The sequence below is a fragment of the Jaculus jaculus genome, chromosome 18 (genome assembly GCF_020740685.1).
Source record: "Jaculus jaculus isolate mJacJac1 chromosome 18, mJacJac1.mat.Y.cur, whole genome shotgun sequence".
In the NCBI taxonomy this organism is placed as follows: Eukaryota; Metazoa; Chordata; class Mammalia; order Rodentia; family Dipodidae; genus Jaculus; species Jaculus jaculus.
The window spans coordinates 12771600-13291572 of NC_059119.1; the positions used below are offsets into that span (position 1 = coordinate 12771600).

Consider the following 519973-nt stretch of genomic DNA (forward strand, 5'->3'; position numbering starts at 1 on the left):
CAGAACTTGCTGTGTTAGCACATGCTGCTCCATTTTGCCAAGGAGGTCAAGCATGTGAATGAAAATGTCCCAACATTTCTCTTTTACTGATTTGTTTTCTGCTTGTTCTCTCCATTCTTGAGAAAGGTAGGTTGAGGTCTCCTGTTACGTTGTTTGTCCATTTCTTTCTAATTTTGTCAATCTTTGTCCACCTATTTGGAAGCTCCAATATCAGGGAGTTAAAAATTTAGAGTTGGGCCAGAGAGATGGCTTAGCGGTTAAGGCACTTGCCTGCGAAGCCTCAGAACTCATGTTCAAATCTCCAGGTCCCCCACATAGCCAAACGCAATGATGCAAGCATGCAATGTCGCACATGCACACAAGGGGGCGCAAACGTCTGGAGTTCTTTGCAGCGGGCTGAAGGTCCTGGTGCACCCATTCTCTCTCTCTCTCTCTCTCTCTGCCCCTCTAAAAATCTAGTTGTTTCATCCTCCCGTTTTCCTCAGGTAGCTTTCCCTGTTGGGATTAAAGTTGAACTTTTAACCCACTCCACATCTGCCTTGCTGGCATAGTGCTAATAAGCAGCAGTAGATATACTTCATTAATCTTATATAGGCTATCTTCATACATCCTCTGCTGTTCTGTCCCTTTAAAAATATTTATTTCTTTATTTGAGAGTTAGAGAAGGAGAGAGAAGGGGAGGGGGAGAGAGAGAGTGAGAGAGGGCATGCAAGGGTCTTCTGCTATTGCAAACAAATTCCAGACGCATGTACCACTTTGTGCATCTGGCTTTAACTGGGTTCTGAGGACTCAAATCCAGGCTGTCAGGCTTTGCAAGTAAGTGCCTTTAACCACTGGCCATCCCGCCAGCCCTGCCCACTTAAAAATTTTTTTGTTCATTTTTATTTATTTATTTGAGAGCGACAGAGAGAGAAAAAGGGAGGGGGGGGAAGGGAGAGAAAGAGAGAGAAAGAGAGAGAATGGGTGCACCAGGGCCTCCAGCTAGTGCAAATGAACTCCAGATGTGTGTGCCCCCTTGTGCATCTGGCTAACGTGGGTCCTGAGTAATTGAGCCTCGGACTGAGGTTCTTAAGCTTCACAGGCAAGCGCTTAACCACTAAGCCATCTCTCCAGGTTCCTACCCACTTTTAAACAGCTGACACATCAACCATAATCTCTCCCTCTCTTTCTGTCTTCATGCAGTACAGGCAGAATTCTAATTCCTCCCTGTCTTCTCTTTAGATAGAATATGTCCATATTCTCTTTCAAGTATAAATTCCTATGATGATTGGATTTTAATTTTTTTTTCTTGGTTTTTGAGGTAGGGTTTCGCTCTAGTCCAGGCTGACCTGGAATTTACTGTGTAGTCTCAGGGTGGCCTCGAACTCATGCCGATGCACCTACCTCTGCCTCCCAAGTGCTGGGATTAAAGGCGTGTGCCACCACGCCCGCCCAGCAATGGTTGGATATTAGAAACCCTCCCCAGATATGCTCCCTTTAAGCTTCCTAATTAGTTACCTGATACCCAGACCTCTTACCTATAACATGGACAGTGGATAGATAGGCCTTTTCTGAGATGTACTCACTTTAGGTTCCATAACAAGTTACCTGAAACTAGCACTTTTTGCTTATTACCTCAGAAATAAGCAAATGTACTTTCTCTAATAAAAAGGTCAGGGTGTGGGCTGGGAAGATGGCTCAGTGGTTAAATGCACTTGCTTGCACAGTACTTTACGTGGGGACTGGGGAATCGAACTGACAGCCTGGGTTTGATTCCCCAGTACTCACATAAAGCCAGATGCACAGAATGGTGCAGGTATCTGGAGTTTGCTCACTGTAGCAAGAAGCCCTGGTGTGCCCGTCTATCTCTCTTCTCGCAAATAAATCAAAATATTGGGGGAAAAAAGACAAGCACACCTCTGGGCTGTGTGATTCTCTGCCTGGAGTTTCTACCCTGTGAGGCAGCTCAAAGATGACTTTGTTTTTCTGAGAGTTCTCTTTTCTGTGACTCCACCATTTCCTGGTGGATGTGCCCTTGGATCATGTTGAGATGTGTGTCTTTGAAAGATGTGTCTTTTTCTCTAGTAGCCTTTTTCTTGAAGCACAACTTGCCTGCTCTTGAAATAGCCATACCAGCATTTTTTTATTGACAACTTCCATAATTGTAAACAATACTCCATGATAACTCCCTCCCTCCCCACACTTTCCCCCTTGAAACTCCACTCTCCATCATATCCCTTCCCCTCTCAGTCAGTCTCTCTTATTTTGATGCCATCCTCTTCTCCTCCTATTATGCTGGTCTTGTGTAGGTAGTGTCAGGCACTGTGAGGTCATGGATATCCAGGCCATTTTGTGTCTGGAGGAGCACTTTGTAAGGAGTCCTACCCTTCCTTTTGCTCTTACATTCTTTCCGCCACCTCTTCCACAATAGACCCTGAGCCTTGGAAGGTGTGATAGATATTGCAGGGCTGAGCACTCCTCTGTCACTTCTTCTCAGCATCATGGTGCCTTCTGAGTCATCCCAAGGTCACTGCCATCTGAAAATACAAGACTTTCTAACCAAAAGTGAGAGTAGCATTAATATATGGGTATGAACATTAAGAGAAGTGCTTACTTGGCAGTTTGGTGAGCATAGTATATATATTTAGCCAGACAGCAGCAGACATTTCACCCCTAGGGCTCATGACTACCCCTGTTGTAGGTTTTCTGTATCAGGGATGTACTCCCTCCCATGGAGCGGGCCTCCAGCCAAATTAGAGGTGGTTGGTTTCCCGCATAACAGACGTGCCACTACTGTACCTGTTGGCTCATTTGGCCTGATTGGCCAAATATAAGGCTTGCAGTGTCCACTGTTGAGTATCTTCACTGCATACTAGCATTTTTAACTGGATTTTATCTGATGTAACTTTTCCAGCCCTTATTTTAGTGTTTATGTGTCATTATATTTATATTATTATATGACACATTATATTATTATATTTAAGTCATATCTTTTTTAAATAGAATGTAGGTGTTTTAAAATGTTTGTCTTTTATGTATTTGTTCCATTTACTTTTAATGTGCTTGCCAACATGTTAGGATAAATGTATTATCTTTTTAAAAATTTTATTTATTTATTTGCAAGCAGAGAGAGACAGAAGAGAGACAGACAGAGAGGATGGGTGCACCAGGGCCTCCGGCTGCTGCAAACAGACTCCAGATGCATGTGCCACTTTATGCATCTGACTTTACATGGGTTCTGGGGAATCGAATCCAGGTCATTAGGCTTTGCAGGCAAGTGCCTTGACTGCTGAACCATCTCCCCAGCCCACGTCTGGTATTTTAATGGTTATAGTCTACCTTCTCACCTGTTTTATCTTCCTCCCTGTGCCACATGATAGCCTTCATTTGAATTCCTTGGGCATTATTTTTTCTTTTCGGTTTCCTCTTTCCCTAGCTTGTTAATTACAAGGGTCTTTTAAATTTTATTTTTCATATTATATGTGTCACTTTGCCCTCCTTTACCCATCCCCTCCCTTGAGACCTCTTTTTCTCCTGTCACATTTCCTTTTCCGTTTCCATGGCCCCCTCACACCCACATACATACATGTACATAAAAACGGAAGTCCGGGATCTACAGATGAGAGAAAGAAAGCAGGCAGTCTTTGTCTCTTTTCATCTTGGTTACTTCACTTCCTTTCAATAATGTCCAGTTCATTTTCCTGCACATGTTCTGATTTAGCTTGTCTTGTTTTGCTCTTTCTTTCTGGTGTGTGTTTGTGTGAGAGTGTGGGCACATGGGTGCCACAGAGTCAGAGAACAGCCTTGGGTCTCGGTCCTCACTTTCCACCTTGTCCGAGGCGGGCTCTCTCGCCGTCCTCCTCTGTGTAGGAAGTCCTACACAGCTCTCAGGCCATTCAGTGTGGACACACAGAAACATTTCCCCATGGAAAGTCCCTAGTTCACAAGAACAGGGCTCTGGAAGAACACTCACATTGGAAGTCTTGTGTGGTTTTCAACTTTTCTTAGTTACTTTCTTGATATTTTACAAAAATCTTGCACTATGCAGAAAGTCTGACAAATTGTGCAGCAAAACCGCACTGTGTTGACTATGTATGCAATAAAGAAGAGTTACCACCACTGTCATTACCATCACTATCACCATCACTATCATGATCACCACCACCATCACCACAACCATCACTATAATCACCATCACCATCATCATCACCATCATCACCACCATCATCATCACCATCATCATCACCATCATTACCACCATCATCACCACCATCATCACCACCATCATCATCACCATCATCACCACCATCATCATCACCATCACCACCACCATCGTCACCACCATCATCATCACCATCATCACCACCATCATCATCACCATCATCACCACCATCATCACCACCATCATCACCACCATCATCACCACCATCATCACCATCATTATCACCACCACCATCACCACCACCACCATCATTACCACCATCATCACCACCATCATCACCATCATCATCACCATCATCATCACCATCATCACCACCATCATCACCACCATCATCACCACCATCACCATCATTATCTCCACCACCGTCACCACCACCACCATCACTATCATCATCACCACCACTATCATTGCCACCACCACCATTTTTACCTCCACTGTCATCACCACCACCACCATCACCACAACCATCACTATCACTACCATCACCATCATCATCACCACCAGTGTCACCATCACCACAACTACAACCATCACTACCATCACATCATTATCACCACCACTGTCACCACCTCCATCACTACCATCACATCATTATCACCACCACTGTCACCACCTCCATCACTACCATCGCATCATTATCACCACCACTGTCACCACCTCCATCACTACCATCGCATCATTATCACCACCACTGTCACCACCACCATCACTACCATCGCATCATTATCACCACCACTGTCACCACCTCCATCACTACCATCACATAATTATCACCACCACTGTCACCACCTCCATCACTACCATCACATCATTATCACCACCACTGTCACCACCACCATCATAACTATCACTACCGTCACCATCATTATCACCACCACCATCATCACCACCACCACCATCACCACCGATCACCGCCATGGTCATCATCAGCACCAGCAGCAACACTACCATCATCACCACCCCCCACCGCGACCCAGCACTGGCTTCTGAAGCTTGAGTTTCCCACGTGTCCTCTCATGTACCAACTGCCTGTCCACGCTCTAGCCAGCCAACCATGGGCTGTGGAGGCATTTCACATCCAGTATAAAGGGCAGCTCACTTCATCTCTAAACTCTTCAGCTGTGTATCATTAAGGGCCTCCTAGCCTAGCTTCAAAATCAAAAGTGGGGGTCTGGGACTTAATTCAGACATGTGCATGACTCTTTAAGGGACCATCATGAAGGAACCGTCCAGGTGGGGTGTATCCAATATACCTGTGGTGGTGATGGTGGGGCTCCAACCTGCAGGCTCTGAGGATGGCTTGGCCCTGGCCTGAGCCTTGCCTCCTGGTGCTCATGGCTGGGAATAAGAGATACTTTGTTGAATGAATGAATGACTTGCTGTAAGAGGTGGATGCTAATTGTGGGACTGTGGAGACCAGAATTCCAAAGGGGAATAGAGTGGCATAGAAGGATTTATGAAAAATAAAGATTTGTCATTATTTTTTTTTTTGGCATTTTTCTAAAACACCAAATCACCTTTATTTTTGTCCTTAGGGGTCTCTGTCTTTACCTTTCTTTCTTTTTTAATATAAGTACTCTTTAATTTATTTTTATTTTTATTTATTTGAGACAGAGGAGAGAGAGAGAGAGAGAGAGAATGAGAATGGGCATGTCAGGGCCTCTAGCCACTGCAAATAAACTCTAGATGCATGTGCCACCTTGTGCATCTGGCTTACATGGGTCCTGAGGAATCAAACCTGGGTCTTTAGGCTTTGTAGGCAGGCTTCTTAACCGCTAAGCCATTTTCTCCAGCCCCCTTTTTATTTTTTGATCCCCACATAAGAACTCAGCATCTTATGCCTGTTCCTCTCTTCTTGCATGGGGCACAGTGACGGGCACAGAGTGGGCAGTGGGCATCACTCAACCACGCAGCAAATCTGTACCCAGCAAGGAACGGTCCCTCCTGTCCTTGCCTGGTCCCCTGACTCCCTTGCCAATTTACCTTGACCCTTCCCAACACCCACCCTCTGTCCGGGGACAAACCTACCTATAGAGGTGGGTGGGGGCACACGGGGAAGAGGCAGAATAAAATTCCTCGCTGGGAACAAATCTCATTTTCCAGAAAGTCTTGACAAAATGAGGCATTAAATTACAATATTTCGGAGAGTGTCGTAATTCTACTGCAGACAGCCCTTCATCATGGCATCTGAAAGCTGGGAAAATACAAAACTCATTAGATTAAAATAAACCACCTACTGCTTTGGAGAAAAGTGTATTTATCAATACCAATTTACTTATGATTCCTCTGGCCTGCAATTTGTTATTTTTTAAGAATTATGATTTGTGTATTGTTCATACCCATGTGAGAGATTTCTTTTCTTAAATTGAATATTTTTATTATATTAAAAAAAAAAAAGATATCCTTGTCCTTAGTAAAGGTTAGAAGGTGGTTATGGGATGGCAGGAGGGAGAGTCTGGAAATAAATTAAAGGAGACTGGTTGATGGATCACGGTGAGGTGTGTGTGGGCTGATATCGGCATAACGGAGACCTGTGAAGTCACTGGCTCTTCAAAGGTGGCCTTCGATTCATTAGGAGGAAGGACGCCTGCATTAATTAGCCCGTCTGGTCTAAGGACGGCATGTGACCCTGGTAGTGATCTTCTCGTCACTGGAGGTATGCAAGCTTTGTTGGCAGGTCCACTAGGGAGGATGATGTAGAGCCCAGTGGCTGTGTAAGGAGCCAGCGGTAGTCCCCTCCAGCCCTGATGTCCGGTGACTGTGCAGACACGACGTCTGGGCCTGGAGGTGGAGCCACGTGTCTGTGGGGGGGGGGGACTGACTATAGGGAAGTGATGTCTGGACCATGCACAGTCCCTGGAACCAGAGCCACCTGGAGTTAAATCCAGCGGTTGTCACTTACTGCTCTGAGACCTGCGTCGGTAACAAGCCGAGCCTCAGTTTCCTTACCTGTAGAATGGGTCAGAGAGATTCCTCCTAAGAGGAGAGTCTTGGCATATGTCTTACACCAGGGACACTGGGCAGCGCTAGCCGCTTTCTGTCAACCTCCCCTCTCCCCGCAGTCACAGTTCTCAGGCTCTTCCCTTTCCAGAGTGGCCTGCGGAGGCCTTCTGGGTTCTTCTGGCTGTGTCTGCTGCCCTGGTTCTCAGGAACGATGGTGGCTGAGCCGGGAAGGGCAGGTCTCCCCGGTCTCTGGCCTCCTCCATTGCACCTGCATCTAGAGCTGCTGTTCCGGCGTCAGAGACCCACTGTCCGCTGTTTACGCGCCTGCAGGTCCCGGTTCATCTGTGCGGGGCGGGAGAAGCCGCCCAGGCCCGAAAGCAGTGTCTGTGCGCCTCCACTCCTGGGAGGAAGAGAAAAACCTTTGCTCTCTAGGAACTTGGCCTTGGGAAACCCCACTAGGGTCTGGTTGGGAGAAGGGGTTCAGCCCTGGTCCCTTCTTCCCTCCTCTCCATTTATGCTTTCATATTTTCAGATGCTCTTGTGGAAATTTCGACATTAGAATGCTCCCCGCTAAGTTAGGCTAGAAGAGGGCCAGATGAGCAGCCTGGGACCCCCCATTTCTAGGGGCTCGAGAGAGTCTAAGGTCCAGTGCCGTACACGCGTTCACACACGCATGTGCACGCACACACTCACGCTGATGGAAGTTTCACAAGAACAGTCTGTCAGGGCACAGTAAGGTATAGCAAGGTGTGATTTAGTAGTCTAGCTGGTGAAATCAGGGATAACTTCCCAGGGGTGGTGGCAGCCAAAGAAAAGGTGTTTGAAAGAGGAGAGGGACTTGCTGTGGATTCTGTGTCCTGTAGGGCTCAGGGGCAGCCACGTGGCCAGCCGTGCATGTCACTGTCTTTGGGGTGGGAAGTCACTCCTTGCCCTGGCCAGTTGGTCAGCCTTCTACCTCTGAGGCAGGAAGGTCCTTCCTAGCTGGGCCAGTGAGGAGCACCTCGGGGTAGGTAGTGATAGGTGAGGCTGTCAGCAGGTTCAGGACGCTGCCTGGCTTCAGGTCGGTGGGTCTGTATGCCAGGAATAGGATGGGGAGAAATCCAGGGAGGGGTCATAAAGTGACAGTTTCAGGGACTCAGCCCAAACCCTGTGTTTCAAGTTCAGGGGGTCATACTAGTGTGCAGACACCATGGAATTTTGAGGTCATTTATTTTCTTTCTCCCTTCCTTCCTTCCTTCCTTCCTTCCTTCCTTCCTTCCTTCCTTCCTTCCTTCCTTCCTTCCTTCCTTCCTTTCTTTCTTTCTTCCTCTCTCTCTCTCTAGACCAAGCTGATCTGGTATTCACTATGTAGTCCCAGGCTGGCCTGGAACTCACAGCAATCTTCCTACCTCTGCCTCCCAAATTCTGAAAGCAAAGGTATATGTGCCCCCATGCCTGGCTGGGGAGGAGACTCACGCTTTTATCTTTTCCAAAGTTGTTGAAATGAGGCGCACCTACTATGTGCAGGTTCTGCGTGGACGGTCGGTGGCACAGTCACACAAACCAGAGTTCACAGTGTAGCATGGCAGAGGTTTTGTTAGGATCCAGACACCAGGGCAGGGCTCTTTTAGCCCTGGGGAGACGCCTTAGGAAAGGGAGACATTCCAGTCTCATCCTGACAGATGGGATCAGGGAGGAGGAAGGGTCCCAGCGAAGGCATAAAGCAGAGACAACTCAAGAACCATTTCACAGACAGGGACGTTGAGCCTTGGAGAGACCAGACACCTTGCCCATGGCCTCCCAGCTGACTCAGGGCTGTGCTGGGGCAAGAAGCCCCGTCCAAGCGCAAGGATAAGAAGGAGGGGCTGAGTTGAGTCAGGAGGGGTGTCCCTGAGGACTGGGGTCAGAGAAGGGAAGCAGCTTGACTGGAGTCACTGGGGTTGAGGTGGTCTGCAGAGATGGTGACTGAGCCACTGAAATGTCTTAACACATGTGTGGGCGTGTGAATTATTTGTGGTGCGTTTTGTGTGAGGCATGCACATGCATGTGCAGATGTATATGTGTGTGTGTGTGTTGTGTGAGGTATGCACATACATGTTCAGATTTGTGTGTGCGCATGTGCGTGGAGATGGGGTCTGCCCCTCAAGTTGGAGCTGCTACTTTTCATTTAGCAAACCCCAGTGAGGTTACAGACATGTGTGCATGTGTGTGTGTTCACGCCCAAATGTTACATGGGTCCTGGGAGGTCTTCAGTGGTCTCAGTCTCTCTAGACCCTCCTGCTTAAGCAGCAAGCACCCTTAGCAACAGAGCCATATCCTCAGCCCAAAACTGGCTTCATTTTGATAAGCTCGGTTTTTATGCTAACTGTATCTACTTATTTATTTTTTTAAAAAAACAACTTCATGGGCTGGAGAGATGGCTTAGCGGTTAAGCGCTTGCCTGTGAAGCCTAAGGACCCCGGTTCGAGGCTCGGTTCCCCAGGTCCCACGTTAGCCAGATGCACAAGGGGGCGCACGCGTCTGGAGTTCGTTTGCAGAGGCTGGAAGCCCTGGCGCGCCCATTCTCTCTCTTTCCCTCTATCTGTCTTTCTCTCTGTGTCTGTCGCTCTCAAATAAATAAATAAAGTTACTTCATCAAGGCAGAATTTAGCTATGCAGTATGGACAATGCTGTGGTTATAGGACGTTCACACGTGCATAGCTGTCACCAGAGTCAACTGCCAAATGTTTTCATTACCTACATATCAGTTGCTTTTCTAGTTGCTGAAACAAAATACTTGACAGGAGCAGCTTGAGGCTCGGCAGGTTTATCCTGGATTGAGGTTCGAGAGGGGACAGTCCATCGTGGCTGGGAAAGCCGTGGTGGCTGGAGCAAGAGGCAGCCGGCCACAGCCCGGCCACGGTCAGGAGCACAGAGAGATGAATGCTGCCTCTCAGCTCACTTCGTCCTTTGTATTCAGCGCAGGAAGCTCACAGATGTGCCCAGGGGTGTGTCTCCTGATGATTCCAAATCCATGAAGTACGAGGACGAACTATCACGCCGTCAGAAAGATACCCGGTGACCTCTGGCTGTCTGCCCTCGTCTTGTCTTCCTGGCCCTAAGCAGCCACCGGTCTACGACACATGGGTGCGTGGCGTGTGGTCCTTTGGACTTGTTTCTCTGGCGCAGTGAGATGTTTTCCGGGCTCGGCCATGCTGTCCCATGTTCAGCACGCTGCTGCTTTTGAGGGCTGCAGAACTTTCCAGTGTGTGGACATGACTCATTATCTTGGTCCATTTGTCCACTGAAGGACGTTTGGCTTTTTGGCTCTTTTCGGCTATTACAGATGCCACACACACCCACACACATCATACACACATACCCACACACATACACCTACAATAATAATAACAATAATAAACAACTCATAACAATAAATAAAGCAACTTATTTCAAAATGAGCACAGGACTTGAATAGATGCTTCTCCAAGAAGACACAACCTTGTTTCAATAACTGATATAGCGAATAATCAAGGAAGATACCACAGGTTTCTACGTGGACATATGTCCTCATTCTCCACGGGGTGCACCTACGGGTGGAATGGCTCGTTTAAACGGGGCTCTGTTTGGTCATTTGAAGAACTGCCAGGCTGTTTTCCAAGTGGCTGCACAGTGTCCTGCTTCGGACACTCTGACAGAGGGCTGCGTCCATACCAACGCTTCTGCTCTGGCCATCCTAGGGAGCGAGAGGAGTCATCTCACCAAGAATCCAGCTTTTCGATGGTTGTAGCACCCCAGTGACCCTTGGAACATGATTTTATTTCTGGATTCTCAGTTCTAGTCATGCATGGTATGTGTTCATATATATATGCACAAGTGTGCAGGAACATGTGTTTGTGAGGTTAATGTTGGGTATCTTCCTTGATTCGCTATATCAGTTATTGAAACAAGGTTGTGTCTTCTTGGAGAAGCATCTATTCAAGTCCTGTGCTCATTTTGAAATAAGTTGCTTTATTTATTGTTATGAGTTGTTTATTATTGTTATTATTATTGTAGGTGTATGTGTGTGGGTATGTGTGTATGATGTGTGTGGGTGTGTGTGCATGGGTGTGTGCACACTAGGCTTTGCAGATTTTCCATACATGAGTGTTGGGGAATTAAACTAGGGCTGGCAGGCTCCTTTCAAGCAAGTGTCTAACTGCTGAGTCATCTCCACAGCTCCTGCTCATTTTTTAAAATTTTTATTTACTTATTTATTTGAGAGAGAGAGAGAGAGAGATAGATAGAGAGAGAGAGAGAATGGGTAAACCAGGGCCTCCAGCCACTACAAACAAATGCCAGATGCATGTGCCCCCTGCATATGGTTTTTGTGTGGGTCCTGGAGAGTTGAACAGGGATCCTCTGGCTTTACAGGCAGACGCCTTAACTGCTAAGCCATCTCTCCAGCCCCCCCTTTTTTTTGAGGTAGGGTCTTGCTTTAGCCCAGGCTGACCTGGATTCACTATGTATTCTGAGCATAGCCTTGAATTCACAGTGATTCTTCTACCTCTGCCTCCTGAGTGCTAGGATTGAGGGCATGTGCCACCATGCCTGATAGAAAGAGAGAGAGAGAGGGAGGGAGGGAAGGAATGGGCACACCAGGGCCTCTAGCCACTGTAAACGAACTCCAGACACATGCACCACTTTTTGTATCTGGCTTCATGTGGGTCCTGGGGAATCAAACTCAAGTTGTCAGGGTTTGTAGGTAGGCACCTTAACTGCTGAGTCATCTCTCCAGCTCTCATTTTTTTTTGGGGGGGGGAGGGGAAGGAGACAGGGTCTCATGTAACCCAAGCTGGCCTTGAATCCACTATGCACAGAGGCTGGCATTGAACTCCTGATACTCTTGCCTCCTCCTCCTGGAATTACAGGTATGCGCCATCACATCCACCACACCCAGTTCGATTGTGTGTCTGTGTGTGTGTGTGTGTGTGTGTGTGTGTGTGTGTGTGGTGACAGGGATTGATCTCCTCATAGCTAAGTGCTCTGAGTCATGGAGCTATATGCTGGCCCCTTAGTGTTCAGGTATAAAAGTTCTCTTTATACTTTAGATTTGAGTAGCCCATCAGTCATTTGATTTGACAGAACCGCCTCTATTCTGTGGGTTGCTGTTTTACTGTTTTTGCCCGTGTATGTGTGGTGTGTGTGTGTGTGTGTGTGTGTGTGTGTGTGTGTGAGGGGGTGTGCGCAAGTGTGCGTGTGTAAGGAGATTAGAAGTTGGTGCTGGGTGTCTCCATTGATCGCCCTATATCTTACACAGACTCAGCTAGTCCGTCTCACCAGCTTGCTCTGGAGTCCCTGGTGTCTGCTTCCCCAGGGCTAGAATCACAGGTGGGCCGCCGTGCTCACCAGGGTGCTAGGGGTCCGGTCTTCAGGCTTGCATGCAAACACTTAGCTGCCTGGGCCATTGCCCCAGCCTGTTTTCCATTCTGTCAGTGGTGTCTTTTGAAGTACGAAAGGTTTCAATTTTGATGAAGTCCAATCTGTTGTTTTTCTTTAGTCACCTGTGGTTTGGTGTCATGACTAAGACACTTTCCTACTTCAAGGTTATGACTATTTGATACGTTTGTTCCCTCTAAAATTTTCATAGCCTCAGCTCTTCCATTGAGATCTTGGTCATTTTGAATTAATTTTTGGGTCCAAGTATATTCTTTTGCATGTAAATATAGGGTCATTTTGCATGCTGCTATCGTCCTATTTGTTGAAAAAAAAAAAGCCTCTTTTATTTTCCTTGGTTGAATGGTCTTGGCACCCCTGTGACCATTAGCACATGATTTTATATCTGGATTCTCAGCTTTATTCTGTTGATTCAGATGTGTATCCATATGCCAGGATCCTACTGTCTTGAATCCTAACTTGGTTTTTAAATGAGATATTGCTGCCTTATTAAAGTGCTGTAAGTAACCCAACACAGGCAACTTAGAAAGTACAAGAAAGGTGAAAGGATTTTTTAAATTACCTACAGGGCCTGGGAATGTAGCTCAGTTAGTTGATAGAGTGCTTGCATGAAGCCCTGGGCTCAATCCCCAGCACCATATAAAGTGGACGTGATCACATTTACCTCTAATCACAGCACTCTGAAAGAGGAGGTAGAGAAGGATACATAGTGAGTTCAAGGCCAACCTGGGTTGCATGAGACCCTGTCTCTATGAGAAAGAGGTCACCTGTGATCTCAGTATGCAAAGATACAAGCATGTACTGTCAAATTACATGCATGTCATGTGTAATTTGAATTTTTTCTAACAGGAGAATATACCATGATTGGGCCTGTAGCTTTTTCTCCTCTCTCCTCTGCTCCCTTCTCCTCTTCTCTCCTTTTTACTTACTTAGTTTTAATACTTTTACACACACATACACACATTTGTTTATTTTCAAGCAGAGAGAGAGAGAGAGAGAGAGAGAGAGAAGAGAGAATGGGCATGCCAGGGCCTTTAGCTGCTGCAAACAAACTCTAGATGCATGCACAACCTTGTGCATCTGGCTTTTATGTAGGTACTGGGGCATCAAACCCACCACCATTCTCCGTGTGGTGAGGTGGCAATGCCACAAAATACTTCCTCCCATCCTGTGGCTTTGGACATCTTTCCACCCTTTCTTCCACAACGTTCCCTGAGCCTTGGCGGGTGTGTTGTAAACGCGAAAGTCTCCTTTAGTGTTAAGCTCTGTGCTTCCTCTCAAGTCCTGCTGGATGAGCTTTGAGTCTCCTCAGCATCTACCGCCATCTCCCTGGGGGATGTTGTGTGAGAGCTCATGTCTAAACAACCACTCCATCCGCGGTGCCTCCTGAGCCCTGGCAGGCGTGATAGGGATGACCTGTCTCATGCTAGGCAGTGGAGTATCTTTTCTTGTATTGACGTAGCTGGGTTTTCCCTGGTAATTTGCTGCCACCTGGGCCTGGTTGCCCAGTGCCACTCACTGCCTGGGGCTTTGGAGTGAGATCAGCTCCAAGGTTTCTACTGGTGGAGGCAACAGAGGCTGGGGTGGAGGGTGATTCTCATCTCCTTTGTGATTTTGTATGGTGATAAAAATGCATATTTGTGCGTGTGCATGTGTGCAAATATACAATTCTGAGATTCGCTATGCTGAGATAGCCCTGTGAGGCCAGTGCTCACAACAATCGTTTGTTCTGGCTCGTGTGTTGGATGGAGGGTCAGCCAGCCCATCTAGGTCGACGGTGGCAAAGCTTATCTAGAGGCCACGCTCAGATTCTGGGACAAGCCCCTCTGCCTGGGGCTCAGGCTTCTGCTAGAGTGGAAGCTGGCCGGAGCCTCCCTTGGTCCCAACAGGTCACATAATCAATCTCCGTGGGAAAGTGGAGTGACTCCCTCATGGGTTTAGACTCAGAATTGTGCCGTGGGAAGTGAGGTTTGGAGTCATAGTTGGATCAGCCATAACATGGCTCAGGAGAGGCCTGAGCCTGGTGGATTCGAGGCTGTGTGAAGACTGGTGAGCAGAAATAGGGTGCCTGGGAAAAGGAGGAGTGGAATTTCCTGGGTGTGCGGAATGAATGGAATTAGTCAGGATTGATCGGAGGACTAGAGGAGACTCTACTGACCTGGGGAAGTGAAGACCAGAATCTCAGGAGAGAGAAATGAGATCACTGCACACAGAGATGCACGCTAGACCCACGCCCACAGGTGGGTGGCTGTGGGAGAGGAAGTGGGCTCTGTTTGCAGGGTGCCTGAGTTTTCTAGCAGGTGGAGCCGTGGCCACTTTACCCACCCCCCACCCTGGGATAGACACCTGTCATAACGTCAGGAGAGGATTCCTTTCGAACGGGGGGCCAGGATGACCCCAGCCCCCTACAGAGCACAGGCGGGCGCGGCAGGCAGCGTGGGGTCATGGTGCTGCGGCCCGTGGCAGCACCCTTCTAAGACAAGAAGGGAAGATGGGTATGGAAGCGGGCCAGGCCTGGCCAGGCTCTGTGGTCTTTTATCCTCTTGTGAACTGGGAAAAGGAAGAAACTGACTTTGACCGACTTCATTCACCCTCCTGTCCTGACGCCCAGGCTCAGGAGCCTCGGGTGTCTGGGTGTCTTCCTGGGACTGGAAGAGAGCAGGCCCAGTGGTGAAAGTGGGAGCTCCGCCCTTCCCCAACTGCGGCTGGGGAGTAGATCTTGGGGCATCTTTTCTTTGGAGGGTTAGTAACGGTACAAATAACAAAATCCCCTACCTGTAAAGCTCCAGGACTTAATCATTAATGCAGATGTAACGAGGGTCTCTGGTGCAGCCCTCTTAGTCAAAGGAAACTGGTGAGAACCTCCCGCATGGCTCTCACGGAGCCCGGGTTAAATCACAAAGCTGCCAGAGATCCAGAGATCCAGAGGCTCCTAAGAGCCCTCCACTGAAGTAGACCTGAAACGAATCCAACATGGCTCAGGGAAATTTGCGGAAGAGGGGCCGATAAGATTGTCAGAGCCCCAAGTTGGGACATTCCACACGGAGACATTGCCTCTTCCCCATGACTGATGGCTACCCCCCCCCATGCATGACCCACCTTCCCACGGGGACAACTACCCTCAGCGAGGAGGATCCCTTTGGAGAGGGGGCAGGGATGAGGGTAAGGATAGTACCAACGTGTGCTGTTTGCTTACTGAGTATGTCCATAACTAATATATTTAAAAAAAAAGAAAAGGAAAAATCACAACGCCTCTCCCCAGGTAGAGGGGGACGCCCTGCAGCTGCTGCTGCGCGAGCTGCTGCGGGCTACTCTCCGGGGTGTGTTGTGATGTGGAAAAGCCTGGAGTAGGCCCCGTGCAATGGTGCATTCACCCGTAGTCCCAGCTATTGGGAAGGATGAAATAAGAGGATTATATGAGTCTAGGAGTTCAAGGCCAGCCTGCCAAGACACAACTTCTAAATCAATCATTCAATCAATCTAAAAGCAGAAAGCTGTGAACGTTGTGTAGATTTTATTTTCTTTTTAAGAGAGAGAAGTCTGTATACCGCATCCGTCTCCCACAGTTCTTCCAGGGAGTTCTTGGGGCAGGAGATGTGGGGTTCAATAGAAGGGAGGTCAGTTTCTGCTCTAAATCTTTTGGCATCGTTATGACTGTCTATAGATTGCTTGCATGAAGAGTAAAATTGAATCTGTCTCTTGCCGAATGGGTTTTGGAGATGGCCTGAGCTGGAGGACACAAGGCCTCATTTGGTCACGGGGGCACTGTACCTCTTCATCCTCTGGGGTTTCAGGCCATACTTCTCTCAGCCCTGCCTGCTCCTGCCCTGGGCATCACTTAATGGGAGCTTTGGGGAAGCTGAAAGGACAAAATGACCTCAGGGTGATCTCTTGTCTCCTTTCTGTCCCATTGGCCTGGCCTTGGTGGTATGGGCTTGGAAGTGCAGTCCTCGGTGGTGTCTGTTAGTGGCCTGAGAGTGTCTTGGGCAGGCACCTTCTTGCATGCATGAACCTCTCTGCGTGTTGTGATGGTGAATAATCCTGCTTTGTGTTTGATTTCTGCGGTGTATTGCTTTATTTCTATTCAAAGTTGAGTGCATCTGATTTTATGGGAATTCATAACAGTGCAAAGGAAATTGTGGCACCCTGCTGTGAAAATCTCTCCCTCCTGAGAGAAAGTGAGCCAATGCTCAGGTGTCCCCTTCTGCCCTCCCCCTCCCCGCCCCCCTCCCCCGGGTTTGTCTCCTCCCAGGCTGGCCGACCCACCAAGGACACTTCCTCTTGCTAGCGGGTGGTGTCTCTCTGCCCTCGCGCTCCTGGCCCAGCTGTGGGGAGAGGCTGGTGCTGGTGGCTGTGGGGACCCCACTTGGGAGTGAGGCCCAATTCCCAGAAGTGGGGGTGTGTTTGACTTGCACAGCAGTGAGCAATGCAGCTGTCTGTGTCTGCGAGGCCGGGCTGCTACGGGCTTGCCCTTGCTTTGGGGGTGTAGAGGCATTCGGTTGAAACCCCTACAGATCTGCAAGGAATGCGGCTTTCTGCAGCTTGGACACACAAATGGGATAGGCATGGGTGCATTTTAGGGTGAGGCCTGCCACCGTACCTAGACATTGAGTAGCTTGTGGACATGTCTCCTGGGGAGAGTTTCAGCCCAGCCTCTGTGTGTGTGTGTGTGTGTATCTGTATGCATATGTATATATATGTATGTATGTGTATCTATATGCATATGTATATATATGTATGTGTGTGTGTTTGCACCTGCATGTGCACACATGTGTGTGCATATGGTATGTGTGTGGTTGTGGGCATGTGTGTGTGTGCACCAAAGCACCCGCCCTTCCTTCCACCTATCAGCCCTCAGTGGGAGTCACGCCATAGCCCTGGGCCTTGCCTTAACTCTTCTTGTGCTCACGGATGCCCTCACTCGGGGCATGGAGCATCTGCTGACCAGAAACCACACCAGCTCCCCAGAGCAGGGTGGCAGTGTGTTTGGACTTCCAGTGAGTGGAAAGCCACCGGTCACCGTGACTTGCTAGGTAGTTATATGGTTAGGGTTTTTTTTTGTTTTGTTTTTTTGTTTTTGGTCACTATGACCAAATACCAGACTGAAACAACTTAAAAGAGCCAGCATTTATTTTGGCTCGGGGTTTCAGAGGGCTCAGCTTTCATGGTGGTGGGAGCGTGGAGGAGGCTGTTCAGCATTCCCTGGTAGACAAGAAGCAGGAAAAAGGGATCACAGGAGAAGGTTTGGATGAGATATTAGCCCTCAGGGACACACCCACAGTAACCTACTACCGCCACCAGACCCTCCAGCATCTCCCAACGATGCCATCACACAAACCCATGGAGGAACACATCCACCGATCATGTCCCAGCCCACCATGCTGCACACTCCCTCACATGTGTCTAGACGGGGCGGGGGGAGGTGACATGGCCATCGCTGGGGGGACATGCATTGTCTCATTGGTACACGGTCAAGGGCCATTGCTGGGGTGCTAGCATAGCAGAGCGGAAGAAGAAGTAGGGGCCCCGTTGTCCCCCTAGCTGAGCCCTTTGTCCCGGACTGTATCTAGGGCTGGCTCAGCGACCCCTGCGCACATCCCCCGCGGCTCATCTGAGCTCAGCGCAGCTGGCAGCTGAAGTTTGGAGTGACCGTGCTGGCTACCCGAATGGGGCTGGACTCTAGACTCCACCAGTTATTAGCTGTGTGGTCTTGGGTAAGTTAGCTCCTCTCTCTGAGCCCCAGAAGGTAGAGTGCCTGGCCCAAGACTCTCAGCTGAATAAGCAGTAGCATCCTTGGACATCAGTGCATCTCCTCTGGGTGTCCTGGGATCCCTCTGGCCTGGTGGCCCCAGGCAGTGGCAGTCTGGATCACTTACGACACCTGGCACATGTCTGCGGCTATTCGCGTGGCCCCGTAGCCTCCGTTGGCACTTGGAACAAACTGTCACCAGAGGAAGAGCATTGGGAACTGACAGCCTGAGGGGACTTGGGGCCTGGACTCTTGTCTCTTTGGCAGTGGGGATATGCAAGTGGTTTCTGGAAGGCTGCTTATAGGAGGGGGCTCTAAGCCAGACACCCAAAAGACTTTGGAGCAGCTGGCTGGGGCCCTGCTTCTAGCAGGTTCAGGTCTAGGCAGGAAGCCTGGTCCACAGGGTTTCCAGGATGGGGCAGCCTCCTTGGTGGAAGCCGCTGGGCCCGGCTGAGAGTGAGGAGGGAGGGCCATGGGGATGGGGAAGAGCTGTGGCTCAGGGCACAGCAAGGTCGCCCTGTCCCAGGAGATTCCCCGCTGCCCACCACAACCCAGGTGCAGAGGGAGCAGGAGCAAACACGGCATCTATCAAGCTGCCTGGCCGCTTGCTCTCTACCCACCAGCAGCGAGGGACATCTGGACTCCTTGAGCCTTGCAGTCTTTCCTGTTGCCAAAGGGCAGAGGAAGGACAAGATCTGAGACCTCAAGGACAACCCAGGACCTGGACGGATCAATTCCAGCCCGGCTACTTTGCTTCAGTCTGTGCCACCCCGTGGACAGTGTCCTTGCCATTGTCCCAAGCTAAGGTGGCCCTGCCAAGTTGGAGCTGCGTTTGGCCACCCTTGGCTGACAGCTGGACCACACTGAGACAGTGTGACGGAGTAGATCAACAGACAATGAGGGAGGGAAACTGGGGCCAGGAGTGCCACCACGGCCCTGGGCTGGCCCCGTGCGACACGAGAGGCATCGGGCAGGTTCATGTACGCGCTGCGTTCTTTGACTGGGCAGAAACCCCCCTTGCTTCCAGATGTGTGTTGTATCCCTCTGGGAAGGGGCTGTCTCCTCGTAAATAAGGAAACGACATAGCCAGGGGGTGCGCACCTATAATCCTGGCACTCAGTGTGTGGAGTCAGGCTGGTTCAAGGCCAGCTTGGGGTACAGAGCAAGACTCTGTCTCAAAAAAAAAAATATGTGACTTTTCTAAGCCTCAGTTTTCTCCTCTGTAAAATGGGGACAAGAGTGTCTTCTTAGGAAAGTATTTTGAATAACCACACGAAAGGAACGCCTGTGAAAGCCTCTGGCCCGTGGGATCTCGTAACAACTGTTCCTTTTATTCCCCCCCCCTTCCTTCTTGCGTGCGCCGCACACTTCCCACAACGGCGCAGCGGCATGGCGTGTGTTCCCCAGCTATTTCTGGGTGATGTTTTCAGCAGATGTTTAATTCTTATAACATCTGGTTTGGCAAGTCATGAGGCTGGAGTTTTGTGGGTTTTTTTTTGTTGTTATTGTTTCTAGACACTCACTCACCATGAGATGTCAGCTTGTCACTTAATTGCCCTGTGCCTTGGTTTCTCCATGTGTAAATCAGGGGTAACGCACGCCATGCTGGCTTCTTCAGACACGATAGGGTGCTGCAAGGTAACAGATGGAAGGTGGCTTGAGCGTTTGGGAAAAGGCATCGTGCTCAACCTCGCTGGTAGTTAGGGGGATGCAAATGAAAGCGAGGATATCATGCCATTTTTTCATGGGTCCAATTGGCAGCCGTTTCAAAGAGGAATCACTTGCAGGTGGGCACCCGAGCCCCCCCCCCACACCCCTGGAGGGGCCAGTGGATGGCTGCCACAGCTCCTAGAGGTGAATCTGGTGGCATCTAATGGAAACTGGCATCCAGTTGTATGTGACTTGTGCTTCTCTGACCCTGCACATGCCACGGCTAGAGGACCCAAGTCTTGACACGATCTCTCAGACAGAAGATGGCCGCAATTGCTGGCCTTCCTTGCCTGTGGTGGCAGGGAGCCAGCTGCATCCAGATGCCTGTCAGAGGGAGTGGCTCTGTCCTCTGTGGGACAGCCCATGAAGAAAAGGAGGTGGTTCTAAGCCATGTGGGTTTGGTGGGTCATCTGTGAAATGCCATGGCAGGAGAAAAAAAAGTGGATTAAAAAAATTAATTAGAATTTTTTGAATATTTTATTTATTTATTTGAGAAGAGAGAGAGAGAGAGATAATGGGCACACCGGGGCTTCCAGCTACTGCAAATGAACTCAGATGAATGTGCCACCTTGTGCATCTGGCTTTATGTACTGGGGAATTGAACCTGGGTCCTTAGGCTTTGCTGGCCACCTTAACCTCTAAACCATCTCTCCAGCTGATTATTTATTTATTCATTTATTTTGTTGTGCTGTGGATGGAACCTGGCTCTTCACATATGCTAGGCAAAAACTCTACCATTGAGCCATGCCCCTAGCCCCTCACTGGTGGATTCCAGGCAAGCTCTTTACCTCTGAGCCACACCTCCAGTCCCTCACTGGTAGATTCTAAGCTGGCTCTCTATCTGTGAGCCACGACTCCCTCCTCCACCAGTGCCTCACTGGGGGACTTACACAATCTGGTTATCACTCAGCCATACCCCCATTCCTTCACTAGTGGATTCTAGGCAAGCTCTCTATTTCAAAACCATACCCTAGCTCCCCACTGGTGGACATGAGCTGAGAGACTGGCTTCCACATCTGATTTTTTTTTTCAATGTGTGAGAGGATTGGCACGCCAGGGCCTCCGGCCACTGCAATCAAACTCCAGATGCGTGCACCCACTGGTGTGCATGTGTGACCTTGTGTGCTTGCATCACTGTGCATCTGGCCTACATGGGACCTGGAGATTTGAACCCGTGTCCTTAGGCTTTGCAGGCAAGCACCTTAGCCGCTAAACCATCTCTCCAGCCCGTGGCTTCCCCATCTGAATTGAAGGTCTGAATCTCTCAGCCTGAGAGCTTGGCAGCCATGTGGAAGTTCTTCGATTAAATCCTCTCCTGGTCTCTCATTGGTGGAGGTACATGTCTACATGTATCCAGATGTTGCTCCCATCACACTGGCAGGAGTGGAAATGGGGTGTTAGAGGTTCAGAGCATTGGGCAAGCCAAACTGAGAAGGAGAACTATTAGACAGTGATATTTACTAAGGGAAGTACAGAACCGAGGGAAGGAAAACGAGAGCCCACGCGGGCCTGGAGAAACTGTAAAAGGAGAGGAAAGAAAAGAAAGTCCAAAGAGTTCCTGCCTTGTGGAGGTCAGGAGCGGGTAGGGAGCTCATGTGGGAGCAGGGGTAGGGGTCTCCCCTCATCAGCTGGGCCGAGATGAGGGGAAACTCACCAGAAGCTGGAGGTTCATGAGTGGTCAGGCAGCCCGACAAGCTTGCTCTCCTCACGTAAATGTATTTTTAACCTTACGGTGGTGGGGGCCTACCTTCCCACTCAGGGGAGCCAGAGAAACAACCGACTGGTGTGGGTTAGGGGCCGTCTCAGGAAGAGGCTGGCCATGATGCCAAGTTCTGGGGGTTGAACTTGACCAATCACAATGTTAGAATTAGATTTAAATCTTAGGAAAGACCTCCTTCCCAGGAGGGGCTCAGGTTGTTTGTGGAAACACAGATCTTTGGAAAAGATAAGAAATCAGATCATACTTTGATCTGTAGCAAAATGGATGCCGCAAGGATACTTTCAGGGGACCAGTCACCCTAACTGTCTAACAAAGCAACTTGACTCCCTCTCAGAGTCTCTGAGCAAGGGGTTGCGTGCATGGCTGGTGGACTCTGGCCCCTGCCTAGGAGCCAGACATGGGAGACACCCAGTAAGTGCTCACTGAAGGGTGAGGGGCTCCAGGCTGACATCTGTAGGGAGACAGATGAGCAGGAGCCCCAGAGACCACAGCAGAAGCTACATGCTGTCAGGAGGTCTGCTCCAGAGCCCCCTTTGCAGAGGGGCCATTGCCCCACTGTACCAGGTGGGAGTCACCCACCTTCCAGCCTCCCTCAAGGATGGGAGCTGCTCTTGTTGATACTTTATCAGCCAGGCCCACATCTTTCCAGAGATTACCCTGGAGCCCTCCAGAAGCCTCCTACACGGGCTTGCCCACATACTCTGGGGATGGACTCCTTTGAACATCGTGATTGCCCGCCGTCTTCTCTCTTCCTAAGGGCTTTGGGATGACGGATGTAAGAAACCAGCATGGGACGCTGGGTGATGGCTCGGTGGACTGGCCAGGCTCTGTCTTTCTGGTTGGCACCCTCCTCTTGGCTCTGCCCCCAGGCTGAGGGATGTGGGCTCGGAGGTTGGAAGCAACAAGCTGTCCCTGTGTCCACTGAGCCCAGATCCTGCCCCCAGCACATTGCCCATGTCCCTGCCGAGCTTTGCTGTGTGTGAGTAGAGGTGGTCCCGGGCCACTGTGATGTACCCGGGGCTGGCGACAATGGTGATGATGACAGGTGCAACATACCCTCCCCCCCCTTGGAGGCTGCAGAGGTAGGGGTTCTAGGGGTTCAAACAAGACGCTTCTGACCCTCTTCTCCCTGTTTATGTTCTCAGGAGCCATGAGGTGGCCCGCTGCTACCCGCTGTGCCGTGCTGTGGCTTCTGGTGCTGGTGCCTGGAGCCCGGGGTAAGTCTCTCCACTATTTGCTGGTAGGAACCAATGCCCTGGAGGCCAGGCCAGAGGGGGTTTAGGCCAGGCGGCTTGGCTCTGTGCTCTGGGACGTCAGAGACTGCGCCTCGCCATGTGACTGAAGGCACGCTTCCCTCTCCGGGCCTCAGTAACCTCCTGCAGCTCACACATGGCTGAAAATACCAACTGTCCCCAGGGCCAGGGGGCCACACGGGGACGTAGGAGGAGCCTCGGGAAATACTCGGGCTCTGTGATCTGTGACCGTGAACCGTCCTTCTCGCAGGCTTGCAGGGACCAGCCACCGTTCGGTGCAGTCTTGCCAAGTGTTTTCTGAGGACCTCCCTTGCGGCAGCTTCTCCGGGAGGGAGGCGTCACTCGCATACCGAGGGCTTAGGGTCCAGTGCCAAAAGCATGGGCAGTGTTTACTGGAATGCAGGCTGCCGCGTGAAGTGTGGTCGCAGGGGTGTCCCTGTCTCCGGAGAGAACCCTCAGAAGACAAGTCATAGGGCTGCAGCTGGGCGCCACCCGGCCATAAGAGAAAGCCATCGATCTTGGGTTTTGACGACTGTAAAGAGAGGGGACGGGAGGGAAGACGTCCTGGAAGGGGACAGCCTGAGCCCAGGTGCAGCAGCTAGGAGCTGTGCGTCCCGCAGAGACCAGCCCTCTCCCAGCGCCACGGTGGCACCCTCTGGGCAGGCCATGGCGGCCTGGGGACCGCCTCCTCTTTGCCTCTGAGCAGCAGGTGGAGAGGAATAAGGACACAGCTCCTGGCTGCATTGAAGGGAAGCCAGAACTACCGGTATGTAACGCACCATGTTCTCTGGGGCCAAGGTGCCCTGGGGAAGAGCCATGGGCACCATGGGCACCGCGTGCCTAGTGACACAGACAAATGCATTCCTGTGGGAGGGAGGCCAGTCCCTGCTCCATGCCAGGAGCCTCTGGAGAAAGCTGCCGCTAGCGTCCCGCAGCCCAGAAACTCTCCGTGCCTTGTGTCCACACAAAGCGGGCTGCCTGATACAATGGCCCTGATGCCAGGAGTTCAGTCCCATGCAAATAGCTCCTCACTGAAGCCTGGCCCCACAGACTTATATATGAGGGCCAATGGAAGAGCCTTAGACACATCTTATTTATTTATTTATTTGAGAGAGACAGAGAGAGAGATACAGACAGACAAACAGACAGACAGAGTGGGCATGCCAGGGTCTCCAAGCCTCTGCAAACGACCTCCAGTCACATGCACCCCCTTGTGCATCTGGCTTACATGGGTCCTGGAGAATCAAGCCTGGGTCCTTTGGCTTTACCCACAAGTGCCTTAGCTGTTAATCCATCCCTCCTGCCCTTAGACACATTTTCCGAGGAAAGACTGGGGTCTGCATAAGCTGCTGGTTCAAAGTCATCCAACTTGGGGGCCCTGGTTCTGCACAAGGGCTTTTATCAGATGACCAGCCACCCTCTAGCCACCAGCCTGACTTTTAAAAATGTTTTAAATTAAATTAATTTATTAGAGAGAGAGAGAGAATGGGCATTCCAGGGCCTCTACCCCTAGCAAGTGAACTCTAGACGCATGTGCATCTGGCTTATGTGGGCTCTGGGGAGTCAAACCTGGGTCCTTAGGCTTTGCAGGCAAGCACCTTAACTGCTAATCCATCTCTCCATCCTTTTTTTTCATTCTTTTAAAAATTTTTATTTTATTTTATTTATTTGTGCATGTGTGTATGAGACAGAGAGACAGCCTGCCTTTTGAAGGAAACCTTGGCCAAGCCAATTGCAGCCTCATGTTTGCTGGGAGGCGGAAATTAACACACATGCTTCCTCCTCCTCCCCAGAGACTCTGCAGCCTTAGACATTCTTCCCCACTCCTACCAATGCCATTCACGGGTCTGCTAATCAAAGATCTGGGTGTCCAGGTGCAGCAGGTGTGCGGCCTCGCTCAGAGGGCTGCTCTGTCTCCCTTGAGCTCTCCAAAGAGCTCAGGTGCTTAGCGTGCGCACTGGCTCCCTGCCCACAGGATCCCTTGGGTGGGCTTCAAACCTCTCTGGATTTCTTGTTCCTTATCTCTGGTTCGGGAGCCATGCAGGATGGTCCTTCGTTACTTGTCAGAATGAGTCCCATGAATGAATAGGAACATCCAACACTCGCGATAGTGCCCGGAACACGTTAGGTGCTTAATGAGCCCTTGTTTAGCGTTCACTCTTTTGCTGTCAGCACTAATCTTTCTCGGAGTGGAGCATAGAAAAGCATATAGCAAGTTGCCCTGTGCCACCCAGCGGTTCTGTGGCTAAAGCGTGGCACGTCTGCCTACAGGCTGGGCTGCTGCCCATGTCTTATCCTTTTTTTTTCTCAAGGAAGAGTTTTGTTGTAGGCCAGGCTGACCTGGAATTCATTGTGTAGTCGCAGGGTGGCCTTGAGCTCACAGCGATCCTCCTACCTCTGTCTCCTGGGTGCTGGGATTAAAAGCGTGCGCCACCACGCCTGGACTGATCTTTTGAAAGTAACCGGATATTGCTCCTTTAGCACCTTGGTTGGTGTGTGACCTTGGAGGCTGAAGGTCAAGTGGTTTCCTGCTTTCCTTCTTGCTCATCTTTGTCTACTGGTCATCCTGTTTCTAGATTAGAGCACAGTTTCCTTCCCACTCCTGAGCCCCGGCTAAACCCTCCCTCCGTCCCTAGAAATCCAAAGTGGGGGTCTGGTTAAAGGTACTTGCTTTCAAAGCTTACCAAGTCAGGCTCAATTCCTCAGCCATCCACATAAAACTGGATGGGCATTTGTTTGCAGCAGCAAGACACCCTTTGTGTGTGTGTGTGTGTGTGTGTGTGTGTGTGTGAGAGAGAGAGAGAGAGAGAGAGAGAGAGAGAGAGAGAGAGAGAGAGAGGGAGGGAGGGAGGAAGGGAGGGAGGGACGGAGGGAACCAGAGTTTGACATCTTCCTTAATTGCTGCTTGCTACCTTATTTATTTATTTATTTATTGTTTTTTCAAGGTACGGTCTCACTCTAGTCCAGGCTGATTTGGCATTCATTATGTAGTCTCAGGCTAGCCTCTTATTCACAGTGATCCTCCCACCTCTGCCTTCTGAGTGCTGGGATTAAAGTCGTGGGCCACCACACCCAGATTTTGTGAGGCAAGGTCTCTCACTGAACATGGGGCACACCAATTTGGCCAGACCAGGTAGCTAGCAGGTCCCAGGGCTCCTTCTGCCTTTGGCTCTCCAGAACACGATACCCAGTGTGCACCACCACACCCCCTTTGTATGTGGGTTCTGGGGGTCCAAACTCAGGCCCTCATGCTTATGTGAAAAGTGCTTGACCCACTGAGCCATATATTCAGTCTCAAAGTGGTTTTGATATTTTTATTTGAGAGCTACAGACAGAGAGACAGAGAGAGAGAATGGGCGCGCCAGGGCCTCCAGCCACTGCAAATGAACTCCAGACACGTGCGCCCCCTTGTGCATCTGGCTAACGTGGGTCCTGGGGAATCGAGCCTTGAACTGGGGTCCTTAGGCTTCACAGGCAAGCACTTAACCCCTAAGCCATCTCTCCAGCCCTGAAAGTGGTTTTTAAGGGAACAAGTTACCTTTCTGCCCTCTCCCCTGTCCTGCCTACTCCTCCCAGTGTCCAGGGGCCTCACGGCCACAAAACCTCTAAGGCCTCTTCTGAAAACATAAGGCCCTGCTTGGTCTGTGGCAGGCAACGCATGTCTGGTTGGGCAGCTCAAGTGGAATTTCCAGCCCTGAGTTTTGGCAGGTCCTGTAAGAACACCGAAATGAACTAACTACTGCAGTTGAGTGTTTTTGGTTTTTTTTTCCTTGCTAATTCCTCATCCCCATTCCTTCCTGCAGCTGTATTCTCAGGGTGCCCTGGGCCTTCTGCCTCTGCTCAGCAGCCCCCTACTTTTTCGTGTTAGGAGGCCAACCAAGGCTTGCGGCACGGCTCAGCAGCTTTCCCCTGGCTAGTGAGGGAGGCACCTTTAAGGATGCCAGAATTAATATTGGCTACCAGTTATTGAGTGCTTTCTTGGTCCCGAGGGGCCCGTGCTAAGCACTTTATATATGTAATCACAGAGTCCCTAGGTTAGCTATAAAGTAAGTCCCATCATTATTGTTTTACACACAAGTAAACTGAGGCATGGAATGATCATGTGGCTAAAAGGGAGAGGACATGGGGATTTCAAAATGGAAGAAACAGGCTGGCGAGATGGCTTACTGGTTAAGCACTTGCTTGTGAAGCCTAAAGACCCTGGTTCGTGACTCGATTTCCCAGGACCCACGTTAGCCAGATGCACAAGGGGGCGCACACGTCTGGAGTTCGTTTGCAGTGGCTAAAGGCCCTAGCGTGCCCATTCTCTCTTTGTCTGCCTCTATCTCTCTCTGTTTGCTCTCCAATAAATAAATAATTGAACAAATTTTTTTTTTTTTTTAAAAAGGAAGAAACAAAACTTATCTGCCAGCCCTTTCTGAGCTTGCTGGTGTGATGGTCAGGGAGGCGGAGTTCCTGGAAGATGGGTGTTTAAAAGGAGGCATGGAGGATGAATAGGAATTTGACAAGTGTAGACAGAAAGGCCAGCGTGTGAGGAGCTAGAGTGTTTGGTCTGGCTACCTGAGCAGGAAGAGGAGGACACTAAAGATGCCAGGCTCCTGGTTATGCCTGGTGCGTGCCCTGACTCCAGCCCTTCATCCTCTGGGCGTCTGACATGAGCTCAGAAGAAGCCCAGTTGGACAGAAAGGAAGGGTGGAGAACTGGCTCCTCTGGGCCCCTGTAGCTCTCAGCAGGAGCCCCCGCAGCGGAGTTAGCACCACATCCAGCTCGTGGGAGCCAGTTGGCCTCTCTGGTTTTCAGAGACTAGCAAGCAAGTGTCTCCACCTACCTAGCGAAGGCTTCAGGAGGAAATGGGGAGCACAGGAAGCCAGCCTCGGGGGACATTTGAAGGGAGGCTGTGTGGCCAAATGCCTCAGTCCATGTGGATGTCACCTGGTCCCTTCCCTAGGCTGTCAGAATGGGCCACGGTTAATGGGACAAGCGCAAAGGCCGGAGCGCCTGTGCAGCCCCTGGCACTCACGAGCTGTGTGCGCCGGCGCACGTAAAGCAGGTTGCTTTGGGCCCATGGGCTTCATTCTGCACAGGGAAATGGGGTGTGACAGCACCTGCCTCGCTGTCATCGGATTGAGATGGTACAAGTGGCTGGCACGGAGAAGCGGTTCCCGAGGCGGCAGCTGTGATTGCCGTGATCATCGTTATTTATGCCGCGGACAGGCTGGCCATTCTTTCTCATAACAAAGGTGCGCTGGGAGCTTTCTAAACACCGGGCTGTGCCCTGCTCTGGGCACCGGGGGCACCGCAGTCCCTCAAGCCCTTGACCTTTCTGCTCACACGCATCCCACCACTGCTAGCCTTGCTGCCCATGGAAACACTGCACGCGGCGGCCCACGGGGGCGAGCTTGGGTCGTGCCGCGGCCGCGGCCGCGTTGGAAAGGTTAAGGGGGAGGGGAGAGGTGGCTCAGCCGGTAAGAGCGCTTCCCACGCAAGCACGAGCCCCCCCCCCCCCGACACTGCCTGAGTTCCATTCCCCCAGCGTGCAGGCGGACAGCTGGGCCTGGCCGCGCATAATCTGTAACCCCAGCTCTGTGAAAGAGGTAGACCTGAGAAACTTTGAGGCTCACAAAAGCAGAAAGCTCGGGAGTCAGTGAGAAAAGACATGGATAATGTGGATGGATGGGGACAGCCGGGGCTCTTCTCTGGCCTTCACACACATGCGCACGGAGCACACATATCTGTGCACACACACGTGCATTCAACGACTCATCACACACACTCCACGCCACACATTCTACACACGTACAAAGGTAAGACGAAACAGACAGTTATATTTTACTTTAGCCGAGATATCCCAACTGTGGCTGGAGGCCTGGCTCCCCAGCTACGTGATGGTGACCCCTGGGGTCCTGGAAGGTCACTGCAGCCTCCACTCTGTGTCACCTCCTAGGGGACGCTCAACTGACACTCTTGTCCTCTGACTTGCAGGCCAGGTGAACCGGCTGCCTTTCTTCATCAACCACTTCTTTGATACCTACCTGCTGATCAGTGAGGACACTCCTGTGGGTAAGTTGTCGCATGGGCCGGCCAGGGTGCCGGTGGCCGGGGGTGGCATCTCATCTGTAAGTGAGGGGGACCTTGGAGTAGGAGACCGTAGCCTACCTGTATTGTAATCACTTCTGAGGTGTTCAGACACCTCCTCCTCAGATGCCTCCAGGATGGTCCCCCATTCCAGCAGAGGGGAGCTCTAAACAGCAATGAGTTTATCACAGTGTGCCCAACGTGCTTGATTTCCTCTTCCGGGACTAGTTTTGTCCTATAGAAGGGCTCATGTCTCTTCTGTTCCAAGTTCTTCGTATATCTGAAGATGGCAATTGGTGACACGTTTGTTTTTGGACTCTTTGGCTCCCCGTATTGAGTTTGCTGGGTTTTGGCATTGGAAACATGTGACTGCGGTGCCCCTCCCCCACTGGGCTCCAGCTGTCTCCTTACATAGAGCTGTTGTGTCTGGCCTCCTGGCTTAGCTCTGACACCTGTAGCTGTAGACATCTGCACTCTTGACCCCAAGGCCCTAGCTCAATTCTGGGCATGCAGGCAGTCTCAGAAAACGAGGTCGGATTGTGAGTCCAGCCGCAGCTGTGCCAGTGGTCAAGGGCTGTGTCAATGGTCAAGGGCCGTGCCAATGGTCAGGGGTCATGCCAGCGGGGCCCGTGAGCAGGAGGCAAAAGGCAGCGCTTGAAATGTGTGCCCCTACACCCACACAGACTCTTCCTTTGTCCTCCCGTTCAGGTCATTGTCACTTAAGGGATGACACCTATCACCTGGGGCTTTTCGTCCTCCAGGTCGCCTGCTCTGTGGGTTCAAGGGTGGTATGAAAGAACTTTATCTTCTGGAACAATCTTGAAGTTAAAAAAATGAGGGGGGCTGGCTTGGAGAGAGAAGAGGAATTGGGTTATTTAACCAAGTGGTTGTGTCCAGTATCTTTTTCATGTAAAACCGAGTGTGTGCATAAATAAGCCTCTCCCGAGGCCTCTGCTGATGCTGGAGCCTTAGGGGAGTTGACTTGCACCCCCCCCGATTTGCGGGGCCCCTGAGCACCCCTTTAATGATTTTCATTCCGCCTCTTTGGGGAGGGCTTCCGCGACCCAGGAGGGCTTGGCTTTTGGGGAGCATGGGAGCCTCCAAGGACAGTAGCTACTCTTTTAAGGACCGAGAAGCATTGCGAGGGTGTGCTTGGTGGGGGCCGGGGCTGGGGTTGGAGGGTCTAGAAGTTTTGGGTGCCATCTGGAATGGAGGTATCTGTCTTTGTGAAACTTTTATCTAAAAGGTTAGCTCACCCTCCTGGGGGGCTCATGGGCCCGCAAGTCCTTTGGGGACCCAGCAGAGCTGAGCTGTCTGTAGGCCGAGGTAGTCTTTGTACCACACTGTTATTTCAGTGGGTCTATCCGCGTGGCTCCTCCTCCCATACCTCCTCCAGCATGGGGTTGGGGCTGGGAAATGAGGGGCTATGGCCCGGAGCACCCCGAGGGGTTCTGTTTCTGTTCATCTCATTCCTCAAGACATCCCATATGCGTGGACATGCCATGCCACGCCTGCATGCTACAGCTACAGATAGTGTCCAACCGACACCCTGAAGAAATCGGGGGCGGACACAGCATCTAGCGAAATGCCTTTGGGTGACGACAGGAGGTGGGGTCCTCTCCCCAGAGTCAAGGGGGCTCAGCACGGGCGGAGAGAGCCTTTCCCTTTGCCCCGGTGCACTGTTGTCATTTGGCTGGTGTTTTCAGATGCCCATGTTCCTCTCATCCTGCGGGGGGGAGTCCTCTCTGGTGGAGGGCATGTACTGGGAGTCGGGGACACCAGAGACAGAGGTGTGGATGGTCACTAGCTGACACGGGTGCTGGCTAGGAAAGGCAGCCTCCCAAATGAGCAGAGCTGGCTGTGTCCCATCGGGGATCCCACACTCATGGGGGGTGCTTGAAGGCCTGCAGCGTGTGGGGAAGGTAGTGGGTGGACTGGACGTAGCTCAGCCAGTGCTAATGGTGACAAGTCCTGAGCTGGTGGCCCAGCAGGAGCCCTTCAGCAGGCTCGGCTCCCGTCACCTCTGGTTCCAGCTCTTGCCTGTCTGCTGCAAATGCCAGTATCGATTGGTCTCAAGGAGCTGCTCCGAGCGCTGGAGCCCCTGTGAAGGCAGCACTTGGCAGTCACAGCAAGGCCAACTTTGTGGACCTGTGGGATTGATCCTGGGCCTCAGCAGGGGGCCGAAGGATGGAGGGGAGCCTCGATGAGCTGAAAGACTGCTCCGCCCTTCTCTCTAGGCCACCTACCTGGTGGTCTTTTTCTTTCCTTTTACATAGAGTTGGGGAAACACAACTCTGGAATGACAGTCAGGAGCCCGGGTTCTGTTCATTGCCGTGTGACTTTGAGGACAATGCTACTCTCCTCTGGGTCTCTACTCCGTTGTCTGGCCATTGGGAGGACAGCGGACACAGAGGCCCCTAGGCTAGGGCGGTGGCAGCCTGGCTGGCTCTGGGCATGTTCAGGCCCTCAGTTGAGACAGCCGGGCATCCTTGATTGGGTACTGGCACCAACATGGCCCTGGCCGCTCGGAGGATGGGCATGCGCCCCTGTGGATACGGCAGGCTCCGTGGCTACAGGCTTTTGGCCGGCAGGGGCGAGGGGAAGAACTGGGTTGAAACAATTTGTCCAGAACTTTGGCCCTTGTCTGCCGGGTGGAAGAGAGTGGTGTAAGGGCTTGACTTCGAGAGTTGACTCCTGTAAGCCTCTGTGCATCTGTGCTTTGGTCTGTAAATAAACTGGTGACGGCAGTCCCCCTCACTGGTCCAGTGGGGAATTTACATGCAGTCCCACCGACTCATACCTCCAGGCCTGGAATGTCACCATTAGTGAGGGAGAAGCCATGTGTGGCCCAGACAAGCAAGCTGGTTCTGGTGTAGGGAATGCAGAGTGCCTAATTCAGGCTGAGTGTCAGGTTGCCATGGGCACCGGGGTCAGACAGGCTCCCAGCACCTGGGCTAGGCTATGCAGTTTCAGCTCAGACCCCCAGTGATGGAGCTCATGGTCTTACAGGGAGCTTGCTCTGTGGTGTGAGAGCGTGCCATGAATAAAATGTCCTTCCTAGGGGGCTGGAGAGACGGCTTAGCGGTTAAGGCGCTTGCCTGCAAAGACTAAGGACCCATGTTCTTCTCTCCCGGTCCCACGTAAGCCAGATGCACAGTGATGCAAGTGTGCAAGGTTGCGCATGTGCACAGGGACACACAATCTGGAGTCCAGTTGCAGTGGCTAGAAGCCCTGCTGTGCCAATTCCCATTTTCTCTCTCTCTCTCTGTGTCTCTTTCACATAAAAAAGGCCAGTTTATTGGACTTGCCTCAAACAAACAAACCAAAAAAAGAACAAGTCCTTCCTAGGCTGGGAAGATGGCTCAGTTGGCAAAGTGCTTGTTGTTCAAGTGTAAGGACCTGCACTCTGATCCCTAGAGCCCATGGAAACGCGGTGCGGTAGTGTGCACCTGGAATCACAGCACTCGGGAGTCAGACAGACGCATCCCCAGGGCGAGCTGGCTAGCTAGATCAGGCGAGCTCTGGATTTGATGAGAGATCCTGTCTCAATAAACAAGGCGGGGAGCAATTGAGGAAGATACCCAATGCCGACCTCTGGCTCCGCATTCACATGCATAAATGCACCCATGCACATACGTGTATATATATAAGAATGAATGTGTGTATGCATGCATGCATACACACACACACACACACACACACACACACACACACATATAAAAAGTTTACAACTTGATTTTTTCAAAAAAAGTCCACAAACTGCAAGCACCTGTTAATAAAGGCCTTAAATAAAATATATATATATATATTATTTGAGAGAGAGAGAGGCAGATAGAATGGACACACCAGGGCCTCTAGCCGCTGCAAACTCCAGGTGCATGCACCACCTTGTGCATCTGGCTTAAGTAGGTCCTGGGGAATCAAACCTGGGTCCTTAGGCATCGCTGGCAAGAGCATTAACCACTAAGCCAGGAGTGGTGTCACATGCCTTTAATCCCAGCATTTGGGAGGCAGAAGTAGGAGGATTGCCGTGAGTTTCAATTCTAGGTTAGCCTAGGCTAGAGTGAGACTCTACCTTGAAGAACCAAAATAAAATAAAATAAAATAAAAACAATAAATAATAATAATAAATAAAAATAATAAATAAATAAAAATATAAATATATAAAAATATATTTTTTAAATCCCCCATAGCCTTCCTAATATTAATAGGAAACCTGCCTCCCTGGAGCTCCGCCTGCCTGTTGGTCTCATTCTGTCTCCTGGGACCTTCAGAATAACCACAATCCTAGAATATCCGTGATCTAGTATCCGGTATATATTATCGGAACAACTGCATTTATTGAATGCTCAGGCAGTAGCCAAATGTTTCTCTGTATTAATTCATTTTTTAAATTCCCTTTAAGGATCGGAGGCAGAGTTTGATGACAGGGTCTATCAGAGTGTGGTTTCTGGCAACACACTCTTCAGTTAGGGAATGACCTGCACTTGCCCCGTGTTTTATGCTCTGGCCTCAATTCTCAGTGACATGTGACCAGGGGGACAAAATGGGAGGACAGAGTGCGGTCATCTGAAGTCGCTGGCGAGGCTGTGTGCTCTGTTGCTATCTGCTGCCCATCTCAGCTCCAATTTCCTCAGTGGGATGTCCTTTGTGAAAACCATCTCCTAGCCGGAGAAGACAGGTGCTAAATGAAGTCATTAAGGAGCTGTGTCTCCTGGCCTGTCCAAGCTGCCCTGTTTCCCATGACAGGCTCCCTTGCCGCTGGGGTCTTCCTTTAGACTTGAGCATTCGTCTCAAGCAGCGGGACCTGGGCTGGCGGAAGGAGGTGAGGAGAGATTTGTGAGTCCATTTAAAAAATTTTTTTAAAATCTATTTATTGGGGGGGGGGTGGAGAGAGGGAGAGAGCCAGATAGAGAATGGGCATCCCAGGCCTTCAGCCACTGCGAACGAACTCCAGATGCTTGTGCTACCTTGTGCATCTGGCCTATGTGGGTCCTGGGGACTCGAACCTGGGTTCTTTGGCTTTTCAGGCAAGCACCTTAACCACTAAGCCATCTCTCATTCTTTTTATAATTTTTTAAAAAGTTTTTATGGGAAAGAGAGAGAGAGAATTGGCATGCCAGGGCCTCCAGCTGTTGCAATTGAACTCCAGATGTGTGTGCTGGCTTGCGGACATGTACAACCTTGTGCTTGCCTCACCTTTGTGCATCTGGTTTACATGGGACCTGGAGAATCAAACGTGAGTCCATAGGCTTCGCAGGCAAACACCTTAACTGCTAAGCCATCTGTCCAGCCTGTGACTTCATTCTTGGTCCAGCTGGTGGACATCATTCATACCTTGGCCTGGCAGAGGTAGCATGAAAGACGGGCTGTAGAGGTGCCATCTCCAGCTTGCCTGCCAAGTACCCTGTAGACACCTTCATGCTGTTGGTACCACAGTTCTGTAACAGCATCACCTCAGAGACTGAGGCAGGAAGATCATGAACGGAAGGCAAGCCAAAGCTACATCAGTGATACCTTGCTTTAAAAAAGCAAACAAACAAGGAGTCGGGGAGATGGCTCGGTGGGTAAATTGCTTGTCCTGTCATGCACAAGGACCCCAGTACCCACCTAAAAGCCAGGTATGGTGACATGTGTCTGGAATCCTAGCACTAGGGAGGCAGAGACAGGAGTATCCCCGGGGCTTGCTGAGTAGCCAGTCCAGCTGAATCAGTGAACCCTAGGTTCAGCGAGAGACCCTGTCTCAAAAAAGTAAGGTGGAGCCGGCCATGGTGGCACACTCCTTTTATCCCAGCACTCAGGAGTCAGAGGTAGGAGAATCATCATGAGTTTGAAGCCAGCCTGAGACTGCATAGTGAATTCCAGGTCAGCCTACACTAGAGCAAGACCCTACCTCAAAAAAACCAAGCTAAATAAATAAGGTAGAGAGCAACCAAGGACATCACCCAACTTTACCTTGTAGCCTCCACATACTTGCATATGTGTGTATGTGTGCATGTGCACGCACACACACATACACACTCATACAAATTTGAATATACATACGTTTGCACGTGTGATATGCACAAACATACACACACCAAAACAAGCAAAGCAAGGGCTAGAGAGATGGCTTAGTGGTTAATGCTCTTGCCGGCAAAGCCTAAGGACCCAGGTTTGATTCCCCAGGACTTACTTAAGCCAGATGCACAAGGTGGTGCACGCATCTGGAGTTTGCAGTGGCTAGAGGCCCTGGTGTGCCCATTCTATCTGCCTCTCTCTCTCTCTCTCTCTCTCTCTCTCTCTCTCAAATAAATAAAATATATATTTTTTTAATAGGACAAGATCACCAACACCTCCATGTTGCTAAATCCATGTTCAATTCCAGGTCCTTGCCACCTTCCAGCTATTGATCTCCCCACCTGACAGCTCGCTTGCTTTCTTTGTTTCTCTCTCTCTCTTTCTTTCATATATTTTTTGTTTTGAGGTAGGGTCTCGCTCTAGCCCAGGCTGATCTATAATTCATTTTGTAGTCTCAAGCTGGCCTTGAAATCACAGCAATCCTCCTACCTCTGCCTCCCGAGGGCTGGGATTAAAGGTGTACGCCACCACGCCCGGCTCCCAATCATATTCCTCCTCAACCCAGGTTCCATTGTGTGTGTATGTGGACACCAGGGGACAGTCACAGGCGTTGCTCTTCAGGAGCCATGAATCTTTCTACAAACAGGGTCTCCCACTAGCCTGGAGCTCCTCAAATAGGCTTGACTGGTTGCTTAATGAGTCCCAGGGACCCAACTGTATCCACCTTCCAAGTACTGAAATTACAAGCATATGCCACCATGCCTTGCTGTGATTCTGGGGATCAAACTCTGGGTGAGAACTTTACTGATGGAGCTATCTCTACAGCCCTCAGGTTCCATCCCCTCCCCACCCCTGGAGAAGGGTGTTGCTCTAGCTCAGGCTGGCTTTGAATTCACAGTGATCTTCCTGCCTCTGCCTCCCGAGGGCTGGAGGTAAAGGTGTGTATCACCATGCCCGGCTTTTCTCATAGCCCACTTTCTGCTGGTCCTCCCATAGCTGTCCCACAGCTCCATGTTGGAGGGCCTGGGACTCTATTCTCATGTCCCTTCTCCATGTCCCCTCATCCAGTCTTGGGAATTAGACCTGATCTTCTGATAACTGAAGAGACACCACGAGCCGGGGCCACTCCTCAGAGGAGCCTTCCGACTCCCGTAGCCACCTCTCTGCTCCATGAATCTGCCTGGGTGTCTTAACAGGCCGCCTTCCATCTCAGCCAGTGTGCAGCAGAACCCCGCTTCCCCTGGGGAGCTCACCCCGCCACTGCCTCGGATCCCCCCACCCCCACTGCCCGGCTCAGTGTCATCTCTGCCCCTTCCCTTTCTCCCTCATCTCGCGTCCCGTCCTGGTTCCACCTTCAGAACGGTGCCAGCACCTCCTCACGTCTGGCCCCCTCCACTCTGACCACCGTGCCCCCCGCCCCCCCTTTTGTGAGATCTTCAGCCCGTCTACACTGTCTTCTCTTCTCCCAGCAGCAGAGGGTCCTGCTCACCAGGTCTGTGTGAGTGCGCTCCTCTTCTCTGCCCCATGGTTCCGCGACATGGAAACTGGCCCTGTCCCGCACAGACCTCGCCTCGGTCCCCTCCGTGCCCCCTCCTCCCCAGCCACACTGGTCCCCTTGATGTGCAGTAAGCATGAAGGACCTGTTCCCACCTCCGTGCACGGCAGTGCTGTCCCCATGCCTGGAGCTCATGGCCCTACAGTACGTAGGCCAAGCTAGTTGAAATGCCGTCACCTTTGGGTGGCCTTCCTGGGTCACTCCGGGCAGGCTGGAAGGCTTCTTCCTGGCTTTCTTTTTATTATTATTATTAATTTTGTGTGTGTGTGTACACACCAGGGTTTCTTGCCACTATAATGCCTCTTCTGGCATTGGAGCGATAGCCCAGTGGTTAAGGTGCTTGCCTGCAAAGCCTAACAACCTGGGTTTGATTCCCCAGTACCTATGTAAAGCCAGGTGTACAAAATGGTACATGTATTTGGAGTTTGTTTGTAGGAGGCCGTAGTATGCCCATTCTCTCTCTCACTCTCTGCTTATAAATAAATAAGTAAAATATTTAATTCCTGCCTTGCTGTATGTGGGTGACTAGGGAATTGAACCCAGCTGGCAGGATTTGCAAGCAAGCTTCTTTACCTGCCACCCCCCCCCACTCTCTTGCTTCCTGACCCTACAGTGAGTGGCCACCCTCTTTAAGTGCCAGTCATGACTGTTGGTCATTTCTCTCTCGTCTTGGACTGTGAGTGCTTCTAGGCAGACAGAATTACTTCCAGGTCCCTTTTGTGCCTTGCTTCTGCCTGGAGCCTGGGTGTTTTAGGGAATCCTGGAATCTGTGGGCATGGTGGGGAATCTTCCAAGGCAGTAGCTGTGGGCTGGCTCCCTCTTGGGTCCTCAGGCCAGAGCTTCCTTGCCAGGGGACAAGAAGGGGACAGTGGCTTGGAGAGTGGGTCCAGAATAGTTTTCCCCAGATGGCAAAGACGTGTGCGTGCCTGTGCGTGTGCACGGCAAGGCCCACACCATGCGGGGGTCACATTTTTATAGACCCAGCTGCTGCTGAATATTTGCTGGGTGCCCTCGGGGCATGAGGTGCTGGCTGGCCTGGGGGAGGGCCTTGGAGCAGAGGTAGGAAGCCAGCTTGGAGCCCCGTCAACTCCCAACTCCCAATGTCTTTTTTGTTTTTTATTAGTTGTGTATACAGTCATGGTGGTACCATCGTTAGCCTGTCCTCCCCCCTCCGCAGGGACCCTCCTCGCTGGGGAATATAGTTCATGCATTGTGGAGTTAGTCATCAGGTATGGGGAAGAAGCGATGTCTCTGTGCATAATGACCCAACGTGTGGCTCTAACAATCTTTCCGCCCCCTCTTCTGCAAATTTCCCTGAGCCATGATGGGTTTGTTTTAGGTCTGCTTCAGTGATGAGGTCTTGGGAGCCTCTGTGTCTCTGGGTCTCTGGTTTGGGAGGAGGTGAGTGTTCTCTGTGTCTACCTCCTTCACCCCTGTGCTGGTACCAGGTTCACCAAGGAAGCAGCACTCTTGCTCATTTCCCCAGTTACTCTTGGTTTCAGCTGGGGCCCTTTTGAGGCGTGATGGGCTGGTTCTCTCCTTAGGATCTGCGTCCATCTGAAAAAGAGAAGTAAATTCTCCAACGGAGAGTGGAGTTGGCGCCAGATCAGTGAGATAACCATTGTTATTTTAGACAGACTTTAATAGGTAATAGCCCACGATTGGTGGGAGCTTGATGGTGGAGAGCGGGCTCGTCTTCCTGATATGGTTCTGGATGGGCTTTAAAGGGTATGGAACCATCTATGTTGGGCACCCCTCTCAGCCCTCAAGTCTTAAAGCCCTGGGAAGACGATGCCTCCATCCCCTAAACAACCCCCAACCCCAGAGGACACCTGCTCACCAGCCATGTCCACCTGCTTGGCACCCGATGTCATGTGTTCTGCTCTCAGCCCCATGTCCCTCCCTACCCTACCTGGTGACTTACTTTCTGCTCACCTTTCCAGATCACCTGTCCCGGCAGCCCCCCCCCCCCCCCACCGCACCTCCCATCTCCCCTTCCCACCATCATCAGCTTTGTCATTGGCTCTCTGAAAGCCCCTGGCACTGTCTGTCCCCGTAGCTTGTGTGTAACTCCCCGCAGGACTATTAATTTTTACATATTAATTTTATTAATATCGACATTACAATTAATGATCGTTTTAGTGTTTAGGTATGCTGGGAGATCACCGAGTGGTGATATTAGCCGTGGTTTATTGACTACCGGCTTCCCTCAGGGGCCCCCGTTGAGCACTTTAGATGTGTCCCCACCTCCCCCTCCCCTGTGGGACTCACGGTGACCCTCGTAGATGGCAGGTTATCTCCACGTCTCAGCTGCACAGCCTGAGGCCCGCTTCCTGGTGCCACGCACAGGGCCCAGCTCAGAGTGGCCTCCGAGATACCCGCGGGTAGATGAATGGATGGATGGGTGAACGCTGAATGGCCGGTCCCCTTGGCTCCCTGTCTCCCCATTTGTCACTGAGGTAGCTTCCCGTGGAGCCAACTTCCCCAGACAGAACTCCAAGATCCCACAAAGTGTCTTGAGCCACCATTAAGGTGATAATGCCCATGCTAATCGCCTACACGAGTAAATTAGTCTTGTCAGGAGCCATTAAGGAAGGAGCTCGGGCTTCATTAGGACGGGAACGGGCCCAGGCAGCGCCTGGCACTGCTTGCCACTCAGCGCTGATTAATTTCTCTGCAAACTCCATCAATGCCCAGCTGTTTTGTCTGGACCCGGGGAGAGCAATTTTCAGGTGGGCTGACCCTGCAGCAGCCATCTCGCACACCTGAGCACCGCTCCTGACAACGCCCGCTGAGCTGTGCGAGCGGAGGAAGGGCGGGTGGGGATGGAGGGATGTGGGCATGTGGGCATGCGGCTATAAAGCTGGGTCATAGGGCCGTGGAGAAGAGGTTGTGCAATGAGAGATGAGTCCGGGAGGGGTCTGGGCCTCCAGTGATCCGAGAGGAGAGGAGCTCTCTCTCCTTCCTGGGCCTCCTCCCCACAGCTTTATTTATTTATTTAAATCTTATTTATTTATTTGAGAGAGAGAGAATGGGCATGACAGAGCCACCAGCCACTGCAAATGAACTCCAGATGCATGCGCCCCCTTGTGCATCTGGCTTTCATGGGCCTTGGAGAGTTGAACCAGGATCCTTTGGCTTTGCAGGCAAACACCTTAAATGCTAAGCCATCTCTGCAGCCAGCGCATCTTTATTTTTTAATAAAGAAGTGTTTTTTATTTCTATTTATTTGCAAGCAGAGAGAGATAGAGAGAAGAGAGACAGACAAAGAGAATGGGCACACAAGGTCCTCCAGCCTCTGCAAATGAACTCTAGACATATGCGCCACCTTGTGCATCTGGCTTTACGTGGGCGCTGAGGAATCAAATCCGAGTCATCAGGCTTTAGAGGCAAGTGCCTTAACCACTAAGCCATCTCTCCAGACCTTCCCCATGGCTTGTTAAAGACGTGAACCATCTCTGAGGAAAAGATCGAGAACCAAAAAGAAAGCGTTATTACTATTACTGTTTTATTATTAATTATTGTTTTACATCAGACAGTTCCTTAGGACTGACTCAGGCATGAGAGGGTTATGGTCCCCAGGGACGCCCTCGGTGAGGGCCGCTGGTAAAGCTGCAGGAGCCCAGGGGAGAACGGGATGGAAGTGAGGAGTTGGCAGGCTCCTGCTGTTGGAGGGACAAGCGCTGTCTGTGTGATTCTGGCTTGGCCGCTCGTCATCTGCACCCAGGTGGGTGGCCCTGTGGTGATACCAGTGTAGAAACCAGAGTGGGCCAGATGATGGGAGAAGTAACCTCCGTTGCTGTCGCGAAGGTTGGAGGTCAACTTTGTTGGGGTGTAACAGCATGGACTCCCCTCATTCACCCAGAGGGATCCCCAGAGGGCCTGGGAGCAAGCCACCCCCTCCCATAACTCCCATGGACCAGTAGGAGAGGAGGAAGGCGTGACGGGAGCAGCTGGGCCCCTGAGGGACAACGTCATAACTACACAGCCCCACTTTCCAGATGGAGAACGTGAGGCCCCAGCTACCTGTATGTGAATCCCAGCTCCACGCCCTGCCGTGCCTCAGTTTACCAGTTTGCACAAAGGAGGTGACGATACTACATTTGCCTTGAGTATTCCTTGAGCCACATGTAAAACCCTTAGGACCGTGATCATCGCATAGCAAGTGCTAGAAAGGACGAGTGGCAGCTGAAAAGCTCTCGCTTTCAGACTCCGGCGAGGGCGCGTGCAAAAGGAAGCGCTAACGCGTGAGCCGAGCTCTCCACACCGCGGAAAGGCTGCGCGGCTCCCAGAATTGACAGCAGCCAAAGGACCTGCCTGGACATGGGCCAGACAATCTGGCCAGGTGGGCACTGCTGTCACCGCAAATGAATGCTACCACTCATGGCCCAGGCAGCTCTGTCCAGTTGGCTGAGCCCATGATGTGTGTCCATAGTGGCGGGGGTGGGGGAGGGGAACAGAACACAGCATCTCCCAAGAGAATATCTCCAAAATTACAGCAGGGACTAAAAAGACAAAAGGGCTGCTTTTCTTGTTTGTTTTCTCAGGCGCGCGGGGGGGGGGGAGGGGGGGTCTTATGCTGGGGCTCAGGCTGGCCTGGAATTTACTATGCAACCTAAACTGGTCTTGAATTCATGGAAATCCTCCTAACCCAACCTCCCAAGTTCTGTGATTATAGGCGTGAGCCACCACCCCTGGCTTTAGGAGCCATTTTATCCCATTGGGATATAGTGTAGTGCCAGGGTTACCCCCAAATCATGTAACATAACATCTGTGGACCCTCCCTACTGTGGGTATAACTTTATGTGTGTGTGTGTGTGTGTGTATGTATGTATGTATGCGTGCGTGCACATACATATGTGTGCATATTCATGTGGAGGCCAGAGGATAGGAGTCATTTCTCAGGAATTCTGTCCACCTTTTAAAAATATATATCTTATTATTTATTTATTTGAGAGAGAGAAAGAGGCAGAGAGAGACAGAGAAAGAGACAGAATATGGGTACACCAGGGCCATCAGCCACTGCAAATGAACTCCAGATGCGTGCACCCCCTTGTGCCTCTGGCTAATGTGGGTCCTGGAGAATTGCACCAGGGTCCTTTGGCTCTGCAGGCAAACGCCTTAACTGCTAAGCCATCTCTCCAGCCCTGTCCACCTTTTTTTTTTTTCTTAAGACAGGGTCTTTCAATGTCTTGGAGCTCACCGATTAGACTAAGCTGGTTGGCCAGAGAGCTCCAGGGACCCTCCCGTGTCCACCTTCACAGCCCTACGATTATAGGTACGCAGCGCCAGGCCTGACCGTCTCCCGTGAGTGCTGGGGCCTCGTGCTTGCCAGGCAAGCATTTAAGACAGAACTACCTTCACAGCCTAACCGTGAATTTTTCCAATGTTTTATTTCGGAATAATTTCAGGCATCACAGAAGTTGCTCAAATAGTTCAAAGAATCTCCCTCCCCTTACCCTTGTTTCTCATAATATTAATACCTTGTACCAGGTTAATACACGCGTAGAACCCAGGGAGGTAACATGGATACAATACTGTTAACAACAGAGTTTATTCACATTTCACCAGCTTTCCCCCAAAAGAGCATTTCCTCTTTTCCTGCAGCTGAGACAATTTGTCTTAAATTTCTGCTTTTCCTGTGGTGCTGTTTGGGCAAATGGAATCTTACCCAGGAGTCTCATCTGTCTGTATCCGTAGACACACACACACACACACACACACACACACACACACACACACACACACGCACACGCCTGTATTCATTCAACAAACACTTACATGTGTTGTGTTGGGTTGCTTCTCCAGGCAGTAAGGTTGAGATAAACTGTCACACGTCCCTGTCCTCACGGGGGAGAGGTGGTTGAGCTGATAAGGGGAGCAGACCGGAGCAGAGGGGTACAACACCTAACATACCACCTAGGAGAATGTGCTCAAGAAGGGAGTGGACTTGGAATCCAGGGGTGTCAGAGGTGGGTGCCAGCCTGTGTGTACCCTCTGCCTCTGTTACTTCCCACCTGGGAGGCCACAGTGAACCCCTACACTGAGCTTCCTGTAGGGCAATATATATATATTTTTCTGATCCAACAGTTCCACTCCACAGGTATAGAGTCAGGTAGAGAGGGTGGACCTTGCCTTAGGTGCTAGCGAGTTACTGGCGTGTCCAGGCCGCTCCTGCCGTTCCCCTGAGGTGGGGCAGGAGGAAGGCCTGGTCACTGCGCTATCTATCAGTCATGTGATCTCAGGCCTAGGGGTGATGGGAGGCACAATCTCCTGGACCACACAGATCCAGTCTCAAACTTGCAGTTTGGTGAGAGAGAGAGAGAGAGACAGAAAGAGAGAAAGAGAGAGCTCCAAAAATCAATTGCTGCCCTTGGCCTGGAGGCTAAGTGCTTGAGGAGGGGCAGACTCGTTCACCCAGGGGCTCTGCGGGCTGGCAGTATGGTGAGGGAGGAAGCGGTCCATATGTGTATAGGTGACCGGATCCTGGAACCCAGGCGCCTGGGGCCCAGGGGTCTTAGTGGCCCCGTGGAGAGACGTCCTTCCTTCTTCTTGGAGGTAGCGGCAGCTGGCAGAACCTGCTTCTCCTGTGGCTTTGCCTCCTCTCCAGGCTAAGACAGACCCTCCACAGGGGGTGTGAGACAGATTCATGTCCTCACAGGGTCCTGAGGCTGAAGCCACTCCCAATAGACTCCAACCTGGACACATCTGGAATCTGCAGTTCCCTCCCCCACCCCCACAGCTGTGCACTGCCCCTTAGCTGGCAGGGGGTGGGGGCGGGGTAGGGACAGGTGTTTGAGATGCAGCCATAATGGTGCTAATGATAACGATGATAGGCCACCTGTCCTGTGGGCATGCCCAGAACGGCGTACACTGAACACCTGTGCCAGCCTGCATTGTTGAGGTTGTGCAAGGGACAACACATCACAGATGCCTAGAGAGGTGGCAGCCATGTCTTGTTGCCCATGGCTGTGACTAGAAACCCGTCCTTCACTTGGCTCCACATAGCAAGCCAAGAAAGTCAGTCCTAGAATTTTTATTTATTTATTTTAAATATTTTATTTATTGGGCATGGTGACGCACGGCTTTAATCTCAGCACTCGGGAGGCAGAGGTAGGAGGATTGCCGTGAGTTCGAGGCCACCCTGAGACTACAGAGTGAATTCCAGGTCAGCCTGGGCTAGAGTGAGACCCTACCTCGAAAAAAAAAAATTATTTATTTATTGGAGAAGAAAGAGGCAGTTAGAGAGAGAGAGAGAGAGAGAGAGAGAGAGAGAGAGAGAATGGGGGGTATGCCACTGCAAACGAGCTCCAGACGCGTGCACTATCTTGTGCATCTGGATCATGGGGGTCCTGGGGAATCGAACCTGGGTCCTTCGGCTTTGCAGGATCATGAAGCCACTGCTCCAGCTGTAACATTTATATTGGAATGAAGAAGCAGAGGCTCAGAGGAGTTGAAGTTGTATACACCAGGTCACACAGCTTGTGGGGGATGGAAATTGGACTTGAACCCACTGCTATGCCTTTGATCATAGCTCTGGGATTCTGCAGGGGGCTCTGTTGTTAAGGAGCCCTGCAGTTGAGGGCCAAGAGGGACCACTGGTAACTGACCTGCCCACCCCTGGGATCCCTGAGCTTCAGAGTGCCACCAGTGCCCTGAGGAGGGAAGGATTCATCCTGGGCTCAGCGGCAGAGAATGTGTCTCGGGAGAGGTGACTCTAAGAGGCAGTTAGGGGCTAAGCAGCTGAGCCACAGGGGAGTTGTGGTAGAAGGTGACCAAATAGGCTAGGCTGCATCTTGGATGGTGGAATTGAACTATTGGAGTTAAATAAGAGAAAGACGGGGCTAGGAACATGGCTCAGTGGTTAAAGATCTTGCTTGTAAAGCATGCTGGTCCAGGTTCAATTCCCAAGCGCCCATATAAAGCCAAATGCACAAAGTGACACATGTGTCTGGAGTTTGTAGCAGCAAGAGGCCCTGGTGTGTGCATGCACGTATACACACACACACACACACACACACACACAGGAAAAAGGAAGAAGAGCTCTAGTCATTAGTTGTTGCTTGCATCTCGCTGTACGGAGCTGGCTTACACAACCTTGCCTAGCCCCTGCGGGAATGCTGGGAACGCATTCCACGGTGAGCTCCTTTGACAGGCGCAGAGACCAGCCGGCGGCCCGAGCCCCACAGCTAAGGAGCGGCATTGGGATTCGATCCCAGTAGTAGAGCTAATTCCCCTCCTGCTGCCCAGCAAGACCAGCGGGGTCCTCCGCGTGCCTGTCACTCAGGGTACAGGCTCATCGGTCGGGGGGTCCACTCTGGAGAGGCTCTGGTGGACCAGTCAGAGGCTCAGGTGTATTTGGGCTCTGCCCCACGCAAGCTTGGGGACATCCACTTCCTTGGCAAAGCCTGTCAGAGATGCTCTGTGGCGTAGCCATGCGATTGCAGAATGGAAAGTAGGTTTGCCAGCTCGCTTGTTCGTGGCTCCCACTTTGGAGGGAGGGGCTGGCAGAGGAGCCTGGCCCTGCTGTGCCAGCAAGGTGAGCTTGCAAGGGGCTGGGAGCAGTCAGGTTTGCAGGGCACCAGCCGAGGTGTGATTTACAAGAGCTGAAGCCCTCTAGCTGGCTGGGGAAACTCTGACAGGCAGAGCTGGCTTTGAACTTGTTGAACTTGTCATTACTGCCCTCATCCCTCCTGTGCTTTATGAGCCTCAGGGGACACAGGAGCCTGACTGTTTGGCCTGAGGCAAGAGATCAAGGTGCTAAGTCAGCCCTTGACAAAGAACAGGCCTGGAGGTCCCAGAAAGCTGTCCCCGAGGGCCCTGTACCCGGTGCCTTTGGTCTCCTCCCTGATCCACTGGACTCCCCCAGTGCCCGCACTGTGTACTGAGACTCGGAAGGGAAGACTCAGGCCTGGGTTCTAATCCAAACCCTACATCATCTTCGCTGTGTGTGGTGGCTTAGGTCGCTTGTCAACTTGACAGGACCTAGACTCATCGGTGAGGGATTCCCTAGATTAGGTCAACCTCTGGAAGGTTCTGTGAGGGATTTTCTAGATTAGGTTAATCGGGGTTGGGAAGACTTCACTGTGGGTGACACGGTTCCACGGGCTGGGGTCCTGGCCTGTATGAAAGAGAGTGCTGCCTGAGAGCAGCGTCCATCTCTCTCTGCTTCCCCACCATGGCCCAGATGTAACCAGCCGCTTTGAACTCCAGCCACTATGATTTCCACGCCATGGTGGAGTGTCACCTGGAATTGTCAGTCAAAACAGACCCTCGTGCACAAAAGGGGTACATGCATCTGGAGTTTGTGTGCGGCAGCTGAAGGCCCTGGGGTGCCCATCCTCTCTATGATTTTTTTCTGTCCATCTCTTTCTCTCTCTGTGCTTGCAAATAGATAAATAAAAATATTTTCAAGCCGGGCGTGGAGGCGCACGCCGTTAATCCCAGAATTTGGGAGGCAGAGGTAGGAGGATCACCACTAGTTCGAGGCCACCCTGAGGCTACATAGTCATCCTGAGCTAGAGTGAGACCCTACCTAGAAAAAAATTTTTTTTTTTCAAAACAAAAATAAACCTTCCCTCCCTTGAATTAATTTCGAGTCAGATTCTTTGTCCCATCAAGGAGAAGGTAACTGATATACTGTGTGACCACAGCCAAGGTCCTTACCTTCTTGGAGCCCCATTTTCCTCTGGAAACAGGAATCATCTCCCTTGTCCAGCCAAGTTCACGGGGGGCTTAGTCATGAGCTCTGGAAATGAAATTGCCATACAGGTGGTAGATACAGTTTTTGCCGAGCAATTTGTCTTTAAGAGCCTTCGCTTCGGAGCCGCCTTCCCTAGCATCGTCACCAAAGACGGACTGTGTCACAAGCTTCTTAACCTCTTCCTGCCTCAGTTTACTCTGTTAGAAATCAGGCAGTGATCCTGCTGTATTCTTAGATGGAAGCAGTGATTAAATAAACCAAGGAGGGCTGGAGAGATAAAAGGTGAAGTTGCTTGTCTGCAGAGCCTAACCATCCTGGTTCAATTCCCCAGGTCCCACATAAAGCCAGATGCGCAAAGTGACACGTGCATCTGGAGTCTGTTTGCGGTGCCTGGAGGTCCTGGCATGCCCATTCTCTCTGTCTCTCTTCTCTTTTTGCTTGCAAATAAATAAATAATTTTTTAAAAAAATTGAAAATAAACTAAGGAAAGTAAGACATTTTGAAACATTTGGCACATAGACAGCCCCAAGAGTTACCAACTCGCACCATTACTGTTGCGGACATTGCTGGCTAGTTCTTTCCCTGAGAGGGAGAGCAGCTTGGGGGGTGGCGTGGGGTCAAAGCCCCTGGATTCAGCTTCACACATGACTCTTCCAAGGGCTGTCTTCATGTCCAGACTGGAGAGGCCAGAGGTCCCTGGTTCTGCCTCCCTGCCAGACCAGGAATGCCCTGGCATAGATGTCTGCCAACTGCGGCCATCCTTCCAGTACTGGACAGCCCCACCTCTCTTTAGGCAGTGAGAGCCACCCCTGGCTGATGGGCTGCGACCATTGCCATCTGGCTCAGTGTACCCCATAACTCCTCAGCATCCCCTTGTGCCTCTTCATACGACAGCAGCACGGGCCGACAGACAGAGGTCCCGGAGTCTGCTCTGCTAACCCTAGTGGTGCCTAGTCCCCATAGCCCGTCTTCATCACTGGGACAAATGTCACCTGCCTTTTCTAGCACAGCCACTGTCCCGTGTCAACACTGTGCTAACGTCTGTTCATACACCTTGTGTCATCACCAAAGACGGACTGTGTCACTAGCTCCTTAACTGCTTCCTGCCTCAGTTTACTCTGTGGGAAAGTGGGCAGCGATCCCTCTGTATCCTTAGGTGGAAGCAGTGATTAAGTAAACTAAGGAGGGCTGGAGAGATGAGTGAATGGCTAAGGTGTGTGCAGCCCTCGAACACCCCATGAAGGAGGTGTTTCTGAAAGCTTCACGGCAGAAGAAACCGAGAGCGGCTGTCACCTGCCCAGGGCTCACAGTCAGCAAGTGCCAAGCTGGGTTGAGGCTCAGCTTCCTTTCTGTCTGCATGGATGGGTCTTCACCCTCTTAATGGGCACAGAGGATCTTCCAGTCCCCTTGGAAGGGGCATTCACCCTCTTCCCAGTTGTGCCTTAAGTCTTGGACTCCTCTGTCCTTTGTGGATGGAAGGGGTGCGGCCCGTGTCCCCCTGTTCCCCCGTCTTACTTTCCGGGGCTGCTGAGCAGCCGGGCTGTGGGCAGTAGCGTCAGGCTCCTCAGACGACTGACGTAGCCTTCGGAAGGGTGACTCGGGACAAGTGTGCCGTGCCCCTGGAGTGAGGTGATGGGACTGCTGAGTGCTGCCCTCTCCACTGCACTGTGGCTGCTTGAGCTCTCGGAGAGATCCTGCCGTGTGCATAACTCAGGCCTATTGGGCCGGAGGCATCTGCTCCCACAGTCACTGGTGGGTGGACCAAAGGTGGACTGTATCACTGGCCGTGATGGGGTCCAGCCCCAGCTCACCCTGATGGGACCAGAAAACCATTGCCAGTCTCCTGCATTGCTATTCTGCCCCCACACTGATCCTCCAAGCCCCAAATGTGAGGTGGGACATCAGTGCCATTGGGTGTGTCCCTGGTGGCATTTGGACCCAGGGAGACATGTCTTTCTTTGATTTCTGACACTGGTCACTTTAGGTATCCCAATCTTGTTGCTAAGGATGCCATCTCTGCAGGTTGGCATATTCCCTGAGAAATAAGAGGATCCAGCATGCACGGACTCTGTATTCTGTGACACACAGGGACATAGGACAGGAGGAACAAGGACCCTCACCTCAACTCTAGTCACCTGGTGGCTTTCCTCAATCAGATCCCAGTACAGCTGCCAGCCCAGTGCATTCTAGGGGACCATCATAATGCAAATTGGTTACCTTTTTGAGGACAGGGGCCAGGTCCCAGGGCATATGCAGCAGCCGACATGGAACAGGTGCTGTGAGAAGCACTTTTAGAGTCTGTCCCCCTCCAAAAATCCATCCATCCAACGAGAAGACATGCGGGCAGGGGTTGGCCAAGAGACACATGGCGAGGGTACACGTGGCAGGGTTTCCTGGAGGCAGAAGCCTGGAGAAGAGTGCTTGGACCCCTGGAGGGACAATGTGCTGACCATTCCAGCCTCCAGCTGTCTGACAATCTCGATCTTTGCTCTTTTCTGGGCTCTGTCACATGACAGAACAGAGTGTGGAGGTCGCTGAGGCCAGACGCCGCGGAAAGACTCCAGAGACACATCTCCACGTCGCTGGACACACAGTTAGGGAGGAAGGAGCGATTCCTCCAGAGAGAACTAGAGAAAGCAGCACTTGCCAGCGCCGATGGGGAGCTGGCTGTCTTGAATCCCGGTGGGCAGCGGGGGGAAACTGCAGTGTCTCTGGACAGGCTGCCTCAGTTTTCCCATCTTGTAGACTGGGCACAGCAGGCCTCTGCTGGTGTATGCCTTCCCTGCCCCTCCCCCACAACTGGTGTCTTCTTTGCAAGGACTTGCTGCAGAAATTGCCAATCCCCACCCCGCAGCGTGTGACCCAGTAGGTCTGCGTTTCCAGCACTTTCATCACCGATGCTGCCGCTGCCTGGGGGGACCCCCGTTTTGGATATGCTGCTCCCCTGAGTGACAGTGAACCCTGTCGTGCCCAGCCTAGGTGGTTCTCAGCTCTAGGCAACATGTGCCCTTGAACATCGGGTAGGATGCCTAGCATCTACCTGCCCTGCCTTCTTGGATGCCCCTGCCTGGGACACGGCCTGTGCCGTCTGCATCTCAGCTGGGGTCCCTCCAGGTCATATGTGTCAATGAAGAGGGGTGGCGAGAGGGGGCGGCTGGCTGCGCGGTGACCAGCACAGCTGGCCCTGGCCCCGCCTCGTGTGTTTACAGAGTGGCCACACAGCAGCGGACATAATTGCTCCTGGCGGCCTTCATTAAAAGCTCGAGAGCAATTTACAGTCAATTAAGGAACAGCAAGCTGCCTCTCTCTTTGGGTACACCCACCACCACCTCCTAAGGGAGTCCTGCTGAAGTTGTGGGTTGGATGGAAGTGGGGTGTCAAGGAGGAGGAGTATGGTTGCTGAGGCCAGGGAACCCCTCTGAGTCATCCTGGAGTCTGCAGCCCAGCCATGGGTGGTGGTTCCTGCCTGAGCTGTCGGGGTTGGGGGGCTGTGACTGTGTGCTGTGGAGGGGGTGCCCGAGCAGCTGGGTCCCTTGTGAGCACTTACTTGCCTCTCTCACTGTCAGAGCCTTGTTTTTTTTCTCGGTCATGATGGTCAGTGAGTGTTGTGGTGTGACGTGATGGTGTAGCAAAGTCATAAATGTGGTGGGCTCGGTGGTTGGGATGATCCTTCCTGTCCTACCTTGGGACCCCACACCTCCACCTCTGCCCATGCTGGAAATTTCTAGAGGTCAGTGGCTCACATGTCAATTGTCATCGGCCCACTGGAGCTCCACGCAGCCTCTGGTGTATTGTGGGGTGCCGAAAATGGGAGGCAAGGTGGGGATGCTCCCTGGGTATGCATGGCCTCTGACCTCAGGGAAGAGGGGCGAACAGCCTCTTTTTTTTTTTTTTTTTTGCCTAAACTTTAGGGAAATGAAAATGCTCACATACCTCATGTCAGCGAAGATAAAAATGACTCTGCTGAGTGCCTTGGTGACATTCGTGACGTTCACGTTCTTGGCTTAGATCATCTATGTGACAACTAGGGCATGTCAGGGAACAGATTGGGATTGCCTTTCAGCCTCCCCCACAAAAAAATAAATACGTGGGTTTATTTGAGAAGTAGCAATAGAATGGTGTTCTGAAATTAGTTCATACGAGACACCATATTGAAAAGACAGTGTGGCCAGGCATGGTGGCACATGCCTTTAATCCCAGCACTCGGGAGGCAGAGGTAGGAGGATCACCGTGAGTTCGAGGCCATCCTGAGACTGCAGAGTGAATTCCAGGTCAGCCTGGACCAGAGTGAGACCCTACCTTGAAAAACCAAACCAAAACAAAAAAAAAATAATAAATGAAAAAAGAAAAAAAGAAAAGACAGGGTGCCCAGGAACCCCCAGAGAGCTTAGCTCTGTTCCAACTTGGTGCCCTTGATTAGGGTGCCTACATATGGATGGTGGCACATGACATATGACACATGCCCAGCGCAGAGGCTGGTAAATCCCAGCCCACACTCCAGCGGCTGGCAAGAAGTATTCTGAAGCCCAGTGATCTTGCGCTCGGCCCTCCGCTTGTTAAAGGAATGATGGGGGTGTGAGGACAGGGTCACCCCTGCTGCCCTGTCCTTTCTCGCCCTTACATTTTAGGCAGGTTCCTATCTCCACATCTGTGCTGTGGGTGCCCAGGGTTCAGAGGGTGGAGGGCAGGGACGGCTGAGAGAGGGTGAAGGAGGCCGTCTCTAACTGCCTCTTTCTTCTTTTTTTGGTTTTCCAAGGTAGGGTTTCATTCTAGTCCAGGCTGACCCGGAATTCACTATGTAGTCTCAGGGTGGCCTCGAACCTCAAATTCATGGTGATCCTCCTACCTCTGGCTCCCGAGTGCTGGGATTAAAGGCGTGCTCCACCACGCCCGGCTCTGACTGCCTTCTTTCTTGTCACTTCCCTCCAGTGACCTTAGGATGTTGACTGTCTTGTTTCCAAGGGTCAAGAGATGTAAAGTCCCAAGGGTGTGTCTGAGAGTGAGCCCTCCAAGGCCAAGGGCATCTTAATGTTAGAACTGCCCTGTTTTGCTTGAAGCGTTCTTCATTCTCTGTGTGTCCTCTAGACAGGGCAGCAACTTGCTGACCAGGCCTTCAAATATCTCTAGCCTTGACCGTGTGTGTGTGTGTGTGTGTGTGTGTGTGTGTGTGTGTGTGTGCATACTAGGGCAACGCGCTATCACTGAGCCATGTTCCCAGTCCCCGTTTGCTCTTTTTGAGGAAGATCTAAGTGTCGCCCCCGCCCTCATTGGAACGTTTTATTTTGGACACACGTGTGCAGAGTACGTGAGTGGTGTGTGATGTGATATGTGCGTGACGTATGCACACGTGTTGCAGACATGCGCGAATGTGTGTGCAGAGACTGGAAGAGAAGTTTGGGTGTCTTCCTCAGTCTCTCATGGGTTTCCTTGATATAGAGTCTCACTCAAACCCGTACTTCTCCAGTTTCAAGGCCTGGGCCACACCCAGTTTTGTGTTTTGTTTTGTTTTGTTTTTTACCTGGGTGCTGGGGTTCCAAGAGGGCCGGTCGGAGCTGCGGTGAGGCAGTCTGTCAGGGTAAGGAGTATGAGGTGGAACCAAGCTGCTCACCTCATGGCCACAGTGACAGAGGAGAAATGAAAGGAGACTGGGTTCCCATAATCCCCTTTGAAGGCACTCCCCCCACACATAACCTAACCTCCCCCCCACTAGGTCCCACCTCTTAAATTTTGTACAGCTCCTAATTAATAGCTCCACAGGGAGAGGACTAAGCCTCTAACATAGGTGCCTTCAGAGAGCATTCCAGACCTAAAGGATACCAAGTAGCCACTGGCCAGAAAGTGAGGATTTAAATGCAAAATAATCCCAGTTGAATAAAAAATATATAATTAACTTTCTTTGTCCATTGGTCACCTTTCAAGTGTTCGGCCACCAGCTGGGTCCGGTGGCAACTGTGTTGGGCGATGTGTGCAGTCCATGTTTCCATTACCGCAAGTCCTGTGGACGTTTGGTGCAGACTGTCTGGTTTTGCAATGAGAAACAGAGACTCTGTCATCTGCCAGCGTCATCCAGCCAGGGACGCTCAGGGCCTGAAGGAACATTTAGGCTCTGGTCACCATTTGCCAGCCCTGATTGTCGTACCCTTGGTCCCAAGAACAAAGAACGCTTTCTTCACGTAGCCACCAAGGTGCTTGTGACAGGAAGATGTGGCCCGATGGACCCAAGGCCAGGCAGCTGAGTGGTCTGGGTGATGGCAAAGAGGGGACACCCCCCCCACCTCCGGGCAACAAGGGAGCAACCCCAGCCTGTGCCACCCCCAGCTGGGTGGCTCAGGATAGCCGTGGGCAAGGTGCCCGCCCTCGGCCCGAGGCAACCCTGCTGGTTATGAATTTTTACAGCTGTTTACCTGCCGTTGTTCCATCCAGGAGTGAAATTACTCCCCGCGGCCCCTGCGCGCTCCCCGGCCCCGCGCCGTGCTTGGAGCTGCGTCCCGTCAGGTAGGCGCCGTGAGTGACAGGCGGAGGAAGCAAGCTGCTCAGAGCCATTACCCTTGCACTTCAGCGCGGCTGGAAAAATAGTCATAAATTAGTGCCGCGTGCTGAATAAGGGGAGAGGAAACACACACACAAAGGGGGAAAAAAACCACCTCCCAGAAAGTCCTCGTTTTCCTCCTGAGGGTGGTGGAAAGAACAGGGCAGGGGGCATCGGTGGCTTGGAAATGTCACCCCTCCCTTGTTGGTCAGCTGGTGCGGGCTGACAGGACAGCCTGACAGAATAGTCTAGAAGGCCAGAAGGTCAGCTCCCCCTCCATGGACAGCACCCACCCGTGTGCGTATGCACATACACACGTGTGTGACCCGTACGTATGATATGCACGCACGTGTGCGTCCGTGCGCCGGTAGTGATGTGCGCTTACGGTGTGACGGCGTGCTTCTGAGCACGCGTTTGTCCTCTTGTGTGGTGTGTAAAATCTATCTCATACTGTGAGCCTTCTATACATAGGCAGAGGCATGTGGAGGGATAGCTCAGGCTACTGACACGGTTGCATGGTGTGTGTGTGTGTCTGTGTTGCACACGCATGTGAGTACATACACCCACAGGGCTACAGCCCACCTTGGAGATCACTGTTTACAACAAGGCTGGAATCTGGTATGGGTTGTGGGGTCCTTGCTTTTCAAGTCCAGTTTGTCAAAGGGAAAGGCACAAAGCGGATGAAGCCAGGGATCCCCTTGGGAGCCCCCTGCCCCCCAGAGTGGAAAGTAAAGGGTAGCTTGGACCTGGGCTGTGGGAGGGCCCACCTGGGCTCAGCGTGTTAAGTATACCGATGTGTGAACTTGAACAAGGTCTGCAGGTGAATGTGTCCATCGGGCTCTTGCCTGTATCAGAATACTCTGGAAGGCTGGCTTGAAGGGAATGCTGGAGTCTACCTGCAGTGTTTTGGGATTTGACTTGCACCAGTGTGAGATGGGGATCTGGGGGGAGGAGGTGTCTTTATTCCCACCAAGCTCAAGGTGGTGTTGATGAAGCTTGCCATCCCCCTTTGAGAACCACCCATAGCGCAGCTTAGTTAGACAGAGTACTTGACTGAGTCCGCAGTACTCACGAGACAGGGTGGGGAGGTCATGCAGTGCAGTGGTTAGAGCGTGGGAGCTGACAGCGGGGGTGGGGGGGTCAAAGCCTGTCTCCACCACCTTCTCCTGTGTGCCCTTAGACTAGGCATTTGGCTTCTCCGTGCTTGGCATTCCTCCAAGCAGTTGAGGAGGAGGGAGATCTACACCCAAAACTGGAATATGGAAACATCGTGCTCATAAGTCTTAGAACAGGGCTAGGGAGATGGCTTAGCGGTTAAGGCGCTTGTCGGCAAAGCCTGACAACTCAGGTTTGATTCCCCAGTACCTGTATAAAGCCAGTATGTCTGGAGTTCGTTTGCAGTGGCTAGAGGCCCTGGCTCATCCATTCTGTCTGTCTCTTTCTTTCCATGCCTCTTTACTTGCAAATAAATATTAAAAAAAAAAAAAATGCTCAGGGCTGGCCATGGTAATGCACGCCTTTAGTCCCATCCCCCAAGAGGCAGAATTAGGAGGATCCCTATGAGTTCAAAGCCAGAGACTACATAGTGAATTCCAGGTCAGCCTGGGCTAGAGCGAGACCCTACCTTGAAAGACCAAATAAAATAAAATAAATTAAATTAATTTAAAAGCTTCGAGCAGTGCCTGTGACCGAGACCACACAGGTGTTGGGGCTGCTGTAGTCACCCCACTTTGCACATGAGTGCTTTATATGTGTGTGTCATCTCAAAGGCATGCTCACAGTCCAGGCGGTGCCCCGTCCCCCATGCTCATTGGCTTCCCTTTGCCTGGGCTCTTTTGTCCCAAATGTCCCCATGTCTTATTCCAGCAGTGAGCCACCCTTCCTGGTAGCATTTATGTTGAGGGGAGACACCTCGTTTTTTTCCCTCATGGAGAGGAAGTGGGCTGAGACAAGCCCCAGTGGGCTACCTGGACCCCTCTGTACCCTAGCTACAAGCTGCCTGTTGCTCACTTGTGAGCCAGCTCCTGCCTGTCCTCCAACTAGGGACAACGCTTGCTGAGGCAAGAGGCCTTTCTGGAGAAAAGCCTCGGAATGGGCTTCGCACGCGTGCACGCGTGGGGACGCAGGGTTCTGTGCAGAGTGCACCCACGCAGGCGTCCACTTGTGCACGTAGTGCACACCTACGCTTCTGTAGGGCACAAGTGTCCGTCTCCCGAGAGGGAAAGCCGGTGCAAGAGTGACTTGCACATCTGTCAGCCAGACTCAGCTTACCCCCTGAAGCATTTCCCAAGGGGGCAGCTCTCCGTGGCCGAGGGGCGTGAGGCCCGAGAGGTCAGGGTGCGAGCTGGAAGGGTGAGGCCCCGCGACTCCCACTCCCCATGTCTCCACGGTCCTGCCGGAGGCGGTGGGCAGAGAGTTCGGGACAGCTGCTCCAGATTGGGGGACAGTGTTTTCCCCAGGGATCCCGAGAGTCCCCTGGTCTCTGAGCACTGGCAGTCTCTGTTCCAGAGGCCCCCACTGAACTCTGGGGCTTGATTTTTTTTTTTTTTCCCAGCTGGCCATGAGCTATAATGGGATCAAGAGGAGGGGGCTGGAGTGGACACAGGAAACGGTCCTTTCCCCAACCCATGGACAGAGACCCAGCAGAAGGCGTACAACACATCAGTCAGAGCGGCCTTGCCTCTCTGTGCCCACTCCCTGCCCCTGACCCAGGGCCCTCCTCCCAACCTGGCTTGTCTTTGCCAAGGATTAAAGGAGTGTAACGGAAGGCCCTGGGATTCATACTTACTTTCCTCCCTCTCTGCCTGCCTTCTTTCCTTCCTTCTTTCCTCCTTCCCTCCTTCCCTCCCTCCCTCCCTCCCTCCTTCCTTCCTTTCATGTGTACGTGTGTGTGGTATGCATGTTCATATGTACACAGGTGCATGTGTGTACAGTGCACATGCATGTAAAAGCCAGAGGTTAACATTGGTTGTCCTTGTCCATCAGTCCATCATTCTCCACATTGTTTATTTTAAAAAAATATTTATTTTTTATTTTAGAGAGCATGTGAGAGAAAGAATTGGCACACCCGGGCCTCAGCCACTGCACAAGAACTCCAGACCCTTGCGCCACCTAGTGGGCATGTGTGACCTTGCGCTTGCCTCGCCTTCATGTGTCTGGCTCATGTGGGATCTGGAGAGTGGAACACGGGTCCTTAGGCTTCGCAAGCAAGAGCTTTAAGTGCTAAGCCATCTCTCCAGCCCTCCACCTTGACTTTTTTTTTTTTAAAATTTGTTCATTTTTTATTTATTTATTTGAGAGTGACAGACATAGAGAGAGAGATTGAGAACGGGCGCACCAGGGCTTCCAGCCACTGCAAACGAACTCCAGATGCGTGCGCCCCCTTGTGCATCTGGCTAACGTGGGTCCTGGGGAACCGAGCCTCGAACCGGGGTCCTTAGGCTTCACAGGCAAGCACTTAACCGTTAAACCATCTCTCCAGCCCCACCTTGATATTTGAGACAGAGTCTGCCACCAAACCTGGAGCTCACAGATTTGGCTAGACTAGCTAGTCAGCAAGACTTACGGATCCCCCTTAGCTTCTCCTGCCCAGTGCATGCTGGGCAGGACCTTGCCAGACAGAAAGTAGGAGGCTGCCAAAAAATGCCGAGGCGGGTTTGCTCTCTCCTCCACACTCCTTCCCACCTGCTGCATGGGTGATCGGTGAGCTTCACCAGACAGCTTCTCCTATGGGCGCCTGTCAGTGCCGTCTTACTCCACACTGAGCACTTTGGGGTCCCGAATCTGTCCTCCCAGCTCCCCAGAAGAGACTGTTCTTGAAAGAAGAACACTGACTGCCATGCTTGTGACCCTTGCACCCAGCTTAGCTCAGAGGTCAAGCTGTCGGCCCTCACCTGGGGGATTTTCTTTATTCCCCTTCCCTCCACGCCCCTGCTCATCTCCTCCCCTCTTCCCTCGCCTTCCCTGGGCCTGACCTCTCCCTCAGGTCATCCCCAGGCAGCGCCAGGGAGATGGGAGCAGGATGGGTATATTCTATTCTAGCTCAGAGCTACGGGCGGACCTCAATCCTTGACAACGGAGGCTGTGCCCAGCACAGAGCCTTGCCCATCCTCTGTCCTTCATACAGCCAGTGTTCCAATAGGGCTCTGTGCTCTGCACAAAGGGAATTTTAAGTTTATGGCTAGTACTCTGAGGTGTTTCCCATCAGTAGGGTGCTATGGCCAGCCACCTGTAATGAGAGCTTTAACTAGCCCCCGACCTCAGTAACCCAAGAGTTTAGGGTGGCATCCCAAATAAATGGAGTGCAGTGGAGGTACTCAGAGAGGTTCCGTCCAGAGTCACAGAGCTGAAACTAGCCACTGCTGGGTACCTATGTGGGACGTGTCTGCCTGGTTGCCCACGGTTCCTTCCTCACATCCGGAGTGGAGTGTCTGCCCGTGGTCATGCAGTTAGAAGCGTAAGCCAACAGGATCATTCCTTGCTCACCACCTCCTGGAGCTCTCCTTTCTTGTGAGGCCAAAAACCAGACCGTGCCAGCCCAGACACTGGCACCTCTGACTTGATCTCCTGCCGCCGTCCTCCTGGCTCCCTGTATATCAGCGATGGGATCTGCCCTGCGTCTGACCAGTGCATTCCCATCTCAGCGCCCTTGCGCTCGCTGCTGCTTCTGCCCAGGACTGTCTTCCCTGGAGTCTTTGCAGAGGATTTGCGCCCACACTCCACAGACAGCAGGGGCCTCCTCCTTTCCATGCTATGCCCCCGGTGCCCAGCTGAGGGCTCAGCACTCAAGAGACCTTCTTAGTGAATACTCATTGAGTGAATAAATGGGTGAGTATCAGAGGGGAAAGGTGCTTAGTTAAGAGGAGAAACAATAGCATTTAGACAGGGGGAACTCTAAGCCCAGATTTTTATTTTTATTTATTTATTTAAAGATTTTATTTATTTATTAGAGAGAGAGAGAGAGAATGGGCATGGCAAGGCCTCTAGCCACTGCAAACGGACTCCAGACACATGCAGTACCTTGTGCAACTGGCTTACGTGGGACCTGAAGAATCGAACCTGGTTCCTTAAGCTTCGCAGGCGTGTGCCTTAACCACTAAGCCATCTCGATTTTTATAATTTTTATTTTATTACTTTTTTGAGGCAAGTCCAGCAGAGTGGCCTTTTTTTATGCAAGAGCGAGGGAGAGAGAGGGAGAGGGAGAGAGAGAGGGAAAGAGCATTGGCGTGCCAGGGCCTCCAGCCACTGTAATTGAGCTCCAGATGCGTGTGCCACCTTGTGTGCATGTGCAACCTTGCCCGCCTGTGCCACCTTGTACGTCTGGCTTACGTGGGACCTGGAGAGTAGAACATGGGTCCTCAAGCTTCTCAGGCAAGTGCCTTAACCACTAAGCCACCTCTCTAGCCTAAGCTGAGATTAAAAAAAAAAATTTTCCTTCCAAATTTTTATTAACAAATTCCATGATTATAAACAAAAAAACCCATGGTAATACCCTCCCGTCCCCACACTTTCCCCTTTGAAACTCCACTCTCCATCATAGCCCCTCCCCATCTCAATCAGTCTCTCTTTAAATTTTGATGTCATGATCTTGTCCAGCACTCGGCTGTCCTCGGCCCCTGGCACCGCCACCACCTCCTCTGTCCCTCCAGTGGACAGATGGCAGTGGTGGCTTCCTGTGGCTGCTCATCTCTGGGAACCACGCCGCCTCTGTCCCGCAGCTCTTCCTCCGCCTGTGGCCTGAAACCCGCCCCCATTCTCTTCACGGCAATGCTGAGAGTGCCCCTGTCACCCTGGCTGAACCCTCCGTGACCTACACTGTCCGGGACTCAGCCCGGGTCCCCTGTGCATGCTGGCCAGGAACCACCCGACCTCGACAGTGGCTGCATTGCACAGGCCTTGACCCCAACCAGCTTGCCTCACCCTCACCCACTGGCCTTGAAGGGCCTGCACATCCTCCATAGCCAAGCCGAGTCCTTGAGCCGGGAACAAGCAAGGAGTAGGTTGCAGGTGTCAGCCAGTGGCAGGCTGGGCAGGCGGGCAGTGCCAAGGACTCCCTGTGCTCTGTGTCTGGCCTCTTTATCTATTGAAGTCTGCTGAGTGGTAAAAGCCGAGTGGCCCCAGGTGGTGGGATAATAGCATTTTTAATTGTGCTTGGAATGAGATTAATTTCTTATCTGACAGTTTGACATCTTTATTGTTACTAATGCCCGAATAATGTGTTGTTATTTTTATAAACTCTGTGGTGGAAAACATTTTCCCTTTATTTGGATTAAAAATAGATGTATCTGTTACTTCCCTCATTACCCAGGGCTGGGACTCTGCATCCCTGGCTAGGGAACTGGGACAAGGTAAAGAGAAACCACACATCCGCCTGTCACCTCCCAGGTGGCCCGAGGGGCTGGACCTCAGAGCAGGTCACTTGGCAACCACACGGTTGAGGCCTGGGCGAGCTGGTCTAGGCGGCGCTTCCATCCCGGCCTGGAAAGACATGACGCTCCCAGATGCTCCCAGGTTCCCCGGGACCCTGGCCACAGAAACACAGTTCTAGAAGTGTCTGGAGGCTTCGTCTTGGACAGTTTTCAGAGTGACGCTTGACCAAGTGGCTCCACGCCGAGATCAGCATTAGTTCTCCATAGCACAAAATGAGGCGGGGGGAACATTCTGGAAGGACTGGAACACTTCCTCTCAGTCATGAGCTCACCTGTACATATTTGCTGATAGCCTACCATGTGTGGGACGTGGCGCTAGATGCCGGGTGGACCATGTGGTGCTGTTTGCAGGTTCTTCTTCTGGGAGGGCAGATCAATACTGAGGTCATGGAACATGGCTTCAGTGTCAGATTGCTTGAGTCCAAATCATGGTACATAGATGTCTCCGCACATGCTACTCGACTTTTCTGAGCCTGATTTTCTTGCCTGTAAAGTGGAGATTAAAGAACACATCTCCATGGGTCCGGGTAGACACACTGGCTGTAATGTCAGGGGTACTTACTCTAGATGCCACCTGGAAGCTCTGGGGAGGTGCGGCCCTGTAACGTGTCTGCTGGGGGTCAAGGAGCCGTAGGAAGGAGTGCTGACCCTCCCCCGTGACTTGTCACCTGCTGCCAGGCCCTCGTGGTACCCCCACCCACCCCGTTGCTAGCCCGGCTGTCAAGGTCGATGATGCCTCTGCCTTGGAGAGCTGGCACCGACATCTTTATCAAAGCCAATATTAATTTTCACTAATTAGGACCTGCCGCTAATGAGCGTCACAGCTAATTTAGCTCATCTGTAACCCGGGAACGGTATAGCGTTCTCAGGCCGGGTTCTCCAATCCAGGATGCTGGCGCTTGCCACCTTCCCACCCCCTGGTCACTGCACAGGGGGCACCAGCTGCCACAGCTTCTGTTCCGGAGCGCAGCCCCAGCCGGCTTGCTCTGCAGAGGGTCCAGTGCCCTCCGACTCCAGGGAGCCGCACCCCCGCCCCAGGTGAGGTCAACAGGGTGAGCCTTGGGGTTGGACGCAAGTGCATCTTGTGAGCCCCAAGTTTGGCATTGAGACTGCCTGAGTGGGGGTGGGGCGGGGGTAAGGGGGAATGCCTTCCTATTAGAACCCTCACCCTGCAGAGGTGCCAGTTTTCCCCCCGCGCCTCTGGACCTCACTGAGCAGACACTTGTCTTTGGCAGCGTCTGCCGTCTGGTTTCTCCTGAGAGCCAGTTGAGTGAGGGGTCAAGAGCAGCCTTGGAGACCTGGCAACTCACAGCCAGTAGGCCTCTGCCTCAGTTTCCTCCTTGGCAAAATGAAGAAACTTTTTTTTTTAATAAAAAGAGCTTTTAAAAATATTTTATTTGTCCATTTATTTCCTAGGAGAGAGAGAGGGAGAATGGGCATGCCAGGGCTTCCAGCTGCCGCCACGAACTCCAGACGCATGTACCACTGGGTACATCTGGCTGCGTATGGGTCTGGGGGAATTGAACTTGGGTCCAGCAGGCTTTGCCAGGCAAGCGCCTTAACCGCTGTGCCGTCCCGCCAGCGTGAAACTTACAGCTTTGCCTCAGGGTATTTTGAGAGCAAAACAAGTATGTGCATAGCCAGGATGCAGTTTTCTCTTTTTCTCACTGAGCTTCGAGGGTCTTGCTCTCTCTGTTAGAGTCTGGTCATGTGTGTGTGTCTATGTGTGTTTGTCTGTGTGTGTATGTATGTGTGTGTGAGATGTGCACTGTGTGTGTAGGCCACGTGTCTATCTCGATGGCTCTTGTCTTTATTTTGCTGAGGCCATGTGAGTCCAGAGCTCACCGGCTCAGTTAGTCTAGTTAGCTAGCTTTTCCCGGGGACCTCCGTCTCTGCCTCCCACATGCTGGGAATATGGGTGGCCACTGCGCCCACCCAGTACTTCTAGGGGTGTGGGGATTTGAACTCTGCTTCCCACACTTGCATGGCAAGCGCTTTGCCACCGGACAATGTCACAAGCTTGGATTCTGTCCTTCAGAGAGAACTAACCTGTGCCCCCTGTACCCCCCCCCCAGTGCCTTGCCCCAGAGCTGGCACAAGGTCAAGAGCCCCAGCTGCCAGGCCAGGCTCAAAGTGAAGTTACAGGAACTGTTCAATGAATGTCCCAACCTAGATTCTTGCCTCTCCCCTCTGAGCCTCAATCTACCACTCCATGCAGTGGGCCCATCGGCCCGGTCATTCAAGGCCTCTCCCACCTCCTTCTCTAGCAAGGTCCTAGGAGAGTGTGGGTCATCCCTGGGTGGGTGGGTGGATTAGCCTTGGCCTCTGCCCCTCACTAGGGAAGACCAGGGTGGCCCCTCCGGGCCACTGGGGGCATCTGTCACTTCTCATCCGGGGCCTGGGATCAGATGTGGGGTTGAGCTGTTCGTGGGGCTCCTGTTACCATTTCTGCGTCTCCAACCCCCCCGCCCCCACCTCAAACCAACACAAGGAGGCCTTGATGGGCTGGCTTTCTGGTGCTGCCCAGGATGCCCTCTGCCTACCTCCCTCTGGTTTCCTTGGAGCCTAGGCACCAATGGGCAACCCGAGGAAGACATGGAGAAGGAAGGCTGAAAGGGAGGCCACCAGGGTCTTCCTTTGCTTGGGAGAGGGGACTCCTCTCTCTGTTTCTGCTAAGCAGCCCATGCCCTGGGCTCAGGAGGGGAGGGCACCCAGGGAGGGCAGGCCAGGGACGATACCTTTTTTTTTTTTTTTTTTTTTTTTTTGCACTTATCACCTCTGAAAAGCGACCTTCAGGCCGAGCTAAGTTTGGGGGAACGCCATCAAGCGTGACAGATCTGACTATAAATCTTGCGCATTAATGCCCGGCTCCCAAGGTCTGTCATTCTGTATGCCCCTGTGAAAAGTGGAACCAGCACAGGGTCCATCCGTCACCCCTGGGGTCCCCGCCCCCTTTGACTTTGTCACGGGGGTGGGGGGATGTGGCAGGCTGGGCATGAAGGAAAAGGTAGGGCAAGCTGGCTGGTAGTGGAAGGTGGGATGGGTGCCAGGAGTGCTGAAGTGGGCACTTGGAGGGTGGCAGAGGCTAGACTGTGGGGAGGAGAAGCAGGCCACCCTTTTGTGCCTGGGGTCCGAATCTTGGAGGTGGGTGAATGGAATAGGGCTTTCAAGTTGGAGGCCCGAGACCAGCTCTTGCTCACCTCAAGCTTGCTGTGTGCCCCCGGCTGCGGTGGCTGACCTCCCTGGGCCTCAGTTTCCCCTCTGTAGTGAGGGCATGTTGGAGATGATCCCTGACACCATGCCCCTCTCATTGAGTTGAGAAAGAAAAGGGTGTGGCCGCCACTTGCTGGGCCTCCACGGTAAGGCAGGCACTGGCATGGGTAGCCCCTTATTCTACCCTCTGAGTGATTATCTCTGTCATGGAGGTGAGGCTCAGAGAGGGGAAGAGCCTTACCCAGGGTCACACAGCAGACAAACGAAAGAGGTGGGGTTCAAACATAAGTACAATTGTGTCCCAGACTCTGTGTGACTCTCTCTCCCCCTGCCTGATCCCTAACTTGTCCATGTGACAAGAGACAGAGGCCAGGGTGGTCGGTTCACTTTTCCTGTGCTGTCTGTTTCATTCTTACCCTCACTGCCCTCAGGGGGCGTGTGTGGTGGTGGCGAGCGGTGGCGTCTTCTAGGGTTCGCTGCAGAGTATGCACGGGGGAGGCCTTCAGACTCTCATGGCAGTGACCTAATAGCTAAGAGGAGGAAGGAGTTACTTCAGCTCTTGGTTTCTGAGGTTTCGGCCCACAGTTGCCTGGCTCCGTGGTTTCTGGGCTATGGTGAGACTAAGCATCATGGTGAAAATACGGAAAAGTTGTTCACTTCCTGGCAGACAGGATCTGACAGACAGACAGCAAAGGGCCAGGGGAGGATACTCTTCAAAGACACGCCCCCCCCCAGTGACCTACTTCCTCTTCCAGCTATACCTCAAACAGGACCCCTCAGCGTAGACCAACCGTTCAACGGATGAGCCTGTGGGAGGTACTTCCCACTCCAGCTATGATATTGCACCCCCCAGCCCATAAGGCCCATGGCCATCTCAAAACGCAAAATACACTTAGCCCATCTCCAAGAGGCCGCGTGGTCTTAACAGTTCCAACATTGTGCAATCTCTTCTGACACTTAAGGCAAACTCTTGGGCTCTGAGCCTCTGTGACATTTAGCTGGCAGGCAAGGGACGGAGTGATGGCAGGGGTTGATTCCCACTGCCCACAAATGGTGCCTGCGTATGGGGTTCCTTGGCAGTGGCAGGAGGCCCCCGTGCAACTAACCCCCTCCTCCCTGTTTGTAAATAAACAGCAAATAAATAAATAGCCAGTACAATATTTCCAATATATAGTGATACAGAATAAACATTCCCATCTCGCAAGAAGGGAATAGCAAGGAGAGATTGGGCCAAAGCAAGGCCGAAACCCAGCGGGCAAACACCAGTCCTTGCGGCTCCACATCCAGAACGCGGGGCACAAGCCAGTATGAGGCTTCGCTGATTAAGCGCACGTCACCTGCTTTTCTCCTGGACTGGCTCTGTTCACTGCATGTGCCTTTCCTTAGCAGGCACTCCAAGTTCTTGGCACCCGCACTATTGTATTTTTTTAAAGTATCTTATTGCTGGGCGTGGTGGCACATGCCTTTAATCCCAGCGCTCAGGAGGCAGAGGAAGGAGGATCAACCTGAGTTCAAGGCCAGCCTAAGACTACATAGTGAATTCCAGGTCAGCCTGGGCTAGAGTGAGACCCTACCTTGAAACTGACCCCCCCCCACCCAGTATCTTATTTAATTAATTATTTACTTGAGAGGGAAAGAGGCAGGTAGAGAGAGAGGGAGGGAGAATGGGCACACTAGGGCCTCCAGCCACTGCAAATGAACTCCAGACACATGCGCCACCTTGGGTATGCGGCTTATGTGAGTACTGGGGAATTGAGCCTGGGTCCTTAGGCTTCGCAGGCAAGCGCCTTAACTAAGCCGTCTCTCCAGCCCCTCCATTGCACTTTTGGCTTCACACTCAACAGCTTCTGTGTATCGCCCTCTCAAGGGCCACCTGCAGGGACTGTGATCCTGCCACACGTTCGCTGGCCTCTCAGACCTTTCTGTGAACCCCACATGGAAACCTCCTTGGCTCCCTCAGGCTTGCATTCTACGTGCCCGCAAAACCAGCAACTAATGGACAATGCCAAGGTGTGTGCCAGCTCAAGAAGCAGCTGGGCCTCCTTGGCACAACTCCATTGGCTTCTGAGCACCTGGACTGGGTGTCCCAGAGCCAACTTTTCGAAGTAAAGTTTTTCAAGTGAGTTAAAACCTTTACTCCTCTCAGAATGTGCTGGATTCCTGAGATGCCCGTGAACAGCTTTCCTATTGTCCTGATGTAAAGCACTTGGCTTCTTTTAAAATTAAATTAGTGTATTTGCATCTGGGATGGAGACATGGCTTAGCAGTTAAAGTGTTTGCCAGAAAAGCCAAAGGACCCAGGTTCAGTTCCCCTGTAGCCACAGTAAAGCCAGATGCACCAGGTGGCATATGCATGTGGAGTTTGTTTGCAGTGGCCAGAGGCCCTGGCATGGCCATTCTGTCTCTCTCTCTCTCTCTCTCTCTCTCTCTCTCTCTCTTTTTTCTCTCTCTCCCTCTCAAATAAATAAATAAATAAAATACAATTATGTTGTGAGCACACGTGCATGCATGTGCACACACTGGAGTTTCTTGCTTCTGCAAATGAACTCCAGATGCATGTGCCACTTTGCATCCAGCTTTTATAAGGGCACTGAGGAATTGAACCCAGGCTGGCAAGCTTTGCAAGCAACTGCCTTTAAACGCTGAGCAATCTCCCCAGCCCTTTGGTTTCTTGTTTTGAAAAAAGAATTATTTATTTATTTGTGTGTGTGTGTGTGTATGTATGTGTGTGTGTGTGTGTGTGTACGCGCGCGTGCCAGGGCCTCTGGCTGCTGCAAATAACTGCCTGTCCGGCTTCACCTGCGTGGCTGGGGAATTGTACCCAGGCTAGCAGGCTTTGTAAGAAAGTACCTTTAACCACTGAGCAACCTCCTGAGCCCCACTTCTTAACGGCTCTAATCTTTTCAACAGCCACAACTTCCTCTCCTCCAGCTATTACCAGGATTCTTTTCTAGAGAAATTCCAAAATTTTCAGACCTTACTATTCTAGATTTTACTCATTACTCATAATTGTCATCATTATAAACTTGGCTAAAAGCAGGAAAAAAACAAAACTGTGCCATAGTCTACGTGGTACATTGCCTTGAAATTTCCTCCAGAGGGACCTGGGAGCTTAGCCTGAGCAGGTCTGGTGACATGGGAGGACAACACGCCACACGTGTGCAGAGGAAGCAGAGGGATTAAGATGGTGGCGGGTGCCTGGGTTGAATGATTACAACCTTAGGGTGCTGTGCTACAGTTTTCTGACAGTTAAATCCAAAAGAGCCACACACACAGCCATGTTTCCAGGCAATAGAAAGCCTGCCATTAATCTACAGAGGCAGTTTTCTCCCTGGCAAAGCACCGCTTCAAGCAGGACCCCGTCCTGCGGGGTTTGGTACGGGGGACATCCCGTGGATGACATCTTCAGCTGCGGGTTTCGCGCGTGTGGACTCCCTGTCTGGAGGCCTGTCCTGGAGTTGACAGTGGACAGGGACAGCACCTGGTATTTGGCCACTGCTCAGCAGCTGCCTGGTTGCCAGCAGAGCTGCTGTTGCCGCTTCCCTTGCCTTCCCTTCCCAACAGCAGTTGGGGACTTTGCATTCTGGGAAACTCCCTCCTCCATGATGTGATCTTAGGACTGTGTCCCACTATGGATGCATGGTCCTTGTTGGCTGAGGTCAGCGTTCTTGCGGCCACCACATATGCTGTGCTTATCTACCCGGTGCGGGATCTGCCCAGCTGTCGTGCCCTGGAGATCATGCCAGGGCACAGGGTGGGGGCGCCTGCCTGGTAGCTCTCAATCCATCACACATGGTGTTTCAATATTTCTTATTTGTTTTTAAGAGGGGAGGGGGAGAGAGAAAGAATGAATGGGCACATCAGGGCCTCCAGCTGCTGCAAGTGAAGTCCAGTTGCTTGTGCCATCTGGGTACTGGGGAATTGAACCTGGGCTGTTAGCCTTTGTAGGCAAGCACTTTAACCCCTGAGCCATCTCTCCAGCCCTGTTTCAGTATTTTAACAACCAGTGTGGTTATGCGGGATCATCGCAGCTAGGTCTCAGCCCCTCATCCTGTTCCTGCCCATGTCTGTGTCTCACGCTCTGCTCTGTTCCCAGCATCCCTCGCCTACCGAGGCAGGCGACACCTTCCTGATCACTTTGGCATGGTCTCCCCAGCCTTCACCCCGGGGGAGTTTACCTTAATAATTGCAGTGATGACGAGAGAGTCCCACCTCACCATTCCCAAACCTGCTCTGTGCTCTGGCTGGTTCCTGGGCTAAGCTTTTTCTGTGGAGTGTCTGATTTTTAACCTCTCTCGTCTGTTTCACATCTCTCCTGCTGGTGAGAACCTGGGGTTCAGCTTCCATTCTGGGATTGTGTGGTCATTTGGTCAGTATGCATGTACACATGGCCTGTGTTCCCACTCACTTCCACACGTGCACGCATGCACACGCCTCCTACGTGTGTCCTCAGGTGTGCACTTCCCCATCCTCACTGCCTACACTTCCAGATCGAGGTGTGTTGTCCCTTGTCATGAAGCCAGGACGTTGCTATGAAAGATCAGCTCTGGGGCTCTCCGGCTGTCGCCAGCCCTCCTTGGGCCAGGGTGTCCAAGGCCTTTTCTTGGAGGTAGAGGGCGAGGGCTCAAGGCTCAGTGGCCCCATTACTCACAGGTAGGAGGATGTAGGAACAGTTGGGTCGCTCTTAAACATCTCTCCACGTCGCCCTCATTAATAACTGTAATGCCGGCATCACTCGCTCTTAAATAGCCTCATTCATCAACAAGCAATTTGCCGTGGCGAGGTGGCAGGGACGCAGATAAGCAGCCGGGCCGAGGTGCTTGCAAGACACCTGCCAAGTGTCTTCATCGCTCCTCCTCCATCTCCCGGGGGAGCGTGAAGGGGGGGGGCAGCGAGCAGGAAGCTCGGGGGAGGCATGATCACTGTCTGGAGAGGGGCCCTCTGGACCACCTCCTCCAGGCGCAGGGGGCCTGGCTGCGCTGGGGCTCTTGGCCCTGGGCCCTCTGGGGAACTCAGGACTTGTGTGTCACTCACAGCGGGTTGTTTGTCTGTGCCTCCCTCAGGAGAGCAGTCATCCAAGCCCTGGATCCTGCTCTGTCACCTGCTCCTGATGCCCTCAGGGACGCCTTCTGACCACCCACGGTATCGTCTGTGAGCATTAGCAGTGATGGCGGCATCCTTGGCTTCATTCTGATCTTACACTTGTGGCTGGAGTTTCTCTTGTTAGCACACTGACTGCTGCTGTCCGTTTCTGCCCTATAAATTCTGTTGAGCTGATGCGCCCTCCATTCCAGGCTGCTGGCCGTAGCAGAAATAGGTATCGACCTTCTCCAGTGCGCGGAGACTCCTTGTCTGTAACATGGGAGCCCTGAACACCCAGGTCCGTGCATCCCCCGAGGAACTGAGTTGCTTGAGAGTGCTTTCGGGGCTCAAGTTTCAGAAAACTGGCCGACGGCGGCACATGTCGGCACGTGGTCTTCTTACAAATGGAGGTCCACGGGTCAGCGGGAGTCCCCGGCTGAATGAGAGCAGCGGGGGTGTGGGGCTCCTTCTCTTTCGTGACCCTTCTTGTGTTGACCTTTGATCACAGGCTGTCACATCTGCAGATAGGTCCGGGACATGCCAGGCAGGTGCAGGAGAGAAGGAACCCAGAGCCTCTCCTGGATTGACCTTGCCACACGCCACCAACAACGTCCCCTATGGTCTCAGCTATCATGAGATGACGGACACCCAGGCCTGCTTCATCTGGGGCCAGGAGATTGTCCTTTATGTGAAACCAGGTTGCCTCCGGACAAGCCGAGGTCGAGCAAGCAGAGTGGTGGTGTGTGGAAGGAGTGTGGCTGCTGGGCAGACATGCGGGCCTGCTGTTTGGATCAGAACCAGGGAGCCCGTGGCTCTCAGGTGCCATCCTGTCCCCAGGATACTTCAGCTCCACACAGAGCCACGCATACCAGGAGGTTCTGTCTGAGTGTCTCATGCCTGTCATCCAAGAAGCCACACTTAAAGTCTGACTTACCTTTTTTTTTTTTTTTATAAAGAGCTGTTGCCTTCCTGAGGCTCTGCTCTTTTGTTGTTGTTGTTTATTTTTATTTATTTATTTGCAAGCGACAGACAGAAAGAGGGAGAGAGAGAGAATGGGCGCGCCAGGGCTTCCAGCCACTGCAAACGAACTCCAGACGCGTGCGCCCCCTTGTGCATCTGGCTAATGTGGGTCCTGGAGAATCAAGCTTTGAACCGGGGTCCTTAGGCTTCACAGGCAAGCGCTTAACCGCTTAAGCCATCTCTCCAGCCCATAACTTACCTTCTTAAAGAACATATTTTACTTGACAATGGGATAGAGAAAGAAACAAAACGATACTGACATAAATATGACTGTACTGAACGCAGAATTTTCAGGGCTTTTTCAAGACAGCCGTTGGCTCCCTGCAGACCCAGAGTCATGTTGTTCTCCTCACTACACAGATGCTCTGTGAAAACCTCTTGAATGAATGACGATGTTAACAGATAAAATATTAAGCACAGGCGTTGAACTAACTTCAGCTTGGGATGTGCTTTTTTGGGCCATTAACAGAGGCACATGTCCCTTCCCCATATCAAAGGACTTTAAAAACTTTTATTGAAATTTTATTTACTTAGTTGAGGTGGGGGAGGGAGGGAGGGAGGAATAAAATGGGTACGCCAGGTCCTCTAACAACTGCAAATGAACTCCAGATGCATGCACCACCTTGTGCATCTGGGGTTCACAAGTACTGGGGAATCAAACCTGGGTCCTTAGGCTTCTCAGGCAAGCTCCCTAACTGCTAAGCCACCTCTCCAGCCCCAAAATATTTTAATATGTTACTTATGTGTTTGCAAGAGAGAGAGGGGGAGGGAGGAAGGGAGGGAGAGTAGGTGGGTTGGGATCTCAAACTGTTGCAGATGAACTCCGGACGCATGCACTGATTTGTGCATCTGGCCTTACATGGGTCCTGGGGGATCAAACCTGGGGCATTAGGCATCGCAGGCATTGCTGAACCAGCTCTGCAGCCCTCAAGGGACATTTTGGTGGGAGTAACTGAATTCGTAAATTATATCATAGAGAGCCAGGTATTTCTGAGACTGTAGAGGTAGGAGAGGGTGTGGCTATCAGAGAAGGCTCCCTGCAGGACAGCGCCTAGAGCTGGCACAGACGAAATGAAGGAGAAGTGAGCCCACTGCTTTCATAGTGCCAGCCAGGTGAACATGGAAATGGAAGAGGGGTTGGGCTGGGCAGGGGTTATCTTCCAAGGTGTCCCCATGGCACCTCATAGTAGTCCTCCAGCAAAATGGGTCACGGCCCACCGTCCTCTTTTTAAAAATATTTTTATTTATTTATTTGACAGAGAAAGAATTGAGAGAGAGAGAGAGAGAGAAAATGGGCACACCAGGGCCTCCAGCCATTGCAGACAAACTCCAGATGCATGCGTCCCCTTGTGCATCTGGCTAATGTGGGTTCTGGGGAATCGAACCTGGGTCCTTTGGCTTTGCAGGCAAACGCCTTAACTGCGAAGCCATCCCTCCAGCCCCCTCACAGTCCACTTTTTATGCATAGAGATGATGGAGTCTCATAGTCAGCAGGGGTACAGCTCAATAGGAGCCTGTTCTGTCCACTAAAATCCCCCCAGCCTTGGGGCACATCTTAGACCAGGCTCTCTAGAAAGAGGCTCTGACATGGGGCTTTTGATGCAGGGGGTTTAGGGGTGTGCAGAAATGAGGGGAGCAGAACTGGTAGAGGTAAGAGTAAAGCAAAGTACAGCAAAAAATCGCAGCCAGTGCCCGGCAGAGGCCAGGGGTAGCAGAGGTGACAGGATCCAAAGCAAGGCAAGGGGTTGGGTCTCATGCCCACCCACCGACCACACGCCGAGTGCGGACTGCTTCTGGAATGAGGGAGCTTTGGTGAGGCACATGCTGTGAATCTCTCACCACCTCAAGGTGGATCTGTGACAGCTGTTCTCTTCCCCTAGGAGGGAACAGTTCTCTCTGCTCTTTCACCCACCTGACTCTAGCTGATCCTCCAAGTCCAAGTTCATGTGTCATTTTCTGTATCTCTAAAACCTGCCGTCAGAGATATAGCCAATGCCTAACAGTACGCTACCGCTTATATTAAAAAGAGAGAAAGAAAGTGCATATATGTGTATAAATGTGCATGCAGATGTGCATTTATTTGCTTATCTATGTATAGCATAAACATATCTCCAGAGAAATACAAAAAAAAAAAAAGAAACCCTGGCAACAGTGCTGCTGGGGAGGTAGGTAGGATTAAACCTGTGTGGGGCACCCCATAGACACCAATGACAGAGCGAAGAATTGATTCCAACGCAAGTCTAGCTTGGCCAGTCAATGACTTTATCCGGGTTCTTTCCAGGAGCATGGGGGTGAAGGGTTGCTTGCGCAGGCAACTGATGGTGGCTACGCCATGCAGCCATTGTCTGCCATTTATATATTCTCGGGGAGGAGGCGGAGGCTCTACCTGCCTCATGCACCTTCCCCCACTTTCACAGGGAATGCTAACGTGCCCCCATCTTTTAAGGATCTCCTGTGGTTAATCGCGGCTGTTGATTTCAAGATGGCAACAGCTATGTCAGGACCAGAGAACTGGCATTTCACCACTGCAGGGCTCACACCGTCCCTGTCATGAAGCGGTGACCGGTGTGATTCCTCTTTCCTCAGTCCCCTCGCCTTGCTGGCTGTGGTGAGCAATGGTGAGATATCAACACCAGCTTTAGCCCGGACTGCCTACTGCCTTCACCCTCTCCTTCCCCTTGTGTGTGGAAACGGAATAATTTCTTCTCCTCTGATCCTTTGGTTTTACTTTTACATTTTAATTATTGATTTGCCAGAAGAAAAAGAGAGAGCGAGAGAGAGAGAAGGAATGGTATGTCAGGGCCTCTTGCAACTGTGAGTGAACTCCAGATGCATGTGTCACTTTGTGTATCTGGCTTTATGTGGGTACTAGGGAATTGAGCCCAGTCCATTGGTTTTGCAAAAATGAAAGAAAGAAAGAAAGAAAGAAAGAAAGAAAGAAAGAAAGAGAGAGAGAGAGAGAGAGAGAGAGAGAAAGAAAGAGAGAGAAAGAGAGAAAGAAAGAAAGGAAGGAAGAAAGGGAGAAAGAAAGGCAAGCACCTTGTTTCTTAACAGCCTCTACCTGCTCATACCACTTCTGCATCCAGCCGAGAAGCCTTGCATAATATACCTACTCCAAGAAAGCAAGGTGCAGAGTTACTGTATACACAAAGTGGAGGTCCCTGCATTTTCCAGGCTCTGGTCCCTGTGCTCTTCTGGATCTTTCTGGGAACCTCACCTGTACTCTGAGTGCCAACTCTATGCTCTGTGTGAGGACCAGGCCCCTGAGGGCATGGGAGAGACAGACCATGGACAGCTACTTTCTGCGTTGCCTAACCACCATCATGGGCAGCTTGGAGGACCCCAACTTCACTCACACTCCAAGAGATACCCGGGCTAACATGTGGGGCCTTGATTAGGACAGAAGGCATAGAGAGCACCCCAAACACGGGTCCATGCATGTTTCTTTTTTTTTTTTTTCATGCATGTTTCTTGCATGTAGGCTACTGAGAGGCTAGGGACAGTTCTGAGAGACAACGTTGAGAACAAGGGCGGTCTGCAGGTTCTGGGCCTCCACGCTCTGGGTCTCGCTGCAAAGCCACTTTCTAGGGCTGTGTGGCCATATTGATACCTGCTAAACCATCTGTCTACCTGAGCCATATCATGCCAGCGAGTCATTTGAAGAATTTGTCCCCAGCCTCGATTTGCTTGGCCCCCACCATCTTTAAACACCCGACTATCTGCCGATGCATGCTGGAGAATTTTCCATCAGAACGCTGATATCCACGTGCCTTGCAGCTGTTAGCTGGAACCCAGAAAGCTGCTTGCTGTAGATGGGAACAAGGGCTCCCCCATAGCTCCCAAGTGAACATCCCTGTTCTTGCCTGACCTCCAGCAACTGTGAACTTGTGATGTTGTGGATTCCCGAAGGCCAGTTAAATAGCGCATGCCTTTCTCTTTTATTTATTTATTTATTTATTTATTTATTTATTTATTTATTTATTTATTTATTTATTTGAGAGCGACAGACACAGAGAGAAAGACAGATAGAGGGAGAGAGAGAGAATGGGCGCGCCAGGGCTTCCAGCCTCTGCAAACGAACTCCAGACGCATGCGCCCCCTTGTGCATCTGGCTAACGTGGGACCTGGGGAACCGAGCCTCGAACCGGGGTTCTTAGGCTTCAAAGGCAAGCGCTTAACCGCTAAGCCATCTCTCCAGCCCAGTGCATGCCTTTCTTAAGTGATAAATTTGGCTTACTGATAGATTCTGGGCTGATATTTACTTTCTCTTAGTACATTGAAATTGTCCAGCTATTGACTTGAGCATGCATCCAAGGCTGTCATCGAGAAATCAGGTGCTACTTTCAACATAAGTTTCTTGAACATTACCTATTTTGCTTCTCTGGTTGTTTTTAAGACATTCTGGGTTATTTAAAAAAAATTTTTTTTACATAGGTTATAGTCTCATACTCTCTCTCTCCCAGTTCCCATTTCATTGAGGGCGGGTAGAATACTCTAAGACATTCTCTTTTATCTTTGGTATTGCAGTTTTGCTATATCCCGGCGAGGTATAAAACCATCTTGCTAGGGTTTTATTGGGCTTGTTGAATCCACTGACTTTGAATCAGAGATATCTTTAGCCACTATTGCTTCAGATATGATTCAGTTATTACATTCTGTCTCCATTGTTTGCTTTCGGAATAAAGTATAAGTTAGATCCTTTATTGAGAATTGTAAGGCATGAACATGCAGTAATTTAATCATGTTCCCATCCCTTTATTCTCCTTGTCCCTCCTCCCCAGCCCCCCAAGCCCTGAGGACCCTCCTCTTTCAAGGAATTCCTTCTTCTGTTTTGCTGTCTCATTCCTTTTGTCCGCCTCCATCCTCCATGTCAAAACGTTGATGGGCCCAGAACTGTGCTGGTTTTGTGGAGATATTGGTAACTTAAAAAAAAAAAATTAGTTTTATTTATTTGACAGAGAAAGAGGGAGAGGGAGAGGGAGAGGGAGAGGGAGAGGGAGAGAGAGAGAGAGAGAGAGGGAGGGAGGGAGGGAGGGAGGGAGGGAGAGGGAGAAAGAGAATGGGCGCTCCAGGGCCTCCAGCCACTGCAACCTAACTCCAAATGCATGTGCCCCCTTGTGCATATGGCTAACTTGGGTCCTGGGGAATTGAACCTGGGTCCTTTGGCTTTGCAGGCAAGTGCCTTAATTACTAAGCCATCCCTCCAGCCTGGGATATTGATAACTTTTTTATTTCATCCTCCATGCTTCCCAGTGTCTCTGTTGCATTTTTCATCTCCAGCCCTCTGAGCTGCGTGCTGCATCATTTCTTCCAATTTTTGTCTTTCGTTCACTAATTCTCCTTCTAACCTCATCTGCTCGACATGTCTACTCCAGGAAACCAAGGCATTCAAAATTCTAATATCAAATTTTAATTTCTTTATTTGATCCTTTAAAAAGATCCCCCTGGTCTGGCCTTTACTTACATTTGAAAGCCTCTCTTATTGAGGCATAACAAATATTTTATATTCCATACCTGATAATTCTGGTGTTGCAGAGACTTGAAATTCTGATTATGTAATTATTTTATCTTTAGAATTTCATTCATGGTGCTGTGTGTGTGTGTGTGTGTGTGTGAATTGATGGTGAGCTACTTATTGGATGGATGAGGATGGGAGTCTTTGAGTCCTGGGATGAAAAGAGGCCATCCAAAGAGATGAGATGTATTTTGGTAAGCTCTGGGGACTTTGCTTGTCTGCAGCCACTAATTCTTCATGTGAGTATTGCTGATACCCAGGCAATGTGAACCTGGTGTGCAAATGCATACTTAGGCCATCATAAGGTTCTGAATCTCTCTGAGCTATAGTCCCCTTCTATTCATCACTACGGTTCCAGACCATTTCCTTTCCTTTCTCAGATTCCTGGTTTGTGGGGGGGGGGCGGTCCCCCGTGTCCTCCATGGCCTCGTGTGCTTGTGACAAAGCCTCACACTCAGTCCCCACCTGGTGGAGCCTTTGGGGGGGGGTGGAGCTGGAGGAGTTGTGTCTGTGGGGGGAGGGTCTTGTGATTTTATAACCCAGTCCCCTCGCCAGTACTGGCTGGCTAGCTCACCCTGGCTGCTCTCTCCCAGTGGACATGAAGGTGTGACGCCTGGCTGTCTGCTCTGCCGTGCCTTCCCCGCTACAAGGAAGCTTCCCCTTGAAACTGTAAGCTGGAAAAAAGTTTCTTCTGCTTGGGTTTTTTTTTTTTTTTTGTCCTTGCAAGGAGAAGGCAACTGCTACAGGAGTAAGAATGGTTCTTCGGGCTCCCTGCTCAGATACTGTCTTTTCTACTAGACTTGCCCCTACCCAGGTGGCATCAGAATAGGCCCTGGCCCTTCCCTCCTCTTTCCCGATCCTGGCTGGTTTGATTGGACTTCTTGAATCCGTGGACTTTTGACTAATGTTGGAATATCTGTGGCCATCATCACTGCAGATATTACTTCTGCTCCATGGAATGTGAAAAACCCAGGAGACCGGTTCAGTGACTGGTCCCGCTCGTTGGGCCTGTCCTTCGTGATTTGGCCTGCATGTGTGTGGTCCTGTGACTGTCGCTGGCTCCCCACTGGCTCCCCTCTGGCTCCCCACTGGCTCACGGGCTGGAGCACTTGGTTCCCAGTGGGTGGCGCTGTTTCTGGTTGCGGAACCTTTAGGAAGGGCAGCCTGGCTGGAGGAAGTTCTTTGGTTAAATACAAACACTAACTCAGGGGTTTGGGGACTTTCCAGGACTTCCCGCAGACCCCGTAGGTAGGAGTAGGTTCTAGATGCAATCTGACCAGTAGCCATGTTTCCATCGCCATGCCTGCCCTCCACGATGGGCTGCCCTCCTCATGATGGGCTGCTCTCCATGATGGGCTGCCCTCCTCATGATGGGCTGCCCTCCTCACCAATAACCAAGACGAGCCCTTCTGCATTAAGTTGCCTCTTATCAAGCCTTCGGACACAGCAATGAGGAAAGAACTTTCACAATGCTCCTTGCTTTTTTCTTACCAATCCATTTATATGTCTGATGCATTTAAAAAGTTTGCATGCGCATGTATGTGTGGTGTGTTTGTGTGTGTTGGGATGCTGGTGAACAGGCATATACATGTTCGCGGAAGCCAGAAGTTGGTGTTGAAGGTCTGCATCAGTCATTCTCCACTTTGATTTTGGAGACAGCGTCTCACACTGAACCTAGAGCTATCCCCTTCAGCCAGACTAGCAAGTTCGCAAGCCCCAGGGACCCAGCTTCTCTGCCTCCCCAGCACCTGCCGTTACACCCAACTTTTACATGCCAGGGATCTGAACTCAGGTCCTTGTGCTTACAAAGCAAGTACTGCACCCACAAACCATCTCCCCAGCACACTTGCATTTTATGTGATTTGTTTTGGTTATTTTTCAACTTTTGGCTTGATCTAGGTGCCTCCACCATATTATCAAAATCAGAACTCAGGACCATTTAAATGGTGACCTTTTTTGTTTGTTATTGTTATCGTTTGCTTGGTTTTTTTTGCTATCGGTGACTTTTGTTGAGTCTGTCTGGTCATGTGTCAGGTGCACATGCTGAGGCCATCCAATGGGTCCTTCATAAATGTTTACTGAGGAATGAATGACTGAGTAAGAAAGTGGGTAAAATGGATGAACCTTGTATCGCAGAGTCCCAGTGAGTTCCAAAGCTATGGGATCATTGGTGCAGGAGCCAAGGCCTACATACATGAAGAAGGCTCATTAAGAATGCCCAGGCTCACGCTTCAGAGATGGCTCAGTGGTTAAGGTGCTTGCCTGCAAAGGCTAAGGACCCATGTTTGACTTCCCAGATCCCACGTAAGCCAGACACACAAGGTGACACATGCATAAGATCGCATGTGTACACAAAGTGGCACATGTGTCTGGAGTTCAGTGGCAGTGGCTGAGGTCCTGGCATGCCAGTTCTCTTTCTCTCTACCTCTCTTTCTCACTCTCGGTCTCATGAAAAGAAGGAGAAGGAGGAAGAAGGGGAGAAGAAGAGAAGGAGGAGGATTAAGAGCAGGAGGTGGAGGTGGTCGTGGAGGAGAGGGAGGAGGAAGAAGAAGAAAGAATGTGCCCCGGCTCAGAACAGGCAGCAGTGAAATCTTTAGGAATTACTTGGGGAATGGTGTTCATAACCAACACTTTTAAAAATATTTTATTTCTTTATTTATTTGAGAGAGAGAGAGAGGAAGAGGCAGATAGATAGATGGGAGCTCCAGGGCCTCTAGCCACTGCAAACAAATTCCAATTGCATGCAGCACCTTGTGCTTCTGGCTTATGTGAGTTCTGGGGAATTGAACTTGGGCCCTTAGGCTTCTGAGGCAAGAGCCTTAACCACTAAGCCATCTTTCCAGCCCTATAACCAGCGCTTATCGAGTGCAGACTTATGTGTCAGATGCTTTCTGGGTGCCTTGTGTGCATTACCCCTAATGACAGGTGTAGATATGGTCACTTCCATTTTATAGAGGAGGAAAACGAGGCACAACGCAGCAAGGGAACTTGCACAAGGTCACTGACTCTCTCTGTGTTTTGTGTTGCTACAACAGAATGCCTGAGGTTGGGTCATTTATAAGCAAAGAGGTTTGTTTCTCACAGTGCTATAGGATGGGAAGTCCAAGATGTAGAAGTTGCCTTTGGTGAGGTCTTTGTTTTATTTGGGGGGGGCAGTGTTTCTTGCTACATCAAAATGTGGTGGAGGGCATCACATAGTAGAAGCAGAGACAGCCAGGGCTTCCTGTACATGCCTAATAGGTAGGGGAGATTGTCACCCTGAGGACCTGCTCTTATGGGGGAATGTTGACGTGGACACTGGCCTCCCCACTCCGCAGCGAAGGACCCAGGGACCCACGAGAAGGGAACTCTTGTCTTCCACCCTCCTCCAAAGCCTCTTGAGGGGAGACTCACCCAGAGGGATAACAGAACACACCCGGAGTCTTGCCTTCTAGTCCGAAGCTATGAGCCACCACGGTCAGAGAACGATGATCCCGAACCCCATGGGACATACATATGTGTGCTGAGGTAGGAAGGAGGGGCCTTTCAGTTGCTGTAAATGAACTCCAGACGAGTGTGCCCCCTTGTGGCGCATGTGCGACATTGCACACTTGCGTCACTACATCTGGCTATGTGGGACCTGGAGGCTCAAACATGAGTTCTTAGGCTTCGCAGGCAAGCGCCTTGACTGCTAAGCCATCTCTCCAGCCCTTAAGTGCTTTTTCTAATGCAATGTTCTGTACATCTTTTTGGCCAAGGAACATTTTTTTCCCATAGTGTACCCGTGAGCCTCCCAGGGAATTAATGATTCGTGAAATACACTTTGGGAAGCATTCCTTTGAGCACGAAATCTTTTTTTAATTATAATGACTTGCATGGAATATTCATAAGATCTATTATATATGTACCTGCCTTCTTCCATTGGGGTGACTCATCACTCAGGCCTTTCTGGCCACATCGTCGAACACATCTCTCTGAGCAGCGTCCTCAGGTGCAGCCTTGTCACCGATGGGAACTGAGGAAGGGATGGGAAGATTTTTAAGTTCATACTTTTCAGACAGTATTGGGCCTTTCCCTCTTATGTGGGAAGCAGCATCTCTGGTTTGTCTGCTTACTGTAGTGTCCATGTTACTGCTTAGGATGACTACAAATGGAAGATGCCAGGGGTCCAGCCTCCTTAGAACTGTGAGGGCTGGAGAGATGGCTCAGTGGTTAAGGTGCTTGCCTGCAGAGGCTAATGACCTGCATTTGATTCCTCAGTACCCACATAAAGCCAGATGCACAAAGTGGCACCTATATCTGGAGTTTGTTTCCAGTGGCTGGAGGCCCTGGTATGCCCAGTCTCTCTGTCTGTCTCTCTTCTCTCTGTACTTGCAATTAAATAAATATTTACTAAAAAAAACAACCCTATTGTGAAGTACAGGGACACAGACTCTAAGAAAGGGCATGACCAGAGCTCTCTTTCCCAGGAGCCCACATTTTGCTCCAGAACTTTTCGCTTCTCAAAAACCTTTGAAGCTAATTTCTTGTATGTCGTCTGTCGACCGATCTATTTAAATATCTAGATATTGATTATAGTGTAGGGTTCAAACTCAGGGCCTTGCTGCATAAGCACTCTACCACTGAGCTATACAGGGCGGGCCTCACTGTGGAACCCAGGTTGGCTCTCTTCTTTGGGTGTGCATGTTTATGAGCATGATTGGGGGTGTGCATGTGCCAAGTCGTGCATGTGGAAGCCGGAGGGTAACCGTGGTTGCCGGCCCTCACCTTCCACCTCGCATAAGACAGAGTAACTCATTCTCACCGTGGCGTTCTCCAGGCTGGCTGGCCCATAGGCTTCTGGGAAAGTTTCCTGTCTCCACCTCCCTTCTCACCATAGGCACTTTGAGATCATAGACACCTGCCCCCAGGACATGTAAGATCAGGCACTCCTGCTTAGGAGGCAAGCACTGTATTGGCTGAGACTTATTCCAAGATCCAGCACTGTTCCACCCTCACGCTCCACAGCCCATTGGCTGACCTTGAACTTGCAAGTCCGCTGCCTCGGCCTCCTGAGCACACCTATTACAGGCATGTGCCACCACCCACACCCAGTTGTACTTTCTGGCTTTTGATCCATATTCTGCATAATTGAGGAGGTAGGATGTTACTCTTACATAGTGGACTGTTACTAAGCCCTCCAGGAAAGGAAAGGCCTCTTCAATCACTGGGGCCAGTACTGGATAAAGAACCCTATCTTCAGAGTCAAATGGTCCTGAGTTTGAATTCTGCCTCTGCCTCTTCCCAGCTGATGATCTTGGGCAAGTTGCTTTAGCGGAGGGCCCCCCCCCCCGCACTTCCATTTGGGAGCCACCAAGTCAAGGCAGGAGTTTGGTCAACTACGCTGGCTCCTCCTCTCTTCCCTGTCAAAACTTTTCAAAAACACAAACAGCAGCAAGAGAGGTATTTGCATAAATCTCATTAGACAGAAGTGCGAGTTTCATAAATCTTGTGATAAATTAGTGCGAGATCATTCTCAACGTGAGGTATTAATTTTAGGGCAGAATGGATGGCGCCCGTGATGGTCGTGGGTAATTACGAGTCTTCCTCCACAAGGAGGTGATTTCTGGGTCCTTTCTTTGTCTCCTTGGTGAGGGGGGAAGGGCTAAGGAAGATGTCTTCCCACCTGCTTCTGGGGGGGCACCCGTCTTGTTTCTTGTCCTACTGCAGAAAGGTGACAAGAAGTTCAAGGTGGACGGGAATCTCCAGAAGGCTATACCATAAGGCCCACTTGTCTTAGATCCAAATTACCTCCGCAAAGGAATTTAAAATCTGGTCCCAGGAAAGTTCAAGCTCAGGGGTTCTCAGAAGGGTGGCCTGCAACCTGCAGCACTAGCCTCCCCTTGGGAGTTGGTTAGAGGGTCACACATTCGCTCTTTCACATGCCCTCCTTGTGACTTTGACGCCTGCTGCCGCTAGAGGAAGTTGCTTTAACCTGGCTGTGAACTCTGTATAATGTCGCCACCTGGAGACACTCACCACTCTAGACCAGTTAGTTCCAGTAGATTCCTTGGTGAGTGGGACGGGGACATACTCAGCTGATGTTAATATAAAACCAGGTTGAGAGACGCTGCTTCAAAGCCACAAATAAGCATCTTTTAAAAGATGTCCGTTGCAGGGCTGGAGAGATGGTTTAGTGGTTAAAGTGTTTGCCTATGAAGCCTAAGGACCCACGTTCAACTCCCCACAACCTACGTAAGCTGGTGGAACATGTGTCTGGAGCTTGTTTGCAGTAGCTAAGGCCCTCGTGTGCCAATTTTCTCTCTCATAAATAAAATATATGTATGTTGCAATTTGGTATTTTTTTTTTTTCGAGGTAGGGTCTCACTCTAGCCCAGGCTGACCTGAAATTCACTATGGAGTCTCAGGGTGGCCTCAAACTCACGGTGATCCTCCTACCTCTGTCTCCTGAGTGCTGGGATTAAAGACATGCGCCACCATGCCCAGCTCAAATTTGGGAAATTTTGAACACAATAAGAGTCATATATTGGGCTGGAGAGATGGTTTAGCGGTTAAGCACTTGCCTGTGAAGCCTAAGGACCCCGGTTCGAGGCTCGGTTCTCCAGGTCCCACGTTAGCCAGATGCACAAGGGGGCACACGCGTCTGGAGTTCGTTTGCAGAGGCTGGAGGCCCTGGTGCGCCCATTCTCTCTCTCCCTCTATCTGTCTTTCTCTCTATGTCTGTCGCTCTCAAATAAATAAATAAAAAATTTTAAAAAAAAAGAGTCATATAGATGATACATATAGTAGACACAAGTGTATATCTTGCCTTGCCTATAGATTGGCCTGAGGGTGCCCCACCATACCAAGAGGCTCATTTTTTTTTAAGGCTGTGGAGACACTTATGAAGCTGGTCTCCCTATTGGCTGAGTGGAAACGTCATCTAAGGGGTGACCCCTAGCCCTGCCAGGAAAAGCATCTGGAGATCTGAAACTCTTCAAAGCCCAAACTGGACGCCAGCTCACTGAGTCACACTCTTGGAGTTGTGCGATACAGCGCAGGCGTTGTTTGGGAGTTCCAGATGGTTCAGATACGTGAGTGTGATGCAGGATGGGTCATTCCTGATCAGTTTCTCTGACTTGTCCTAAAGCCAGAAGGACCCAGGCAGCCATTGAGCCCTGGGCGTGTCCACCTTGTAGCCGTTGGGATGTGTGGCTGTTCCTTCCAGAAGAATCTTCTGGACTTGGCCTGAGGTGCAGCTCTTGCTGCCTCCCCCGGAGGATGCTCTCCCCAACTCCCTCCTGCAGGCACATTCAGGGGCTCAGCCTTGCTTCTGAGCTGTGGGGAGTGATTGGTGGCTTTGGGCTGTGGGTAGCAGGGGCGGCAGTTGGACGGGCTCTGGGCTTTAGGAAGGGGATCCGGCTTGTGCCCGCCCATCCGCCCGTGTTTGGACTGTTACTGCCAGTCTTTAACGGCCCACGGTGCTCTGTTTATTTTAATGATAATGTCAAGTCCAATTTGCCGTCATTTTTCCACATTTTCCTTTTGTAAAGTTAATTGAACAGTTCAATGAATTGAAAAGTTTCCGAAGGGGGAAAAGAAACACCCCACTATTATCACTATTATTAAATCAAGTAATTTGGCTCTCTGGCCTTAAGAAAACACTCCAGCACCCCTCCACCCCCCACTTCCTACTTCATCTCCCTGAGCCTGGGAGCTGCAGCAAGGACTCAAGAAGGTCAAAGAGAATATTCTGGAACTTTATTCTTCATGGCCAGCTCATGCTTAAGCTTCTGTTGCTGAGCAGAAGGGGGAAAAGAACATGTTCAGTTTCCCCGGGACCTTGGCTGCCAACCCCCCTGGATTGTTTCCCGGGTGTCATAGCCAAATGGTGATCCCTGGGAGCAGAGTGGGGTCCTCCATGTCCCCGGTTCCTCCGAGGTGGGGCGTCTGCCTTGCACAACACGTGACCAACGGTGCCGTATGCTAATATAATACAGTCAACTGGGTGTGACCATAATATGGTGTTGCAGAAAGAGCATTGTTGGGGAAAGCCTGGAGGCCAATTTGTCACCTCTGCCACCTGCCAGCTAATTAGTTGGACGACCATGGGCTCGTCACGGAGCCACTGGATCTGTTTTCTCCTTTGCCAGCTTGTCGGCCCTGCCAAGAACCTGAGCCTGTGGCAGACATGGGCAGCTTCTGCTCGAGTCAGGCTCGCTGATGGGGCCCAGCCTGCTTCCCTCCCGCCTGAGCTCAGAGACCCCCGTGCTGCCCTCCGCCCAGTGCCCTGGGGCCAGTGTGAAGACACAGCCCCAACCCTAAGCTTGGTTTCCGTTCTCCCCACGGATTGCTGTGCTTTTGCCAGCGCCCTTTGGTGCCAGTGAGCAAGAGGGAGCCCAGAGGCGAGCAACCTGCCCAGCGTCACAAGGGCAACCCTGGCCTGAACCGGAACATTCGGATGAACTCCGTCCCCTGCTGCTGAGTCCCTCCATCTTCATGGCGGGAATTCTGCGAGGCAGCCTTGCTCTCAAAGCCTTGCCTTGGTCCTTTGTCCTTGAGTTAAGCCCTCTGCTCCCTGCTCGAGGGCCTCCCTTGGGGCCACGTGGTCTGGGAAGCAGTTGTGGGGTAGGAGTGTGGATCCACGTGTGTGCATAATGCTAACAGACCTGTTCCCATGTTATGGGGTGTGGCTGGGGGTTCAGGAAAGTCCTTGGACTCCAAACCATGAGTTTATATTTGTATTCAACCAAAGAGTTGGGCAAACCAAATGGAAAGGGATAATTATTAAATCATTCTATGTATTTAGGGAAGTATAAAACCAAGGGAAGGGAAAAGGATATGGCAAGTGGTCTGAGAGTCCATGTGGTGGGCCTGGAAGGACAGTGAAAAGAGATTTAGAGAGGAAAGAAACAAAAGTGCAGAGAGCTCCTGCCATGTGCAGGGCAAGAGGGGGTCGAGAGGGGTCAGGAGGGTCAACCCGGCTGGGCCGAGACAAGGAGAGATTTACCAGAACCTGGAGGTTCAGCAGTGATGAACAGGCAGCTGAGAGAGAGAGAGAGAGAGAGAAGAGAGATCCCACCCACCTGGTGTCTACTGACAACCTTATCGTAGTGGGCTTGACCTTCAGGGTCAGTGAGCCAGACTGAGGGCTGGTTGGTCTGGGCTAGGGGCCAGCTCAAGAAGAGGCCAGCCATGAAGTCAAGATTTGGAGCTGAGCTCAACCAACCACAATGCCAGGGTCAAGTTTAAATTCTAGCAAAGGGGAACTTCCTCCCCACCCCCACCCCCACTAACTTCCCCCAGGAGTCCAGGCACTTAATGGCCTGTTGGATTCTAGAGGATGCCATAATGAGAAGGCAAGCCGCAAGGCCAGCCGGCTCTGGGGTGGCCTGCCCCAAGAGAGGGGCAGGCAGGATCCCTGGCTCTAGCAGAAATCAGGGCCAGACCAGGAGCAGGGCTCCCTCCTGCTGGAGTTGGGGTATGCAGCAGACCTAATGGCTGTAGGGGACAGAAGAGAAATGACCGTTCTTAGATGGTCCCTCGGGTCATTACCCACCACCTTGGAATTGGGACTGGGGACTGCCTCAGGCAGACAAATGTCCTTAGTGAGGACCGTCCATGAGATGCGAGGGAGGGAGTCTGCTGGACTTTCTGTTCAGCCATAACCAGTCCTCATTTCTGAGCTGGCCGAAAGACCCCCAGCCTGATGCTGCCCCTCCTAACTGTCCTGAGCTGGATAGGGACAGATGGCTAGACCATTGGCCTTGGATGGGAGGGACAGTAGTTCACGGCTTTGTAAAGTCCTTTTTGGGTCATAGGTTGCAAGAGATTGGTTTTCATAGTCTTTTAAGATTGATTATAGTGGCTGCAGGGAGCCCAGTGCCGTGAAGTGATTGATTAGTGATGTCTGCATGGGAAAAGGCTAGCGCTGGTCACACCTCTGACCCCTAAAAGAAGGGTAGTTGGTTGGGGAGAGACAAAAGAAAGAGGGACATTGCAGAGGTGTCCCTGAGCACCATTTGCCACCATCAAGGGACGATGACCTGTTGCCTGCTGCACGGAGGTGACAGCTGTGGGTCTGGGCTCATAAAGGGGGGAACATCGTGGTCAAAGGTGTGTTTGGGCCACGCATGGCGGCTGCCTGGGGTCTGAGAGGCAGAAGGGGGTGTGCCAGACCTGGGCGTGCTGGAGGGCTTGGTGGCACTCTAGCAGGCTGACCCAGGGTGCACTGGGAATGAAATTGGCTGAGAGGTTGTGCCAACTTTGGTAAGAGTGTTGGACATTGTGAGAATTGACTTGGTTTGACTGCTGTGGGACTGATGGCTAGGTCTTAAGAAGTTAGCTGTTTTTAACTCTTTTTATATTTTATTTTTACTTATTTGAGAGAGGGAGGGAGAGAATGGGTGCACCAGGGCCTTCACCCTCTGCAAACAAACTCCAGACGTATGCACCACCTTGTGCATCTAGCTTACGTGGGTCCTGGGGAATCGAACCTGCGTCCTTTGACTCTGCAGGCCAGAGCCTTAATCATTAAGCCATCGCTCCAGCCCTTGAGCGGTTTTGCTTTGACACAGGCGAAGGTGTTCATCATGTAGCCTGCACAAACACATACGGATTTTAGCCGTTTGCAATTCAGACAAAAATTCCAACCAGCCTGCCACTGCCCGAGCCGGGGTTTCTCACTTTCCTTTCGCCAGGCAGGCGGAGATCCAGGGCTCTCCAGGAGCCATGTGACACACCAGTCGCAGCCCTTCCCCTAGGTGCACGTAACAACAATAATAGTAATAACAGTCATTTTGGTGGTCAGCATGGGCCCAGCGGGGCCTCAGGGGAGCTGTGATTGTCCGCCCCATGCCTGGAGGCAGATGTGGCTTCAAAAGCAGGGAAGGATGAGCCCTGTGTCTCCCAGGGACTTTGTTTGCCTGCTAAGAAGATTCCTGCCCATGGGGCGGAGTACATCACCCCAGGACGGGGTGTCTGGCTCTCAGGAGAGATGACACCGGGCCCCTAGGAGAGAATGCAAGGCCAGTTCTGAGGAGACGAGCCCTCCAGCTGCTGCCCAACTCTGATGCCACCTGTGTCCAAAGTTAAGTGCAGCTGATTTGGGTCTTAGTAGGTGTGATTAGCCTTGCTCTCTCCTGTTCATTAGTGCAACAAAGAATTAGCTGTATCTAGGAGCTGGAGAGATGGCTTAGCGGTTAAGGCACTGGCCTGCAAAGCCAAAGGACTTCGGTTCGATTCCCCAGGACCCACGTAAGCCAGCGGCACAAGGTGATGCACGCATCTGGAGTTCATTTGCAGTGGCTGGAGTCCCTGGCGCGCCTATCCTTTCTCTGCCTCTCACTCTGCCTGTTTCCCTCTCTCAAATAAATAAAAAGATTTTAAAAAGAATTAGTTATATCTACTCTTCTCCGTGGCTTTCAGGGACCATTCCTACACTTGGCAAGGCTCTTTATTTTTTTCCCCTTTATCGAGTGACTCTGGGATGCCAGCCGCTTTTCAGGCTGAGGGACAGACGCGACGACAGGGAACGGGACAGCCAGCGTCCCGCTCGCGGAGAGCTGCTCCGGGATCCTTTTCCTCTAGGAAGACATGAACACAGCAGACAGGGCTCAGAGGACAGACCAAAGTACAATTGCACCGCTTCTTGAACCTGTGAGTTTTATTGGGGTTACTTATAGAGCAGGGTGGGGGTGGCTTCTAGGAACATGGACCCCCCAAAGCAGCCGCAGCACGGAAACGTCTCATCTCATGCTCCATGATGACCTTCCCAAGGCCGCTTCCAGGAGTTACCTGTGTCAAGATGACCTCTGATGCTCCGCCCTCAGCCTCGGGGTGAGGGCGTGGGGACCCCAGAGCAGCCTCTTCAGTGGGACTCCCTGTCCCTTGATCTCATACCCTGGATATACTCCGTCTCCCTGAGGCCACGAGACCTCGTGCGTCATTGCTTACAGCTGACACGGGACGCCCCAGAGCGCAGGTGGGAATCTCGCGACCCTCCCCATGCCTCTGTCTTGCGAGTTGTCCCAGCTTCTTTGGGTAAGAGCTGGCACTAGTTACTTAGTGTGGAGGGACAGCAGCTGACAGGAATGCTCGAAGTGGGTGGTCAGTAAGCCGTGTGACACAGGGTGGTTCAGCTTTGACTCTGGGGGGCGTAATGTGGGTGGGGCGGGGAGGAGAGTGATCAGACATCTCTGGACTGATCTACTGGCTGGCTGGACATCTGAGGAAGGCCTGGAGCACTGAGACTGGTATATGGTATATGGTATATGGTGTCCAGGCACAGCGACATTCCCAGGAGAAACATAGTCATGAGCCCCCCTAGAGCAGGCAGAAGGCCGTGGGCTCAGTGGGGCATGTACCTGAGACCTGTGTGACCCAGCGGGATATAGTGTATAGGGGCAGGTCACTACGGCCTCTGGGGTTGTTCTATTTTTTTAGTTAAAATTTATAGGAAAGTATGCATAACATGAAAAGTATCATCCTGGGCTAAAGAGATGGTTTAGCAGTTAAGGCACTTGCCTGCAAAGCTAAAGGACCCAGGTTCAACTCCCCAGCACCCATGTAAGCCAGATGCACAAGGTGGCACATGAGCCTGGAGTTCATTTGCAGTGGCTGGAGGCCCTGATGTGCCCATTCTCTCTCTCTCCCTCTTTATATCTCTCCCTTTCTCAAATAAATAAATAAAAATAAAATATTTAAAAATAATAATAAACTAAGTGAGGTAACCGAGGCCCAGAAAGCCAAACGCCACATGTTCTCTCTCATTTGTGGATCCTAGCTACAGATGACTGGGCTTCTGCGTGAGAAGGAAAATACTTAGTAGCAGAGACCAGAAAGTTAAAAAGGAGACATAAAGGGAAGAGAAAGGAAGGGAGGAGGGTACTTAATAGGTTGATATTGTATATATGTAAGTACAATGATTTTGCTGGGGAGGTAATATGATGGAGAATGGAATTTCAAAGGAGAAAGTGGGGGGGGGGAGGAAGAGAATTAACACAGGATTTTTTTATAATCATGGAAAATGCTAATAAAAATTTTAAAAATAAAAATAATAATAATAATAAAGCGGTCTGATGAACCAGACATATTTTTGAAAAGTATCATCCTAACCAAGCCTACTGTTCAGTAGTAACTTATAACCAATCTCTAGAGTGCTCCTTATCTTGAAAACTGAAACTGTGTCCATTAAATAATAATTCCCACTCCACCCCCACCCCCAGCCCTTGGACAACACCATCCTACTTCTCGTGTTTACAAATCTGACTTGGGGTACCTCCTAAAAGTAGGGTGCTACAATGTTTGTCATTCTGAGACTGGCTTATTTCATTTAGCCTAGGGTTCCAAGGTCCATCATGTTGTAGTGGGTGTCAGAGTCTCCTTCCTTAGGACTAAGCAAGCCATTGGCTGCATAGACTGTGTTGGTTTATCCACCACCCACAACGGCCACACAGGCTGTTTCCACCTCTTCGCTACTGTGACGGCTGCTGTACGTGGGTATGCAAGATCTGCGTACTTCAGTGTTCAATTGTTTGCTCCTGGGCTGGAGGGATGGCTTAGCGGCTAAGGCATTTGCCTACAAAGCCAGAGGACCCAGGTTCAAATCCCCAGGACTTAACGTTAGCCAGATGCACCAGGGGCCCCAAGTGTCTGGAGTTCGTTTGCAGTGGCTGGAGGCCCTGGCGCTCTCTCTCTCTCTCTCCTCCCCTCTTTCTCTGATGAAAATAAATAAATAAATAATATCTAAAAAATAGTCTGCTCCCATCCATGAGGTCAGGCCCATGGGTCCCAGTGTGGGTGGGGAAGCGTACAGTGGAGGGGGGCTGGCTCAGAGGGGTGACCCTTCCCCTTGAGGGTGGGAGGCCAGGTGCAGAGACTCCCTGGCAGCATGATTGAGCCCGGAGCCCGGAGCCCGAGCCTTTAAATCATGCCAGGACTTGAGGAGCTCGCTCTGCATCTGAAGCGGGAGCCATAAACCAGCTTGAGTCCCCGGCAGCACTCAGCAGGCTGGTTGTTTATGGCCAGCGTCTTCTCTGATTGGTAGATGCCTGTTCTGCGCCCATTGTTAAATATTTGAATACGGGTCTGCTATAAACCAGCACCAGGACTTCCATACCTGGCTGAGCAGCCAAGCTGGGAGAGTGAGGGGGGCTGATGTCTAGAGGTTCATGTCCTGGGCACCCTACGCGGCAGCTGAGCCTGTGGGGTCGGGGAGTATACAGTATAGCAAGCTTCCGCTAGGGACTCCAAAGCACAGTGGTCAGGGTCGGGGGAAGGGGGGCTCTTATCAGGTTTCCTCAAATATAGACTTTGTAACAAGGATTTAAGGGAAGGTGATTGACTGGAGCAGGTGAGGACATGAGACAGGGAAGGACGTCCTACTGCTGTAACAGAAGGTCGAATGATTAAGAACATCAAGGTTCACTTAGCTCGCAGTTCAGGAGGCTGGAGTTCAAGCGCATGGTACCAGCGTCTGCCGAGGGTCATGGTGACGTGGTGAGGCTGAGACGGAACCGCACGGCAGTTCAGGGACCCTCTTCTTCCTGCGTAGCCACCAATGTCTGTGTAACAGTCCTGGTCTCGTGCTCTCATGTCATGAATTTGGAAGTGATTTCTCACACATGAGCTTTGGGGGGACACATTCAAACCAAATCATTACTGCTGGCACCTGGATGCCAGTTGCCTCGGGGAACTCCGGAGCTGGTATACACGGTGCCTCTGAGCTGTGCCCTGGAGGGCTCGGGGAAGTGAGACGTGGCATCTGCCGCCTCTCATCTTTATCCAGCGCCTTCCCACAGCCACGCACTGAGCCTTGGCCCCTGGAAGCATTAGTTTTGTGGTCCTCCTCGCCTAGTGTGTGCGTGACAGGGGCCAACTCCGATGAGAAGGCACAGAGGCTGGCCACTGGAAGTCGGGTGGGCGGGTGTGATGCTGAGGGAGAGTGGACAGGTGCCAACTGCATTGGCTGTGGGTGGGTGCCTGTCTGGCGCCCACCCCCGCGCCATCAGGAGAGGTCTCTCGCACCTATGAATCACTCTATATCTTGAAAATGAACTCCAGGCCTGAGGAGATGGATCAGCCATTAAAGTTGCTTGCTTGTGCTGGCCCAGGTTTCATTCCCCAGTACCCATGTAAAGCCAGATGTAAGAGAAAAGAATCACATGTGGGGCTGGGGAGGTGGGTCAGCAGTTAAAGGCATTTGCTTGCAAAGTCTTCTGGCCCGGGTTCAGTTCCCCAGCACCCACTTAAAGCAAGATGCACAAAGTAGCACATTCATCTGGAGTTCATTTGCAGTGGCTCGAGTTCCTGACACACCTGTACTTTCTTCTCGCTCTCCCTTACCAATATTTTTTTTAAGAAAAAAAGCACATGTGCCTGGAGTTTATTTGTAGCAGCAAGAGGTCCTGGTGCACACATGCGCGCGCGCGCACACACACACACACACACACACACACACACATACATAAGCAAATAAATTAAAACATTTTTTAATAAAGGAATTTCAGGGATGGAGAGATGGCTTAACAGTTAAGGCACTTGCCTGTGCAGCCCAAGGACCCATGTTTGGCTCTCCAGATCCCACGTAAACCAGACACACAAGGTGAGGCAAGCGAGCAAAGCCACACAGGCCGACAAGATGATGCTCGCATCTGGAGTTTGACTGCTGGCTAGAGGCTCTGGTGTGCCAATTCCCTCTCTCTCATAAAGGCATGTACCACCATGCCCAGCAAAAAGAAAAGGAACTCCAGCTTCATCCACTGCTGGTAAGAATGAGCATCAAACAAGGCAGCCATTGTACACAACCATCTGGTCATTCCTTAATTCGTTAAACATGGAAGGCCCTTATAACCCTACATTTCTACTCCTAAACAAAAAAAAAACAATTCAAAACAGGCATTCAAACAAAACTTGCACACAAATCTTTATAGCAGCATCGTTCACAGTGGCCCAAAGGGGGAATCGGCCAAATGTCTGTTGACTGAGGGATGTGTCAACAAGCTGGGCTGTATCCACATGGTGGCGATTACTCCCAGCCACGGAAAGAAATGAAGCTCTAGGAGCTGGGGAGACGGTCCCATTGGTAAAGTGCTTGCCACGCAAGCATGAGGGCCTGAGTTCGGATCCCCAGCGCCCGTGGAGATGCCAGGTATAGTGTATGCCTATAACCCTAACACTCAGGAGGCAGACATAGGCAGATCCCTGGGGTCCACTAGATTAGCTGAATTGGTGAGCTCTGGGTTCAGGGGGAGACCCTGTCTGAAGGCGGAGAGCAGTAGCAGGAGACACCAGACGTTGACATCTGGCTCCACACACGCACGCACACACACCACACACGTGCAAAAGAGACAGAGGACAGAAGTTCTGCGCTGTATAATAACGCGGACAAACCTTGAACGTACAAAGGGAAGTGAAAGGAAGAAGGGGCCGCAGGGTGTCTGATCTGTACCTGTGAAATGTCCGGGCCAGGAAAATTCTGGAGACACAAAGTGGGGCAGGGGTGGCCGGGGGCTGGAGGAGGCCGTGAGTGACTGCGTGACGCACACGGGATTTTCTCTGGGAATGACAGAAGTGTTGCGGGACTAGCAACTGGCACTGCTTGTTTGGCATTGTGGACACTACATGGGCTGGAGAGATGGCTTAGCGGTTAAGCGCTTGCCTGTGAAGCCTAAGGACCCCGGTTCGAGGCTCGGTTCCCCAGGTTCCACGTTAGCCAGATGCACAAGGGGGCGCACGCGTCTGGAGTTCGTTTGCAGAGGCTGGAGGCCCTGGCACGCCCATTCTCTCTCTCTCCCTCTACCTGTCTTTCTCTCTCTGTCTGTCACTCTCAAAAAAAAAAAAAAAAAGTTAAAAAAGAAAAAGAACACTACATGGTGGGGGCAGGGGCTGGAGAGATGGCTCAGCTGTTAAGGTGCTTGCCTGCAAAGCCTAAGGACCCAGGTTCGATTCTCTAGGTCCCATGTCAGCCAGATACATAAGGTGGTGCGTGAGTCTGGAGTTCGTTTGCACTGGTTAAAGGCCCTGGTACACCCATTCTCTCTCTCTCTGTTTCTCTCTGTCTCAAATAAATAAAAATAAATCTTTTTATTTTTTTATTTTTTTGGTTTTTCGAGATAGGGTCTCACTCTAGCCCAGGCTGACCTGGAATTCACCATGGAGTCTCAGGTTGGCCTCGAACTCATGGCAATCCTCCTACCTTTGCCTCCCGAGTGCTGGGATTAAAGGTGTGTACCACCACACCTGGCAAAAATCTTTTTTTTTTTTAAAAGAACACTACATGGTACAGTTGGAGTGGTGAGCTGGTCACTTTCATGTAATGTGTATTTTGCCAGAATTTTCTTGTTATTTGTTTTTGAGACACAGTCTCATATAGCCCAGGCTAGCCTCAGCTCACTATATGTGGCTACGGATGACTTTGAACTTCTGATCCACTTGCCTCTACCTCCTGATTGCTGGGGTGACATAGATATACCGTCATGCCCTCCCAGTGCATACAGGATCAAACCCAGGGCTCTGTGCATGCTAGACACACGCTCTACCAACTGAGCCAGGCCCACTAGGATTTTGTTTCAAAAGCACTTTGGAAATTGGCCTCGATATCCATGACCTCATAGTGCCTGACACTACCTACACAAGACCATCACAAGAGGAGGGAAGGATCATGGCATCCAAATAGAGGAGAGAGACTTATTGAGATGGGGAGCCGATGTGATGGAGAATGGAATTTCATAGGGGAAAAGGAGGGGAGGGAGGGTATTACCATGGGATATTTTTTATAATCATGGAAAATGTTTAATAAAATTGAGAAAAAAAGAAATAAAAAAAATAGATTATTTTATTTTTTTTAAAAAAAGCACTTTGGATATTTTGCAGCCTTGAGATGTCAGGTGCCCTCTGACCTCTTGGTGTTTCAGGCAGGAAACAAGCCCTGCCTGGGGCCTGTGCACCCCAGAGTTCTAGCCAGGGATGGCGCTCTTTGTGGGGCTGCTGCTGGGTCTCAGTTCTGTAGGTCCGATGAGACCAGAGGTCACCGCTGGGGAAGTGAGGCTGCTTTTCGAAGAAACCAGCACTAGCCACTTCTGCAGAGCTGCCGAGAGAGCCAGGCGGGGGCGTATGCGCTTAGCTGGAAAATTGTGGGGCGTCTTGTCTTAAATATAATATTAAATTGGCACCTTTAATTAGTACACTTAGAAAAGGTCACTAGCAATTACCTGGGACACAAAGCAGGCATGAACAGGCAAGAGCCTGTGAGGAAGCTGAAAAAGACCATTTTGAGCAGCATATAATTGAGGGGAAAATGGATAAAAGTCCAGGAAATTACAGGGTGGGTGACAGCGGCTGATGGCCCGTCCCTGTCCTGCCCAGTGCCCCCCTCTCTGGGAGGACCCAAGTGTCAGGCCTTGGAGAGCCATTTGGGATGTTGGACTGTATCACGCGACCTTGGCGGTACAGCCAGATTTCCCTTGACTAGCCCCAGCTTGGCCTCACTTCCTGTGCCTGGGCTGGACCCCAAGGGGCCTGGAAAGTGGGCTCGTGTGGTCTGTGGGCTGCATGCTGATGGACGTCATTGTGCTGTGTACAAGCAGAGCACCTGGGGCCCAGCAACCCCTGGGGAATCTGCCCAAGGTACAGGGGAGCAGCTTGGAGTTTCCTAAACTTGACCATGGAGAGACAGCATCTATTTGAAGAAGTCAGGGGTGGGGAGCTGAGAACTTTCATAGTGTTGGGGTCCAGCTTACAGAACAGGGGCTGGGGAGATGGCTGAGCGGGTTACACACTGGCAGTGCAAGCTTGTCGACCTGAGTTCAGATGCCAGCGTCCGCAGCCGTGCTGGGTGCGGCGGCACCTGCCTGTGGTCCCAGCGCCCAAGACAGGATCCCAGGGACACGCTGGCTGGTGAGTGTAGCTGCATCTGTGATGTCAGGGCTCAGCAAGAGATCCTGGCTCAAAAACTAAGGTGGAGGGCTGGAGAGATGGCTTAGCGGTTAAGCGCTTGCCTGTGAAGCCTAAGGACCCCGTTTCGAGTCTCGGTTCCCCGGGTCCCACGTTAGCCATATGCACAAGGGGGCGCACATGTCTGGAGTTCGTTTGCAGTGGCTGGAGGCCCTGGCATGCCCATTCTCTCTCTTTATCTGCCTCTTCCCCCACCCCCGCTCGCTCTCAAATAAATAAATAAAGATAAAACAAAAAAAAAAAACGAAGAAAAAAGACAATTTAAAAAAAAAAACTAAGGTGGAGAGCGATTGAGAAAAGTGCCCAACATGGACATCTTGCCTTTCAGTGGAGGTGCCTACACATGTACTGCTTCCCCACATAACACAACACACATATGCCTACACACATGTAAAAACGTTTTAGAAGATATTATTTAACATTGTATTTCATTTATTTATTAGAAAGAGAGAGGGGGAGGGAGGGAGGGAGAGAATGGGCGCACCAGAGCTTCTAGCCACTGCAAACGAACTCCAGACACATGCGCCACCTTGTATATCTGGCTTATGTGGGTCCTGGGAAATCGAACCTGGGTCCTTAGGCTTTGCAGGCAAACGCCTTAACTGCTAAGCCTTCTCTCCAGCCCCGTAAAAAGTTTTAAAAATAGAAACATGCCATGCGCTCCATTCTGCTCCCAGCTTATTGTTGCCACTTAGATTGTAGACCTTTGGGAAGGTGCACCTGACTCCCCGTTACTTCCACGCGCCCCACCCTTCCCAGGTAGGAAATACAGAGCCCTGAGCTTGCAATGTGGGCATCTGGAGGTTGCTTCGAGTGCCACTTCTCATTCACATCCAACTCTGCAACTTGCCCACTCTAGCTCTTTCTGTAAGAGGAAAGGTTGAGCTGAGGGTCTGGCACATCGGAACAGACCCTGTGAATGCCCAGGACCACCCTTTGCCACATTGTGGGCTCCCACGCAGGGCTTACCGGGAGCACAGAGCCTCCCGTGCCAATAGTCCTGGATCGTGAATCCAGAGATGGGCCCGGGACCCCAAGAGCCCGAGCTGTGGATTCCAGTGTCGCCATTAATTAACCACGAGGCTGTGGGCAGCTCACTTTTGCCTTCAAAGAGCCACTGTACGTAGCCACCCAGTACAGGGTGTGGAGATTGCCCAGCTCCCCGCCTGCCTCTGCTCCGAGCCTGCACGTGTGAGAGTTGGTGGTCAGGCTAGAAGGGTCTCATTGCAAAGCCACTTACAATAGCTCGTGAGCCTTCTCTTCCAGGAAAGATTCCTCAACAGACAATCCTTCCTTCCCTCTCTCTCACGTGGTCTTTGCAACTATTGGGCTAATAGGAGAGGATTTGGGAAAGAGACGGCATCTGCCTCATGGTACCAGGGCTTTCCTGAGCCGTGGCTCTGATCTGACTGCCCGATTGAGAATGAGCAGAGGATGCTGGGGCTCCCCTCTGCAAGCCTCCACTCTGGACACTCAGCTCCTGGGGATTTTTAAAAAATATATTTTAAAAATATTTTATTTATTTGAAAGGAGAGAGAGAGAGAGAAAGAGAATGGGCAGGCCAGGACCTCTAGCCACTGCAAATGAACTCTACATGCATGTGCAACTTTGTGTATCTGGCTTTGCATGGGTACTGGGGAATTGAACCCCAGTCGTTGGGCTTTCCGGGCAAGCACCTTAGCTACTGAGCCATTTCTCCAGGCCCCCCCCCCATTTTGTGGTATTTCTACATAGGGTCTTGCCCTAGCCCAGGTTGTCCCAGGGTGACCTCTAACTCACAATGATCCTTCTACCTCTGCCTCCTGAGTGCTTGGATTAAAGGTGTGCACCACCATACCTGGCTTTCCAGCCCTTTCCTTTAAAAAACGATTTTACTTACAGCTCCAGTGGATTTAAGAACCTCCTAGAGCTAAGGTGACCCGTTGTGCCAATCTGCCTAGAGTTTCCTGGACTTTTCTTACATACCATGAATCGCCCTCAGTCCTTGGCAAACTGGATAGTAGCTTCTGTCTTTGAAATCTAGTAGGGAGAGCTGTCAGGGTGGGGGTCCAGATGTCCTTGTGGGGGGGTTTCTGAGGCAAATGATAGGCCACCATACTGATGAGAGTAGTGCGTACCTTTCACAATCTGTGTGTGTGTGTGTGTGTGTGTGTGTGTGTGTGTGTGTGTGTTCATGTGAGTGGGTGCAGACATGTGTATGGCACAGCGCATGTGTAGACGTCAGTGGGCGGGTTTCCACCTTGTTTGAGGCAGGGCCTCTTGTTGGTCACCCCTGTGTACACCAGACTACCTGCTCTGGGGGCTTCCAGAATTCTCTTGTCTCCGCTGTCATCTTGCCACCAGCACGCCGGGCTTACAGATGCTCTGTGCTACTATGTCCTGCTTCAAAGTGGGTTCTGGGGAACCAGGCTCAGGTCGTCACTCCTCTATCAAGCACTTTACCCACTGAGCAACCTTCCCAGCCCTTCAAAATCCTCCTCTTGGGGTCAGAGCCTGGCCCCTGTCACCCACTCCTGGAAGGCTGGACCACTTTAAGGTTGAGCCGCACACTCTTTGTAGCCTTTGCATAGTCCAGTGTGTAGGCAAAGGCCAGAAAGTCTTACAAAATATTGTGGATTAGAAAAGATGCTTCCACTTGCAAAAGATAGAGGTCCACTTCCAAGAAAGTAGAAAACCAACAAACAAACAAATGAACAAAAAAAAATGGGGAGGGCTGTGGTCACTTGTTCCTGAAGACAAGGAGTTCAGAGGAGACACCATTGTCAGACATAGCTGGCTGTGGTCCCCAGCCCATGGAATCACTCCTCCTGGCACTGGTCGCTCTGTTTTCCTTCTAGTTAGCCTTGTTCTGAGCCAAGCTCTCCCTGTGTGGTGCCAAGATGGCTGCCAGCGGGCCCATCAGCAACCCAGTGGAGTGAGAGTGCCTCTTTCCCAGGAGCTCCAGCAAACATTCCCATGGTTGCCTTGGGTTGGCCAGTCTGAGTGGCATGCTCACTCCTGGGCTAATCACTGTGATGAGGGAGATGGAGGGCTCTAATTAGCTGGAGATTTAAAGCCTAGGAGGCTTTCTCTCATTTGAGCCACTTGCAAAAGAAAGGTCTCTGAATTAACATCGAAAATGCCATAGCTGTCCGTGACGCTCCCAGGACACAGTGATGGTTCCAGGTTGCCCTGTGACAAGTGTACCAGGATGGAAGCAGAGAGCCTGGGCCTGAGGTCAAAGATGCTCAGGGAGTCTCGGAATGATTGCTGGAGGTCTGTTGGGTGGCTGTGCTCTGCTGCTGGGAATCCTACCACCTGAGCAAAGTCGGAGGAACAAGCCTGACCTCTACTATTGTGTTTTTTTTTTCTCTCTCTCCTACTCCAGGTTCCTCCGTGACTCAGTTGCTTGCCCGAGACATGGACAATGACCCGTTGGTGTTTGGTGTGTCTGGGGAAGAGGCCTCCCGTTTCTTTGCTGTGGAACCTGACACGGGTGTGGTGTGGCTCCGGCAGCCACTGGACAGAGAGGTATGACTTACCCTAGCTCTTACGCCTTGCCCTGGCCCTTCCCAGGGTGAGCCAGGAGAAGAGGGTGGCTTGTCCGCTGTTCCGATTGTCCAGTGGCCTCCTCCTATCTGATGTGTAGGCCTCTTGAGTGCTGTGCTGGCTTGGAGCAAGAATGGAAGGGAGTTGAGTGTATGCAAGCCAGGGGAAACACTGGCTAAGCGAGAGAGATGGGTGACAATGGGTCTTCCTTTGCAGAATGGGACTCTGTGGGGTGTACGCATCTCCCCGACCTATAACCAATATTCCTCCAAAAAGACATTACTTTTAGCAAAGTAGTTCACAGCCTGGCAGTCCTCATCAATAAAGAAAAGGTTTGAAGCCAGGCGCAGTGGTGCACGCCTTTAATCCCAGCACTCGGGAGGCAGAGGTAGGAGGATCGCCGTGAGTTCGATGTCACCCTGAGACTATAGAGTGAATTCCAGGTCAGCCTGGGCTACAGTGAAACCCTACCTCAAAAAACCACAAAAAAAAAAAAAAAAGAAGAAGAAGAAGAAAAGGTGAAAAGGCTTGAACACAGCCCCATCGCTTGCCTCTCTTACATTTCTGGAAGTGACCGCAGATGTGTCTTAGAGGAAGAGTCAAGACTAACCTTCAACATGCTTGACTTTCATCATTTATTGCTTTTTTTTGAGGAAGGAGCTATATTTCACACCTGTTCCACCAAGATAAAAGGAAGCGCTGGCTTTAGGGAAACCTTCGGATTCCAGACCCCGATGGGCTCCTGGGCGGTGTTGGATTCCCTGCAGCCTCGCCCCGGGCTGAGCCCCAGGGTCTCGGGCCCCCAGTGCACCTCTCTAACTCTGTCCCTCTCTCTTCTTTCAGACCAAGTCCGAGTTCACAGTAGAGTTCTCTGTCAGCGACCACCAGGGGGTGAGTGTCCCCCCCCTCCCCCTACCCCCCCCTTCGAAGACTATTTCTGGCCTGGGCAGGTCCCTGGGCCCCAGGGGTGGGAAGAGGCCAGAGAGAGAGGCCAGCTCTGAGCTCTGCTCGTCTCCTGCCAGGTGATCACCCGCAAGGTGAACATCCAGGTCGGAGACGTGAACGACAACGCGCCGACGTTTCACAACCAGCCCTACAGCGTGCGCATCCCCGAGGTAGGAGGCAGCGGGCTGCTGTGTGCATCTGGGGGCCGGGGATGGTTACCGGGGTCACGGCTGCTCTCCAGACCAGCTGAGTGTTGCCCAGAGATCATCCGGGCATCAGGCTCACAAATCTAGCCCGGGGTCTGCTTGGGGAGGGCTGGTGAGCACTCTCAGGGGCGAGTGGCTGGCCCGGCGGGTGGCACCTTGGGCCCGCTTTGGCAGAGCCCTGCCTCTCTCTGGAGTCAGCAGCGGGACCGGAGCTTTGCGCTTGGTGCCCGGTGTGGGCCTTGAACAGAGTGGGCAGAAAGGCCTCTCCGCAGGGCTGCCTGCTCTGGCCAGAATCAGGTCCCTGCAGGACCGAGGAGGGAAAATGTAGGTCCCTGGCCTCGTGCTGTGGCCCGTGGTCCTCATCCTCTGGTCTGCGTACTCTCTCTTTGCATGAGTGCATGCGTGTGAAATCAAGCCATTGCTGGTAATTGAGAAGTACAAATTACTGCATTACAAACGGTTCGTTAATAAGCTGGCTCCCGGCTCCCCACGGCACCAGGGCTCTCGTTGCTTTCCATCCCTTACCACAGTGGCGGATGACAAGTCTCATGGGCTGGAAGTTAGCTAGGCAGAGACCCCCATAAGGGTGAGGGAAGAACTTGTAACTGGCCATCCCTCAGGGCTTTGAGGGAGTGATGGGAGACACAGTCCTCTAGAAAGGCAGGTTGGCACCAGGCAGTTGATTTCTAACCCTTTTATGTTAACAGTCTTTGGATCAGGCAGCTCAAAGAGGCTTGGGAGAAGATCCCATAAGCTTGAGTAAGAGAGTGAGGCTTGCCAAAGGCCGCACGCCTGTGACTATCAGCATTAAGTTGACTCCTTGAGTCTCCCTCAAAGATGAAGAGATCTTGTCTCACCCCGGCCCCCGCCACTCCCAGGTCCTGGCCCCCATTATACAGAAGTGAGCCAGTGCCCAATTTGGAGGGTAGGGTAGCTGTGACTGCCCACGGGTGCCTGGGTTCCTTCCCCAGCAGAGGCAGAAGGGAAAACCCACCATCCTAGGCGTGCGGGACACAGTGCCCTGAGCTCTGGCCACCATGCCTGGGGAACAGCCTCTTGGCTCCCGGTTCTCACTCATTTGGAAGTGTCCCTAATTTAATTAATGGGCTCTACGTGCCAGCCTACACTCCAAGCCTGGGCTCGGAAGCCAAGGGCACGGCTCAGAGTTAATGAGCCTTGAACCCATGGCTCAGCTGCTGTCCTGGCAGACGTGGCTGCCCTCTGTCCTCCCGGGGGGGGGTGGGGGCGAGGGGGACGGCAGTAGCAAGAGGACAAGCGGTCATGTACCACCTCCCCAGCTCCCGTGCCAGGGGCCAGCCCTTTCTTCTCTCCTCCTACAGAGATGGGGCCTGCAGAGGTCAGCCCCACCGGGACCCCTTGGGTCCGAGGCCCTTAGCTTCCTCGTCCTGCATTCATTCAGTTAGCGAGTATTGGTCCCGTGTCCGCTGTGGCTTGGCCCTGTGCTGGCCTCATCCCGGGAGGAGGCAAGGAGTGGAAAAAAAATGACAGGAGCCAAGGGAAGGGGCTCCCAGAATAGACCCCAACCCCAACTCCCAGGTTGCTGAGCCCACTGGGAAAGAGTCCTTAACCCTCCTGGGTCACACTCCTGTGTCTCGTGTCAAAGGAAGGTGGGGTAGAGAGGCTGTGGCGCTCACGCAGTCCTTGGAGGAAGACCCTCTGTTGTTTTCCGTCGTTATTCTGTAAGCATGCCTGGTCCCTCGGGCCCTGATACTCGATGCTAGCTTGGGACTGCTCCACTAGAGAATGTTGTGTCAGCCGGACGGTGGCCCAGCTACTCGTGACCCGAGGTGGCTTGGCCGAGCCCACTTTGGGCCTGGTGTGGTCACCTGAGCTGGAACCGAGCTCCCTGGCTCAGGCCCCAGCTTGGGGCCCAGGACAAGGCTTGGGTGCTGGCTGCTGGTCTGGAATAAGAGGCCAGAGCTCCCTGCTTGCGTAGAGAGTACCCAGGACAGCCCAGAGACCCTTCCGCTGGAGAAGTGAGCTCAGTGGCCCTTGGATGTGATGAAGGCGAACAGAGCAACGGGGCAGAGACAGGGACGTGTGATACTCAAGACACTGTTGGGCGCAAATGCCCAGGGCCTGCAGAGAGGTCTCCCGGGCTTCCTGGAAGAGGTGGCCTCCAGCAGATGTGGCTGAGATACCAGTGTGTGTGGGGGGGAATAGAATCGAGGGACCTGGGTTTGGCTCTTTGTCATGCCAACTGCGTGGGTAAGACTTTGTACCTGTCATTGCCGCTCTGCCAGCTTTGGTTCTCTGCAGTCGTCCAGTTAGGGAACTGGCGCTGCCAGTGTCTGGGATGTAGGGATGGAGCCCAGCGGGTTTTGCTCTTTAGGAAGCTCCCAGGCCACCTTCATCCATCCACTGAGCCCCTCTGTGGACAGCTAAGCCACTGTGCCTAGTCCACATCTTCCTAACCCCCATGCCTCCAGCCGTGGGCCCTGATAGGAATTGGCTTGTGTGCCCAGGGGTCAGGAATAGGCGAGGGAGCAGATATTGTCCTACACGCCCTCACCTCTCCTGCCTTTCCTAAGACATGCCGAGTTCCCTGTGCCCGGAGGCACACCAGCAGAAACAGCAAGGCCACCCATCTCGGAATCCAGCCAGCACTGCATGCCGGGAGAGCAATGGCACAGGGACTGGTCCAAGGTCTCTCCCCAGCCCCTGTGATCCAGAAGATCAAGGATCCACTAGGGGACCCACTTTTCTATGTATGGGGCTGGGGGTGGGAGCCAGGGCCCCCATCGTGCTTAGGGAAGCACTCTGCCACTGTACCGCTGAGCTGTGTCCCCTGTCCCTTTCAAACTGTTGAGACCGGGCTGGAGAGATGGCTTAGCAGTTAAGGTGCTTGCCTGAAAAGCCAAGGACCCAGGTTCGATTCCCCCAGGACCCACGTAAGACAGATGCACAAGGTGGCGCATGCGTTTGGAGTTCGTTTACAGAGGCCAGAGGCCCTGGTGTGACCATTCTTTCTCTCCCTGCTTCTCTCAAATAAATAAATTAAATCAAATTAAGCTTTGAGACAAAGTCTTGCTAAATTGTCCAGGCTAGTGCCAAACCTACACCACTTCTGCCTCTGCCTACCAAATAGATTACAGGTCTGTGCCACCACACCAGTTAGCTCCTTCTGGGAACAGTGACACCAGCCTGGTTTGGGGTGCTCTGCAGGACAACCACCCAAGGGGTTTCCCACAGGTGCTGAAGGTAGAGGACCTCAGCTAGCCACAACCACCAGGAGACATGGCCCGCGGGGACCCCACTCTCCCAGGCCAGGAATAGGTGTAGGAGGCACTTCAAGTCCACCCCCCCCACACACACTTGAGCTTGTCCAGTCCTGCCTCCCCCCAACTCCCCTGAGAGTCTAGCCCAGTCCAAGTCCCACTAGGGAGAAGGCAGGCAGGTGTGTGTTTGGGTTTGTTTGTTCTGGCTTCCCCTCCTGCCCACCCTTCTCCCCATCACGAAGCGGCTCTCATGTAATTATCCATTTTATCAGGGCGAAGGGCCCTGCAATTCACTTGTCGAAGCACTAACAAGGGAGCGTGGATGCTTTCAGGTCTGTAAAGAAAAGGGAAATCCTGCTAGAATTGGCAACTTAATTCACCAAGCCAGCCTCGACAGACCTCATTAAGCCCCCGTGTATTCATTTCAGGCTAATGGTTGTCACGCTGACTGCTGTTTGATTTGCTGTAATAGACTTTTATGGCGTGCCAATTTGCTCAAACGTGTTTGCCTGCGTCCGTGCCCAGCGGTGCAGCTCCATTACCTCTGCGACGGGCACGGGACGGCCTCACTGACCTTCAGCGCTGCCCAGCCCCATGGCTCTGGGATGCTTGGCGCAGGAGGGTGGGTGTGAATTTAGAAGTCAGACAGGCACCGTGTCTCCCGGGTCAAGGGATGTAGAGTTCTCTGGAAACTCAGGGACACCATGTCCTTGGTGTGTGGACAAGCAGAGCCTCCTCAGTCGGGCAGTTCTGGTTTTTATCCATCTGGTCTCAACGTGCCTTTCCTCGCCCTGTCTTCTGGCGTTTTTCCCTCCGCGTGAATTTTTCCATCAGCCATAGGGCTGGTTCCGTCGGCATCTGCGCACGAGCCCGGCTCGCTTCCACTCCTTCTCCACTGGACCCTAAGCCCAAGGTCTTGAATGTGCTGTGCAATATCTCCCATTACAGTACACACTGCCCTCATTTATTTCATACATGTTTAGTTACTTGTTATCCATTTACTCATGGGGGTGGCACGTGTGGAGGTCAGAGGACAACCTCAAGGTATCCATGCTCCCCCTTCACTTTCCTGGAGACAAGGTCTCTTGCCACTGCAAACGCCAGTCTGGCTGGCCGGAAGCCTCACCTCCTCCCAACTTTGCCTGCCGTTTTCATAGAATCGTTGGCATCACAGACGCATGCGCCACTTTGCGCCTGGCTTTATGCGGGTGCCGGGGGGATCGAATGTGTGTCTGCGGGCTCCGTAAGCAAGCAGCTTTAACAACCCCAGTCCCTGGCCCGCTTTATATTTTGAGACAGAGTCTGGGTAAGTTGCTGAGGTCAGCCTTCAGCTCACTCTGGTAGCCCAGGCACTCACTGAACATTATGATCCTCCTGCCTCAGCCTCCTGAGTAGCCTTAGCCACTAGATCCAGCTTGGACCTCGGTTTTCTTCTCTACAAGACTAGTAATGACATCCGTCTTGTGGGATTGCTATGATAGTTAACAAAGGGCAGGGAGAAGCCCTTGGTTGGGTGTGTGGCCCCGAAAAATGTCAGTTAAATGATGGTGTTTAAAGCCAAGACCTTTGCCCTCGGGGAAGGCAGTTTTACAAAGGAAGAAACAAGTATGTCTGGTGGCACCTCCCTGTATTAAGTGTCAGAGGACACCTATAGGGGTCATGTGTGTGAGTACGGCATCACGGAAGCAGTGTGGTTCATACACGCGGGTGATGTGCTGCGCCCCTGTTAGGATGTGTACATGCTCATTAGTGAAGAGTGTGATGTTGCCAGGCGTGGTGGCGCACGCCTTTAATCCCAGCGCTCGGGAGGCATAGGTAGGAGGATTGCCGTGAGTTCGAGGCCACCCTGACGCTACATAGTGAATTCCAGGTCAGCCTGAGCTAGAGTGAAACCCTACCTCAAAAAACCAAAAAAAAAAAAAAAAAAGAATATGATGTCTTTGATATCATTTACCCCCTGGGATCCTTTGGTACTGTTTATATATTGGAATTCTGCTCCCCCCCCCCAAGACGATGAATTTTTAACTGTGAGGCCCTACTGAGGAGGGCCAGTAGCTCTATGTGCGTGTGCACATGGGTTGGGAGGGAATATGACCCTTGTTGGTCTCCACTACTACCTCATGGAAATAAAACCAGGCTGGAAACAGGCCCCCTGGGTCCCTGCCCAGGTCTCTGTGACACTGAGGTCCCTGCTAAGATCCTTATCATATGGCTTCAGGTGACCCACTGTGAGGCGGGGACAAGGCTACTCACATGGGGTGGGCTCAATCTAGGAGGAGGTGACAGGGGCCCAAGGGACTGGGGGTCCTTGCCTAAGCCTCAGAGCTGGAAGGCCAGGCCTCTTGGCCCTGAGTCCTGCTGGGACATGCCATCTCTCCATGTCATTTAATGAGGACAGAAGAAAGTTACTCATCACCTGGACCTCCCGCCACACGGACAGAGGAGAGGCCCAGCACAGTGCTGTCCACTTGGGACCTCACTGAGCCCCCGCCACCTCCGTCGGGATGGCCCGCTCTTGCTGTTCCCATTCTAGACGTGGAGCTGGGGATAGAGAGACCCATGACTGACCCCGGCTAGGGGAGCGGTAGGGCCAGGAGCTTGAAGGAGCACGCGGGCCTTGTGACTTCTCACCAGTTGCTTCTCTTGGAGGGTGAAGACACTGACGCCCCGCCTGGCGGACATTCGAGAGCGCGGGGACCAAGTGCACCTTGTGGTGCAGGCGCCGGGCACACGGCTGTCACTGTTTTCACCTGTATGTCTTTCGCCACCAGCCAACCAGGGAGTGGGCTGGGTCACCTGAGCCTGCTGAACGGCAGTCCAGGGCCTGACAGGTGAGCCAGCCTCACCGCTGGGCAGAGCCATGCTATCACTCTCGCTGGGCATGAAAACAGAAGACGGGCCTGTGTACCAGGCTTTGCCAGCCACTGACTCCTCGTGGTGGGGATTCCTCTATGTCTGTGTTGGGCCGAGGGACAGCAGGTATGTCCCCAATCTTGAGGGCACACACGCACACGCGCCTCATGCATTTCCTCCCGGGACTCGGAGGTGCAGTGCCCCAAGCTGGTGCCCTCTGGTCCCTGCCAGTCCCTGCGCGTCCTACATTTCATCGTCCACGCCATGGCATGTGGAGAGTCTTGGAGAGCCCTAGGGAAGTAGCCAAACAGGGCTGAGAGCACATGAAGGTGGGCTTGAAGACCAACATCTTAGCATCTCCGCCCTGGGTGGCAGTGGTCCCAGCAGCTGCCCTCCGTGCCTGTCAGCGGCTGAATGATCATAAATCATGCGTCCTCAGGTTCCAGGCAGAGGTGGGGGACAGGGTGGCCCCTGGCTTGTGCCTGCCATTCTCCCACCCTGTGTCAGTTCCACTCACGAGAGGGTCATCTCCCCCACACCAAGGAAGGCAGCCCCTTGACAGGCTGCATTAATTTATACCACGGGGGCCACAGCGCCTGCGGCCCTCTCTGCATCTGTAACCAGCGGCCTATTGATCTGGGAGAAGGAGACCGATAAATCATGTTGGCCCAGACTCCTGCTGGCCACAGCAGGCGGCTCGCTCCCCCAGATGGCAAATGCCTCTGTGCCCCTCTGTGAATCCCCCCAAGATTCTCACCCACTCCTCTATGGCCTCCTCCCCCTGCAAGCACTGTGATAAACCCTTGGGACCCTCCCCCTTCCCAGGAGGTATGTGCCACAGCCCTTAGTAGCTGGGATAGCTAGCAGTGGGCTGGTAGCCGTGAGGCCCAGCACCCAGACAGTGGGGTTCCCGTCTACACTGGGCTGAGAGGGTGCGGGAGCGTGGGCTCATCCACTCTCGTCTTCCTTCAATCTCCAAAACATTTGTGTCTTTCATTTGTCTTCATGACAGCTCTAAACAAGGAAAGAGCATCATTTGCATTTTGCAGATGAGGGAAACTGAGGCTGAGACAAATTCTTCTGTCAACTTTTCCCTAAGTCAGACACATGTGCGGCTAGTGCCATTATCTTCAGGGACCTTTAAACATTGCTCACTTGTGGCCGGGTGTGGTGGCGCACGCCTTTAATCCCAGCACTCGGGAAGCAGAGGTAGGAGGATCGCTGAGTTCAAGGCCACCCTGAGACCAAGTAGTAAATTCTAGGTCAGCCCGAGCTAGAGTGAGACCCTACCTCAAAAAAACAAAAACAAAGCCGGGCATGGTGGCACACGCCTTTAATCCCAGTACTCAGGAGGCAGAGGTGGGAGGATCGCTGTGAGTTCGAGGCCACCTTGAGACTACATAGTGAATTCCAGGTCAGCCTGGGCTAGATTGAGACCCTACCTCGAAAAACAAAAACAACACACACACACACACACGCATGCACGCACGCACGCACGCACGCACGCACACACACACACGCACGCGCACAACAGAAACAAAGAAATATTGCCCACTTTTTAAAGTAAGTGTATTCGTGTGCATGCACACGTATGGGTGCACTGGGGTCTCTTGCCACTGTGAATGAATACCCATCTGAATTTACATGGGTGGCTGAGAAATTGAACCCCTGGCTACCAAGCGCCTTTAACCACACAGCCACCTCCCCAGCCCCAGATTACTTTGAATACTTTTACTGTGTGACTTTGCTATGCTTGCTTCTGATTGGCCATAGGTTTCAGGGATGAGTCCTGGATTGAGTCCAGAATAGGAGGAAGGAATGGGGTATTCTTGGCCTTGTGCCTCAGTTTCCCCCAGGGGTCTCTGGCTATCCTCACACCTCATGTGTAATACGAAGGGGTCCAGTGGTGTGTTCCCACAGAGCCCACTACAGGGTTGCTGCAACGAAGACCAACCACGTTGGCATCCCCGTGCAGCTCGGGACCCAACAATGGCCAGGATGCCCCTGTGGCCCGTGGGCTAGTGTGTCCTCAGAGGCTGCTGCTCTCCCATGGGTGTAGATGAGAAGTAGCTGGGCGCCTCCTCCACGGGCTAGCCACCGCCCTGTCCCATCATTCCCTTTGGCTTCTTAGGTCCTAGGAGGGACAAAAGGAAGTTCCCAGGAGTTTAGTGTAGCCAGCCACTCAGAGGTTCCTTGCTCCCTCCACCCAGGAAAGTGAAGCCAAGGACCCCCCCAACCCTCCTCAGCCCCAGGGCAGCTCCTCCTCAGGTGTGTGGGGCATGGCTAGGGTTATGCACACCCCTCCAGCGCCCTCAACACAAGGAAAGGGGAAAATGCAGGAGACAGATGCCATTAAAATTATTACACAGGGGCTGGAGAGATGGCTTAGCAGTTAAAGGCTCTTGCTTGCAAAACCCGATGGCCAGGGCTTGATTCCCCAGTACCCACGTAAAACCAGATGTACAAAGTGGTGTATGCATCTAAAATTTGTTTACAGTGGCAAAGGGTCCTAATATGCTCTCTCTATCCCCCCCCCACTCACAAATAAATAAATAGAAATATTAAAAATAAATTATTTGGGACTGGAGGGCTGGCTTAGCAGTTAAGTCATTTGTCTGCATAGCCAAAGGACCCACAAAAGTGCACGCATCTGGAGTTCATTTGCAGTGGCTAGAGCCCTGGCACATTCATTCCCATATTCTCTCTGTCTCTGTCTCTCTCTTTCCCTCCCTCCCTCTTTTTCTCTGTCAAATAAATAAAATATTGGAAAAATACATAAATAATTTGGCTTTAAGGGTGATAATGTTTTAATTACACCAGTTTCCTAGTGGATTCTATCTAGTTGGGCATTCAGGAGCCCCCTACAATGTTCTGGCACTGGCTACAAACCCCTTGGCTGTAAATACCAAGTAGGGGCCATGTGGAGCCAGCTTGCGGGCATTAGGGATGCCTGGGCACGTGCAGGGAGACTTTGTTGTCTCTCGCCCGTTAAATAAAGAACCTGGAAATGGAAGGAGAGGGTGCCACGGCCCGATGCTCTGCGCCTGGAGCCCATCTGTTGTTTTGTGGGCACTCTCTTTGATAGTCACCTTCCCTCCTAGGTGAGGACTGTGAGAAAGAGGGTGGACCCCTGACTCACCCTCTCCTGCACAGGGACCTGGGTGGGGCAGGCTTAGGAAGTGCTGGGTCCTGGGAGGTTTCACCAGCAGCCAAGAATAGCTTTGGTTCTTCTGGGTCATAAGAAACTGTACCCAACGGTGACATGGGCCTGGGTCGCTACCAGGGCAGCCTGTGCCAGTCATGCATGCAGGGTGGCTGCTGTGACTCCATGCTGAGCGGCCTGGTTGCCTCTCTGAGCCTCAGTGTCTTCATCTGTAGAACTGGCAGGCAAGCATGGAGCCGTCAAAATTCAATGGCGGGGGCTGGAGAGATGGCTTAGCGGTTAAGCGCTTGCCTGTGAAGCCTAAGGACCCCGGTTCGAGGCTCGGTTCCCCAGGTCCCATGTTAGCCAGATGCACAAGGGGGCGCACGTGTCTGGAGTTCGTTTGCAGAGGCTGGAGGCCCTGGCACGCCCATTCTCTCTCTCTCCCTCTCTCTGTCTTTCTCTCTGTGTCTGTCGCTCTCAAATAAATAAATAAAAATTTTTAAAAAAATTATTAAAAAAAAAAAATTCAATGGCGGGGGGGGGTCGCTGGAGAAATGGCTTAGCCATTAAATCACTTGCCTGCAAAGCCTAAGGACCCATGTTCAACTCTCCAGGTCCCACGTAAGCCAGACACACAAGGTGACGCAAGCTTGCAAGGTCGCACATGCACACAAGGCAGCACACTATCTGGAGTTATTACAGTGTCTGGAGACCCTGGCATGCCAATTCTCTCTTTCACGCTCTCACTCTCACTCTCTTGCATATTTTGGGATTGCCTCAAAATATATATGTATGTGTGTGTGTGTGTGTGTCTGTGTGTGTATAATATACACACATACATGCACATACACACACATATAAACTCAGCGGGGGCCATGTAACTGCAGCCCCAGGTTCAAGGTGGCCCTTGGATGTGACTCTCATTAGGACAGCCCTGGAAAACTCAGGAAGGTTGCTTGGAAGTGGAGGGAGCTCCCCAATAGCCTCCATCACCATGAATGCCGCGGGTCAGGATCTGACAGTCCAGGGAGACGGGAGACATTTAGAAAATAGAGCTGAAGCCAAGGTGCCTGCAGTCATGACAGGAGGGCTGGGGAGATGGCGGCTTGGTGAGGGAAGGGCTTGCCTCACAAGCGTGAGGTCCTGAGTTCAAGCTCCATGTCAGTGTAAAACCTGATGGTGGGGCTGGAGAGATGGCTTGGTGGGTAAGGTGCTTGCCTGCAAAGCCTAAGGACCCAGGTTCGATTCTCCAATACTCACATAAGCCAGATGCGCAAGGCGGCGCATGTGTCGGGAGTTCATTTGCAGTGACTGGAGGCCCTGGCACACCCATTCTCTCTCTGTGTATGACCTCCCCCCCCACACACACACTCAAATAAGTAAATAAAATATTTTTTAAAAAACCACCATGTTGCCGGGCGTGGTGGCGCACGCCTTTAATCCCAGCACTCGGGAGGCAGAGGTAGGAGGATCGCCAAGAGTTCGAGGCCACCCTGAGACTCCATAGTGAATTCCAGGTCAGCCTGAGCCAGAGTGAGACCCTACCTCAAAAAAAAAAAAAACAAAAAACCACCATGTGGTAGTGGCCTGCACTTGTAACCCCAGCACTGGGGAGGCAGAGACAGGTGGATGTCTGGGCTCACAAGTCAGCCAGTCTATCCTGATTGGTGAGCTCTAGGCCAATGAGAGACCTAGTTTCAAAAAGAGGTGGCCGGCCTTCCTGAGGGAAGATACCCAGGGAGGTCCTCTAGCCTGCACATGCACGTGCCCAGACATGCGTGTGCACCCACATACAACAACACATGCACACGCACACACGCATGCATGAAAACGACGGATATCGAGCCATAAAGAAATAGCAAGCTATAGGCACAATGTTTCCCTAAAGAGTCCTTTGAAGCCAGCGCAGAGGGACTGTCAGGGTCACTTAGCCCAATGACCACAGCACAGCAGGGCAGGTCAAAGACCCAGCCAAGGTCAATCAGCGGTGGGACTAACATCCAAGGACCCGAGGTAGCCGGGGAAGAGCTCAGGGAAGCAGTTTTGAGAACCTGTGCTTTGGAGCGCATCTTTGCGTCCTCAGGGGGTTGCAGTGGCTCGAAGCTGGCTTGGGGAGGGGGCGTGACTGCTGGCCTGCGACCCCCAGCTGCAAGAGCAGGGGCTTAAGACTGCCTTGGGGATACAGGACACAGGTGCAGAACCAGTACCGGATGGGAATGGCAGCACACTACCATTCTGCCTGTCCCCTAGGATGTAGGGACTTTGTTTCAGCTCTTCCACTTATCCTAACAAGTTCAAGTATTGTCAAAACAGCTTGGGGATAGTCCAGAGATTTCCCTCCCCCTCCCTGCCAGCACCCCGCCCCCCATGACTTTGAAACCCACAGCACAATGGGCTGTTTTGATGTGTTTGCGGGCTGCCTGACCCTCCTTGTTTCCTACCAGGAGGGGGCAGCACGGGAGCCCGGGCTTTTGGTGGATGGGAATTATTGTCATTCCTCAACAGCCTTTAATTGCATTGCAACTTTGTGGCACTGGCTCGATGCCGGGAAGGGTCGGGCTCATTCTCTTTATAATTACCTTAAGTGGAAGCTGCCTGCCTGTCTATTAAAAAGCCCGCTCTTCTCTCCAGATGAGATAATGCTACGGGAGATGTCGCCTGGGCTGTAATCACTGGGCACAATAGGATCGTTCCCACGCGCTGTCTTCATCATCCATCGTGCCAGCCCACCTCCCTGGCACGGGGGACGTAGAGAACTGTCGGCCCGGTCGTGTCCTTGTCCAGGAGGGCACAGGCTCAGGCTGGTCCCTTCTCCTCAGGCCTTCCTCTGAGAGAGGGGGGCTGGCATGGGGACCTCTTCCAGCTGTCCCTTCCTCCCCATCTGAGCCCAGCTACGGGTCCCAAGCTCCCCAGCACAAACTAGGTCAGGAATCTGCGTAAGTCTTCAAGCTGGGGGGGGGGGGGCGGGCATGCCCACTCTTTCTATCCTCAGTCCCCGTTATGAAGAATGGTCACCTTCCGGATGTCCAGTCTCTACAGCCAAGCCAGGGCCAGAGGAAGCTCTGTCTTTCTGTAGAGATAGACAAAGCCAGGCTTCCTCCCTAGGAACGGGGCAGCAGAATGGAGGTCATGGGTCAGTCCTGTCTCCACTGGAGCTTTAGAGAAAAAGTGTTAAGAGCGCTTAGAAGACTCACTGCCCACGGCCTCGCCGACATCGGTGACCCCCGGAACCCAACCCCAGCCCCTTCCCTTGCCCTCCCTCTCGGACCATGGACCCAAGACCCTGACTTTGGGCCGCTCTGACCCCGCCCTTCCTAGTGTTTAGCCCGGCCGGACCCTGCCTCTCTGCCAGTGCTGGGCCCTTGCTGACCCAGTGCACATAGTGCTGATGTAGGGATGCCACCGAGCAGGTGACATGGGGCAGATATGCTGCCTAACCTTGCAGCTGTTCCTTCGAGACACCCTCTCCCTGGCTGGGTCACCTCAGCGGGTGGGATGAGCACTGAGATAGGAAACTGTTAAGGACTGAGAGGGGCCAAGCAGAAAAGCAAAGAGAGAGGATCTCTATGTTTCCCTCACATCGCTCATTCTAGATCTCAGGCTGTTGGTTCTGTCCCCGAAGCCAGCATTGTGACCCTGGAGCATCTGTCCCGGGCTCGGGGTCAGCTGTTCCCTCCGGAAGCAACCCCGTGCTTGGAGGCAGTAGGGCGTGTGTGGTTAAGCAGTGATCCTTCTCAGAGGTGACTTTTATTGTGTCCCAGCACCTTCCGCCTCCCACAAAGCTCCAGTTCATATCGGCAGCCCAATCTCAGGCTTGCATGAGAAAACACAAAAATCTTTAAAGTCTTCTTATCGGCTGGAATGGATTTTTTTTTTCCCCTCCTCCTTCTTTTTCTTCTTTCCTTTCTGGTCAAGGCTGGGGCAGGCTGAGGGTAACAGAAGAATTCTTGTAATGTTTTGTCGTTCGTTTGACCTCACCCAAACCATAAGGGCCTCCAAACCCAGGGGCTACCGAGCCCTAAAAACAACAACAAAAAATTTCACTGAATATAGCCCAAAAGGTAAGAGATGGAGGGGATGTATCGGCAGCTACTGGGGCGGAAGGTCCTAAATGGTGTGGAAGTAATGCTTAAAGTGTGCAGGCGATTACAAGCATTTCCACGGGTCGTGCAGGCGCTCGGGGCGGTGCCAGCAGCCGGGGAAATAAATTCCTAAGTGTGGGGCCTCAGAGAGCCCTGTTGGGAGAAGGGGGAGGGGTGGCTCTCTGGTGAAGGACAGAGGAGAGTACCGGGGGGGGGGGGGGGCTCGTCCACTCATCCATCTATCCATCCACCTATCCTAAGTTCCTGGGGTGGACAAGGAATATTGCAGAAACTTCTGGTGCCAGCATGCCCAAGGCAGGCAGGGTCTGGCCGCCTTTCCTGTCTCATATGAACCTCCTTCCTCCTGCCGTCCTGTCTTTCTGCACCTCCACGTGCTCCCTGTGGATGCCATGCCGCAGGTATCCTTTCTGTCCTTCTAGAATGTGCTTCTCTGGGTACCACTTCCCTTCACGAATGCCCGCGTCCCACCTGAGATCACCGAGGCCGCCGAGCAGTCTCTCCTGCCACTGAAGAATGGACTCCCTGTGTTCTGGGCCCTAAGGCGCAACAGCTTTAACTTGGGGTGCTTATTCACGCGTACACAGGACTGTTCCATAATTGGGTGACCCTGAGTTCTGTGAGAGCAGATGTGCCCCCAAGCGGGGGAGTTGGGGACTCTTGGTTGCTTACATGACACAGTCCCTGTAGACCATACCCTTTCAAAGAAAATTTCCAGCTGGGGTATAGCTCAGTGGCAGAGCACTTGCCTAGCACAGACAAGACCCTGCAGTCCATGGCCAGCACAGAGGGAAAGAGGAAAGGAGACTGACAGACTCCATGCGCCTGTCCCTCAGGTATCCCGTCCCCGAAGTCCAATGCTGAAGGTGGCTAAGTGCCATTGGAGTTCTGTGCCTGGGCTCACCACAGTTCAAAGGCAGCTGCTAGGCAGGGCGTGGAGGTGCTTGTCCCACTCAGAGGAGCGGGTGGCATTTGACAGGGAGTGTCCTGGTTGGCAGAATAATGACCCTCCTGGGATGTCCTATTGTCTTCTTGCTGGTAACTCCCCTGGAGAAAGGGCTGCGTTGCTGGGATGGAGTTGGGGATGAAGGTAGCAGACAGACCTGGCTTTCCTGTACAGACGCCATGTGGTCACCAGGGCAGGCAGCAGGAAAGCAGAGGGGAAGGAGCGGCCACACTGCTGGCTTTAAAAGATGGAACGGGGGCTGGAGAGATGGCTTGGCAGTTAAGCGCTTGCCTATGAAGCCTAAGAACCCTGGTTCGAGGCTCGGTTCCCCAGGTCCCACGTTAGCCAGATGCACAAGGGGGCGCACGCGTCTGGAGTTCGTTTGCAGAGGCTGGAAGCCCTGGCACGCCCATTCTCTCTCTCTCCCTCTATCTGTCTTTCTCTCTGTGCCTGTTAATAAATAAAAAATTTAAAAAAAAAAAAAAGATGGAAGGGGCCAGGCGCCATGGGATGCCGGCCCAGGTGGGTCTCCTGAGCCTGTGGAGGGAGGGCAGTCGGTTTGCTCTCTTGATTTAGCCCAGCTGGATGTGCCTTGGGTCTGAACTATAAGATGGCATGTATGTGACACTTTGTTACAGCAGCCATGGGACACATATGGGGGTGCTTTGCTGGTACAGTGGCAGCAGGAGAGAGGAGAGAAGACACGACGCACGCTCTGTTCAGCTTGCGCATCACAGTGTCTGACTGTGGGGCTCATGAGCACTGCTTCCTTGTGCCCGAATCCCATCCATACATATTCATTCATTCATTCACTCACTCACCCATCCATTCAGTCAAACATTGTCCAAATGCCTCCTGGGGACACAGAAGAGCAAGACACAGCTCCTGGCCTCTAGGAAACCCTGGCAGGAGCTGGGGATGATGGTGTACATCTTTAATCCCAGCTCTTGGGAGGCAGAGGCAGGTGGATCGCTGTGAGTTCGAGGCCACCCTTAGACTACATAGTGAATTCCAGGTCAACCTGGGCTAGAGAGCAAGACCCTACCTTGAATAAAATGCAATTAAGAAAACAGTGACACTCTTAAAAATGGGACAGGAGGGACTGGAGAGATGCCCTCGTGGTTAAGATGCTTGCTGGAAAAGCCTAAGGACCCAGGTTCAATTCCCCAGTACCCACGTTAAGCCAGATGCCCAAGGTGGCACGTGCATCTGGAGTTCAATTACAGTGACTAGAGGTCCTGGCATCTCTCTCTCCTTCTTCTACCCCCCTCTCTCTGCCTCTCTCAAATAAATAAAACAAATATTTAAAATAAAACAGGACAGGATAATCAGTACCCATGGACCAGGACAGCCACCACCCAAAGCTGAGGCTTTGAGGATGATTGCTCAGCCAGCCTAATATTAGAACTCCAGGAAGCTGGCGCCCGCCCCGTGCCACCCTGTCACCCGCGACAGGGACCGATTCTGGACACTTCCTCCCCTGGAGGCAGAGCTGGCTGGGCATGTCAGATGTGCCTGAACGTAACAGGTTGGTACTCTCTGTACCACCCCCTCCACTGCCACACACAACGAACCAGCCCGCAGGCTGATTCCTGTCTGGACCCAGGCGGAGCAAGACAGGGGCTGATGGTGGTGAGAGAGGGCACCCCTCCTCTGGACTCCCTGTCTTCTGCCTTGTTTTTGAACTCTGCAGAGATCCCAGAAACAGGAGAAAACCCCTTCCAGAGGGTCCATGGGCTTTAAGGAAGGAGTGGGAACCCCAGGTGTCCTGACATAGGCTCTGATGATCATCCCGACATCTTGCTCATATTGCCTAACACCTACAAACATCCAGACCCAAGTTCCAGAATTTCTGAGCTAATCCAAGATGGGGCTCTGTCTTGTCATTTCCTCAACCCCATAAGGTACAAGGAAGGGTCCTGGGTGTGAGGAGTAACATTGGAAATAACAAGGATGGAAGCTTGGGCTGGAGAGATGGCTTAGCAGTTAAGGCACTTGCCTGTGAAGCCTAAGGACCCAGGTTCAAATCTCCGGTACCCATGTAAGCCAGATGCACAAGGTGGCACATGTGTCTATAATTCATTTTTAGTGGCTAGAGGCCCTGGTGCACCCATTCTCCTTCTCTCCTCCTTAGTAAATAAGTAAAATATTTAAAAAATTTCTGACAAAGAATGAAAGCTGTTCCCACATTCACTTGTGTTTTTCCATAGCCAGTGACACTGGAGTGTCAGTCAGCTTGGGGTCACTACAACAAAATGCTTGGCACAGTCCCCTCTGAAATAAAGAGAGGTCAAGCGAGTGCACAGTCCTGGAGGGGAGGCCCAGAGTCCTCAGTGTGACAAGAACTGCTCCTTGCCTGGGTCTCATGACAACTGGCCAAGGCCCATGGTGGGGCCCAGCAATGACATATTGAACCAGGAGCAGAGAGAACAGAGGCTGGGAGGCCCCAACCCCCTTTGAGGGCAGAGCCCCAATAACTTGATGACATGCCAGTAGCTCTTACCTCCTAAAGGTTCTACCACCTGCCATAAATTGGGGACCTAGCCAGACGTGCGGGTGCACACCTTAAATCCCAGCACTCAGGAGGCAGAGGTGGGAGAATCACAGTGAGTTTGAGGCCACCCTGGGACTACATAGCGAATTCCAGGTCAGCCTGGACTACCTTGAGTTAAAAAAAAAAAAAAGGTAGGGACCTAGCCTTGTGGCATCCTAGGGCCTAACATAGATGTTGAATAGATGTCGAATAGAGCAATAATAATCTTGGCATTATCCTTTCTTTCTTTCTTTTTTTTTCTGGTTTTTTTGAGATAGGGTCTCACTCTAGCTCAGGCTGACCTAAAATTCACTATGTAGTCTCAGGGTGGCCTCGAACTCACGGCGATCCTCCTACCTCTGCCTCCCGAGTGCTAGGATTAAAGGTGTGCGCCACCATGCCCGGCTTCTTTCTTTTTAAAAAAAAATCCTCAGTTTTCTAAGTTAGTTAGCCGGAACTCAGAGGAGCTAAGTCAGTTACACACTATGCGGAGACAGGACAAAGAGCCAGTGAACGCTTCCTGAAGGCGGTGGAGCTGGGTTGCAGAAATGTTCATTACTTGTCAGGGCAGCATGCCTGCGAATAGTAGATAGCTTGCAAGGAGAGAGGGCTAAGGAGAGAGGAGGGCTGAGACCCCCTGCAGCCCTCTTGAGGTCTTCCTTGGGCCCGTTCCTCCAGGGTTGAGGGGTGCCAGACGCCTCCCCCAGTCCTAGAGAACAGAGTGCACCCAGCCCCGCACCAGCACGCACGTTTGCACACACCTCAGTGCGCTCTGCCCAGCCTCCTCCTGTCCCGGCGTCTCCCTCACGGGTCAGCGCCCCGGAGTGCTAAATCATGAACAAATCGGCCACAGCCAGCAGGAAGCCGGGAGGACACCGGGAGGGGACGTGGCATCAAGGCCATTAGCAGCAAGCTGGTCCGGTGGATGAGGCCTGACTGATTGGAAAGTGGCCAGCCTCCTCTTCAGGACAGAGCTTGCCATGGCACTCCACGGTGGGACACGCACACACCGTGCATGGATCCCGTGGCGCTCTGAAGATCCACAGAGCGCGCATGGCTTGTGGCCTGGACGCCTGGCTCTACCTCTGCCGGGAAGACAGTGTTCGGATAAAACCCATGCCTTCCTGACCAGTATGGCTTCGAGTTAGTCTCCCTTGAAGGCAGCAGAGAGGTGAGATCGGGGCGCCTGGAGTAAGCCATGCTCACTGTGTGGTTCATCCAGGACCCCACCAAACAAGCTGCCTAGCTTCACCGGCCTCAGCCTTTGTCATCTGTAAAATGGGTACAATCATAAAACCTGCATTAAGGCTACTAGGGTATGGGACAGGGCATGCCTGGTAGATAATAAGTGGAGGAGGGGCCTAGAGAGCCCTGCATACCCCTCAAGAGTAGCACCTGGATTCTTCCATGTATCCGTGGGCCTTTCTTCTTCCTGGGCCCCTGCTAACTCATTTAGGAAGTGGACTAAAAAGCTACAGCCAAGTTGGATGTAGTGGTGCCCACCTTTAATCCCAGTGCTTTGGAGGCAGAAGTAGGAGGATCGCTGTGAGTTCGAGGCCAGCCTGAGACTACATAGTGCATTCCAGGTCAGCCTGGGCTGAAGCAAGATCAAAAGGAAAAAAAAAGAAAAAGAAGAAGCTACAGCCAGCTCTCTGGCTCATGGAGTGGCTATAAAAAGCACAGAGGCTGGTGGGTATGCATTAGTTGCAGAGTCATGGCCAAGTTGCTCAGTCCTGACCCAGCTGCCCGATGCCAGGGCATGACAAGGGACCTGGGTGGCATTCCTGTCCCCAGAGAAGGTAGTCAGGGTGGAAACAAGAGGACAACATCCTGGGCTTGTCACACTGAGGGGCCTCTAGGGACTCGGGGTCGAGTGTTCCCATCCCAGCGAAGGACGAGGGCTAATGACGTCCTAGCCGTCAGTGAACAGAGGCAAGGCGCCTGCTGGTAAACTGAGGCTTAGGGCTCCACAGTCTTCTTGGCTCACCTGGCCCCAGGACAGGTGTCTCCTCAGAGTGTCACCTGGAGGCCTGGTGGGGACTGTCAGCCGCATGGGCCCGTCCCTTCTGCACGGCTGGCCTTGCAGCCGGCCTGCAGTAGACACAGCTTTTTTTGTTTTTGGTTAAAAAGCCTCACTGGAGCGTTATGATATTGGAATGCGAGGGTAATTGAGCTGAAAGCTATTCTCTTCCTGCAGCCAGCGCGATAGGAGTGATTGAGGTATGAGAGGCTCCACACCAGCCTGGGATCCTGATGAAAGTCCCATGCTGCGACCGAAGCCACTGCCTAGGAGGGGAGCCGTCCCTACCTGGACTCAGGCCCTGGGACTCAGGGTCCAGCCCAGGTCTCTGCCCATCAGGAGCAGTCAGGACCCCAGATCCTAGGGCAGGTGGAGGGCCCCTAGCAACAAATCTTGGGTTGGGGGCAAGGCTCTGGCCCGAATCCCCATTCCCTCCACACTGCTTCATCTTCCCACAGGACGTGTTCCTTCCACTTTTTCCTTCCTTTCCCTTTCTTCCCCTCTTCTTCCCTCCCTCCCTCCCTTCTTCCCATTCTGGGAACTGAACCCAGGACCTTACACTCAACTGCTGAGCCACACCCCCAGCCCGTCATTGGTGGAATCTAGGTTGGCACGCTACTGCCCAGCCGCTCCAGCCCCTCATTGGTGGGTTCTAAGCCAGGGTGCCACGCCCCCAGCTTCTCACTGACAGATTCTAGGCAAGAGCTTTCCTGCTGAGCCACCCACTACCCGCGCTCACCCCTTCTCTGAGTCTCCCCCAGGTTCTGCCCACCTCCTTCAGTGTCCGGACACCTCTCTAAGACAGATGTCGTTATGCACCTGTGAGTTGCTCCAGCATCTTGTTAAAATGCACATCCTGATTCAGCAGGTCCAGGGCGAAGCCCGAGGCTCAGTGTGCCTTCCAAGTTCCCGGGCAGTGCTACTGTGGTCGGTTCCCCCCCGCCCCATTACAGCCATGGCCCAAGGAAGAGTGACCCAGATTCTCAGAATAGGGTCCAGCTGGGAGGGAGCCACCCAGAGTGACCACAGCTAGCTTCCTGAGTGGGGTATCCTCATGTGGAGGTGCAGGTGGTGCGCTGAGAATGGAGGCTTGTGCCAATGGGATGCAGCTGGTGTACTGCGCATGCAGCTGGGCACCCAGCTTCCTGACTTGTCTGAGAAGGGAGGAGGAGGGAAGGAGGGAGGAAGGAAGGGAGGAAGGGACAGAGGGAAAGTTCTTCCTGTGCCTGCCCTGGCACCCCATTGGCCTGGATTTGCTAACAGGGATCACGAGGATTTTGGCATAGCTTGGGTAGAATTTTCTGGGGGTGGGTAGGGGAAGGCTACTTGTCTTGACAGAGGGGGGTTGCCTGCTTATTGAGCTATATACTCATGGGGTAAACTGAGGCTACCTGGAAGGGCACAGCCACGTGACTAACCTCAACCCCAAACCTAAGAGGGAAGGGAGGGTCCCTGAGAAAAAAAGAGATGCTAACCCTCTTCCCAGCATAGGAGACCACTCACACACGCCGCCGCCATCTCTCTGCCTGGCCGGTTATTAATTGCCGCCAGGCTAAAGTGAACGGGGCCCATTAATATGTGCTCTGGCAAGTGTGGGGGAACCAGCCGGGCCGGGATGCTGTGCTTATCTCTGCCGGCCAGGCTCTCCACGCGCAGGGCTCCACTGGCACATGGCCAGCCCTCCTGGGGCCCATAGACTTGGCCCGGAGAGGGCAGAAGGCCCCACTCTTCTGGCTGCGTTGGGAAGCCCGGTTGAGCTCGGGTCTTCCTCAGCTCCTGATGTGTCCACAGGCCCCGGGGACCTTCTCAGCAGCAGGACAGCAGGGATGGGTCTCTGCAGGCTGCCAAGTCCACGTTCATAGCCCTCACCTGGCCCAAGTTTCCCCTTCTTCTCGGGGCACCCTGACAGGCTGTGGGAATGGTGGCATTCCTACTTGTCAGGATGTATGTACATATGAAATATAGTTGGGGGCTGGAGAGATGGCTTAGTGGTTAAGCGCTTGCCTGTGAAGCCTAAGGACCCCAGTTCGAGGCTCGATTCCCCAGGAACCATGTAAGCCAGATGCACAAGGTGGCACATGCATCTGCTGGAGTTCGTTTGCAGTGGGTGGAGGCTCTGGCGTGACCATTGTCTCTCTCTCCCTCTCTCTTGCTCTGTCTGTTGCTCTCAAATAAATAAATAAAAATAAACTAGATAGATAGATAGGTAGGTAGATAGATAGATAGGTAGGTAGATAGATAGATAGGTAGGTAGATAGCTGGGGCCATCTTGTAGGTAGCAATGACATTGTATCTCCCTCCATCTTCCCCAAAGGGTCCCTCATGTTACATCCGTGACCACAGTTGACATTGCCCGCACCAAAATAGAATGGCACTCACGACTTCTGCTCACCAAATATATTGGGTGGGGGGGCCTCCAGCTGAGCTCAGCATTTTCTAGGCTCTTGCTTCTTCCGTCCTCTTGGAGAAAGGTGTGTTCTCGGCCCAGAGGCCCAGAGTTGGCACATGCCTACCCAGGGTCACACAGCGGGCTCACACACCCCAGAACATGCATGACAAAACAGTGCCTCTGTCAAGTTCAGACAGCTCTACATTATGTGTAACCCTCTGTGTCCCTTATCCTGGGGAGAGTGGGCAGGGCTTACGCTCCCAGCCCAAGGGACCAAGCCAGACCAGGAGAGGCGGAGAGCTGAGGGCACAGGGGTCTCCGTGCATTCTGCACGGTCTGATCCTCTCCGCACAAACACTCACTGTTGGCACTTCCTCTGTGGACAGGAAGTGTCAACCTTTTTGTTTTTTTTCCCTGTTAATGCGTGGTCTAGCATCAACATGCTACCTCACGGACAGCTCTTTTGGACCAAGATTCCCCACATCCTCCGGCCTCTGAGTGTGGGGTTCAGAGTCAAGGGGGGGTGCGCGCAGTGTCCATTTTCCCACCCACTCACATGTTTGCTTTCCTAGGGAGCTGAAGAGTTTGGGGTTGGGCTGAATGTTTGTGAATGGTTGAAGACCCTTAGTGGGTGTGGGGGGGGGGTTTCTCCCTCTGAGAGTGGTCATACCCACAGCAAAAGGCAGAAGTTGCTTGGGAGGCGGGAAGGAGTGGCTGAGATTCCCCCAGGGACCTCCAGTCAGCTGGAGGCATTGGAGGGAAACTAGTCAGCCTCCTTCTGCCACCACAGCCCTTCCTAGCAACCCTCGGGCAAGAAGGCTGTAATTGATGAACTTGTTCCCCGGTGGCTGTCACATGTCCTCAGTTCATTACAGCCCGTCTGCCTCTCAGGGAGGCTCCCCTGCCAGCTCCCACCTTGGCCGGCCGTGGAAGATGCTGCCTGCCAGCCGAGCTGCGCTGTGTGGGACGGGGGAGCCCAGGTGTGAGGGGCGATAGGAAGTCTGTGGGAGCCCGTGATGGGGGTTAGCTCTGGGGCCACAGCCTGCCTCTGTCAGCTGGCGCAGTACTGTGGCCGGGTGGGGGTGGACGGGTGTCTTGCTAGGAGCCACTTGTGGCTCCCTGGGGCCTAGGTTGAGACTCAGACCCACATGTCCTTTGTAGCCCTGGCTCTGGGCTTTGGTTCCTCTGAGGACTGGAGCCCTTAGACCAGGAGGGTTGAGTGATGGTCACAGGGTACCCTCAGCTCTGTGCAGCACGCTAGCGGCCACCATGCTAGGCTGCCTCCTTGATGCCCCGCCTTTGTCGGGGTGGAATACTAGAGCTTGCTGTGTGTGCATCAGCGCGACATTGTCCGCTGCTCCTGGGCCGGCCTCTGCCACCAGTTAGGAAATATTGAAAACACCCAGTGGACTCCAATGTCTCTCTCTCTCTCTCTCTTTTTTTTTTTTTTTTTTTTCCAGGTAGGGTCTCATTCTAGCCCGGGCTGACCTGGAATCCTCCATGGAGTCTCAGGGTGGCCTCGAACTCATGGCAATCCTCCTACCTCTGCCTCTCAAGTGCTGGGATTAAAGGCGTGCGCCACCATGCCCGGCTTTTCCAGTGTCTGTTTTTTGAGGGGCAGGGATACAGTTTGAGACAGGGCCTCACACTGTGTAGCTCAGGCTGGCCTGGACCTTATTGTGTAACCCAGGGTAGCCTTGAACTCATGGCGGTCCTCCTGTCTCAGCCTTCGGAGTGATGCCATCACAGGCATGCCCATGCGTGCGCACGCACATGCACCCACACCAGGCTCCAGCCTCCTCTTCTGCCTGAGGAGGACAAGAACTTCCTCCTTGCCGCTTCCCCGCCAGGCCACATCTAGTCCACTGCACTCACCCTGAGACTACGTAGTGAACTCCAGTTCAGCCTGGGCTAGAGCGAAACTCTGCCTTGAAAAACCAACCAAGACAAACAAACAAACAAAGCCAGCAAACAGACCTGGAAGACACACACAAAACACAAAGCACAGCCTCGCCCCCATTCCACCAGGAAACATCCAGCCTAGTGAGAGAGAGGAGGCTGGAGGCACTTGGCTGGGCCGCCAACGTGGGAGAGCTGAGGTCACTGAGCCATGTAATAGAGAAGCCAGCACCCCGGTCAGGGGTTGGACTTGGTTCTGGTGAACAGTGGGGAGCTGGGAGTCGGGGGCGGGAGGGGGGACAGCGTGGTGGCCAAGCTTCAGGAGGTTCTCTGCGATTTGCCAAGTGGGATGGAAGTGACGGGAGAGTGGGGTGTCTAACTAGGTTAAGTCCAGCCAACCACAGCCCAGAATAGTAAATGGAAAGTTGCAGAAGTGAACTGCCTAGTTTTGTTGTTGTTGTTGTTTTGTTTTTTCGAGGTAGGGTCTTACTCTAGCTCAGGCTGACCTGGGGGTGGCCTTGAACTCATAGCAATCCTCCTATCTCTGCCTCCCGAGTGCTGGGATTAAAGGCGTGCGCCACCACGCCCGGCTCTAATTTTTTTTGTTCATTTTTTTTTAATTTATTTATTTGAGAGCGACACACAGAGAGAAAGACAGATAGAGGGAGAGAGAGAGAGAAGGGGCGCGCCAGGGCTTCCAGCCTCTGCAAACGAACTCCAGACATGTGCGCCCCCTTGTGCATCTGGCTAACGTGGGACCTGGGGAACCGAGCCTCGAACCGGGGTCCTTAGGCTTCACAGGCGAGCGCTTAACCACTAAGCCATCTCTCCAGCCCTCTAATTTTTTTTTTTTAATGGTGCCCTGAAGAGTGTGATGGAGTGGAAAGCTGTCTTGCTCCTTTGGCCAAGAACCCAAATCACTTCTGCCTAGTGTATCCACTGTGCGTGTTTTTTCCCACCTGTGAGTCACTTAACCATTTCTGCCGTGGTTTCACGGTGCTGTCTTCAAATAACCCTTATTTTACTTAATAGAGAGATTGTTCTATTTTCTTTTTTATATTTTATTTTTATTTATTTATTACGTGTGTGAGAGAGAGAGAGAATAGGCACACCAGGGCCATCAGCCACTGCAGATGAACCCCAGACGCATGCGCCACCTTGTGCATCTGGCTTACATGGGTACTGGGGTATTGAACCTGGGTCCTTAGGGTTTGCAGACAAGTGTCTCGGCCACTAAGCCATCTCTCCAGCCCTCTGTTTTCTTTTATTTGATTCTTGTTGGCCTCTTGTTTTGTATAAGTTATAAATTAAATATCGCCAGTATGAATATAAAAAAACATATATAAGGGGTTGGGTGGTCTCGTATTTCAAACATCCATCTACTCAGTCACTTGGGGGTCTGGGATGTATGCCCATGGCCAAAGGGAGGGTTGACTATTCTCTGCCCCCATCACGTTCATCACCAGTGGGCTAAATCTGTATTTCCGTATTTTAGAAGACATGCTGTCCCACTTCCCACTTCCCTGCATTTTTTTTCCCCTGAGGTTTCAGAAAGCATCTCCTTTGAGGCTCCCACTGTCCCTGCCTCATTCCCAGCCAGGGTCTGAATTTTAACCACTCTATTTTCTTTACCGATTTTATGATAAACAGCCCGATGTTTTCCAATGCCTTTCCTAAGTATGTCAGGCTGTCCCTCGAGGCGCTGCGTGTCCCTTCGCTCTGAGATGCCCAATCTCACCCCCGCCCCAGATGCGTGACTTGTCCCCACCTCCCACTGGCTCCTTCCAAGTGGCCAGCACATTTCTTGTCCACCCTAGATCCATAAGATGTGGGGGTAAACGTCCGTCATCTCGGGCTGAATCTGGGTCATGCTCCTGCAGTGCCCACAGAGCAGAGGGGGACCCTCAGCCCAGCCCCTCCCTATCTGCCACCTCTCTCCCACCCAGGATCATGGCTGCGCCCAGCAACTGTGGGAGGGCCATCACTCTTCAAAGAAAACTATTGCCCATCTTGGAACCCCCGCCCTAACACGGTCCAGCCTTTGGACACCGATGCAGAAATGACAATGTTTCATTGAATCCTCTGTGAGCCTGATTTGTTCTTTTGTTATCCATTCATTCATTCATTCATTTGAGCCCTCTCTACCTGCCTCAGCTTCCTGAGTGCTGGGTTTACAGGCTTGTGCCACCATGCCAGGCTCTGTACTCTCTTGAGCTACCTTTTATTAAGTTCAGAAGAAGACCAGACAAGCATACGTGTCTCTCTCTTCCCGTGCAAACTTTGTCACCACCAGCAGTCATGGTAGGGACCAGAGTTAAGGTCCTAAGGGGTCGGAGCAGTTGATGGGCTTATTTCACTCCTCTAACTCCTACTGCCCAGGACTCCAAGGGCGATACCCACTGCCTCTACTGGATGGCAAGCGTAGGACAGGCAGGGGCATAGCCCTAGTCCCACAGCCTTGCTTAGCCCTTGTGAGTGAGCAAGGTTCAGAAATCTCTGGGGTTTGCTTGCTGTGAACTCCGGGGCCCTAGAGGCCCCACCTAGCCTGGCCAGGTATAGGAAAAGCCTTCCGGGTCCCCCAGGGAAGCCCACAGCACATAGTGTGACACTGGAGGAGCCCTGTGTCCCCCCCGCCCCTGCCGTGCCCGCCCGCCAGGAGAGCAACCTGAGGCCCCAACTTGCTCTGCACCAGCCCGTGTCCTCGGCCGTTCTCCGGGGAAGGGTGGCTGTCTGCCTGCTCCGTGGCCAGTTTCCTCCATCCAGACTGCTCATTTTGCACTCTTTATGACTTGGAGCTAGAGGTTTATGGAGCGGGACAAAGACAGCGTGGACCTGAAGGAAGGGCAGGCTGCAGGGGCGGAGGAGCGCGCCCATAACCTCTGCCCAGGCCCAAAGACACCGTGCACATTCTGGCCCGTGTCTCCCTTCGTCCCCACTTTGCATTCCTGATCGGATCCTTGTCTTGTGCTGGGGGTGAAGCGAGCTTGGGACCCTTCTCCCAGGGCAGACCCATCAGCCTCCCTGGAGCTTGCTGTGGAGCCTGAAGAACAAAGGGCTGGGCAGGCAGGGTGTGGCACAGCCCACTGTCTCCTGGGAGGCCAGTCAGTGGATCTTAAAAGCAGGAGGAGCCAGACGTGGAGGCGCACTGGGGTCCCTGAGGTAGGAGGACCAGAGAGAGTTCGAGGCCACCCTGAGATGACGACATAGTGAATTCCAGGTCATCCTGGACCACAGTGAGACCCTACCTCGGGGGGGACAAAAGAAAAAAAAGCAGCAGGCATGCTTCCTTGCTAGACAGACACCCATCCTACTGGGCTCTTACTGCACAGAGCTCTGTGGGGTGGGATCTGACTTGTCTCCCCTGGAGCCCACAGGAATTTCCCAGGCCCTGTGGTGCCCTAGTACCCTAGGCCAGCTCTGGAGAGGACAAAGTCCTACAACGACTCCAGCGTCACTCTAGGCCCATCCTCCCCCACTGTGCCCACCCGAGACTGTGGCAGTCAATGCCAGGCAAGTGATACCACATCTCCTCTCTGTTGTCCCTGGATGTGCTGGGTGGCTCGCTGGCTGTGTGGCACTGAGTTGGAGCACTGTGTGAAGTACCCGTAACTGGGACAGACACTGGTCAGCTCAAGATAGTTCAGGACATCACAGGGCATGGACACATGCTTCTGGCCAAAGTCCTAGACCCCCAATGCGGGGGACTGGCTGCCCAAGCTACATGCTGTCTGAGTGTCAGAGACACATGGAGAAGCAGGCTGTCAACTCAATGTGGCCCCTACTCTCGGGAAGCCACCCTCCCGCCACCGTGAGGAACAGAGCCTGACACACACGTCAGCAAGGTGGTCCAGGGACAGTAAGATGGGGGTCAGGGTAATTCCATGGGGTGCAAGCTGGGGATGGGGACAGAGAGGTGTCCTTGGGAGGAGGGGGGAAGGCGCCTGAAGCCACGCAGAGTCTGTGGCAGTAGAAACAGTGACAGGTTGGGTGACAGCGTGGCACGGTGACTGTGGGTGGGGAGAAGGCGGTTATGCAAACAGGAGAAAGTGGGCGGCGTGACGCGGGCGTGTCTTTGGTTGGGGGCGGGGCCATAGACTCCCTTCTGGCAGGGACAGAGTTGGAGACGGTGAGTCATGGATCCGCAAGTGATGATCATTCTAGAGCCCTTCTGGCCAAACGGGGGGTCAGTGGGACAAGGCAGGTCGGTAAGTGGGCAGCGACAGGGGTTCCGAAATGAATGAGCAGAGCCAGGAGCCCGTGGGTGGAGGTGGTGGGAGGGACCCAGCAGAGTACAGTGTGTTGAAGTGGGTGATGGCTTGGGGTGGGAAGACCATTGACCACTAGGAACAAGTACCCTTGCCGGCCGTGGTGGGGCACGCCTTTAATCCCAGCACTAGGGAAGGCAGAGGTAGGAGGATTGCTGTGAGTTCAAGGTAAGCCTGATACTGTATAGTGAATTCCAGCTCAGCTTGGGTTAGAATGAGACCCTAACTCAAATAAATATATATATATATATATGTATATATAAAACAAAAAGAGTAAGCACCTTAGCTGGGTCCTGCTGGGGCTTCTACTGATTCTACTGGTCTGGAAGCCCTCTGGAACCTCTCCAGAAGGAGCTGAGTTGGAATGACTGCCGTCAGAAGTTCCCTGTTGTCTTTGAAACCATACATTCGAGAGAAGCACCCAATGGCTATTCCCTACTCCATCTTTCCCAGCTTCCATGTTGGGGGCCTTGGGTGGAATCAAGAAGCAAGTGCCCTCCCACACACTGCTTTTTAGAGCCCACAGACCTTACTTACTCCCCTAGCCAAAGAGCTGCTCAGTTCTCTAATTGAATAATGTGTGGGAATAATAGGATTTCTCCCAGAACCATCGCTTATGTTTCGGAGCCAAATCATAACGAGAAATTCATTAGTAGTAATAAACACAGCAGAGAGCCTGGGACATGATCCATCAGGGGTCTGACGGACGTGGACGACACAGCAGCGGAGGGGGGAGTCAGTCATCCCATTTGCATTTTTGTTAGCTAGCAGAATGTCACCAGCAACAACCCCCTCCTCAAAAAAAAAAAAAAAAAAAGAACTCAAGAAAACACATTAATATGAGGGATTTGTCCCTGGTGTCCCTGAAGCTGAAGACAATGTCGCCAGTAATGGCTTTGCATCTGCCAAGTGGCTCTTTGTATTTCCTTAAAAACTGAGTGCCGTCGAGGTAACTGTCCCATCCCATCCCTCCTCCCTCAATGCCTGTCCCCAAGGAGGCCACTAATGAGTGGGCTGTGCCTGCCGTGCGCCCCCAGGCTCAGGCTCTGTCCCTGCAGCTAGCTGTCCCATCAGACTGGCTTCCCAGCTCCCCAGTCCACCCCTGAGGAGACCTGGGCCGAGGTGACCATTCAGTTCATCCTGAAGCCCACCCAGACAGTGTCAGGGACCATGTGTTCCCAGCACCATGTTGTCCTAAAGCTTGAGGGGACAGTGACATTAAAATGGTATGTCACAAATGAAGAGACATAGGCCAGGAAATACTTAAATTAGCAACTCCCATTCCCTTAGCTGGCAGAGCTAAGAAATGTGTGGGTCCATTTCCTCCTAAGCCCTCTGTTGCAGTCAGCTCCATGTTGCCGGAACAAACATCCAACCGGACACAGTTTGCGGGAGGAAGGGACTTATCTCCGGCTTACAGAGTCCAGGGGAACCCCATCCGTGGTGAAAGAAGCCGGCTCCTGTTTGCAGATCCAAGGAGACAGACACCAGCAATAGCAGCACCACGTGAGCAGCCAGAGCTCAGGCTGCTCTCTCCATGCCTCTGAATTCAGTCCCCTCGCCCCTCCACAACACACCTGAAGGCTAGAGACCCAAGTTACAAGTTTAGCTTTAATGAAACACCTGTGTCTGTCAGGGTCATACATTCACACTGGTACATTCAAACTACACCCTCTTGGCGTGTGAACAAGCAGCTCGCTTTGCTCATATCACTGGGGCCCATATTTTTCAGACAGGAGTAACTGATAGACCGTGGTTGCGGGGCAAAGTAGAGGTCTGCACGTCTCCCTTCTGCCCCTCCCTGCTCATCTCCTGCTGCACAGGGAAGAGCAATGGCAAAAGTGATTAGTTTGTTTTCAGACACACCAAGGGTGAACCCTTATCTCGTGCCCTCCAGAAGGTTCTAATAACCTGCCATCCACAAGGGGATCACAGCCAGGACAAAGCTGACAGCCTGGCACCTGGCTATGCCCTCATTAGAGAGAATGACCACCTCTGACCACCCACACTCCCAGAGCCTTGATTCCTGCCTCTCTGGCCCACTTATATGTGACATGTGGGGGAAACTGAGGCCCAGACAAGAAACATTTCATATCCTGGGGACATGTGATTGGCAGAGCTATTGGTTCCCAAAGTTGATTTTTGTTTGTTTGTTTGCTTTTTGTTTTGGGTTTTTTTTGTGTGGCCTGCTTTTTTGTCGGGTCTGACATGGTTGTTTCTTTCTGCTGCTTGGATGAATCTGATTTTAGCAAAGCGATACAAGGCAAGGGTGTTGGGACTGTCTGATGGTAAGCCAAGTTCATTCTGGGAAAGGACAGCTGCTACCAAAGTGGCCTGCTCCATGAATAAGGCCCAGAGGTCAGCAACTTAGTCATCTCCTGCTGGTTTTGCTGGTCTCCAAGTGCGTGTATTTGCATTCTAAAAGTACTCCAAGGTGCTCTGCCGGCCCAGCCCCACCAAACCCTCTCCAAAACCTTCTGATGTTGGCAGGGTACCATGAGGAAACTGAGGCCAGAGGCGGGGGACCTGCTGAGTTCCCACGGTAGATCAAAGAGCAGGATCAAAACTGGGGGAAGTGTTGGAATCTAAGGACTCCAGTCCTGAGCTGCGTGACAGTGCCTCTCCCTTGACTGTGACCCTAGGAAGATCGTTCATCACTGGGTGATTCAGAGAATTCCCGGTAGCACCCACTCTTTCCGGCCCAAACCTGAAGCCCGGGGAGAGTTGCAGGTGACCCCTCCCACACTGCTTGCCACTCCGTGGCTCTGTTTCCAGCTAATGGGTGGACGGGTGACAGCACTCGGAGGAAGGCAATTTCCTGTCCCCTACTCACAGCACCCCAGCCAGGGACCCAGAGTGAACAGCACCCCAGCCAGGAATCCAGAGTGAACAGCACCCCAGCCAGGAACCCAGAGCGATCAGCCCAGAGGCTGCTGCCGCCAGGGCAGTACAGGCTGTGCGCATGCTCAGTCCACCTGCAGCTTGGACGTTCGGACTCCTCTGAGCAGGGACCCCCACCCTCAGAGTAGAAACAGGGGGTGTCAGCTCAGGGCCAGAAGCAGGGAGCGGCCATGCTCCTAGGACCATACCCCCCCACTTCTTTTTTCTCACTCTCCCTCCTTCCCCTCTTTCCCTGCTTGTGGCTTTGTTTGACACGTGTCAAGCCTGATGAACTAAGTGCTGCAAGCGTGGCACCAGCAGCTCCTCGTATCTCCGTTTCCAGACTCAGTTTGCTCCGGGGTCTCCTGAGGCCCTAACCGGGGTCCTTCCCCTCCGGAACTCTGATCTAGAGGATATATAAGTTCAGGTCCTCGACTGCCCTCTGCCTTTCTCTTCTCCTCTGCCTCTTCCTCTGTATACCTGTGTGCCTCTTGGTCTCTGTCCTCTTTTCTCTCTTTCCTTCCTTTCTCCTTCCACTCACCTCTTTCTCTCACCCTTTTGGCCTCTCCATCACTCATTGTTTCTCTTCCTCTCTCCTGCTCACCCTGTCCATCCCCCCTTGCCCACCTCTTGTGGATGTTGTCTTCTTCCTGACACATGAGGGAGGCGCAGGAGTCCTCAGGTGCTCACTTTCTTTGCTTCCAGGATCCTGATGGGAAGGGATCTGGGACGACAGCCTGAGGCTGTCACAGATGCAAGTGGCCAGGAGATGGGATCGCTCTTGGGGCGGTTGGGGGGGGGCGGGCCTGGAAGACCTGAAGCACACATCCCACAAAGCCTTCATTGGGGAAGCCTTTCCCCTCACCTCTTCCCCTGTACTCACTGAGCATGAGCTGCTTGCTTGGGCTCTTCCTGCCTACTGTGTGGGACTGAGCATTTGAGGGTCCCACAGTAGGGCCCTTGCGGGCCTTTTCTAGACAAAGGCCACCCCATCCTCCCTGGGCCCAGAACCGCTGGTCCTTAGGAAGGGACAGGAACTGGGTCCTTCTCTGTCGCCTCCCACTCAACCCCCACACATACGCTCCCGCTGACTGAAATGGTCTGCTTTCTACCATCCCCAGAAGTTCCATGCTTTGTTCCCTAGAAGACAAGGTGGCAGCAGTGCCTCCATTTCACCCCTGCCCAGCCCCCTCTGGACAACAGAGAGGAAGACCTGAGATGGGGTAGGATGGAAAGTTCCTTCTATCTCCTCCGCCCCAGGAATCCCTAGCAGCCCACGGGCTGCATACTCCCACATTCTTAGATAACTTCCCATCCCCTGGGGGGGTCTTGCTGGGCTTGCGTCTGGGCTGATGCTGAGACTGTGCTTGCTGGCCAGGGCCACCCCTGGGAGGGTTGAGTCGGCCTGGGGTCCCCTTGCTGTTTCTACCTCAAGCCCAGCTCTCGGGTATCAGGAGGTGCTTACAGAGAAAGCCTCGCAGCTACTGCCAGCTGGCCCGGCCCTGGCACAGAGCCCTGCCCCCAGCACACGCAGTTCTCATGCAGCTGATGGTCCCCTTGGAAATAGACAGCCATCAGGCTTATATGGATCCTCGCAACCCCCTTCTGTCCCTAATAATCCCTCCTCTGGGGCGGTATCGATTCCTGGCCACGGGCTGCCTCTTGGTATGCGGGAGCCCGGTTTGGGGCGGATGACTCGCTGTGCTGTTATTTTCACGTGGCAATTGCCTGCTCTGATTCTCCTGTGGTCACCGGCTTGTTGACAACACACTCAAGTCATTCCAGCCAGGCAGGAAGCTCATAGACCCTTTGGGAAGGTGTGCCTGGGGCTCTGGCTCTGGGCTAGGTGCAGGGGCAGTTGGGTTCCCCAAACTGCAGGCAGCTCCACGGTGGTCAATGGGACTCCCCCACATCTTTTCCTGGGAATCACACGCACATGAAGAGGGGGGCCCAGGCAGGTGTTTCTTCACTGCCTCCCTGCTGGAGCGTGGAAGCCAGGCCCAGCGCAGCCTTTTACATCGGAGTTATGTGACCATGTTCTGCAGAGGGTCACCTACTAAGTATGCCACTCTCTGCTGGGCATAGGGTCTCTGTCACAACCATTCGGAAGCAGCCGTAGACAACAATCCAGACATGTCTAAATGGCACAACTGTTTGTGGCCAAGGAAAGCCGTAACCCAACACAAAATTGTGACGTTACTTAAAACACTGTGAGGTGATTTCTTTAGTGGGTACCCCCCCCCGATTTGGTAGCTCAGTTGTGTGGGTGACAGTGTTCTGTTGCAAAGTCAAAAAGCCGTACATGTCTGATGAAAGGGCCTGACTGAGCTCCAGAGCTACTTTATGAACAATAGAATTAAACTTTATACAGCTTCCACATGTCATGGAGTATTCTTTTTTTAAATTTTTTTTGTTCATTTTTATTTATTTGAGAGTGACAGAGAGAGAGAGAAAGAGGCAGAGAGGAGGCAGAGAGAATGGGTGTGCCAGGGCCTCCAACCACTGCAAACAAACTCCAGATGAATGCGCCCCCTTGTGTATCTGGCTAATGTGGGGAATCGAGCCTGGAACCAGGGTCCTTAGGCTTCACAGGCAAGTGCTTAACCGCTAAGCCATCTCTCCAGCCCAGAGTATTCTTTTTTAAAAAAATACTTTCCCTAAATACACATGTAAAAACCATTCCTTTAAAAAAATATGTATGCAGGGCTGTCACTCTCAAGTAAATAAATAAAAATAGACCAAAAAAAGTGTATGCAGGGTGTGTGTGCATTTCTTTATGGGTGTTTGTGTGTAGGGAGGGCACACATACATGTAGAAACCAGAGGTCAATGTTGGGTATCTTCCTCAATGGCTCGCCACTTTCATTCTTTGTGACAGGGTCCTTTGCTGAACATAGAGCTCACCCATTCCACTAGACTGTCCAGCCAGCTTGTCTCAAGGATTCTGTCACCACCTCCCCAGCTCTGAGATCATAGGCACTTACAGGTTTGTGCCCCGCATTTTCCGTGCTACTGGGGATCCGAACTTAGGTCCTCGTGCTGCGTGGCAAGCTCCTTACCCACTGAGCTGCTGCCTCAGCTCGCTACTCTTATTAGCTTGTGTCTTGAAGAAACAGGCAACACTGGCCCAATTCATAATTTGCTGATCCCTGATTTTGATCTGTGAAGGACTAAAACTTTTACTCTCTCTGCCCTACTTAAAAAATTATAGTTATTTTAATTTATTTATTTGAGAGAAAGAAAGAGGTAGATGGAGAGAGAACGGGCACGCCGGGGCCTCCTGCCACTGCAAACAATCTCCAGACGCATGCGCCACTGTGTGCACCTGGCTTACGTGGGTCCTGGGGCGTCAAACCTGGGTCATTTGGCTTTGCAGGCAAACGTCTTAACTGCGAAGCCTTCTGTCCAGCCCTCCTTTGTGTGTGTGTGTGTGTGTGTGTGTGTGTGTGTGGTCTCACTCTAGCCCTGGTTGAACTGGAACTTACTCTGTAGTTCCAGGCTGGCCTCAAACTCACAGCGATCTTCCTACCCCTGCCTCCTGAGTCCTGGAATTAAAGGTGTGCGCCACCACGCCTGGTTCTGCCCCACTTTTCCAGACCAGAAAAGGGAGGCTGTGAGAGGAAGTGTCTCTCTTCTACATCAGGGGAAGCAGAATTACAACCAGGGGTCTCTCCACAGGTAAAGACCCTCTGGAAGCTTCTCTCTAATCCAGTAGAGGCATGCAGGTGCTATTAGGTAGAGAGGACAGCCAGGGATCTGGGCCCCATAGCTTGGTTCTAGAGCCAAGCTCTCACACAGGTGACCTCAGGCAGGTAATTACATTTCTCCGGTGCCTCCGCTTCTGCATGGGAAGTGAGTGAAATTGCCATGAAGGATAAAATAATAGTTAGGGACATTCTCCCTCTGAGAATCGTGACTACTGTGGCCCTGATTTCTCAGCCCCTGAACCTGTACCTTTAATGTCACGATGTGCCTAGTCCCTAGACCGCCACCTCCTACCACAGGATCCAGCCCACCTCCGTGCCAATGCCACAGGGATCCGCGTGCTCTGGAGTGCCCTCAGCCTGTGAGTCTTGTCCCCCGAGCAGCCTCGCCAAGGGCTCTGCTGGGAGGCTGTGGGCCTGGGCAGGAGGCCAAGGAGATAAGGCCCCGGCCACTGATACCTGGCGTGAAATTGAAGAGCACTAGACTTCTGCCTCCACAGCCCAGTGCCCCGAGGGAGGGAGAGAGAGAGAGAGAGAGAGAGAGAGAAGATGGGAACTGTGGATGAAGGCGAGCAGCCGGCTGGGCTCCAGGCTGCCACACTTGAGCTCACCCTCCGAGGAAGGGGGCACGGGCAGGGCAGAGCGCGGTTTGCCCGTGTGCTGAGCTCAGCTCGGCCTCTGTAGGCACGCCAGCAGCTCTGAGCGAGGATCACTGGCTGCGGTAGCTTAGAGGGGCTTAGGGAAACGGGTGGAACCCAGAGATGTGGCTCACAAAAGGCCAAGGTTGCTGTGCACCAGGGTCGTTGCAACACGAGGTTCGCGAGTATTGAATCTATAGCCTGCGACACAGACTCAGGAAAAGCTGCCCCCACCTCGCCCCGCTGCCCCGCTGTCTGGGGGTGAGGGTTCTGGGCGCAGGGAGCTAAGGACTCCCTCCTCGCCCCAAGCGCTCAAGGAGTCGGGCAGCCCAAGCCCCTGACTCCTAAGACAGGGCTCCCAAGTCTGTGGTCCAGTGCCAACTACAGCTTGTTCTCTGCCCACAGTTCCTGCCCCTGAGGTTTTAGTTACCCAGAGATCCTGGAAGAAATGCCATTGTTATAGACTTGAGGATGGGTTCCAGTGCCCCTGGCAGTAGTGGAGGAGGGCGCACTGGCCAATTGCAGGCTTATTAGATCCATATGTTGAGGGTGCGCTTGGCATTGGGTGAGTGACCCCCAGGGCTTTCCTGTGGCAGCACCTAGCCCTCCTGACGACTCTGTTTTACCATGTGAGCATACAACTTGCCTTGGATCATTAGCCTGAACATTTTTAAATATTTTTACTTCTTTCTTTCCAAGGGGAGAGAGAGAGAGAGAGAGAGAGAGAGAGTGAGCAGGCCAGGGTCTTCAGCCATTGCAAATGAACTCCAGATGCACGTGCTACTTTGTGCATCTGGTTTTATGTAGGTCCTGGGGAATCAAACCCCATTCATTAGGCTTTGCAGGCAAGTGTCTTAACCACTGAGCAATCTTCCCAGGCCCCATTAACCTGAATCTTTACCATAAATTCTTGTACTTCTTCTGGCCAGGGGAGAGGCTGTGTTTCCATTTAACAGATGGGAAGCTCGAGGCCGGTCCAAAGCATTGCATCTGCCCTCAGGTCCCACAGGAGTTGAGGGCCCCGGATGCTCCTGCTTCTCCCAGAACCTCTGCATGAGCCGTACCCAGAGCTATTCTTTCCTATGGTCACTTTTTTCTTTCGAAGGGGCTCAGCACTGGAGGGCAGAGCGGACATCCACTGTATCTTTGGGGATCTTGGAGGAAAAAGCTTGAGAGGTAGAGAAGAGAGTGAGAAAAAGCAAATTGGAGATACAAGTATCTTTTCCTATCCTTCCCACAGCCACTCTTTTTAAAGGGCCAGAGCTGCCCGTGCTGGCTGGGACGGGTCTCAGCTTTCAATAAAAGACATGCACACAAAGCTCTTATCAGTCACCTGGTTGTACCACAGCTATTTTCATTCTGAAGTTTTTTAAAATTAGTTTTCTTGGTTCCTTCCTCACCCCTGGGCTATATGACTTGCCAAAGACACCGGCAAAGTGGTCTGGAGGAGAGGGCAAAAGGGAGGTGGCGGAGGAAGAAATCAAACGAATAAACTCACCTCATCTAGTGGACCAAGAGAGTGGGCCACAAACAACCTTAATAGCAGAGGAAGGTTCCAGACAGAGGTAGGAGCGAGCTGGTGAAATGAGGCCTAATCAGCCCTAGCAGGAGAGCTTCCAATCACCGCAGCCAGGCGGGGGCAGGAAGAGTGAAGGAGGCCGGGAGATGGGGGGAAGGCTGGGGCCACAGGCGGCAATCAGAGCCTGGGCCAAGCCTGTTCACGCCCACCTCTCCTCTGCCTTCCAGCCGCAGAGAGGAGTGGGGACTCTGGCGGGGGGCTAACTCATTAGGGACAAGCTTGGAGCAGAGGAGTGGTATGTCCAGCCAAGCCCCAGCCCCCTCCCCCCAAGTGCATTGCCCTAGGGTGCTCTGTGTCCCCCAGGCAGGAAATAGGGGCTCCAGTGCCATCATCTAGACCCATGGGGCAAAGAACATTGGCCACAGCTGCCTGGGGTAAGGAGATAGGGCCTTGTTCCTAACCCTCTCCACCTTCAAAGGAGCCATATCATTTTTACTTGCCTTTGCAGCCAGCTAGACCCCCATCAGGTGACCATTCCAATTTCTTCATGGTCAGGGAGTCATTTCACAGCTAGATTTAGACTTAGGGGTGGCCCAGCTCGGGTCTGATATCTGTTCAGGATTGGGGTGGTGTGTGACCTGGCCTTGGCTTAGTGCCTGAAGCAAGGGCAGAGCTGTCCCCTCTGGCCATGACAGTGGGGGAGAGAGACCACGCTACAGGCTGCCAGAAAAGGAATTTGCACCCACAGGACAGCCAGGAGGTCGGAGGAAGTAGATACGCGACATAAAAGACAGCGTGTCTTGCCTGGCTCTCCTGTGGCCAATTGGCTAATGGCTTTAGTTCCTGCGTGGGGGCTGTGGAGGGAGAGGTGGGACAGAGCCAGGCAGGAGAGGAGTGGGATCACCAAGTCGCCAGCCCGTGACCATGACGTTCAGGCCATGACGCATCATCAGCATCTTACCAAGCTTGTGGTTCCTTCGCAGCCGGCCAGTTGACTGGCTTTAGGTGCCACATTGCACCTTCTAGATTGTTCTTTCTTGCTGGCCAATTGGTCGGTTCATTCCTTCATTCATGAAACAGTTCTTTTCTTAAAAAAAAAAAATTTTATTTATGTATTTATTTGAGAAAGCGAAAGAGAGAGGGAGAGAATGGGCGCGCCAGGGCCTCCAGCCATTGCAAACGAACTCCAGACGTGTGCGCCCCCTTGTGCAACTGGCTTTCGTGGGTCCTCCCCCCCCCCACAAAATAGTTCGTAAGGGTCTCCCGTGTGTCAGGCACTGTGCGCAGAGCTGAGTGAGGCTGACAGAGTCTCTGTCGTGGGCAGCCTCGATCTAGAGAGGTGACATCTATAATAAGCCGATACATAGACGGGCTGGCCATCGGGGCTTGAGGGAAGAATGAGATGAAGTGGGCAGAGTCGAGACCCTGAGAGAGTGATCATGTTAGTGGGGGGAAGGATAACTGCCCATACAGGGGTACAGTGATGATAGAAGTCACCCTGGGCCCTGTGGAGTCACAGGCAAGTGGCAGAAGGGCATCCTGGTGGTAGTGACCACAGGGAAGTACCAGGACTAAACCTGGGTAGAGCCAAAAGCGGTGGGCACTGGGATCTTGCGGTGCTGGGTGTCCAAGCTTGCTTGGCAGAGCGCATTCTTTTTTATCACTATATTGACACATAGCAGCTGCACATATTCCAGAGAATGGTGTGGCATCTCAGCACACGGATACAACAGCAGTGACCAGACGTCAGTAGTGGGGAACCCGCCACCTACCTGAGGCCCTGCTTCCCGCTGGCCTTGTGGCCATGGTTTTCTCCCACGCCAGGTGAGGAGACTCGTTTCCCATATTTCAGCCCCCCTTTTCCGTGTCTTATCCCAAGGCCCTTCCGCCCCTCCCCAGGGTGGCTGCAGCCTCCTCTGTGTTGACGCCAGCCCCAGGTGTCTCCCTCTCCACCTGAAAAGCCTGGGCAGCCACAAGTGGAAGCAAAAGAGGCCTGTGCCTCACGCCGAGAATATATTTAGAGTGGCTGCCACACACCAGGCGAAGGGACGCAGCAGTCCCCAGGTGCCGCGGCGAGCTAGCAAGGCCACCGTGGAATGATAATGCCATGCAGGCCATCTCAGTGCGGTGTGGCAGATGCTGAATGACAGCAGAGGAGGGCGGGGTTCCGGGGCTCTGGGGCCCACCGGGGAGGCGGCTGACCCTCGTTCTGGAAGCGAGGGGACTTGGATCCCTAGAGGGAAAGATGACAGCATTTTCCCATGTGTCCCCTGCCCCTCCATCACCACTTAACACCTGTTACACTGGTCAGCAATTATTCAGCGAACGACTGAATAAGAGCATGAGGAAAAATGTTCCAGGCAGAGAGGGCGGCGAAAGCAAAGACCAGCAGGTGCCGGGCCTGGGAGAGGGAGGAAATGGGAACCAGAATTTAGGTTTGGCTGCTGCTGCTTTTCTTAAACCTTTATTTGCAAGTGGAGAGAGAGAGACAGACAGACAGAATGGGCTCACCAGGGTGCCTCTAGTTGCTATAAATAAAGTCCAGATGCATGCGCCACCTTGTGCTTATGGCTTTATGTGGGCAACGAGGAATCCAAGTCAGGTCGTTAGGCTTTGTGGGCAAGCACCTTCACCTATAAGCCATCTCTCCAGCCCCAGGTTTGGCATCTTTCATGCCATCCTGATGACCTAGGGAAGGGCCACATGGTGCCTGAAGACTTGTTAGATGGCCTGGCCTGCCTGTGGACGTGTAGGTGTGGTCCCCATCCCTCCGCTGCCCAGCAGGGCGTAGCACATAGTAGGCACTTGATAATACTTGTTGGATTAATAAAAGGAAGAAATTTCAGAGCTGGTGTCGTCATCTGTCTCATCAGGTAGGAAAACGGGAAGAGGGTTGAGAAGGCACCCCGGCTGTCATTCATTCAGAAAAGGGATTTTTTTTTTAAATCTTATTAGCAGTTTAACATCTTGGGCCCTGGGGACACCAAGGCGGGCAGAATCTGACATGGCCCAGTTTCAGGGGCTCGCAGTCCAGTGGGCAAGAGAGATAGTCATTGAGGAGTTATATAATTGCAGGGTGAGTTCAGAGCCCTGGGGGAAAGTCGAGGAGCTCTGAGAAGATAGGAAAGGTTGGGCTGGAGAGATGGCTTAGCGGTTAAGCGCTTGCTTGTGAAGCCTAAGGACCCCGGTTCGAGGCTCGGTTCCCCAGGTCCCACGTTAGCCAGATGCACAAGGGGGCGCACACGTCTGGAGTTCGTTTGCAGGGGCTGGAAGCCCTGGTGCGCCCATTCTCTCCCTCTCCCTCTATCTGTCTTTCTCTCTGTGTCTGTCGCTCTCAAATAAATAAATAAAAAATGAACAAAAAAATAAAAAAGTTTAAAAAAAAAGATAGGAAAGGTTGCCTGGCCCAGCCTGCGGATCAGACGCGGTTCTGGGGAAACACTCTTGGTTGCGATGTGAAGAGTGAGTAGACATCAGTGAGAGTGCAGGTGAGGAAAGGAGGTTGGGAGGTGTCTCGGTGGGGGTCACAGCGCTTGCTGTGAGTAGTGGCTTGAATCGCGACCCCCCTCCATAGTTGCATGCGTTTGAAAACTTCATCTCCAGTGGGTGTCACTGCTTGTGAAGGTTGTGCTTTGGGGGAGGGAGCCTTGCTGGAGGGAGCGTGCCACTGGAGGAAGGCCCGGAATACTTCCAGCCCAGCCCCGTTGGCTTCTTGTTTCCTCCTTCCTTCCTGCTGCTGTGTCACGCAGCGACGCTGCCTGTCCACTCCTGCCGTGTTTTCCCAGCCGTGATGAAATGTCTCCCTTGAAACCATAAGTGAACATAAACTTTTTCCTTTCCAAAACTGCTTCTGAATAAGAACTTTTTTTTTTTTTTTTTTTTGGTTTTTCGAGGTAGGGTCTCACTCTGGTCCAGGCTGACCTGGAATTAACTCTGTCATCTCAGGGTGGCCTTGAACTCATGGCAATCCTCCTACCTCTGCCTCCCGAGTGCTGGGATTAAAGGCGTGCGCCACCACGCCCGGCACTGAATAAGAACTTTTTAAAATTATTTTATTTATGTATTTATTTGAGAAAGAGAGAGAGGGAGAGAGAATGGGCAATCAGGGCCTCTAGCTAATGCAAACGAACTCCAGATGTATGTGCCACTTTGTACATCTGGCTTATGTGGGTATGAAGGAATCAAACCTGCTTCCTTAGGCTTTGTAGGCAAGCGCCTTAACTGCTGAGCCATCTCTCCAGCCTCTGACTGGGTATTTTTGTCCAAGCCAATGATAAAGTAACTGAGACATTGGACAAGCACTGTGTCTGTAACCCCAGTTTTCCCATGGCAAGGTGGTAGGTGGGTCAGGAGGATCCCTGGAAGCTAGCAGGCCAGCTAACCCGCATGCAGCTGCAAACCACAGGACAGTGTCTCAGGCAAGGGGGAGGGGGAGGATCAACACCCAAGGCTGTTCTCTGACTTTCTACACTTGTGCTGTGGTATATGTGTACTTTGAAACACACACACACACACACACACAGAGAGAGAGAGAGAGAGAGAGGAAGAGACAATTCCTGTGGCAGGCAGACATGCAGGAAATGTAGGCAGCGGTCCAGGGGCAGCAAGGTTCTCAAGACTGCCACCAAGGCCAGACCTGGCAGGCAGGCAGGCCACACAGGTCACAGGAAGAGTGTTCCAATATTGTGTCTGAGCTCGCAGGAAACCAGGTGGACAGGGCTGTAATGTGGTTCCCAGAGCTCACACCAGGGACAAGGATGTTCACAGGGCAAGGGCATGGATGTGGTCTGAGCCTGCCCCGCCCCCCTCCACCAAGGAAGCCTGTTGTGCTGGAAGCTTGGGTCACAGCCTGGCAGTGTTGAGGTGGTAGATAGAAGCTGCTTAGAAGGAGGACCTAATAGGAGGTTTACAAGTCCTGGGAGCTCCACTCTGGGAAATGATGAATGCTGGTTTTGATGGTGCAAGCTCTCTCTCACACACACAAAAAGAGTTATAATGGTAACTATCCCTCCACGTGCCCCTTTCTGCACTCAGTGTAGCCAAGGAGCCACCCATCTTCAAACTGTGAGCTAAAGGAACCTCCTCTCTCTACAAAGCATACAGCCTCTGGTATCTTGTTATAGCAACAGAAACCAGACCAATACAGGAAGAAAGGAAGAGAAGGGCAAGTCAGAAAGCCACTGCTGTGTGCTGGACGAGAGATGAGTGTGGAAGGGAAAGGGGAGGAGCGAGCTGTAGTTTCCAGCTTTGTGGTCAGATACTGAGGGAAGGTCTCAGCACTCTCAGAGCCAGGGGTACAGTTTCCAGAGCACATTTGGAGCTGCTGCTTAAGTGTATTGAGGTATCCGTATGCAAGTTTCAAGAGGGTGGTAGCGTGTTTGGGACCCAGGGGCCTCCGTGAAGGTGGAGACCTCCCAGCTGCTGCAGTCAGGGCCCAGGAGCCTCTTGGCTTGTCTGGCCTCCCGCTCATGGGAACAGAAGGGAGGCCCGGCGGCTGGGGTCCGGCGGAGGCTCTGGAGCCTGTCAAGTGTGTGGCGATGAAGTGCGTTTCTTTGCAGGGACAGATTCAAGCCCAGCAGTTGGCTCTAAGTGCTTTCAGCCCTGACGTTTGGCAACAGCACACTGGGGGCAGCAGGAGGGCTGGACAGGGGCAGGGGAGGGGGCCCGGGAGGCAGGGAGCCATCGTCCGTGGGGACCCGCCGCGTGCCCTAACAGGCGCATGTTCACACACTGATGACCCCGTGCCTGTCACCAGGCGGCAGTTTCAGGGACGGAGGATGGAGGACTGCAAAGGGGCCGAGCGGCCCTGCGGCAGGAGAGGATGGCATCCCGTTAGTGCTCTAAAGCCATTGGTCTCAGAGGACAGGAATGCCACCCAGATGGGGACAGGCACGCCCCACTTGTCCTTCCCCCTTACGAGCTCTTCCTCGTCTGTTTTCATTTTGCACCGATCGTGGTCAGAGGCTCATGTGGCTCCTGGGAACAGGTTCTGAGGAAGGGAATCTGAGACCCAGCACTGTAGCAGCCTTGAGAGGCCAAGTTAGAAACCCACACTGGGGAGCCAGACTGGGGTTGTGATACCAACCTTGGCCAGAGAGGGCACTAGACAGAGCGAGAGCGAGACAGAGACAGACAGACAGACAGACAGACAGACAGAAAGAGGGAAGTGGTAGTGTGCCCTGGGTGGGACTTAATGGTTTCATCTTCTGAGGACGCATTGTTTTGTCTAATAAAGATTTCATCCAGGTCAGCCTGAGCCAGAGCCAAACCCTACCTTGAAAAACCAAAAGAAAAAAGAAAAAGATTTCGTTTAAGAGGCTGCAGAGATGGCTTAGTGGTTAAAGTGGTTGCCTGTGAAGCCTAAAGACCCAGGTTCAATTCCTCAGTACCCATGTAAGCCAGATGCACAAGGTGGCACATATGCCTGGAGTTCGTTTGCAGTATAGTGGCCCTGTTGCACCCATTCTCTCTCTCTCTCTCCCTCTCCCTCTCTCTCTCTCTCTCTCTCTCTGTGTGTGTGTGTGTGAGAGAGAGAGAGAGAGAGAGAGAGAAATAAATTAAAAACAAAAATATTTAAAACAACTAATGTGGAGCCAGAGAGATGGCTCAGCACTTAAGGCACTTGCCTGCAAAGCCCAAGGACCCAGGTTGGATTCTCCAGGCCCCATGTAAGCCAGATGCACATGGTGGAGCATGCATCTGGCGTTTGTTTGCAGTGGTTGGAGGCCCTGGGACACCCATTTTCTCCCTCCCCCTAACCCCCTCTCTCTCTCAAATAAATAAATACTAAAACAACTGACGCTTAATCCGGTTGTACATTCAACCTTGCCACAATTAAAAAGAAAAAAAAAAGGACTTCAGTTAGAAGCAGTGTTGTATCCCCTTGGCCTTAAATTGTCACACCTGTCTCCATGCCCTTGACCATGTCTACTGGCTATAGCCTGAGCCCAGACAGAGTCTCCCAGGAGTTCTTGAGACACTAACTCTGAGCCTGGCCAGGCGGCCCCTTTCTTGGCTGAGAGACTGGCAGGCCGCCTGTAATCACCATAATTGATAGCTCGGGAGGCAGAGACAGTAAATAATTGTTCCACAAGTTTCGGGAACGAGAGTAATTAGTACAGTTAACAATGTCAGGTGATTAATGAGAGAGACCGTGTGTGGAAGGGGCATGAGCCCCCCACCACATCCACAACTGCGGGCTCGGCGAGCTAGGGTGCTGCTGACAAACCAGGGTCTGGCCTCCAGAGCAGCAGCTGACAGCCACATGGCCTTGACTTTGGAGCGAGGTGGGCATCCTGGGACCAGAGTCAAGGGCAGACTATTGGCAAGGTCCATAAGGGGGTGGGGAGGACTGGACTTGGCATCCATGTTTTACCCTTTAACCAGAGGTCAGCATACTGCTGCAAGTCAAAGATTGGTATGACTGGTCAATACGTGACCCAACCAACTCAGAGAATTCCAGGCTTCACAGTGATGGGGATCTGAGGGAGGTCACTTCATGATGATTCCTTGGTCACTGAATTGAATTCTTGGGCATCTCCATCAGAGGAGACTTTTAAAATATTTATTTACTTATTTAAGAGAGAGAATTGGTGCACCAGGGCATCCAGCTGCTACAAATGAACTCCAGATGCGTGTGTCACCTTGTGCATATGGCTTAGGTGGTTCTTGGGTACTGGGGAGTCAAATCTGGGTCCTTTGACTTTGCAGGCAAGAGCCTTAACCAGTAAGCCATCTCTCCAGCCCCAGAGGAGACTTTTTTGTTTGTTTGGTTTTCCAAGGTAGGGTCTCACTCTGCCCCAGGCTGACCTGGAATTCACTATGTAGTCTCAGGGTGGCCTCAAACTCATGGCGATCCTCCTACCTCTGCCTCCCGAGTGCTGGGATCAAAGGGGCCCAGGTCCAGAGGAGACTTTTTAAAGGTCTCCAAGGCACGATGCATGGGTACCAAACAACTTTAAAATCACCTGAAAACTCCTACCAATTGATAACAGTGGCCTGGTGTGCAGGTTTGGGAAGAGCTCTGTGATTGATTGGCACTGTCTGTCCTGAGTGTGGACTGAAGGAGAGAGGTAGACCGTATGCTAAGCATTTGGAAAATTAAACCATGTGATTCATTCAGGCTAGTCTTAACATTTCTTCCAGGCTTCTTTCTTGAGGCCTTGCTTATCGCCCTACAGAAGGAAGCATGACCTTGACTCTGGCTTTAGAGCACAGGGAAGGTGTGATCGGAAACCAAGAAAACATTGGAAGTCCGAGCTGCCTTGAAAGGCTGCAGAATGGGCCGAGAAGAGGGCTCAGCAGGTAAAGTGCTTGCCACGCAAGCATGAGGAGCTGGACACAGTATGTGTGTACCCGTCATCCCAGCGCTGAGGAGGCAGAGGCAGGGCATCCCTGGGGCATCCACTGGCTAGCTGGTCTAACAGAACCAGTGAGCTCTAGGTTCAGTGAGAGGCCCTGTCTCAAAGAGTAAAAGGTGGAGGGTGGGCTGGAGAGATGGCTTAGCGGTTCAGCGCTTGCCTGTGAAGCCTAAGGACCCCAGTTCGAGGCTCGGTTCCCCAGGTCCCACGTTAGCCAGATGCACAAGGGGGCGCACACATCTGGAGTTCGTTTGCAGTGGCTGGAAGCCCTGGCGCGCCCATTCTCTCTCTCTCTCCCTCTATCTGTCTTTCTCTCTTTGTCGCTCTCAAATAAATAAATAATAATAAATTTAAAAAAAAAAGGTGGAGGGTGACAGAGGAAGAGGCACGTGACTTCACCTGTGACCTCCACGTGCGTGCGTGTGTGCACGTGTGTACACATGCACATATGGGAAGGAAGAAAGGGAGGAAGGGAGGGACAAACGAAGGAAGGGAGGGAGGGAAAAAGAAAAGAAAACAAGTGGCTGGGCATGATGGCGCACGCCTTTAATCCCAGCACTCGGGAGGCAGAGGTAGGAGGATCGCCGTGAGTTCGAGGCCACCTTGAGACTCCATAGTGAATTCCAGGTCAGCCTGGGCTAGAGTGAGACCCTACCTCGAAAAAAAAAAAAAAAAAACAGGAAGGAAGGAACAAAATGACGTACGGAGCAAAGGAGCAGGGCTGGATGGTACTGCCGGGTTCACTTGGATAAGCCTGGCTCTCCCTAGGGTGCTAACCCACCCTGCTCAGCCAGGAGCTTCTCTTGGCAAAGACCTGGAGTTTGGTGGCAGGGGCGGGGTGGGGGGGTGTTGTGGGCCAAGGCAGAGCTATATCCCAGGCCTGGCACCTCCTCTGCAGAGCTAAGCCCCTCGATGGGTACAAACTCAGGCAGCATGCTGAGGAGAAAAGGGGAGGAAGTGTGAAAACTTCGCGCACAAGTCTATCAACTGGACCCAGAATTCTCCCAGGAGTGTGAAGTTTGGGCGGCACGTTAAGACGGGTCGGGCTACGGGAGACATACCGAGACAAACGACCGTCAAAGCCACACACTCCTCAGCCTCTACTGGCCTGAATCCGCAAAGGGGCGCCTCTGTTGTTACCCATTCCTCACCGTGGCCCAAGTCCACCAAGCACCCCTCTGCTATTATCCCTTCCCCACCATCCCATCCGCAGGGAAGAGAGTATGTTGGATGAGTTTTACAGGACAGACCCCAATTTTGCTACTGATGTGGGGAGTGGGGGAAACTTCATGCTTGGGGAGGATTCTGGGAAGGGAAGGAGTGCCCTGTGGACAAGAGAGTGGAAAAGCAGGACGAGCGCCCACCCCCCTCGTCTCCCCACCACCTCCAGCCCAACACACACACACACACACACACACACACACACACACACACACACACGCATGCACGTATTTACAAGCTATGGTACCAAGGAGTTGAGTGCCAACCTAATGATTCGTGGTTGTTATTTGAAGGGTCCCACTGTTACAGATTTATTTGTCATTTCTTGTAATAACACCGACGGTAATGAATTCATTTGTATTAATGTGAGTGTCACGCGGACTTCCGAGGAAATTCTGCATTAATTAATGTACCATTAAAACAAAGTGTCACCCAATTAATATCAAATGGAGGTGAGGCTGCCGGGGTCCTCTTCGTCTGGGTTTCATTTGTAATTCATGGTGTTAACACCCTGCTCCAAGAACAGCAGCGATGCCTATCCCAGCTCTCCCGCTTCGAGAGCGCTGGGCCTGGGAGCTGCTGAGCCCCACCCCGGAAGTTGCTGGCAGTCAGAACGAGAAGGTGAAGGAGCGATGGGATCACTGTTGCTTGTGGAAACAGGTCTCTATATTAACTCCTGGTAGGGTCAGGAAGGGTCTTGGAACTTCTTGCCTGGGTTGATGGTCAATTTGACCCACCAAGGAAGCACCATCTCTATCTAGTCTGTGTATCATCCCAAGACCATTGAAAATGAAGACCTTTGAGCAGCTACAATCATGGTATATCTGGGCCCCTCCGGGGCTCTTTCTGGGGGGACTTCCCTGGTTCTGATGTGCTAGGACCCCCTGGAGTCAGTCTGGCAGGTCTTGGTTAGCAAGCACAGTGGAACAAGGTACTGGATCCCGCTCTGTTCCTGCCACGGGCCTCCTCTCCAGAGGACCAGAGACAGAAGTCCTGCCTCTCATCTTGGGAGCACTCCTAAGGTCACCCCTGCTGGGCAGTCCCCCACTCCCAACTGTGGTCCTCAAAGGAGTGGGTCTCCTTGGCCACCCCTGTACACGCCTTAGAACCCAAGGCTTGCCGATTCCAGGCAGTGGTGACACTCGTAGGTCACGAGATGTGGGCCAGACGCGGCTGAACGCTGCAGTTCTTGTTTACGTAAGACCCGCAGCTGGCGGTTGGGACAGTCACGCCACTGGAGAGCCCGGGAGAGGGGACACGGGGGGGGGGGCTCTCTGTCCTGGCCCTGTGTACTCTTTATTCACTCGGACAGTTCTTCCTCTGTGAGTGTCCCCACGAAGGACAAGTGTCCGTGGTCCCAGAGGGACCTTGGAACCTGTGCTTCATGGCCCCGAGAATGGGAGGGAAGGAAGGAGTAAGGGATAGAGGAAGGCTCTGAAAAAAAAAAATGGAAAGAGAAACACGCATGTTTATTTCCCTCTCGGGCCCTGCAGCCCTCACGTGTCCTGAGGAGAGCCCCAGAGCAAGCTTCACAGGACAAGAGCCTCTGCTGGGTTGTAGGGAGAACTTACAGTCACAGGTTTACAGGGCTCTGCCTGGTCTAGAACGTTCTGGTCTTGGTCCTGGCTCCCCACACCTCATCCCTAGAGGTCAAGATTGACGTGTGGCTGGGCAAGCTCAGGGTAGGAGGAACCTGGGAGGAAGCCCTAAAGTGGGGGCCCCTCTGCCTCCCCTGGGTCTCAGCTTGGCCAGCAGTAGGGTGGGCTACAGGGGTGAGATCCCATGTCTCCACCCTGACGCTCTGCAGAAATTCTTTTATGTAGGTTCTGGGCATCTTTGGGAATGTAGGATTCCCAGGTTTGCATGGTAACTTTTCAGTGGTCCCCAAATGATTTCAATGCGTAGTAGGGAAGCAGAACCTACTTCCAGAACCACTGTGAAATCTTCTTGACCTATGACGACGCCTGTCTCTCTCCACCTTGTTGAGGATGAAACCATGTTCTCACCACCCCCAGGTCCTTCCCACGTTTGCCCTCTCTTGTGCCACCCAGTGTTGGGGTCAGAGCTCAGCAACTTTGCAACTAGAAGACCCTGGGCACCAAGTGACACGTTTCACATCACACCTGAAGTGGGGCAACAGTACCTTTGGGGACGGGAGAGGCACAAGTCACACCACTGTGAGCCTTCCTTGCTCCTGCCGTGGTCCCGCTGCCTCTACACCCTCCCCTCCCTTGGGATGGACAGGCTGGCTGGGGACAAGTGGGCACCAGACAGGAAGGGTCCTGGGGCACACAGGAGGAGAGAGGCCCAGAAGTCGCTTCGCTTGAGCTATCCATCTCCTTATTCCAAATCTATTCATTAGCAGTAGCTTCCTGAAGCTGTAAGGCCTGCCCTAGGAGGTTTGCATATTCATTTTGTTTATCATGATCCATCACTAAGAGAGGGAATGAATGTGAGGGAGGGCTGGGAGAAAGAGTCCCTTTGGGGTGGGGTGGGATGTTTGCAGGAATCTAGGGGTTCCCTGGGCCTTTCATGTCTGCAGAGAGCTGAGCAAGGACCTCAGCCTTCAGAGCTGTCCCTTCACCGTCCACACCTGAAAGCACTGTACAGACCCTTGTCTGTCCTTCCCAGCCTTCGTCCCTACATCTGTCTGCCCATGAAGTTAGAGCCTAAGTTTGTTGTTGGTTTTTTTTTGTTTTTTTTTATCCTGGAACTCACTCTGTAATTCCCTGCTGGACTTAAATTCACATCAGTCCTCCTACCTCTGCTGAGATTAAAGGCATGCACCACCATATCCCACCTAAGTTTTCTTGAGTGTCCATTATGCCCAGAGCAATTTGCATAAAGTGTTTCCTGTAAGCCTTACCTCTGGCTAACCCGGAGGACAAGTTTCCTTATTGTGTCCATGTCACTGTTAGGACAGAGGCTCAGCAAGCCTGCCCAACCTCCCTAAAGTCACAGAGCATAAAGATGTGCAGCTGGGGACAGGGGAGGTGGCTCGGTGATTAAAGGCGCTCGCTGACGAAGCCTGCCAACGTGGGTTCGGTTCCCTGGTACCGAGGTGAAGACAGGTGCACAGAGAGGGGCGTGCGTCTGCAGCTCATTTGCACTGGCGAGAGTCCCTGGAGTGCGAATATTTGCATAGTCTCTCTGTCTCTCGCCCTCTCTCTTGCTCACTTGCTTGCTCTTGCTCTCGCCTCACAAATAAATAGAACTATTTTGAAAACAGCAAAGATGTATAGCTGGGACTCCAATCACCACTCCCTCATTGCCCCACTTTCTGTGTTATCTTTCATGAAGAAACTTATGGTTGTGGGCGTGTGGGGTGCATGAAAATTGTGTGTGTGTGTGTGCATGCGTGTAAGCCATGGGACAACTTCAGGTGCTGTTTCTCAGGTATTATCCACCTTTTGGGTGGGGGGGGGCTGGAAGAAGACAGGTTCTCTAACCAGATTGGAACTCGCAAAGTGACCTAGGCTGGCTGTCCAGGAAGGCCCAGAGATCCGTCTTCACCTACCCAGCACTGGGATTTTAAGTGTACATAATAACACCCAACTCTTTTTAAATTTAATGTAGGTTCTCAGCATCAAACTCAGGTCTTCCTGCTTGTAAGGCAAGCACATTATCACCCATTTTCCAGATGGGTAAACTGAGGCCTCCCATATCCCCAGCGATAGCCTGCAGCGATAGACACGGTCACGCAGAGAGCGATCGGAGAGCCTCGGGAATACTACTTAGATTTCGGGACAGTTATTTCTGGCTTTTTCCCAGTCAGCCAGTGGACGGGAAGCCCATGGACTACAAATGGATCCCTCCATCTACTTGGGAAGCAGAAGCTGAGCAGGGATGTGACGCAGCAAGGACATCTCACTGACAGCTCGGGCAGGGGCCCGGTCGGGGGGCACCCAGCCGCCCTGCCTGCCCCCGTGCATTCTGTGCATCGTCAGTGCCCCCCACCCACAAAGAGGACGAGGGAAGCCCAGCCCAGAGAGAGATGCCCACGCCGCCTGCTGTGGTCTGCCCAGCATTGGCCGTGGCATGTCATGGGCCTGGGCTTGTACAGTTGCTGGGACCATCCAGGTCCTGCCTGTGTTTTCCTTACTTTTCTTTTTTCTAAAAAACTTATTTATTTATTAGAGAGAGGGGGGAGCAGAGATAGAGAGAATGGGCACACCTGGGCTTCTAGCCGCTGCAGAAGAACTCCAGATGCATGCTTCACCTTAGACATGTGGCTTAACATGGCTACTGAGGAATCGAACCTGTGGATCCTTAGGTTTTGTAGGCAAGCGCCTTAACCACTAAGCCATCTCTCCAGCCCTTCTTCCCTTTCCATTTTTTTTTTTAACACATGCCCTTCAGCCAACTGCTGGACAGGTCTTTCAGCACCCCCCCCCCCCCCCGTCCCAGAGGCACAGCGCCCTGTGCTGGCCCCGGTCCTCTCCCTGTGCCCCTGCTGGCCCTGGTGAGGGTGCTGAGTGGTCAGGAAGAGGCAGGAGTACAGAGCACCCTGGTGCAGCTCTGTCATTGACGCCGCAGGAAGGTCACTGGGCTGGTGCTGAGTGAGGCAAACCGTCTCAGATCACCTCAGTGGGAATAGGAAGGAGCCGGGGGCCATTTCACACTTGATGATTTTACACTTGACTGTGAAGAGCGAGTCGAGGAGAGGGAGGGAGGAGGCGCCCCTCCCCAGGGCTCTGTGAGCCCTGGGCGTCCAGGGGTTGGGTAGCAGCGCGGGTCATATATACATGGAGGCCGAGGAAGGGTCTCAACCCAAGCCTGGACAGGTGTGCTAGAGACCTGGGAAGAGCCAGAAGGAGTGTACTGCAGGAAGGAAGAAAGAGAGAGAGAGAAATGAGCACATTAGGGTCTTGAGTCCCTGCAAACAAACTCTAGACACATGCGCCACCTTGTGCATCTGGCCTTACGTGGGAATCAAACCTGGGTCCTTTGGCTTTCCTGGCAAGCACCTTAACCACTAAGCCATCTCTCCAGCCCTTCTTTTTACATTTTCATATTCATTTTAATCAAAGTCATACCCAGATGAGCTTAAAAGCCTCACAGGGAGCTGAGGGGATGGGGGGGGATGGCTTAGTTGGTAAGGTACTTATCTTGAAAGCCCAGGGACCTTAGTTTGACCTTAGAACCCATGTAAAGAAACCAGCTATGGTGGCATGTACTTGCAGTCCCAGTATTGAGGAGGCAGAGGGGGTGGATCCCTGGGGCTCCCTGGTCAGCCAATTTAGCCTAATTGATCTTTAGGAAAATGAGAAACCCTGTGTCCTAAACCCAAAGTGGAAGGTACCTAAAGAATGGCACTCAAAGTTGTCCCCCGGCCTCCATATATATGCACGCACGTACAAACACATGTGTACACACGTATGCAAAAAGAAAGAGAAACGAAGCATATAGTCCAGGCTGGCTTATGATAAAAGCAGCAGGACTGTGCTCCATCCTTCCTTACCTTTTGGTCTCAGCTACTGTGTCATCTCATCCCTGAAGCACATCCTTGTACCTTGTCTAACATTATCTAGTGACTTTGGGCAGTGGAGGAGAGAGTTACAAGCTTGCACAAGTCCCATATTATCCTTGCTACAAACACACACACATATATTCACACACCCCACTCTTAACATCCCCTATACTCCTTCCAATCACTGCCCCCCTTTTAGCTAAAATAGCATCTGGTATATCTGGCATAATGATTCTGCAAATTGTAGTCACAACTCAGTTACATAATGTTAACAGTCATTATCTGAAAAAAAATTCAATTAAAAATTTTTTTTTCTTTTTGGTTTTTCGAGGTAGGGTCTCACTCTAGCCCAGGCTGACCTAGAATTCACTCTGTATTCTCAGGGTGACCTCAAACTCATGGTGATCCTCCTACCTCTGCCTCCTGAGTGCTGGGATTGAAGGTGTGCGCCACCACACCCGGCTAAAAAATTTTTTTATGGACAACTTCCATAATTATAGACGATAAACCATGGTTATTCCCTCTCCCCACTTTCCCCTTTGCAACTCCTCTCTCCATCATACCCCTCCCCCTCTCAATCAGTCTCCCTTTTATTTTGATGTCATCATCTTTTCCTCCTCTTATGATGGTCTTGTGTAGGTAGTGTCAGGCGCTGTGAGGTCATGGATATCCAGGCCATTTTGTGTCCAGAAGAGCACGTTGTAAGGAGTCCTACCCTTCCTTTGACTCTTTACATTCTTTCTTCCACATCTTTCAAAAACTGTTTTTATTTTATATTTATATTTATTGATAGTTTGGCTTGGTATCCAAATAGTTTTCCCCATAAGGTGAAGTTATTTATTGCTTTCTATTTCAGCCCCCGTTAAGGATTTTGGTCCCTTCTTGATGCTCATTTCTTCATATGTGGTCTTCTGTTTGCTTTCTAAAAGTCTCTGTTTGTTTGTGTTTTTTTTCCCATACATGCTCAGTGTTTTGAAACTTGTTTTTCTATCTGAGTGGATCTGTCTTCTATACAACGTGGTGGTCTCTTTTGCTCTGGGCTCACGGCCCTGCGATCTGGAAGGCTTTCCTATGTCCCTTCCTGTGTCAGTACCGTCCTCTGTTCGCTGTTACCTCTCTCTGAACTCCTTCCTGTCTGCTGGGTGTCGAGTTGGGTCTTCAGAAAAGCTCCTCTGATTCACTTTTTTCCCCTATGTTCATCTTCGAGTTCTTCTATTTAAGGAGAAACTTTTTTACCTTCCAACTCTTTGGCTGCATGTATTTTTCTTTCTTTGTTTTGTTCTGTTAATGTTGTGTTTTTGTAGTACTGGGGATTGAATCCAAGTCCTCACACATGCCAGACAAGCTGTCTACCCAGTCTTCATTTTCACATTTCACTTTGAGGAAAGTTCTCACTAAGTTGTCCAGGCTGGCCTTGAACTTATGATCCTCCGGCTTCAGCCTCCTGAGCTGAACTTCAAAAATATTTTTAATTTATTTATTTGAGAGAGGGAGAAATATAAAGAGGCAGATAGAGAGAGAGTGGGTGTACCAGGACCTCTAGCCACTGTAAATGAACTCCAGATGCATCCACTGCTTTATGTGGGTAATGGGGAATCAAACCCGGATCCTTAGGCTTTGCAGGCAAGTGCCTTAACCAGTGAGCAATCTCTCTAGCCCCCTTGAGCTGAACTTTTACTTTCTGCTGGGTCTTTTTCCTCCTGAAATGTTCTACTTTGAAGAGGCTATGTCCTGTCTCTTTTGAAGTGCTAAGTAGTCCTTTCTGATTGTTTTTTTAATCTCTCACATTGGAGATTCTTCCTAGGTGTTAGCAATTCTTAGTCCTCATGCCCTGCCTCTGTCTGTCTGTCTCTGTTTCTCTCTCTCTCCCTTGAAGCAGAGTCATGCTATGTAACCCAGATTGGTCTTAAAAACATAGCTGTCCTCCTGCCCCACTCTCCTGAGTGCTGGCATTACAGATGTGAGCCACCACACCTCGGTTCTTGGTCTCTCCACGTATAAGAATGTTGGCACGCTCAGCTGCCTGCTCTGGATGTTGAGGGTAGGTGGTCTTCATTTGGAGGTGAAGACCTGGCTATCCCTTTCCAGGAACGCTGGCATGTTACTCCTCGAGTTCTTTCTTTGGCCGGTTTTCCTGCATCCGGCCTGGCCACCTATCTTCCTGATACTGACTGACTAAAGGCCGGGTGGGGATGGGGATGATGGGCAGGTGCAGATCTGCTCAGCCTCCTGGCCCAGCTCCCAGCCTGGAGTCTACTGCCTGCTACCCCAGCTCCTCCAGTCTGCTGTGAGAGTTGGGGATCAACCTTGAATTTCAAAGACTTTCAGCACCTCTTCCCATCCCTAACCCTGTCTGTCCACTCCCTTGCCGTATGATTTGACATCACTAGGTCGGGGGCTTTCCCAGGCTCCCAGAAGCAGGAATCTTGGCCTTCCCTGCCTCCTCGGGCCATGGAACCCACTTTTCTCCAGTTTCCAGAATTGTGTTGATATTTCTCGTCTGCCCTCATCTCCTCTCCTGTTCTGTGCGCCCTTGTGCGTTTATGCATTTTTAATTCACCTATTGTCACTTTGCTGAGGGGTTGGGACAAAACCACAAATGAGTGGATGCCATCTGTCTGCCATGTTTTCTGGGAACTCCCCGATCCTTTCAAAACATTTATCAAATGTCTTCTATGGACAGGTGGCAATACAAGGACAGAAGGGGGGTGGAGGGTGGAAGGCGAGGCGTGGGGAGCCCAAGGCCACTCCGCAGGCCCCGACCATGAGTCAGGCAGCCACTGAGTAAGCACTTGGATGCGCATCTGCAGCGATTCGAACAGAGCACCCGCCGTTGGAGGACTGCGAGGGAGGGGTTGTAGTCAGGAGAGCTGAGTTGGCTCTGGGGAGATCTGAATTTCTGGGAGGGCCAACCCGTGGAAGAGTCTTCAAGCCTTGTGCGGTGGTTTGAGTCAGGTGTCCCCGTAAACTCAGGTGTTCTGAATGCTAGGTTCCCAGCTGATGGAGATTTGGGAATTAACGCCTCCTAGAGGCGGTGGGTTGTTGGGGGTGGGCTTATGGGTGTTATAGCCAGTTTCCCCATGCCAGTGTTTGGCACACTCTCCTGTTGTTATTGCCCACCTTATGTTGGCCGGGGGGGGGGGTGATGTCCACCCTCTGCTCATGCCATCGTTTTCCCTGCCATCGTGGAGCTTCCCCTTGAGCCTGTAAGCCAAAATAAACCTCTTCTTCCCCACAAGTTGCTCTTGGTTGGGTGATTTTTTTTTACCAGCAGTGAGAACCCGACTGCGACACCTTGTCTGGGCGCAGTGGCTCTCAGAGCATGCGTACATCTCCTGAGAGAGCAGACACTGGTCCTGGAAAGAGATGTCGTGACGTTCCCCAAAGGTGGAGCTCAGCCGTGCACGCGTGGGCCTGTGCAGACAGGCGAGTGCCTTATCTCGACCACCATGGCACCTCAGAGACCACCCCCCCCCAGTGAGGCCTTGTACCCCCAGAGGGGCCTGTCTCCCCAGGCATGGTCTTCTGTGTAGACACCCACCGTCTCTTGTCCTTCCCTGAAGCACACACATATCTTCTGACCCTGGTGAGTCAGGACCAGAGCCCACATCTCCTGTAGACCCAATTCCTCTTCCTTCATTCCCCTCCCCAACTGGGGTGCCACAGGACATCTAGAAGTGACACTGGCAAAGCACCAGCCACGTCTTGGGGGCCTTCCTGGCACCCCGTGGAGCCCAAACAGGAGGGTGTCCTCTGGCCCCCGGGGCCCTTGCTCAGAAAGCGCTCTCGTACAGACTTCCATTCTTGCTGTTACACCGGGAGCCCTACTCCTTGTTTTCTAAGGAAATGCTGGAAATCGTAGGTGCCCTCTTGTTTCCGGAATTCCTTTAGGGCTAAAGCACCCATTAGCCCTGCCTTCTCTGATCACGACCAGCCCCCACCCTTCCGGAGAGGGAAGAACGTGAAGTCTTCTCACCCCTGGAGTGGCCTGAGCCACCCACTCCATCAACTCTGGGGCCCTGAGGTCTAGGGAGAGAAGGGTGACCTGAATTTGAGTCCCAGTCCTCCCATTGACAAGCCGTGTGACATCAGACATGTGGCTTCACTCCTGTGAGCTTCCAGTATCACGTCTGGAAAAGGAAGCAAGGGTGTTCCTCCTACCGTGAGTCCCTGCTTAGTCGCGCCCCCACCGCCTCACCCCAGCTGGACCACCTCTGAGCAACCTACATGCATTCCAGAAGGATCCATTCCCAGCTTGGATCCACCGAGGCGCCTGCACCTTGTCAGAACTCCATCTGTCGGGAATTTATTACTAATGCATTTTATAACAGGCTCTATAATAAGATATTAAAGGCTGTAGTAGTATCTAGCAAGCCTTCCATCAATATTAATAACGCCTTTAGAGATGGCACCTGATTGGAGATGGGGAGAGGGGCTTTGTGGGGTTCAGTCAAGGCTATTGAATTAATCTAATTGTGGAGGGTCCCCACGATCATGAGCTGTGCACCCTCTTTCTTTCCTTCCTTGTATCTGTCTTGCTGTGATTTAATTTTTAATTTTTTAAAAGTATTTGGCGGGGGGGGGGGGTTGAGGTAGGGTCTCGCTGTAGCCCAGGCTGACCTGGAATTCACTATGTAGTCTCAGGGTGGCCTCAAACTCACAGTGATCCTCCTACCTCTGCCTCCTGAGTGCTGGGATTAAAGATGTGTACCATCACGCACCTGGCTTTAAAAATATTTATTTATTTGTAAGCAGAGAGGGATAGAAGAAAGACAGAATTAGCGCATCAGGGCCTCTAGCTGCTGCAAACAAATTCCAGATGCATGTGCCACTTTGAGCACTTGGCTTAACAGGGGTACCGGAGAATTAAACCAGGGTCCTTAGGCTTTGCAGGCAAGCACCTTAAGCTCTGAGCCATCTCTCCAGCCCCATTCTTCTTTAATATTTGGTATTGTTTTTTTCTTCCATGATGCCTTGGCATCCTGTTTTGGTTGGTTCCTGTCCCAACAGCTGTCCCCTGGCTCCATCCACAGTCTGTTCCCCCACAGTCCCTTTTCCCTTTGGACCTCAGCTCTGTCCCTTTCATGGTCCCTAGTCCTCGTTTCTGGGTGTTTTTCCATTCTCCCCTGTGTCTTTTAACCACCATCCCCACTCCTGTCTCCCCACCTGCCTCTGATATCTCCCTGGCTGCGTACCACCCCCTCCCCATTCCGGTGAGCATCAGAGCCACCCCAGGAAAAGCCTGGAGAGGAGTGTAGCTCGCCCTGCATGCAAGAAGTGAGCCATTCATCATTATTATTAACGAACAAGATCCTTTGTATGGCAGAACTTTCCAGAGTCTATTCCCTTGTCACCCCAAGGAGTAGCAACAAGATTTATTTGTCTCTGAATTGCACAGGGTGCCCCATTTATAGCAGGCCCATCAGAAGTGACGGGGAGCTTAAGTGGGGGCTGGAAGAGGCAGGGGCCTTTGCCCTGCCTGTGACCTGCGTGGTGTGGGCCACTCACTGGGAGGGACAGCATGACAAGCACGAGGGCTTTGAAGATGGTGAGATGTACACGCACAGCCCCTAGATTGACCGTGACAAGCGCACGAGCAGGCGGCTGTCCCCTGCTTGATCCTGACACCTTCCCACACCCACTCTGCTCATTGCCAGTGAGCCGTGTGGATTTACATGTTAAAAAGAGTGCGGGCTAGAGAGATGGCTCAGTGATTAAGGCACTTGCCCGCAGAGCCAAAGGACCCAGGTTCGATTGGCCAGGACCCACGTTAGCCAGACGCACAAGGGGGCGCACGCATCTGGAGTTCGTTTGCAGTGGCTGGCGGCTCTGGCGCGCCCGTTCTCTCTCTCCCTCTCCCCCTGTCTTTCCCTCTCCCTCTCTCTAATAAATAAAAATATTTTTTTTAAAAAAAAGAGTAGTGTCTGTGGACCTGTATTGCGCAGAGGGGGCCAGCATTCATGGGGTAGTTACTCTTCTCCCCACCGGAGCTCCCAGCCTTTTGGCTGCTGTTGGGTGGCATGGCCGTGCGTCTGGCATGCACATCGGCCTCCTTAGCCGTGGAGGAGCACAGCGGCCTACAGCGTGGCTTTCTGTATTGCAGCTGCAGATGTCAAGGGGGTGGAGTCCCAGCTGGAGAAGGCGGGAGAGTCTGGGGCAGAGCTGTGGGAATGACAGGCCTTGCCCATGTCTGAGGCATGTCCTAGGGAATGCCAGGCGAGAGCAAGGAACTGAGACCCACAGAAGTCAGTGGGAGCAACAGGAGGCCCACAGGAGTGCCACAGAAGGGTTGGAGAGATGGGTCAGTGAGTAGTGAAGGCATTTGCCTGCAAAGCCTAACCACCCGGGTTTGATTCCCTAGTACCCATATAAAGCCAGCTGTACAAAGCGGCACATGCATCTGGGGTTCGTTTGCAGTGGCTAGAGGCTCTGGAGTGCCCATTCAATCTCTCTTTCTCTCTCTTTCTCCCTCTCTCTCTCTCTGGTTGTAAACAAATAAAAATATTAAAAATTTATTATTAAAAAGCAAGGCTGGAAAAATGGCTTAGCAGTTAAGGAGCTTGCCTGGGAAGCCTGAGGGCTGCTCATGTTCAACTCTCCAGGTCCCACACAAGCAGACGTACGGTGACACGGGGCACACAGTGTCACACATGCACTCAGGGGCAGGTGGCGCATGCGTCTGGAATTCGATGGCAGTGTCTGGAGGCCCTGGTGCACCGTTTCCCTCCCTCCCTCCCACTACCTCCTGAATTAGAAAAAGGCCAGTCTGTTGGGGTTGCCTGAAAAAAAATCACAGGTTGGTCACACACCACAGCCAAATGCAGGAAAGGAAAGGGGCAGCGGGGCATGGGAGTGGGGGAGCAAGGCTTTGGCTGTGAGGACCATGAAAGGGAGGCTCCCAGAGAGCCCCGCCTCCTCCCTCACTGGGTTGTTTCCCTCAGTGGCTATTTTAGCCTGTCCTAATGCCCACCCAGCCCTAACTGGACAGCCAAGGTCTTTCCATTAGATTTCCCACAGCAATGTGACTTCATTTCCAAGGCCCCATTTGACTGGCCTTTGTGGGTCGGGCGGCTACACCCTGACCAATATGACGCACTCTGGAGCCGCTTGGTGCAAACGCCTTGGAGAGGCCCCTGGGCCCCAGTGGGTGTGGTAGCAATTGCTCATCCAGGACTGAAGCACCTTATTTACAATCACAGCCCTCTGCCCATGCGCCTCGCTTTTCCCATCTATGAAATGGGGAGAGTGAACTGGATTATCCTGCAAGTTTGTGGCATTACCACTTTGTACCCTCCCAGAGTGGTACATGGTTAGAACTGGCCTCCTAGCTTAGGGGTATCCCTGACCTCAGGACCTCACTAGGTCTCACCCCACTCTCATTACAGACGACACGCACGGCAGGGCCCTCTGAGGCTTCCCCTGCTCTGGAACCGGGATCAAGTCCATGGTACTATTCTCTCCCTGAACTTCAAGGTGTCCTTTTGCCCATGTTTGTGATGAGAAGATTCACTGGTCACTTATTCTCTGCTGTCTCCTCCTTGGACGTGGGGCTGCGGGCTCACTGCCTGCGAAGGCATGTTTGTACCCAACTCACGATTGCAGTGACCATGTATGAAGTCATGCTGAGCAGTGTCATGTGGCTGGCCTGGCAAGAAGAATTTCATCTCACATGTTTTCCTCATAATTTATTATTGTTTTCGAGGCAGGGTCTCTCTGTAGCCAAGGCTGACCTGGAATTCACCATGCAGCCTCAGGGTGGCCTCGAACTCGCAGTGATCTTCCTTACCTCTGCCTTCTGAGTGCTGGGATTGAAGGTGTGCACCACCATGCCCAGCTTTTTCTCACAATTCTTTCTCATAGTAGCCCTCGGGGACTGGTTGAACTGTGCAGAGCTCCGTTTTACAGACGAGGAAACAGAAATCAAACGAGGTGTGACAGCATTTGAGGTCCTGCAGATGGAGAGATCTGGATTCAGAATAATAATAGGTCCTAACCCCCGCATTCCTGCTCTGCACCTCCACCATCCCCTGCCTGTAGGACACCTGGACACTAGGTGTCCCCCAGGAATCTGCTTGTGCTGAGACCCAGGCCTCTGTGCATGTCTGTGTGCCCACGGAGAGCAGCTGCGTGCTGAATAACTTTCCTCCCTTATTTTCTTGGTTGAGCCTGGTGCCCAGGACCTGAAATTCGGGAGGGCAGCACTCTTCTCTCTAATCATCTGTCTCCTCTCAGCACACGGATGGCTCTGTGCTAGGCCTATTTAAAACCTGTCTTAAGTTATGCAGAAATTAGATGGGTTTTCACTGCAGGGCATGAAACGTAATCCAAGAAGGTCAGGCACGGACTGTGTTTCTCTCCCGCCCCTCTTTCTCCACCATTTGCTGGGTCTCACTCTTAAATCCTCAGATCTGACGCTCAGGGAGCCTTTGTCTGCACTCCGAGGAAAGGATGGGTAAAAACGTCCTCATATCCCTAATCCCCGAGGCAGAGGCTAGAAAGTGGACATCGGGCAGGAACCATGCCATTGAACCGACTGCTCTGAAACGTGTCCATCTCCTCTTGTGGCCAGAGCCGTGGGCCACCGTGGAGCTCTTTGTTCTGATCTCAGGAAGCCAGTTTGACACTTGCGTGCTTTAGAGGAGGTGGGCGAGAAGCCAAACAGGTTGGCCATGACCTCAACAGGGTCCAGTGCCACCCGAGTGGAAATCAAGATAGCATCTAGGTCCCCTAGGCCCTGCACCAGAGAGCTTAATCTCTCTGACCGTGGGTTATGTAAGTGACTGTGGACATCAGCGTCCCACAGGAGAGAATTTATCTCAGGTAGTTCCAGTCAAGATGCATCTGTGAAGAGCCAGTTTTTTAAAATTATTTATTTTGACAGAAAGAAAGAGGTCTATATGAATAGGTAGATGATAGATACATAGATAAATAGACAGACAGACAGACACAGACAGAATAGGTACACCAGGACTTCTAACTACTACAAACTCCAGACACATGAGCCACCTTGTGTGTCTGGCTTACATAGGTCCTGGGAAATTGAACCTGGGTCCTTAGGTTTCATAGGCAAGTGCCTTAACCAAGCCAAATTACAGGAGGGTAATGTGTTAGCTTTCCATCACTGTGACAAAATGCCTGAGGAGACCACCTTCAAAGGAGGACGGCATTGTCCATGGTTGTCGCTTTAAGCCCGTGGAAAGGTGGACGCGTGTGGTAGGGAAAAGCAGCTCTCCTCATAGTGGGCACAGAGGCAGAGAAGAAAGGGAGCCAGGCTCCCAATATCTGCCTCAAGGACACACACACACAGAGGAGCCTAACTTTAACATTCTCCCACCAGGCCACCCCCACTAGCACCCCATTGTGCCGCGGGCGATTGGCCAAGCCTTCAGCACACGGCCTCTGGAGGACTGTGATCACCCAAACAGGACAGCAGGGTTGGGAGAGAACAAGGGCTCTTGAGGCCAGGGCTCAGCCACAGAGACAAGCTGCTCCTGTTCCGAGGTGGCAGAGGAAGAGGAGGAAACGGTGTTTGAGAGCCAGGGAGGGGAGGTGGCAGGGCAGCAGCTGGAGGGAACGAGGCGCTCACACCCCAGGCTCTCCTCCTCTTTCTCAGCTCGCCTAAGGCCCCTCATTGGTAGAGCCCAGCACGAAGCCAGTCAGCAAGGGAGCCTTGGGATGTCGCCCCTGAAGTCGGGGGCAGAGCAGGGCAGGAGCGCCCACGGGGCACACTCAGCATCATGCCTTTACCGCTCGGTGTGCTTTTATTTTGTGTGTGTGTGTTGTACATGCGTATGTGTTCTTGCACGTATGGGTGCACATTCATGTGTGGGGGATATGTACACGTGTGTGCATAGGGGAGCCCCAAATCAACATTGAGTGCTGTGGTAGCTTCAGTGGGTGGCTCCCCCAGTGCGTTTAGGATCTTATGAAAGTTTGTCACTGACATCCGCAGCCACCTGGCTGGAGGAGGTGTCACTGCGGGTGGACCCTAGAGTCCGGCCCTAGGGTGCAGGGGTGGACTTGAAATTCCTGTGTAAAGACGTGTGAGGTGCCGGAGCTTTGCCCGCAGTTCCTGAAGTGCGCTGGGCGGTGCGGCTCTTGGGTTGTGGCTTGTGGCTTGTCTCTCTGTGTTCGGATCTGCGAACACTTCTGCTGCCATTGTGGACCTTCCCCTGGATCTGTAAGCTTCAGTACATCCCTTCCTCCATAACTGGGCCTGGCCTGGACGTTCACCTCAGCGACCTGAAGCTGTCTGCTACAAGTGCCTTCCTTGGTCTCTTAATTTTTTGAGCCAGGGTCTTTCCCTGAACCTAGAACTAACTCATGGATTCAGCTTGAGCAGTGAGCCAGCAAACGCTAGTCCTTCTCCGACCTTCATTACCCAGCGCCGGGGTCACAGGCACACACCCCAAACCCGGCTTTAACATGAGTGCTGGGGATCCGAACTTGTGAGCTTGTTTTCTTCCCACCAGTTCTGTTGTTTTTATTTTATTTTATTTTTATTTTATCTTTTATTATTTACTTATTTATTTATTTGGGAGCGATAGACAGAGAGAGAAAGAGGCAGATAGAGAATGGGCACGCCAGGCCCTCCAGCCACTGAAAACGAACTCCAGATGCACACGGCACCTTGTGCATATCGCTTAGGTGGGACCTCCTGTGGAATAGAGCCTTGAACAGGGGCCCTTAGGCTTCAAAGGCAAGCATTAAACCATTAAGCCATCTCTCCAGCCCATTTTATTTCATTTATTTATTTATTTATTTATTTATTTATTTATTTGAGCCAGAGGCAGAGAGAGAGAGGATAGGCATGCCAGGACTTTCAGCTGCTGCAGGCAAACTCCAGACACATATGCCACCTTGTGCATTTAGTTGATATAGGTCCTGGAGAATCAAACCTGGGTCCTTTGACTTCACGGGTAAGTGCCTTAACCGCCAAGCCATCTCTCCAGCTCCGCACCAGTCCTTGGAGACAGCATTAACTTCAGTGTGCAGAGAGAGATTAGGAATCAGAGAGCTTAGGTGACTGACCCAGAGACACACAGTGAGATGAGGATGCCAAGTGATGTCCTGACCCACTGTGCCTGAAACCCTAGAGCGTGTGCCCTCTGCTCCTGGCATCCATGCCTGTTCTTTCAGGGCAAGAACATCTGCTTTGCGAGCAGCCGAGCTGGGGAGGACAGACCTCGTGGAGGAAGAGCCTGCTCAGAGGCCCAGGGCTGTGAGGGACCTGCTGGGCTGGAGCGGTACAAATGGCTGGACGCCACCAGGAAACAAAGCGTGAAGGGCAGGGCCAGTCCGTGCAGGCCCGTGTTCCGTACCAAGGGTGCTGGGGAGCCAAGGATGATGGGCAGGAGAGGGGCCTCCCGCTGCCCGCCTTCTGCCCCTGTGGGCCACGTGGTGGAGGATGGGAGGCCTGTGCATTCAGCCCCGCTCTGTGGCTGTGATCTCTGGAAGCCCCAGTGGCAAGGTGGCAGAGAGGCCTTAACCAGGGAGCTTGAGAATCGTGAGCTTCCAGTCGGAATCAGCTGTGTCCAAATTGACCCGAATGCGTGACTTTGGGCCAAGCGCCCTTCCTGCTCTGTGCCTCCACTTCCTTTTCTAACTGCCACCCAGAAAGCCACCTGCTCATGGAGCTGGAAGCTGGGAACTGGGACCTAGAATGTAGCAGCCAGTGGGTGGTTTTTTTTTTTTTTTTTAACTCTCCTCTAATGGGTCCAGAGCTTCCTTCCGTATGAATAACCCCGTGCAGCCAACACTGAGCTGTTGAAGAGATGAGGGGCAGACAGAGGACAGGGGTGCAAGCAGACCCTCGGAACATAACCAGCTAGTGCCATGGGCTACCCGTCCGCGTGTTCATCTGTTTGCTGGCCACCCGCTGGATGCCAGGCACCTTGCTAGGCAAGGTGGGCAGAGCTTGTGGCTTTCTCAGGAGCCCTGAGAGAAGGTGGGTCCTGCCTGAGACGTTCCCTCGGGAAGAGGTGTAAACAGCGGCAAGATAGTGCCTGCCTGAGGGGTCTTCCGGAAGGTTCCACTGAGGGAGCAGCCTTAACTAGAGACCTCAAATCAGAAAGGGGGGGGGGCTGTGCACATAGTAGGGCAGATGGCATCATGGAAGACTCTCAGGAGGTGGGGGAAGTTGAGTCACCTATAGGCCCTTTGCTGGCAGGCGGCCAAGGCACAGGGGTAGCATAGATTTCCCCCCTCCTAGCAGAGCCCCCAGGGCCCCTGCCAGATCCAACTCAAGCCCACACTGCTCACTCCTGCCCTTGACTCCTCCTGATGTTCAGGTAACCAGTCACCCTCCAGAGTGCCCTGCTGTGGCTTGGACGGCCAAGGGCAGTGGACAGAAGATGCTAACCTTCCAAGAAATAGGTTTGGGGACCACAAGGTCCCTCTTCTAGGACTCTAGGGTGAATGGGTCTTCTTTAGAGCCAGTGCTCTTACAGCCACCAGGAGGCCATCAAAAGGAGGGGTGGGAAGGGCCTGGAGAGATGGCTTAGCAGTTAAGGTGCCTGTCTGCAAAGGCTTATGACCCAAGTTCGAGTCCCCAATACCCGCGTGAAACCAGATGCACAAGGAGGCACATGCATCTGGAGTTCATTTGCAGTGGCTGGAGACCCTGGTGCACCCGTTTTCTCCCTCTCTCTCTCTCTCCCTATTTCTCTCTCAAATAAGTAATAAAAAATTAAAAAAAATATTAAACAGCCAGGCACGGTGGTGCATGCCTTTAATCTCAGCACTTGGGAGGCAGAGGTAGGAGGATCGCCATGAGTTCAAGGCTACCCTGAGACTATATAGTGAATTCCAGGTCAGCCTGAGCTACAGTGAGACCCTACCTCAAAAAAAAAAAAACAAAAAAGGGGGGATTGGAGAGATGGCTCAGGGGTTAAGGCGCTTGACCGCAAAGCCTACCGACCAGCGTTCAATTCCCTCGTACCCACATAGATCCAGATGCACAAAGAGACACACGCATCTGGAGTTCGTTAGCAGTGGCCAGAGGCCCTGGCGTGCCCGTTCTTTCTGTCTCTCTTTTCTCTATCTCTCTGCTTGCAAATAAAAAACAATGATTTTTAAAAGAGGGAGAAAAAAAAAGAAATCGTGTGTCTTGAGTTCCTCTGAACCCACAGAGAACAGAAATGACAGGGTCCAGGTCTGCTGGGCTGGAGGGTTGCCACTAGTGGCCTTTTGGGAGATGGCGGCAGCTGCTTTGAGCACAGCGTGGCTTACCCTCTTATTCGCTTTGCTTTCACCCCAGAACACGCCGGTGGGGACACCCATCTTCATCGTCAACGCCACAGATCCCGACCTGGGTGCGGGCGGCAGCGTCCTCTACTCCTTCCAGCCCCCCTCCCACTTCTTTGCCATCGACAGTGCCCGTGGCATCGTCACTGTGACCCGAGAGCTGGACTACGAGACTACGCAGGCCTACCAGCTCACCGTCAATGCCACGGTGAGTCAGCCCAGAGCCCGGCCGCCTGCCTCCTCCCACCTGGAAGAGGGCAGGAGGATAGTCCAAGGACTTGACTCAGCTCTGCGCTCCTCAGCAATTTAAGATAAGGACACAGGTGATCGTGATGAGTTAAAGCTGCCATCGCTGTGTCCCCTGGCACTGCACCACAACCCCAAAGGGACTGTCTCCATTCAGACTCAAACAGCCCTGCCTCATGAAGATTGTTCATATAGCCATTTTACAGGTATCCAGGAGAACGGTTCAATGAGTCATCCTCTCGGTGTTACTTTCCTTGTTGCCGCGACTAAAAAGCAACTGAAGGAAGGCAGGCTTTATTTTGGCTCATAGTTTGAGGTGGCGAAGGCATGGTAGTGGGAGCTTGAGGCAGCTGTTCACATCACCGCCACAGTCAGGAAGCAGAGAGAGAGAGATGGGTGCTGGGGTTCTGCCCACTTTCTCCCTGGCATTCAGTCTAGGACGCCAGTCCCCGAGACAGTATCACCCAATTAGGGGAGGTCTTCTCACCTCAACTCATCTGATCTGGAATATTGAAATAGGCCCATCAAGTTGACAAGCTTAACCGTCACACCTTCGGTCACCCAGGAGCAGTGCTGGTCACTTCCTTGGGACAGTCATAGTACAGGTGTCCTTACACTCCCTGAGACACAGATCAGAGGTGTCAACCCCACTGTGTTCTGACACTACCCAGCAATCAGGGGCAGAGGTCCAGGCCTACCTGGCCACTACCCTGTAAAGTAGTGACACTTATCCCCCAGGGAGCTAAGCAGTCCTCCAGCCCCTGGTAATTCCAGGCGGAATCAGCTTATTTTATGAATGACACCATTGAGACTCCTACAATCAGTGGATTGACGGGGAGCCAGAACCCAAACCTAGGTTGCCTGACTTCCCCCAATCCTGGATGCTGACCACCACAGCCCATGGCCAAGAGTCTGTGTGTCCCCAGAATATGAAACTAGACCTGTTTGTTTGTTTGCTTGCTTGCTTGTTTGAAACAGGGTCTCACTGTAGCAGCCCAGGCTGAGCTGAACTCACTCTATAGCTCCAGGCTGGCCTCAAATCATGGCAGTCCTCTTACACAGCCTCCTGAGTGTTAGAATTAAAGGCATATGCCAGCACGCCCAGCGAAACGAAGCCTTTGATGCCAGCTGTTTTTGAGGGCCCGAGGAACAGGCGTGGCACACCCTAGGTGAGGTCGTATCCTCCTTCTCCCAGCAGCCACCTGGGTATAGCTGTGCCTTTAGCTGGTGGTAGGGCCAGAAGCCACCTAGTTCTCCTCTGCATGGATTTGCATAGCCCAAGCTGAAAGCAAAAGACACAACAGGAGACATTTCTCCCTTAGGGGCCTGCCAGCCTGGCCCGAAGCACCCGGCCCTGGCGTCCGATGCGGCAGCCAGCCCGGGGCCTCCACGTAGCGGCTCACGGCCCAGATCCAGGGAGGTACAGCTAGACTGGGCTGCGCGGGGAGAGGGGGCCCAGCTGTGAAAGCCAAGGCTTCCTCCAGGCTTGACAGAGACCTGAAGAGGCCCCAAGATCCAGGAAAGGCTGACGTCTTGCCTGGTGCTGGCCCCAGGACTGCGGGGATGGGGAAGAACCTTCCTGCCTTCTCCCAGTCAAGTGTCAGTTTCTCCAGGGAGAAGCCTGAGCTGATGTTTGGAAAGCTGACTTCTGGAGTGAAGCCTGGAATTCACGTTCAGGACACACCCGTCTCTACCTGCTTTGTGCCCCCTAAACACACACACACACACACACACACACACACACACACACACACACTACCCTTTACCCAAGTTCCATGTATACTCCTGGATTCGGAGACATGCAGGCATGTGCCCTCTTTCCCTAGGAGCCTGCCATCCAGCATACAAAAAAAAGGGGGGGCCTTTGGGGTTTGGGGACTAGAGTTTAGTAGTCACACGCAGGATGTGGGTGGCTGCGCCATCCAGAGGCCGGCCTCACGTTGGGACAATGAATGCAGCCAGATTGCAGCTAATCTTTCAGCCAAGCTGAGTGGTGGAGGGGGAGGGATGGAGGCTCCCAGGGAGATGGCCTCCCCCTTGCTCAAGGACCAGCTGACCCTGGGGCTGGCACTGGTGCCATTGGCTATGCTAGCATTTCCCCAAAGTGAGAGGGCTTCTCGAGGCTTGCAGGGCCACGGCCGGGTTACAGGACATCCCCTTTCCTTGTCATACTCGGGGTCCAGTATGAGCTGGGTGGCCTTAGCTGTGGCAGGAACCAAATTGTAGCCTGGGGACAGCAGGTACCAGGCTGGTCAACTGTCAGCTGCCCACAACAGGCTTGTAATAGCAAGTCAGAGCCACTGGCATTTCCTGCCCAAGAAACCAGGCCTCATGCTGGATGCCTCCCCAGTGCCTGACGGTCCTTCAGGTCTCTGGCTCAGCAGGGCACCCCCGCTCAGCCCCTTCTGCTGCCAGACCTCCCTCCCTGGGTATACACTCATGCCCCTCTTCCCTCCCATGCCCTAGGGTCCTCCTGCCCCCTCCTTGGCTGTCCCAAAGTCTCTGCAGCCACATCAGGAGAAGGTTCCCCACCCTACCCTTGGCTCCACAGGGCCAGCTCTGAGGGCAGGAGCACGTTCACGTAACACAGCAGATGCCCCAGACGGACCAAGCTGGGCTGACCTGGAAACAGTCACGGGTCACGTCCCGGCTCAGAGAATTTGTGAGCCCAAAGCCACAGAGGTCATTCACGAGAACTGTTTACCTCATACAAAGGAACACGGAGCCAGAGAGATGGCTCAGAGGTTAAGGCACTTGCCTGCAAAGCCTAACAACCTGAGTTCGATTCCCCAGGTCCCACGTAAAGCCAGATGCACAAAGTGGCACATGTGTCTGGAGTTCATTCCCAGCGGCTCGAGGCCCTGGTGCACCCATTCTCATTCTCTCTCTTTCTCTCTCTGCCAGGCATGGTGATGCATGTCTTTAATCCCAGCAATACTTGGGAGGCCATTAGTTAGAGGCCAACCTGAGATTATATAGTGAATTCGATGTCAGCCCGGGCTAGAGTGAGACCCTACCATGAAAAACCAAAATAAATAAATAAAATAGATGTGATGACTCCTGGGTAGAAATGAGCTTACAGAGCTTACCCAGCAAGTTGGAGATGAGGCTGATAGTCAGGCCCCAAGTCAAGGGCAGATTATTATGTAAGCTGACCTGTGTTTGGGTCCTGGCTACCCCCTTACCAGTTGAGGGGCTCTGGGCAAGTCACTCTCCCTCTCTGACTCCATCAACCCTTCTGAAGGAGGAGTTCGTTTACGTTGACAGCTACATGTGCGAATTCAGGGCCAAGAGGCACGTGGCGGGGAGGCACCATGGACACTGCAGTTGCTGTTATCATCAGCTTTTATTAGCCAGGAGCACCAGGCTGCTGCTCGATATATCCAAAGACTGTGGGACCCTTAGGGTCCTAGATCACAAGCTTTAGGGTTCTCCCCTTAGTGGACTTTATAGGACCCAGCGTCCAGTTATGACCCTTTTAAAATAAGCCTCCTTGACGTCTTCCTAGAGGCCCCAGACGGTGCAGGCTCTCGAGCTCCCCCTGCTGGTTTGGCCGGAAAGTCACTGCCTTGTAAATGCTGAGCCTTGAGCAGGGACTTGGGTCCTAGGCAAATCACCTCTGGGGTCACAGGGCCTTTTTCTGGGGAGTCCCCATCTTAGTGTTCTCTGTCCCAAGATGTGTGGCCAGTGCTGACTGATGAACACAGCAAGGGGCTTAGAGCAGTTTCATCTCTAAACCACCATCCTCTGGGCCTTAGGAAGGTGTCAATTAACCTGACTAGCTAGTGATCACAGGAGTGCCTCAGTGTTCTGGAGTCTCCCTATAAGAGTCCAAGAGTTTACACATAAGTGTTTGTGTATACTCGTGTCACAGGCTGAAGGCATGGGTTTGTCCACACGTGTGTGTGTCCACAGTGTCACTCACCCTAAAGCTACACACTCTGTCTGTCTCCTAAGGATCAAGACAAGACCAGGCCTCTGTCCACGCTGGCTAACCTGGCCATCATCATTACGGACGTGCAGGACATGGACCCCATCTTCATCAACCTGCCTTACAGCACCAACATCTATGAACATTCTCCTCCGGTAAGCCTCGGCCCTGGCCCCCGGGGCGGTCATTCCCTGCCCATGTTTCCCGGGAAGGCAGCTATAACCCCAGGACCTTTGCATGCCACACCCTGTTTGCGTCCCTCACACTCCTCCCCAGAGGGCTTCACACAGCACAGACAGATCTAGCTCTTGACATAGAAAGCCAATTCACAGTGACCTTGGGACAACTCAGAAGGTGTCATGGTGCTGGAAAGAAGTGACTGGAGTACTGAGTAATATCTCAGTCACACCTTCCAAGGCTCAGGGTCTAATGTGGAAGAGGTGGCAGAGAGAATGTAAGAGCCAAAGGAAGGGCAGGACTCCTTACAACGTGCTCCCTCCAGACATAAAATGGCCTGGATACCCATGACCTCACAGTGCCTGACACTACCTACACAAGACCATCATAACAGGAGGAAAAGATCATGACATCAAAATAAAAGAGAGACTGATTGAGATGGGGAGGGGAGATGATGGAGAATGGAGTTTCAGAGGGGAAAGTGGGGGGCGGGGGAGGGCATTACCATGGGATATTTTTTATAATCATGGAAGATGTTAATAAAAATTGAGAAAAAACACAGGGAAGAAAGTACCTAGAAAAGAAATAGAGCCAATTCAGAACATCACATGGGTGACGGTGGGGGCAACCGTGGGCATTCCAGCCGGGGCCACAGAATGGCCTCCACAGGCCTGCCGCTGCCTCTGCCAGCCAGGAACGCCACCCAGAATTGCTGGATCAGTTATGGTATTCAGGGGGGCTTTGGGTCTCCCACTCACTGCTACTTTGTGAGATAGTCCACAAGACCACTTCCTCGACGTGAGATTCTCTACCAAGGACAGTGCCTGCTTAGCCTTCCATAGGAGCTGACTTTGTCCATCCAGACATTTATTTGTCACTTCAGCCTCATGACCCTTCCTCAGTCATTGGTAAGGCTCTACTGTGTGCAGAGCCCTGGGTTGAGTTATACCCTCCTTTCTAGATGATTCCGTGGAGCAGACTGGACCTTCATCCACCTTCATGCCTCTCACCTCCATGTCTGGCATAGTTGTCCCCTTTCAGCTCAGGGATCTTAGCATTTCTTAGCCTTGCCAGTATCACCCTCGGGTCAGTACCTGGGGTCTGACTGCTGTATCCCTGTTCTGGGAGGGGCGGGGGCAGTCAAACCCCTCCATGTGGGTCATGGCCAGGCTGTGGGAGAAAGATGAGGTACTAAGCTGGGGTTTCCACCTCTCCTGGGTGCGGAGCAGCCCCTCCAAGCCAATTCCCACACACTGCAGGCCCAACATGTTCCGGCTTCTAATTGGTTTCTGCGCCTAGATCTGGGTCCCCATGTCTCTTTGTGGCGTGGGGCTCTGATTTAACACAGCTCTTCCCTAGGCTGGCTAAGACCATAGCCTGTTCAGGGCTCCCAGCCCGGAGGACCCGGGCAGCCCCCAGGCCTGGCTCTGCCTCTGCTCCGCCCTGCCCCGCCCTCCCAGCCCCCAGCCCCTGGCTTTATCTGCGGCTCCCAGCGTGGATGCCTCCCTGTATCTTTGTATCAGGCTAGCACGCCCCATCTAAAGTGTATATATTACCTAATAAAATCCTTCTTATTTGGGATTATTGCATCAAATTTTAATTTCCTCACTCGAGCAGAGGCATGCGGCCTGCCCGTCAGTGAGGGGCCGATAGAAGGTGAAAGGAGCGGATAGACTGCACAAATTACTGCCAGCGATGCCTATCGGCCCTTTGACTGGAATTGACTGGAATTAAGGACTGAGAAATAGGATTTTCTGCCTCAGAATCTGCTGTGGCAGCTCGTCGGAAGTCTCCCCCCGCCCCCCCCCCGGGCAGCCCCCACCGGCTGGCTTTCCCCCAAGGGCGCCCCCAACTTCCGAAGCAAACTGCATGTCACCTTTCAAGTCTTTAATCCTGTCGTGGAAGTGGGGGTTGGGGTGTCCCAGCTGAGCTGTCGGGGAAGGAGCTGAGCCCTCCCTCCCCCCATAGTGGGTCCAGCCCCCTGCTAGGAGAAGGGAACACACCACAGAGGGCAGAGAGAGCCTTCCCAGAGGGACAGGGTCCTTTCTAGAGAAGCCCATTCTGTCACCACTTCCTGTCTACAGACACCGAGCCCCAGGTCCTATCACCCGGCCAGAGGACTATCCCACGCACCGGTCTCCCGCTTACTTGTGACCTCAAGCAAATCCCTGAGTGCCCAGATTCCTGCCACGTAGAGTCACGAGAACCCCTACGTACCCCAATCCCTGCCTCTCCTGGGTGGGAAGAAGGGAGAGGGAGAACTCTTACTGGGGACCCAGGGCGGGCACTTGGTAATGTCCAACTGATGCTAGTTCTTCTCTGTAGGGCCTCAGCTGATCGGGTGCGCTAAAACTCCTTAGTACAAAACATGCTGAAAACTCCTTGCTTTAAAAGTGGAGCTTTTTCCGCCAGGCGTGGTGGCGCACGCCTTTAATTAACCAGCACTCGGGAGGCAGAGGTACGAGGATCGCCATGAGTTCAAGGCCACCCTGAGACTACATAGTGAATTCCGGGTCAGCCTGGGCTACAGTGAGACCCTATCTCGAAAAACAAACCAAAAGTGGGGCATTTCACTCTGGGATATAAAGTGTGAATTAGCTGACATTGTTTAGAAATATTGTGTGTGTGTGTGTGTATCATGGCATGTGTATCATGGCTGCTTAATAGTGGGTGCTACATGGTGCTGTAAAGAGGTGACCAGAGTGCTCAGAACTGAAATATCTCTATCACACCTTCCAAGGCTCAGGGTCTAATGTGGAAGAGGTGGCGGAAAGAATGTAAGAGCCAAAGGAAGGGTAGGACTCTTTACAATGTGCTCCCCCCAGACACAAAATGGCCTGGATATGCATGACCTCACAGTGCCTGACACTACCTACACAAGACCATCATAAGAGGAGGGAAAGATCATGACATCGAAATAAAAGGGAGACTGATTGAGATGGGGAAGGGGTATGATGGAGAATGGAATTTCAAAGGGGAAAGTGGGGGGAGGGAGGGTATTACCAAATAATCATGGAAGTTGTTAATAAAAATTTGAAAAAAATAAATAAAATATTAAAGTATAAAAAAATAAGCCGGGCGTGGTGGCGCACGCCTTTAATCCCAGCACTCGGGAGGCAGAGGTAGGAGGATCGCCGTGAGTTCGAGGCCACCCTGAGATTACACAGTGAATTCCAGGTCAGCCTGAGCCAGAATGAGACCCTACCTCGAAAAACCAAAAAAGAAAAAAAAAAAAAAAAACAAAGTATAAAAAAAAAGTGGGTGCTATTATACCTATTTCATAGACAAGTAAACAAGGACTGAGAGGTTAAGGCTTATTTACAAGACTCCAAGTGAGACGGTCTGACAGCGGTCTTGAACCCTTAATCACCTCCCAACTCCTTCTGCCATCATAAAGAATTAGAACCTGTCCGGGGAAAACCTTATTTCCCTGGAGGCCACTTCCTCCCCACAGCATATGAGGGAAAGAGACCTTGGCAGGTTGGGTCTGTCTCTAGCCCTGAGCCCACACCTGGGCTTCCCACCTAGCCCCCTGGCCATGAACTAGTGGGCTCGCTCTTCAGAGAGCCACCATGCTGCAGAGAGCGGGTGTCCCGGGAGGCCAGTTCTGCACAGGCAGGACGGCCGCCACTTCCTCATTCCTTCATCTTTGGAAATAAGTTGCTGTATATTGAAAATATAATCACTAAGACTCTGAAACAAGAGCCGTGGGCTCCCAGGAGCCCCCGTGCCTCCCTGTTAATTCCTTCTCATAACATTTCCAGTCTTTCAGTCTGCACTTGTATTAAAAGCTCAGAGTTTTATTAAAAGTGGATTTATTTACCCAAAAAGAGATGAAACCCCAAACCTGGTAGGGAGCCTGGCAGAGTTCGTCCTGCAGAAGCTGGGGTTTCACTCTTGCTGGGGTAGGAGGTTCCTTGACCTCTGGGTCTCATAGGGCCACTGGCCCCGTGGAGTCCCTACTCACCCAGAAGGACATTGGCTACCCCAGGTATGAATGTCCACGAGAGAGATGCTTAAGGAGGTCTGAGGCTCTTGGACCGCAGGCCTCTCTGGACACTGCTACATTGTCCCATTCTTGAGACTCACTGTCTTTTTTTTTTTTTTTTAATTTTTCATTTACTTATTTGAAAGCAACAGAAAGAGAGAAAGAGGCAGATAGAGAGAGAATGGGCGCGCCAGGGCCTCCAGCCACTGCAGATGAGCTCCAGACATGTGCACCCCCTTGTGCACCTGGCTAACGTGGGTCCTGGGAAGTCGAGCCTCGAACCTGGGTCCTTAGGCTTCACAGGCAAGCGCTTAACCACTAAGCCATCTCTCCAGCCCGAGACCCGCTGTCTTACACCCAGACCAGTCTGCCTTGATATGCACCAGTTATACAACAACTCTTTGAAGTATATTGCTTAGTGACTTTGCCCTAGAACTCTGGTGGCCTCCCAAGCTGGCTACCCTGGCAGGATGGTCCCTAGCCTGGCAGCCCAGGAGGAACATGGGGACCCTAATGTGGGAACCCCTGGCAGGATGGAGCTGCTCCCATGCCCAGTAAGCATACCCTGGCACCTGGAGCTCCAGGCTAGATTCCTGCACCCCAGGACCTCCTGCTGGGGACAGAGCTAGGCCTTTCGGCGTGGGGTCCCCATCAAAGAGCCTCTAGTGGAGTGACTGGGGCGCTGTGCTTCCCAGCGGCCTCCGTGGTTGCCCAGGTCTCGGGCTGCCCATACTCTGTGAAATGAAATTGTTTGCAAATAAGAAAGCCTCACACGGGCACAGTGACCAGTCTATCATGTGATCACCCCTCAGCCCCTGACCAGTGAGAGCTCACAGCAGCTTCAGGGAGAGCCGACGTGGCCTTCCTATGTTCCCTGGGAATGTTTACAAAGTGCTTAGAACTGCACCTAACATAAGAAAATGAGCGCCGGGCGTGGTGGCGCATGCCTTTAATCCCAGCACTCGGGAGGCAGAGGTAGGAGGATCACCATGAGTTCAAGGCCACCCTGAGACTACAGAGTTAATTCCAGGTCAGCCTGGACCAGAGTGAGACCTTACCTCGAAAAACCAAAGAAAAAAAAAAAAAAGAAAGAAAAGAAAATGACATTCGTCAGTGACCTTAGCGTTACAACAGAATCCTACAGAGGCGGCATGACCCACTTTGGAGCCAGGGCTCTTGCATGTGAGTCCTGGCCTCTCCACTCACTTCCTCCATGCCCTGGAACGTCACCGAGTCTCGCAGCTTGCGGCTCCAGCCAGCGGGGCCCTGGGCGGTTGGGAGGCTGGGCTGTGTGTCTACCTGACCAGCCGTCCTTCAGAGCAGACCTCTGCGCCCCTTGTTGCCCTTTGCATTGCCTCAGGCTCCTCCAGGGTCACCTAGAAGCTTAGTCATTTTTGTTTGTTTCTTTGGTTTGTTTTGGTTATTTGAAGTAGGGTCTCATTCTAGCCCAGGCTGTCCTGAAATTCGCTGTGTAGACTCGAACTCACGGTGATCCTCCTACCTCTGCCTCCCGAGCTCTGGGGTTAAAGGCGGGAGCCACCACGCCCAGTGGGCTTAGTCTTTACTGACATGTCTATATGTGTGTGCTGTGTACATAAGCATGTGTATTTGCACGCATGGCGGGAGACACATGCATGTGTAGGGTCACATGTGTATGTGTGTGGAAGGCAGCTGTCAACGTACGATGTCTTACTCCATAGCTCTCAACCTTAATTAAAAAAAAAAAAACATTTTATTTTTTTATTTGCCAGAGAGGGAGAGAATGGGTGTGCTAGCCACTGCAAATGAACTCCAGATGCATGTGCCCCTTGTGCATCTGGCAAATGTGGGTCCTGGGAAATTGAACCTGGGTCCTTTGGCTCTGCAGTCAAACGCCTTAACCATTAAGCCATCCCTCCAGCTCTTGACCTTAATTTTTGAGACAGGGTTCCTCACTGAGTCCTGAGCACACTGATTGGGCTATACAAGCTACCTGGCATCCCCAAAGGATCGCTTGGTCTCTTCATTGCCCAGAACTGGGATTACAGGCATACACCACCACACTGGGTATTTTTTGTGGGTCCTGGGGATCCGAACTCAGGTCCTCATGCTTGCGTGGCAAGCCCTTAACTACTGAGCCATTCCCCAGGTCAGGACTTGTTCTTTTCCTGACATCTTTCTCTGACTTCACGCCAGCCAGAACTCCGCCTCCCCAGGGACTGGGCAACCCCCCAACCTCCCTGGGTTGTGTCCAGCTCCCTGTAGAGAGGCTTCTCCTGGGATATTATCACCTTTCCTCAGCGAGGCGGGAGGAGTCCCAGCTTCTGCTCCCTGAACTGAGAGGAAGGACTTCTGTTGTCCAGGAAGGGAAGAGGTGGTGGCCTCTGCTACGTCCTGTCCTGCAGGGTTCCTGGAGGAGTTGAATGGGTGCACTGGTCCCGGGACAAAGGACTGTGTGTCAGGGAGTGGGCAAGATAGGGCCATAAGAACCTTTCATGAGATGGGGTGAGCCTGTCTGCTGTCCGTTATCCAGAGGAAACTACCCTCCCCAGGGGTAGCTTGAACCTTAAGCACAGGCTGGTCAGGGGCAGTGGTGAGATACAGCCCGAGGAGCAAGGTAGAGGGTGCCCCTGACAACATGTAGCTAGGCAACTGGTGGCTGTGGTGATGATATCAATTCCCCATCTATGTACACTGGTTTATTTTATTTATTTATTGGGGGGGGGTACAGAAAGAGAGAATGGGCACACCAGGCCCTCTAGCCAGTGCAAATGAACTCCAGATGCATGAACCACTTTGTACATCTAGCTTCACGTGGGTACTGGGGAATCAATCATGGGGCCTTTTGCTTTGCAGGCAAGCGCCTTAACCACTAAGCCATCTCTCCAGCCCTGTACACTGGTATATTTCTTTTTTCTTTTGAGAAAACGAGCCACTGTCTTAACTGGTATTTGAACGAGCCTGCAGTCCTGGCCTGTACTGTGTCTTCTTCCCCAGAGCACCTCTCAGTTTCTCTTCCTGGTTCCTCACAACCCATCCTCAATGCTAACACCTGTGTGTCCCTTTGCCAGTTCCTCCAGGCAACTCCCTGCACTTTCCTGGACATTTCTCCATCTGAGCCCCACCCACGTGTATTGGGCAGCTGTCTATGCCTGAACCTGTTTTGTTCTCCCTGACAGCGCAGCCCATACCTCCCGTCCTGGTTGTCACAGCCCCTGGGCCCTCCTCTGTCAGCGTCGCAGGGGAATGACAAGATTGGGAGGGAGGGGCGGGATGAATGGAGTCAGAAACTGCCAAGCTCCGTGCCACCCTGTGGCACCTGCTTCCTAGGCTGGCCTTCTGTGCCAGGACAGCTGCAAACAAAGACAGCAGCCGGGGGTCTGGGCGACAGAACTCAAGTTCCTTCTCTCTCCTACCCAGGGTACGACTGTACGTGTGATCACCGCGGTGGACCAGGATAAAGGGCGGCCCCGGGGGATCGGCTACACCATCGTCTCAGGTAGGAAGAGTGCCCCATTCCCCCACGCACCCCACGAGAGCCACCATGCAGCTCGCGGGCTCTGAGACTGTGGACAGTCTGTAGACGCACAGGACAGCATATGAGACCTGTGTTCAGGGACGGACCTTGCCAAAGGGTCCCAGGAAGGGGACGCGTGAATGCAGGAGGGAGGAATGCAGAGAAGAGGCTTCTGGGAAATCAGTGTGTCCAAGGGAAGTGTGGGTGAGGGCAGAAATGTGGGCTACCATTCGAGGCCTGATGCTCTGGACATTTTGGGGCTCCGAGCCTGGGATGCAGTGACCCCCATCTAACCTCCTTCAGTAATGTTGGTTTTCTAGTCTCACTTGATGCAAAGGTGGCAATTTTGACATCACTTTAGAACAAGTAACTTCAGCTGCTCTCCTTACACTTCCAACCATCAGGAGCTCTGGTTCCATCCGGGATGTTGCCGGTGGGGAGGTGGGGGGGGCACCTCAGCACCCACCCACCAGTAGATCTTTTTTTTTGTGTTTGTTTATTACTTTAGAAAAAGAGAGAGAGAATGGGCATGCCAGCTCCAGCCACTGCAAACAAACTCCAGATGTGTGTGCCCCCTTGGGCATCTGGCTTATGTGGCTCTTGGGGAATCGAACCTAGGTCCTTTGGCTTTGCAGGCAAATGCCTTAACGGCTAAGCCAGCCCTCCAGCCCCTCCTTTATTTTAGTAGATCTTGTGAGTGAGCGGAAGAGCAACTGACTGAAGTTGTAGCTGTGGGTGAGGGTCCCCCCAGTTCATGCACCCGCCAAAGTCGACGAATAACAATAACTGCTTCATGGAACTGTCCAGGGCTGAGGATTTCGGCAGTCAAGCTCTTCTACGGTCTGTGCATCTGGCTCTGTCCCTGCTCCGTCCACAGCCGCTCATGGCGTTCAGCTTGGTGCATCCGGGCAGGCCAGGTAGATGCAAAGAGGAGATCAGACCAACTAGCCATTGCTCCCCCTCACCACCACCACCACAGGGCATACCCCGGGAGCAGGGAGTGGTATGGTGGAAGGTTTCCCAACTAGAGCTCAAAAAGCAGCAAAGCATGGAGACCAAGACAGGGAAGGAGGCAGTCTTCCGAGCCCCGTGTCCTGTGTGGCTTTTTGCCTCTGTCACTCATAAATAGAGACCAGTAATGACACTTGCAGTCAAGGTGGTTGATGGGTCAGAGGAGCGTAATTGATGGATGAAATGGACTTGACACGTGGTCACTGTGGTTATTGTCACCAGCAGCTAATAAGACCTGGGGGAGCTGAGGGTCAGGTGGGGGAGGGAGACCCCTCACATCCTTGGGATCACAGGAGACAGGGGACGTCCTGAGTCCCCTCCAAGCTGCAGCTACTAGCGTCACTCATGTTGGGCCTTTAAGCCCAGAGTACTCCAAGGCAGCCGAGCAGGTGTGGCGAGGCCACCAAAAGCATTGGCAGAAATGTAAGCTTAAACCTCTGGTGCCTCCCACAGAGTCTCCATTCTGGTGCCCAAGCCAGAATTCTCGCACAAGTAAGGCCTACTGCGTATTTATGGAATGAATGAGTGTCACTTTGAGGCCATGGGTTTTCAAGTCTCAGTGTGTCCCAGCATCACGTGGGGCTCCCACTTTCAGTACAGAGTCCTTGGGGCTTTCGTGCTACAGGTCTGGGGTGTGGCCTAGTAGTTCAGAAGTGCTCGGGTGAGTGTGGTCCTGAGGACAGGGTGTGCGACAGCCAGATCTAGAAAAGCACCCATTCTTCAGGGTGGCCGAGTGCTCCTGAGGACCTGGAGCCTGTCCAGGTCGCATAGGCTGCAGGGCTGGGGTTACATTCTGCCTCTCAGCTCCTGCATGATTTCTGCAAGCAAAAAGAAAAAGAGCAGGGGTGGGGAGATGGCTTACTGGTTAAGGTACTTGACTGCAAAGCCTAGCGACCCAGGTTCAATTCTCCAGTACACATGTCAAGCCAGATGCCCAAAGTGGTGCATGAATCTGGAGTCCATTTGTGGTGGTTACAAGCCCTAACGTGCCCATTCTCTCTCCCCTCTTCCTTCCTTTCCTCTCTCTCTCTTCTTGCAAATAAATAAATAAAGTGAGGGCTGGAGAGATGGCTCAGTGGCTAAGGCACTTGCTTGCACAGCCTGATGACCTGGGTTTGATTCCTCGGTACCCACAAAATGTCAGGTGCACAGGATGGTGCGTGTATCTGGAGTTCATTTGCAGCAGCTGGAGGCCCTGGTTTTCCCATTCTCTCTGTCTCTCTGTCTCTGTCTCTGTCTCTGTCTCTGTCTCTCTCTCTCTCTCTCTCTCTCTCTCTCTCTCTCTCTCTCTCTCTGCTTGCCAGTACTCAGGAGGCAGAGGTAGGAGAATTGTCATGAGTTCAAGGCCACCCTGAGACGACATAGTAAATTCCAGGTCAGCTTGGGCTGGAGCAAGACCCCACCTTAAAAAAACAAAAACAAACAAACAAACAAACAAAAAACTGTCCCCCACTGTCAAAGCTTGCTTGTGCTGGGCATCTGGTAGCATGGGTGAGCAGGGTACAGAGGCAGCATGCAGGGCCACTGGGCTGGGAGGAGGCAGCCCCCCCGGCCTCGCTGCTACACCCCAGCCTGGAAGGAGGTGAGGCGCAGACTCAGAAGCGGCACTCCCACGGTGGCACCTGTCCTTCAGGGTACTGGTCCAGAGCAGCTCGTACTGGTGCCAGGCTTCCAGCCCAGGCTGCCTGTGATGACTCCAGCCAGTCCTCCGCCTCTGCCCCTGCTCTTGGAGCAGAAGGCGGGAGGACAGGGTTGGTGGCTCCAGCTGGGCCCTGGCGCTGGGGTCAGGGGGACATCCAGCTGAAGCGCAGCACTCTGGGCCTCCCCATTGTCCCCGGGGACAGGTTTCCAAGTACCAAGAAGAGGGTAAAAAAGGAGCTCTAGGAAGTAAACCAGAAAGGTAAGTGTGTGGAAGTTGGGACAGGAGACAGAAACTTCTAGAAGGCCAGAGCCTTCTTAGCCTATCTTTGTAGGATTCCTACTGCCAGCACAGATGTGCCTTGAGGACTTTTGGAAAGGATGACAAATGGGTTTCCTCTCACATGCCAAGTTTGATCGATTGGTTATGGCTGCCTGCAGGAGACTCAGTAAGCTGAAAGAGTGCGGTATTCAATTGATAGGGTCTGCGGTGGGAGTGGAAAGGGGAGGGGAAACATCTGTGTCAAATGCTTGCTAACCTAGGCACCTGGACCTTGGTGACACTTAGGTGTGTCCCCACCCCTCAAATAGTGAGAGGCTTGGGGAAAAGCTATCCCTTTTCTGTCTATCTTCCTGGCTTAGCAGGGCTGGCTCCGTCCTATTCCTGCCCCACCCTATGCTCCTGCTGCCTTGGCATCCCTGAGAGCCAGTCTCAGAGTGAACCCAGAACACAGATGAACAGGAGAACCAAGTGGCAAGCTGAGGTGTGAACACAGCTCTACTTCCTTGGCCACTGTAGACTCTTTTGAAAGCAAGATTGTGTGCCAAGGTCTGCCCCCACACTGCCTCTCTAAGCACAGTTAAGTTCAGCCCGATCCTGGGAGGGGTGGGACTTGGCTTTGCAATTAGTCTGAAGCAGCTGCAAGGATGGCTCGGCTCCCCCTGTCATTCCCAGGGCACCTGTTGCAGTTACCGATTCATTGCCAGGGCCAGACACCCAACCAGAAGCCGCTGCTGGGTTCACGTCAGCTCACAGTGTGGAGAGGAAGTGTCCTCACGACAGGGAAGGTGTGGCAGCGCAGAGGCTGAGTATCACATCTTGTCACATCAGCTGGGAGGAAGCAGCCTGAGTAAGCTAGCTCTAGCTTCTGGCAAGGGGGATACCTGGGCTATAACACTCCAAAGCCTGCCCCCACCAGCCTCCCACCTTCTCTAGCAAGACCCCACCTCCCCAAAAGAAGCCCAACAACTTTCCCAAATTATCAGCAGCTAGGTATCAAAGAGACTACACCCCTGAGGCTAGAGGGGACATTTTTAATTCAAACCACCACAGCGCTCAGTACTAATGCTCCTCCTGGGACCTGCTCCTGCCTCAGGGTCTTGGCAACCTTTTCCCACTGAAAGAAAGCCCTGAGGGCCTGCCGCTGTTGGAAGGGGCAGATGAGGGTCCTGGGAACCACTGGCATGGTAAGTTGCATCTGAGACACCTCAGCAGCCTGGTGATCCACACAGTTAACCTGCCTAGTTCCCAGGGGCCCTGGCCCCTACAGGCTACTTATCAGCCCACAGGAGGAGGGATTTATATCTGCACACACGTGATCTCCCCACTACTAATGACCCCTCTGCTTTGCCAAGAACAAAGAGGCCTTCAGCAGTACGTTATGGCTCCATTGCCGTCAATTTGTTCTCAGCCCCTCGTGGCCAAGCTGAGCCTGAGGAACGACAGGGTTCTTTCTAGACAGGGTTTGGCATGAGTTCTGTCTCTTCCATATGGACATCGCTGCCCCCAGGCCCAGATACACAGGGCTCTGCAGGCTCCCTTCCCAGTCTGCAGTCTTGATGATACGCTCCCCCCCCCCAACCTCTTTCCTCCTCTGCCTGCCGAGACAGTTCTTTGAGGAGCCCCAACCCCATGCACAGCACTGGACTTGGAGTCCAAACTGCTGGGTTTGAGGCTATGCTCTGCCACCTGCCATCAAGGTGTTGCAAAAAGATGTTTGCCTCCCTGCGGCCCCATGGTGCCCTGCTGGGCACGTATGAAGCTGGGTTAAGAATCCTAGTGCTGAAGAAGGGGGAACTATGTTTTTCAATGGTGTAGTCACTGGAAAGTTGCCCATATTCCAGTAAACAACCCCCCCCCCACCTATGCTTATGCAAGCCACCCTAATTTCACTCAGTGGGTCACAAAAACATGACAGTAGAAATGGGGATTAGTTGGGAAGTCTGAAGAGTTTAATGGGAAGGAGGATATGATACAGTAATAAGGATGAATATGATTTAAATACATTAGAAACATACATGAAATTTTCAATAACGAAACATTAGCTGGGTGTGGTGGCACAAGCCTTTAATCCCAGCACTCAGGAAGTCCAGGTTGTAGGATCGCTGTGAGTTCAAGGCCAGCCTGAGACTACATAGTGAATTCCAGGTCAGCCTGGACTCTACAGAGGGAGACCCTACTTGAAGCAAACATACAAAAAAAAAAAAAAATTAAAGAATAAGACCCCTAGGACTGGGGGTGCAGCTCAGTTTGTAGGGCGCTTGCCTAGCGTCTGTGAAGCTCTGGGCTTGGTCCCCAGCACTGCATAAACTGGGCACTGTGGCACAAGCCTGCAATCCCAACGCTGCAGAGGTAGAGGCAGAGAATCAAAAGTTTAACTAGAGATCTGGCTTAACAGGTAACGAGCTTACCTGCAAAGCCTAAAGATACATGTGGGACCCCCCCCAGACCCCACATAAGTCAGATTCACAAGGTGATGCACGCACAAGGTCACACATGCACACAAAATAGCGCACATGTCTGGAGTTCCATTACAGTGGCTGGAGGTCCTGGTGAACCCATCTTGCTCTCTCTCATTTAAAAAAAAAAAAAAAGGCCAGTCTACTGGGCTTGCCTCAAAAAAAGAAAAAAAAAAAAAGTTCAAGTTTGGCTACATAGTCAGGTAGTGAGTTTGAGGCCAGGCTGATCCTTTCTCAAAAAGGGAAAATAGCCAGGCGTCGTGGTGCACGCCTTTAATCCCAGCACTTGGGAGGCAGACGTAGGAGGATCGCTGTGAGTTTGAGGCCACTTGGGACTATACAGTGAATTTCAAGTCAGCCTGGGCTAGAGCGAGACTCTACCTCATAAAACCATAAAGAAAAGGAAAATAATTCCCATGTGGACTTGTTGATTCTGGAGAGACCCTGGAGGACCCTAAGACATTCAGGGCTAGTCACCGTTACAGAAGGATCCTCTAGACTGGTGTATTTCCGGGGGTGTTGGGTATGAGCGTACAGCTGCCTTCCAGGATGTGCCCCTTTGTGCATCTGGCTTTACATGGATACTGGGTAATCAACTTGGGGTTGGTAGGCTCTACAGGCAAGTGCCTTAAGCCCTGAGCCATCTCTTCAGCCCCCCTTCTCCTTTTCATTTGGTCCAGGACCCCTAGCCCTTGGAATGAAACCACCCATAGTTAGAATAGGTCATCCCTTCTCACTTAATTTAATCTACAAAATCCCTTATGGACATGACCAGAGATTTGTTTCCATGGTGATTCTAAATCCTGACAAGTTGACAACCAGAGATTCACCGTGACACTCTCCTATTTGCGTCTGTTACAGGAAGGAGTGTCCTTTACTTGGGAGACAACAGTCTTTCAAAAGTACCCTCAGGCATCCCCTGCTACTAGTCCTTAGGGTCACTTGCCCAGCTGGGCAGGGAATGAAGCCATGGCCCTTTAATTGGCCAATCCCTTCAGACCCCGTCTTGGCTGGGATGCTTCAGGCTCCGGGGGATGAGCTTCAAGCTCACGGTCAGCGTTTGCTTGGGTTGGAGACTCTAGTCTAGCTCACCTCTGCCCACAGGAAAGTGATGTTTTTCTTCTTTGGCTTTTTTCATACTGTCTTCCTCTTTCCATCAGCTTCCAAGGGCTTTCAGGATTATAAAATCAGCCACGGTGTCATTTGAGTTCACGCGCTCTCTCTTAAGTTGGTATACCTCTGGTCCTCAGAATTGGCTTAGACAGAATTCTTGGCTCACCTTCAACATTGGTCCACTCATGGCTCTTTTTTATGTACTTAGTTATTTTGTTATTGTTGTTGCTCTTTGAGGTAGGGTCTCACTCTAGCCCAGGCTGACCTGGAACTCACTCTGTAGTCTCAGCGTGGCCTTGAACTCACAGCAGTCCTCCTGAGTGCTGGGATTAAAGGCATGTGCCACCACACGTGGCCTTTTATTTCATTTGTAACTTCAACAATATTGTGGACACTTGAGAACTCACCAGTCCCCAAGATGGCCGCCTGGACCTTACCTCAGACTGTGTGTTCCTCTGCCACCTCATCCCCTTCTGCTGGTCCCCAGAACCACACCTTTCAGTCTTTCACTTGCTTTGCAAAAATACCATATCATATCCATGTATATAACCTATTTCTTAGACTTTGTTGCCTTTCCCCCCCCGAGCCCCCTGAGGTAGGATCTTGCTCTAGCCCAGGCTGACCTGAAACTGTATTCTCAGGGTGGCCTTGAACTCACAGTGATCCTCCTACCTCTGCCTCCTGAGTGCTGGGATTAAAGGTTTGAGCCATCACACCTGGCCTTAGTTGTCTTTGAGCTTTAGTTTTTTAAGTGTCGTGTTATTAGAGACATAATCTCATGGAATGTGTTTTGTACTCAGTATCCGAGATCCACACATGTCACTGGGGGTTGAGATCCTGTGCTGATTTTATTACTTCATATTATCTCATACTACAGTCTGTGTATCTACCTCCCTTTTGATTGGCATGGCGTTGGTTTTTGCTGTTACTAACCATGCTGCCTTGACCATCTTGTCTACCTCTCTCCCCATGCAAGGGGCACTTTGCCCTGGCTATAACAACCCATTCCCCAACATCCCAGTAGCCTCAAAAAGTAGATGGATAAAAACAAAAAGAAAAAGAAAAAAAGGGAAAAAGGCCTGGCATGGTGGCGCATGCCTTTAATCCCAGCACATAGGAGGCAGAGGTAGGAGGATCACTGTGAGTTCGAGGCCACCCTGAGACTAATAGTGAATTCCAGGTCAGCCTGGGCTAGAGTGAGGCCCTACCTTGGGGGAAAAACAAAAGCAGATGGCTAGACCCCTTCTTCAGAACAGCAGGCTAAAATACACAGAACATGCAACGCCTGCTTAGGTACATGTGTGGTGACACAGGATTTAAAATCCAGAACCTTCTGCTTCCCAAACCTACATTCTATCTATGAAGACATCGTGTCAGCCCACATGTCTGTATGAGGGGCTGGAGATTAGGATCCATTCATTCACTTGCTCAGTGCAGATTAACTGGGCCGCTACTGCGTGCTGGGCCCTATGCTAAGCCTTGGAGACCAACTGTAAAGCGAGGGCCTGCATCACTGTCTCCGTGGACTCACATTCTGGAAGAGGTAGAGGGATAATAAATAAATATGTTAGGGGCTGGAGGGATGGCTTAGTGGTTAAAGCATTTGCCTGCAAAGCCAAAAGACCCAGGTTCGATTCCCTAGGACCCACATTAGCCAGATGCACAAGGTGGGGGGGCGCATGCATCTGGAGTTCGTTTGCAGTGGCTGGAGGCCCTGGCATGCCCATTCTCTCTCTCTCTTTCTGTCAATAAATAAAAATAAATACATCAGCAAAGGCAGGGCAGCTGAGCTAGGTGAGGGGCATCGGGAACAAAAGAGCAGGAAACAGGCGCTCAGGTGTGTAACAGGTGCTCAGGTGTGTTACAGGCCCTCAGGTGTTCAGGAAGCCTGTGTTTCAGTGCTCTGCTGCCCCTTCCCCTCCCCAGCTGTGGGCACCAAGGAAATCCTTGCCATACCCACCTCAGAAAGTGTCTCTGATATCTTTATGGGGGCCTTTGAACTTGGGGTGAGCCCCCTCTGGGCAGCTCAAATCCCAGCCTGCTTGCTTCCTTTTTTTTTTTTTTTTTAATCAGATTCCTTGAATGACTGCTTGGCTTTCAGGGCAGCCCCCAGCTGGGGCTAATCTGAAATAAAAGTTTTTATTTACCTAGCTTGATACCTAGTGCAGGGTGAAGTCATACACGAGAAAAAAGCAATAAAAGAGAAAGATTAGGCATCAGGCTGTGTCTTAGGCCTGCCCTTTTGCAGTATGGTTACAAAGATATTAAGCCCCAAGTCACCCAGGGCTCCACATTGCGCTTCTCTGCCTCGCGCTGGGTTCTGCTGGCTCAGGAGATGATGGGAGGGAGGCCGTGCAAGGGGACGCCCTGGGGTTTCCGGAGGAGAGGGTAAGCCACCAGATGGAGCTGCGCTCGCTCTGCCCATCCGCCACCTCCCACCCAACGCAGATCTGATTCATGGCTTCCCTGGGGAAGGAAAGCATTTTGACATCTGTACCCTCATGGCTGCCAGCGCGCTCCTGTCAGCAGTATTTATTATGAGCCTGCTGTGGGCCAGGCACCCCGGGGAAAGCGAGGAGGTGGGAGAAGCTGTAGCCACAGACTCTCACCCACAACCCCCCTGGGCTCAAATACCTGGTGACCGTGGGCAGGCATTCCTCCTGGTCTATATCTCCGTTTCCTTATCTGTAAAATGGGAGTGTCAATAGGTATTTAAAGAGTTCGTATAGATGAGGGTCCGGAGAGATGGCTCAGCAGGTAAAGATGACCCCAGTACAACCGTGAGGACCCAGGAGGGCCTGAGACCACATGACTTTGATTCCCCAGCTCAATGTGGCCACACGTGTCTGTAACCCCAGTCCCGTGGGGAGTGGAGATGGAAGAATCACTGGGGTCCACAAGAATGGCAACCCTGGGCTGAATGAGAGACTCCATCCAAAGAAATGAGCCAGATGTGTGATAGAGGGGACAATAGACATTGTGCAGACACACATGTATACACCCCACGTACTACACACAGTCTAAAAAAGTTCGTGCAGGTAAAGCTGTCAAAATGCCCATATATGTGCCTGACCCATAGTAGGTCCTGAGAACCGTCACGCACATCAGCCTCAGGAGAGCGCCGGTCCGGTTGTTGAAGAGTACCTGCAAGAAGCAATTCCTAGGTGCCTTAGCACGAGGTGTCAAAGGGGTCCTCAAAGAGAAGGCTTGGCAGTTAAGGCGCTTGCCTGCAAAGCCTAAGGACCCATGTTCAACTCTCCAGGTCCCATGTAAACCAGACTCACCAGGTGACGCAAGCTTGCAAGGTCGCACATGCACCTAAGGTGGCACACGTGTCTGGAGTTTGATTGTGGTGGCTGGAGGCCCTTACATGCCAATTCTCTCTCTCCTTCTTGCTCATAAAAAAAATGAATGAATAGGCCTGGAGAGATGGCTTAGCAGTTAAGGCATTTGCCTGCAAAGCCAAAGGACCCAGGTTCAATTCCTCGGGACCCACATTAGCCAGATGCACAAGGGGGTACCCGCATCTGGAGCTCATTTGAGTGGCTGGAGGCCCTGGCACGCCCATTCTCTCTCTCTCTCTCTCTCTCTCTCTCTCTCCTCTCTGTCAAATAAATAAATTAAAATATTTTTAAATGAAGAAATAAAGTTTTTAAAAGGGGTCCTCCAAAGGCCAAGTTCCTGGACTTTGTGCCCTCCTCCTTGCCTGCAAAACCTGGGCTCAGCTCTCTGTAAATCCCTACCTCAAATTTTAGAGGTACCTCAAGTTTGTGAGTGGGGAAGTGGGGTTCCATGGCCTTTCTAGCTGACCCTCCAGGTCTTCCGCCTCTGGACCCGGTCTCTTGAGTTGAGTGACTCATTCCCTTGCTGCCGGCACCTCTCGCCACTGCAATCTCCCGGGAAGGCTGACGCCGCAGTGGATCGTGAGCAGGAACAGGCAGGGTTCTCCCTCACCCCACCTGAAGTCCAGACTCCACGGAGCCAAGGCAGGGCCTCCTGTGCTCTGTGTCCCCTCCCATAAACAGCACCTTCACCTCCAGCCTGCCGCCCTTCCCTATGCACAGGGCTAGACAGGGACACCAGGATCCCATAGTAGCCTTCCTGCTCCATCTTTCCTACCAAGCCTTCTTTTTGCAAAAGAAAACAGAAATGATTTAAGGGAGAGAGAAAAAGAGGCAGATAGAGAATTCTCTAGCCATTACAAATGAACTCCACATGTGTGCACCCCATGGAGCATCTGGCTTTGTGTGGGTACCGGGAAATCGGACCCGGGTCCTTGGCTTTGCAGGCAAGCGCCTTAAACCTCTGAGCCATCTCTCCAGCCCCTACCAAGCCCTGTTTACAGCAATTAGAGGAAGGAAGAGAAAGAGGGAGGGAGGGGAAAGACAGCTCTCCTTAAGCAATAGTCTGACTGAAAGCCCACCTACCCATCCACCAGATGAGCCTGGTGTAGATCTGAGCGGTGACCCACAATGCAGGCAGCTTGTCATGGAAGTCTGTAATGTGACATCCACAAGAAATGCTTCAAGACATCAGGAATATCCCCCAAGATATTCCAGGGACCAAGAGGAAGGAAGGTTCTGCCAGCCCAAGAGCAGGGTATAGAGACACGTGCACAGAACCTTCCCGCAGCCCTGACACCCTCCGGCGGATCAGAGCTCACATGAGGAGAGCCTTGGGTACAGACGAAGGATTGACAATAACACGAGAGCACAGGCTGACGCTTCTTGGGTGCACAAGAGGTCGAAATGTTTCACCTGACTCACTTCTTAACGCTCCCAGATCCCATGAGGTGACACTGTGGTTGTTGTCCCCACTTTATGGATGCGAACACTGAGGTTGGATTACCCAAGGTCATGACCCTATGTGGAGGGTATGGAACAGACTTTGGACCCAGCAGGAGATCTCTAGGGTTCAGTGCCCAGCTCCTCACCCTGCCCAGCTGCTGCCTGCATAGGCCCATGCCTGCAGGCAGGCTTCTGGCCCGTCATACCTCTCTGTCTCCCTCACTGTGGAGGGCTGTGCCTGAAGCAATTAACTAGCTGCCACCCATTCAAATATTTGACCAATATCTGGAGACAAAGATTCCGGAGTAGATATTACAATGCATTGATTGAAACGAGCAAACACTGCAGCCCAGAATGGCTTTCTTGCTGTATAGCCACAGCTGCTGCCTGCATTCTGCCCAGGCCCCCAGAAGGGGCTGTTTTGTGGTGGAGGTGGCTGGGATCAGCCACCTCTGTTGTCCTGCTTCCTTTCTGGTCCTGCTTCCCATCCTGCTGCAAGGGGGTATGACAGAGGGCCAGACCGGTAGCACACCAGGAGCCCAGGCTGGAGGGACTCACACCGAGGGTGGGTTTAAAGGGACAGTAACTAGACTGTTCCCACAGCAGCGGCGTGATTCACATGTGGGTGAGTGTGTACCCGCGTGTGTGCTTGTGCATGGGGAGGCCAGAGGTCAAGGCGAGGTGTCTTCTTTGATTGCTCTCGACCTTGTTTATTGAGCCTGGCTCTCCCACTGAACACAGAGCTCGCCCATTGGTCTCATCTAGTACCAGTAAAGCCCCAGGAATTCTCCCGTCTCTGCATCCCCGGCGCTGACGTTTCAGGTGGGAGCCACCATGCATGCCTAGCATTTACGCGGGCGTTGGGGATCCAAATTCGTGTCCTTGTGCCTCCGTGGCAAGCGCTGTGCCGTCTGAGCCATCTCTCCAGCACGATGGTGTGATCCTAAAATGTTAGCAAGAGCCACTTGAGCCTCGTGGGAGCCCTCTGCAAGGGGGGTGGGGCTTGTGGCCCCGGTAGAATTCTGCAGGGACAGGAAAGTTAGCCAAGGAGAAACAGGAGGGACCACGGGAAGTAACTGAGGAGAAGTTGCTTTTCTCCGCATATGCAGTATGGCTAGTGATGTCATGCATTGTCACCCAAACTCAAGGAGTCTGAAAGTGGGGAGAGGCCAAGGCAGGGACCCTGGCTGCACCCCAGTGCTGACTTCCCAGCTGGAACATGATATTCCTAGGAGAGGATTCTAACGGCACACGTACAGGTGGGGCGTGAAATGACATTGACTCGCGTGGAGAGCCCTGTGTTCCCTTCCCGAGTCTCTAGAGTTACCGTTCCTGTCGGTTCCACCCAGTAGAAGGTTCGATTGGGTGCTCACGTCTGTAACACCTCTCAGCCTCAACACATGTCTTCTCAGAGCAAAGGGTGAATGAGCTAGGCCTTTGGAGGTGACACCACACAGCTAGCCACAGAGATGAGCGATGGGGCCCGTTTCTCACCCTCCAGTAGCCTCTGGCGAGGCTGATGGACTGGCTGGCTGCTTGTGGTACTTTCTTTTTTTAATTTTTATTTATTTATTTATTTGAGAGCGACAGACACAGAGAGAAAGACAGATAGAGGGAGAGGGAGAGAATGGGCGCGCCAGGGCTTCCAGCCTCTGCAAACGAACTCCAGACGCGTACACCCCCTTGTGCATCTGGCTAACGTGGGACCTAGGGAACCGAGCCTCGAACCAGGGTCCTTAGGCTTCACAGGCAAGCACTTAACCGCTAAGCCATCTCTCCAGCCTGCCTGTGGTACTTTTACAGTCAGGTTCATATCACTGGTAGAATAGCCAAGGGTACCTTGTGGGGAAAAAAGGGTTTATTTTGGCTTACAGGCTCGAGGGGGAAACTCCATGATGGCAGGGAAAATGATGGCATGAATAAAGGGTGGATATCACCTCCTGGCCAACATAAGGTGGACCATAGCAATAGGAGAGTGTGCCAAACACTGGCAAGGGGACACTGGCTATAACACCCATAAGCCCATTCCCAACAATACGCTCCCTCCAGGAGGGGTTAATTCCCAAATCTCCATCAGTTGGGAACCTAGCATTCAGAACACCTGAGTTTATGGGTGACACCTGAATCAAACCACCACAGGTACTCCTACACAGTTTCCTTCAGAATGACTGTTAAAGGGGAATACATTGAGCTAGGATCAAGAAAAATAATGTAAGCAGGGCGTGGTGGCACACGCCTTTAATCCCAGCACTCGGGAGGCAGAGGTAGGAGGATCTCCGTGAGTTCAAGGCCACCCTGAGACTACAGAGTTAATTCCAGGTCAGCCTGTACCAGAGTGAGACCCTACCTCGAAAAGCCAAAAAAAAAAAAAAAAAAGCGTAAATAATGCAGATTGTATAGAGAGGTGACGGAAGCCGCTAGCGGGTTGCGTAAATGAGCGGGGCTTGGGGAAAGCCTGTGTCGGAGGGACTGTGGCCCCGGGGCCTCGTCCTGATCCGGACCGTGGGAAGTACTCACGGGGACTTATGAGAGTCACCTTGATCCACGCGCAGTGCTGACAACTGTGCGTGGCTCGGAGCAGGCACTTGCCTATGCCAGCCGTGTGTGGGTGGACGTCACCTCAGGGACGCAGAGCCCTGGCATGTTTCCAGGACTAAGGGGAAGTGCTTGGGTGGAAAGGAGGGCATCCCAGCCAGAGGGGCCTGAGATGGGCTTTGAGGGGGGACGTAGAGGGACGGCCCAGAGGGGCTACAGAGGAGGGAGGTGCAAGGTGAGGCGAAGTGCCGTGAAGGCCAGGCTGAAGGGACAGGGGCTTAGTCCATTCCTCAGCTGGGGCAGGAGAGTTGGAGGTCACTTGTAAAGCTGGCAGGGCACCTATGCCCAGGGCAGGCCGACCTCAGAGTCGTGTCTCCTGACATCAGGAATAGGCACACCAGCCAAATCTAACTGCCCTTCTTTCTATTTCTTTGTTTCTAAACTTTTTAGTTAGCATACAAATCAGTTTCCTTGTGACATTTTTCATACATACATAGCATTATGTTTTTTTTTTTAAATTATTTATTTATTTATTTGAGAGCGACAGACACAGAGAGAAAGACAGATAGAGGGAGAGAGAGAGAATGGGCGCGCCAGGGCTTCCAGCCTCTGCACACGAACTCCAGACGCGTGCGCCCCCTTGTGCATCTGGCTAACGTGGGACCTGGGGAACCGAGCCTCGAACCGGGGTCCTTAGGCTTCACAGGCAAGCGCTTAACCGCTAAGCCATCTCTCCAGCCCTATGTTTTGTCTTTAACTATCCTCCCTCATCCTTCTCCCATCTCTTGCCACTCCTCAGCACCCCCCCATAGCTTCCGTTTCTTCTTTCATGTCACATATACATATGCCGTTACCTTTTCTGGATCCCCTGGCTCCCTGCCTTTAGACCTCCTGGTCCCCATCTTAGAACCCTTGCTAATCTCGTGAGCCTATGTTAACTTAGATCTAGTCTTTGTCTTTCTGAGTCTGTCTTACTGTGCTTAACATAATAATTTCCAGTTCCATCCATTTTTTTCATGCAATTGACATGATTTCATTCTACCTAAAGTTGCATACAATTCCGTGGACCATGCACCACATTTTCTTTATCCGTTCATCTGCTGACGGGCATTTAGGCCCTGATCCACTTCTTAGCTCTGTGACTTGTGCTGCAATAAACATGCATGTGCAAGTACCTCCGCAATGCAGCTTAGATTCCATTCGGGAAGCATCCAGGGATGGTCTAGCTGGGTCGTATGGTAGTTCTGTTTTTAGTTTACTGAGGACCTCCATGCTTGATTTTCAGAGTGGCTGTACCAGTTTACATTCCCACCAGCAGTGTGTATAAAGGAGCCTTTTTTTTCTCTACAACATCCCTACCAGAATTTGGTGGGGTTCTAAAATTTTATTTTATTTTTAATTTTTATTTGAGAGAGACAGAGAAAAGGTACACCAGGGCCTCAGCCACTGCAATCAAACTCCAGATGCTTGCGCCACCCAGTGGGCATGTGCAACTTTGCACTTGCCTCACCTTTGTGCGTCTGGCTTACATAGGATCTGGAGGCTTGAGCATGGGTCCTTAGACTTCGTAGGCAAGTGCCTTAACCACTAAGCCATCACTCCAGCCCTGGTGTTTTTTGTTTGTTGGAGTTGTTTTTTTTTTTTTTAATGACAGCTGTTCTTATGGGGGTGAGGTGGAATTTCATTGTAGTTTTTTTGATCTGTTTGCTGATGGTGAACAATGTTGGTCATCTCCTTGTGTATGGATTGGTCATCTGTACTTTGTCTTTCGAGAACTGTCTAGTCATTTCATTTGCCCATTTACTGATTGGCCCGTGTTTAGTTTTATGAGTTCTTTCTACAATCCAGACATTAACCCTCCATCGGCGTGTAGGCGACTGCCCCTTCTTTGTAACCGAGCCCACATCTGTTTCCTGTCCCTTCCTAAATAAACTGCTGGAGGTGTTCCTGCAGCTCTGGAGACGAGTCATACTGGCTGAGATCTGGGTACTCAAAGGGTGTTTCCCTCTGGGGGTGAGGGACGTAAGCCTTTTTCCTTGAGCCTCCCAGTCCCCGTAGCTGCTGGCCTTCCCCGGCGGTGGCTGCAACCACTCCAACCCACCCGCACACTCACACAGCCACAGAGAACCCACACTTGTCTTCCACCTTGGGGTTCTTCACTGACTCGTCTCTGACAGGTCCCCTCTACCTTGTCACGTGATGCTCAGCAGTTCCAGGGATTTGGGCCGGGAGGTCTTTGGAGGCCATCGCTCGGCCTACCTCAGCATCTCTTCCCCTCATCCTTTCCCCACTCATCTCTCCCCACACCCCCCAAGTTCTCTGTCCACACTGGTTCCACGGCCTCTTCTGAACCATTGCCACAAACCATGTCTACGTTTCAGTTTTCCAATTCCAAGTTTCCTAGGCAGAGAAGATGGGTCAGGCTGACATCAGAAGCAGTGTCCACAAGCTGTGGGTGGCTGACTGTGTGAGATAGTGTCACTCTGGACAGCTGGTTAAAAAAAAAAAGAAAAGAAAGGAAAGGAAAAGAAAAGAAAAGAAAACTTCAGGTCCCCAAACACACTGTCACAGTTACTTTCTCATTGCTAGTATGAAACACCCAACCCCAAGCAGCTCATGAGGGGAAGGCCTGGCATGAGCAGAGGCTGGACATCACCTCCTTGCCACACCAAGTGGCAAACAGCAGCAGGAGAATGAGCCCAATTCGAACAAGAGGCAGCTGGTTGTAACATCCGTAAGCCTGTCCCCAACTACATGCCTTACACCTTCCAAGTTTCCACCATCTGGGGATCAAGTATTCAAACCACATGAATGTATGGAGGACACCTAACTCAAACCACCACACACACCCAGGATGCTTTTGTTGTGGTGGTGGTTGTTATTGTTGTTGGTGGTGGTGGTGGTAGTATATTTTTGAGACAAGTTCTTTCTGTATAGTCCAGGCTTGCCCCAAGCTCACAGCAATCCTCCTGCCTCAGCCTCCTGAGTGTTGAGATTAGATTACAGGTGTGTGCCACCATGCCCAGCTCACCTAGGACATGTTTAAGGATTGAGGGGTTGACCAGTGAGACAAACTGGAGCTCATAGAAGCACACCCAGATATAAACATGAGGACTTGATCTATAACACAGGAGGCGTCACAAATCAACAGGGTGAGTTGTTTAGTGGCTGGCTCTGGGGGAACTAGTTCCCTAACTTGAGAAAATAAAGCCGGATCCCTAGCAGACACCATATACCAAGGTGGACTCTGGATGGATTAAAGACCTTAGTGTGAAAGGAAAAATATAAGTGTCATAAAAGGTAAGGGTATATCTTCATGACCTTGTCGTAAGAAAGGACTTCTTAGCACCTAAATGGTACAAGCCCCAGAAGAAAAATGGGTGGATGTCTAAGGCATTCCACGCCACTGGAATGTACAGGCAATGTCTGCAGCAGGCGACATATGAGGAGAAGGTTTCCACAGCAGTTAAAAAGCATCAGGGGCCACATGGGTAGATTATATGAGGAATCACTGCAAATCAACAAGGGAAAGTTGAGGAACCCAGCAGAAACACAGGCAGAGGATCATCGTGGAACGGGAAGCCGCCACAGCTAGTGGGCAGATGGAGAAAAGCTGAAACCACTGGGAATTAGAGAAATGCACAAGGCAGTTCTTAGAACCAGCCTCTGTGTTCCATATCCATACGGGGCCACATCGTCTCTCCGTGGGCTTTGAGTAGGCCTACAAGCCAAGTGTGTTTTGTTGTTATCACTTTTTGTTTTGTTGTGTGCACGCATGCATGTGTGTGACGTGCACATGTGTTTGCTTTGGTGTGGACACCCTTGGGGGCGCATGTACACATGTGTGCATGCATATGGAAGCCAAGGAGGTGGGCATTAGGCATCTTCCTCCATCTTGCTCCTCCTTATTTCTTGAGACAGGATCCCTCAAATGAACTCAGAGCTCATCAATTCAACTAATCTAGCTAGCCAGCTTGTCCTGGGGATCTGCCCGCCTCCATCTCTCGAGGGCTGGGATTCCACGCAGGCCTCCATGCCTACCTCTGTGTATGTGGGTGCTGGGGCCTTACACTCAGCTCCTCATGGTTGCACAGCAAGCAGTTTACCGGCTGAGCCATCTCCCCAGTCCCCCAAGAGTACATTTCAAAGATGGGAGTTTGCAGTAATTAGAGGGTCATAAGCACTGTGAGTAGGCTTATTAAACAGAATGTCACCCCTACACCCAAAATCCCATTTTGCTCATCATTAGACCTGCAGTATAAGAAATCATCCTTGATAAGTCTATTGGGAACCAGGGGTAGAATGTGGTAGTTTAAATGTATGCCCCCCCCCATAGACTCTGGTGTTTTGAAAATATTTTTAGAGACAGAGAGAGAAAGAAAGTTGTCATGCCAGGGCCTCAGCCACTGCAGTTGAACTCCAGACACTCATGCCACCTAGCGGGCATGTGCAACCTTGTGCTTGTCTCACCTTTGTGCGTCTGGCTTACATGGGATCAGGGGAGTAGAACATGGGTCCTTGGGCTTCACAGGCAAGTGCCTTAACCGCTAAGCCATCTCTTCAGCCTGACTCAGGTGTTTTATTAAAGCTTGTAACTTGGGAGCCAGGTGTGGTGGCGCACACCTTTAATCCCAGCACTCGGGAGGCAGAGGTAGGAGGATTTCCGTGAGTTCGATGCCACCCTGAGACTCCATAGTGAATTCCAGGTCAGCCTGGGCTAGAGTGAGACCCTACCTCGGAAAAACAACAACAATAACAAAAAGCTTGTAACTTGGGTCTCTAGCTGCCTGACTGAAGGAAGTATCACTGGGAGCTCATCCTGGGATCCAGCCCTGTGTGTTGGGGGTGAGCCTGGTTTCCAGCCCAAAGGTATGCAAAGGCTTGAACTCTGCCTGGCTCCTGCTTGCTGCTTTTTGGTGTGTGCTGGTGTCCCGTGTTGGAGTTTTACTTCCCACATTTCTCTCTGCTTGGATGTTCGAAAGCAGCTTTCTCCGCCACTGATGGAACTGCCCCAGATCTGGAAGCTTGAACTAAACCCCTTCCTCCCACTAAAATAATTTAAAAAGAAATCATGCTTGATTATTACTATATTTCAAATTCGCTGAATATTTTTGTAGAAATTGAATTTCTCTCCTGCTAAAGAGGGCCTAACATAATGTGCTCGGTTTTGCCTCTCAGCCCACGACATCTGAAACATTTCCTACGGCGTGTTACACAGAAAGTTTTCCAACTCCTACACAAGGAATGTTCTGTATCAATGAGAAGCCACATGCTATTAGGTTAAAGCACATAAAAACCACCACTTTTGTAGGTCAAAAATGGTTGAATGTCAGCTTTTTCCTATGGTCTGACTTAATAGCTGTACCTACAGCAAAATAGATAAATATTTAAAACCTAGTGTCGAGTAATAAAAGAAACCGAAAGCGATAAGATCATTCCATTTCTGCAGGGTTAGGAAGGAAGGCATCAGAGAATGCTTGCGTGTTCAGAGACAGGGGTGTAACAAAGCACAGGGCTGGGTCTTTGTTTGGGAGGAGGAGGGGGATGGGCGAAGAGGAGACCCTGCATACAGTGGCTTTTACTGGCATTTGTTGGGTGATAGACTTGCACCCACTCTGCTTCAAGCAGCTCACACGAACTCTGTCCTTTACTTCTCGCAGTGTACTGGGGAGACGTTGTCATTGTACCCACTTTAGAGATGAGCAAACTGAGTTCAGGGAGGTTAGGTAACTTACCCAGAGCCACTCGACTTGGCAAATGTCAGAGGTGGGATGTGAAATGCCAGAAAGCAAGGGGAGAGAGTTCATGGTGTAAAGAGAGTCTCGGCACATCTGCAAAAGGAAGCCCCTTTCTTAATCTGAATGTACACCCTACCCATCTACTGGGCACCCAGGAAGTCCCTGGCGCTTCCTTCTTGTCCCGCATCTCCAGGAGCCAGTGTGTGGGCCTCAGCCTCTGACCGTCCCGTGGGCACAGGGTCCGGGGGGGCCAAGAGGCGTGGACCCTGTCCCTGCTGAGATCCCACCTGGAGGGACGGGTATACCACTCCCAGGCCAAACGACTGGCCAGTGCTCCCTGAGAATGGCTCTGGCATGAGGACACTGAGGTGTCATTGCTCAGTAAGGGTTTTAAATATTTATTTGAGAGAGAAGCAGAGTGAGAATGGGCATACCAGGGCCTCCAGCCACTGCAGAGGACTCCAGATGCATGCGCCCCCTTGTGCATCTGGCTTACATGGGTCCTGGGGAATCAAACCCAGGTCCTTTGGCTTTGCTGGCAAATGCCTTAACCACTAAGCCATCTCTCCAGCCCTAAGTAAGGGTTTTAGAACAAACAGAGCCAAGTTCAAATCCCAGCTTCACAGTCACCTTTCTGTGGAATCTCCACAAATGGCTTCTGTAAATAGAAGTAAAATCCTGCACCTCAAAAAGGGGCTGTGAGTGGATAGCGCAGGTACATGGTGGATGCTTGCTGAGTTATCATTCCCAAGCTCCTCAGCGGAAAAGCAATGTCTTTCTGGTGATTTCTTCAAAGAAGAGCACTTCCTGTTCAGTCAGCCCCTCCCTCAACCCTCTGTCTCCCTACATGTTTCCCTTGTTAGGATTTCCTCCTCCAGGAAGCCTCCCCTGACCACCCAGTTTACATTATCCGCTCAACTGACTGAAAGGAGCAGGCTGGCGGCCTCTATTCCCCGTCCCTTCTCCACCAGCGTGGCTACCATGTACCCTCTGACCCACCATCCTCCCCCATTCCGCGGCCAGGGTATTGCCACCTCTGGCGTAAGGTTCACAAGTCTTTGTGTTATTTTCCTCATTCTCTACTTCGCCATCGCAGTGACCTGTGAACCCCCCCCCCCGTAACCCACAGATCCACAGGCCCCTGCAATGTGGGCTGCTGAGACCCCAACTACGCCCTCCATCCACCCAGTGAGGAAGGGGAGAAGAAGCGCCCCCCTCCACTTCTCTTGCAGCCATAGTTAGGTGGGGGGGGGGGTCCCAAACAAGGATGTCATGTGACACCCTACATTCTACTTCCATCTGATTCTTCTTCTAAAATATTTCATTTATTTATTTGTGAAAGGGGAAGGAGAGAGAGAGAGAATGGGAGCCCCAAGGCCTCCAGCCACTGTAAACAAACTCCAGATGCATGTGCCACCTCGTGCATCTGGCTTTACATGAGTACTAGGGAATCGATCCCTGGGTCCTCAGGCTTTGCAGGCAAGTGCCATAACTGTTGAGCCTTCACTCTAGCCCCATCCACCTGATTCTTATGGTCTCAAGCATCAGGGTGTCTCCATTACACAGATGAGGAGACAGGCTCAGAAAAGCGACGTGATGTGTTGGGTCATCCTAGGCCACGACATGGCGGTGCCACGCTTCAAACCTACACCGTTGGGGGGGGGGGGGTCTGAAGTCCCTGTGCTTTGCTCAGGGCCACCTGCCTCATTGGAACATCAGCCAACCCTGCCATGTGTTGGCCTTACCTGTGTTAGCCCATTTTACAGATGGGGAAACCAGGGCCCAGAATATTTAAAAAAAAAGGTAACACCTCAAGGTCATCTGGCTGGTAGACACAGTGGCAGGAGGAACTGAGTTGGCTTCTGAACAGTCTCCGATGAATCTGTCATTCTGTCCATCCATCCTCAGACCCCGCCCATCCATGCCCTCAAGTCAGGCGAGCCACCGGGAAGGAAGACAAGGTTAGGGTTGCCTTGGGTTGACACAGGAAGCAAAGGGAAGGCCTGGCACGGTGGGTCCAGAAGGGCCAAACTGAGGCTGGAGGGATGGCTTAGTGGTTAAGGCATTTGCCTGCAAAGCCAAAGGACCCAAGTTTGATTCCCCAGGACCCACGTTAGCCAGATGCACAAGGGGCCGCACGTGTCTGGAGTTCATTTGCAGTGGTTGGAGGCCCTGGCGTGCCCATTCTCTCATTCTCTCCCTTTTTCTCTGTCAAATAAATATATATATTTTTTTAAATAAAAAATACATTTTTAAAGGGGCCAAATTGTCGAAAAATGTTGGGAGCCAGGTAACTTGCTGTGCAAGCCAGGCAGAAGCCATGTAGGGTCACAGAGGAGGGAGGACCCCCCCCCCCCCACACACACACACACACACACGCACACTTGTCCTTCCTGCCTCATTGCCCCTCCCCCTCTCCTCCCCCTCCCCCCCCCCCGCCTTGCCTCTGCTCAGCACGTCTTCTCTCCCTCCCACATTGGGGACATGCGGTGACTGAGGTCAGGTCTTTGTTTGAAGGACAGATAATTAATCCCTACAAAGTAATCCCAGCGCACTCTGGCAGATTGATGGAGATCGCCTCTGTCCCAGGAACACGGCCTGATCATCTTTCATCTCCAGGCAAAGCAAGCAAGAGGGCTTGGCTGGAGTACAGCCCTCCCGCGAGTTCATTTAGGGAATCTTCCCTCCCCTCCAGCGGACAGATTGATGGCCTGGCTGGTGAGAGAGTCCTACTGCCCTAGGGCCGGGCAGGGAGCAAACGGGCACACAGCTCCTCCTTGCCCCTGCTCCTTTTCCTGCTCCCTCCTAACGTGGTCGCTGGTACCCGGATATCACACCTAAGCCCTCCAACTCATCCCCAGGTCGCGGGCAGGAAAGCCGAGACCAAGAAGCAGGTACTTGCTTCTCAGGTGACTGCGTCATTACTTCCACCCCACGTCTACCTGCTTAGCAGGTGGAGCTGCCAACTGATGCTGGTGGGGGCTTCAGAGCCCCCACGTGGTCCTCGGAGCTCTGCCTCAGGTGGGGGAAAAGGACACAGCTATAGGGCCCGAGGTGGTTGTGTTTGGTACTCTGGGTGGTTGTAATACAAAGACTTTGAAGAGAGAGAGAGAGAGAGAGAGAGAGACAGTGTGTGTGTGTGTGTGTGTGTGTGTGTGTGTGTGTCACACACTTCACTGGAGACTAAACCCGAGGCCCTACACGTGCCCCCCAGCCCCTAATTTATTTTTGTTTATTGAGACAGGGTCTCACTCTGTAAGCCTAAGCTCACCTAAAAGTTACGATCCTCCTGCCTCAGCCTCCTGAGTGCTGGGATTATAGGTGCATGCCACCGCCCCCTCCCCACTACTGTTTGGACTGCTTTGCTGAGACATCAGTATTTATGGCACCCACTCCTGTGCCGACTGCTGGTGACGTGGCCATGAGCGAGCAGTCAGGGTGCTGTCCTCATGGGACTTAGAGTGACATCAAGCAGCTGGACACGTGACATCATTTGAAACAGTGACGACTACCTGTAGGGAAATAGCCGATCTGGGCCACTTTAGCTGGACCACTTGAAATTACCCTCAGTGACAAGTGACATTTGAATGACAGTGAAATGAGGCAGCCGTGTGGGGCACTGTGTAGGGTAAGAGGGAGAATGTGCAAAGCCCCAGGGCAGGGACAAATTGGGTATATTTAGGAAACTGAAAATTAGAAGAAGACGTTTGGGGCTGGAGAGATGACTTAGCGGTTAAGGCACATGCCTGCAAAGCCAAAGGACCCAGGTTCGATTCCCTAGGACCCACGTAAGCCAGATGCGCAAGGTGGTGCATGCATCTGGAGTTCATTTACAGTGGCTGAAGGCCCTGGCATGCCCATTCTTTTCCTCCCTGTCTTTCTCTCCCTCCCTTTCTCTTTCTCTCTCCCTCTAAAGTAAACATGCAGAATGGTGGGAAACCAGCACATGATTGCATTTTGAAAGTTTTTTTAAAATACATTTGCTGGTTTATTTTTATTTATTTATTTATTTGAGAGTGACTGAGAGAGAAATAGGCAGAGAGAAAGGGAGAGAGAGAGAATGGGTGCACCAAGGCCTCCAGCCACTGCAAATGAAGTCCAGACACATGCGCCACCTTGTGCATCTAGCTTACATGGGTCCTGGGGAATTAATTGAGCCTTGAACCGGGGTCCTTAGGCTTCACAGGCAAGCACTTAACCGCTAAGTCATCTCTCCAGCCCAAACGTTTTTATCTAAAGTATTTACTGATGAGGGGCTAGGACTGTAGTTCAGTGGATAGAGAGTTTACCTGGCATGTATGAAGCCCTGGGTTCAACGCCAATACTGCATAACCTGGGTAATGGTGTGTGTCTCTAATCCCAGCACTGGGGATGTTGAGGCTAGAGGATCAGAAGTTCAAGGGTTACATCGAGAGTTCAAGGCCAGCCTGGTCTACATGAGACCCTGTCCCAAAATAAATAAGTACTAAAATTTGGTCTGATATTACCATAAACAATTGGTAAGGGTGTGTTTTTTTAAAAGTAAGATTGGCAAACATTGATGCTTGTTGAGCTCAGGTGGTCAATTCATAAATCTTTAGTGCTCTTTTTATTTTATTTATTTAATATCTTTTAAATGTTTTTTTTTAATTTTTATTTATTTATTGGAGAGAGAGAATGGACACACAAGAGCCTCCAGCAACTGTAAACAAACACCAGATGCATGTGCCACTTTGTGTATCTGGCTTTATGTGGGAACTGGGGATTCAAACCTTGGCCGGCAGTCTTTGCAAGCAAGTGCCTTTAACTGCTGAGCCATCCCCCTGCCCCATTGTTACTGATTTTTTAAGCATGTGTGTATATGTACAGGTACAGATGTATGTGCACATACGTGCATGTGAGTGTAGAGTCCAAATGACACCTCAGATGACAGTCTCGGGTGCCCCCCACGTTTTTGAGACTGGGTCTCTTCCTGACATCGAGCTGTCCAACTAAGCTGCCCAGTGAGCCCCAGGGTCCACCTGACCTCCGCATTCTTAGAGCTGGGATTACAGCATGGTGCCCATGCCAGGTAGTTTTACGTGGGTGCTGGGGACCCGTCTCTCATGTGTGTGTGTGTGTGTGTGTGTTCCCCAAACCTTCCAGGGGACTCACTCTAGGCTTGAGTCCCCACGTGACCCATGCCTGGAAAGGCACTGACATTTGAGCCACTTTGAGGTCCGCTAGTCTGGGCTCAGCTCTGAAGACACCGTTGCTGTGTGTCACTGACCAAGTTATCCCCCAGCTCTGATCCAAACAGTGTAGACCTGATGGGCTTTAAGCTCCTGTCTGCTCTCACCTTTCACCTGTCCACGTAGCTTAGCTGACCTGGGTGCTCAGGGACCCTGCTAGAAGGGAATCACTGTCCCTTATCCCTTTAATCGCTTCGGTAGTATTCCCAGACCAGCAGCTTCTGGACTTGGCCTTTTCCAAAAGGATCACTCCGGTAGGCTGATAAGTCAGAGAGGTACTGCCATAATGACCTTGGCCTGGCAGAGCCATCATTAACACGCTCAAGGCTCTGGCACGTCTTCCAGACTCCAGCTGGCTCCGCCTAGTCCTCCTGGCTCCAATGTTCTGCGAAGTGTCCCGTGGCTTTGGGACACTCCGGCCCAGTGGGACAAATTGATAGTCTTTTCTTGTGAGTGTGACAGCTCTGACTCACCGTCAGGAGAGTCCAAGTTCTTCGATGTTTCCCTCGCTGCCTGCTGGGTCTGAGCTTAGCTCAATCTGTTGGCTTTTCCCCTGAGTCACTCCTGACCAGGAACATCTGCTCTGATGTTGTTATGTGCTGAGTCACCAACCAGATCGGAAACAGTCCCTTTCCTGTCCAGCCCGCTGCTGGACCCCAGAGTCAGGAAGCAGGGCCCGGCACAGTCTGTGGCCTTCTTGTGATAGATTCTAGAAGCAGCCCTCCCGGGAGAAGAAACCTAGCTTTGGCTATGAAGATTTTGAGTTCAAATCTCCTTTCTGCCACAAGCAAGCCCTGTGGCTCAGAAAGGTCCCTTCACCTGTCACCTCCTGTGCTTAGTCACCATGGTGAGGGCTAACCAATAGAGTATCTCCTCTTGCTTCTTCTCCTGAAGAAGTGAAATAACGCCTACCATCAACATGCATGTGCTATGGGCTGGACACTGTGCTGTCCTGGCTAAATCCCAGAACCTTTCCCTTCCATACCCCAGGAGACTGAAGCCCAGGGTAGTGTGTAACTGGCCCCGTCACATAGCAGGTAAGGATGTTGGGATTTGAGCCTTGGCCTCAGCTGCTACACCACCAGTCCATTTTAAAAGATCAAATCCTGGGCTAGAGACGTGGTTCAGCAATTAAGATGCTTTCCTGTAAAGCCTAATGACAGGGGTTTGAGTCCCCGTTACACCCATGAAGCCAGATGCACAAAGTGGTAGATCTGAAGTTCATTTGCAGTGGCTAGAAGCCCCCGTGCACCCATTCTCTCTGTCTCTCTGTCTCTCTCTCTCTCTTCTTTGTCTCTGCTTGCAAATAAATAGGAAAAAAAGAAAAAAAAAACTAGGTCAAATTCTGCTGCAAGATTCTCTGACCCTCAGACACCTCGCCTTACCTGGCCAGAGTTCTTGCTCCTAGCAGGGCTGGGTGAACGCGCGGACCCCACCACGGCAGGTTGAAAACCAGAAGGAACCAGAGAACTTCTCAGTGTGCCAAGTACCCAGGGCTCCTGCAGCCCCTTCTGCTTCAGCTAGGGTGGCACAGTGGGCCCTTGGGGACTAGGCTTCCGGGGCTGGGAGATAGCTCAGTGGGTAACGTGCTTAACTTGCCAACATGAAGACTGAGTTCGATCCCCAATACTCCACGTAAAAATACCGGGGGGGGGGGGTTGTGGTGTCACACACCTATGATCTCAGTGCTGGGAAGGTAAAAGGAGAATCTTGGAGCCCACTGGCTAGCTGGTCTGTCCTAATTGGTGAGCGTCAGGCCACTGAGAGACCGTGTGGTGGACTGTGGATGGTGTTCCTGAGAAGGACCCTGAGATGGGTGTGTGTATACGCACGCACGCACGCACGCACGCGCACACACGTACAAATTCATTGCTGTAGCAGACATTTAAATGATCTCTGACACTGAAAAGCCCTTTTAGTCTTTGTTCATTTTGTTTGAGAGAAGGAAAGGAGAGAGTGTGCGGGCGTGCCAGGGCCTCCTGCCTCTGCAGATGAGCTCATGCACCACTTTGTGCGTCTGGCTTTACGCGGGTACTGGGGAATCGAACCTAGGTACTTAGGTTTTGCAAGCAACTGCCTTTATTCGCTGAGCCATCTCCCCAGCCTCCCCTTTATTTTTACGACAGGAAAGGCCTTTAAGGCCCAGAGAAGTGAAGCGACTTGTCCATGGTCACCAGCTGTCCTGTCAGCCCCAGGCACACCCTGTGTGCCTTTTAGTCTTAGAACAGTGCCCAGACTGAGGGGGGCTCTGAGGCCCCTCTGGAGCCCTCAAGGTCAGTGCTGGCCGGTCCTGACAGCTGGTAGCCAGCGTCTATGAAGATAACTATGTCTGCGTCGGGCTCCCTGAACCTCGTCCGACCACATCTATTTCTGGGCCACGGGGCCCTGACGGAGCACAATTTGATTCATAAATTACCCAGCTCAAGGTGTGCCGACGGGCTCTCCTTCCACACACTTGAAAGTCACTCGCTCTGGAACTTGCAGCCTGGGGGCGGGAGGGGCCGTGTGGTCTGTAGGCTGGTGTTCAGTCGAGGCGGAGGAGGGCAGGGAAGGGAAGGTTGGGAAAGCTTGGCACGGTGCACCAGCTCTGTACCACCCCACCCACCCCCCGAAGGTGAGGACAGTGGGGCACTTAAGGGATGCCACTTGCCCAGAGCCACTTGGCTCTGTTTTCAAAGTCAGCGGTCCCAGTTGCCAGCGCTGCCCGCGATAGTGGTCTGCACGATAGGAAGAAGAGGATCGAAGAGATGGGGCTCGGGCAATAGGATAAGAAGGGAAGGAGAGGGGTGCACGCCTCCTCATCCCCGGGGCCTTGGCCTGCCTCTCTAACTGCCCTACAGGGCCACAGCTTTGTCTGTCCCAAACGCCACTGCTACATAGTTCCACCCTCCCCAGCACCTCCCTGCCAAATGTGCTCAGCACCTGACAGTTTGAAAAGTACCTCGGATACCTTGTCACTAAGCCACCAAACAGCCCTGTGAACAGGGCGAGCAGTGTCGTCCCCAGGAGGAGAGCGCAGCTCAGAAAGGCCCATAGCTTGAAAGCCTGAAGCCACCATCATCACCCTCATGAGCGCTTCAGTCGGCTTCACACATGTGCCCATCCTGCCCTGGGAGTGGGCATCTTCTGCATTAGATGGCGGGGCTCCTAGGCTACCTCATAGCGCTCCTCCGCTTGCACCCAGGGTGTGGTGGGCGCTTGCTGACCCCCCCCCCCACTCCTCCACAAGCCCCGTCTGTGTCTCCGTTGTGGGATCCGTGAGGCTCCAGAGGAGGGGGCCACTGTGGCAGGATGACAGTGTGTCCCCCTCTCTCGGGCTTCCTCCACCTCACCGTCCTCTCTGCTGCCTGAAGTGTCTCCCTCCTTCTTCCCCCTCCCACTCTCCCTTCCGAACAAGGCCTTCTGGGCAATCAAATAGCAAGCACTGCTTAGGCGAGCCCTGAGATGGCTTTATCGGAGCTGTAAATCTCCCCGAGGCCTGACCTGCCCAAGTGCCAAGATGTGGGAGAGTTATGTGGGCCTCGCGGCGTCTGGGGACCAGGGCTCAAGCCATAGGCCCAGCAAGGGGCCCAGCTGAGAGGCACACAGGTGAATAGAACGATTCACCTACCTATCCCCAGGCCAGAGGGGAAGGTGGGTGGTATGGGGGAGATCCTGAAGCCCCCACCTTCCTCTTCCTCACCGGAGTCCTCTCCAGGGAGGGGGGCATCCCGCACAGAAGGGGCCTCTCCCAACACAGCCGGCAGGACTGTCTGAGAGCCAAGAGGCCTGGGCAATGAGAATGACAGTAATAATGGAGAGGAGGAAGAGGATGAGGAGGAAGGACAGCGCTGCACCTATCTGGAGTTCCTGTGACACGTGATTCACGTGTGAGAAGTGCTGAGAACGGGGCCAGGCACATGTGGACCTGGGAGACACACGCTGTCCCTCCTGGGCACCCCTTCCTCACTAGACCCTCCTGCCTCAAGCTGCCTCCAGGGGAACCCCTCGCTGCCCACTGCCTTTGGATATGAATGTGGACGTAGTATTCAAGGCGTCAGCTTCCCCTGGCTCCGCCCCTCGGGGCTCCCCTGGGAAGCCATGACCTCCCGGCGCCCTTTCCTTCACACTTAGCTCCCTAGCAAGCATGCCAATCTCCACTGTGCCCAGCGCTGCCCTGCCCTGCCCACTGCAGGAGGTCCGTGTCCCCTGGGGCACAGTGATGGCCTCATCAGGCGCAGGGCCACACGGGGGGACGGAGACCTTGTCTCCGCCCTACCGAGGGGCACGTGGGGCTGTGGCAGGACTGTCCTTGCTCTCAAGGGATTAAATTCAGTATTGTCACGGGAGAAGAAATCATTCTGCACCTCACACCAACCAAGACTCCAGATTCACCCACCCTCAAATAGTAGGGAGAGTGTGTGTGTGTGTGTGTGTGTGTGTGTGTAGACATACAAAATAAAATTCCCCTGTTTTGTTCTTGTTGTAGTGGGACAAATTGTGGTGGGGTTTGGGTGGGGATGAGACAGGGTCTCATGTAGCCCAGGCTGATCTTGAACTCCATAAGTAGCTGAGGATGACCTTGAACTTGTGATCATCTTGCTTCTACCTCCCAAGTACTTGGATGCTAGGCATACACTACTCTCCCCGGTGCACGCTGTGCTGGGGGTGCACCGAGGGGCTCATGGTACGAGGCTAGCCCTCTGTCCCACCGAACAACAGGAGGTTCCGTGGCCTTGATGATAATCACCCCGTGTCAGCATCATCACTCTCCACTGGCCGAACTTTAGGGCTGATTTTTTTTTAAAGGAATTCATATTGACTCTGATTTTAATCTTTTTTGTTTATTTTTATTTATTTATTTGAGAGTGACAGAAAGAGGCAGATAGGTAGATAGATAGAGAGAAAGAGAGAGCGAAGGAGAGAGAGAGAATGGGCATGCCAGGGCTTCCAGCCACTGCAAACGAACTCCAGACACGTGCACCCCCTTGTGCATCTGGCTAACGTGGGTCCTGGGGAATTGAGCCTTGAACCGAGGCCCTTAGGCTTCGCAGGCAAGCACTTAACTGCTAAACCATCTCTCCAGCCCCTAACTCTGATTTTAGAATGCAAATGTAGGGGCTGGAGAGATGGCTTAGCAGTTAAGGTACTTGACTGCAAAACCTAAGGACCCAGGTTTGATTCCCCAGGACCCACATAAGCCATATGCACAAGGTGGCGCATGCATCTGGAGTTTATTTGCAGTGGCTAGAGGTCCTGGCACACCCATTCGCTTGCTCTCTCCCTCTCTCTCTCTCTCTCTTTCTCTCTCTCTCTGCCTCGCTATGTGTGTGTGTGTCTCAAATAAATAAATAAATAAATGCAATATTTCTTTTTAAAGAATGCAAATATGGGGGCTGGGAGATGACACAGCAGTTAAAGGAACTTGTTCGCAAAACCTGCTGTCCTGGGTTCAATTCCCCAATAGCCACATAAAACCAGATACACAAAGTGGCGCATGCATCTGGAGTTCATCTGCAGTGGCATGAGGCCTTGGTGTGCCCATTCTCTAAATAAGTAAATAGCAAGTATAATGCAAATAAGTCTAAAGGAAAAAGTGACTGTAGAGTTACTAGGGTCCCCAGGCAGGGAGAATTTTGCTCCTCAGGGCATCTGACAACTGTTTTTCTCCTCTGGAGAAGGTGCTGTGTAGGGGACGGAGCCAGCACCCCTGGTGACATCCTCCACGTGCAGGACAGTCCCCACCATGCAGGTCAGGGGCAGCGCTGAGGTTGAGGAACCCTCAGAGCGGCGAAGTGGTAACACCGTGTTACCATTGCTCTCCTTTTCTTGTGTGTGTAGCTTTAAGTCAACAAAGTCTCTAGCTACATTATGCTACTGTGTATCCCTTCCTTTCATGTCTTTTTGTTTTGTTTGGTTTTTCGAGGTAGGGTCTCACTCTGGCTCAGGCTGACCTGGAATTCACTCTGTAGTCTCAGGGTGGCCTTGAACTCATAGCGATCCTCCTACCTCTGCCTCCCGAGTGCTGGTATTAAAGGCGTGCGCCACCATGCAGCTCCTTTCATGCCTTAAACCTACTGTTTTAAGTGACAGACTTGTGTAGATTCTCAGCGGCTGACTGAACTTTGTGCCTTTTTTGGGAGGGGTAGAGATTTAAGGTAGGGTCACACTCTAGCTCAGGCTGACCTAGAATTCACTATGTAGTTTAGGGTGGCCTTGAACTCTCAGTGATCCTCCCACCTCTGCTTCCCGAGTGCTGGGATTTAAAAGCACGCCTGGCTGTGAACTTCGTGTCTTATTTATTTAACCACTCCCCTCTCACTGGACAGCCTGGTTGTCCCTGGTTCTCATAAGGAAAGACAGCCTTGTGTGGAACATCCTCATGGTACATCTGTAGGCACACCCACATTTTCCATCGGAGAAAGCCCCTAGGTTGCAAAGGGGATGGGGAGAGTCTGACTTTAGCCACAATGCCCGTTGGTATTGTACCAATGCCCACTCAGATGTCCCCGCAGGATCCAGGACTGCAACTGTCAGGCTCTTGGATCACGGGGAGCCAAGCACCACATGAGAGAAGGTGGGGGGCTTACCCCTGGCAAAGCCAGCGTACTAGTTTGCACTACCCTTGGCCAATCAAGTTAATATTTTCATAAATCCAGGTCATCTTTAGCAGATGAGTAAGAGTCGGGTGTGCAGTGTCATTAGGAAGGTCACTGCTGTTGGTGTACGGGAGGTGGTGAAGGACTCATGCCCAGAGGACCAGCAGCCGTGTCATGGTGCCAAGCCTGGCTCTCCCTGACGGACAGTGGCAAATCAGCTCAAGCAAACACATCGCCACAGTGACATCAGGAGGACATGATGGCCCTTGACTGGTGTCACCTCATTGGTGTCCTCATTGACCCTGAAGCAGTTGTGTTCTCACTATGTGACACAGACACCCCAGTACTGTCTGCCCTTCAGCCTTCTAAGATGGCCTCGGCTATCCTTGCTTCCGACCCACTCATGCCAAAAGCATATATTGAGCCGGGTGTGGTGGTGCATACCTGGAATCCCAGCACTCGGGAGGCTGAGGCAAAAGGATCACAAGTTCAAAGCCAACCTGGGCTACATAATAAAACTATCTCCAAATGAAAAATTATTGGTCACCTATTGTGCATCACCTGAACATTGAATCAGTCCCTCCATTCCTGGGCTTATATTATAGCGGGTTAAATAGACACTATAAAACACCCTGAAAGACACGGACTAGGGAAATGGCTTAGAAATTAAAGGTGCTTGCTTGAAAACTTGATGACCCAGGCTCCATACTCCCGGGCACCCACATAAAGCTGCAAGCAAAGTGATGCATGTGTCTGTGCCGACAGGGAGGCAGAGCCCGGAGAATCCGGGAGCTCACAAGCAGCAGGGGTAAAACGACAGGAGAGACGGAAAGAGATGAGAAACACCCTGAGGTCGACCTCTGACCTCTGCATGTGCACCATGGCACAGGAGAACTCCCCACCACATAAATAATAATATAAGTGATATACAAACAGATAAAAAGAGGGGTTCGGGAAAAAAAGCAGAAGAGTGATTCAGCCAGATACAAAGGTAGGGTTATGTGGGGGAAGGCTTCACTGTCAAGTGACATTTGAGCTGGGACCTGAATGCAGATGCCCCTCCCCAACAAAGACCCACAAGGAGCTGCTCCAGGTGGCTTCCCTGGACGTTCTGGGCCAAGGAAGGAGGCTCCCACCCCCAACCCAGGGGCCTTGAGGAGAGGCGACATGCCCTCATCGCCCCCTTCCCGGGCTGGCAGCTTGGGTAACCCACACCGCTGGCTGCCATATGTTAGTCCCAGCTCTGTTGAATGAAGCCCAGCCCAGATGCCACCCAGGACGCAGGCCCCTTTTGTCAGCAGGCAGCTGAATAGCAATTTTTAATTCATAAGCTATCTTGCCCAAAGCCTGTGTCTCAGACGGACTCGCGGTTTTCATTATACAGTGATAAAATTCTATAGCAGCCGGAATGATCTGGCTCCACTACACAGAGCTGGGCCTACAGGCCGGGCCGCCTGGGGCCCGGGGATCGTGGCTACTTGTGTGCCTGCACTGGGTGGCCGTTCCTGGCAGGGCAAGTGGCCCACCAAGGGTCCCAGGATAGAACAACCTGGCCCCTTTGCCTCATGGGGTACAGTTCTCAGCTCCTTGCCACACCTCTCGCTACCTGGATGACCTAGTGTTCATTATTTTACTCTCTCTGTCTTAGCTTCCGTGCCTGTAGAGTGGGGTATTAGTACCTGTCTCCCGTGGGTGCTGGGAAAGCAGTAAATGGTGTGCGGTTAAGACAGTTTGCACAGCGCCCAGGACAAGGAAAGGACTCGGCGTGAGATGGCCATTGCGGAAGGAGCTCTGTAGGGCTCCCCTGAGGTGGTGAACTGGGGTTCACTAGGGCTGACCATTCTGTGCACCACCACACTGGGGGCTGTCCTGACACGGTCACACGTGGTCCTGGGAGACAGGCTGAGGGGACGAAGAGGCCGGAGGTGGCTTCTTGCTTTCAGTTCCTCCGTCTTTTCTTCATTGTACAAGGGGATGTTCAAGGGAAGACCATCCACACGACAGACCCCAGGCACAGACAGAGATGAGGGCAGGGGAGAGAGAGTAGGTCCCTGCTCTGCTCTGGACCTGGTGACCAGAACGGAGGCAAAGGGGGTGGGAGGGGTACGACTCAGGTCCCAGCCGTGACTTCACAGTAGCAGATGGGTGCTCAGGCCCAGAAGGTGAGCAAGTCCCTCACTGTGGGCTTTCTAGTCCTTTCTCTGCAACATGGCCCTGCCCAGTGCTGGACACCAGAGCTGCCCTTCGTCCTGTGTGCTGATAGCTGTCAAGGGAGGAAGCCAAGCTCGGGCCAGCGAACAGACGTGTAATCAGCATCTGAAGTGTGACTGCTCGGCCCTGATCCTCCGAGGCTCCCCCAGCCCAGAGCGATGGCTACAGAGTTCTGAGCACGCCAGCCCAAAGCTGTGGGGCTCAGAGCCTCGGGTCAGAAGACCGAAGACCTGCTTCCTGTGTGGAGCAGGCCACTCTGGCTCTGAGGACCCCGCTGGCAGGACTGGGGCAAGGTTGGGAGGCGGGGGGCTTTAACTCAGAGTGGAGCGAGCGCACAAGCTTAGAGAAGAGCCAGGCAGGGCCGGACGCAAGGCTGTTAGCCCAGCAGAGCAGACAAAGCAATTGAGAATCAGCGGCCTGTGTTCCCCTCGCACCATCGGCCACTCACTACACTGCTTTCTGCCCAGACCCCCGCCAGCCTGGAAGGGACAGAGAAAGGGAGCCCCTCCCAAGCCTGTCCTCCTGCCCCCTGCAGCCCTACTGACCCCCCACCCCTTGCTCTTCCTCCCTCCCTGGTCCTCTCTGGGGACCAACCCAGACCCCTGCTCGACTCCATGGCGCCCTCTAGCTGCCATTCTGCCTCTAACGTGGCTTTCACACCCCAGGGCAGCAGAACCCAGGTTCTTACTGCCGTCCTTCCCTGCCTCCCCCTTCCTCATCTTAAAATTGGACTCTGGGGACACTCAAAGACCAGGTTAGTGTCCTTGGCTGGAGCCTCACTCTACGATAACCCCCTGCATATCTGCCAGCGTCTTGCCACCTGACACTGGGGTGGGGGAGGGGCGGACAAGTGTTGGCTGCTCACTTGCACTTTCTGACCATTCCTACTGCTTCATGGGCTCCCTCCTAAACATCCCTGATTGTCCCCAGTGGGGACACAGAGCCCAACCCAGGCTTCTGCATGATTCCAGAATGCCTAATGTCTGTCACTCCACCACCATTCTGCTAGTTCCTCCCCAGTTCTTCTGTCCTGTACCCCCACGGGAAGCCATCTCTCCAACTATCTGGAAGACACTGCTATGTGGATATTCTGCTGTGTAAAACTGTTGTGTCTGGGCTGGAGAGATGGCTTAGCGGTTAAGCGCTTGCCTGTGAAGCCTAAGGACCCCGGTTCGAGGCTCGATTCCCTAGGACCCACATTAGCCAGATGCATCAGGGAGGCACACCCATCTGGAGTTCATTTGCAGGGGCTGGAAGCCCTGGCATGCCTATTCTCCCACCCTCTCTCTCTCTCACCCCCTCCCTCTCTGTCTGTCGCTCTCAAATAAACAAATAAAAATAAACCAAAATTTTTTTAAAAAACTGTTGTGTCACGGAGAATTTCAATTAGAACTTTCCAGAATGTGTGATTTTTTTATATAAAAAAAGCATCTAGAGTTCCCTTCATTTTTAATTGACACACACAACTATGCATATTTATGGGGTGCAGTGTGATATATTTCTTGTGTAATGATTCATGGAAGATGAGCATATACGTCACTTCAAACGTTCATCATTCCTATGTGGCAAGAACATTCGAGGGTTCCCTCCCCTAGCTATTTTGGAATATGCATCACATTGTTTTGGTTACTTGAAGCCACCCTGCTGGGCAGTGGGCTGCAGTGACTGTACTTCCCATCTAACTAACTGTGGCCCATTGACCAGCCTCTCCCTGTATATGTCTCACACCAACTTTCTCCTCTATGGTAATCATTATTCTAGATAAGATAGACGTTTCTAGATTACAAATGTGAATGAGATTGTGCTGCCATTGGCTTCCTGTGTCTGGCTAATTTCATATAATACCATGTCCTCCAGGTTCACCCATGTTATTCCAAAATAATAGGATTTTATATTTTATGGCTAAATAGTATTCCATCACATGTGCCATATTTTCTTCATCCATCTGTCCATTTCTTCTCATCTGTTGAAGAACAATTGGGTTTTTTTTGTTTGTTTGTTTTTCAAGATAGACTCTCACTATAGCCCAGGCTGACCTGGAATACTCTATGTAGTGTCAGGCTGGCCTCGAACTCACAGCAGTCCTCCTACCTCAGCCTTCCGAGTTCTGGGATTAAAGGCATACGCCACCACACCCGACGAACACTTGGTTTGATGAACAACTTGGCTGTTGTGATGTGTTTTGCTCAGGCCTCTCGGGCCTGCTGATTCTATCTCCTTCAGTTGTGTGTCCGCAGTGGGGCTCCTGGATCCTCTGCCAGCTCCAGCTCTGGTTTCTTGAGGACCAACCATACTGTTTTTCATAATGGCCGTACTGGCTAACATCCCCACCCACAGTGTGCGTGACTTCCTCTTTCTCCCAACCTCACCAACACTTTGTGTGGTTTGTCTTTTTGTTAATTTGTTTTAAAAAAATACAAATTGTTAATTTGTTAATTGCTACTCCAGCTGGAGTGAGGTGGCAGCTTGCTATGGGGCTTCTTGGGTGTGCTTTGTATGTGTTTGTGGATGTGTGGGTACCTGTGTATATGTGGCATGTTTGGGTGTGTATGTGTGTGTACAGGTGTGCAAGTGTACACGTGTGTATATGGAGGTCGACATTAGGTGTCTTCCTCAATTGCTCTCCACCTTATTTTTTTTAAGTATTTATTTATTTGCAAGCAGAGAGAGAGAGAGAGAATGGGCATGCCAGGGCCTGTAGCCACTACAAACGAACTCTAGATGCATGCACCACTTTGCTCACCTGGCTTTATGTGGGTACTGGAGAATCAAACCCACGTTGTTAGGCCTTACAGGCAAGCACCCTAACTGCTGCGCCATCTCTCCAGCCCCCTCCACCTTACTTTTAAGACAAGGTCTCTTAGTGAGTTCACCAGTTTGGCTAGATTGGCTAACCACTGAGCCCTAGGGTTCCTCCTGTCTTGGCCTAACTAGGGCTGGGCTGACAGCTATGCCCCACCATGCCTGGCTTTTCCACAGGGGTTGGGATGGAGCTCGGGCCCTCCTGCCTGCACGGCAAGTGTTTTACCTGCTGAGCCGCCATCCCAGTGGCCCGCTGTGACTTTCTGCGATGGCCACTCTTCTCTTGTGAAACTCTGTCACACCACTTCCCAGAGTCCAGGGCCCTGTAGATACAGCCACCCCCCACTACTGGGGGCACCCTGCCACTCACACGCTCAGGATAGCACCTGTTAGCTAGGGGAAGCAGCTGTCCTTCTGTTCAACAATGGGAGTAAGCAGGTGAAAGGTGTCCCCATGAGCCACTGGCCCCCACCGGCCCCCAGGGGACTTGGACACAGAGAGCTAGCGTGGTGGGATCCATTTCCAGAACGGCAGAGAAGCGGAAGTGGGGGGGGATGGGATTGCATGTGCCTGCCAACCCACAGCCTCCAGGAAGGGAGGTGGAAGGGAAGGAGCAGGGCTGGGGAGGCTCAGGACAGTGAGGACCCAAAGGTGAGTGATGGCAGGAGCAGAGGTCGGTGTAGAGTGTCAGGCCCTGCGGGCCCGAGGGCCTGTTCCCAACAGCTTGTGGGCTGGAGAGATGGCTTAGCCCTTAAGGCACTTGCCTGTGAAGCCTTAAGAACTCAGGTTCAATTCCCCAGTCCCCATGCAAGCCAGACACACAAGATGGTGCATGGGTCTGGAGTTCATTTGCAGTGGCTAGAAGACCCTGATACCCCCTCCATTTATACACTCAAGATAGCACCCATTCTCTCTCTCTCCCATATATATATATACATGCATATGACTTACATGTATGCATATATATTATATAGTCTGCCTCTTTCAAATAAATAAAATATTTTTTAAAAAATAAATAAAATAGCCGGGCATGGTGGCTCACGCCTTTAATCCCAGCCTCTCGGGAGGCAGAGGTAGGAGGATTGCCGAGAGTTCAAGACAACCCTGAGACTACATAGTTAATTCCAGGTCAGCCTGGACCAGAGTGAGACCCTACCTTGAAAAGCCAAAAAATAAATAAATAAATAAAATAAATAGCTTATAAACTCAAACCACTCCTTGCAAGAGTGTGATTTGCTCAGTGTCCCCATTGAGCCGTCCCCACTGTCCTCGAACAGCTACAGGCACAGGGTCCACAGGGAACAGGGCAGAGGGGAAACTGCAGTGGTCACCTTAGTGCAGTACGAGAAGCCAGCATTGGTGGAGAGCATGAATGAATGAATGAATGAATGAATGAATGGGATCGCACAGCCTCTTGTTGACTAGAGTAAAATTCCCCGCTCACAGCATGACAGCTCGCTCCTAACTCATCCCACCTTACAGCAATGCTCAGGTGGATCCCGTTGCTACGTCCGTGTTATAGACTAGGCACCGAGGCCCGGATCCGCTAAGGGACACGAGCAAAGTGTCACAGCTAGCAGCAGAACAGCGCGTTGAGCCCGTGCCATCGGCCTTGCAAGGGTGTGAGTTTAAACTTCCCTCCTTCCTGTTGCTTTTCCTGAGGGGCCTTAGTGGCATGTGGGCTCCTGTGTCAATGCTGTGATGGTTTCATGAATGTCAGTCTCGTAACTGGGGACGGGACCCTGGCCTGCGTTTCTCTGCTGACACGCACGCGGCTGGAGCGTGATCAGAACGCAGCGTGAACTTGAGGCAGGGAGTGAACTAACTGCTGGGTCTTTGAATGAGACGTGCCCTTGGTCTTCCACGCACGTGGCTCACCTCAAGCCCCTGCCAGAGCCCCGTGGCATCCCAGTGAGTGCTGACATTGCCATGGTAACAGCAGCACCATCTAAGTCGGCACCTCACTCGGTTGCCCATTTTGGCCGCAGTTTCCAAGGGAGCTTGCCATTCATGCCCTCATGCCTGGCAGGAGGTTGGAAGGTAAACGCAGAAGTGTGCAAAGCACATGTGAAGGTGTGCATGTGTGCGTGTGTGTGTGTGTGTGTGCACTTGTGTGTTAAGGTGGGTCCCCAAATCTGTTCAGGTATGCACCTGTTGGAGAAGGTGCTTTGGTGTGGGGAAAGGCTGCCTTGGGTACAAAGGACAAGCTGAGTGACGGGTCACTGGCAGTGTGACCAGCAGCAGGGTGCAGGTACCAGATGGGGGGACAGTCTTGAGTGTACCAGGGTCCGCGGCCCCATTCTCCTAACCGGAAACTAAAGCAGGTCATTCAGCAAGGAGCTCCTGCCTTCTGAATGATTCATGGGAAGCATTGCACAAAGATAAAAACTGAATCACATTTAGTCAAACATTTGATAGGCGCCTTTATTAGAAAGAATAAATTTATATAAAGATCTGGAATGATGGGCTTCTGGACGTCGGGCCTGGAGAGGACCAACCTCCTACGTGGCCAACACCGCGTCGCTTCACCCACCTCAGCCATGCTTGGGTGTGCCACACTGTGAGGAATTAGTAAGGGCTGCTCCCCCCAATGGAAGATGTCCCTCACATGTAGCAGATGCCCAGTAATTTCTGATAAGAACAGATATCACCCTTGATCTTAAGTCAAAAACGGCCGAGAAGCGGTGCCCAGTAATTTCTGAGTGAGTGAGTGAGTGAATGAATGAATGAATGGGTGAGATCACACAGCCCCTGGTTTCCGATAGTAACATTCCTCACTAGGAGACACCTGTGCTTCCCTGACACAAACACAGCCACACTCGCCAGCGGCTGGTGATGACGGGAAGCCGTGGGAGAAAGCCTGAGGTACCGACAGCATAGGCCCACAGCTTAGCACAGGCTGGCCCAGGATAGCCTGCGTCCCTTGATCTAAAACAAGGTGCTGTTTTCCCCTGGCCTTCTCCCTTTGCGTCCTACTGCGTGCAGATCCCCTTGGAGTGAGGGGACAGCATGTTTAGCAGCTTCCATGGCAGCCGTGCCTTGCGTGTTAAAGGCTTGAGCCTTTCTTCTGTCCCTCGGAGGAGACAGAATCGAAGTCCATCTGTGCTTGTCCCAGACCTGCCTGTACCCCAGCTGCCCCCTCCCTCCCACTCTCCCAAGCTGGTGCCTCTCCTCTCTCATTTTGTCCTCACAGCCCTCGGGGACAGAGGCCAGTATTATCCTTGCTCCCCACGTGACAGAGCCAGGGCCCAGAGGGGCTGGCTAAGTGGCCCAGTGCCACACCGCAAGTGGCCGAGTCGCCTGCAGAGGGCAGAGCGCTTTCTGTGACGGCGCATGAATAAGCAAGTCTATTAAGTGAGGACCCCAGAGTGGGACTGGGGTGCTCCCAGATGCGCTCACAGGAAGGAGGGTGGGGACCTCACAGGGCTGGTCCAGGTGACTAGGGAGCAAGTCTCCATCCACAAGATGCCTGCCATCCTGTGTCAGCTCTGGCTTGTTACAATAGGGGACAAACATGCAAAGTCCCCCTGTCTCCAGGGACCTTTTAAACTGGGCAGCTGGACGAGATTTACCCAGAAGCCAGTGAGGAAGAGTGGCCGCTGCCTGTGGAGTGGGAAGAATTTGGCTGGACAAGCAGGATGGCCCTATGGAAGCAGCAGCGGGAGGAGAGGCCGGCTGGGTGGAGAGGAGGAGAGAGTGAGGACAGAGGAGGGCAGGAACGGAGAGACCAGGCGGTGTGGGGAAGCCAGTGCCAGGGCACAGTGCCGCCAGGGGAAGCAGGAGGCATGGTTTGCAGGGGAGGGACGGAGGCCGCAGGCCGTTGGCTAGAGGCCAGCCTCTCCATGTGTGAAGTCCAGCAGTTTATATAAACACACGTTGTTAATGTAGTAAGTTCTTAAAACATTTTTAATTAAAGGATGTTCCTAACATATGTATTTTTTTTTAAATGTTATCATCGCCATAAATAGAAAGTCAGGATGGAGAGAATGGGAGGGGATAGAATGGGACGGCGTGGAGTAGGTGCTGGGGAGATGGTCGGTAAAGTACTTGGTACGCAGTCTGAGCTCCCTAGTCTGGATTCCCAGAGCCCACACAAAAGCAGGGTACAGTGGCTTGCACCGGCCATCTCGTCGCTTAGGAGCGAGTCTGGCCGAATCAGTGAGCTAGCCTGAGCTACATGACAGCGTCTCTAGACAGGGCGGGTCGAGCATTAGCTGGAGTCTGCTGGCCAGGTAGTCTAGCTAAATCAGTGAGCTCCCAGCTTAAAGACTAAGGCCTCAGAGAGCAACTGAGGCAAACACTTGACGTCAACATCTGGCCTCCACATGCATGCGCACACGCATGCACCACACACACATATGTACCCCACACACGCAACCACACGACTTTTATGAGAGAATGTAATGGAACCAAACCATGACAATAAGGACAAGAGAAAGTCAGCGAGTGCACTGGGTCCCGTTAGGGTTCAGCCTCCTTTGCAGCTCACACAAAAGGCAAGCAGGGGGCTGGAGAGATGGCTTAGCAGTTAAGCGCTTGCCTGTGAAGCCTAAGGACCCCGGTTCGAGGCTCGATTCCCCAGGACCCACGTTAGCCAGATGCACAAGGGGGCGCACGCATCTGGAGTTCGTTTGCAGAGGCTGGAAGCCCTGGCACGCCCATTCTCTCTCTCTCCCTCTATCTGTCTTTCTCTCTGTGTCTGTCGCTCTCAAATAAATAAATAAATAAATAACTTTAAAAAAAATTTTAAAAAAAAGGCAAGCAGGGGCGGGATGTAACACAGTTGGTAGAATGCTCATGTAGCAAACGCCAAGTCCTATATCAGGCGTGGTGGCACATGCCTAGAATTCCAGCGCACCGGAGGGGGAGGTAGGAGGATCAGGAGTTTGAGGCCATCCTTAGCCACATAGGGTGCTGGAAGCCAGCCTGGGATACATGAGACTCTGTCTCCAAAGAACAGTGGGGAGCCGGGCGTTGTGGCACATACCTTTGATCCCAGCACTCGAGGCAGTGGTAGGAGGATCGCCATGAGTTCGAGGCCACCCTGAGACTACATAGTGAATTCCAGGTCAGCCTGAGCTACAGCAAGACCCTACATAGAAAAAAAAAAAAAAAAAAGACACTCCCCCCGGCTGCAAAGGACACTGTGCTTGGTGTTCTGCCTGTGATTCGAGGCTGTCATTGCATTGCTGTGAACTCCTACTGTTCGGTGCCCACGGCAGCATCCCAAAGGGCCTGGTTGGTCCTTTCACCTGGAGAGGAGCCCACCTCTCATAGCCCACACATCTGTGCCCGCCTGCCCTGGCCCGCTCACATCCTCTTGTTTCTTTATTACAGGGAATACCAATAGCATCTTTGCTCTGGACTACATCAGCGGAGCGCTCACCCTGAATGGTCTGCTGGACCGGGAGAACCCGCTGTACAGTCATGGCTTCATCCTGACTGTGAAGGTGAGGCCCGGCTGGCTAGCGCCTCCCCCCTGCGAGAGGGCTATGCAGCCTGAGGTCGTCCCTCTGCCTTGCAGGGGACAGTCCGGAGGGGACCTGCTGTGATCAGGATCCGTCTGCTGGCCCTTTCACAGCCAGGACCAGTGCTCCACTAACTGGAGCTTTTATTCCCTTCTTAGGGGTGGGGCCTCCCCAGCTTAGAATACAGGCAGCACGGCCGGGCATGGTGGCGCACACCTGTAATCCCAGCACGTGCGAGGCAGAGGAAGGAGGGTCTCCGTGAGTTCAAGGCAACCCTGAGACTACATAGTGAATTCTTGAGCTAGAATGAGACCTTACCTCAAAAAATGAAAGAAGGAAGGAAGGAAGGAAGGAAGGAAGGAAGGAAGGAAGGAAGGAAGGAAGGAAGGAAGGAAGGAAGGAGGGAAGGAAGGAAGGGAAGAAAGAAAGAAAGAAAGAAAGAAAGAAAGAAAGAAAGAAAGAAAAAAGGAAAGAAAGAAAAAAGGAAAACAGCAGCACAGAGATGGAGAGATGGTTTAGCAGTTAAGGAACTTGCCTGAGAAGCCAAAGGACCCAGGTTCAATTCCCCAGTACACATGTAAGCCAGATGCACAAGGTGGCGCATGCATCTGCAGTTCGTTTGCAGTGGCTGGAGGAATGATGTACCCATTCTCTTTTTCTCTATCTGCCTCCCTCTCAAAATAAGTAAATAAATAAAATATTTTTATTTATTTATTTGACAGAGAGAAAGAGAAGGGAGAGAGAGAGGGAAAGAGAGAATGGGCGCGCCAGGGCCTCCAGACACTGCAAACGAACTCCAGACACAGGCGCCACCTTGTGCCTCTGGCTAACGTGGGTTCTGGGGAATCGAACCTGGGTCCTTTGGCTTCTCAGGCTAATGCCCTAACTACTAAGCCACCTCTCCAGGCCTAAAATATTTAAAACAAACAAAAACCAGCAGCACACCTACGAGGTCACAGAAGCCAGGGGATCCCCACCCAGAAGGTGTGGAGGATCTGCACCCCCATTCCCTGCAGCCACATGCCCATCCGTGGCTGGTTTTAATTAAAATCAATGGCTTGCTGAGCCATTCCCTGAGAAAACCACTTAGGGAGATGGATTCTGAGAGGGGGACCCCAGGACCTCCCCAACCCCAGCCATACACCAGCGCAGGAAGGAGTGAAGACGGAGGGGCCCCAGGAACGCGCTCCTCCAGTTCGTGTGGGCCCCTTGGCTTGGAGAGGGCCTGAGTCAGCAACGGGCCTCTCAGAACTCACTGTCCACTGCCCCTTCCTCTCACCTGGGTCCCCGTGACTCAACCATAGAAAGACATGATACCAGAGTTTCCACATCCTCCCAACGCAGCCCCTCCCGGGCCTCCCTCCTGTCCCGGTTCCCTCGCCCTGAGGCCAGTGGGGTCCCTTCCAGAGGAAGAAAGCTGTCCCTAGGCCCAGTACCACCGGCAGCTCACTTCAGGAACCCTGCACTCTGGGTGCCCATGTTTGCATAGGGAGGAGGGCAGGGGAGATAACTTAATCGGTGAAGGGCTTGCCTTGCAAGCACAAGGACCAGAGAGCTCCATCCCCAGGCCTTGTGGAAAATGCCGGCCAGCCACGGTGACACACTTTGTAATCTCAGAGCTAGGAAGGCGGGCCTCACTAGCTATCCAGTCCAGCCTTGTTGTGAGTTCAGGGCCAGGGTGAGTCTCCGTGTCAATAAACGTGGACAGTGGCTGAGGTGCAACACCTGAGTGCATCCTCGGGCCTCCCACGTGCTTGCACACACATGCACCCCCCCACACACGCAAACGAACATGCACACGTATGCATGCATATATAAAAGCTGTAAGGTAGGGGGCCCCCTAGCAATTCTGGGCATCCCAGTCCCTGCAGTATGTGGGAGACACCCCTTCCAAGATCTTGTTCAGAGGATCTGCCGCAGAAAAAGTCAGAGCCTGGAGTGAGTGTTTTGAACCTGGGACCCTGGACCTACAAACTTCCAGATCATTCCTTCTGTTCCTGCAGCTAACCCAACTCCCACCCCCACCCCCGCCAGGACCCCACGGTGTTCAGCCACGGCAGGGGCTCTGTGAAGTCTTGACCTATCACCGTGCCAAAGCGCTCTGCCTTCGTTTCATCATCTGCCACGCCGAGGGGCTCCCCCTGCACCCCACATGTGTCTGACCCTCCTGCCCATCTTCTTGTCAGTTCTGGAACCCCACTACTTCAGCTTGAGGCCTACTCGGGCTGTCCGATCTTGCGCAAGTTACTTAACCTCTCTGGGCCTCGGTTTCCTTAACTGTAACACGGCTACGTTGAAGATGAGCCCTCACCCTGGGGCCATGATGGGGACTCAGTAGGCTAATTCCCGCTGATGCTCCCTGCCTGGCATCAGGAACGTCCCTGGTGAATGGATGATAGCTGTTCCCGATTGTGGGTGACCGCTGTCTGTCTGCAGGGCACAGAGCTGAATGATGACCGCACCCCTTCTGATGCGACGGTCACCACAACCTTCAACATCCTGGTGATTGACATCAACGACAACGCCCCAGAGTTCAACAGCTCCGAATACAGCGTGGCCATCACCGAGCTGGCGCAGGTCGGGTTCGCCCTCCCTCTCTTCATCCAGGTGGTGGACAAGGATGAGGTGAGCCCCCTGAACAGATGGGACCCGTCCAGGCTCAGTGCCGGCCCTTGGGCTGGGCCTCCCCGCTTCTAGGTCCTCGGTCACAAGCTAGCAATCAGCATCATTGCACGTCCTGCCCCACTGAGTTCAAGGTTGGCATCGGCGTCCTGGGCGACGTGCATGTATCTGCTTCTCTTACCAGTGTGCTTTTTCTCTCTGAGTACATCCAGGTTCTTGGCGTCTTACTCAAAGAACTGAGGAAAGGCACACACACATAGTAAAGCAGCTAGAAACTCTAAGAGCAAAGCAATAGGGCTGTGGGCCACTTGAGTGGAGAGCATGCCAGGGTACTAGGAAGTGTTCTGGGGCTTCTACTTAGAGCATTTTTGTTTTGTTCTTGTGTTTTTCGAGGTAGGTTCTCACTGTAGCCCAGGCTGACCCAGAATTCACTATGTAGTCTCAGGGTGGCCTTGAACTCATGGTGATCCTCCTGCCTCTGCCTCCCCAGTGCTGGCGTTAAAGGTGTGCGCCACCATGCCCGGCTTATCTATAGGATTTAAAAAATATATTTATTTATTTATTTGACAGAGAAAGAGGGAGGAAGAGAAAGAGGGAGAGAGAGAGAGAACGGGCGCTCCAGGGCCTCCAGCTACTGCAAACGAACTCCAGACACATGTGCCCCCTTGTGCATCTGGCTAACGTGGGTCCTGGGGAATTGAACCTGGGCCCTTTGGCTTTGCAGGCAAACACCTTAATGGCTAAGCTATCCCTCTAGCCCTATCTATAGGATCTTTTTTAAAAATGTTTTTATTTATTTGAGGGCGGGGGAGAGAAAAGGAGAAGAGGCAGATAGAGAGAGAATGGGCGCACCAGGGCCTCCAGCCACTGCAAACAAACTCCAGACACATGTGCCTCCTTGTGCATCTGGCTTACTTGGGTACTGGGGAATGGAACCTGTGTCCTTAAGCTTCGCAGGCAAGTGCCTTAACCACTAAGTCATCTCTCTAGCCCCTTCTTCATAGGAATTTTAGGTGAGAATGGATTGGGTTGCTAGGGGCATACTTTGGGTGGTCCTCTGGCTTGATTGAATGGTTTGGGTTATGTAACATTTTTCCACTGTGTGTATTCTTTCCATGATGTATCTGACTTTGATCATATGTATGCTCCATTGTACATACGACGTTAAATAGGGTTTTTCTCACTAAATGTTCGCTTAGAGGACACAGCTGCTCTAGGCTGGGTGACCCCCTGCTGTTCCGACCCCTTATCTACCCAAGAACAGATTTGAATAGGACTGATCAGGAATGGTGGTCTCAGGCTGGAGAGATGGCTCAGCAGTTAAAGGTGCTTACTTGCAAAGCCTGATGGGTCTGAGTTTGATTCCCCTAAATGCATGTAAAACCAGATGCATAAAGTGATGCATGCATCTGGAGTTTATTTGCAGAGGCTAGAGGCCCAGGTGTGTTTTCTCTCTCTCTCTTTCAAATGACTAAATATTTAAAAAAGGATAGTGGGGCTGGAGAGATGGCTTAGCGGTTAAGCACTTGCCTGTGAAGTCTAAGGACCCCGGTTCGAGGCTTGTTTCCCCAGGACCCACGTTAGCCAGATGCACAAGGGGGTGCACGCATCTGGAGTTCATTTGCAGTGGCTGGAAGCCCTGGCGCGCCCATTCCCTCTCTATCTGTCTCTTTCTCTCCCTCTCTCTCTGTCACTTTCAAATAAATAAATAAAAATGAACAAAAAAAATTTACAGATTAAAAAAATAAAGGTAGAGGTAGCTTAGCAGGCATGAAGCCCTGGGTTTGATCTCAGCAGCAAACAAACCAGACGTTGTAGCCTATGCCCATAATTCTAACATTAGAGGCAGGAGATGCAGAAGTTCAAGGTCATGTAGCTGAAGGTGGTTTGAGGTCAGCCTGAGCTACGTGCGACCCATCTCAAAAGAGGGAGACAGAGAAGCATATATAAAACCAGTTCTAGCCACACATTGTGGCGCATGCCTTTAATGTCAGAACTCAGGAGGCAGGGGTAGGAGGATCGCCGTAAGTTCAAGGCCACCCTGAGACTACATAGTGTATTCCAGGTCAGCTTGGGCTAGAGTGAGACCCTAGCTCAAAAAACAACAGTTCTAACATTTTCACATACCCTAGTGGGTTTTCTTATATGCCCGGAGTGCTGCATGCCCTTCCTACCATATGAATGAGAAAAATCCCCCCCCCATTTTTTTCTTTTTGGAGAATATAATGACCAAGGGAAAAGAGGCACCCATGCCCACAAGGTGTCTCAAGGTCCAGCGACCATGGGCTGTGAGGGATCAACCTAGGACTGATCGGCCTGGGAGAGGTCCATGGGCTATGGAATCGGGGACCTCAGTCTGAGCCTTGGGGCACACTGGAAGGCCAGTAGCCAAGGAGCAGGAAACCCCAGAGCAGGCAGTGACCCACATAGGCAATGCAGGCCTTGCGTATAGAAAGGTGGGCAGGAGGGTCGGGACTCAGGCAGGGAGCTTGAACTTGGTCTGAGGGACGGACCTCGTCTGTCTTCAAGGACTGGATTTAAGTTCAGTCATTCAGTTTACTAGGTCTGCGGCCTTGGGAGAATTAATGACCCTTTTAGAGCCCGTCCATGTGTTTAGGAAGAAATGATAGCGACAATATATCTGTCGGTCTCTACTGTGGTCAACGCAAAAAATACACCTTAGGCCTCAAAGGGAATAAGAGATAGTTGATTTTGGAACCGTATATGAGTGACCATTGCCCAGAACCATAGATTGTGTCCCCTAAATTCCATGTTCCAATGTGAAAACAGTTTCACAGAACTAACATAGTCATAAATCAAGGCTTTTTTTTTTTTTCAGATACAGGGGTGGGAATATCAGGTAGGTGGTTATAGAAAAAATTAGTTGAGTGAGGTCTGTTATAGAACTCAGATATTATCTGGTGACATCCTTAGTCTTTGGATTGGCGGGAGCATTTTGCCTGACAGTCACTAGAACGTGAGGGCACACACGGAGTAACAAATGTCTATGTGTGGGCTGGAGAGACGGCTTAGCACTTAAGGCACTTGCCTGCAAAGCCTAAGAACCCATGTTCAACTCTCCAGGTCCCACATAAGCCAGACGCACAAGGTGACACAAGCTCACAAGGTCACGCATGCGCAGAAGGTGGCGCACGTGTCTGGCGTTTGATCGCAGTGGCTGAGGCGCCGACATGCCAGTTCTCTCTCTGTCTTTCTCTACCTCTGCATCTGGAGTTCAATTTCAGTGGCTGAGGCCCTGGTGTGCCAATTCTCTCTCACTTTCTCAAATAAATAAATAAATAAATGGCTATGTAAGGTACTAAAGATAGCCCAGGATAATTTGGCTTCCAACTTGTAATATCCCAGCTCTCCACAGTCCCGTGTGTTTTAATCCATCAGCTTTATAGTACGTTTAACATAGGTATGACTGTTTTTATTTTTACCTTCCTGAGAACTTCAGTTCATACCAGCTGACCTCAAGACCCCAGCAGATTCTGACTCACAGACCACTCACTGGGAAGCTTCACACTGGATGGGATCTGCAGCTTCTTGGGTCCCTCCGCACTTGTAGGAGGTGTCAAGGGACAGAAGCGGGGTTGAGACGTCTCCTCTATGCTGCGTCTCAAAGTGGCCTGTGACTGCTCCCCAGTGACCAGTTGACCCGGTTGAGTCTCAGGCCCCCACCTCACTGTCTGGAGGCAGAGGAGCGTGGGGCGGCAGTTAAATCTGTGTTTGCCTCAGAGGAAGGGCCATGAGCCCATGGTGCCATGGAGGACAGGGAGTGTACGGAGACTGGCCCAGCATCTTCTGCGCCTACCCTGGCTGCTTTAGCTGTCTTCTGGGCCATAGCCACCACCCCCGCTCTGCTCACTCACGCACGCACGCACGCATGCACCCAAAGTGGACACCTCTAACCCTGCTCAGCATGGCCGACTGGAGCTTCCAAAGTCACCCTCGCCAGCGGGGGTTTGTTCAGGCTCTCTTTGCAAGAAACCTGTCTGAAGTGTGTATGAGGACATTGCATCAGATACTTTTTTTTTTTTTTCTCGTTGCTGTGACAAAACAGCTGACAAAACCAACCTTTCTCCTGAGAAGTGACCACTGTCTCTGAGAGGCTGGCTTCCATGTCTCAGAGTCTCCTCTCCTCCAGGGTCCAGTAATGTGCAAAGAGGACTAACAAGGAGGAGAGAGTGCCTGGAGGCCCATTAGTACCCCCAGTCCTAGGAGTTAAAAGTGTGCTTTATTATCATCATCATTATTAATTTGCGTATGTGTATGTGTATAGGGGCGCATGCATGCCACAGCATTCATATGGAGCCCATAGGACAGGTATCTCTCCTCTCTTTCTTTTAAGCCAGTGTCTTTCTTTCAAAAAAAATATTTATGTAAGAGAGAAAGGCAGATAGAGGAAAGAGAGAATGGGTATGCCAGGGCCTCCAGCCACTGCAAACCAACTCCAGATGCGTGCGCCCCCTTGTGCATCTGTCGTACATGGGTCCTAGGGAATTGAAGCTGAGTCCTTAGGCTTTGCAGACAAGTGCCTTAACCGCTGAGCCATCTCTCTAACCTAAGACAGGGTCTTTCTTGCCACTTCTGCTTGCAAGCTGCTGGACTCTCTTGGCTCCACCTCCCCTTTGCACAGGTGCCTTGGGATTACTGACGCAGGTGCCACCTTGGGTCCTGAGAAAGGTCTAGCTCAGGTTGACAGACTTGCAAGCAAGTACCTTTAACCATGAGCCGTCTCCCTTGTCCAAGTTCACGTAGCAAGTGCATTGCAGAGTTTGCCTTCTTGCATGGGCTACAGTCTCCCCGCCACCGTGCACATGCCTCCTTAATTTTTCCATCCTAGTTCCTCAAGCCCCATTGATTTTCACTCCTGGGCCTCTGCTGAGAAGATGGACCAAAGCCCAGCACAAAAGGGAGAGGCACATCTCATTAAAGAGATTGAAAAAGGTGGTTCTGCCTCGGTTTAAAAAGAAGCAAAGCTGGGCGTGGTGGCGTGCACCTTTAATCCCAGCACTCGGGAGGCAGAGGTAGGAAAATCGCCATGAGTTCGAGGCCACCCTGAGACTACACAGTGAATTCCAGGCCAGCCTGGGTTAGAGAGAGACCCTATCTTGGTCTCTGTCCAAGAATGTTCTCTGTCCATGTGGGTCAAAGTAGTCTCCTTTGGCCCCAGGGTGGGGGGGAATACAGAGGTAAGAATTGGATTTCAGAGTTTGGAGCCAGTGTGTGACCACCCCTGCTGAATAGTGGGGGTCCTCCTAGCTTGTGTGAGGCTGCCAGGAGGGATTGCAGGAGGAGACAGAAACCAGAGAGGTGAATAGGGACACATCTGGCAAGACTGTGTTCCTGTTTCAGGCAAATGACACGATCCATTTGTTTGAGGGGTATAGAAAAAAATAAATCAGAGTTAGCCACCTCCCCACGGAGACGACATCACCCACCGAATAAATAAAAGAAAGCGACTGGCAAGAGGAAAAGCCACACTGCAGGATGCTGGGGAGGGGGTGGGCGGGGATTGTCCCTGTCCTGCCAAATCCCGGCCTTTCTTTTTATCCATCACCCTCATTGTCCATTCCACGTGTGTGCGGGGGCTGTCAGGGAGCCGCAGCCACAACCTTGTATTTATTTAAATTTACTTTCTCATTTGTTCTGCTGGTCACTTTGTCCCGGCTGCGGTGCCCCCCTCCCCACGTTCTCCTCTCACAACTCTGCAGAGGCTGCGGGGTCCCCCCACCCCCAGGCCTTCTAGAAGCTGCCTTTCCGCCCAGTTCTCAGCCCTTGGGAGTGAGCGGCTTATTGACCCCTGAAGGCGTCCGTGGCCCTGGATGGAGACAAACACTGTGCGCAGCTATTGTCACCAATATCTAAGTGCATTGTAACTTCCCATTCGTTCCAGGTCTGCAGTGTCTGTGACCTTGGCCCCAAGAGAAAGCTCCACTACCAGGCGTACCAGGAACCTCAAAAGACCATTTGCACTTCACAGCACTTTGACGTTAGGGCAGATAGGAGACCTGTTGCCAAATTTCCTTGTTGGACACATTCTGAAGTGCATATGTGAACACGCTACTCCCTTTTGTTTGTTTTTCAAGGTAGGGTCTCACTCTAGCCCATGCTGACCTGGAATTCACTGTGGAGTCTCTAGTTGGCCTTGAACTCACAGCGATCCTCCTGCCTCTGCCTTCCTCCCTGAGTACTGGGATTAAAGGCGTGCTCCACCACACCCGGCTCACACTACCCCTTTTAAATACTCGGAGAAATAACTGTATTTCAGAAGTCAGTGGGAGCCGAGTAGGGTGTCTCACCCCTTTAATCCTGGTATTGGGGAGGCGGTGGTAGGAGAATGGCTATGAGTTTAGGAAGTGACCAGAGCCATTTGTTAGAAACCAAAGCCAAGAAGCAGAGAGGGGGATCTGGAGAGGTGGTTTAACGGTTAAGGTGCTTGCCTTCAAAGCTTAAGGACCCAAGTTTGATTCCTCATGTAAAGCCAGGTGCACAAGTGGCGCATGTGTCTTGCTTGTTTGCAGTGACTAGAGGCCCTGGCTTGCCCATATGTTCTCTCTCTCTAAAATAAATAAATATTTTTTAATTTAGAAAAAGCAGCAGAGAGGAGTGGGCAGGGCAGTTGTTGGCACCCCAGGAGGGACAGGTGGGGTGCTGTGATTCTTTCAGCAGCTGGTCACCAGCCCCTTAATCCTTGCTAAACAAGTAACTGGTGTCTGGTTGGAAATCCCACCCACAGACACCCCCTCCCACGTGTAAAAGAAGTGGGCAGAACACCTCCTGCCTATGAGAAGAGATGGGGTGGGGGAGGCAAGGCCCCTAGTCCAGGGAGAAACCAGGCAAGGCATGCAGGGAAATGAGGTGCCTGGCCAGGTACTCATTCCCAGTGGCTCTTCCTTCTGGAAGGTTCTCTGGTGGTTCTGGCCCTTAGCAGAGATAGTCATCTGTCCAAAGCAAGGTCCACACAGGTGTGCTGGTGCCAGGATGTCGCCAACTGCCAGGACAAGAGTCCATTTTCAGGGTCCCTATTATTGTCCCCCCCATTGTAATGGGGTGCTCTGGGTTCAGTAAACCTTGAACCCCAAACCCTAGGTTTCTTTCTAATTTTAATCAAAAAATTGAATTTTAAAGAAAACTGAGAAGGATAATTATTAAACTATTAAATTTATTTAGGGAAGTAAAAACCAAAACAAAGGCACCCAGGTGGCTGGAGATCCCACGTGGAGGACCTGCGAAAACCATGGAAAGAAAAGAAAGTTTAAAGAGCTCCTGCCATGTGGGGTGCTGGAGTAAAAACCCATGTGGAGAGTAAGGGCTGCTGGGGGTGGGGCACCCCTCAGCTAGTCCAACTGGGGCTGGGCCAACCCAAGGGGAAACTCACCAACAGCTGGAGGTTCCTAAGCCATCAGGCAGCTCAGAGAGGGTTTCCCCCACCCCAGCAAAGGTATTTATGACCTTATGGTGGTGGGCCCTGTCTTCTGACTCAGGTGAACCAAAGGGACAACTGGTTGGTGAGGGCTAGGGGCTGTCTCAGGAAGAGGCTAGCCCCGACACCAAATTCGGGGGGCAGGGTTTGCTGAACTTGACCAACCACAAAGTTTAAACCAAAGACCACCCTCCCAGGAGGAGACCCAGGTTGTTGGTGGAAAAACAGGTCTAGGCAAGAGATAAGAAGTCAAGTCATCCTTAGATCTGTAGCAAGTGCAGATTTTTCTGCATTTTTGACCTTCAGGGCCCCAATCACCCTGGCTGCCTACTCCCTCTCACCAGACCTTCTGGTCACATGCCCAGGGTCCCTTCCCCCAAGATTGAGGCTCTCCAGGAAAATATCAGTTGCCTCCAGAGCCCATCATTTCTAGAAAGGACGCTGTAGGAGCAGGAAGGCCCCGTCTGCGTGTTTCCCATTAATTTCTCCCCAGTTGCCATGGCTGATGCTCTTCTCACCGCGTTGGTGAGATGCCGATTATTAGAATTTTTCCGTCCTCAGCTGCACCCCGCTGTGTGATTCCTCCCAGCTCGCTAAGCTCCATCCTCCCTGAGGACCAGAGGGCAACATGGCGTGACTCAGACACCTCTTAATTTAGTCTCATTGGCAAATGTAATTAGCATGGTATCTACACTAGACCCCAGCCTGGTGGGGGGTGCAAAACCAGCCTGTGCGGCAGCTATGATGCTAGGGCGGGTCCCTCATGCCAGCACCCTTAGCTTTGCCTGGGAAGCATCGTTCGTGTCAGATCTGGGGATCTGGTTCCCTTTCATCCAGCATCCGGGCGTTGCCCTTCCCACCTGCACCTGAGCAGGACTCTGGGATGCACAGAGAATCATTTTATAGCAACAGCCATGCCCCACCTTCTGGAAGCCTCAAGGAGAGATATTAGAAACAGAGCTGGTGGTTCCCTCCACCCTCACCATGTCTCCATCACCTCTGGACTGGCTCTTGGGGGCCACGGTGCCCTTCTCTGCGTCCCGATCTCCCAGAACATAATGTCTTCCTTCCACACTCCCCCTGCCTACCCACAGCATTTGAGGTGCCTCCCTCACACCCCTGGCAAGGCCCCTCCCCTCCACATCTTGGAAGTAGGGTCAGCACGGCTCAGTTCGGTGGTGGGCCTGCATCACCCATCACCAGGGTGTCAGGCTCCTCCCGTAAGGCACAGGAACTGCGTAGTCCACTCTGGCACAAGCCTGCCCCCAGAACGTATGCTCAGCTCTGTTCCCCTGGGCTCCTGGCATGGGAAGGAGAGGTGGGGGTAAGATGGGGACAAAAGAGGAACATGTGGCAGAGCCAGGCAAAATGTCACACTTGTGTGATCCCTCCATAAAGGCTTAGAGTGAGTATATACATCCTGTCACCCTCTCAGGCTTCCGTTTCTCCAGCTGTTAAAAAATTTAAAAAAAAAAAAAAAGAGGGCTAGAGAGATGGCTTAGCAGTTAAGGAGCTTGCCTGCAAAGCCTAAGGACCCAGGTTTGATTCTCCAGGTCCCACGTTAACCAGATACACATTGTGGCACATGCATCTGGAGTTTGTTTGCAGTGGCTAGAGGCCCTGGTGCGCCCATTCTCTCTCTCTCTCCCTCCATTCCTCTGTCTCAAAAAAATAAGTAAAAATGATTAAAAATGTTTTAAATTAAAAAAAAAAGAAAGAAACCAGGGGCTAAAGAGATGGCTTAGTAGTTAAGACACTTGCCTGCAAAGCCAAAAGACCCAGGTTTGATGCCCTAGGACCCGCGGAAGCCAGATGCACAAAGGTGGCACATGTGGCTGGAGTTTGTTTGCAGTGGCTGAAGGTCCTGGTGCATCCATTTTTTTTCTCTCTCTCCCTGACTCTCTCTTTCTCTCTAAAGTAAATAAAATTTAAGAAGAAAAAGAAACGGGTGCAGTGGTGCATGCCATTAATCCCAGCAGAGACAGAAGTAGGAGGATCATTGTGTGTTTAAGGCCAGTTTGGGACTACAGAGTGAATTCCAGATCAACTGGGGCAAAAGCGAGACACTACCTAAAAAAAAAAAAAAAAAAAACAGGACGATAACAAAATGTGGCAAAGAATTAAGGGTGAGGAGTTAGCATGAAGGTTTTCAGGTACTTAGAGGGCGAAAGGGAGCCCAGTGCCCAGCACGGTGCTGGCAAACACCAGTGTCCGTGGGCAGACAGAGCACTGTCTTTTCACACAAGCAAACCTGGGCCACTGAGGAAGAGCTGCCCCAGGGAAGGGAGGACGCAGAGGGAGCGTCCTGTGTAGAGCAGGAAAGGAAGACGACGTGGTGCGCTTCCCACCTGGTCCATACGCACAGGTTAGCCCTGGGATCTGTGTTAGCGCTTCCGTGTGGGGCGGGATAATCATTAGAAGAGTTCCCAAAACCTTCTAACTTCCGCTGAGCATAACCTGCCAGGCTTGTGAGGGAATAGCTAGGGGGAGGACTGGGCTTAAAGATACAGACTGCTAGGATCTGGGGAGTCAAATGGACTCAAAGCGCATTTTGGCAAGAGGCTCTGGTCTGAAGTGCTACACTGCTGATTCTGTTATTCCCGTGCAGCCAGAAGCAGGGAGCAGACCAGTAGCTACGAGGGCCCAGGGCGAGTGGGAACTATAAAGAAATAGAACAAGGCAGGGCTCGGGGTGTGGAGCTGCTTGGAGTCCTGGTTGGGGAAGGCAACAAGAACCCACACGTGGGCCTGCGATGGCGATGACAGCTCCGTGGCTGAAGGTGCTTGCTTGCGAAGCCTGCTGGCCGGGGGTTCAATTCCCAACCCACTTACATAAGCCAGATGCAAAAATAGTGGCATTCCTTTGCAGTGGCAAGATGCCCTAGCATCATGCCCATACACACATACACACACACACAGAAAAAAAAAGCCCATAAAGAAAAGACAAAATTCTGTAATTAAAATAAACATATGACCACAATAAAAAAAGAATCTGCACATGTGTGAAAATTCATAGAACTATACACCAAAAATTGTTAATGACACCTCATGCTAATTTTAAAAGTAAGTTATGGGCTGGGGAGATGGCTTAGCGGTTAAGACACTTGCTTACAAAGCCTAAGGACCCACATTCGACTCTCCAGATCCCACATAAGCCAGATGCACAAAGGTCATGCAAGTGCAAGGTCGCACATGTCCATTAGGTGGCACAAGCATCTGGAGTGCGATGGCAGTGGCTGAGGCCCCGGAAGCACCAATTCTCTCTCTTTCTCTAAAAAAAAAAAATAAATAAGGTTTTTTTTTAACTTTTAAAAAGTAAGTTATGGGCTGGAGAGATGGATTAGCGGTTAAGCGCTTGCCTGTGAAGCCTAAAGACCCTGGTTCAAGGCTTGATTCCCCAGGGCCCACGTTAGCCAGACGCACAAGGGGGCGCACGCATCTGGAGTTCGTTCGCAGCGTCTGGAGGCGCTGGCACATGGTGTATTCCCTCTACCTGCCTCTTTCTCTCTCTGTCTGTTGCTCTCAAATAAATAAATGAAAATTTTAAAAAAGAAGTAAGTTATGAAGTATTGAAGACATCCCCAACCACCGCCAAAAAGGTGAGGGGAGGGGAGCCCGCCTCAGCAGCATCCGTGGCGATACCCCAACAGCGCCATCCTCCTCAATGTTGGGAATCGGCAAACGCGGTTGGCAGCCTTCCCTTCAGACAGGAAGGCAGCCAGAGGCTTTGAATGCCTCTAGGAATTGGAGCCTACTTCAGGAGCCGTTGACCCATTGATAGTTCTTGAGTGTGAGCGACACATCCCGAGAGCTTCAGGGTGATGGTTGATGAGTCTGGACATGTGACGGGTGGGGACGGTGACTGAGTTGATGATAAGCGTTGAAGAAGGACAGGGACTGGGCCAGAGGGACGGGGGCTCCCACCATGCCGATGGCCAAAAGCTTCGTCTTTCCCCGACCTGTGTAGCCACCGCAGTCCTCACCTGCTTGGCTGCTCTCGGAGTCCTGTTCTGGCTCCAGTCCTCGCTCTCGACCCGCGCCTCTGGCTCTTCCAGCCGTCCTCCCTCCTTCCCTCTCTTCCTCCCGCGTGTCCGCCTCAGTGTTCCACGGCCGTCTCCCCTGCCACATGCCCCCAGCAAGCACACCCCAGACTTGCTGCTTCCTCGTGCCTGCCTGTGCCCTTTTCCCGTCCTGCTGTGGCCCCCATGCAGCCACACAGGCACCTCGAAGGTGGCAGGTAGAGGAGGGCACTTGGCAGGCCAGACTGCGGTGCCCAGGGGCGGCTGAGAGGCAGGCATGGCTGTCACTGGGTAGGATCGCCCTCCAGCGGTAGCCCCGGGCCTCTGTCCTACCCCAAGACAGCGGCCCTGAAAGGGCGGTTTCGGCAGGGGACTTCCATAGGGACATGAAGTTAAGAGTTACCATTGATGAATTTCCCATGTTATCACAGAGTCCTGTGATTGGTGCACGCATAGAAGGCTGGTGAGAGAGAGAGAGAGAGAGAGAGAGAGAGAGAGAGTCAGGAGGCCATGCTCAGTACTTCTTGCGTCGCATACCGAGTGTATGGCCCTATAGCTGGACCCCTGCCCACGTGAGTTACTGCATTTTCACTTGTCCCTGCTGGATCTCCCTCACAGGATTGAGAACTGGTGACCAGCCATCCCCATTTTAGCTCTCAAAGTTCCATATTTTGGGGTCCTCCTCAAACCCATAAGCTGGTCTCCCAGGGACAATGTCCCATCATCTCTGATTCAGACCCGAGACTGGACCCACACACCAGAACGCAGAAGAGAAAGGAACCGCAGGGCCGTGAGTCCCATGCTGGGTCTCTGCGGCTGGGGCTCGTCCCTGCACCTACCCTTAATACACACTCCCAGGAAGGAAATGACGGCTCTCCGGTATTCTTACCCCAAAGTGTCAGCTGCCAATCAGATTGAATTAGATTTCATGGGGGTTTTGCAATACATGGAATTCACCAGCAAATTACTCCTAAAGAGGGGAAAAAATCAATCATCTGGAGCAAAGATAAGCTGAAGGCAAGGCAGCCTTGGATGGATCCGGTGTGTTTGGAATCCAACAGATAACCTGGGGAAGAGGAGGGACAAAACTGGGAGAGGGGGAGAAATACAGAAAACTGTACCAAGGGGGAAAGGGAGAAGAGAGGGACCCAGGAGGGGAAGAGAGGATGGCTTAGTCTAATATTTATTTATTTGAGAGAGAGAATGGGCACACCAGGGCCTCTAGCTATTGCAGGAAAACTCTGGATGCATGCTCTACCTGTGCATCTGGCTTACTTGGGAACTGGGGAATTGAACCTGGGTCCTTGCTTCACAGGCAAGCGCCTTAACTGCTAAGCCATCTCTCCAGCCCTGTTTTTTTTTCTCTTTTTTTTAAATCTGTGTGCATGTGAGTTCATGCGTGTGAGTGCAGGTGCACGCATGGGGGTCAGAGGTCACTCTTGAATGTGGGTGCTCACCTTTCATCTTGTTTAAGAGTTTTGCTACCTGCATGTGACAGGCTACCCAGCTGGTGAGATTCCAGGGTTTCTCCTGTGTCTGCCTCCCGTCTCACCATAGGTGTGCTTCGGGATTATAGACACTTACCCTACCATGTCTGGTCCACCCCTGACCCCCACAGGGTCTCACTCTAGCCCAGGCTGACCTGGAACCAGGAACTCCTCCTATAGTCTCAGGCTGGCCTTGAGCTCACGGCCATCCTCTCACCGCCTCCTTCTGAGTGCTGGGATTAAAGGCGTGCGCCACCACGTCCGGCCTGGCCGTGTCTGGTTTTATATGGATTCTGGGGAATCCAAGTTCAGGATGTCAAGCTTTCAGCACAAGTGCTTTTCTGTACCAAGCCATCTCCCATCTCTCAGCCCTCCATCTGGATTTTTCACAACTGTCATAGAGTGGGGCACCGTGGGGGGAGGGGTTATCAAAACAACAACTATCTTACCTCACTATTGAGGTCTGGGGAGTCCAGGATTAAGGCACTGGCTGATTAGGTATCTGGCGACAGCCACTTCCTGGTTCATAGAAGGCCGTCTTCGCCCTGCATCTTCACATAGCAGAGGCACAAGTCACTTGGGGTTCCTTTTAGGAGGGCTCAGAACCGAGTCTCCTTCCAAGGGCCACCTCCTTGGAGATCAGGATGCTTAGCATGGGAAAAGGGTGGGGGCTTGTGGAATCTATAGCACAGGAGAAGAGATAAGCCAAGGAGGTGCAAAGAGAGAGACAGGGAACACAGTGGAAGGAGAAGGGGCTGAGGGGCAGGAGAGAGTGCTCCGCTTGGAGGGGTGAGAAGCGGTGCGGAGACGCGAGTGTTCGTGGATCCTGGGAGAAGAGCCCAGGGCAAGCTTCCCACGTTCGCAGATCAAGAAACTGAGGTAGAGGAAAGGGGTCTCCCCAGCCACGCAGCGATGAGTAGCTCCTGGGAAAACAGGTTACTGACTCCGAGCCCAAGTGTTCAAAGAGCCCAAACCCTGGAGGAACAGGAAGGAGGGTCTTGGGATAGAAGTCAGAAGCGAGAGCTGCAGTCTTCTGGCTGGATAGAGACACGGTCCCTGAGCCTCTGGTGGCCGGGCACACCTGAGATGCAGGGGAGGGGCCAGCAGGGACAAGCGACTGACCGTGGGAGAACAGCGTCGCTGCAGAGCTGGAGGGAGTCAGAGATGGACACAGTGACCTCCACAGGGCTCCTGCACGGCCTGCTGGACAGACTCTGACATCCAGAAGGATGGCCTGGGTGCTTTGGGCGTAGGACAGTAGCCCGGGAAGCAGGTGGGGGACAGAGCGCCGAGGCCCTTGGGTGCCGGGCTGGGAGGGAGAAGCGGTCAACTCTGAGGGAGGAAAGTGGGGGGGGGCAGACGTCTCCCTGCCAAGGCCGCCTCACCATGTCTGATTGGGGTTAATTAAGCGCGAGGATGGACAGAGGAGCGATAAAGACCACATTTTCGTGGGCTTTGATTTTCTGCCACTCAACAACAGAAAAGCACCGTAGAGGAGGAGGGAGACCTACCGCCTTCCGGGGCGCGGGCGGAGAGTCCCTTCACCCTGCCCACATCCAGCCTAGGCCTTCCTGTGACTATCCTTCTTGTTGTCCCTGGACAAGGTCACAAACCAGCCACACCCTGAGGGTCTCCTCCCCTCCCCTAGGCCTTCTGGAATAATGAAGATGGCTCTTCTGTATTGAGATTTTTTAAATATATATATTATTATTATTTATTAGAGAGAGGGAGAGAGAAAGAAAAAGAAAGAGAGAGAATGGGCACACCACGGTCTCCAGCCACTGCAAACAAACTCCAGACACATGCACCACTTTGTGCATCTGGCTTAAGTGGGTACTGAAGAATCAAACCTGGTTTCTTAGGCTTCTCCAGGCAAGTGCCCTAAACCACTCAGCCAGCTCTCCAGCCCAGTATTGAGCTTTTACTCTGTCCAGACACCTGACTGGGATTTCACAGCTTACCCCCAGTAATACATCCAGTGGGCAACATTCTCCCTCTTTTGCAGATGAGCAAACCGAGGCTTAAAGAGGTCCAGTAAGGGCTGGGGAAATGGCTCAGTGCTTGACAAGTGCTCACTGCACAAGCCTGAAGGCCAGGGTTCAGATTTCCATAACCCATTAAAGCTGGACGCAAATATCCCAGTGCGCCTCGTCACAATGGGAGGAGGCGTCAGGAGAATCCCAACGCCAACTAGTGTGGCCTTCCTGGCAGCAAAACAAGGTGGAAGGAGAGGACGGACGGACACTTGACCTTGGCCTCTTTAGCGCCACCTGTGCCCTGTGGCACACGCACACACAGAAGCAAAACCATTTGCGTGGCAACCACAGATCCAAAGAGGGAGTGTCTGAGTGTGGCTGCAGCTCTAGCTCTTGCTGGGTGAGCTTTTAAAATTTATTTGTTAGAGAGAGGCAGAGAGGAAGGAAGAGAGAGACACACACACCAGGGCCTCCAGCCACTGCAAAGAACTCTAGACGCATGCGCCACCTTGTGCATCTGGCTTATGTGGGTCCTGGGGAATCGAACCTGGGTCCTTGGGCTTCTCAGGCAAGGGCCTTAACCACTAAGCAATCTCTCCAGCCTGCTGGGTGAGTTTTAATTACCATGAAAGTTCAAACGACAGCCCTTAGACTCGTGGTCACCAGGCTCTTCCCTGGCAGGCTTGAGTTTTTGGACCTTTTCTAGAGGGTTGGCACTGACTCTATAGGCCCTCCCTGGCGCGAACTAAAGGGCTCCCACCAGCCCACTGAGCTCCCTGGGGGCCTTGCGTGGACTCTGCCTCTCTGTTGCACATAACATCCTCCGGCCTCATCCCTCCAACCTAAAAGTGGCCTTGGTTTTTGCTGCCCTAGTCTACCCTGGTCACATGACCCTGATCCTTCTTTGGAGAGGAACTAAGGCTTTCACCCGCCCCCCCCCCCAGGGGCACAGTATAGTTCCTGGGGAGGGTGATGACCCCCAGCATTTGTGGTACAAAGGGAAGAGCTCACGAGGCCCCGTCTTTCTGGAGCCTCTTGTCTCGGGCCAGAGAGTATGGTCAAGACAGGGCCAGAGCACCACACGAGCTCCTTCACAGGTGGAGAAACTGAGGCTCCAGAGTAGAAGCCAGCCGCCCAGGTTCACCACGGGGAAGGAACTGAGCCTGGTGTCCTGCTGTCCTTGTATGACACCACCAGGCCACTGGCCGGGGCACCACCCCGGAGCACAACAGAGAGCGGGCCCACCACGATGCCACCATAGGGTATGAAGGCTTGCCATGGCAGGGGGTGGAGGGGACGCGTCTGCAGGCACAGAGGGTACTCAGGCCTTCCTCACTCTAGGAGACCTGCAGGGGGAAGGGACTTCAGGGAGATGTTAAAGGAACCCCACCCAACCCACATTCAGGCCCCTGTGCCATCCCCATGAGGAACGCTTAGGAGCTGGCATTTCCAAAATGCACCATAACTCTCCACAAAGGGCTGAGAGCAGTCCAGGGGACTCGGCGGGCCCAGGCAGGCCTGTAGGAGCCTCAGAGGTCCAAAAGGAGGGAGGGAGGGCAAGGCCCATCCTGGCCCTGGCCTCCCTCTACCTCCAGGAGCTGCAGGTGGGAGAGCCAGGTTACGGGAGCTGGCCAGGCAGCCCCTTCTGGCAGCAGTCAGATAAGGGGCTACCCTCTGTGGGGAGGGGGTCCCCCGCAAAGGCTGCAGATACCAGGAGCGATTGGGAATGGAAGGCGGGGAGCCAAGAGCAACCCATGTGTGTGCCCACCCTCCCAACAAATAAAGAAAAGCCTAGCCTCGGTGAGGTCCCCAGCCAGTAGCTGAGGCTCCCCAAGCCGGCTGTAGCTCAGCTGGGGGGGGGGGGCTCAGTCCCACCAATCAGCTTTCTCATCGCCCGCCCAGCGGGAGCAGAATTTAATCCCCGGGCTCCTCTCTCCACACTCCGAGCTCCTTTTGATGTCCTGTTTATCTCCTTTTCCGACAAAATCGCCCCTCCACTGCTCTGGAAGCACCATGTTGACAGCCCCCTTCCACTGCCTGGCCTGAGCCCACCCTCCCCACGCCCACACCATTTCCTTGGTGCAACTTGTGACGTGGGAGAGGGGACAGCCGCACTTCCGCATGCCAGCTCAGAGCAGGGAGACTGGAAGGCCCAGCCGCGGGTTAAGAGCTCACACTCAGCAAGTGAGGGGACAGACCTGTGTTCAAATCCTTCCTGGAGAGCTGGAGATGTGGCTCGGTGGTTAAAGGCACTTGCTTGCAAAGCCTGAATTGCCCAGGTTCTGTTCCCCAGTACTCACACAAAGCCAGATGCAACATCCTTCCCAGGCAGCTGTGTAACTTGGACAGATACCCTCTCTGGCCTCGGTGTCCATCTCGGTCAAAGGGGCGGACTAAACCGGGCGTGGTGGCGCACACCTTTAATCCCAGCACTCGGGAGGCAGAGGTAGGAGGATCGCCGTGAGTTCGATTTCACCCTGAGACTACATAGTGAATTCTAGGTCAGCCTGAGCTACAGTGAGACTCTACCTCGAAAAACCAAAAAAACAAAGGGGGGGCGTGGACTAATATGCTAATGCCACAGGGCCAGGAGACAAGATCTCTGATCTCTAAGGGGTGACTGATGACCAGAAGCCATATCCCTAAGTAAAAGGGGGGCTCCAAGGCAGGGCTGTGGTTAATGGGGTTTGCATTGACTTAGCCTTAGCCAGTGGAGTGCTCTCTCTCATATCTCCTCATCCCAGGGACTGACAGTGATAAACCAGATCTAGGAAGAAACTTGCCCTCTGCAAGAGGCAGAGTGAGCATCTTTAGAGGTGACCCTGGGGGTATGTGTGTGTGTGTGTGTGTGTGTGTGTGTGTGTGTGTGTGTGTGTCTGTGTGGGGGGGGCAGGGAGAGGGGCTTCCTCAGGACAACAGCACATAGGGTCTGGTGACTGCAAGGTCAGGCCTGGAGCACACATTCAGCTCCTGGGAGGCAGGGAGGATCTAGGGAGAAGAGAGGAGGAAGGGACAGGCGACATTCATTGAGACCCACAAAGCTCTGCTCGAGGGACCAGAGGCTCTTGCATCACCAGGCGCTAACCTGGGCTCTACAGAGCTCACACACCCTCCCAGGGGATGCGCTAGTTCCCGTGGTGGACCTCAGCAACTGGCATGGCCCCATCTCCATGTGGTCACCTTCTCTGTGTCTCAGGCTCCCTTTTTCCCTATCCCATAGCCCAGAGCATTACATGAAATTTAAAAAAGAAGAGCTAGCCGGGCATGGTGGCACAAGCCTTTAATCCCAGTACAGAAGCAGGGAAGCAGAGGTAGGTGGATTGCCATGAGTTCGAGGCCACCTGAGACTACATGGTGAGTTCCAGGGCAGCCTGGGTTAGAATGAGACCCTACCTTGAAAGAACAAAAAATTTAAAAAAATAAAAAGGAAGAGAGAAGACCAGCTAGCTTAGGCATCTTCTCTGTGTCACCTATCTGTCCAAAGGTGGGCTGCTCTCCTCTGCTCTGCTCTGCTCTGCCCTCCCCACCATGACGGACAAGAGCCTTCCGAAACAGTGAGCCAAAATAAAGCCTGCCTCCCTCGAGTTGTTTCTGTCAGGCATTTTGTCACAGTGACAAGATGGTAGCCATATTGTCCGTCACACGGCTCGTGTGTTCCTTACTGTGCTCGCACACTGCAGTGGGGGAACGCTCCCTCAGACCTGAACCCCACTTCCTGCATCCTGTGAGGGCGGGTGCAGTAGCCCGGGCTTCTACCCTCCACCCTCCAGCCTGCGCCACCCAGGGCAGCTCACTCGGCTTCTCTGTGGCCCTTGGGAAGAGAAGCCTGTGAGGAAACGAGCAGTGGGCCATTGCCTCCTGCACAGCCATGGCGTGTCCAGGCTGGAGGTGGGTATACACCTGTGATGACACTCTAAAGGTCCACAAAGGGGCCGGAGCCATGCGACAGGGGCACCCTGCAGCCTTTCAGACAAGCGAGGCAATCCTCGCCTTTTTCAAAACTTTTATTTTATTTTTGTTTGTTTCTTTTATTTATTTATTTGAGAATGACAGAGAGAGAGAGAGAGGCAGAGAGAGAGAGAGTGAAAGAAATTGGCCCACCAGGGCCTCCAGCCACTGCAAACGAAATCCAGACGCGTGCATCTGGCTAACGTGGGTCCTGAAGAATCGAGCCTCGAACCAGTGTCCTTAGGCTTCATAGGCATTTGCTTAACCGCTAAGCCATCTCTCCAGCCCAATCCTCGCCTTTTTCAAGTGTTTAGAGCCTATGCCTGGCAGCAGGCGCTCGGTAACGTGTGCTGTTGGCTGCTGCTCTTGTCGGCAAGAGCATCTCTGTGTATGGTTCACACATGCTGAGACGGAGTAAGCGGAAAAAACCCGACACAGCAACGCGCCTCGTGTATTCCTGCTCACGTGAAAGGGGAAGGCAGCATTAATGTGCACAGACAGATGCACACGTGGCGTGGGTTTCCTGAGATAGCGACCTGAGAAGGGGCTGACGTGGCCACCTCTGGGGAGGGAGACGTAAGGTGTGCCTTTTCCTGTTTTGAGCTATGGGAAGATTTCTGGTGTCTGCTTAACAGGTCTCTGGTATGAACTGTTTTTGGTGGTGGTGGTTTTTTTTGTTGTTGTTGTTTTTTTGTTTTTGTTTCTAATTTATGAGAGAGAGAGAAATCGGCCCACCAGGGCCTTAGCCACTGCAGGTGAACTCCAGGCACATGCACCACCTTGTGCACATTTATCACCTTGTACATCCGGCTTACATGGGTTTTGGGGCATCGAACCTGGGTCCTTAGGCTTCGCAGGCAAATGCCTTAACCACTAAGCCATCTCTCCAGCCCACGTGAATTTTTAAATTTTTATTTATTGATTTTATTGATTTTGTTTGTTTGTTTTATAAAGAAAAGGTTGTATTCATACTCCATCACTCCCAGCCCAGTTCTGCTCAGGGTCCTTCTTTGGTGGGATTATTGGTATTTATTGTGGGGATCAAGAGGCCTCAGTCTCTGGGTGGGTGGTATTCCTGCCCATTCCAAGGCTCTTATTATCTTTCCACCCCCTCTTCCACAACAACTTTTAAAACTTGCATTTATTTATTTATGTATTTATTTACGAGGACGGGGAGACACAGGTAAGAGAGAGAAGGAGTGTACCAGGACGTCTAGCCACTGCAAAAGAACCCTACCTAGCGCATCTGGCTTTACGTGGGGCCTGGAGAAATCAAACCTGATCCCTTAGGTTTTGTTTTGCAGGCAGGTGCCTTGACTGCTGCGCCATCTCTCCAGCCCCTATATTGATTTTTCTTTTAAGTATTAAGAAAATGAAGAGATGGTGGTGATTGGGGTTGTGTCCTGCAGGGGTTTTATTCAGGCTTCTGGGAATGGAACAGCGGTACGCAAGGCATGGCCCCTCACCTCCCAGTTCACCCAGTTCACTCCAGAGCCTGGGCAGGAGGAGGAACAGGAAGAAGGATCTGTCCTGAGACCCCACCACCTGTAAACCCCCCCCCACCACCACCAGCCTATCCCTATTCTGTACCTTACGGCACCCAGATCTCAACTATGGCTCCTGAGGCAACAGGGGACTTCTCGTCGAGCATAGGCCAGGGTCCTGGGTCCCTTTCACCCCCCCTTCTTTACCCTGATCCACGATTCACTGTCTTTTTTCTTTGATTCCTTCCTCTCCACCTGTGTGGCTCCTTTTTTCGGCTTCTTCCTGTCTCCGCCTCTTTGACTGACTGCTCCCACTGACAGAACTTGGTAAGTGAATCGCAAAGGGCAGGGTGGGCTTGGGGTGGGGGAGGGCATGCTGGGCACAGTGGACAGGGGGCTTCCTCTGTGGGCACAGCCCAGATAGCTCCATACTCTGGGAACTGCGGACACCTCGGTTGAGGGACCAGGGTACCAGGGAGAGAAAGAGGTACTGGCATCACCTGTTCAGAGCTGTCACACTCCATTGCTTTTGGCTATTAGTGCCCCTTCGGGCATTTAATTGGTCCCCTCCATGTGATGGAACAGATCCCACGCCAGAGAGAACTGACAGGTCTGCAGCCCGAGACGCCCAGACAGGAGAAATGCTGTCCTCACAGCCCCCCAGGGAGTTGCTCTGGCCTGGGGACTCAGGAGCCCCTGACCTGCCCGGAGCCCCAGGATGGGTAGGAGGGGGATGTCTGTCTCCTTGTCCTATTCACAGCCCCTGTGCCAGGGATGGGCATGCTTTGCCCCAGGGTCTGGGAACAGAAGAATGCAATAAGCACCCGGGTTGCCAGTTCAGGGAAGTGGAGAGACTGGTGGGCAGAGCCGACAGCTATGTGGGGCATGAGGGGCCAGATCCACAGGGCTTCCTCAAGGCTGCGTCCTCAGGATGGACCAAGTCGGCTCTGCCAAGAAGGTTCTGGGACCCAGAGGTGGCTGGTGGCCCCTTCACCCCAGTGGAAGCCTCCCACTGGTGGCCCCCAAGAGAAAGTATTACCTGCACGGTGGCTAAACACTGAAAAGCGGGGTGCACAGTGGTGAGACTGTGTCACCCAGTAATGACAGCCCAAATTGGTAGCTCACTGGGCATCTATAGAAGGATACACCCGGCTGGGTACTTACACCAGGCCTCGTGCGGGCTGGTGGGGAGCGTGGGAGTGAACTTACCATGAGGCAGGCGAGGCCAGAAGAGTCGGGTTCATCACGCCTCATCTCCTCTATGAGCCTTGGTTCTGTCCCCTGAGCTAGGAACACGGCGGTGCTCTGATGGTCCCCTGGGTCACAGCTGGGGTAGAACCATGAGAAACTGAGCCAGAGGGAGATCCCCACTACCTTGAACCCCAGGCAGCAGACTTGGGCTGTGGGTTGCAGCGGAGCCTGTATGGTATGGTGACACTGAGCTCCAGGGTATGGGGCACACAGTGGTCCACTTTGCCACCAGGATCCTAGGTTGTGTTCTCGTCATGCGGAAGCCCACCGGTGTCTCCCCGAGAGCGCGTCCTTCCTGTTCTCTCCTGCCTCGGCCCACTGCGGCCGCTGATCTGCTTCTCTTTCCTCGCCACCTTTTCACCTCCCCCTCTTGCTTCCTCCACCCTCCCCTGGGTCTTATGCTGACAGTTCCCTCTCCCCAGCTGAGGTCCCTTGGCCAAGAAAAAAGGGACCCGGAGATGAGACATAAGGTAGACGTGGGAAGAGACACAGTGCATGTGACTGGATGTCACAGCCAGGGGGGACTCACTAGGCCTAGACCTAGAAGTGGGGACCTAAAGCCAGCCAGCCTCCCCCAGGTGAGGTCAGGATCTTCCCGGGCCCCCGCACCTCTTCCATCGCCCCAGAAGGCAGCGTAACTGACCGCCAGCGTCCTCCGTTCCTCCAGCCCAGCTCTGAGCTCCGAGCCCTGGGGCCCCTGGCCTCCCGCTACGCTCTTACTGACTGACTTCTTCACTCTTGCCAGGGCCTGAACAGCATGTTCGAGGTGTACTTGGTGGGCAACAACTCCCACCACTTCATCATCTCCCCCACTTCCGTCCAAGGCAAAGCTGATATCCGCGTGCGGGTGGCAATCCCCCTGGACTACGAGACTGTGGACCGCTACAACTTTGATGTAAGCCCCCGTAGGCCATCTGCACGGGTCACGTGGGGGACTGTCAGGGAAGGCCGGACACCATCCCTTTAAATCTCACCCCCAAGCTTTCCCCATCTCCCTAGGCATCTGACCCAAAGAAGCCACTGAGGGATGACAGGAGGTAGGCAATACCTTCCCTTCTCGAGAAGGACAAGGATATGCCCAGGAATGGGAGAAAGTCCCCGGTAGCCTCTGTGGTCCATGATGCCAGCCCAGTCCTTCCCCCACCCCCACATACACTGTTCCTACCCCCCCCCCCAGCAGAAATCAGTGGCCACCAGCGAAGGTACAAGGAGGTCACACAGGGCTGAGGGCTCCAGGGACATACGGGAGCTTACCTAGCCCTTCCCTGCTCCCCCAGCTCTTTGCCAACGAGAGCATTCTCGACCACGTGGGCTATGCCAAGGTGAAGATCACCCTCATCAATGAGAATGACAACCGGCCCATCTTCAGCCAGCCCCTGTACAACATCAGCCTGTACGAGAATGTCACTGTGGGGACCTCCGTGCTGACGGTCTTGGTGAGTCCTTGGCATCCACAGGGGCCGCTGAGCTCAGAGTGTGTGTTGGTCAGTGGATTCGCAGATCTCACCTCTCTGGAATCGAGCTTCTTGCCACAGGAGCCAGCCTAGAAGGCAGGGAGAATGGGCAGGGACCTTGGCGTTGAAGCAGTTACCCTCTCATTCATAGGACAAAACACCCGACCAAAAGCAGCTTCTGGGAGGAAAGGGTTTATTTCCAGTTACAGTTTTAAGAGCAAGTTTCATCATAGCAGGAGAAAGCATGGCTGAGCAGACGGACAGAGCATCACATCTTATCACATGAGCTAAGAAGCAGCAGCAAGAGTGAACAAGCTATGCTGCCAAGGCGGGCTGAATTATAAAGTCCCAATGCCCAACCCCCAGGGACATACCTCCTCCAGCAAGCTTCCATCTCCTAAAGGCTCTATGGGCTGAGGATGACGTGTGAGGCTTAGTTGCAAACACACAAGGCTACGGGGGGGCACCAGTACCACCAGGCTTACCTCTCACCAGTTTGTCAACCCTAGCGGAGGAAAGAATTCATTTTCCACAACCCTAGCCAATGTTCCAGGACAGATTCTCAGCACTCTGGGCCATCTTGGAAACACTTGTCATGATGCCAACATGCCAGGGATGGGTCACACTTCTCCAGATAGGGTGAAGAGCTGGTGGCGGGCCGTATGCGGGTCCCAGGGGCTGGAACTGGGGAAGAGGCGTCTATCATCAAATCAGATTCAACGCCAAGCACATCAGCACAGTAGATGTTGTTACCCAAGCTCAAGGTCTGACCCCACTCATAGGCGCTCAGTAAATGTGAAGGAATTTAAAGTCACTGCAGATCTCTCCCTGTGCGTGGGAGGCCTGCCGTCCTTGCCACCATGTCTTGCTCCAAGCTGATGTCGCCTGCCATAGCGGGGTGGGGAGGGGCCCTGCTCTGAAGTGTGTTTACTCTGCAGACAGATGGTGCTGCGCCCCAGGCCCTTCCCATCTGACAGTTATTAATATTTCAAGCAGATGTTCAGCTAGTCAGGCCATCAGACAGAAACAGTTAAGTTGGCTGCGGCTGTTCGTCTCATCTCCTGCTCTGCAGCCTGGGGCACCCCCATCTTCTTCACCATGGGGCCCCAGCAATACCTCACCTGACGCCTCAGGCTCCCGCGCCCTCTCCTCTCGCACTTCCCCTGGGCCCAGCCAGACAGCACGTGCCAGAGACTCCTGCCTCTGGGCCCAGGAGCATATGTGATCTCCCCATCACCCAGGGATGTCACAAGGGAGGACACTGAGGAGCCTGCACCTCAGAAGCCAGGCAGGGGATGAAGGCCAACACCCTCCCTCCCTAGTAATCGGAGAGCGCCTGGCAAAGGGGTCTCGTGCAGGATCCAGGTCGGGGGGGCGGGGGGCACGGCTCTCAGGGCAGTCTTTACTGGGGCCTGGTCTCACTTTGCAGTTGGCATTACTGTAGCTGGGGAAAGAGTTGGGGACACCCATTGAGAAGTGAGCTGGGGCATGCATGCCCCACCTGGTGGTGCCAAGGACAGACGTGTGGGAGCGGTCTCGGGTGGGGCTGGCCCTGGAAGCAGCCTCTGGTGGACACGGACGAGCCGCTCATGCTGGCCTTCATCCAGAGCTGCAGCAGGCCCTGGGCCCTCCACGGAACCACGTGGCCTTGCCTCTAGTCTCGCTCGTGGCCTGTGTTCTTTCCATGTTAGGAGACAAGCCTGGGTCTCCCTAGGGTTTGTGAAGAGGCTCTGGCTGGGCATGGACATTGAATTCAGCTCTGGTTTCCATCTTCCCTCATCCCAGCCTCCCTTCCTTCCTCTCATCCCCCACTCCGGGTCTATGGAACCATGGAAGCCATGGGTAGGAGGGAGCTTTTTCACCTGGTGACCATCGTTGAAGGCAGGACTGAGCACTACCGTCTCCTATGCCTGTCTTTCCTAGCCTTCATATTCTTTTTTTTTAAAAAAAAAAATTATTTATTTATTTATTTGAGAGCGACAGACACAGAGAGAAAGACAGATAGAGGGAGAGAGAGAGAATGGGCGCGCCAGGGCCTTCCAGCCTCTGCAAACGAACTCCAGACTCGTGTTCCCCCTTGTGCATCTGGTTAACGTGGGACCTGGGGAACCGAGCCTCGAACCGGGGTCCTTAGGCTTCACAGGCAAGCGCTTAACCGCTAAGCCATCTCCCCAGCCCCCTAGCCTTCATCTTCTTATCTGCAAAATGGGCGTTGCACCTCCCAAGGTGGGGGACAGAGGATGCGACCCTATGCCCGGATGACTTCCACCCAGCATCGTTTCCCCATCTTCCCCAGATGCTCACCAGAGCCTGGCAGGTAGCAAGTGTCCTGGCCAAGCCCCACGCCCTGGCCCCGCCCTGGCCTCCTTAGCCGTCCTCTATTTTCTGTCCAGGTCCTGTCCCCACTTCCTCCGCCGCAGAAGGGGCTGCAGTTATAGTTACGTGCTCAGGGACTGTGAAATTCCTTCTCCCTGACCTTTGCTGTAATGTTATTAAAATGTTTCATGGGCAGTTGTGCCAGGAAAAAAAAAATTATAAAGAAAAAGGGAGATGTTTTAATTGGCTCTAAAGGCTGGGCACGGCCTGCTGCACAGGGTTTCCCCAACCCCCAAACAGCACAGCCCTGTTTCTTTGGCTGGTCACCTGTGATGGGGAGGCGCTGGTGCGATAGTAGCCAGGGGAAGCAGGCTGTCACAGGCTAGACCTCTCACCTCCCTGTGCCTTTGCAACCGGGGATTTGGAGGTCTCTATAGGGCCCAATGCAACCAGGAGAGTGGCGACCTGGTGGTCACAGGGTGACCAAAGTTAGGATGCCTAGGTGGTGACGTGGATGTGCACAGAATAGGCAGCTTATATTCTTGTTATTATTGGCCTAAAGGACACTAATGGACTGGCTAGGGCAAGCCCAGGTCCGCCGCAGCGGGCCCTGCAGAAGCCACTGGGGACCAGGGGCGCTGCCCTGCTGTGACCCCACCGGAACGGTTCCCCCATGTCTTCCTGGACCCTTGGCCCCAGCAGAAGGGCTGTGACTCCACAGCCTCAGTGGATCGCCTGGCTTTATCAGCCACTGCGGTGGTGGGGTTGGGGCGTTAGGGAGCACGATGCTTGCTAGGAAAAAGATCCAGAAACCAGAGACCCAGGTTCAAGGCCTGCTGCTGGATGTGTCTGTGTCCACAGGCAGGTCCTGTCCCCGCCCCCAACCCCAGATTCTCGAATGTGCCATGGAGTTGATGGAGCAGTCATCCTATAATTGAGAGACAGGACCTCCCCAGCACAGAGGGTGTGAAAGCTGTGGTTTCTGGAGCTGTGACTGGAATCTTCATCCATCACAGAGGCCAATGTCGTCGTCCTCGCGGACCAGGGAGCTTGAGAGCAGCGGCCCTCATGTTTGGGTCTCCGGATGTCTGCCTGCCTGCCTTCCATGCCAGCTTCCTTGGGTTCTGGGTATCCTCACTTGGCACACTGACCGAGCTCTTGCCTGTGCCAGCCCTGGAACCCTACCACACAGGCTGTGGTCTCAAGGCACCAAATATAGGAGAGGGTTACGCAGATCTCTTGGAGGGAGGCAGACAGCAGGTGCTGCGAGGTGAGGTCTGGAGCCTGTGTGGCTGCTCAGGGAGCTGAACTTAGATGGTCCCTAAGGTGGCTTCTCCTGAAATTCTTCCTGTTGTTTGAGAAGGACCCCCGCGTGTTCCTGCTCTGCCCGGCCCTCCTGGTTGTAGGAGTTTCCTCGTTCTCCACTTCAGAACGACTCAGTGGCTCTCTGTGGCTTTTACCCACTCCTGCGTCCATCAGCACTTCTGTAAATGCCCACTTTGTGCCCACTCTGAGAAGGGGACCGTCTCTGTGTTCACACGTGAAATCGCCCAAATTCATCCACAGTCACGCTTGTGGATTCGATAGTCAGAAATATGGAAAGATTGTGGGGTCTGGTTGGGTATTCCACCAGCTGGGGGCCAGCCTGGGGGATTCATCTCCATGGTGGCTGTTATGTCCAGTTCTCGGCACCCCCAGTGACCACCAAGGAGAACCAAACACGTACGCAAGGACAAGGAGCTTTACTTCGGGCTTAAGCTCGGTCTCCTGACTTCACCAACGCAGTGGATCCGTGCAAGAGCCCCGAGCAGCGGGGGGTAGGGTTTTTATAGGGATTTGAACATAGAAGAAGAAGGGGACGGGTACATGATTGGTTGATTTAAACAGTAACTGCACTTGTACTCTTCTGATTGGCTTAGGATTTTGGCGGGCAGAGTTGGCGGGCTAAAAGTTGGCAGGCTGGGGCTAGGGGAATTGAACTTATCTATGACTACAGGAATGTGTGGCGTAATCGGTTTCCAGTAACTGTTAAACCCCCCCTTACCAGAAAATAAAAACTTAGACCTTGCCGGGAAACAGAAACTTAGGCCTACTGAGGACACTGAAGCCTGTCATGGCGTCCCTCTGGTTCCTGAGTCCTTCAGTGGCCTCTCTCTCCTGGTTCCTGGGCTACTCCAGCTGAAGGATGGGCTTAGCCAGATTGTCTCTTAGGTATCTCCTTGTGACCCCCTTATGGGTCAGAGGGTTCTGAGTAGCAGTGTCCCAGAGGAGGCCTCAAGAGAACCAGGTGGAAACTGAGGAGCTTTTTCTGACCTCTCCTCCGAGTCACCCAGCACCATTTTTGTTGGATACACAAGCCACAAAGGCAAGTCCAGATTCAAATGACCCCAGCTCCCAAGGAGAAAGACTAGCAAGGGACGAAGGCTCTCTGGAACTTTCTTCAATGGTGCTGAGGCCTGGGGCTGGGGTAAAGGTGCTTGTTCCACAAGCCTGCCAGCCAGAGTGCAGCTCCCCAGCACCCATGGAAAGCATTACTCCTGTGTGGGATGTGAGGGTTCGGGGGCGGGGGTTAGAGTTCCCATATCAGCAGGGTTCTGAGAGGAAGTCACAGCTCAGGGACTGCAAACAGCAAGCGCTCACTCCCAAACCTGTGAGAGACAGCGTCCCAGGCTGTCCTTGGCTCTCTAGAATCCTTTCTGGTGGCTTTGGTTCAACTTGATTCCATCCTTGTATAAAGCCGGTGACAGAAATTGCAACATGAATTATTAGTAAGTCTGAGAGATGCTAACACGGCCCAATGGGTACACCCCATCTGGATAGTTTAGCAAACCCTAAAAAGGACAGGCCGCGGTCAGCGTGGTGCTGTGGGCGGCAGCGGGTCTTCCCTACAAGGCGCCGGCCTCTCTCTTCCCAGCCTCGCCCCTCCCCCGCCCCTCCTGCCACCCCACACCGCTGGCATCTTAATTGATCTCATTGTTCTCAAGCCCCTAGAGACCTGAGACTCCAGCTGTGCTTAAACAGAACAAAATCTCTTCCAATTTCCCACCGTTTAAAAGAAAATTGAATTCTTTATCTGCAGCCTGGGGAGGGGAAGGGGAAAAGAGGAAGAGGGAGGAGGGAGGGAAGGAGAAAGAGAGAGAGAACATAACAGATCACACCCTGCTCCCAAGCTAACCTGGAAGCCTTTGTAGATAGCCTCCCCCATTTTGGGAGGGGAGTTCCCAAGGTTGTCCTTCTGGGTCCCTTTAGTCAACCCAAGGCTCTTGCCTAGTCTGCAGAGCGTGCATGCGTGTGCGCGTGCTTGTGTGTGCGTGCGTGTGTGTGTGTGTGTGTGTGTGTGTGTGTGTGTGTGTGTGTGTGTAGCTGGGGCGGGTGAGCAGCAGCTGGCAGTGATTGGCATGGGAAGTGAGTTCCTCTGGCTGTCAGGCCTCAGCGCTCCTGGCCTTAGTTTATCTCCTTAATCTAAATATCAGTCCTAACACTGAAATAGGTTGGAGCTCGAGGCGTTGGCAGATGCTAGGGAGAGTTGAGGATGGGGCGCAGGGCTGGACCTGTGGGCCGGGAAGCTGCAGGGTCAGCATTTGAGCCCCAAACTCCCTGTGGTCCTGCGCCTTGTGGGAGCGCGTTGCACGCATGTTGCACGCATGTTGCACGCATGTTGATTGCCGGCAGACTGACCTGAGGCCCATCGCTGCCCTGCCGGCTCTGCGGTGTCGCACAGCTTGTCCCAGGTGCCCCCGGGTTTCACCAGCCTCAATGGCGGCAGGCTCCGGCTGGTCCTCAGCCATTTGCCAGAAGCAAGTGGACACTCTGATAGCATCTAAGGCCTGATGATGGAGGCTGGGGGCTTAGTGACTCCTGGGCACGTTGTAGCATGTAACCATTGTACAGAAGAAACGAGGCGTGGGGCAGTAGGTAGCACACCCAGAACCCCCAGCTCCCGAAGGACCAAGCCGATTCTAACCCTTGTGTGACCCCGAGCCTCAACCTTCCTTCCTGTACTGATCATATCAGGAACATGAGCCCCGCCGTACCAAAATCCAGTGAGAGTGAAAGTGGCCCTGCCCTCAAGGTGACCTTGAGCGGGACCCTCAGTGTTGTCCTTACCTGGAAAACAAGAGGACTGCGCCCAGTGCTGTCCAAGCCCCCCTCCCCAGTGCTGACAGGTGACCGCCTGCCACTGGCCAGAACCCTCCTGCGCCTGGCTGTTGTTTCTGCTCAAGCAGTTGCTCAGAGGCCACCACGGAGCAAAGAGCAAGGAGCGTAGGACTGGAGGCAGCCGTGTGTGCGGCCAGAGCCTGAGCGAGTTCTGAAGGCTCCGAGGCCACCTGGGCCAGGTGCTAGGAAGGGTGCCTGCTTGGGCCGGGGAGATGGGAGTGTCACTGGCCAGGAGACCCACCAGGGCCACCCCTGAGTTTATTCAGAGAGCAGCTGGAAGAAAGGCTCTGGACAGCCGAGGGACGCACGGAGAGGCAGAAAAGCAGAGCTGGGCTGTGGGCACCGGGTGAGGGCGCCTGACTGTGCAGTCTCTGCCAGAGCCAGGGAGCCACGCGTCCCACTGACATGTCATTTCTGGAGCGGCTCAAAGTTCACATAGGCACTGGAGTGTTGGGTTTTTCCAATTTCTTTTCTATTTCCTTTTTTTAATTAAAAAATATATTAGTGGAGGGCATGGTGGTGCACGCCTTTAATCCCAGCGCTCGGGAGGCAGAGGTAGGAGGATCACCATGAGTTCGAGGCCATCCTGAGACTACATAGTGAATTCCTGGTCGGCCTGGACTAGAGTGAAACCCTACCTTCAAAAAAAAAAAAAGTTTTTTTGATGGCTTAGCAGTTAAGGCACTTGCCTGCAAAGCCTAAGGACAAATGTTAACTCTCCAGGTCCCACGTAAGCCAGACACATAAAGTGATGTAGTGCACAAGGTTGCACATGCTCACAAGGGGGCGCACATGTCTGGAGTTTGATTACAGTGTCTGAGGCCCTGATGCACCAATTCTCTCTCCCTCTCTCTTTCTCATGAAAAAAGGGCCAGTCTGTTGGGTTTGCCTTAATATATATAGGTTGGTTGGGGAGGGGCAGATTAAGAGAGAGAATGGGTACACCAAAGTCTGTATCCGCTGCAAGCAAACTCCGGATACATGAGCCACCATGGGCATCTGGCTTTATATGGGTACTGGGAAATCAAACCTGGGTCCTTTGGCTTTGGTGGCAAGTTCCTTAACCACTAACCCATCTCTCCAGCCCCCAATATTTTTTTTAAACCATGGTCTATAGCTGTTTCTTTTTTTTTTTTTTTAAATTTTTATTAACATTTTCCATGATTATAAAATATATCCCATGGTAATTCCCTCCCTCCCCACCCCCACACTTTCCCGTTTGAAATTCCATTCTCAATCATATTACCTCCCCATTACAATCATTGTAATTACATATATACAATATCAACCTATTAAGTATCCTCCTCCCTTCCTTTCTCCACCCTTTATGTCTCCTTTTCAACTTACTGGCCTCTGCTACTAAGTATTTTCATTCTCACACAGAAGCCCAGTCATCTGTAGCTAGGATCCCCATATGAGGGAGAACATGTGGCGCTTGGCTTTCTGGGCCTGGGTTACCTGACTTAGTATAATACTTTCCAGGTCCATCCATTTTTCTGCAAATTTCATAACTTCATTTTTCTTTACCGCTGAGTAGAACTCCATTGTATAAATGTACCACATCTTCATTATCCACTCATCTGTTGAGGGACATCTAGGCTGGTTCCATTTCCCAGCTATTATAAATTGAGCAGCAATAAACATGGTTGAGCATGTACTTCTAAGGAAATGAGATGAGTCCTTTGGATATATGCCTAGGAGTGCTATAGCTGGGTCATATGGTAGATCAATCTCTAGCTGCTTTAGGAACCTCCACACTGTTTTCCACAATGGCTGGACCAGATTGCATTCCCACCAGCAGTGCAGAAGGGTTCCTTTTTTTCCACATCCCCGCCAACATTTATGATCATTTGTTTTCATGATGGTGGCCAATCTGACAGGAGTGAGATGGAATCTCAATGTAGTTTTAATCTGCATTTCCCTGATGACTAGTGACGTAGAACATTTTTTTAGGTGCTTATATGCCATACGTATTTCTTCCTTTGAGAACTCTCTATTTAGCTCCTTAGCCCATTTTTTGATTGGCCTGTTTGATTCCTTATTAGTTAACTTTTTGAGTTCTTTGTATATCCTAGATATTAATCCTCTATCAGATATATAGCTGGCGAAGATTTTTTCCCATTCTGTAGGTTGCCTCTTTGCTTTTTTCACTGTGTCCTTTGCGGTGCAAAATCTTTGTAATTTCATTAGGTCCCAGTGGTTAATCTGTGGTTTTATTGCCTGAGCAATTGGGGTTGTATTCAGAAAGTCTTTGCCAAGACCAATATGTTGGAGGGTTTCCCCTACTTTTTCCTCTAGCAGTTTCAAAGTTTCCGGTCTGATGTTAAGGTCTTTAATCCATTTGGACTTAATTCTTGTGCATGGCGAGAGAGAAGAATCTATTTTCATCCTTCTGCAGATATTTATCCAGTTTTCAAAACACCATTTGCTGAAGAGGCTGTCTCTTCTCCAATGAGTATTTTTGGCATTTTTATCGAATATCAGGTGGCTATAGCTACATGGGCTTACATCTGGGTCCTCTATTCTGTTCCACTGATCTACATGTCTGTTTTTGTGCCAGTACCATGCTGTTTTTGTTACTATGGCTCTGTAGTATAGGTTAAAATCAGGTATGGTGATACCACCAGCCTCTTTTTTGTTGCTCAGTATTATTTTAGATATTCGAGGTTTTTTATGATTCCAAATGAATTTTTGGATTGTTTTTTCTATTTCCATGAAGAAAGCCTTTGGAATTTTGATAGGGATTGCATTAAATGTGTAGATTGCTTTAGGTAAGATTGCCATTTTCACGATATTGATTCTCCCAAGCCAGGAACAAGGGATGTTTCTCCACTTTCTAGTGTCTTCTGCAATTTCTCGCTTGAGTGTCTTAAAGTTCTCATTGTATAGATTCTTTGCTTCCTTAGTTAGGTTTATTCCAAGGTATTTTATTTTTTTTGATGCAATTGTGAATGGGAGTGATTCTCTGATTTCATCCTCTGTGTGTTTGTTGTTAGCATATATGAAGGCTACTGATTTCTGTGTATTTATTTTGTATCCTGCTACATTGCTGTAGGTTTTGATTAGCTCTAACAGCTTGCTAGTAGAGTCTTTAGGGTCCTTTATGTATAGAATCATGTCATCTGCAAATAATGATAACTTGATTTCTTCCTTTCCAATTTGTATCCCTTTTATGTGTGTCTCTTGCCTTATTGCTATGGCTAAGACTTCCAAAACTATATTAAATAGAAGTGGAGACAGTGGACACCCTTGTCTTGTTCCTGATTTTAGTGGAAAAGCTTCCAGTTTTTCCCCATTTAGTAATATGTTGGCTGTAGGCTTGTCATAAATAGCCTTTATTATATTGAGATATGTTCCTTCTATTCCCAGTCTCTGTAGGACTTTTATCATGAAGGGATGTTGGATTTTGTCAAATGCTTTCTCTGCATCTAATGAGATGATCATGTGATTTTTGTCCTTCAACCCATTTATGTAATGTATTACATTTATAGATTTGCGTATGTTGAACCATCCCTGCATCTCTGGGATAAAGCCTACTTGGTCAGGGTGAATGATCTTTTTGATATACTCTTGTATTCTGTTTGCCAATATTTTGTTGAGAATTTTTGCATCTATGTTCATGAGGGAGATTGGTCTGTAATTTTCTTTTTTGTTCTATCTTTGCCTGGTTTTGGTATCAGGGTGATGCTGGCCTCATAGAAGGAGTTTGGTAGGATTCCTTCTTTTTCTATTTCCTGGAAAAGCTTAAGAAGCAATGGTGTTAGCTCTTCCTTAAAAGTCTGGTAAAATTCAGCAGTGAATCCATCCGGGCCTGGGCTTTTTTTAGTTGGGAGATTATTGATAACTGCTCGGATCTCCATGTTTGTTATAGGTCTATTTAAGTGATTAATCTCATTTTGATTTAATTTAGGTAGGTCATATAGATCAAGGAAATCATCCATTTCTTTCAGATTTTCATACTTTGTGGAGTATATGCTTTTATAGTATGTCCCTATAATTTTTTGAATTTCTCTGGAATCTGTTGTGATGTTACCTTGTTCATCTCTGATTTTATTAATTTGTGTCTCTTCTCTCTTTCTTTTGGTCAGATTTGCTAAGGGTTTATCAATCTTGTTTATCCTTTCAAAGAACCAACTCTTTGTTTCATTAATTCTTTGGATTGTTCTTTTTGTTTCTATTTCATTAATTTCTGCCCTAATCTTTATTATTTCTTCCCGTCTACTACTTTTTGGTTTGCCTTGTTCTTCTTTTTCCAAGGCTTTAAGGCGAAGCATTAGGTCGTTTACTTGCGACCTTTCTAATTTCTTAATATAGGCACTTAAGGCTATAAATTTACCTCTTAGAACTGCCTTCATTGTGTCCCAGAGATTTTGGTATGTTGTGTTCTCATTATCATTTGACTCTATAAATTTTTTGATTTCCTTTTTGATTTCTTCATTGACCCACTCATCATTTAGTAGTGTATTGTTTAGCTTCCATGATTTTCTGTATGCTCTATAGCCTTTCTTGCTACTGATTTGTAGTTTAATTCCATTGTGGTCAGATAGAATGCAAGGAATTATTTCAATTTTCCTGAATTTGTTAAGATTTGCTTTGTGTCCTAATATATGGTCTATTTTAGAGAATGTTCCATGTGCTGCTGAAAAGAATGTATATTCTGCAGCCTTTGGATGAAATGTCCTGTATATATCTGTTAGGTCCATTCCTTCTATGACCTCATTTAGTCCAGATGCCTCTCTGTTTATTCTTTCCCTGGATGACCTGTCAATTGATGAGAGTGGGGTGTTAAAGTCACCCACCACCACCGTGTTTGGTGTTATCTGTGACCTTAGTTCTAATAGTGTTTGTTTGACGAATTTGGGAGCCCCCATGTTAGGTGCATATATGTTTAGGATTGTAATGTCCTCCTGTTGTAGTGTGCCCTTAATCAATATAAAGTGACCTTCCTTATCTTTTTTGACTAACTTCGGACTAAAGTCCACCCTGTCTGATATTAGGATAGCAACCCCTGCTTGTTTTCTAGGCCCATTTGCTTGAAACACCGTCTTCCAACCTTTCACCCTAAGATAATGTCTATCCTTTGTAGAAAGGTGAGTTTCTTGAAGACAACAAATTGTAGGATCCTGCTTTTTAACCCAGTCTGCAAATCTATGTCTTTTCGTTGGGGCATTGAGACCGTTGATATTAAGAGATATTATTGAAAGGTGTGTATTTATGTTTGCCATTTGTGTGTGTGTGTGTGTGTGTTACTTGTTCTACCTGTGCTCTCTTCTGTTAACTGGTATTTGAGTATGGCTGGTTTTTTCTAGGTTCCTTATATGTGTGCTTTTCCTTTTGTTCAGCATGGAGGATTCTATCAAGTATTTTCTGTAGAGCTGGTTTTGTCTTCAGATATTCCTTTAACCTGCTTTTGTCATGGAATGTCTTTATTTCTCCATCTATTTGGATGGATAACTTTGCAGGATAAAGTAACCTTGGTTGACAGTTGTTATCTTTCAGAACTTGGAATATATCACTCCAGGCCCTTCTGGCTTTAAAAGTTTGTGTTGAATAATCTGCTGTAATCCTGATGGGCTTGCTTTTGTAGGTAACTTGATTTTTCTCTCTAACTGCTTTCAATATTTTTTCTTTGGTTTGTGTGTTTGGAAGTTTGAGTATAATGTGGCGAGGAGAGTTTCTTTCTGGGTTTTGTCTGGCTGGGGTTCTAAAGGCTTCCTGTATCTGTATTGGCACCTCTTTCCCAATTTGGGGAAAATTTTCCTCTATGATTTTGTTGAAGATGCCTACTATGCCTCTGGAGTGGAATTCTTCTCCTTCTACTATGCCCTGAATTCTTATATTGGATCTTTTCATAGTGTCCCGAATATCTTGAAATTCCCACTCATACTTTTCTATAAGTTTGTCTTTCTCTTTGTTGGACTGCATTAGGTCTGCCACCTGATCTTCTAGCTTAGATATTCTGTCCTCTCCCTCATCCATCCTACTGGTGAGATTTTCTACAGAGTTTTTTATTTCATTAACTGTGTTCTTCATTGCTAGTAATTCTGACTGGTTTTTCTTTATTATTTCTATTTCTCTATTTATGTCTTGTATTGCCTTCTTTATTTCATTAAATTGGTGTCCTGCCTCTTCTTTGATTCCTTTGATTTCCTCTTTGATTTCCTCTTTGATTTCTTCTTTGATTGTTTTCATGTGTTCTTTGACCTCTTTGAACATATTTATAATTATTCTTTTGAACTCTTTCTCAGGCATTTCCTCTAACTCTTTCTCACTGGAGGACATTTCTGATGCATTAATACTTTTAGGTGGATTTATATCGTCTTGCTTTTTAGTGTTTCTTGTGTTATAATGTATATATTTTTGCATCTTGGATTAAGTTGATGCTTGGATTTTCTAGCTAGCTGTGTATTCTTAGCTGTATCAATTGATTTGATGTAATATATTTTCAGGGTAGGACCTTAAGGTATTAGGTGTGGCTCTTAAGACTCTCAGAGTATCTACAAAGATGTTCTTAGGGGTTGAGTTTCCCTGCTATAGGAGTATTCAAGCAGGCTGAGTGGAATAATATACTGGTAGATTCTAAAATTTAGCTAAACACTGTACCCATTCCATCAAAAACAGCCCCGAGTATGTATGCAAGAGTAGTTATTATAATGACCAGATCCTCTATCAACAAAGAGGTTTAGATTTCTGGTCTGTTGAGGTATCCAAGTCAGCTTGTGACCAAGTGAGACCCTTCCCTGGTGCAATCCCAGTTACCTTGGGTGATTGTGGTCTCAGTCAAGTTGCTGCCTGGGTCGTCGGGCTGCTGTTCTGATTTCTGGAGTTGGGCACTTGCTTTTCCTACGGGGCAAACCGAGCCGCTGCTGCCGCCTCTGCAGCTGTTGTAGATGCCACCCCCGGAGCTCCCACCGCTGCTGAAGCTGCCGTTGCCGTGTCCACCGCTGCTGCTCACCCCGAAGCCGCTGCTGCGGGATCTGTCACCGCTGCCGCTCCTGGGTCCGCTGCTGCTGGGGCCACTGGTACCGGTGCTGGAGCCGCTGAAGTTGCTGCCGAATTCTGCTCCTGCTTGGGTCCCGCCGTCAGCCCAAGTTGGCGTGGCCGGGTCCCGGGCCGCTGCTGTGTTCGCTGGAGCTGGGTTCAGGCGGCGGGGGAGGGGAGGGAGCCGCGGCTGTTCTGGTTGTATCGCTGTTCCACGTGTGCTTTTACCTCGCGGTCTGCTCCTCCCTCCGTTGCTCGCTGCCGCTCTCCCCTCACGTTTCCCGAGTTGCGGAGAGCGCGGTGTGAGGGGAAAATCCCGCACCTGGCTTGTCCTGCAGCTCGAGCCGAGAGTCCGGCGGTTTTCTGCCGCTCCGCGGTTGCGGCGGGTAGCCGAGCCGCCCCGGAGCCGCTGTTCCCGCCTGTGCAGGCTCTGGATGCTCTATAACTCTTCCACTTCTCCGCTGCCGCCTCAACTTCCTATACACCTCACTTTTTAGTAAAAGTGTGTATTTTGCTGAGTTTTTTTTGGTCTTTCCCCCCCCCAGGCTGTTTTGGCGTGGTACCTACGCCACCATCTTAACCGGAAGTAGCTGTTTCTTTTTTAAAAAAGATAATGAGTGTATGATCTCCCCTCCCCCAGGACATACTCTCACAGATACACGCCTACCTAGACCACTTCCTTCCTACTGATAGTGGAAAAGACACAGCTCTCACCTCAAAGGGGACAAGAGATAGTTTATTCTGAAGTCAAATATGAGTGACCATGGCCCAGGAACACAGATTCAGGTGACTTCAAATCCCATGTTCCACTGTAATAACAGTTTCATGAAGCTTTTATAGTTTCAGAATGAAAGAAAGCGTCAGTCAAGGCATTCCCAAGTACTCTGGTGGAAGCCTCAGGCTGGCAGCTTACGGCAAGACGGGAAACCTCTGCTGCAGGCCTCAGAGGCGTCTGAGGACATCCTTAGCCTCTGGGTTGGTGGAAGCTAGGAATCTGTTCTCACATCACAGATTGGGATTTACCTAATAGTCAGCTGCAGGACGTTAACACACACACACACACACACACACACACACACACACACACACACACGAGCAATAAATGACTAAAAGATAACCCAAGATAATTTGACTATGGACCTGCAACATTGCAAGTTTCTACTTGATTATTGCCGTGCTAATCAATCCATCCTTCAGCCTCTTGAATGGCACGTGTGTCTCCTTTCCGGGGACTTCCATTCACACTGAGAGGGTGGAACAGTTAGGGTGACTGCACCCCTGGAAGTAAGAAAAAGGCAGGAAAGTCTGCACTTGCTAGAAATCAAAGATTATCTGACTTCTTATCTCTTGCCTAGTTCCCTAAACCTGTTTTTCCACAACCAACCAGGGCCCCTCCTGGGAGGAAGGTCTTTCCTAGGATATAAACATGGTGGTTGGTCAAGTTCAGCTCTCCCCTCCCCCAGAACTTGGTGTCGGGCTGGCCTCTTCCTGAGACAGCCCCTAGCCCTTACCAACCTGCCGGCCCTCTGGTGCACCTGAGCCGGAAGGCAGCCCCCCACCATAAGGTCAGAATACCTTTGCAAGGGGAGGGCAGGCTCTCGGACCACTTGGGAACTTCCAGCTGTGGGTACGTTTTCCCCCCTAGCCCTGACTCTCTACATGGGCCCTTTATCCCCTCCAGCTCCCCACATGGTAGGAGCTCCCTGAGCTTCCTTTTTCTCTTTCTTTTCTGCTGCCCCCCCCAACACCTAGGCCCCCCAGGTAGGACCCCTAGTCACATGGGTGCCTTTCCTTGGCTCTGTCTGTCCCTTAAACAAATATAATAATTTAGTAGTTATCCTTCTCAGTCTTTTTTTTAATTCAATTCTTTGATTAAAGTTAGAAACAAACCTAGGGCTTGGGGTTCAAGGACTTTCCTGGACCCCTAACACCCTGTTACACCATCACACGCAGTAAAGTAACCTAGTATTTTCTATTCCGTCTATTGGATTTTTTTTTTTCAACTGCTACTCATGACCCTTTAGATCTGTTTCGTAAGAACTGGAGCTAACCAGAGTTTGCAGGCCTCTGAGAGAGCTTCCTGTGCACTGAGGACAAGGATGGCTGTGGGAGTGGCAATGCCACCCTTCTAAGCTCCGGGCTCTGGCCAGCTAGTTTCATCCTGACTCAACCAATTCTGAGCTGTGTGCCTTATGGTAGAGGTGACTTACGTCAGTAATGATCAGGACAGCTGCCAGCCACAGAAACTCCTCAAAGAATTGCTCATCAGACTGAAGCATTTCCTGTCTCTCATATAAAAGCAGTACTAGGGCAGGAGAGATGGCTTAGTGGTTAAGGCACTTGCCTGCGAAGCCTAAGGATATAGGTTTGATTCCCCAGGACCCAAATAAGGCAGATACACAAGGTGGCGCGTGCATCTGGACTTAGTTTGCAGTGGCTAGAGGCCATGGAGCGCCCATTCTCTCTCTCTCTCATCTCTAATAAATAAATTTTTTTTTAAAAAAAAGCAGTACTAAGGTGAGCCCTGAGTGGCTCCTTTAAGCTCTCTTCCGCACCATCTCTAGTATGTATCCTGCATCATCACATTCCAAAGGTGACTGGTACAGTGCCTGTTATCACATCTGTATTTCAAGATACAGGATAAAGAAGGTGAAGAAAAGCATTTTCCTTTTCTTTAATTTTTTTTTTTTTTTTTTTTTTTTTTTTGGTCTTTTGAGGTAGGGTCTCACTCTAGCCCAGGCTGTCCTGGAATTCACTATGTCGTCTGAGGGCAGCCTCGAACTCACAGAGATCCTCCTACCTCTGCCTCTCGAGTGCTGGGATTAAAGGCGTGCGCCACCACGCCCGGCTTGAAAAAGCATTTTTAAAAAATATTTTATTTGTTTATTTGAGGGGGAGGCAGATAGAGAAAGAATGGGCATTCCAGGGCCTCTAGTCTCCACAAATGAACTCCAGACGCATGAATGACAGGTGCCAACGTGAAGCACCATCTCTAATATGTATCATCTTGTTAAATCCCCATGGCAACCCAATGAGGCCAAAATAAGCCGCCTTGTTTAGTAGAGAGATGACGAGAGTCAGGGAAGACCCCTGGGTGCCAAATGGCACTCCTTCCCCTACGGACTGGGTGAGTTCAGAGCTGAGGTCTCTAGGGTGCCAACCTTCTTCCTCTTAAAGAGCCTGAGCCCCTCCCTGTGAGCCTGACAAAGCGGAAGTAGGGGTGAGGGCGTGAGATGAGGGTCATCTCTAATGATGAGATCCGATCCGAAATGGAACCAACTTGTCAGCTCCCAAGGCAGAAGCAATCAGAGCTCCTTCTGCGGGCCCAGGCCCCTCCCTACAGCGGGGGTGGTGGAGGAGGGGACCCATGTCAGATGAGCCACGTGGGCCCCCACTGCATGTGGCAAGATCTGCAAACCTAGTCAGATGATCCAGGTGTTTGGGTGAATGACCTGGGGCCAGCTCTTTTTCTCTGCAAACCTCACTTTCCCTATCTGCAAAATGGGGAGAATGCTGTTGAACCCTCTCCACCTTCCAGACCAAGATTTTATTTATTTATTTATTTATTTATTTATTTTTAAAGACAGAGAGAATGTGTAAGGGTGCGCCAAGGGCTAGTGTCACTGTAAGTGAACTCCAGATTCACACACCGCTTTGTGCATCTAGCTTTATGTGGGTACTGGGGGATTGAACCTAGACCATCAGGGTTTGCCAGCTAGCTCCTTTAACCATTGAGCCATCTCTCCAGCCCTGGACATTCTCATGGCTGACCAGGAAGTGAGCAGAGAGTATAGGAACCAAAAGTTCCCAGGGCTGCTTTTAGGGTTCCCGCAGTCAGCCCATGTCCACAGTGGACAGAATCCTATGGTTTCTGTTGCTGGCAGCTGTCCTGTTCATTACTGATGTAATGATAAGCAAGACATAAACGCTATATCCAGCTGGGTGTGATGGCGCACGCCTTTAATCCCAGCACTCAGAAGGCAGAGGTAGGAGGATCGCCATGAGTTCAAGGCCACTCTGAGATTACATAGTGAATTCCAGGTCATCCTGGGCTAGAGTGAGACCTTCCCTCAAGAGAACCAAAAACAGGCCGGGCGTGGTGGCGCACGCCTTTAATCCCAGCACTTGGGAGGCAGAGGTAGGAGGATCGCCGAGGGTTCAAGGCCACCCTGAGACTACACAGTGAATTCCAGGTCAGCCTGAGCCAGAGTGAGACCCTACCTCAAAAAACCAAAAAAAAAAAATAAAATAAAAAAGAGAACCAAAAACAACAACAAAAGTGATAAGCAAGGGACCAGGACCTCAGCCCCTCTGTTGAGCTGGAATCTGAGCTGATATACACTCCCTACCAGAGACCTTAACCGTGATTTCTCCTGTCCTGTTAGGGCTGTAAAACTCCCCCTGTGGGCGGGTGCAGTGATGGAGACGTCAGGAGGGCAATCCTTTGGGTATTCAGTCTATCTAATATGTGGCTTGCCACATAGGGATCCAACAAGAGAATGTGGGATCAATTCCTTCATCAGGGACAAGAAATGCTAGCCCAAGCCGGGCATGGTGGCGCATGCCTTTAATCCCAGCACTCGGGAGGCAGAGGTGGGAGGATCATTTGAGGCCACCCTGAGACTAGATAGTAAGTTCCAGGTCAGCCTGACCCAGAGTGAGACCCTACCTCCAAAAGCTAAAAAGGAAAGAAAAAACAAAAAGAAATGCTAGCCCATTCAGCACCCACCAATGAGGGCAGGTACCGGAGGGAGCCACCCAGGCACAAAGTCACCTTTGGGGAAGAGCCTGACCCAGGTGGCTCCCCGAACCGCCGATTTCCTCTCCACACAGTCCCCGTGGACTAGGAGCTGCTGGTCAAGGTCACCCGTATAGCCCACAGATGCGGGGGTGGGTGGGGGATGATGCAAGGAGGGGCCCTGGTGAGCTGGCTACAGAGCAGGGGCCGGGCTGCTCCCCCGGGGGGTTGATTACACTGTCTTTTCCTCTCCCTCTCATCTCCTGGGCACATAAGGTCCCACTTAACTGAGCTTCAGAAGTACGTCTGTCTCCACACCTCTCCTCTACCACATAATCCCAGCTTGATAACTAGCCACAGAGAGGCCCTAAATCCTGATTGTGTGACGCCTCACTGTCCCCAGCCACCCCGGGCCCCCACCCATCCCCAGGAAAATGGCTTTCTGAGCTCAGTTTGCTTTGCTCAATGATCAGATGTGATTGAAAAATAAAAAAAATAAAAAATCAGTCGCTGAATCGCATCTTCTTCAAACTCAAGAGCTTGAGAGGAGGGAACACGTGTGTGGAAGGGTTAGAAGTGGATCTTTGATGGAGAGGGCTGGGGAGAGGGCGCTGTATAGATCAAATACTTGCTGCCAGGCTGTGGAGACTTGAGCTCACCCCACCCCGCAGCGCAGCACCCACATAAATACCAGGTGAATGTGGCGGCCTACCTAAAATCACAGTGCTCTAGACGTGGAGACAGGGTGTCCGGGGGCAGGCTGGCTAGCTAGACTGGTGGAAATGGTGAGCTCTGGGTTCAAGTGAGAGACCTTGTTCGCCATCAATGAAGACATACAATGTTAACCTCTGGTACACACACACACACACACACACACACACACACAGTATTTACACACATATATCCATTCACACATACGCAAACACAAAAAAGAAGTGAGTCCTTGGTTTATTGTTTTCTCCCCGCTCTCCCTTCCTCTCCCTCTCTATCGTGTTTATGCGAACGCCAGAACAGGGTTCAGCTCTCTTCTCTGCCCGGACCCTGAGCCACATAAACCCCAGGAGAGCGCTGAGCACGCCGTCAGCCTATGTCTCCATCCAACCTGAGCGCTCCGTCTCGGGTCAGCTTTCCCGGAAGCCACCTCTGAGATGCTGGTCGAGGGTGGGCAGCTTGCTTGGCAGGGGACCCGGGAAACTCAGGTGGCAGAAGCCACATGAAGCCCACGATATTTTGGGCAGCCAGAGCTCAGTGCTGCAGAGACGTTGGAGTGGAGGGCCCCGGGGAAGCCAGAGTGCTGGTCCGTGGTCTCCACTAGTGAGTGTGGTTCCAGGGGAGGTGGACATCCTCAACCTTCTAGCAGCTTCTTTCTGCATTGCAAAAGTCCACAAGCTAAGAGGCAGATATACAGGATCCCAAATAAAACAGCCCGTGGGGTCCAGTAACGAGCTCAGAGACATTGTGGCTGGGTGACTCCTGCTGCCTTGGGCACTTTGGAGATGCGCCGCCGTGGACACGTGGGGAGGGATGCAGCGCTCAGTGGCCTCTGGGAAGCGTCCAAGAACAAAAGGCATCTTGACTCAGGCCACTTATCACGAGTGCTGGTTCCTGGCTGCTGTGGTAGAGGTGACACGCACGACGTGACAGGGAGGAAGGTATGCTGCAGGAGGCGCTGGGCCTTGAGTACCAGAGATCCCAGTTTGGGCCCTGGCCTCCTGTGAGGTAACTTTGACAGGTCAGCCCTTGGCATTGACTCGGGAAGTGCGGTCCTCCATGTGGGCTCCCAGAAGGCCTCCTTGGCCACTGGCTCCACCTGGCCAGCTCTGAAACCCAACTCTGCCACCTCCCCTGGGTTTGTGAGTGCCTTGTGAATGTGGCCTAGCCTGTGACCTGCAGTGGGCACTGTAAACCCACGCACCCTCTCCCATTAGCTCCCAAGCTAGTGCTGCAACAGGCAACCCCGTGACCACAAGTGAAGACCTTGAAACAAGGAAAACTCTTCCTTCCCAGCTCAGCTGCGGAGGGCAGCAGGGAGAACCCTCAAGGGGCTTTCAGGTAGCGGTCTGCCTGGTCTCTTCTAGCTTCTGGAGCCCAGGCTCCCCAATCTCTGCCTTTATCTGCAGGTGGCCTTCTTCTCTTCCTCTTCCTCATCCTCCTCCTTTTTTTTTTTTTTTTTTTTTTTTTGAGGTAAGGTCCAGCTCTAGCCCAGGCTGACCCTGGAATTCACTATGTATTCTCAGGGTGACCTCGAATTCAAGGTGATCCTCCTACCTCTGCCTCCTGAGTGATGGAATTAAAGGCGTGTGCCACCACACCCAGCACCACCATCTCCTCTTCCTCTTGCTCCTTCTTCTTTCTCTCTCTCCCTGCTTAACTTAGTTATACCTGCCAAGGCCATTTTTTAAAGGCTGCCTATACATACAGACATGTCTTTTGAGAAGTCACCATTCAACCTATGACACGACCCTCAGAGGTGACTTGGATGGAATGCCATACTCAAGACACAGGGTCTGGCCACGTCACCTGGCAGCTCTTTCAATGTGGGCTTTCACATCTTTGCCCCACGGCTCAGTCCCACCCACACGGTACCGTCCATGCTGGGACTGTGGTCCTCTTGACTTGGTCACTCAAGTACCGCCCACCTCTTGGGGTCCAGCCCCTCTTGGCAACTATGGCTTTGGTCCTGTAGGACCCTCCCCCCATTTCACTACTTCTTGCCCATGCCCTCCTTGGACATCAACCTTTGGGAGCCTGGTCCCTTCTTGAGACCTGGGTGGGTACTATGCCCCATGTGAGGTGTGAGGCTGGATGCTTGCTGAGGATTCAGGAGCCCCTGGCACTTCCCAGCCTGTGTGATGGACATTCAGGTGACCAGACTGGTTCACAGTGAGTCTTGACTGGGCAGGTTTCCAAGCCATCCCTACCAGAACCATGGGCTTCCCAGGCAGAGTTAGAGAGCCTATTTCTTATACAGTTGGGGAACCTGAGGCACAGGGAATGACTTATCCATACACATCGTCAGCTAGGGACAAGCTGGCAAGCTGACCTCTAGCTCAGAACTTCCATATTTGGAATCAGACTCAAGTTCAAATCCTGGCTCTGCCACTTAATCCTGATATCTTCAGTCAGTTGCTGAATTTCCCTAGGCCTTAGCTCCTCATCTGAGAAATGGAGTATGCCTAACACCTAAACCAGCTGCTGAATGAAATTAATTATCTGAGGTTATTTTCTAAAGTAAATGAGGCTGTAGGTGGTACTCTTTGTTTTTGCCCAGTCTGCCTCCCCTTGCAGTATACTCAATAAACCTGCCTCATAAATAAATATATATAACTCAGAAGGACTGGAGTACTAGCTTAGCAGTTAAGGCATTTGCCTGTGAAGCCTAATGACCCAGGTTTGATTCCCTAGTACACCTGGTGGCCCATGTGTCTGGAGTTCATTTGTAGTGGCTAGAGGCCCTGGCATGCCCATTCTGTCTCTCTGTCTCTATCTGCCTCTCTCTCTCTCAAATAAATAAAAAATAAAATAAAATTTTTATTAAAAGTCAGGAGATACAGGGCTGGAGAGATGGCTTAGCGGTTAAGCACTTGCCCGTGAAGCCTAAGGACCCCGGTTCGAGGCTCGGTTCCCCAGGTCCCACGTTAGCCAGATGCACAAGGGGGCGCACGCGTCTGGAGTTCGTTTGCAGAGGCTGGAAGCCCTGGCGTGCCCATTCTCTCTCTCTCCCTCTATCTGTCTTTCTCTCTGTGTCTGTCGCTCTCAAATAAATAAATAAAAATTAAAAAAAAAAAAGTCAGGAGATACAGAATGCGTATGGGTGCATCAGGGCCTCTTGCTGCTGCAAACAAACTCCAGACACATGTGCCACTTTGTGCATCTGGCTTGACATATATACCTGGGAATTGAACCTCGGCAAGCAAACTTTGTAAACAAGCACCTTTAATCACTGAGCCATCTCCCCAGCCCTCGATAAATCTGTTTTCCTTCTTAAAAAAAAAAAAATAGAGAGTAGGGAGATGGCTTGTACTTGCCAAGCAAGCATGAGGACCTGAGTTTGGATCCCCAGCACCCACATAAAGATGCCAGGCATGGTGGCACAGTTCTGTAATCCCGGCACTGGTAAGGCAGAGATATAAAGACTCCAAGGTCTTGCTGGCTAGCTAGTCTAGCCAAATCAGTGAGCTCTAGGTTCAGTGCAAGACCCTGTCTCAAAAAAAATTAGGTGAAGGCTGGAGAGATGGCTTAGCAGTTAAGGTGCTTGCCTGCGAAGCCTCAGGACCCATATTTGACTCTCTAGATCCCACATAAGCCAGACACACAAAGGTGAGGCAAGTTCAAGGCCCACTAGGTGGCACAAGCGGCTGGAGTTCGATTTCAGTGGCTGAGGCCCTGCTTCTCTGATTCTCTGTCTCTCTCTGTCTAAAAACAAAAAAAGGTTAAAAACAATTAGGTGAAGAATGATTCAAGGAAGGTACCCAATGTTGACTTGTGGCCTCCACACATATGACCCCCCCACACACAATAATATGTATATATATGTGAAAACAAAACAAAACAAAAAAATAGTAGTTGAAATATCTTATGTAAGGCACATGCTTTTATGTCTGCCTGACAGCTGAATCTCAGCGCTGCTGTGTGGCTGCAAGCATCTCATGTAGCCTCTCTGAGCCTCGCTTACCCCGTTCACGTGCTAAGGACCATGTTAGGAATGGAGACGAATCAGTATGTGTACATTTCTCAGAACAATGCTGGCACCAGTAAGGGCACAATGCTGTTTCCTTAGCTCTCACCGGCCGTGAGGGGTCAGGGAGAAGTTCGTCTATAACATGGATTCTGACTCTTGCAGGCTCTTCTAAGGACGGAGGCAAGTTGTTCAGGGCAAGCGTCCCACAGTGGCAGTCATACAGCCTGCACTCAGCAAGGGCAGAGACTTAGTGACCCCTTTGGCTCTGAGAAAGAAAGAGGCCCTGGGGACCACCAGGCAGTGGGCACATGCTGGCTTCCCCTGTCCCCCTGACAGCCTTTGACGTTGCATAATTGCTTCCCCATGACAACTCCTTTAAGTACAGAGCTGTTGACCAGAGCAGCTTGCTCCCCATCAGTTTTTATTTCGAGATTTTAAAATAAAATAAAGGGAGGTAAGGTAGGGGATGCCAGAGAGCAAGAACGTCACATCTGCAATAATCAGCATGCTGGGCCCTGGGGCTTGGCAGGAGCCCATGTGCAAAGGCTAAAGAGAGACAGCGTGTGTGCACTTAGTCCTGGGTGGGCCCTGGGATGACTCGGAAGGCACCGTGGTGCTGAGAAGTGACAGAGGAGCACTTGGCACTGAAACATCTCTGTCACTCCTTCCAAGGCTCAGGGTCCATTGCAGAAGAGGTGGCAGAAAGAATGTAAGAGTCCAAGGAAGGGTAGGCCTGCTTACGATGCACTCTTCCACACACAAAATGGCCTGGATATCCATGACCTCACAGTGCTTGACACTACCTACTCAAGACCATCGTAAGAGGAGGAAAGGTGATGACATCAAAATAAAAGAGAGACTAATTGAGAGGGGGAGGGGAGATGATGGAGAGTGGATTTGTGAAGGGGAAAGTGGAGGAGAGGAGGGAATTGTCATGTATTGTCTGTAATTATGGAAGTTGTCAAGTAAAAATGAACTAGGGTGGGGGCTGCTGAGGAGACAACTCTGTAGGTGAAGCGCTTGTCACATAAATGTGAGGACAGCAGTTCATATCCCCAGCACCCCCTTAACTGCGTAAATGCCAGTAGACCATAAAGGTCCCATCTATAATCCTAGCAATTGGGGGGGCACAGACAGGGGGAGATGTGGGGTCCTAGGACAAGCTGGCTAGCTGGACTAACTGAATCTGTGATGTCTGGGTTTATGTGAGAGAACGTGCCTCAGCAAACCCTGGAGCACGAACAAGAAAGTCAGAGTGGCTTCCACACGCACCTGCACACACACGGCCCCACTGCATGTGAATACACACGCCTGCACACTTAACACACAAACATGCTTGCTGAAAATAAATTAAACAGTTTTTTTTTTTAAACAAGAAACTGGGGGCTGGAGAGATGGCTCAGCGATTAAGGTGCTTGCCTGCAAAGCTGAACAACCCAGGTTCGATTCCCCAGGACCCACATACAGCCAGATGCCCAAGGAGGCACGTGAATGTGTGATTCGTTTGCATCGTTTGCAGCGCCTGGAGGTCCTAATGTGCCCATTTTCTCTCTCTCTCTCTCTCTCTCTCTCTGCAAATTTAAAAACAAAAAAAAGTACTCCTTAGGTGCCAGACACAGGGGCAAACAGCTTCCATAAATCACTTTTGTCAACCCTCCACAGCCCTACAAGATATTGCTACTCTCCCCACTTTACAAATAAGGAAACCGAGGCCCAGGAAGGATGCTGATTGTTGTGGTCCTCCTTGCCTCTCCTCTCCTCTTCCTTGACCTCTCCTTCCTTCCTCCTCCTTCATCCTTCCGCATCTTCCCCTGGCTGTCCCCCTCCGTCACCACCCCTCCTCTGAGGGCCTTTCCTCTGGAGGGTCTTTCCATCCATGCAGTGTCTGAGACTCCTGGCTCGTCTCTGGGTCCTGGGGTCACCGCCAGTCGCCTCTTTCCTTCTGGTCAGCCTCAGGAGCCAGGTACTACGTGCCTTCTGGGAGTCCCCGGGGAGCAAGTGCTCCTCTCGCCCATCTTCCCACCATGCCCATCTGCCAGCGGGAGCCCAGCCCTCACTCTGGCCGAGGCCATGCCAGTCTCTAAGCTTCCCCGAGCGCAGGAGCCTGTGCTCTGGGCGGGGCCGGGGCAGCGGTCCGGGGTCTCTTTTACACTTGTAAATACAAAGGCTGGCTGAGGAGACCACAGGGAGAGAGTCGCCGGTAGAGGGCGCTGCTCATGCCCGGGTGGTGGTGAGCCCAAGACCCTGAGGACGGAGCGGCAGGAGAAAGGGACCGCTGGCAGGGACAGGGGCTGGGTGGACAGCGGACTGCTGGTGGAAAGCAGAGCAGAAGTGGACAGACAGCAGCACACAGGCCCTGGGTCAGGTCAGAAGGCTTAGGGCCAGAACCCAGATTGTATTGCCCCCCCCCCCCCCACCTGCATTGGTATCAGCGTGACTCTGTACTTAGTCACAAGTCTCTTGTGAGAGGCCCTTCGTGCCAGTCTGGCACAGAAGTCTCCAGGAAGAAGGAGCACGGTCCTCACCTTCAATGAGCAGAGAGCCTGGCAGGGACAAGAAAGACGCCTCCACACAGGCTTCACTGCCCCAGTTGTAGACAGATCTCAGGAAGACTGGATCAGGGTGGTGCAGAGGCGTCCCAGCACACCGTGCTGTGATCGATTAGTGATACCTGTCATGGGCACAGGTGACCGTGATGGCTGTCCAGCCCAGGTCCCCAGGCCCTAACTGCCCTCCCACTTGACTGCTGCTCTCCACCATGGGCTCTGAAGCTCCCAGTCAGCACCCTCGTTCCAGAGTCTTCCACGTGCTCGGAAGACTCAGCGTAGGTGCCAGGGGCTTCCCTGATTGTGTCTCTTTCCCCATGATTCACTGCCTCCTGTACCCCACGCACAATCCCTAACACCACTGCCACCCCAGGCCACTCTTGCGATGGCTCACGCAGGGTGCTAACAGCAGCAGCTCTTACCCCAGAGCGGGGCCACCCTCAGGCGCACGCAGGGAGGCGCTCAGAGCGGCAGCATCCTGCTACACGTGACCCTGATCCATCTTAAGCTTACTGGGTCCACACAGGTATACATGCCCCATGCCCGTGCTCGTGGAGATCAGAGGAAAACATGGGATGTCCCTCCTCCATCACTGTTCCACTTAATTTCCCTGAGGTAGTTTTTAAAAATTTAATTTAATTTGGTTAATTTATTTTTTTATTGACAACTTCCATAATTACAGACAATAACCCATGGTAAGTCCCTCTCTCCCCCCACTCTCCCCTTTGCAACTCCACTCTCCACCATATCCCCTCCCCCTCTTGATCAGTCTCTTATTTTGATGTCATGATCTTTTCCTGCTATTATGATGGTCTTGTGTAGGTAGTGTCAGGCACTGTGAGGTCATGGATATCCAGGCCATTTTATGTCTGTGGGGAGCACGTTGTAAGGAGTCCTACCCTTCCTTTGGCTCTTACATTCTTTCCACCACCTCTTCCGCATTAGACCCTGAGCCTTGGAAGGTGTGATAGAGGTATTTCAGTGCTGAGCACTCCTTTGTCACTTCTCAGCACCATGGTGCCTTATGAGTCATCCCGAGGTCACCACCATCTGAATGTTTGTTTGTTTTTGAGGTGGGGGGTCCAACTTCTAGCAGAGGTTGACTTAAAATTCATTCTGTAGTCCTAAACTGGCCTCGAACTCACAGCAGTCCTCTAACTTTCTGCCTTCCAGGTTTAAAGGGTTTAAAGGCATGTGCCACCACACCTAGCTTAACTTTATTTTACTTTACTTTATTTCTCTGAGTCTCTCGCTGACCCGGGAGCTCCCCATTTTTTATTTATACTGGCTGACCAGGGAGCCCTAGGGATCTTCCTGTCTCTGTTCACCTCAGGGGGTTACAGGCATATGTGACCACGCCCAGTACTTGATGCAGATGCTGGAGATCCAAACTCCTAATTACCCTCTTAGCCACTGAGCCATCACCCAGGTGCTGAGCCTCAGACCCTGCTGGACAGAGCAAACTGCTGGCAAGGACAGGAGCTGGGTGGGGGGGGGGGTAACCACTTCTTCCTGAGTTGAGAGAAACTTCCTGATGTTCCACACGTTTTCTGAGAAGCACCAACAGCCTGGGTGTTTACTGGCCACTGCCTTCCACCTGACGTCCCAGGAAGAAGGCGGGATGGTTGGCCACAGCTCCACAGGAGCACGCGAAGGGCTCCCGGCTCACAGCAGAGCCCCTTGTGTCTCTGCCAGCCTCTCTAGCCCCGCAGGGTTTGCCAGGGCCTGTGCCTCTCACACAGTTTAGGGAGCCGCTCCAAGGGGCTCGGCGATGATGAATGCGGAGAGCGTTACTAGTGCGGCACCAGGGCAGCTGTTTAAAAATGCATTCTCCCATGTAAATTTCTGCCCCATCAATCCTTATGACATGTCAGACATTGCTTTTGTTTCCTGGACAAATTGTGCCAAGTGCCCTTCTTGGCAGATCTGTGCACGGGAGCAGAACCGCTCACTGGCACCGACCGCCTGCCACGTTGCTGGGACCCAGCGCTGCCTGGGAGGCCGCTGGGCAGCTGGGCACACCTTGCTTCACGGCAGAAGCCCTGTGCGCATGTGCAAGGCATGCAGGCGTGACCAAGTGCAAGCACGGGGAAGGACTGACTGCTCACCTGCTTCAATTGCAGGGAGAGATGGTGGAGGGGGGGACCCTTGAGGCTGAGAAGGTGTGTGTGTAAAGTGTGTGTTCTTTCCGTGTGTGAGTGTACAATGGGGGGGGGGGCTTCTGGATGGGATCTGCCTGCACCAGCCAGAGAAAGAAGTTTCTAGAAGAGTTTCTAGAAGAGGGGAAGGGTGGATCTGCCTGCCACTCAAACAGAGGGGGGAGAGAAAAGGCTTGTGGGGATCTGGAAAGAGATTGGGTACTGTCCTGGACAGAACACTGAGGCTCCAGGAAGATTGGAGGTGATAGATGGGGCCACCTGTCCTAACAGGGAAGGGGTCAGATGTCAGAGCCAGCATCTGGGAAGGGCTATATTTGGAGGGAGACTAGCTAGGACAAAACCTAAGTGAGCAGGTGGTGGCGGGGAGTCTAAGGCTGAGCCTCACCCGATGGAAGTTCACCAGGCTAAGTGAAGGGACCACACTGAGGTGCAGGCAGGGATGTGTAGGGACAATGAGGTGGCAAGGCACCTCCTCATATAGTACAGGTTCCATAGTGTAGATCTTTCTTTTTTTTAGTAAGAGAGGGGTGGGGGACTGGAGAGATGGCTTAGCAGTTAAGGCGTTTGCCTGCAAAGCCAAAAGATCCTGGTTCAATTCTCCAGGACCCATGTATGCCAGATGCACAAGGTGGCACATGTGTCTGGAGTTCATTTGCAGTGGCTGGAGGCCCCGGTGTGCCCATTCTGTCTTTCTTTCTCTCTCTCTCGTCTCTTTCTCTCTCTCAAATAAATAAATTATATATATATATGTATATATATATATATACATATATATATGTATGTATGTATGTATATGTATATATATATATTTTTTTTTTTGGTTTTCTGAGGTAGGGTCTCACTGTAGCCCAGGCTGACCTGGAATTCACTCTGGAGTCTCAGGATGGCCTCGAACTCACGGCGATCCTCCTACCTCTGCCTCCCGAGTGCTGGGATTAAAGGCGTGTGCCACCACGCCCGGCTGTAAAATATATTTTTAAAAGAGAGAGAGAATTGGCAGGTCAGGGCCTCAACCACTGAAATCAAACTCCAGATGCTTGTGCCACCTAGTGGTCATGTGTGACCTTGTGCTCGCCTGGTGCGGGGGGAAGTGGGGAGAGGGTGCTGGCTGTGGGTCGGAGGTGAGATACGTTCATCACAAGACCATCTGGGCAAGAGGACGCTCATAGGGAGAGCACAGGGAGACGGGAGGGCCTGTCCAGTGCTGGCTTGAGCGGGCCCCCGGGAGTAGACAGGATGCAGGACTCAACATGAGCCCATGGGTGCACACAGATCAGTAACCTGAAGGGCTCAGGTGGGTCAGGGGTCCCCTGCAGACAGCTCGGCCACCCTGACCTCCAGCAGAGACCTCAGGATGAACTACACAGCATCCCTAGGTGGGGTCTGAACCACCTACACAGTCCAAGCTTAGGTAGGGTTGACAAGAGCCTGTTCTGGGGGAGAGGGGTTCTGCGAAATGGACCTGTCTGGATGCCTGAGGACCCTGGTTGAGGGGCTGCAGCTTGGAAGGGCCAAGCCCCCCGATGCCTGTGGTGACGGGCTCTGCTGAGGGAAAACTAGCCCTTTCAAGGGAGGAAAATTCTACCAGCTTCCCCAGGAGCAGAGCACTGGGTCTCATGGCTGAACTGGCGAACTACACAGGCTCCCCTCCCCCACCCCCACCTGAAGAGGAGCAGAGAAGGGCGGCGCTGGGAACTGGGGCCTGGCGTTGAAGGGTTCATGTCCCCCCTTCTCCCCCCTTCCCTCCCCTGCACTGTATCACTGTGTGGCCTTGGGCAAGTGGATTGGCTTCTCTGAGCTCTAATTTCCTCCTTCATTTATAGAACGGGGCTCACACAGGGCTACTGGGAAGATGGAATGAGGATGCAGAAAATACTTGGCAAATTTTGTGCCTTCCAGGAAAGTGCTCCAAACAAGAAGGCAGAGCCCCCCCCCCCCCCCCCACCACCTTCTCCCCTCCCTGTGTTCAGCAGAGAGATTGGCGTTTCTGACCTGGGCTTGGCCAATCTGGGGACATGGCCACTCCCCTGCCGCAGGCTCCCGCACTCACCTTGTCTTAACCTTTGGGGTTTTCTCCCCATGTGTATTTATTTTTCTCTTTTTACCAGCAGCAGAAAATTACCCTTGCGCTGGCTGGCATTGTCCATCACAGAAATAAGCACTGTGGACGTAATTATAAAACGCCAACGTGGAATGTGCTTTGCTGCGGATGCAGTGTTGGGCAAGCCCAAGGAGATGCCAGACCCCAGCAACCTGCCCTGGCCTTGTGCTGCCCCCATGGGTTGACCATGGGGACGGGAACTGATCGTGGGAACAGGTGCTGGTCACGGGGACAGACCTGACCACAGGGACGGGCACTAACCTTGGAGACAGGTGCTCACGACGGAGACAGGCTCAAAGCATGGGGACAGAGACGGGTGCTGATCACAAAGATAGATGTTGACCAGGGGAACAGATGCTGACCAAAGGGATGAGTGCTGACCACAGGAATAGGCGCTGGCTGCAAGGTCAGGTGCTGACCGTGAGCAACGGGCGGGGACCGTGGGGACAGGCACTGCCCACGGGGACAGACGGTGATCTGCTTCAGCTCCTCTGGGGCTGCAGGAATGCCATGAGAGAAGCAGAGTCACCCTGGACCCAAGGCCTGGACATCCACAGGGCACACAGCGTCGTCCCCCCCCCCGCCCCGGGCTCCTGGCTCCCGAGTGCCCAGCCAACGGCTGTCTTGCAGATCTGGGCTTCCTGCCCCAGAACCTTCTACAGACCAGACCAGCCTCCGTGAGCAGCTTTCCCACCATGGAGCCCGTTCTGCGTCGTACCTCCTCATACTGTGCAGGTTCTGCTGTTTATAGATCTTTTTTCCTTCCTTCCTTTCTTTCTTTTCTTTTCTTTTTTTTTTTTTTTTTTTTTTTTTTGGTTTTTCGAGGTAGGGTCTCACTCTAGCCCAGGCTGACCTGGAATTCACTATGGAGCCTCAGGGTGGCCTCGAACTCATGGCGATCTTCCCACCTCTGCCTCCTGAGTGCTGGGATTAAAGGCGTGCACCAACATGCCCGGCTTTGCTTCCTATTCTTAAGAGAGAGAGAGAGAGAAAGACCGAGAGAGACAAAAGTAAATAAGGACACAGGATCAATCAAGTTATGTGTCCTTCCTAAGATCAAATGGCAGCACTACTTGGCTATTTGGCACCTCGAGGGACACAGGGGTCCCCTGCAGGAACGTCCATGTGCTCATTGCCTCATGCTCTTGGGAGGAATATCACGGTGGTGTGTGACAGAGGCCGTTCCTTACTTGCTGGCACACGGGACATAGAAAGCATGTAAGGAAGAAGCAGGGATAATGTGTCCCCAGGACCAGCCTGAGGTAACCTACTTCCTCCAGCCCCACCCCTAATGTTTTCACAACCTTCCATCCGGGGAAACAAGCACTCAACACATGAGCCCATGGAGATGCTTCGTACTGAATCCATGATGGGATTTTGGGTGATGAGTGCCTGCCTGGCAGGGATATGGTCACCCCGCAAGAGAGTGATCCATCACTTCATGCTGCCCGCAGATGCCAGAGGCGATCCAGGACCCCGCTAGCCTTTGGCACATCTAGTCCGTCTGACCCCACACTGAGCTGAGGGACTCCAAGGCCAGAGGTGCGAGGACTCTCCAGTGAGCCCAGGGTGGAGCGCTAACCCCAGCTGGAGGTCATGAAGGATAAGGGCAGATAAAGCAGGCAGGGGAGCAGCCGTGAGCCAGGAGAGGGAAGGAAGGATGGGCCAGCTGGTTCCCAGGAGCTCACCACAAACTCCCCAGGCCTCAGTTGCTCCAGACAAGGGGATCCCAGAGATCCTTCCTGTTCTGAAAGTACAAGTGCAATTCCACAGCCGCCCCCCCCCCGAGATATGAAGGGCCGGTCCCCAGGTCCACATGGAACCTTCTTCCCACAGGTAGCTGCGGACTCTCCTCTTTTGTCTGCCCCCTCTCCCTTGACTTTTCCTTTTCCTCATTTTCCTCTTCACTCATTTTTTAGGGGGTGGAAAGGTGCTGCCAGGTACCCGACATGAGGTGTGTCGCGGAGCCTAGCAGGTAGTGGCCCACCTTGCGGTCACCCCAACCCTTTCGTCGAGCAGAAGCTTGAGAGTGTGTTATTTGGCTCCAGAGCAGCCTGATGGTGACAATGGCCTGGAGCGGGAACCTCTGCCCCACACCGTCCGTCCCCTGCCAGGAGGCTCCCTGGCTTGATCATCCATCGCTTCTTTCCAGGACAGGGTACAGTAATACCATGTGCCATCTGCTGGAAGACCTGCAGAGCCCCCATGCCCTTCCTCTTTGTCCTTTCCTGGAAAGAGACAGTGAAGGCTGTCACGAGAGGGAATTTTGGTCTCCTCTTCCCAGGAATACTCAGGCTCTACCCTCTTTTTTAAGATTTATTTTATTCATTTGCAAGAGAGTCAGAGAGAGAGAGAGAATGGGTGCACCAGGGCCTCCAGCCAATGCAAACGAACTCCAGAGGCGTGTGCGCCCCCTTGCGCATCTGGCTAATGTGGGTCCTGGGGAATCGAGCCTCGAACCGGGGTCCTTAGGGTTCACAGGCAAGCTCTTAACCGCTAAGGCATTCCTCCAGCCCCTCAGGCTCTACTTTCTTCTGGACCGATCCTCCTCTTGACTTAGAGGTAGCCAGGGCTGTGGCAAGTGACACGGGTCTCAAAACAAGCTCAGTCCTCTTTTGAACCAATCGCCTTCAGTGAACGGCAGACCCTTGTTGTAGGGTCCTCAGCGTCCCTGTCTGTCTATCACCTGGCGCGCCCATTCTCTCTCTCCCCCTCTATCTGTCTTTCTCTCTGTGTCTGTCGCTCTCAAATAAATAAATAAATAAAAGAAAGGGGAAGCTGTGTGTTCAATAAATGGCAGTAGCGGTTGTCTTGAGGAGCAGCTTGGACTAGGGCGGGGGGAAGCCACTGAGAACCCAGCCTTGGCTTAGAGAGGAAGTTCTGTGGTGGGGTGGGTATCTTCCCCTGTACGCGCTCAGCGTGCACCCGGGGTAGGCATGAGCAAGTCTGAGCCCCACTGGGGCTATAGTGGGCCAGAGGTCTGTGCACAGTCTCCAAGACCATAGCTGTGGGGACGTTGAGTGGAAGTCGGGCAGAAGAGGTAGTGCCCTGAAAGCTGGCAGTCCCCCCAGAACCGCCGGAAATGGCATCTTTATGAATAGGCCCATTTTCTGGTTAACTAAGATCTTAATTCTTTGGGTATAAACATATTTTTCATTTCATTCATTTGGGATAGAAATATATTATTCATCTCTCTGCCTTCCGGAACTGAATATACGGAACACGCATTAGCTTTCTCATGAAAATTCAGGTTTATTATAGAGAACGTAGAATTTAATAGATTTCATAGAATCTGGGAGCTTTAAAAAAAGGGACCTCAGAAAATATTGAGTAGAAAGGCATTAAAATGTATTTTTAGCTGCAGAGCCTTTTATCCACATTTGATCTTACAGAGAAGCCCTGAGCATAGAGCAGGTGTCAGTGAGCCCCAAGGTCAGCCAGGCCTGTCCTGCGTGGCACCCGGGGGCCGGAAGCAGCTGGCTAGTTCCAGGACAGTGGTCTGGGAAGGGACCAGAGGTCTAACCTGTGACAGTGACAGGACAGAGTGTATGCTGATTATTGCAAGAGGGGAGGAGAGGAGGGAGGGAGGCAGGGAGAGAGGAAAGGAGGGAAAGAAAGAAAGAAGGAAGGAAGGAAGGAAGGAAGGAAGGGAAGGGAAGGGAAGGGAAGGGAAGGGAAGGGAAGGGAAGGGAAGGGAAGGGAAGGGAAGGGAAGGGAAGGGAAGGGAAGGGAAGGGAAGGGAAGGAGGAAGGGGAGGGGAGGGGAGGGGAGGGGAGGGGAGGGGAGGGGAGGGGAGGGAAGGGGAGGGAAGGGAAGGAAGGGAAGGGAAAGGAAGGGAAGGGAAGGGAAAGGAAGGGAAAGGAAGGGAAGGGAAGGGAAGGGAAGGGAAGGAGGAAGGGAAGGGGAGGGGAGGGGAGGGGAGGGGAGGGGAGGGGAGGGGAGGGGAGGGGAGGGGAGGGGAGGGGAGGGGAGGGGAGGGGAGGAAGGAAGGGAAGGGAAGGGAAGGGAAGGGAAGGGAAGGGAAGGGAAGGGAAGGGAAGGGAAGGGAAGGGAAGGGAAGGGAAGGGAAGGGAAGGGAAGGGAAGGGAAGGGAAGGGAAGGGAAAGGAAGGGAAGGGAAGGGAAAGGAAGGGAAAGGAAGGGAAGGGAAGGGAAGGGAAGGGAAGGGAAGGGAAGGGAAGGGAAGGGAAGGGAAGGGAAGGGAAGGGAAGGGAAGGGAAGGGAAGGGAAGGGAAGGGAAGGGAAGGGAAGGGAAGGGAAAGGAAGGGAAAGGAAGGGAAAGGAAGGGAAAGGAAGGGAAGGAGGAAGGAAGGGAGAGAGGGAGGAAGGAGGAGAGGGAGGGAGAAAGGAAGGGAGGAAGGGAGGGAGGGAGGGAGGGAAGAAGGAAGGGAGGAAGGAAGGAAGGAAGGGAGGGAGGGAGAGAGGAAGGAAGGAAGGAGGTGAATCTTTAGTCTTACAGTCATGTCAGCTATGAAATAGAAGCCAACCATCCCAAATTCACTCACAGAACTCCCGGAGAAGAGGATGAGGAGGAGACCTTACTAGGAGCCTGGAAGACAGGCTCAGGGAGTGGAGAACCTAGCTTGATCGAATCCAGTGAGACCTTGCTGACCTACGTGCCTCCAGGCACCTCTGCTGGGGCACTGGAATTGTATGGGAGTGGAACAGGTTGCCCAGGACCCTTTCTTGGGGTGCTCAGGAGCCTCCATGGGTCCAGCAGTAGCACCCTCTCTGGTTCAGCAGTCACAGCTTCTTGTTTCCCCACCACAGGCAACAGACAACGACGTGGGCACCTTCGGGGAAGTTAACTACTTCTTCAGTGACGACCCTGACAGGTGAGCTCCTGCCCGGGCCCCTTGGCAGCGGCTTCCGGCCATTTACAAGGTCCAGCAAACTACCTGGTGTGCTCTAGGCAGATGCTGGCCTGGGGCTCGGACATGGTCTGGGGGGTCAGAGCGCATGAGCCCGGGTGCCAGCCTCGTGTTGATCGCGACTCAGTTTGGCCTAGCCGCTGCGAAACAGGGGCTTCTGTGACTCTCCGCCTTTGGCAATGGAGAAGGGTGCATCCGTGAGACTTCGGGAGCTGTCCCCTCCGCCACCAGCAGCTACAGCTGACATTTGAGAGATCTGACTGTGCCAGGTGCTTTGTCATGTGTTACATGCGTGGACTTGGGTCATCCTTACAACCAAAGGATGGAGTGACTCAGTGTCCAGCGCTCAACACTTCCTGTTTTACGGAGTGGGAAACTCCAGCTCACCAAGGCTAAGTTTCTTTTACCCAAATCGGTGGGTGTCAGAACCAGGCTTCTGTCTGTGGTCTTCACTATCAGGACACACCCCTCCCCTAGTAGGAGTGGCTCTCAGTGGGCAGCACACTCTAGTGGGTTATTGACCTCACTGCCTGACCTGTGTGACCTGGCCCGTTAGGATGACATGTTCCTGAAGTCGCTCTGGGCCATCTCTTTGCCTTGTGTTCAATTCATCGGGAGCCCAGGGGGAGGTCTGTCATTTTCACATGATCAAAGGCCCCCGTGGGATTCACAGCACGGGTCTACCGCTCAACATGAACGGTCTGATGCATCTGGAAGCCTGACCGTTTGAGGAAGGCAGTGGCTGTCAGGATGCGTGGCCAGCCCGCTGTCGCTGTGAACGATCGAGGAGACCGAGGCCCTGTTAAGCATGTCACTGACACGGCCACTCAGTGACAGAAACCTCCATGTGGGCAACAAGACGTGGTCGTGGCTGGATGCATGGGGCAGTTTGGCTGTTGGGAGACTGTGTGGATGGGATTTCTCATCATCTCGGGTTGCTCATTGCGTGGGCCCAGGGCTTCCCCGACCCTGAGCTGGGACCTTCCAGACATGGTGGCTGGCTGGCGTCTGTGAAGCAGGCAGGACGTACACATGTCCCCACTGACAGGAGCTGCTAGAGGAGACATCTAGGGACAGTTGGAGGGGTGTGTCCCCTGGCTTCCGCTGATCCCAGAGTATGCTCAGGCTGCAAGAGGACCCACCACCCCTTCCCTTTGTGGTTCACCTGGCTACCTTTTGAAAGCATTTTGTCTCAAACCCACTGGATGATAGAATTTACACCCTGCAATTCTCCAATATCCAAGCATGCCCGGTGAGCCGGGGTCCTTGCTCATACCGAGGGGCCTGTCACCCCTGTGGCCCCTCTGGCCCCAGAAGTCCCCACAGTCACTCACCTCCTTCCTGCTTAGACGCCAGCATCCTTCCCCCCTTCCTCCCGACCTGGTGCAGGTTCTCGCTGGACAAGGACACGGGGCTGATGGTGCTGATTGCGCGGCTGGACTATGAGCTCATCCAGCGCTTCACCTTGACTGTCATCGCCCGGGACGGGGGCGGCGAGGAGACCACAGGCCGGGTCAGGGTCAACGTGCTGGATGTCAACGACAACGTGCCTACCTTCCAGAAGGACGCCTATGTGGGAGCCCTGAGGGAGAATGAGCCCTCGGTCACTCAGCTGGTGCGGCTGCGGGTAAGCCCTCCCCCAGCAAGCCTGACGCTTTGTTGTTGTTGGGGTTTTTGTTTGTTTGTTTGTTTTTTAATTGGTTTTTCAAGGTAGGCTCTCACTCCAGCTCAGGCTGATCTGGAATTCACTATGTAGTCTCAGGGTGGCCTCAAATTCACAGCAATCCTCCTGCCTCTGCCTCCTGAATGTTGGGATTAAAGGTGTGCACTACCACGTCCGGCAGGCACATTTATTCACCTTGTCCTTACCTGTGTGTGTTCTTTCTGACCTCCACCCCCCACACTGGAAGCTGGGGCGGCGGGTGATTATTTTCCATCTACAAGACAAGGGTCAAATTCTTATTCTGTGTCGACGTCCTCCTGTCCATGAGGACCAAGTGGGGACACATACATTGTGCCTATCTTTTTTTTTTTTATTTTATTTATTTACTTGAGAGAGAGAGAAAGAGAGAGAATGGGTGCACCAGGGCATCCAGCTGCTGTAAATGAATTCCAGATGCATGCGCCCACCTTGTGCATCTGGCCTAAGTGGGTCCTGGAGAATCGAACCAGGATCCTTTGGTTTTGCAGGCATATGCCTTAACTGCTAAGCTATCTCTCCAGCCCCATTGTGTCTATTTTATCTCAGCTTTCTTTCTTTTTATTTTATTGGTTTTTCGAGGTAGGGTCTCGCTCGAGCCCGGGCTAACCTGGAATTCACTGTGTAGTCTCAGGGTGGCCTCGAACAAACTCATGGCGATACCCCCCCCCCCCCCGACCCCGCGCAAACAAGGGTTGTTGAGAGGGATTCGCGTCTCCTGCCAGCCTCCTCTGGTGCCAGGCCCTGTCTGCTCTGTTTCTTCCAGGCCACGGATGAGGACTCCCCTCCTAACAACCAGATCACCTACAGCATCGTCAACGCCTCCGCTTTCGGCAGCTACTTTGACATCAGCGTGTACGAGGGCTACGGAGGTGAGAGTGGGGCGGGGCCGGACTGGGGCTGCAGCGGGGAAAAGGGTCACTGGGCTCCATGCGCTTGAAGCTTTTTGTCCAGGGGTGGGGCCGCACTCCATCTACCCCACACCCTGCACTCCTCAGCGAGCTGCCTGGCCCCAGGAGGCGGGAGCAGCGTGTGTGGCCAGAGGTCACCCTTCTCCAGGGCCTTCATGTGTCTCTCACCAGCCAGACCTCTGGTCTGGGTGTCAGGCCCACTGGCGGCCATTGAAGGTGTACCGGAAGTCCGTCGTGACCAGGAGTCCACGGGGCAGGCTGTTTGAGTGTCCCTGTCCCTTCGCAAGCCCTAGCCTTGCCTTCCCTGAGAACGTGATCTTGATCTAAAGAAGTGGGCCTTATCCTGCCTCCGCAGTGACCAGTGTGGCACATCAAGCAGCCGCTGGACCAAGAGGCTCCAGGCCTTCAAGGCAGAGCTGCCCACCACGCAGGCTTTGTCCAAGGGGATCTCTGAAGCGCCGGGCGTTGAACTCTGCTTATGGGGGTCTCTCTTCCTATCCCATCAGTGATCAGTGTGAGCCGGCCCCTGGATTACGAACGGATACCCAACGGGCTGATATACCTAACAGTCATGGCCAAGGATGCTGGCAACCCCCCTCTCAACAGCACTGTCCCCGTCACCATTGAGGTGTTTGTAAGTACCCTGGGGTGCTGATGAATGCTGCTCAGAGTTCCTGGGGCCCCTGCCTGGACCCAGTGGTGTAGGACTGTGTTCCCCACGTCTCTGACTGTTCCCGTAACTCAGACTGTCCCCAAAATGCCTCTCGCAGGTGTCTGCCACCGCTGTATCTGTCTACGTGGCCAGGGTCTTGGAGTTCAGGGAAACATGGATTGAACGGGTCACCCTTTGGGGAGCAGGGCTGAGAGGAAGGAGGAGATAATGGGAGACCCCTTCCTCCGTGACCACCTTCTGTGCAAAATAAGTGGAATGATGGGGAGGTCATCAACTGACTCTCTTCCTCTCCCCCCATGTTCCTCTCTCCCTTTTTGTTCTTCCTTTTCCTGGTCTTCTGAAGACTTAAAGGGGTCTGAGCGCAGCCCACTGCCTGTCTGACGTGAATATCAAACACACCTTAGCTCTTCCCTGTCTGAAATTATCAGTCCCCGAATCCATCTGCACGCCGCCTCATTTGCCTCGTGCCGCTCTCCCAACCGTGCCGGGGACACAGAGCGTGGAGTGACAGCAAGGGCCTACGGGTGTCTCCCTCCCGGGACCCCCACTGACCTAAGCACACACCAGCATGCCCCCCTCCTCATCCACAGTAGAGGGCGAGCGCATGTGGGTGGCAGTCAGTGCATTGCCGGCTTTGGCTTTGGAGGATTAACTCGGGCCGTCAGCTGGGAGAGACGGCGATGGTGTGACACAAACTCGGGAAAGCCTTCCCCAGATCCGGCCTGCTGGCTGGCCTTCCTGCCACCACCAGCTTCAGACATCCCTGGGAGCAGCCCCATGCCAGTCTTTAATCCTCTTGGTCCTCTCTTCCCAAGACCAAGGTCAAGGCCAGCTCCGAAGCAGAAAAAGCCCTGGTCAGGGTAGGAGGTCTTAGTCCTGACTGACCAGGGTGAGGCATGGGTAACAGGAAGTTGGGGCAATTCGTAGGAGAGCCCTCTGGGTGGGCAGGTGAGAGTAAGACTTCGGGGAGGCTTTGTAGAGCTGGGGACAATGTCAGGAAGTACAGAGAGTTGGGGGGCTTGTGATAAGGAGTGGCAGCCCCCAACTGGCCTGTCTTGAACCCGCCACCTGACTTAGCGCACCGAGGGACACCAAAGAAACAAACTACATTCCCCGTGACCGTGAGCCCCATGTAGATGGCGGGTGAGTGTGTAATCCCAGCACCTGGTAGGCAGAGACAGGAGGGTCCCCAGGGCAAGCTGGGCATCTAAACTAGCTCAATTCCTGAGCTCTGGGCTCGGGAGCCGCATGATCGCACCTCAGTAAAACACAGAGGACAGTGATTGAGGAAGACGCTGGGTACCCACCTCTAATCTCCACATACGTGTGCCCCCACACGCATACACCTACACGTCCCACGTACACAGGCAAAACCCAAGCAAACAGATGTGCAGCTTTGCCCTGATGGGGCAGAGGCTATAGCTTCTTGTCAGCCCCGGGTGGTGGTGACTGGGGACTGTCGTTCCGTCCGGTTGGGGAACCACATTAGGAGAGGCAAGGCTATCCAACACCCTGCCCTCACGACTGCTTGAAATCCAAACCCTTCCCCAAGTGCGGCTCAGTTAAGAAAGGGACCTAGAAGGGGCTCGTCTCTCTCTCTCTCTCTCTCTCTCTCTCTCTCTCTCTCTCTCTCTCTTAATTTTGTGGGAGAGAGAATGAGCACTCCAAAGCCTTCAGCCTCTGGGAAAGAACTCCAGATGCACACGCCCCCTTGTGCACACGTACGTCATTGCACGCTTGCGTCACTGCATCTGGCTTACATGGGACCTGGAGGCTCGAACACGCGTTCTTAGGCTTTGCAGGCAGGCGCCTTAACCGCTAAACCATCTCTCCAGCCTGGCTCTTCTCTCTCTCTTTTTTTTAAATTTTTATTAACATTTTCCATGATTATAAAAAAAATCCCATGGTAATTCCCACCCTCCCCACCCCCACACTTTCCCCTTTGAAATTCCATTCTCCATCATATTACCTCCCCATTACAATCATTGTACTTACATATATACAATATCAACCTATTAAGTACCCTCCTCCCTTCCTTTCTCTTCCTTTTACGTCTCCTTTTTAACTTACTGGCCTCTGCTACTAAGTATTTTCATTCTCACGCAGAAGCCCAGTCATCTGTAACCAGGATCCACATACGAGGGAGAACATGTGGCGCTTGGCTTTCTGGGCCTGGGTTACCTCACTTAGTATAATCCTTCCGGCTCTTCTCTTTTGGCTTTGACCTCTCCAGGAGAGCAGAGCAAACAGGAAGTCCGAGGCCAAGGATCAGGCAGACCTGTTCCCACTGCTAAATTGAAAAGAGTGGCTGACAGCTGCTTGCCCTGATCGCTGTGTGCTGCGTAGGTGGGCCCCAGCAGAGCAGAGGGACTCGACTGTCACGTTCTCCCAGCTCTGTCTGATGGGCCCGCGGGGGCCTGCTCCAGCTCCTCCGAGTGACAGCCGGAGTGGCTGGCCACAAAGTCAGGTAGCACTGCTTGTTGCTTGAGAGCGCCAGCTCCGGCTGGTTCCCGGGCAGGGCTTCTGGACAGCACAGTCACTCGCGGCTAAGGACCGCACTTGAAAAGGTCACCGCCTCCGGGGTGATTTTGCATGTGGGTGATTTTTAAGTAGCTGTCACTCGGCGAAGGCGCCTCCGCCCTCTACCAGAAGGATTTTCTCTCAAGTGAAGCAAACAGACAAGGGAAGCGGGCAGCAGAGCTGCTGGCGCTCTTCCCACACCTCTTGGATTCAAACAGAGGTCCAGGGAGTATGGGACCGAGAGGAGCAAGTGAGAGGGGACAGGTGATCCCTTTTCATCCACTGCTTGTTGGTTTTTAATAAAGAAGTCAAACTCGGTTTGTAGATTTCCCATTAGGGGACAATCAGCTTTTATAGAGGGAACCACTGAATTAGAACTAATAGCGAATGCGGCGCCAGGATCCGGGGAAATATCACCGCTAATAAGTTTCTGCCTCGTGCTCTGTCACTGACATTCCCAGCGACGTTTCGTGCAGCCGAGCAGAAGCCTCGGGGTGTATGTGGGAAACATGTCCCCACGCCAGGGGCAAGGGAGAGGCCCAGGCGGCCCATAGGGGAGTCAGACATCAGTCGAACCCTAAGGAGAGAAACAGGTCATTATGAGCCCATGTGTGGACCAGAGGGGGAACAAGTTGGGAATCAGAGCATGTTACCTTCTAGGTGCCCACTACCATGACAGTCTGGGAGTTTTATAGTCCCAAGGGGTGGACACCTGGACAGCATGGACTTGTCTCTCTCCTGCTTTCTTTTTCCTTTTTTTTTTTTTTTAAAAAATTTATTTGTTTTGGTTTTTGGAGGTAGGGTCTCACTCTGGCCCAGGCTGACCTAGAACTCACTATGTAGTCTCAGGGTGGCCTTGAACTCATGACGATCCTCCTACCTCTGCCTCCCGTGTGCTGGGATTAAAGGTGTGCACCACCATGCCCTGCTTTAAATATTCTATTTATTTATTTGAGAGAGAGAAAGAAGGGGGGGGAGAGGCAGAGAGAATGGGCGTGCCAGGGCCCCCACCCACCGCAAACAAACTGCAGGTGCATGTGCCCTCCTGTGCCTCTGGCTTCCATGGGTCTCGGGGAATCAAACCTAAGTCCTTAGGCTTCGCAGGCAAACGCCTTAACTGCTCAGCCACTTCCCCAGCCCCTCTCTCCTGCTTTCTAAGAGAGAGGGGAGACTATAGCAAAGACATGGGCCAGTGCAGGCTCTGTCCCCCAGAAGAGCCCCCAGTTCCATGAGCTAGCTAAGGTCCTGAAGTGGGGCCCGCTGAGCTGCACTGTGGCGTGAGATTGCGGGGGGGGGGCGGGGGAGGGCTGGCTCAGCTCCACACTGTGCTCTTGAGATGCAGCCAGGAGCTCACTGCTGAGGGGCCAGAGAGGCTTCCTTGAAGAGGGCAGCAGGGAGGAATTTGTGGTGAGTGATTGCAAAAGCAGCTGGCGAGAGCGAGAGTCTCCAAGGCAAGAAGGCGCCTCTGATTGCAGAGTTCAAGGGGCGCGCAGCATGGAGGCGCAGCAGGCCGCACCTGGTGCTGGTTCCCCCAAGACGGGGCCCTGCCTCTGCTTGGCTTCACCCTTCAGCCAAGCGATCGCACTCATCCCCAGAGGAGGGAGTGCTTTAGAACTAAGAGGTGCCAGGCTTCAAGCTAGGTTAGCATTGGGGGGAGAGGGCGGTGGGAAGCTATTGTGCATGTATGTGAAAATTACGTGACAGCCGGCCCAGGGTAGGAGTCTGGGCCTTGGGAATAACCAGACACTCTACCTACCTCTATGTACCTCAACATCTTTGGGGTTAGATGCTCCTTTATTTCCTTCTTCTAACCGGGCCTCTAGAACCTTCCGCCATGCTCTTAGCTGAGCTTGGAGGGAAGGTCAAGTGTGGGCTTCCTTTGCATGGGAGCAGATGAGCTGAAGGCGGGAGTGCTGAGTCAGCTTGGAGCTCAGCTGGAAGACTGGGCGGGAAGCAGGGATATGAGAAGTGTAGGCAAGCTGACCGCTGCCATCGCACGGTCTCCATCTCCGGGTACCTTGCCCCTCCTTCCCAACCACTGCGCCTCTCTCCAAGGCCTGGCCCACCTTGAATGTGACCTGCCAGAGGAACTCCCTGACCCTAGGGATACCCCACCTGCCGCCACCTTGGACATCTGGCCAGGCTGCCCACCTGACACCTGCAATCCCTCTGCTTCTCCCCCAGGATGAGAATGACAACCCTCCCTCCTTCAGCAAGCCCGCCTACTTCGTGTCTGTGGTGGAGAACATCGTGGCAGGTACGGGCGCGGGCGGGGGCACAGGGCACCAAGGCAGGCAGACAGCAGGCTTCGTGTGTACGTTCCGGGAGGCCTGTGGTCTCTCTGTTTGCCTCCCAGACCGAGCACCCCATGACAAGTCAGGAGAGTCTTGGGAGACATCTGGTTATTGCCAGCCTACAGCTACAGAGCACCAACCACGTGCAGCCCCTCCACTGGGCACTGGGTCGCCTTTACCTGAGGCCAAGCTAGGGGGAAGAGAATGGTGACAATTATTTATTTATTTGAGAGAGAAAGAGAGAGAATATGGGTGCGCCAGGGCCTCTTGCCACTGCAAAGTACAGACACATCCACCACCTTGTGCATCTGGCTTTACGTGGGTCCTGGGGAACTGAACCTGGGTCCTTTGGCTTTGCCAGCAAGCACCTTAACTGCTAAGCCATCTGTCCAGCCCAATGATGATGATTTTTTTTTAGTTTTTTTTTTAATTTTTATTTATTTATTTGAGAGTGACACAGAGAGAGAGAAAGAGGCAGATAGAGTGAGAGAGCGAGAGAGAGAGAGAGAGAGAGAGAGAGAGAGAGAGAGAGAGAGAGAGAATGGGCACGCCAGAGCTTCCAGCCGCTACAAAAGAACTCCAGACACGTGCGCCCCCTTGTGCATCTGGCTAACATGGGTCCTAGGGAATTGAGCCTTGAATCAAGGTCCCTAGGCTTCACAGGCAAGTGCTTAACCGTTAAGCCATCTCTCTAGCCCGATGATGATTTTTAAATTACACATTCTGTATTAGCATCTTGAGTGAGGAGAGTTCTGAACTGTAAACCCACAAGACAAGTACCAGAAGCCACAGTTTCCAAAGGGGTAGCTTTGAAGGATGGCCTTGGACCGTGTTTCTATGTGAGCAGAGGGACAGAAAGTCCACCCTGGGCCAGACTTGTAGCCCCATGGCCACCTACTGCAGAGTCAGGCTCCAGAGCTCCAGCTCTGGGCAGACTGCCACTCCACCTTCCCCGAGAGTATGCTGTCCTCGTAGGGATATCACCATGTTAGGGACTGCTGGGCCCTGGAGGACCTGGCCACAGCTGGGTTTGCCATATCTGGAGTTCGGGATAGGCTTCCACATGCCAGGGCCTCCTAGAAGGAGCCTTCGGGAACCTCTCTGGTATCTGATGAGTGACTTGGGTCCAGGCTGCCCTTCCCCAGGCTAAGTGTCCTGTGTCATCTAGAGAATATCGCTGCTAAAGAGCCCCTAGCATTCCCCACCTTGCCTGGTGCTCTGCCCAGGAGAGGGGCCTTAACCACGATACCCACTTCTCCCAAATGTCATGTTCTTGGAATCAACAAACTACATTAGGGGCTGCATCCCTGTACCCTTGCTCGAGACAGGATGACATGTCAGATGTGAGACACGCCCCCCTCCCCGTCATCTGTAAGGGACCCCGTGACCTTCCCGGTCCCTGCCCTTCCCAGGGACTGCGGGTCACGTGGCACCTGCCTGTGTGCTTTTCCGGAGGAACTTCCCCAGCAGCCCCCCAGGATAGACGATAGATCCCTGTCGACGTTCTTCAGAGAAAGCATTAGAGCATTCGCAGTGGGTGAGGACCTGGGAGCCAGCGCTCACCACCCTTAACTCCACACAGCCGCAGGCGTGGCGGGGGCGGGGGGGGGCTGCGGTCCAGAGCCTGGATGGGCATGGCCTCAGGATAAGCCACTTGTGGGGGGGGGGTCTTGCCAGGGCTGTGGGGAAAGCTGAGCCCCTCTCCCCGCCCCACACATACACCTAGACTTCAGCTACATAAAAATGCAGGTGAAGACCAAAGTCTTCACTGCGCAAGAACGAGAAAATAAAAACCCTTATAAACTCCCCTCTGAACGAGAGAAAGCAAGACTGAAATTGGATGGAGTAAGTGTGGAATATAATCGAACATGAAGCTCTGTCTCTCTGGACTCGACATAAAAGCTGCTCAGTCTGCGTGAGTTTGATCCAGAGGCACGCTGGGCAGGGTGCGGCAGCTGGGTGCTGTCTGAGGCAGGACCAGGTAGGGAAGAGAAGGGGGGGGCCCGGATAGTCTAGCTGTGGCCTTGCTGCCATTGAGATGGGAGTCCACACTTAGCTGTGAAGCACCGCAACCAGCAGGCTCTTCACCTCCCTGAGGTCTGGTTGCTGGATGGTCTCAGGTCGCAGATCCAAGGGCCAAGAATGAGCAAACTGGGCTGGAGAGATGGCTTAGTGGCTAAGGAGCTTGCTTGCGAAGCCTAAGGACCCAGGTTCGATTCCCCAGTACCCATGTTAGCCAGATGCACAAGGGGGCACACATGTCTGGAGTTCGTTTGCAGTGGCTGGAGGCCCTGGTGTGCCCATTCTCTCTCTCTCTCTCCCTCTTTCTCTGTCAAATAAATAAATAAATAAAAATTAAAATATACTCCCCCCACCCCAAAAAAAAAACAAACAGATCCAAGGGTCAAGAATGAGCAAAGTGGGCTGGAAAGATGACTTAGTGGTTAAGGAGCTTGCTTGCGAAGCCTAAGGACCCACGTTTGATTCCCCAGGACCCACCTAAGCCAGATGCACAAGGTGGCGCATGAGCCTGGAGTTCATTTTCAGTGGCTAAAGGCCCTGGTGTGCCCATTCTCTCCTCCCCACCCCCATTCCCTCTTTCCCTCTTAAATAAATGAATGAGAACTTTTAACAAATGGGCAAACTTCTGCCCCTTCGTCTTCCCCAAGGAGCCACAGTACTCTTCCTGAATGCCACGGACCTGGACTGCTCGCGGGAGTTCGGCCAGGAGTCCATCATCTACTCCTTGGAGGGCTCCTCACAATTCCGCATCAACGCCCGCTCCGGTGAGTCCCGGCTCCACTGTTTCCCACCAGCCAGGGGCTGCAGTCTCCTCCCTTGTCCCCAGGAGTAAGCTCACCTTGAGCACCCACTTTCACCTTGAGCACCCACTTTTACCCTGAGGCATTCGCAAGAGTGTTGACCCCCAATCTCTCCATGAATGTATCTGCCCTTTTGTGTTTAATGCACGGGCTACGTTTCAACCAGGTGACTCACCCACATCACTCTTTAGGGACATGTGTCCGCCCCCCTCCCCAAGTGTCACCCCCTTGCACTGCTCACCTGGGTGAATCCTGCCTCTTTGTGTGCACCTGAGTGGCCCAGAGGCTGTTGTGTGGATTAGACGAGGAATTTTAAGGTGCACATGTAGAATAAGCCCAGAGGAAGTGTAAAGCAAAATTACTACCATTATTTTCTTTTGTATATTCACCCCATGGGAGGGGGGGGCACCTGCAGCTCCCTGCTCATCTCTCTGCGTGCCTCCCCTCAGCGCTGTCCTCCTCTGAGCTGAGGGGGAACCACAGCAGAAAGAACGAGAACCCGGGCCTGAAGGGAACGGGTGCCCACGTGGTAGTTCAGACATCGCTGAGCAGGGGCTGCTCTGAGCCAGGTGCTGCGCTCAGTGTTGGGGTGTGAGAGGAGCGAGACCTCATGGGGTCCAGGCTGGCCTCGTGGGCGTACAAGGACCCACTTCCAAAGGGCCTAAGGGAACTCTACATGCCGACAAGCCTGCCCAGGACTCTCGGCGTCTCAGGACAGCAGAAGCACAGAGCCCGTGTTCAGTAGCTGCCCTTTCTCGGGATGATTCTGGGCCCAGCTCCCTTCTTTTTTTTATTTTATTTTATTTTATTTTATTTATTTATTTGAGAGCGACAGACACAGAGAGAAAGGCAGATAGAGGGAGAGAGAGAGAATGGGCGCGCCAGGGCTTCCAGCCTCTGCAAACGAACTCCAGACACGTGCGCCCCCTTGTGCATCTGGCTAACGTGGCACCTGGGGAACCGAGCCTCGAACCGGGGTCCTTAGGCTTCACAAGCAAGCGCTTCCAGCTCCCTTCTCGGTTGTACCTACCCAAATGCTACAAGAAAGAAAAAAAGAAAGTACAGGGGACATGGTGCCCCAGGGAGAGCTAGCAAACCAAACTAGAAGGGACATCCATTACTGTTAGCCACAGTCCATCTGCCAGAGCGGACAAGAGGCCCACCATAGGCAAGTGCCTTAACCGCCGAGCCACCTCTCCAGCCCTTTAAGACCCACTAGATGGTTACCAACAAGCCTGGGGAACAAGGCCCTTGTCTATCCCGGGCAGAGAACAGGAACTCCAGGGACACTAGCCGTCTCCAACACAGGGAGGCAGCCGCCCGGCAGGGCATTAGACCTTCCTGTTCTCCATACCTCCAGGCTCAAAGTTGGCCTTTGATCTCACCTTTGTCCCCTTACCCTTGGAACTTTGGGAACAGAGGACTAGAACTTCTATGCACATAGATGCAGGGCCACCATGCACCTCTCCTTCCATTTTGGAAAAAAGAATCCTCTTCCTGCTCTTTGGAGTATCCTCCTTGGTGAGCCAGGTTTCCAGAAAGTTCGGAGCAGCAGGCATGCTCAGAATCTGTGTGTGATGGGTTCTATGAGCCCCAAAGACGCTGAAATACTGCCGTCCCTTATGAAACACAAAATGTCATCGTGTTTGCACGTAGCTCCCGAGCATCATCCGGTGTCCTTAAGTCGTCTGAGAACTCTTCCTGCGATGTATGTACGGGCTATAGGAAAGCTGCTGTCACTGCTGGGGATCCAGCTCAGCGAGTGGAGCGCGTCCCTCCAACACGTGAAGCTCTGGGGTTAATCCGCGGCGCCGTACAAACCACTGCTGTGGAGCAGGCATGCAATCCCAGCACTTGGGAGGATCTGGAGTTCAAGAAGGGTCACTTTTGGCCACATAGAGTTTGAGGGGGCTGGAGAGATGGCTCAGCTGTTACGACTCTTGCCTGCAAAGCCAAGGGGCCCAAGTTCAATCCCCCAGAACCCATATAAGCCAGATGCACAAGGTGGTACATGCATCTAGAGTCCAGTTGCAGTGGCTGGAGGCCCTGGCACACTCACACACAAAAGTTGTTTTTTTTTTTTTTTTAAAGAGTTTGAGGTCAGCCTGGGCTATAATGGAAAAACAAGTCGCCAGACACAGTGGTTCATGCCTTTAGTCCCAGTACTTGGGAGGCTGAAGTAGGATGATTGCTGTGCGTTCAAGGCTAGCTTGGGCAACAGCATGAGTTCCAATCACGTTGGAGTAGAGTGATACCTTTCCTCAAAGCAAAAATAAGAATAAAACAACAAAGTCATGATTGTTATAACAGAAAGCTCTGTATTATGAAGGAAATAATGACAGGAACAAAACATCTGAAACTGTTCAGTTCCGATGCACTTTTTTTTTTCTTTTTTGGTTTTTCAAGACAGGGTCTCGTTCTAGACTTGGCTGACCTGGAACTCACTATGTAGTCTCAGGCTGGCCTCAAACTCACAGCACAGCGATCCTCCTACCTTGGCCACCCAAGTGTTTGGATTAAAGGTGTGCACCATGATGCCTGGCTAGTTGCACTTTTAGAAACATTATTTTTCCATGCAGAATTGAATCAGCAGATGTGGAACCTCGGATGGGGTCCCAGTGTTGCTAATTAATATGAGAGAACCAAGAGCCCGGTGCTGTCCTTTGTTCTCTGACCAGCACCGCCTCATTCCCCCTCCAGCATCATCCTCACTTGAGGAAACTGAGGCACAGGCAAGACTAAGCACTTGCTTGAGGACCCTCACAGCCTGACCTGCTGACCCCAGAGCCCAAATGTTAGAGCCACATCCCACCGCCCACATGAAGGTGGCTCAGAGCCACCCCTGTCCTACCTCGGCAGGGCTCCAGCCTGACCCCAAGACAGTTTTAACAGTCTCCCCCCATCTCCCCACCACTAACCAGCTCCAAGGGTGGAATATCTTCCTCCAGGGTCCCTTTTGGTCACAAAAGCCAGGCCTGCCACACAAAGGTGCCCTTAATTGAATCTAATTTCCCAGACAGGAAAAGCCATCTATCATGTAGACAAGTTCATGTTTAAAACTTTTTAGAGATTAATTTCCCCTGCACCCTTTCAATTAATTGATACCAGCCCAGTGGGGACTGTGGCTCAGTAGAACTCGGCCAGTATTTGGCCCTGACCTGGGCACCACTGTTGCCTTGTCTCCCAACCCGGGCTCCCTACTCCAGTCAGGACAGACAAGTGGTACAGGAAGGGGAATGTCAGGGTGAAAGGGGGGTGTCTCTGGGACCAGCTAGCCCAGAACCCTTGTTTTTAAAAAAACATTTTATTTTAATTGCAGGTAGAGGGGGAGAGAGAAAAAGGGGGGGCATGCCAGAGCCTCTAGCCACCGCAGACAACCTCCAGATGCATGTGCCACTGTGTGTATCTGGCTTATGTGGGTACTGAGGAATCAAACTCAGGTCCTGAGGCTTTGCAGGCGAGCACCTTAACCACAGAGCTATCTCTCTAGCCCCAGAACCCTTTTTTCCCCAATTTTTTTAATGAGAGAGAGAATTGGCTCACAAGGGCCTCCAGCCACTGCCATCAAACTCCAGACACGTGCATTGTCTTATATGCATGTGTGACCTTGTGCATGTGGCTTATGTGGGATCTGGAGAGTTGAACATGGATCCTTAGGCTGTGCAGGCAAGCACCTTAGCCACTAAGCTGTCTCTCTAGTCCCACAACCCCCTTTCTATGGTGAAAGAAATCAAGCACCAAGTCATGCAGCTCAGACAATGGGGATAAAAAGATGAAAAGCCCATAGTTCCTGTCCCGCTGCGAGAACTCCCAGATCCCACTGGGAGGAAGTGATCATTTTCTGAGCATCAGGAGTTTTACCCGTGTTTCCTCCATCTTGACAACAACCGTGATTAGATTAGGCATAGTGAGCTCCACTTTGCAGATGAGAAAACCAAGGCTCAAAGAAGTTCAGTCTCTTTCCCAAGGTCATATGTCTGAGTGGGGGAGCATAGTCAGAATTCACATCTGGGTCTCTGTTCTCAAAGTGGGGGCTGGGGTTGTGGCCTGGCTATAATGAGGTACCCAGATCTGCTCCCCCGACTCTCAGCTACTCCCAAGAGCCAACTGACTGTGCCCCACTCTGGATGCTCCCATGTGGAAGGCCACCGAGTCAGTGGCTTGATAGGGGTCCTGGTGAGAATAGTCACACCACTGAAATCAGCAAATGCCTTCTTCTTTGGGGGAGCCAGTTGTCAATCGTTTTCCACTAGGAGGTCACCAAGGTGGATCCAGTATTCCAGTGATGCCTAAATACAAAGAAAGGCCAAAACCAGCTGGCTCTTTTTTTTTTTTATTTTAATTTTTTTATTTTTTATGTTTTGAGAGCGACAGACTCAGAGAGAAAGACAGATAGAGGGAGAGAGAGAGAATGGGCGCGCCAGGGCTTCCAGCCACTGCAAACGAACTCCAGACACGTGCGCCCCCTTGTGCATCTGGCTAACGTGGGACCTGGGGAACCGAGCCTTGAACCGGGGTCCTTAGGCTTCACAGGCAAGCGCTTAACCACTAAGCCATCTCTCCAGCCCCAGCTGGCTCTTTTTAAATGTTTCTATTTGACAGGAGAGCTTGTGCACACGCTAACCCTTTCAACGAGGGAAGACGAAGAGGGCCCGGTGGGGAAAGTGCCTGCCACGGGACCATCACAACCTGAGTTTCAGTCCTGGCACCCACGTAAAATGTAGGGTGCAGCGCTGTGTGCCTGTAACCCCAGCACTGGGAGGTGGAGACAGGAAGCCCCGGGGGCCACTGGCTTAGCTGGTGTAGTTCCAGATTGAGTGACAGACCCTGCCTCACCCACCAATGGATGAACGCATAATGAAGATGGGGCGCTGCCTCAAAGAATAGGGTGGAGGACTGGAGAGATGGCTTAGTGCTTAAGCGCTTGCCTGTGAAGCCTAAGGACCCCGGTTCGAGGCTCGATTCTCCAGGACCCACATTAGCCAGATGCACAAGGAGGCGCACGCATCTGGAGTTCGTTTGCAGTGTCTGGAGGCCCTGGTGCGCCAATTCCCTCTCTCTCTCTCTCTCTCTCTCTCTCTCTCTCTCTCTCTGTAGCTCTCAAATAAATAAATAAAACAAAACAAAATGTTTTAAAAAAAAGAATAGGGTAGAGAGCAACTGAGAGAGATTCCCGTCAACCTCTGGCCTATACATGCATGCCCAAACACACGCACATGTGCCCGCACACATGTGAACGTACATACACACACAAAACACTTTCAAGGTGGTAGTTATGCCACTCATGGGGGGGATGAGAAGTTGTTTTATGACTGTTAGTTCCCAGCGCAGCCTAGGCTCAGTGCCCAGGACTGCCACAAGCGGGGGCATGTGTGAACCCCAGCCTGGCGTTTCTCCTTCCTGTCACTGTTTCCTGGGACTAAGTGCTCGGGGCCTTTCTAAGGCTTCCATGACATAAGTCTATCCATCCCACAGTAGCCCCGTGTTCCTCTAATTAGCCCCTTGTGAACACAAGTGGGACAACTGAGGCATGGGGAACCTAAGTGACTCATTCCAGGTAATAAAGCCAGCAAGACGATATCCAAGCCACAGCCCCTGTGTGGCCAAATCCGGAGCCAAATGGCCCCAGCATTGGCCTCGATAGCCCACATCTGCAAAGAGCTCCTCACGGGGGGCTGTTGTCCAGCCCCGGGGGAACCCTCCAAGACACGTGTGCTCTCCTCCAGTGAGCACAGTCTCAGACCCCCGAGGGGTCCACAGTGAACGGCCATCACCACGGCTTACAAAAACACACCTCTTTGTACACTTCTTTGCACACACACCTCTTTGCACACTTCTTCCTCTCCGGCCTGCCCCCACCTTCCCCCTCGCTCACCCTTCTCTCCGGCAGGTGAGCTCACCACCACATCTCTGCTTGACCGAGAGACCAAGTCTGAATACATCCTCATCGTCCGTGCCGTGGATGGGGGCGTGGGCCACAACCAGAAAACCGGCATCGCCACTGTGAGTCCCCTCCCTCCCCCCCCACCTCGGTCCCACTGTCTAGGTCACTCTGGTCAGGCCTCAAAACACCATGTCCTGAGCCAGGACAATATACTCTGAGAGTGGAGTGAGGTGGCCTCCGTCCAGGACGGCCGTGGTAGAAGAAAGGCCTTGCCACCAGGGACCCGAGGTGCTTGGGGGAGCCCAGTGGAACACGTCTGCTCTACCTCTTAAAGCCCAGATGAATAGAGCCCATAGGTCCTTCCTGCCCTCTGGGACATCTGCTAAGCAGAACCTAGGATTTCTTCTAGGAAGATCCACCGGCCCAAGAAGCAGGGCCCTGCAGAGTCTGTGGGGGCTAGACACCATCTACCCCAACACCTGTGGTTCTAAGAGACGACTCCAAGGTTCCCCGTCATGTCATGGTCATGAAGACCGAAGGCTTAGAGCCACACTGAGACTTGATCACTCAGGGGAGGAGCCTCAGAGAGGAAGGTGCTGGAGAGAGGAGCCTGGAGGCCCTGAGGGAAGTCCTGTGGCAGAAGGGAATGGGGCCTAGGAGAGCGCAAGCAAGGGCTCCAGCCACCTCCTACCTTGGGCTCTCTCTGAGGACCCCTCTCCTTGCCTCACTCCATGGTCCTTGCCAGGCCACAGGGCCCCGGGGCCCGGGTTGGTATCACTCGGCCACGGATGTGACAGAAAGCCCTCCCGTGCATGCCTCTCTCCAGGGAGGTCCTGCTAATGGGAATCAGTAGGTAACTTAGCTGCAGGCAGGGGAGCAGGGAAATGGCTTGGCTTATAGCTGAGTGTCCTGGGTCGCAGCAGAGATTTCAAGGGTACCTCATCCATTCTGCGCCCCCTCATGGGATAACCCCTACTCTTGCAGGGACCTGGCCTCATCCTGTCCCCTACAGCTCAGGCCCCACCTGTAGCTCCCAGATGGAAGAGGCCCTAGAACGAAGGTCCCTGAGTCCCTGGGCTCATGCGCATGCCCTTCCTAGTGTGGGCAGCGGTCCACAGCGCCCCTTGTGGCCCACAGGTGAACGTCACCCTTCTGGACATAAACGACAATCCCCCAGCCTGGAAGGATGCTCCCTACTACATCAACCTGGTGGAGATGACGCCTCCAGACTCCGATGTGACCACGGTAGGACAAGGGGACGATAGGGCAGCGGGTGGGCACGTTCCCACTGTGACTCTCCAGGGCCTGCCCCGTGGGGCCTCCCGGGCTCCATGTTTCCCTTAGAGCCAGCACCTTTCTTTACCATTGACTGAGCTCTGGCCTACTGGCTCCCAGGGTTGCCCTACAGATTTCCCTGGCACAGGATGGGCAGGGTACACAGGTGGGGGTCCTGTGTGCAGGATGTGACTTCAGATGGGGGGGCGTGGCCAGAGCCACTGTGCCACGGAATGGAGCCAGCTCAGGCCTCCACCGGCTCTGACCCGCCCTGGGAGTCAGGCTTGTAAATCTCTCCTTCCTTCACCTTTGAGCTCCACTTGACCTCATTGGGGAAGAAGTCCAGCTCCGATAGCTCATGGAGCCCACAGAATGCACTGCGTGGGGCCCGGCCTGAGCCACACGGAGGGAGCCTCGGGATTTTTCTCTCCTCACCAACATCTTCCTGTGGCCGAGGAGTGAAGGCTTCTATTTCCTGTGGGGAAAACTGAGGCTTCTGAGTTCAAAGGCTTTGCCCAAGGGCCCCCGAGCTAGCCAGAGATGATGTCAGAACTTGAAACCAGGGTCTGAGGAGATGGCTCGGCGATTAAAGGTGCTTTGCTGGCGGAGCCCGCCAGCCCTCCATTTGACACCCCAGTACCCATGCAAAGCCAGATGCACAAAGTGGGGCACCCATGGGGAGTTCATTTGAGTGGTGAGAGTCCCTGGTGGGCCTAGTCTTACTCTCTCTCCTCTCTTCTCTCTTTCTGCTTGCAAATAAATAAAAAATATTTTTGACAAAAAGAACTTGAGGGCTGGAGAGATGGCTTAGCAGCTAAGGCACTTGCCTGCGAAGCCCAGAGACCTTGGCTTGATTCTCCAGTTCCCACATAAGCCAGATGCACAAGGTGGCTCATGCATTTTGAGTTCATTTGCAGTGGCTAGAAGCCCTGGTTGTGTCCATTCTCTCTCTCTCTCTGCCTCTTCCTCTCTCTCTCTCTCTCAAATAAATAAATAAAATAGTTTAAAAAGAACTTGAGGGCTGGAGAGAGTGCTTAGTGGTTAAGGCCCTTGCCTGTGAAGTCAAGGACTCATGTTCAAATCTCCAGGTTCCACATAGCCAGATGCACAGAGATGGGTGCAATGCTGCCCATGCGTCACAAGGGGGCGCACGCCTCTGGAGTTTGTTCGCAGCAGCTGAAGGCCCTGTTATGCCCATTCTCTCTCCCCCCTCTCAAACTAATAAGAAGAAGAACTTGAACTCAGGCCTGCTGGTTTGTAGACAAGGACTTAGGAACCTCCTGGCCCAGCCCTTGTCTGCATGCTTACAGGGTGATCCCAAGGAACTAGAGAATCAGTGTGCATCGGGGCCTGGTCAGTGGCTTTTGCACAGGACCAAGAGCCTATCCCACCCACACCAAGCACCCTGGGTCCCTGGCCTTGGCTCACCCCTCCAGCCAGGCCCATTAGTGATGAGGTGTCTAGATGAGAGATGATGGAAACCTGCAAGGAAGGCAAGAGGGAGGGAGAGCGGTTATGGCCGTCACTTGCCCTGTCCTGTCCACCAGCTTGAGATCTGGGTGGCCTCAGCTAGTGGGCAGCGTTCCCTCCTAGAGAATTCCAGGCAGTAGGGCAGGACAAGGGATCTGGAATACATGGATGGCTTTTCAAAGCCCAGCACGGACCAGGTTGGGAAACCTCTACCCAGGCCATCTTATAGCCCTTGTAGGGCTCCAGATCTGGCAGGCACTCTCTGCTGCCATCTTGTGGACGTCCTGATGCTTGCTTAAGACCATCTCTTCCAGGACCCCAAGTGCCTCAACCCCCACCCCCATGCTTACCTGCGAGTGAGCACCGATCTGGCCTTGTGCATCTGGGAAAGTCTCCCCAAAGGGCATTGAGGGGAAGATGAGGCAGATGGCTCTAGGAAGAACTGGTGACACGGACCTCCATCCACCCTCTGAGTCAGGAGGAGGTGTGCATGCTAGACCGGCTGCCCACTACCCACTGCGCGGAAACCCCCGTGAAGCTTAACATCAGCACTGCTATGCCAGGCCTATGTGCCACAGAGAGGTTCAGGAAGGGACAAGGTCTTCAGGGGGCTGTTGCAGTCACCTTCTCAGTGCTGGGGTAAGACACACAGCCGGCAGCTGCTTATGGGAGAAAGGGGGTTTATTTCCGGCTTACAGTTTCGAGGGGAGAGCTTCATCATGGTGGAGGAAACGTGGCCGAAAAGGCAGTTCTCATCTTCATTCATCAGCAGCAAGAGTGAGCTAGCTAGCTAACACCCAGTCCGGCTGGAGTTGGAAACCTCAACGACCACCCCCAGTGGCCCTCTTCCAGCAAGGCTCCGCCTCCCAAATTGCCACCAGCTAGGGACCAAGTATTTATTTAATTTTATTGACAGCTTCCATAATTGTAAACATGGTAATTCCCTTCCTTCCCCCCCCCCACTTTCCCCTTGGAAACTCCACTCTGTATCGTATCCCCTCTCCGCTCAATCAGTCTCTCTTACACTCTCCACCACCTCTTCCTCAATGGACCCTGAGCCTTGGGAGGTGTTATAGAGATATCTCAGTACTGAGCACTCCTCTGCCACTTCTTCTTGGCACCATGATGCCTTCTGAGTCATCCCAAGGGGACCAAGTATTTAAAACACATGAGCCTCTCGGGGACATTTCATTCAAACCACCACAAGAAGAGCTGGAGAGATGGCTTAGCAGTTAAGGTACTTGTCTGCAAAGCCAAAGGACCCAGGTTCAATTCCCCAGGACCCACGTAAGCCAGATGCACAAGGTGGTGCATGTGTCTGGAGTTTGTTTGCAGCAATTCTCTTTCTATCTGCCTCTTTCTCTCTCTCAAATAAATAAAAGTAAAAGCTGGGTGTGGTGGCTCATGCCTTTAACCAGGCATATGAGCTCTGAGGGCATCTGCCTGATGGGCATGGGCTATAGGCTCAGTCTCTCTCTCTCTCTCTCTGCAGTGAGCTCAGCCCAACTCTCCCCGCTGTTCCTGCAGCCTCCTTCAAGGACCCGCTGATGGGCATTGATTTAGAGTCTTTCAAAGCCCTCCAGCAAAATAAAGGAGAGGGAGAGGGAGAGAATTATTCCCCGTCAGGCGGGAGAAAAATGACGAGCGTGAAATGGGAAATAAATGAGGGGAAAAGGGTGAGATTCTACAGACTGGCCCAGGAGGGATCCTGCTGCAGGAGGGGCCATAGCCCACCACTCACTCCCGTGTCCCCACCCTGCCCCATGATCAGGGAGGGGCCAAGAGGCCAAAGCCAGTCCACCTCTCACCAGGGCATGGCGTACGTTTTATGCGTGGCTGGCTCCCCAGCCATCCTCTCTGCAAGGAAAGCGCCCTTCCACCCCCCACTATGAAATTGCATGCACACTGGACTGGCCTGGGACAGGTCACTTTGCTCTGAGTCTCAGTTTCCTCATCTGGAGAAATGCCAATGAAAAGATCTCTCCATCCCCTGAATATAGAGAGACATGCAGAAAGGCAAGTGACTCTAGTGTCCTCTGTCCACCAGTGACCCACTCTGCCCTTGCTCGAGTTATGTCTGGAGGACCTAAGAGCTTTGTATCCTACTTGCAAAAGTAGAAGTGTGGCTGAAGAGATGGCTTAGTGGTTAAGGTGCTTGTCTGTGAAGCCTAAGGACCCCGGTTCGAGGCTCAATTCCCCAGGACCCACATTAGCCAGGTGCACAAGGGGGCACACGTGTCTGGAGTTTGTCTGCAGTAGCTAGAGGCCCTGGTGCACCCATTCTCTCTCTCTCTTTCTCTCTCTCTCTCTCTCTCTCTCTCTCTCTCTCTCTCTCTCTCTCTCTGCCACTTTCTCTCTGTCTGTCGCTCTCAAATAAGTAAATAAAAATAAACAAAAAAAATTTTAAGTGGCAGTGTGACTGGAGAGATGGCTTAGTGGTTAAGGTGCTTGCCTATGAAGCTACAGGACCCAGGTTCAGTTCCCCAGTACCCATGTAAGCCAGATGCACAAGGGGATGCACAGTGGCTAGAGGCCCTGGCACAACCCATTCTCCCTCTGTCTTCTCTCTCTCTCTCTCTCTCCCTCTCTCTCTGCTTGCAAATAAAATTTAAATTTTTTAAGTGGCAGTAAAAGTGGCAGTGAGGGGCTCAGGAATCCCCACTCTAGAGGCTTAGGATATGAGGAAACATGCTCACTGCCCAGGGAGGAGATGGAGGCTGAAGGACCCTTCCCCCTCTCTGGTGTCACAGGCTACAGAGACCGTGGGGTTGGGGTGACTCTGGTATGGGACCCTGATGCAGAAGAGAGTGTCCCTGACAAGAGTCCAGCCATGCAAACTCTCTCCCTGCCCCTCCTCCCAGGGCCCAGGGCCAGGGACAGGTAGAGCCCTCGACCAGAGCGCCCCATCTATTTGTTCTGGTCTAGTGGGCCCAGAGACACCTCGGGCTGGGGATTAAGCCAGCGCAGGAACAGATTCTGCTGCCAAAAGCATAAAGACCCACATCAAGAGAGATGAAGGAGCCTTCCAGCTCTGGCTGTCATTGCTAAGTGTCCTGGAGTTAAGAATGACACTGTCTTGATGGGGCCCCAGGGACTGCAGCCACCGTGCCCCACTGTGACCTTGCCCACTTCTGGTTTTAAAACCATCTCTGTAGCACAGCGTGGTGTGGGGCTGAGGGCTGAAAGCTGCTGCTGTCCCCAGACTCGAGGTTTTCGGAGAGAGGGCGGTGGCTGGCGTACCCCCGACGTTGGTGCTAAGTGATCTTGGGCCCTGCTTTCCCCTCCAAACTGGGGCTCATGGCTGCCTGCCTAGGGCCTAATGCTTTTCACATTTGGCCATCAGAAGAGAAACAGAAAGTTTAGCAAGCAGGCGCTCAGTTTCCACCACCTGGCACCCAAATTCTACCCAAAGCAGGGAATAGGCACAGGCTTCCCAGGTCCTCTCCTCCGTGACCGCAGCTCCTTCAGCGGCCCTTCTCTCCAGAGCCCATGAACATGTCTCTGCATGCCTGGAAAGAAAAGGCAGAAGCAGGCGACGACAGTGCTGTTCTGGAGTTCCCCAGTCTAGGGAAGCAGCCTTCCTGGGTTCAAGTCCTCAGAGCCTTGCTCAACCTCATCTGTAAAATGGGCTCTGCAGACAGTGTATAGAGAGGACCCATTGCTGAGGGGACAATGAGCCTACTACTATCACAGACTCATGTGGGAGTTATAGGCTGTCCTAACTTATGGGGTCCTCACGCAGGAGCAGCAAGCCCAATCCATCCTTTTTCTCACTCTATTTATTTATCTATTTAGGTTTTTCGAGGGAGGGTCTCACTCTAGCTCAGGCTGACCTGGAATTTAGTATGTAGTCTCAGGGTGGCCTTGAACTCACGGCGATCCTCCTACCTCTGCCTCCTGAGTGTTGGGATTAAAGGAGTGCACCACCTCGCCCGGCTTAAATTTATCTATTAATTTAAAAAACAGAGAGAAAGGTATGAGCAGGCCAGGGCCTCCAGCCACTGCACATGAACTCCAGCTACATGTGTCACTCTGTTCTGTGCGTCTGGCTTTCCGCGGGAACTGGCAGGTCAAACCTGGGTGGTCAGGCTTTGCAGCCAAGCGCCTTGACCACGGAGCCATCTTTCCAGCCCTGTTTGTTTTCTTCCTAAGCCAGAGTCTCATGCACGCCAGGCTGGCCTTGAGCTCACCATGAGCTACGGATGCTTCCTGCCTCAGCCTCTGGAGGGCTGGGACTCTAGAAGTGTGTGCCCAATTCATGTGGTGCCAGGGCTCAAACCCGCATGGGTGCCAGGCAAGGTGTCCACCAAATATCCTGTCTCCCTGGCTTCCACTCCTGTGCATGGAGCAGCCAGGCTTGACTGAGACAAGGACGGTCCAAACCATTGTGGGTGAAGACACCGGAAGTTCAGATACCCGCTCTAGTGCACTTTGTGATTCTCCAGCCTCCCACCCCCACCCCCAGCAGAGCCCTTTGCCAGGGTGGAGGAGCCCACTGCATGTGGCTCAGGTAACCCCAGATGGGTACAGAGTCGCCCTCGCTGCACCTGCTCAGGTAGAGGTCTTTCTCCTCCTGGGCAGGTGGTGGCTGTGGACCCAGACCTAGGAGAGAACGGGACCCTGGTCTACAGCATCCAGCCTCCAAATAAGTTCTACAGCCTAAACAGCACCACGGGCAAGATCCGGACCACGCACGTCATGCTGGACCGCGAGAATCCCGACCCGGTGGAGGCCGAACTGATGCGCAGGATTATTATCTCCGTCACTGACTGTACGGACCCCCCCACACCCCGCGTGCCCCTTGGTGTCCCCCTGACAGACAGCAGGACTTGACTCTCAGGGACCTGAGGATGCCACCCTGGGAAGGTCCTCAGAGGTCCTGGGGCCACCCAGGGGGAGCAGCCTGGGTCACTAAGAGCAGAGGGATGCCCATGTCCCTGGTGTGATCTTCTCCCTGACACCTGAGGTGGGGAGGGACTGGGAAGGGACACCTAGCCCGGGCTGCTCATTGTAGGAGGCCCCTGGAATGGAGGGGGGTGCTGAATTCGCCCCACTTTCTCCTGTACCCATCTTCCTCTCTTCTTGGCATCTCTCTCCCCTGTTCCATCAGGTGGCAGGCCCCCACTGAAAGCAACCAGCAGTGCCACCGTGTTTGTGAATCTCTTGGATCTCAACGACAATGACCCCACCTTCCAGAACCTGCCTTTCGTGGCGGAGGTGCTCGAAGGCACCCCTACAGGGGTCTCTGTCTACCAAGTGAGTGCTCCTCACCTTGTCCCTGTAGGTCCCATGTTGAGCCTTTTGCGGGGACAACGGGGGGGGGGGGGCGGATCAAGAACCCAACCGTACAAGCCACACAGGCTGGGATCATCACTGTTGAGGGCCTGGCAATGGCCAAAATGGCCTGGGAGACACATCAGGGAGGAGCTCTTAAGCTGGGTCTGGGAAGATGGTGGAGTTTTAAAAGATATTCTTATGTATTTATTTGAGAGAGAGAAGAGGTAGAGAGAGAGATGGAGGAGAGAGAGAGAATGGGCACTCCGGGGCCTCTAGCCACTGCAAAAGAATTCCAGATGCCTGTGCCACCTTGGGCACCTGGCTCATGTGGGTCCTGCGGAATGGATCCTGGGTCCTTCGGCTTTGCAGGCAAACGCCTTAACCACTAAGCCATTTCTCCAGCCCAAATGGTGGACTTTTGAGAGATGGAGGAACAGCGCCTCAGGCAAAACAGGAAGTTGGGTAAAGGCAGAAATAAACAGGAAGGAGAGTTCCAAAGGCCAATCTGTGCAGGTCTACCCGAGAAACGTCACCACCCCAACTGGCTTGATTCTCGAACACAAAGGTCAGACCCCTCTGCACAGGTGCCCCTTCCCTCTCCCATGAGCGCATGCCAGTGCCACACAAAGTGGGGCCTTCCCTGTTGGGTGGAGGCTTAAGAGAGACTCACCCAATTCCTTATGGCTCAGAAAGCGTGTGGCTCCCCTGCCTCCTGCCCCAGCGCTGTTTTAGTCAGGGCCACCCTAAAGGTGCTGATTCGGAGATGATATCCCACCAGGAGCCATTTAGAAACTCCTCAGAAGACATTCAAGGTTAAGAGCGTGGGCTCTGGGGCTGGGGTTCAGCTCAGTGGCATCAGGGGTACAGCATTGGCCTGGTGTGAACAACACTGCCGGCTCCATCCCCACCACCACAAAATAAAAGAAAGCACAGGAGCTGGGCCGATGGCTTAGCAGTTAAGGCGCTTGCATGAGAAGCCCAAGGACCCATGTTCAACTCTCCAGGTCCTGTGTAAGCCAGACACAAGTGTGCAGTGTCGCACATGAGCACTAGGTGGCGCACGTATCTGGAGTTCAATTGCAGTGGCCGGAGGCCCGGGCATGTCAATTCTCTCTCTCTTCCTCCCTCCCTCTCATAAAAATTACAGTAAAAAAGAAAGCATAGGCTTTGAAGTCAGACCAGTATGGATGTGCATCCGAATTCTATTTCTCATTGCTCTGTAACTCTGAGCACACATATTAACTTCCCTGAGCCTTATAGCATTCTCACCCAAGAACTGGGAATAGCAGTTAGCACCTGCCTGGCTATGTTGAGGATATTCACCCTGACAGGCATCCGGGGTGTCCAGGGTCTGTAAAGTGACCTGGTACTTGATTACGGAACATGCACAGTAGCTATGGTGTTCCTTGTGCCTGCCCTGGTTCATTCTTGAGAGATGGTGAGATCAGGTTAGCCCATGCCCACTCCAAGAAGACAGGGCTGCTCATCTGGAAATCAGAATGGGGTAACCTGGGCAATGCTTCCTGGTTGAAACTGTCTCAATTTCTTTCACTTGTAAGAGGAGGTTAACAGCGTGTTTTGCCCCTTGGGAATCAACTCTCCAGCAGAACATTCACCTAGGCACCCAGTAGGGGGAGCTACAATCTGGAGAGAGTGGCCAGTCTCCAAGGAATAATTCCAGAACAAGAGGTGGGGGGTTAACAGCGCAATGAACCCCAAACCTGGGTCTCTTGGGGCTTGCATATAACCACGGTGGGGAAAGATGCCTCCAAGTCAACACTTGAGCCAAGAAGGGACTCTCAGAGCCGTGGGCGGGCCTGCCGGAGCTGGGAGTGTGTCACGGGGATGGTCTCAGATGCCCGAGGGGCGTGCCACTCCAGCCTGCCTCAGAGCCCAGCCACGAAAGGCCCCGTGATCCCAAGAGCTTTCTGCAGGGATCTGACCTGTGTGCAAGCAGCGTTGAAACAGCAAGCCCCCTCCCATGTCAGAAGGCATTTAAGCCAGGTCTGGATCTCTTCTCGCCCTGCTCCCAGGCTGGAAATAAGACCTTTGTCTTCCAATGGCAAGAGCTGGCTTCATCCAGAGCGCCTTCCTTAGCAGTGTGTACACATTTCCCTCCACCTTCTTGAGGGTCACTAGGTCAAACTTTCATCATCTTGGGGTTTCAAGCTGGGAGAGCTCATGTCAGGGCTGGGTGTACCGCTGAGACTGTCATGGGGACAGGGGAGGGACTTTGCCTACACTTGGCTTCCAATGAAATGAACTAAATAATGAAATCCTTGAGTGTGGTTTTTGGGGGGAATTTTGAGGCAGGGTCTTACTGTAACCCAGGCTGATAAGAATTCACTCAGGGGACTGGAGAGATAGCTTAGTGGTTGAGGCACTTACCTGTGAAGCCTAAGGACTCAGGTTCGATTCCCCAGGACCCATGTAAGCCAGATGCACAAGGTGGCACGTGCATCTGGAGTTGGTTTGCGGTGGTTAGAGGCCCTGGCATGCCCATTCTCCCTCTCTCTCTCTTTCTCTCTTTCCCGCCCTCTCTCTAATAAATAAATAAATATTTTTCAAAAAAATGAATTCAGGCTGGAGAGATGGCTTAGCAGTTTAAGGCACTTGCCTGCAAAACCAAAGGACCCAGGTTCGATTACCCAGGACCCATGTAAGCCAGATGCACAAGGTGGTGCATGCATCTGGAGTGTTTGCAGTGGCCCTTGCGCACCTGTTCTCTCTGCCCCCACTCTTGTAAACAAATAATTTAAAAAAAAAATTTAATTAGTTCATTCTGTAGTCCAGGCTGGCTTTGAACTCACTGTGATACTCCTACCTTTTCCTCCTAAATGCTGGGATTAAGGTGTAAGCCACCATGCTGGCTTCAGGTAACTTTAACAAAATAATAATAATATCATCTTACACTTATAGCTATCTTGTAAGCCCAGTAAAGCAGGGAGGGAGGAACCATGGCCAGCAGCCTACATGGCCAAGGCCCAGGTAATAGTCAGTATGGTCCAGTAGGAACAAAATGGTCATTAAGCTGAGCAATGCTGCCAAGCCAGTGTTGTAAGGCCTGGAGGAGGAGGGAAGATTCTGAACCACTAGAGAACTTGGTGGGGGGAGGGGTCCAGGGCCCACTGGAGACCTGGGAAGGCTTTCCAAGAGGGGAACAGGGCTTGCAGCAGTAAGCAAGTCCTCACCTTGGTACTGTGAATCAGGGCCCATTTGGACATCTTTTAGTCTGATACCCTGGCTGGAAGAAAGCTCTGGGAATCGCCCTTGAGCACAGTGGCTGGGCCTGAGACTCAGAGGGGGGGGTGGGCATATCTACTGTGCAAACACCGATGGGTGGGAAAGGAAGGGTCACTCTGAAGTGAAAAATGGCAGTCCTAGCCGGGCATGGTGGTGCACACCTTTAATCCCAGCACTCGGGAGTCAGAGGTAGGAGGATCATGGTGAGTTCGAGGCCAGCCTGAGACAACATTGTGAATTCCACGTCAGCCTGGGCTAGAGCAAGACCCTACATTGAAAAACCAATAAATAAATAAATAAGTAAATAAATAAGACATCAATTCTGACATTCCCCTAACCGAGCCTCTCCTTCCTGTCAGGTGGTGGCTATCGACCTGGACGAGGGCCTGAATGGGCTGGTGTCCTACCACATGCAGGTGGGCATGCCCCGCATGGACTTCCTCATCAACAGCAGCAGTGGCGTGGTGGTGACCACCACCGAGCTGGATCGTGAGCGTATCGCCGAGTACCAGCTGCGGGTGGTGGCCAGTGACGCGGGCACGCCCACCAAGAGCTCCACCAGCACACTCACCATCCGAGGTAAGGGGCACCGGCTGGGAGCTGGGCCCTAGGTAGTGCCATCAGAATGAGGGGACTTCCCTGCACTAACCATGGCTATCTTCTGGCCATGGGACACCCTCCCCAGGGGGGCATCCCAACAGCCCAGCCCTGCTTGTCTCCACCATGTTCAAAATGCCAAATGGGAGATGGAGAGATGGCTTAGTGGTTAAGGTGCTTGCCTGCAAAGCCAAAAGACCCAGGTTCAATTCCCCAGCACCCACATAAGCCAGATGTACCAGGCGGCACATGCATCTGGAGTCATTTGCCGTGGCTGAATGCTCTGGCACACCCATTCTCTCTCTCTTCCCCCCCCCCCCTCAAATAAATAAATAAAAGTATTTAAAAAGTTTTTAAATGCCAAATGAGCCTTGTCCCTACTTGGCTACTGCCTCAGGGCGCAGAGCCTCTTTGCCTCTGCAGTATCTACAGAGAGTCCGGACTGGCTCCAGGATCCCAGGGTCCTGAGCAAGCCTGTCATCTTAGGGAAGATAGCATTTTTCTCAATGTAAACACCCTTCGGAAAGGGTAGACAGCACACCCCCCCATACACACACGTACTCCTAGATTCTTTACTCCTTGAGGCTCGTAAGCTGGGTCCCATGGTCCCCAACCTGTACAATGGAACGTGACTTCAATCCGCTTGAAGTGTGTCATTTCCACGAGGAAATAATGCAGAGCCAGGAATAACCACGAGGCAAGTAAGTAAGTGTGGGGCTTACGGGACAAGGTGCACTACCATGTGCTCAGTGCCTTCGTAGGACACGGGGAGTGAGGAAGTGGTTAACTCTTCACAGACACGCCCCAGCCCTCTCCAGTGGAGACCTGAGATGCCGAGGCTCTCTGAGCTGGCTATTGTCTCTCCCGTGGGTGCGAAGCCCACCCATACGTGCCTGAGGGCAACTGGGGGACCCACTTCCTCACGAATGACCCACAAGGAGTATGTCCCCAGAAGTGGACCTATCTCCAAGGGCTCTGTGGGTGCCAACCAACGACGGCCCGTCACTTTTCTGGTGACTCCAGAGAGTAGCTGACCTGCCTGGGCTCAATCTCACTTATAAGGGTCACCACAATCCCCACCTGTCCAGAGAAGATGGGCCTGACATCTTCCCTGCAAAGCTGGACAAACAAAGCCTTAAGGGAAAAGTTAGCCTTGAGGGAAGTTTGCAGAGGCAGCTGGGGCCCTTCACAAATGGGGAGTCAGCTCCCCGACCCTGTCACTTGTGTGTCTGTGGGTGCATTGCTCAACTGTTCGGAGCTTCCGCTTTCCTCCCTGTTCTGTGTCTTGGGTAATGCGAACCTCGTAAGGATGCCGTGAGGGGTGGGTGTGGACGGTGTGGGAGACCCTTGGTGTGGACTCAGCATTTTTGGAGGGGGGGGGATTCCGTGGTCCCTGTGAGCGGCATGTTATTATTGCCATTGTTATTGTTAAGCACATGCGGAGGAGATGCTCTGGAACCTTCTCTCCTCCCTCCGACAGCATGAGCAGCTGTGAGCCTCAAAGGTAATGGGAGGTGCTGGAGCCCTGGTAATTTCGGACTCAGCCCAGTGACCATCAGGGGACCCTCGGTCCGTGACCATTGGCACACATGCCGCCTAAGGGCCATGCCCTCCTTGGGAATCCCTTTCCAACATGGTCCAGGTCATCCTTGGCAAGAGCCAGGCTTAGCCCCAGGCGCCCCTTGTGTCCACAGTACTGGACGTGAACGACGAGAGCCCCACCTTCTCTCCCGCCGTGTACAACGTGTCTGTGTCCGAGGACGTCCCCCGCGAGTTCCGCGTGGTCTGGCTGAACTGCACCGACGACGACGTGGGCCTCAATGCCGAGCTCAGCTTCTTTATCACAGGTGCCACCTTGCTGCCCCCTGGGCCCATGCCACCCCTCCGGGCGGGGACCCCATCGGGTGGGCGGTGGGAGCGTGCAAAAGGGGGGGGGCGGGTCTCTAGACCTTTGCCTCCCCCCCCCCCCGCCCCAGGACCATTTACTCATGAGGAAAATTGCCATCTGTGGAGAGGCAGATGGATGGTTGATACTCCCTAAATGAACTGATTTGAGCTAGAAAAGTCCCCAGTAGCCACCGCCTAGAGTGCTGTGGGGAAAGCTGATGTGGCTCAGTGGGGAAAGTGAGCCGTCATCGATTAATGATGTCTGCCATGGTAGCAGAGGCTGTAGGGAACGGCAGGCTCGTAGGCGCTTGTCATTTCCTGGATCGGAACAATTTTTCTGCTGGCTTCGGAGCCTGACCCCCCCCCCCCCCCCGCCTGGCCAGACAACACAGGCCCGTGATCATCTTACACACTGACCTCATTCTGCGCGCACGCGGTGCATCTGTGCGCACGTGCCTGTACACGTGTGGGCACTCCCACCACCCTCCCTGACACCTGTCCCTCGCAGCTTCCTGCGGCTCCCCAGCTCTCCTTCTCAAATCTCCTCCCTCCCCACCTCCTGGCCTGAAGACCACCCCAGGAAAGGCACAGCTAATGAGACTCCCCGGGGCCCCACAAGTGGAATCAGCCCAAACGTTAAGGCAGGAACACTAATCACGTCTCAGTGCCTCCCTGACCCGCAAGGAGCCAGGGTTTGTCCCTGGCAGACAAATACATCTTGAACTCCAAGGACCTCTGGGAGTTTGATCTCAAGGTCTTTACCAAGGAGCAACCCATATAAGGAGAGAGGAATGTCTTTCGGTCCCCAGTCGCTTCCTGAGCACCCCAAACTGAGTGATTCCTGCTGGCCCACTGAGAACCCTTCCAGATTTCCCCATCACTTTCTGCACATAACCCCAGTCCTAGATAGTGCCAGTGCAGTTGCGCCCTCTGCTGCCCATCATCCTGAACTGCAGCCAACTCACCACAAGGCTTCTGCAAGGTACCCGGTGGAGCCCTTCCCTGGCTCCCTTCCTCGCTCCACAGCCTAACCTGGGTCCCGCCCACCCTTCCCTGATGCTCCATCTTATGGTCCTCGGTGAGTCCCCACTCAAAGCTGTGGGCTTCAGCCCCTCTCCATCTCACCTGCGGGATGAGGGTACCGAGGAACACTCAGCTCACCCCAAAGTCAGTCCTTGGCCACATGTAAAAGTCCCAACACAGGTCAACTGCTCAGCCTCCTCAAGAGGATGGACAGGGGCAGAGTGGAAGGACAAAGGCCCGTACATAAGACATCAGGGCAGGGCAGAGAAGTCATGTGGAGCAGCGATTCCATGAACTGGTTCGCATGCAGCAGATATACAAGGACACAGTGAGCGCTCAGTAAGCGTTGGGCTTCTGGTCTTTCGTCCATGCAGGCTGCACCTTTATCTGAGCCTCCAGCAGCAGTGTTCTCGAGGGACCTCAGTGTTTCTGCCTGTAAAAGACCAACAGCCTATTTGGGTGAATCCTGGGCATGTCAGGGCACACCCTCACCCTGGCATACAACTAACTCTGCCACCCAACCTGAAGCTTCCTTTACTCTGCCACAGGAGGGAACGTGGACGGGAAGTTCAGCGTGGGCTACCGCGACGCCGTGGTGAGAACTGTGGTGGGCTTGGACCGCGAGACCACGGCCGCGTACACGCTCGTCCTGGAGGCCATCGGTAGGTGCCAGCTGCCCTGCACGCCGCCAGCCCGGTCCTCCCAGGCTGAGTTCACACAGTGCGCCAGGCCTGGAGCCAGAGGTTGAACTCTGCTCTGAGGCCAGTGGAGAAAGCGCCACCTCCCACTCACCGGAAGTTACTGAGCCCTTATCTCAGAATAAAAATTAAAAAATAAACACCACTAGGGAATGGAGAGATGGCTCAGCAGTTAAGGTGCTTGCCTGCAAAGCCTAATGACCTGAGTTCGATTCCCCGGTACGCATGTAGAGCCAGATGCACAAAGTGGCGCATGCGTCTGGAGTTTATTTGCAGTGACTAGAGACTCTAGTGCACCTATTTTCTCTCTCTCTCTCTCTCTCTCTCTCTCTCTCTCTCTCTCTCTTTCTCTCTCTATCTCTCTCTCTCTCCTAGCAAGTAAAAATACTGGGTGTGAGGATCAGTGGTAGAGAGCCTTCCTAGCACATGCAAGGCCACAGGTTCCCTCTCCAACACAACAGGGAAGAAGATCACATATGGAGAGGGACAGAACTGTAGAGGATCATGGAGGAAAGCTTCTTGGTGGAAGTACAAATTTAAAAATAAACTCAGCAGTGTGAGTCACAACACCAGTGACCAGAGTCAGGGCTCAGAGATGCTGTCAGCCTTAGTCTGTGTGGGCTGGTTCTGCCCCTGTGTGTTGGTTTCGATCTCTGTGCCATGATGGCCCCTCTTGACAGCCGTCCCGGGGTTCAACATCCTCCAAGGTTCAAGGGCAACAACAGAGCAGGGAGTGCTGGCCTCCTTCACAGCCTCCTCGACCAAAACCCTTGGATTAGCTTCGAGCAGTTCCGTGTGTCCTGATGCCCATTGAGCCCCTCATTGTGGCTAGGGGAGTGAGATTGCTATTAATTAGGCATGCCGTGTGCTCATCCCTGAAGAAGGGAACAAGGGGAGGAATTTCTATGTCTGGAACCCCAAGTCTCAGAGACAGGGAGTGGGGTTTTCAGAGGGTCAGTTAGGACAGGGTCTTCCCAGGAAAGTGCAGGATGTGATGATGGGCAGAGACAAGGAGTGCCCACTGCAGCCCGGAAGGCTGTGAGCACTCAGTAAGTCAAGGAGAGGGCTCCTGGGCTCATGCGGGAACCCAGAGGTGGAGAAGAGGAAGCATGCACATGTGCCCACATGCATGCAAGCCCAAGGTGTGGCGCGCCAGGGAGCCCAGATGTGGAGACCTAAATCTTGAGCCAGAAGTCTGCCCTTTGATCTCCAGGCAGTGGGGGCCTCTGGAGGGACAGGGGCCTGGGTGGCCCCAGTAGCTCCTGGATCTCTTAGAAGCTCCCTGAGTACCCGAGGAGCAGGAACGAGCTATGCCTCACTTTCCCTCCTCAACCAACCACCCTTGACCCTGCCCTGCCACCTCTCCATCCTGAATGTAGCCTGAGGTGACACCTTCCCTCTGGAGAGCTGTCACCCCCGGTCCCACCCTTGGCTGCAGATTCTAGCTGGCAAGGGCAGAGAGCTCCAGTTCTGCTCTCTTAGAAGGCGCGTCCCCAGCTGAGGCAAGTCGGCAGGGCCTCTGGGGGAGTAACCTAGGAGAATGGGACAGGGTACCTTGGAGCAGAGGCGGGGTGCTGGGGTGGGGGGGGATGCATCCCAGCATGTGGCCAGCTGGTCTGAGGAAGAACTATGTCACCCTTGGTCCCCAGCCAGCCCAGCTGCCTTGCTTCTCTCTGGGACGAGCGTCCTGGCCTGGACACACACCACTGCGTAGGAGTGTCCTCCTCGATAGGGGAGAGCCGGGAGCTGCCTCAGGCTGGCCGCAGGGTCCTGTCCTCCGAGATCCCAGCCCTGGGAAGCGCAGGAGTCAGGCAGGGTCCATGCGTACATCTGAACACCAACAACCCCTATTCAAATCTATCCTGTAGACGCACTGGTCTTGAGGCAGGAGAGAAGGACAGGGGAAATGAAGGGGACATGGGAAGGAAAAGGAGCCCCTCACCCTGGAGACTGGTTGAAGCCTCTCAGCAGATGAGAAGAAACAAGAATTTCAGCACATTTGCCGGCATGGAGACAATACTCTTCTTATCTAGAGAGAGCTGTAAAATAACAGTGAACCGTGCTTAAGGCCGGAGTCCATATGACCTTCCAGGATGGCCTCATTCCTGTTCCAGATATTTTCTGGGAATTTCACAAACAAGACTAGACCTTTGTTTATAGTGAAATCTTCACGTCCCCTGCAACTCTTGTGACCTAGGGTCTTACGTCATTGGCTGTGATCCTACCCGATGCAAAGGCACCACCCTCTGAGCTCAATTTAGGTTTCTTAGCAACCCTAGGAGATGTGCTTCGGAAGCTACCAAAAAGACGATGTACAGCTCCTATAAAGACACTCTACTGTGACTATAATTTTATTTTAATATTTTATTTTTATTTGACAGAGAAAGAGGAAGAGAGAGAGAGAGAGAGAATGGGTGCACCAGGGCCTCCAGCCTCTGCAGATGAACTCCAGATGCATACGCCCCCTTGTGCATCTGGCTAACGTGGGTCCTGGGGAATCGAACCTGAGTCCTTTGACTTTGCAGGCAAATGCCTTAACTGCTTAGCCATCCCTCCAGCCCCTACTGCGACTATTTTTTAAGAATCTCAAACTTAGCCAGGTGTGGTAGCTCACACCTTTAATCCCAGCACTCGGGAGGCAGAGGTAGGAGGATCACCATGAGTTCAAGGTCACCCTGAGACTCCATAGTGAATTCCAGGTCAATCTGGGCTAGAGTGAGACCCTACCTCGAACCCCCCACCTCAAAAAAGCTCAAACTCATGATCTTGGGTGTGTATTTGCTTTATTTCCAAGGGTGTCTTTTTTTTAAACTGTGTGATTAAAATCTATACTGAAAGTCTCTCTTGGGGGCTAGAGAGATGGCTTAGTAATTAAGGCACTTGCCTGGGAAGCCCAAGGATCCCAGTTTAATTCTCCAGGTCCCATGTAAGCCAGATGCACAAGGTGGTGCATGCATCTGGAGTTTGCAGTGGCTAGAGGCCCTGGAGCACCCATTCTCCCCCCCCCCCCTCTCTCTCATAAATAAAAATAAATATTTAAAAATCTCTCTTGGACTGGGGAGAATGCTCAGTGGTTAAAGGCAAGGTCACACATGCGCACAAGGTGGCACACGTGTCTGGGGTCCCATTACGGTGGCTGGAGGCCCTAGCGCACGTGTTCATTCCCCCCCCCCCCTCTCTCTCTCTCTCTCTCTCTCTCATAAAAACGGCCAGATCAGGGAAACTCCTCCCCAGGCTGCCGTGGATGACAGCATGGACTGTGCTTCTGCCCTTGTCACCGCGCAGTTCAACCAGTTTGATGTTTTATAAGTAGCAACACTTAGGAGGGAATGTTTTTAAAAAACCAGGAGCTTTTATTCAAAGGTTCAGATATCCATTTCTTTGAAGAAACCAGAAGCCCGATATCTCTGGCCCCATAACCCCTCATCACTGTGACTGGAGCAGAGGACAGCTGCTCTTGAGGCGGCATCATCTGTGTCCCCTTGCCGCCTTCCCCACCCCACTCCTGACAGCAGCTTGCTTTGTGATCTTACCACCCAAACTTGCTAGAACCACTCTGCACAAACTTGGCCGCATAAAAACAGACGTGGGTTCTCTCCTGGTTCTGGAAACTCAACATCAAGGTGTGAGCAGGGCCACAGTCTCTCCTTGTGCATCTGGCTTACGTGGGACCTGGGGAATCGAACCTAGGTCCTTAGGCGTCTCAGGCCAGCGCCTTATCCGCTAAGCCATCTCTCCAGCCCATTGTTTGGGTTTTGAGACAGGTTCTTACTGTGGTGCCCCGGACTGCTCTTGAATTCCTGGGTTCTAAAAGTCCTCCTGGGACCTACGAGCACCTCCCCCCTCCCCGTGCTCACTCAGAGTGCCTTCTCCTCTAAGGAAAGTTATTGGGTGTGCAGATAACCAGGATGGCTTCCCCTCAAGATCTTTAACTTAATTATGTCTTCCAAGGTTGTTTTTCCCAATAAATTAACACATTCAGGTTTCCGGGTACCGATGGTTCATCCCATTCACGTGGGGGCCTTGGTTAGCTCGGCTGTGAATGTGGGCGTAGAGTCCGGGAAAGAGACGTGCACCTGCCGCCCAGGGGTGCTGTGAGGACGACTGAGTTACAGGAGCATCTGTCCGGGCATCAGCTGAGCACGAGCTTTTGTTAGTTCTGTCCCTAATCTGGAATCCCTTGCAGTGGCTGGGGCGGAACAAGCAGCATGTCCGGTTGGTGGCCCGGCGTGTTCAGGTCTAAGAAATCGGCCCTAACACCTGTCCTCCGCCACCTCTCACAGACAATGGCCCCGTAGGCAAGCGGCGCACGGGAACGGCCACCGTGTTTGTCACTGTGCTGGATGTGAATGACAACCGCCCCATCTTTCTGCAAAGCAGCTACGAGGCCAGTGTCCCTGAGGACATCCCGGAGGGCCACAGCATTGTGCAGGTAGGTGGCCCTGGGACAGGCAGAGCTGCATTCAGCCCTGGGGACACTGGCTCCAATCGAGGCTCAAAAGTGGGGGAAACCACAGCCAGTCCGGGGGGCGCGTGGGGGAGAGGGCGGCTGATACTCCACAAGCAGCTTGCAGGGAGAGCAAAAGTGCCCCTCTCATCTCCCAAGGAGAGCAGGCCTCGGGCTGTGTTAGCTGAGGACAGGGCCCTGGCTCCTCCTTGGCCTTCCTCCCCGCGCCCCTGCCAAGGGCCTTTCAGAGCAGGGGAGAGAAGAGACCTCACTTTCCCAGCAAGGACCCAAGGACAGGGAGCCAGGGCCCAGCCAGGCCAGAACAGAGCAGCTTTCACGGCCCCCTTGGCCAGGCTCCTCTCTCAGAAGAAAGCAGGCGGAAGAAGAAAGGATTCTTTGGCTCAAAGCAAGAGCTACAACTAAGAGGCTCGGAGGGGGAAGGTTTTTTGGGGGGGGGGGCTGGGGTGATTCTGAACACACAGCTCCACCCCTCTCCCCCTACAGACTCACACACAGCCCAGGCCTCAGTCCCTGGGGGTGGGAAGGGATAGGAATGAAGAGCTGCCTTCACCAGCCTCGGGCCTTTCCATCCACCTGAGCCTGAGCCAAGCTCAACAAAGCGGGGCCTGCCTCCCCCCAGTCCGGGAAAGGAGGAAGAGTGGGAGGCAGGTCCCTTCGTGTCTACCAGGGAGGGACAAGAGAGGGGCTCTGGGAACAGGAAGCTGATTCGCAGTCGAGTCGAGGAAAGCTCAGAGACAGGCAGGAATCGGGGGCTAGCTCTAGAAGGAGGCTCCCTCCCTCTGGCCTCTGCTGGGGAGCAGGACTTAACAGCCTCCCACCAAGACGTAATAGGGCCCCACTCCAGCCTAGTATCTATCTCCCATCCCAGTCCACTGATACGCTTCCCGAGAAGTCCACCCAAAGTAGCAAGCCAGCAGGCGATGGACAGTCCCTCCGGGCCGTAGCCACTCCTTCTTCAGACCTCTGCAGACAAGCAGCCTGCGGGCCAGGGGGACAACGGTGGGTGAGCAACCAAAAGAGGGTCAGAGCCCTGCTTCTGGGCCCCGCGGCACACAGGCTGACACCGTGGACCTCTTGAGTAACCACGGCTCTGCTTCTGCTCAGAAGGTCAGGGTCTCAGGGCGTCCCCGGCCCCCCGGCCTTGGAAGTGTCCTGCAAAGCTGCCCTCCCTCTCTGAGGTCACCCTGCCGCACAGCGGTCTCCACTCCAGGGTCTGCTTGGAGAGCAGCCTTCCTTTAGGGGTGCCCCAGGGGAGACCGGCTCTCTGCAGCTCCCGGGCTTGTGAGATAAAACAGACAGACACCCGCACACTGCTGCCCTCCCCCACACTCGCGGGAGACCCCGAGCTCCAGGCCTCGTGGTGCCTGCGACAGAAGCTCAGTTCCACCGGAAGGACAAGAGGACTTCGTGGAAGGGGGTCGCAGTGAAGGAGAGGCCACCGACAGGGGGGACAGGTCATTCAGTTGCCTGCAGTCGCTCTGCTCAGGAAGAGGCTAGAAAGATAAACCGTAGGCAGCACCCCAGAGCATGCTGCAGGCTGGGGAGCGAGTCTCTGCACTGGGCACTAGGGAATGTCAAGGCTGGAGCTCAGTCCTTAATAGGGTTGGCTCTGGGTCACAGCAGAGTGGGGCGAGGCAGCCTCATCATGGGGGACCCTGAGGCCAGCTGACTCTGGCCCAGGAGCTAAGTCCCTTCTTCTGGCCAGTTTCCAAATCTGAGAAGCAGGCAGTGTTCGGCCTTGGCCTGGGGACGTGAGGACCTTCTGGCCCAGGGGTCTGCTAGCAAACAGCAGCAGGGGTCTTCAGGGACTCCCAGGAGGCGACACTAGGCTCAGAGGGAAGGAGGGGCGTGACATGGGGCCCAGAGTGACCGGGCGGTGGTCCTGCAGCCTGTGGCGCCAAGCTGTGCCAGAGGCAGGGGGAGCTGGGGTGGGCCTACGTTCAGTTTGGACACCTCGTCACATGTTGGTGGCTTCTGTGCAGTCACAGTCGCCTCCTGCATCTTCCCAGCCCCGCGCGGGGGGCCGTCGGGGGGCCGAGGGCCGGCCTCTGTGGAAGCTGCGCAGGGAGTGGCGCAGGGAGCCCAGGCGCTTCCAGAGCCGCAGCCTGGGCTCGCTGGGGCTCGTGGGGTGGTGCGGCATGCATTCCCGGGCCCGGCGGCGCCCGGGGTCCAGAGCAGCGGGCTTGCAGAGCATCATGAAGAGCAGACAGGAGGCCAGCAGGAGGAAGATGCAGGCCAGGGCGACGAGAGCGGGGATGGGGTCGGCGGCCACCTCGGCTCGAGTGCCGGGGCTGCCCGGAGCTGTGAGGAAGGCTGGAGGGCTGCTGGCTGCCGGGCTGGCAAGGCTGGGGCCCCCTGTGCTCATGGTACCTGCATCAGACACAGGACAGAGGCTTAGAGAAAATCAGCTGGACCTCAGGCAGGGCGGGCGAGACGCATCCAGGAAGCCAGGATGGGGATGAGTCCTTGAACACGCTATCACAGTAGCCACATGACACGTTAGGACAGTGAGGCCCAGCGTAGTGACGGGCCTAAGAGCTTGTCACACACAGCTGGTCGGTGATGTGGCTAAGTCTGAACTCTGGGAGTGTCTCTCTTTTTTAAATATTTTTAAAAAATAGTTTAATTTTTATTTATTTTATTTATTTGAGAGAGAGAGAGAGAGAGAGAGAGGGAGGGAGGCAGATAGAGAATGGGTGTTCTAGGGCCTTCAGCCATTGCAAATGAACGTCAGATGCATGCACCACCTTGTGCATCTGGCTTATGTGGGTCCTGGAGAATCAAACCTGGGTCCTTTGGCTTTGCAGGCAAACATCTTAACCACTAAGCCATCTCTTCATGCCCTCAGGATCTCTTTCTGCTCCACCCCTGTCCCTCTGTCATGAAGGAAGCAAAAGGCAGTTATATGTTTTTTTTAAAAAGGTATTTTAGCTGGGCATGGTGGCACACCCCTTTAATCCCAGCACTCGGGAGGCAGAGGTAGGTGGATCACCGTGAGTTTGAAGCCACCCTGAGACTCCATAGTGAATTCCAGGCCAGCCTAGGCTAGAGTGAAACCCTACCTTATAACCCCCCCACCCCCAAAAAAGGCACTTTAAAATGAAGTCTCACGTGTTAACCACTACAGTCTTGGGCTGGAAAGCATAGGTCTAACTCTGTCCATAAGTTAGTGACCAGGAGGAGCAAGTCATAGACCATAAGACACACCAGTGGCCCGGCAGGGTCCTTAGCCGAAGTCTAATGCTGACGTAACACACTAGGGGCCTTGCCATGTTTTTAGTTTAATATGATGGTCTTTTCTAAACTGGGTGTAGCGGTGCACCTGCAATCCCAGTATTCAGGGGGTGAAGGCACAGGGATCAGGAGTTCAAGACCAGCCTGAGCTACATGAGAACTTGTCCCAAAAAAATCCCCCCTCCAAAAAAATATATATGTATGTATGTATAAGGAAGTATATAATGGGGGGCTAGATGTATCAGTTAGCAAAGTTCTTGCCTCACAAGCAGGAGGACTTGAGTTTGACACACGTTAGGGAGGCAGAGGCAGGAAGGTCACTGTGCCTCACTGGCCAGCCAGCCTGGCCTAACTGATGAGCTCCCGGCCAACAAGTCTCCAAAAAAAGTGGACAGTGATCCTGAGGACCACACTCAAGGTCATCCTCTAGCCTGCACATGCACATACATAAAAGAGAGAGAGAGAGAGAACCAGGCATGGTGGCACATGCCTTTAGCCCCAGCACTTGGAAGGTAGAGGTAGGAGGATCATTGTGAGTTTGAGGCCAGCCTGGAGCTACAGAGTGAGTTCCCAGGTCAGCCCGGGCTAGAGTGAAACCCTACCTTGAAAGAAAACAAAATTTAAAAAAAAAATAGAGAGAGAGAGAAAGGGAGGGAAGGAAGGGAGGGAGGCAGGGAGGGAGGGAGGGAGGGAGAAAGGAAGAAGGGAGGGAAGGAGGGAATAAAGGAGGAAGGAGAAAGGAAGGGAGGAGAAGAGAAAGGGATTCCTGTAGATATCTAGGTACATGGCCTGTCTTGAAATGTCAGAATTTCACCACCAACCATCCTGGGCCATCTTCCCGCCCGGTGCCAGCAACGATCCCCTTGAGACGGGGCATGAGCCCCCTAGCTTCCCACGCTCCCTGACAGGTTCACCATGCTCCAGTTTCACCTGCCTGGTGCCATGGATATTTCTGTTGCTGCTTTTGGATACAGTCTAACCCACTCCCAGAGAAACTGAGGCCCAGGTACAGAGAGGCCAAGTTGAAGGTCCTGTGGGCGGGTACAGGGCATGACCGGGTGTCCTGGTTCCTGACCCACAGCATGCCTATCTCTCTAGCTCCCAGCCCTCTGGGAGCCCGGTGAGCTGCTCAGACACCGCGGAAAATAAGACCCCAGGGAGGTGAGAGAGTGGGACTAGAGGCCGGCCTGGTAGCGCCACCCACCAGCCAGGCCTTCCCATGATCACCCCACAACGTCCTCTTGCTCGGGGGGCACAGCCCGTGGTCTCCGGAGATGAGAACCAGGCTTAACTGCTGGTCCAACATATCTGGGTGGCGGCTGATAAAGATTCCAGAGCCTAGCTACAGGTTACCCACTGCCAAAGAAGACAGGTGGGCCACTCTGAGGAGAGTGCCCACTGCCCCTCCCTGGCAGGCGGGGCCTGTGCACCAGACTCTTCAGCTTCTCAAAGGAAGCCAGAAACATATTTTGTTGTTTGTTTATTTGTTTCTGGGTTTTTTTTTTTTTGTAAACATTCTTATTTAAATACTGGCAACTAAGCCTAGGGAGATGGCTCAGTGGTCAAAGGCACTTGCTCGCCCAAAGCCTGATGGCCCGGGTTCAATTCCCCAGTGCCCACATAACATCAGATGCACAAAGTGGCTCATGCATCTGGAGTTCATGTATAGTGGCAAGAGGCCCTGGCATACTCTCTCCCTTTCTATCAAATATAGAAATAAATATTGGTAGCTAATTAAAATTTGTCTAAGGCAAAAAAAAAAAAAAAGAGAGAGGAGAGAGAGATTGCAAAAGACCAGATAAATTTGATTCCAAAAAAAAAAAAATGAAATGAATTTTCAACTATTGGAAACATGGTACCCGCCAAACAAAACATACAGACAGGCTCCATCTGGCTGCTGGGCCAACATCTGTATTTTAAATGGCCTTAGGAGCTGGATTAGCAGCTAAAGATATTTGATTCAAATGGACCAACCCAGGGCAGGAAGTTCAAAAGAAGGCCTAGAGAAAAACGACAGCCTTTCTATCTGTCTGTCTATCCTTGGAGTCTCTCCCAAGGCTGGGGAGGGCAGCTTCCTCCTCCCCAGCTGGTTGGGGTCCCTCCCAGGTTCTAGCACCAAAGCCCTTCAGAAGAGGAGCGTAGGTGAGGCCAGGGCTCTACCTGTAGCTGGGGAGGGGGGCGTCCCTTCCCGATAGTGGGAGATGCGGAACGTGGCTACCCAGGCCCCCACCCCAGAGCCCCCCGCCCCGCCTCGGTACTCACCAGCTGTAGGACCCAACTCCTGGCTCCTGCACCCAGCTGACTGAGGGCATCCAGAGCTCCCCACCCAGCTGCCACCCGTCCCCTGCCACCGCCCCTGCCAGCCCTTGCAGCCTCCCCCGGCTGGAAACTCTGATGCCCGTCTAGCTGCCCAGGGCCCCCGCCTTCCAGACCTCAGGCCAGGAGAGTGTTTTGGCTTGGGTAACACCCATGGGTCAGCCCTCTCTGGAGTCTGAGCTGGAGGAGGGATGGGGTGTGCCCACTGCCACCTCCCAAGGGGAGAAACCAGCCATCCCTTGAGCCTCCTCCAGTAATGCACTTGGCCCGAGTAAGGAAAGGGCAGACTGAGCCCAGGCAGGCCTCGATCCTGCTAGCTCCAGGCCTCAAAGGGACCCGGAGTAGCTGCAAGGCTGTAGGCCCTGGGACTGGTTCAGCATGAACCTAACTAATTGTGACGGGCATCTGGGCAGCGTGGGTAGCAGCCAGTGATTCCAAAATATTGAAACTATCTAGAGACCGAGCCCTGAGCTTGAGTTAAGGCCAGCTGACAGGTCCCCCCGACACCCTCTGCCCCCGCTACCAGAACAGCTGGTTCTAAGGGAAAGGGGCCCTGCTCTGGAGGCACCTCTGCAAGGTCTTTCTAGAACCTTCTTTCTTCTCTCAGAGCTTGGCCAAGTAGAGAAGGCTGCTGTGTGGCATTGGCCCAGCCCCTACCCCTCAGTAGGCCTCGTTTCTACTCAAAACTACGGAGGAGCAGCCCAGGTCTGAACACATCTTTGCATCTTCCCTGAGTCTCCAGCCAGGGTCCCCCCAACCACCCTCACCAGGCCATCTCTATAGTCGCTCAGGCACTGACCTCACCGTGGTCCGCACTCGGTCTCCCAAGCTATCCCAGGACAGACCCCCAGGCTCAGCCCTGTCCTAAGTGCTCTGCTCTTGCAGCTTGACCTGGCTTTGCTGGGAGAGTCCTGGCCTGGCTGGGGGAGGGGACAACCAGAAGGTAGGGATGGCAACCGGATGGCGAGAGGGAAAGGGGAACCCTCTGCTTCACTCCCGCTTGTTTCCCTGGAGCTCTGTGGGGTTTAACTGCCTCTCAGGCCCCAGAGGGCTCCCTCCTTCCCCCTGGGAAGTTGGAATGGTATGGTCGGCTATTCAATGCCTGCCAGCCCCCAGGTTACCGGGGAGAGGGGCCACAAGCTGACAGGCAGCAAGAAAGAGGCAGGCAGAGTAATGGACCCTTATCCCCGAGAACCCCAAGACTCTCTGGGATAGCCCCTGGTCCCTGTCCTTTGAAGCTTCCCAGGAAAGCATTTCCCTTTCGAAGGAGTCTGACTGCCAAAGTAAGGTGTTCTCAGAGGTTAAAGAACTCAGGTCTAACGGACAACCAAGACCATGCTCCTCCCATTCTGGTAGACCACCAAAATGTTCTCGCTTTGCATGCACACACCCCTCCCCTGGTGGACCCCTTCTTCAAGGAAACCCAAAGCTTCTCTGCAAACAGCCTGCCTGTTAGGAGCCCGTTTCTTGAGCAGCTTTCCCATCAAATCTGGGGCCTCTGCATTCCGGACACCACCAGCAAGTTTACTGAGGTTGCTTACTGAAGCATGGGTGATCCAAAGACATCCGCCCCTTCCAGCGGGAGCTACAACTCACAAAAGTCACATCCCTGACTAATTTGCAGGCTGATCCACCAAAGAATCTCACCTACCAGCAAAAGAAGTTTCCCCGACCAATGCAACAGCAGCAATAATGTATATATAGGCATAAACATAAATGTTCAAAAAGCAATTTGACAGGTACATCATTTTTTAAAGTTTATTTTGAGAGGGGGAGCAGATAGAAAGAATGGGCTTTGCAGGCAAGCACCTTAGCTGCTAAGCCATCTCTCAAATATCGCCCAAAATATCTGTGCTTTTAAATTTTTTCCTGTTTTGCTTATCGAGGTAGGGTCTTGCTCTAGCCCAGGCTGACCTGGAATTCACTATGTAGTCTCAGAGAGGCCTCAAACACATGGCTATCCTCCTACCTCTGCCTCCAGAGTACTGGGATTAAAGGCATGCACCATCACACCCCATTTAAACTCTTTAAGTGATATTTTTTATTTTATTTTATTTTATTTTATTTGAGAGCCACAGAGAAAGAGAGAGAGAAAGAGGCAGAGATTGAGAGAGAGAATGGGTGCGCCAGGGCTTCCAGCCACTGCAAATGAACTCCAGACACGTGCGCCCCCTTGTGCATCTGGCTAACATGGGTCCAGGGAAATCAAGCCTCGAACCAGGGTCCTTAGGCTTCACAGGCTAGTGCTTAACCGTTAAGCCATCTCTCCAGCCCCTTGTTATATTTTTTACTAACCTTCCAGATTTTTTTCCTAACCTATAAGCCACTCAAAAGTTAGCATTATATAATGAATTCTTTCTGACAGGGGTGAGCAGGCCCACCATTATCCATTCTAAGCAAGTGCCGATGGCTGCAGGATTCAGTAGCTAGGGGAATACTTAAAGAAAAAAACAAAGTTAGAAGGTCTGACACAGTGTGAAATGATCTCATCATTTGTGTTCATGTTTTCTCAAAAGAGCAATGTTGGATTCAGCTTCATGGGTGGGGGACACTTCCCCATCTAGCCCTCTGTAACCCACAGCCATTCTCTGGGAGGACTTTTTTTAAAAAAATCATTTACTTAAGAGAGAGAAAGAGAAGAAAAGCAGATAGGAAGAGAGAATGGGGGCTGGATAGATGGATTAGCAGTTAAGACAATTGCTTATGAACCCTAAGGACTCAGATTCAGTTCCCCAGGACCCACATGAGCCAGATGCACAAGGTGGCACATGCATCTGGAGTTCATTTGCAGGAGCTGGAGACCCTGGCACACCCATTCTCTTTCTTCCTTATCTGTCTCTTTCTCTTTCTCTCTCTCTCCAATAAATAAGTAGAAAAAGAGAACAGGCACACCAGGGCCTCTAGCCAGTGCAAACGAACTCCAGAGACATGCACCACCATGTGCATCTGGTGTTATGTGGGTAGTGGAGATCAAACTCGGGTCCTCAGGCTTTGCAGGCAAGCGCCTTAACTGCTGAGCCACTTCTCTAGCCCTGGAAAGACTTTTTGTTGTTGTTGTTTGTTTTGTTTTGTTTTTCAAGATAGGGTCTCACTCTGGCTCTGGCTGACCTGGAATTCACTATGTAGTCTCAGGGTGGCCTCCAACTCACGGCGATCCTCCTACCTCTGCCTCCCGAGTGCTGGGATTAAAGGCATGCGCCACCACGCCCAGCTTTCTGGGAAGACTTTTTAGTATATATCTAATTAGTTCTCTCTTGCCCTCACGTCCCACCAGCTGTAAGAAACAGCAGGCCAAACCCTCCATCTCATTATCCCTGTTCTCCATTGTCTTTTTTCCTGCCAAGTCAAAGGCGAATGCAGCAGGTAACACTCTTTTGCCATTGTGAGACCTCCCCTGCATGGGCACATCCTTTCTGGGCAGACAGCTGAACCTCAGGGGCATGTCCTATTGCCTACAATAAAGGTCACACAACTGTCTGCTGCTTCCAGTCCCGTCCCACATATGCGGCTTTCAGAGACTGAAATACATTCTCTAGCCCTTCAGCCATCTTGGGGACTTCATACTCACATGGTAGAGTCCAGTCGTTAAGGAAGCAGGCCACCCATAACACATATAGGAATGCGATCACCCCTCACTCTCAGACCAGCCAGCCTTGGTTACATATGTCACCACACGCCACAGGGAGCACATGACTGCACCCACAGCAAGGAGGCCACCATCCCAATCCCATACTACGTGAGGCGCCGTAGACCTGTTGAGACTGCCTGTGGGGATACCCCACCCTCAGATGGAGTAGCCTCGGTAGCATGTTTTACCACCTGCCGCAGGGGCCATGCAACCGCTCCTCTCCTGCTCACTATGTGTTGGGACTTTACCTGGAGGAGGCACGAGCAAGAACTGTTTACACCAGATGACAGACCGTCCGGGCTGAGGAGATGGCTTAGTGGTTATGGCACTTGCCTGCAAAGCCAAAGAACCAAGGTTCGATTCCCCAGGACCCACATAAGCCAGATGTACAAGGTGGTGCATGTGTCTGGAGTTCATTTACAGTGGCTGGAGACCCTGGTGCACCCCATTCATCCTCTTTCTCTCTCCCTCTCTCTCAAATAAATAAAAAATAAAATATTTTTAAATGTATTTTAAAAAACTGATCCCATTCCAAGTCTAGCCTAGTGAACCAATGAGTTCCCAGAAGACTGGGTTGGCATTGCTTACAGCTCATGGAAAACTCTTCAGTGGAGCTGCCTGCAAGTTGGGTAGAGAGCTCCAGAGATACAGCTTTTTGGGTTTTGTTGGTTTGTTTGTTTTTTTGAGGTAGAGTCTCTCTCTAGCTCAGGCTGACTTGGAATTCACTATGTAGTCTCAGGATGGCCTTGAACTCATGGTGATCTTTTTAGCTCTGCCTCTGAGTACTGGGATGAAAGGCGTGCACCACCACTCCGGGCTGGATATAGCTTTTACGTCTTGCTTAAATGATAAAGTTTTCAGTGAAACAGTTGCCTCTGAGCCACGCTGGTGACACTCCTAGGAGGTCAAGACACTCACAGGTAGTGAGTCATGAAGGTGACCACTTCCTGCCTAGACCAGAGAGTGAAGGTGCCTGCTTCCCTGGCCCCAAGGACCTGGAGGAGGAATAGGGGCAGAGGTGGCCCTAGATAGGGACGTTAGGCCATAGACAGTGAGCAGTCCTCAAGGAAGATGAGAAGGACTCACACACATGCCCCCTCCTCCCATGCCCAGTCTTTGGTGGAGAAGCTCAGGGCCGGGTGGGTGAAGGATGGAAGGGGCTCCACAGCACGAGTCTCCCCCTGCTGGTGGGGTAGGGAAAAACTCCAGCGTCTTATCCCCTTCAGCTGAAAGCCACGGATGCGGACGAGGGAGAGTTCGGGCGTGTGTGGTACCGCATCCTCCACGGTGAGTGGGCTTGTTGCAGCTGTCTTCGTGTTGCTGGCACAAAACACCCGACCAAAAGCAGCAGGTGGGAGGAAAGTTGTTTATTTTTACTTTACAGTCTCTAGTGGGAGCTTCTTGATGGCAGAGGAAAGATGGTAGAGCTGAGGCTGGCCATCAGCTTGGCCACCGCATGTGGCAAACAGGAGAGTGAGCCAGGCTAACATTAGCAAGCTGGGGCTGGGTGAACCGTCAGGACCCCGGTGACACACCTCTTCCAGCAAGGCTCCATGTCCCCAGTTGTCATCCGCTGGGGAGCAAGCATTCTGGACGCTTGGTTCAAATCACCGCAGGGCTGCTTGGGATGGGAGGGGTGGGTAGCTCTTCCCTGGCTAAGGCCAAGGAACCCCCAATGCTGTACATACAGGCTGGGGTCCAGGGAGGAAACAGCAATTCTCTGAACCAACTCTAAGCAAGGGTACTGCACCATGCTGCCTTGTTCCCAACGTCCTCCACGTCCCGTAGCGTCCCCAAAGCTGTCACTCTGACAGAGGGTGCCTTGGCATCCAGGGTATCCCCCAAGAAGCTCCCTAGGGATTCACTGTGATTGGCACAACCAGCGTCAAGTCCTACCTCCCTGCCGCCACCATTCACCACAGACAGGGCCTAGACTTGCCTGTCTGCCTGCTTCTAGAATCAAGGGCAAAGTCACGTGCATGAGCTCTATGGGGGGAGCATCCCCCTCCGCAGAGAAAGTAAAGGACGTTCTCCCTGGAGGAAAATAAACGACATGGGTACCAACCCATTCTAGATGGGTCCACCAAGTCCTGGGTTCGCCCACCCTCAGAGGATTGGGTTGGGGCCCTTCGTGTTGTACTGCCCCAGACACTTCTGAAATTTCTAGAAGCCTCACTCCACCCACACCTGTAGCTGTCAGGCCAAGGGCAACACCCCAGGTTTCCCATAAGGAGGAAGCAGGGGACTTCTGCCCACTGCACCTCTAGGCCGTCAAGAACTTCAGCCAAATTCCCAAGACCTGTGAGCTGGGTCAACCTGCCAGAGGTCCTGGACCTCGCTCATGGCGTCCTGATCCCAGCTCAGCCTGTACATCTCCACGTGCCTCTCCACACAGGTAACCATGGCAACCACTTCCGGATCCACGTCAGCAACGGGCTCCTGGTGCGGGGCCCCCGGCCGCTGGACCGGGAGAGGAACTCATCCCACGTGCTGATGGTGGAGGCCTATAACCATGACCTGGGGCCCATGCGGAGCGCCGTCAGGGTGAGACCACAGTTCCATCACACATGGCCACCAGTTGGGGGGCTGGTGGGAGAAGGATCAACACTGGTTTTGGGGTTTTTTTGTTTGTTTGTTTTTCAAGGTAAGGTCTCACTTGGCTCAGACTGACTGGAATTCAATATGTACTCTCAGGGTGGCCTTGAACTCATGGCGATCCTCCTACCTCTGCCTGCCGAGTGCTGGGATTAAAGGCGTGCGCCACCACGCCTGGCTCACTTTGTGTGTGTGTGTGTGTGTGTGTGTGTGTGTGTTGACATCTGAGGCTAAGAGTTATGGGATGGAGCCAAGGGCCTGGCCTAGCCAGAGACCTTGGGCTTGTCCTCTTGCGTTGTGCCTCAGTTTCTTCATCTGTGGAATGGGATCCCTCGTGCCCATGCGTGTCATAGAGGAAAAACGAGGTTCTCTCGCCGATCTAGCCCCTTCATCCACCCAGCTCCCCGTAGTAAGCTAAGGAAAGCTCACAGACATGATCTCAGGGGTGTAGGTGCCAATGTCATTTTACATGTATGGAAACTGAGCCACGAAGTGCCTAGTGACAGAGCCAAGGCTTGAAACCATGTCACCTAGAGTCCAAGTTCAATCCTAAAATATTCCTGTCCTCACTCCCAGCTGCCCTATCAAATGTGATCTTTGTGCCACCTTCTCCAGGCAACTGAAACCAAAGAATCTTCCCCAGTGATCACACACACATGCTTGCACACATGCACACACATGCATGTGCACACACACACACACACACACACACACGCACACAGATCAGTCCCTGGCTGAGATGTCTGTGCACACTCCTGCAAGGAGATGACAGGAATGAGGGTCCACTTCTACCCACCCCCACTGTGCCCTCACCAGCCCACAGCCCCTTCTCTTAAAGTGATAGGAAGTGAGTCAGATCCCAGGGGTCCCCGTCATGAGTAAGAGGAAGGGGTGTGGGGTGGGGTAGAGAGGGACTTTTACCCAGGGCTGAGTGACGCTGGCTCGGCTGTTCTTATCAGCCCATCTCTACCTGCTATAACCCTAGGCTGGAAACCATGAGCAGAAACTACCTGGTGACATTCATGTCGTTCCTGTCACTCAGGGGTCATGACAGCAGGTGACTCAGCCTGGGCCCAGCTACCACTCATGCCCAGCAGCTTTGCCTTCAAGGAGATGAGTGAGAAAGCTGGCTCCTGTCAGCCACCCCTCCGAGGAACACCTGCCCTTAGGGACCCAGCAGAGGGGTCAGGTCCTTACAAGGCCAGGTGACTGACACAGTTTCCTGAGTATCCACCAGCCAGGGGCTCACAGCCATACTCCCCTGCATGACAAGCCGTCACACACGTGCTCATCACCACGTCCACGACACGGCTTGCCCTTTGAGGACCTGCGACAGACACAGAGCTCTGAAGTCAGTGAGTGTATGGCTGGACCCCTGGACTTCGGGCTTTCTAACCACAGTCCTCCCTGTGAACCCTCACGCCCTCACCACTGCCGCCCAGGGCGTCAACTCGGTGCCTGAGCATTGAGGTTACAAGTCATTTTTAGCCACCTACTTTGATTTTATTTTTTTATTTACTTTTATTTATTTATTTGCAATCAGAGAGAGAGAGAGAGACAAAGAGAAACAGACAGAAAGAATGGGCATGCCAGGGCCTCCAGCTGCTGCAAATGAACTCCAGATGCGTGGGCCACTTTGTGCATCTGGCTTTACGTGGGTCCTCAGGAATCACACCTGGATTGTTAGGCTTTGCACTCAAGTGCCTTGACCACTGAGACATCTCTCCAGCCAAATATAATATCCCCAGGTACTGTGTACACAGATCAAAATCAGGCTGTACCAACCACTGTGGGGAAGTGGGGGACACCCTAGCCGCACCTGCTTGCTTCCTGTCATGCTCCTGTCCTCATAAGCCTTGAGGGATTAAGAAATTCACTGCAAACCAGACGTGGTGGCGCACATCTTTAATTTCAGCACTCGGGAGGCAGAGGTAGGAGGACCACTGTGAGTTCAAGGCCAGCCTGAGAGACGACATAATGATTTCCAGGGCAGCCTGGACCAGAGTGGGACCCTACCTTGGAAAACCAAAAGGAAGGAAGGAAGGAAGAAAAGAAGGCAGGAGGGAAGGAAGGAACTCACTGCAGGGCTCGGGAGGTCCAGTGCTTGCGATGCAGCACAGGAACCTGAGTTTCGATTCCCAGCGCCCACGTAAAAGCCAGGCCCTGCGTGCGTGTAACCCCACTACTGAGGAGGAAGAGACAGGAGGGGTTCTTGATCGTGCTGGTTCCCTAATCTAACCAAATTGGTGAGTCCTGAGCTCAATGAGACACCCTGTCTGTCTGAAAAAGAAAGAAAGAAAAAAAAGACAAGGTGGAAAGAAAAATAAGGTGAATAACTGAGGAAGATACCTGACATTGACCTGTGGCCTCCGTGTGCTCACATATACACACGCACACACATATGAACATACACACGCACAGGAAATGACGGTGGTGGAAGGCACTTGACTAAGAACTTTGTGTGTCTCAGGACTCCACTCATTACTGCTTTGTGGAGTATCACACCCATTCTATAGATGAGAAGGCTGAGGCAAAAGAAAAGAATTAGCATTTCCCAGCACTGCAAGCAAAACCAGGCAGGCAATCCACTCTATTCTGTCAACCTCCGTGCTCTGCTAACCTCCGCCCCATACTACTACAGAAGGTTCCTCAGAGCCCCGTGGGGGGTCCACAACCTCATCTTCATAGAGTGACCTTTTTTAATTTTTTTTTTGTTTATTTATTTATTTATATGAGAGAGATTGAGAGTGAAAGAGGCAGAGAGTGAGAGAGAGAGAATGGGCACGCCAGGGCTTCCAGCCACTGCAAACAAACTCCAAATGCGTGCACCCCCTTGTGCATCTGGCTAACGTGGGTCCTGGGGAATCAAGCCCCGAACCGGGGTCCTTAGGCTTCACAGGCAAGCACTTAACCGCTAAGCCATCTCTCCGGCCCACCTTTTTTTTTTTTTTTTTTTTTTTTTTGAGGTAGGGTCTTACTCTAGCTCAGGCTGACCTGGAATTTGTGTAGTCTCAGGGTGGCCTCAAACTCACAGCAATCCTCCTACCTTTGCCTCCTGAGTGCTGGGATTAAAGGAGTGTTCCACCATGCCCAGCTTAGAATAACATGTTTTTAAAATATTTTATTTTAATTTATTCATTTGAGAGAGAGATACAGAAATAGGCAGGTAGAGCGAGAGAGGGGGGGCACGCCAGGGCCTCCAGCCGTTGCAAACGAACTCCAGAGGTGTGCGCCCCCTTTTGCATCTGGCTTACGTAGGTCCTGGGGAATTGAACCTGGGTTCTTTGGCTTTGCAGGCAAGTGCCTTAACTGTAAAGCCTTCTCTCGAGCCCGAGTACCGTTTTCAACACGAGAATTTGGGGCTGCCCTGGGCATGGAAACTTAGTCCTTGTAGTGTGCAGCCTTCATGGGCCCTGCGACCCGGGAGAGCTGGGACCCTCTTGATGGAATGTGGGGACTCCAGTTTGGTCCATGTGCAGTGTCCCAGCAGCAGTAGAGCTGGCTTCTGGGACCAGCCCCATACCATTATTCCTGGTTGGAGGACCACAGGCAGGCCCCACAAAGGCCAGGAAGCATGCGGGGAACCCGTCCTTCTGAATTCTGGGTGACTCCCAGCACACAGGGTGCGCACGCACGCATCAATGCATTCCGATTCCTCCTCCCGTGTTGGAGGGCATCACCACCCTGGACAGAAAATAGTCTGGTTCTCTGAGGAGCCCCAGAGCATCTTCCTGCTCAGCAAGAACTCAGATGTTCTCTATTTCCTGTTCAGCTGCGTCTCTCGGGTTCGCAAACCACACGCCGTCTTCCCTCCCGTGTCTTCTGATTAATAGTGTGGCTGAAACCATAGACAGCAAAGTAGCACGTGGCCGGGCTGCGTGTCACCTCCCTCATCTTCCTCTCACAATGTCAGTCTGGCTTCTTTCTCCCCCCTCCCCGCCCCAGTGGACAGGGACATTGGGACAAGCAGACTCCAGAAAGGGAAGGCTCACAGTTTGGTTTTGAATTTTCGAGGCAGGGTCTCCCTGTAGCCCAGGCTGACCTGGAATTCACTATGGAGTCTCAGGCTGGCCCTGAACTCACGGTGATCCTCCTGCCTCTGCCTCCCGAGGGCTGCGATCAAAGGCGTGCGCCACCACCTCACGGTTTTGAAAGAAGGATGTCTGTCAGCTTATGTTTCAGGGAGTTCTCAAAATTCATGAGTGTCCGTTGTCCCCCACGTTCTCCGCACCCAGGATCTCTTGCTCCAAGTTCTGGGTAGAGCCAAATTGAAGACGGCTGGGCTGTGAGGCAGGCAGCATCGTTCGCATAGTGGCTTCTCCATGTCTGCACGTGAAAGGTCGGACGTGGCTGCTATGGGACCCAAGGGGCAGGGACTGGAAGCCTGGCTCTGCCTCTCCCACCACCGCACCCCCATCCCCCGCCTTCTGCATTAGTAAGACTACCATCGGCATATGCCTTCCAGAAGCCCCTTCGCTTCTTACCAGTGAATTTCCAGGTGGCCCTAGAAGAATCCTCAGGGTTGAGCCCAGAAGCTGCTCTCCATGCAAAGCCAAGGTCAAAAGCAAGTGCTCCGGGGGTACCTTGCCTCCCACCACCACAGTTGCCTCTTGCCCTACTCCACTCGCTCCCTTCTTCGCTCTATGGCCAGGTCCTCTTGCCCTGGTTTCACGGGCCAGGAGAAGACCCTCTCTGGCACTGGGACCCAGCTCATCCCTGGCACAGAGCACAGGCGTTGGTAGCTAAGGAGCCAGAAACCTCTGTCTTCTTCCCACCCTTCCCTGTCACCCAGAGACCTTGTGGGCAAGTCACCTCCTCTCTCATGCCCTATCTCTGCCAGGAGGCAAAGCCTGGGCCTCCTGCTGGCTCCCTGGGCACCCACACTTTGACACCCTTCCTTTCCTTCCACAGTGCAATTTCAAGGCAGTGCCACCCATACCTGTACACCTCCTGGCACTCCTGGAGTGGCAGGAGGTGGGGAAGAGAGGGGCCAGTCCCTGTTCGTAGACGCTGCTCTCCATAAATGTCCTCTGAATGACACGTTCCTATGCCCTGCATGCATTCCTTAAGGAGAGCTTAGCCAGAACGGAAAACCAGCGAGGAAAATTATGCCAGATCCGCGCAATTCAGAAACGGTCATTCTCTTGAGTAGGGTCCCCAGGAGCATCCCCGAGACAAAGATTACTGTGAAAGTCATTGGTGCAGAGGGTCCCAAGGGAAAGAAGGAAGGTGTGGAGGCCCAGGAGGGCTAGAGGGATGGTTCAGCGATTAAGGCATTTGCCTGCAAAGCCAAAGGACCAGGTTCAATTCCCCAGGACCCACGTTAGCCAGATGCACAAGGGGGCACATACATCTGGCAGACACCCATCCTCTCTCTCTCTTTCTCCCCCTCCCTCTTTCTCTGTCAAATAAATTAATTAATAAAATATTTTAAAAAAGAAAACAGCAAACAAAGTGGCCAGTGAGGTAGGGGAGGGGCTGCCCTCTCTCCCCCTGGGAACCCTAGTGGGACCCAGGGATCTGTGCTCCGGCCTGTCCATCTGTCATTAGCTAAGGACTGCTCACTGGCAGCCAACGTGCCCCCGAAGGGTGGACGCTACTCAGAGGACGGTGGGGTACAAGGACCATAGCACTGACATCCCCTTTTCTGATCATCACATGTTTGTTCCAGCTGGTCTCTGGGATGCATTTTGATGTGTGAATGGGGTCGGTCACATTCCAGCATTTTCACAGGCTTTGTTAATTTTGTCTTCTTTTTTTTAAAGTTTTTTTCTTTGAAAATATTTTATTTTTATTTATTTGAGAGAGAGATACAAAAATAAGCAGGTAGAGAGAGAGAATGGGCGCGCCAGGGCCTCCAGCCATTGCAAATAAACTCCAGATGCATGTACCCCCTTGTGCATCTGGCTAACGTGGATCCTGGGGAGTTGAACCTGTGTCCTTTGGCTTTGCAGGCAAGCACTTTAACCGCTAATCCATCTCTCTAGCCTTCGTTTTGTCTTCTTGTTCTTTCTTAAAAGTTGACACAGAAGGTTTTTCTTAATATTTCATTTTTCTTTCTTTCTTTATTTGACAAAGAGGGAGAGAGAGAGAAAGAGAGAGAATAGGTGTGACAGGGCCTCCAGTCACTACAGAGGAACTCCAGATGCATACACCCCCTTGTGCATCTGGCCAACATGGGTTCTGGGGAATCGCACCTGGGTCCTTTGGTTTTGCAGGCAAACGCTTGAACCACTAAGCCATCCCTTCTGCCCAGTTTCCTTAAAAATGACTGTAGAAGCAGGGCGTGGTGACCCACGCCTTCAATCCCAGCACTTCAGGAGGCAGAGGTAGGAGGATCACCGTGAGTTCTCAGCCACCCTGAGACTATATAGGGAATTCCAGGTCAGCCTGGGCTAGAGTGAGACCCTACCTCGAAAAACCGAAAAACAAACAAACAAACAAAAAACGTCCGCAGAGGCATGGAATGAGGTGTTAGTGCCGTCCTCATTTTACACTGGAGAAACTCTCCTGCCACAAAAAGTCACTTATTGTCACAGGTCCCCACAGGTGAGCAGCAGAGCTAAACAAACCGTGTCTGAGCACCAGCCACGTGCTGCTAGATCCCGTGCAAGGGGTCAGGTCCTCCAGAGGACACCCCCAGCTGGCCAGAGAAAGCATAGACAATGCAAGCAGGCCACACTGTGCCAATCCCTGCCTGACAGTATCCGCCCGCCCTGACCCTTCCCCCTCCACCCCCCAACCCCTGCAGGTGATTGTGTACGTGGAGGACGTCAACGATGAGGCCCCCGTGTTCACACAGCAGCAGTACAACCGCCTAGGCCTTCGGGAGACAGCGGGCATCGGCACATCAGTCATCGTCGTCCGGGCTACTGACAGAGACACTGGTGAGGCAGGCAGACCCCCGGGATGCCGCTGGGATGGGGAAAGTCTGGGGAAGCTAACGGGGCTCTGCTAGGAAGCCAGCCGTGGGCTTGTTCCTCCAGCCAGCCAACAGCCTGTGTGTGCCCTGCGGGGGCTTCCTCACTGTCTGGCACTCACTGTCCCTCGCGGTCTGAAGGCCAGTGGTCTAGATCCCAAGCCCCAGAGGTGACCACTATGATGGCCAGGACCAGAGTCTAGGATGCCACGCTCCTCTGCGTGGAGCCTGTGCCCAGCTAGGAGAGGGCTCTTCCTAGATGCCACTGCCCTCCTTGAGAAGCTTCCCCCTCCCCGCCCCCCGAGAAGCCCCTGAGATGTCTCTGCTACCCTGGCTTCTGTCCAGACCTCTTGTCAGGTGCCCCGCAGTGCCCGTTCCCTCCTCAGCATCATGCTCACCTCCCACTCCGGGGAGGTGAGAGGCACACAAGTCTGGCAACTCTGGCCACTAGTGCGTTTCAGGTCGCGTGTGTCACCGTGGCTTTCCAAGCGCAGGCTTGCTTGTGAGAGGCTGGCCAAAGCTATGGATTCCCCTCTCTGGGAAACAGAAGGCTCGCTCTGCCATCTGCAAGCGACTTCCGGGAGTTTGGACTCGCTGGGTGGTCTTGTGCCCTTGTCCCGTTGCCCGCCCCCCTCCTAGCCCTGGCTCCTGCTTGGACAGTAGATCCCAGGGCACAGTGTTGCGGGGCATGAGGGGCTAGGGGGGCATGGGAAACTATTCTTGGCACTAAAAACTCTTCCACCAGAGGACCCAACTGAAAACGTGGCCATTTCAAAGACGGCTAACTAATGCTTTTCTATATCAAAGCCGCCACTACAAGACCTGTGTTTGTCCAAATCGCCAAGGCAGGTGCTTGAACCTGAATTATGAGTTTCCAGAAACAGAGCCAAACACTATGGCTTATCTCTGGTGCTAACCTCAAGGCCCAGAGGGAGTCAACAGAGTTCTGGACCTGGTCACATCTCGTGGGAGCAGTGTGTGCTGAGAGAGTAGCCATGGCCCCAGACCTGTCCCTCTGACACAGCCCCTGACGCGAGCCGCCCTGTCCCCGTGTGAGACTACATAGCCAGTGTCCTCCCGCAGGGGACGGTGGCCTGGTGAACTACCGCATCCTGTCGGGCGCAGAGGGCAAGTTTCAGATCGACGAGGGCACGGGGCTCATCGTCACTGTAGGCTACCTGGACTACGAGACAAAGACCAGCTACCTGATGAACGTGTCTGCCACCGACCGGGCCCCTCCCTTCAATCAGGGCTTCTGCAGCGTCTACGTGACGCTGCTTAACGAGCTGGACGAGGCTGTGCAGTTCTCCAATGCCTCCTACGAGGCGGCCATCGTGGAGAACCTGGCGCTGGGCACGGAGATTGTGAGGGTGCAGGCCTTCTCCATCGATAACCTCAACCAGATCACCTACCGCTTCGATACCTACACCAGCGCTCAAGCCAAAGCCCTCTTCAAGATAGACCCCAGCACGGTGAGGCACGGGGAGGGCGCGGCAGGGGCCTCCCAACGCCGTGCACACTTACTGAGCTCCTTCTGTATGCACAGCACGTGCCTTGAGATAAACTTCCCTGGGATAGAATTTTTCTAGTATTTCAGGGCAACGTGTTGGCAGCCGAAAAGTCCGGTGCCCTTGTTATTAGACAGTGGAATGCGCAAGAGGCAAAAACAGCTGCTTTCCCCCTTCAGCATTCACAGCCATCTCCGGTTGTCAAAATGCATGCGTCTTCCTTGTCCCAGATTCCCCGGGGGCCCTGAGGAGCACCCTGGGATTCAGGGATTCAGGTCAACTCTGAGCAGCTCCACTCAGAGGGACGATCACATCTCGGGGTTCACAGATGCAAGGCTGGGCCTGTGAGCTTGCCCTACTTTCAGGCGCTGATCCCATGTCCCAAGCCGTTTCCCTCATGCCCTGACAGGCTAGTCCACTGTCAGAGAGATCCCATAAGCCCTCCCCAGGCTCAGTGAGCTTGCCAGAGCAGACCCTAGAGCTCAGGAAACACTTGACCATTGCTGATTGATTATGCTTTGAAGGATACAAATGAACAGCTGGATGACGAGATACATAAGGAGAGTTCCCGAAGTTTCTGTCTACTCTCCAGGCAAATCCCTATCCCCGCAAGAGCCTGCACGTGCACACCTGTAATCCCAGCTCTCAGGAAATTGAGGCTGAAGGATCACCAAATCCAGGCTAGCCTGGGCTAGTTGGCAAGATCCTGTATCAAAAAAAAAAATCAAAATTCAAAGGATTTGCATATATTCAGCAATCCAGAGGCTGTCCCAACCACACAGACCAGGGAATTTTATGGAAGCTCCAACATGAAGACACACTCAGCTTTGTTCAATCTCCAGCCCTCGCCCCTCCCTAGACGCTCCTAGGAAGGGGAGAACATTCACCCAGGAAATTCCAAGGGATCAGGAACTAGTGACAGAAACAAAAAAGAGATGTCTTAGCATGCCACCACATCACGGAAAGCTATCCAAGCCAATATATCTTCCCTTTTGCCTCTGCCATTAAGAAGCTCCGAACTGCATCTTGCCCGCCATTGCGAGAGCAAAAGCGAGGGGCCTGGGGTAGCTGCCTCTTGCTTATCCCTCCATTTCCGCTTTACTGAAGCTTTTTATAGTAACCCCTTCTTTGAAAATGGGCAAGTCACAAATGCTGGCAATGTATCATGCCTCATTCTGGGTGGGGTGGGGGGAGATTGGGAACGTATATTGGGAACAAGAGCTCTTGGGCAGCACCAGTGGTGGCGATCTGAGCGCCAGGACCACCATAGCAAGTGGGATGGGTGCCTAGGTACCGCTGCAGCCTCACAGAGAGTATCCCAATTGGCCTGGTAAGATTTCAGCCAGCAACCTTGTGGAGCACTTGGGCCAAACAGAGGGAGCGGCGTGTGATGAGGAAAGTGGGGGGCAGAGCCTGGTCTACGTGGGACATCAGACTTCTGTAGGGCCATACTGCCTGGGCACCATGATGGTATGAGCAGTCTGTTTGGTCTCCACCACCCCCCTTTCTCGCCACAGGGTGTGATCACAGTCAAGGGTCTGGTAGACCGGGAGAAGGGCGACTCCTACACGCTAACAGTGGTGGCCGACGATGGTGGTCCCAAAGTGGACTCTACTGTGGTGAGTGGGGCCCCGGGTGAGAGCCCCACCCAGCTGAAGCCCCTCCCCCACACAGACATTTCCCAGCCCAGCGGTGCTCTGCACGTGGTCCAGGTGGGGGGCAAGGGCAGGATGGTGATGGCCCCAGGACCACCCACCCTTTGGCCAGTAACTGGCCTGAGAGACCTTGGGAAGTCAGGGACTAGAAGCACCCAGCCTCTAACCATCTGTGTCTGTGTTTCTCTCCTGGCCCACTCCTGCCCATGCTGCCTGCAGAAGGTGAGTAGCCTGTGGGCATCCCCCGACTGCTGGCATGGCCCTGACCTTCCGCAGAGAGGGGGCACGTGGACGCCTGCGGAGGACCTCCATGTCAGACCCTTCCCAGCCCACCCGCTCTCACACTGAGAGCCCAGGCCCCTCTCCAGCACAACCTCTGCCGCCAAGTGCCTTCTTTGTTCTGCTCGGTCCCTATAGAGTCTTGGAATGGGGTGCTCTGACAAAAGGGTACCCGGAAGATGCAAAGGAAGGGGCACTGAGGGCTCCTCGCTGGCTGTATGGTTCACCAGCTGCCCTACCCTCCTCAAAGAGGGTGGCAGACCTTAGGAGAGAGAAACGTGAGAAGTGGGGTCCACAGGGCTGAGGTACAGGGGCCACCTGGGATGGAAGCTGTGACCATGGTGAGCCACCCCTTTGGGACCCTGTGTGCTGAGGTCCAGGGGATGGCAGACACTGAAGTCGGAAGTGGCAGATGAGGTTCGAGGAGGGCGGGGCCTAAAGGGAAGGCTCCGGAGGGATGAGGCTTTGAGCTGCACCCACGGGACCCTTCGCAGCCCCTTCGGGGTACCAGAGGGCCGTCAGTGGTGGGCAGCAGGCAGCTCCCGTGTGCTACGGCTCCAACAGAAAGACCCGGGACTTGGTGGGGGGGGGGGTGGGAATGAGACCCTCTGGGCATTTTCTTGTGTGTGTGTGTGTGTTATGTGTACACATGCTGATTCACATTCACGTGCGTGGGTGCACATACATGCGTGTGCACGTGGGACAGGGACCACGCTGAGGGGTCATTATCAGGAATACCGTCCACCCCTTTTGGAGCCAGGGTCTCTCACTGGCCTGGAACTCACCAATTAGGCTAGTCTAGCTGGCTTCAGTCCTCAAGGATCCCCCTGTCTCGTCTTCCCCAGTGCTGGGATTATGGGGTGCATATCACTGCACCCCAGGACATTATGTGGATTCTGGGCGTCAAACTCAGGTCCTCGTGTTTATGACTTAGACGCATGTTACCCACTGAGCTGTCTCCCCAGATCCCTGGGCGTTAGCATTTTCATCTCCCCACAGGCCCCTGAGTCCTTGGTGGTGGCGAGGGTCAGGGAACTGAAGCCGCAGGCACAGCCAGGTGCCCCCTGAGTATGTGATGCCCCTCTGGGGACCAGGCAGCCGCTGCTGCACTGTGGCTGGTGAGGCCTTGAGCACTCGCTCCCGTTTGCACCCAGGTCTCCTCTGGCTACTCAGTCTCCTGGGGGAGGCTCGCTCCTGCACTCCAGCCGGCTTCCCCTGAAGACTGTCAGCTGCTGCCCTAGATACCCAGCCCCTGTGGTCCCCCACTGTTCGAGGCACTGAGGGTGGAGGCACTGCAGGCGCCCTTCCAAGGTAGCTCACTTCCTCCCTGAGGTCAGGAGCTAACCCACAGCTCACCTGCCCCTGACTCCGCCCTGGCACCAGGCAGCAAGAGGGAGGCAGGAAGCGGAGCTCAGCCTCGAGAAGCCCAGGGAGTTGCAGGAGCATGAAGCTCTGGGGACTGGGGTGGGCCCCAGCCCCCTGGCCCTAGCCTCACCCGCTAAGGCCGGCCAGCACCACCACGATCAGCGTAGCAGCCATGTTGATTGTGTGCCAGGCCCTGCACTAGGCTCAGGGCACCTACGAAACCAAAACCACACGTAGCCTTGTCTTTTAAAAAAATATTAAAAAAATTTTTTTTTGTTTATTTTTATTTATTTATTTGAGAGCGACAGACAGAAAGAGAAAGAGGCAGAGAGAGAGAGAGAATGGGCACGCCAGGGCCTCCAGCCACTGCAAACGAACTCCAGTCACCTGCACCCCCTCGTGCATCTGGCTAACGTGGGTCCTGGGGAATCGAGCCTTGAACCAGGGTCCTTAGGCTTCACAGGCAAGCGCTTAACCGCCAAGCCATCTCTCCAGCCCTTAAAAAATATTTTATTTATTTACTTATTTGAAAGAGAAGGGTGCAGATAGAGAGAATGGGAGCACCAGGGCCTCCAGCCACTGCAAACGAACTCCAGACGCATGCACCACCTTGTGCATCTGGCTAATGTGGGTCCTGGGGAATTGAACCTGGATCCTTAGGCTTCGCAGGCAAACACTTTAAGCACTAAGCTATCTCTCCAGCCCAGTCTTGCCTTTCTAAGCATGGGCTAGAGTGGTCAGAACATCATGTGTATGTATGTGGGTGTGTGTGTGTATGTATGTATGTCAGGGAAATCCACACAGATTTCCCTGAGGAAATAACTCAAGCTGAGCTCTTTAGAATGAGAGGAGTTAGTGCAGCCAACAAGGACGGCTCAAGCAGAGAGGGGACAGAGTGTACAAAGGCCCTGTGGCAGGAGGAAGCCTAGTAAACTTACCTAAGACCTTGACTTCAGTGAAGGTTCGAAGGGTCAGATCACTGCAAGCGGCTTTCTTTGCCTGGTTCTGCCCTGAGGGGCATGGGAATTCTTAGACCCATTTCCCAGCTCAGCAGACTGAGCCTCAAGGATGTGAGGGAACCTAGTTCATGAGCACACCAACCTCACGGCAGACCACACCCAGGCTTACTAAGAGAGGGCATGAGCGAATGTCTGCCAGGTGGCAAGGAGAGATGGGGCCTATCCCATGTCACCCCTTAATTGTGCTTGCTCACTGACTGCCTCCCAGTGTGGTCGGTGTTCCCCATTCCAAGCTTCAGCGGAGGAAATGGAACCCCAGGGGGGGTCGAGTGACAATTTCCAAACACGCAACTTGTAAGCGAGGGAGCAGGCCCAGGTCCCCCTCTGCCACAGGAGCATGGTGAGCCTGATCCAGAGGGAGGGTGCCTGCAGAGGGAAGAGGTCCTCCCAGCGCCCCACGGCTGCTGCCCACAGCAACACAGGCAGTCCTAGGACCCCTGGAGACAATGGAGACTTGCCTGAGGCCGGGCAGCCAGAAGCCATCCCAGGATTTATAAACCCCAGGCAACATCACAGCCCAGTTTCCCCTGGTAGTGAACACAGCACTCCCCCTTTGCTTGCAATCCTGTGCCCTGTGGCCTTCCCAGGGCTGGTACCAGCGACCTTACCTTCCTGCCCTCAATCCCTACCAGATACCCACACTCTGGGCACAAAAGGATACATACGGTTTGTATGGAGTTGGTTTTGATCCGACAGCCTGAAATTAGTCTCCCTTTTCCGAGTTACACCCTCCCCGCTGGGCCCCCCCAGCCACTGGTGTCCCGCAGCTCCGGGGCCTCCCCTTAATGCAGCGCTGTGGAGAGAGAGGCCAAGAGGCTGGCCAGCAGCTGTATCTCAGCCGGCCTCCCCGTGACTTTCTTCTTTAGTTTCCATGATTCACGAGCTAACTTCACATAAAAATCTGGACTCCCTTACTTCTCTTGAAAAACAGGAAGCAGTGTCAGCCAGGCGGGCATTCCCAGCTTTCATCCCTGCCAGTGAGGGCCTAGCTTGCCAGCTCTTCCCATCCCCACCACCCTGGACAGTGGCCCTCGGGCTCTCTCCTTCCTGTCCTGGCCCAGGTGCTGAGTGGGTAAAGCCCTCCTGCCACATTGCTAGAAGAAGTAGACTGCCGGTAAGGGCAAGGGGCTCTAAAAAGCTTGCAGAAGCCGGGCGCGGTGGCGCACGCCTTTAATCCCAACACTCGGGAGACAGAGGTAGGAGGATCACCATGAGTTCAAGGCCACCCTGAGACTACATAGTGAATTCCAGGTCAGCCTGGGCTAGTGTGAGACCCTACCTTGAAAAAATAAAAAACAAGCTTGCAGAAGAGGTTAGAGAGATGGCTTAGTGGTTAAGGTGCTTGCCTGCAAAGCCTAAGAACCCAGGTTCAATTTCCCAGAACCCATATAAGCCAGATGCACCTGGTGGTGCATGCGTCTGGAGTTCGTTTGCAGTGGCTGGAGGCCCTGGTGTGCCCATCTCTCTACTTATCTGCCTCTTTCTCCATCTCTCAAATAAATGAATAAATAATTTTTAAAAAAGCTTGCAGCAGGTTCAAACTGACTGCAGTGGGACCCCCCTGTCTGGGGCCACATTGGGGAAGGAGGCAAGAGGCTGTTAAACATGCCCATCCCGCCCCCCAGGTCTACATCACCGTGCTGGATGAGAATGACAATAGCCCTCGCTTTGATGTCACCTCTGACTCGGCGGTCAGCGTGCCGGAGGACTGTCCCGTGGGCCAGCGAGTGGCCACGGTCAAGGCCCGGGACCCTGATGCCGGCAGCAATGGGCAGGTGGGCACCAAGCGACATTGCCAGGACCTGCAGTGACTACAGGGAGATGCATCTCACTCCTCAGGAGTCATGGGAGTCATTCCTGTCACCAAACAGGAAGGGGTGAGGGCAGGTAAAGGCACTTGCACCTCTCCAGCACCCTCACTGGGCTGCTCTATGGACATTCTTGGGCCCAGGCCCCTGCCAGGCACATGGCCTTGGTGGATCTGCCCCCTTCCCTTGGCATAGGCCCTCTCCTTTAGTGCTCTAGATAGACAGAAGACACAGTGATCCCGTGTGGACGGGTGACTCTCTGCGCCTGACCTGGCTGCCTCAGCCCCCGACGCTGTCTCTCTTCCTGTAGGTGGTCTTTTCCCTGGCCTCTGGTAACATCGCTGGGACCTTTGAGATCATCACTACCAATGACTCCGTTGGTGAAGTGTTTGTAGCCAGGCCCCTGGACAGGGAGGAGTTGGACCATTACATTCTCAAGGTAAGGGTGCCTGACTCTGCCTCGGGCTCACGGGGACAAACCGTCCAGAAGGAGCTCAGGGCACCACAGCACATCCATCCTGGCAATCAGTGTCCCTGCTGTCACCAAGTGAAATGAGGCAGGCGGCACCCTTAGGGTCACAGTGAAACTAACAGGGAGAGGGTGATCTGGGACTGGTCTCTGGTTCTCCAGGGTGTCTGTCCCTGCTGGGAGAGCGGGGAAGGGGGGGAGGGGAGGCGGGGACTGGGTGGCTCATGCCTATAATCCCAGCACTTGGAGGGTAGTGACCCGAAGGTCAGGAGCTCAAGACCATCCTTGGCTACATAGAAAGTTTGAGGCAAAATTAAAAAAAAAAGAAAGTTTGAGGCAAGCCTGAGCTACATGAGTCAGGTTGGAAGATATAGTGGAATTCTGTCCCATAAATGCAACAGGATCTTAGCACATTGTTGCGTCTATCTAGACCTCAGTGACCCACATAGGCAATGGGCAGAAGAACCCTCGCCTGGTCTGCTAGAGGAGCAAACACATGCCACAGTGGTTCCTGGATTGCCGAGTTCCAGAAGCTTCCAGTCGGCTCAGGCCACGCCTCTGAAAGGACCTAGTTCCCAGTACTAAGAGTACTTAGTATTTACTGTTCAGTGGCCATCGGGGCAGCTCTGAGGCCCCCAGGGATAGGCTCAACCCATGGTCAGGACAGTAGTGGTTTGCAAACGAATATTCCAGGCTCCCCCTTCTTTGCCAGAGACCAGCTTGGAATCCATAGGGCAGAAGCCAAAGGCACACCCTGAGGTCTTCTCTGGGGCCTGGGGTCTAGGGCTGATGTAGCCCACAACACAGGCGGGGGTGGCATCCGGAGGTGACGTCCTCGACATGCTAGAGTCAGATTCCAAAGAGGTCCGATAAGACTCGACCAGGTCGGCTGCTGCAGGGGACGGAGAACAGAGCCTTGTGGAGGGCACGGGAAGGAACAAGGATGAGTCAGCGTGTCGCTCAGCCTTTCCAGGACCTCCCGATCAAGGGCGCTCCATGGTCCTGAGCCCTCACCCATCAGCTGTGACTGCAGGCCTGCTCCTCCTCCTCCTCACAGGTTGTGGCTTCAGACCGTGGCACCCCTCCACGGAAGAAGGACCACATCCTGCAGGTGACCATCCTGGATGTCAACGACAATCCTCCGGTGATCGAGAGTCCCTTTGGATACAATGTCAGCGTGAACGAGGTAAGGGCAGCACCAGGGTCCTTGCAACGGGCCATGCCGGGGGAGTGGAGACAGAGGCCAACCACAAGGGCTGGGGAGACAGCCCAGCGGTTAAGAGCACTTGCTGCGTAAGTGTGAGCGCCTCTGTGGCCAGAGACAGCCAAATTTGACTCCCCGGGATCTATGTAAAAAGTGGGGTGTGGCCACACACATCTGTAACCCCAGTCTGTGGTGGGGGTGGGCACAGGTAAGAACTGCTAAGGCTCGCTCACGGACAGCAGCCCTGGGTGAAGGGAGTGACTCTGTCTGAAGGAAAGGAATACGGGATAAGTGATTAGAGAAGATTACCGCGCACCCACCTCTGTCCTCTGTACGCACACACGGGACATGTGTATCTGTGCACACAAGTGCACACACCATATATCACACACCACACTAGACACAGACTCTACACACACACATGCAAAAAAAAAATCTAGGGCTAGAGAGATTGCTTAGCGGTTAAGGCACTTGCCTGCAAAGCCTAAGGACTCATGTTCAACTCTGCAGGTCCCACGTAAGCCAGACACACAGGTGACTCAAGTGCACAAGGTGGCACACGTGTCTGGAGTTCAATTGTGTTGGCTGGAGAGCCTAGCACACCAACTGTGGCTCTCTCTCTCTCTTTCTCTCTCTCTCTCTCACACACACACACACACACACACACACACACACACACACTCATATAAAAAAAAAACAGACCAGTCTCTTGGGCTTGCCTCAGAAAAGAAAAAGCTAACAAGACATAGACACATTTTAAAAATATTTTTCATGGGCTGGAGAGATGGCTTAGCGGTTAAGTGCCTGCCTGTGAAGCCTAAGGACCCCGGTTCGAGGCTCGGTTCCCCAGGACCCACGTTAGCCAGATGCACAAGGGGGCGCACGCGTCTGGAGTTCGTTTGCAGAGGCTGGAAGCCCTGGCGCGCCCATTCTCTCTCTCTCCCTCTATCTGTCTTTCTCTCTGTGTCTGTCACTCTCAAATAAATAAAAATTTTTTTTAAATAAAAAAAATAAAAATAAATAAATATTTTTATTCATTTATTTATTTGAGATATATATATAGAGAGAGAGAAAGAGAGAATAGGCACGCCAGGGCCTACAGCCACTACAGACAAACTCCAGACACATGTGCCAACTTGCGCACCTGGCTTATGTAGGTACTGGGGAATTGAACCAGGGCCCTTAGGCTTTGCAGGCAAGCGCCTTTACTGCCGAGCCATCTCTCCAGCCCACATTTATTTTTTTTTTAATCTTTAAAAATGTATTTATTTGCAAGCAGAGAGAGAGAGGAAGGCTGGAGAGATGAATGGACATCCTAGAGCCTCTGGCAGCTGCAAATAAACTCTAGCTGCAAGCACCACTTTGTGTATCTGGCTTTACCTGGGTTCTGGGGAATCGAACCCTGGTTGTTAGGCTTTGCAGGCAAACATCTTAACCACTGAGCCATCTCCCAAGCCCAACACAGACACATTTAAATGTGTGCCTGGCCTCCCACCACCTCTCCCCTCAGATCTCAGAACAGAGATAACGACTCATTTGTAGTTATACCCCAGCTGAATGTCAGTATGTTTCTGTGGTAGAGGACAGGAGAGAAGAAAGAGTTCTCTCGCCTTGCAGGGAGCAGTTTACCCTGGGACTTATTTGCCATTTGATCCTAAAGCTGGGCCACTTAAGGAGAACTTTTGCCTGACATGACTGGGCACCATGCCCAACAGGATCCTCTTCAAGGCAGGTGGCACAGGGTAGATTCTAGCTCTCAGGGCAGATGCCTGCCATAACCATTGATTGGCTCTATAAGCAAGGTCGTGTTCCTTCCCCACACCTCGATTTTCTCATCTGTAAATGGGCTTGGCTTCAGATTCGAACTCACAGCGTTGAAGCACATGCAATGAGTCTCACAGGACCCAGGATGTAGCAGGTGCCCACAGCAAATCAGCCACAAGTCTCTTCGTCACCCTCCTTCTTACGTCAAGGGGCCCTGGTGAAGTCCCATCCTACCAAGAGCAGGGTCAGACTTGGTCCCAAAGGCCTTGAGCCTGGAATGACCACCTCCTGCTCTCCTCCCAGAACGTAGGTGGGGGCACCGCTGTGGTCCAGGTGAGAGCCACGGACCGTGACATCGGGATCAACAGTGTCCTGTCCTACTACATCACCGAGGGCAATGAGGACCTGACCTTCCGCATGGACCGTATCAGCGGCGAGATCGCCACGCGTCCTGCCCCACCTGACCGCGAGCGCCAGAGCTTCTACCACCTGCTCGTCACCGTGGAGGACGAGGGCACTCCCACGCTGTCGGTGAGCAGTGGGGTGACTGCGGGGGGGGGGCCTTGGCCCGTCCTGCATGCCCCAGGAAGAGGGTCGGGTAGGTGGGAATGGAGCCTTACAGCAGGAGAACTCAGCAACTCGTAGGTCACATCCTCAGTCCACAGCCTGGCAGCGTCGTGGTGTGGGAAAACGGGGAGGTGGCTCGATGCCAAGCACAGAACAGGCTCACCCGAATTTGTGACTGCTCTAAGGCGCCACCTGGTCCTTTGAGATCCCAATAAGCGACGGTATCAGGGCCCGGTCAGGGCGCAAGTGGGGCTGGGTTGCAGAGTCATGCGCCGTGAGCCCACGCTCGCTCCATAGGGGTGTATGTGATGTCATGGGGCCCCCGCCTTATGTTTGAGTAAACAAGGCTGCACAGGCATGGCGGATGCGATGCCCACGGGTTTGCCAGTCTGGAGAAAGGGGCGTGGCCTGAGGGCCAGGTGAAGTCTGCATAAGTGCCAAGTGGGTCTGTGAGTGGGAGCAGGGAGCCTGGGCAGTGGGAGCTGGCACTTGGACATGAGCCCGTCAGAGCCTATCAGAGCCTCCCCTTTGTCATCTGTGAGTTTAAGACTGTTAAGTCCTACTGCAGAGCTGGCGTTTGGAGAAACAGGTTAGTTCATGTCTGCATACGGCATTGGTAAGCCAGGAGGGTTGGGGGGGTGCAGACTGTCTACCCGATCTGTTGCTGCCTTTCCACAACGCTGCAGCTCAACTTGGTGCTCAGGGTAAGGGAGCCGAGAGATGCAGACCAGGCTACACTGTGGCCAGTCCTTCTGGCCCCAGCTGGGCTTCCTATCCATGTAGGTACATGCAGGCAATTGTCTGACCATCAGCAGGGGTGACAGGGACAGCTCGTTCTCCAGATGGCAAGCCCATGCCTGTTCACATGGTACTAGAAGGAAGAGGCACAAGGACCAGGTTGGGAGCTGGCATAAGGTCTCTCCTCCTCCTGTGGCATGAGCCCGTCTAGATTCCAGAAACAGAAATAAAGTCGCACTTGGAGGAATAAGATGGAAAGACTGCAGAGTGTGCCTTCAGGATCCAACACCCTCCCGCAGTTCAGCCCCTCCACCTGTGGCCCTCTGCCTCCAAAGGGTCTCTTGTCAGGCGCCTGCCTCGGCAGTGGCCCCGTGGGAGAAGAGGCAGAGCAGAGTCCCAGGCCAGGTTCTTCACCTAGAGCGTCTCAGCGGGGGGAGGAGCTGGGCCAACAATCCCAGGAACCTCCGCCACATTGTGAGGAGTCCAGGAAATGGGAATGGCCCTGCCCTGCCCTGCTGGGATCCCAGAGCCGCTCGCATCACCACTGACCAGCCTGAGAGCTAAACAGGGCATAGGTAACTGACCAGGGCAAGGGGCATCTTTTACTGGGGAAACATGGAGGGAGCCAGTCTTGACCGTACCTAGCTTCAGGGTGAGAGTGAGCGTCTTTTAATTAAAGAAAAGAACATCTTAGGGCTGGAGAGATGGCTTAGCAGTTAAGGCACTTGTTTGCAAAGCCTAAGGAGCCATGTTTGACCCTTCAGGTGCCACGTAAGCCAGACGCACAAAGTGACACAAGCGTGCAAGTTTGCACGTACGCACAAGGTGGGGCAAGTGTCTGCAGTTTGGGTACAGTGGCTGGAGGCCCTGGTGCGCCAATTTTCTCTCTCTCTCTCTCTCTTTCTCTTTCTCCCTCTCTCTCTCACTCGCGCACTTGCTCTCTCGCATAAAAACCAGGCTAGTCTGTTGGGCTTGCCTCAAAAAAATAAAAATTTGTTTATTTATTTGAGAGACAGTATGGGTGTGCCAGGACCTCTTACTGCTGAAAATGAATCCCGGACATGGGCTACTTTATGTACCCGGCTCTACATGGGTACTGGGGAGTTGAACCCTGGCTGGCAGACTTTTAAAGCACACGCCTTTAACCACTAAGCCATGTCCCCAGCCCCGTCACCCACCCCTGCCTATGGAGTCAAAAATCAGCTTATGTTTTCTTACACAAAATCTTCACAGACAATTATGAATGTTTATTTCATACTCAGGGATGTCGCCGTGTCTTCTGCTTTCCCCCCATGCTTGTAAGATAACTGCTAAAGCTCCGGCCATCACAGCAGTCAGGGTTCAAGGGAGGAAAATAAAGAAAAAGACAAAGATCTCTGCCATCCACTGTCACCCTTTTATCAGGAAAGGGAAACCTTTCATGACTACCTTATCATTCGGGGGCCAGATATATTTATATTGTGCTGTATAAAACCAGGACTCAGCTCCCAGCACTAGGGAGGCAGAGTGAGTTTGAGGCCACCCTGAGACTACATAGTGAATGCCAGGTTAGCCTGGGCTAGAGCGAGACCCTACCTCAAAATAATAATAATAATAATAATAATAATAATAATAAAGGCCAGGCGTGGTAGCACACACCTTTAATCCCAGCACTTGGGAGGCAGAAGTAAGAGGGTCATTGTGAGTTCGAGGCCACCTTGAGACTACATAGTGAATTCCAGGCCAGCTTGGGGTAGAGCGAGACCTTACCTCAAAACACCAAAAATAAAAAAGAAAGAAAAGAAAATCAGGACCCTGTTAGTGAAGAGGGGGCAGAAAATAGACTTTGGGCTTTGGGTGTCCACTAGTGGCATTTTTCATGCTGATGTAACACTCCCCCCCCACACACACACACAGCCCCAGTTTCCCAGGAAAGAGGTTCTGGCTGGGGCATCACCCTGAACAGACACCAGAGCGAGCGGTGACCTGGACGTGGTCCACTAGGTCCGCAGCTGCAGTAGGTCAGCCTCTGGCCAGGCCTCGGCACCTCCTCCCCGACCATTCTATCTGGGGCTCTGCCAAGCACAGGTCTTGGTGTTTCCCAGACATCCTTCTTGCCATGTAGCCTAGCTGAGCCACTGGGGATGCGGGTAAGCAGGGCCCCCAGGAATTAAAGATTCACTTTCACTGACCAGCCCCTCCATCTCTGGGCAGTGAGTCCCCAGGGTTATGAGAGTCCCTGAAAACAGAGCCAGTGAGGGCTGGAGAGGTGGCTCAACAGTCAAGGCACTTGCCTGCAAAGTCTAATGACCCAAGTTCGGTTCCCCAGTATTCCTCCAGACATGCGCCTTCTGTCCACATCTGTCCGCTTATCTTAGTACCTGGTTTCATGCCAGCCAGCACTGGCACGGGACCAACTTTCCTGTGGATGGGGCATGAGAGGGTCATCCATTTATTTATTTGACAGCAGCAAGACCCTGCCAGAGGTGTTGAAGCCAGGCACCGGCTAGCCCTGCTAGAGAAGGACATGAGACAAAATTGACACTCTGTTGAGTGATGTGACCCAGTACAATGAGCTCAGAACCTAGGCCAGGAAAGCTTTCTAAAAAGGCAAGATTCACATCTGGCTCTTGGCACAGGACCATACAAATCAGCGCTTTAGAAGTTCCCCACAGCCCAGAGAAGCCCCCGTGTCCACATCGCTCCTTCTTGCTTCCCTGGGCGGCGCTCCTTTGCTGCTGAGAAGCCGGACATTCCTGTGCACGGCATGCAGCCGGGATCACCCAGGCCTGGGACAGCTGGGCTGCAAGGGCCATCCGGAGCCGGGCCCGAGGCTGCCACACAATGGCCTGCCACCAGGCCAGGGGAAGTCAGTGCATAGCATTGGCCCTCTGCTAGCTAGCTCTAGGCTGTTAACAAGGAGGCTAGGACTGAGCTGAGGTCCAAGTGGCTATCAGGGGACCCTACCAGAGGAAGGGCTAGTCCCAGGGAGGAAGGGCAGAAGGCGATGGGGAGGTCAGGGGCTGAGCCTCAGCCCCTGAGGCGCTTTGGCAGGGTGGGGAGGCCTGCAGCAGCCTCCCTGCCACATGAATGGAGGTCAGGAGGAAATACAGTGCTGGAGAACAAACTCTGGCTTCTCAGGATGCTGGGGAGGGGGAAAAAATACCTACCAGTTCTAGTCCACAAGCCTTGGCAGTGGCCCCGTGGTGGGCCATGCATGAGCTAAGAGACATGCGCTCCAGTAGCTTGCTTCATTCTTCGGGATACAAGGTCCTTCTGTTTATTCAACTGAGCCCCTGAGCAGGTTGCAGGGAGGCTCAGTAGGTGAAGTGCTCGCCACACGAGCATGAGACCCTGAGTTTGGATCCCAGCACCGTGTAATAGCAGAGCTTGTTGCCACGTGCCTGTGGTCCCGGCACTGGGGAAGCAGAGACAGGAGCTCCCCCACCCCCGCCGCCCACCCTCGGGATCGGCTGGATTATCTAGCTGAGTCACTGAGTCCCAGGTTCAGTGAGGGATCCCGTCTCAGAAAATCTGGTTTGGGAAAGTAATTAAGGAAGACATGTAACGTCGGCTTCTGGCCTCTACTCACCCAAACCCACACATGCACCCACACGCATACGAGTATATATCTACATATACATGAAAAAAAAAAAAAAACCCTTAGCCCCTGATACACTGCTGCTGTGACCCCATTTCCCTTGCCTCTGGCTCAGGACCCCAGCCTGCCCTTTCCCTACGCTCACGGCAAGCAGGCTAGCGTGCCCCGGCTTGGCACCAGTAACCCAGGCCTTGGCCATCCTTTGCCTTACAAGGACAGGGCCATCCGGCCACTTCTGAGATACCGCTACCTGAATCCCTTTCAGGACCCGACAGTCAGCGCATGGTGTCTCCCTTGTCCTTCCCCGTGCCCCAATGCAAGCAGGTGCAGTGCCCAGGTCACCACACCTGCCGAGGGTCTCGTGAACTTGAAGGGATGTCCCGTGGCTTTGTGGCTGCTGGGCAGGGAGAGGGTGAGGGGAGCAGCAGGGTGCAGGAGAAGACCAGGACAAGCAGGGCATAGACTGGACATTCCTGGTGTGGAGTGAGCTGGGACCGTGGGCTTGGGAACACAAGCTCGCTCATCTCTCAGGGCCCCTGTGTGTACTGTAGGCAAATCTAAAGTGATTCCCATGCCAAATCCTGGCCTAGAACACTGTTCAGTTTAGTGAAGGGGAAAAATACAGTTTGGGTAGGGCTGGAGACCCGACATTAGTGCTATGAGTCATTTGTTTTGACGATACAGAAGTCTTTCAGAGCCTCAGTTTCCCTACGCATTAAAGCCTCTGAGGATTTGGAGGTGATGTAATAACAAACAAGTAATACACACAAAAGTTTTTTGGGAACCAGAGTATTTTAACAGAAAAAAATATAAAGACATGCCATACATACTGCCTCTTCCTTTTCTGTGCCCAAGGCAGGCATGGCTAATCAATTCCAGCACTTACTCACTCAGCTTAGTTACTTTGTCAGAACTCTTCTCACCATATATTTCAGGAAGTGACACCAGTAGATCAGAACTGTAAAGGGGAGTGACACATCTGTCCCCATGGCCTCAAAAGCTCAAGGTAACGATGCTGCTAGGAACCAGAGCAGGTGGAAAGTCAGAAGTGGCCCAGCCCAATGCATGTCATCCCCAGAGTAGAACTCTGGAGTCCTGGTTCCATCACCCAAGGGCTATGTCGTAGGCCTGAGCTCAAAAACCAAGGCCTTCCTGTTGCTCACAGAATAGCCAGGGACAGGCATATCCATGGGGAGAAGAAAACCGCTAATGCAAAGCAGGGGTTACACCAGATGGTCCTCTCTCTGAGAGTCGGGACAACCTCTCAGCTGGCCGCTTCTTTCCAAGACAGCTTTGTACCCAACATCCTGGTTGACAACCTTCGTTCCTCTTTTCACCTATTGTGGTTCCTTGGGCAAATCTTAGCTCAGCCCTGACACATCTGGGCCAGCCTTGGGGTATTGCAGCTGACACCCAGAAAGCCCTCTTTTAGGTGGCAGAAGGGCAGTGCCCAGGATTGGTGAGGCTGACAGACCTCCAGTCTCCTCTGAAGACCCCCTGCAGCAAAACCTTCCCGAGGAAGGCTACGGAGGAAAACCATGGCCAGGCAGGAGTGAGGGCAGCTCCCTGGGGCTGGTATTTCAGGGTAGTCTAACCCACAGTGGCCACCAGGGGCCCAGTGACTTGTCAAGATACCCGTGCTGCATCAGAACCCTTTTCTGGTGGTGTGTCTCCAACTTCAGAGAGCCTTCCTTTGAATGTCATGGGATGGTTTAAGCAGTCCCCAATTGCTGATTGATCTATAGATGAAACGTTCCTCATAGCCCTCCTTCCGGCAGGGGGTGGGGGGGGGCATCTGCCAGTGCTAGAACTCCAATACAGCTCACTCCAGGCCCACTGCCAAACCGCCTTGAAGCTTCAAGGCTCCTCCTGCCCTTTGGAAGCTCCGTGTTCCCCACCGGCCTACAGTCTCAGGACTCAGCCACCCACCCACCCATCTATCTATCCATTCTCCATCACCCATCCCTGGCAACGTGAGGGCTGACCCAGTGCCTGTCCCTCCCCCAGGCAGTAGCAGGGAGGCGACCAAAGGGACTGCTGCAGGCCAGATCCATGATCATGGATGGAGTGTGCTGTAAATTTCACTGAAAACAGGAAACCGCGAAGCTGAGATGCATTCACTTGCAAGGTCCAGAAGCGAGGAGGAGAGCCGAGCCTTGCCGGAGGAAGCTTGGGCAGGAAGTGTAGCAGCGGTGGCTCCTCTGGGGGCTTCCTCCCCTCGCCACGGCACAGCTAGACCAGGGTCTGGTAGTCAGAAGTTCTCAGTAAGGCCCAAAGCTGAGGGCTGGGGTCAGGCCCGTCTCCCTAAGGAACAAGTCCCTCTCTTCCTGAGCCTGGTCTATGAGCTCCTCCTTCTACCCCAGGGGCCTGTCACCTAATAGATGTTACTTCCCCACTCCTGCCTGGTGCCCTGCTGGCCGTGAGCAGAGCATTCTCTCCTGTGGTAACTGCGTTGAGTCCCCAGCCGCAGATAGAGAAGTGGGGGACCCTAGGGACATAAGAGAGTCTGGGTTTCGTGTCCTGATCACTACCACCCTTGTGCTGATACCAGTCCGATTCTCACCCTCTCCCTGTGGCCTGTAGGCCTCCCAGCCCCAGCAAAGCGCACTGGTTCCTGCTACCGTGCAACCAGGGCGCTCCCCTGCCTGGCCCTGCCCACCCGTTCCTAGGCACTGGGTGCATTTCTCCCAGCCTGCAGCGCTGGCCCTCCCCACTCTCAGACACCATCTGCCCCGTTTCCCCACCCATCTCCAGGGGCTGCCAAGGGCTTTTCGGTGGCAGCTCACATAGGACCTCTCTCGGGCATGCCCAGGTCATGACCGGACCCGAGAGATGGGAGCTGAGAGTGTAGTCTCAACCGGACATGGCTCCTCTCTGTGGGGGGCATGCCCTCCCGCCCACGGTCACTGGCAAGGTGAGGCCCAGAAGACCAAAAGCTAGAGAAAGAGGGCTCCCCAGACCCCAGCATGTCACGTGCAGGTGGTTTAACCCAGAAGCCTCCAGTCCACAGTGCATAGGGGTTTGCACCTGTTGCCCCACATAGTTTTTTAATAGCACCCCCACCTTCGCATTCAGAGATGGCCCAGTATGGACGGGACATTGGGGGGTCACTCTCGCTATTGCCCACGCTGAGCAGTGAGGACAGCGGATGAGGAGGACAGGAAGGAAACCTCACATCAGGCCCTGCCACCCTCCCTCTCCCGTCTACGGCGGGTGGTGCAACCTCTGGCCTAACTTCCCATTGCCCAAGTCACAGTGGCCCCCAGGGCCCATCACGCACTTCCTGTTTCAGGGGCCTCTGGCCACTGAATTCTGGGGACCAGTCAACAAGAGCCCCAGATTTGTTTAAGCCTGTTGTCGGGCCCCTTAGGTTGCTGACAGAGAGCAGCTGAGGAAGTTCCCATGGAGGGACAGACGGGCTCTGCTCCAGAGCCCGGGGAGACAGAGGGTTGCTAACGGGGGCAGCAACCTCAGGCGAGATGGCAGGCCAGCTGCCCCCCCCAGTGGGCAGGAGTCTCTCTACATCTTGTCCTGTGTCTCCCGCAGGAGGGTGGCACGGGGCGGGGGGTGGGGGGCTTCCCGATGGCCACCTCATCCCATGTGTGCCCCCAGGTCCCAGGAAGAAAGGCAGTGGGTGGAGCGGGGCGCTCTGGGACTTCTCGGGAAGTAGGTCATTTGGCGTCCGTAGCTGGTCAAGTTAGGTGTCCAAGGGAGGGTCCAGAATCCCAGTCTCCTTAGGATAGTGCTGAGTGCGACCCTGGCGTCTCCTTCCCCCGCCCACGGCACAGCATGCAGAGGGGGGGCGGTCCGCGCGCCAGAGTAAAGCAGAGCGTGGGCTGAGAGAGGAGGGAGAGGGCCAGGGCCAAGGGCAAGAGGGCCCCCGAGAGGGCCCCCGAGAGGGCCAGCCCCGAGCCCGATGCACCTGCACAGACACCGCTGCCCACAGTCCTCTCGAAGGTCTAGATGACCTCAGAGTTTGGGGAGTCTGGGACTGGATCTAGGAAAGAAGGGAGAGGCAAAATGAATGGGGAGCTCCTGAACCCCTTTCCCTCAACTCTGCGTCATGAGGCTGTGAGGATTCCACAGAAAGGGAGACCTGCAGAGCCGGAAGTCGTGACTTTTGTCGTTGTTGTTATTGTTACTGATGAGAGAGAGAATTGGCACATGGCACGCCAGGGCCTTAGGCAGTACAAACAAACTCCAGATGCATGCCCTGCTCTGTGTGTCTGGCTTACGTGGGTTCTGGGGAAGTCAACCTGGGTCCTTAGTCCTCACAGGCAAGTGTCTTAACAGCTAAGCCATCTCTCCAGCCTGAGTCCTAACTCTTTCAAAAATATTGTTTAACTTTACTTTTATTTATTTATTTGAGAGAGAAAGAGGCAGACAGAAGGGAGAGAGAGAATGGGTACACCAGGGGCTCTAGCCACTGCAAACGAATTCCGGACACATGTGTTCCCTTGTGCATCTGGCTTATGTGAGTCCTGAGGTATAGAACTGAGGTCCTTTGGTTTTGCAGGCAAACGCCTTAACCACTAAGCCATCTCTCCAGCCCCTAAAAACATATATATTTTATTCAGGAATTTGCCAGCAGACTGAGAGAGAGAAGAGGCAATAGGGAGAATGGCCATGCCAGGGCATTTAGCCACTGCAAACAAACTCCAGATGAATGTGCCATTTTGTGCATCTGGCCCTACATGGGTACTAGGGAATCAAACCAGGGTGGTTAGGCTTTGCAGGCAAGCACCTTAACCACCGAGCCATATCTCCAGCCCAGGAGTCCTGACTTTTGCTGGTCGGGATACTGTGGGGTCAGGGGACACTTACCCAGGGATGGAAAGAAGACATCGCCGGGGCCGGGAGGAGACAAAGGCGTGTTGGGTTCGGAGAGCAGGTGCCGCCCTGATTCTGAAGGCTGCCTCTGGGCCACGTAAGACAGCGGGGGCCTGGTCTTGACTTCAGGCATCCCCTGCAAGGGCGGAGGGGACTCGAAGCCTGGATTTTCAATTCCTTGGGTGTTACTGCTATGGAAGTAAAACTGAAGGTGATCGGTGCTGCCCAGAGCATGATCTCTTTCTCCTTGCCTCCCCCTTCCTCTCTTCCCATTCCCTTGCCCAATTAATTCCAGAGCTTCTCCTAGGAAGCAGGGAAATGCCAGGCCTAAGGCAAAGGCCAGGCTGTAGGCTTCCACCTGCCAAGCCTGAGTGGTAGGGAACCAGAAAAATGACCACAGCTCTTCCTATGGTCTGTCCACTAAGACTACCAGAAGTCACCTCACTGTACTGGCCTCCAGAGTTTGCGGACCAGGGTCTCTGGTCCATAGGGTTGAATGTCCTCAAATCTTAGATGAGCTAGAAGGGGGAGAAGGGTAGCCTATGAAGGCTCTTCCAACTCTAAGGTTCTAGTGTGCTCCCTGATAGGATGTCCTTTGACCTATCTTAGAAACTGTCCCTTTCAAAACTTCCAAGGAGGCAAGCCGGGTGTGGTGGCGCACACCTTTAATCCCAGCACTCGGGAGGCAGAGGTAGGAGAATCGCTATGAGTTCGAGGCCACCCTGAGACTACATAGTGAATTCCAGGTCAGCCTGAGCTAGAATGTGACCCTACCATGAAAAAACAAAACAAAACAAACAAACAAAAAATGCCAAGGAGGGGCTGAAGAGATGGCTTAGTGACTAAGGTATTTGCCTGCAAAACCAAAGGATTCACGTTCCATTCCCCAGGACCCACATGAGCCAGATGCACAAGGAGGTGCACGTATCTAGAGTTCATTTGCAGTGGCTAGAGGCCCTGGCACACCCATTTTCTGTCTCTCTCTCTCTCTGTCTCCCCTCCTCCCTCCCCCCCCCCCCCCGCCTATTTCTCTATCTCTTTCTCTCTCTTTCAAATCAAAAAAAAAAAAAAATTAATCGCAAGAAGCTCTGGGTTTGACACTGCAGGACAGGGACCATGCACCTGAAGGTAGCTCCTTTCAGAGCCCATCCACCATGCCAGGCTTCAGTTCCTTCTCAGAGCACAGATAACACTCCCCCTGCCTGCCCACCTCTGCCCACTGCCCACTCAGAAGTGCCAACAGCTCCCTTCCACCTTGCTGTTCCCGACAGCTTTCTCTTCGAGCAAGCTGCACAGAGAAGCCACCCTGCGCCTTCGGGGCTGGGCCTGGCCCATCAGCTCCCTTTGCTTGCTTTGGCATCTGCTCCACCCAGCAGCTCCCTCCTCCCCCGATCCTAAGCCAAAGGTGGTATTCGCCACCTCCAAACAGAATGAAGGCTCAGCCTGCAGCATGAAGATGGCCGATGGTCAGCAGCAGGGGTGGATGCTATGCCTTCCCCCCAGCAGAGGCTCCGCCACACAGAAACATCCCCTCCCTGACTAGTGCTCCAAGGAACTATCTTCAGGTCACTATGAGACTTACCTGTCCATCCGTACCAACTCCTGGGCACCTAGGGACAGACAGAAAAGCTGGTCACAGGCAGGAAGGTCTCCCCAAACACCGCCCTAGCTCCCTGGCCCTATAGAAGGCCTAGACAGGGCCCTATCCAGCCCCGGAGCCCACACTCTTCCCTCTGCTCTTGTGCTAATCCAACAGGTGGGACTCGAGGACGTTTGGTCACTGAAACTCAGTCTATATTTTCCAAGTGTGGAAGAGTTGCCACCAGGCTAATATTTGCCGTATGTCCTGGCTGACCCGGTATTATTAGACCTTCAGGGTTTAAGCGTCAGTCAAAGGTCTGGCCCCTGCATTTGTTCACTAGGGTTTCCTATGTGAACGTACGCCCCATCCTGGCCTTTAGCCATGACCTCCCGGGTAGAGTGTTCAAGGTCACTTTGTAATTGAGGGTTTTCTCCCCTTCTTCTGTCCCCATGCAAACTTCTGCATTACCTAACAAAGGTGACATCTGTCTCTGGGAACCCCACCAACTTCCTAGTCCTTTTTTTGTTTGAGAAAGAGGCATAGAGAAAAAGAGAGAGAATGGGCACATCAGGACCTTCAGTTGCTGCAAACAAACTACAGACATAATATGCACCACCATATTCATCTGGCTAATGTGAATCCTGGGGAATCAAACCTGTGTCCTTTGACTTTGCAGGCAAGCGCCTTAACCACTAAGCCATCCTTCCAGCCCAACTTCCTAGCCTTTCTAGCCACTTTCTGCTCCTCACCCAAGCTGCTTGCCACCTTGCCCAAATCTTGGGGTTCCCCCCCACAAGTAGCCATCAGCCAGATGCAGAGGCCCCAACTTCCCAGTTTCTTGCAGCTCCCCACACCCTCCCCCACAGAGATCTTGCTCATATTCAGGAACCTCACATGGAGAAACAGGCCGGGGGAGGGGCGGACAAACACAGGGAAACCTAGCCTTGTCGTCCTCATGTTTGCAGGGTGACTCGTGCATTGAGCTCAGCCTCTCCACTTCCCTCTGGAGTGAGGGGGTCGGTCCCCACTTGAGAGCTAGGGGAAACTGAGATGCCTTTTGTTTCCCTTGGCTCCTGAGCACCCTAGCCCCAGCCTAGGATCTGGGAGCTTCCTGCCCTGCCCAGAGCACACTGTGTGCCAGCATGCTGGGACTGGCCAGGTGTTTTGGTTCCTGCACCCCACAGCTACTGCCTAGGGTCTGCACCTAGGGCACTGAAGAACCCCCCCCCCACCTTCCACTCCCTCTCCTTTTGGAACTGGGTGTCCCTAGTACCATCTGAAGATGCCTCGTGTCTCGTGCCTCCGTCTCGAAGTCTGAAATCATAAGGACATGTTTTTAATATTTGTTTCTTTTGGAGAGGGGGGGAAGGGCTGGCTTTGAGAGTATTGCTGTCAGAAGATCTTTTTTTTTTTTTTTTGTAACTTTTTAAAAGAAAAAGCTGTATGGGGGGCTGGAGAGATAGCTTAGGGGTTAAGGCGCTTGCCTGCAAAGTCAAAGGGACCCAGGTTCGATTCCCCAGGACCCATGTAAGCCAGATGCACAAGGTGGCGCATGTGTCTGGAGTTCGTTTGCAATGGCTGGAAGCCCTGGTATGCACATTCGCTCTCCCTCTCTCTCTCAAATAAATAAATAAAATTTAAAAAGAAACATTTTAAGCTGCATGTGAGTTGTGTGTGTGTGAGAGAGAGAGAGAGAGAGGGAGGTGTGTGTATCGGCTGGCACATGCCACAGCATGCGTGGGGGTCAGAGGACAGCATCGAGTCAAGTCAGTCCTTGCCCTGCACCTTATCTATCTTAAGGCAGGGTCTCTCGCGGTCACCACTGTGTTCACGAGGCTGGCTGGCCCACTCACTCCAAGATTCTCCTGCCTCGGCCTCCCGTCTTGCTGTGGGCGTGCTGGGATGACAGGGGCTCGCACTGCGCGCGCCCGTCCGGCAGCCCCGTCGGCAGGCTTGCGCGGCCCAGCATGTTGCCCACCGCGCCGCTGCCCTCGCCTGAGAAGATGAAATCGTATTCCCAGACTGCGTGGAGGAGAGCTGGGCTAAAGACACTACAGGAAGAGCTCATTCGAGACTCAAGGCACACGTGCCCAGTTCTCCTGGGTCTTCCTGGGGCGTCCCCGGGACAGCACTTGCAGTGAAGGTGCATAGATAGGAGGCCTGGGCACCTCTGTGTCCTTGGGACCACCTCCGCACACAGCGCCCCGGCCTAACACTTCTCGCCCGCTGGTTTTCCTTCCTCCAGCCCTTTCTATCCCAATAAGCCTCCCAACCAGGCACCCTGCGAGGAAGGCTGGACCCACCAAGGTAGCATGCAGCCCCCACGCCTCGCCCTGGCCCCCACGCACACACAAACAGCTCCACCCGAGAGCGGGTTTGCTTTCCAGTTTCCGTTCCCTGTTCTGACCACACGATGAGGCAGCGCTGCAGTGTGGGGTGACAGGGACAGAAAGCACCTCGCTATGGTGTGGGGAGCCCAGCCAAGCCACTCTGTTCCTGTGGGAACAGCAGCAGCTCCCGGCAGCTCTGTAAGCATTTCTTTCCCCGTGCGTAGAGCTGGTTCCACCTCTGCTCTAACCTGTCACCTGTGCCACCCTGCCCAGCCTTGGGGACGCCTCTGGGCGGGCCCTGGGGGGACTAGGAGGAGACGAGGCAGTTCCGAGAAGGAAAAGGTAGCCGCAGCCTTCTGGGACTCACTGTGGGGCTCCAGGTTGGGCTTTGGGGGGAAATGGCAGGAAAATACGGCAGACTGACAGGGCTAGTGGACATCTAGTCTGACCTGGTGACAAAAGTCCTCTCTCGGCTACCTTCTGTGGCTTGGCAGAGGGCAGAGAGTGAGTGGGCAGGGACTGGCTGAACAGAGACCTCTGCACTGTCCACCCCACCCATCAGGGGACACAGGCTGGTCAAGGCTCATAGGTGGGGCTGGAGGCAGACAAGAGAGGGGCACTGTCACCCAGAAAGGGGCGTGTGACAGGCGTTTGTGGTGATGAACTCGAAGCCTGCCTCTACCACTTATTGGCTATGTGGTTCCTTAGGCAAGTCATATCACCTCTCTGAGCTCTACTTGGCCCGTCTGTAAAATAGGAACCATGACAAAACCAAGTTCCTGGTGTTGTTAATGGGGACAGAGTGAGGGACCTCATGGGACAGGTGTGGTACCGTGCCTAGCACAGCAGCTCACCAGTTAGGAGCCCTTGGCTATGTTCACGCTGGTGAGCAGTTTTGCTGAGTCACCACTGAGCACTGACACTCCCTGGAGAGACCCCGGGTGGAAAGCTGAGAGGTCAGGCCCCAACCCAGGGCTAAGTTATATGATAGTGGATCATTCATTCAACTCATTGACTCAAGGCTTTCTTCAGTTGTCACTGAGACCTCTCCCACTGATACTCCAACAGTCCTTTTTGTCCTGGCGATAGCTAATTACAAAATAAACCTACCCATCCGCTCGGTGCCCAAAAGGTCTCTTGAGTGGCCACATCTTTGCAAATTGGGTCGAGCTAGCTCTCTTACACCCTGTGATCACTCATTCAACAGGCCCTTTTTATTTTTAGTTTTTCTCTTTTTTAATTTTTGTTTTTATTTATTTATTAGACAGAGAGAAAGAGCCAAAATGGGCGTGCCAGGGTCTCTAGCCACTGCAAACAAACTCCAGATGCACGTGCCACCATGTGCATCTGGCTTACATGGGACCTGGAAAATCAAACGTGGGTCCTTAGGCTAAGCTATCTCTCCAGCCCCTTTTATTTATTTACTTTTAATTTTGCTCATGTATTTTTATTTTATTATTATTATTATTACTGGTTTTTGAGGTAGGGTCTCACTCTAGCCCAGGCTGACCTGGAATTCACTATGTAGTCTCAGGGTGGCCTCGAACTGATGGCGATCCTCCTACCTCTGCCTCCCGAGTGCTGAGATTACAGGTGTGTGCCACTACGCCCAGCCTTCAGCAGGATTTTTTTATGAAGTGCCCAGCCAACACTGTATGGGAACCAAAACAGCTGGCAGGCATTCAGACCCCGGAAATGGCATGCTTGCCTCCCCTGTTCTCTCCAGCTGCTTGTAGGAGGGGGCGGAGTAGGGAGGAACAGTTCAGCCCTTGTGCCCCATGCCTTCCCTGGCCCCGGGGCTCGGCAGGCCCGGTACTCACGGCGGTGGGAGGCTGCCTGTCTCTGCTTGTAGACCAGCAGCAGGACGAGAGGGAGGCAGAGGATTCCCACGATGCAAGCACCCGTGGCCAAGGCCGCAGCCGTGATGCCTGCAAGAACAAGATTGCTGTGAGAGCCCGTTTCCCACTGCTCCTCCCAAGGGGAAACTGAGGCCCCGGTAGCAGTGCCCCACAGACAAACCCTTAGTGGCCTCAACAGGCCCGGATGGGAGTCTCCGTTTGAAAGACACCCCTGGGCCAGGCATGGTGTTGTGTGCCTTTAATCCCAGCACTGTGAAGCAGAGATCACTGGCCAGCCTGGGACTACAGAGTGAGCTCCAGGTCAGCCTGTACGAGAGCAAAACCCTAGCTCAAAAAAATTAAAAAAAAAAAAAAAAAAAAAAAGGAAAAAGTAGTCAGGTGTGGTGGCACACCCTTCAGCCCCAGCATTTGGGAGGCAGAGGTAAGAGGATCACCATGAGTTCGAGGCCACTCTGAGACTACATATTGAAATGAATTCCAGGTCAGTCTGAGCTAGAGTGAGACCCTACCTCGAAAAACCAAAGAACAAGGAAAAGGGGTGGCCTTGTACCTCCCCCAGGTGGACCCACAGCACAGAGAAAAGAGTCTGTGGCCTTCAGCTGAGGCTGCTCCAAGGCAGAGGGAATAAGCCCTTCATCCTGCCCACAGTGGACAGCTGGACCACTCTGGAAACAGGCCCTTCACAGGCCATATACTAGAGTTCAAGGTCAAAAGGAGCCCACATGATAAAATGATCTTGGGAACAGTGGTGATTGGGTAACGTGGACAATGTAGTTCAACTGCATGTCACTGAGTTGTCCACCAAAAATTGGTTAACATGGCATATGCTACGTCTTTCCAATATAAAAATTTATAAATAAAATGTCCCCGTCTACCCTCTGAAGGACCCCTGAGCTCTAAGGTGGGGCTCCTGAAAGCCTCGCCTCTTGTTCTCACACACATGTATTATATTATGGGAGAATAAGACTTTCAACAGAAACAAGAGAAACAGAGCTAGAAAGATGGCCCAGCAGTTAAGGTACTTACCTGCAAAGCCAAAAGACCAGGGTTCTATTCCCCAGTACCCTCCTAAAGCCAAATGCACAGGTGGTGCATACATCTGGAGTTTGTTTGCAGTAGCTTAGAGACCTTGGAGAGCCCATTCTCTCTCTCCTTTTCTCTCTCTCTCTCTCAAGTAAATAAAATATTTTAATAATAATAATTTTTAAAAGCATATGCATGAGGCTCAGAAAGAAAGAAAGAAAGGGAGGGAGGAAGAAAAGAAAGAAGGAAGGAAGGGGCTGGAGAGATGGTTTAGCGGTTAAGGAGTTTGCCTATGAAGCCTAAGGACCTAGACTTGATTCCCCAGAACCCACGCAAGCCAGATAGATGCACACGGTGGCACATGTGTCTGGAGTTCACTTACAGTGGCTAGAGGCCCTGGCGCACCCATTCTCCCTCCCCCACACACATAAATAAATAAGAAAGGAAGGACAGAGGGGAGGGAGGGAACTAAAGGATACAAGTTTAAAAAAGTAAGTTCCTTCTTCTCAACTTGGACCCCTCCAAAGACATCTTCACTGTCCACAGCGCTCATTGATCCAGATGTCTCCTGGCCCGGTGGGATTGCATGAAAATGCTGTTCCCTCTGAACACGGCTTAGACATCTCTTTTTTTGTTTGTTTGTTTTTGTTTTGTTTTTTGAGGTAGGGTCTCCTTCTAGCTCAGGCTGACCTGGAATTCACTCTGTAGTCTCAGGGTGGCCTCAAACTCACGACAATCCTCCTACCTCTGCTTCCCGAGTGCTGGGATTAAAGGCGTGCGCCACTGCGCCTGATTTAGACATCTCTTTAGGTGAGCCCAGAGACCCACTTCCTTCTGCTCAGGATTCAGTCACACACAGCCCAGCCCAAAGTGATGGAAACACCCCCGACTGATGCGCACATGGTTTGCTTCCACTGTCAACATTTCCCACCCTGCAGTGAGGACCCCCTTCATCTGTCTGAGGCTTCTGCTCGCTCAAGCAGCCCGGCGTCCGAGTTCTGCACCAAGCAGTGCTTTCTTCTGGGCAGTTGTGAAATTGCCTCTGACGGGGCTGTGCGCCGGCCCAAGCCCGCAGCATGCGGGGCGCGGGGAGGGGGAGCGAGTTATTTCAGTCCATCTGCTGACTCCAGGAGTTTAGCTGGGAACAGATGAGCCCTCAGAACCACAATTAGCGTAAGCGCATTTCCTTCCCAATTTGAACCTTTCCCTCCTCCAAAAGATGCCTGGGATCCCTTGTCACAGGTTCAAGTCTGCTCCGGAGAGCACTAGGAGGCGGACAGGCCACGGTCGATATGTCGTCTTGGAACTTTATTTGGAAATAAAGGCCATTTTCATCTTACCATGCTGCTAAACAACCTGGTGGTGTAAACACACTTGCCTGGGGGGGGTCAGGGGATAGCCATGAGAAGAAGTGAGCCAACCTTTGGCAAGTATTTTAGAAGTACCCATTGGTATAAGAATAGTGGCTGAGGTAATTGCAAAGCCAGTTCCAATCCATGTGCAAACAGGTTCCCTGCAGGTTTTAACGCGGCCGCATTTTAGCATCTAAGATACTGAATGAAAGTAAACACATTCTATAACTCGCTGCGTTCAGTGTTTCAAAACCCCATCAAAGGACCTCACTGTGGGCAATATCTGAGAATTGCAAAAGTGCTCTTCTCTGGCCCCGTGGTTACTAAGCAATGTTTGGTGAGGTTGGCCAGGTGTTTACTGTGTACCTAGAAGGCTTGGCTAGATGTCCCTGCAAGACTCTTGTCCCGGAGTAGAGATTCTCCCCACCACCACCCCCAGCACCCTTGTTCTACAGCCCTTCAAAGGAGGTCCGGACTTAGTTTTACTGTCAGAACCTTGAGGTTTCCTTACAAGCTAGGCTGGGGGTTCAGGCTCCTCCTGGGAAGGTGATGAGGCACGGAGGAAGGTAGTTGCCAACACTGCACCACCCTAGGGTACGTGCCAGGCCCTTACGCAGCAGGATAGGAGAGCCCTGGCCTGCTCAATCAGTGTGTGCCAGGGGCCCGCCAGCCAGCTACCCTGTAGGTATTTGCGGAGGAGGCTGGAAGGAAGAAGTTAGTACATCCTGCTGAATTGGGGGTTGGGAGTTACAGAGAGGCAGGCTACCTGCCTCACTTCCTGAGCTCAGGGAAATCCCACAGCCCTTGGGCAAGGCAACGGCAGCCTGCTACCTTCCTGAAGTCTCTTGTCCCTCCGTCCAGACCCCTCCCCACCGACACACACCTGAAATCCACTTGGACTTTCACTTATCTCACAGGCTAGCTACTCCCCCATGCCCTGTCACTAAGGGTAAATTTCAGTTACCACAAGAAAACACACACACACAAAGAACATGGGTGGACACATCCCTAGCCAATCAGGTCCGGGCTGTCATTAAGAGCACTTGTTGAAGAAGCAGCTAGGGTTGGGATCTTGCCAAAGGTTAAATGATGGGTAAGACTAGTGCCCAGCGGTCAGCCCTGGGGCCTTCTAAGCAGTGGTGTGGGTCACCAGGCAAATGGCTTTAAATGTATTAGGAAACAGGACCCTATCCTCCACCAGCTCCCATCCTGCCTTGGCATGGGGGAGAGTTGCCTTGGGCCATCTGATCCAGCAGTAACAGCAGCCCATACCTTGGGAACAGCCCTTGCGGACTGAAGGCTGAGTGCCTGCCACGGTCTCCATCTGTCCCTTCTGTCTTGCTATTCGGTGCCCCGGGCCTGGGGCATAAGCATTTTCCACCCTTGACTAAGTCCCTCAGACAATGCACCTCGCCCTGTTAGAAGGAAAGGGACTCAGCTTTCTCTCATTCCTCAGTGGGGAAGTGGCACATAGACATATGGAGAGTGGAAGTGCTGGGGTTGGAGAGATGGCTTAATGGTTAAGGTGCTTGCCTGCAAAGCCTAAGGAGCCAGGTTCAATTCCCCAGGACCCACATAAGCCAGATGTATGAGGTGGCCCATGTGTCTGGAGTTTGTTTGCAGTGACTGGAGGCCCTGGTGCACCCATTCTCTCTCTCTCTTTCTCTCCATCTGTCTGTCTAATAAATAAAAACAAGTTTGTTTGCAGTGACTAAAGGCTCACACACACACACACACACAAACACACACACACACACTGTCTCTCAAATAAAATAATTAAAAATAAAATAAAATGAAAAACAGAGTGGCAGCATTGTCCCAAGGCTCCCTCAAGTACCCCTGAATCCCCAAAAGTATGCCTAGAGTTCTCGGCACTAGGAACCAACTTGGGCTTAGTGCGAAGTGTTTAGACAAGCAAGAGTGTGGAAGGAGATTCCAGAGGTCCCCAAAGCCATCTCATGCCTGTAACAGCTGTGACAGGAACAAGCATGTCCCTTTGGCCTTCAAGGAACCAATTCGACAGTAGCTAAGGCAAGTAGGAGCCAGAAAAAGGCTTTACAGCTCCAAGAATTGGGGAGGGGCACTGGAGAGATGGCTTAGCAACCAAGACACTTGCCTGTGAAGCCTAAGGAACCAGGTTCGATTCCCCAGTACCCATGTAAGCCAGATGCACAAGGTGGCGCATGTGTTTCAAGTTTATTTGCAATGGCTGGAGGCCCTGGCGTGCCTATTCTCTCCCTCCCTCCCTTCCTCTCTCTCTCTCTCTCAAAATAAGTAAATAAAATTTTTAACATATCAAACAAAAAAAAAAGATTGGAGAGGGATGAAAATGGCAAACCCAGGAGCACAGGTGCTTGGCAAAGCACACCTGATTACCTCATCAGGCGTCAAATTCAAGGTTTCTGCCACACTCTCAGCTCCTGTCAGCCCCGCTCCCAGGGTTTCACAGGAGCTTTGTTCCCACTGAATTTCTTCTCTAGGGTCCTGGGGACAGAAACAACCCCTGCTTCTGCCGTTTCTGCATTCTGCACTTGGTCTCTCCAGCATTGTCCCTTCTGGCATATCTCATGGTTTTAACAGCTCCTCGAGACTGAAAGCATATGCAAAATGTCACAAAGTCCTGTTGACGCTGGGTGTAGTAGCTCATGCCTATAATCCTAGCACTTAGATTGCAGAGACAGGGGAATGGCCACAGGCCAAGGCCAGCCTGGGCTACTTAGCAAGTTCTAGACCAGCCTGTGCTACATCAAATTACATTTGTCTTTAGAAAGAAAACAAGGGCTGGAGAGATGGCTTAGCGGTTAAGCGCTTGCCTGTGAAGCCTAAGGACCCCGGTTCGAGGCTCGGTTCCCCAGGTCCCACGTTAGCCAGATGCACAAGGGGGCGCACGCGTCTGGAGTTCGTTTGCAGAGGCTGGAAGCCCTGGCGCGCCCATTCTCTCTCTCTCCCTCTATCTGTCTTTCTCTCTGTGTCTGTCACTCTCAAATAAATAAATTAAAAAAAAATTAAAACAAAATGCTATAATAGAAAGAAAACAAAATCCACCGGGTGCAATGACACACACCTTTCATCCCAGCACTCAGGAGGCAGAGGTAGGAGGATCGCTGTGAGTTTGAGGCCGCCCTGAGACTACACAATGAATTCCAGGACAGTATAGACCCTACCTTGAAAAATAAGAATTTTTTTAAAAAATGTTAAAAGGAAAAAAAAAAATCCATGTTGCTATTTAGAAAGAAAAGGAGTCCTTGGGCAGGGTATATACTCTTGACAGGCAGACACCCTGCCACCTCCTGGCTCTGGGTCTGAGAAACCTACCTGAACCTCAGTTTCCCCACTCATGACATGCGGCCCGTAGCGGAGATGATGGTCTATAAGAACCTTGCAGCTCTGCGGAGTTCTTTAAGGGAGGTGGGGCTGAACGACTGCTCAGAGTGAGGGAGCCGTGAGGAAGTGAACCTTGCACGCGCCGTCAGCTGGGCCGCTGTGTCTTGCGTACACAAAGTGCGTGCACATAGTATGGACTGCCACACGGGGAGAGAGGGGACCGTTCAGAGGGGACGTGAGGCACACGGGCTGGTGCTGAGGTGACACTGGAGAGCTCAGGTGTGCTGGCACAAGAACTCCCCTGCTGCGCCCGCAGTCTCCATGATACTGGGCATTCTTGCCTGACCTCGGAATACCCAACCAACCCTGAGCACACAGTCCTCTTACCCACAAGGCTCTCCCCGGGCCAGCTCCAGGGCTAATAGCCACCATGAGTTCAAGCTCCTCCCCAAACCCAAGCTGGGCGGAGAAGAGGTGAACAGAGCTGTGCAGATCTGCAGCAAGTGCCAGCCTGGGCCTCAGTTTCCACTTTGTAGAATGGAGAGGATGACGCCTACCTACTCCGTGGACAGTGGCAGGCACATGGACCCCTGGGGTCATAGTCAAGCAGGGACAGAAGGATGGGGACAGCTGAGGGGGAGCAGGACACTTATGGGGATGGGGCGCAGAGCGTCCAGATGGGTGACAGAAGGAACAGAACACAGAGAAGAGACAAGAGGGTGATCCTTACTGTCACTGTCCTGCGTGGGCAGGTATGCGATGCACGTGGATGAAGAGTCTTTGCCTGTGGGAGCAAAGAGAGGGGGCCGTTAGGTGGGTGCCAAGCCCGGGAGGGGAGGTTTGCCCTGACGTCCAGACCGTCATCACAGGAAGACACACTAGTGTCTGCCTGGCAGTGCTGACTCTGCACACACACATGCATACATACATGACCACACCTAATCTCATGCCACTCTAAGGGCAAGCTGGTACCTGCTGGCACCCATACCTCTGTCCAATCCATTTAGCCATGTTTATCCTCACTGTTGCCTTCAAGGCCATGTTGTCTTCAAAACACAGACACTCCCGACCCACGTACACTCAGCCTCTCACAGGAAAATGTTCCGCTGTCGCGGACCTCCTGTGTCCTCCGGCTCTGTTACATCAGATAACCACAAACGCTCATACACACACTGGCGTGCCTGGTCGCCCACACAGCGCAGCCTCCTCATAGGTGCTCCGGCAGTCTGTCCCACAAGTCTGCAGCCCTCCAGCTCCCTGCGTGCCCTCTCACCTCTCTGCACCTCCAGTTCGATGACCCCGTGGACCGGGTGCTCCAAGTGATGATGCTTGATTTCCATCACCAGGCAGCAGTAGACGCCACTGTCCCGCAGTGTGACATTGTGCATGGTGATGGAAAAGTTGCCATGGTGACCGTCAGATAACTCCAGCCCGTGGACCTGGGCCAGGTCGTGACTGGCATTGGCGGCCTGGTGGCCTCCGTGGCGCATATGATGACTGTGGAAGGTGAAGTTGCGAATGGGCCAGTGTTCTTTGCACACTTGCATCTCGCTCCGTGAGCTGAGGTACCAGGTCTTGTAGGTGGGCACGACATGCCCTTTGGATTCAGGGCCCAGGACCGTGCAGGTGAGAGTGACGTTCTGCCCTTCGGGACACACGAACAAGGAATACGGTGTGGAAACCTTGAAAGCCGCCACCAGATCTGCTCAGAGAGACAAGAGCACCTGTCAGCCGGTGCCTGAGGCAGTGCCACTCTCTGGCACCCTACTGCTCCCCCACCCCCGACCACCGCCACCACCTCCCAGACTATAGGGAGACCTTGGCTTCCAGCTTCTCCCCAGCCGCAGGCTCTGAGCAAGTCAGCTGACTTCACGGCCTCAGCTTCTTCCCTGATCTTCAGGCTACCTCATCATGGGTCGCGCACTGTGGGGCCTTCACTAAGTGGGTGGAGAGAGACTGGAAATAGACAGTGGACCGGCTGGCCAAGGTGGGGCCCCCTCCCAGATAGAGCATGCGCCCTGGCCCCAGCCCACACTGCAGGCGGCTTGGACAGCCCTACGCTGCAGCATGTTTTCCCAGCATCCTCAGGCAAGAAGGGAGGCCCGGGGCAGAGAACAGTAGCTCGTAGCCTCGAGCCACACTCCTCATGGCTATCTGTTGCGATGCAGAGGGAGGGCACGTGTGGCTCTGTGACAGTGGGACATTTTCTGCACACTTTCTGCCCTTTACTCCCAGTCTCCGGATGGGCATCTCCATCTCCTCGCCAATGGGCACTAACACAACACGTACACAGGTGGGGCCACCAGCTGAGGAGACAAGCTGGCATTCTTCACACAGGACCCTAGGGGCAGCGGCAGACCCATATCAGACTTCAGGAACTTGGGAAGGTGGGAATGCTCTTCTGAGGATGAGCAGGATCTTTCTAGAAAAGAGGGCTTGTCTTTGGACCTGATGGGCAGATAGGGCTTAGCAAATGGAACCGGTGTCCTAGGCAAGGTGGTGGAGATGTGGGAAAACCAAGACTTCTGAGTTTTTGGGTAGGATCTCACTCTAGCCAAGGCTGACCTGGAATTCACTATGTTGTTTCAGGGTGGCCTTGAACTCATGGCAATCCTCCTACCTCTGCCTCCCAAGTGCTGGGATTAAAGGCATGAGCTACCATGCCTGGATCCCTAGATCTCTTTTTCTTATAAGTAGATGAAGCAATCCCTTGGTTTCTTAATCTTACACTGATCTCCCTGTTGTTGTTGTTTTTTTCACATCTTTATTTGTTTATTTGACAGAGAGAGAGAGAGAGAATGGGCACGCCAGGGCCTCCAGCGACTGCAAAGGAACTCCAGATGCATATGCCCTCTTGTGCATCTGGCTAACATGGGTCCTGGGGAATCGAATCTGGGTCCTTTGGTTTTTTAGGCAAACGCCTTAACCGCTAAGCCATCCTTCCAGCCCTCTCCTGTTGTTTAGCATGTGTACTTACCAGAGCTCTTGCCTTTTGGGACCCTAATCCTCTATCTAGCTGTGTGAGCCTGTTTCCTCCCCTGTGCAATGAGACGCATACTAACTACGGTGCCTGGTTGCGAGGGGCGAGCGTGGAGGAGAGACACAGATGCAGAGAGCACTAATGTCCTCTGCAGACCTGTGGAAGGCAGCTCGACCATCACACCTTAGCGATGCTTTGATTTTAATTCTCATCACAGAAGCTGCAAGTCTGGCAGATGGGGAAGGATAATTGAGACATATGTAGAGAATTCAAATGAATGTGTCCTGTCCATTGCCTCAGTCAAAAGTCCCCCCCCCCAAACCTCCTCCTCTGATTCCCTTTGCTGCCCTTCAGAGCCCAGGACCCTCAGTGCCAGGCTGGGAACCCCCAATGAACTGAAAGCCCGGCCCAGTCCACGGGGCGGCAGCCTGATACAGCTTTTGGAATTGGACCATCCTGCCCTGAGTCCAGTGAATTGTTAGCCTCTCAGCCCCAGACTCATTAGAAAATACAAATGAAGGCTGGAGAGATGGCTTAGCAGTTAAGGTGCTTGCCTACAAAGCCAAAGAACCCAGGTTCAATTCCCCAGGACCCACATAAGCCAAATGCTCAAGGTGGTGCATGTGTGTGGAGTTCATTTGGAGTGGCTGGAGGCCCTGGCACACCCATTTTCTCTTGTCTCTCTCTCTCTCTCTCTCTCTGCCTTTCTCTCTCAATTAAATAAATAAAATATTTTTTAAAAATAGAAATGAGGGGCTGGAGAGATGGCTTAGCAGTTAAGGCACATGCCTGCAAAGCCTAAGGATCCAGGTTCAATTCTCCAGGTCCCATGTAAGCCAGCTGCACAAGATGGCACCTGTATCTGGAGTTCGTTTTCAGTGGCTGGAAGCCCTGGTGTGTCTATTCTCACTCTCTCTATCTCTTTCTCTAATAAATAAATAAAAATAATTAAAAAAAAATAGAAATGAGAGCCGGGCATGGTGGCGCATGCCTTTAATCCCAGCACTCTGAAGGCAGAGGTAGGAGGATCACCATGAGTTCGAGGTCACCCTGAGACTACATAGTGAATTCCAGATCAGCCTGGGCTAGAGTGAGACCCTACCTCAGAAAACCAAAAAAAGAAAGAAAGAATGAAGGAAGAAAGGAAGGAGTTCTGGAGAGATGGCTTAGAGGCTAAGGCATTTGCCTGCAAAGCCTAAGGACTAAGATTCGATTCCCCAGTACCCTTATAAAGCCAGATGCACAAGGTGCAACTGGAATTCATTTGCAGTGGCTGGAGGCCCTGGCACACCCATTCTCTTTCCCTCTATCTGCGTCTCTCCCTCCCCCGCCTCCAATAAATAAATAAATATTTTTTAAAAAGAAAATAGAAATTAAAACATGAACCTGGTAGAGTTGAGGCAAAGACAATAATGATTTACACAAATTTTCTGAAGGGATTAGCTATGGTTAGTGATTGATATATGAAAGCTAGAGAGATCTCTGATGCATTTAGCAATTCGGGAACTATTTCCTATGAGGTTGGGAGTCAGGGAAACTATGGAACAGGGAAGCTAGCTTCAAACTCTTTCCCACTAGGGTGTGAATGATTTGGTAGCAGCTTATGATCCGAACTTGGGCTTTGTGTGTATTTAAAAGAAAGTCTGGGGGCAGCGGCAGCAATGCCACAGCCCATTGAACAAGCGAGTGTGGAGTTTCAGACCGATGCGAGTCACCCCTCACTCTGCCTACATCAGGAGGGGGAGCCCTGTCTAAAAGCTCCAGGTGTCTGGAAAATCACTGCCAAGGTGAGCAGAGATTTCACAACTCCTTTGGCAAGTTACCAGACTCCCTTCCAGGCAGCGACAGAGGCTCAGAAAGGGAAAGTGGTTTGGCTGAAGTTCCAGAGGGGTCTGAAGTCAGAGACCGGGGCATGAGCATTCCAAAGCCACGGCGTGGTGAGGTGTGGTGCGCTGGGCCGAGGGATTTGTGGTATATCTGAGCCTTGGGCTGGGCAGGTTGGGTTTACCCACCAAGGAGGAAGCCAAGCACACAGCGCGGTTCGGTAACTCAAGCACTAGAGACAGACTTCATCCAGGCCCTTGGTCGGCGCGCCATAGGAAAGCTGGAAGCCACAGGTCACTTTTATCCTTCAGGCCTTTTATTTGACCCTCGGGTGGTCTAAATTTTTACTTTAAGATGAAGATCACTAACATTAAAAAAAATTGGGGGATTTGATAGGAACATTCTGACTCCTAGCTTCCCACAAAGCCACTGAGATACGTGACAGCCAGTCCCCTCACGGGGACCCTGATGCATAGGATTGTCACCATTCCTGCGGTCCCCTAAGGTGCCACCTGCGACGTGCTCTTGGGGTATTTGCCTGCGTCTGGCATGGAGCTTATGCACAGGAGCATGACCCCTTGGGCTAGCCACGCTAAGAACTATATACCACCGTTGTGTGTAGGACCCTCACACATGGGACCCTCTGGCTTGCAGTGGGAGGTGATCCAGGGTCTCCAGGGGAAGTCTGGCAGTGCAGGGACTAACCAGCTCTCCTCTGCTATTATTCAGAGGAGGGAAGAGGAGCTCCAGAGAGCTGGCTGGACCCTGGCTTTGTCCACGCAAGGCTAGGTGTCCCCTCGCAGGTCTGTGTAGACCCGAAGTGGCCACTAAACTACGGTTGTACCAGATACAGGAAGGGAGCTGTTCCCAGAGAAAGGAGTTCCCAGGAAGAGCCAAACCTACCCAGAGAATGGCCAGGGGTGGTATCTCCACCCTGTGCTGCTCCTGTCCCTGTGGTTATATGGCACCTGTGCCACCTTTTGCTTAACATGGCCTACGACCCACAGCCATGCCCAGACTCAATGCTGAACTCAGTTCATCAGCCTCTGCCCCAGTGCCCACCCACTGGAGGGCTGCCAGGAAGGTGGACTCAGCAGAGGCCCAAGCCACAAGTGTGTGGTGGACCAGCAGGACAGGGCAGGTGGGGCATTAGACAGCAATGTGGATGCGGAGGAGCCCACATGTAGGCTGGAAGCCGCCTGAACAGGGAGGTAGAACAACATCCCAGGCCGAGAGCCGCCAAGGTCCAAGCAATGGTATTTTAAACTCGAGGCTATACCAGAGAGCAGCGAGGGAAGGTTTCTAGCCCTGGGCCATTCCCGGTTCACCATCGTGACGGTGAGAGACACAATTCCTCCCCTGCTTTCTTTTAAGAGTAATTATTTATTTATTTTTATTTTACTATTATTCTTAATTTTTATTTTATTTTTGGTCTTTTGAGGTAGGATCTCGCTGTAACCCCAGCTGGCCTGGAAATTCACTATGGAATCTCAGGCTGGTCTCGAGCTCACAGCAATCCTCATACCTTTGCCTCCCAAGCGCCAGGATTAAAGGTGTGCACCACCACACCAGTTTGCAATCATGATCCCATGGAGAAAGCAGAGGTTCAAGGACAGCAAGAGAGAGGGCACTGTGCCACCCCCACACCGCCCACTCTTCTCCCACCCCAAAGTTTCTTCAAGGACCTTGTCCCCTTTGAGAGGAAAGGAAAAGCTGTCCTAGGTCTCAGCTGGGGGACAGGGGAGGGTGTTTAGTCTTCCAGCCAAGGGCCAGATAGCAGTGAGCCAGGGGAAGACTCGGTGGTCAGAAGCACCCCTGTGTTGCGTGTGAGGCGCAGAGCTGGCAGTCCCTGGGAGAGCACGGCGGGGCTGGGCAAGGGGGATGAGCACACGGGCACGCGCGGGGCCCTGCACACACTCACAAATGCACACGCACGCTGTGGGGGCTCCGGCTGGAATTACAATTACTTGGTGAGAGGATGTTGCTCATTGTCAGCTGCAGATCCCTTGGGCCACCTGGGTCATTGTCAGAGGCGCAGGGAAAGTAGGTGGGGAGGAAGCCCCTGGCTCCAGAATGGCCAAGTCCATGTGGGGCAGGACAATGACCCGGGTCTGAGCCGGAGCAAACTCTGGCAGGAAGCTCTACGCTTGGAGGGAGCTAGGCCCTCGGCCCCCTCCTCAACCTACCTGGCTACTGAGCAAGGCCACAGCACACCCACAGTAGGGATGAGCCAGGAAAGTTCCAGAGCTAGGGACGACCGCTCTAGCTTGGGCAGCAAGGTACCCGAGAGTCAGGGGCCTCCTCGGCTGTGTCCCACTCGTCTCTGAGGCCCACTTGTCTTCACCGTCACTGAAGATGTCCCGGGACCCCTCAGCTCTGAAAGCTGTGGGGGAGGGGAGGGCTGCCTTGTGTCTGCTTCTTACGTGTCACTCACTTGATAAGTCTCCTAACACACCCCGATGTGGACATTATCATCTCCATTTTATTCACTTGGTTTTAATTTTAAAAAGTATTAGGAGAGCTGGAGAGATGGCTTAGCCGTTAAGGTGCTTGCCTGAGAAACCTGAGGACCCGTGTCCCATCTCTCTCCAGATCCCCCATTAGCCGGACGCACAAAGGTGAGGCAAGTGCAAGTTCTCACATGTCCACTAGGTGGCTCAAGCATCTGGAGTTGACTGCAATAGCTGAGGCCCTAGTGCACCAATGCTCTCTCTCTCTTTCTCTCTCTCTCTCGTCTAAAAAAAATTTTTTTAAACTATTAGGAGCTGGTAATATAGCTCAGTTGCTACAGTGCTTACCTAGCACTCAAAAAGCCCTAGGTTTGATCCCTAGCATCTCACAAAGCCGGGCATGGTGCCCTGTAATTATGTTTGTGGGATGGAGTTCCTACTTTTTTTTTTTTTCTTTTTTTGAGGCAGGGTCTCACTCTAGCCCAGGTTAACCTGGAACTCACTTATAGTCCCAGGCTGGCCTCAACTCACAGTGACCCTCCTTCCTGAGCCTCCTGGAAGCTGGGATTAAAAGCATGAGCCACCAAGTCCAACTGTTATTAGTTTTTGACTTAGGGTTTCACTGTGCACCTCAAGCCGGCCTGAAATTCGTAACTCCTTGTGTAACTGAGGCTTGGCCTTGAACCTGTGATCCTTCTGACTCTGCCTCTCAAGTGTTAGGATTACAGACATATACCACCACACCCAGCTTCACCCCTATTGTAAAGAACAAAAGGGTTGGAGAAATAGCTCTGCTGGTATTGCAGAAATAGCTTCTGCAAGCATGAAGACAGATTGCCCAGCACTCACATTTTTAAATGCCAGGTGTGGGGCTGGAGAGACGGCTTATAGAGGTTAAAGTGTTTGCCTGTGAAGCCAAAGGACCCAGGTTCTATTCCCCAGGACCCATGTAAGCCAGATGCACAAGGTGGCGCATGTATCTGGACTTTGTTTGCAGCAGCTGAAGGCACTGATGCAGCCATTATCTCTCTCTCTCTCCCTCCCCCTCCTAAATGAAAAATAAATAAATAAAATGCTGGGTGTGGTGGCAAAAACTTTAAATCTTATATCCAGGGAGGCAGGTAGATGCCTGGGACTTACTTGCCAACCAATCTAGGCTACTTGGTAAGTTTCAGACTAATCAGACCCTATTTCCAAAAAGAAAAGAAAAGAAAAGAAAAGAAAAGAAAAGAAAAGAAAAGAAAAGAAAAGAAAAGAAAAGAAAAGAAAAGAAAAGAAAAGAAAAGAAAAGAAAAGAAAAGAAAAGAAAAAGAATGGAAGGTACCTGAGGACCCTCACTTGAGACTGTCTTGACCACCACATGCCCTTGCACATGCGTGTGCACACACACCCACACACATACGCAAACACCTCCCTCCCCCTCACAACACACAAAAGGAGGCACAGACTCAGACAAAGTGCAGTGACTTGTCCAGAGCCACACAGCCGCCCTGCCTGGACCGCGGGCCCTGCAGACAAGAGGAGCCCCTCCTCCAGCCGGCAGAGCTAACACTTCATCTCTCAGCTATCCAGAGAGAAGGAACTGACCCCAAGGTGACCCCTGTACTCTGAACAACTGTCTTTGCCCCGCCTGGGACCCACACTGAAAATATTCTTTCATTCCACAGATACTTAGCAAGATCTCCACATGAGTCAGACCCAAAGGCAGAAAGACTGTGGAGAACCAAGGGCCCTGGAGGGACATGTGTTAGGAAATCCAGTCCGGTTACTGCCCTTCCTAGCTATGGCTCGGTTACAAGTGGGGGTGCAGTTTTGGGGGGAGGGTGCTCAAAGGAGTTCTCCATGGCATCATCTCAGGTCTGCTCTCATGACTGTCACCTCCTGCCCCCCAGCATCCCTCCTGTGGGTGTGCACGGGACGGGATGGGCGTGGGTGGGTGTGGACGGGCTGTCATATTGTTATTTTCCCTGACAAGCGTGAGCTTTGCCCACAGTAACCAAGACGACACCTCAGCCTTTGGTGGTGGTGGTTCCCCAGCTTGATTGGCCTGGCCAGGAAGGCCCCACCCAGTCAGCTGAAGTCTCTCCAGCTGCTAGGTCGCCAAGTAAACAGTCACTAACCTCCTGTTCTCGCTGGGCCCCACAGTGCCATTCCTTGGCCTCCCAGCTCCCTGCCAGAGCCCGTTCCATGGGCTAGTGCCCAGGTGCAGAAGGAAAGGGCTGAGATCTTGTCTTAATCAAGATGTGGGGCGTAGAGGGAAACAGAGGCAGGGCTCCATCAGAACCGGGAGGAAGCCAGCAAGTCTGTGCAGAAGGCTCTCCGGCCAGTGAGGACAAAGGGCATCTCAGATGTGTTTATTGATCCCTGCCCCAGCAGGAAGTGTCCATTCACAGGGACCACGGAGGCCGGGAAGGGGAAGCAGGCTCTATGGGAGGAAGTGGTGCTTCCAGCACCTTGGGAAAGCGTCCTGTGTCCGGAGGCCCGTGTTCTAGCCAGTGAGCCTCCTCGGGAGGGTCTGGGCAGCAAGCCAGTGCCTCGGCCCAAAGATGCCACCGGGGATGGGTCCATCCCAGACTCCAGGCCTCTCTGAAAATGAGCCTGCAGGATGACCAGCCCTAGCCAGTCCCTCAAGGTCCGGGCCAGACCGGGGAGGTGTCCTGCAGCTCTTATTCCATCCACACGGGGACTCAGTTCTTTCATGCGAGGTATCTAAGCACTTGGATACGGACTCACTTTATTTAATTCCCAACCTTGCGAGGCAGGCACTAGAATGAAGCAACCAAAGTATTGAGAGTCTCACAGAGTGACAGACAGGCCAGGATTCACTTGGGCCTGGGGGGACTCAAGCTCACTATGCTGGGCTCCACCAGTGCCAGCAGACCCAGCATACTGAGTTTGAACCCCCAGTTCTGACATCTTCTCCCTCTAGACAAACAGTCTCTACAGAGAGCAGAGGATTGGCTGGAGGCCCCATCTCCATCCCACAGATGGACAGCTGGCCTGGCCAATGAGAGCGCAGCTTGTGTGGCAGCCTTGGGAAGTAGTTTTACTTTTGGTTTTACAACATTAAACAACATCGAATCATACAGGGAGAAGGCTATTCCCTTTTCAGTTTTCTCTCAGTCCTGACTATGTCAAAAAAGTAAGTTTTGGATTGATGTCACTATGTCTCAGCCACTTGCTAATGTCCTTTTTATTCTTTTTCATTAATTTACTTTGACAAGAGACAGCAGCAGGTTGCACACTCTCAGCCTTCCCCAGGGTAAAATTTCCAGCCAGCACTTAGTACCCTTATTTGGTTTGCCAATGCTATACTGTTAGGATCTGTTCTATTTATAGTTGATGATAGAGGCTTTCCACTTGTAACAGTGATATAAAATTTCCTTTTAAAATCGACTTACTCTTTAAAAAAAAAATTCATGAGTATATTTAAAGGAAAAACAAGTCGGTAGATACCCGTCAGACACTGCACACAGGTGATGAGCAAATGGGCCCAGAAAGCACCACGTGGGACTTAATCCCTGTGGAGACCAGTGGCTTCTAGGCGACCATGTCACCCCGCCTGCCCACTTCATATTCAGGGGAGGGGAAGGAGTGTGGGGGCACCACAGTGACGAAGAAGCAGAGGCAGGACTGGACCCCGGGTCCCCGTGGGAAGTGAGACGCGATGTAGAAAGTCTTTGTCCGTAGCAGAGCAAGTTCATTGCCCAGCAGCTGGTGGGCAAGACAGTAGCTGCTTTAAACACGATCAACAGACTAAAATGTGGAGACCTGGTATAAGGAAGGTCCCATGGAGAGGCACAGATGCTGGCCAGGCTGGCTTTGAAGCGGCAATGGCTCCATCTCTGGGGGAACTTTGGGAGGAAGACCATGCAAGTAGCTCTGTGAGCATTTCAGACTCTTAGTACCTACAGGTGGCTGGATCCAGCCAGGGTGTTCATCAGACTCCAGAAGAAGCCAGGAGTCTGAAGAGTCCAGTCCCATTGAACGAGCCATCCTTTCCTGGGTCCTGGGCATTCGGCAGGGTTCTGTAGGCAGCAAGAGCTCAGATGGAAAGTCACTGGTCCCTAGAAGCACCCCCTGGGTCCACTCGCCAGGGAGGCCAGATCTCAGCAAGAAACCTCCTTCCTGAAGCCAGCTTAGCTTAGCCTGCCTCAGTATTGCTGGCCCCTGGGTGTCTCCTGCTGGGAAGGCCATCTTCCTCATGCACACAGACTAGCCTCGGGCTGCATCTCTCCACTACAGGGCCTCCAGGCGGGGGGTCATGGATTTCCCAAGAGGTGACAACTACTGCTTCAGAAGCTTACAGCACTGAGTTGCTCAACAGGGCCCTGCAGCCTTGTTTACTATGAAGGGGAAGATGGCTGGCTACCCCGCCCTCACGCCAGGACACCCTCTTTGGTATGATGGCCTCAGAGTTTGGGGCTTCTGGGTCACCCTGTGAGGACAGTTAAGGGCAGTAACTTCCTCAAGTCCTAAGAATACTTGTGGAGAAGAGTCTCCCACATCCTCGGGGGTCTCCTGGTTTCTGGCCCCCAAGGCAACCCTCCCCCTGACCCAGCCTCCATCAGACCCAGAAAAAGGTTGCGTTCCATACGTCCTAGGCTTCTGAGCTCTGACCACTAGTGGTCACCCACTCAAAAGCAAAGGCTTTAACCTTGACTCACTGCTACCCTGAGCAACCCGCACCTTGGCCAGTTGGTGAACATTCTCAATCCCCCCGCCTGTGGCCTCCCTCATCCCACAAAGCTCTAGGAAGAGGGAAGGCTATCCATGAGCGACTGTGCCCGTGTCTCATCTGATGCTGAGAGGAGAGCAGCTGGAGGCTAGGAGGATGTCTGACTCCATTACGGACAAGCCACACAGAGTCCTAATGACCTGGGCCAGGAGCACTTAGCATTCAGCTCAGCAAGTCATTTGAATAGCCAAGGGCTCTGGGTGCCGGAGACTCCTGGCTGTGGAAGCCAAGTAGGGTAAGGGTCCCAAACTCCCCGGGGGCCCTCTTGGGCCCCATCAGTTGCTCTGCAAGCTGAATCCCTCAGCTCTGGAGCCCTGTGACTCAGTGTCCCGAAGTGGGGCACTGGAGCAGGAAGAGACCATCCAAGGGAGCATAGGGAAGGGGTAAGGAACCAGGGAGGTTTGCTCGGGGTCGCGTGAGCGTGGGGACAGTGGCCCGTGCTGGGTGCGGTGCTGGCCTCTCTGCCTGCTGCCATTCCATGGTCCTGGAAGCCCTGCCCTGCCAGAAGCCGTGGTCTGGGTGCTGGGACCACCCTGCTCCCCCCCCCCCCCCCGTCACACCCCACTCTGTCCCTCCCTCCCTTTGGGGGAGCATCCAGTCTGAGGCTTAGGCCGCTCTGTCTTGGGGTATGGGTGCCGCCGCCTTATCGGTGGCCCCGGCCAGCTTCCCAATGCGCAGATAACAGGCTCGTACAGGTTCTGTCTCCACCTCCCTCTTATCCTGCCTCCCCCCCCTTCTTTCTCTGCTGGCCCGCCCACCGGCACCCTCTTGCCAAGCCCTCCACCTCCATCCTGCCTTCCTCTGGCTCCATGACTGACACTTTTCCTGGGCCCTCCCCGTCAACCTTCAATCTTCACTAGCATGCTCGGAACACTGCCCTTCTGCTGCCTTCAAGAAGCTAGGGGTCCCCTGTTTCCAGGGGACAGCCTTGCCTGCTGCATGAACAGCTGTCAGAAAGTACCCCCCTCTTCAGCTCGGGGCAAGGAAAACACCAGATTCTCTCTCCGAGCCTAGACAGGACCCAAGTTCTGGACTTTGGAAAGTGGTACCTCTTGTTTGGGACTTCTGTGTGTGAGCTAAGGAAACTAAGGGCAGAGAGGTGCCTTCAGTTATCCAAGCCCCTACGATGGGCTTGTGCCTGAGCTGGGGGAGCGTCCCACAGCGTCCTCAGTGCCCCAGGCTGGTCCTTGAGCTACGGACCCTCAGAATAGGGACCAGAGTGATAGAGCCGTCCACCTGTTGCTCAGCCAGGAGTGTGCCCAAGGAATAAGGTGCCAGCGCAGGTTTCTAGTATCACCTGCCCCCCCACACACACACACACACAAACGCTTGGAGATTCTGGGGCCAGAGGGGCAAAGCGATGCCACAGCTGTTGAAAGCACATACAGGAGCTGCCCCCACCCTGTCCCTCTCTTGCCTGGCAGAAGCCACTTGTTGCCAGGGGAGCTGTGTAGGGCAGGGAGCGGGTCCGGGTCTCCTCGATAGCAGTCCCCTGGGGACAGACCTGACTGAAGCTTGGGCAGCTGTCACCCAGTACAGATGTGGCCCCTGGGGACACGAAGCTGAGCTGGCACTGTGCCCTGCCTGCACAGCTGTCCCAGCAGCTAGGGTGGAGATCACAAGTAGGTTGAGGGGGGACCCGAGGCACTCCCATCCTGCTTGGGTTCCACACCTCAAACGGCTGTGTTCCCTCTCTCTCTCGCTCTCTCTCGCTCGCTCGCTCACTGGCACTTGTCCCCCCCCGTGTCCCCCACCCCACCGCCCGGACCTTACCTCTAGACGTAGCCAGGAAGAGAGTGAGGAGCAGGGGCGCCCAGCGCTGGCTGCTGGTCTCGGGGACTGCAGGGACACCCATGTCGCCGTCGGGGTCCGAGCACAGTCGGGGCACGGAGGAGCGGAGCGCAGGGGAGCCGCGGGGCGCGCGGAGCGCTGGCTGGACGCTGCTGCTCCCCGCGCGTGCCTGAGCCTGCAGCGCGGCGGGCGGGCGGCTGACCCGGGCGCCTCGGAGACCCCACAGCGCCCCCGAGGGGCGGCGGGAGGCACTGCGTCCCCCGGGGCCCGGCGGGGGCGGGGGGGGGGGGAGGCCTGCGGCGGCGCCCCGTCCTGCAGATAAGCTTCCCTCCAGGGCCCCGCGTGTAAAACCCTCCTGGTCCCCGTGCTTTTCGGAGATCATGATGGTTGCAAGGCCCATGAAGTGGAGCTCCTTCTAACCTAGCATCATGCCTGTGGTTCTCAGCGCTTGTACCTTGTCCTCATGCACCGACCTGGGCCAAGACCCTGTGCCCTCCACGCCCCCGGCATACCCAGGGCCTAACTCCAGGTGCGGGATTGAAGGAACGCAGGGATGAATGGGGGAGTGAAATCTGACATCGTTGTTGACTCTGCATCTGAGACCCTTGGTACATGCAGCTGCGCACAGGTGCAAACAGGCCTGAAACAGTGGGAGACGGCAGGCTCAAATCCTGAAACCTCAAGACATACTGTGTGGCATCTGTCCGTGTGCCCAGAGCCCCCCTTCCTCCCTCCCTGGTGCCTGAGTAGTCACAGGCTCACTGCAATTTTGTTTACTTATTTAATGTGTTTTTTTAAATAAAAAAAAACATTTTACTTATTTGAGAGACAGTGACAGAGAGAGGCACATAGAGAGGAAGAGAGAATGGGCGCACTAGGGCCTCCAGCCCTTGCAAACGAATGCCAGGCGCATGCACCACCTTGTGCATCTGGCTTACGTGGGTCCTGAGGAATCGAACCAGGGTCCTTTGGCTTTGCAGGCAAGCACCTTAACCGCTAAGTCATCTCTCCAGCCCCAAATGTGTTTGTCTTTTTTTAAATTGTTTGATTCGTTTAGTTTTGGGTGCAGTTGTTTGCTGTTCTGATTTGAGGGTGTGTTTGGTGTTTTGTTTTGTTTTGTTTTGCTTTGCTGTTGCCCTGTGGCTCAGACTGGCCTCACCATTCTCCTGCCCCTGGAGCACTGGGATTACACGTGTGTGTCACCACGCCTGGCCCACAGGACTCCTGTATTCTCCTCCCAGCCCTGATGGCTCCATAGCACATCTCTCCCCTGATGTCATCCAGGCTCTTCATTTTAGTTTTTTTTTTTAATTTTATTTGCAAACAGAAAGATAGAAGAGAGACACACAGAGAGAATGGGCACACCAGGGCCTCTAGTCACTGAAAACCTAGATGCCGGCACCACTTTGTGCATCTGAGTTTGCGTGGGTACCCAGGAACCAAACTTGTGTCATTAGCCTTTGCAGGCAAACACCTTAACTGTGCCTTAACCACCAAGCCATCTATGCAGCCCTCATCCAGGTTCTTGTGATCACTAAGCAAACAGCTCAGTCATCCCCTCTACAACAGGCCCCACCTCCCTTAAGGATCCCCCATCTTTTCTGTCCACGCCCCCTTTGAGGATGACACCAGGTCCAACATACCAACTAGTTGGTCCTTTGCTTGGCCTCTTCTGCCCTCCAGAGCCTGGATAAGTTTTGGGTTCCAGAGCCTCCCTCCCCCAGGGATTCTTTTTATATCTCTCCCACCCCTATACTGAGCCTAAAGCACTCCAGCACTGAGCTACAATCGCAGCCCCCTTCTTTTTTAAACTTTTTATTAACAACTTGTATGGACAGTATACCATGATCGTAATCCCCTTCCATCACCCCTACTTTTCCCCCCAAAATCCCCCTCCACTGACTCCCTCTTCTTTCCAGCTAGTCTCTCGTCTATTTTGATGGCAACATTTCTTTCCTCCTGCAATGCTGGTCTTGCGTTGGCAATGCCAGTCACTGTGAGGTGATGAGCATCAAGGCCACTTTGTGTCTGGAAGACAGTTTTGTAAGCAGCACTTCCCTTTGGCTCTCACCTTCTTTCTGCCACCTCTTCCGCAATGGTCCCCGAGCCACAGAAAGTGTGATAGAGATGTCACACCTAGTGCTGAACACTCCACTGTCACATCTCAGCACGGTGGGAAGTTTTGAGTCACCCCAGTGGTCACCGCCATCTGTGAAAAGAAGCTTCTCTAACCAAAAGCGAGAGCAGCATTAATATATGAGCATAAGAATAAATGTTTAGAGGGCAGTTTTGGTGTGGGCATAATATATCCATTTAGCTGACAAGAATAGTTTCCCCCGAGGGCTTTTGACCTCCCTTGCCATAGGCTGTTTTGTTTTTTTTTTTTTGACTAGGTTCTCAGTACTGCATGAATTCCCTCCCATGAAGCAGGCCTCAAGTCCAGTCAGAGAGCAGTTGTTTCCCCCAAAACAGACATGCCACCATTGCACCTGTTGGCATATTTCACGTGGTTGGCCAGCCATAAGGCTCTCGGGGTCCGCTGCTGGTTAAAACTGTTGATGACTTCCGCTCCCAAAAGGCTGCATGCTGCACAGCGCTTTGCAGCATCCCGACAGGGTCCACAGGGAGGAGGCTTCCAGCTCAGCTGCAGCGTGATTTCTTAGTGACAAGCAGCCCAGGCATGTGGAATCTTCATCAATAAGGTCTTACCATCTAGTTCCTGTGGGCAACCAAGAGCCTTGGAAATAGCCTATAATGTTTTGGGGGAATCAGGGACCTCCCTGGCCAACAACTCACTGGAAGGTATCCTACCACTGACACTAAAAAAAAATTTTAATTAACAATCAATGGCTTCTGGGCACACCATTATCCACCTCCCCAGAATACTTCTGCCACCAGCTCCTTTTTAAAAAAAAAAACTTCTAAGTTATCCAGGCTGGTCTTGAACTGGCAATCCTGCTGTCTCAGCCTCTTGATTAGGTAGGAGTACAGGCCTATGTCATGAGGCGTTTACTCCCTTGATGAGTCTAAGTCCTTTGTACAGGCCAGGCGTAAGAGGCTGACTACTGCACTGTCCCCTAAGTGGCCCACCTGGAGTGAGCACAGGGCTGCCTGAATGGAGCTATGGAGTGGCTATGACAGGGGTGACCCCAACAAGGGCACGGGTTGCAGGAGAGGAAGGGCGTAGCTGTGCCCAGCCCAGCTGAAGATGCCAGGGGTGCTCCTGACCCTGTAGGGATTGTGAGTTCCCAGAGGTTCCCTGGTTGAAGAACACAGGCCAGTCAGAACCCAGAGTTCCAGGAATCAGAGTGGCGGGACAGATTGAGAGCCAGGAATTAATCCTATTTTGGTTTTGTTCTTTTTTTGTTTCTTTTGTTTTGTTTTGTTTTTCGAGGTAGAGTCTCGCTGTAGCCCAAGCTCACCTGGAATTCACTATGAAGTCTCAAACTCATGGAGATCCTCCTACCTCTGCCTCCTGAGGGCCGGGACTAAAGGTGTGTGCCACCACACCCAGGTCCTATTCTTTCTTTCTTTCTTTCTCTATTTATTTATTTATTTATTTTACAAGGTAGAGTCTCACTGTAGCCCAGCCTGACCTGGAATTCACTATGGAATCTCAGGGTGGCCTTGAACTCACGGCGATCCTCCTACCTCTGCCTCCCGAGTGCTGGGATTAAAGGCGTGCGCCACCATGCCCAGCCATATATATATATGCAATGAGGGTAGGGGAATGGGCATACCAGCACCTCCAGCCACTGCAAAACAAACTCCAAATGCATGTGCCACACTGTGCATCTGGCTTTACCTGAGTACTGGGGAATCAAACCTGGGTCCTTAGGTTTTGCAGGCAGATGCCTTAATCACCAAGCTATCTCTCCAGCTCACTATTCTTGTCAATTTTTGTATGTGTATGTTTGTTCATATGTGTGTGGGCACACGTGTGTGCAGATGCATGTGCACGTTTGCAGGTATGGAGGCTAGAGGTCAACGTCAGGTGTCCTCCTTAGCTTCTGTCCCCCTTATTCTTTGAGGCAGGGTCTCTCAGTCTCTCACATAATCTGGAGCCCACGGATTCAACTAGACTAGCTAGCCAGCAAGTCCTAAGGATGCACTTGTCTCTGCCTCGCCAGCGCTGGGACTACAGGCGTACTCCACAACACTGACATGGCTTCTGGGGATCCAAAGTCTGGTCCTCCTGCTTTAGTGACAAGCACTTTACCCACCAAGCCATCTCCCTGTCCCAGAGTGTCCTGCTCTTGTTAGGGGATATTATGCAAGCCTAATATACCTGGAGCCAGAAGCAGCCCTGAGATGGGAGCCCCAGAAGCTGTCAAGACACAACCCAGGTACCTAGATGTGATTCTGACCTTGGGACACCACCTCGTAAGACAGCCTGGGCTCTTCGTGGTGGCAGAGTGTGCATTTTCTTCTCCTGCGGAGGGACCAAACCAGCAGAGGTGAATGAGGTGGACACTAGGCTTGTTTCTCTCCCCGGCCTCAGCAGAAGTGAGATGGGGCCACCCAGGGTAGACCTCAAAGCACCTCTCCCTTCCTTCCCTCCTTCCTCCCCCACCACGCTGCCCAGCGTTGAGCATGGGAAGACACAGGCATTGCCCAAGCTGTGGGCGTCACCTAGAAACCTCAAGCCACCTTTCCCCAGTGCTAGGACAAGACAGAGCAAGACACAGGAGTTTGACTTCCTCCAAGAGTGGGTGGGTGCTGGGGAATGATTCTCACAGCCATCACCAGGACCGTGCAGAGCATATGCTGGCCTCCTCCTTGACAATCCCCATCACCTACACGCAGGTCTGAGTCAAGGCAGGATGGCTACAAGGGACAGCTTGGTGGGAGCCCCGACTCCAGCCCCAGCAGCCTGTACCGTGGGTGGCCAGACACTTCCAGGGAGTCTTTGAGGTGCACCTGGGACAGAGGCCAGGAGAGGGTGGCACCCTTGTGCTCCTGCTGGTATTGGAACCCAGGGGGGCTCAAGATAGGCTCATGGGTGGATGTTGGGGAATGAGTGCCCACAGCTACCACCAGGACTGTGCAAAGCATGTGGTGACCTCTTCCTTGGCAGTCACCATTGCACAAACACAGTCCATTAGAAAAAGAGATGTAAGCCCACCTGAGCTGCAAAGGGTGCATGAGATGTTGGAGACATTTCATTCTTTTTTTTTATTTAAAAACAAATCAGGCTAGAGAGATGCCTTAGTGGTTAAGGCGCTTGCCTGAGAAGCCTAAGGACTCATGTTCGACTCTCCAGGTCCCACATAAGCCAGATGCACAAAGTGATGAAATGCACAAGGTCGCACATGCACACAAGGGGGCGCACACGTCTGGGGTTTGATTGCAGTGGCTGGAGGTCCTGGTGTGCCAATTCCCTCTCTCTCTGTCTCTCTCTCTCACTCACTCACTCTCTCTTGTACTAAAAAAAATGGTCAGTCTGTTGGACTTGCCTCAAAAAAATATTTACATATTCATTTGCGCGCACGTGTGTGTGTGTGTGTGTGTGTGTGTGTGTGTGTGTGTGTGTACCAGGGCCCCTCATCCCTGCAAATAAACACAAGATGCTCATGCCAATTTTTCATTTTTTGTGTCCCGCTTACATGGGTGGCTTGAGATCTTGAAACCCCCCCAACCGCCCCCTCACACACACACCTGGCAAGACAGGCCTGGGCTCTTCTGGGTGGTAGAGTGTGCATTCTGTTCTCCTGGAGAGGGTCCAAACCAGCAGAGATGAATGAGGTGGGCACTGGGTCCTATTCCCTCCCCAGCCTCAGCAGAAGTGAGATGGGGTCACTCACGGTAGACCCCAAAAAGGTGTGAGCGAGCACCTTTAACTGCTGAGCCATCTCCCCAGCCCGGTCGTTCATTCTGGAGATGAGCACTGAGGCTGATCATGTGCTCGTTCCCTCTCCTCTCCACTCTCCACTGAAGGCTGAGAAACGTAACATGATGGTTTCCCCACCTTGTGTGCTTGCTTTGAGTGTGGGCACAGGAAGGGCCGAGGGCCAGAGGGCAACCTGGTTTCTCAGGTGCTGTCCACCTGGTTTGTTTTGGAGTGTTTTTGGTTTGTTTTGTTTGTTTCAAGGTAGGTTCTCACACTAGACCATGCTGACCTGGAACTCACTCTGTAGCCCAAAGCTGGCCTCAAACTCACAGCAATCCTCCTACCTCGGCTTCCCAAGTGCAGGGATCAAAGGCATGTGACACCATGCCTGGCTGCAAGGCCTCCACATGGGCCAGGCTCCCCGGAAGCCCAGATAATCCTGGTGGAGGAAGAGAAATGATGGAGATGGGGTTGGCTCAAGGAAAAAATGAGAGCCAGCCAGATGTGGTGGCGCACGCCTTTAATCCCAGAATTTGGGAGGCAGAGATAGGAGGATTGCTGTGGGTTCGACGCCACCCTGAGACTACTGTATAGTGAATTCCAGAGCAAGACCCTACCTCAAAAAGCCAAAAGAAAAAGAAAAAAAAAAAAATGAATAGCAGCACATGGCCAGTTTTTTTTTTTCCATTTCCTGCTCTGTTTATGCAGAGCCAATCAGCTGGCTGTGATGGATTCTTGGGTGTTGACTGGTTGAATATTACTCGTGGTCTGATTGATCCAAGTGTTGGCTAGACATGGCCTTTCACAGGACTGCAGCAACGTGTCACAGGGAGGCCATCGTGGCCCGTGAGTTGACTGTTTCGTGGATTCACAAAGTCTGCTCATGAACTTGCTCCCAATCCCAAGCCTCACCCTCTCTCAAGTCTGGGAATAAGTATTTCTTTCATGTACATAAGCCATAGGTGACGTTTAATTACTGTGATGGGCCCAGTACCTCACATTCCTGCCTCTTGCAATCGGGTAGGTAAGACTCTGGTATAGACAAGGCTGTGAGTTCAGGAGATGTCTGGCTTCATCCAATATGCCTGTTTTGAGGGGAGGTGGGTTGTTTTGTGGGGGTTTTTTTTTGTTGTTTTTTGGGTTTCTTTTTTTTTTTTTTTTTTTGGTGTTTGTTTGAAACAGGGCCTCTCCATATGGCGGTGGTTGGCCTCAGATTCACTATGTAGACCAGGCTGGCCTCAAGTGATTCTCCTGCCTCTACTTCCCAAGTGCTGGAATTATAGGCTTGCACCACCACCCCTCAATAGCCTCTGAGCTTCCTTCTTCCCTGTGACTTCCCTCCTCCTCCTCCTCCCACGCTGTCTCCCGTCTTTCCCTCCCCGCGTTCGCTCACACAGAGTGAGTTCATCCCAGGAACACAGCCATCTGGATCGATCTCAGGCTCTCTGGTCCCCTGACGGAGTCGCCTGACCATATTTTTCTCCCCCAGGCCACCACCCACGTGTACGTGACCATCGTGGACGAGAACGACAACGCCCCCGTCTTCCAGCAGCCTCATTACGAGGTGGTGCTGGATGAAGGCCCAGACACGGTCAATGCCAGCCTCATCACCATCCGGGCTCTGGACCTGGACGAGGGGCCCAACGGCACCGTCACCTACGCCATTGTCGCGGGCAACATCATCAACACCTTCCGGATCGGCAGGCACACGGTCAGCGGCTGAGGGTGGGGTGCAGAAAGGAGGGAAGGGGAGGGACAAAGCTCTTCCAAGGCTTGGTGGAGAGCTTGGTGACACCATGTGGCACAAGGAGCAAAAACAGAGCCTGGGGAAAAAAATTTAGTGATGAAGGTGGACAACCTGGATTAGGATAGAGCCTTATGTGGCCTCAGCTGGGCCGAGATTGATTAGTAATGTCTGCCATGAACAAAGACTAAGCAGTTGTGGTCAGGGTGTCAGAGCCTGACCACAGAGCCAGGCCCACCGCTCATCATGGCCTCCGCTCATACCTTCTATGTCCCCAGGGCATCATCACTGCTGCCAAGGAGCTGGACTATGAGATCAGTCATGGTCGCTACACCCTGATTGTCACAGCCACAGATCAATGCCCCATCTTGTCTCACCGCCTCACCTCTACCACCACGGTGCGTGGGTGGGATGTGGCGCCCTGAGGGGGTGGGGGTGGGAAAGGACGGGGAGGTTCCCAAATGGCTCCAGTAAGCCGGGCGTGGTGGCACACGCCTTCAATCCCAGCACTTGGGAGGCAGAGATACAAGGATGGTGGTGAGTTCGAGGCCACCCTGAGACTCCATAGTGAATTCCAGGTCAACCTGAGCTACGGTGAGACCCTACCTCGAAAAAAAAATAAAAATAAAAAAAAATAAAACAAAAACCAAATGGCTCCAGTGGTGGGGGGCGAGGTACCGGGTATGCAGGAAATTGGCCAGAGTGTAAGAGCTCTGTCTCAGTAGAACGCACTCATAATCCCAGGACACAGGAGCCAAAGGCAGGAAGATTACAAATTCAAGGCAGAACCTTGTGTCACAGAGATGGCTTAGTGATTAAGGCTCTTGCCTGCAAAGCCAAAGGATCTAGGTTCAATTCCCCAAGACCCATGTTAGCCAGATGCACAAGGGGGCACATGCATCTGGAGTTCATTTGCAGTGGCTAGAGGCCCTGGTGTGTCCATTCTCTCTCTCTCTCTCTCTCTCTCTCTGTCAAATAAATAAATATGAAATATTTTTGAAAAAATCTAGAGCCAAGGAGGCCCTGGTGCTCCCATTCTCTCTCTGTCTCTCTGCCTCTTTCTCTCTGTCACTCTCAAATAAACAAATAATAAACAAACAAATTTAATGTTAAAAAAATCTAGAGCCACACATAGTGGGCACACCGTTTAATCCCAGCACTTAGGAGGATGAGATAAAAGGATCACCATGAGTTTGAGGCCAGCCTAGTGCTACAGAGTGAGTTCAAGGTCAACCGGGCTAGAATGAGACCCTGCCTCAAGAAAACCAAAATAAATAAATAAATAAAATAAAATAAAATAAGACCTTAGAGCTACCAGTTCCATGGTAGAGTGCTTGCCTATCGTGTGCAAGGCTATGGGTTTGATCCCCAGCACTACAAAGAACAGAGAGGAGGGCTGGAGAGATGGCTTAGCGGTTAAGCGCTTGCCTGTGAAGCCTAAGGACCCCGGTTCGAGGCTTGATTCCCCAGGACCCACGTTAGCCAGATGCACAAGGGGGCACACACGTCTGGAGTTCGTTTGCACTGGCTGAAGGCCCTAGTGCGCCCATTGTCTCTCTCTCTCTGCCTCTTTCTCTGTCTCTCTATTGCTCTGAAATAAATAAATAAAAATAAACAAACACTAAAAAAAAGAACAGAGAGGAGATAGAGAAGAACTGACCCACAGGCACAGGTTAAGAGAGCCTTCCACCTCTGTGACCCTGTGTAATTCTTGCCTCGGCCCCAAGGGCTTCACCCTCAGACGGGGTTCATAGGAAAAGTTGCTGAGGCACCCATAAGCAGTTGGTCCCAGACCCTAGCTTAGCTGTCCACTGTCTCAGGTGCTTGTGAACGTGAACGACATCAATGACAACGTGCCCACCTTCCCCCGGGACTATGAAGGGCCTTTTGACGTCACCGAGGGCCAGCCAGGGCCCAGAGTGTGGACCTTCCTGGCCCGTGACCAAGACTCGGGCCCCAATGGGCAGGTGGAGTACAGCATCGTGGATGGAGACCCCTTGGGTAAGTGGGGCCTGCACCGGGCGGTGGAGGCAGGCATGGCTCTGAGGTCTCAGGAGCAGGGTGGGGGAGGTGTCCATATAGCTGGCCCCACCACTGTGTGACCTTGCCCTCTCTGGGCCTCAGCCTTGTACTCCCCCCCCCATAAGATGATGGTGAGGGTCATCTCCCACCCTTTCATCACAGATATGGTGAAAACGCCCTGACATCTGGGGCAGGGACCAGTGGCCTTGAAGGGTCACGCGCCTCACTGGGAGTGGGTAGGAAATGTCTTCAGTACATGTGCAGAGCACAGCCCAGCCCAAGGTCCCCAGGTGCCACCCACTGACAGCCAGTACATCTGCTATGGCTGCTCTCCTAGATCTGAATGCAGCATATGCCCTGGCCAGAAGGAAACTTTCAGTAGGTCAGGAGACCCAACCCCAAAGAGTCAGGAAGTCAGGGGACATGTGGAGAAGGAGGGACCGTGGAAACATAATAGGGAATGGTGGGAACCCTGGCAGCAGTGGTCACCCCATAGTGGCCTGGGGGGGGGGGGCTTTCCCACTGCTAAGCTGATCCTTCCCATTCTTTACTTGTCTTGTTTGTTTTTGTTTTTTTTTAATTATTTATTTATTTATTTATTTGAGAGCGACAGACACAGAGAGAAAGACAGATAGAGGGAGAGAGAGAGAATGGGCGCACCAGGGCTTCCAGCCTCTGCAAACGAACTTCAGGCGCGTGCGCCCCCTTGTGCATCTGGCTAACGTGGGACCTGGGGAACCAAGCCTCGAACCGGGATCCTTAGGCTTCACAGGCAAGCGCTTAACCGCTAAGCCATCTCTCCAGCCCTTGTTTGTTTGTTTTTTTTAATATTTTATTTATCTATTTATTTGAGAGAGATAAAGAGACAGACAGAAGAGAGAGAGAGAGAGAGAGAATGGGCATGCCAGGGCCTCCAGCCACTGCAAACGAACTCCAGATGCATGTGCCCCTTTGTGCATCTGGCTTACGTGGGTCCTAGGAAATCGAGCCTTGAACCAGGGTCCTTAGGCTTCATAGGCAGGCGCTTAACTAAGCCATCTCTCCAGCCCCTTGTTTGTTTGTTTTTTTTTCAAGTAGGGTCTCACGCTAGCCCAGGGTGATGTGGACTTCACTATGTAGTCTCAGGCTGGCCTCGAACTCACAGCAATCCTCCTACCTCTGCCGCACCACCACGCCTTGCCCATTCTTAAAAAGGAAAGCAAACATGCAAAGTTCTGTGAACCATTGTGACCATTGTAATTGGTCATTGCATGATTATTTATTTTTTTTTAATTATTTATTTATTTATTTATTTATTTGACAGCGACAGACACAGAGAGAAAGACAGATAGAGGGAGAGAGAGAGAATGGGTGCGCCAGGGCTTCCAGCCTCTGCAAACGAACTCCAGATGCGTGCGCCCCCTTGTGCATCTGGCTAACGTGGGACCTGGGGAACCGAGCCTCAAACAGGGGTCCTTAGGCTTCACAGGCAAGCGCTTAACCGCTAAGCCATCTCTCCAGCCCTGCATGATTATTTATGAGTAACTGTGATATGCTGGACATGTGGCAGGTACTGAAGGATACAGAAGAAAACTGAGCCAGTAGACAGGAGGGAAATCAGCTTAGACAGAGGGGGCAGCAAGGGCAAAGGTCATGAGGTCACAGCATGCCCCAATAGACTCATGATTGTGAAAAGACCCTGTGTCTAGTATGAAGTTGAGAAATAGGATGAGCAGGAAGAGATGATATTGTCTGGTTCTGAAGACTATTTTTATTTGTTTGTTTACTTTTTTATTTAATAAAGAAAGAGGCAAATATATCTAGATAGAGAATAGGCACACCAAGGCCTCTCGCCACTACAAATGAACCCAGATGCATGTGCTACCCATTGCATTTGGCTTTACCTTGGTACTGGGGAATCGAACCTGGGTCCTTAGGCTTTGCAGGCAAGTGCCTTAACCTCTGAGCCATCTCTCCAGCCCTTGGCTTTTGGTGAGGTGGACATCCTAGGGGCTTCCAGAGGGGAAGGGCATGACTAGACACAGTAGTAAGGGGGCCACTGGGGTTACTGTGCTGAGGGAAAAGTAGAGAGGCCAGCAGTTGGAAACTGGTGCGTACCTGGGTTAGAGATTTGGGGGAGGTGGCTGGGACCAGTGTGGTGGCAGTGGAGGTGGTGAGAGGTGGCTCGCTCTGACATTTTCCAAAGATGGACACCCCCCCCCCAACCAGGCTGCTACCTGACTGGATGTGAATGCATGAGGAAGCCAGGCTTAGGCCTGAGCAGTGGGGAAGATGTCAAGCATTTCACTCACAGCTGGAGACTTGGGTTCTGGGACAAGATGTGGAGGGGAAGTGGCCCTCAGGTGTGAGATGCTGGGTATAAAAGAGTGAAAGAGAGGTCGAGGCTGGAGCTGGACATAGGTGAATTGTGAACCAGAGGAGATTTCAACAAGGAGAGCTGCAGGGCTGGGGGTGTGGCCCAATGGGTAGAGCACTTGCCCAACATGCATTAGGCCCTGGGTCAAACCCCCAGCAACACATAAACCAGGGACAGAGGTGCGAGACCATAATCCTGGCACTGCGGGGTGGAGGCAGAAGAATCGGAAGTGCACGGTGATCCTCGGCTACATAGCAAGTTCAAGGCTAACGTGGGCTACATGGGACGTAACTGCACGGTGATCCTCGGCTACACAGGCAAGGCAGTTAAGGTCGTGGAAAGAAAATCAGCGTACTTCTGGAGGATCCAACTTGGAGCCTCCTGTCCGTAGCTGCAACGGCAGGTCACTCTGGTGACATGCCACGTTTCATGGCCCAAAGTCTCCTCTCTGGCCAAGTGTTGGGGCCTTCTTCCAAAACCAACACCACCAGGTCTTTCTCCCAGCTCTACACGCGCACGTGCACGCACACATGAGGTTAGGTATTCGGTGGGTTTCCTGGTCTCAGACGGGGGATACCTGGCTGATTGCTGGGTTCTGGGGAGCAGTGGAGCCCACCCACATAGAGTCCTTCTCCACACCCAGCCCTGGATCTGGGTCACGCCTGTGGCCAACACAGCACAGACCATAGTCAGTAGAGGGAAGACACTTCCAGGGTTAAATCCAGACACATTACGGGATAAATAAGCCTTAGGAATTGGGGTCCTCTTCAGGGGTGTCCCTGAAGGAATAGGGCCCCGAACCCCTGCCCATGAGGGAACTTTCAGCATGGAGATTTCAGACCGGGCTGACCCAGTGTGGGGGACATGAGCCTGCCCACTTGTCCTGCATCTTCCAGTTGAGCTTCTGGAAGTCTAACCCAGGGCCCAGCCCCTTGCCCCAGGCCTGCGTCTCATAAGGCTTCCAAGCAACGGTGATCGGGTCTCCCTGTGGGAAGTCATCATTAGCACAAGGCAGAGTGTGGGCAGGGTTGGGAAACCCCTCCAGAGGGAACCCCCGGTTCTTTAGAGACCTGGAAGCCTGGGGCACAGGAAATCCTGCTCTGGCGGGGAGAGGCCTGGAGGGCGGAGGGGAGCCTGCAAGCGGAAGGGCTGGTGGGAAAACCCAGCCGCAGGTGAGCGGGGGCTGGTCTTTGTCAACAACAATGGCAGGAGCCAGGGGTGGGCACAGTGCCACGGGGATGAGTGTCTTTGTCCTTGCCCAGCCTGTGTGCTGTGTGTCCCTGAGGAAGTCAGCGCCCCACGCCGCGCCTGCTCCCACAAGTGTCCCGAGGGGCCTGGCGTGGTGGCACACGCCTCTGCTGCCACCACTCGGGAGGCAGAGGTAGGAGGATGGCTGGGAGTGTGAGGTGAGGCCAATCCAGGCTACAAAGTGAGGCCCTGTCTTGAAAAGAAAAGGAGGAGGAGAGATGGCTTAGAGGGTAAGGCGTTTGGCTGCAAAGCCAAAGGATGCCGGTTCAATATTCCAGGACCCATGTAAGCCAGATGAGCAAGGGGGCGCATGTGTCTGGAGTTCGTTTGCAGTGGCTGGAAGCCCTGGCGTGCCCATTCTCTATCTGCCTCCTCCCACATGCACCAAATAAATAAAGAAAACCTTTAAAAAAAAAAAAAAAAAGACCTCTGCCCAGTGTGTCCAGGTTCTTGTCACCATCCAAGAAAGAGATGAGACAAAGGAATTGGGAGGACATTTATTACCAGGCAAAGGCACCCACTGAACCTCTTCTTAGAGAAACATAGATTTCTCTAAAAGCAGCTCCTCATCCCCAGGGTTTTTTTTAAAACATTTATTTATTACACACAGAGAGAGAGAGAATAGGCACACCAGGGCCTCTAGCCACTGCAACTGAACTCCAGATGTATGTGCCACCATGTGCATCTGGCTTTCGTGGGTTCTGAGAAATTGAACCTTGGTCCTTGGACTTTCCGGGAAAGCACCTTAACCATTAAACCATCTCTCCAGCCCATCACCAGGGATTTTAATGAGCATCTTATGGCAAACTTTCACAGCGGAGAGAAATATTCACGAGTTAAGGCGGAGAAAACAACATCAGGACTTTTCTATAATAAGGTTTATTTCCTTTTCTGCCCTCGTATGAGGCTTTCCAGTGTTATATAGCGCCAGGTGCATGATGGGGGCCATCAGTCCTGTCAGGCTGTCATTATAATATAGCAAAGGACAGGGCGTGATTCTGTCCTTCGGCCATGTTGGCTGCAGCCAGCTTTGAGGGTCTTGTGCCTTCACTGAGCGGCCACATGATGTCCTCCTACTCTGACAGCCTGCGGTTGCCCGTCTCCAGCCACCAAGAAATTTGTCTTTATGTGTCCTATGCCTGTCCAGCCCGCCTTGAGATAATGCCTTCCAAAGCGCCAGATACCCTCATTAATCAGTTTCTTACCCTCACGAGTGGTTAGGAGGAACATGTTACATGGAAAGAGAGTCCTGCCAGCCAGGCATGGTGGTACATGCCTAGAGCCCTGGCACTCAGGAGGTGGAGGCAGGAAGATCAGGAGTTCAAGGACAGCATTGGAGACTTGGCAACTTTGAGGCCAACCTGGGCTATATGAAACCCTATCTCAAAAATAGGTCCAACCAGCCGGGCACGGTGGCGCACGCCTTTAATCCCAGCACATGGGAGGCAGAGGTAGGAGGATTGCCAAGGGTTCAAGGCCACCCTGAGATTACATAGTGAATTCCAGGTCAGCCGAGCCAGCATGAGACCGTACCTCAAAAGATCAAAAAAAAAAAAACAAGTCCAACCTCCATCACACCTGGGTTGGTCTCTGGCCAGCCCACGCCCCGAGGAAGAAAGCCGATTGGTCTGGAATTGCTCGCACGTAGGGCATGAGGGCTGCCCTCCTGTTAACTCCAGCCTCACCTGATGTCTCCCAGGGGAGTTTGTGATCTCTCCTGTGGAAGGGGTGTTGCGGGTCCGCAAGGACGTGGAGCTGGACCGGGAGACCATTGCCTTCTACAACCTGACCATCTGTGCCCGCGACAGGGGCGTACCCCCGCTCAGCTCCACGGTGAGTGGCCTCTCTCATTGTCCCCTGCCCTCTCCATAGAGACTCCAGAAAGCATCATCACCCTTGGCTCATCGCGGCTACAGGTGCTACAAAGCCAGCCCAGGCCTCCATATGCCTCTTGGGCTCACCTCCGGAGGCCCCTGAACAGTCTCCTCCCAAGAGGCTGTCTCTCCCGCCAGGCGTCTTTGGCCCAGGCCTGTTATTGAGCACTTCCCCTTCTCTTCCTCTTCATCCTCACTTTGACTTTTTTATTTTTGGTTTTTCGAGGTAGAGTCTCACTCTAGCCCAGGCTGACCTGGAATTCACTATGTAGTCTCCGGGTGGCCTCAAACTCGTGGCGATCCTCCTACCTCTGCCTCCCGAGTGCTGGGATTCAAGGCATGCGCCACCATGCCTGGCTCTGTTTGACCTTTTTCTCCCTTTACTTTCCCCCTTTCTCTTCTCTGTGGCCACCTGCACCTTCCCTTCCCCAATGTTTTTGACACCCTGCTACCTCCCCATTCCGTCCTCCTCCTCCTCCATGGTCACATCTACCCCCTGGCTCTCCTTCCCCTGCCTCTTCTGGCTGGCTCTAGATGCTGGTGGGCATCCGCGTGCTGGACATCAATGACAACGACCCAGTGCTGCTGAATCTGCCCATGAATGTCACCATCAGCGAGAACAGCCCCGTCTCCAGCTTCGTCGCCCACGTCCTGGCCAGCGACGCCGACAGTGGCTGCAACGCACTCCTCACTTTCAACATCACCGCGGGCAACCGAGAGCGGTCCTTCTTCATCAATGCCACGGTAGGCACGGCTGCCCGTCAGCCCCAGGGCCTGCCTGTGAAGGTCACTGGGGACTCCGGCATTCCACGTTGCTGCAGACGCCTGCCCGTCCCCAAGTAGAGGAATGGCGTTCAGTCTGGGCAGATGCCCTTAGAAACTTCCTAGGGAGGGCTGGAGGGATGGCTTAGCAGATAAGGCGTTTGCCTGCAAAGCCAAAGGACCAAGGTTCGATTCCCCAGGACCCACGTTAGCCATATGCACAAGGGGGCACACGTGTCTGGTGTTTGTTTGCAGTGGCTGGGAGCCCTGGCGCGCCCATTCTCTCTCCCTCTCCTCTCTCTCTCTCTGTCAAATAAACAAATAGTTAACTAAAAGAAAGCCATATATAATGCTACACACCTGAATCCCAGCCTTTGAGAGGCTGAGGCAGGAGAATTGCTGTGAGTTCAAGGCCAGCCGGGGCTTCCAAGTGAGACTCTCTCTCAAAACCAGAAAATAGAATGAATAAATCAAAATATTTACAAACCAGGCAGCATCAAGAAGCAGAGCAGGTGCTGGGAATTCCAGCCAACAATGTGAGCTATCAGAGTTCATTGGACAACAGAAGGGAGGCATGGAAACCACTTAATTGGATATGGCTTAACCAATCAGCCACTCATTAGGTTACAGATTAGATAATTGGAAACAGGGCCTTTCATTTGACCACAGCACTGTTCCCCTGACTTAACTCTGTGTAAACTTGGCCTGCTGGATACCTGGTGTAGGAGCCTAGTCCAAGATCAGCAGCTTCTTTCAATTTTATTTTATTTAAGATGTCCCAGAAGTCCTTGCCTGGTCCTTTGAAATGTCTGTAGACTTCTGACAGCCCGGTTTTTCCAAAGCCACCTCTTACAAAGACAGATCTGAGTGTCGGTGGTTCATCCTCACCCTGGCAAGACGCAGGTGCCCACATGTTGGCGCTCATCTCTTAGGTGCTTTGGGGAGGCCACTCCTAGCCAAACCCAGAGCTGACCACAGGGCAGTTGCCTCCTGCGGGAAACAGGTGTTGCTCAGCTCACCAGCCCTGCCCATCCCAGACAGGGGTCGTCACCGTGAACCGGCCCCTGGACCGCGAGCGGATCCCAGAGTACAAGCTGACCGTTTCTGTGAAGGACAACCCGGAGAACCCACGCATAGCCAGGAGGGTGAGGCTGGGGGACACTGGGGACACGGCGGGGTGCCGGAGGGTCAGAACCAGAGAGCCTTGCCCTTCCAGAGTTTAGTCAGGACTTAGTTGCACAGGTTTGGTGCCAAGCAAATGCTGAGTTCTCAACTCTGCCTGACCATAGATGCCCCTCTTGGGCAAATTAATTTCTCTCAGTCTCTCTTTTCTCCTCTGCCGGGCTGTGGTGATGAGGAGGTTATCACACAACACACACTAATGCCTTCCCCCCCAAACTGTGGATATCTGGGCACACACGACAGCAGTGTGTGAATGGGGACCTGTATTTGGGCACTGGGACACATACTCTGAGATAGGGCTGCATTGCCTTCAAAAGTCAAAGAAAGGGGGTCTGGAGAGATGGCTTAAGGCACTTGCCTGCATAGCCTAAGGACCCGGGTTCAATTCCCCTGTACCCATATAAGCCAGGTGCACAAGTTGGTGCACCTGAAGTTTATCTGAAGTGGCTGGAGGCCCTGACATGCCCATTCTCTATCTCCTTCTCTCTGTCTCTGTCTGTCTGTCTGTCTGTCTCTCTCTCTCTCTCTCTCTCTCTCTCTCTCTCTCTCTCTCTCTGTCTCTCTCTCTGTCTCCCTCCCTCCCTCATTAGTAATAGTTTTAATATTTTTTAAGTTTTATTTATTTGAAAGAGAGAATGGGCACGGCCAGGGCCGCCAGCCACTGCAAATGAATTCCAGACTCATGTACCACCTTGTGCATCTGGCTTACATGGGCCCTGGGGAATTGAACCAGGGTCCTTTGGCTTTGCAGGCAAACGTCTTAACCGTTAAGCCATCCCTCCAACCCAATAAAATATTTCCAAAGAGCCAAAGCCGGGTATGGGGGCGCATGTATTTAATCCCAGCACTTAGGAGGCAGATGTAGGAGGATGGCTTTGAGTTCGAGGTCACCCTGAGACTACACAGTGAATTCCAGGTCAGCCTGGGCTACAGCGAGACCCTACCTTGGGGGGCAGGGGGGGGAGCAAAAGTAAGGGACTCTACTGAAAGGCGCTATGTGACAGTCCTTTGGGGATCATTTGCTTCTGCCCCTGAGGTCGAAGGCTTCCTTGGACCCAGCTCCTCTCAGCTCAGCTCTGCTTCTGACTAGCTAAGTTCTCCAGACGCGACACTGCTTCCTCAGAGCTTCGGTCTCCCCATCTATGCAGGAGGCCTCCGGCTGAGGGCGTCATACACTATTGCTTCAGTCACTGAGATGTCTGCTGTCCCCTTGGTCTTGTTTCCTGCCTCCCCCCTTTTGTTCTTCCTCACCCTCCCCAGGTATCTTGCAAGGTTGGGGGGTCTTCCTGGGAAGCACAGCACTGAGTCGGGGTATGGAAAAGTTGGGGTGCTAACTCCATGCAGCTTTTAAAAATGTATTTTGAGGCTGCCCATGATGGCGCATCGCTTGTCACTGCAAACTGACACCAGATGCTTTCACCACTTTTTTGTTTCATTTTCTTGGGTTTGTCAAGATATTGTGTCACTCTAGCCCAAGCTGACCTGGAATTCACTATGTAGTCTCAAGGCAGCCTCAAACTCACCATGATCCTCCTACCTCAGCCTCCCTAGCAGTGGGATTAAAGGTGTGTGTCCCCACGCCTGGCTCTTTCATCAGTTTTTGCACCTGGCTTTACATGAGTGTTGAGGGGTCAAACCCCGTCTTTTAACAGCTGAGCTGCCTCCCCAGCCCCTGCACACAGCTTTGAAACAGATCACACATTCTCTATACAGTTCTGTCACCTTAAGAACGGTGTCTGAGGGCTGGAAAGATGGCTTAGCGGTTAAGGCATTTGTCTACAAAGCCAAAGGACCCAGGTTCAATTCTCCAGGACCCATGTAAGCCAGATGTACAAGGTGGTGCATGTGTCTAGAGCTCATTTGCAATGGCTGAAGCCCCTGGCACACCCATTATCTCTATCTCTCAAACAAAATAACGTTTAAAAAGAACAGTGTCTGCGCCAGGCATGGTGGGGCATGCCTTTAATCCTAGCACTCAAGAGGCAGAGATAGGAAGATCACCTTGAGTTCAGGCCACCCTGAGACTACTTAGTGAATTCTAGGTCATGCTGGACTAGAGTGAAACCCTACCAATGGTGGGGGCGGGGAGGAAGAATGATGTCTGAGCTGGAGGGATTGCTTAGTGGTTAAGGCATTTGTCTGCAAAGCCAAAGGACCCAAGTTTGGTTCCCCAAGACCCACATTAGCCAGATACACAAGGTGGCACATGCATCTGGAGTTCATTTGCAGTGGCTAGAGGCCCTGATGCACCCATTTTCTTTCTCTCTCTTTTTCCCTCCCTCCCTCTTTCTCTGTGTCAAATAAAATTATTAAATATATATGTATACACACACACACACACACACACACACACACACACACACACACACGAATGGTGTCTGAAAGCTGGATATGGTGTTGCATGCCTTTAATCCCAGTACTCAGGAGGCAGAGGTAGGAAGATCACCATGAGTTTGAGGCCACCCTGAGACTACAGAGTGAAATCCAGGTCAGTCTGGGCTAGAGCAAGACCCTACCTTGAGAAACAAACAACAACAAAAAAAAATGGTGTCCAGGAGCCCTGAGAGGATTTGTGGTGAGAGAGGCCCGAGGCACAGCACTGTGTGAGGCTGAGGAGGAGCTCTGAGAGACACCAGGCAGGTGTGAGGGTCTGAAGACCAGGCACTCAACTCCCCGCCTGAAGCCCTTCCTCACGAGGAAGCTAGCCACCACTCCCACGCTGGCCTACGGCCGCCTCCGTCAGGGCGTGAAGATGCCCCATTGTCAGACTGGAAGGCTGAGGCTCAGGCATGGCTAGCAGAGTTGGCACTTGACTCCGGGGCTCTGTACCACTGCTGTGAGCTTTTTCCATCCCCCTCCTCACCCCCACATGTCCTGCCTGTGACCCTGCCATAGCACATAGAGCCTGCATTGTGCCCCCCATCTCGCCCCCCACAGGACTTTGAGTTGTTGCTGATCTCTCTAGCGGACGAGAATGACAACCACCCCCTCTTCACCGAGGACACCTACCAGGCAGAGGTGATGGAGAACTCGCCTGCTGGTAGGTGCTGGGCCCACCCAGGGGCTCCTACCGCAGCCAGACGCCTCGAGCGCTGAGGATGCCCTGTGTGTATAGTGACGTCGTCAGATGTAGCCCCCATGGGAAGGTGAACGGTGAGGGCACAGTGCCAAGGCTGAAGGACTTGGGCTGCCCAGCTTAGTATGGGGCCACTAAACAGGCCACGGGTCTTGTCTGAGCAGCACCCATTCCCATAGACCCCCCCCCCCTCCCTGGTACCTGGGAGCACCATCCTCTGAGCACTTAAGGGATGGGGGCCTAATGTGGGCACCAGAGTCTTGCCAGGGTGAGGGTGAACTGCCAACTGTTAGTCATTGGTCCCTGGGAGGGTCTGAGAGTAACCCCATTGTCTCTCAAGGGGGTACTGGAGCACACTCCATTCTGCTCCCCAGCCCCATTGCGTGAAAGTTCCAGGCAGCTTCTGTCATCAGAGGTAGAGGCCAGGGGGCCTGGGTGCCCAGTATAACCTTTTCCCCCATCTGGTCAGCCCTGACCCCCTTTGAATGAAGAATCTTTGCCGGGCGTGGTGGCACACGCCTTTAGTCCCAGCACTCAGGAGGCAGACGTAGGAGGATGGCCACCCTGAGACTACATAGTGAATTCAGCCTGGGCTAGAGCAAGACCCTACCTAGAAAAACCAAAAGTAAACAAATAAATGAAAGAAGAATCTTAGCTGGAGAGATGATGCCTTAGCAGTTAAGGCATTGGTGGACACAGGTTCGATTCCCTAGTGCACTCGTAAGCCAGATGCACACAGTGGTACATGCGTCTGGAGTCTGTTTGCAGCAGCTGCAGCCCCTGGTGTGCCCGTTTAAAAATAATAATAATAAGAGAATCTGTCCTTCAATGGCCCCAGGTGACACCTTCCCTCCTGTCCAGCCTCCCCCAGTCCCTCCAGGGGTTGGCTTCCGAGTCAGAAAGAGATGAGCTATGATACTGCTCCCCTCAAGCTGAGCATCACCTGCCTTTGTGCAGACTTGACCTTCACATCTGCCAGGTGCATGTGCACACGGGTGTGAGTACAAGTCTGCATCAGGCATGGGTTAACTCATGTGCACAGGCACACACGGGGTGCCCCTCTGATGTACTATACAAGTGTCCCCCCAGCAGAGGCAGACAAGCATGTGTATACAGTGTATACGCTGTGTGGATGCCTAAGCCAGATATGGTCAGAACCTGTAAAAGCCCCTAGACCCTCCTAAGGAGTGGCTCGCCTCAAAGACTGCTGGGAAGCAGGTGCGGTCCGGGCGGGCCGGAGGGGGCTGCTCACTGCTGTTGTGTTTTCTCCCCAGCAGGGCTTTGAGGCCGCTCCCAAGTATCTGCGTTCAGTCTGCTAAGGCTGCCGCAGGCCCACCTGGGGCCTCCCTCCCCTGTCCCACCTCCACCTCACCTCCGTCCCCTCTCATCCATTGTCAGCCATGACTCGCTGGGGACTCGGCCAGGGAGGGGGGAGGGAGGGTCCCCATTGGCCTGCGTTGACTCCTCTCTCCCTGGCCCAGGGACTCCCCTCACAGTGCTCAATGGGCCCATTGTGGCCCTGGATGCCGACCAGGATGTGTACGCCGTGGTCACCTACCAGCTGCTGGGGACCCACAGTGACCTCTTTGATATTGACAACAGCACGGGTAAGAGCTTGGGCAGCCCTGGAGCGGGACTGGCCTCACCAGGCCTTCTCGGTGTGGGACCCAGACTCTTATGGGGACCCTGGGTGCTCACATCCCTTGCTGCAGATCTGGCCCTCCGAGCCCTGGTGCAAGGACCCAAGGGGAAGCTTAGAGATGACACGAGGGACCTCCTGCTGCATAGACTCACCCTTCAGCAGACAACCCACACCCCCCCCCCCCCCGTGCCCAAGCCCCAGGCTAGAGCTCACCCCTGGTCAGCCGGGAGCAGCCATTGCAATTTCCCTGTCCTCATTCCAAGCCGGTCTAGTGATGCGTGCCATCTAAAACACACACCTCAAGCCGGGCGTGGTGGCGCACGCCTTTAATCCCAGCACTCGGGAGGCAGAGGTAGGAGGATCACCTTACGTTGGAGGCCACCCTGAGGCTATGTAGTGAATTCCAAATCAGCCTGGGCTAGAGAATCTACCTCAAAAAAGAAAAAAAGAAAAAAAAAAAAAAAAAACCTCTCAAGAAGCCTGTTAGTCATCTTCCCTGGTCACTTCAGGCAGATTCCTGAGACCTTCAGGGCACATCTGTGGAGGGATAAGCACACAGGACAAGGACATGTGGGGTCCTACCTGGATATGGCTGGCTAAACCTGTGAGAGAGAAAATCACTGTGATTCTCTCTCTGGTCCTTTTTTTTTTTTTTTCCCTCTCGTTCCCCACCTGACTGGCTCTTGTCCTGTCTCTGCGCTGTGTCTCTTTTGCTATATGGCGCCCTGGCTGGTGGCATGGGGTGCCAGGCGTGGTGACTGTGAGCGGCTCCGGTGCCATCATCGACCGGGAGGCCTTCTCGCCTCCTGTCCTGGAACTGCTGCTGCTGGCTGAGGACATTGGGCTGCTGAATGGCACAGCCTATCTGCTCGTCACCATCCTCGATGACAATGACAACTGGCCCACCTTCAGTCCCGCTGTCCTCACTGTCCATCTGCTGGAGAACTGCCCACCAGGTAACAAGGGCCAGGCCCCGGAGCCTGCTTCCTGTACCGCCAGGAGCTGAGTGGTGATGGGGGTGGGGCGGGTTAAGGAGATGTAGTTCTCTTCTGGAAAACAGGGTTGGAGTGGGAATGGGGAGACCTGCCTCTAGGTTTCCGGAGCTCTGTGCGCTGCGATGTTTAAGCACCCATATTCCTAAATAGAAAGTCTAACTTGGTTGTTTTTGTTTTTTCTTTGAGACAGGCGCTCTTTTTATTTATTATTTATTTGTTTCTCTTTTAAAAAAAAAAAAAGTCATATTGTTTGCATGTATGTGTATAGATGCTCATATGCCACGGTCCACACATGGAGGCCTGTGCACGTCTATCTTCTTTGAGGTAGGGTCTAGTGCAGTCACGGTCACGTGAACATGGAAGGCCACATGCTATGTGGATACCTAAGTCATATATGGTCAGAACCTGTAATAGAGAGATATATCACTTTTTAAAAAAAAAATTATTTTCTCTTTAAGAAAAAAATATAGGGCTGGAGAGATGGCTTAGCGGTTAAGCGCTTGCCTGTGAAGCGTAAGGACCCCGGTTCGAGGCTCCCCAGGTCCCACGTTAGCCAGATGCACAAGAGGGCGCACGCGTCTGGAGTGCATCTGGAGTTCGTTTGCAGAGGCTGGAAGCCCAGGCGCGCCCATTCTCTCTCTCCCTCTATCTGTCTTTCTCTCTGTGTCTGTCGCTCTCAAATAAAATAAATAAAAAAAATTATAAAAAATATAAAATTAAATAAAATTAAAAAAAAAAAGAAAAAAATATAGGGGGCTGGAGAGATGGCTTAGTGGTTAAGGCGCTTGCCTGCCAAGCCAAAGGACCCAGGTTCGACTCCCCAAGACCCACATAAGCCAGTTGCACAAGAGGGTGCATGCATCTGGAGTTCATTTGCCGTGGCTGGAGACCCTAATGCGCCCATGTGTGCACGCTCGCTCGCGCTCTCTCTCTCTCTCTCTCTCTCTCTCTCTCTCTCTCTCTCTCTCTCTCTCTCTCTCTCTCTCCCCCCCCCAACCTGTTTCTGCATCTCTTTCTCAAATAAATAAATAAAAATAAAAATATTTTTAAAATATATATATATAGGGCTGGAGAGATGGCTTAGCAGTTAAGCACTTGCCTGTGAAGCCTTAAGGACCCTGTTCCAAGGCTCAATTTCTCAGGACCCACGTTAGCCAGATGCACAAGGGGGCGCACACAGCTGGAGTTCCTTTGCAGTGGCTGGAGGCCCTGGTGCGCTCATTTGCTTCCCGCCCCCCGCCTCTTTCTCTCTCTCTCAAATAAATAGATAAAAAATAAACAAAAAACTTAAATATATAATTTGCATGTATGTGTATAGATGCGTGTGTGCCATGGCCCACATGTGGAGGCCTGTGCACTTCTGTCTTCTTTGAAATAGGGTCTGTTGCCACTGCAAGTGGAGGCCAGTAGCTGGCCAGCGAGCCTCAGATGCCCCTAACTTTGCCTCCCCATGCTGCAGGCACATTGGGACAGCAGATGTGTGCTCCCAGTTGCACCCGCTTTTATGTGGGTGCTGGGGAGTTGAAATCAGGTCAACAGGCTTTGCAAGCATCTTTTATCACCGAGCCACTTCCATAACCCAAAGCTCTCACATTTTTAAATATTTTATTTATTTGATAGAGAGAGAGAGAATGACAATGGGCATGGCCAGGGCCTCCAGCCACTCCAAACGAACTCCAGATGCATGCACCCCCTTGTGCATCTGGCTAACGTGGGTCCTGGGAAATCAAACCTGGGTCCTTTGGCTTTGCAGGCAAACGCCTTAACTGCTAAGCCATCCCTCCAGCCCAGCTCTCACTTTTTAACCCAGGGTAGCTTGGAACTTACTGTGTAGCCTAGGAAACTCATATCGATCCACCTGCCCCAGACTCCTTTTATTTTTTTTATTGACAACTTGCATGATTATAAACAATAACCCATGGTAATTCCCTCCCTCTTCCCACTTTCCCCTTTGAATCTCTACTCTCCATGATATACCCTCCCCCTGTCAATCAGTCTCTTTTTTATTTTGATGTCATGATATTTTCCTCCTATTTATGATGGCCTTGTGTAGGTAGTGTCAGGCACTGTGAGGTTGTGGATATCCAGGCCATTTTGTGTCTGGAGGAGCACGTTGTAAGGAGTCCTACCCTTCTTTTGGCTTTTACATTCTTTCCACCACTTCTTCCACAATGGACCCTGAGCCTTAGAAAGTGTGATAGAGATATTGCAGTGCTGAGCACTCCTCTGTCACTTCTTCTCAGCACCAAACAAGGGTCCTGGTGCATCTTCCTGGAAGAGTACCTGGTTCTTCTGATTCCTTCCACAGGATTCTCGGTCCTTCAAGTAATGGCCACAGATGAGGACAGTGGCCTCAATGGGGAGCTGGTGTACCGAATCGAAGCCGGGGCTCAGGACCGCTTCCTCATCCACCCGGTCACTGGAGTCATCCGTGTGGGCAACACCACCATCGACAGGGAAGAACAAGAGTCCTACAGACTGACCGTGGTGGCCACCGACCGAGGCACCGCGCCCCTGTCAGGCACAGCCGTTGTCACGGTCCTGATAGACGACGTCAATGACTCCCGTCCTGAGTTCATCAACCCCATCCAGACGGTGAGTGTGCTGGAGTCTGCTGAGCCAGGCACCATCATTGCCAACGTCACCGCCGTCGACCTTGACCTCAACCCAAAGCTGGAGTACCACATCATCGGCATCGTGGCCAAGGATGATACGGACCGCCTGGTGCCCGGCCAGGAAGATGCCTTTGCTGTGAATGTCAACACAGGTACAAGGGCCTGATGCCCCTCCACCCCTTCCTGACTCGGGCCCAGAATCCTCCTTGCTCCTTGCTTCTTTCTTTCTCTGCTCTTCTCTTTGTTCTCTCTCACTTCCTCTACTGACATGTGATCTTCTCCTTGCCTCCCCGCCCCCCACCTCGGCCCTCTCTCCTTCCTCATCCACCTCCCTGGACAAGCTCCTTAGACCCTTCTGGCTCCTGTAACTCTACAGCGTCCCATGGGTGCCAATCTCACCACATTTCTGCCAGCATGTGCTACGCACTTCTCATGTTTGTGATTTATAAAGGAACATTGTTTTAATATGCATTTCTTCAATAACTGCATTCTGCCAAGCACTTTATTCATGTGTATATTGGCCATTTAAATTCTCCAGATGCTTGTGCCTCTTTGTGCGCCTGGCTTTATGTGGGTACTGGAAAATTGAACCCAGGCTGTCTAGCTATACAAGAAGCTAGTGCCCTTAACTACTGAGCCATATCCCCAGTCCCCACTTAAATTCTCTATAAATTTGTAGATAACCTTAATGATATTCATCCACTGCCATGAAACAAAGAGAACCTTGGATATTTTTTCTTTGTTATCTTTCACAATTTATGCAGTTACGTGTAGTTTTTAAATTTTATTTTATTTGAGAGAGAGAGAGAGAGAATGGGCATGCCAGGGCCTCCAGTCACTGAAAATGAACTCCAGATGCATGCACCACCTTGTGCATCTGGCTTACATGGGTCGTGGGGAATCTAACCTGTGTCCTTTGGCTTTGCAGGCAAATGCCTTAACCACTAAGCCATTTCTCCAACCCAGTTTCTTGTAGTTTTGATGGCTTATTATGTCTGCCAAAAGTTCGACAGTTTGGATCCTCTGGGGAGTTAGGGAAGGGACATAGGTCTTCATGGAAAGCCCACAGTAATAATGAAATATTAACGTAGCTATGACAAAAATTCTAAAAATCATTGCTATGCAGAGAAATATACAGTACAATAGCATTGAGATACAAAACTTGTATAGCAACATTAAGATGCTGGATGTGGACATGGTTGATCAATGAGGGGACGCTGCAACCCTTGGACGCTGCGCTAGGAGTCAAGACGGTCTTCTAGCACAAAGCACACCAAGAACCCAGCATTTGGAGCACAAAGCACACCAAGAACCCAGCATTTGTACTTTCTTGGATACGTCTCAGAGCAAACTCGGAGACAATTTCAGGGCAAAACGGCTGTCTGGGGAGGTTCACTGCTGCCGAGTCAGTGGGAGTTAGAGGCCTCGCAGGTATCTCTCTACCTCTGGGAGCATGGAGGATAAAAAGTGATTGGTATGCCATTGGGTCAAGCAGCATTCGCCGTGGACTAGAAACACCGACAGTAATGGATGGGGTGCTAACTGGAAAGAGCAAAAAATGGATGGGATATACACCACGATAGCATTTCCATAGACAAGAATACCTCTTGATCGTCTGAGGAGAGAGACATGGCAGAATAAGACGGGGAGGATGGAAAAGCTAAGAGAGGTGCCAGAGAGTCAGATTCACATTCTCTGTATTTGGTATCCAGGGAGAAAGAGAAGAAATAAATATCATGTGGGGGAGGAGGAAGTGGGTAAGATCGTGCCCCTGCCAAGTCCCTTTAGGTGACAGGTCTAGCTGGTCAGGACCAAGGAGAGCTGCCCCGTGCCCTACGCCAGGGATGCCTGGAAGTCGTCCCCACTCTTCTCTTTGCTGTTCCCACTGACTCTTTTCTCTCTATTTTTCTTTCCAGTGTCTTCCCTGTCCCTCTTCCTCTGAGGTCTCCCAGCCCCTTGCTCACTTTCTCTCCCCTTTATTCCCAGACCCTCAGCCCCTCTCCCCTCTACCTTCCGACCTCCCTGTAATTGCTCCTCCTGCCCTGCCCTGCCCTGCCCAGCTCTGAGCACCCCACCCCCCCAGTCCCATTTGCCCTGCCAGGTCCTTCCTTCCCCGCTGCACCCTGAACTAACCGATATTAACCCTTTCTCTCCTCCTCACGGCTGGCAGGCCCGCAGGTTTGAGCCCTGTTCTGTCACTTCCCGCCTCATCTCTCTGCTCCATCCCCCATTGCCTTCCTCCATGCCTCGGACCCTACCCTTCCTGCCCCAGGGGCCGGCCTGGGCCATGCCCACAGCCTTTGCAGACTGAACGCAGCCATCCTCTCCCCATCCTCGCTCCCCAGCCTGGGGGACGGGGAGCGAGAGTAGGAAGAGGAGGAGGAGGAGGCGGCGGCCACTCGGGGTAAGTGACCACCCACGCCTGTGGACCCGCGGAGGACAACAGCCCAGCAAGGGGTCCTCTGAGGGGAAGGATGTCCCAAGTCCCCAGTGCTGAAGAGGGAGACTAGGACTCAGGATAGACCCAGTGAGGGGAAGCGATGAGGAGCCACTAAGGCCCCTATAAGCAGGAAGAGGGGAAAGACCCTGGTTGAGATAGGACATGTCTTGGCCAGCCAAACCCAAGCTTCTGAAGGATTCTCCTGGTTTGGGAAGGAGTCAGAGACTCTGAAAGGCAGTGGGAAAGACAAGAAAACTGCTTCGTGCTGACGCTGGACCAATGTCCTGCCCAAAGTCAGCACGATGCCGCGGTCCACCCAGTGAAGACACAGGACCACATCCAGGGTCCCCAGCCTGCCTCTTCAGGGTGGCTTTGCCCCTCAGGGCTTTCCAGCTGCTGAGGCCTGCCTTTGTCTTTGATCTGCTTGGGATATAAGCATTTGTAAAGCTGTGACATAGAATGAGAAATGTACCATTTTAGGGGTTTCTGTACTGGAGGGGGTGCTTGTTTTTGAGGTATTGGGTTGCACCCAAGCCTTGTGTATGTATGCTACACAAGCACCTACCAGTGAGCTATACTCCCACAGTCCTTTTGCTTCATTTTGAGACGGGCTCTCACTTGTGATCCTCCTGCCTCAGTCTCCTGAAGGCCAGGATCGCAAGTGTGCACAGCCACAAAGGGCTCGTCTCAGCCTTTTTGGTTTTTTGGTTTTTTTTTAATTTTTTAATTTATTTATTTGAGAGCGACAGACACAGAGAGAAAGACAGATAGAGGGAGAGAGAGAATGGGCGCGCCAGGGCTTCCAGCCTCTGCAAACGAACTCCAGACGCGTGCGCCCCCTTGTGCATCTGGCTAACGTGGGACCTGGGGAACCGAGCCTAGAACCGGGGTCCTTAGGCTTCACAGGCAAGCGCTTAACCGCTAAGCCATCTCTCCAGCCCCCTTTTTGGTTTTTTAAGGGAGGGTCTTTGTCTAGCCCAGGCTGACCTGGAATTCACTATGTAGTCTCAGGGTGGCCTTGAACTCATAGCAATCCTCCGACTTCTGCCCCTGGAGTGCTGGGATAAAAGGCATGCGCCACCACACCCAGCCAACCTCAGCCATTTTTAAGTGTGCGTGGTTCAGTAGTGCCAAGTGCATCCACATTGTTGAGAAATGCAAGCATTAAAAAAAACCCACATTTTATTAGAAAGAGCAAGAGAAAGACCAAGAGAGGGTGAGAGAACGGACGTGCCAGGACCTCCTGCCACTGCAGATGGACTCCAGAAGTGCCACCTTGTGCATCTGACTTTACATGGGTTCTAGGGAATCCAACCTAGACCAGCAGGCTTTGCAAACAAGCCCCTTTAACTGCTGAGCCATCTCCCCAGCCTGAGTGGTTTTGGTTTTTGTCCTTTTTTCCCCAAACAAAATTACATAGCATTTCCTGTGTGTTTGGCAAAGTTCTGAATACTTTGTAGATGGAATCAAGTTTAATTTTTCCTATTCTCAAAAGAGTGTCTGCAGTAAGTGGTATAAATTTTTCCCTTCCACAAATGAGGAAAAACAGCGAGGTTAGCCAATTTCCCAGAGTCACCAGTCAAGAAGAGCTGTGTAAGAGCCACCATGAATGGCACCAGCAAGCCCCAGGTCCATGAGGGACGACCACCCTCTGTCGGGATAGGGCGAGGCTTCCTCTTGGAATTTTAGGGGGTTTCCCTCAAGTTGAACCTAACTTGGTCTGGTCCACAGGGTCTGTCATGGTGAAGTCCCCACTGAATCGGGAGCTGGTTGCCACCTATGAGGTCACTCTCTCAGTGATTGACAATGCCAGCGACCTACCAGAGCGTTCCGTCAGCGTGCCAAATGGTAAGAGTACAGGCCGGAAAACAGGTGCAGGCCTGGGTCCAAGCAGGGATCAACAGGGCTCAGTGGTAAGGAAGTGACAGCCACCAGCAGGCTAGGGCGGGGGCTACACCCCTAAAATGGGCGGTCCACACTCATGTGCTCCAATCAGAAAGGACAGTTGGTGAGCTGGGAAGGGATGCAGCAGGGGCCAGGGCGGCAGAGACTAAGGTCTGACCTCAGCTGGTAGCCAGGGCGTGGCTAGGATGCCCACAAGGGCTAAAGCAGGCTCTATTAGAGGAAAGGTCTGGAAGATCATCTTCGTCCTGGCTCATTGGGCATGCTGAAAAATTAAGGCAAGCCGGGCGTGGTGGCGCATGCCTTTAATCCCAGCTCTCAGGAGGCAGAGGTAGGATCACCGAGTTCAAGGCCACCCTGAGACTATGTAGTGAATTCCAGGTCAGCCTGGGCTAGAGAGAAACCCTACCTAAAACATAAATAAATAAACAATAAAAATATTTAAAAAATTAGGCACATGAAGGGCCAAGGGGTCCGCCTAGGACACAGCTGGTTGACAGAGTGCAAGCCCCCTCCTCTCACGGAAAGGTGGTGAACAAACCAGACGAGAGAGTCACCTGTCACAATCTGAGGGTTGGGTCATTCCTCACGGCATCCCAAGAGGGTGTGTGACCCAGCTTTCCTCTTGGCTGTGCTGAGTCACCCTGGTGTCCCCTCCTTCGTCCTCACCCCACACCTGCATCCCAGCCAAGCTCACGGTCAACATCCTGGACGTTAACGACAACACGCCCCAGTTTAAGCCCTTGGGGATCACCTACTACACAGAGCGCATCCTGGAGGGGGCCACGCCGGGCACCACCCTCATTGCCGTGGCAGCTGTCGACCCTGACAAGGGCCTGAATGGACTGGTCACCTACACCCTCTTGGACCTCACGCCCCCAGGCTACGTCCAGCTGGAAGATTCCTCAGCAGGTAAGTGGTGGATCCACCAGGGGCGGTTTGGGAGCCTCTGCCTGTCCGCCTCCTGGCAGAACTGAGGTCTGCTGCTCACCATCTAGCTGGGGTTCTATCCCAGCCTCACGATGGGCTGGGCCAAATCCGAGATGGCTGACACATCAACCACGCAAGCTCCTGCAATTCATATCCCTTGGGAGTGGGGACCCTGAGAGGAAGGTGTCTCAGAGGATGCCACGGGATTGTTGAGGTTCATCCCAGGGCATGACTGCCTCAGGGGATCAGGGTAGTTCTTCCAGCCTATCCCCCTTTTTTATTTTTGTTTTTCAAGGTAGGGTCTCACTCTAGCCCAGACTGACCCTTAATTTACTATGTACTCACAGGGTGGCCTCGAACTCACAGCAATTCTTCTACCTCTGCCTCCTGAGTACTGGGATTAAAGGCATGCGCCACCACACCCAGCCTATCTTCTTTCTTAAAGGCCCCACTTGCCCCTCAGAGCCCCAGTTTCTTCTCAGATTTAGAGGGGCTGAAGCTTCCCGTGGAGGTGCGTGCCTTTAATCCCAACACTTGGAGGCTAAAGGTAAAAGGCTCACTGTGAGTTCAAAGTCAGCCTGAGGCTGCAGAACAAGTTGCCAGTCAGCCTGGGCTGAAGTGAGAGCCTATCTCAGAGAAACCAGAGAGAGAGGTGGGGGGAGAGGTGGTGCCATGGGTGTGGAGTGGCCAAAGCTTCAGCAAAGTGCCTCTCTGTCTCAGGGAAGGTCATTGCCAACCGGACAGTGGACTATGAGGAGGTCCACTGGCTCAACTTCACAGTGAGGGCCTCGGACAATGGCTCCCCACCCCGAGCGGCTGAGATCCCCGTTTACCTGGAGATAGTGGACATCAATGACAACAACCCCATCTTTGACCAGCCCTCCTACCAGGTGGGTGGCTGGGCGGGACCTGTGTTCCCCTTGCCTCAGGTCATGTGTCTTTCACACACCCACCTACCAGCCTGGAGTGCCCTGCTCCATGAGCAGCCTGCTGTCCCGGGTGAACTCCCGGGCAAGGCACCACTCCAAGCCGCCCATGCGTGCTCTCCCTCCAGGAGGCCATCTTTGAGGACGTGCCCGTGGGCACGGTCATCCTGACCGTCACTGCTACCGATGCCGACTCGGGCAGCTTTGCCCTCATAGAGTACAGCCTCGGCGACGGCGAGGGCAAGTTTGCCATCAACCCCACCACGGTAAGCGGACCCCACGGAGGGCCCGAGGGCGGGAAGGCCCAGGCTTACGGGCTGAGAAGCCACCGGGGCTTTCCTGTCATCGCCCTGTTCCTGCGTCCTGCCACCCAAACATCTGTCGGCCTCAGGAGTTCCTTATCTGAGCCTGCAAGCTTCTCGGCATTCCAGACAACATGATGACGTGGCCTTTCTGTCCCAGTGCATACATGTTGAAGGAGCTGGCTTTTCTCTTTGGGAGCTGGCCCCTTTGTAGAGCAAAATGTATTGTTTGTTTTTTGTTTTTTGGTGTTTTTTTTTTTTTTTTTTTTGAGGTTAGGGTCTCATTCTAGCTCAGGCTGACCTGGAATTCACTATGTAGTCTCACCACAATCCTTCTACCTCTGCCTCCCGAGTGCTGGGATTAAAGGCATGTGCCACCACTCCCGGCTCTAAAACATTTTGTATTTATTTGAGAGAAAGAGGTGGATAGAAAGAGAGAGAATGAGTGCACTAGGGCCTCCAGCCACTGCAAACCAACTCCAGATGCATGCGCCCACCTGACTTAGGTGGATACTGGAGAATCGAACCTGGGTCTTCAGACTTCACAGGCAAGTGCCTTAGCCACTGAGCCATCTCCCCAGCCCCAAAATGTATTCTTACAGGTCCCAAACTTGATGCAGATCCATGGTACCATGAGTGCATATGTGTGTTCATGTGTATGTGGGGGGAGTGCATTTGTGTTTGCAGGTGTACATGTGTGCATGTATATGTGAAAGCTGGAGGACATTGGAGGCCCCTCAGGCGCCATCCATCTTTTCTTTTCCTTTCTTTTCCCTTCTTTTCTTTTCTTTTGAGGTAGGGTCTCACTGTAGCTCAAACTGACCAGGAATTCACACTGTAGTCTCAGGGTGGCCTTGAACTCATGGGGATCCTCCTACCTCTGCCTCCTGAGTGCTGGGATTAAAGGTGTGCGCCACCACACCCAGCTTCATCTTTTCTTTTTTTCTTTTTAGAATAGGACTTCTTTTTTTTTTAATATTTTTTTGTTCATTTTTAATTTATTTATTTGAGAGCAACAGACACAGAGAGAAAGACGGATAGAGGGAGAGAGAGAGAATGGGCGTGTCAGGGCTTCCAGCCTCTGCAAACGAACTCCAGATGCGTGCACCCCCTTGTGCATCTGGCTAACGTGGGACCTGAGGAACTGAGCCTCGAACCGGGGTCCTTAGGCTTCACAGGCAAGTGCTTAACTGCTAAGCCATCTCTCCAGCCCTAGAATAGGACTTCTTAAAGACATTTTTATTTATTTTTATTTATTTGTTAGAGACAGAGTGAGGGAGAGGTAGTGAGTGAGAATGGGCATGCCAGGGCCTCTAGCTACTGCAAATGAACTCCTGACACATGCGCCACCATGTGCATCTGTCTTACGTGGGACCAGGAGAATTGAACCTGGGTCCTTCAGCTTCTCAGGCAAATGGCTTAACCACCAATCCATCTCTCCAGCCCTGTATATTTGTGTGTGTGTGTGTGTGTGTGTGTGTGTGTGTGTGTGTTTTGAGATAAGGTCTCACTCTAGCCCAGGATGACCTGAAATCCACTCTGTAGGCTCAGGCTGGCCTCGAACTCATAGCAATCCTCTTATCTCTGCCTCATGAGTGCTGGGACTAAAGGCATGTGCCACCACACCTGGCTTGTATTTTCTTTAAGAAAATATTTTATTTACTTGATAGAGAAAGAGAGGGAGAATATGAGTGGCCCTCTCGCCACTGCAAATGAGCTCCAGGTTCATGTACCACTTCGTGCATCTGGCTTCGCGTGGGTACTGAGAAATCTAACCCTGGTCAACAAGCTTTGCAAGCAAGTACCTGTAACTGCTGAGGCATCGCTCCAGCCCTACGCTGTATTTTCAATATCGGGAAAGAGTCCTGTGGCCCAGGGGGAGAGGTTTGGCCAGCAGGCTGTTCCTCAGTTGCCGCAACTGGGCTTTCTTGCACCCTACTGCTCTCTGCCCCGTCCCCTGCTCGGCGTAAACAATAGAAGCTGGTGCTTGGCATTGAGAACACTTATTTTTAGGAAAGTCAGGCATCTGGCTGTAGCCTGCCTGGGGCTGATGATCCCACATCTCGGGTGGTAAGGGCAAGAAAATACCCGCAAATGGGAGGGCCACATCAGACCAGTGCTTTTCAGTGCCATATCCAGACCCCAAAAGGACCTGGCCGTGGCAGATGCCCGGTCAACACGGTGAACTGATGGAGCCTCCCTCCCCCCTGCCAGGGTGACATCTACGTGCTGTCCTCTCTGGACCGGGAGAAGAAGGACCACTATATCCTCACTGCCCTGGCCAAAGACAATCCTGGGGACATAGCCAGTAACCGTCGAGAAAACTCAGTACAGGTGAGGGGAACCAACCTGGACCAGGGATGCCAAAGATTGGGGTTGTGGAGACAGCAAGCCAGGTCCAGGGAAAGTGATGGCTGAGGCAGAGTGACAGTGAGCGGCTGGCTGATGGGTCCCAGCGGCTGTGGCTCAGGAAGGCAGGGCCTGTTTCATCTGCTGGTTAGACGGCCAAATACCTCTCAGTGTGACCCAGACGAAGCCCGGGGCTCTCCGTGGCCCTGCATCTCCAAGGTGTCCCACCTAAAGAAACGATCCACCAAATACAGGAGATAACTGTAGCCATCTTTGCTCATGACTTGAAAGCCTCCTGCCTCATCCTCCCAGATACTGTGACCGCAGGTATGAATCACCACACTTGGCTTATTTGACATACTTTTAAGAATATTTTTATTGGGCTGGAAAGATGGCTTAGCGGTTAAGGCTCTTGCCTGAGAAAATTAAGGACCCATGTTCGACTCTCCAGATCCCACATACGCCAGATGCACAAAAGGTGAGGTAAGCGCAAGATCACAATGCCCACTTGGTGGCGCGAGTGTCTGGAGTTCAATTGCAGTGGAAGAGAGAGAATAGGTGCACCAGGGTCTCTAGCTACTGCAAATAAACTCCAATGTGAGTACTGGGGAATTGTACCCAGGTTGTTAGGCTTTCCAGGCAAGTACCTTAACCACTGAGCCATCTCTTCAGCCCCTTATTTATCACTATTAAAATGTATTAAGGTGCCAGTTGTAGTGGCTCATGCCTTTAACCCCAGCACTGGGAGGGTGAGGTAGGAGGATTCCATGAGTTCAAAGCCAACCTGAGACTACATAGTGAATTTGAGTCAGCCTGGGCTGGAGTGAAACCCTACCTCAAATATTTTATATATTTAAAGTCCAGATGCACAGTGGTGCACACATCATTTTTTTAAAATTATTTATTTATTTATTTATTTGAGAGTGACAGACACAGAGAGAAAGACAGAGGGAGAGAGAGAGAATGGGCGCTCCAGGGCTTCCAGCCTCTGCAAATGAGCTCCAGACACGTGCGCCCCCTTGTGCATCTGGCTAACGTGGGTCCTGGGGAACCGAGCCTCGAACCGGGGTCCTTAGGCTTCACAGGCTAGTGCTTAACCGCTAAGCCACCTCTCCAGCCCGGTGCACACATCTTGAGTTGTTTGCCCTGGCTGGAGGTCCTGGAGCACATGCCCATTCTCCATGTTAATGTTCTCTCTCTCTCCTCTGATTGCAAGTAAATTATTGCAAATAAAAATAAAAAGCAGAAGACATACTTGCCTCCCTACTCCTGTGTGGCTGGGCCCCCTGGGGCAGCCTCTGTCATGTTTCTGAAAGTTGGCCTTGACCCCCGCCCCCAAGGTGGTGATCCAAGTGCTGGATGTGAACGACTGTCGACCACAGTTCTCCAAACCACAGTTCAGCACGAGCGTGTACGAGAACGAGCCGGCAGGCACCTCGGTCATCACCATGCAGGCCACTGACCAGGATGAGGGCTCCAATGGGCAGCTGGCCTACTCGCTCGAAGGCCCTGGCATGGGTAGGCAGCCTGCCCTGACCACCCAGAAGGACTTTTTTGGGGGGGGAGGCGTGGGGAGGCAGGCTCCCGTATCTCCAGCCCCAAGCCAGAGGGCGGAGGAGAGACAGGAAGGAGGACGTCTCAGCCATCCACACTTTCCTGTCCTGCCAGAGGCGTTCCACGTGGACGTGGACTCCGGCCTGGTGACCACCCAGCGGCCACTGCAGTCCTACGAGAGGTTCAACCTGACCGTGGTGGCCACAGATGGTGGGCAGCCTCCACTCTGGGGTACCACCATGCTCCTGGTCGAGGTAATCGACGTCAATGACAACCGCCCCGTCTTCGTGCGCCCACCCAACGGTACGGTCCTGCACATCAGAGAGGTAATCCTGGCCCCCCAGCCTGCTGCCCGTTGACACCCCCTTACCACTTCCTGCCTGCTGCCTCCTCATGTAGTCACGACCCAGGAAATTGAAAAGACCCCATTTTCTGGGTTAGAAAACCAAGGCTACACAAGGAAGCAGACCTGCCCAAGGGTCATGTGGGCTAGGCTAGCAAAAGACCTTGAGCCAAGTGGCTTGTCTGAGTCTTTTTCACCCGCAAACGGGTCTAAGAATAGTATGTGCCCATCTCTTGTTCCTAGACCAAGGAACATCACCGTACCACCCACTTCCCCCAGACTTATCTCAAAATAAACCCCTGGCCTTGCCATCTGTCTGCTGCCCCTGGCTGACCCTGAAGTGTGGGCTTCCTGGATGTGGTGATGAGCTTCCTGATTGGACCTTTGGCTTTGACCCCTCTCCTAACAAGCGGGGGGCAGTGGGGGAAGATGGAGTAGTCTAGGTTCTAGAACCTCTGAAATTCTCTTCATATTTCTTGGTCTCAATGGCCCTGTAAAATCGGGAAATGCCCCTTTTTTTCCTCTCTTTCTCCTAAGGCCCCCAAATGTCCTTTGGTATAGTTGGGGTGTCTGACTTGTCCCTTTGGCCCCCTAACTTAAGCCAGTCTCTACATCCGAGAAACAGTCTCTGAGTCTGAGAAGTCAGTGTGGAGGCCATCGGGTCACTCTGTCTCCTCTTTGCAAAAATGTTCCCAGGGCTGACATTGTACGTCTTCGCCTTGTAGCTGGCATCACGTCCGTGGTGATCTGGGGATCCTCTGTGCTTCGCCCACTAGGGAGCCCAGAGCGGTCGGCTCACCTCAAACGGCCCTCCAGAGGCTCTGGGCACACGCTCCTGCTCTCAGCTTCCATCTTCCTGCCAACCATGTTTTTCTTTTTCACTTTACCCTAATTTTTGCACACTTCCAATGTTATTATAATTCATATATTCAGCTGTTTAAAATCTCTCTTCTGGAAGGAGACAAGGCATAAATTAATAATAATCTAATTCTTTTCCACACCAAAGGCCTCATTTACTAAGTCTTCCCTTCAAGAGCTCTGTATTTGGGGAGATCCCTGTCTCCTGAACAACCAGTGTTTAGAAAGTAATTATCTCTCTGTCATCCGGCTTCTTATTAATTAGATGAAACTGCCATTGGAGTTTCGGGTTGTCATGAGCAATGACTAAACAATGAAACCGTGCTGAGCAAGAGTTTTTTAACTAACAGCGAAGAACCACACTCTTGTTCATTTGCCTGGGGTGGCCAATGTATGACCTCAATTAGGGTTTTTAATTTTTTTATATATCTTATTTGTATGTGTCTGTGCACATGCAGTGGGCAGTGGGGCCTTTGGCCACTATAAATAAACTCCAGATACCCGTATGGCTTTTTTTTGCATCCTGATTATATGTTTTAATTGCTGAGCTATCTCCCTAGACCTCGGGGTTTAGAAAAAAATATTTTTTAAAGATGTATTTATTTATTTGAGAGAGGTAAGGATAGAATGGACACACCAGGGTCTCCTGCTGTTGCAAATGAGCTCCAGATGCATGTGCCACTTTGTGCATCTGGCTTTATGGGGGTACTGGGGAATCGAACCTGGATTGCCAGGTTTTGCAAGCAAGTGTCTTAACCATTGAGCCATCTCTCCAGCCTTAACTTTTTTCTTATTTGCATGTATGTGCATGCATGACCACACCAGGTTCTCTTTACATTGTAAACGAATGTGCATCCAGCATTATGTAGTGAATTTCAGGTCCACCTGAGACAGAGCAAGACCCTACGGGTGTGGGGGGGGGGGAGCAACACAAAATAAGGAAACAGAAGATGCTGAGACCCCAGAAGAGCCAAGGCAGGCAGGTGTACCCTAAGAGTCCTGGTAGGTGGCATTGATGCCCCTCTATAGCTGGAGAGAGGGCAAGAATTCTTTTTTAAAATATTTATTTATTTGAGAGAGAGAGAGAGAGAGAGAGAGAGAGAGAGAGAGAGAGAGAATGGGACCACGGCCTCCAGCCACTGCAAACAAATTGCAGATGCATGTGTCACCTTGTGCATCTGGCTTACATGGGCCCTGGGGAATCAAACCGTGGTCCTTGGGCTGTGCAGGCAAGCACCTTGACCACTAAGCCATCTCTCTAGCCCAGGGGCAAGACTTCTAACGGGGGGCCTGGCTCCCAGATTCCTGATGTGCAGCCATCTCCTCCCCACCCCACCCATAAAGGAAATCCCGCTTCGCTCCAACGTGTATGAGGTCTATGCCACAGACAAGGACGAGGGCCTCAACGGGGCCGTGCGTTACAGCTTTCTGAAGACAGCGGGCAACCGGGACTGGGAGTTCTTCACCATCGACCCCGTCAGTGGGCTCATCCAGACAGCACAGCGGCTGGACCGGGAGAAACAAGCGCTGTACAGCGTAAGGGGCAGGAATGGGGCAGGTCCAAGCGGACTGCTCCCCGGGAGCTCCCTTGAGGTCCCTGGCCAACCCCCTACCCTTCCCATCCTTCCCTTCTGACCGCACTTCTCTTACCTCCAGCTCATCTTGGTGGCCAGCGACCTGGGCCAGCCAGTGCCCTATGAGACCATGCAGCCGCTCCAGGTGGCCCTGGAGGACATCGATGATAACGAGCCCCTCTTCGTGAGGCCTCCCGTGAGCTGGCCCACCCCCCCTCCCCCGCACACCAGCCACACCCCCAAAGGGACTCAGTATCTGCAACTCCCCACAGAGGCACATGCCGCCCTGGTCGTGTTTGGTTAACACACAGCCTCTGTCTACATGCACTTGTAGGAATCCTTCTATGAGTGTCTAAGGCGTGCTAAGTAGAGCAGTATTTCCACATATTACCCAGTGATCCAAAAAGCAGATGAAAACAATACATACATATATATATATATATATATATATATATATCTCCTCAGACTTTCTAGTTCCTCTTTTTCTTTTTCTTTTATTTATTATGAAAAACAGCTCTGAGGTATTGAGCTGCAAGACGGAGGGTCCCCTAGTGTGGCTTCTGTGACGTGCACCCAAGGGATGTTCCCTGGAAGCTATGCACGTTTAAGTGTGTAAATATTTGAAGCCGGGTGGGGCGACTCACGCCTTAAAATCCTAGTACTCAGGAAGCTGAGGTAGGACGGTCGCCATGAGTTCAAGGACAGCACGGGCTAGCATGGCACCCTGCCTCAAAACACAAAAGTACAGCCGGGTGTGGTGGCACGGGCCTTTAATGCCAGCACTTGGGAAGCAGAGGTCAAGAGGGGGATCGCCGTGAATTCGAGGCCAGCCTGGGCTAGCGTGAGACCTTATCTTCAACCACCACCCCCCCAAAAAAAAAATACAAAAGAAGCCGGGCGTGGTGGCATACATCTTTAATACCAGCACTGGGGAGGCAGAGGTAGGAGGAGCGCTGTGAGTTCGAGGCTACCCTGAGACTCCATAGTGAGTTCCAGGTCAGCCTGGGCTACAGTGAGACTCGAGAAACCAAAATAATAAGAGTTCAAACATGCAGTCACATGTGCTAGGGATAGGCCAGGAAAGGTGGCAAGCCCAGCTAGGTCCTCAGAGCAGCTCCAGAGGGACACTTTTCAGAACAGAGCTCAGTACCAAGAGACTGACTTGGTTGCCCCCCTTTTGGTGCTGGGTTCTCTGGCCAGGGCTGAGCTGGCACCCTCTATAACGACCTCGTCCTCTGCAGAAGGGGAGCCCCCAGTACCAGCTGCTGACGGTGCCTGAGCACTCACCCCGTGGCACCCTCGTGGGCAACGTGACAGGCGCCGTGGATGCAGATGAGGGTCCCAACGCCGTCGTATACTACTTCATTGCAGGTGGGGCCCACGGAACCCGGTGCCCCACCTGCCCCGGAGCTGGAGAGGACCCCCAGTGCCTCACCCTGTGCCGTGTCCCCCCACAGCCGGCGACGAGGAGGAGAACTTCCGCCTGCAGCCCGACGGCCGCCTGCTGGTGCTGCGGGACCTGGATCGCGAGCAGGAGGCCGTCTTCTCCTTCATCGTCAAGGCATCCAGCAATCGCAGCTGGACACCTCCCCGGGGACCCTCCCCAGCCCTCGACCCGCTGGCCGACCTCTCCCTGCAGGAGGTGCGCGTCGTGTTGGAGGACATCAACGACCAGCCACCGCGCTTCACCAAGGCTGAGTACACTGCAGGTGCAGGGACTGGCTGGGGCCCGGGGGCGCGACTGGTTTGTCTCCTGCCGCTGACACGGTCTGCCTGTTCCCGCAGGAGTGGCCACGGATGCCAAGGTGGGCTCAGAGCTGATCCAGGTGCTGGCCCTGGACGCGGACATCGGCAACAACAGCCTGGTCTTCTACGGCATCGTGGCCATCCACTACTTCCGGGCCCTCGCCAATGACTCGGAGGATGTGGGCCAGGTCTTCACCATGGGTAGGTGGCCCTGCGGCTGCGGGCACTGTACACTGGAGGACTTGGGGTTTGTGTGACCACCACAGGACCCGGGTGGCCTTCAGCTAGCCACGTCAGCCCTTCCGTTTATCCGTCTGTCGCGGTTCTGTTCATTTGCTCATTGTTGCATATACCTACCCATTCTTCCTTCATTTATCCCTGCTCTTCCATCTGCCCTTTTTTTTTTCATCCTTCTCCCTATTCCCATTCCACAGTCTACCTGTCCATCCGTGCCCCTGACACTCCTGTGTGCCTGGCACTGCCCATCCACCATTATAGCTCTAAGCACACATGCTTGCTGGAGCCTTTGCCTGTGTGGATGGCGGAGACTCGGGGAAGGTCCCAGGAGGTACCCTTGTTCCCTTACTCCCCCTTCTACCGACTCCTTACCTGCATGCACCTTGACTGCCAGCAAGATTTCTTGTCCTGGTATTCGAGGCTCCTCAGATTTTTCTTCTAGTTCCTCTTTTTCATTTATTTTTTTTTTTTAATTTTTTTTTTTTTTTTTGAGGGTAGGGTCTTGCTCTAGGCCAGGCTGATCTGGGCTGACCTAGAACTCATGGCGATCCTCCTTCATCAGCCTCCCAAGTGCTGGGATTAAAGGTGTGTGCCACCACACCTGGCAGAGAGAGAGCGAGTGAGAGAGAACACGCGCACACCAGGGTCTCCAGCCACTGCAAACAAATTCCACACATATGTGCCACTGTGTATGTGGCTTTATGTGGGTACTGGGGAATTGGACACGGGTCGTTAGGCTTTGCAGGAAAGCGTCTTAGCCGCTGAGCCATCTCTCCAGCCCCTAGCCCCTCTTTCTAACCTCAAAGCCCTTTATTATCCTTAAAGGATCTGTATCCAGCCAGGCTGAACAGTTTCAACTGGCCCCTTCCCCACCTACCCATGGACCTTTGACCTCTCTGCCTTCATTTCTTGGAATGCCATCCTAAACCCCATCTCTACTTCAGATATGCCATCCCTGGCCTTCAAGGTCCAGCTCATATGCCAGCTGCTCCAGTTACACAGCTGTCATCCCTTTGCCTTCTGAGCTGTCACTGGTTTTTTGTTTGTTTGTTTTTTAATTGAGAGCGGCAGAGAGAGAAAGAGGCAGATAGAGAGAATGGGCACGCCAGAGTTTCCAGCCACTGCAAATGTGTTCCATCCAGACGCATGCACCAGCTTGTGCATCTGCCTTACGTGGGTCCTGGGGAATCAATCCTCGAACCAGGGTCCTTAGGCTTCATAGGCAAGCGCTTAACCTTTAAGCCATCTCTCCAGCCCTGCTTTTTTTTGGGGGGAGGGGGCTCAAGATAGGGTCTCACTCTAGCTCAGGCTGACCTAGAATTCACTAGGTAGTCTCAGGGTGGCCTTGAACTCACAGTGATCCTCCTACCTGTGCCTCCCAAGTGCTGGGATTAAAGGCGTGCGCCACCACGTCCAGCTCTGCTTCTTTTTGTTTAATGTCATAGTGCTCAAACCCAGGACTTCATGCACGAAGGTCAAGCATTGCCTCTGAGCTTACATTTGTGCTCCTCATTGCTGTTATCTTAATAAACCAAGGCACAGAGGGCCTAAGGAGCTTGCTAAAGGCCACACGGCTACAAGGCAGCAGGTATTAAACCCAGGTCCACTGTCTTCTTAAAGAAGTCTTAGGCTGTAGTATCTCTGATCATCTCTCTACTACACTTGTGGAATTTTTGTTGTTGCTGTTGTTTTCAATTTTTTTAATTTTTTTACTTGAGAGAGAGAGAGAGAGAGAGAGAGAATGGGTATACCGGGGCCTCTATCCACTGCAAATGAACTTCAGGTGCATGCACCACCTTGTGCCTGTGGCTTACGTGGGTCCTGGGGAATCAAACCTGGGTCCTTTGGCTTTACAGGAAAGTGCCTTAACCACTAAGCCACTTCTCCAGTTCTTTTGGGGGGGTTGTTTTGTTTTGTTTGTTTGTTTGTTTGTTTTTTGAAGTAGCATCTCACTACTCCAGCCCAGGCTAACTCACTACGTAGTCTCAGGCTGGCCTCAAATTCACAGTGATCCTCCTACATCTGCCTCCCAAGTCCTTGGATTAAAGGCATGCGATGCCACACCCAGCAGAGGGGAGAGAGAGAATGGATGAGCCAGGGTCTCCAGTCACTGAAAATGAACTCCAAATGTATGCACCACATTGTGTATCTGACTTTACATGGGTACTGGGGAATCGAACTCAGGTCATTAGGTTTTGCAGGCAAGTATTTTAACTGCTGACCATCCATCTGACCCTACCTGTGGAATTTTGATGTTCATGTGTGTACAGTACATGGAAAGAACACATAAAACATTAGATTCCCAAACTGGTCATCTTTGGTCCAGCACAGCCCACATTTAAATTTTGTTCAATGTGTAAAATATTAACATAAAAAGGGGCAATAGTAAAAAACAAAAAAGAAAAAAATAAAGAAGAAAAAAAAAGGGGCAATAGTTCAAGGGGATTTTGCAAGGAATGTGGTGAGATTTCTCCTGTAATCTCAGCACCCAGGAGGCAAAGGCAAGAGAATCTAGAGTGTGAGGCCATCACCAGGTATGATGATGCACACCTTCAGTCCTAGCACTTGGGAGGCAGAGATTGGGGGATTGTTATGAGTTTGAGGCCAGCCTGGGTCTACAGAGTGAGTACCACCTGAGCCTTGGCTAGAGATCCTTCCTCGCAAAAACAAAACCAGGGCTGCTGAGATGGCTTGGCAGTTAAGGCGCTTGCCTACAAAACCAAAGGACCCAGGTTCGATTCCCCAGTACCCACATCACATAAAGCCAGACGCAAAAGGTGGTGGTACATACCTCTGGAGTTTGTTTGCAGTGGCTGAAGGCCCTGGTGTGCCCATTTTCTTTCCCTCCCCCCCCCCTCCGCCTCTCTCTAATAAAATAAATTTAAAAAAGAAAATGAGTTTGAGGCCAGCCTGAATTACCCTAACCAGTCTGAGCCACACAGTGAGACCTGGCTCATGCATTGTGCCGCAAACCCTGGGCTCTTCTGCAGGGAGTGTGGACGGTATCCTGCGTACCTTTGACCTCTTCATGGCCTACAGCCCTGGCTACTTTGTGGTGGACATTGTGGCCCGAGATCTGGCAGGTCACAATGACACAGCCATCATCGGCATTTACATCCTGAGGGATGACCAGCGGGTCAAGATTGTCATCAACGAGATCCCCGACCGTGTGCGAGGCTTCGAGGAAGAGTTCATCCGCCTGCTATCCAACATCACTGGCGCCATCGTCAACACTGATGACGTGCAGGTGCCCCCAGGGCCCTTGGACTGGGGCAATGGGAGGAGGGGCCAGGGGAGGTAGAAGGCCCATCACTTGCTGGCTGAATGATTTTGAGGAGGGTTCTCCCAGGTCTCTAGGCCACCATGTCATCTATAACATAGGGTTGACAGTGAATCGCCCTGGCCCCTGCACAGTGACGTGAGGGGCCCCATGCCTGGTGGTCAGGGAGACTCAGTTGTGCTAACACTGTTGCTGGGCCTGCCCATCCTATCCCTTTCCCAGGAAGCCACACCTCACTACTTCCCCCCACCTGCCTTCTCCCCTAGTTCCACGTGGACAAGAAGGGGCGAGTGAACTTTGCACAGACAGAGCTGCTCATCCACGTGGTGAATCGCGACACCAACCGCATCTTGGATGTGGAGAGGTGGGTTGGAGGCCTGTGTTCTGACGGCTTGCCTGTAGTTGGAAAGGGCACCTCTCTCCCCCACCCACAAAAAGGAAGCACAAAGTCCATCAGGCCCACTCTGGGAGGCTCCCCAAAACTCCACCATCAGGCCCACTCTGGGAGCCCCCACTTGAGGTGGGCAGAGCTAGGAGAAAGAACACCGGGACAGCAGAAGCAGGTCGTCCCTCCGCCTTACTCCCCCCGTCCCCCCCCCCCCAGTCTGTACAAGGGAGGGCGCACCTCCTGTTGGGGTGCAGCAGGACTCAACATTCAGGCCCAGGGCTGCCTCTAGCTGAGCGGCTTTCAGGTTGTAAGGCTTTTTGGGGCACAGGGGGTGACCCTGGGGATTGACGGCGGGAGCCCGGCCAACTGGCCCAGGGGTCGGGGTGGCTGAGAACGGAGGTCGTTGCCCTCGTCCAGGGTTATCCAGATAATCGATGAGAACAAGGAGCAGCTGAGGAACCTTTTCCGGAACTACAACGTCCTCGACGTACAACCCGCCATCTCTGTCAGGCTGCCCGATGACATGTCGGCCCTGCAGGTACGTCCCGGCCCCGGGGTCCAGCCTGTACCCCCAGGTCCATCTGCTCAGGGCCGGCCCTCTGTCCCCACAGATGGCGATCATTGTCCTGGCCATCCTCCTCTTTCTGGCCGCCATGCTCTTTGTCCTCATGAACTGGTACTACAGGACTGTGTGAGTGTCGCCTCCCCCTGCCCTGAGCCAGGCTGGCCACCCTGTTCCCGGACAGTTAAGCAACAAGGCCCCTGGTCAGGAGACAAGTGGTCAGCCTCCCTTATGGGCATCTCCCCCTCTCTCCCCTTCCCTCCCTCCCTCTCTCTCTCTATATCTCTCCCCTCTCTCTGCCTCTCCCCAGACACAAGAGGAAGCTCAAGGCCATTGTGGCTGGCTCTGCCGGTGAGTAAAGGCTGCAAGGGGCCAGGAGGAGACACAAGCACTTCAAGTGGCTGCCCTCCCCCCCCCCCCCCCCCGCCTCATCCCAACCCTCTCCCTGTTAGGGAACCGTGGCTTCATCGATATCATGGACATGCCCAATACCAACAAGTATTCCTTCGATGGGTGAGTGAGACCACCCCGCTAGAACATTCCGTGTGGCTGCTGCTGAAACCTGGAGCACGGGCGCCCTCAAGCGGTCAGATCACCGCTCTGCAGCCTCAGAAACAATGAGTGGATGGGCTTTCCAGCCTGATGGGTTCCCCAGTTCCATTGTGGGATTGTGGGTAAAGGGCAAGGTGGGGGCGGAGCCTCCCGCACCAAAGCTGCGTTCTCGCAAAGCCTTAGGTACCGTGACCAGGGTTCTGCATCTCCCAAGCCTGTGGAAGGCACTGTCTGGCTTCATCTTTCCGCCTTGCCCCCGTCCCCATCCCCGCTCCCCATCTTGCAGAGCCAATCCCGTGTGGCTGGACCCTTTCTGCCGGAACCTGGAGCTGGCCGCGCAGGCTGAGCGTGAAGACGACCTGCCGGAGGACCTGAGCGAGATCGCCGACCTGTGGAACAGCCCCGCTCGCACCCACGTGAGCTTGGGGTCTTTGTGGGGGTGGCCCCCTACCCCTGTGTGCACGTGCTCTGCTCCCGGCCAATGTCCCCTCTCCCCAGGGAACTTTTGGGCGCGAGCCAGCAGCAGTCAAGCCTGAGGATGACCGCTACCTGCGGGCAGCCATCCAGGAGTATGACAACATCGCCAAGCTGGGCCAGATTATCCGCGAGGGACCCATCAAGGCAAGTCCTCCTTGCACATTCCCGTACTCAGGCCTGGCTCAACTTGCCACCACCCCGCACTCCTCCCCCCAGCCCCTCCCCGCTGGAAGGGCAGGCAGGTGGAAACTCCAGGCTCAGTCAGACCTGCCCTCCATGGGAATGAGAACAGTAGGGTCCAGAGAGAGGCCAGAGCGGGGGTGTGGGTTAGGAGTGTGCCAGCCTGCGGTGGTTTCAAGGTGGGGGCTTAGGCAGCCCATGTGGGGTTGGGACTGGCCAGTCACAGGGCTCGATGGCCACCCTCTGCTCTAGGGCTCTTGCGCCCGTGTACCCCTGACTCCCAGGGGAGTGAGCAAAGGGGCAAGGAAGGGCAGGGCAGGGATGGGTCTCGATGAGGGGCGGGGCTAACCCTCTCCGTCTCCCAGGGGTCGCTGCTGAAGGTGGTCCTGGAGGATTACCTGCGGCTCAAAAAGCTCTTTGCCCAGCGGATGGTGCAAAAAGCGTCCTCCTGCCACTCCTCCATCTCTGAGGTAGCGAGGTAGCCATGGGCCCGAGGGAGCTGTGTGCCGTGTGCCGTGCCCCATTCCTGGGGGTGTTTCTCTCTCGCTCTCTCTTGCCATCATCCTGCCTCTCTGGAGCCCAGCAGCCAAGCCCAAGGCCCAAGCTCAGGGTAGCTTCTGGAAGTCAGAAAAAGGGCTCTGATAGCTTCCTTCTTTGGGATGTGGTTTTCCACAATCTCGAAACCCCAAACTACCTTTGAAGGATGATTTGGTTTAGGAATCTGGGTCAGGAGCGTTTTCCAAAGTGTCCACGTAAAAACCGATTTGCAGCCAGGGGAAAACTGCCAAGGAGGAATGGCTGAAGCAGAACCTACTACGTGCCTATTGTACCTAGTGATCTGCTTCTGGAGACACATTTCACCTTGCTGCAGTTAAGAGTTGATCATGCTTGACACCTATTTTGGTTACAAATCCAGACACCAAGGGGTGTCACAGGAGTATTACAATGTGAGCAGAGATTCCCCACGTTATCAACACCTGTCCCTCACTGCCCTTTGTACCCCATCTGAGCAGCATGGGAGGGCACACAGCCAGTGTGACTCTGAGACCACCCACCACCTCCCACCCTGGGCTGCTGAGTGACAGGGAGTGTCTTGACCTCTTACAGCTAATCCAGACCGAACTCGAAGAGGAACCCGGTGACCGTAGCCCAGGCCAGGGCAGCCTTCGCTTCCGCCACAAGCCGCCCATGGAGCTGAAGGGACCGGATGGGATCCACGTGGTGCACGGTAGCACGGGCACTCTGCTGGCCACTGACCTCAACAGCCTGCCGGAGGACGACCAGAAGGGCCTGGGGCGTTCGCTGGAGACGCTGACGGCTGCTGAGGCCACGGCCTTCGAGCGCAACGCGCGCACCGAGTCGGCCAAGTCCACACCTCTGCACAAGCTTCGAGACGTGATCATGGAGAGTCCCCTGGAGATCACGGAGCTGTGACCATGGGCCTCGCGACCAGGAGCGGATGACAGTCCCACTGCCTCCAGGGCAGGAACACAGGCAAGGCTCTGCCCCAGGCCCGTGTGTGGGCCACCGGGGCTGGCACTGGCAGCTGACCGGGTTCTACAGTTGCCAGGTGCCCAATTTGGCATCTGATCTCTTCCTTCATAAATTTGTTATTTTTTTAAGAAAACCAAACAAAAATACTAAGCATCTAAGGACAAGGTAAGAAGGGTCACTGGGGGCCCAGGAGGCTGGCCAGGCCAAGACCTTCCACAGACTTCACGTTCCACACCTTGCACTTCTGTCACGTGCCTGCTGGACAGCCGGGTGCTCGCTGACCTCCAAAATGCCTAACTGGACCACTGGGCGTTCGCTGCATCTCACTGGCTTTCCGGACATGCCCAGCTTAGAGACATGACTGGCATTCCCTCGGGTTTTGAACATAGTGTTGTGTGTATTCCTTTTGTAAGTTATTTTTTCCCCCAGTTTTGTTTAACTCATTGAGAGTTTCTGGAATGCTCTGTTTAAAAAGAAAAGCAACTCCCAAGGAACCAGCAATACCCTGGCTCTGGTACCCTGTGCTGTCCTGGGAGGTTCAACCACATACTTCTGACAGGTTATAGAACCACAAGGCTTGGGTCTAGTTAACAGAACTTTATTAAGTCACAGAAACTTTAGTGCAAAACAGACACATGAAAATCTAGTCCATTTAACAGCACATGCTGGTTCTGCTGGCTCGTGGGCACTCACCCACGCCACAGACCCTCAGCTCGTCACCCACGGTTGTTGGCAAGGGAAAGGGCAGCGGCATGCGTGCAGAGCCCCAGCAGCCGGCGCACACGAGCGGGCCCACAGACCCTTCACAGAGCAGGGGTGGGAGGTTACATTCAGGAGGAGGCTCCCTTCCCCAGACAAGGCATGGACAGGAACGGATGGGCGAGCAGGAGCTTCCAAAAGCTCTACAACAGGGCCCATTCCATTGTTTTAGAAACCTAATGATTCGGAGCTGCTAGTTTTCCATATAAAACTACCTTGGGAGCTCCCTCCTTGGAGCAAGTGGTGGCCTCTGAAGTCCCCAAGCCTCTGTTGGGGCTCAGGACAAAGCTCTGGCTCATTCTCCTACCAGTGGGTGCAAGGGCAGCTGGGGCCCGCCGGCCCCACGTCCTCATCCAGCAGGAAGCTGTCAATGGACAGCCAGCAGTTCCCCCGTGAGAGCAGCGCTACAAGAAGGGGGGTGGGGGGAAGGGCAGGGAGGTTCTTCTAGTCATAGCCAAGGGAGAGAGCTGGGTTCACTATCCCAGACCCACAGGCGGCTGTGGTTGCGGCAAGCCGGAACACTCCTAGTTCCACACGTGGCGTTTGCAATGGTCAACAGCCTGGGAGAGGGAAGGAGACAGTTTCAGAGATAAACCCCAGGGCTGGAGAGATGACTGAGTAGGTACGGTGTTTGCTTGGAAAGCCTAAGGCCCCAGACTCAACTGCCCAGAACCCATATCAGCCAGACACACGAGGTGATGCACACATCTAGATTTCAAATGCAGCAGCTACAGGCCCTGGCGCACCAATTTCCTTTTACCCAAAAAAAAAAAAACTCATTCCTGGCCACCTGCCCATCAGCTAGATACCACCCCACGCTGTCAGCTGGCTCTTGTCCTTTGAAAGGATGCAGGACAGTAGCTCAAAACCAGGGGCTGTGTCCCTCAGCTTTAGGGTTAAGCAGCCCCTGGACGATGCACAGAGACAGCCGAAACCACAGCCCTGCAGGGAGGAGGGGGGGGGGTCCAGATGGGTGAGGAAGGAGCTGAGGGTGGGCCTCTCCCTGCAATGGCGCAGGATGACTTATCACCTGACAGAGTCACAAGGCCCCACGACGAGGAAGGAAAAATTGTGCAAAAAACATTTTGCAACAGTGGCCGGGCCACACACCCCCACCCCGGAAAGCAAAAGGTCCCAAAATGTGGCTGCCCAGCCAGGACAGTGCCATGGCTCCAGGGCGACCAGGCAGCTACTCAAGAACAGCGTGAGCTGCCCAGAGCCAAAGTGCTCCTGGGACACACCAGTATGTGCACAAAGGTCAGGGCTGCCTGGTGTGCTCCCTGGTGACTTTCACAAGAGACCGGAGACAAAAGCAGAAATGAAAGGTACTGAGGCCTTCCCAGCCCGCAGACAAGCGTGTCAGCAGTGTGATCTGCACCGGGCACCGCCTCCCTCCCTCCCCTCTGCCAAGCCGTCAGGGCAGGCTTTCCTGCCAACCACCCAGCTGAAGGCAGGCTGCGGCAAGTCCCAAGCCACTCACGTTGCAGCGGGCTGCCGTCTCCACGTTCTGGCACCAGTAGCTGGGGCCCCACATACACTTCTCAGTTCCCAAGAGCAGCTTAGAGGCCGAGGGGCAGGCTCCAAGTTTCTGTGTGGTAAACCGAAGACCAAAGGAAGAATCAGCTGTGCAGCCAGTTCCCTCAGACCTGAGACTGCCCGCTTCCAGAAGCAGCTACACCTGCATCACCACACATTTGGGCCTAGGGGGTCTTGCCTGTGCCCTCTTGCCTCACAGTCACGTCAGGAACCTTCCAGGCCCTCGCACGCTCCAGGGGCACGAGGGGGGCCCAGGGGCTCACCGAGCACACGAAGGAAGGGTCCATCGCCTCCATGAGCAGCTCCAACAGCAAAGGCTCGTACTCAGCCACAAACTCGTCACACTGCCGAGAAAAGGGGGGCGGGGGGGGGGACTCCGTGTGGGCAGAGGACACACTGAAGCTGGCCAGTGCTGGAAACTTCTACCAGAGTCCCCGACCTAAGAGACCCCCTCCCACCCACACGGCCTCAAGCCTAGGTCCCTTCTCTCCTGTGGCTCCGCGGCAGCCAAGGCTGAGCGTGCCCTACCTGCTTCTTGTAGGGGTCAGGCAGGAGGCTGCAGCCTTTCTCCAGAGCCGCCAGGATCTCGTCCTTGGTGCTGTTTTTCTCCAGGTTGTGCTCGAGGTAGCCGACCAGCTTTTTACACACCTCACAGAGACCATCGGCCTTCACAGGAGTCACAGGTGCTGCAGGAGACAACAGAGGACTTGATGCCTTCAAGTTCTCCGCGGCCCTAGAGACCCAGACCGCCCCTGCCTCCCGCGCTCCGACTCACCGGGGAGCGCAGACTCTTTGGGGAGCACAGACTGCTGGGGCTGGCTCATCCTCTCCAGCACCATGTCAAGCGTCACGACCTGGTCCCCATCGGAGGAACAGAGATGGATGGCATCACACAGCACCTCAGGGCTGAGCTCATTCACGACGACGTCCAGGAACGAGGGGCCGTATGTATCCACCACCTCCTGGCACATGGAGGACATGCTGGGGGGCAACAGTGAGCACGCCCTGTCCAAAGCATCAATGAGTTTTTGCTGCAACAAGACGAGAGGAGGATGTCAGATGGGAGAGAGAGAAACGACTAGGAAATCAGCTAACGGCAGCAAGGTGCTGTTTAGTCTTCCCGGGGGGTGGGAACCAGAGCCAGAGCAAAAGGAAGCCTGGAGCCCAGGGAGGGCTGAGGGAAGCCACTTCCACCAGGATGTCTGCACAGGGGCTGAGCCCCCGCCATGGGCCAGGGGGGCTCAGTGGCCCAGCTCTTGCCAGACATGGGTGAGGGAAGGGGGAAGCAAAGGCCGCACCAGCCCTTCCACAGCTCGCCTATTCTGAGGGCCTCTTTCAACAAGGCTGCGTACCTCAGTGTCGTTGTTAGCAAGCAGCTCAGAAAACAACTTCACCACGAGTTGACAGGTCTTGCAGAAAACCTCATTCTGGGCTTGTACCAGGTCCTTCTGTGAGGGGCAGAGGAGAGTGCCTCAATACCAGCACTTGAGCCCCTTGTGCCCGCTCCCGGAGCACAGGGTCCAATAGGACAAGGCAGGCAGCATCACACCAAGGGCCAATTCCTACCAACTGTGAAGTGACAGGGGCGTCCTAACGCCCAGGTGCTAAATCCAGTACTTAGGGGGGATTTCTTTCCCCAATCCTTGAGAGCCGTATCTCCACTCCCAAAACCACTCCAGAAATATACACGTCAGGAACTGGAAGCAGCCCCCTCCCTGCTCTGAAGGGCTGTCCTCAAGAATGACATCGTGTCACCACTCTACGTTCATCTAGGCAGCTGGATGGCAGGAACACAGTGACAGATCCTAGACGTTAGCTGACAACATGCCTGGGGTCTGCTCTTGACCTGCTGAGGCCTTGTGTCCACCCAAGACTGCTGTTCAGAGCGCTGACGCAGCAAGGCTGTTAGGGGCCTCTAACACAAGCCTCACCCATCCCCGCTGTCCACAGCCAGCGCCAACATCCTGTACCGTATCTACTGGGCACTTGAACTGAATTTAAGAAGTCACATGAGGTGATGAGTCCCAGCTCTAAGCCTATCAGCTTTCTCCTGCCATCAAGTGGATCAGTGGGGTGGTGGGATAGGATGGGGCCCAAGAGCCCCTCATGGTGCTTCCCTGACTCCATGGGGTACCTCTTAGCCTTCCTGTGGCCACACAGGAGACAACACATGAGACAGTCGCAGATCAGAAGCCACCAGCATTTCAGAATGAAACGAGCATACGCACACCAAGTATGAAGGCACCAGGGCCCTGAGGAGTCAGATGGCAAGCCTATGCACACAGGGCCTCGCAGAGCATCACTGAGCCCCAGCCGAGCTAAGCACAGATTCACGATGGACTGCGGCTGGGATATACACACACACGTCTAGGCAGCAGCAGGCCCGGTGAGGCTGAGGCGGCGTGGCCTGGGAACATGGGACTTGTGCTGTGGGGGGCAGGACTCAGAAAGCAAGCGAGCAAAGGTGGGAGGGCACCGAATCGTCGGTGGCACGGTAAATAGTAGACCTGCTGGGCACGATGACACACACCTCTCATCCCAGCACTCAGGAGGCAGAGGTACGAGGATCGCTGTGAGTTCGAGGCCAGCCTGAGACTCCATAGTGAAGTCCAGGTCAGCCTGGGCTAGAGTGAGACCCTACCTCGGGATGAGGAGGGGGGAGTAGACCTGCTCCCATAAACACTTGGGAGCCATGTTACTATGGGATTACCCACAGGACACCTGAAAGTCTCAACGTCCAACTCCCTAAGGAGCCAGCAGGGACGCCAAAGTGCAGGACTCAGAATACATGGCCAACAGGGGGCAGCAGGGTGTCCAGCAGGCAGGCAGCTCACAGGAACACACCTGGTAGGGTTCTGCCAGGTCCAGGGCAGGGAGGACATTCTTGCTGGCCACGCTGGCAGGGGTCAGGGTCTTCATTGGCACTTCCTTGACCTCTTCACAGAAGCCAACCAGCACACAGATCTCCTTGGATTGCTGAAGAGGACACAGCCACTGTCAGGCGCAGCCTGGGCCCTCCGCCCTCATGCGCCCCCGCTGGACACCCCGCTGGACACCAAGGCTGGGCGCAGCAAGGCGCCCTGACCCCGGGTTAAGCTCACGCCTCCCACCCTTACTGGCAGAGCATTCCATCCAGATTCAACTTGAAGACGGAGCTTAAAATGGTTCCGTCTGGAGGCGGCAGCCGCCTGGCCCCCAAAGCCTCCCCAGCTCTGGCCAGAGCCAGCCGAGGCATGGAGCGGCGTGCGCCTCGCCCTCCCGCAGGACTCCAACTCCGGGACTCGCACCCTGGCGCCCTGCATCTCAGCTCGCCCTCAGGAGAGTGCTCTCCGGCCCACCAGGCTAGAAAGGAAAGCGCATGGGGTCTTTCGGCAGCAACGCCAGTGAAAAGCGTGCATGACGGGTCAGGGTGGCTTGTCCTACGGAGTCTGCGAATGCACACAGCTCACGTGAGAGCCCGACCCCAAGCTGACAAGTCATTAAGCCACAAGACGGCTTTAACCACGGAGATGCCACGCCAGAGAATGGGCACGTGGTCATCCTCACCAGCACGCTGACGGGAGGGGGAGCGCTGCGGCAAGAAGCAGAAGTGCCAGGCCACGGCCACGGCCACTCTACTGCCCAGAAGAGCGCTAGGTGAGGTCGGGGCCTGGGAGTCATGGCCCAAATTGCCAGTCTTTGGCACATCTTATGACCAGGGCAAGGGGGGTAGTTAAGAATGAGACTGAAAATATGGCAAGCTTTCCAGGAAAAAAAGAAAAGAAAGAAAGAAAAAGAAATCTGAAACTCTAATCCCCGGGAAGAAGGCCCCACGGGGACTCCAGCTCAGGCGGCACACACGAAGCACCGTCCCCACAGCCTGCCACCCGGCGTGGCTCCAGGTCCCAAAGGAGTCAGCCCCCAGGGGCCGAAGCCGCAGGCTAGAGATGCTGCCTTCCCCGAATCCAACAGACCGTCAGTCCGCAGGCTGCTCACACCTCCTGGCTCATGCAGCACAAGCGTTTCTGGCGTTGTGGAGACAGCACAGAAGACATGCAACGGCCGCTCACATCGTGACAGACACAAGGTGTCCTGCCAGGAGCCATGCCTCCACTGAAGGAGCCACCCAAGGTTCCCCAGTGTGTGGCAAGCACAAGGCTCTCTGGCTTGGCTTCCCCGGCCCCTCAGAAGAGGTGAGCCCCACCACCCGAAGTGCTGAATCTCAGGGCAAGGAGGCCTGGAGCGCAGGGGAGACCCGTGCCTTGTGCAGGCACTCCCTGGATCTGTCAGGCTGACCACATCAGGCCACAAACAACAACAGAGAACAGCGAAGGGACTAGAAGCAGCAGACCACTACCACAAGCACGGTGTCCGTCACATACCTGATCCTGTTGTTGAACAAAAAAACGGGAAATCAGGTGAAAATAAGAGAAAGGAAAGGACACAACAGTTAAGGAAAATTAAAACAACCATCAAGCAGTTAATCAGGAGTAAAGACATCACAAAGTTTAAGGGAACCACACGGGGCCCAGAAAGCTAGTCCAGCCCCCAAGGGGCAGATGACACTGTGCAGGTGGGGTGTGCCCGAGGCGAAACCATGTGCAACACGGGCCCCAGAACCCACCCCGGAAGAGGCCTCTGTCCCCAGAGCCTAACTCCACCCCAGCTTTCCCCCAGCTCAGTGTGATGACGCTGGAGCCAGGCTGCCCAAACTGGGAGATACTCCCGCTGCCCAGCCTGGGGACAAAAAAGCCAAGGCCAGATGCTGGCCTGCGAGGCAGAGGTGACAGTGAGTCCAAAGCTCGGAGTTCTGACTAGGAATTCCACCTCCAGTCAACCTAAGGGACAGACGGGAATGGACACGGGTGGGTGGGGGGAGGGGGTATGTATGTATGTGGCAGTAAGGACACTTATCATTTGAAGAGAAAACCTGAAAAAATCTAAAGCATCCACAGTTGGTTGGTTACATAAATTATATTCTGCTCATGCCACGGATTAATATGCAGCCAGGTAAACTGTGTGTACAAAAATGATCAGGGCTGGAAAGATGGCTTAGCAATTAAGGAGCTTGCCTGCAAAGCCTAAGGACCCAGGTTCAATTCCCCAGAACCCATGTTAAGCCAGATGCACATGTTGGTGAAAGTGTCTAGAGTTTGTTTGCAGTGACTAGAGGCCCTGGTGCACCCATTCTCTCTCTCATCAATAAGTAAAAACAAATAGCCAGGTGTGGTGGCTCACGCCTTTAATCCCAGCACTCGGGAGGCAGAGGTAGGAGGATCACCACAAGTTTGAGACCACCCTGAGGATACATAGTGAATTCCAAGTCAGCCTGAGCTACAGTGAGACCCTTCCTCAAAAAAATTAATTATAATAAAATAAAAACAAATAAAAAACACAAACGTTTCATTAAAAACAATAATCAACCTGAGCTAGAACAAGACTACTTCGAAAAAAACAAAAATAACCGGTGGTGACGCATGCCTTTAATCCCCGCACCCTAGAGGAAGAGGTAGGAGGATTGCCATAAGTCCAAGGCCACCTTGAGACTACATAGTGAACTCCATGTCAGTCTGCACTAGAGTGAGACCCTACCTCAAAAAAAAAAAACCACAAATAAATTTTAAAAATAAAATAACCACTATTAACTTCAGGGTAAAATGCAAATTAAGAACAAAACAGTATATACAACATGATCCCACTGATGCTTTTACAAACCCAAATATCTCTAGTACGGGAATTTTTTTTTTTAAATCCTAGCCACATTTATTAGAAATTAGCTGTAAGGAAGCACTTCACTGGGTCACCTTGCATCCAAGGATCATCTTTACCTACTTCTGGGCGAAGGCTTTGTAAACCTTCATTAAATGTTTTTACAAGCAGGCTATGAATAACACCACCAACCCCCCACCGTGCTCGGGGCAGGGCAGGCTGCCTGACTGGGCTGGCGAGCCCAGCAGCTGGTGACAACTACCGACCATAAGGGTTTAAAGAACCAACTCGAGGACTACACAACAGCCTCAGCGCAGGAAGCCAGCATCAGAGAGAAGCCCACCTACTGCAGCCACGCGGGTTAGCCCCAGGGACCGCCCCCCCCCCCAGCCATCCCAGCATGACCCGAAGGAACCAGTCATCTCCCGTGACCGGCATGCCCCACCTCTCACAGGCAATGAATGGGCCGAATGCTGGGGCACATGAGACCCCACGGAGGACACAGGGCCACCACGGCCACTTACGGGTCCTTTCGTCCATACCCTGAATGAGGTTGCCCAGCTCCGTGATGGGACTGCTTGTACCAATCTCAGTGTGAAAGACAGACTCTAGCAACTGATGGCCAGCTCACGCGTGCGCAGGCAGACAGCCCCAAGCCACAAGCAGCGCAGCCTAGGGTCAGCTAAGGCAGCCTTCCCTGGAGGGGGGAGGGGTTTAGGTTGTGAGCAGAAGCCTGCTTGGCAGACAGGTTGTATGGTCCCAAGTCAGAACACAGGGAAGAGGGAATGCTAACCTATGGAATTCCTAAACTTCCCAGAGACATATACTTAAATGCCACCTACCATGTGCATCATCATCTGGATGGCGACTTCAGAATACTCTTCAAGGTAGTTCTTACACTGCAGAGAGAAAGGCTGTTCATTACTGCAAACGAGACCCACCGAGAGAATTAAAAAAAAAAAGCCAAAGTGGCACCTCAGAGGGCCACTCATGACCAGGACTTCTGTCCTCTCCGTACCTCACAGCTCAGGTTGTGTGAAAGCCACACAACAACTCACTAGAAATCCAGATACAATAGTTATGAGCCAGAGAGAGCTCTAGATACAACAGTTATAGACATACTACATTTATGAAAACCAAGAATGCCTTTCAGACCCACTCACATGCTCTCGGACAGGGTTGTAAAAATGTAAAGCCTACAGGTTCAGGTTCAGTTAGAATGGCTTGTAATGGCCTGTTTTCATTCAACCTAGCTATTTCTAGCAGACCCTCAGAGAGCAGCACCTGTCATACTCAAGGGCGTCCCCAGGAGAAGGAAATCCAATAGTCCTCAGAGAGGGTTTAAGTGAAAACAATTTAAATAGCAAACACGGGCTGGAGAGATATCTGGCTTAGCAGTTAAAGTAGTTTCCAGCAAAGCCAAAGGACCACAGTTTGATTCCCCAGGAACCCATGTAAAATAAAGCAGACGCACAGGGTGGTGCATGCATCTGGAGTTCATTTGCAGTGGCTAGAGGTTCTGGTACGCCCATTTGCTCTCTCTCCCAGATAATAAAAAAAAAAAAAAAAAAAAAAAAAAAACAGCACTTACAAGCCCAGCATGGTGGCACACACCTTTAAGCCCAGCACTCAGGAGGCAAGAGGTAAGAGGATCACCTAGAGTTTGAGGCCACCCTGAGACCACACAGTGAATTCCAGGTCAGCCTGGAAAACCCGTCAGTGAGGATATAAGGTCCCAGGCCTTCATGACAAAACGAACAACCACAAAAAGAGGAGGAGAACAGAAGAGTCCCACGCTCCCGGGGACAGCAGCGCGCAATGGGAAAGGCCTCTGTGCGCTCCCAAGCCAAGAGTTACTGTGCTGCTTCCACCACGTGGCCAGGCAGGTTCTGCGGGTGCTCAGGCTCAAAGCTAGCATTTTGGTTTTACACACCCATTTCATAAACATGATTAATAGGAATAAGGTCCAAGGAATGAAATCACTAAGGAACTACAAAAGTGGATTTCATAGGCTGGAGAGGTGGCTCAGCAGTTAAAGGCACTTGCTTGCAAAGCCTTCAGACAGGATTCAATTCCCCACACTGACGTAAAGCTAGATGCACAAAGTGACACATGCATCTAGAGTTCGTATGCAGTGGCAACAGGCCCTAGTATGCCCACATTCTCTCTCTCTCTCTCTCCCCCCTCCCTTCAATAAGTAAAAATATATTTTTAAAGAGAAAATGTGGGGCTGGAAAGATGGCTCAGAGGTTAAGGCACCTGCCTACAGAGCTTAAGGACCAGAGTTTGATTCCCCAGTACCCACATAAAGCCAGATGCACAAGGAGGTGCATGCATCTGGAGTTCAGCTTGCAGTAGCTTAAGGCCCTGGTGCACCCATTCTCTATCTATCCTAAACAAACATTTTAAAAATAGAAAGAGCTGGGCATGGTGGCACACGCCTTTAATCCCAGCACTCGGGAGGCAGAGGTAGAAGGATCACGGTGAGTTCGAGGCCACCCTGAGACTCCATAGTGAATTCCAGGTCAGCCTGGGCTAGAGCAAGACCCTACCTCGAAAAACCAAAAAATAAAAAAAAAATAAAGTGAGTGAGTGAGTGAGAGAAATGTGTTTCTGTAGCCACACAAGGAAGATTCCCAAGTCAATGTCCTAAAAGGTAGCTTACATGGAGGCTGTTCCCTATAGGAAACACACTTAAGAATTGGGAGGCAGGAAGCCGGGCGTGGTACCCTGAGACTCCATAGTGAATTCCAGGTCTGCCTGGGCTAGAATGAGACCCTACCTTGAAAAAGAAAAAAAAAAAAAAAAAGAATTGGGAGGCAAAGTAGGAGGATCACTATAAGTTCAAGGTCAACCTGACCTAGAGTGACACCCTACCTCAGGAAAAAAAAAAAAAAAAAAAGAACTGAGAGCCTCCAACACCTGCCCCACTTTAAAAATGGGTGACTGGTTCTGGGGTGTTTCTGATACATATGGTGAGAGGAAGAGGAAAAAAAAAAAAACTCCACCTTCACAAAGGTGGAAAAGTGGTTTTCTCTGTCTATTCAAGAGTTTTATATCTCCAAACCGAAATCTAGCCAGGCCCCACACACAGCGGCGGGGAAGAGGGGCACTTTAAGAGCCCCTTCCTTGGCGCTGCTGGGCTGGAACTTTCGGACCACCGCTGCGACGGGGCACACGCTCTGCTCCGGCCCCAGTCCAGGCCATCACCCAAGGCGTGCGGAGGAGAGGCTCACCATGTCGGCCATGCCAGGCCCCAGGCGGTCACATTCCTTCTTGGCATGCTCCAACCAGCCCTGGACGAAGGTGGCATTGCTCCTCACGGCACTCTGGACGTCAGTCACAATCTGCTGGCAGTCCTGGCAGACATCTCCATTGTCCTACGAGAGAACGACAGTGAGGATGGCGCCTCCGAGTGAGGGGGCGCCGCGCCCCCTGCAGCGGGGCCGCGGCACTCACCAGCCCCTGCAAGGCTGGCTCCAGAGCTCCCGATTACGCATCATGATAATGATACTGCATGGGGGTGGCACTGGGGTGTAGCCAGACAGAAGTCACGTTTAGTGTGTTTCTGAAGCACAGCGTGTGCCCCGTCGCAGTGGTGGTCTGAAAGTTCCAGCCCAGCGGCTCCAGTTGCAGACGGGAGAAGTCATGTTTAGTGTGTGGAGAGTCTGGGTTCCAACTCCAGCAGAGAAACCACTAGGTGTATTTTAAATACCCCATCCTTCAGAAACTCTACCCAAAGGAAGGAATGGATGAGCTTCATTCAGAAGCATGCTGGCCCCTCACAGGCCCCGCCGCTGTGCACGGACGGGCAGGCCATCACCAGCCTCACATTCACCCCGACTCCGCAGCCTCCAGCTCACCTTGGGCTGGAGTTGGCTCTTGGGGCCATCCTGAGGGTACAGGAGGAGGGGGATGTTGGCCATGAAGGGAGCCACCAAGTTGGTCATGTCCACTTCGGGGATCTTATTGGCCTCGATCTGATTCTGGTGGCTCAACTCGGCCAGGTGCTTCTGGAGAGACTTGCAGAGGTTGAGCGCAGAGCAGATCTGCTCAGGACGGCTCTGGAGGGAAACACAGGGAGTCCTTCCTCAGGGGGACAGGTACTACTGCTGCCTTCCCCGCAGTCCTTCTCCTCACGTTTCTTAAAAAAGACACATCACAGGCTGGAGAGATGGCTTAGTGGTTAAGGTGCTTGCCAGCGAAGCCTAAGGACTCATGCTTGACTCTCAGGTCCCATGTAAGCCAGACACACGGTGACACAAGGGCACAAGGTCTCACGTGTACAGGGGGGGGGGATATGCATCCAGAATTGCAGTGGCTGACGGCCCCGCTACACCAGTTCTCTCTCACTCTCATATTAAAGAAAGGAAAAGGGCAATCTGTTGGGCTTGCCTCCAAAAGGGGGGGGGTAAAGGAGGGAAGGAGGGAGAAAAGGAGGGAGGGAGGGAAGGAGGGGGGAGAGGAAGGAAGGAAGGGAGGGAGGGGAAAGGGAGGGAAGAGAAGGAGGGAGGGAGGGGAAAGGGAGGGAAGAGAGGGAGGGAGGGAAGAGAGGGAGGGAACACCACGCTGCACAGCATATCCACAAAGAATCTGGAAATTACAACCCAGGCACCTGACCTGCACCTCAGCCTCCAGATACCCCAATGTCACCTCTGCTCACCATCAGCTCTTCCTCAAAGGTTCAGAGTGAAGGGCAAGGGACAGAGACTTCAGAGACTGAGTCATGGGCACAGCCCCACCAAGAAGCTAAGACAACCCGCTAGCTTCAAACGCCTTCCACACAGCTCTGTCCCAAGTTCCCATCTCTTAGCATGACTCACATACACATGGCCATCTCATGGACATCTCCAGCCACCACCACAGACCCCCCCCCCCCCCAGACGAGGAAGACACTCCCAACTAGAGTTAACTAGCTGGCGTCTGTAACCATGGTGTAGTCCTGTGCAAGATCACCACCCTCTCAACCCAGCAGGTCACTAAGCAGGCAGCCTATTGTACGGAAGCTACTCTATTCACAGAGCCCTATCAAGAGCTGCTCAGGAAACACAAACCACATAAAAACAGACCTTTCCATTTCATCGCTCTGCTCTGGGCTGTCACCTCCTCTGTGCCCTGGAAGTGCCTAGAGCAAAGGCAGAGCGTGTCCCATCACCTACCATTTGCCCCTTGATCATGTCCAAGACGACGGGGAGGTAGGAGTCGATCATCTGCTTGCATGTGTTCGACAGGCTGGGCACAGGAATCAATCTGCAGACCTTCTCCAGGTAACCAAACATCTCCTCCTACAAGGGGGGATACGAGGCGAGACGCCCTCCGTGAGCAACTCTAGCAAAAGCCAGCTGGGAAACCAGCCAGTCTCGAGAGAGGGAGACAGTGGTTTCCCAGGGCTGCCAGTCAAACAGGCAAGAGAGACCCACAGGCATGGGCAATGCTGAGCAGATGGGCAAACCGAGAAGCACGACATGAAGTGGCACTGAACTCGGGTATTTTAGCCTAGGGGTCAGCCAAGCAGGCCCTTGGCCTATTTTGTACAGCTGGGCCCCATGGTCATTTGTAAGCGGGGTGTGGGGGAAGGACTACTGTGAGTTCAAAGCCAGCCTGAGACACTAATTCCAGGTCAGCCTGGGCTACAGCAAGACCCTACCTTGAAACACACACACACATAGTCATTTTTAAAAACACTTTAAAAATGTATTTTTAAAAAAAAAAACTACACAAGCAAGATGTGGTGATACAGGCCTATAATCGCAGCATTTAAGAAGACAGGGCAGGGGAATGCTAAGTTCAAGGCCAGCCTGTGCTACACAGTAAGACTCTGTCTCAAAAAACAAAGAGAGAAAGAGCCCTGCATGGAGGCACATGCTTTAATTTCAGCACTCAGAAGGCAAAGGCAGGAGGACTGCTGAGTTCAAGGCCACCCTGAGACAGATTACACAGTGAATCCCAGGTCAGCCTGGCTATAGAGCAAGACCCTACCCTTGAGAGAGAAAAAAGAAGCCAACTTGGCTTGTCTGCGACCACATGTGCCCACAGAGCTGAACTAGTTCTTTCTCACTCAGCCCTCTCCAGGGTTTGCCACTCCCTGGACCAGCCCCCCACCATCCCCTGGGACCCCACGGCAGCGTACCTCCGTGGTGTTGTCTTTCAGCAGGTTGCCGACTACGTTGACGACTTTCGTGCATACAGTGCATGAAACAGATTTCTGAGAGGAAAGAACGGGGGAGGGGGGGTCTGTATTTGTAGGGCAGTCTTCTCCTCCCAGGGGTCAGTGGCCACTCGTCCACCTTCTAATCACCAAAGGAAACTTTCCAGTGAGCCGTTCGGAACCGGACTCTAAAGCAGCGGCTCTGTTAAATCGAGTCGTCTGCTCTTCCTGAGGGGGGACGAGCGGCCACTGACAAGTTCAGAACTGAAACTACTTGGTCAAGCACAGGCTGTCACACGGAACGACCAGCTTGTCACAGAGCGAGCCAGCAGCAGCACCCTCGTCAGCACAGCCTGGTCTCCAGCGGGTTTGGGACAACACGTGAAGAACGCATGCCAGGTCTGCTATCTCACTGTATTCCCTCGGACCCCCACGTTAACATGCCACATTCACACCACCCCCACGAAGACAGCGCCATCTTCTCCAGCATGGTTACAGCTGGAAACCAAGTTTGAAACAGCTAACCAGGTCTCCATCGGGGAACTGCTTGGTTCAGAGGAATGAGAGGAACCGGCAGCAAATGGGTTTGCAAAGCTGAGCAGCGCTCTGCGGCTACGACAGAGGCTGGGCGGGCACAGGCAGACCCGCTGGCCCTTCATCGTGGGTGGGAAGTGGGACCTGCAGGAAGGGGCAGACGGGAGGGTGGGCGCCCGCAGGGGCAGGCGTCCAGGGAACTGGGCACATCCAGCAGCAGAGACAGTGCTCCGGGGACAGTGGGGAGCCGCGGGGGGCGCAGGGCTGGCGGGGGGAGGCGGCGGCGGGCGCTCACCACGGTGGGCTTGCTCCACACCCCCTGCTGGCAGTGCTTCACGGCGCCGCAGTCCACCGCCGTCTTCAGGTCCCGGCACAGCACCGCGGAGCCCTTGGAGCATTTTCTCAGGTCCTGGACAGGGCTGCTTAGAGCTGAAGGGAGAAGCAGCGTGAGGAGAGGCCGCTCGACCACAGACCAGCTCCACCCCACGCCATGCCCAGGGCCGAGGATGAGCCCCGGCCTGGCCGCCAGCAGCCCACGACACACAGCTGCATCTCCGGGTGGCTGGCAGGGCTGCCATCAAGTCGCAGGACGGAGGAGGACTGTGTGTCCTTGCCAGCTACTGTAAGCAGTACCAAGCCTCTGATGCCCTCGAACCTTCTGTTCTAGCCATCCCAGAACTCAGGGGGCTGAGGCAGGAGGATGGTTGAGTTGGAGGCCACTGAGGGTTACACAGTGAGGAAAAAAAAAAACAAAAACACCACCAGACTCCATCAGACGACATGCAGAGGAAGATGGGATGGTGTGGGGCCGGACCCCAGCAGACCGCAGAGCAGCGCTGAGTCAGCTTCTGTGACAACGGCGGACGAGCCTGCAGCCACCCGGGGACCCACGGAAAACCATGCTGCCTCACCCTGAAGCTCGGTGAGGGCGCACACACCCGCATACGCGAAGCCCCACGGCAGGTAGACGAGGGAATGAACTATTCCCCATTACTGCTCCCAAAAGCTACACAAAGACTGATACTCCCCAGAAAGCTCAGGTCAGATCACCTGTACCCCATATTCCAACCTTCCCTGGCCCCTGGAGCCAAACCACGAACACGTCCAACCAGTCCTCAACCTCAAGGGCCCCAGCACCACCACCGCTCAGCTCCACTCTGCTGTCTGTGGAAACGCACGTGCCAGATGCACAATCATGCCAGGCTCCCGAGGGCTCCCAGAAATTACTCAAACCACAATGAGGCTGAGCTAGGCTGGAGCGAGGTGCAGGGAGGAGGAGGGGAATGAGGTAGGGGTCCTAGGAGCGTGAAGGAGGCCGCACACAAGGGAGCTCCAAGACCTGCCCACAGGCCTTTCTAGACATTAGGTCTCTGGGCTCCTGCAAGACCCAGCGAGGTGCTCTGCTTGAGGAGAGCCCACAGACCCCAACACTGCACGATGACGTCAGCACAACTCTAATGCAGTTATCTTCTTCAACCATCCCAGCACACCCGACCAAATCAAGCAGGTTTCTAGGAGCAAGGCTCACTGTCCCAGGCCCTGGCGACAAGCAGACTGCGGCTGTGTCTTCTCTCTAGGAAGCTGACAGAACCAGCATCTCCAGTCACCCATCATGGCTTCGCTGTTTACTGTGGCCCGGTGACTCTGGACTGCAAAGTGAGGCAGCCCCTTTACCCGACACCGACCCAGCTGCCTAGCCGGAACCCAGTGTCGCAGTCAAGCCCAAAGGTTACTTCCAGTGACCTCCACAACGGTGCAAGCAAGCTCCCACCCCCAAACCAGAGGTTGAGGACGGTCTGCTTGGTGGCTACTGGATACACAACAGTCAATGATCCAGCATGAAACAGGCTCCAGGGACACTGAAAATCAAACTCAGCTCTCCACTCCTACAAATTCAGTTCTTATTACTTTCCCAACTACCCCCAGCCTAAAGCCAAACTTAAAAAAGTATATCCTGCTGGGCGTGGTGGCGCACACCTTTAACCCCAGCACTCTGGAGGCAGAGGGAGGAAGATCACTGAGTTTGAGGCCACCCTGAGACTACATAGTGAATTCCAGGTTAGTCAGGGCTGGAGTGAGACCCTATCTTGAAACCCCTCCCCCCCAAAAAAGTGCATCCTAACCAGGTGTGGTGGCTCACACCTGTAATCCCAGCACTTGGGAAGCCTGGGCTACAAGAGTGAGTTTCAGGTCACAGCCTGGGCTAAGTAAAGACCTTTACTCAAAAAAAAAGGGGGGGTTAGAGAGATGGCTTAGTGGTTAAGCACTTGCCTGTGAAGCCTAAGGACCCCAGTTCAAGACTCAATTCCTCAGGACCCACATTAGCCAGATGCACAAGATGGCTTCGTTTGCAGGGGCTAGAGGCCCTGATGCGCCCAGCCATTCTCTCTCTCCTCCTCTCCCTCTACGCCCCGCCCCCCCCGCCTCTTTCTCTGTCACTCTGAAATAAACAAAAACAAATTTAAAACACCTTTCCCTCCTAAGAGGAGCTGGCCCTCGGCATGGCATCAGAGATGCGAGCAGATGGCTCAGCAGTTAAGGCCCTTGCTTGCAAAGCACGATGGCTTGGGTTCCACTCCCTAGTACCCACTTAAAAACCAGACACACACAGTGGGGCACGCGTCTGGAGTTCACTTACAGTGAGTGGCAGGAGGCCCTGGCACAGCCATTCTCTCATGTGTGTTCACTCTTTCTCTCAAGTAAATATTTGAACAGACACAGGTGAGGGGAACAGGTGTTTAGGGAATGGCCACTATATTTTAGAAATACAAGGAAACCATGTGCCAGAAACAGCAAAGCGAATGACTAAAGAAAAAAAAAAAAAAAAGCCTTCCAAACAAAAACTGGAAAGACAGGTGTAGTGACTTAACTCCTGTAATCCCAGCATTTGGGAGGCCAAGGCAGGAGAATTCCCCTCAGTTTATGAGTTCAAGACCACCCTGAGACTACACAGTAAATTCCAGGTCGGCCTGGGCTAGAGCAAGAACCTACCTAAAAAAGGGGGGGGATGAAGAGATGTCTTAGCAGTTCAGGTGCTTGCCTGCAAAACCAATGGATCCCGGATCAACTCCCCAGGACCCACATAAGCCAGATGCACAAGGGGGCACATGCGCCTGGAGTTCCTTTGCAGTGGCTATGGGACCTGGCACACCCATATTCATATTCTCTCTCTCTCAACTAATTAAATAAAAATAAATTAATTTTAAAAAAAGATACCCAGCTTCCAGGGGTTCGTGCGAGGGGAACTGAACAGGAAGGCCTTCCGGACCACAGGCCTCTGTTCTCACAGTAACGACGCAGATGGTACTGCGGTGTTTATGTATCTCCACTATACCATAACCTCAAACCACTTTCTAATAAGTTATTTCTCAAAATGTGTTCCCAGCGAAGCTCAGCCTCTATTCTCCTCCTTCCACGTGGCTTCTAAGTACAACTTCCTCTTCTGGTGGACGCCGACCGCCAGAAGAGTTCTTCGAAGATCTGCCTGAGCCGCTGGCGGGGTCTGATGAAACATGTCCTCACAGAGGTGAGCAGCAGTGGGGAGGCCAAGCGCTACACTTCTCGGCTCAAGAGCCTGGCACCCACGCCAGGAGACACGGGCCATGCTGAGCATGGAAGCTGGGGCTTGCTCAGGGAAGGGGAGGCCACTGCTGCCTTTCTGTCTGCCCTTTGGCTTTTGGGGGGACAGCGTGTCTCTGTGCAGCCCATGCTGGCCTCGAACCTGTGACCCTCCTGCCTCATCTTCCTGAGTGCAGAGACTCATGTCACCACGCCCAGCAGCAGCTACCTGTACACTCCAAGCCTAACACAGAAATGTTCCGAAAGAAGAGGACAGAGGCACACATTCTAAACCACTTGGAAAGCCAGCACTGTATCAAGACGGAATAGGTTTCAAAGCCAGGCACTGTGGGACATGACTGAACCATCTCAAAAACAAAACACAGCAGGCTCACAGAACTGGGAGATTTAGGTGCTCTTGTGACTTCCTGCAAGGAATTACAAGCCTTAGCCTAAGACCCATCACCACCGCTGAGGAATGTAATTAGCTGGGGCACAGGAACAGAACGCATGACCAGCATCCCCAGTCTGGCTCTGCCACTTCCTGTTCAAACAGCCTTAAGCAAATTGCCGTCCTTCTGAGCTTGTTTTTGCATCTGGAAAATGAAGATGAAGGCAGTGGTGTCAGGAGATTGCGGAGAATGGAAATGAGCTAAGCACAGGAGCCTTCCAGCTGCCAGTCCCGCCCCGCCCCGCCCCTCCAGACTGTAAGCAGCTCCCCCACCCGCCTAGCTCTGAGCTCTGCAGAGGATTCAGATTCATGTGGTGCTCAGCACTTCCAGTCATAGGCCCGGAGACTTGGGCCTTGTGAGGTCTGACCAGGGGCCTACTACTGGAACCTGCTCCAAGGGGTCTGTAAGCATGACTGGACGGTGTGAAATGTATGCTTTGGTGTTGGCACACCACACAAGAATAGCACCGCTGTCCCATCGGCAACAGCAATGGCCACAGGACCTCTCCGTGTCCCTCTCCTGCCCAGAACAGGGTCTGCCAACAGGTAGACCAAGGCCATTCTCTCTGCGGCACCCTACGAACTTCCCAGCAACCTGGGAGATCAGAGAGCCTGTTGCTCTTGTCAGCAACCTGAGGCTGCCAGCTACTGAAACAAGACCCAGGGTCACAAGATGGGAGTGGACACCAGGCTATCCTGCTAGGAGCCAGGGTGCCAAAACACCTGCGTGTCCATGGTCTGCATGGTGCCCAACAGGAAACAAGAGCCACAGGTGAGACACTTCCCTCCCTCAGGGATAACCCCACGAGAACACCCTGGATCGGGCTGTCACTGCTCGGCTTGCACTTGGAGCCCATCTTTTAGAAGAGACTAGAAGGCCGAGAAGGTAGACAGGCCAGGACCACAGCCCCTGCTCTGCTGGGTGCTAACCGTGGACAACTTGCTGACAACCACCACCTGCAAATACGGAAAACCTTTTCCAGGAATCCTGTGACGACACACCGTGGCTGACGGGACATAAGCAGAGGCCACTGCATCTTCCTTTAAACTCAGATGTGACAGCTGGAACCGCTGCCCAGCTTGGAACGAGAAGAAACAGGCTAGACATCAAGGATGCTGAGCATGCAGCTGGAGGAGCCTGTCTGGGAGCCATGCCGGAGACGCGTCACCAGGAGACGGCGACTCAGGAACTGCGTGCAGCAGGAGCGGTTTGGGCTCAAGTGTTCTGAACCTAGGTCTCTGCTTTGCAGTGAAACCTAAATGCAACCAGTAAGACACATGCTGAACCAGCCACTTTGCTTAACAGAATCATCTCCAAACCAGTCTTCAGTAAAAGGAAGACTTATGACCCCACTGAGGGTACAAAGAAGCCATGAACGCAATGTAAGTATCAAAGGTTGTTTATATTATTTTTTAGAAAGCAGGGTGTGGTGGCGCACACCTTTAATCACAGCACTTGGGAGGCAGGGATGGAAGGATCTCAAGTTCAAGGTCACCCTGAAACCACATGGTGAATTCCAGGTCAGCCTCAAAGAAAAGAAAGCAATCACCAGAGCATGGCAGAGACCATCTTTCCTAGAATGCATCCCCTGACCTCTGTTCAGTCTCATTATCTTAACCATACATGTACTGCTCCTGTTAAAAATTTTAGGTAACTGCTAAACGCTATTGAGCCTAGCTACCAGAAAAAAGGTAACAGAAAACACAGGAAGCTTCCCAGAGCATACATTCCAGAGCTTACTGCACCCAGGGCTTGGGAAATGCGTCGCCATGGCAACAGCAAAGTTGCTAAGAAACTGAGAGGAGAGATGGCATCTACTCTAGGTCCCCTCCTTTCAGACACTTCTCAGAGGAATTAACAGGCTCCAAAGGTGGAGGTCATGGTGTGCTCTCCACACAGGCTACACCACCACACAGCTGGGGTTCCAGACACCTTCACTGGCAAAGAGCATTTGCCTCTTCCTTCCAGAACCCTGCTCTTGCAAAAAGTTCTACACCAAAAAACCTTCACAGTAGACCCGCTATTTAATGGTTCACAGTAGCTAACCTCCGACATAGTCTGCCTTGATCCTGAGACAGTAAGGTCCAAATACTCCCTGTAACACATAAGCATCAGAGGTAGCCTGGCACAGTGGCTCACCCTTGTAATCCTAGCACTGGGGAGGCTGAGGCAGAGACACTGATGCAAATCCAAGGCCAGCCAGGCCAGTTTAGGACACTACCTCAAAGAGACTTAAAAAAAATGAGAGCGGAAAGCCGGGCATGGTGGCACACACCTTTAATCCCAGTACTCCAGGACGCAGAGGTAGGAGGAATAGTGAATTCCAGGTCAGCCTGAGCCAGAGTGAGAGCCTACCTCAAAAAACCACAAATAAGTAAGAGAGAGAGGGAGGGAGGAATAGCTTAGCTGTGAAGATGCTTGCCTGCAAAGCCAAAGGACTCAGGTTCGACTCCCCAGGACCCATGTAAAGCCAGATGCACAAGGTGGTGCATGTGTCTGGAGCTCATTTGCAGTGAATGGAAGTCCTGGTGCACCCATTCTCTACCTGTCCCCCCATAAAAATAAAATAAATAATGAGCAGCAAGAAAGCTTGTAAGCACTCTACAACATACAGACACCATCAGTGCAACTGCGGGTTTGTTTAAGACAAAGGATTCGTCACAATCAGGGCACAGGGTTATGTGTATGAAGCTTGTCAACAGATTTAAAATATATTTTACATACACACACACACACAGAAAGAGACAGAGAGAGAGAGACAGAGAAAGAGAGAGATTCGTTCTTCCTTGCTTCTACTCACACTACTGCATCATTTCCTACTTTTCCTCACAAGCCAGTTATTTCCAGGACAAAAGAAAGAAAAAAAATCTAGCAGGGCGTGGTAGCACAAGCCTTTAATCCCAGCACTCAGGAGGCAGAGGTAGAAGGAAGAGGCCACCCTGAGACTACATAGGGAATTCCAGGTCAGCCTGGACCAGAGTGAGACCCTACCTCGAAAAACTCACACACACACACACACACACACACACACACAGACAAATCTATGGACAGCAGTGGGAAATGGCTCAAGAGCAGAGATCTTGCCTAACATGGATGAGACCTCAGAATGGTGAGAGAGAGAGAGAGAGAGAGAGAGAGGAGAGAAAGAAGGGGGAGGAAAATGGGGGAGGAGAAAACAGGAATCTGCAAGTGGGGAGTGATCATGAAAAAGGTTAACAGGAGACAGTATTCTTAGGTCATACAGGAGTGATGCAATTCCGGGGGCAGAAATTCCTAACTAGGACTGTAGAGACGGTTCAGTGGTTAAAGGTGCCAGCTTGCAAAACCTGATAGCGCAGGGTCAACTCCTCAGTGCCCACGTGAAGCTAGATGCACAAGGTGGTTCGTGTTTCTGGAGCTCATCTGCACTGTCTCTTTCTCCCTGTCTGTCAAATAAATGAACATGGGGGGGGGGCGGCTGGAAAGATGGCTCCGAGTTAAAGGCACTGCTTGCAAAGCCTAACAACCACCAAGGTTTGATTCCTCGGCATGCATGTAAAGCCAGATGCAAACTGCTACATGCGTCTGGAGTTCATTTGCAGTGGCAGGAGGTCCTGGTGCACCCACACTTCCTCTTACATTTGCTTCTTTCTGTCTATCTCTAATAAATAAAAATTCAAAAAAAGAAAAAACTTTCTAACTGGTTTAATCTGAGAGCACTTTTGTCCAATCAAATGCCCTGCCAACCCAGCCCGGAATGGCGGCGTACCCCTGGAATTCCAGCGTTTGGGAGGGGAATGCAGGAGGACCAGGAGATCAAGGCCTGACTAGCCTACACTGAGACCTCCTCTCAAAAACAAGGACAGGTCTGCCAATGAAGTTCTTCCAAATGGTCACATATCAGATGATGGGTGAGAGATAAACTCAAATACACTTAGGTAAGATGATACACCTAGAGTTGTTTGCAGCAGCTAGAGGCCCTCGAACCCCATTCAGTCTGTCTCTCTTTTTTTCCTGGTTGTGTGTGTTTGTTTTGTTTTGTTTTGTTTTTTTACTTTTATTTGAGAGAGAGAGAGAATGAGCACTCCAGGGCCTCTATTCACTGTAAACAAACTCCAGCTGCATGTGTCACCTTGTACATCTGGTTTACATGGGTCCTGGGCAATCGAACCTGGGTCCTTCGGCTTTGCAGGCAAGTGCCTTAACTGCTAAGCATTCTCCCCAGCCCTGCCTGTCTCTTTTCTATCTCTTGCTGCTTGCAAATAAATATTTATTTTCAAAAAAGAAAAAAGAAAGCCGGGCATGGTGGCGCACGCCTTTAATCCCAGTTCTCGGGAAGCAGAGATAGGAGGATCGCTGTGAGTTCGAGGCCACCCTGAGACTACTACATAGTGAATTCCAGGTCAGCCTGAGCTAGAGGGAGACCCTACCTCTCAGAAAACAAAACAAATTCAGTGTTCAGAACTGACTCACAGTCCACAGCCCTACCACCCCGAATGCCCCCAATCTCACCTGAACTGGCTTACGTAAATGCTTACACTAAAATGCTTTAGGTGCAATGTGCGTCCATCCACAGCAAATGTCACTTTCGGCCTCCTCTGGCTGACACTGAATAGGAATGCGACCTTCATCTGGAAACACACCTAACATCTGCAGACCACGGCCTGGCTTAAGGCGGGTGACTAGAGCGTCCCAGCATGGTGGCTGCTTGCCCTGACCTCCCACAGCAATGGGGGGGACTAAGCTATGGAAGGAAGGGTTAGAGCTCTGACACCTGCAGTTCCTGCCCAACAGACAGGACACCGCAGCTGTGATCCCAAAAGGACCAGGTTCCCAGGACACTGGGGAGGGAGGTGGGGTGAGGGCCTCACAGTCACAGCAGACACCAGCTGTCTCTCTCCTAGGTGTGTTGTCCGGAAGCATGGGGTATGTGGTACAACAGCTGTGTGTTACAGTAACAGCAGCAAGATGACTGAAAATTAAAAGAAAAGAAGAGGGGCTGCAGTCGCAGCTCTATGGTGAAGCGCTTGGCTGGCCCTCAGAGGCCCGAGGGTCCATCCCAGAACACACACCCACCACACACACGCCTCGCGCTGGACGTGCACACGCCCGTATGTGATTTCAGCAGAGTGCAACCTGCCACACGTGCACAGCACCGTCAGTACCCCGAGACGCTTCACTTCCTGCACCAGTGCCCACGCTGCCACCCACGGGGGCAAAGGGGCTCTGCAGTCCTTGGCCAGCTCTCACTGTATCCGCCATCCCAGCAGCGGAGCTTCCCCCGACCCAGGAATCTTTTCTTGGTGGGTTCATTATGACACTTGCTTTCCACTTGTTTTTTATTTTGTTTTGTTTTGTTTTTGAGGTAGGGTCTCACTCTGGCCAGGCTGACCTGGGACTCATTCTGCAGTCCCAGGCTGGCCTCGAACTCAGCAATCCTCCTCACCTCTGCCTCCTGAGGGCTGGGGTTCAAGGTGGGCAGCACTGTGTCTGAGCTGACACTTTGCTAGCAAGGCAGTTTGCTCACTGCCTCCCCCACAATCCTCCGCAGACCACAACTTCTGACAACCTCCAGCCGAACACTTGAAGAGCAAGCGACTTCTAGTCACTTCCTCCAACTATAGCTGGCTCCCTTCACAGATTTACCTCCTTCAGATCTACCAGGGACACCTCAATTATGTGAGGGTCCCTGGTCCCTACTCCCTACACAGACATCTTCTCCAACGGGCTCTAAAGGGGAAGTCCTTTTAACCTGAACACAAGCAATTATGTGGGTCAACTCTTCACTTTAACCCAAAGTCACATGGTTCAACTGCCAAGCCCTATCTCTGCTGGGATTAAAGGCGTGTGCCACCACGCCTAGCTTGTTTGTTTGTTTGTGGGGTTTTGTTTTTGTTTTTCAAGGTACGGTGCCGCTCTAGCCCAGGCTGACCTGGAATTCACTCTGTAGTCTCAAGGTGGCTTCGAATTCCTGGTCATCCTCCTCTACCTCTGCCTCCTGAGTACTGGGATTAAAGGTGTGCGCCACCATGCCTGGCTATGAACAGTTTCCTAATGCTAACTTCAGGGAAATAATAATGCTCTATGTAATCCTGACAGTATGTGGGCGCAGGCCCATGACTTAGCTGCTTGGGTGCCCAAGGCAAGAGAATCACCAACACAAGAAAACAAAACTGAACAGAACAGTCCAGAGCAGTGGTTATCAACAGGGGTGTCAGGGCCCACTTGCTAATCTGCACACTGAATACCTGAGGGCCCACTGTGATTACTCTTCCACTTTTCTGCACTTTTCTTTTTTCTAAAAAGAACAGGAAGTCTAATGAGCTATCTGTTTTAAAAGAGAAAAGAAAAACCATGGGGGGGGGGGGGGCTGCAGGCCTACCTCAGCGGTAAAGTACTTGCCTAGCCCGTGTGAGGTCCCGAGTTCTCTCCCCAGCACAAGTTTTAAACAGAAAAGAAGATACACAAAGAGTGCACTGTGGTTTTAAGTTGCCTAGAGAAGGCAGGGGCGGGGCTGGCTGTGGGGAGGACAGACATACTCCCCCCCACAAAGCAGGTAGAGTCTCACTCTAGCCCAGGCTAACCTGGAATTCGCTATGGAGTCTCAGGGAAGCCTTGAACTCACGGCAATCCTACCTCTGCTTCCCAAGTGCTGGGATTAAAGGCGTGCACCACCGCGCCAGACGTACTTTTTTTTCACCATTTTTTGAACTTTCTTGGTACTTCTCTGACCCTTGTGGATGCTGAATCCAGGCCAAAAGCTGCACGGGCGGGGACTTCGCCCGGGTGGTCGAGTTAGTGACAGGTAGCCAGACAGCAGCTGGGACAGGAAGGCTGACGCAGTAGCTACCCTAGCCCAGCTCCCTCCTCGCTGCCTACCGGTTGACCTCCTGACTCGGTAGTCATGCCCAGCACATATACTTTTAATAAGTCAGTTTGAAGTTGCGGCTAACTCATGTCCTTAGAAATGCAAGATGCTAAGAGAATTGCCAAACCAGGAGCAGAGGAGGGTCACTACGCTGGTGGGACAGGGACACTAACAAGCTGACATCATCTTTATTAGATAGGCCAACAAAGAGAACTTCACTAAACCCTTTTGTGTTACTAAATCCTCAGAGCAACCCAGTGACTGGAGTAACAGGGAGTAAGGAGGACGTCTGGCAGGTGAGGAAATCAGGTTACGAAACTTGCCCAAGGTCACACAGTTAAGCGTCAGCACTGTGATAATGTTAACCACCACTCAACTTAAAGAATTACAGATTCCAAGGTGGGGTGGGGTGGTGCTCCCTGTAAACGCAGCACTCTGGAGGCAGGGGCAGGAGGCCTGCACAAGTTCGAGATATCTTTTAAAAAAAAACTAAGACAGGGCTGGAGAGATGGCTTAGCAGTTAAGCGCTTGCCTTTGAAGCCTAAGGACCCCGGTTCAAGGCTCAGTTCCTCAGGTCCCACACTAGCCAGATGCACAAGGGGGCACACGCATCTGGAGTTCGTTTGCAGTGGCTGGAAGCCCTGGTGCGCTCATTCTCTCTCTCTCTGTCTCCCTGTCTTTCTCTCTGTGTCTGTTGCTCTCAAATAAATAAATAAAAAATGAACAAAAAATATTAAAAAAAAAAAACTAAGACAAAAATGAAGGCCTAGTCACTCCACCTAGAAAATTCCATCCAACTCACACTTCAAGCTCACAGTATTCAATGTATTTTAACAACTGGACAGAAGCTGGGATGGTGGCTCATGTCTGTGGTCCCAGCACTCCCGAGTCTGAAGCCAGAAGACTTGCGTTCAAGGGCAGCCTACCTAGGTTACACACCTGCACCTCCCACCCCATCACAAAAAAAAAAAAAAAAAAGACTTGCTAAAGGGGATTCATGCTGCATTGTCCCAAGCTGACAGTCTATAAACTCATGTATTGAATCACAGAACAATTACAAGAGCAAGAAGCAATCAAATGGGCATGTCTACTCAATATGGTCTGGCATCCTCAGAGAGCAGTCACACACCACTCAGGGGTTAACCTTGACCCAAGTGACAGCATGAACGGGAGCGAAGCTCTGGTGAGCGTGCCTCCCCCCGTCCCAGCACCGTGACATTCTGCTAGCTCACTCACCTTGCCCACTGACTCACCGTCCCCCAACAGCACGCCCTGACTCTAGGATCCCCTGGGAGCGGGGCTGCTTCCTCTGGGCAGGCCGAAACAGAAAACTGCTCCTCTCTGGATAGCTCACCCCTGGCAAGTCACCAAGCTGTGCACCTGAGGGTGCGCAGACATTACACCCACCTGAGGTTTTATTAGGAGGCTTGTGTCTGCTGCAGTGGCACGGGAAGAGCAGGCACTTAAGAGAAAACCTGGGTTGGGGCCTAGCATCCCCAGTAAGCAGCCTATCACCTGGGAGCCACCTCAGGGCACCTGTCTTCATTCCTAGAGAGCCACTGGTCCCCAGTTCTAGCAGTTACCATCCCTTTCTCTTTAACGGGAAAACACACAAACAGGCAAGCGATTGGACAGGCAGAAAAGTGAGCCAAAACAAGCGTCTTCATCCCCAGGACATTTGTTTTGGATTTGTGTTGTTTTGGCAGGGCTAAGGAGGGAGCACGGGCCACAGCAGAGCTGCGTGAAGCCTGGGCCACCAAGGACATCATTAAAACACAAGCCGTGAAGCCTCTTAAGAGTCAGGATGGCATCTCGGACTACAGCAGAGCCACAGGGAAATCTTGGGTCCCGAGAGCCTGGGGAAACAGAGGAGGGCTGTGGACATCAGGGACCCTACTAAACAACTCAGCATGGATGCTTTCTCTGGAATTTAGGAAGAGCATTTCCAGAAATGCCACAATGAGAGGGAGCTGTTTAGACAAGCTAGTGGCTTATCAGTATGACCTTGGCAAAGTCAAACTAAGGCCATTCGTTATAACACATTCCTACAAAGTCAACTACTCAGGGAAGCAGGTCCCTTGCTTAAAGCAGACTGGTTATTAAAAGCCGGGCATGGTGGAGCACGCCTTTAATCCCAGCACTAGGGAGGCAGAGGTAGGAGGACCACTATGAGTTCCAGGCCAGCCTAGGACTACAGAGTGAGTTTCTGGTCAGCATGGGCTAGGGTGAGACCCTACCTCAGAAAAAAAAAAAATTTTTTTTTCAAAGAAATATATACATACAAGTCAGGCATGGTGGTGCATGCCTTTAATCTCAGCACTCTGGGAGGCTGAGGTAGGAGGATCACTTTGAGTTCAAGGCCAGCCTGGGCTAAGATAAAACCCTACCTCAAAAAAAAAAAAAAAAAAGAAGAAGAAGAAGAAGAGGTAGGAGAATCTGAGTTCGAGGCCACCCTGAGACTACATAGTGAATTCCCGGTCAGCCTAAACTAGAGAGAAACCCTACCTCGAAAAGCCAAAAGAAAAAAAAAAAAAAAAAGAAAGAAACAGAAGTGTGTGTGTGTGTGTGTGTGTGTGTGTGTGTGTGTGTGTTTTAGAAATGGGTTTTACATTCCAAAGAAACAATTAAGGGCTGGGGTGTGGCAGGGTGCCTGTCTACAATGAGTTAGCCCTCAAATCAAGTTCAATCCCCAGCACGGGGGGTGGGGGGGGTGGGATCCAATTCTGTTTTCTGTGATGTCCAAGAATCAGAACTCATGACTCTGTGCCAACAGGATCAATTGGGTTTTTTTCCTTCATTAAAAAACGAAAACCAGCTGGGCGTGGTGGCGCACACCTTTAATCCCAGCACTCAGGAGGCAGAGGTAGGAGGATTGCTATGAGTTCGAGGCCACCCTGAGACTCCATAGTGAATTCCAGGTCATAAATAAATTTTTATTTATTTGACAGAGAAAGAGGGAGGGGGAAGGGAATGGGCACGCCTGGGCCTCCAGCCACTGCAAAGGAACTCCAGATGCGTGCGCCCCCTTGTGCATCTGGCCAACGTGGGCTGGCGAGACATCTGTCGTTAAAGGTGCTTGCTTGTAAAGCCTGCTGACCCATGTTTGATTCCCCAGAACCCAAGTTAGGGCCCAATATAGAAAGTGGCACATGCATCTGGAATTCATCTAAAGTGACAAGAGATTAAAATCTGGCTCCACTCAGGAGGCTGAAGCCGGACGATTGCTATGAGCTCAAGGCCAGGCTGGACTACACAGGGAGTTCCAGGTCAGCCTGGGCTAGAGAAAGAAAGATACTAAGCCAGACACGGTGGCACACACCTTTAATCCCAGCACTTGGGAGGAAGAGGTAGAATCACTGAGTTCCAGGGTACCCTGACTACATAGTGAATTCAAGGTCCCGGGGCTAAAGCAAGACTTTACCTTAAAAAAAAAAAAGGCTGGGCATAGTGGCACATGCCTTTAATCCCAGCATTTGGGAGGCAGAGGTAGGAAGATCGCTGTGAATTCAAGGCCAGCCTGGGACTACAAAATAAATTCCAGGTCACCTGTGCTACAGTGAGACCCTACCTTAGAAAAAAAAAAAAAATCAAAAAGATAATACCTCAAAAAACCTAAGTAACTAAGTAAATAAACCTAAATAATCAAGCTCCACATCAAACCCTACTTTAGATAAATTAACCTCACACCTTTCTTTTCCCTGTGACCACTTAAACGAGGTTAAAATGGAAGAGCAAGCTGGGCCAGGTGGTGCAGGCCGATAGTCCCATGAGGCAAAAGGATCCACACTGAAAGCCTATCTTGAGTGAGTTTACCACCAGCAATGGGCAAAACTTAACTCGAGTCTGCCTCAAAACAAAAAGTAAAAGTACAAAGGAGAGCTCTGGGGCTGGAGAGATGGCTTAGCGGTTAAGTGTTTGCCTGTGAAGCCTAAGGACCCCGGTTCAGGGCTTGATTCCCCAAGACCCACGTTAGCCAGATGCACAAGGGGGCACACGTGTCTGGAGTTCGTTTGCAGCAGCTGGAGGCCCTGCGTGCCCATTCCCTCCCCCCCCCCCGCCTCTTTCTGTCACTCTCAAATAAGTAAATAAAAATAATTTTTTTAAAGGGAGAGCTCTGGATATAGCTCAGCCACAGAGCACTTGCCGGGCTAGGTTCAATCCCCTAGACACAGACACACACACACACACAATCAGGTCACAGTGACACAGGGACAGCAGGAAGCCCCTCCTTGTATCAAGAAGAGGGTACAGCTGGGCATGTGGCACACGCCTTTAATCCCAGCACTTAGGAGGCAGAGGTACGATGCTTGCAGTGAGGCCACCCTGAGACTACATAGTGAGTTCCAGGTCAGCCTGGACTAGTAACCCTACCTCAGGGGGAAAAAAAGTGATACAGCCTACCTAACCTGCAGTTATTTTTTTTTTAATTTTATTTATTTGCAAACAGAGAGAGACAGGAGAGGTAGACAGAGAATGGGTGCGCCAGGGCCTCTAGCCACTGCAAACGAACTCCAGAGGCACGGGCCACGATGTGCATCTGGCTGATGTGGATCCTGGGGAATTGAACCTGGGTCCTTTGGCTTTGCAGGCAAAGAGAGCCTCAACCACTAAGCCATCTCTCCAGGCCTCTGCAGTTATTTTTTAACAATTCCCACTACCACTTTGGGGTGACTTCTCGGCACAATGCTCACAGGCATTCACTACCCTACCTGCCCCCAAATAAAAATGGAGGGCATGGGCGTGCAAGACATACCCCAAGCAGGTGACATTAAGAACTCCACTGGGAAACAATGAAGAACCAGAAAGCCACTCCCCCCCCCAGCACCCCCTCCCCCTACACACACGCACGGTCCCCTTCAAGAAGGACCCTCCCGGACTACAGACACGTGAGAAGGTAAACCCCAGGCAGACAATGCACAACGGGTGTGCTTCCTACAGACTCCCACGCCCGTACAAAGCAGGGCACCCGAGGGCAGGAGCCACCCGGACCTGCAGGATGCGGCTGCAGGCCACGTCGAGGACGCGCGGCCAAGGGTCCCCGGAGGGCCGCCGGCGGGAAGGTCGCAGGGGACACCCGCGAGGCCGCAGCTGCGTGCGCATTCACCGGGGCCTGGGGAGGGGGGACTCGCCACCTCCCCGGATCCTCCCCGCCCGTCTTTTAGGGGTTCCCAGAGCGGCGACCCCCCCACCCCCACCCCCGCCGGCGCCTGCGCAGTGCGCTCCCTCGCCCGCCCGCCCGCCCGCCGCCCGCCGCCGCCGCCGCCGGGCCAACGGAGCTCGAGGGCCGGAGGCGCGCCCAGCCCGCTCCCGGGGACGCCGGCGGGGAAGAGTGGACACTGCACGGGTTCCCTGGCCCGGGTCTCCGGGGGGGAAGGCGAGGCTCACCAGTGCCCAGCAGGCTGGCCAGGAGCAGGAAAGCGTACATGGCGCCGCTGGACTCCCGAAGTCTGCAATGCAGATCGTCAGCTGATCGCGGCGGATATAAATCTGCCCCCCACCCCGACGCCGACGCCAGTGCGCAGGCGCGGGCCCCGCCCGGATGGGGCGCAGCCTGACTCAGCGGCGCGCAGCGCGCCTGCGGGGAGGGGCGGGGCAAAGGGGGAGGGGAGGGGGGAGGGGAGGGGAGGGGGGAGGGAGGAAAATTCAGAGAAAACCTTTATCCAGGCACCAAATCAAGGTCACCCATTACCTCGCTATCTATAACATTACTTTTTTTTTCTCTTTGCACTCTCAGGAATGAAATCCTAAATTAAGGCCTCTCCCAGCAACAGACACTGAGCTGCAGTCTGCAGCCCCTAAAACTTATCTTTTTGTTTTTGTTGTTATCTATTTGAAAGAGAGGGAAATGAATACAGAGAGACAGAGAAAGAATGCCAGCACCTGTGAAAGCTGCAAACAAACTCCAAACGCTTGTGCAACCGGATTTATACAGCTACTGAGGAATCAAACGCAGGTCATCAAGGCTGTGAAAGCAAGCACCTTTTAACCACTGAGCACTGTCCCCGGTTTTCTAATTTTCTTTATTATTTATTTAAGAGAAAGAGGCAGATAGAGACAGAGAGAGAATGGGCACGCCAGGACCTCCAGACACTGCAAACTCCAGACACATGTGGCACCGTGTGCATCTTGCTTTGCGCCAAAACCGCTGAGCCTCTCCAGCCCTATTTTAATTGATTTGAGAGAAAATGAGGTAGACAAAGAGTGAGTGACTATGGTTATGCCAGGGCTTCTTGACACTGCATACAACTCCAGACACGTGAGCCATTTTGTGCATCTGGCTTTATGTGGGTACCCGGGAATTGAACCCAGGCTATCAGGCTTTGCAAGCAAGTGCCTTTACTCACCAAGCCACGTCTCCAGCCTGGCAATGACTATTTTAGCCTTTGCTTTGAACAGTTTGGCCATGTATGCCAGGGCTTTTGGACCCAGGATTTACCACCCACCTCACATTATTTCTGAGGTTTCACTTACTATTGTTAGTCTCATTTTTAAAATGAGATTTATAAACTGGGCGTGGTGTCACACACCTAATCCCAGCACCCAGGAGGATCACCATGAGTTCCAGGCCTCCCTTAGACTACATAGTGGATTCCAGGTCAGCCCTGGCCAGAGTGAGACCCTACCTCAAAAAAAAAACAAAAAAAAATTAAAAATGAGATAGAGAGATTCAGGCTGGAGAGATGGCTTAGCGGTTAAGGTACTTGCCTGCAAAGCCAAAGAACCCAAGTTCCATTACCCAGGACCCACTTAAAGCAAGAAGCACAAGGTGGCTCATGCTTTTGGAGTTTATTTGCAGTAGCAAGAGCCCCTGGCTCACCCATTCTCTCTGCTTCTCTCTCCCTCTCTTCCCTCTCCCTCTCTAAATAAAAATAGAATATTTTTTAAAAATGAGATTCAAAGCCGGGCGTGGTGGCGCACGCCTTTAATCCCAGCACTCGGGAGGCAGAAGTAGGAGGATTGCCATGAGTTCAAGACCACCCTGAGACTACATAGTAAATTCAGGTCAGCCTGGACCAGAGTGAGACCCTACCTCGAAAAACCAAAAAAAAAAAAGAGAGAGAGAGAGAGAGATTCAAGGGCAGACAGGTAAAGACTTTAACTAAGTTGTCACACTCAGGATGATTCACACCCAGGGCCCACCACCCCGCCTCTGTTAATCAGCCAGACTCAGAATCTGGCAAAGACTTTTTTTTTGGAATTTAGGAATTGCAAATTGGGAAACCAAGGCTCAGATATCTTCGAACCAGTATTCCAAAGGCAGCAGGGAAGAGTGGGAGTTGGAATGTGCAAGCAGGAAAGAGCAATAAAAACTTCTCTGCAGGGAACTTTAAGTGACTGGGGAAAGGACACGTGCTGCCTGGCAGAAACACATGGCAAAAAGATAAGGACAAGAGAGAGAACCCAGGCCAGGCACAGCGGCTCATGCTTACAGCCCCAGCGCTGGGGAGGCCGAGGCAGGAGGATTGAAAGATGTGTTTTCCAGCATGAACAGATTATCAAGAGCCAATCTCAAGACACAATGTCTATGCACAGTAAAAATATCCCTCCCTCTATCTGCCTCTGCCTCTCTCTCAATCTCTCAATCTATCTATCTATCTATCTATCTATCTATATATATATATATATATATATATAGAGAGAGAGAGAGAGAGAGAGAGAGAGAGAGACACACACACACACATATATATATATATATATATACACATATATATGTATGTATGTATATATAAACACACACATACCTCTCTCTCTCAAAGAAAATATTTGTAGGGCTGGAGAGATGGCTTAGCGGTTAAGCGCTTGCCTGTGAAGTCTAAGGACCCCGGTTCGAGGCTCGGTTCCCCAGGTCCCACGTTAGCCAGATGCACAAGGGGGCGCACGCATCTGGAGTTCGTTTGCAGAGGCTGGAAGCCCTGGCGTGCCCATTCTCTCTCTCTCCCTCTATCTGTCTTTCTCTCTGTGTCTGTCACTCTCAAATAAATAAATTAAAAAAAAAAAAAGAAATAATTTCTTTAAAAAAAAAAAAAAAAAGAAAATATTTGTAAAAAAAAAAAAAAAAAGAATCCTGAGGGGGAGACTTAATAGGATGGTGTTGGAGTCCGGTTCACATTGCTGGTAGAAGTCACCCAACCAAGAGCAGCTTCTGGGAAAAAGAGGTTTATTTTGGCTTACAGGCTCAAGGGGAAGCTCCACGATGGCAGGGGAAAACGATGGCATGAGCAGAGGGTGGACATTGCCCCCTGGCCAACATAAGGTGGACAATAGCAGCAGTTAAGTGGGCCAAACACTGGCATGGGGAAACTGGCTGTAACACCCATAAGCCCGCCCCCAATAATACACTCCCTCCAAGAGGCATTAATTCCCAAATATCCATCAGCTGGGAACCTAGTATTCAGAACTCCTAAGTTTATGGGGGAACACCTGAATCAAACCACCACATTCCACCCCTGGCCCCCATAAACTGATATCCATACATGACGTAAAATACAGTACATTCAGTCTGACTTTAAAAGTCCCATAGTTTTTATCAATCCCAATGATGTTCAAAAATCTCCATAGCCCAAGATCTTTTAGCTGAGCCATAATACCAAAAAAATAACCTCAAAAAAAAAAAAAAAAAAACCATAATGGCACAGAATAAATGTTCACACTGCAAAAGATGGCACTGGGCGTAGCAAAGAAACATTCAACCAATACAAGATTTAAAACAACCAGGACAAACATCAAACTGTAACTTCAAGTCCAATAACTCTAGCCAGTGACAAATCTCCAAGTCTGATAATTCTAACCAGCAACAAGTCTCTGAAGTTCCAATTCTGCCCCTCCAGCTAGGCTACTCACAGTCCTGGAAAACTTCATCAGGGTTGGCAGCTGTCCTTGGCAGCCATCTCGTGGGCCCGACATCTCCACTGCAAGCCACGGTTCATCCTCATGGCCCTATGGGGTCTCCATGCAGGCATCCAGCAAACCTGCTTCACACTGCCCATGGCCATTTCCAAAACACAAGACCTTGTTGCAAACTCAATGACCTTCTCTTTCCTGCATTTCTTATATTCCACAATACCAGATAGGGTGCCAATTTGTTAATCCAGGGGGGGAATAAAGCAGACTTTGAAGAACAGGACACTCCTTGAGCACTCAGGCCCCTTCAAAAGAATCAACATTCTTCTTGTTGCCCCAGCGCAGGTCAGCTAGCCCAGTCTCAAAGGTTGTAATCTCTCAATTGCATCTGAACAGGCAACAATTCACCCAAAGATTTTTCTTTCTGTGCCATATCCCTCTGCTCACACCAGTTCATTTCTACATAAAGCAACCCTACACAACTTCTCAGGACATAGGCATAAGAGCAAGCTTCTCACACAAACTGCCAGCCCAGTCCAAGCAAAGCTGTTTCTCACCCTCATAAGCCAAACCTCACAGTCCATACTTCTTATTGCATTCAGGTCTTGCAGCTCTGACCAGAATAGTCTATCAAGCTGTACTTACTTATAGCACTGCAAGGCATCTGTTAGGCCAAGGTTTCAAATCCTCCCATATTCCTCTTGAAAATCAGCTCCAAAAGGCCAAAGCCACACAGTCAGGTGTCTAGCAGCAATGCCACTCCTCAGTACCACTTTACTGTTGCAGTCTGGTTCACATTGCTGGGAGAAATCACCCAACCAAGAGCAGCTTTGGGAAAAAGGTTTGTTTTGGCTTACAGGCTCAAGGGGAAGCTCCACGATGGCTGGGGAAGCCGATGGCATGAGCAGAGGGTGCACATCACCCCCTGGCCAACATAAGGTGGACCATAGCCACAGGAGAGTATGCCAAACACTGGCATGGGGAAACAGGCTATAACACCCATAAGCCCACCCCCAATAATGCACTCCCTCCAGGAGGCATTAATTCCCAAATATCCATCAGCTGGGAACCTAGCATTCAGAACACCTAAGTTTATGGGGGACACCTGAATCAAACCAGCACAGATGGTATTGTATATATGTAAGTAGAATAGATTAATGGGTGTGAAAAGGCGTAAGTGAGGTCAGGGGAAGATATTGAGTAAAGGAAAGGTGGAGGGAGGGCTAATCAAAATCTAAAAGGATATAAATAAATCATGTGGAAACCTACTTGTTTGAACAATGAATACTCAGGAGCCATAAATTGTTGCTAGAAAATTTTCAGTGCCAGGGATGGGATACCTTCCAGTGAGTTGTTGGCCAGGGAGGTCCTTGATGCCCCCAAAACATTATAGGCCACTGCCGAGGCCCATGGTTTCCCACCAGGAATAGATGAGATGGTAAGACCCTATTGCTGAAGACTCCACATACTTGGGCTGCAAGGCCACTGAGAAATCCTGCTGGAACTGAGCTGATAACCTCTTCCATGTACAACAGCTGACAGAAAGCCAGAAGAAGCCATCCTGCATGCAGTTCAATGGGAAAGAGAGAAATCACCAGTGAAGATACTCAACAGTGGACACTGCAAGCCTTATATTTGGCCAGCCAGGACAAATGAGCCATCAGATGCAATAGTGGCACATCTGTTATGGGGGAAATTGACTGCCCTCTAATTGGACTGGAGGCCTGTTCCATAGGAGGAAATATATCCCTGATACTGAAAACCTAAACAGGTGTAATCACGAGTCCTAGGGGTGTAATGTCTACTGGTGTCTGACTAAATGTATATACTATGCTCTCCAAACTGCCCAGTAAGCACTTCTCTTAATGTTCATACCCATATATTAATGCTATTCACTTTTGGTAGAGAACCTTCTCTTTTCAGATGGCGGTGACCTTAGGATGACTCAGAAGGCAACATGGTGCTGAGAAGAAGTGACAGAGGAGTGCTCAGTACTGCAATATCTCTATCACACCTTCCATGGCTCAGGGTCCATTGTGGAAGAGGTGGCGGAAAGAACGTAAGAGCCATAGGAAAGGTAGGACTCCTTCCAACGTGCTCCTCCAGACACAAAGTGGCCTGGATATCCATGACCTCACAGTGCCTGACACTACTACACAAGACCATCATAACAGGGGGAAAATATCAAGGCATCAAAATAAAAGAGGGATTGATTGAGAGGGGGAGGGGATATGATGGAGAATGGAGTTTCAAAGGGGAAAGTGGAGAGAGGAAGGGCATTAACATGGGATATTGTTTACAATTATGGAACTTGTCAACAAAAAATATATAAAATAAATAAAAAATAAAAGTGTAGGGGAAAGGGGAAAGGGGAGGGGGTGGGAGACGATTATAATCATGTTATATTGTCTATATGTATGGAAGTTGTCAATAAAAAAAAAAAAATTTAAAGAAAGGCCAGGCATGGAGATATTGCCTTTAATCCCTGTACTTGGGAGGCAAAGGTAGGAGGATCACTGTGAGCTGGAGGCTAGCCTGGGACTGCAGAATGAGTTCCAGACCAGCCTGGGCTAGAGTAAGATCCTACTTTGAAAACAAACAAACCCAAATTTAAAAAAAATAAGCAGGGGGGTGGGGCATGAAAGTTGGCTCACAATTACAAGGTACAAATCCTGATGGCCTGGGTTCAATTCCCCAGTATCCACATAAAGCCAGATACACAGAGTGGTGCATGGGTTTGGAGTTCGTTTGCAGTGGCAGGAGGCCCTGGTATGCCCATCCCCCCTCTCCCCTCTTTCCTTATAAATAAATAAAAATGTATTTTTTAAAAAAGCTGACAGGGTAGGGTGGCACACACCTTTAATCCCAGCAATCAGAAGGCAGAGGCTGGCCTCCCAACTCATGGCGATTCTCCTGCCTCTGCCTTCTGAGTAAATTTCAGGTCAGCCTGGACTAGAGTGTGATTCTACCTCAAAAAAAAAAAAAACAAAGAAAAACAAAAAACAGGGCTGGAGACATGTCTTAGCACTTAAGGTGCTTGCCTGCAAAGCTAAAGGACTGAGGTTCAATTCCCCAGGACCCATATTAGTCAGATGCACAAGGTGTCGTGTGCTTCCTGAGTGCCTTTGCAGTGGCTGGAAGCCCGGGTGTGCCTATTCTTTTTCTCTATCTGCCTCTTTTTCAAATAAAAATAAAAAAGAAACAAAAACAAATGTTTTTAAAAAAAAAAAAAAAAAAAAAGGCTTGGGGCTGGAGAGATGGCTTAGCAGTTAAGGCACTTTAGCCTCCAAGCCTAAGAATGCATGTTCGAATCCCTGGGTCTCACATAGCCAGACGCACAGTAATGCCAGCGTACAATGTCACACATGCACACAAAGGGGTGCACATTTCAGGAGTTTGATCTGGAGTTCATTCACAGTGGCTGAAGGCCCTGGCACACCCATTCTCTCTCTCTCTCTCTCTCTCTTAAAAACAACAAAAAAAAATTTTTTAAGGCATGGTTGAGCTGGAGAAATGGCTTAGCGGTTAAGGCGCCACTTGCCTGCAAAGCTAAAGGACCTCAGTTTGATTCTCCAGTACCCACGTAACCCAGTTGCACAAGGTGGCACACGCATCTTCAGTTCATTTGCAGTGGCTGGAAGCCCTGGCACGCCCACTCTCTATATCTGTATCTCTCTCTCTCTCTGTCATACACACAAACACTCTGTCTCTTTCCCTCTGTCAAATAAATAAAAGTAAAAAGGTATGGTGGCTGATGCACGTGATCCCAGCCCTTAGGAGGCTAAGGCAAGAGGATCTCAAGTTCTAGGCCACCCTATGCTGTGTTATAAGACTGTCTGAAAAAGTTTAAAAGAAAGAAAAAATGTGTTTTATCATAACTTTATTTTCACAGAATATCAAAAAACAATGTTTCTCCATTTTCACAATCAGAATTTAGACTCTCCTCGTTCCACACTGTCCACTGGGTCTCGTATGCAAGCCCTGCCTAGTAGGGGTCTGCGTGAGACTTTGTTCCAGCTGCTTCTTTTCCCTACTGGTGTTTCATAGTTACAGACCCTTTCATGAGACTGGGGCTCCCCATCACACGCAGGTGGGCTTGGTTGCAGTACTGGATGCACGGATCCCTCCCGGGGCTTCACCCTGCTTGTCAGCTGAGCTGGAAAGGGTGGAGGAAAGAGAAAAAAAAGTCATCCAATCCTATTCTGCTTTTGCTTTTGTTTTTTTCTCTAGCCCAGGCTGACCTGGAATTCTCTCTGGAGTCTCAGGGTGGCCTTGAACACACAGCAATCCTCCTACCTCTGCCTCCCAAGTGCTGGGATTAAAGGTGTGCGCCACCATGCCTAGCTCCCATTCTATCTTTGTACCTACCAGGGGGGAAACTGAGGCCTGGGGAGAGGACATGCAGCCCACTGGGCCACATCTTGTCTGGAAGCAGGTCTTCTGACCTGAAGGAGAAACCCGGCCTTCCTCTGACCCCTACAACCCACCGCCCGCTCACCAGAGCAGCCCACAGCCACGCAGGCCTCACCGCCCCTTCCATCCGCCTGCCGCATCCGCCCAGCTGCTCCCCCTTCCCTTGAGGAAGTGTGCCCGGAGCCAGCACACAGGGTACCTGAATTGAGTTGAGACAAGATTAGCTCTCACCAGGCCAGGTGGCACATACCTCTCCATCTTGGCCCTTGGCTATACGAATTCTTGCAAAGGTTACAACACCCCAAGCAAAAAGGAAGCTTGAGGCCGGGCGTAACCCCAGCACTCAGGAGGCAGAGGTAGGAGGATCACTGTGAGTTCAAGGCCACCCTGAGACTACAGAGTGAATTCCAGGTTGGCCTGGGCTAGATTGAAACCCTACCTTGAAATAAATAAATAAATAAATAAATAAATAAATAAATAAATAAATAAATAAGGAAGCTTGAGGGGCTGGAGAGATGGCTTAGAAGTTAAGGTGCTTACCTACAAAGCCTAATGAGCCAGGTTCAATTCCTCAATACCTATGTAAAGCCAGGTGCACAAGGTGGCACATCTGGACTTCATTTGCAGTGGGTAAAGGTCCTGGCATGCCCACTCTCTCATGCCCTCTCCTTCCAAGCAAATTTTAAAAAAAAAATGACTCCCAGGGCTGGAGAGATGGCTTAGTGGTTAAGGTGTTGGCCTATAAAGCCAAAGGACCCAGGTTCAATTCCTTAGGACCCATGTAAGCTGGATGCGCAAGGTGGCACATGTATCTGGAGTTCGTTTGCAGTGGCTGGAGGCCCTGGTCTGCTCATTCTCTCTCTTTCTCAAATGAATAAATAATATTTTTTTTTAATTTTTTTTTTTTTTTATTTATTTGAGAGTGACAGACACAGAGAGAAAGACAGATAGAGGGAGAGAGAGAGAATGGGCGCGCCAGGGCTTCCAGCCTCTGCAAACGAACTCCAGACGCGTGCGCCCCCTTGTGCATCTGGCTAACGTGGGACCTGGGGATCCAAGCCTTGAACCGGGGTCCTTAGGCTTCACAGGCAAGCGCTTAACCGCTAAGCCATCTCTCCAGCCCTGAATAAATAATATTTTTAAAAGAGAGAAAAAAAAAAAAAGAAAGCTTGAGTGCTTGGGATGAGCCCCCATCTACTAGAGTTACTGAGACCCCAGGGCCAGGGCTGCAGGAGCCTGAGCCAGTGAGGCCCCGGTCCCAATACTCTCCTCGGAAGCCGGAAGAATGAACGCGTCTGTGAGGACTGTGAGATGGGCATCTATGCCCCTTCATTTCCCTGGTAATATGTCACTTCACCAACCTTCTCTGAGCCCTATGAAGACAGAGCTTTAATAAGTAGTATAAAAACAGTGGCTGGGCTGAGAGGATGGCTCAGTGGTTAAAGGTGCTTGCTTCTCTGCAAAGACCGCAGGCCTGGGGTTCAGTTCCCCAGTACTCACAGAAAAACCAATGCACAGAATGGCGCATGCATCTGGAGTTTGTTTGCAATGGCAAGAGACCCTGGCCCACCCATTCTCTCCCTCCTTCTCTCCCTTTTTCTCTCTCTCTCTCTAGCAAAAAAGTAAATAAGGGCTGGAGAGATAGATGGCTTAGCAGTTAAGCGCTTGCCTGTGAAACTTAAGGACCCTGGTTCGAGGATCAATTCCCCAGGACCCACGTTAGCCAGATGCACAAGGTGCCACATGTATCTGGAGTTCGTTTGCAGTGGCTGGAGGCCCTGGAGCACCCATTCTCTCTCTCTTTCTCTCTGCCTCTTCCTCTCTCTGTCTATCACTCTCAAATAAATAAAGAAACAAAAATTTCAAAAAAGGATCTTGTAAAAAAAAATTAGTTTGGGCTACATGAGATATATGGATTTCTTCTTGGGCCTGGAAAGGTGGCTCAGCAGTTAAAGGTACTTGTCTGTAAAGCCTGATGACCTGGGTTCACTTTTCCAGGACCCATGCGAAACCAGATGCACAAAGTGACACATGTGTCTGGAGTTTGTTTGCAGTGATAAGAGGCCCTGGTGTACCTATTCTCTCTCTGCTTGCAAATAAATAATAATTAAAAAAAATAAATAAAGGGCTGGAGATATGGCTTAGCAGTTAAGATGCTTGCCTACAAAGTCAAAGGACGCAAGTCCCATTCTCCAGTACCCACATAAAGCCAGATATACAAGGTGGCACATGCGTCTGCAGTTCATTTGTAGTGGCTAGAGGCCCTGACATACCCATTCTCTCTCTCTCTCTCTCTTTCTCTCTCTCTCTCTCTCAAATAAATAACTAAAATTTTTTTTTTTTTATTATTTATTTGAGAGCGACAGACACAGAGAGAAAGACAGATAGAGGGAGAGAGAGAGAATGGGCGCGCCAGGGCTTCCAGCCTCTGCAAACGAACTCCAGACGCGTGCGCCCCCTTGTGCATCTGGCCAACGTGGGACCTGGGGAACCGAGCCTCGAACCGGGGTCCTTAGGCTTCACAGGCAAGTGCTTAACCACTACGCCATCTCTCCAGCCCTAAATAACTAAAATTTTTAAAACTATATTTTTTAAAAATATTTTTTAAAAAGTACCCTCTTTGATCTGCCTACAGGAACCAAGAATTGTGAAGCTCTTCTACGCCTTTGGTCCTGACATACAGTTTCCAGCTCAGAGCCCACAGGGAAGCATTTATCAGAAGTGTTCACAGAGGGCCCTTTATAAGAAAGTATGAAAGGAGCCCAAATGCTGAACAGTGCTGGGGTGATAAGAAAACTGGGCCAAAGAGAAAAATGGGCAGCAGCGGCCTTGAGCAGGAGGCTGAAGCAGCAATGCCCATGTGCAGCCAGGCCGTGAGAAAGCCAGACCCCCGGCAGAGGAGGCCCACGGGCCCCATGCCATTATCTTCCAGTCAAGGCCTTCCTGCCCTGCCAGGCCTGAGAACCACAGAGCTGGCAACCCCTGGGACTGAGTCCCCACAAACAAGGGCGGTCAGCCCCGCTGCCTTGTCCTCCCAGAACGTGAGGTTTTGTTTGTGAGGGTTTGAGACAGGGTCTCACTGTGTAACCCAGGTCAGCCTGGAACTTTCTATCCCCTGGCCTCAGTCTCCCAAGGGCTGGGATTATGTGGAGCACACCCTGCCCAGTTCATGAAGTGAGGGCTTTTCCATGAGGAGAGGAACCGAGCACTGGATGTGGGGAGCCTGCTGATTTTAACTAGATCAATTCTCTCGTTAAAATGCCCACATTACTTAATGGCAGTTAAAAGGAAAAGGTTAAAGCCGGGTGTGGTGGCGCACACCTTTAATCCCAGCACTGGGGAGGCAGAGGTAGGGTGATTGCGGTGAGTTCGAGGCCACCCTGGGACTACATAGTGAATTCCAGGTCAGCCTGAGCTTCAGCTACAGTGAGACCCTACCTTGAAACCCCCCCCCCCAAAAAAAAGGTTAACATGTGTACAGGGAAACACAAAAAAGAAAAGAAAATCTCCTCATCCCTACCTATTGGGAGCTCAAGTTCTCAGGGAACTGAAAACATATTTTTCCTCAGAACAGTGGGCAACACTGGCACCGAGCTCCCAACGGCTTTCAGTTTTGGATGCCAGTTCCCCATGAGGCCCCAAGAAAAGTGCTAGTTCCCATGTAGAAGTCCCCCAAGGCCTCGAAAAACTTCCACCTGCTAAAACAGCCCAAGCCACAGTGGAGCATGCTGAGCCCATAAGCAGCTCTGGGCCTCCTGGAGTCCCCTCATTCCCTAGAAGGATTCCCCCCAACATGTCTCCAACAAAGTCAGGCTCTCACTCTAAAACCCCAACCTCAGCCTCTCCTTACTGGACTGGACTTTCTGGTACTCGGACCTGGGTGGCCATAAATTTAGATTTGGGAGTGGAGAGACAGCTCAGCAATTAAAGGCACTTGCTTGCAAAACCTGACAGCCCTGGTTCAGTTCCCAGGTACCCATATAAAGCCAGATGGGAGCCAGGGGTGGCGGCGCACGCCTTCAATTCCACATACTCCAGAGACAGAGGTAGGACCATTGCCGTGAGTTCGAGGCCACCCTAAGAGTACATGGTGAATTGCAGGTCAGACTGGGCTACATAGCAAGACCCTACCGTGAAAACCAAAATAAATAAATAAATAAAGCTGGATGTACAAAGTAGTACACACATACGGAGCTCATTTAGAGTGGATACAGGCCCCAGCACACCCATCCTCTTTCTCTCTTCTCTCTCTCCTTGCAAATAAGTAATAAATAATTTTTTTTTTTAATGTCAGCTGGGTGTGGTGGTGCATACCTTTAATCCCACTATTTGAGAGGCAGAGGTAGGACAATCGCCGTGAGTTTGAGGCCACCGTAAGACTACATAATGAATTCCAGGTCAGGTTGCGCTAGAGCAAGACCCTACCTTGAACCTCCCCCCAAAAGAATAAGAAGTAAATAAGGGTTGGAGAGATGGCTTAGTCATTAAGGTGCCTGCCTGCAAAGCCAAAGGACCCAGGTTTGATTCCCCAGGACCCACGTAAGCCAGATGCACAAGGTGGCACATGCGTCTGGAGTTTGTTTGCAGAGGCTTAAGGCCCTAGCATGCCCATTCTCTCTCTCTCTCTCTCTCTCTCTTAAATAAATAAATAAAAGTATTTAAAAAATTAAAATAGCTGGGCATGGTGGTGCATGCCTTTAATCCCAGCACTTGGGAGGCAGGGGTTGGAGGATCGCCTTAAATTCAAGGCCACCCTGAGAATACAGAGTGAATTCCAGATTAGCCTGGGCTAGAGTGAGACCCTAACTAAAAAAAAATAATATAAATAAAATAAGTAAATAAATGTAGACTTGGCCATGCCCCAAATGCCTCTTCCTGTCAAACTTTAGGCACCCTGCCACCTGCCCTGGGACACTGATATGTCAACAGCATGCTCAGGCCCAGACCCCTCCACCCCGTGCCGCACCCCCCTCAGCACCTACGCAGCCTCCTGGTCATGGGGCTGCGACACTCTCCCAAGCTCCTTCCCCTCTGCTCCTGGTCCTTGACAATCAGTATCAGTCAACCCCTACTTGAGCTGAGCAGAGGCCCACCGAGAAGAAAGACTACATTTCCCAGCCTGCCTCACAGACATGAGACTTAACAAGTGGGCATTTTGTGACCTTGGCAGCCTTTTTCTCACTAGGTGATAAGAAATATAATGCGATTTTCACATATCTAACAACTGGTCCTGCCAGGACACAGGACATCCTGGGGGGAGGCATGACAACTGAGCCACATGGTTGACAGCTGGGTGAGTGACCCCTGGGAGCGAACTAGCAGAGGGAATGGCATCTGGGGCCAGCAGCTAGTTACCAGCTGGTGTGGACCAATTTCACAATCAGCTAAATACTGACCCTGTCTACAATCTCGTTTCTTTTTGATTATTTTTTAAATATTTATTTTTATTTATTGATTTATTAGAGACAGAGAGAGAGGGAAGGAGAAGGAGAGAATGGATGCACCAGGGCCTCTAGCCACTGAAAACGAACTCCAGACGCGGGTGCTACCTTGTGCATCTGGCTTACATGGGACCTGGAGAATCAAACCCTTGTGCCCTTGATATATTTATTTATCCCTGTCTTCCCACAGTCCCCTGTCCCTCCATTCTTTTTTGGGCCACGTGCATACCACTGAGCAACATTCCCTGCTGGGGAACCCTTCCAAGGCTTCAGAAAACGCGTCCCTGGGGCTGGGGAGATGGCTTGGGGGCTCAGGGGGTTTACTTGCTTACTGGCAGCCAAGGTTCAATTCCCAAGCCACGCGAGGAAGCCAGGCCCTGCTCTAGACTGGGCAGTGCAATAGTGGCCGACTAGAAAGGAGACCTTATCCTGCACCCACTTACAAGGCCAGCGGGCCCACAGTTCCCTTGGGGTTCCATTTGGCACCTTGAGGCCCTGTCCCTCCCCGGGCTAGGAAGGAGCAGATTGGCTGCCAGTCTACGCTGGAAGCTAGCTGGAGCCAGCACAGAGCTCTGCCCACAGCGTCACCCATTATCCTGATGAACCCATTCACTGCTGTTCCCCTGAGAATATGGGGCGTTGGCAGACCAACAACACACTGCACTTAAGGGCTGCTGAGTCACTCTGGAGGGCCCGTAGTCGGTGAGGTCAAAGGACACTGTGAGGCTGTGAGGGCCCCCAGAAAAAATGTTGAGACACACAAACAGCACTGCCTTGGGTGGGGGGGGGGCAGGGATATAGACTTCTGTCCAGTCGTGTGAGTTAGAAAAACCTTAGCTCACCATAGAGGAAACGTGAGCCGGAGATCACAGATAAGGACCAAGGACCAGAGACCCAGGCCTGTGAATTCCAGTCCCTGTCTCCATCTCAGGCCCAGCCTGAGCCCTGGGCTAACAATTTCTGGAAGCTTCACTCCCCCTAGCCTCTGGTGTCTGCTTTTCCTTCTAGCATTAGCACCTCGCAGTTAGAGCCCTTCCCTTGTTCTGAGCCAAGTTGGCATCAGGGAAGGAAAACAAAAATGAGAAGAAATTCAGTGGTTCCTGGGCCTGAAGGGAAAGCAAGAGGCCCTATCCCACTGCTTAGAAGACAACTGTTTCCAAAGTCTGAAGCTTCCTGAGACAGCTGCCCGTGGGGTGAGGTATGCAGAAGAAGCAAAAAGAAACTTGGTCCTGGCATGTGAGGCATGTCTGTGATCACAGTACTTGGGAGGTGGACTCAGGATGATCAATAGTGTAAGATCAGAGCTGGGAAGATGGCTCAGCAGTTAAGGCACTTGCCTATAAAGTCTAAGAACCTGGGTTCAATTCCCCGGTAACCATGTATAGCCAGAGGCACAAGGTGGTGCATGCATTTGAAGGTCTTTGGCAGTGGCGAGAGGCCTTGGCATGCCCATTTCTCTCTCCCTCTCTCTCAAATAAATAAATAAATATTAAAAAAAAAAAAAAAGAGTGTAAGGTCAGGTCAGGGCTAGGGAGATGACTCCATGGCTAAAGGCACTTGATTCCAGTGCTTGACATTCCAAGTTTGATTCCTTTGTTCCCCCAGTACCCATGAACGGCCAGATGCACAAAGTGTCGCATGCAGTGGCAAGAGGTCCTAATGCACCCTTTCTCTTTCTGCTTGTAAAAATATTCTTGTAGGGCTGGAGAGATGGCTTAGTGGTTAAGACTCATGCCTGCAAAGCCAAAGGATCCAGGTTCGGTTCCCAGTACCCATGTAAAGCCAGAAGCACAAATTAGCATATGTATCTGGAGTTCATTTGCAATGACTAGATGCCCTAATGCACCCATTCTCTCTATGTGCCTCTCTCTCTCTCTCTCTCTCATATAAATAAATAAAATACTAAAATAATATATTTTTGAGACAAGCCTAACAGACTGGCCTTTTGTTGTTGTTTTTGTCGAGGTAGGGTCTTGCTCTAGCCCACCAGGCCTGGCTCGCAGACTAGTCTTTTTTATGTGTGTGTGAGAGAGAGAGAGAGAAAGAGAGAGAAAGAATTGGTGCTACAGGGCCTCTAGCCATCAGAATCAAACTCCAGGTGCATATACCACCTTGTAAGCATGTGCAACCTTGCACATTTGTGTTACCTCGTGTGTCTGGCTTATGTGGGACCTGGAGAGTCGAACATGAGTCTTTAGGCTTCACAGCCAAGTGCCTTAAGCAATCTCTCCAGCCCCAAAATATATTTTTTTTAAAGAGCTGGGTGTGGTGGCACTCTCCTTTAATCCCAGCACCCAGGAGGCAGAGGTAAGAGGATCGCCATGAGTTCGAGGCCACCCTGAGACTCCGTAGTGAATTCCAGGTCAGCCTGGGCTAGAGTGAGACCCTACCTCGAAAAACCAAACACACAAAAAAGCATAAGATCAGTGGGAGACGATTTTGACCGTCACATGCTGCCTATATGTATTGAGGTTGTCGATCAAATGTTAAAACAAGGGGCTTTGACCCCACTTGCCTTCTCATGGGCAGGAGCTCTTCAAACTATCTCCTCTTATACGAATAATGTTTCTCTAAATTTAAAAAAAGAAAAAAAAAAGTTAAGGGACTGGAGTGGTGGTGCACGCCTATAATCCCAGCACTCGGGAGGCAGAGGTGGGAGAATCACCATGAGTTTGAAGCCACCCTGAGACTCCATAGTGAATTCCAGGTCAGCCTTGGCTACAGCGAGACCCTACCTTGAAATATATATATATATTTTAATATATAATCCTCTTTTATTTTTAATGTCCAGAATTTGTATTGTAAGGGTCAGAGCAGAGTGTCCCACGGGACTCAAAACTTATAAGTTCTCAATTGGCTTGTCTAATTTGGTTTCTGGAAAGGCTTCATTCAAATCCTCGATGGTCATCTGATCAAAGGGAACTATGTTCTTCATTTTCTCTAGCTGGGCCTCCAGTTCCTGGATCCTGATCTTTGACTGAGACACAAACTCAGCACAGTGCTTCATATCTTCCTTTTCTTCAGCATCCACCTGGGCAGAGTATTTATCCTCGGGCACAGGAACCTTCAGGGCGTTATACTTCTTTTCAAAATCATCCACCAAGCCTGCCTTGGCCACTTTGGCCTTGTAGTAAGCCCGGTCAAATGCTGGTGGGTTCTTGGGCAGGACAGCCAACCTGGTGCTGAGGGTCTCATTCCAGGACTTCAGGGAGTTGGCAATAGCCTTTTGGTTTTGGGGTATGATTTCCCCAAAAGCTACCCAATCAATAGCTTTTTTTTAAAATTTTTTATTATTATTTATTTATTTGAGAACGACAGACACAGAGAGAAAGACAGATAGAGAGAGAGATAGAGAATGGGCACGCCAGGGCTTCCAGCCTCTGCAAACGAACTCCAGACATGTGCGCCCCCTTGTGCATCTGGCTAATGTGGGACCTGGGGAACCGAGCCTTGAACTGGGGTCCTTAGGCTTCACGAGCAAGCGCTTAACTGCTAAGCCATCTCTCCAGCCCCTCAATAGCTTTTAGAGCAAGCTTGCACCCAGCCATCTTGGGATCCTTCACCGACCCTGGCGGAGTCCAGTCCCCCGCAGCAAGTAGTGGCAAAAATATGTTTTTTTTAAGTTAAACAAAGAGTGCGCCTGTGCCCTGGTCATGGATACAGCAGGGAGACGGTGCTGAAAGCCTCCCCTGTGTGTGGCACGTCTACTTCCGTCCTGGCCAGACCTTGGTACCTTTATACATACCCTCTCAGCAGCCTTGTTGCCTGGTGCCAGGCTCACTGAATGCCTTCTGCCTGGCATTGGGCAGTGTCCCTGGAAGCTAATGGGAGGGAGGTGGAAGCAGGGGTTGCCTCTGAGCTCCGGTAAGCCCCAGTGAGCCTCATGCCTCCACCCCCTCGACACTGGGATTGTAGGAATACATGGCTACCTCCAGCCATATACCCCTGGGGCTTACTGGTCAGCCAGTCTAACCAAAAAATAATGAGCTAGAGGCCTGAGAGGTGACTCAGTGGTTAAAGGTACTTGCTTACACAGCCTATAGCCTGGCAATCTGGGTTTGGTTCCCTCGTGCCCACGTAATGCCAGATAACAAGGTGGCACATGCGTCTAGTGGTACATGTGTCTGGAGTTAGTTTGCAGGGCCAGGAGCCTCTGGCACACCTATATTCTTTATCTCTCTCAAATAAGTAAATATATTTTTTTAAATGGTGAGCTGGGTTGAGTGAGAGAAAATAAGGGCAAGGGCCATAAGTGACCTTCCTCTGGTCTCGTCCTTTCATGTGCTCACAGGGTGTACACATCTGCACACACACATACACACAACACACATCACACATACTGTATACACACACACACACAAATCCCAACAAACAAAAAGCAAAATGAAAGCCAGGCATGGTGGCGCATACTATTGGGGGTGCATGCACTCGGAGGCAGCGGTAGGAGGACCTCCACGAGTTCGAGGCCAGCCTGAGACTACATACTGAATTCCAGGTCAGCCTGGGCAGAGTGAGACCCTACCTTGGAGAAACAAAACAAACAAACAAAAAAATGCAAAATTGAGTCACTACGCTAATGCTCCACGTCACTAAACTAAAGCTCTGCTATCTGTCTGGCCTTCGAGAACACAAGAGAAATAAAACATAGACCCATTTCCCAAACACACTAGTTTGAATCAACAATAAAGTGCTTTTGCTTTAATCTTTATACCAAAGAAAAGTCCTGGTTGGGGTTGGAGAGATGGTTCAGTGGTTAGGGCAATTGCCTGCAAAACCTAACAACCTGGTTTAGTTCAGCTCCCCAGTACCCACATAAAGCCAGGTGCACAAGGTGGCACATGCTTCTGGAGTTCGTTTGCAATGGCTGGTGGCCCTGGTGTACACATCCTTTCTTTCTGTCTCTCTTCTCTCAATCTCTAATCGCAAATCAATAAATAAAATATTTTTTTAAAAAATTTATAGCTGAGTATAAAAAACCCAAAAAACAGTGCTGAATGTGGTTCAGTGGTAGAATGCTTGCCTATCATGTGCAACACCACAAAAGAAAAAAGAAAATTTCTCCAGGCATGGTGGCGCACGCCTTTAATCCCAGCACTCGGGGGGCAGAAGTAGGAGGATCACCATGAGTTCGAGGCCACCCTGACACTACATAGTGAATTCCAGGTTGGCCTGAGCAACAGTGAGACCCTGCCTCAAAAAACCAAAATAATAACAACAATAATAATAAATAAAATAAAATAAAATCTGACTGCCTGTTAATATGTCTGGCATATGCCATTGATCTTTGAAATAAGGTTAAATTAGGTTTGATCATCGCTTCTCAACCTTTTGGCTAAAGTCAAGTATAATGAGGTTGGATCATCCTTACTCTGCAGACTAGAAAACTTGAGTCTCAGCAAGGCTGAGTTACCTGGGGTCTCCCCTCACCCCGGCAGAACCAGGATTCTATCTTAAGACCATTTCAGTTGAAGTCTAGGCCATGTCTTGGCTGGAAGAATGTCCCCAGTGCCCAAGGCAGACAGCCATCAGGGACAGAGCTGCCCTGGGGCCCTCTAGTTCTGATGCCATCACATAACACCTCTTTGTGTCAAGGCCACCACCCTGAGTACACTCTATGACTTGCTGGACCTGTCTGGTCACTGTTCGGTCAGATAATTCTGTACGAGTGGCCAGGCTGGTGCTCACCATGAGGTTCTGTTAGTCTGGGTTGTGGATAGGATTTTTCTGTTTTTGCTTTATTTTGTCTTGTTTCGCTTTGCTTTGCTTGGAGACAGGGTCTGTGTAGCCCAGTCTGGCTTAGAGCTTGCTATGTGGACAAAGTTAACTTTGAATTCCTGATCCTTCTGCCTTAACCACTGAGCCATCTCTCCAGCACCGCCCCCACCCCCCGCCCGTGCTGGGATTATCGACGTGTGTCACCATGTAGGTTTCCAGATCTGTTGACTTCCTCAGGATGATGAATACATCATCTCAGCAGATCACTGGCCACCACAACATCACCTATCCCAACCCTCGGGGCAGCGGACTGAGAAAATCCCCTGCTTTGGTCATAGATTTCAGCTGTAAATATCCTTGGAGTCAAGGAGGCTGGGAGTTGGGGTACTCTGAATCTTTATGTTGCCTAGAGATTTCCATCATAATGTCTCTGCTGGCCTTAGACTTGGAAGCTTATACCCTACTCTGAGTCCAAGTTGCCTCCCCCAAGATGGCAACACTCCGCGGAGCCTTGTGCCTCAGATCTGTCATCTGTCATCCTGGCACTCCGGAACCCGGGGCAGGAGGATTCTCCTGAAGTTTGAGGGCCACCAGATCTGCACTCGCCTGTTTCATGACATGAGCTCCTTTCTTCGCTTCCACCAGCGCAGCCTGAGAATCACAGAAGTGGGCTCCCTGTGTTGGAAGGGGACCAGGACATCAGGATGGATGACCTCAGGAGTGGAAGACAGAAGAAAACATCCCTAGATGTGGCCCAGGCAGCTGTAACCGACGGACACTGTGTGACACATTGCACACGGAACCCTGCAGCTCAGGTCCCTTGACCATGAAGAATCTGGAATTGAGTTCTGTGGTTTTGCTATGACCTATCATTCTGAGAGCAAAATCAACGTGCTCTTCTGACATGAGGTACACCTCCAGAAAGAACGGGATGGGCTCCTGCATGTCTGCGTGCCCTTGCCCAGCTTGAGACAATAAGGAACTACAAAGGTCCAGAGGCTGGGGAGATAGCTCAGTGAAGGTTTTGGGTGTAAAGTGACGAGCACACAGACATGAGGACCTGAGTCCAGAGCCTCAGCACCCACACAAACTGCCAGGGGTGGTGACGCATGCTTGTGACCCCAGCACTGCAGAAGTAAGACAGGGACATTTCCTGGCTATATGGTCTACCTCAGTCAGTGAGCTCCAGGTTCAGTGAGAGACCCCTGCCTCAGAAAAAGGAGGTGGGGCCTGGAGAGATGGCTTAGCGGTTAAGGCACTTTCCTGCAAAGCCAAAGGACCTTGGTTCAGTTCCCCAGGACCCACGTAAGCCAGATGCACAAGGTAACACATGCATCAAGGGTTCCTTTGCAGCTAGAGGTCCTGGCATGCCCACTCCCTTTTCTCTCTCTCTCTCTCAAATAAATAAATAAAAATAAAAACTAAAAAGTTAAAAAACCCTACCTCAAAAAAACAAAAAAAAAAAAGAAAAGAAATATATTTTTAAAAGACTAGCATGGGACCAGGTGGTTCACGCCTTTAATCCCAGCACTCAGGAGGCAGAAGTTGGAGGATCACTGTGAGTTTGAGGCCAGCCTGGGACTATATATTGCATTCCAGGTCAGCCTGGGCTACAGCAAGACACTTCCTTGAAGAAAGAAAGAGAGAGGGCTGGAGAGATGGCTTAGCGGTTAAGCACTTGCCCGTGAAGCCTAAGGACCCCGGTTCGAGGCTCAATTCCCCAGGACCCACATTAGCCAGATGCACAAGGGGGTACATGCATCTGGAGTTCGTTTGCAATGGCTGGAAGCCCTGTCGCACCCATTGTCTCTCTCTCTCTCTCTATCTGCGATAGAAAGATTACCTGGGGTGCTGGGTATGGTGGTGTGCACGCCTGTAATGCCAGCACATGGCCAGTGAAGGCTGCAGAGTCAGCAGTCAGCCTTGGCTGCATGGGAAGCTAATGGCCAGCCTGAACCCTGCTGGAGAGATGGCTCAGCAGGTAAGGCGCCTGCCTGCAAAGCCTAATGACCTGAGTTCAATTCTCCAGTACCCACATAAAGCCAGATGCACAAAGTGATGCATGTATCTAGAGCCCATTTGCAGTAGCTGGAGGCCCTGGCATGCTCATTCTCTCTCTCTTTCTCTCTGTTTACCAATAAATAAAATTATTAAATAAAATATTTATTTATTTATTAAATAAAATAAAACCAGGTGTGGTGGCGCACGCCTGTAATTCCAGCAATCAGGAGGTGGAGATAAGAGGCTCGCCATGAGCTCAAGGCCAGCCTGAGACTAAGTGAATTCTAGATCAACCTGGGCTAAAGTGGGACCCTACCTCGAAAAACCAATAGTAAAACCAGGCATGGTGGCGCACGCCTTTAATCCCAGTACTTGGGAGGCAGAGGTAGGAGGATCGCCGAGAGCTCGAGGCCACCCTGAGACTACATAGTGAATTCCAGGTCAGCCTAGGCTAGAGTGAGATCCTACCTCAAAAAACAACAACAACAACAAAAAGAAAATCCAATGGTAATAATAATAAACAAAAAGACCAATCTGAAATACATAGCAAAACCCCACAGCCTTGAACTCTAGGGATCAACCAATCCTCCTGCCTCAGCCTCCAGGCTCCAGGGTACTTGGGACAGATTTCTCTCTTCTTGCTTTGTCATCCTCAATCTATCTATCTCCTGGTCCAGAACAAAAGCTTGGGCGCCGGCCATCATGTCTGGCATCTGGACTTCGTGAAGAAGCAAGGCTATAGCCAGGCTTGTGCTTACCTAAGTGTACACCAGTAATTAGATTGTGAAATTCTTCCAAACCAGCTGGCAAATAGCTACTGGCCCCTGATGCCACTCCTCCTGCTGGGTTGCCCTCAGCAATCACTCAGCTCTTCAGGTCAGCTTGGCTCAGCTGAGCCTTCTAGACCATTCCCCAGCAGTAAGGCCTGTGTCCTGGCAGGACTGCTAGTTAACTATTTGAATAGACGTGTATTAGAATGTTTGTATTAGGTCTTTCCTATTAAAAACAAGAATAGGAAGCTGTAAAAATGGGCACTGGTTTTTTTTGTTTTTTTTTTTTTTTTTTGAAGTAGGGTCGCACTCCAGTCCAGGCTGACCTGGAACTCACTATGCAGTCTCAGGGTGTCCTCGAACTCATGGCAATCCACCTACCTCTGCCTCCCAAGTGCTGGGATGAAAGCTCTACCACAGGAGTCTGGCATGGTAGTGCACACCTTTACTCCCAGCACTTCTGAGGTAGGAGGATACCTGGGAGTTTGAAGCCAGTCTGGGACCATAGAGTGAGTTCCAGGTCAGAAACCTCTACCAGGGGCTGGAGAAATGGCATAGCGGTTAAGTGCTTGCCTATGAAGCCTGAGGACCCCGGTTCGAGGCTCGATTCCCCAGGACCCACGTTTTAGCCAGATGCACAAGGAGGCGCACGTGACTGGAGTTCGTTTGCAGTGGCTGGAGGCCCTGGCGCGCCCATTCTCTCTCTCTCTCTCTCTCTGCCTCTTTCTCTCTCTGTCGCTCTCAAATAAATAAAAATGAACAAAAAAATTTATAAAAAACAAACATCTACCAGCACTGGGCGTGGTGGCGCACGCCTTTAATCCTAGCACTCGGGAGGCAGAGGTAGGGGGATAACCTTCAGTTCAAGGCCACCCTGAGACTACATAGTGAATTCCAGGTCAGCCTGGGTTAGAGCAAGACCCTACCTTGAAAATCCCCCAAAAAAACTCTGCAGTAGGAAATGGAGAAACAGGAGAAGGTCAGCAGTGGTCCTCTGTGGAAGAGGAAGGAGGAAGGATGACAGGTGGGTGTGGGGGGGTATTCCAGGATTTGTTTTTTTAGGCAAGCCCAACTGACTGGCCTTTTTCTTTTTTCTTTTTTTGTTTTCCTCTCCAATGGATGAGAGCGAAAGTGAGAGAGAAAGAGAGAGAATTGGCACACCAGGGCCTCCAGCCACCGTACTGGAATTCCAGATGTGTGCGCCACCTTGTGCACGTGTGCAACCTGGCACACTTCCATCGCCTGTGTGTCTGGTTTACGTGGCACATGGGGAGTTGGACATGAGTCCTCAGGCTTCACAGGCAAGTGCCTTAACCACCAAGCCATCTCTCCACCCTTTATTCCAGGAACTTATTGAGGGGGAGGGGTGATGGAAATTGAACCAGAGGGACTGCAGGGCTCAAAGGACCCAGCCTGGAAACCATTCTGTTTGATGCTACAGTGGCGATGCAGCGGGACAGTATACATTGTTCTAAACCCTTGTGGATACAACACAAAGGGACCGGTGAGTAATCTACTAGTTAGTAATCTACCAACATCCACCCGTCAACTGTAACAATGATGCTCACACCGGACTCTAGCTGGACCCGGACAGGAAGGGAGTGCGGACTGTGTTATCTACTCACTTTTCCCAAGGCCAACAAAACTACTGTGGGGGAAAAAAAAAAAGCTTATTTGCGTGGGTTGGGGTAGAGGGTGAGACAGTCTCGTTCTGTGGCCCAGGCTCGACCAGAATTGACCATGGCCTCCTGAGTGTTGGGATTATAGGCGTGAATCAGCATATAAAGTCTATTGATTAAAACAATCCCAGGAGTTTTAAGGTCAAGCTAGTTTGAGGCCAGCCTGGCCTATAGAGTAAGACCCTGTTTCAAAGCAAAATGCCTGGGCGTAGTCTTTAATTGCAGCACTCGAGAGGTAGAGTTTGTTTGTTAAGTATTTCATTTCATTTATTTATTTATGAGAAAAGGAGGCAGAAAGAGAGAGAGGGAGGGAGGGAGGGGAGAATGGGCACATCAGGGCCTCCAGCCACTGCAAACAAATTCCAGACACATGCGCCGCATTCAACTGGCTTAATGTGGGAACAGGGGAATTGAACCTGGCTCCTGAGGCTTCACAGGCGCTTCTTAGCCATCTGTCTCTCCAGCGCCCCCCCCCCACACACACACCTTTTTTTTTTTGGCTTTTCAAGGTAGGGTCTTGTTCTAACCCAAGCTGACATGGAATTCACTATGTAGTCTCAGGTTGACCTTGAATTCATAGCGATCTTCCTACCTCTGCCTCCCGAGTGCTGGGATTAAAGGCATGTGTTATCATGCCTTGTTCATTTTGAGATTTATTTATTTATTTATTTATTTTTGTTTTTTTGAGGTAGGGTTTCACTCTAGCCCAAGCTGACCAGGAATTCACTACATAGCCTCAGGGCGATCTTGAACTCACTGCGATCCTCCTACCTCTGCCTCCTGAGTGCTGGGATTAAAGGCGTGCACCACCACGCCCAGCTTCATTTTGAGAATTTTTTTTTTTTTTTTTTTTGGTCAAGCTAGGTTTTTTGAGGTAAGGTCTCACTCTGGCTCAGGCTGACCTGGAATTCACTATGGAGTCTCAGGGTGGCCTCGAACTCTTGGCGATCCTCCTACCTCTGCCTCCCGAGTGCTGGGATTAAAGGCATGTGCCACCACGCCCAGCCATTTTGAGAATTTTTGAAGTGGGTTCTTGTTTTTATTTTTTTTGAACTTTTAAAAATATTAATTTATTTATTTTCAAGGAGAGAGAGAGAATGAGAAAAGAGAAAGAATGAACATAGCAAAGCCTCCTGCTGCTGCAGGCAAACTCCAGATGAATGTACCTCTGGACATTTGGCTTCACGTGGCATGGCAGTCAGGTTCGCATTGCTGGCAGAAATCACCTGCCCAAGAGCAGCTTGTGGGAAAATAAAAATGTTTATTTTGGCCTACAGACTTGAGAGGAAGCTCCACAATGGCAGGGGAAAATGATGGCATGAGCAGAGGGTGGACATCACCCCCTGGCCAATATAAGGCGGACAACAGCCACAGGAGAGTGTGCCAAACACTGGCAAGGGGAAACTGGCTATAACACCTATAAGCCCACCTGCAACAATACACTTCCTCCAGGAGGCATTAATTCCCAAATCCCCATCAGCTGGGAACCTAGCATTCAGGACAACTAAGTTTATGGGGGACACCTGAATCAAACCACCACACATGGGTACTGGGGAATTCAACCAGGGCTGGCAGGCTTTGTAAGCAAGTGCCCTAGCCACCTCGCCACCTGTCCAGCTCTCCATCTCTTCTTTTCATTCTGGTCAAAATCCTAAGCACACTTTCCCTGACGCTCTGGGCTTTCTCACCATTTATTTTTTTCAATGAATCTCCTTTCTTTACTCCTCTTCTTCCATTTGCCTAATTCTTCATGGTCATGAGACAAGGACTCGACAGAAAATCTGCAATATTAATTGGAGTTCCTACCAAGATACTACAGAACGGCAGTTAAAACTGACTCTTTCCTGCTTTTGTTCGTTCGTTTGCTTGCTTATTTATTTATTTATTTTGGAGATATGGTCTCACTCTATCCCAGACTGGCCTGTAACTCACATTTATCCTACTTCTGCCTCCCCAGTGCTGGGATTAAAGGTGTGTACCTGGCTCCTGCTTTTTTTTTTTTTTTGGATGGGGGGTGGGTTAAACACCTAAATCCAACCACCATAATTCTTCATGACCAAAATACTGGGTCTTAGCCAGGCATGGTGGCACACGCCTTTAATCCCACCACTCAGGAGGCAGAGGTAGAAGGTTCACTATAAGGTCAATGCTACCCTGAGACTACATAATGAATTCCAGGTCAATCTGCCCTAGAGTGAAACTCTACCCTGAAAAAAAAACTGGGTCTTGGGCTGGAGAGATTGGTGAGATGCCTTAGCTGTTAGGGTGTTTGCCTGCAAAGCCTAAGGACCCAGAATTGGTTCTCCAAGTCCCATGTAAGCCAGATGTACAAGGTGGTACATGTGTCTCGAGTTCATTTGCAGTGGCTAGAGGTCCTGGGATGTCCATTTTCTCACTCTTTCTCTCTCCTTCTCACTGTCCCTAATAAATAAATAAAAATAAAAACTTTACAATATATTTTAAAACAAAATACTAGGTCTCTGTCAGTCAATTAAGAGCAAATAGCTGGACATGGTGGTGCACACCTTTAATCCTAGCACTCGGGAGGCAGAGGTAGGAGGATCGTCGTGAGTTTAAGACCACCCTGAGACTACAGAGTGAATTCCAGGTCAGCCTGGGCTAGAGTGAGACCCTACCTCGAAAAACCAAGGAAAAAGAGAGAGAGAGAGAGCAAATTGCATGGCTGCCAGTCTTAGGACTCAAAGGCACATGTGGAGAGAAAAACAAAAGGAGCCAGGTCCCCAGAATAAATCCTGGCGAGTCTCCGCTGACTTCCACAGTAAGAAGGCTAATTCTTGTAAACCCCCAGCAGGAGCGTATAGCCAGAGTGGAATGATCAGTATTTACCTGAGGCCCCATTAAAACCCTGAGTATGGGCTGCAGACGAGCTAACTAAAACAGTCATAGCCATCCCAGCCATAATCAGATTAAAGGAGTCTCATGCTTCTCCCAACTGCAAACAAAATATGTGTATATTCCTGATAATTCTGGTAATAACGTCTCATCTGTCTGACAAGATCTACCAAAGCAAATTCGTGCTATGTCAGATACCATCCCTTGTGGTGAGTGGCACTTGGGAAGCTAAGGTAGGAGTGCCGTGAGTTGGAGGCCACCCTGAGCTGTAGAGCAAATCCCAGGCCAGTCAGGGCTACATGACACCTGACCTCAAAACACCCCTAAGCAGGGCTGGGGAGACGGTTCAGCGGTTAAAGGCACTGGATTGCAAAGCCCGATGGCGTGGGTTTGGATTCCCCAGTTCCCACATAAAACCAGATGCACGAAGTGGCACATATGTCTGAAGTTTGTTTACAAGAGGCCCTGGCATGCCCATTCTCTCACTCTCATAAATAAATAAATATTTTGGGCTGGAGAGATGACTTAGTGGCTAAGGCTCTTGCTTGCAAAGCCAAAGGACCTACCTTGGTTTGATTCCCCAGGACCCATGTAAGCCGGATGCACAAGGTGGCGCATGCGTCTGGAGTTTGTTTGCAGTGGCTGGAGGCCCTGGAGCACCCATTCTCTCTTTCTCTTTCTCTTTCTGTCTGCATCTTCCTCTCTCTCCAATAAATAAATAAAAATAAAAATATTAAAGAGTCAATGCTTATTAAAAAAAAAAAAAACCCTGGGCTGGAGAGATGGCTTAGCAGTTAAGTGCTTGCCTGTGAAGCCTAAGAACCCCGGTTTGAGGCTCGCTTCCCCAGGGACTCATGTTAGCCAGATGTACAAGGTGGTGCACGCATCTGGAGTTCGTTTGCAGTGGATGGAGGCCCTGGTGCGCTCGTCCTTCTCTCTCTCTCTCTATTTCTCTCAAATAAAAAATAAAAAATAAAAGACCTTATGCACGCTTGTCCTCATCTTCTGGGCTTTCTTACTGGTTCCTCAGTAAATCCCCCTTCCTTTGCTTACTTCTCATCATCTTCATGGTTAAATCTGTATCAACTGGGCTGGAGAGATGGCTCAGTGGTTAAGGCAGTTGCCTGCAAAGCCTAATGACCTGAGTTCAATTCCCCAGTGCCCACATAAAGCCAGATGCACAAAGTGGCACATGCATCTGGAGTTTGTTTGCAGTGGCTGGATACTCTCTGTCCCTCTTCTCTCTCTCTCTGTTTGCAAAATAAAAATAATTTAAAAATATATTTTTTAAAAATCTGCAACAAAGCCAGGCATGGTGGCACACGCCTTTACTCCCAGCACTCGGGAGGCAGAGGTAGGAGGATTGCCGTGACTTCGAGGCCACCCTGAGACTACAGAGTTAATTCCAGGTCAGCCAGAGCTAGAGTGAGACCCTACCTCGAAAAACAAAAACAACAACAACAAAATCTGTAACAACTGGATGCTGGAGAGACGCTCAGTGTTGAAAGGCATGCACTTGGAAAGAGCGCTGGCCAGAGTTCAATTTCCCAGTGCCCAGGTAAAGCCAGATGCCAAGTGGCACATGCGCTGGTGTTTGTTTTCAGGGGCAAGAGACTGTGGCGTGCACACACACATGTGCAAGTAAGTAAATAAAATTGAAGAAAAAATTTAAGAAAGCAAATCTGAATGCATGCAAGTACCAGCACCAAAGCACATGAACATACACAAGAAAAGGTTAAAACAATGTGGGGGCTCGGTTGGATCCCCATCACTGAATAAGCCAGGTGTGGTGGCTCCTGCCTATAATTCAAGCACTCGGGAAGAGGAGACAGGAAGTTCAGAAACCCAAGTAGGACTATGGAGATGCCTCAGCAGTTAAAGGCATTGTTTGCAAGGGCTGCCAGCCCAAGATCGATTTTCCCAGTTCCTACATAAAGCCAGATGCACAAAGTGACACATGTCTGGAGTTCATTTGCAGCAGGAGGCCCAGAATGCTTACACTGACGCTCTGAGCTCCTCTCTCAAATTAATGAATATTATTTATTAAAAAAAATTTTTTTTGAATTCATTTTATTTAAGAAAGAGAGAGGGAAGCTAGGCGTGGTGGTGCACGCCTTTAATCCCAGCACTCGGGAGGCAGAGGTAGGAGGATTGCCGAGAGTTCGAGGCCACCCTGAGACTACATAGTAAATTCCAGGTCAGCTGAGCCAGAGTAAGACCCTACCTCGAAAAATTAAAAAAGAAAGAAGGAGAGAGAGAGAGAGAGAGAGAGAGAGGGAAAGAGGAAGAAGATAGAGAGAGGGAAAATGGGCATGTCAGGGCCTTCAGCCACTGCAAACAAACTCCAGATGCATGCACCACCTTGTGCATCTGACTTATGTGAGTCCTGGGGAATCAAACCTGGGTCCTTTGGCTTTGCAGGCAAGTACCTTAATGGCTAAGTCATCCCTCCAGCCCAGTAAATACCATTTTTAAAAGACTTTTCAAGACTGGAGAAATGGCTTAGCGGTTAAGTGCTTGCCTGTGAAGCCTAAGGACTCTGGTTCGAGGCTCAATTCCCCAGGACTTGCATTAGCCAGAGGCACAAGGGTGTGCACGCGTCTGGAGTTTGTTTGCAGTGGCTGGAGGCCCTGGCATGCCCATTCTCTCTCTCTGCCTCTTTCTCTCTCTGTCACTCTCAAATAAATAAATAAAAATAAACAAAAAATTTTTAAAAAGACTCTTCAAATTGATTATGGTGAGTGTTGCCCAAGTATGAAATATGCATTCTAGGGCTGGAGAGATGGCTCTGCAGTTAAGGTCAGACAGCCTGGCTCATGTCCCAGCTCTGCCATGGACTCATTGAGTGCCCGAGGCAGGATATCAAACTCTCCGTGCCTGAATCTCCTCATCTGCAAAATAGAGCCAATAATAACAGTACCTTCCTTATCCCATTATTTTTAGTGACGGGCTTCATACACATAAGTAAGGTAATTAGAACAGCCTGGTACACAGGACAAGCACAGTAAGGCTGACTGGCAATTATTCTCCCCCTCCACCTTTTCTTCATTTCTTTTTCTTTTTATTTATTTGAGGCAGAAAGAGAGAGAGAGAAGGAAAAAAAAAAATGAATGGGTACACCAGGGCCTCTAGCCACTGCAAAGGAACTCCAGACACACGTGCCACCATGTGCATCTGGCTTATGTGGAACCTGGAGAATTGAACTTGGGTCTTTTATTTATTTATTTCCTTACTTATTTATTTTTGTTTTTCAAGGTAGGGTTTTACTCTAGCCCAGGCTGACCTGGAATTCACTATGTTGTCTCAGGGTGGCCTCAAACACATGGTGATCCTCCTACTTCTGCCTCCCAAGTGCTGGGATTAAAGGTATGTGGCACCATGCTCAGCTTTGAACCTGGGTCTTTAGGCTTCACAGGCAAGCGCCTTAAACACTAAGCCATATCTCCAGCCCCTATTCTCCCCCTTAAAAAAAAAAAAAAAGGTTTATTTATTTATTTGAGAGAGAGGGAGAGAGAGAAAGAGGCAGAGAGAGAGAGAGAGAGAGAGAGAGAGAGAGAGAGAGAGAGAGAGGGAGGGAGAGAATGGACATATCAGGGCCTCTAGCCACTGCAAACAAACTCCAGACGCAAGTACACCTGTGCATTTGGCTTTCATGGGTACTGGGGAATTGAACCTGGGTCCTTAGGCTTCACAATGAATGTCTCAACCACTAAGCCATCCTCTAGCCCTATTCTCCCCTTTTTATAAGGATCCTGAGACTCAAAGAGACTACGTGACTTGCCTGAGGACACACGGCAAGGAAATGGTGGGGTTGGGACTTCACCCCAGGTCTGTCTTACCCCAAAGTTCCCTCCACCTCCCTGCTCTGGGCTCTCTGGGCTAGAGCGAAACCCTACCTCAGGAAAACACACACACACACACACACACACACACACACACACACACACACACACAATAAAAAGCCAGGCGTGGTGGCGCACACCTTTAATCCCAGCACTTGGGAGGGAGAGGTAGGAGGATCACTGTCAAGGCCACACTGAGACTACACAGTAAACACCAAATCAGCCTGGCCTAGAGTGAGACCCTACCTCAAAAAACAAAAGAAAAGAAAAATAATGAGGAAATCATGGAAAATATAAGGAAAGAGTAACTGCTTCCCCCTTGGAAGGGAAGAATGCCCCACCCCCCATTCTAAGTCAGGCTCCCTCAGAGGAGCCCGGAAGTCAGTTGGTTAGTACCCACTCTCCCCGACAGGAATGCACCCCCTGCCATCCCCACCTGGCACCTCAAGGTCCCACATTAGCTCACAATCCGGGTAAGCCACAGCCTGCAGCTGCCTGGTCACATGCCCGCGGGGGTGCCAAGCCAGAGCCCGGCCAGGCTTGTGGCCCTGAGAAGCCACATGACTCAGCAGGATCACGTGTGAGTGAGCCACAGGATCTGTGCCTTCCAGCCAAGTACTGCCACTCTTGAGAAAGGGGCAAGAACCTCGGGGTGTGGTGACTCAGGTCTGCAATCCCAGCACACAGGAGGCTGAGGCAGAAAGATCAGGATCGTGGCAAGTTTGAAGCCAACCAGGGCCACATAGAGAGTTCAAGGAAGTGAGACTCTAACTCAAATATAAAGCAACAGCTATGGAGAACGGGCAATCATCTAGGCACAGGATCGGCCTGAAGAGGTGTTGGCTGAGACACAAAAACATGAAAACCAGCTGGGTGTGGTGGTGCACGCCTTTAAATCCAGCACTCGGGAGGCAGAGGTAGGAGGATCGCCATGAGTTCAAGGCCACCCTGAGACTACATAGTGATTTCCAGGTCAGCCTGGACTAGAGTGAGACTCTACCTCAAAAAAAAAAAAAAAAAAAAAAAAAAAAACCTGCTAAAATAGAAGCCTCAAGCAAGCAGAGAGCCCCTTAGTGGAAATGATTTTGTTGTTTGAGGCAGGGTCTTACTATAGCCTTGGGTCACCTGGAACTCACTCTGTAACCCCAGGAGGGCCTCAAACTCAGTGATCCTCTTACCTCAGCCTCTTGACCTAAATGCTGGGATCCTGGGACCAAAGGCGTGCACCACCAGGCCCAGCTAAGATTTTTGTTTGTTTGTTTTGTTTTTCAAGGTAGGGTCTCACTCTAGCTCAGGCTGACCTGGAATTCTCTATGTAGTCTCAGGGTGGCCTCGAACTCATGGTAATTCTCCTCCCTCTGCCTCCCCACTGCTGGGATTAAAGGCGTGCGTCACCACGCCTGGCTAGCTCAGATATTTTTTAAAATATTTTATTTATTTATTTAGAGAGAGAGGAAGAGGCAGACAGAGAATGAATGGTTAGCTAGAGCCTCCAGCCACTGCAAACAAACTCCAGGTGCATGCACAAGACACTTTGTGCATCTGGCTTATGTGGGTACTGGGGAATTGAACCTGGATCCTCAGTCTTTGCAGGCAAGTGCCTTAAGTCATCTCTCCAGCTCCCAGCTCAGATTTTTTTTTTTTACTTTTATTTGATTTTTATTTATTTATTTGAGAGAGAGAGAGAGAGAGAGAGCATGGGCGCATCAGGGTCTTTAGCCACTGCAAAAGAACACCAGACATGTGCCACCTTGAGCATCTGTCTGGCTTGCATGGGACCTGAGGAATCCGACCTGGGTCCTTAGGCTCTGCAGGCAAGTTCCCTAACCACTAGGCTTCCTTCCAGCCCTCTTCCTGGGGGTAAACGTATGTGCATATATGTGCTTGTGTGGGGACACGCATGTATATGCATGCATGTGCAGACTACAGGACAACCTGGGTGTCGTTGTTCCTCGTCTGCTGTCCGTCTCTTGCAGAGGGGGTCTCTCATTGGCATCGAGCTCACTCAGCTGTCTCTGCCTCCCTGGCACTGGGATTAAAGGTGTGTGCCACCATGCCTGGCTGATTTATTGATTGGGGTTTTTGTTGTTGTTTTGGGTTTTTTTGTTTTGTGTTGTTTTGGGGTTTTCGAGGTAGAGTCTCACTCTAGCCCAGGCTGACCTGGAATTCACTCTGTAGTCTCAGGGTGGCCTCGAACTCACGGCGATCCACCTTCCTCTATCTCCCGAGTGCTGGGATTAAAGGCGTGCGCCACCACGCCCGGCTATTTGTCTTTTGTTTTGAGGCAGGGTCTCACTGTAGCCCAAGCTGACCTGGAACTCACTCTGTAGCCCAGGCTGGCCTCCAACTCAAGGCCTTACCTCAGCCAACTGAGTGCTAGAAGTAAAGACATGGGCCCCACACCCAGCAAGGTCCTGGGACTCCTGAGGCAAGAGCCTTTTGACCGCCTGAACTGTCTTTTCAGATCCCTTCTCTCTACCAAGGATGCTTTGGAGAGAGGCCAGGGAGACTTTGCATGCCGTCCACCAATACCCCGAGCATCGTGGTGATCCCGGAGGTCATTGATGCGGTGTGTGGGGGGGGGAAGGACCCACTGCGTGGGGCCCCAACCTGGCAAGAAAAGGAGCCACGTCATGGTCCTGTGAAACTGCAGTCCCAGAGGGATTGAACACCCACAGCACGGTGACCCAGGGAAGCAGAACCGAAACCACCCGGGCTGCAAACGCCCTTCGAGAGCCTGACACGGGTCTGAACTATGGCCCTGCTGAACCGACGGGGTGTGGGCCGCTCCTCAGCTGCCTGTGGTCTTCCAGGGGTTCCCCGACAGGGATCCAGAGCCCAAGTTCTGCCTCTTCCCTGCAGCCTGGAGTGCGCTGTGCGAGAGTCCATCTCCCACCCGAACCCCTGACCACCTAGGCGGGGCCCACACTTGGGAAGACTGCTACACAGGGTTTCTTACTGCGCACAGTAGGGCTCTGGATGCTTAGTGGGTTTGTATCTTCCCCATGACACCCTTAGCAGCAGGCTTTCAGACATCAGTGTGGAACCCAGCGTGACCTCCCCAGGGGAAACTGAGGCCAGAGGTGACACTGTGGGAGCAAGAAGGCCCTCTCTTTGCTTTTGGGGTCTGCTCCGTGGGTTGAGGCATTTGGCTCATAACCCAGCCAGATTACCAAATAAGGACAGGTCCACAATAGTCTAGGAACTTCGAACGGCACCAGAAGTAGGAGCCAACTTGTCAACCAGCTGAGCTCCCTCTCCGAGCCCTTGATCCCCCCTGGGGTGAGGATTGGGGGGGTCAGCTTGACCATAGAGTCTCCCAAGCCCAGCATGTCCTCCCTTCCCAAGCCTGTGCCCTCACCCATGCCATCCACACAGCCACTGAGGGCTTCGCAAGGCCAGGCTGGCTTTTTCTACGGGACGGCTAAGTTCCAGAGCAGTCAGGTGACGCGTCGAGGTCACACGGAAGCTTAGCAGTAGCGTTAGACCTTCCATCAGTTCCTGGGACTCTGTTTTCCCACTGAGCCTGAGGTCAGCCACGTGCCCAAGAAATATGCCACTCTGCCTCCACCACTTCCTCCCTAAGCCTGGCCACCGTCGGCCTCGGAGGAGTGGTGAGCCTCCCGGTTCTCTCCCTAAAGGCCGAGGGTCAGAGTCTGCCCACCTCTCCCTTCAAGCTACCCATGCCAAGCCTTGGGTTGCACAGAAACATGCACACAGCCAGCATTGCTGCCCCATGTCTCCTCCCCTCATGTCCCCTTGGCACACAGGAAAGGCACCCCACCTACACAAGCCTTCATAGGGCCCACTGACAATCTCCTACATCCACCCAAGGGGTGGTTCTATAACCCCAATCTCCCAGCGCTGGGCGGGCACAATGCCCATTCAGCCTAGATGAGCTCAGAAGCAATGGCACTGCCAGAGGGGCACATGCATATCTGAATGTTTACAATGAATCCAGATGCTTCCTTCCCTAAAAAAAAAATATTATTATCATTATTTTTTTTGGGGGGGGGGGTTTCAAGGTAGGGTTTCACTCGGCTGACCTGGAATTCACTATGGAGTCTCAGGGTGGTCTGGAACTCACAGTGATCCTCCTCCCTCTGTCTCCAGAGTGCTGGGATTAAAGGCGTGGGCCACCATGCCTGACTACTGAATTTTTTTTTTTTTTTTTAATTTATGGGCTGGAGAGATGGCTTAGCGGTTAAGCACTTGCCTGTGAAGCCTAAGGACCCTGGTTCGACGCTTGATTCTCCAGGACCCATGTTAGCCAGATGCATAAAGGGGCGCATATGTCTGGAGTTTGTTTGCAGTGGCTGGAGGCCCTTGTGTGCCCATTCTCTCTTTCTCTCTATCTGTCTCTTTCTCTCTCTGTCACTCTCAAATAAATAAATAAAAATGAACAACAACAAAAAAGATGGAAGCTAAGTTTAAAAAAATTATTTATTTTATTTATTGACAGAGAGGGGTGGGTGGGGAGAGAGAATGGGCGCACCCCAGGGCCTTCATCCACTGCAAACTCTAGATGTGTGCGCCACCTTGTGCATCTGGCTAACGTGGGTGCTGGGGAATTAAACCTGGGACCTTTGGCTTTACAGGAAGATACCTTAACCACAAAGCCATCCCTCTAGTCCTAAAAATATTTTTTTATTATTATTATTTTGGCTTTTCAAGGTAGAATCTTGCTCCAGCACAGAGTCACCTCGAATTCACTATGCAGTTTCAGGTTGGCGTGAAACTCACAGAGATCCTGTTACCTCTGCCTGCTGAATGCTGGGATTAAAAGCGTGTACCAGGGGCTGGAGAGATGGCTTAGCAGTTAAGGCGCATGCCTGCGAAGCCTAAGGACCTCAGTTCAATTCTCCAGGTCCCACGTAAGCCAGATGTACATGGTGGCACATGCGTCTGGAGTTCGTTTGCAGTGGCTAGAGGCCCTGGCACACCTGTTTTCTCTCTTTCTCTCTCTCCCTCTGTCTGTATGTAGTAAATAAATGAAGAAAAATAAAATCTAAAAGCAGGGCATGGTGGCGCACACCTTTAATCCCAGCACTCGGGAGGCAGAGGTAGGAGGATTGCCATGAGTTCAAGGCCACCCTGAGATGACAGAGTTAATTCCAGGTCAGCCTGGGCTAGAGTAAGACCCTACCTCGAAACACCCCCCCCCAAAAAAAAGAAAAAAAAACAAAAAAAATCTTAAATAAATAAAAGCGTGCACCAGAACACCTGGGAGAGAGAGGTGGAGGATGGGGAAGAGAGAGCAGGCGCACCAGACCCTCTTGCCACCGTAAACGAACTCAAGATGCACGCACCATTTTGTGCTCCTGGCTCTCTGTGGATACTGGGGGATTGAGCTCCTCCTCGCTGAGGGTCTGTCGCCTGCCCTCTGTCCTGGAGGTCATCTATCCTTGCCATCCAGCAGTTGTTGTCAGCTTGTTATCTGGCCTTCTGCTGGTGTGATGACGGTGGAGATAATCTGGCGGAATCTCCAGCCACTGGCTAGGTCAGGGCTGGGCACACAGAACATGCTCTGGAAACTGTCTCCAGAAACAGGTGAAGTGGACCCAGGTTGGATCCAGTTGGGGCCACGGTGTTTGCAGACTGACTGAGGGCTTGAAGACGCGCCACAGCGGAGGAGTGTGGGCTCACGGCCTGGAACCACCCGCACCTTCCATCCAACATCACCTCTCTTTTGTTTTTACTATTTTCTCCTCCTCCTTCTCCCTCCCAGACTGCTGGGATTAAAGGCATGTGCCACCTCGCCAGATTATTTTCTAAAAAAATATTTTTATTTATTTATTTGCAAGCAGAGAGAGATAGAGAGAAGGGAGACACAGAGAAAGAATGGGCGCGCCAGAGCCTCCAGCCGCTGCAAAGGATCTCCAGGTGCATTAGTTATTTTGTGCATCTGGCTTTACGTGGGCATTGGGGAATTGAACTAGGGTCATTAGGCTTTGCAGGCAAATGCTTTAACCACTGAGCAATCTCTGCAGCCCCAGCCTCCAATTTTTTTAAATTAATTAATTTATTTATTTCAGAGAGAAGAGAGAGAGCGAGATTGGGCACTCTAGTTATTTCAGAGAGAAGAGAGAGAGAGAGATTGGGCACTCTAGGGCCTCAAGCCACTGCAACTGAATTCCAGACACATGTGCCACCTTGTGCATCTGGCTTTACGTGGTACTGGGAAATCAAACGTGCATCCTTTGGCTTCGCAGACAAATCCCTAAGCCACCTCTCCAGCCCTGGCCTCCAGTTGTCAGCGATCCTTCTGCCTCAGCCTCCTGAGCGCTGGTCCACAGGCCTGCTCCACTCTGTGCAGCCCAGCCCCCGTTGACGAGAGCTCCCTCCACCCATGACAACCATGCCAAGGTACCCAGCATCACAGCCCTGCTGGTGTCCAGTGTCGCGTCCAGTGTCCACGTGGTGTCCAGAGACTGTCTGCCATCTCCTCACCAGCCTGGGAACCCCAGAAACCTTGACTTTGAGGGGCCTGGTGCATAACAGATTCTTAACAAATGCTTCGTGGACAAACAGCGGCAGTGAGGGAGGAGACAGCAGCCCGCCCTGCCCTGGCTCATTCGGCAGACTACTCGGGGTCCCCCGTGAGCAAGGAATATGAGGAGCCCTCCCCCCCACCCACCCACACACACACACTGCGACACAGACGTAATCTGGAGCCTTTATTTGTTTATTTATGTATTTTTGGGTTTTCAAGGTAAGGTCTCACCCTAGCCCAGGCTGACATGACATTCACTATGGGGTCTCAGGGTGGCATCAGCCAGTGGCCCTCCTACCCCTGCCTCCCTAGTGCTGGATTAAAGGTGTGTGCCAATGTACACAGCTTAAACTGTTGGGTTTTTTTTTTTTTTGTTTTTTTTTTTTGTTTTGCTGGAGGGGTGGCTTGAGGTAGGGTCTCATTCTGTAGCCCAGGCAGACCTGGAATTCACTATGTAATCTCAAGGTGGCTTCGAACTTACAGTGATACTCCTACCTCTGCCTCCTGAGTACTGGGATTAAAGGCGTGTGCCACCACGCCCGGCTTAAATATATAATTTTTAGCAATTAAAAAAAAAATACAGTTTAGCTGGTCATGGTGGTGCACGCCTTTAATCCCAGCACTCAGGAGGCAGAGGTAGGAGGATCATTGTGAGTTCAAGGCCACCCTGAGACTCCATAGTGAATTCCAGGTCTGCCTGGGCCACAGTGAGACCCTACCTCAAAAAAACAAACAAACAAAAATTATGTATTTACCTTCCAGTGAGTTGTTGGCCAGGGAGGTCCCTGATGCCCCCAAAACATTACAGGCCATTGCCGAGGCCCTTGGTTTCCCACCAGGAATCGATGGTAAGACCCTATTGCTGAAGAGTCCACATACTTGGGCTGCAAGGCCACTGAGAAATCCTGCTGGAGCTGAGTTTATAATCTCCTCCATGCAGACCAGCTGACAGAAAGCTGGAAGAAGCCATTCTGCATGCAGTTCAATGGGAAAGAGAGAAATAACCAGTGGAGATACTCAGCAGTGGACACTGCAAGCCTTATATTTGGCCAGCCAGGCCAAATGAGCCAACAGGTGCAATAGTGGCACATCTGTCATTGTGGAAACCAACTGCCCTCTAATTTGACTAGAGGCCCACTCCATGGGAGGGAATACATCCCTGACACTGAAAACTTAAAACAGGGGTAGTCATGAGCCCTAGGGGTGTAACGTCTGCTGTTGGTTATTGAATTCAGAGAACTTCTTGTATGCTAGGGACATACTCTACCAATTGGACCACATCCCTAGCCCTGTTTTTTTTTTTTTTTTTTTTTTGAGACAGTGTCTCATGTAGCCCAGGTTGGCCTTAAAAAACCTGATCTTGGGCTGGAGGGATGGTATAATGGTTAAGGCATTTGCCTGAAAAGCCAAAGGACCCTAGTTCGATTCCCCAGGACCCACATTAGCCAGATGTACAAGGGGGTGCACATGTCTGGAGTTTGTTTGCAGTGGCTGGAGGCCCTGGCATGCCCATTCTCTCTCTCTCTCTCTTGCTCTCTCACTCCTTCTCTGTCAAATAAATAAAAATAATTTTAAAAACCCTGATCTTGCCAGGCATGGTGGTGCATGCCTTTAATCCCAGCACTTGGGAGGCAGAGGTAGGCGGATTGCCATGAGTTTGAGGCCACCCTAAGACTACAGAGTGAATTCCTGGTCAACCTAGGCTACAGTGAGACCCTACCTCGAAAAACCAAAAAAAAAAAAAAAAAAAAGAATCTGATCATTCTGCATTTATTTCCTGAGTGCTGGGATTATAGGCATGAACCACCACACCTAGCTAATATGATTCATAAAACTATACTTACTGGAAAAAAATATATTTAGAAAACATAAAAGCATAAGGAAGGAAAATACAGTCTTGAGCCGGAGGGGATGGCTTAGCAGTTAAGGCCCTTGCCTGCAAAGCCAAAGGACCCAGGTTTGATTCCCCAGAGCCCATGTAAGCCAGATGCACAAGGTAGCACATGCATCTGGAGTTTGTTTGCAGCAGCTGGATTCCCTAGCACGCCCATTGTCTCTCAGTTCCTCTCTCTGCCTCTTTCTCTCTCTCTCAAATAAATAAATTAATTTAATTAAAGTTTTTTGGTTTTTCGAGGTAGGTTCTCACACTAGTCCAGGCTGACCTGGAATTCACTCTGTGTTCTCAGGGTGGCCTCGAACTCATGGTGATCCTCCTACCTCTGTCTGCCGAGTGCTGGGATTAAAGGCATGCGCCACCACTCCCAGCTCAAAAATTAAAATATTTTTAAAAAAACACTGTCTTCCTGTGTATCTGGGTCCATAGGCTTATATAATCAGCCAGGCATTTGGACGGGCCCCTTCCTACACAGGGTCCCCACATGTCCAGCCTCACCCCCACCCCGGGCCCTGCCCAGGACAAGTTGGATCAACATTCTTTTGCAGATGGGGCTCTGGAGGAAAAAAAAGGGAGGGTCAACACTGTTCTGGAAAAGCAGGTAGATGGTGAGAATTTAGATCCAGTTTGGGTCAAAGATAAGCATTATCAGTTCCTAGGGGAGCCTGGAGTAAGTTGAGTGCTTGAAACAAGAAACCAGCCATTCCAGAACGGGGGACAGGCAATTGCCTCTGGGGTGGGGCCTCGCCCTTGCAGAGAGCCATCTGTCAGGTGGCATCAGGGACGGAGCTGTGTTTTATTTCTCTTTAGTCCTATCAATCATGCCACTGCCGGCAGTGGATTCCAAGGCCAAGACAGCGTCAGGTACAGAAATGTTTGTCACGACGTGCAGTCACGGCCGGGTGTGCTGGAGCGCGTCTTTAATCCCAGCACCAGGGAGGAAGAGATAGCAGGATCGTGGTGAGTTTGAGGCCAGCCTGGGATTACAGAGTGAGTTCTACATTAGCCTGGGCTAGAGTGAGACCCTACCTCAAAAAAAAAAAAAAATGGTAAGAGACAGGAAGTGGTCCTCATGTCTGACAGGTAGATCGTTACCACAGAAATTGAGACAGCCATTCATACAATATTACGCAGTTGATATGAGTGACATTGATACCAAGGTGTGTGGCATATGCCTATAATCCCAGCACTTGAGAGATGATCAGGTGTTCAAGACTAGCCTGGGCTAGATAGTTTGAGGCCAGCCTCACTTATTTACAATGTCAGAGACTAGCTGGGCTTCAGGAAATCTTGTCTCAAAAGCAACCAACCAACCAGGAGTGGCAGCTCACTAGGGAGGCAGAGGTAGGAGGAGCGCCATGAGTTCGAGGCCATCTTAAGTGGCTACAGTGAATTCCAGGTCAGCCTGGGATAGAGTGAGACCCTACCTCAAAAAAGAAGAAGTGGGCATAGGGACTGGAGAGATGGATCAGCAGTTAAGGTACTTGCCTGCAAAGCCTAATGGCCAGGTTCTATTCCCTAGTACCTACGTAAAGCCAGATGTACAAGGTGGTGCATGCGTCTGGAGTTCACAGCAGCTAGAGGCCCTGTTGTGTGTCATTTCTCTCTCTCTCTCTCTCTTTCTCTTTTTCTCTCTACTTGCAAATACAGTTTGCTTTTTATTTTTTATTTATTTTTATTTTTTTGAGGTAAGGTCTCACTCTAGCCCAGGCTGACCTGGAATTCATTCTGTATTCTCAGGGTGGCCTTGAACTCTTGGCGATCCTCCTACCTCTGCCTCCCTATCTCTGCATGCACCACCACCCCCTGCTTTTGTTATTTTTTAAAAATATATTTAATTAATTTATTTATTTGAGAGAGAGAGAGAGAGAGAGAGAGAGAGAGAATGGGCATGCCAGGGCCTCCAGCCACTGCAAACGAACTCCAGATGCATGTGCTACCTTGTGCGTCTGGCTTACGTGGGTACTGGGGAATAGAACCAGGATCCCTTGGCTTTGCAGGCAAGCACCTTAACTGCTAAGCCATCTCTCCAGCCCCTTGTGATGGTTTTTGAGACCAGAGTCTCATGTAGCTGAGGCTGGTCTTTAACTCCTAATCTTCCTGCCTCTACCACCCTAAGTGTTGGAATTGTATGTAAGTGTGAGCCATCATGCCTGGCTCAGAATACTTATTTTTATAATAAATATTTTGCAATATAATAATGCTTAATTTGTGATAAGTTTTGTGAATAAACAAATAAATAAGTATCTAGACAACTGTCATTTGGGAGGGGGCAGTACTGGGATGAGACCCAGGGCCTTACACCTGGGAGGCAAACGCTCTACTGCTGAGCCCCAATCCCAGCTGCTTCCTATTATTGTAATAATTTTTATACTATATTATTATATATAATATGTATTATATATTATATATATTATAGTTATTTATTTGAAAGAAAGAGGCAGATAGAGAAAGTGGGTGTGCCAGGGCCGCTAGTGGCTGCATATGAATTCCAGTTGCATGCATCATCTTGCACAGCTGGCTTTACATAGGCCCTGGGGAGTAGAACCTGAGTCCTTTGGCTTTGCAGACAAGTGCCTTAACCACTAAGCCATCACTCCAGTCCTGTTTCCTACTATTTAAATCTGACATAGAACTCTGAAATAAATGTATTTCTTGGCACATGTGTATTTCATAGAAGTGGAATTGCTGGGGCAAACAATGCATGTCAATGTTTTGTTTGTTATTAAATGCTTCTTGGAAGATAAAGAAAGATGCCAGAGTGTGGTGCACTCACTCAGGTGACTGAGGTAGGAAGATCACTGTGAGTTTGAGGCCAGCCTGGGGATACAGAGTGAATTCCAAGCCAACCTTGGCTAGAGTAAGACCCTGCATAAAAAGAAAAGCAAGGGGGGGGGGGGTGGCGGGCATGGGCTGGAGAGATGGCCAAATGGTTAAAGGCACTTGCTGACAAAACCTGACGGCCTGGGTTCAATCCCCCAGCACCCACGTAAAGCCAGATGCACAAAGTGGTGCATCTGGAATTCATCTGCAGTGGCAAGAAGCCTTGGCGCACCCATTCTTTTTTTTCTCTCTCTTTCTCCGTTGTCTCAAATAAATAAATGAAAATAAGAATTTAGCAGGGCATGGTGGCACATGCCTTTAATCCTAGCACTCAGGAGGATCGCTGTGAGTCTGAGGCCAGCCTGAGACTATATAGTGAATTCCAGTTCAGCCTGGGCTAGAGCCAGACCCTACCTCGAAAAACAAAAAACAGGGGCTGGAGAGCTGGCTTAGTGGTTATAGTGGTTGTCTGCAAAATCTAAGAACCCAGGTTCAATTCCCCAGTATTTATGTAAGCCAGACACACAACGTGGCACGTGCATCTGCGGTTCATTTGCAGTGGCTAGAGGCCCTGGTGTCCCCATTCTCTCTCTCTCTTTCTCTCAAATGAATAAATAAAATATTTTTAAAACACAACAAACAAGCCAGGCGTGGTGGCGCACGCCTTTAATCCCAGCACTCGGGAGGCAGAGGTGAGAGAATCGCCGTGAGTTTGAAGCCACCCTGAGACTCCATAGTGAATCCCAGGTCAGCCTGGGCTAGAGTGAGACCCTACCCAGAAAAAAAACAAAACAAAAGTCAGAGAAAGAAAAAGAAACTTCTGTTGAGAGAAGGAAAGAAAGGAGAGGAGAGAGGCCCTAGCTCCTTCACTGACCCCCTCCTTTCTCCCTGTACCCCAGCACCCGTCCCTCGATCCCATTGCTGGAGGAAGGGCCCCAAGTCATCACTCTGGGTATTTCCGTAGTAAGGAGAAGGGCAGGGAACATGCCCAGTCTCCAGGGGGTTATGTTCCTCCTTGAACAACAATCTGTTAGCTGCTAACATTTAAAACCCAAAGATTGCAGCAGTATCAGATCACTTTTCTGTGGGGTTGAAATGACTCAGCAGAGAAGTGGGCGGGAGGGAGGGAGGAACGAGGAAACGAAAATGAGTTTGAGGAATTTCACATTTGTGACTTTAACTGATTCTTGTAACCTTTCTTCCTCCCTTTTGTGAGGTTCTCTCCCTATGTAGCCCAGGCTGGCCTGGAACTCCTTAATGCCCCTCTTTTGCATGCTGGGAATACAGGAGCACCCCACTATGCTTGGTTTTGTTTTTTAATTTTTTATTTTATTTGAGAGAGGAAAAGAGGCAGACACACACAGAGGGGGAGAGATAGAGAGAGAGAGTGAGAGCAAGAGCGAGAGAGAGAGAGAGAGAGAGAGAGAGAGAGAGAGAGAGAGAGAGAGTGAGGGAGGGAGAGAGAGAGAGAGGGAGAGAATGGGCACGCCAGGGCCTCTAGCCCCTGCAAACAAACTCCAGATGCGTGCGCCACTTTGTGCATCTGGCTTATGTGGGACCTGGAGAATCAAACCGGGGTCCTTAGGCTTTGAGGCAAAGGCCTTAATGGCTAAGCCATCTCTCCAGCCCCTAATGTCTTTTTTAAAAATGTTTTATTTATTTATTTGAGACAGTGGGAATGGGTGTACCAGGGCCACGGTGTAGACAGGAATATCCTGAGACACAGTTCCCTCTAGATTTCCATCTACACCCCAGGCTGCCTTGGGACCTATGGCAACCCTCCTATCGCGGCCTCCTCAATGCGGGGACTAAAGGTCTGTGCCCCTATATCTGGCTCCTTTTTAAATATTTATTTATTTTGGTTTTTCGAGGTAGGGTCTCATTCTAGCTCAGGCTGACCTGGAATTCACTATGTAGTCTCAGGGTGGCCTCAAACTCACAGCAATCCTCCTACCTCTGTCTCACGAGTGCTGAGATTAAAGGCGTGCGCTACCACGCCCAGCTTCTAGCTCCTTTTAAAACAGATTTTTATTTCTGCTTATTTATTTGATAGAGAGAAAAAGGGAGAGAGAGAGAGAGAGAGAGAGAGAATGAGAGCCTGGTGCCCTCATTCTCTCCATCATCTCTTTCTCTCTCTCAAGTAAATAAATAAATAAAAATTTAAAACGTATTCTGATTGTAAAATATAATACAGAAAACATGGCTTAACTCCAAAATGCAAACAATGGATAAGAAGAATTTCTGAGGCTAGAATGATGGCAGATTCTCCTGCCTCTGCCCCTGGAGTGCTGGGGTTACCACAAGTTCCAGGCCAGCCTGGGCTACAATGTGAGACAATGAATGAATGAATGAATGAATGAATGAATGAAGTCCTTGCTCCCCCCCCCCCCAGGCAGCAGACAGTCCCCACCTCCTGTAAAAGCAGAGACCTCCAGGTTGACTTTTGTCCCAGTCATGATCTCATTTTTAGTGGTAAGTCGGCTGGGGTGGGTGAGTGGGTTCTGGGGTGCTGGGGGAAACCCGGCCCCCCTTCTGGACCTCAGTATTGCACAAGTCCATCGGGGCTCGCGGATCCCCGGGCCCTGCGCAGCTCGCTGGCTTTCGAAATGCAACCGTGCGCCACTCCATAGGGCCGCGTTTCTGGTTTCTCCAGAAGGCGAAGTGAGAGAGGGCGGGGAAGGCACTCGACAGAGATGGAAGATTTAGACTCACCCAAGGGACAGGTATGAGGGGGTTCACCTGGGCAGGACCCAGAGCGCTTGCCTGGCTGGGGCAGGAGCTGACCAGCCTGCAGGTGACCGCACCTGGGATACTCAGCCTGGGGACACTGTGGACATGCAGATCGTGGTGCCCTTGGCATGGGTGTGGCTGTCAGGACTCTGTTGTGGCTTCACAGCCTTCCAGCGGTAGCTGATTTTCAGATCGCTCAGGTACACGTGAGCGCACCCACACCACTCCCGTCCTCAGGCCTGCCTTCAGGGTCATCGGCTCCAAGAGGTCACTCCTTCCCTGATCGACCAGCATTCGCCCCGAGGCCACGCTGGGTTCCTGGCATTGGCCCCAAGCTTGGAAGGGGTCATCTCCTCCACCCTTGTCCCCGCCCATGAAGTGGGGATGGGACAGGATAGAACATCAGATAGAGCCGGGCGCGGTGGCGCACGCCTTTAATCCCAGTACCGAGGAGGCAGAGGTAGGAGGATCGCTGTGAGTTCGAGGTCACCCTGAGACTACAAAGTGAATTCCAGGTCAGCCTGGGGTAGAGTGAGACCCTACCTTGAAAAACCAAAAAAGAAAAAAGAAAGAGGAAGGAAGGAGGGAGAAAGGGAGGAAGGAAGGAAAGAGGGAAGGAAGGAGGAAGGTGTTAAATGAAGGGGACATGTGAAGGAGTCCCTCATCCTGGTGTCTGGTTGAAGCCTCTTCCAGCTGAGAGTCAATTCCAGCAACAATTAGCATTGCCTGAGGCTGCCTGCACACAGACCATATTCCTTTTACACAGATTATGTTCCTGTCAAGTCAGGATGTTGGAAGCAGCAGAGTGTCATGCTTAGGTCTGAAAGAATACAGCCTTCCCTCTGGCCCACGGGCAACCAGCAACTTTCTACCAATCTTGTTAAGAAACCCCGTGTAGCCGGGCGTGGTGGCGCACGCCTTTGATCCCAGCACTCGGGAGGCAGAGGTAGGAGGATTGCCATGAGTTCGAGGCCACCCTGAGACTCCATAGTGAATTCCAGGTCAGCCTGGGCCAGAGTGAGACCCTAGGTCGAAAAACCAAAAAAAAAAAAAAAAAAAAAAAGAACAGAACACCAAGAAACCTCGTGTAGAGTAAAGGACATGTCCAACTGCCTTGTGCCGCGCTGCGTCCCACAGTATTATGACCGCAGTCCTCCCCAAGGCACCTGCAGAACGTAATGTCCCTCTTTTTTTTTTTTAAGGTAGGGTTTCACTCTAGCTCCAGCTGACCTGGAATTCACTACGGAGTCTCAGGATACCCTCACAGCGATCCTCCTACCTCTGCCTCCCCAGTGCTGGGATTAAAGGCGTGTACCACCACGCCCGGCTCAAGCCTCCCTCTATTTTTTAATTTTTATTTATTTATTTATTTGAGAGCGACAGACACAGAGAGAAAGATAGATAGAGGGAGAGAGAGAGAATGGGCGCGCCAGGGATTCCAGCCTCTGCAAACGAACTCCAGACGCGTGCGCCCCCTTGTGCATCTGGCTAACGTGGGACCTGGGGAACGGAGCCTCGAACCGGGGTCCTTAGGCTTCACAGGCAAGCGCTTAACCGCTAAGCCATCTCTCCAGCCCAAAAAAATAATTATTTTTTAATTTTTATTTATTTGACAGAGAGAGAATGGGAGCACCAGGGCTTCCAGCCACTGTAAACAAACTCCAAATGCATGTGCCCCCTTGTGCATCTGGCTAACGTGGGTCCTGGGGAATCAAACCTAGGTCCTTTGGCTTTACAGGCAAGCCAAGCACCTTAACCACTTAGCCATTCCTCCAACACCATCCCCTCGCCAAGCTTCCCTCTTTTAATGCAAAATGGAAATGGGGAGAAACAAGTTTCCTAGTGACTCTTTGGGATATAACTTGAAAGCCACCAAAATCACCTATGAGGTTACTGCTAAGTGACACGTCCTCACTTGGGTGTTTGTTACTCTTTGAAGTACCACCCTTTCCATTAACTCCTGAGCTGAAATCTAGGTTAAAAACCTCTTCTTGAGATGGAGAGATGATGGTTAAGGCGCTTGCCTATAGAATCTAGCGACCCAAGTTCAATTCCCCAGTACCCGTGTAAAGCCAGATGCACAAAGTGGTTCATGCGTATGAAGTCAGTTTACAGTGATTGGAGGCCCTGGTGAGCCCATTTTGTCTGTCTCTCTTCTCTCTCTGCTTTCAATAAATAAATGAAAACAAATATTTTTAAAAAAGAAAAAACTCAAGCCAGGGACGGTGGCACACGCCTTTAATCCCAGCCCTCCGGAGGCTGAGGTAGGAGGATCGCCCTGAGTTCAAGGCCACCCGGAGACTAGAGACCACATAGTGAATTCCAAGTCAGCCTGGGCTAGAGCAAGACCCTGCCTCAAAAAACAAACAAACAAAAAAAGGGGGGACTCCTTAATAAACTCCAACTTGGCTGGGGAGATGGCTTAGTGAATAAAGTGCTTGCCACACAAGCATGAGTACCCAAGTCCAGTCCCCCAGAGTCTAGGTAAAATTGGAGGATGTAATCCCAGCATGCCTGTGGCGAGAACCTTCTAGAAGTTTAGTCAGTGAATGCAGCACTGAGCAATGAGAGAGACCCTGCCTCAGCCTGAAGTTGTCCTCTGACTGCGCATGCGTGCTATGGTGCGCGCATACCTGCATCCCCCCCAACACACACGCCGATTCTGCTTCACCCTGTCTTGTCCCGAAAGTCATTTCTTTAAACAACACTTTTAATTTAGTTTTTATTTATTTATTGAGCAAGAGACAGGAAGAGAATGAACCTGCCAGGGCCTCTAGCCACTGGAAAGAAACTCCAGATGCATGCGCCACCTTGTGTATCTGGCTCACATGGGTACTGGGGAATCGAACCTGGGTCCTTAGGCTTCGCAGACAATTGCCTTAACTGCTAAGCCATCTCTCCAACCCCTGAACTTCTTTTTGAAAAAATGTTTTTTAATTTATTTATGAGAGAGAGAGAGAGAGAGAGAGAGAGGGAGGGAGGGATGTGCCAGGGTCTCCAGCCACTGAAAATGACCTCCAGACGCTGGCTTACATGGGTCGTGGGAAATCAAACTTGGGTCCTTAGGTTTTGCAGGCAAGCGCCTTAACCATAAGCCATCTCTCCAGGCCCTGAAATTATTTTGTTTATTTATTTTTGCAACCCAGTCAAGAATCCCGGCTTCACATTAGTGGAGGTCTCTAAAAATGATTCCTCAGGACGCTGAGGGCAGCAGTGTGGAGCTAGGACCGCTGACAGAGACGTGGTGCCAATATGAACAGCCCTGGGCACGCTGCGTTCTGCAGGCCCCATCCACACAGGCCCAGTCACCAGGTTCTGCAGAGAGAATGGATCTTGGCCCAGTAAACGTTGTGTTCTTCTGCCCTCTTGCGGTCAGCATCCAGATAGCAAGTGACACGCCTTCACCTCCACTGGACTATTCTCAAAATGACCGCCAGGTGGCAGTGTTCTCAACGCGAACTTGCGAAGACGGGTCCAACCCTAGCTGTTTATTTATATTTACGAATATAGTCGGGTGAGGTGGCGCACACCTTTAATCTCAGCACTCGGGAGGCAGAGGTAGGAGGATTGCCATGAGTTCGAGGCCACCCTGAGAATACATAGTGAACTCCACGTCAGTCTGAGCTAAAGTGAGACCCTACCTCAAAAAATCAATGCAGCAGCAGAATGGCAATGCCCTGCAAGTTGAGCCTGAGGCCACATCTTTCTTTCTGGTGTTCTTTTTCTACTCTTTGACCTTTTTTTGTGTTTTTTTTTTGTTTTATTGACCTTTTTTATAACACATTTTTGATTTTCATTAAATATATTTTTTAATTTATTTGCATGAAGAGAGGAGGAAAGAGAGAAAAAGAGAACTGGATGCACCAGGGCTTCTTGCTCCTGCAAATGAACTCCAGATGCATGGGTCTTCTTGCCCATCTGGCTTTATATGCTTACTAGGGACTTGAACCTGGGCCATCAGGCTTTGCAAGCAAATGCTTTTAACTGCTGAGCCATCTATACAGTCTATTGGGCGTTCTTGTTCTCCTTGTCTTTTCAGTTTTTTTTTAAAGAATCTTTTATTTTACTTTTTAATTTACTTTTTTATTGACAACTTCTATAATTATAGATAATACCCCATGGTAATTCCTTCCCTCCCCCCACTTTCCCCTTTGAAACTCCATCATATCCCCTCCCCCTCTCAGTCAGTCTCTCTTTTATTTTGATGTTATCATCTTTTCCTCCTATTATGATGGTCTTGTGCAGGTAGTGTCAGGCACTGTGAGGTCATGGATATCCAGGCCCTTTTGTGTCTGGAGGAGCACGTTGTAAGGAGTCCTACCCTTCCTATGGCTCTTACATTCTTCCCACCTCCTCTTCTGCAATGGACCCTGAGCCTTGGAAGGTGTGATAGAGATATTGCAATACTGAGCACTCCTGTCACTTCTTTCCAGCACCATGATGCCTTCTGAGTCATCCCAAGGTCACTGCCATCTGAAAAGAGAAGATTCTCTACCAAAAGTGAGAGTAGCATTAATATATGGGTATGAACATTAAGAGAAGTGCTTACTGGGCAGTTTGGTGAGCATAGTAAACACATTTAGCCAGACAGCAGCAGATGTTATAACCTTAGGGCTCATGACTACCCCCGTTTTAAGTTTTCAGTATCAGGGATGTGTTCCCTCTCATGAATGGGCCTCCAGTCCAATTAGAGAGTAGTTGGTTTCCCCCATAATATGTCACTATTGCACCCATTGGCTCATTTGGTCTGCTGGCCAACTTTAAGGCTTGCAGTGTCTACTGTTGAGTATCTTCGCTGGTGACTTCTCCCTCTCCCCTTGATCTACATGCAATGTAGCTTTTTCCAGCTTTTTGTCACCTGGTCTTCAAGGAGGAGGTTTTTAGCTCAGTCCAGCAGGATTTTTCAGTGACCTTACAGCCCAAGGTATTGCAGTCAGGTTCACATTGCTGGTAAAAATCACCCAACCAAGAGCAGCTTGTAGGGAAAAGAGGTTTATTTTGGCTTACAGGCTCAAGGGGAAGCTCCATGATGGCAGGGGAAAACAATGGCATGAGCAGAGGGTGGACATCACCCCCTGGCCAATATAAGGTGGGCAATAGAAACAGGAGAGTGTGCCAAACACTAGCAAGGGGGAGCTGGCTACAACACCCATAAGCCTGCCCCCAACAATATACAACCTCCAGGAGGTGTTAGTTTCCAAATCTCCATCAACTGGGAACCTAGCATTCGGAACACCTAAGTTTATGGGGGACACCTGAATCAAACACCACACATATATACAATACCATCCTATTAAGTCCCCCCTCCCTTTATATTCCCCTTATATCCCCTTTCTAGCTTGCTGGCCTCTGCTACTGAGTTTTCTTCCTACTCACATAGAAGTCCAATCATCTGTAGCTAGGATCCACATATAACAGAGAACATGTGACATTTGGCTTTCTGGGCCTGGGTTACCTCGCTTAGTATAATCCTTTCCACATTCATCCATTTTCCTGCAAATTTCATTTTTCTTATCTGCTGAGGAGAACTCCATTGTTTAAATGTACCACATCTTCATTATCCACTCATCAGTTGAGGGACATCTAGGCTGGCTCCATTTCCTAGTTATTGTGAGTTGAGCAGCAATAAACATGGTTGATCAAATATCTCAAAGGTAGTGAGACGAGCCCTTAGGATATATGCCTAGGAGTGCTATAGCTGGGTCATATGGTAGATCAATCTTTAGCTGTTTTAGGAAACTCCACACTGATTTCCACAATGGCTGTACCAGATTCCATTCCCACCAACAGTGTGGAAGGGTTCCTCTTTTTCCGCATCCTCGCCAGCATTTATGGTCATTTGTTTGCATGATGGTAGCCAATCTGACAGGAGTGAGATGGAATGTCTGCGTAGTTTTATTTTATTTTTTTAAATTTATTTTTGTTTATTTTTATTTATTTATTTGAGAGCAACAGACAGAGAAAGAGGCAGATAGAACAGAGAGAGGGAGAGAGAGAGGGAGAGGATGGGTGCGCCAGGGCCTCCAGCCACTGCAAACGAACTCCAGATGCGTGCGCCCTCTTGTGTATCTGGCTAACGTGGGTCCTGAGGAACCGAGCCTTGAACTGGGGTCCTTAGGCTTCACAGACAAGCACTTAACTGCTAAGCCATCTCTCCAGCCCTCTGCGTAGTTTTAATCTGCATTTCCCTGATGGTCTTTTCAGTTTTATTATTATTTTGTGCTGAGGACTGAACCCAGGGTTTTGCAATGCTAGCCCAGTGCTCTGCCACTGAGCTACACACCCAGGCCTTGCTTTGGGGTGTCCACGGAGCAAGTGGGGAGCGAGCTCTACAATGGACGCTGTTGCAGTCAGGTTCGCATTGCTGGGAGAAATCACCCAACCAAGAGCAGCTTCTGGGAAAGAAAGATTTACTTTGGCTTACAGGCTCAAGGGGAAGCTCCACGATGGCAGGGGAAAACGATGGCATGAGCAGAGGGTGGACATCACCCCTTGGCCAACATAAGGTGGACCATAGCAACAGGAGAGTGTGCCAAACACTGGCATGGGGAAACTGGCTATAACACCCATAAGCCCCCCAACAATGCACTCCCTCCAAGAGGCATTAATTCCCAAATATCCATCAGCTGGGAACCTAGCATCCAGAACACCTAAGTTTATGGGGGACACCTGAATCAAACCACCACATTCCATCCCTGGACCCCATAAACTGATATCCATACATGATGTAAAATACAGTGCATTCAGTCTGACTTTAAAAGTCCCATAGTTTTTATCAATCCCAATGATGTTCAAACATCCCCATAGTCCAAGATCTTTTAACTGAGCCATAATACCAAAAAATAACCTCAAAAAACCCAGAATGGTACAGAACAAATATTCACACTGCAAAAAATGGCACTGGGCATAGCAAAGAAACGTTCAACCAATAAAAGATTTAAAACAACCAGGGCAGACATTAAACTCAAATTCTAAGTCCAACAACTCTAGTCAGCGACAAGTCTCCAAGTGCGATAAATCTAACCAGCAACAAGTCTCTGGCATTCCAATTCCGCCCCTCCAGCTAGGCTACTCACAGTCCTGGGAAACTTCATCGGGGCCGGCAGCTCCTTGGCAGCCATTTCATGATCCTGGCATCTCCACTGGGTCTCCACTGCAAGCCACGGTTCATCCTCATGGCTCCATGGGGTCTCCATGCAGGCAACCAGCAAACCTGCTTCACACTGCCCATGGCCATTTCCAAAACACAAGACCATGTTGCAAACTCAATGGCCCTCTTTCCAGCATTTCTTATACTCCACAATACCAGGTAGGGTGCCAATTTGTTAATCCAGGGGAGGAATAAAGCCGACTTTGAGGAACAGGACACTCCTTGAGCACCCAGACCCCTTCAAAAGAATCGATGTTCTTCCTGTTGCCCCAGCACAGGTCAGCTAGCCCAGTCTCAAAGGTTGTAATCTCTCAGTTGCAGCTAAATGGGCAACAGTTCACCCAAAGATTTTTCTTTCTGTGCCATATCCCTCTGCTCACACCAGTTCATTTCCACACAAAGCAACCCTGCACAACTTCTCAGGACATGGGCATAAGAGCAAGCTTCTCACACAAACTGCTAGCCCAATCCAGGCACAGCTCTTTCTCACCCTCACAAGCCAAACCTCACAGTCTATATAGTTCTTATTGCATTCAGGCCTTTCAACTCTGACCAGAATAGTCCATCAAGCTGTACTTACTTACATCACTGCAAGGCATCTCTTAGGCCAAGGTTTCAAATCTTCCCACATTCCTCTTGAAAATCAACTCCAAAAGGCTAAAGCCACACAGTCAGGTGTCTAGCAGCAATCCCACTCCTCAGTACCAACATTATTGTTGCAGTCTGGTTCGCATTGCTGGTGGAAATCACCTAACCAAGAGCAGCTTCTGGGAAAAAGAGATTTATTTTGGCTTACAGGCTCAAGGGGAAGCTCCACGATGGCAGGGGAAAACGATGGCATGAGCAGAGGGTGGACATCACCCCCTGGCCAACATAAGGTGGACCATAGCCACATGAGAGTGTGCCAAACACTGGCATGGGGAAACTGGCTTAAAACCCATAAGCCCGCCCCCAATAATGCACTCCCTCCAAGATGCATTAATTCCCAAATATCCACCAGCTGGGAACCTAGCATTCAGAACACCTAAGTTTATGGGGGACACCTGAATCAAACCACCACAGACGCTCACTGGGCGAAGGAAGCAGCTATCACCAGGACGGGCTTGTGCGCTGCTTGGCATTGAGGTAACCATGACTTCTTTCCAGGAAGCAGCATTTTCACTCAAACCAATGACCAGCAGACAGACATAGCGGTTAAGATTGGGAACCAAGGGTGACAACGCACCCCTATCATCCCAGCTCTGGGGTGGTGGAAAGCAGGAGGGCCAGAGGTTCAAGGCCATCTGCTACATTCAAGACAAACCTGGGCTCTAAGAGACCCTATATCCAAAAACAACTAGGGCTAGAGAGATGGTTGAGTGAAGTGTTTGCTGTGCAATCATGAGGCATGGAGTTCAGATCTCAGCACCCGCACAAATGCCAGGCAGCCATGGATCCCAGCACTCCGTCAGGAGGTGGAGATAGGAGATCCCCTGGGCAAGCTGGGTAGATGGATTAGCTGGGTTGGCAAGCCCTGGCTCGAGTGTGGCATCCCATCTCAATAAGTAAGGGGGAGCATAAATGAGGAAGACCCCCTCTGGTTTCCACATGCACTCACATGTGTAAATATGTGAGCACACACCACACACATATACACATACAAAGCAAGAGTAAATAGACAAATACATGAATAAATACAATAAAAAGTTCCGTTAGAGACACTTGCCTGTAAAGTCAGCACTTGGGAGCTGGAGGCAGGAGAATCAGGAGTTCAGAACCAGCCTCACAGAGAGTTCTGAAGTTCTCAGCTACAGAGAGAAGTTCAAGGCTATTCTGGGCTACACAAGACGCTATGTCAAAGAAACCAATATAGCTGAGCATGGTGCGCATGCCTTTAATCACGGCAGAGGTAGGAGGATTGCCATAAGTTCAAGGCTGCCCTGAGACTATATAGTGAATTCCAGGTCAGCCTGGGCTAGAGTGAGACCCTACCTCGAAAAAAAAGAAACCAACACATATGTATGTGGTAAATATAAATAAAAATCTCAGATCTGGGAAGATGGTTCAGAGGCCAAAGGTACTTGCTTGCAAATCCTTAAGCCAATATTCAAGTACCCAGTAGCTGTGAAAGACCAGATGCACACGATGACGCATGCATCTGGCATTTGTTTTCAGTGGCAAGAAGTCCTAGCGCGCCCCACCTTCCCCACGTAAATATATATATATAATTTAAGATGGTTAAGTGTCGGCAACACTGCCCTCTGGTGGCCATTTTGAACATAGCCCCGTGAAGGTGAGAATGTGTCACTTGCTATCCTGATGATGACCACAAGAGGGCAGAAGAACACAACGTTTACTTGCTAACAGCCATTCTCCCGCCCCTTGTGGACCCCCACAATTTCCAGGCTGGTCCTGGGTAAGCCTCACATACAGTCTGGTGCCCAGGGCCAGGACAGGGGATGAAGGAGAGCTGGACTGGGCAGGAGTGAGCCAGTCGCGCTCTCCACAGTGATGGCATTTGAAGTGGTGCTTGGAGGCTTAGCTGCCTCCTCTCTGGCTACGGGCAGCTCTAGAGAGGGACGTGTCCGTGACTCATCGTCCAGAGACCGAGGAAGACCAGAGCAAGTCGCAAGTTTCGGGATGCCAGCTCTGGTTACCACTGTGCCTGGCTCTGGGCAAACGACATATAATGCTTTTGGTCTCTATTAAGAACATTTGAAAGTAGATATTTATTTGTTTGTTTATTTATTTATTAAGTTATTTATTGAGAGAGAGAATAGGCACACCAGGACCTCCAGCCACTGCAAACTCCAGACACATGTGCCCCCTTGTGCATCTGGCTTATGGGAGTACTGTGGAATTGAACCTGGGTCCTTAGGCTTCACAGGCAGATGCCTTAACTTCTAAGCCATCTCTGTAGTAAGAACACTTGAGAGAAGATAATGGGGCTTCTGCAAAATACCAGGTGCCACACTACTAGTACCCTAGGGCACACAGTATTGAGCAGGACTGGGCCAGGTCCTGTCCACATGGGGCTTCTAATCTAGTGGGAGAGGCATAACAGATATTTAAAGATGCCGAGCGTGGTGGCACACACCTTAAATCTCAGCACTCGGCTGAGGTAGGAGGATCACTGTGAGTTTGAGGCCAGCCTGAGACTACAGAGTGAATTGCAGGTCAGCCTGGGCTAGAGTGGGACCTTACCTCGGGGCAGTGGGGAAGAAAACATTTAAATAGACTTGGGGCCTGGGGAGATGGCTCAGTCAGGAAGGAACTTGCCACAAAAGCAGGAGGATCTGAGTTCAGATCCCCAGCACCCACAGGAAGTGGAGCGTGGTGGTCTGTGCCTATAATCCCAGCGCTGGGGAGGCAGAGACAGGCAGGCCCCTAAGGTTGACTGCCTAATCTGGCTGGGTCAGTAGCTTCAGTCTCAAAAGATTAGGTGGAAAGTGACTGAAAAAGCCATCCAATGCCAGCCTGTGGCGACTACATGCCCATATTTGCACACACATTCACACATGCATCCCAACACATGCAAACATGCATATACAACCACCGAGAGAGTTTGGTGAGAGGCTGAGGCAGAACCTATGAATGGATCCCCAATACCCCGGAAGTCAAGGAGTGTGGGGGTGCTCAGCAGTGAGACATTTCTGTCACACCCTCCAAGGCTCAGGGACCCTTACAGAAGAGGTGACAGAAAGAATTTAAGAGCCAGCCGGGCATGGTGGTCCATGCCTTTCATCCCAGCACTTGGGAAGCAGAGGTAGGAGGATCGCCGTGAGTTGGAGGCCACCCTGAGACGACATAGTGAATAGTGAGTTCCAGGTCAGCCTGGAAAAAAGTGAGAGCCAGAGAAAAGGGAGGAGTGTTTACAATTACTGTCTTCCAGCTCTGGGGAGGCAGAGACAGAAGATTCAGAAGTTCAAGGTCATCCTCAGCTACCTAGAGAATTTAAGGCCCCTCCCATCCCTTCCCCTCCCCACCACCACCACCCAATCCCAGTCCCAGGCTCTGCAGCCAGGGAAATCCAAACTCGGAACTCAGGAGTCGTGGGAAGGAAGGCCCGAGTATGGTAGGTGCCACAAGGAACAAAACTCAAGAGCTCAGAGACTCCACAAAGTCACTGTCATGACAAGGAAGGGCGGGGCAAGCTCAGCTCTCACCAGACCAGAGACTAACAATGGATATAGCAGTGAAACTAAATTGAGCCCTGGATAGGGAGAAAAGAAACACTTCCGGAAAGAGTTAAAAAAAAAAAAAAATTAATGCTGGCTGGAGAGATGGTTTAGTGGTTAAGGCACTTGCCTGAAAAGCCAAAGGACCCAGGTTCGATTCTCCAGTAGTCACATAAGCACAAGGTGCTGCACGCGTCTAGAGTTCATTTGCAGTAACTGGAGGCGCTACCCAGCACACCCATTCTCTCTCTCTCTCAAAAGTAAATAAATAAATATTTTTTTAAAAAAAAATAAGGGCTGGAGAGGTGACTTAGTGGTTAAAGAGCTTGTCTGTGAAGCCTCTCTTTTTCTCTTTTTCTCTCTCACAAATAAATAAATAAATTATATATATAAACAAAACAAACTACATATCTTTTGCTTTTGGAGGTAGGGTTTTCCTCTAGTCCAGGCTGACCTGGAATTCAGGAAGCTGGCCTTGATCTCATGGTGATTATCCTACCTCTGCCTCCAGAGTGCTGGGATTAAAGGTGTGTCCCCATGGCCAGATGACTCAGCAGTTTCGGGTCTTCAGTGGCATTGATCTTCAGTCCGCTCTGGAAGGCAGCAAGCAGCTCTGGCAGCCAAGTGGAAGGAAGAAAGGGAGGGAGGGAGGGAGGGAGGGAGGGAGGGAGGGGGGGGGAGGAAGAGGCTCTTTTCACCCAGAGCTTCCTTATATAAAGTCCTCTCTGAGCGGGGCCACCTGCTCTGGGGCAGGGCTCACCCTGGGGGAAGGATGCCTCCTTCAGTGAATCTTTCCTGGAAGCAACCTCAGAGACCCACCCGAAAGGGATTCCTATGGATTACTAAACAGATCAAGTTGACATCCCCTTATTCATCACAAGTCCAACCCTTGTCAACTTGACACCAAACCATATCTCCTTACATCATACTTAATTTCCAGATGAAAGCAGTAACAAGCTCATAATTCCACCTAACATGGTATAACTATCCCACATACAACCGGAACCGCAAAATCTTCCCCCAACACAAAGCTTAGTCTCTAATATAATAAGTCTAATATAAATTCAACAACACTTAGCTAGTGATATAATCTGGTTTTTTTTTTTTTTTTCAAGGTAGGGTCTCACCCTAGCCCAGGCTGACCTGGAATTCACTCTGGAGTCTCAGGGTGGCCTGGAACTCATGGCAATCAATCCTCTTACCTTTGCCTCCCGAGTGCTGGGACTAAAGGCGTGCGCCACCACACCTGGCTTGATATAATTTTTTTTTTTTTTTTGCCAGATAGATTTTCTTTTTTTTTGTTTTTTTTTTTTCTTTTCACAATTTTTATTAACATTTTCCATGATTATAAAAAAGTTCCATGGTAATACCCTCCCCCCCTTTTCTTTTCTTATTTACTAAAGCCAGATGTACAAGGTGGCGCACGTGTCTGGAGCTATGTGCCACATGCCTATTCTGCTCAATACTGACCCAATATTGTCCTTTTCGCTGAGGGAGGGTCTCACTCTAACCCAGGCTGACCTGGGACTCACTCTGTAGTCCCAGGCTGGCCTCCGGCTCACAGTGATCCTCCAACCATTGCCTCCCGAGTGCTGGGTCTAAAGGGGTGCATCTGAAAGACCCCCAGACGGAGACCTTCACTCAAGTCTTGGGATAGCATGCACCCAAAGGCACATGGGAGACCAAACTTGCTGCAAAAGCATGAGGCTTTATTCGGGAAACCAGAGCTCTGGGGTCGGCACATATCTCATGCAGGAGACAGAGGAGTTGACCCTGAGCCCTATTGGGTGTTTCTTTTTATAGGGTTTTTAGCAAGGAAGGGAAAGGGGGGGTTTCACAAGGGCATTTGCAAAGCTTGTACAGTTATGTCTACATATCTTATTTGTGCATAACCAGAGTTTAAGTCCTTGGTCAGGCTGTCTTGGGAAACTATTTTATTATTTTGGTTTTTCTCAAAACTGTATTTTTGTTTTTCCTCTTCCCGGGACATAAAGTTTAGGTTGACCCGACCAACCCATATCTTTTAGCCTATTTTTGATTTACTCCTTCCTGAATATACAGTTCAGGCTGTCCCCCAGCTGTTTCTTCACTAAGTTTACTTTAAAATTTTCCATCCTGCCTTTCACATCACCACACTGGTATCACCCTTTTTTCTAGCCCCCTTTTTAAAATACATTTTTATTTTTATTTATTTGAGAGCAACAGACAGGCAGAGAAAGAGGCAGATATAGAGAGAGATAATGGGTGCACCAGGGCCTCCAGCCACTGCAAACGAACTCCAGATCCATGCGCCACCTTGTGCATCTGGTTTATGTGCGTCCCAGGGAATTGAGCCTCGAACCGGGGTCCTTAGGCTTCACAGGCAAGCACTTAACCGCTAAGCCATCTCTCCAGCTCCACATCACCCTTTTTTTAAAAAATTTGTTTGTTTATTTATTTATTTGAGAGAAACAGACAGAGAGAGAGAGAGTGAATGGACGCACCAGAGCCTTCGGCCACTGCAAACAAACTCCAGATGCGTGCACCCCCTTGTGCATCTGGCTAACATGGGTCCTGGGGAATTGAGCCTCAAACCTGGGTCCTTAGGCTTCACAGGCAAGCACTTAACCACTAAGCCATCTCTCCAGCCCCACATCACCTTTTTCTAATAACTGCTGTTTCCCACAGATACCTGTGATTATTTTTCCCAATCCCATTTCCGTGTATAAACAATGGTGTTGAAAAGACATCTCTGTGTGGCAATCACCTCTTAGGACAAACTCCTAGCAAGAAAATTGTTGGTTTCAAGGAGTGCCTCTGGGATTCCCCCTCCCTTTTAAGGGTAATCTAAATCTTTTAAAAAAATTTTTTTTATTAACAACTTCCATGATTGTAAACAATATCCCATGGTAATACCCTCCCTCCCCCCACTTTCCCCTTTGAAACTCCATTCTCCATCATATCCCCTCCTCCTCTCAGTCTCTCTTTTATTTTGATGTCATGATCTTTTCCTCCTATTATGACGGTCTTGTGTAGGTAGTGTCAGGCACTGTGAGGTCATGGATATCCAGGCCATTTTGTGTCTGGAGGGAGCACGTTGTAAGGAGTCCTACCCTTCCTTTGGCTCTTACATTCTTCCTGCCACCTCTTCCACAATGGACTCTGAGCCTTGGAAGGTTGATGGAGATATTTCTGTGCTGAGCACTCCTCTGTCACTTCTTCTCAGCACCATGATGCTTTCTGAGTCATTCCAAGGTCACTGCCATCTGAAAAGAGAAGTGAGAGTAGCATTAATATAAGGGTATGAACATTAAGAGAAGTGCTTACTGGGCAGTTTGGCGAGCATAGTATATACATTTAGCCAGACAGCAGCAGACGTTACACCCCTAGGGCTCATGACTATCCCTGTTATAGGTTTTCAGTATCAGGGATGTATTCCCTCCAATGAAGCAGGCCTCCAGTCCAAGTAAAGGGCAGTTGGTTTCCACCATGACAGACATGCCACTATTGTACCTGTTGGCTCATTTGGCCTGGCTGGCCAAATATAAGGCTTGCAGTGTCCACTGTTGAGTATCTTCACTGGTGATTTCTTACTCTCCCATTGAACTGCATGTAGAATGGCTTCTTCCAGCTTTCTGTCAGCTGGTCTACATGGAGGAGGTTATCAGCTCAGTTCCAGCAGGATTTCTCATTGGCCTTGTAGCCCAAGTATGTGGATTCTTCAGCAATAGGGTCTTACCATTTGTTCCTGGTAGGAAACCAAGGGCCTGGGCAATGGCCTGTGATGTTTGGGGGGCATCAGGGACCTCCCTGGCCAACAAGTCACTGGAAGGTAACCCATCCCTAGCACTGAAAATGTTCTAGCAAGAATCTATGGCTCCTGAGTGATCCATTGTCCAAAAAAGTAGGTTTCCATATGATTTATTTATATCCTCTTAGATTTTGATTAGCCCTCCCTCCACCTTTCCTTTACTCAATCTCTTCCCCTGACCTCACTTTGGGCCTTTTCACCCCCATTAATCTATTCTTCTACTTACATATATACAATACCATCCTATTAAGTACCCCCCTCCCTTCCTTTCTCTCCCCTTTATATCTCTTTTCTAGCTTTCATAATCCTTAGCAGATACTCAGACGTCCATGCAAGGCTGCCGAGCCCACTGGAGCCAGCTACAGATCTGAACCCAGGCTGTCCAAAGCCAGGATGGCCTGAAGGTGCCCCAGGAGGAGTATGGGCCAGCCATGTGCCTTCCTCCCCTTGACTCTGGTTGGATGATCAATCAAGGACATGGGTGGGGATAGTGGATGCCTGATGTGCTTTTTTTTTTTTTAATTTTTAAAATTTTTATTAGCATTTTCCATGATTATAAAAAAAATCCCATGGTAATTCCCTCCCTCCCCACCCCCCCACACTTTCCCCTTTGAAATTCCATTCTTTTTTTTTTTTTTAATATTATTTATTTGCAAGGAGAGAGAAAGAGAAAGAGAGAGGGAGAGAGAGAACAGGCAATCCAGGACTTCTTGCCACTGCAAAAGAACTCCAGATATATGGGCCACTTTGTATATCTGGCTTTATGTGGGCGCTGGGGAATTAAACCTAGACAAGAAGGTTTTATAAGCATGAGCCTTTAACAGCTGACTCATGTCCCTAGCTCTTTTATTTATTTCTTTTTACTTGTTTATTTATTTATTTATTTTGGGCTTTTTGTTTGTTTGTTTGTTTTGTTTTGTGGTTGTTTTGGTTGTGGTAGGGTCTCACTCTAGCCCAGGCTGACCTGGATCTAACTGTAATTTCAGGCTGGCCTCAAATTCACAGTGATCTTCCTACTTCCGCCTCCTAGTTATGGGCTTAAAGGCATTCACCACCATAGCTGGCTCTTTTTTTTTTTTAAGTTTAAAATATATTTTATTTATTTGCATGTGTGTCAGGGTTTGTGGGTGAGTACACCACGGTCTCTTGCCACTGCAAATGGGACATCAGATGTTTGTGCCACTTCTTGTGTCCAGCTTTATGTGGGTGGCCTGGGAATTGAACCTGGGCAGGAAGGTTTTGCATGTAAGCACCTTTAACCACTAAGCTATCTCCCCAACCCCCTGGTATACTTTTTTTTTTTAATTTTATAGTTGATTTGTTTATTAGATAGAGAGAGAATGGGTGAGTCAGGGTCTCTAGCCACTGCAAACAAACTCCAGTTGCTTGCACCACCATGTGCATCTAGCTTACGTGGGTTCTGGGGAGCTGAACCTAGGTCCTTAGGCTTTGCAGGCAAGTACCTTAACCACTGAAGAATTTCTTCAGCCCCCTGGTATACTTCTGAGTGTAACAGCAAAACCATTCAAGGTGCTCCAGCGGCTTGGAGCCTGGTACTGTGGCTGCCCTTTCATAGCCAAGAATAGACCCTTCTTCCACCAGCTAGAGTGAAGTTTACACCAGCTGCCAGGCTATGACCACAGTCAACCAGGCCTGTTTGCTATTCCCCATTCCTGGTACATTCTGAGCACCATGAAGACCTAGCCCCTTGGCTTTCTTTGGATGTCATCTTTGGAGGGCTTCATACCAATTTGTGAGCCCCTGCTAACCCACATTGGCTTTGAAGAGAGGCTGGGAGTGACCTGAGGTCTCCAAATGGTGTGTGTGTGGGGCGGGGGATTCTGACCTATTGGCTGGGTTTGGCCTGAGAGTGCCAGGAAAAGAACAAACTCTAGGATCTGTCACCCATCATCAGGCTGAAGGTTTGAGTGGCCTCAACCCTGTGCTCTGGACTCAACAAAGAAGGATAGAAGAGTGGCTGATCCAGAGCTATGAGAGACCTTGAGCGTGAACCAGTGTAATGTCCCAGCTGTCCAGACAGACTGAGGTCCAGAGAGGGGCAGTAACTACACACAGTTAGACAGACATGAGTCAGGATGGAAAGAGGCTGGATTCTTTCTCTCTCTCTCCCCTTCTCTCTCTCTCAAATAAACAAATAAAAATATAATATAAAAAATCGGGCTGGAGAGATGGCTCAGCGGTTAAGCGCTTGCCTGTGAAGCCTAAGGACCCCGGTTCGAGGCTCGGTTCCCCAGGTCCCACGTTAGCCAGATGCACAAGGGGGCGCACGTGTCTGGAGTTCGTTTGCAGAGGCTGGAAGCCCTGGCGCACCCATTCTCTCCCTCTCCCTCTATCTGTCTTTCTCTCTGTGTCTGTCGCTCTCAAATAAATAAATAAATAAATAGATGGGCTCTTATATGAATATGAGTCCCACAGAAGCTGTTTCAACTTAAAAAAAATAATATAAAACATCATCAAGGGCTGGAAAGATTTCTTAGTGGTTAAAGCACTTGCCTATGGAGCCTAAGGACCCATGTTTGATCTCTCTCCAGATTCCATGTAAGCCAGATGTACAAAGGTGATACAAGCGCAAGGTGGCACAAGCATGCTAGGTGGCACACGTATCTGGAGTTTGATTGTAGTGGTTGAGGCCTTGGAAAGCCAATTATCTCTCTCTCAAAAAAAAAAAAAAATCATTTAAAAAGCCACACAGCTAGGTCATGGCAGGGCCAGGCCTGGGGTGGACTCCCGTGGTCCCGAGTCTGCTTTACTCGGATATTTCTTTTTTTTTTTTTAATTTTTTAATTTATTTATTTGAGAGTGACAGACACAGAGAGAAAGACAGATAGAGGGAGAGAGAGAGAATGGGCGCGCCAGGGCCTCCAGCCTCTGCAAACGAACTCCAGACGCGTGCGCCCCCTTGTGCATCTGGCTAACGTGGGACCTGGGGAACCGAGCCTCGAACCGGGGTCCTTAGGCTTCACAGGCAAGCGCTTAACCGCTAAGCCATCTCTCCAGCCCTACTCGGATATTTCTTACAGACTCACAGAGGTGTGGAGGAGAGAGGCTGAAGCCAAGAGCAAGCAGGCAATGCCAGGACGAGCTGTGCCATGTCTAGAGCCAAGCGAAGGACAGGTTTGCATACAGGAGGCATTCTAGAAGAGCTCAGAGAGGGTGCAAGCAGATGTAAGCTTACCAAAGTAACAGATGGCCCAGAGTGTGTGTAGAAGTCAGCAGGATGAAGGTGACATTGGAGCCCAGAGCCATCAGCTTGGCTCTTAGCTTCAGGCTCAGGATGCTGGAAGGGGCTCAGAACAATGGCACTCACTCTTTGTCCTGTACAAAGGTAAACTGAGACTCCAAGGGCCAATGACTGCCCAAGGCTACATAGACTCATGAATGAATGAGAGCCTGATCTGTGGTAACCTTACCCTTTGATCCACAGCACTGGCTTGGTTATTTCTCAAGGCAGATAACACATGGCGCCTCCTCTCCATATTCTGGCCCTGCCAAGGCTCAGACCTGTTTCTAGATGAGCACAGGACCCTAGGCACCTCTCCCTGCCTCTACTCTTGGCCCCTCCATTCCAGCCCCCTCAATGTGGCTGGTGCGCATCCTGCCCTCTGTATCCATGCTACGCTTCTTGTGTGTGTGATGTATGTCTAAGCCTGGTGTATGCAGATGTGCACACCCTGGCTGCCTGCACGCGGAGGCCAGAAGAAGGTGTTATGTGCCCTCCTCTATTGATCTGCCTTACATCCCCAAAACAGAGTCTCCCCGAATCTCCTCACTTTTTGGTGAGACAGACTGACCAGCAAGCCACAGTGATTTTCCTGTCTCAGTGCCCCCTCAGTATTGGAGTTACATGCATTCATGGACACACCTGGCTTTTTGCAGCAAGCACTCTTTTTAGAGAAAGAGACAGGGGAGGGGGAGAGAATTGACTCTAGGGCCTCAGCCACTGCAATGGGACTGCCATCAAACTCCAGATGCTTGTACCACTATCATTAGGCTTTGCAGGCAAGTGCCTTAACCACTGAGCAATCTCTCCAGCACCCACAACCATCTAATTAATCTTTTGTTTTGTTTTGGCTTGGTTTTTGTTTTTCAAGGTAGGATCTCACTCTAGCCCAGGTTGATCTGAAATTTGCTATGTAGTCTCAGGGTGACCTCAAACTCACAGTGATCTCCTACCTCTGCCTCCCAAGTGCCTTCTAGGATAAAAGGCATGTGCCACCACACCCAACTCCATCTTTTTTTTTTTTTAATGCTTTTTTTTTTTTTAAATATTTTATTTATTTATTTGAGAGTGACAGACACAGAGAGAAAGACAGGTAGAGGGGGAGAGAGAGAGAATGGGTGCGCCAGGGCTTCCAGCCGCGCAAACGAACTCCAGACGCGTGCGCCCCCTTGTGCATCTGGCTAACGTGGGACCTGGGGAGCCGAGCCTCGAACTGGGGTCCTTAGGCTTCACAGGCAAGCGCTTAACCGCTAAGCCATCTCTCCAGCCCCCCAACTCCATCTTATTAATCTTTAAATGTAAGATTGTAAGATTTTGAAGCCAGTAAGCTAGAAAGGAGATATAAAGGGAATAGAAAGGAAGGGAGGAGGGGACTTAATAGGATGGTATTGTATACATGTAAGTAGAACAGATTAATGGGGGTGAAAAGGCCTATGTGAGATCAGGGGAAAAGATTGAGTAAAGGAAAGGTGGAGGGAGGGCTAATCAAAATCTAAGACTATATAAATTACTCATATGGAAACCTACTTTTTTGGACAATGGAACACTCAGGAGCCATAGATTGTTACTAGAAATTTTTCAATGCCAGGGATGGAACACCTTCCAGTGAGTTGTTGGTCAGGGAGGTCCCTGATGCCTCCAGAACATACA

The 519973-nt window shown here is 52.0% G+C and overlaps 5 protein-coding genes across 8 annotated transcripts; 1 reads left to right on the forward strand and 4 right to left on the reverse strand.

Moving 5' to 3' along the window:
- The first annotated feature begins 22867 nt into the window (after positions 1–22867).
- On the forward strand, positions 22868–425469 carry Cdh23 (cadherin related 23). Its single transcript, XM_045137514.1, has 68 exons — positions 22868–22934; positions 28953–29030; positions 96430–96572; positions 97434–97481; positions 97613–97705; positions 162180–162374; positions 166370–166498; positions 173908–173986; positions 215704–215816; positions 218271–218459; positions 239123–239128; positions 240798–240947; positions 241330–241488; positions 275956–276020; positions 277446–277683; positions 278522–278627; positions 279173–279300; positions 284044–284116; positions 286823–286939; positions 292866–292978; positions 293997–294104; positions 300186–300375; positions 300715–300860; positions 304484–304703; positions 306416–306568; positions 308180–308293; positions 312613–312761; positions 323202–323262; positions 324371–324519; positions 331322–331457; positions 332573–332961; positions 334515–334616; positions 334872–334874; positions 338941–339090; positions 339434–339562; positions 340650–340778; positions 342864–343091; positions 384848–385069; positions 385381–385500; positions 386923–387103; positions 392428–392561; positions 393137–393346; positions 394402–394509; positions 397484–397586; positions 399104–399229; positions 400014–400220; positions 402568–403026; positions 407046–407162; positions 407904–408128; positions 408867–409036; positions 409201–409338; positions 411589–411708; positions 413064–413241; positions 413392–413603; positions 415823–416014; positions 416135–416248; positions 417294–417423; positions 417510–417761; positions 417838–417999; positions 421026–421282; positions 421582–421679; positions 422121–422241; positions 422315–422394; positions 422576–422616; positions 422718–422778; positions 423104–423233; positions 423316–423438; positions 424582–425469. Exons 1-68 carry the CDS (start codon positions 22868–22870, stop codon positions 424906–424908), a joined length of 9963 nt encoding a protein of 3320 aa, XP_044993449.1. The 3' UTR covers positions 424909–425469.
- On the reverse strand, positions 311660–319244 carry C18H10orf105 (chromosome 18 C10orf105 homolog). The gene is made up of 2 exons (XM_045137517.1): positions 319147–319244; positions 311660–315167 (listed from the first exon to the last, which is right to left on the reverse strand). The coding sequence occupies exon 2, from the start codon at positions 315160–315162 to the stop codon at positions 314755–314757; it is 408 nt and encodes a 135-aa protein (XP_044993452.1). The 5' UTR covers positions 315163–315167; positions 319147–319244; the 3' UTR covers positions 311660–314754.
- On the reverse strand, positions 348196–377667 carry Vsir (V-set immunoregulatory receptor). Of its 3 annotated transcripts, XM_045137516.1 has the most exons (8): positions 377511–377666; positions 365019–365447; positions 364476–364529; positions 358008–358115; positions 353858–353885; positions 352270–352466; positions 351368–351442; positions 348196–349689 (listed from the first exon to the last, which is right to left on the reverse strand). In XM_045137516.1, the coding sequence occupies exons 1-7, from the start codon at positions 377590–377592 to the stop codon at positions 351405–351407; spliced, it is 936 nt and encodes a 311-aa protein (XP_044993451.1). In that variant the 5' UTR covers positions 377593–377666; the 3' UTR covers positions 348196–349689; positions 351368–351404. The 3 variants fall into 3 exon arrangements, with proteins under 3 accessions (XP_044993451.1, XP_004657950.1, XP_044993450.1); XM_004657893.2 differs by lacking the exon at positions 348196–349689 and having other exon boundaries at positions 350476–351442; positions 352270–352463; positions 377511–377667; XM_045137515.1 differs by lacking the exon at positions 348196–349689 and having other exon boundaries at positions 350476–351442.
- An 81-nt stretch (positions 425470–425550) lies between the features above and the next one.
- Positions 425551–456015, reverse strand: LOC101604750 (prosaposin). Of its 2 annotated transcripts, XM_045137336.1 has the most exons (15): positions 455876–456015; positions 439929–440062; positions 439082–439156; positions 438111–438236; positions 436815–437015; positions 436188–436331; positions 433794–433850; positions 431625–431630; positions 430108–430239; positions 428616–428711; positions 428039–428294; positions 427792–427949; positions 427527–427607; positions 427208–427315; positions 425551–426287 (listed from the first exon to the last, which is right to left on the reverse strand). In XM_045137336.1, the coding sequence occupies exons 1-15, from the start codon at positions 455913–455915 to the stop codon at positions 426252–426254; spliced, it is 1650 nt and encodes a 549-aa protein (XP_044993271.1). In that variant the 5' UTR covers positions 455916–456015; the 3' UTR covers positions 425551–426251. The 2 variants fall into 2 exon arrangements, with proteins under 2 accessions (XP_044993271.1, XP_044993272.1); XM_045137337.1 differs by lacking the exon at positions 431625–431630.
- A 16009-nt stretch (positions 456016–472024) lies between these two features.
- LOC123455832 (ATP synthase subunit d, mitochondrial-like) lies at positions 472025–475845 on the reverse strand. Its single transcript, XM_045137765.1, has 3 exons — positions 475792–475845; positions 475455–475575; positions 472025–472455 (listed from the first exon to the last, which is right to left on the reverse strand). The coding sequence occupies exons 1-3, from the start codon at positions 475843–475845 to the stop codon at positions 472025–472027; spliced, it is 606 nt and encodes a 201-aa protein (XP_044993700.1).
- Positions 475846–519973: the final 44128 nt, after the last annotated feature.

Coding starts and splice junctions, on each gene's coding strand:
- Cdh23 (XM_045137514.1), top strand. CDS start 22,868: ATGAGGTGGCCCGCTGCTACCCGCTGTGCCGTGCTGTGGCTTCTGGTG. Junction 240,948..241,329: donor TGGACCGCTACAACTTTGAT/GTAAGCCCCCGT, acceptor CTGCTCCCCCAG/CTCTTTGCCAACGAGAGCAT. Junction 407,163..407,903: donor TTCCGTCAGCGTGCCAAATG/GTAAGAGTACAG, acceptor CCTGCATCCCAG/CCAAGCTCACGGTCAACATC.
- LOC123455832 (XM_045137765.1), bottom strand. CDS start 475,845: ATGCAGGAGCCCATCCCGTTCTTTCTGGAGGTGTACCTCATGTCAGAA. Junction 475,576..475,791: donor ACCTCATGTCAGAAGAGCAC/GTTGATTTTGCT, acceptor CTTCCAACACAG/GGAGCCCACTTCTGTGATTC. Junction 472,456..475,454: donor GGAGAATCCTCCTGCCCCGG/GTTCCGGAGTGC, acceptor TTTAAAAAAAAG/CTATTGATTGGGTAGCTTTT.
- C18H10orf105 (XM_045137517.1), bottom strand. CDS start 315,162: ATGAGCACAGGGGGCCCCAGCCTTGCCAGCCCGGCAGCCAGCAGCCCT.
- Vsir (XM_045137516.1), bottom strand. CDS start 377,592: ATGGGTGTCCCTGCAGTCCCCGAGACCAGCAGCCAGCGCTGGGCGCCC. Junction 358,116..364,475: donor GCCCACGCAGGACAGTGACA/GTAAGGATCACC, acceptor TTGTTCTTGCAG/GCATCACGGCTGCGGCCTTG. Junction 351,443..352,269: donor TGTCTTCTTTCCATCCCTGG/GTAAGTGTCCCC, acceptor CTTCTTTCCTAG/ATCCAGTCCCAGACTCCCCA.
- LOC101604750 (XM_045137336.1), bottom strand. CDS start 455,915: ATGTACGCTTTCCTGCTCCTGGCCAGCCTGCTGGGCACTG. Junction 428,295..428,615: donor TTGCTAACAACGACACTGAG/GTACGCAGCCTT, acceptor GTCTTGTTGCAG/CAAAAACTCATTGATGCTTT. Junction 426,288..427,207: donor AGACGGCAGCCCGCTGCAAC/GTGAGTGGCTTG, acceptor TCCCTCTCCCAG/GCTGTTGACCATTGCAAACG.